This window comes from Armigeres subalbatus, chromosome 1, assembly GCF_024139115.2.
Source record: "Armigeres subalbatus isolate Guangzhou_Male chromosome 1, GZ_Asu_2, whole genome shotgun sequence".
NCBI lineage: Eukaryota > Metazoa > Arthropoda > Insecta > Diptera > Culicidae > Armigeres > Armigeres subalbatus.
In genome coordinates, this window is record NC_085139.1 from 255,946,189 (window position 1) to 256,522,904 (window position 576,716).

General features: G+C 42.4%; 19 protein-coding genes, 4 long non-coding RNA genes and 1 other non-coding gene across 35 annotated transcripts; 11 read left to right on the forward strand and 13 right to left on the reverse strand.

The window, feature by feature from the left end:
* The first annotated feature begins 9,371 nt into the window (after window positions 1–9,371).
* Window positions 9,372–25,243, forward strand: LOC134206855 (uncharacterized). 2 transcript variants are annotated; one of them, XM_062682591.1, is made up of 4 exons: window positions 9,372–10,195; window positions 22,449–22,531; window positions 22,625–24,265; window positions 24,332–25,243. In XM_062682591.1, exons 3-4 carry the CDS (start codon window positions 22,922–22,924, stop codon window positions 24,884–24,886), a joined length of 1,899 nt encoding a protein of 632 aa, XP_062538575.1. In that variant the 5' UTR covers window positions 9,372–10,195; window positions 22,449–22,531; window positions 22,625–22,921; the 3' UTR covers window positions 24,887–25,243. The 2 variants fall into 2 exon arrangements, with proteins under 2 accessions (XP_062538575.1, XP_062538574.1); XM_062682590.1 differs by lacking the exon at window positions 9,372–10,195 and adding an exon at window positions 10,511–10,759.
* A 9,864-nt stretch (window positions 25,244–35,107) lies between these two features.
* On the reverse strand, window positions 35,108–38,607 carry LOC134213054 (probable cytochrome P450 6d5). Of its 2 annotated transcripts, none has more exons than XM_062691582.1 (2): window positions 38,529–38,607; window positions 35,108–38,334 (listed from the first exon to the last, which is right to left on the reverse strand). In XM_062691582.1, the coding sequence occupies exon 2, from the start codon at window positions 36,726–36,728 to the stop codon at window positions 35,193–35,195; it is 1,536 nt and encodes a 511-aa protein (XP_062547566.1). In that variant the 5' UTR covers window positions 36,729–38,334; window positions 38,529–38,607; the 3' UTR covers window positions 35,108–35,192. The 2 variants fall into 2 exon arrangements, with proteins under 2 accessions (XP_062547566.1, XP_062547575.1); XM_062691591.1 differs by having other exon boundaries at window positions 35,108–37,336; window positions 38,529–38,560.
* A 14,957-nt stretch (window positions 38,608–53,564) lies between these two features.
* Window positions 53,565–56,191, reverse strand: LOC134213065 (uncharacterized). Its single transcript, XM_062691602.1, has 3 exons — window positions 56,067–56,191; window positions 54,438–55,098; window positions 53,565–54,377 (listed from the first exon to the last, which is right to left on the reverse strand). The coding sequence occupies exons 2-3, from the start codon at window positions 54,904–54,906 to the stop codon at window positions 53,626–53,628; spliced, it is 1,221 nt and encodes a 406-aa protein (XP_062547586.1). The 5' UTR covers window positions 54,907–55,098; window positions 56,067–56,191; the 3' UTR covers window positions 53,565–53,625.
* A 16,961-nt stretch (window positions 56,192–73,152) lies between these two features.
* On the reverse strand, window positions 73,153–73,892 carry LOC134213070 (uncharacterized). Its single transcript, XR_009979397.1, has 3 exons — window positions 73,785–73,892; window positions 73,537–73,715; window positions 73,153–73,311 (listed from the first exon to the last, which is right to left on the reverse strand). It is a non-coding gene; the product is annotated as an uncharacterized LOC134213070 (long non-coding RNA).
* Window positions 73,893–75,746: 1,854 nt separating this feature from the next.
* On the reverse strand, window positions 75,747–82,750 carry LOC134206862 (eukaryotic translation initiation factor 4B-like). 4 transcript variants are annotated; one of them, XM_062682600.1, is made up of 5 exons: window positions 82,597–82,750; window positions 78,592–79,974; window positions 78,282–78,357; window positions 77,700–77,916; window positions 75,747–77,637 (listed from the first exon to the last, which is right to left on the reverse strand). In XM_062682600.1, the coding sequence occupies exons 1-5, from the start codon at window positions 82,610–82,612 to the stop codon at window positions 77,581–77,583; spliced, it is 1,749 nt and encodes a 582-aa protein (XP_062538584.1). In that variant the 5' UTR covers window positions 82,613–82,750; the 3' UTR covers window positions 75,747–77,580. The 4 variants fall into 4 exon arrangements, with proteins under 4 accessions (XP_062538584.1, XP_062538583.1, XP_062538582.1 ...); XM_062682599.1 differs by having other exon boundaries at window positions 78,282–78,369; window positions 82,597–82,749; XM_062682598.1 differs by lacking the exon at window positions 82,597–82,750 and adding an exon at window positions 82,409–82,481.
* Window positions 82,751–100,618: 17,868 nt separating this feature from the next.
* LOC134213072 (uncharacterized) lies at window positions 100,619–104,696 on the forward strand. Its single transcript, XM_062691626.1, has 2 exons — window positions 100,619–101,057; window positions 101,241–104,696. The coding sequence occupies exon 2, from the start codon at window positions 101,915–101,917 to the stop codon at window positions 102,836–102,838; it is 924 nt and encodes a 307-aa protein (XP_062547610.1). The 5' UTR covers window positions 100,619–101,057; window positions 101,241–101,914; the 3' UTR covers window positions 102,839–104,696.
* A 454-nt stretch (window positions 104,697–105,150) lies between these two features.
* LOC134213076 (uncharacterized) lies at window positions 105,151–105,529 on the forward strand. The gene is made up of 3 exons (XR_009979398.1): window positions 105,151–105,227; window positions 105,296–105,357; window positions 105,413–105,529. It is a non-coding gene; the product is annotated as an uncharacterized LOC134213076 (long non-coding RNA).
* Window positions 105,530–108,345: 2,816 nt separating this feature from the next.
* LOC134206872 (brahma-associated protein of 60 kDa) lies at window positions 108,346–110,576 on the reverse strand. Of its 2 annotated transcripts, XM_062682612.1 has the most exons (4): window positions 110,442–110,576; window positions 110,171–110,373; window positions 109,909–110,105; window positions 108,346–109,847 (listed from the first exon to the last, which is right to left on the reverse strand). In XM_062682612.1, exons 1-4 carry the CDS (start codon window positions 110,569–110,571, stop codon window positions 108,650–108,652), a joined length of 1,728 nt encoding a protein of 575 aa, XP_062538596.1. In that variant the 5' UTR covers window positions 110,572–110,576; the 3' UTR covers window positions 108,346–108,649. The 2 variants fall into 2 exon arrangements, with proteins under 2 accessions (XP_062538596.1, XP_062538597.1); XM_062682613.1 differs by having other exon boundaries at window positions 110,171–110,480.
* A 13-nt stretch (window positions 110,577–110,589) lies between these two features.
* LOC134206873 (3'-5' exonuclease) lies at window positions 110,590–114,751 on the forward strand. Its single transcript, XM_062682614.1, has 3 exons — window positions 110,590–110,681; window positions 110,750–111,583; window positions 114,514–114,751. Exons 2-3 carry the CDS (start codon window positions 110,762–110,764, stop codon window positions 114,613–114,615), a joined length of 924 nt encoding a protein of 307 aa, XP_062538598.1. The 5' UTR covers window positions 110,590–110,681; window positions 110,750–110,761; the 3' UTR covers window positions 114,616–114,751.
* On the forward strand, window positions 114,701–115,603 carry LOC134206875 (putative lipoyltransferase 2, mitochondrial). Its single transcript, XM_062682618.1, has one exon. The coding sequence runs from the start codon at window positions 114,701–114,703 to the stop codon at window positions 115,385–115,387; it is 687 nt and encodes a 228-aa protein (XP_062538602.1). The 3' UTR covers window positions 115,388–115,603.
* Window positions 115,517–137,694, reverse strand: LOC134206870 (ectopic P granules protein 5 homolog). 2 transcript variants are annotated; one of them, XM_062682609.1, is made up of 11 exons: window positions 137,226–137,692; window positions 136,257–136,990; window positions 134,744–136,112; window positions 134,380–134,681; window positions 133,492–134,323; window positions 131,937–133,433; window positions 130,507–130,833; window positions 130,023–130,452; window positions 128,899–129,955; window positions 116,245–116,643; window positions 115,517–116,183 (listed from the first exon to the last, which is right to left on the reverse strand). In XM_062682609.1, the coding sequence occupies exons 1-11, from the start codon at window positions 137,253–137,255 to the stop codon at window positions 115,655–115,657; spliced, it is 7,506 nt and encodes a 2,501-aa protein (XP_062538593.1). In that variant the 5' UTR covers window positions 137,256–137,692; the 3' UTR covers window positions 115,517–115,654. The 2 variants fall into 2 exon arrangements, with proteins under 2 accessions (XP_062538593.1, XP_062538592.1); XM_062682608.1 differs by having other exon boundaries at window positions 130,023–130,833; window positions 137,226–137,694.
* Window positions 137,695–144,170: 6,476 nt separating this feature from the next.
* Window positions 144,171–418,729, reverse strand: LOC134206871 (uncharacterized). Its single transcript, XM_062682611.1, has 9 exons — window positions 417,647–418,729; window positions 338,014–338,063; window positions 301,815–301,852; window positions 260,294–260,836; window positions 212,197–212,245; window positions 148,018–148,959; window positions 146,138–147,955; window positions 145,350–146,078; window positions 144,171–144,981 (listed from the first exon to the last, which is right to left on the reverse strand). The coding sequence occupies exons 6-9, from the start codon at window positions 148,837–148,839 to the stop codon at window positions 144,565–144,567; spliced, it is 3,786 nt and encodes a 1,261-aa protein (XP_062538595.1). The 5' UTR covers window positions 148,840–148,959; window positions 212,197–212,245; window positions 260,294–260,836; window positions 301,815–301,852; window positions 338,014–338,063; window positions 417,647–418,729; the 3' UTR covers window positions 144,171–144,564.
* Window positions 199,905–202,584, forward strand: LOC134207226 (uncharacterized). Its single transcript, XM_062682948.1, has 4 exons — window positions 199,905–200,517; window positions 200,573–201,088; window positions 201,151–201,458; window positions 201,913–202,584. Exons 1-4 carry the CDS (start codon window positions 199,905–199,907, stop codon window positions 202,375–202,377), a joined length of 1,902 nt encoding a protein of 633 aa, XP_062538932.1. The 3' UTR covers window positions 202,378–202,584.
* LOC134207227 (uncharacterized) lies at window positions 203,718–207,404 on the reverse strand. Its single transcript, XM_062682949.1, has 2 exons — window positions 206,391–207,404; window positions 203,718–203,735 (listed from the first exon to the last, which is right to left on the reverse strand). The coding sequence occupies exons 1-2, from the start codon at window positions 207,402–207,404 to the stop codon at window positions 203,718–203,720; spliced, it is 1,032 nt and encodes a 343-aa protein (XP_062538933.1).
* LOC134207228 (uncharacterized) lies at window positions 268,908–278,914 on the reverse strand. The gene is made up of 2 exons (XM_062682950.1): window positions 278,810–278,914; window positions 268,908–269,549 (listed from the first exon to the last, which is right to left on the reverse strand). The coding sequence occupies exons 1-2, from the start codon at window positions 278,912–278,914 to the stop codon at window positions 268,908–268,910; spliced, it is 747 nt and encodes a 248-aa protein (XP_062538934.1).
* LOC134207229 (uncharacterized) lies at window positions 307,149–310,586 on the forward strand. The gene has a single exon (XM_062682951.1). The coding sequence runs from the start codon at window positions 307,149–307,151 to the stop codon at window positions 310,584–310,586; it is 3,438 nt and encodes a 1,145-aa protein (XP_062538935.1).
* An 8,457-nt stretch (window positions 418,730–427,186) lies between the features above and the next one.
* Window positions 427,187–451,527, forward strand: LOC134206874 (phosphatidylglycerophosphatase and protein-tyrosine phosphatase 1). Of its 3 annotated transcripts, none has more exons than XM_062682616.1 (5): window positions 427,187–427,332; window positions 427,409–427,673; window positions 427,914–427,970; window positions 428,368–428,835; window positions 451,165–451,527. In XM_062682616.1, the coding sequence occupies exons 2-5, from the start codon at window positions 427,668–427,670 to the stop codon at window positions 451,318–451,320; spliced, it is 687 nt and encodes a 228-aa protein (XP_062538600.1). In that variant the 5' UTR covers window positions 427,187–427,332; window positions 427,409–427,667; the 3' UTR covers window positions 451,321–451,527. The 3 variants fall into 3 exon arrangements, with proteins under 3 accessions (XP_062538600.1, XP_062538599.1, XP_062538601.1); XM_062682615.1 differs by having other exon boundaries at window positions 427,192–427,349; XM_062682617.1 differs by lacking the exon at window positions 427,914–427,970 and having other exon boundaries at window positions 427,192–427,349.
* Window positions 451,443–452,535, reverse strand: LOC134206877 (succinate dehydrogenase [ubiquinone] cytochrome b small subunit, mitochondrial). Of its 2 annotated transcripts, none has more exons than XM_062682620.1 (3): window positions 452,360–452,535; window positions 451,937–452,231; window positions 451,443–451,869 (listed from the first exon to the last, which is right to left on the reverse strand). In XM_062682620.1, exons 1-3 carry the CDS (start codon window positions 452,400–452,402, stop codon window positions 451,680–451,682), a joined length of 528 nt encoding a protein of 175 aa, XP_062538604.1. In that variant the 5' UTR covers window positions 452,403–452,535; the 3' UTR covers window positions 451,443–451,679. The 2 variants fall into 2 exon arrangements, with proteins under 2 accessions (XP_062538604.1, XP_062538603.1); XM_062682619.1 differs by having other exon boundaries at window positions 451,937–452,237; window positions 452,360–452,530.
* A 363-nt stretch (window positions 452,536–452,898) lies between these two features.
* Window positions 452,899–453,613, reverse strand: LOC134206878 (mediator of RNA polymerase II transcription subunit 10). Its single transcript, XM_062682621.1, has 2 exons — window positions 453,348–453,613; window positions 452,899–453,289 (listed from the first exon to the last, which is right to left on the reverse strand). Exons 1-2 carry the CDS (start codon window positions 453,467–453,469, stop codon window positions 453,019–453,021), a joined length of 393 nt encoding a protein of 130 aa, XP_062538605.1. The 5' UTR covers window positions 453,470–453,613; the 3' UTR covers window positions 452,899–453,018.
* A 5,550-nt stretch (window positions 453,614–459,163) lies between these two features.
* Window positions 459,164–465,811, forward strand: LOC134206880 (nuclear pore complex protein Nup205-like). Its single transcript, XM_062682623.1, has 5 exons — window positions 459,164–459,341; window positions 459,450–462,571; window positions 462,633–465,114; window positions 465,173–465,349; window positions 465,412–465,811. The coding sequence occupies exons 1-5, from the start codon at window positions 459,332–459,334 to the stop codon at window positions 465,627–465,629; spliced, it is 6,009 nt and encodes a 2,002-aa protein (XP_062538607.1). The 5' UTR covers window positions 459,164–459,331; the 3' UTR covers window positions 465,630–465,811.
* Window positions 465,812–474,957: 9,146 nt separating this feature from the next.
* LOC134206894 (uncharacterized) lies at window positions 474,958–479,420 on the reverse strand. The gene is made up of 3 exons (XR_009978325.1): window positions 478,787–479,420; window positions 475,392–475,748; window positions 474,958–475,312 (listed from the first exon to the last, which is right to left on the reverse strand). It is a non-coding gene; the product is annotated as an uncharacterized LOC134206894 (long non-coding RNA).
* A 5,593-nt stretch (window positions 479,421–485,013) lies between these two features.
* On the forward strand, window positions 485,014–522,974 carry LOC134213087 (cytosolic endo-beta-N-acetylglucosaminidase). 2 transcript variants are annotated; one of them, XM_062691683.1, is made up of 4 exons: window positions 485,014–485,155; window positions 507,941–508,449; window positions 508,515–509,575; window positions 522,313–522,974. In XM_062691683.1, exons 1-4 carry the CDS (start codon window positions 485,116–485,118, stop codon window positions 522,491–522,493), a joined length of 1,791 nt encoding a protein of 596 aa, XP_062547667.1. In that variant the 5' UTR covers window positions 485,014–485,115; the 3' UTR covers window positions 522,494–522,974. The 2 variants fall into 2 exon arrangements, with proteins under 2 accessions (XP_062547667.1, XP_062547657.1); XM_062691673.1 differs by lacking the exon at window positions 485,014–485,155 and having other exon boundaries at window positions 507,599–508,449.
* On the forward strand, window positions 486,440–488,045 carry LOC134213080 (uncharacterized). Its single transcript, XR_009979399.1, has 2 exons — window positions 486,440–486,954; window positions 487,686–488,045. It is a non-coding gene; the product is annotated as an uncharacterized LOC134213080 (long non-coding RNA).
* On the reverse strand, window positions 489,038–489,112 carry Trnaa-agc (transfer RNA alanine (anticodon AGC)). Its single transcript has one exon. It is a non-coding gene; the product is annotated as a tRNA-Ala (tRNA).
* Window positions 522,975–576,716: the final 53,742 nt, after the last annotated feature.

The following is a 576,716-nucleotide window of genomic DNA, read 5'->3' on the forward strand; positions in this document are numbered from 1 at the left end:
TAATGGTAAAATCCATGAAGTAGACAGTTTATCTTGTGGTCCGAGGGGAAGCAAGGTATCAAAACAAGTAAAGAAGGTTTTTTCCCTCAGTCGAGGGTTTTTCCTCCCACCACGTTGGAAGCAAATTTCTATAGAAGCAAGATTACCTAATTGTGGAAGGTAACTTAGCAGAGCCCAATCCCCCTAGCAGGCCGCAAGGGAAGATGGTGAATGTTTCCAAGCAGTTTTGCGAGGAAGTGCAGACGAAAGTGTCATAACTCAATAAAAAAACCCAAATTTATCCACCAGTGGTGATTATGCCTTTCTCGATTCAATGTGTTGAATTCGAATTAGTATGGTAAATGCAACGTAAATTGCCTACATTTTGGCGGTTGAAAGCTTTGATACGATTATATCACGCTACTTAAGAATTACTCAACTATGAGAGTAATGGATTGCGTCACGGCTAAATTGATTAATGACTTAAAGTGTGCTCGTGGTACTGAGCGTCTGTTCTCTCTCTGTGGCCTGTGCGGTATATAAGAGTATTCTCCATTCGGCTCAGTCCATGGCTACACGTCGCCAACTACGCAGTATACGGAGGGTCCACAAGCCATCTTCCACCTGATCGATCCACCTTGCCCGCTGCGCACCTCGCCTTCTTGTGCCCGTGTCGAGAAACATTTTCACCGGGTTACTGTCCGACTTTCTGGCTACTTGCCGGCCCACCACAGTCGTCCGATTTTCGCGGTGTGAACGATGGATGGTTCTCCCAGCAGCTCATGCAACTCGTGGTTCAGTCGCCTCCTCCACGTACCGTCCGCCATCTGCACCCCACCATAGATGGTACGCAGCACTTTCCTTTCGAAAACTCCGAGTGCGCGTTGGTCCTCCACGAGCATCGTCCATAGAGAACGTGTCCGTAGAGAACTATCGGTCTAATAAGCGTTTTGTAGATTGTCAGTTTGATACGGCGGCGAACTCTATTCGGTCGGAGCGTCTTGCGGAGTCCAAAGTACGTACGATTTACAGCCGCTATGCGTCTCCGAATTTCTCTGCTGGTATCATTTTCGGCCGTCACCAGTGAGCCCAAGTACACAAATTCTTCTACCACCTCGATTCCGTCACCACCGATGCAAACTCGTGGTGGGTGGCTCACATTGTCTTCTCTTGAACCTCATCCTATCATGTACTTCGTCTTCGACGTGTTGATGACTAGTCCGATCCGCTTTGCTTCCCTTTTCAGTCTGATGAAGGCTTCCTCCATCTTCTCAAAGTTACGTGCCATAATATCTATGTCGTCGACGAAGCCAAATAGTTGGACGGACTTATTGAAAATTGTACCACTCCTGTTAATCCCTGCTCTTCGTGTTACCCCTTCCAAAGCGATGTTGAATAGCAAACACGAAAGACCATCACCTTGCCGTAACCCTCTGCGGGTTTTCGAAGGGACTCGAGAATGCCCTGAAACTCGACCCGTCCGCTTCAGGAAAATGTTACTTGGGTAATGCACTGCAAACCAAGCGGAACCGGGAAAAGCTGAAAAGTGTGTTCCGGCTGATGGCCATTCGAGTCGCGAGCGCATATAGAACGATATCGTCAGAGGCTGTATGCGTTATTGCTGGGATGCAACCCATCTGCATCACCCTGGAGGAAGACATCGAGTGTTATCGGCGAAGAGACACTAGAAACGTAAGGAAGGAGGTGAGAATCCGATCGATGGCGAGATGGCAACAAGAGTGGGACAGTACGGAGAAAGGGAGGTGGACCCACCGGCTCATCCCAAACCTGTCGGTGTGGATGAACAGAAAGCATGGTGAAGTGAACTTTCACCTGACGCAGTTTCTGTCGGGTCACGGATGCTTCCGGAAGTACTTACATCGGTTTGGACATACTAATTCACCGTTATGTCCAGAGTGCGAGAATGTCGAAGAGACTCCAGAACACGTGGTATTCGATTGCCCAAGGTTTGCGGAAGTACGTAGAGGAATGCCTGCCCTAAGGGCGGACAACATCGCAGAGCGAATGTGTCACGAAGAAGGCACGTGGAATGTGTTCAGCAGAGTCGTGACGCAAATACTGTCAGAACTGCAGCGTAGATGGAGAAGTGACCAGCGAATAAGCGTAGTCTCGGGGGGAAATCCAGTGTGAGTCCAGTGAGCAGTGTTTGGCCTCGGGTCGTCGGGGCGTCAGCGAATCGGAAATCTTCTGTCAACCGGAATCGTTGGACCGACCTCGGCACTCGAATTTCCAACCTGCTGAAGAAAGAAGAAGAAAGTGCTTCGGGTATGTAGGGCACCGCCAGTGCGTACATCATCCACCACCGGAACTGTCGGAACACCTCTGCAACCCGAAGACGAAGTTGGCTCTATGCGCGATAGCGTCCTCTGCGCTAGCCGCCGGTAGTCGGGGCACCACCAGTGCGAAAGTTTCCTCCACCGGAACTGGTGGACCACCCTCGACGCCGGGGGAGTCAGGAGGATTCGAGTGAGGAAGTTTGTGGCACGACCGCCGAAGGGATCGAGACAATGTAGCAGTGGATCTCAGCAAGCCAGTCGGCGAACTAGCCTAAGCTTAGGGGCCGGAATTTTAGAAGAAGTGCATGAGCACAGCCCCCGAAGTAGTCGCAGCATCCAGTGGTCCCGGGGGATCGAGGCAAGGAGGATAAGGGACCCGGTTTATCCGGGAGGCACATTTTAGCAGGTCGGGAGGAGCCCATCCCTGTTCGCCTTCGAGCATAGTGTGGATGCTCGAGGTGTCTGTCGCGCAGATTTTTGATGGCATTAAAACATTGTAAAAAAAAAAAAAAGATAGATAGATAGATAGATAGATAGATAGATAGATAGATAGATAGATAGATAGATAGATAGATAGATAGATAGATAGATAGATAGATAGATAGATAGATAGATAGATAGATAGATAGATAGATAGATAGATAGATAGATAGATAGATAGATAGATAGATAGATAGATAGATAGATAGATAGATAGATAGATAGATAGATAGATGATAGATAGATAGATAGATAGATAGATAGATAGATAGATAGATAGATAGATAGATAGATAGATAGATAGATAGATAGATAGATAGATAGATAGATAGATAGATAGATAGATAGATAGATAGATAGATAGATAGATAGATAGATAGATAGATAGATAGATAGATAGATAGATAGATAGATAGATAGATAGATAGATAGATAGATAGATAGATAGATAGATAGCAGTGGAGAACAACGTCGGGTATGTGAGACGAAGTCGACGGAACGGTTGGTTATACGAAGACAGATTCTGGAGGAGAAGGACGCAGCGCTTCAAGGTAGAACTTTTGGTGGTCCGGAAGAACTGTGGTGCTACGTGACAACGGAAAAGGATGCAGTTTGGGCCGCTGGAGACGCCAAGGCCAGGGCGACCATCGGGTTGATCCGGTCCTCGAATACCGCGAAGGAAGCTTGGACGGCGCTTCAAAACCACCACCAGAAGGTCAGTCTCACGTCAAAGGTCTCGTTGCTGAAGCGAATATGCGACAAACGTTTCTCGGAAGGAGAAAACACGACGGAGCACATCTTTGGCATGGAGGAGCTCTTCAGTAGCCTCGCGAACGCCGGACAGAAACTGGAGGAAAATCTCATGGTCGCCTTGGACCGTGGACTCGGGTGCAACAAGCAAAACACCGTCGCGAGCCGAGATTTCTTCCGGGAGCTGCACGAGAGCGAAGTCAAGCACGTCACGTTGGCCGATGGAAGGAAAGCAATTGTGGGAGGAGAAGGTGCTGGCGTGATCCAGTGCTACGACGACTAGGGTAAGCAAACCAAGATGAGATTGTCCCAAATGCTGTACACCCACGTTGGCGATGAACCTTTTGTTCGTTTCGTCGTTTATGCGAAAAAACGCAACTACTATTTTCGACAACAACGGATTCCGGGTGATGCATGGAAACCAAACCGCCGCCATGGCCACGCTCGAACAAGGTCTGTATTACCTGAAACAACCAAGCGAAGTCATCCTCCTGGCTGACGAAAACCATCCGAAGGGCTGCAAGCATTCCTAACCATTATCGACGATTTTTCGAGGGCATCGAAAACATTGAGCCACCGATTGAACTACGAAGATCCACGAGGAGCACGAAGGGAATCCTACCTGACCGTTACCGAGAAGTCACCAGCGTGACGAGCAATTCCGTGGCTGAACCACGAAGTTATTCCGAAGCAATCCAATGTCCGGAGAAGGAAGCATGGCAGAAAGCGATGGAGGAAGAGATCCAGTCATTAAAGGAGCACCAGCTGGTACCACTGCCACCCGGAAGGAAGACCGTTTAATGCAAGTGGACATACAAGAAGAAGCAGGACGAAAGCGGAAACACGGTGCGGTACAAGGCCAGGTTGGTCGCACAAAGTTTCACTCAACAGTATGGCACGGACTACGACGAAGTGTTTGCACCTGTCGCACAGCAAACCACTCTTCGCACGCTGTTGACCATCGCCAGTCGAGACGACATGTTGGTCACGATCAGGCTTGTAAAATGTCATCTGCATGTCATTTGACTAATTTGTTCATAACTTTCTTCAGAAGCCAAATTTACTTCAGAATTTTAGATGTACTCATAACGCTTGAGTAGGGCTATATTTTTATCCAAGGGTACATTACTCTAAATATAACATCCGCGGCTGGAAAGTGAAAACTCTCCAAAATGTCACGTGTCATTTGACATAATGTCATTTGAATGACATTTTGCCTCCCACGCCTCAGATTACATATTTACAGCAATGACTTGTTAGACAAAGTTGTAGGCACATTTAAGCGCTATAAGTTAGCCATACCTCAGAAATTGATAGCTTATTTCTGAAAAAAGTTCTGGGAAAAATTTACAAACGAATGCAAATGACATTTTACAACACTGGTCACGATAACGCCAAACCGTCCAAAATTCCAATTGACCCAGCTTACGTAGGAGCAAAAGGAGGAGGAAGAGCTGCCAACTAATGAGTCGTACCGCAGCTTCGTGGGCAGTTTGCTGTACGCCGGTCAACACACGTCCGGACATCTACCTCAGCACATCAACCAACCGGGACTGGACCGAGGCAAAGCGGGTACTGAGGTACCTCAAATTGACAAAGTTCTTGTGCCTCCATCTGGGATTCGGAAACAACGATCTGGAGTATTTTGTCGACGCAGATTGGGCCGGAGATGAAGGGGACCGAAAATCCAACCTCGGTTTTCTGATCAAGTTCGGCGGTGGGTTGGTAAGTTGAGGCACTCGCAAGCAAACCTGCGTTGCGCTATCTTCCACAGAGGCCGAGTTTGTGGCCTGCCGTAGATGCGCAAGCTTCTGGGAGAACTCTGGGGCAACTCGGTTGGAAAAAATTAAAACGGTTTGATTTTGGTTTGAGTTGTCGGGGGCGGAGTCAAGGTTCGCCGAACATGTTTGAGCATTTGTAGTGAAGTTGCACAAACCCCCATAAATTTCGCGATGGTTGGTGCTCAAGTTGGCGCTTCGGTCGTTCGTGTGTGATATTGTTGGTCGAATAAATTGATTGTTCGTGCCGCTGTTGGTAAAACTTGATGGATGTTTGAATAAACGAGAGATGGAGTTAATGTTGGTCAAACTGCTTGACCGTGTGTACGTTCCATTAAGGAGGAGTGTTGTACGTTGATTCATGTCAGCAACCTATAATAATGTTCATCAAAGCAATCATGTTTAAAATGTTCAATAAAACAAAAATGTCATTAGTCCATAGTCATTGAAACAAACCAGACGGTTTTTTTATTTTTGCCTAGCAACTTGCAACATACCCGCCTTTTTCAGGAGAAGAAACGCCGCCCAGAAGAAGCGGACTTCGAGGAGATGGAACAGCTGTGCCGTTCTCAAGAAACACGCAAGTTCTATCAGAAGCTCAACGCATCTCGCAAAGGCTTCGGGCCGCGAGCCGAAAAGTGCAGGGATAATGATGGGAGCATCTTGACGGACGAATGTGAGGTGATTGAAAGGTGGAAGTTGCACTACGAGGAACATTTAAATGGCGCTGAGAGTACAGGCAGCGGAAGAAATGACTACGTCAGTTCAGCGAAAGATGGAAGCCAACCAACCCCCACCTTGAGGGAAGTTAAGGATGTCATCCAACAAATAAAGCAGCTGGTAAGGATGGTATTGGAGCTGAGCTCATCAAAATGGGTCTGGAAAAGCTGGCCACTTGCCTGCACAAACTGATACAGTCGCCTCTCCACATCTCGATATTGAAGGGACCATCGAGATAGGGAGAGATCGAGGAATGGAAGGAATATTTAAATGGGTACTAGATTCAAAAAAAGCTCGTTGCTATGAAAAACGACAACAAAACAAATGTCGTTTCCTGTTGTTGATGTGTTTGTTATTGTCTAAAGATGGTCCAGTAGCCCAAAAATCTAACCATGTCGACATAAGGAGAGTGAATCCTGAACAAAATATGATCAGAACCCATCGAGATAGAGAGATATCGAGATAGGGAGGTTATCGAGATGTAGAAAACCCAAATGTATGTAGATTGAAGGGACTGAGGAAACCATCGACATAGGGAGAGATATCGAGATATAGAACATCGAGATGTGGAGAGTCGACTGTAGTCAGAATCTGGGAAACCGAACGGTTACCGGAGGAGTGGAAGGAAGGGGTTATATGCTCCATTTACAAAAAAGGCGACAAGCTGGAGTGTGAGAACTTTCTAGCATCACCATCCTTAATGTCGCCTACAAAGTGATATCCCAGATCATCTTCCGACGTCTGTCACTAGTGAATGAGTTCGTGGGAAGTTATGAAGCCAGCTTCATTGACGGCCGCTCGACAACGGACCAGATTTTTACTGTACGGCAAACCAGGTGCAAACGCACCATCTGTTCATTGATTTCAATGCGGCATACGACAGTATAGACTGCGTAGAACTATGGAGAATTATGGACGAGCACAGCTCCCCTGGGAAGCTTACCAGGCTGGTCCTTTCCAGTTGCTAACCAGTCCTTTCTAGAGGCTCGGAAGCCTTCTTTTAAGAAGCTCGGAAGCCTCCTTCCAAGAGGCTCGAAAGCCTCCTTCCAAAAGGCTCAGAAGCCTCCTTTCGAGAGGCTCAGAGCCTCCTTCCAAGACGCTCGGAAGCCTCCTTCCAGCCTCTACGAAGGAGGCTTTCGAACATCTTGGAAGGAGGCTTCCGAGCCTCTTGGAAGGAGGCTTCCGAGCCTCTTGGAAGGAGGCTTCCGAGCCTCTTGGAAGGAGGCTTCCGAGCCTCTTGGAAGGAGGCTTCCGAGCCTCTTGAAAGAAGGCTTCCGAGCCTCTTGGAAGAAGGCTTCCGAGCCTCTTGGAAGGAGGCTTCCGAGCCTCTTGGAAGGAGGCTTCCGAGCCTCTTGGAAGGAGGCTTCCGAGCCTCTTGGAAGGAGGCTTCCGAGCCTCTTGGAAGGAGGCTTCCGAGCCTCTTGGAAGGAGGCTTCCAAGCCTCTTGGAAGGAGGCTTCCCAGCCCCCTGGAAGGGGGCCTCCGAGCCCCTTGGAAGGGGGCCTCCGGGCCCCTTTGAAGGAGGCTTCCGAGCCTCTTGAAAGGAGGCTTCCGAGCCTCTTGAAAGGAGGCTTCCGAGCCTCTTGAAAGGAGGCTTCCGAGCCTCTTGGAAGGAGGCTTCCTAGCCTCTTGGAAGGAGGCTTCCGAGCCTCTTGGAAGGAGGCTTCCGAGCCTCTTGGAAGGAGGCTTCCGAGCCTCTTGGAAGGAGGCTTCCGAGCCACCGGGAGGGAGGCTTCCGAGCCTCGTGGAAGGAGGCTTCCGAGCCTCTTGGAAGGAGGCTTCCTGGCCCCTTGGAAGGAGGCTTCTGACCCTCTTGGAAGGAGGCTTCCGAGCCTCTTGGAAGGAGGCTTCCGAGCCTCTTGGAAGGAGGCTTCCGAGCCTCTTGGAAGGAGGCTTCCGAGCCTCTTGGAAGGAGGCTTCCGAGCCTCTTGGAAGGAGGCTTCCGAGCCTCTTGGAAGGAGGCTTCCGACCCTCTTGGAAGGAGGCTTCCGACCCTCTTGGAAGGAGGCTTCCGAGCCTCTTGGAAGGAGGCTTCCGAGCCTCTTGGAAGGAGGCTTCCGAGCCTCTTGGAAGGAGGCTTCCGAGCCTCTTGGAAGGAGGCTTCCGAGCCTCTTGGAAGGAGGCTTCCGAGCCTCTTGGAAGGAGGCTTCCGAGCCTCTTGGAAGGGAGTTCCGAGCCTCTTTGGAGGAGGCTTCCGAGCCTCTTGGAAGGAGGCTTCCGAGCCTCTTGGAAGGAGGCTTCCGAGCCTCTTGGAAGGAGGCTTCCGAGCCTCTTGGAAGGAGGCTTCCGAGCCTCTTGGAAGGAGGCTTCCGAGCCTCTTGGAAGATAATGATTTCATCGCTAAGAGATTCGATTTCCGACGCAAAGAAAACTGATCGGCAATGCGTGTCAAAACTGATCGGCAGTTTCAAGTAACCAGTTCGGTCTGGAGGAATATACACTACACAAACAAACAGTTTACGACATCCGAGTTTAATAGCAACCCAGTCCTGCTCCCGCTGTTAAACGAAACATCTATGCTTGCTGGTGCTTTTTTTTAAAGACCGGCATGAGACAACGGACGGGACACACAACACCCAGTGGACCAGTAGAGAATTTTTCGATCACGAAAAGTTTCCTCCTTACCGGGGCGGGAATCGAACCCACACTTCCTAGCCCATGCATCTAGACGATGGACGTCGCTAGCCGCACGGCCACGAAGCCCACGAGCAGCGCTTGGAGCCTAGAACTTGCAACAATTAGCTGCCACCTTCTGTCGATTCCCTGTCGTTATTCGTGTTTCTATCCCACTGAATAACCGCGTACACATTTCTAAAAACGAAGCGCTTGAGATTGTTTCCACCAGCGTTCTGGTAGTACAAAATGACGTCCAGTTGTTCCATGGTACTTGTCCTGTTGTCGAAATCGTTATTCAAGGCGGTTTTTCATCCTGTGCAAGATCTTCGTAATACTCCCTACAAGATATGAAAAACTTGTTAATTGATGAAGTTCCGATGCTTCAATAGCCTGTGGAGAATATTTACCCACCAATGGATGAATAACAAACTAAACGAATTTGCAATCGAATATTCTAGTACCCCTCGGCTTCCTTCACTGCTCGAAACTTTGTCATTTCTTACATTCGCAATTTTCAACTACGTACACAAAGACAAATGGGGGATAATGTTACCATGCCCACCGATGCTTCTATCAATTAGAAAGAATGAGTGAGATACAACCATTGTTGGCAAACAATTTGACAATTTCAAAGCCTTTGGGTCCGGTCGCGTGAAGCGCACCACATAGCTCTCTGTATACCTGCCCTTCTACTCAACTCAAATCTCCACTCGGAACCAGATGATTTTTCGCTACGATAGAATTGCATCACTTTTATTCCAACTACGAACGAAAACGGTCACAAGTGTTATTAGCTGCGCTCAAAAGTTATCTCGAAGTTTCTTCTTATACGCATAATTCCACAAGGGAAATCTGTATTCCAAACGCATCAATCCAGCTTTTCGAATACATTCGATTCCAATCGCTAGAAGCAGATAAAAGTCGGCTCTGAATCCTAAAAAAAGGCGACAAAATTGTCCGGTCAGTTATCATCAAAGTAAGCATGGAAGAAAACACAGGATCTCAATACTATTGATAGAAATCCCGTTGGTCGAATTTCTTATTTGTACAAGGGTCAGATCAAAAGAAAGCAAAACCCAGCACAACCTATTTCTTGTATCGGTTCTGAGTGAGGTGAACCATTTCTGGTCACTTGAAAAAAAGAAGACTTTTCCGGAGGTACCATCCTCGGTGTAGAATCTCAAGACGTTGCAGTGTAGTGCAAATAGATTAGGTGTTACAAGTGCTCAGGACTATTATTGAAAGGACGTGGTGGGATCAAGAACTGTGATAAGTGTCGAATAAGCTTTGCCAATTCCAATCGGAAAATCTCAACAGCCTAATCACCTGCAGTGATTATCATGCAAGCGCCAGTGAACAAGCATCATAAAAGCAAAGTCATTGTCATCACCAAGAAGTCCAATAAGAACATTCGAAAGTTTAAGTGCAACACGTCGTTTGGTTTTAAATTTATGTGTGGTATCGGTAAACATAATTGTCATATTTGTATGGTGGGCACGAGAATTTGTACCAGAACGATGATGGGTTTGCAGCAGCAGCGTCGTGATACTACCGTCGTCGGCGTCGTCAATTCAATGTAAGTATTTTTTTCCAGCGAGTATCAATCGAAATCAAAATCAAACAGCCTTTCGCTGTGGGGTACTAGAATTTGCGCCGAGCTTGGGTGGGATTTCCACTGGAAAATCGATAGTATGGCGACCGCTTTCAAGCCGGGCTGCTGCCCATGCCAGCCAATCACAGCCATCTGTGACGTCTCGGGTCGACCGTCGGCAGCCAATCGACGCTCGCGTGAATTTCACAACAAAACGCAAGCACTCGCTCGGGTGGGAAGTACCAGTTCGGCGAGGGAACGATTCGGGTTCATTGATACCTCGGTCGGTTCGGCCCTTGCCATTTGCTGTTTGGATATTGTGACGGAAGGTCGCATTTTGTATCGTTCGTAACATTTCAAGGTTGATTATTTAGTGAAGGTGATTGAAGCGAGCTACCAACTGGTTCTGTGCTAAAAGCTATAAAGCTTAATAAATTTTGTGACTGTTTGTGAATTATTTGTGGCGAACTGGGCGAAACAAAGAACACCGAAGAGATAGGGTTCGGCCACATTTGGATATCGTTAGATCCCTGGGCGATAATTTTCCGAGTATGTATAATTAGAGCTAATTAGTGGTAAATTACTAGTTTCAATAAGTCAAGCGGGAAGCAACGTTAGTGATAAAATCGATAAATTCTACGCCCACGACTGGAAATAGAATCCGATTGCACTATGACGTAATATAATTACCTACTGTCGACAGAAAACAGGCTTCGCTGAAACGAATGTACATGTTGAGACACGTACGCTCGTGTTTGGTCCAGTCAGCGCCGTGTCTGGGAAATTCCCAGAATTTCAATCTCTAGCAAAGGTCATGTGGTGGCTGGCCAGACGAACAGTGCGCCTGCATAGCATACGAATACTTTTGGCTACGCGTCAAAAAGAGAAAATCGAAAAAAAAAAGCTTGCATGAAATTACGCAGCTTCGAGAAGTTTCCTCGGAACGGAGGCACACAAACCGAACGATCAAAGATTATTGGATTTAATTGATTTTTCTTGTGACTGCTACGCATTAGCCACGGTGACGTGAAAGGAAAACGAAAATAGAGATGTCAAAATGCGTTTGCTGAATTCAATTTCACAAAGATTCTTTTATTTGTACGAGCTGATATTGCGGACGGTTTTATTATAACACTAGCAGACCCGACGAACTTCGTTTCGCCTAAAATTGATTTATTCTCAGATTAACTCTCGAGTTATGAAGAAATTGATGTTTCATTTGCATGGGAGCCCCCCTTTCCAAAGGGGGAGGGGTCTCAAACCATCTTAAGAACCTTTCCCGGCCCCAAAAACCTCTGCATACAAATTTTCACGCCGATCGGTTCAGTAGTTTCCGAGTCCATAAGGGTCAGCACAACTCTGATGAAATTGCTTTTACTGTGTTATTACTCATCGTTTTTTTATATTGACGGAACAGACGTTAGTACGGTTTCTATTCAACTGATCGTAACACATGATGGTGTTTGTCGACATATTACATGCCATCTACGTAATTGTTTCTACGTTCAAGACTGAGGCTAAACAAAATGGAAGCACTTCGCTTATCTATATTTAAAGTCCGATCGCACGGACGCAGATAACAAAAACAAACCAACCAAGGGTACACACTCATCAACAACTAATCGATTGGTGAAGCTTATCTGGCTACTTTTTCTGTATTCCCCCTTGGCTTCAAGACCTACTGCGATGGGCTCTAATCTGGTAGCGCATCGCCTCCATCGCCGTCAGCGTCAGCCTATTCGTCATCGTCGCTGTTTGCAGCCTGGCTGATGTTTGACTTGGCAACAGCACAGTGTCCCCAATATGTGTGAATTTGTTGACGACGCAAATGTTGCGTTTTTTCCGCTTATCTTTCGCTGATAAATTCGATTAAGTCCGCAAAGTCTACGACAGCGGTTCAGACCGAGCTACCAAAATGGCATTTTTGTTTGTTTTATTTTTTCGTGCTGTCACATTTTCAACACAGGTCGGTGAAACGAACCGACCGACGTGGAAAACATGTTTTCCGACTACGTTTGCGTTTTTTACGGCCTTCGTGATCATAATTATGAAGCGTTGGATGTGGCAATGCGATGGTTTGTGGATTTCGAATGGGTAATAAATTTAAACCGGAACACGTAGCAAGTTCATTTAATATCATCATAAATTGACATTTTAAAACCATAACTTTATTGTATTTCTCGGAATCGATTGACGATTGTGGTATTGCTTATCAAATATGTGGCTTTCAGATTGTAATACGTGTTGTTCTCTTATCAATTCTTATCTGGAGGAATAAAACTAAAAAAAGCAGTCTGAGTTGACTTTATCGAGTTAACTTTACTTGACAATACTTATCGTACTGTGAATTATCAGCCTACTTCCACTACTAGTTGTTAAGTTTATCGTGGCGCCCAACAGCCATTAGGCGCCACATTCTATCATCGCTAGAAAAAAAAGGCTCCAGCCTCTACATCCGTACCGACCTGTCTCAGTGATGATCATGTCATGACAAGTTCATCTGATTCCCTCTGTATCAAAGAATCTTCCTGCTATGTTACCATGCCATGTGTACAAAAAAAAAACATCAGCTTCAAATAGGTCCCTTCAAAGCTTACTCTTCTTCCAACACTTTAGAAGTATTACAAAGTCTGGCCTTAATGTTGGCCAAACACATCTCAATCAGGTAATGTTTCGGCGAGCTCGATGGTTGGTTGACGCCATTTTGTACAAAAATGACATTGTTTTATCTGTGCCAGTTCAGTTGGATTTGGTTGCAGCAACTTAAATATGACTTGATTCGGTGGTACATCAGTCACAGAAACTAGTTCATAACAAGTGTATTATTGCTTGAGTATCCAGATGATTTAGCGCTTCGCCTCCTTGAGGTTTTCTTGTGGATGATATCCGGTGTGATATACGACTGGCTCATCTTGTCGCCACCTTAAATGGTCTGCCAAACCAAAAACTTCGTCAGCTGATTTGTTCTCCTTCTTATTCCTTACTTCTTCTGGAACAATCAACCATGATGTGGCATCGTGAAACTCTTCCTCTGTTAAACCCCGCAGTCAAACAGTGTAAGTACGCAGTTGCCTATTCGCATTATCAAGCGTCGGTGGGCGTGTGGTCTATAACAGGCCGTCCGATGCCGATGTCCGTAGTTCGAACCCAGTCTGCAGAACATTACTTTTTTTTAAATGAAAATCATCTTTCATAAGGCAAGATATTAAATTTCACACCATTTTTTTGTGGTGAACATTCATAAGGAGTTTGAATTAAATTCTTATGTCCGTTTTCCTCAGGGTTATAATTAGCCACAGACAACGGCTTATGTGGATCTGGCGAGGTTATGGCTCTCCAGCGAGACACGGTCCGGATTTCTGACATTGTTGGGATCGCGCTATTCGATGCTGAGACCGAAACAGACGCTGATGATGGTTGGAACACAACCTTCGAGGCTTGGACAATTTAAGTCAAATCTAACCCCTATCCAATCCAGATCCAATCATGGTCCAATCCAAATTTAATAAAATTTCGATACAATTCGATTCCTAACTAATTCCAATCCAATTGTAAACCAAATCCAACCCAAATCCAATTCGTATCCAAATCTAATTCAATTAAAATTTAACCCGAATCCAACTCAAATCCAATCCATATCTAATTTGAATCCAATCCAATTCAAATCCAACCCAAAACTGATTCAAATCCAACCCAAATCCAATCCAAACCCTATACAAATCCAATTCGAATACAAATCAAATCCTCCAATGAAAATTTAATCGAAATCAAATCCAAATCGAATTCAAATTCAATCAAATCCTGAACCAAATCAATTCCAAATCCAACCCAAATTCAATCCAAGTCCAATCCATTCGATATCGGATTCAAATCCAATCCAAATTCAATTCAAAACCAATTTCAATCCAAATCCAACCAAAATCCAATCCCAATCGAATTCAAATTCAATCCAAATTCAAACCGATCCAAATCAGATTCAATCTGAATCAAATTTAATTTCAATCCAAATTCAATCCAATTCTAATCCAATTCATTCCAAATCGAATTCAAATCCAATTCCAAATTCAATCAAATCCTAAACCAAATCTATTCCAAATTCAATTAAAATCCAACCCAAATTCAATCCAAGTCCAATCCATTCGATATCGGATTCAAATTCAATTCAAAACCAATTTCAATCTACATCCAATCGGAATCCAATCCCAATCGAATTCAAATCCAATCCAAATTCAATCCGAATCCAATTCAGATCAAATCCGAATCAAATTTAATTTAAATCCAAATTCGATGCAATCCATTCCAAATCGAGTTCAAATCCAATTCCAAATCCAGAACCAAATCTATTCCAAATCCATTTGAAATCCAACCAATTCAATCTAAGTCCAATCCATTTGATATCGGATTCAAATCCAATCCAAATTCAATGCAAAACCAATTTCAATCCAATCCCAATCGAATTTAAATCCAATCCAAATTCAATCCGAATCCAATTCAGATTCAATCCGAATCAAATTTAATTTCAATCCAAATTCAGTCAAATTCTAATCCAATCCATTCCAAATCGAATTCAAATCCAATTCCAAATTCAATCAAATCCTGAACCAAATCTATTCCAAATCCAATTCAAATCCAACCCAAATTCAATCCAGGTCCAATCCATTCGATATCGGATTCAAATCCAATCCAAATTCAATCCAATTCCAATACAATCCATTCAAAATCCAATCCAAATCCAATCCATTCGAAATTGGATTCAAATCCAATTCAAAACCAATTTAAATCCACATCCAACCCTAATTCAATCCCAATCGAATTCAAATCCAATCCGAATCCAATTCAGATTCAATCCGAATCAAATTAAATTTCAATCCAAATTCAATCCAATCCTAAGCCAAATCTATTCCAAATTCAATTAAAATCCAACCCAAATTCAATCCAAGTCCAATTCATTCGATATCGGATTCAAATCCAATCCAAATTCAATTCAAAACCAATTTCAATCCAAATCCAATCCCAATTGAATTCAAATCAATCCAAATTCAATCCGAAGCCAATTCATATTCAATCGAATCAAATTTTAATTTCAATCCAAATTCAATCTAATTCTAATCCAATCCATTCCAAATCGAATTTAAATCCAATTCCAAATGCAATCAAATCCTAAACCAAATCTATTCCAAATTCAATTAAAATCCAACCCAAATTCAATCCAAGTCCAATTCATTCGATATCGGATTCAAATCCAATCCAAATTCAATTCAAAACCAATTTCAATCCAATCCCAATCGAATTCAAATCCAATCCAAATTCAATCCGAATCCAATTCAGATTCAATCCGAATCAAATTTAATTTCAATCCAAATTCAGTCAAATTCTAATCCAATCCATTCCAAATCGAATTCAAATCCAATTCCAAATTCAATCAAATCCTAAACCAAATCTATTCCAAATTCAATTAAAATCCAACCCAAATTCAATCCAAGTCCAATCCATTCGATATCGGATTCAAATCCAATCCAAATTCAATTCAAAACCAATTTCAATTCAAATCCAACCCGAATCCAATCCCAATCGAATTTAAATCCAATCCAAATTTAATCCGAATCCCATTCAGATCCAATCCGAATCAAATTCAAATTCAATCCAAATCGAATTTGAATCCAAACCAATTCCAATCCAATCCAAACCCAACCCGAATCCAATCCAAAGCCAATCTGAATCCAGTCCAAACCCAATCCGAATCAAATTCAATCCAAATTCAAATCCAATTCAATTTCAATCCAGATTCAATTCGAATCAAATTTAATTTCAATCCAAATTCAATCTAATTCTAATCCAATCCATTCCAAATCGAATTCTAATCCATTTCCAAATTCAATTAAAATCCAACCCAAATTCAATCCAAGTCCAATTCATTCGATATCGGATTCAAATCCAATCCAAATTCAATTCAAAACCAATTTCAATCCAAATCCAACCCGAATCCAATCCCAATCGAATTCAAATCCAATCCAAATTTAATCCGAATCCCATTCAGATCCAATCCGAATCGAATTCAAATTCAACCCAAATCGAATTTAAATCCGAACCAATTCCAATCCAATCCAAACCCAACCCGAATCCTATCCAAAGCCAATCTGAATCCAGTCCAAACCCAATCCGAATCAAATTCAATTCAAATTCAATCCGAATCCAATTCAGATTCAATCCAAATCTAATTTAAATCCAACCCGAATCCAATCCGAATCAAAACCAAATCAAATTCAAATCAAATCCAAATCTAATCAAAATTGAAATCGAATCCAATCCAATTCCAAATCCGAATCAAATTTAAACCAAATTCAATCCAATTCCAAATCGAATTCAAATCCAATTCCACATCCAATCAAATCCTAATCCAAATCCATTCCAAACCCAATTCTAATCCAGTCCAAATTCAATCAAAATCCAACCCAAATCCAATCCAATTCAAACCCAATCGAATTCGAATCCGATCCAAATCCAATTCAAATCCCATATGAATTCAATTCAAAAACAAACCAAATCCTATCCAAATCTAATCAAATTAGAATCCGAATCCACTCCAACCCAATATGAAACAAATGCAAATTTAATCCAAATCTTGTTCAAATCGAATTTAAATGCATTTCAAATCCGTTTCAAATCCAATCAAAATCGAATTTAAATCCAATCCATGTAAAACACGAATCCAATCCAAATCTACTGCAAATCCTATTCGAATCCAATCTTAATTCAAATCCAATCCAATCCATTCCTAATTGAATTTAAAACCAGTCCCATTTCAATCCAAATCCAGCTTGAAACCTTTTCAAATCCAATCGGAATCTTTTCTAAATCGGAATCAAATCCAATCCAATCCAAATCTATTCTAAATCGAATTCAAATGCAATCCAAATCCATTCCATCTTATATCCCATTCAAATCAAATCTGAATCTTATCCAAATCCTATACAAATCCAACAGAAATGTAATTCAGGTCCGATCCAAAACCAATCCAATCTTAATCCAAAAATAACAAAAATTCTTTAAGGTTTTTAATGAAATGATTTAAAAACCCCCCTGGTGAATTTTGGGTTGATAAAACAGGGTATGTGACAAAATTGGAAAAAAATTATTTTCATTTTTTTTTAATTCATTCCACAAATATGAATCATTTTATGTCTTGGAAAGGCCAAATGCGTGAACGGTACCCGTTATTTCTTGTCGAAATTGCTTACAAAATATTTCCCAGGTACTCAGAAGTCGTTCATAATAAACTACAGGCGGTGAAAGTTATTTCATGAAAATCAATGTTATTTTTGGTATTATTTACGAAAATAAAAAGAATGACAAAAATTTTTGGGGTGACAAAATCGGGTCGAAAACGTGACAAAATCGGGACGTGATAAAATCGGGAGTAGACAAAATCGGGGGTAGACAAAATCGGGGAGTGACAAAATCGGGTCAACACTGTATTTTTAAATTCCTTCTACTTTAGAAGACTCAATCGGAATAATAAAGTGTGCTTTTCAGTCCATTTCGTTCCGAAAGCAACAAAAATGGTTCGGAATCCTCACTCCGACAGTTCCTAACAGAATGAAAAAGCTGCTCTAAGCAATTTTTTCTTCGAAAAAAAAAATACCTACTGCGTACCAAATAAAATGCCTCAAAGTACCTTTCGACCTTTCGTTTCCAAATGGTATCATTTTGAAATTCCGAGCGGAGCCTTCAGGCTTTTGAACTGCATCTTTTTTGAGTTCCAAACAGTATCCTTTTAGAATTTCAAACGGAAAGATTCTACGATTCCTTTTGGAAACCCAAAAAGATTGCATTCAGAAGTCCATAATTAAATTATTCAAAAGCAAAAAAGAACGTAATCCTTCTGAGTTCACTTACGGAATCTATTCGATTTTCTGAACGAAATTCATCTAGGTTTTGAAAGTAATCACTCTGCTTCCCAAAGAAATCCTTTTGTACTTCCATACGGAATTGATGGGATTCTGGACAAAATCATTCTAGAACTAAGAACGGAATACTTTTGGTCTTCCGAACGGAATCTTTTGGACTTTCGATTAGAGCGTTCTGGGCTTCTGAACGGAATCTTTTTCTGCTTCTGGGCAAGAAATTCTGATTAGAATACTTATAGATTTCCTACCGAAGCTCTAACAGGATTTGTTTAGGAAGCTCGAAAGGAATCGATTCGAAAACCTAGAAGAGATCTTTCCAAAAGCCGAAAAGAACTCCGTTCAGAAAACCAAAAAAATAACGGTTTTTAAACCGAAAACAAGGCCTTTCTCTGAGTTTCAGAGTGAAATTATTTAGGATTCTGGAAGAAATTCTTTTGGGCTTCCTAAACAGAATTCTTTTGCATTTCCGAACGAAACCTTATTGGGAAAAATTTTCGAAATTATTTTGGTTTTTACTTTCAAACGGACTCGGGCTTAAAATTTCGACAGGTATACTTTGGGAATTCCAAGTGGAGCCATTTGGGCTTCTGAGTCTTGTTCTGAATGCATCTTTTCTGTTTCTGTAAAAGGGATATCCTTTTGGGATTCCAAAGCCTTAAAAGATTACGTTCGGAAGCCGAAACGATTTTGTTCAAAAGCGCAAAAAGAGTTCTGTTCGGAAGCCCAAAAAAGTTCGAAAGACCAAAGGTTTACTCTGTTTGTAAACCCAAAAGATGTCCGTTTCGTTCTTTGGGTTTCTAAACGGATTTATTCCTTCTGTGCCTCTCCTCCGAACTGAACTCTTTTGAACTTCCCAACGGATTTTCAGTTAGAAAGTTGCGTATATATTATCAATTTATGCTAATGAACAACATACATATTGATAAGAACATTATTCAGAGCTTTGTAGTGGAATATCTTCACTTAGCATAAGACAAGAAAGTATTATCCCGTTTAATTCCACCACTTGATTGTAACTTTAGAGTACAGTAGACGTTCGATAACTGCAAGCCATTTAACTGCAATACTTTTTAACTGCAATTCGATAGTTGCAACAGTTTTGCAGTTATCGGACCTCTAAACGTCAAACTGATGTCAAACTCAATGACAGCTGCATTGCGCTGCGCATTTAGATGCACTTTTATTGCATCTGCCGTCGATTGACAACCGTTTGACGTCTAGAATGCGTTGCAGTTATCGAACGGCATTCGTTAACTGAAAAGCAAACATTTTGCAGTGATCGAACGGCTACTGTAGTTTCCAAAAATACGTATTTGGACCTCAACAGCAACCTTACTTGACTTTAGTATATCATACTTGACGCGACTAAGTCCTACACCGACATTTTGATTCTTGAAATTTCGATATTCTACGTAATCAAAAGTGCATGATTTTTAAATAATTTTCTAATTCCTGTACCTTATGAACTCCATACAGACAAATACAGACATTTTGCTGAGATTAATACAGACTTCTAAAAATTGTATCTGGCATCCTTGCTCAAGATTCTTCATGTTCCGCAACAAACAATAACTTCTCGGAGATCTTCTGCCTCAGAGTCTTGCTAGCTTCGTAAAATAATGAAAATAAATTGAAGTCCTTCAAATGTTTCAATCAATATAAAAAAATATTGCTCAAAAACTCATTCCGGTCCGGAAGAAAAAAACACTCCGACAGTTTAAGGCGAAATCGTTCACAAAAAATGCCTCGGAGTCCAACCGCTGTCAAAAAAAAAATCAAAATCCCTTGAAGTTCTTCTTTTTTCGAAAGTTTCAAACAAAATCGCTGAAACGAAAAGTCCTATACTTGCTCCAAAATAAATAAAAATGCCTCGGCAATTTAAAACAAAATTTAAAAGAAGCCGAATCGAAGTCCTTCTCGTTTTGGAATTACCTAAATGGATGGAAATCCCATTGCCCCGGAAGCAACAAAAATACCAAAAATGAGTCCTGTTCGGCTCAGGAAAGTTTTTTTAATACTATTTCTAAATTTCTAATATGACATCAGCATCCAGTCGAATAGGACTTTTATTGCGCAGTTCTGTTTTCTCTAAAGCTAAAAAAGCTGCTTCGAAGTCCTTTTCGCATCGGTTTGTATTTCGCTCCAGAAAAATCAAAGATGCATCGTGCTAATAATAATAATACGTGCTAATAAGCATAATAAGCTGTTTTACACATCACTCCCCACCCGCCTACTGTTGTCGATAAAAAAAAATATTCGTTCTATGAATAATGAAGTACTAGAATAGCGATATCAAGAGCAACACGGAAACGAACTAAATGGCGCATCGCAGATCTAACGCCACTTTGTATCAACCGATGTGACATCATCGTCAATTCAAGTCGTCGTTATCTACCGCAATTACGAAGTGCTGCCCATTTATCACATGACACAAAGGTAACCAAACAAACCAATTTCCGTTCTATAGCAGAACACCGTGCCTATCGCCGAATCGGACCAGACACTAATGTAAATACATATCCATCTCACACGATGTCTATATAGCGCAAAAAAAGGGGAAAACAAATTCGACACTTCATCATGACTAAGCGAAAATTCGCCAACATGTTCCATCACGTTGCGGAAACTAATTGCGACGCAGCCAATTTCACTCGCTTCGATGGGCAGAATAGGGAGCAGAACAACTATCGTCTCGACGATTTATGATACTTTTTTCGTTTCACATTCAATTATAGCAACGAAAGCAAATCCTTCGCTTGAGCCTTCTAAAATGAAGACAAGGTAATAAAAAAATTAAAGCAGATGTTTCTGGTTTGGTTGGAATTAGATATTGATTGGTTTTACGAGACTTTTGGATGGAGATGTGAGCAGACCATTGAAGTTTTTGGATGCCTACTGCGATTGCCATATTGTACCATTGAGCAGGCTGTTACCGATTCAGGAGCCATTGACTTTTTCTGTGAAGATATACAAATCACAGCCCGCATAATAAAAAACAACATGTTATATGGTCAGAATCATTATTACGATGTAAGATATAGCTTCACAGTTTACGTTGCGGTTATCGAATACTTTTCGATCGATTCAACCATAACTGCTCGACATCATCACTAAATGTCAACATATAACATGTTGTCTCAAAATGTTCTTTATTTCCTGCATTATATGTCAACATTTTATCATACTGTTGAGCGAAAATTTTGCACGCGAAAACAGACGATTTTTTATGGTGACATAACTTAACAACCCATTCAACATATTGTTATTTGTCAAATAACCGTACCACAAACTGTTAAAACTTTATATGAGATTGTTCATTTACAGTTGTCAACAGTAAAGGATACTGTTGTCGACCGCACGGGAAAATATCCATGTACAGTTTGTAATTATGCGGGAGATCCTACAACAAACAGAAGGTTCGTGATGTTTGACTCCGTGTGATCAATCACATGCTAAAACATTTACAACTGCGTAGAATCCACATGATACATGAAAGCTTTATTCGTATTTGCAAAATCGTGAAGCTACGACAAATTTGAAAAGCTAAACTAAAGAGAAAGTTACATGGCATTCAGGTTCATCTCAAATGCGGCTGTCTAGCTAAGGTAGAACACCATTTGATTGGTCATCATGACGCAGCAAAATACATATCGAGATTCCTCAATGTGAATGCAATTTCCTTTCCGTTGAGAGACTGCGAAGGCGAAGTAAATTCCACACAAAATCGCAAACGTTGACACGATCATTGCTGGATTCGAATATAGTAATTGCGTGATAATGAAACATTTTTTTCTGGAATGTTCATTCTAAATAAAGGACGTTGACATTCGTTTCGATCGTCGATTCGTTTGAAATAAGATGTGAGCAGTGGCACCTCCTAGGTGGCCATTAAAAATAAATATATTCCTCGAAGACATGCCTACATGCCGAATGCAATCAACGAAGGGTAAGCTCTGTAATGAGACCCGCAAACGGGCTAAGGCTCCTTCATTATGTGTGGCGAAGAAATAGAAAAGCACACTCGCAAACTCATCATGACGAAGCAAAAATTTTGCGACCACGATACGCGTCGACATGTTCCGTCATGTTGAGGAACTAATTACTAAACAAATTCAATTCGCTTCAGTGCGTATTATGAAACTTAGTTTAGCGAACTAATCAGTATATCCTTTTGATGCATAATTTTAATATATTCCGGCGCATTAGCAAATTTTATAAACACGTATTCTCATTGAAATACTTTAAATAAATTATGAACATTTTATATTATCCGCGTATTATTTTTATAATGACTAACCATCTCGTATTACTATTCTTTTTCTTTCTTCCAGGTTGGGGGGCCAAAACTCTCAACTCATTGATTGGTGAAGCTTAAGCTTTTAAAATTTCTATAAAACTCAACGGAGAACTTATTGTGAGTATTTGCTGCCGCCGGGCCGCGATGAACCGCGATTCCTAATCTGACTGTCTTTGTTTCTTCCCATCCAACCCCTACCTTCGTTCCTAGTCTCTATCGAAATGGCACAGACAAGTGGACTCGAAAGCGAATCCCGCTCCTGGCGAGAATCCCTGCCCAGCAACAACGTTGAACGACCAGTATCAGTACAACTACCACGATCCCCACCTCGATCTCGAGCAATCCCTGTGGCTGGAAGAACCGAACGACAGCTACTACAACTCCAGTTGGATCAGTCAGATCTTGAATCAGCAGCCATCGACGCCGCAACACAGTACATTGACGCCCCCGACGAACAGTGGTGCGTTAGGAAGGGTTGGATCCAAACAGGCGAAGACGGCCGAGAATATGTCACAGTCTCCTCCGCCCCTCCTGTGGTCATCCTGCAGTATGTTCATGGTCGCTCCGGACCATTGGACGGATGGTGGCAACAACAAAAGCGATATAATAGGTGAACAGCAGCTCAACACACCCGAGCCTTCAATCTGCGGATTCGATTTTGATGGAAGTTTGGCTGGACTGGATCAATCCGAAAATCCAAGAAGCGCTATTAGTAAGAATCACATCAACAACAGCAGCAGCATCACCATGATGAACGGTAAAGAAAGCAACACCAGTGTCAGCATGCACGGTAGCAAGGGAGAACAACCATTCGAAATTAGGCTAGATTCAACAACGTCGCCGACCTCCTTTTTGCCCACGGCAGACTTCAACACCTCCTGGCAGTTCGAACGCTGCCCCGAAGATATAGTCTTCAGCCCCGAGATGAGCTACCACATGTCACCACTCCAGACTACTTCTGGTGTGGCGTCCCCGGACAGCAGTTCGGGCGTCAGCCCAGAAGTAGACGATTTCGAAACTTGCGTCGATATCATCAAGATCCCATCGACAGCCGAAGTGTACAAAGTCAACGAAAACACTGATTACAGCACTTCGTTGACCGAGGAAACCGAACAACTTTCGGAGTCATACTACTGCAAAGCAGAGGACCTCATCTCGATACAGGATACCATCTCCGAGAGAATCGTTACAGTGCCACCCTTCTTTTTGAAGGTCCTTCGGGAAGAAGAGTCGAACACTTCCGACAGGATTCCACCTCAAGCCGTTTCGAATGGTACCGTGTATGACACACGCCCTTCTGTTGCTACCGAATTCCTGAGTGATGCTTATAAAGACGAAGAAGATTATGATGATGAACTAGGAAAGGCAGGTTACGACGTAGCAGGAGCTACTGCAAAGACACTGGAAGCAGTGCAGAGCGTCTCCAGCAATGATGATACACTAGATTTAAAAACGCAAACCCAACTAGAACACAACTATACGATTAAGCTACCCCTTCTAGAAGCCGACAAATCCGGCCCTATTCTAACAACAAGTAACGCCCTGGTGAAGGAACCTTCTTTGAAACCGAGAGACACCTCTCCAGTACTACCGCTACAGCAGCAACCGCCAAAGCGAGCTCAGCCGCCCAGCATGAAGCAGCAGCTTTTCGAACGTACGATCAAGAATGAAATTGCTAAGGGAACCAAGCTCAAACTGAAAATCCCTACCGCCGGCACTCCCATCGTTGCCCCGGTAGGCATTCTAAACACGCCAGACCTTACCAACCAAGTTCTGGAACTCGAGGCGGAAGCTGAAATCCTCAGCGCAGAAGATCAATTCGATCTTCTCCAGTACATCTCTTCCGGAACGGTAATTTCACACTACTCACATCTCCCACAAATCTTTCCCTTGAACTCCTCTTTGCTCTCTCAACAGGATTACGATGTCGTCCCGCTTTCCCCGGTCGAGGTGAAACCCGTCGTTCCCAAGGAGGAACCGGTCCAGCCGCCGTCAACCATCTGCACGGACACGCTCACTAAGTTGCTGTCCGGCCCGGCCAAACGAAAGGCTCCGCCTATGATCACACTGGACAACCTCGAAGAGCTGACATCTTCCTCCACCCCGAAGAAGTTCCGCAGTGCTACTTCGTCCAGCGCTTCTTCCGTCTATGAAGACTCCATCTCGGAGTCGGCGTCGGCGTCTGCCAGCAAAAAGCGCCGCGGTCGACCTCCAAAACAGTCCAGCTTGCAGTTCGATCGGGCCGAGTACCAGCACCTTAGTGAGCAGGACCAGCGGTACCGCGAGCAGCGGGACAAGAACAACGAAGCGTCCCGCAAGTCGCGCATCAACCGGCGGGACCGGGAGCTGAAGCTGGAGCACGAAGCGAACGCACTGAATCAGCACTACAGAGAGCTGGAGAACGAGGAGCAGAAGTTGATCCGGGACTGCGCCCGGTGGCGGCGTGCAGTTATGCGATTGGCGTTGTTGTAAGCTTAGGAAGTAGGGTGTCTCTCTTGAATTTATTGGGTTGTAGAATATATGTGTTATAATTTTACATCATCATAGCCTGAATAGCAGGAATTTTATGATTTAATAAACCAGCATAGTTTAAGTTAAAAAAAAAAACAAAATGAAAAAAAAGTTGAAAACATTAAAAAAATACAAAAAAAACACAAAAAAATCAAAACGAACAAAAACATGATACAACCTAATTGTAAGTGATTAAAAATATTTGAAAACTAAGATAAAGGCAACCAAGTAAAATGTATTGCTTGCAATAGGATTTAGTTGTTGTCCTTGTATCTCTTCATACTTTAAATTGCAATAAAACTAACTATGAAAAATGAACTCCGTTTTTGATTGACACACAGAATATACAGAGAAAGATATTTCCGATAACAATGACAATTCAATGCACTTCCAATCGTATAGGCTAGGTGTACCAGTTGTGGCTATAGCACCAATTGTCGCACTAGTGCTTTATATGCCAAATGACCAATCAAATCACCGCAAACCAAGTTCATATCGATAATGCATATTCATATGGCACGATAACACCTTTGATTTTCTCCACAACAAGCAAAGCATAATTGTAAAAATTGATTTTGCTTAATTTTTAACGTCCTTTGCACCAGTTGTGGCACTAGTGGTCCCTATTTGGCCAGTCCCATAAGAAAACAATGGGATTTGCCAAATAAGGAACCAAAATTAAGAATAGTGCCACAACTGGTGCATGCGCTCCTATTATGGATTAATCAATTTTGAGGATTATAACATATTTTATTGTGGTTTTCACAGCTGTTCTAAGGAGCAGGAAGTTAAACCTTCCGCTTGAAATATAAAGTCCACCCACATTCCATTTACTTATTTTTTTAAAAACAGTTGTTCTTATGTATGGCGACAACTGGTACACCGACCCTAATAGAATCTAAACAGCTCATGCAAGGGTTACGTGCCACTGCTTGACATGTGTAGAGACATGAACTGGAATATTAATCACTCAGGCAAATTGACTATCGAATATCATAATTCAGCCTTTTGGAAATTTGCCACAAGTTTTTAACTTGAAATTCAAAATAACTCCTTATGAATAAGATTTTTATGGCTAATACAAAACATAATATTTTCTTAAGGCGCCTTTATGAAATCCCAATGAAGCGTCATGAACGCTGTACGCTAGACATTAATCAATTCATATCCATACCTTATGAATTGCAAAAGTAGTGTTTAGAGGCCATAATCATGCCTTATGAATTTCGTAATTCCAATAAAACATCTTAACGAATTCATAATGCAGATTAATGAATTTATTATTCCGTTTTCCTATATATTATTCGATTCATAATGCCGCATTATGAGTTTCTAATTCGAGCATATTGAAAATTTTCTCGAATGTGCTTAATGGCAGAAAATAATTAAAATGTTTGATTCATTTATGATTACGCATACATGTGATTTCCAAATCGTTTTTCGGTTGTATCGAGGACATCGAGGGAGTAAGAAAAAATCAAGTGATGTCGAACGCATTCTATAATGTCTTCGAATCTAGAAAAAAAAGTTGCTCAACGAAATTAAAAATTTGCTGTTGCTGTTAAACACTTATTATTCACAGTTAACACTTGAGAAATCTTCCACTCAATATTCTCTTCAGACTCCCTCGATGAAAAATTCAACCGCACGACTTGAAGAACTTTACAGTTTGTGAGAACATAATTCTCTTGGCTGAAGCTCTTCCTTCCAATTAAGGTAACTTAAAATGAACATGATATGTTTCATAAAATGCCTTATGATTTCCTTCAAATCAACTTTGAACAAAACATGAAATGTGTCTTATGAAATTCGTTACACGCAACTAATGAACGACATACGTCCCAATAATGAAATATGAAGAGCTCAGGATGAAAAGCATAAGAGACTTATGTTTCAATGATTTTCAATAATCTTGTAGATTCATAATTTCTGCCTTATGTATTTCTTATGTTCATTTGCCTGAGTGTACATTCATGAGGACATTCCGACATTGTTGTTTCAAAAGGGCGAAAGTCGCAAACGTAAACATTGACTTCTTCTGCTGATTTCAGGAAGATTAGAGACTCCTGGCGGTATTTTCCACTTCCGCTCGATAGAAGGCGCGGAGCGCCACCAGTTCCAAGTGGTTGATAGCTGGGAGCGGTCCTAGTTGTTGAGGAATTTGCAGGAAAAGGCATTGTTTACGTTTGCGACATTGGCCCTTATGAAACAACCGTGTCGATTCTGCTATGAGACTGACGACTGACAGTCGAAAAATTAACAAAGGGTGTATGTAACACCAGCTGAGCGTCTGTTCTCCATGGCAGGATCGGCTCACAACAGCGTCTGTTCTCCATGTTAGGAGCGGCTGATCATCGTCCGAGTGCCAGCGAGGGACTCTAAGTGAAACTGTGCACCATGGTCCACCGGAAATAAGGAGGAATAGTCCTCCGGAAATTTAGGGGGTTTGGTGTCAGGCCCTGCAAGCCAGCCAAAAAAAAAACTCACGCGACGAACAATCAACAAGAGAGTACGGACCAGAACCATCGGCGAAGACCACTGCGATGAAAAGGGACTAGCGATTGGAAACTCGGTTCGTGGAACTGCAAATCTCTCAACTCCATCGGGAGCACACGCATACTCGCCGATGTGCTCAAGGACCGTGGATTCGGCATCGTAGCGCTGCAGGAGGTTTGTTGGAAGGGATCAATGGTGCGACTATTGGAAGTTTAGACCGACTATTGGAAAGTTCAGCGCTCACCGGCTGACGAACGAAAACGGCCTACGACTAATTGATTTCGCTGCCTCCAAGAATATGGCCATTCGCAGCACCTACTTCCAACACAGCCTCCCGTATCGGTACACCTGGAGATCACCACTGCAGACAGAATCACAAATCGACCACGTTCTGATTGATGGACGGCACTTCTCCGACATTATCGACGTCAGGACATATCGTGGCGCTAACATCGACTCTGACCACTCTCTGGTGATGGTGAAACTGCACCTAAAACTAACCGTCATCAACAATGTTCGGTACCGACGACCGCCGCGGTACGACCTAGAGCGACTGAAGCAACCTGATGTCGCCACTTCATACGCGCAGCATCTCGAGGCAGCGTTGCCGGAAGAGGGTGAGCTCGATGGGGCCCCTCTTGAGGACTGCTGGAATACAGTCAAAGCAGCCATTAACGACGCAGCGGAGAACAACGTCGGGTATATGGGTCGAAGTCGACGGAACGATTGGTTCGACGAAGAGTGTAGTCAGATTCTGGAGGAGAAGGCCGCAGCGCGGGAGGTAGCGCTGCAGCAAGGTACCCGGCAGAACGTGGAACGTTATAGACGGAAGCGGAGACAGCAGACCCGCCTTTTTCAGGAGAAGAAACGCCGCCTGGAAGAAGCGAATTGCGATGAGATGGAACAGCTGTGCCGTTCTCAAGATACACGCAAGTTCTATCAGAAGCTCAACGCATCCCGCAAAGGCTTCGTGCCGCGAGCCGAAATGTGCCGGGATAAGGATGGGAGCATCTTGACGGACGAACGTGTGGTGATCGAAAGGTGGAAGCAGCACTACGAGGAACATCTGAATGGCGCTGAGAGTACAGGCAGTGAAAGTCAAGGCAGCGGAGGAGATGACTACGTCAGTTCAGCGGACGATGGAAGCCAACCAGCCCCACCTTGAGGGAAGTTAAGGATGCCATTCAACAGCTAAAGACCAATAAAGCAGCTGGTAAGGATGGTATCAGAGCTGAGCTCATCAAGATGGCCCCGGAAAAGCTGGCCACTTGCTTGCACAAACTGATAGTCAGAATCTGGGAAACCGAACAGCTACCGGAGGAGTGGAAGGAAGGGGTTATATGCCCCATCTACAAGAAAGGCGACAAGCTGGAGTGTGAGAACTTTCGATCGATCACTATCCTTAATGCCGCATACAAAGTGATATCCCAGATCATCTTCCGTCATCTGTCACCATTAGTGAATGAGTTCGTGGGAAGTTATCAAGCCGGCTTCGTTGACGGCCGCTCGACAACGGACCAGATCTGTACTGTACGGCAAATCCTTCAAAAATGCCGTGAATACCAGGTCCCAACGCACCATCTGTTCGTTGATTTCAAGGCGGCATACGACAGTATAGACCGCGTAGAGCTATGGAAAATTATGGACGATAACAGCTTTCCTTGGAAGCTTACCAGACTGATCAAAGCAAAGGTGGATGGTGTGCAAAACTGAGTGAAGATTTCGGGCGAACACTCCAGTTCGTTCGAATCGCGCCGGGGACTAAGACAAGGTGATGGACTTTCGTGTCTGTTGTTCAACATTGCGCTAGAAGGTGTCATGCGGAGAGCCGGGTGTAACAGCCGGGGTACGATTTTCAACAGATCCAGTCAATTAATTTGCTTCGCGGATGACATGGACATTGTCGGCCGAACATTTGCAAAGGTGGCAGAACTGTACACCCGCCTGAAACGTGAAGCAACAAAAGTTGGACTGGTAGTGAATGCGTCAAAGACAAAGTACATGCTTGTGGGCGGAACCGAGCGCGACAGGGCCCGCCTGGGAAGCAGTGTTACGATAGACGGGGATACCTTCGAGGTGGTCGAGGAATTCGTCTACTTCGGATACTTGCTAACGGCTGACAACAACGTTAGTCGTGAAATACGAAGGCGCATCATCTGTGGAAGTCGGGCCTACTCCGGGCTCCAGAAGAAATCGCGGTCGAAAAAGATTCGCCACCGCACCAAATGTGTCATATGTACAAGACGCTTATAAGACCGGTTGGCCTCTACGGACATGAAACATGGACAATGCTCGAGGAGGACTTGCAAGCACTCGGAGTATTCTAGAGACGGAGTCTTAGGGCCATCTTTGGCGGTGTGCAAGAAGACGGTGTGTGGCGGCGAAGAATGAACCATGAGCTCGCCCAACTCTACGGCGAATCCAGTATCCAGAAGGTAGCTAAAGCCGGAAGGGTACGATGGGCAGGACATGTTGCAAGAATGCCGGACAGCAACCCTGCAAAGATGGTGTTCGCTTTCGATCCGGCAGGTGCAAAACGACTTGGCGAGCGTGGGGCGTATCCGAGGATGGAGAGATGCGGGCTCGAACCGTGCATTGTGGCGTCAAATTGTTGATTCAGTGTTATCTGTTTAGATGTTAGCTAAATAAATGAAATGAATGAAATATGCAAATCCAATTTAAATCCAATTCAAATCAAAACAAAATCCAATCCAATGCAAATCGAATCCAAATTCAAATCCAAACGAATCTAATCCAAATTAATTCCATACCAAATCCATTCCAAATACAATTCAAATCCGATACAAATCAAATCAAATCCAATCAAAAACCAATCCACATTAAATTCAAATTCAATCCAAATCCAATCCATTTCTAATACCAAGCATAAACAAATCCAAATCAAATCCAATCCAAATTCAATAAAAATCCAATTCAAATCCATACGAATCTAATCTTAATCCAATACTAATTCATTCCAAACCAAATCCAGTTCAAATCCAACCCAAATCCGATACAAATCAGACCCAATCACCATTCAAATCAAATTCAGTCTAAATCCAATACCATTCTAATCGCAATCATATCCAAATCCAATCCAAATGCAATTCAAATTCAAACCGAATCAAATCCAAATCCAATTCAAACCCAATACCAATCCAATTCAAACCCGAATCAGATCAAATCCAATCTAAATCCAATCCAAATTAAAACAAAATCCAATCCAATGCAAATCCAATCCAAATTCAAATCCATACGAATCTAATCCAAATTCATTCCACACCAAATCTAGTCCAAATACAATTCAAATCCGATACAAATCAAATCCAATCAAAAACCAATCCACATTAAATTCAAATTCGATCCAAATCCAATCCAATTCTAATCCCAAGCATAAACAAATCCAAATCAAATTCAATCCGAATTAAATTGAAATCCAATCAATACAATACAATACAATACAAATCCAATCCAAAATCTAATCCAAATCCAATCCAGATCCAATCAAAGTTCGATCGAAATCCAAATCCATACGAATCTAATCCAAATTCAATCAAAATCTAATTCAAATCCATACGAATCTAATCTTAATCCAATCCTAATTCATTCCAAACCAAATCCAGTCCAAATCCGACACAAATCAAATCCAATCCACATTCAATTCAAATTCAGTCCAAATCCAATACCATTCTAATCCCAACCATATCCAAATCTAATCCAATTTCAATTCAAACCGAATCTAATCTAAATCCAATTCAAACCCAATACCAATCCAATTCTAATCCGAATCAGATCAAATCCAATCGAAATCCGATCCAAATCCAATCTAATCAAGATCTAATGCAAATCCAAATTCCAGTCCAAATCCAATCAAAATCAAATCCAAATCCAATCTAAATCCAATCCAAATCCAATCCAAATCCAACGCAAATCCAATCAAATACAAATCTAATCCAAATCCAATCTAAATCCAATCGAAACCCAATCCAAATCCAATCCAAATACAATTCAAATTCAAATCCAAATCCAATCCAAATGCAATCTAAATCGAATCAAGTCTAAATCCAATACAAACTCAATCCAAATCGAATTCAAATCAAGTTCAAAATTCAAATGTAATCCAAATCTAGGAACTTTTTCCAAATAAGAGCTCTGCTCTGCAAACATAATATTTGAAACCAAATTCCAAAACCAATTCTTCCATGCAATCTTGAAATTTTATTTTAATGTTTTAGATTTGTATCAAACAAACAATCCAACTCGTCATCCTATTTTTATAAACATTTGTCTGTTATTTTTTTGCTTATTTGCCCTATTTTGCCTTTCTTTTACGCTTTGTTTTGTTCTGCCCTTCCGTCAGGGAGCCTACCGGAGACGCCATTGCATTTTTTTGTTTTGGATGCCATCTTTTTTGCACTTTTTTTGTCACCCGGCCTGCTCATCTGCCCTTTCGCCAGGGAGCCTACCGGAGACGCTTGCCTTTTCCGTTATTTTGTTCTTTTTTATTGTGCCGTCTTTTTGCACTTTTTTGTCAACCAGCTTACTCCTCTGCCCTTCCGTCAAGGAGCTTACCGGAGACGCTAACAATCTTTGATTTTTTTTTTCTTCTTATTGTGCCTACTTTTTTTGCACCTTTTTGTCTCCCGGCCTACTTCTCTGCCCTTCCGTCAGGGAGCCTACCGGAGATGCTAGCATATTTACTTTATGTTTTTCTCTATATTTACCTTGAATTTACTGTAATTATTTACTATTTCACTTTAAACATATATTCCGGGAGCATATACACAAACTACAGAAAACACGGTTTCAAGACTACCGGCTGCGTCATTATCGTGACCCCGATGAGATTTCTAGTCTCGACCGTTCGTCGCAACAATACTCAGCAAACTGATTCGCTCTTCGCTTTTGACACGATCATTCGACATGTTTCAAAATAAGGTAGCTTGCTACCCATTCGGAAGAAGTACTGAAGGGGTGTTGTATCCGTGCGGTCTTCGATAGTCTCAAACAGCACACCAACATCGAAGATTGAACTGGATTGAACTTCATGCTGATCTTATCTGCTGACGGAACCCCAATTTGCTGTCGTCACTAGACATCGAGAGACAGGAGCACTTTCACAAAGTCTTTCGTATTTTACTTAATTTAAAACACTTAACATGAACAAAACATTTACTTTCAACATATATATATATATATATTAACTACAAACTATGTTCTTATAATTACGTAGAAGCTATCCAAAGCTATCGCGCGCGCAGTTCCCATGCTCAACTGTCCTTGGCGGTAGACTCAATCGAACTAACTTGTTGATCATCAGAGTGGTGGTCAGTCGAATATACCATCGGGTTGTGCGATGTTCTCCACAGCGATCGCCTAGCAGAGCGTCGGAGAGGAGATCTCCCTCATATCTCCAGTGATGACCATCGATGACCGTTGACTACTACGATGATTGGCGATCTCTAGTTTCTTCCTTCATATTCGCTACGATGGTGCGAAGGTCGAGAGAATAGAACACTCTTCTGAACAGTGGAACAGAGAGCAACGAGAAGTCGTCCAGGTCGTCCAGGGATGTAGTCTGAGGGGTCAAGCTCATCACTGAACAAGTACATACCAAAAGAGCGTAATCAAATTTCAAAAATCATACGGGAGCTTGGCAGAAGGAAGGTCGTGTGATATGTGCCATCACAAATATTGCCCTCCGCTCGCTTTCAAATCGACTTCTATAAAAACATTCTTCATGCCTGCCGTATCCTAACGGAACTATCAATTCGGCACCAACATTTCAAAAGGGCGAAACTGCTTTTGTAAACAAGAGCTTCTCACGTCTCTCTTATTCTATACTTTCGCCTCTAATTCTATCATGAACATGTGCGTCTAAGTTTGGAAGATGATATTAGCATTTCCATATCATCTAGTTGGAGTTTTCCGCCAAAAAAATTGTTTGGGTCCAGCTCGGGTTTAAGACTGCAAAAATTGTCGGGTACGGGTCAGGTTCGGGTTTGATAAGATTTTTCATTCCGGGTTCGGGTCGGGTCTGGGTTTAAAAGGAATTTCTAAATCGGGTTCGGGTTTACAAAATGTGAAACCCGACCATCTCTATAGCCGGGCAACCAGTGGTGAATGTTGAAAGCTTCCAATATCTTGGTTGCCAAATGGCGACATAGGCGCACGGATCAAGAAAGCAAGGGCTGCCTTTGCGAATTTAAGAAATATCTGGAAAAACAGGCAGATAAGTGAACGCACAAAAATACGAATTTTCAACTCTAACGTGAAATCTGTACTGTTATACGCTAGCGAAACATGGTGTGTATCAGTGGAGAACACTCAACGGCTGCAGGTGTTCATAAACAGATGCCTGCGGTATATAATTCGGGCCTGGTGGTTTCACAACTGGATCTCAAACAACGAGCTTCATCGTCGTTGTCATCAGAGGCCGATAGCAACAGAGGCGGGGCTGGGTCGGCCACACTCTACTTAGGGGCGGAAACGAAATCTGTAAACGAACATTAGACTGGAACCCAGCGGGACATCGCAGCAGAGGCAGACCCAGAGGCTCTTGGCAGCGAATCCTCAATAAAGAAATAAAAGAAGTCGACCGAAATCTAACCTGGCAACAGGTTGAAGCGATAGCTGGGCAACGCTCAGGATGGAGATCTTTCAAGTCGGCCCTTTGCACCACCGGAGGTGTACAGGATCATAAGTAAGTAAATAAAGTTAGGCAAATGGCAGTGATTAAGGATGATCGGCTCAATTACAACAGCCATGTTGATTTGCATGTGGAAAGGGAGGCAGGAACATGCTAAACAACTCGACAATAAGCAATAGTTAAAAATTGGTGCTAGCAGGTGTAGCTACATTAGTTCTAAAGTACGGGGCCCTAAGGGAGGGAAGGAAGAGGGACGGAGTGTTATAAGAGACGGGGAGAAAGATATTTTTTTCGAAAAATGCAATCTTTTTTATTTGCTATCGGGAGATCAGATAGGATATAAATAACTGAGATCCTGGAATAATTTTGTTAATTTTGGGCTGGAATAATTTTGTTAGACAATAAGAAATATCTCTCAAACCCAATATCCGATTGTGAGAATAACAATTAAACCGTTGAATGGCGATATTATATCTTTAGTTTGAGGCCAAGAGAAGTCAAGTCGGTTTACAAACGGTTGATCTCTTCATGTAATATTATTTGTAACACATACATAGTAAAATAGTACATACATATTGCGCATAAGCCCCAAAATTTTATTCCTACCTTTGGGTTTCCGCGCCGAGCACTCAGCGCCAGACTCGGCGACAAGGAGATAGTCGTCAAGTTGGTACTCCTGATTTTTGTCACCTGATGTCGATTGGTTGTGTGAGTGCACCGGTGTCAAAAAAATAGAGCTTTTAGCTGAAAATTTAATTGTCAAATGCACATTTTGACAGTAATATAGATGTATGAGTGAATAAAATGTACAAATGCTCTATCGCGGAAGCAGTCGCTGAAGACAAGTGTCAATGATTTCAGTGACAAAACGAAAAGTTTCAATGCAAAAAGCAATACATAAATCTGCTCAGTTTGACGAGTCTACGTGTACATTGGACTTGTCACTCAGAAAAAAGTAGATTTTCAAGCGATCTTGGTACCCTTCTCAGGGTATAAGAATGGTAAAAATAACAGCAGGGTGGATGAAAAAAAAATAAACACTGCAACAAAACTTCAACTCATTTATTGAAATCGACATATCACATTGGGTCACTAAGTCTAGAAATCAACGATATCTCTATGTTACGCACCACTGACATTTCGATGCCGCACAACCAGCTGAATACCGCCCTCAGTCGTCAGAATAAACGACCTCGGCTTCATCCGCAGTTCCTCGTCGTATTCCTGCTGGTTGGCCAAACTGAAACTGAACGATCTGAGCAACGTCACGACCGCCACCTTCGATTGCAGCATTCCCAATCGCATCCCTATGCAAAGCCGTGGCCCCGCCCCGAAGCCGAAGTACGCCTTGTTCGGGTCTCCGCCCTCAAATCGCTCCGGTCGAAACTCGTTCGGTTGGGGGAAATATTGCGGATCGCGGTGCATTCCCATCAGAGGTATCACGATGGGGGTTCCCTTCTCAATGACCACCTCCGTATCGGGAATGCGATAGGTTTTGGTGCACTCCCGATTAAGAATTGCCACCGGTGGATACTTTCGGACGGTTTCCTCCAGGCACTGTTCCAGATATTTCATCGATGCAAGACTGGCGTAGGTAATGACATCGTCATGCTGAGAGAGCACGGAATCAATTTCCTGATGAACCTTTGCCTGGATGTCTTGATTTCGAGCGAGCTCGAAAAGGCAGAACGACACGGTCGATGACGAGGTTTCGTAGCCAGCTACAAAGAAAACCATCACCTGGGCAGTCACTTCGTCAATGGATAAGCTTTTAATTGTGTTCTTAGGGGTCGAATCCGTGGCCCACTGTTCGCCGTTTCGCTTCAAAGTTACGCCATTGCGCAACTGAAGCAACAGCTGCATCATGTCCTTCCGTTGAATACCCTCCTTTTCCCGATGTTCTATCGTCTTCCGCACCAATTCGGTCATGAATTCTTGAATAACCGGTGCTATTGATTTACTTCCGAGCATCACTTTCAGCTTTGGAAACCAGAAAGCCAAAGCCAAACGGAGCGAAGTAATCAGATCATGGGCCAGCACCCTCTCTCCCATCCGTCGGAAAAGATCGTCTTGATTGTTGATGGAGTCCATATCGATCCCGTACGCAACCGAAGCGATCACATCAGACGTATAGCAAGCGGCTAGTTCCTTTACCTCAACGATCTCCGACGAAGCCAGCTCCTTCAAGAATCGTTTTTGTAAAATTGTCGCCTTTTCTACCAACAGCGGGAACATTTCCTTCAAACTGCCGGAACTGAACGTGGGGGTCAATTTTGCGCGCAGGTTCTTCCACTTGACACCACCGAGAGCAAAGAGATGACCGCTCATGGGATCGGTCTCTTCATCCACGTGGATTCCTCGATCATGGAAGTATTCAAAATCCCGCGTCAGGATGTTCTTCACCAGATCCGGATCGTTGATGAGCAAAGCCGGACGCAACGATAGGTAAATTCCCACGTACGGCAGATGTTTGGTCCGGTGGTAAAGATTGGCGTACGTGGACGGGATACCGTTTTTCTGGCAGAAGAACTCACTGAAGTTTCCGAATGGAAACGACGGATCCAGCTGGGGTACGCCACAACGGGTCCAGTAACGGAACTGCAACCATATGAGCAGGACGACGAGGGGAGCACTGAACGCGAAGAATGCCAGCAACATGTTGAAAAAATGGTTCTACAATGATGATTCCACGCGATCGTTTTCTTCGTATAGTTCTGCAATACGTTTTGGTGTTTTCTTAATTGCACATTTTTCGTGAACGAATATCACCAGCACTTTTCGTTGCATAAGTCTACATTCAGAAGTACTTTAATCACAGATCTCATAGAAAGATCGATTGTTTCTAATGATCTTTAATTTCGTTTTTTATTCTCAACCCGATGATATTTTTATTGGAAACACATGTGAACTGATCGCGCGCGGAAAAACTAATGAACGTTTCATTTCCAACCTAGAACGGGTGTGCCTCGAATTTCCAGTCGCAGGTTCACAAGCCACCATTACTTCCACTCACTAACCGATACAAGCTGATTTATTAGCAGCATTCTTCACGATTAAAAGCATGGAGCATACCTATGATTCTGGATTTCGCAAACCGAGCTACACTCGTTTCCTTTGCCTTGTGGGGAAGCAAAGCGTGCACTGTGTGCAGGCGATGCAACGGTCTAATGCGTTTCGGAAGAAATGCGATCGACGATCGAATCAAAATGTGTGGCCTTGGCTACCATGTAATAAGGTACTGGGAAACAACGTGATGTTGACACCTCCTACTTAATGCGGTTTATTGGCAGAAATGAAACAAGCGTAGAACAGAAGTGGTCATTAATTATGTGCCTTATCGTACTTGTCTTGTTGTCTATATTAGGCTGCTCGCAGCATACTTCCTCAGTCCATATGACGTATTTATTGAGCAAGCATAACAGAAATGGCCATGAAAATGCTTTATAATGTACATGCCTTTAACATGAATTTAAGACCTCGATAAAGTGATTCCGGACCTCACCTTTTTTTGCTGATGTACCTAGCTGACAAAGATTTTTTTTAAAGCATTCTCCATCCAACATCTGTTTCGGTGTGGAACAAAAAATGTAATAACATAATGTAATCGTTGATACAATAATACACAATAAAATTTTAAACGCGCGATGTAAATCGAACATTCAAATATTCAAATTATAATCGTAACGGTGGTAACGTAACTCATGGGTCATGTTTAATGGTTGGATGTCGACTGGATTAGCAAAATGGGGATCTACATGGTTGTTTCGCAAACTGTGAACACACCTCTAACTCTAATTTCCGGATGTCAAACGGTAGCGTAGCGAGTGCCGGGAAGAATTCTCGAAGAAAAAGTTATGCACCTGGTAAAGAGGGGTACGTGTCGTCGAGTAGATACTAGCCGTATGATGCAGTGTGACGACTGTGACGCGTGGTTCCACTATGGATGTGTTAACGTCGATGATAGTATCCAGTACCATGACTGGAGCTGCAATGGGTGCATGAGAACCTCGTTGGAGCGGCAGAGACGTGTCTTGAGTGAACAGCTGGAGAGTCTTGAGCAGAGGCAGATGCAGTTGAACCAGCAGTCGGAGCCAGTCACAACGAGAACCGAAGTACCTTCAAAATCACTAGACTACCAGGGCAAAAGGAAAGAGCCTCTGTCAAGCTCAACAACCAACGATATGGAACCATCCGGCACATACGGCAAGGCATCATCGAAGGGTTCGAAGCATTGCAACTCAAAGCGCTAGAAGAGAGGCAAGCACTGGAAAAGAGGCAATCAGAAGAATGACTAGCTCTAGAGCGAGAGATGTTAGACACAAGTGAGTCGGAGGAAGAATCGGTGGTAAAGCTCGAAAAGATTGACGAGTGACTTGAAAAAAACTGAGAACATGGGAAACTCGCCGAACGAGACACCTTTACCAGTGTACAATGAGAACCTACGAATGCCAATCATACCATCAACTCAACCGTCTACTTCGAGAGTCGAGGCAACCTGAACCCCCTCACGAAGAACAAAAAAATACTTGAGTTCCCTCTCACTCCACGGCAGGCTACTAACTGATACTTCTGCCAGCAGCTGCAGTTCACTTTATTCAATAATAGGTATATACAATAATCCATAACAAACTTCCTTAATCTATACCAAAGAGCAACTACAACTAACCGTCGCCCGCTTCTTACCCATCATCGATCTACAGCGAAGCGTCGCACACTACCTGATATTCCAACACTCCTACTTAGTTTGCACGCGTCGCTACTGTCCTGGCTCCTACCGAACGTTCCAACCTCCTGATGAATTCCGTTCGGCGCTACCCAAGACTTACGTGGCTGATCCATGATCCCACTGCGCCACGCGACTTATGCAGCCGATCCATGATCCCACTGCGATAACGTCGACGGCCATAACATCCCACTAAGATGGAGAATCGTTCCTGGGCCCATAACCTGTTGGGCAGACAAGGGAACCCCTTCACGAAGAACAACAAAATACTAGAGTTCCCACTCACTCCACGGCAGGCTACTGACTGATACTTCTGCCAGCAGCTGCAGTTCTCTTTATTCAACAATAGGTATATACAATAATCCATAATAAACTTCCTTAATCTTTACCAAAGAGCAACTACAACTAACCGGCGCCCGCTTCTTATCCATCATCGATGTACAGCGAAGCGTCGCACACTACCTGATATTCTAACAGCAACATGTAGCGAATCGTGATCCATGTGTGATCGTCGGAAATAGTCCAATAACTGCTGTGAATCAATGGTGTGTATCAGTGGAGAACACTCAACGGCTGCAGGTGTTCATTAACAGATGCCTGCGGTATATAATTCAGGCCTGGTGGCCTCACAACTGGATCGCAAACAACGAGCTTCATCGTCGTTGTCACCAGAGGCCGATAGCAACATAAATTCGGGATCGGAAATGGGGCTGAGTCAGCCACACTCTACGTAGGGGCGGAAACATTAGCATTAGACTGGAATCCAGCGGAACATCGCAGCAGAGGCAGACCCAGAGGCTCCTGGCGGCGAAGCCTCAATAAAGAAATAAAAGAAGTCGACCGAAATCTAACCTGGAAACATGTTAAAGCGATAGCCGGTCATCGCTCAGGATGGAGATCTTTCAAGTCGGCTCTTTGCACCACCGGAGGTGTACAGGATCCATAAGTAAAAGTAAGAGTAAGCTGTGAATCATCGATCAATGGATATCTAGCAACGATGTCAGATCCCGTCCACTCTATAACATCTCAGAGACCGATTATGGCAACAGCTCAAGGAGCGAACAACCTTCACCAGATAGATCAAAACCTACCTCAGTTAAAATCATGTATAACTGACTAAAAAATCTGTTAGCAGCTAAGGGGAAGCATGGGAGTTTTTTCCTTGTTTATTTTTTTCTATACTTACAATTATCCATTTGTTACATCACGTCGCAATGATCGCAAATAGCTCGCCCCCAACAGCTGGACCATAGCTAGTGTGGTTCTACAGTGCCTCCTTCAGCCAACCGAACTCGCACAGGAACGACCCCAACTGGAGGTCATTGTCCATGCAGATAAACGCCATCCGTTCAACGTGTGACACCTCACAGTGAGAACCGAGAAAGTCCTCCAAGCGTGCCTCCTTCAGTGCCGGAACGTGCTCGTTCTTCTGATAGTACACGTTCGACAGAATTTGATACGCAGCTCTGTGACGACGGGCGCCCGGGCCGTCATTAGTGCTTGAACGAACTTGAACATGATCTGCTTGAGGGAGGCCTTTCGGATCACTATTTAGAAGGTGTTGATTTCGGGGGTATGTTTGAGTAAATCGTAAGTAACGATGGGTAAGTGGGCCCCTCCTTAGCCGTGTGGTAAGACGCGCGGCTACAAAGCAAGACCATGCTGAGGGTGGCTGGGTTCGATTCCCGGTGCCGGTCTAGGCAATTTTCGGATTGGAAATTATCTCGACTTCCCTGGGCATAAAAGTATCATCGTGTTAGCCTCATGATATACGAATGCAAAAATGGTAACCTGGCTTAGAAACCTCGCAGTTAATAACTGTGGAAGTGCTTAATGAACACTAAGCTGCGAGGCGGCTCTGTCCCAGTGTGCCAATAAGAAGAAGAAGAAGAAAGTTGTGCAGGATGGACGAACGGTTGTACAACGTTGTTTTACCGCAAGAACTCGTGGATGGCCTACCATCCACGCTGAAAATAAAATGGGATTTTATCGAAAAGAAAGTGGAGCCTCTACTCTGCTGAATTTCAACCATTGGCTAGGAGACATGGTGGAAGCCTTAAACAAGGTGATCAAACCGGCCACGTAGTGTAACGCACAAAGATACGAGCACATATAGGAGAAAAGGTCCAGGAAAGAAAAAGCATATATTCATCCACATACCAAGAATTTGCAAACGGAAAGTCAATCCTGTTTAGCATGCAGGGATGTGTGCAGCACCCTCGACACATGTAGTAGATTTCTAGATATGTCGCCTAGGGAGCAATGGCCGTTTATGGCCGTCCACTTCAACGCTGATGGAGCAATGGGAGGAGCTGAAGCTGAGCGGTGAGAAATCCCCATTGTGTACAAGCCCAAGTCCTGGTGTTAGGTGGGATGCTAAACAGCCCTGACACGATAGCCCTCCGACGAGACAGGAGGTTTGCGCAGGCCCAATAAGCCGCCTTTGAATACAACCATTACGAACGACATAGAAGATAATACGACTCGATGTCGTAGAACAGAGGTTCCCAAACTGTGGGTCGCGACCCCCAGGGGGGTCGTGGGCTGTTCAGTGGTGGGTCGCGAAAGACAAATCTTAATTCACAATTTTGTTACTATATTGCCCAACAAATCTATTCCATATTTTGAACTAGGATCTAAGTAATGATTTGACGATTAAAGAACAACAAACCTGACGAGGTCAACGGCCTTTTTTTGTTATACGATATTTGGGCAAGTAGAAAGAAGTCCTATACAATCTAATTCTAAACCCCGAACCCAATCCAAAACCAATCCTAATCCAATTCGAATCCAATCTAAATCAAATCCAAATCTTTTTAAAATCCAATCCAAATCCAATCCTAATCAAATCGAAATCCAATTCAAATCCAATCTGAATAAATTTCAAATCCAATTCAAATCCAACCCAAATTCAATTCAAATCCCATCCAAATCCAATCCACATCCAATAAAAAAAATGACGAAATTTGTGACAAATACAATGATGGGATATAAAGCAATTTATTATGATTTGTCCAATCTAACGCGAACTCATTTTTATCTAATTTCACAAAATCAATGAATTAGGTACCTGGTGGGTCGCAAGCAATATGAGATTCTGCTAGGTGGGTCGCATATCTAAAAGTTTGGGAACCTCTGTCGTAGAAGATAACGACCTAGGCGACGAACAAAGAATCACGATTAGAAGCTTGGAACATGGAATTGCAAGTCGCTAGGCTTCGCAGGTTGCGACAGGATAATCGACGATGAATTACATCCCCGCAGCTTCGACGTCGTAGCGCTGCAGGAAATCTGCTGGACAGGACAGGAAGTGTGGAAAAGCGGACATCGAGCGGCTACCTTCTACCAAAGCTGTGGCACCACCAACGAGCTGGTAACTGGCTTCATAGTGTTGGGCAAGATGCACCAACGCGTGTTTGAGTGGCAGCCAATCAATTCAAGGATGTGCAACCTGTGGATAAAAGACCGTTTCTTCAACTATAGCATCATCAACGTGCACTGCCCACATGAAGAGAGACCCGACGACGAGAAAGAAGCGTTCTACGCACAGCTGGAGCAGACATCACGGTGTCCATTCAAAATCGATTTTAAAATACTAAAAAATCATAATAGCGGATCTAAGCAAGAAATCAGCTAATTTTTAAGTTTGTTTTATTAGAGGGAGGACTAGAAAGCTCTTAGACCCATTCAATATGAATCAATCCCAGTTTTGTCACATGCGGAATCGAAGGAATTAGAACCCAAAATATTTACTTGGTGATTCTAATTCTAGAAAAGAGAATCTCCAAAGATGAGCCAGCCTAGGAGACTTACAAGCTACCTAAAAGAGGCTTCCAAACCTTTTTAAAGGAAGCCTTTGAACCACTCGGAAGGAGGTCTCTAAGGCCCTTGAAAGAAGGTTTGAGACCCCTTGAAAGGATGCTTCAGAGCCACTTAAAAGAATGCATTCAAACCTTTTAAGAAGAGACTTACTAGTCTTTTGAAATGAGGCTTCCGAGCTTCTTAAAAGGGGCTCCCGAGACACCTGAAAGAAGGCTTTCGAGCCTCTTGAAAGGAGGCCTCTGTACTATTTGGAAGGATGCCTCTAATGCTCTTGAAAGAGGGCTTCTGTCCCTCATTGAAGAGAAGCATCCGAGCATCTTGAAAGAAGACACTAGAGATTCTTGAAAGTAGGTTTCTTAGCCTCTTGAAAGGAGCTTTCAACCTTCTTGAAAAAAGGCTTTCGAGCTCCTTGAAAGGCGGCTTCTGAAACTTCTTAAAAGGTGGCTTTTGAGAGAAGGCTTTCGAGTCTCTTCATATGAAGCGTACTCAAAGGAAGCTTCCAAGTTTCTTGAAATGGGTCTTTCGAGCCTCTTGAAAGGAGACTGTGGAGGCTCTTGAAAGCAGGCTTTCGAGCCTCTTAAAGAAAGGCTCTCGAGGATCTTGAAAGGCCTTTTGAAATAAGGCTTTCGAGCTTGAAAAGAAGCTTACAAACCGCTTTAACCGGCTTCCAAGCCTCTTGCAACGAAGCTATTCGGCTTTTCGAAAAAAAAGCCTTGTACATTAGGGGGCTCCTAGATTTTAGAGTTTAGTTCGGAAGCATACACATTTTCTTTTCTCGATCAGATAAATTTAAATTTCACATTAAAGATTTTCAAATTTTGCACCTTCATCGTTTTGTTCTTCTAACCTTTTGTCCTAAGTTCCTTCATACACTGGGGTATGCAAGATTAGCTAAATTTTGATTTACTGCTCGCCCTGCATATTATGTTTTAGAATTAAAATGCAAATAATTATAAGAAGTTTATTAATGAGTTTAAATTGGAATTGTGATATATCCGCTATTACGCATTTTAGTACGAGGTATCCCCTGGGGCCAGCGAAGGTACCCCCAGGGGTACATGTACCCCAGGTTGAGAACCGCTGTTCTGGATTAAAAGAAATTCAAATAAAATAAAATTAAACAGAATTTTCTCAATTACCAAACACTCTTTCAGAACTCCAGATTAGTTTTTGAACAAAATTAATCAAAAATAGTTCGAAAGCTGTTCAAGTTCACCCACAGTCATGAATCCTTCTTATTCCTCTTAGATTAATCGGTTTCCATGGAAAAAGTATCTGAAATTATTTATCAAAATTTTAAACTTTTAATGATTGTCATCAATAAGTTCTTCGAGTTCCTCGATCAATTTCCTAATTAATTTCTAGTAGCAAATCATCGACATGATTTACAATAATAATACTTCGATCCGACCAAAACTAAAATTTCGGTAATTTAACAAAACAGTTTTTCTTTCTAATGAATCCATATATGTCCGTCCACGATACGTTTGACCTTACGGGTCAGGAGGACTATTCGTACTGTTGTTGAGGAGCTTACGTAAAGAAAAAGGCACAGCCTTATAATTCAGAAATTTTCAGAAATGCAATGCGGAAATCGATTAAAGAGAATAGATTTCAAAATGTTAATAACATAGTAATGAACCGAGACAGTAACAACTTCAGAAACCATGAAATACTCATGATGCCTAAAAAATACCATAGCTTTCCAAAGTTGAGAGATCACGACCGCCTTCCATAAGATTTACATAGGTCGCGACCTATCACTTTGGGAAACTATGTTCTATACATTTTGTGTCATTATTATTATTAAGTTGTATTTTTTTTTTTGAGTTACTCAAACTATTGCCAGACATAGGGTTTCTTACCCCATTCCCGGCCTAACATGCGTAGGACTGCATTATTCAATTGATATTTATAACAGGAAGAAACTTTTCCTTAATTTTGTGGGCTGTATAATACTGCATTGGGGTTCACTTCTGCTTAAAGCATAGCTATTCGTGCTAAATATCGTTCAAAATAGCTTTTATTTGATTTAAATTAACGAGGTGCAGTACTCATTTCAGTCATAGCGATTCCCATTCCGGTATATCATAAAACCAGTTCCCGGCCTAAGAAAAATTTCACTCAATCTCTCAACATTTTTCTCTCATTCTCTCTCGGGACGGTAGAAAATGCGACGTAAACAAAAATATGCACGTTCCACGACAACAAGATGCTAGATGGTATCATTCATAATCATTTTTATTTGGTTGAGAAGATATATTTTCTCATCCAAATATTTTCCAAATACTTAAAAACAATATTTTTTTCACCTTTTAAAATCGAGAAATTTATAAATAACATGATAGCGTCAACGTATTAGACAGTTTTCTTATGAACGATGAAGGATTATTGTCATACTCCTGGCCTTGTGGCAGCACGGTGCGGCTAGAAGTTGTTGGACCGAGGTGATTTTTTGTTCAATTTGAAAATACATTTTTAAATGCATTCTAATTATGTTTATATAAGTTCTAGTGATACGTTCTAGTGATTAGATTGAAGTGCGTGTGTTAAGGATTATGGTGTGGTGATTAAAAGCGAGCACTAGGACGATTTTCAGGTAGGTGTTTATTTGATGATACCGTTTTGTAAAAGTGGAAAGAATCACTCCGGCTCAGTGGTGTGGCATCGGAGAGCGAGATTCTGAAATCTACATTTTTATTTTCTACAATTGGATCAATTAGAGGTAAAACAAGTGATTGAAAAATATTGAGAAGAGTAGAGTGGGGCAAGAGTGCGCGTGGGGTAAGAGTACGTTTTCGATTTTTTGAAGTAATAAAAAAAGATAAACTAGCAGCACTGCATCAGTTTGACAGGTATTCTGGCCAACTATTATCATGTGTAATTGTAAACGATTTGAATAAACAACAAGGGAGATATGGAGTTAGATAACTTTTTGGTTATTTTGCTAAAAATAATTGGATTTCCGCAACTAGTATTTCATTACCATATATACGTTCAATCAGGTGAACATTATACCATTTCGATAACCTATTGTATAGAGTACTTTATGGTACAGAACACCAATCCGGTTGGTTTTCCAAGAAGTCAAAACCATTACTTGAATAAATTTTGGGACTGTGGGGTAAAAGTACGCAGGAACCGGTGGGGCAAGAGTACGCATATGAATCTTCAAGTAATGATGTCAAACCCGTATATCCGGCCGAAATAAGACTTCTTCCAAAGCGTAAAGATCCACAACTAAGAAAAAAGGGACAGAATTTGAAATTATCACAAGTTTTAAGGATAAGTTAAAGTAATTGGGTGTTAGAAAGGACATAGCAAACAAAGCACTGAAGCGAAATAATGAAATTGTATTAGGACTTGTTGTACACCTAAACATAGTACGAAAACACAATTTCATCTAAATCATAATATCATTTAATCAAAAGAAACATTCATAAATTACGCAACGTTTAGCTGGGAGGGGTTGCAAGATGTGTGACGATCCCTATAATTTTTAGAGGATTCATACAAATAGTGTAAGATAGGGGGGAGGGGTGATGAAATAGCCAAATTTTACGTTACGTGATTGGTGGACTTTCTTTAAGGAAAATGCCTTTGTATACGCCACGCGAAACCTGATATATATATTTTTACCTCTGTAGTTTTTTGTATATATAAAAAACAATGGTTTTTCGTATGAAAGTGCACATTTTTAGGACCCCCTCCCTCTTTAAGAGTTACGTAATCTTTGAACATTCCCTAATATATGTTCATTAAACATCAATTAAATGTTATTAACTCTTATTTGTGTAAATATATACTTAAAGCACATGATTGGATAAATGCAGAGGCGTCGCGTCCGCATGTGCAACCTGTGCACAGCACAGGTAGCAATTTTGTCCCACACATTTAAACTCTCCATAAATTTCTTGTCACTCTTATACAAATATATACTTGGATTATGTGCATTTGTCATATGTTTAGTACAGGTTTAACGATTAGGTATAAGTACATAATCCTAAAATATGCACGGATTTTTTACAGGCGACATGTGATAGATATGAGGCAACCGAAATGATGCGATGGGGGCGCGTTATATTTTACTCCAGGATACCGAAACGACGCACCGCCACATGTTGTCCAACACGTGCACTTTTAGCAGTGAACGGTTTGCCATGCATCATACATGCATTATTTTGTATGTGTAGGTCACCCGCTTTAACCGCAATCGGCGATGTATAGGTAGCCAAGGCGTCCATCGTTAGCAGTGCACGGTTTGGTGCCGATGGTGCCGATGCAGAAAAGCACATCGGTTTAGTGCCTGCCGAGTAGGTACCTATTCCGCTTCAAACAGCGCATGCGCGTCAGAGTCTATTATTTATATAGAGTTGCGCAAAGAGGATCTTCTTACACTTATTCTGAATGATCTTCTTGTTATTCTGTTTGCAACTTTCATTTTTGTTCAACCCTTAAAGTGACTTCACGGGAGTGTTCACTGCTAAAGCTTTTTAATTCGATAACCAAGTCACCCACAGAGTGCAAACACGTGAGTTTCTTGTTGCTACTTTATTGGGGAGTGTATTGAAGTTTTTTGAAGCAGTTTCTAGAACAAATCTAATACATTTCAATTCATGCGTTTTAATTCGCCATAATAATCATTAGGCGATAACAATACTTCCACCTTACCAACAAGCGTTTGTTTACTTTGCTCGATAGGTAGACGGTTTGACAGTTCAATAGACTAACGCAAAATGAACAAGAAATTATGACGTTTGAGCGGGTCGCATAATGAACGCAAAATGAACTTTTGTTCGAGAAGACGACCCGCTCAAATGTCAAAATCCATCGGGTGAGTGAATTCGATGAACCCCTGCATAAGTCTATAGGTAGATTTGGCTTCACTGTTTGGGTAACTCTAAATATCTGGGTGCTGCGGATAGAGCCGTTTTTCTGCGCTCAAGCGAGTGGAGGAATATTTTGAAATCACTACCATAAACAAAATTATATTGCAAGTTCTTGGCTGTCAAACATTTCCCGCTCTTCGAATTTCTCTTTCCATGCTGCATGAGGTCGCACAAATGCTCTAGACTCTACATGACTTTACCATTGTTTACATACATTCCTGCTCCAATCAGCTGCTGAATCTCGTGAAATTTCGTAAAGAGTGCTTTTTATCTGCATTCCTACTAATTTTCCACTCGAAATATAATGTGAAAATATTTGTTACTAAAAATACAAAACTCAAACAAAGTTTATTTTAACTTTTTCCCCAAATAATAACAATACTTCTCAATAAAAGATCAGAAACGAACATAACCACAATCTTCAATGTTTGGCTCCGGCACAATAGAAAAGTTTGGCTTCAGTTTGACAACCAAATCGATTCTATTCGCACCAAGGGCCTCATACGCCTGTCACTGGCGAACAAAGCTCGTGTACTCTGCATCGAAGCTTAGAACCGGTGTTAGGGCGCAATCGTTAATGTGAACATTTTTATGTTCGGTTAGTTACTGCAAATAAATTCTTTTTCGAGTCCCTATAATCAAGCAGGTATCTCAAGCACATCACATCGTTATATTGCTGCATGATTGAGTGTTTAATTTTAATAAAATATCGAAAACAAAAGTGTGCATAAAATTGCATCGCCATAACAAAAGATGGTAGAGAATGAACACTGTTGTTTACAGTTTAGAACCAAATCCAGATGTCGCACATGTTGGGGTAGGGATTCAGTGCTCCGCCTTCTCCCCCTGATTCGCACCACCCAGCTAAATATAATGGTTGAAGACCGCGTACAAGATTTTTTTATGTACAGGTTATCCGACCTCGTCAGTAGATGGGAATAACCTGAGATGAGATAAGACATCTAGTTGTCCTTTTTTGCAACCACTTTGCTGTCAGAAAAGACCACTTTTGATTCGCTGATTTGACAAACGCCGGCAAGCACAGCGTCGCGTTCTTTTCCAGACGGGTATTTTGTTTTTGGTTTCGCCGTGTTGCTAGTAGTCGGGCAATTTTCAACATCGGTATTGTCATAAACAAATAAACTCGGTCAAACTAATTATTTCGCTTTTGTGAACGTGAATTATAAATAAAAAAAATACCTGATAAAATTATATAAACAATTGCAATCATGGACTACCGTTTAAATGGTAAGTATTTGATAATTAATTGATGATGTTTATTCGTCTTGTGCCCTTTTATTTGTTCAAAAAGGGATGGTCACACTGCCTTACTCGTCACAAGAATCTTGGTGAAAATTGTGTGAGGGCATTCAGCCTCGAGTTGTCTTATCTCATCTCAGGGAATAACCAGCGCGGGGGGGAAACATACATTTTCAGTGCAAAACGTAAATAAACAAACGAGCATAAATTCCATAAAAAAATCTAAGATGGCTGAGTTGGGGATATTGACAAGTCGGATAACCTGTTCATAAAAAAATCTTGACCGCGCAATCGGAACAAAATAGAAAAAGAAAAGAGGCGGTGATTAAATAAATTTTCTGTTCTCACTGTCGTGTCCGATGCCGGATCCTTCATTTCCAAATTCCGCCATATTGCGTTTCTTTCGTTGCTCGACCGTAAAACAAAACTTCGACCGATAGCCTCGAAAATCGTCACAAGAATGATCAGTGTTCTTTCTTTGCACTGAAACCCTTTTTTTTATCCCTTTCCTTTTCCTTCCAGTAGACCTTTCTTATCCCGTTCTCATCTTCCAAAATGTTTAAACGGCAACGTCGAATCTCCCAAAAGCTTTTTCCATTTTAGTACAACATTTTTTCTTTATTTCTGAAATTTGTTCTTTTTCGAATTTCAAGCTTTAATATTAGCGGAGATACGGACCCTCACTCTGTTATGAAATATTTCACGCATGCATGGATTAGCTTTTTCAGTGGGGCGACAAACGTCATTTGCTTTCCCTTATTTACTTCAATTTGTTTTATATATTAATGCTGTCAATGAGCAGCTCGAAGTAGCTCGAAGTTGTTCCCGTCCTGCTCGTTCTTTTTTGTCAACAAACGAGCATGAGCGTGACAGGAACACCCTCGCGCTACTTCGAGCTGCTCATTGGACAGCACTATTATGTACTGTCAGAATAATAAGGCATTTGTTTTGATTTGCGTTCGCAAAATGCAAAGATTTTCAATGACGATCGTAGTGTTTTTTATCACGACTCAATTATTTGGTAAGTTTATCGTTTTTATTCTCTTTATTAGTTTATTCCATATAATCATTCCGTACTCTACATTACTTCCCTTCTGTACTCTTGCAGGTATTTAACTATAAATTTTGTAAACAAAATTTTCGTCGAAACGAGAAGGTCGTTGAATATCATTCCTTTGTCGCAAGGATCTCGCAGCTGTTCCAACGTTTGTTTTGGTATTAGATTCGTCCTGTTCAAAAGTGTCGAAATCAGAGTCATCCCCGATATAAGTTGGCGAGTCATTGGCTTTTTGTACGCTGTTTTCATCATTCGTCGTTGAATCATCATTCACCGTTATTGGAGTTGATAGCTGGACTTTTTTGACATCATTCACACTGCGCGAGTATTGCACACCCGTTTCAAATCACTCAGAGACTGAGTGAAATTGTATTGCCGTCTCTTTTTTTCCCACGGAAAAGTTACTCAATTTTCGTAAAAAGTGGAACAACTCAAAATTTGAGTAGTTCCACTTTTTACGAAAATTGAGTAAGATTTTCGTGAGAAAAAAGAGACGGCAATACAATTTCACTCAGTCTCTGAGTGATTTGAAACGGGCGTGTGGATTCCATTAGAGCTCATCACAACTACTTTTGCGCCGTTCTTTGCTACTACCTGGAAACGTTCCTTGGAGAAATTTGGATCGGTTTTGTTTCTTTTGTATTGCGCAAGCAATACCCAGTCACCAACTTTTATGTCAGATTCTTTCGCCCCCCGAGATTCATCTGCGTTCGTTTTGCTGAGAAGTTTGGTAAGATCATCACGCTCGCGAACATCAAAACGGTCTAGTTCGGTCTTAGAAGGATTCCAAAGACTAGTGAATGTCCCTCTATACCTCCAGCCAACCATTAGCTCGAAGGGGGTAATCCCCAACCTGGAGTGTGGAATTAAAGTGTTTCGGTGGTGAACATACTGCTCCAGTGCACGACGCCAATTGGAACCTTCGAGCCGTGAAGCTGCCAACGCTTTTATAATGCCTGTATTTTGCCTCTCCACAGCACCGTTAGTCTGAGGGCATAATGGTATAGACTTACAGACCTTGACGCCCTTGTCCTCCCAGTATTTTGTGAAATTCACACTTTGGAACGGTGGGCCGTTGTCACTTTGAATTCTCAAAGGGCAACCCCATTGCTGAAAAATCCCACAAAGCGCTATATTCGTTTTTAATGCATCCGTTTGTTTCATTTCAACCACGTTCAAATATCTGGAGTACGTGTCTACGACTACCAGAAATTCTCCCGTGCCAAAACCTGGTACTTTAAGGAAGTCAATTTGTAGTACCTCCCAAGGGCCTTCCGGAAGAACTCGACTGGACAACGGAACGGGTGGATTCTTCCTGGACAACTGCCTGCACACATCGCAATTTTTGACGTAGTTTTCGACCGACACTGACATTCCCGGCCACCAGAAAAATTGCCTCATGATTTTTTTCATGGCAACTATACCAGCATGTCCTCCATGCGCAGATTCCAGGGCTTTCTCACGAAGTGCTTCGGGTAATACGGCGCGATCATCCTTAAATATTAGAAACCCAAGAAAGTGAAGACTCTTTTTTTGAGCTTCGTATTTTTTCAAGTCCGGAGGCCAAAAGTTGCATTGTAGAGCTGTTCGTACCATGTTTAGCTCCTCGTCTTCTTCGGTTTTCCTTTCAATTTCTCCCCACGTAATGTCCATGTGGCCTACGTCTAGCGCGTACAAAAAGTGGTGTTCATCATTCTCTTCGACTGGTACTGGATCCTGTGTCTGACAAATAAGCCTTGACAGTGCATCAGCAACGTTTTCATTTCCTGACACTCTCTCAATCGTAAAGTCAAATGATTGCAAGCGAAGTGCCCATGCATCCGCCCTTGATAAAGCCCGTTTGCCCAAACGATGGGTGCCATTGAAAATAAACTCGTTCGCTTCAGCGTCTGTTCTGATAACGAACGATTTACTGAGGAGGTATGTGGCGAATCGCTCCACTCCCCAGACCACGGCGAGCGCTTCTCTGTGCGTTTGGGGGTATCTTCTTTCTGTGGTTGTTAGCGACTTCGATGCACACGCAATAATTCGTGGTGTATGTTCATTATTATGTTGGACCAAGACAGCTCCCAAACCTACAGGTGACGCATCGACATAAAGCTCAATCGGATCTGTGTGACAGTAATATCCGAGAGTTTTGATAGTTCTAAATGCTCCTGTTTTCAAGTGATTGAATTCTTGTTCTTCGTTTTCTGACCAGTAAAACTTATCGCTATTCGCCAGTGCTCTCAAATGTTGAGTTAAATCAGCTCTATTTGGAATAAAGCGATCCACGAACGTTACGAGGCCCAGAAAACTTTTGACCTCCGAGCATGTTTCGGGACGTCTGCAATTTTGAATCGCACTCATTTTCTCTTCATTTATTTTCCATCCGTCTTGAGTTAGCGTGAAGCCTATGAAGGTCACAGTTTGACTTGCAAAAACACATTTTTTCTCATTTAGCTTCACATTGTGGTTTCGAAACCGATCCAGGACTGCCGCCAAGTTTTCATCATGCTCTTCTCTGGTGTTTCCAAAAACGAGAACGTCGTCTAGATAGTTCTTTACGCCATTACAACCGCCGAGTATTTTCCGTTGGAGTGTTTCTTGGAAAATGTCCGGGGCGTTGCACAACCCGAACGGAAGCCGGACGAACCTGAACATGCCAAATTCAGTGCAAAAATTTGTGAGGTGTCTACATTCGTTGTCTAATTCGATGTGGAAAAACGCGTTGCTCAAATCTATCGTTGAGAACCATTTCGCACCATGCAAATCAGACAATATTCCCTCCAGCGTTGGCATTGCAAAAGGAGTCCTATAGACGTACCGGTTTGGTCCTCTGAGATCTATTACCAACCGAATATCATCTCTTCCTTTCGGAACCACCAGCATTGAGGAACAGAATGATGCATCCATCTCATCGGTGACACGCTCTATTATGTCTGTCATTTCCAACTTCCGCAGTCGTTCTTCGACCAGGGGTTTAACAGCCTGAGGTATGTTCATGAACACATTTCTACACGGGGGCAATGCCTTGTTGTACAGTATCCGAACAGGTGGAATGTTGAATTTTGGAAACCTTTCGGCCATATCGATGGTAGCAATCTCTCCTGGCAGTAAAGAAGCATCGTTAAACGAGACTTTCGTGATGGGTACCTTAGTGCCTAGCATCAAGACGCTGTACCTTGATGCAGTAAATCGTCCAAGCAGCGCTTGACGATCATGTACCACATAGATTTCTTCCAGAAAAATGGGTCTGTCTTCAGATATATACAAGTATGCCTCGAATGTAGCTGATACTCGGATCATACTATCAGAAGCATATCCTCTGAGATGACGATCCGACTCTTGTTTGATGTTGTATACTTCTTTACTGTGGATTTGATCCATCATCATAGCGCTGAACATGTCCTCCGTGAAAGTATTTACTTGCGCTCCCGAATCAATCAAGAAACGACATGACATTCCTGCTACCTTCGCCATTATGAATGCATTGTCGCTGGCCGATGTAATAGTAGCAACCATGGCAACGCTTTGGTTTAGTGGTGTAATCTGTCAGAATAATAAGATCATACATTTTGTTACTCTTCATTTATTTCCAGTCAATAACACATTGTTTAAAAATTCAGACTTTTTCAATTCATAGAAAATTTTACGTGTATGAAAATGTATGGCTTAGCTTTTAGGATTAGCTTAGAAAATCCAGACTGATATATATATTTTTATAGAGTTATAAAGATCAACATTGGTCTTAGCCTTTTAGGCCAAGAAGCGATACGTATAAAACATAACTTGAGAAAAGCTTATAAAAGTTACCTATTTCAGCTAATCGTTAGACGATTTCTTGAAATTATCACTTACTTCTTTCAATTCAGGTGTTTCTTCGGGATTTTCGACTAAAGCGACTGTCTTCCGAAAAGACTCTGCTGTTTCATGGACCGGCTTGCTTGGATGTATCCTTGGTTGCGACGGGCATGCCACCTGAATGTGACCATACCGTCCACAGTTTCTGCAATCCTTGTTGATCGCATGACATTTGTCAGGTGCGTGATAAACGCTGTTGCATCTCCAGCATCTGTTGCTTTGTGATAAGTTCCGTTGTGGGCCGACAGTAGTTCCCCAACTTGTACCTCGGGATGGTCCTTGATATTCTGGACGATTCATACCTCCCAGATTTCCACGGTGACCGCGATGGCTGGTGCCTCTTCCACGGTACCTGTTCCGACCACCTCTCATTGGAAAGTCTGCTCTAACCGGTGCTACTACTGCTTCATTCTTCGGTCCATGTTTTCGTGAAAAAAACTGTTCATTGAGGCGTATAGCTTCAATTTCCCTGATTTTGTCAACCAGGTCAGTGAAAGTCCCCTTTCTGCTTAAAAGCTTCATAGCCATTGTACGCACTTCCTTTCGATGAGCATGCTCCGCAATGGTTCCAACAATCTCCTCAAATTCTTTCTCCTTTCCGAAATCACAAAGTCGAGCTGCTGATCCCACGCGAGTTACAAACGCCAGATCTGACTCATCCGATTTCTGTTCCATCATGGCCAAACGGCGACGTTGGAGCATTATATCAGAACCTATTTAAAATCGCAACGTTACATTTTATTTATTTTTTTCACATGATAACTTTGATTTACCTGATCCATAATATGCTTTCAATCGATACATTGCGTGGCCAAATGGTGCCATGACAGCGTCTGGAGCACCTTCATCGGCCTTGGAATTCCGATATATGTCCAATAGACGAGGCCCTGCTTTGACTTTAAATATTGTGAATTTTGTAGCTTCGTCTGTAATTCCCGCCAATTGCATGGAGTCGACAAGCAGATCGTGCCACTGTACAAATGTATGACGGTCAATTTCGCCATTCTCCGTTGTCGACTTACATTCCGGAACAGCGATAGAGGATACGGACAGTTGGTTTATGGAACACATAAATTTTGACTCTTCAAAACCTGTGATGTCCCTTGGACGTTGGGTACTAGAAGGCCCGACTGCTTCAAACTCAATAGTGCTCTGTGCCAATATTTCTCCAGCGGAGTCTGACGAAGGTTCTTCACCGCCTGTTGCTATAGCCGGTTCCTTTGCTTCTCGCATCTTGTGCATTTCGTTTACCAATATAGCGTTTCGAGTTCTTTCTTCTTCAAGGTCTTTTTCCAACTTGGCAATCCGATTTCGTTTTAAGATACCAGCTCGCCTTTCGGCCTGCGCTCACGCACTACCTTTTTTCTTAGCTTTCCACCTTTAGGATTTGCGCCTTCGGCTGCCTTCTTCTTTCTCTTCAACATGGAAGTGCCTCTGCAAATATGGAATCGAATATACTTTAGTTTAACCATCATCTTATAATATTTATTTTAAAATTATTTCAGTTTATGTATTCGATTAATGAAGCACATGAAACTTGCTCAGTCCCGTTTACTCGTCCATGCTATACTAAGGCTGGTTTTCTAGCAACAGCAATAATAGCCAATCGTTCTTGATGTAAATTCCTATTCATTTGATGCTATAATCATCATTACTATTTGGGATGGTTCTGAAACCCAGTCTAAGTTTAGTTTAGCACCAATTTTCGAATTCTATTAGCCCAATCACTTTTGACGTTGGGTGAGGCTGTTAAATTCTTGCTCAGCCTACTCATACCACACATTGGTTGAGTCTACTGAAATACTTTAACAAAATTGTTCAGAATGTTTTATCAATTCAGCCTACTCGCTTGCATTTTATTAACGAGCCTACTGATATGTCGACTTTGTTTGTCTTTAAAATTACAGCCTACTCATTCATGTAAAGAATGAGCCTACTGCAGCAAAGTAGTAATTTTTGCTTATAATTTCAGCCAGTTCAGAATGTTTTATCAATTCAGCCTACTCGATTGCATTTTAGTAACGAGCCTACTGATATGTCGACTTTGTTAATCTTTAAACTTACAGCCTACTCACTCATGTAAAGAATGAGCCTACTGTAGCAAAGTAGCCATTTTGTTTATAATTTCAGTCATTCAGCCTACTCATTACCTCTGGTTGGTTGAGCCTACTGATCTTTTTTTTTTTTAACTTTTCAGCCTACCCGCTAACGAGCCTACTGATGGTTGTATAATTAATTCTACAGCCTACTCACTCGTGAGCCTACTGTCATGACGGCCATTTTGTTAATCATTTTCGTCCAGCCTACTCATTACCTTCAATGGTTGAGCCTACTGTTTCAAACTGCTTATCATAAAAGCCTATTAAATGATTTTCCAGTTCTGATTTTTCCAACATACTTACCCTGAGGGAGCATAATCCGCGCCAATGTCGTGTCCGATGCCGGATCCTTCATTTCCAAATTCCGCCATATTGCGTTTCTTTCGTTGCTCGACCGTAAAACAAAACTTCGACCGATAGCCTCGAAAATCGTCACAAGAATGATCAGTGTTCTTTCTTTGCACTGAAACCCTTCTTTTTCTTTTTTTTTTTATCCCTTTCCTTTTCCTTCCAGTAGACCTTTCTTATCCCGTTCTCATCTTCCAAAATGTCTAAACGGCAACGTCGAATCTCCCAAAAGCTTTTTCCATTTTAGTACAACATTTTTTCTTTATTTCTGAAATTTGTTCTTTTTCGAATTTCAAGCTTTAATATTAGCGGAGATACGGACCCTCACTCTGTTATGAAATATTTCACGCATGCATGGATTAGCTTTTTCAGTGGGGCGACAAACGTCATTTGCTTTCCCTTATTTACTTCAATTTGTTTTATATATTATGTACTGTCAGAATAATAAGGCATTTGTTTTGATTTGCGTTCGCAAAATGCAAAGATTTTCAATGACGATCGTAGTGTTTTTTATCACGACTCAATTATTCGGTAAGTTTATCGTTTTTATTCTCTTTATTAGTTTATTCCATATAATCATTCCGTACTCTACACTCACAAAGCGTTCCATGTTGAAAATCCTGTTTCGAATAAGCACATCGGATCATAAGCCTTTTAATATTTCATATTGACTGGGGTTTTGGCCTATGTTGAATTTTTTGTCTAATCCAATATCCAAAATATTTAGGAGCTATTGTGAACAACCTAGGGGGTAGAGGGGTAGGAAGAATGTCCATGGTTCACACAAATTAATGAAAAAATGCATGATCAGATGTGTACGCTGATGGAGGGAAGAACACATCTAAAACCACGTGGTATAAAAACAGCCCTTCGGAAAGAAGATTCATCAAAGGAATAAACTAAAATAGAATAATTAATAGATGAGGGACGTTTAGATTATAAACTTCATTGTACAGACCCCACTTTTCTGATATGTATGACATGCTAATTACAAATGTGTACTAGCCGTCTAATCATTCTTAATATAATTCAATTTTCTCCGTGTTGAACTTAACTTGAACTTGAAAACACATAAATAGAGCTGTAAAAAAATCAATCTGAATACATAACTATTAAGCCTTGTCTCATTCTACGAAATAAATTGAATTAAAATAAAAAGATACCGTTCCATTGAACAAATGTCTTATATGTCATATTTAACCTTCTTCGGATATTAGAAAAAACTTACGAATAAGATGTTGGGGTCATATTGACCCAGAAATGTAAATGCTTATAAAACAGTTAAATTATAACCGAATTACAAAGTTTATATACCGTTCGAAAGATAAACTCATCAATTTTGTGTCTAAGTAGTGATATGCCGGTTCTGGAGATCATGGCCACCGGGAAACGACTTCCAGGGGGACCTTGTCGGTCATGTAAGGGAAGCACAAAAATTGCTCCATATATGCCTTTCGATCGCTAATTCTTCATAAATTCTCTTAAAACGGAAATATATGGTCCATGAGAGGTCTTCCGACGAAATTGGCCACTCCAGGTACATGCAAGGTGCCCCCGGGGAACCCGTAGGAAGGGACATTTCCGTTTTAGCACCAAAATATGCCGTGCGGCGGCTCTTTCGTCATGATTTTTCACAAAATAGATGATTATGCGCTCGAAATCTATAATTGACCACATTGGCCACTCTTGGAGCCTATGAGGTGCCCTCGGGGAACCCGTAAAAGGGGACATTTTCGTTTTAACATCAAAATATGTCGTACAGCGGCTCTTTCGTCATGATTTTCCACAAAATAGATGATTATGCGATTGAAATCGATAAGTGTCCACATTGGCCACTCTCGGAACCTATGAGGTGCCCTTGGGAAACCCGTAGAAAGGAACATTTCCGTTTTAGCACCAAAATATGCCGTGCGGCGGCTCTTTCGTCATGATTTTCCACAAAATAGATGATTATGCGCTTGAAATCGATAAGTGACCACATTGGCCACTCTTGGAACCTATGAAGGGCCCCCAGAGAACCCGTAGAATGGGAGATTTTCGTTTTAGCACCAAAATATGCCGTGCGGCGGCTCTTTCGTCATGATTTTCTACAAAATAGATGATTATGCGCTTGAAATCGATAAGTGACCACATTGGCCACTCTTGGAACCTATGAGGTGCCCTTGGGGAACCCGTAGAAAAGGACATTTCCGTTTTAGCACCAAAATATGCCGTGCGGCGGCTTTTTCGTCATGATTTTCCACAGGTTCCCCTTGGGGAACCCGTAGAAAGGGACATTTCCGTTTTAGCACCAAAATAGGCCGTTCGGCGGCTTTTTCGTCATGATTTTCCACAAAATAGATGATTATGCGCTTGAAATCGATAAGTGACCACATTGGCCACTCTTGGAACCTATGAGGTGCCCTTGAGGAACCCGTAGAAAGGGACATTTCCGTTTTAGCACCAAAATAGGCCGTTCGGCGGCTTTTTCGTCATGATTTTCCACAAAATAGATGATTATGCGCTCGAAATCGATAAGGTCACTTTTGGAACAAATGAGTTGCCCTCGGGGAACCCATAGAAGGTGACATTTCCGTTTTTATATCGAAATGAATAAATGACCACGTTTTCCATTTTGGAACCTATGAAGTACCCCCGTGGAGCTCATAGGAGAGGACATTTCCGTGTCTACTCTCACTCACTTAAAATCGATTAGCGACCACATTGGTCACTTTTAAAACCTATGAGATGCCTCCGGAGAACCTGTACAAGGAGATATTTTTATTTTATACCAAGATATGCCGTGTAGCGGCACTATCATTTTCCATAAAATAGCTGGCTATGCTCTTGAATTCTAATATCAACCAGGGTAACCCCAGGCCCAGTTTCGGTAATTGTGGAGTGCCGCGAGAATCCATTGAAAGGGATGTTGTCGTTTTGCATCATTATCTGCTGTGCGGTAGTTCTTCCTTCATGATTTTCTATCAAGTAGATGAGTACGCGCATTGGCGTAACTACCTCCGATGCCTAGGGGAGCTATAGCCCCTCTCGAAATTTACCCTCTTTTTGAAAATTCTCGAACATTTTAACATCTCATCAAGTTATCAGCGGTAATGTGACAAATGCAGTCAAACCACCTAAGGCAATTGCGGATCCATCACACTCATTCATATTATTCTCTTTTCTCAAGCACGTGCACGTGTGCACGTGTGAACAACAACTCACAGTCTATGTTTAATTGCGCTCGACTAGCGTCAGGCAGTGGATATATTTGCATACTTCATAAATATTCTATCTATCTCAAATGAAAACAAATAGTGCAACTTTCCATGGATTCCGCCGAGAATCTTCCAAGAATTCTGATGAGAATTCTTTAGTGATCCTGACTGGAATGTTCCAGGGACTCCGACGGAAATCTCTAGATATTTCGACGAGAATACCGATGGGAGCCTCCAGGGATCATGAAGGGAATCCACCAGAGATTTCGGAGGGAATGTTTCAGGAATTCCAACGGAAAAATTTCAAGGATTCCGACGAGAATGTAGCAGGGATCCTTCACCCTCCAGGAATTTCGACGGGAATATTTCAGGAATTTGAAGGGAATATTCCAGGGATTTCGTCGAAAACCCTCCAGGAATTCCAATATGATGGTTCCAGGTATTTCAAAGGATTTCGAAGCAAATCATCGAATGGTTCCAAAAAAAATTCGTTTAGGAGCTCTGAACAAAATCTATGAAAAATTATGACCGTCGATGTATTCCGAAACGAAACGTCGAATGATTCTGAAGCAATTCTTCGTGGGATTCCGAAGCTAATCGTCAGCCGGATTTCTTATCGTCTAGAGATCCCAACGCAGATCATTTGCGAATCTGGAGATATTCCGGAGCAAATCAACGAGAGATTCTAAAGCAAATCCGATATTAAAGGGTATTTTTCACAGATTCTCAAGGGTATTGCTTAACAATACTGGAAAGAATCCAGTAGGAATTCTTCTGGATTACGATTGGAATACTTCGATGAATCTGAAAAAAATATTTAGAGATTGAAGTGAGAACACTTCTCGGGTTCTGATGAGAATCCTTCTCGGATGCTGATGGAATCTTTCTCAGAAGTCAGAAAGAAGCTAATTTTTTTCCACGCATTTCATTAAGTATGATAGAGTGAATATGAGAGATAACTCTTTAGTCTTCAAACTTTTTCGGTAACTCATTATGCTATATGTTGAAAACTGATATCACTACTAACTAACTTATCAAATCCTAGGGGGGCCAACTTTTTTCTAGGATGGGCTAAGCCCCCCTTATTTACGCCAATGAGTACGCGTTTGAAATTAATTACCATCTCAATTGGCCGCTCGTGGAATCTATAAGATTCTCCCTGGGAACAAATAGAAGGGGTCATTTACGTGTTCTTATCAAGTTAATAATCCTATGTAAGGCTATATCAAGACAAAATTTTCAAAACGACTTATCTGCTTTTGTAAACACCTTGTACCTCAAAGGATCTAAGGGTGGACAATATGTAAATAATCGGTTTCGAGGGCACTTATTTGGAGACGAAATAGCCGCCGCATGACATATGTTGGTGTAAAAATGGAAATATCCCCTTCTACGGGTTTTCCGGAGGCACCTCATAGGTTTCAAAAGTGGCCAATGTGGTAACCTATCGATTTCAAACGCATAATAATCTATTTTGTGAAAAATCATGACGAAAGAGCCGCCTCACGGCATATTCTGGTGCTAAAACGGAAATGTTCCCTCTTACGGGTTCCCCGGGAGCACCTTGCACGTACCAGGAGTGGCCAATGTGGTCACTTATCGATTTCAAGCGCATAACCATCTGTTTGCTGGAAAATCATGACGAAAGAGCCGCCGCACGGCATATTTTGGTGCTAAAACGGAAATGTCCCTTTCTACGGGTTCCCCAAGGGCACCTCATAGGTTCCAAGAGTGGCCAATGTGGTCACTTATCGATTTAAAGCGCATAATAATCTATTTTGTGGAAATCATGACGAAAGAGCCGCTGTACGACATATTTTGATGTTAAAACGAAAATGTCCCCTTTTACGGGTTCCCCGAGGGCACCTCATAGGCTCCAAGAGTGGCCAATGTGGTCAATTATAGATTTCGAGCGCATAATCATCTATTTTGTGAAAAATAATGACGAAAGAGCCGCCGCACGGCATATTTTGGTGCTAAAACGGAAATGTCCCTCCCTACGGGTTCCTCGGGGGCACCTTGCATGTTCCAGGAGTGGCCAATTTAATCACTTATCGATTTCAAGCGCATAACCATCTGTTTGGTGGAAAACCATGACGAAAGAGCCGCCGCACGGCATATTTTGGTGCTAAAACGGAAATGTCCCTTCCTACGGGTTCCCCGGGGGCACCTTGCATGTACCAGGAGTGGCCAATTTCGTCGGAAGACCTCTCATGGACCATATATTTCCGTTTTAAGAGAATTTATGAAGAATTAGCGATCGAAAGGCATATATGGAGCAATTTTTGTGCTTCCCTTATATGACCGACAAGGTCCCCCTGGAAGTCGTTTCCCGGTGGCCATGGTCTCCAGAACCGGCATATCACTACATAGACACAAAATTGATGAGTTTATCTTTCGAACGGTATATAAACTTTGTAATTCGGTTATAATTTGACTGTTTTATAAGCATTTACATTTCTGGGTCAATATGACCCTAACATCTTATTCGTAACTTTTTTTGTGGGGTCGTTCCTGTTGCACCTTAAAATACTTTTTTCATGTCAGATGCTTCATTTCCACAAAATATTAAAAGTCAAGAAATTTCAGAACGATCGGATTATCAGGTAAAAAGTTATTCTACTTTGAAGTTTCGTTTTGGGTCATATTGACCCCAACATCTTACTAAGGTTAAGGTGAAGGTGGGTTGAGTACCAAAACAAAGCTTTGAAAGTGTTGGTAGAATAAAAACTGTCATATACTGTAGTAGTATTGGTGCCGTAGTTATAAATAAACAAAGAATATTAGTAGGGTGGTTCAAAAAACGACCCAGCTCCACCACGCTCAATCGATTCCTTCCCATGCTCCGAGTGTCCTTCAAAAGCCGATTTGAACAAAAACTGATTGAGCACAAGTCGGTTAAAGTTTGTATGAAAGCTAGTATGGGAAACTAAACCTTTTATTACACTGGCTACAGTGCCTCTCCTCCAAACGTTAGTGAAAAGAGAACCCACATAGCTGAATGAAAACCGCACCTTGGGAAAGATCCATTGACTACGTAACGCGAAAATAGCATTTTATATCCCGCTCACTCCCATGTCACACTTTTTGTATGAAGTATCTGCTCGTGGTGCGATAGATATCACAGACAAATTCTGGCTATTTTGTTGAATTACACGTTTTACTGATGCTTTCTGAAAAGCCTAATTATCATGCTAAGGATTCACAACCTCGATTAGAATCGACTCCCAACTATCGGAACGACAATTCAATATGCATTGTCTATGGAGTCAAAGCTCTTGAGTATATCATCCAGTCATATGGTCTCCCCCCTCGCCAGGGCCCAATGACGAAGCGCCACAATCAGAATAATGTTAAATTCAACCTCGCCATATCAACTCTCATACAAACCTGAAAAGGCCTGTGCACGGTAAGCCCCTATTCAAACCAGCCCAAACCATCGGAAGACATCCAGAATATGAAACATATTCGCCTGAGCGTAGCGGAGCAAAATAATTTTTGAGCCACCCTAAATATTACTTTGCTGCTGCAGGTGCCGGTGTTTACATTCGCTCCACGATCCGTTTTTTGTAGTTTTTACGGTCAAAAATAGCAGTTTTTATTAAGTTTTCGATTCAAACAAGTGACTGATTTGAAAAAGTGATGTTTAATTTGCATTCTATCAACATTTCGGGCTGCTCATGGGCGGAGAAGTGAGTAAAAACTTAATTTTTTCAATGCCCTTTGTGAAGAAGTGAAGTGCAGTGATAAGCCCACCAAATCGCGAACGGCAATTAAATTGGCACGAAACTGCTGATTTCAGCTATAATTCGTGCCGAAATGCATAGGACTCTTTGAAGAAACATGTTCATTATCACGGGAAGTAAATAAATATGCTGTGAGCAGGTTAGTAATTTGAATATCAAACTTTTGTTCGGTGCTGTTCGATGCATTCTAATGTTGGTGGGAGAGGAGTGCGGGAGGTGCGGTATTGACCCGTGGAAGGTCCGGTGCCATATTGACTGCCATTGTGGTACTCTTCCAACTATGTCCTTAAATGCATTATGATTCCCCAGATTAGTTTGTTTTTCAATTTAACGCACTGTCACTTTAAGTTTAGTTTGAATTTAATTCAATAAATGGGATGTAGCTTAGAAGCAGATAGACGTCATTTCAGGTCCCTTTTTCAGGTCAGGTTTTTCTCAAAATATTTAGCTTTGATACGAGAAGCACGAACAATTATCAACTCGTCATAATTTTCATCATTGAATTCTTAACTTTTTTCTACAAAAAATATAATTTTGAAAAAGTCTCACCGGCGCGTGCTCACTCGTAATTTAAATGTTGATACATTGACAGCTACATCAAACAACTGAAAACCGAAATACTCCGCTCGGTGCACAGGTTGAAGAATTGACCACGCGACGCCTCTGGATAAATGCGTATAAACCCGATGCGCACTTTTACCCCACCGGTGGGGTAAGAGTGCGTTTTTCACTTGTCTTGCAATAAGGGTTCTACTAAAACGAATCTCAATAATTTCAATATTTTTTCCACTGGGTAACATAAAGGAAGAGTGTATGAATCATCGACACAGATTTGCTATGCAGAAGCTTGCTTCATAAAGGCCACATGATCGATTGAAAACTAAGTGCGTACTCTTGTCCCACTCTACTCTATTGTGAAAAATAAACGGGAGACTTTTTAAAAATTATCAATCATAAACCTACGGCTTCAAAGCAGTATAAATCATTAGTTTTCTGTGCAGTGAGCCGGGAACCGGCTCCATAGGCCCAAGTAGTGATTTACCCTATTATTTTAAAATGAAAGTTATTTAAGACATTGCAAGAAAAAATAGTTCATAACTTTGGCAATGAATGTTTATGATTTGATCGATAGTTCAATTTCCCGATTGGTTTCATGATTTCCCTCATTTTTCCCGGTCGGTTCCAATTCCCGGTTTTCCAGACTGAATGGACACCCTGAGACATACGATGGATGCCTACTGCGGGACGTCAAAATCGCCATGGGCGACATAAACGCACAGGTAGGGAGGAAATGTATAGACCGGTCATCGGACCGGATAGTCTGCACACCGCATCGAATGACAATAGCCAACGATGCATAAACTCCGCAGCCTCCCGCGGAATGGTAGTCCGAAGCACCTTTTTCCCCGCAAAAATATCCACAAAGCCACATGGAGATCGCCTAACCAAGAAACGGAAAACCAAATCGACCACGTTCTAATCTACAGTAAATTCTTGTCCGACATCACGAACGTCCGCACTTACCGCAGTGCGAATATTGAATCCGACCACTACCTCGTTGCAGTATGCCTGCGCTTAAAACTCTCGACGGTGTACGACGGACGGACGCCGCGGCTTAACATTGGGCGGCTACAAGATGGTCATAGGCGTAACTAGAGTCTCGGTCTAGGGGGGCCATGGCACCAGCTGGTGGGATGTAATTTTCAAAGGCGATTTAAAGCACTGTGCGCATGGATTGCAATAGAAATTGTTTGACTAAGTTTATCGCTCATTCGTCCTAGAACTAACATAAAAAAATCGCGAATAGAGTTCAGTGCGTGATCTCTCTTGTTTCGGACAGCAGAACGATCGCGCGATCGGCCAAATTATTGTGTTCTGCATTGCGCGGCCGGTAATAAAATTAATCAGTTCAGTGCGTGATCTCTCTAATTCCGGACAGCAGACGGATCGCGCGGTCGGCCGAATTATTGTGTTCTGCATTGCGCGGCCGGTAATAAAATTAATCAGTTCAGTGCGTGATCTCTCTTGTTTCGAAGCGGGCTTGGTAGTCATATGGTTACTGCTTCTGCCTCATACGCAGGAGGTCGTGGGTTCAATCCCAGGTCCGTTCCATTCTCCTACTTTGTATCTTTCTCTTTATTTCTCATGTTCTAGTAATCGCTAGAACTGGAAATGGACTTCCATACCGTTTCCATTATTAATCCTATACCATCAACTTGAGTATTCTATCAGTAATCTGATAGAATTGGAAATGAACTATAGAGCTCGTTTCCTACATCCAATTAGAAATTCCATCAGTTACCTTCTCCTATCTATCACATTGGCAGCTCGTTAACCAAGACGGACCTCTGCCTCTCCAACCTAACCCAGAAATTCCAACAAATTCCGCATGAACTCGTGGTAAGTGCAGAGGTATATTCGGCTTGCAGTGGGCGAGTGATTGCATCATCATTTCCTCCCCCTTCCCTATATTGACTTGCATTCTGACGTGGCAGGCGCCAGTATGACCTAACAAATGAGATCACCAGTACTTGTACATTGAAGATGTGTGCTAGTCCCAAGCAAACATCTGTTGGTTCCCTGTGCAAGAACAGCTGATCTGGTCATAATGGAGTAGCAACTACGAGCAGTCAATCAAGCTCAAGCTCATTCGTCCTAGAACTAACATAAAAAAATCGCGAATAATACAATTGATTTCCAATGATGCTGTAATTGCTTCAAAACGCTGTGTCTGTGTCAACTTGTCTTCTCCATGTTACTAAATGTGGATAAGTGTGTAATCTAAGATTCAAGAATCTTCTTCGAATTATCTATAAATGAAATTCGATATGAGTATATTTCTGAAAGTTTTCAAGCATTTCCATGATTACTTAATGCATAAAAATCTCGATTTTTTTTAAACTTGAAATTTTTGAAACTCTTTAGATGTGGAATAAATTCCACGAAATTTTGTCATAATCAATATAAGTATTCATGCAATTCCAAAATGTATGCTATGTGCTGAAATAGTTAAGTACCGATGAACACAAATTTGGAATCCTAAAGTGTTTTTTATGAGTCATAAAATTATGAGTCATAAATCAAATTCCAGAATAACATAGGGTTTTGTAGTTACTGACGATAGGAAGAGGCTTTATTATGGTTTTCTGAAAAGGTGAGAGATTTCTCTGCAAAAATCAAAGAGACTTGAGAAGCAACCAAATCGATCTGAATTGTGCTGCAAAAGAAATGTTTTCTAATACGAACTGGTTTCTAAATCTAATTTTTTTTATCCTAAAAAACAAATTCTAACTAAAGCAGGCACAAAAGAGTTTTCCGATGATCCTTATGAAATCGCCAAAAAATTAAATGGAACAAGATCTTTTGAGGATTATAAAAATATTTCTTTAATGCAATCTCTGTTGTGAGTGCGAAGGTTGCCTAAGTTTTGTCCTAATACTTTCAATGGAATGCGTAGTTGATTTTTCTGTCATTGTAACAAAGATTCTTAAGTTTTATAATTTTATATCTTTCTGTGCCAGAATTATATAGCGAGAGCAAAAAGCTCCATAGGAATTTGATCAACTGTTTTGCGGCATACCTTGCGATTAACTCGAAGATTTTCGAAAGAATGGTCGTTCAAAATTTCATTGATCGGATTTGTGTACATGTGCTCATTTTGATGTAGTTGCTTCAGTCTTTTTTGAAGCGAATGGTAGTTTAATAGAACAGAAATATTTATATCTTAATACAATTATGTTTTTATGTTTCTTCGACCAGGAAGCTAGTCAAACAAATTCAGAGCAAATTTATTATTTTAAGCTAGCAACTGAAATAGAAGCGGCATTGATTTTAGCTTAAAAATCGAGAAAATATTCCCGGGGGTCCAACATTAATATTTCGATGCTTTGCTGAACAAATGGTCAAAGATGTGATAACGCAACAAAAATTTTTGCTCCGATTTTTCGGAGCAAAAATTGCCAGCAGGAAGATCGAGACCGTGAACATACGAAGCAACTGTACCGCGCTAATAACGCACGAAAGTTCTATGAGAAGTTAAATCCGTTCACGTAAGGGCCACGTGCCATAACCCGATATGTGTAAGGACATAAACGAGAACCTTCTTACAAATGAGCATGAAGTGATCCAGAGGTGGCGGCAGCACTACGCAGAACACCTGAATGGCGATGTGGCAGACGAAGATGGCGGTATGGTGATGGACCTGGGAGAACGCGCGCAGGACATAATTTTACCGGCTCCGGATCTCCAGGAAATCCAGGAGGAGATTGGCCGGCTGAAGAACAACAAAGCCCCTGGGGTTGACCAACTACCAGGAGAGCTGTTAAAACACGGCACTGGCTAGAGCGATGCACTGGGTCATAACCATGATTTGGGAGGAGGAATTTTTGCCGCATTAGTGGATGGAAGGTGTCGTGTGTCCCATCTACAAAAAGGACAATAACCTGGATTGTAGCAACTACCGCGCAATCACATTGCTGAACGTCGCCTACAAGGTACTCCCCCAAATGTTATGCCGCTGACTAACACCAATTGCAAGAGAATTCGCGGGCAGTACCAGGCAGGATTTATTGGTGAACGCTCTACCACAGATCAGGTGTTCGCCGTACGTCAGGTATTCATCGACTTCAAAGCCGCATATGATACAATCGATCGGGACCAGCTATGGCAGCTAATGTACGAAACCGGATTTCCGGATACACTTATATGGTTGATCAAGGCGACGATGGATCGAGTGATGTGCGTAGTTCGAGTTTTAGGGGCATTCTCGAGTCCTTTCGAAACGCGCAGAGAGTTATGGCAAGGTGATGGTCTTACGTATCTGCTATTCAACATTGCTATGGAGGAAGTAATACTGTTGGTAAAACGAAGGGCAGGGATTGAGTCATCAACACGTCGTAGACGAAGAACATGATATGAAGAGTCTCAAGAGAGGTCAATGTAAGCCACCCACCAGTTTCTATCGGTGGTGACGAAATCGAGGTGGTAGAAGAATTCGTGTACTTGGGCTCACTGGTGACCGCCGATAAAGATACCAGCAGAGAAATTCGGAGACGCATCATGGCAGGAAATCGTACGTACTTTGGACTCCGCAAAACGCTTCGATCGAATAGAGTTCGCCGCCGTACCAAACTGACTATCTACAAAACGCTTATTAGACCGGAGGACCAACGCGCACTGGGAGTTTTCAAAAGAAAAGTGTTGCGTACCATCTATGGTGGGGTGCAGATGGCGGACGGTATGTGAAGGAGGCGAATGAACCACGAGTTACATGAGCTGTTGGGAGAACCATCCATAGTTCACACCGCGAAAATCGTAAGGCTGTGGGGGGCCGGGCACGTAGCCAGAATATCGGACAGTGATCCGGTTATAATGGTTCTCGACAACGAGCCGACGGGAACAAGAAGGAGAGGTGCACAGCGGGAAAGGTGGATCGATTAGGTGGAGGACGATCCGCGGACCCTCCGCAGACTGCGTGGTTGGCGAAATGCAGCCATGGACCGAGCCGAATGGAGCAGACTTTTATGTGCAGCACAGGCCACTCCGGCCTTAGTCTGGTAATAATAATAATAATATGGCAGTATAGACCGCGTACAGCTATGGAAAATTATGGACGAGAACAGCTTCCCTGGGAAGCTTACCAGACTGATCAAAGCAACGGTGGACGGTGTGCAAAACTGTGTGAAGATTTCGGGCGAACACTCCAGTTCGCTCGAATCGCGCCAGTGACTAAGTCAAGGTGATGGACTTTCGTGCCTGTTGTTAAATATTGGTAGAAGGTGTCATGGGGCCCTCCTAAGCCGTGCGGTAAGACGCGCGGCTACAAAGCAAGACCATGCTGAGGGTGGCTGGGTTCGATTCCCGGTGCCGGTTTAGGCAATTTTTGGATTGGAAATTGTCTTGACTTCCCGTATCATCGTGTTAGCTTCATGATATACGAATGCAAAAATGGTAACCTGGCTTAGAAACCTCGCAGTTAATAACTGTGGAAGTGCTTAATGAACACTAAGCTGCGAGGCGGCTCTGTCCCAGTGTGAGGGTATAATGCCAATAAGGAGAAGAAGAATAATAAGAAGAAGGTGTCATGCAGAGAGCCGGGTGTAACAGCCGGGGTACGATTTTCAACAGATCCAGTCAATTTATTTGTTTCGCAGTTGACATGGACATTGTCGGCCGAACATTTGCAAAGGTGGCAGAACTGTACTGCCGCTAACCGCAAGTCAGACATATATGTATATAGACGCCATATCCAGATAAGTCTGACTTGCGGCTAGAGGCAGTCTACACCGGCCTGAAACGTGAAATAACAAAAGTTGGACTGCTGGTGAATGTGTCAAAGACAAAGTACATGCAAGAAGAAGAAACTGCGGTCAAAAAAGATTCGCCACCGCACCAAATGCGTTAAGTACAAGACGCTAATAAGACCGGTAGCACTCGGAGTATTTAAGAGACGGGTGCTTAGGACCATCTTTGGCGGTGTGCAAGAAGACGACGTTTTTTTTTTTACCAGGGAGAATGCATTTACACACTAACCCAGTACACGTGCATTGTAGTTGCCAAACTACCACACGGAAGTGTACTGGAGTGTCGGACTCGACCATACCGGTAATACCGACTAAACTCCCTTCTGGGGGATGGCAGTACTAAACGTACTCGCTCATTCTCGCTCACACAGGCACCCGTCCCATGCGAGTCTGACTTGGGTGCTCGCTCTATCGCACCCTCAAACACACCCTACATACTCTGTTGCACCTCTGTCATGCCGTGTGGGTCTGACTTGGGTGCCCACCCTTCTCATGCCATGTGCGTCTGACTTGGGTGCCCACCCTTCTCATGCCATGTGGAACTGACTTGTATGCCCACCTTTATCATACCATGTGAGACTGCTCACCTCTTTCATTCAGTTCGCGCTGACACATACTTCTCTAGTCATTCGACCTAACACTCCCTCTGGCATCCCTTGTGGGACATTTCACTTAGGTTCCCACTTCTGACATACCATGTGAGTCTGACTCACCTCGCTCATTCCATATGAGACTAGCTCAACTCAACTCAACTCATTCCTTTCGTACCATGTGAGACTGACTTGGATGCTCACCCACACTCCTCTGCCACGCCGCGGGGTATCAGTAGTCGTAGGAACCAACATTCCTGCGCTACTCCCAGCGCGGCGTGTGCAGTCCATACATACACCTATTCAGGGAGCGGGCCATTTGGCATAAAGTCATTTGGCATAACGCCATTTGGCATAAGGTCATTTGGCATAAAGGCCATGCGGCATAACGGTCATTTGGCATAACGAACATTTGGCATAATTGTAATCAACGTCAAAAGTGAGGGTATTTTGGCATAACGGACATTTGGCATAATTTTTCTTTGCATTCGCTAAATGGTGACTAAGTGGTACGGGAAACACCCCGGAATAGTAAATGTAACACCCATTAATAACAATATTAAAAAGACATTGTCCTCTCGTGGAAAAAATGCCTTTGCAATGCAATGCAAAAGTAGGCGCATGCCCGGACTAGAGCAGTGGTGGATATAATCCCTTCTTTAAAAGTAGGCGTGTTGCCGGATTATGGCAATGAAGGATGAGATCCCTTCTTTAACCTTTTGTCTGTGCTCTGGGGTCAATATGACCCCAAGCCACTTTGAGTGGCTACCATTTTTTCAGTTTTCAACCGATTCTCCTAATTTTTGGTAGTTTGGTAAAACTCGCCGAGATCTGTCTCCTATGTGCAAATTCGCTTGAAAAATCTTGAAAATATGCGCTACAGTGTCCTTTTTTCAAAAAACTTACGTTGTCTGTGCTCTGGGGTCAAATTGACCCCAAATTGAAATTGCTATAACTATTTTAATGTTTGGCCAATTTTGGATTTTTGGGGCTGTTTCGAAAGATAATTTAATCATCTTTCAGATCGTTACCGAAGATTGACTATAGGTGGGCGGGTACATCGCGGGGAGGGGTTTTCGTAAAAAAGGGTACAAAAGCAGTGATTTTTCATGCTTATTTTATTATATCTGAAAATCCTACCCATTTTGAACTGCACCTTTTCAAAAAGGTTATGCAGGAATGCGTCTGCTTTGACATGAGGCATTGATTAGTTTAGCGCTTGGTCGCTAGGTGGCGTTATATTTGAATTCATTATTTTACACTACTCAAGTAACTCCGGTATATGAAATTTTCCTCATTGTAAATATTCTTATCGCACAATTTTGAAATTTGTAAAGATGGCGTCTGTAACAAAGTTCGTCTGGTGGCAATAGACTGTCATTTGACGGAATAAATAATAAGGAAATTTACAAATAGGCGGCGCTAGTGTACTTGCAATATTCTTGCATATATGAAATATTGCTTTAGCTTGAGATCCCTCATACCTACACCAAAGTTGTATTCGGCAACATTGTTCAGGATGTCTAGCACTACAAAACGGTGCTCAATATAATGACCACTTCTTCTCATTTTTTAATTTGTGCGATAAGAATATTTACACTGAGGAGAATTCTATATATCGGAATTTCTTGAGTAGTCTAAAATATTGAATTCAAATATACCACCACCTGGCGGCCGAGTTCTAAACTTATCAACGCCTCATGCCAAAGCACATGCCTTCCTGCATAGCCTTTTTAAAAAAGTTGCGGTTCAAAATGTGTAGGATTTTCGGATCTACTCACTCAGTTTTTATTTCTGCAGCTCGGCAAAATCCGCACAGCCGTGTGCCCAGTAAAATAAAAACTGATATCCCGTCAGGAATTAGGCTTGTTAGCTGGGTTTCGGCAAACTATTTGCTGATTTTCAGCAACTTTGACAGATATCTCGGCAAAAAACACGTTTACTGGGGCTCGGCTGTGCGAATCTCGGTAAAAGTTGAACAAATTGCTGAGATCCCGGTAAAAAAAATTAAGTGTGTAAGTAAAATAATCATGAAAAATCACTGTTTTTGTACCCTTGTTTACTAAAACCTCCCCCGCGATGTACCCGCCCATCTATAGTCAATCCTCTGTAACGACCTGACAGATGATTAAATTATCTTTCGAAAGAGCCCAAAAATCCAAAATTGGCCAAACAATAAAAAAGTTATAGCAATTTCAATTTGGGGTCAATTTGACCCCAGAGCACAGACAACGTAAGTTTTTTTGAGCACAGACAGAAGGTTAAAAGTAGGCGCTTGCCCGGATTAAGGTCATGGTGGATGCGATCCCTTCTTTAAAGGTAGGCGCTTGCATGGATTATGGCAATGGATGATGTGATCCCTTCTTTAAAATTAGGCGCTTGTCCGGATTATGACAATGGTGGATGTGATTCCTTCTTTAAAAGAAGGCGCTTGCCCGGATTGAGGCCATGGTGGATGCGATCCCTTCTTTAAAAGTAGGCACTTTCCCGGATTATGACAATGGTGGATGTGATTCCTTCTTTAAAAGAAGGCGCTTGCCCGGATTGAGGCAATGGTGGATGTGATCCCGTCTTTAAAAGTAGGCACTTGCCCGGATTATGACAATGGTTGATGTGATTCCTTCTTTAAAAGAAGGCGCTTGCCCGGATTATGACAATGGTGGATATGATTCCTTCTTTAAAAGAAGGCGCTTGCCCGGATTATGACAATAGTGGATGTGATTCCTTCTTTAAAAGAAGGCGCTTGCCCGGATTGAGGCAATGGTGGATGTGATCCCTTCTTTAAAAATAAGCGCTTGCACGGATTATGACAACGGAGGATTTGATTTGTTCTTTAAAAGGCGCTTGCCCAGATTGAAGCAATAGTGGATGTAATCCCTTCTTTAAAAGTACACACAAAAAAATATCATTGATACAATTAAAAAAACTATTGGTAAAAATAAAAAGTTTCGTTGGTTCTTTTTCGTAGAGTTGTAAAAAATCAAAACAAAAGTATAGCAACTTTCAGTTCAACAGTTAACTGAAATTTCCCCAAACCATGAATTTCAAAGTTCGAACTTTTAAAATAAACTGTAGAACTGTCAAATAGAAAAGGTTGCGCCATAAAAAAGAAACAAAAGTTTAATATACTTTTATTTCAAATTGTGATATAATTATTAGATATTGTGAGTAGCTTTCCTTATTAAATACAATAATAAAATCAAGAACACATTTTAGATAGATGTATTTTAATTGTCATTCGGATTTGAATTTATGCACTTATTATTTCATTGTATGTACTTGTATTCACCGAGTGCTTCTCCTTCCGGCAGCTCTCTTCTGGTAGATCCCCCGATCGGTCGATGATGGGTGCCACATCTTTTCCGCTGAAACAATAAATAAACATTAGTTTATTTGTATCTATTTATGTCGATTATTTGCTGATTAAATGTGAAATAAGATAGCCCCAAAGGCAATGCAGCGGAACGGCAACAGAAACAGATTTGACAGAAAATATATGGGCTGTGACATCCTGCCGTTTTCGTTGCCGATCCGCTGCATTGCGTAGAGGACTTATGTGGTTGATGTATAGACAACAAATATTTACTTACCATCCAATGACGACGACTTCCGAGGATAAAGGATATGGCCATCAGTGATGTAAGCTTTCGCGTAACAAAATTGTGTCACCGGTAAATCAAAGTATAGTTGTCTGCCAATCAATATTCGGCATTCGGCGTTATGTGGGGCGAATTATAAGATGGGCCGCCTCGTTATAGCTTTAGTAAATCTATAAAGAAAATGAAGGGAGAAACAACTCAATATGCATCAAGCTAAATTTTATTGATAGAAAACTTACCTTCCGTTTTCCGTTGCACGATAAGTCGGCCATCGATTAGCAATCTGAAAAAAAAATGCTGCAGTCGAGGCACCGCACCGGGTTCAAAATTTGTGTGAAGTTTTGTTGACAACTGAATAATTTGATTTTTTTTGCTTTTGCTTTCTGCGCTTTCTGACACTTCTATCATTTTTACACTGAAAGAAAACACTTTTAAATTTACACTACAAAAAGGAGAAAAACACTTTCAGATTGAAAATATTACTTTCACAGTAAAAGAAAAACTTTCATTTTCATGAAAACTAATCAACTTTTAAATATAAAGTTGAAAACATTTACAAAAACTATTTTTGTTCTCTGTGTGTAGGTATGTGGCCTCGTCTACAACAAGTGTGTTGCTTGAGTTTTTAAAGTTAGGGCGCTTACCCGGATTAAGGCAATGGTGGATTTGATCTGGTATTACGGCGCATGCTCGGATTGAAGCAATGGTGGGCGAATCCCTGCTTTAAAAGTAGGCATGTGGCCGGAATAAGTCATTGATGGATGTGATCCCTCTCTCGGAAGTAATTCTGCCGTTTTGTTATTTCGTTCTTCCGGAAAAGGTCTACCATCAATCTAAATTTATCAGAAAACAGCCTCGACCTACTTTATCTACGCTAAACATTACATGAAATAGCCCTTTCGCTTTTACAGCTCGAAATTATGCCAAATGTCCGTTAAGCCAAATGACCCACTCTTTTCTTACAGTTCAAAATTATGCCAAATGTCCGTTATGCCGAATGACTATTATGCCAAATTGAATTTATGCCAAATGACATTATACCAAATGGCGTTATGCCAAAATGACTTTATGCCAAATGACCCAGACCCAGGCAATCTGAGTGGTTGCAGTCGAGACTGCGTTCCACTTCTCCACCGCTTGACACATCCTCTGGATAAGATTATCCGGAGTTGTGTCCCGGCCGCAAACGTCTAGCATTGCTCTTCTAAAGAAGACGGTGTGTGGCGGCGAAGAATGGACCACGAGCTCGCCCAGCTCTACGGCGAACCCAGTATCCAGAAGGTAGCTAAAGCCGGAAGGGTACGATGGGCAGGACCTGTTGCAAGAATGTCGGACAGCAACACTGCAAAGATGGTGTTCGCTTCCGATCCGGCAGGTACGAGACGGCGTGGAGCGCAGCGAGCGAGATGGACAGACCAGGTGCAAAACGACTTGGCGAGCGTGGGGCGTATCCGAGGATGGAGAGATGCGGCCTCGAACCGTGTATTGTGGCGTCAAATTGTTGATTCAGTGTTATCTGTTTAGATGTACACTAGACTAAATAAATGAATGAAATAGTTGCTGGAAATCGTACGTACTTTGGACTCCGCAAGAGTGGATCGATCAGGTGGAAGATGACTTGCGGACCCTCCGTAGACTGTGTGGTTGGCGACGTGTAGCCATGGACCGAGCCGAATGGAGAAGACTCTTATACTGCCCCTATTCGCATAAGCGTCCCATGTCAGTTTTCTTCAACTTGAGAAATATGCCGTTGAACTTTTCAAACTCGATTTACATGGAGAAATTAAAAAAATCTAATAAATCGATAAAACCAGCAATCTTTCTGAAAATTTGGCATGATATTCTTTATCTGTATACATTGCTATGGAACTATTAAATGGACCATAATTACATTGATGTTTTGTGCGAGAGTGTATCAAAATCTAGAATGTGACTGTTATGCAAATAAATAGCAAGATGGGACAACACAAGTGGGTTTTGATTTTCAAATTTCTAGAACAAAGCCTATTATTTTATCAGTTTTAGATAAGTTCATTTTAAGCTTATTTCTGAAAGAAAATCAAATTCGTCAAAAATCGACATGGGACTCTTATGCGAATCGCGGCAGTATATACCGCACAGGCCACTTCGGCCTTATTCTGAATGAATAAATAATAATAACGTGATATTATTCTTTTCGGCACAATAAAACTGTACTTCCGTTTTCTTAGTTGTATATGCTGTATTCTGAAATTACCATTTTCCAGTTTTAATTCTTTCTTTCCATGTGTGGTAGTCTACATATATTGGATAATTAATAGTAGTATAAGAACTTAAATATTTCCATTCTACGCCTCCCGAAAAACGGATAAAATCAGCATCAATAGATAACTAATATACGAAAAAACAGCGGCGGACATTCCTACGGTTTTGACAGTTTCCATGCATTTATAAAACATGTAAATTAACTATTATTGTTTATTATATCTTTCCGTGATTATCTATGAGCACAAGCATCCTTGCGTTAATATAAAGAAACTTTGCCTGTTCATATGGTTTGGGTATGTTTGTGTATAAATTGTATATTTTATGCAAAAGAAGGCGACTGTAGACAAGTTTGCATAGATTTAGGCTACCTAATCTTAACAATCGATAGCGCATCATAATTTCAGCGATTTTGTATATGACAATTAAGCTATTTCCATCCCGCAACAATTGTGGGTCGTATAAGCATTTTTGCAGTTTTAAAAGAGTAAAACACAAATAAGTAAATGTTATACATTTCTATTTATATATGTAAAAAAAACAATTCAGGAAACAAACAAGGGGAAATCATTGCCGGAACAAAATAAACATTCAATCAGCACATTTTGGAATAATTTCTTCAGCATTTCGAATCAACACACTTTCTTCTATGAATTAATGGTCACACTCATCGTATTCTAACTTATTTCGACGAGACGCACACACCGACGACTATTAACGACGGAAACCAAAAACGGAAAACTTTTAAACACAAAACAGTCGAAGGTTTGAATGTGGGATTTCTAGGATCGAGATGTCCTCACCGGCAGACGTAGTACAGTAAGATTTACAGCAAATATATCAATCATTTTTGGATAATGAACGAGTATTTGAGTTTGCACGCTGCTGCAATGAATGGTTGTATGTCTGAGATTGTGATTGTAAAATTGTCTTATCAAAAAAAAAAAATGCGATTGCTGTCTCCCGTCTGTGACTGTTCTGCTCAAAATCTCTTATGCAATGGAAAATCCAATTCCAAGACAGCTACTTTTCCCTAAAAACAAAAGTCTATATGGTACACATCTATCACGCACATACAGACAAATCCATCAGCTCGTGTCATTCTGCCGCTTCTTTCATGATTATGGAAAATACCGTCTAGCTTTTTTTTTCATTATTGGTACACATACAATAAATTACACAATGAATAGAATATTTTACAAACCTTCGTCTTCTAACCCGACCCCCTTCCCACTGTTCTCCCTTCCCTCTAAACACGGTTGGCGGAAATTGGCCGGGCGATGAAAGTGCCGCCCCGAATCAACTCCCTGCACCCCGTAGAGCAGCACTTTCATCGCCCTGTCAGCTTCTGGCCAGTGGCAGCATCTGTATCTTAGTCGGTAAACTCTAGCACTCTAAGCACTACAGTAAAGTAACCAATCCTACCTTCAGTTCAGTCAATGCGGCCAACGGTTCGCTATAGTCTGTGAGTGTGTATGCGTCTCGCTCTCCGTCGATGTCGTCCCCGTGCTTTTTTTTTGTTGATATATATATTAATCACTGCTGGCGTCGTCTTTGTCCGGTCTGAATCAAACTGTTATTGGTTCCAATCGATAATGGTTTCTGCACAGCACCTTCTTTTCCGCTCGTATTAGAATACTACCAGTTTAGTTGTTTTCGTCCTGTGTTCTTTGTTTCTTCTTGTTAACACCGAACCCGTTCCACTCACCGGAACGGGACACTACCTTCCGTTTGCTTCTTTTGTTTTACTAGATTTGAGATTGGAACGCACGCACAAAATTTACAGCTGGTTTAATCGTCGACCTCATCCGCCGACAATCCCTCGAACGTATTCTTCATCGATAGATTCTGTGAGTTTGAAAGTTTTCAATTTAGCGATCATAATAGGTTGGTATTTGGCTTCTACTTACGGGTCCGGTAGTTTCCTGGAGTTTTGGCATACGCTCTTCGATCGGTTTCTGGTCCCGATCCCGCTGGTCGTACTGTCGCGTATTGTCCCGCCGTTCACGGTTGTCACGGTCATCTCGCATGTCCCGGCTGCCACCGCCGCCGACGCTACCGCCTCCGCGGTTCATGTCCCGGTCACGGTCTCCCCGGTAGCCACGCTCACGGTCACGATCGCCTGGTCTGTGGCGAATGGATGAGGAAACAGAATGGTGTATAAATATACTGAGTCTCTAACTCTGATAACATTGATCAAGAAAAAGATATTTTTTTGATAACATGTATCTGAATGAATCGTTTTCTTCACCTCTGCTCAGGTTTTAAACCAGGTTTAAGCGTTTGGGAGTCTCATCGAAACGAAAAGTAGGAACCGATGATAGAGGCATCATTTGATCTGGATCAATTTTAGGGACAGCGTTGATATGGTCAACATGCTGTTTGCTACATCACCTATCAGTAGCTAAATCTAATCAACAGAACTTATATTCAACAGCAGTTAATAAAAGCTGGGCTCGTGGGCTCTGCTTCTTAATAACAAAACAACTTACCTATTGTATTCACGTCTGTTGTCTCTCATGTTGCGATTATCCCGGTTCATTCCCCGATCCCGGTTGTCCCAATTGTCTGGATAGTCATCTGCAACGATAAGCAAACACAAATCTTTTTACTAACAGCGCACGCCATCATTGGGAAAGGGCCATTTTTTCTTCTCACGTCATGGCGATCCACCTCCCCCCCACACACACACATCCAAGCTCCGATGATCTTTCCGAAGGCCCTTTGCAAATGATGGCACTTTGAAATACACGGCGAAGCGAGAAATAGTAGCGTTCAGGTCTTCTAACCCCAACCACTTACCGGGTCTTTTGTTGTAATTTCTTGACGGGCTGAACCTCCGCTGGGGTGATTGCCGGCGCCTTTCGCCATCTTTGTTGTCATCGGAACGCACCCGCCAGTTTATGGGTTCCTCGGTTTTTCGCGGTTCCGCTTGCGAGTTTTCTTCGGAATGTTCTTCTGTTGATTCCTCTTTGCTGGGATCGGATTTTTCTTTGCCATCTTCGTCGGCGGACGATGCAGCGGCAGACGCGGCTTCGGCAGCAGCAGCCCTCTTCCGTTCTCGTTCTTCCCTCTCCAGGCGCTGCTTTTCGGCCAATCGTTCTTCGATCTCCTTCAGCCGAGCTGCAGTGTCCACCGGTTTGGCTGCACCAAATATGTTTGCGGCTGGAACTGGGGTAGGTTTGGGGCGGGTTGGTTTTTGATCTTCGTTCTCTTTGTTTTCGGAAGCTTCTGAATCGTACTTGCGATCCCTACTGGAATCCCTTTCTTCCGAGTCTGCTAGTTCAGGGTCTGGTTTGGGTTTTTCCGGTAGCGGCAAAGTGCGAGGCTGCAGGACGAGCTTTGGCCTTTCCATCGGGGGATCGGCATCTCGATCGCGGCGGCCGCCACGATCGCCTGAATAATCGTCACCACGTCGGTAGCCACGATCACCGCGATCTCCGCGGTCGTAGCCCCTCCGGCTAGAAGGCGGCGATTGTGGAGGGGGTTGTACGGGGCGGTCCCCAGATCGCCAGTTTCCACCTGAACCACCGTCCGTTGGGTAGCGTTCTCGGTCGTCACGATCGCGGTTGTAGTTATTGTTGTACTGCCTTCTCTGGCCTTGATCGCGGTCTGATCGGGGCCCGTCACGCCAGTTACCCATGGGACGATCTGAATCACCACCGTAATTATCGTAGCGGTTGCGCTGCTGCCTTCCGCGGTCACTATCGCTAGACAAGTCGATCCGAATGCGACGGTTGTGGATGATCGGTTCGGTGATGGACAGCGCATCGATCAGATCTTGTCGGTTGGAGAACTCGACGTAGCCGTACCCTCGGAGACGTCCCGGTTCGCCATCATCTCGCGTCGGTAAACGCAGCGAAGATATTTCCATACCGTCGAAGAAGTCGTACACATCGCCATCGGTCAAATCATACGGCAGGTTGGAAATGTACGCCTGGAACGGCGGGTTGTGCGGAACGGTGTCATCGTTCAGCAAGCGGGTGGCGCGCGGTGCCGTAGGCAGGGCAATCATCTGGGTGCGAGTTGGGCGATCATCGTCGTCGTCGTCGCACTCGTCGGCCCAGCTGGCCAGCTTGATCGGCACGGCAACCTGCACCTGCGACACAGCGATCGCATTGCCATCGGTGAGAAACTCTCCGAGCGAGAGCTTGTTCTTTTTGGAAGTCTTCTTCCCTTTTTTGCCTGTTGGTGGGAAAGGAAAGATAGTTGAAAAAATGCGGATAATGAAGCTGGCTGGCGTTCACGAAAATGCCGGTGGTAATAAAAGGTGCCGAGTCCGAAATTTATCACCTAATCAGTCCGATTAATCGTTTTTATTTTTCGACTACATTCAATCGATATTTTGATTGAAGTGCATTTTTAAACCAATTCAGAAACCTTGAACGTTCTAATGAAAAGTTCGATTGTGAATACATTGAAGAATATGATTCGTCTTCCTGCTAAAATAGGCAGTCTAGAATGCATTCTACTTGAAGAGGTCTACCTTCAGAGTATATTTGCATCTGAATTGATTTATTTACTGCTCTTTGCACCATATTTTATCAACTATTATTGTGCCGATTATAGTTTGGTTGATTCATAGAAATGACTGAGGAAACAAAATTGCCAAAGCCATTAACTTATTTTCTAAATCATGCTGGTTAATGCCGCGTAGTTATGCCAACTACAAGACCTGCACATCCATCGAATGATTAGATTGATGAATCATGCTTGCAGCGTTAACTGACTTCAGTCGACACAAACAAAATTAGCTCCATTATCGCCAGCCACACAAACCATTCAAGTTTAAATATCCTCCCGGCTGGTGACCCTATCCGCTCATCATGCGCCTATTATGCCGTCTCACTGAATGACGCATTGCCTCGCACAAGTGCGAACGGGAGAACAATCGAGAAAGCGATGCATGATGCATGCGCGCACTCGGCTCGGTAAAAAGAATAAGAACAGGCCCTCGGTAACTGCGCGCGTGCTCATTCATCAAGTTGGTCCAATCTTCACGAAGCATCAAATATTTACGCCTCCCTCACTAGGAATCAAAAACAATGCGATAATGTTGTATGCGGAAGTTGATAACCAGGACATAATCCATTCCCTTCTGTAATAACGAATTCGAAACGCAAAGCTCGTTAGCGCTCCCCAATCGGCGATTGGTGCGAGCGAAAGGGGATGCAGCGAAAGTTGCGGATGAATGGAAGACAACACACGGGCGTCGCGCAACTGTGAATCCGAGCTGTGATGCCATATTTACAGTTTATCAGTAATGCGTTTTTAACTACCTTTAATACATAATGCATCTGATCATTAATAAAAATAGAGACTATTCACAGTGTTTGCACTTGTATTGAGAGCGAGTTCGATCTTCCTTTTATGCTTTGACCATCATATTTAATTTATATTGGGCAAACGATTTAACTCAGATGACTTGTCAAGAATTATTGAATTTTATCGAAATTAATTTCATTGGCTTTTTTCGGTGATAATTATACTACGATGGAAGTAGATGAAAGTAATGAAGATACAGATTCGATTGACACTGCAAGTGGCAAGTGTGAAATGAATAGAAACTGAAGATTAGTATAGGGCCATATGAGAGAACAAGCATTGTTGAAATCGCTGTTATTCTGCCTAACGTCCACCCAGGAACGGCTTGGATTGTGACGTGGTGATTGCTGTACCAAGACAGGCAATAAATAAAAGCAGTTTCAACCCGCTAATATGTTGTTCGGGAAGCGTAAACAGTTTTATTGGTTAATAGCATATTTTCAGAGATTCATACAAGAGCGCGCCAAATCTCTGCACGCATATCTCTTGCAACCCCATCGTCTTCTTTTTCAATGGCTCTACATTCGAACTGGAACTTGGCCTGCTTTCTAACTTAGTATTCTATTCGCATTTCCACAGTAACTAATTGAAAGTCTCTCTATGCCCGCCATTGCATGAGTATGTATCTTGTGTGGCAAGTACAATGGATACATTATACCCAAGCCCATACTTTGCCCAAATTGAATCTTATTCGAACGGTATTCCTAATTAAAGAATAAACAAAATTGTTGGAAAAAACACAAGCCACGAAAACAAGTTTATCGTAACCTGATAAAAGTACGGAAGAAATAACCCAACTAACTATGGAGCAGGACCTATATGTTTGTAAATAATGCAGCCATTAAAGTTGACTTAAAGTTAAGACGCGCCAAGCTTATCTCTCTGTTCACCAATGTTTTAAAGGACGTCCTACTGAACGTCAATATTTTTATGTCCATTAAACTGTTCATAGCGACATAAACGAACTATCGTCGCATTTTGATGGCTTATACTCAAGCCTGAATTATTGCAGACACATTTCATCACTTTAAGTTTGAGGATTTAAATTTAATTTTTGAAAAATCTGGCAACTCTGCCCCCCAGTGGGAACGAGATAGAACGAATAATGCGCGGCTGAATCTGACCAAAATGAATGGAAGACGGGCGTCGCGCAGGTGCAAGAGCGAGAGAGGTCCCCAGGGGACGGACGAACGCGGGGGAAATACGACCAGCAGCAGCAGCAGCAGCAACTACGGGAAAGATTTCGCCACGCGGTTATTTTGTCACTGCTTTTCCTTCTCTGCGAAGTTACGACCGATGATGATGAGTAGTCGGGTGGTATGGGAGCCGCCATCGGGCATTTCAATAGCCATTTTCCCCACCGTCCACCAGCGGGGGAACACTTTTCCAGTCGTATCACTTGCCCACGGGACTACGGCACCTTTTCCACACACTTTCGATCACTTTCAACGCACTCAACAGGGTTTAAATCACGGATTTTACCTGACGACGTAGCCATAATGGTAAACTTCGTTCACTGAAACTGTAATGAAAGGGCGAGCTTTTTCTCTTTTCACTCGACTAGCCGACTGCGGGTGGACCTGCGCTGGTAGGTAGAGAGAGATGGCATGGTTTTTGTTACCTCCGATGACAGATGTCAAAACTGGAAATGACGGATGCCCGCAGGGGTGGAAAAAATATTACACGGAACCGCAAATCTACTCACTTTACACGGAACCTCAAATCAACTCACTTTTTTTTCTTTTTTTCTTTGAGAATCAACTCACTTTATAAGGCTATCTGACGTTTATCATCTTTCTCTTGCACGCACACAGACGGGATAGGGTTTGTTTTCATACGGAAACGCTTCCGAAGCGTTTCCGTATGAAAACAAATCCTATCCTTCCCGTACGCGGGCAAGAGAAAAATGATTAAACGTCAGATAGCCTTAAGCCCCAAACGCAATACAACGGAACGGCGACGGAAACGGCAAATTTGACAGAAAATATATGGCTAACTGTCAAATTTTCCGTTTCCGTCGCCGTTCCGTTGTATTGCGTTTGGGGCTTTATGGTTCCTTTCACTCAAATTTAATCCTCGCTCAAGTCCTCCTCTTACGGAACACTCGGTAATTTATTTTACTGGTTTTATCCTGTTAAAAATATTTATGCCGGAAGCTCGGTTATTAGTTGAAAATTTACTGACATCTGTAGTATGGTTCACCGATCTCTCTGTAAAATGAAACGTCAAAGTATATTACCTACCGAGCATCTCGGTTTTCATACATTGATCTTTATTTTTACCGTGCTCTGTAATTAAGCTTACCGACATCGTTAAATTTTAAACCGAGTTCTCAGTAAGCAGTTGTTATATACGTGATGGTTGAGAAAGCGCCATTTTTTAAAAGTTTGCGAGTTCAAAACGAATGGCTGGGCAGCAGAATTTTTTTAATCCAAATCAAGTGGAGTGAAATGGGTTTATCGAACCCAGAATTATCAACGCTATTTATGGTAAGTAATGAATTTAGACTTTAACTATGTTTTAAATACATGGTTTCAATTATATTTCCAGAAGTTTCCTCTCCGAAGAGGTTTCGATTTCAAAGTGATGTAGGGTGCTACGCTCCACCGCTACAAAGAATTTTCAGCCTTTCGCGTATAGCACGTGGCATCTACACTTGTTTCATTTCCGATGGGAACGCTGAGTCACACCGCACAATATGGCCCAACACAATCGGATTTCATGCTCAAGAAATGTTTACAAGACTCTGGGAGTTAAGTTCTCCCAATTTTTGAAAAAAAAAACATGCGCACGAACAAATATGCTTATATAAAAAATTAATTAATAAAAATGTTTAGTTCATCCAGTTTTTTAATTAAATTACGACTGAAATATAAATAAAAACAAATTACAAATCACTCGGTAATTTTTTTTACAGATGCACCGCAAAAAAGTACCGAATAAATGTTAAAAAAGTACTGAAAAATCAGTAAAACTGATTTTTTTCTACGTGCAAATTACCGGAATGTTCGGTTTTATTTTACCGAGTGCTCAGTTGATTTAACAGAAGATTTCGGTAAAATTTGACATTTCATCAGATAGAATGCAGTACCGAGGACTCGGTTGTCGATGTTGATTACCGAGCTGACTACCGAGAGCTCAGCTGTTGAGAAATCGGTAATCTGGTAACCGAGCCCGGTAATATAAATTAAGTGTGTACATTGATGAAAATGGACATATGATTTTCAATCAAACGCCTTATGGAAATTCGCCACAAGGAATCGGTATGAATTTCAATATGTTGCCTGATGAATGGTGATTTTCATAAAAAAAACGAACGGTGGGTAATATCTGTGACATAACCGCTAAGTAGGACTTGACTTGACCATGCCTTTAAGATACATAATATGTCCAAATTTCTCACATCCAGAGATGCCAGATTTGAAGACATGTCTTCAATTTGAAGACATTTATTTCGTGAAGACATTTTGAAGACTTTTCAAAATATTTGAAGACTTATCTACTTATTTGAAGACACTTGAAGACAATCAATAAGCCAGCGAATAGAAAATACAATTTCATTACTTACTTCTAAGCTTATAAATTTTGCGACCTCTATGTAAACTAGGTATATAAATATTACAAAAGTTATAATAGTCTTTGTCTCGAGCTTAGAATCTCAAACATAAAATACATTCACACTAGCCGGTTGATAACTGCAACGCATTTAAGACCTCATACACACTTAACTTTGAGCTGTGCGCTGGTGAAAAAACGAACAGTGGGTAATATCTGTGACATAACCGCTAAGTGGACGTAGGACTTGACTTGACCATGCCTTTAAGATACATAATATGTCCAAATTTCTCACATCAACTATTTTGGATAAATAATCGGCGTTGCATACCATTCCTGGGCCCTCCTTAGCCGTGCGTAAAGACGCGCGGTTACAAAGCAAGACCATGCTGAGGGTGGCTGGGTTCGATTCCCGGTGCCAGGTCTAGGCAATTTTCGGATTGGAAATTGTCTCGACTTCCCTGGGCATAAAAGTATCATCGTGCTAGCCTCATGATATACGAATGCAAAAATGGTAACCTGGCTTGAAAACCTCGCAGTTAATAAACTGTGGAAGTGCTCAATGAACACTAAGCTGCGAGGCGGCTCTGTCCCAGTGTGGGGATGTAATGCCAATAAGAAGAAGAAAGAAGAAGAAGAAGAACCATTCCTTGGCAAAATCTTCTCATCAAACCGACACAGAAATCAAATCTACCTCGAACAAGAATCATCAAAAAAAATTTAAGGAAGTATCTGTCCGGTCACGAAATATTAGCCTCGACAGTGGCAACCCTCCTACTGAAGGACTGCCTGAAATAAACCACAAGTTGGCTCAACAGGGGATGTAGACTGTATCTCAGCCCTTCCACTGAAGAGCCTTCTAATCCGTGCGATAGCTACTGAAGGGGAACATTATTTTTAACTCTTAGAGCCTTGAAAAAGGCTGTTTGCTTCGGCTAAGTGCAAAAAGTAAGAAAACGATCTTTTCAAATAACCGCGAATTTCTAGTGATGGTATAAAAAAGACTGAATGCTCTGCGAGCGAATGCACTTTTCTTTTATACCTTATTTTGAATCTTCTCTGCTTCCCAATTGGTGGGCCAATCAGCTAGTGTCTTGTATCCCGCTTCTTTGTCAGCCAAAGCGTCATCATCATTAACGCGTTCGAGAAGGGCTTCTTCCTTTTTACGCTTGTTGCTCGCTGATGGCGTCTATTTCCTAACGAGACTTTTCGCTAGATACAGGCCAATAAGCCGGGCAAGCGAGCTTAGAATTGCAGTTCAGGTGGGAAGTATGTACGTGTTCTTTTCTGAGACAACATTGTTAGTAGTAGAAGGAAGGAAACACCCGGACATGGGATTTCGGGTGACAAGATTTAGAATTGGTAACATGGGACGATCATTCAGTCACGTTCGCTTTGTGTGCGGTCAGTATCAAACAATGTTTATCTACATATTTTTTATCAATGCCAAAAAATCCAACATTTGATGAAAAATCGATTGATAGTTTATTAATGTTTGAGCTGTTATCGGTGTTTTTTATCCAAATAAGATTATGTGAGAGATTTGGACATCTTAAGAATCTTTAAAGGCATGGTCAAAGCGAAGTCCTTCGTCCACTTCGCGGTTAAATCAGAAAAATTATCCACTGTTAGTTTTGACGGTATTTATGAAAATCATGCATACAATTTTATCTCTAGAATATTGGATTTGGCACCCAACTACAATTTATATCCCGAAGGGTATTGAAAGCATTGATATTGATCTTTATTATTGGCTCTCTGAAGAACCGTTTGTTTTTTGGACATGCTGCATCATGTGGCTTTTCTTCAGCCTGTCTCGGCTCAGCACCGATGCCGGTCGGTCTCGGCTCGACTCTGCTGCTGCTGAAGGCCGGTCTCGGCTCGACTCTGCTGCTGGTATCTGCTCAGCATTGCTGCTTTGTCGGGTCTGTAGGGTGGGCTGCTGCTGTACTGGCTAGGTTTCGGCTGATGATGGTCGCTTCGATGGTGTCGAGCCGAAAAAGCGGTCGGGGCAGACTTCATTCCCTGCGAAAAGGTGTGAGTGCTGTTCAATCGATGATGTGGTTGCTTCGCTGGTCCCGGTCAGCATGAAAGGAAAAAATCGCGTTGCGCTATTTTATGACTTCTCGGCAGACCCAACGGCTGCTCATTCGCTGGTGTCTGCACCAATCAGAACGTGGTAATGGAATGAATACCGTGGTAATGGAATGAAAGTACCGCAAGAATTATGTGGTACCCATATTTATAGGTTCCCTTGATCTCAATGTTTTGCATTGAAAACAGTTTCATGCCTATTGAAACAAGTTTTTCGGGTCTTATCAAGCATGAACATGGAAGGCATACTTGAAATCTGTCGATTGAGGGGCTTACTGCAGAAATTCGTCCACTGAGACGAACGCTATTAACGTTTAAAATCTTTCATCACAGCGTAACGCGGTCGATTTGAATATTTTGAAATGACACCCGGTATAGTAAAGAGAGACGTAAGTCCTACGTCAAAAGAGTAAAATGCGGCAGACTGGATTCGAACAATGGATGTCGGGTTCGGGAGGCCGGTATGTAGACGACACGCCCGTCGACGGAAGGGAACTGCGTTGAAGAAGCAGTCGAAGATGCATAAGGCACCAGTTATGATTTTCGATAGTGCATTTTAAATGGTTTAAATGGTTGATTGCATGCCAACGGGCATCATTGACGATAAAGTCTTTATCATGAAGGATGTCCAACAGATCGGCGGTGCATAGTCAAGTGCGTATAGGTTAATACCGGGTAGCATTGTCTATCATCCACGACGGCGTACCAGCATGGGCCGTAGCACTAAATGCCAAGTACAACGTGAAGAAACTATCATCAGTGCCCGGCTGATGTGTCTACAAGTCGTAAGCGCATATCGTACCATATCATATGAGGCGCGTGCCTTATAGTTGAGATGATGCCGATTGACATAGACCAGAGCTTAAAATATTCATCTTCATGAAGCAACTTCGGTTCGAATATTGACATATTGTCATAGACGATTGCACGAGCCAAAAACTCCATGTAAAAAAATGTAAACATTGCCCTCATGACACTTCACTCTCCATTTGAATACGAGTAAGGGGCCATCCAGAAACCACGTGGTCATATTTTTGAAGATTTTCAACACCCCCTCCCCCCATGTGGCTTATTGTGGTCATTTGGCATTTTTTTTTTTGTAATGTAATTTTATTTTGATATCGACTCGTGGAAGTCAATGATGCCATACTAAAAATATTTTCTCGGTCACTCTGATGGTTCTTTGGAATAATTTTCCAAGGAACTTCTATTCCACATCTCGAATATGCTTCAGTCAATGGTCCTTTCATAAGCGACTCATAGAGGAATGAATGTATTATAGATCAATTATTATTTTGGAATTCGGATCATTCGATTTATCCAATAAACCAATGGAAATTAGGATCATATGCTTATTTCATCGGTTCGGGTATATACCGATGATGAGAACATTGCAAACGTCTTGATTGATCTGGTAGATTCGCGGGCTGAACTTGAGAGCATTTTGAAGTACCGTGGACCCCCGATAATTTGAACGGTACCTCATTCAAATTAACGGGGTTCATTTCTTATTTGAACTTCTGGTTACTCTATTTACAACAGAAAAACTGGTTTCTGGCTGCTCTCTTTGCTGGTTTGTTTTGATTCTGCATTCCGTTTCACGATGTTCCATTTTTCTTCTATCGATTCCACGTGCTAAATGACGTTTGAACCATTTTTAATTTGAACGATGTTCAAACGAACGGGGTTCAAATTAAAAAGTGTTCAGATTAAAAACGGTCATATTACCGGGGGTCCACGGTACCTTGAGCATCTCGTATTTCTGAATATTAATCACTGGCTTAACGTTCAGGATGAGCCATCTTATCTGACCACCCATCTGTGCAGAATGATTCAAACATTAAACTTTATTAAACTTTATTATATGCTCTTAGAATCGAAATCTTCCCAAGGTTTCGGATATCTGAGTTTTCATGGTCAGTCAAATTTGAGATCCCATATTTTTTCTGTAAAGCCAATATCTAGATGAACAATTTTACTGAAGAAAATGGTGGCCTAGCTCTCTTTTGTGATTTTATAGACAATCTAAAACGCTGGGCATATATGTCCCATCATTCCTGAAAGGGTTGAGATTTGTTTTGGAAATCAATTACAATCGTTATTATAACACTATTTTTTAACCTAGATTGTTTTTGGAATGTGAAGGTTTTTTTTCTGGAACACTGCCACATTTTTTTCATATCGCAGGAATCTCCTTAGTTCTAAGACCCTTTAATGAATTTAAAAAGCATTTTATTTAGAATTTCATGTTATTTTGACGTAGGACTTACGTCTTTCTTTACTATACTGGGTGTCATTTAGATTTTTGGAAATCGAGAGCGTTACGCTGGAAGGGAAGATTTCAAACGATACTAGCGCCTTTATCTTTCGATGGATTTTTAATATTTATATATCAATCGACTCGGACACTCTCCAGCAATTTGCCTATTTCATTGAAACTCAAGATTCTTAACGATAGACTATTGAAAATTTCAATTCTTGTCAAAGCCAGTAAAAATTTCATATGTAATCAATCCCGTGCATTCCTAACACGGACATCAGAATGCGGTATGTCACGGGCCTTCGGGTCTAGCGGAAGATTTTCTTCGTGTATAAAAGAAGCAGTGCCTGCCGTGTGCGAGTCATTACAATTTGTGACAGCAACGCGTACTGACGTGCTCTTTGCTCGCGCATTGTTCGTTTTGTTCGTTCGCTGTGTTTGTTTACGTACACAGCATGCAGTCACCAGCAGTAGAACTGCCGGTGGGTCTGCGAATATGCATGAAAGAAGTGGGCGCATTTTTTGTCATTCTGTGCTTGATGATGGTCGGATGCAGTGGTGTCGGTTGCGATGGATGCAATCGCCCATCGCATCGCTCGGAGTTCATGGCTAGTGGCCGATGATGGCTGAGGCAATGAGGGCAGCGGTGGTGGATGAAGAAGAATAAAATTAGAGGGATTTGGTCTGCTCATACACGAAAAGTGATTAGTTTCATAATCCACATGATCCCGGGATGGGTACGAGTCATGGCATATGACGGATCATATGATAAGTTGTGCTTGGTACTAAACGACACGTACATTAAAACATGGTTATACTATAACAGTTCTGATTTCCCAGCCAAAAAAATCAACTACAATGATAAGAATAAAAATTGGATTAAAATAATTACTTTCATTTATTCGCAGAAGGCATTAGCAATTAAAGATGCACAATCAGCAAAAGTGTTAATATCCATTTTAGGTTAGAAAATTTCGCTGTATTACATGTAAATGTTTTGAAAAAGTCCGCAAAAAATAATTTCCAGAAGAATATTTAAATAAAAATAATCTTATTCTTTGTTTTTCATTTTCTGAGAAATTATATTATTAAACTTGACGTAGACTTGAAGTTTGGAATCAAAACATTAAATATTTTTTCGTTGACGTATTAGCAGTACCTCCTCTATTTTAGTAGGGTTACTGCTCCTTGACTTGTTTCTTATTGTTGTGATTTTTTTCAGCAGTAAGCACAAAAAAAAAGCAACGAAATTTGTGCTGTATTTCTTTGTTGGGTAAACGGGTTCCCCTAAAATTGCACATTTTGCCTGAAAGTCTAAAAATTTTATTAATAGAATTTTAAAACTTCAAATACTATCAGCATTAAGGAATCTATAAATACCCTACATTTGCTTAAGTAAATAAGGGCTTAATAGTTAGAAACAAAGCAATTCTAATTATGTATTTATTTATTAGTTTTATTTCCAGAAGCTTTGAATAAACATATTGCTAATAATTCTAAACAGCATGGAAGTTGTCGTTTCCAATATCAATACCTATAATCAAACTCCATAGATCCAAAAGTTAGAAGTCAAATGTAAATACGTTGCGTTTATATAAGTCCTACGTCTACTCGCGGTTATGTTAAAAACATTACCCATTGCTAGTTTTTAAATGCAAGCTTCTCTATGTCATAACATTTTCATGCGCACTACTAGAATTTTGTGCATTTAGAACATTTTAGGTGCATTATTAATTTTTTCGATCAATTATCCTTATTATTCAATATCATAAAACTAGGATTTTTAAGCCTAAATTATTGCCTACATTTATTGCTTGGATCAATTTTAAATTCCAAGATCTTCTTCATTTTCAAGAATAATTATTCTGGAGTTGCAAGGGAAACCCTTCGGAATATTGATAAGAAATTCTTCGGAGTCTCCCCGGAAAATCTTTAGAATTTCAACGACATTTTTTTCCGAAATTCTGTAGAAGATTTCCGAAATATGTTTGGTAGAAATTTTGAAGAACTAGAAGAATCCGTAAAAGGATCCGAAATGCATATTTACGATGAAAATTCCAATAAACATCAAATTCCGAAGAATTTCCAGTATAAAATAGAAAAAAAATCCAGCTTACTTTTTTACAGAATCTCTAAAGATTTTTTTTAAAATCCTGGGCAACTTTAATGAATCTTCAAATGAAATTCTTCTAAATTTCCAATGGAGTTTTTTTTCGTTTTCCAAAAAAAACTCTTAGAAATTTTCAGCAGTTTTTTTTTAATTTCCAAAAGAAATTATTCGGAATATGCCAAAATATTTCCGATGGAAATTCCTAAGATTTTCCAGTAGAAAATCAAAAAAAGTTCATAATGAATTTCCCGAGGAAATTCCGATGTTTTGCCTTTCTCGTACAACAAAGTTGTACCGAAAGGCTATCATTTCACTCCGAAAACGAACTTTTGATAAGAGTTCCGGAGACCCATAGTATTATATACTAATCGATTCAGCTCGTCGAGCTGAAAAAATGTCTGTCTGTCCGTGTGTGTGTATGTGTGTGTATACACACTTTATTTTTTTCACCGAGGCCGGTAATATAAATTGCCGAGAATCCAACAGCTGATATCTCGGTAAGAATCTCGGTGAAAGTTCAAACTACCGATTGGTCGTAAAATGTTCGTTGCCACCCAGCTGTCAAAATTTACCGTGCCGTTCGGTAGTGCATTGCCGAGTGGGTCGGTAAAGTGCTTTGCCGAGATTCAGTAAATATTTATTTTTATTATTTTTTTCAGATGAATCAAAACAAATAATAAAAGCATCAATTAATATAAAAGTAAAATGTATTTCGTGTTGTATTTTTCGCATATTGCTAAACAAAAATTAGAAACGGTGTTGGTAATATGAAGTTGCCCACCAAAAAGAATAGGATTTCTATTCTCAATATTTTTTTGTACAATATTGGAAACTTTTACTATTATGTACTAACCAAATACTACAAACCGTGTCCTGATGTAGTAATTTGTAATCCTGTAACGTTGAGGTCGGAAACAGTGGGTGTTGCTCGAATGGTTCTTTTCCCTGAATTGTTTCCCGATTTTTCCAATGATAATTCAGCCCGATTCTCGCGGGCAAAGCGGTTACCACCAATCTTGTTTTTTTTTGGTTTTAAATACAGCTGAAGCTAAAATTAATACGAAAATATTATTACTATCAATGTTGAAGTAATCATGCCCGGAGAGGAAATGGATTAATAATGAGATCAAATGCTTACCAAAAAATTTAAAGATGAAATTCCCATTATTCTTTGCTTCTTCACGTTTTTCAACAGAGCCAGAAACGCGAGAGGTTTCACGTATGACAGATGGGTTTACCGAAACTCAGTTGAATTACGAACTACCGATGACTACTGCAAATTTGACTGCCGAGTTTCAGTAACTTGAATAAACGTCATACTTATTAACGAGATATCAGTGAAAATCAACTTTTACGGTTATGTTCGTTAATTTATTTTACCGAGAAAAAAATTGTCGATTAAGTGTGTATGTGTGTGCACAAAATGCTATAAAAACATTAGCCAATTATTCACATAGTAACTCTTAATCGATTTTCTTGCAAGTTGCATCCGACAGAGACTAAAACGCTGTTGATCACTATTGAATTTCATACACTGCTAAAAATATCTATATAAGATATATGTGTCGCCGTTATAAATTTTTGCAATAGCTCCACCCTAATATAATCGACACCACACGTAAATTAAATAATTGCTAATTCGAGACCACACATAAAATTTATTTGGATATATATCTTATTAGTAGCTCGCGTGGAGAATGGTTATTTGCGCGCTGATATACATCATAAGTTAAATCTATGGGTTTTTGCCAATAAATATGTGTGGATTTTTGGTAGTGTAATAATTGCGAATCGCATAAAAAAGATAATATTAAAATAGTGATGAGACATAGTCACATAGAACAATAATGTGTTATGAAAAATGCCTTGCATCTATGAATATTTTTGAAGTTTATCCGTGGCTTGCTCCCATTAAGAGTTTCATCGTTCTATAAAGATGCAAGTGTCAAGCCAAGCTCGAACAAAAATCACTTTGTGTAGTGCTTCGATACCGTCCAGATCGCAACCGCGATCGTGCACCTCTCACACCCGCAAAACCAGCGTGGTTAGGATAAACCATCGGAAGAAAGATCGAGTGCACTAGCACGTCGAGAACGGTAGAAGCCGCTACAAAAGTACCACCCAGCACTAGCGTCTGTGAAGCCACCATCTTGCCTAGCACGAGCACGCACTATTCCGTAGGATCGCATCACCAGATCGCAAAATCATCCAAAACGCACGATCATCAAAGAAGGCTCTCGATGAGAGCCTTTTATGACGTGCTTTCAACAGCGTACACGTTTTCGTCGTACGATCCCGCATCGATCCCCAGTATCACCAACCCGCCGGCCACAATCTGTGTGCTTTCGGCTGTGGTGACGTCACCGTTGTGTCAGTGCTAGTGCTAGAGCAAGTCAGATGCAACAGTGTTGATGTATGTGTAAGATTGCATGTGAACTCCGACCGATAGATAAATTCGAGCTGTTGTCGAACATCATTGTGAGTGTCGGCACTCACCGAAAGTAAAAGTGTAAACAAGAGCTCATTTGAGACGAAGCCTCCATACGCCTACGGTCGCGAGTGTTAGTATGTGTAGTCAAACAGCTCGTTGTCGCACGACGGCAATTGTAAGAAGAAGGAAGTGAGTCGTCCTCTGGCCCGTCAGCCGACGGTATAGACTGTGCGTATTGCAACAGACAGCGCAGCAGCTGAAAGTTTATCGGTTCTTGAAGTGCCACTGTTTGCTGCTGGTGCATTGCACACGCGTGTGAAGAAGAAAGAGGCATAGTTTCCACCGCCGGCAGCGGTCATATGAGAGTGTGTGTGTAGTGAGACGTGGACAGCCGTCAACCGTGCACACCGAGGGTCAATTGATGACGGTCGATGCAGTTTTATGCCGACAGTGAATTGTCTGAATCAGCGGTCTGCAGCAGTGTGGCAGTCACACTCGTAATGTTCTGTGCTCGAAAGCGAGCGGTCGAAAATCGTCGTATCGACGGCGAATGATAAGCAGCAAAGGGGCCCCTACCTCATCGCGTCGTAGTCCAGCAAGTGCGGCATCAAAAGGCAGCGGTAGTGAGCGTAGGGTAGAATGGTAAGGTAGGCCTAGATATTAAGAACACCCATGTAAATCGCAATGAATACAATATGCTAAGAGTAAACACATTCCCCATAAATTCTTATTGGCTGCCCGAGTATCTTACTGACATTGAGTGCGCTTTAGCCGGGCAAGAAAGAAAAGGGAATAGAGCTCGTTCACCCAATGAGTAGAGCATGGCATTTTTTCTACATAGTTGCATTTATATGATCTTTTGAGTAAATTTGTTGAAGTTTTATGTCATTTATACGGCACGACGTCTGGGTAAAGGGAAAATCGTAATACGGCGCCATCTGTCGTCTACTAGTGTACATTTTCTATCATAACATTAGACGGTGTAACTGTTTTGCCTTTCTTGTACATCATCGAGGTGTAAGCGTAAAGGCTACATTTATTACCTTTTGCGCGAGAAAGGCGCTAGGTGGATTAATCTGGTTTTTACAAGTGGAAATAACGAAAAAATTGTACTTTTTTAGTACTTGTAAAGATTGTACTTTTGAAGCATTTCCAGTAGGAGTTCCTTAAAAAATTAAATCAAAATTTTAAAGATTTTCTGATGTGAAAATTCCTTAAACTTTCTAAATCATTTCCTGTGCATCTTTGCATGGTAAAGATTTAAAGCAATGTTTAGCTGAACATACAAAGAAATCAAAGACATCCCGAAGAAGAATGAATTCCCGATGAAATTTCGAAATGACTTCTGGTTCAAATTCAAAAAACATGAACTTTGAGAATTCTGAAGATTTATTCTTTGAAAAAACAGGTTTTACCCCTTTTTTGAAATTCAAGATGGTTTACTGCCGTTTAAAATAATTTTAAAAATGTACATGTACCACTTTTACTGGCAACGCTTTTCGGTTTCTGTTGCATTTTGTTCTCATTAATAGTGGTGCATGTGCCTTTTGTTCTAACAAACTTGAAATTTGTCAAGAAACTTCGCATATTTCTCATTACTAACTTTAGGCACATCACTCATAGCACGTTGGTACAGTTGAGATGCAGAAAAATGCTAATTTGAATTTTATTTTCGAAGTTTTTGGAAATATGCGTCTCCTGTAAAATTCACTCAATGTAACATGTACCACTTTCGCTGGCACCGATTCAGTTATAAATTGAAAGCTTCTATATACCAGCCATTGCACGATTCAATATCTTGTGTAGCAAATACGATGGATACACTATACCTAGGGTGTCGAGAATGTTTCCCACCCGAAAACATGCTAGACAGGAACGAGAATCAAACTCTTCATCTCCGGATTGGCAATCCTACGCCTTTGCTCGCAAGGCTAACTGGAGACTGAACATTTTGAAGTGCACTCCTTAAAATGTTCGAAAAACTTCTTTTGGAAATGAAGAAGAATTTCTGGTGAAGATTCGGAAGAACTTGTCGAAGAAATTCATTAGAATGTTTTTCCACCGAAAATTATATGTATTTCCCCATTTTTTCGGAGTTTTAAGGAAATTTTTTAGGAAATTACACTGGACATGTATTGTTTTTTTTTTTTCATTATCAATTTGTAGCAAAATTTCCAAGCAAAATTTTTCAGAGAGAATTGTTAAAAAAAAAATTCTGAGTGCTAGCACTTTATCAGGCAGGATTGTATGAAGTAATGTCAAAGTTTTTATAGGGAATTTCTTTACTTGATTTTTACTGAATATCAACAAGAAATTCTTTTGAATTTTTCTTTTAAGGATTTTTCTTGGATTATTGTAAAAACATGAACATTTTTGAAAATTGTAGCTGCAGTCCGCTGATGCTGATGCATGCAAAAGTGTCGGCGGCGTGATGCCAAAAACCATCTGCGGCGGAATTTTTTAAATATATTTTTCCATTTTTCCTTTCCATATTTTGTTGTGGAAATTGAGACTGAGACCTGTTTTTTCGTTTATTTTTGTTATATCCATCTTAGGCTAAGATGGTCAAATAATGCAAATATGCATCGGCGTTGCGACCGACGCTGCGTTATCGATTTTTCACGATGCACACCTACGTCTTTTTAACGCTGAGTTGAAAAGATCGTGGGCATCGGCCCTTAGATGCGCTTTTCGTTTAATGATCAAATCATTAAATTTTAATGATTTGTATTTTTTACACCGCTATTGTTATTCACTAAAAGTTTTTCGTGTAAAAAAAAACACGTGGTTCGAGAGCAACCCCCCTCCCCCCATGTGGCTTATCGTGGTCATTTTTCAAACCCCCCTCCCCCTCCCCCCATATATGACCACGTGGTTTCTGGACGGCCCCTAAAACAATTGTCGGTTCATACTTCTAGAGGAAGATGTGGAGTGCTTTACGAAAGGGACTCGGTGCAAGTGCGACGTGTCAAGAGAGCACCTTCGTTGCTCAAATGGCAGAGAGCAGTGGATTAAAATGTACTGTCTTGAACTGTAAATCTGTTGATGGTCACGTGTTGCATGTATGACGGTCATGTAACACAAATTATTGTAGCATGACAGAAAAAAAAGTCATGAGCTACCGTGACATTTTCTATGCGACATAATATGTGTCACAAATGAAACGAATGGAATATATTTTGAAGGTGATGAATGCATCACCAATGGAGCTAAATATTTGAAAATAATACAGTTAATTATACGCTGAGCTCGCTTTTTGTGCTTTCTTTACGCGGATTTTGGGATTTATAAGTTTAATTTCCTATTTTCCGGGTATTGGCCACCCGAAATGAACAATAATTACAATATTATGAAAACTCGATTTGCATATACACAGCAAGTAAAAGATTTAAGAAAGATGAACGGTTTACGCTAATTTATACAAAGTGTTTTTTTCTTTCACGCGAGGAAAAAACCACTAGAAATCGATTTCGTTGAGCCGTTTCTTACGTTTATCTTAAAATTCACGTTCACGGATTATCGATATTGATTTAGTAGCTTTTTTCGACGTGCATCTTTTTCAAAGTAAATTAGGACCATTTGAAAAAAAATTCAAGAAATATGAGCATAACATGTTTCCTTGAAAGTGTTTATGCTGATATTTTTTCAAGAAGTATGCTGTTTGTGCTGACGACGTTCGTTCTCACATCAAAAAATCTAAGCTAACATCTAGCGTTGACTGTTTTAAAAATCCTTTTATGGAGTTTTTTGACTCTTCAATTTGGGGTAACTTTGATCATCAAACGATTCAATTATTTATCTATGTATAAAGCAAGCGTCGGTAAACGCCTTAAGGTAGGCAATTATAGTTGGAATACATCGATTGTTTGGACAAAGGCATCATCACCGCTAGTGGAATTAGGGGTAACTGGGGTAATATGCACCCCCGGGGCAAAACGACTTTTTGGCATATTCAGCGACGCAGGAATATTTTCATTAATGTTTACTACTGGATCGCTAGTTAGAGATCCGTACTACATGCGCTGTAGTAAATACTCTGGAAAAACTACTGAAAATGTATTCAAAAATGCAAATGGGTCGTTTTGCTCCGAGGGTGCTTATAAACCCAGTTTCCCCAACCTGGGTTTTAAACAAAAAATATCAAAATTTGAAATAAAAAATGTGGTTCAACCAAGAAAATAAGATTACTTATCACACAATTATAGGTACAAGCCTATTTTATTGTTATTATATTGGTTTTTAGTGCTTTTTTGAAATATATCTAGAAATATCATTTTTAGATTAGATCAAAAACAGGTTAAAAATAAATCTGGCTCAAAATAGTTGAAATATTAAATTATTTAAATGATTTTTAAGCCTGTAAAAACGTTCTTTTTTCAGATCAGCAATAGCTTATAAATATATAAGAAGTGTCTCATCGTTTGACGATTCATTGTTTTGAGAAATCTTACTCGGAATATAAAATGACGATACACTCAGTACGAAAGTGAATTCTCCGGGGTTTGAACCTCCTCCCCTATGAACAATTCGGGACTGATTTGCGATTTGGGCGTAACTTATTTCGTAAACAAACATTAGAATGCAAATTCCCGATAAAGCAAGCATTTCATGAGAAAACTATAGTAAGCATTCGACAGATTAAGCTTTCCTCTATCAGATAAGGGAATTAGTTTTGAATAAAAACGCTTGCATTCTACGGAATTCATGAAACAATGTTTGTTTACAAAATAAGTTACGCCCATATCGCAAATCGATCCCGAATTGTTTCGTTATAAATTGTGTTTTGCTCTTATCCCACTTGCCATAAGTTTTTACCTAATAAGTATGCGGCCCTAAAGCAGCCAAACGAAACAAATTGTTTATAAATTTACTTTTTCTATAAGTATCATACCTTTATGACTGCTCAGAACATTCATTTTGCACTACCATCATAATAGATAGCGATACATTCACAGGCGGCACGAATATTGTCACATGATACGAACGACTCGCGGGTAATACATTCATTGCCATGAATGGCATGTGTCTACAACACTATAATTGTCACAAGAGAATGTTGTGCAACATTCTGTCCGGTACAAACAATGTGACATGATAATAGCAGCAAAAATGTACTGTACGAATCACTGGCAGAGGGCATGGGACACCGCAGTCAAACGTCGTTGGACCCACAGGCTAATTCCGGATACGTCGAATTGGGTTAGTAGGAAGCATATGGTCAGGTCAACTTCCACCTATCACAGGTGTTGTCTGCCCGGAGTGTCCGGAATGTGTAGGTGAGGTAGAATTGGCAGAGCATCAAATTTGCAACCTCACGCGAAATGGTAGTCCGAAGCACTTTCTTCCCCCGCAAGAATGTCCACAATGCCTCGTTGTGGTATACATGCGATCAAAACTCTCTACGGTGTGCAAAACGTGGCGAAGCCGAACGCCGCGGCTTAACATTGTGCGGCTACAAGACGATATAGACTAGTCCAAGACTACGCGCAGCAGCTGAAAGTAGCAATCCCAAAGGAAGAGTAGCTAGGCGCAGCCTCTAGATGACTAGAGAGATATTCGATGCGTAATTGGTATCACCGAAGTCGCCCAGGCAATCGTAAGCATTTAAATAAGCCGTATGTGCGACTATGACGCTATCACAGAGCTAATATGCTTTATACTGGCTTTGTTGTAGTCTGTATATAGCTCAAAAGGCTAAATATAGTGCTAATGATTACCAGGGCGCTGCACTGTACGGTGCCACCGGATCAATGAGACGACTGGTATGACGGCGAATTTGAGCAGTGGAAGAGAAGAATGCAGCATGGGCTAGATTGCTGCAACCCCGCACGAGGTCGAACGAGGCACGATACAAAAGGGCGCGGATAAAACTCGATTTTTCGAAGCAAAAACCGCCAGCAGGAAGATCGAAGATCGGAACATCTGTACCGCGCTAATAATGCACGAAAGTTTCATGAGAAGCTGAACCGCTGCGAGGTTTCTAAGCCTGGTTACCATTTCTGCATTTGTATATGATGAGGCTAACATGATGATACTTATCTACATAAGGATAGAATATGTTCTTATAATGTTGGTCTTCAATAGTTGATTTTTTTTTTCTATAGAGAAGGAGGATATGCGGGACGACTCGACATATTACGCGCCACTCTATATTATACTGAATCTATGTCGACACATCCATATCGTAATCGAAGCGCGGTCAATCGAAATCAGGCACGGTCATAACGTGAGTTGGCATCCGAACAGGTAGGACGTGTTGCAGTAGAGACCCCCCAACAAGAAACTGACTCGAATTTGAAAGCTTTAGAAGTGCAGTCACTTGGAGGGTTGAACAAAAATGCAAGTTGTCAACATAATAGCATGAGCATCATTCAGAATCAGTGTAAGCAGATCCTCTTTGCGTAACTTTACTATCAGAAACTTTGGTCCAGAGATTTGAATATGTATATCGACATTCGCCTTCACGAAGCCGCGCTGCTGCCATCTGGTGGAGACGGACGTGTGCGTGAAATGACTGCATTTCGGCATAATGAAGATAGGAAGTATTTTTTTAAATGCTTCAAAAATGTGTTAAACAGTGATATAGGTACTGAAAACTTTTAAATACGTAGGGTTAGAATTTGGAAAACTACATGTTATACTAAGGACACACCTGTGGTACTTGTACCATGGTACAAGAGAACAAGATAATTATTCCAAGACTATCTTTAATAAAGACAATAATTGGTATGGTACTCATTTCAAGATTCTTGTACCATGGTACTTGTACCACCAGTGTGTCATTAGTATTAGGCTATTCATCAACCCACGTTTTTAAATCAAAATAGTTCAACTTTCGTGTTCTTCTTCTTCTTCTTATTGGCATTAGATCCCCACACTGGGACAGAGCCGCCTCGCAGCTTAGTGTTCATTAAGCACTTCCACAGTTATTAACTGCGAGGTTTCTAAGCCAAGTTACCATTTTGCATTCGTATATCATGAGGCTAATATGGGGGACACACTTGTGGTATTCATACTGATGTGTACCTTAAAATGATTTAAATGTACATTCCGTGTATTTTATGGTAACATAATTTATAGCGAACGGTAATGACCGATACCGTTCTAATAAATGGTCCGGCGACTGTCGGCCTCTTTCAACACGAACCACCAAGCGAGTAACATCTCCTTTTACAACAGCTCCGAAACCCTTCAAGTATTTATTATAATTTAATTAACCAATCGTTCCTCCGCGAGTATCTCCGTTCGGTTCCGTCTACCTCAGTCGCTCTTGCCGGTTATAATATTGGCGACGAGGAAAATCTACGAAAAGTGCGCGTGTGAGAAAAAAAAGTGCTGTTCCCCGGGCGATTGCCGGATAGGCAGTGTGCAGTTTTGCCTCCGGGGCGGAGAGCGATTTAAACAGCAGCGGTACAAAAAGTTTAGACTGGTTGCAGAGCAGGTGGTAGATATCGGAACATTTCCGACTGGGATTTTCCGGAGAAGCGGTATTGGTAAAGTATAAAGGGATTGAAAAAGCTAGTGAAAGCACGTTTTTGTGGTGTATGAGGTGTATGAGGTGTATGGTAGTGATTTCATTTTATTGAAACAAAACAAACGGGAACACGGAGAAGAAAGACTTTTGAAAAAGATTTGTTGTTTGGATAAAAGATTTATTTTTCTTTTTATTGTATTAGTCGGTAATAATTATGCTAAATTGAAAATACGCCTATTGTTTTATTATTTTAACAGAAGGTTGGAACAACAAAAGAAAAGTGAAAAGTTTTTTGAAACTATTTAGTTAGTGATTAATAAGTGTTTTTCTTCTTTATATTCCATACAGATAGCGGCGATTGCCGGCGGACAGGTTTTCCCCTTTGAAACTTAAGTCCGCGGAAGGGTATTTACCGGAGCACAATAAATTTTCGGGTTTGGTATTATTGGATTGTGGTAAGTTGTTTTGTGATATTGTTTCCGTGATATTGTTTCTTTTATTTGAAATTCATATTTAAATAGTGAGAAAAGTGATTTTTTTTATTTTGGTATACATTGTTCGTGAAAAAGTGCATTGTGTTGAGTAACAATTAGACAAAAGGCCGTTTATCGCATTAATGGCGGATACGCCTTAAATTGAGACGGTTTTGATGAATTTATTTGTTGATTTTTTTTCGATTTTTTTTTCTGATGATCAATGGAAGTATGTTGCTTTTGATAGATTGTGCGCAAATTATTTAAAACCAATTGAAATATTTAATTTAGGGTGCTTATATGGTACCATTTTAACAAATTATTTTGAAACATTTATCCGAATTATTTTGGGTTTATTATTTTATAAAATTTTAATTGTTGGTTGGTTTTAAAAGTTATAGAAATGATTTCGTACGTAGCACCAAATATCGATCCGTACCGTAAGGGACAATCTTTTGCATCATGGTTTAAGCGGTTAGGGTACCATTTTCGTATCAACAAAGTAGCAGATGCCGACAAGAAAGACCACTTGTTCCTTCTTGGAGCCTTAATCCAACGTTTCAAATTTGGTTCCCGAGTACAACAACCTGGTGAAACAGCCAGTGAATTTCTTTTTTCGCTTAAACTCCAAACTGAGTATTGTAATTTCAAGGGTGATAAACAGGATCGTATACTTGATCGAATTGTCATTGGCTTGTCGGATGACGCCTTGAGACAAAAGTTATTAGCGGAAGATGGGGACAAATTGAATCTCGCTCAAGTTGAGAAAATTATTTCTACATGGGAGTTAGCTGCTTCTAATGCAAAAATATTAACTCAAGACAATTCTTTTAAACAAATCGCTTCTATTGTTGGAAGACGTGGTAAACGCGTGGCAGATTCAAATCAAGGGTATTGTTCAGTGGGCCGAACAGGCTATAGACATTTTTCAGGTGATGACGAGCCCAACGCAAAACCCTACAATAGGTACAACGATCGAGTGAATCATCGTTCGCAGACAGGACGGGCCAGCCAAATGCGACTCCAGGAACAGCGAAAACAGTATGCAGTGGTTCACCCGGTGGAAAAGAAAAGCGATGAACAATTAGTAATCGACCGGCGAGTGTGTTACTATTGTGGAGTTCGAGGACATGTTCGCAGGAGGTGCCCGAAGCTGGAACAATTCAAGAGGATCAACAACATCAACATTGAAAAATCCTGCACGAATAATGACGATAATTTGTCGAGCATGATTAGTTGTTGGGAAGACAAGAGTGATGATTGGATCCAGGTGAATTACAGTGCATGCATGTTTCCTCCATCAACAAAAGTTGTCCATGTTTACTAGAACTGGATATTCAAGGTATCAATGTGCAGATGGAGATTGATAGTGGCTCAGACGTTTCCGTGGTTGGTAAGAAGCTATTTTTGGTTGAATTCAATGTTCCCCTGGAAAAAAGTTCCAATAGTTTGATAGTGGTAAACGGTTCTCGATTGAAAATTGCTGGAGAAGTTATAGTTTCGGTTATTTTTCGGAATATAAAGGCAAAATTAAAACTTCTGGTATTGGATAGTGATCATGATTTTGTTCCTTTATTTGGGAGAACCTGGTTGGATGTTTTCTTTCCCAACTGGCGTAATAGTTTTGATAAACAAGTAACTGGAAACAGAATAATTGAACATAAGAACAACGACTTAATGAATTATGTCAAGACTAAACTGTCTGATGTTTTCATTAAAGATTTTTTTACTCCTATTAAAGGTAATGAAGCCGAGTTGGTTTTAAAAATTGACACACCTATTTATAGGAAAGCTTTTGACGTTCCCGATGCATTAAGGGATAATAGTGCTGATATTTGTTTGCGATTCCCATTGGAGCAGTCAGTTGCTGATTTGAACAAAAAATTTAGTGCTTGTGATACTTCTGCTGTTATGGCAGAGCAACCAAAACAGTTGATTAATACGAAATGGATTCCTTCCACAAAACATTTTGGTAGAATACACCAAGGATTTTTCTACTACAAACATCACGTTCATTTATTGAACGTTGATGGCTTTTCAAATTGGATGGAAGTTGAATGGATGAAAAATAGAACGGAATGTAAAAAAATGATAAAACTACTGTTAGCATATTTGGCTAAATTTGGGTTTCCAGACAGAATGTCAAGTAGTGGTCCTCTATTAAGTCCTCATTTCTTTGAGAGGCAAGGAATATGGGGTTTAAACAATCCTCCGTATAATATTGCTATTAATGGCAAGGAGGAGAGAATAGTTGGAATGGTTAAATATGTAATGAGAATGATTTTGCTCGACCCAAAGTACTTATACGCAGAATTGGAGGATCTAATTGGACTATTTTTAATATATTTTAAAAATGGTATGACGATGGAAGGATTTATTTCTTCTCAGAAAGTTTTAGTATATACTTTTAAACTGTTAATCAATATGATTAATGTAAAGCAATACAACAATAACAGTAAAGTACCATTAATTAGCTGTGATTATCTCAATGATGAATTAATTACTAGATCTAATGATGATATTGGCAAAAAGCATAGAAAAGATCTTTTGGACAGCCTGATGGCTGATGATGCCTTATGGTACAGGAACAGTAACCCTCAGGATAAATGGTTGTATGCTAATTTTCGTAAACGTATTTGTAAAAATATTTTACAGACTACAGTTGGAGGCGGAATGACGGCCACGGTACTCCGAAGTCAAATGAAGGCCGTTGGCGATGCGCGCGTCCGGAGATGTCAATCGATGATGGTACATGTCGATCCCTATGTCGATGATCCCGATCCATTACCACAACGAAGAACGCGTGTCGATGATGAGTCAGCGAAAAGCCCTTCCGGGGATTCTCGGAGTGAGCATTGTGGAGGTTCCAGTCGCCGGTCAAGCCGCATCGAAAGAAGAATAAGTAAATCGAATTTGGCGCTCGATGGCCTGCCAAGGTATTCGAAAAGAAGAAATTATATCAGATGTGATCGAATAATTGTTTGGTAAATATTTGAAAGTTACGTTTCCTTCTCAAGTCTTCTAGACTATCGAAAGTCTTGAAAAAGGGAAGGATTGATGTGTACCTTAAAATGATTTAAATGTACATTCCGTGTATTTTATGGTAACATAATTTATAGCGAACGGTAATGACCGATACCGTTCTAATAAATGGTCCGGCGACTGTCGGCCTCTTTCAACACGAACCACCAAGCGAGTAACATCTCCTTTTACAACAGCTCCGAAACCCTTCAAGTATTTATTATAATTTAATTAACCAATCGTTCCTCCGCGAGTATCTCCGTTCGGTTCCGTCTACCTCAGTCGCTCTTGCCGGTTATAATAATACCATGGTACAAAAATCTTGAAATGAGTGCTATACCAATTATTGTCTTCATTAAAGATAGCCTTGAAATTATTTTCTTGTCGCCTTGTACTATGGTACGAATACCACTAGTGTGTGCCCCATATGACACGATGATACTTTTATGCCCAGGGAAGTCGAGACAATTTCCAATCCGAAAATTGCCTAGACCGGCACCGGGAATCGAACCCAGCCACCCTCAGCATGGTCTTGCTTTGTAGCCGCGCATCTTACCACACGGCTAAGGAGGGCCCCCGAAAGTGATGTAGTTATTATGAATTTGTCGTTCGTAGATTATTACGGTACGGTTCATCGTCTTGTTTGTCTCTCAATTGAGTCATCGTCTTTGAGAATTGTGCTACCGTTGTTTACCGTAAGTTTGATCCTCGATAGTTTCTTCGTATTTAGATTTGTTTGTAACTGAATTAATTGTTTGTTTAGAATCGTCCGCTAGTCTGAAGACAAAGAGCAGGAAAAGGTTTGTTAAGGAAGAAAACTAGATTGTATGTTTATTGTATTTTATTTTTTATGTTATTATTCAAGAAAATATATTTTTAGTTGAGTTCGTTCACCAACCCACTTGAGATCATTTTCTTGCACCCGGAGGGTGTAACATATGTAGATGACAGCCGTTTCAGGGGGCTGGAAAGAACCGAGAAAACCATTGACATAGGGAGAGATATCATCGAGATATAGAACATCGAGATGCAGAGATTACCCAAAGGTTTCCTCGTGCTCAGAACGTTCGTAAATTCTTGAAATGTTTTTGACGAGAGGTATCATTCTTGAAGATCTGAGGCTTAGCCCTACAAAAAAAAACATATGAATCCATCTAGCGGTGATGATGCCTTTCTCGATTCAATCATTTGGTTTCGCCACATACACACGGACTGACAGACATTTGTTCAGTTCGACGAGCTTTTGAACGTTTTTGAACGTTGGAGGTACATATTTTGGTAATATTTTGAAATTCAAATATGTTTTTTTTTAATTCCTTAGCTAAACATTTCAAATCAAGATTTCTCGAGATTCCTCCTGAAGTTTTTTTTTAATTGATACAGACGTACAGAATTACCTGAGCTGAGTTGAATCATCCATTGGAATCATCGTAGGTTTTCTTTTGAGGCGAATGAACCACGAATTGCATCAGCTGTTGGGAGAACCATCCATCGTTCACACCGCGAAAATCGGACGACTGCGATGGGCCGGGCACGTAGCCAGAATGTCGGACAGTAACCCGGTGAAAATGGTTCTCGACAACGATCCGACGGGCACAAGAAGGCGAGGTGCGCAGCGGGCAAGGTGGATCGATCAGGTGGAAGATGACTTGCGGACCCTCCGTAGACTGCGTGATTGGCGACGTGTAGCCATGGACCGAGCCGAATGGAGAAGACTCTTATATACCGCACAGGCCACTTCGGCCTTAGTCTGAATAAATAATAATAATAATAAAATAATAATAATAGGGTTTCTTTTATTCTCCTTTGTTAAAAATTGTTAATTGACGTTCGTCGCATAGAACAATGCTTGCTTGTGTAAACAATAAATTGCCAGTGATTTCAAGCATAATTATTCAAAACGACGTATGTAACAATTATGAGGATTCGAGAAATCCTTTGCAGAAAGTTGGCAAAACTTTTAAAAACTAAACCTTTTCTCCGCTGGCATGCATCAAAACATGACACTTAATAAGCGTGCTTCACGCCATAGCTCATTTAATTCAAATTTCCTGTGAAAAACGATAAAAATATACATACACCGGAATGCTGTACATACGTCGCTGTACATTGGTCGGTTTTCCATAGTGCACGATTGACGCAACTGCAGTTTTGTTTTGTTTTGCTTTTTTGGTTCATAAACATAGGTTGCTCTTAGTTCCCATATGTTAAAGCGACGTAAGGGGTCGTACACCAATTACGTAAGCACTTATGGGGGGAGGGGGTATCTTTCGTTTTCTTACGCTCCATATAAATAAAAAATGATTTATATGGGAAAAATCTTACATGGGGGAGGGGGGTTGAAAAACCCAGAAAAAATGCTTACGTAATTAGTGTACGGCCCCTAAGTAACAGTGAGACTTCAAAATAGAAAATTCTACATAGGGGGAAAGACGGCTTTGGCAGGTTTTGTTCTATTATTGGCAGGGGGGTTTTTGTCGACTAAATTTTATGAAATTTGGCCACAATATTCTTTGATATGCAAAGAATGTTCTGGCCAATTTAAGCCTAGTCAGTCATAAAAAACCCCCCTGCCAATAATAGAACAAAACCTGCCAAAGCCGTCATTCCCCCTACGTTGATTTGTAAAAAGATTAAATAAGGCATTTTATGAGACAGATCGAAACAGCTGATTTTCTCGCGTTTATCTACTTTGACAATTAGTGGGAGCCCGTTTGTTTGGTAATTTCGCGCTGAACATTCCAATGGGTCCTATCATCAATTCTGCCTGGTTTACTTTTTGTCTACCACTTTAGAACAAAGTTTTTCATATGATTCTTAAAACGTGTCGTTAGATTATTCATACCATTGCATTCTAAGCATGAAATGCTGAAGAAAACACAAATGAAAAGTAAAACGTTACAAACATTATTTTGTGTTCGGACCTAACGGAATGTTCACGCAGAATCATACCAAAACAAAACATTAGAAGTAAATATTGTCTATCCGGAATAAATTTATACCGCTTTTTATATCGATGTTGGATTTTTCTCCAGATACAGGCTACTTTCCCAACTTCGGAAGTAGTGCGCTGGATTCGCATAAAGATGCGCTAAACAACGCATCAATTAGTTTGACAAATAAAACTTCGGAAGAAAGTTCGGTTCGGAAGTCCCGACTTCCGAATTCTTACTTGGTGCTACGCCGACAATAATCGGGCCACCGCGAAACGTCTCATAAAATGCCTTATTAAAGAATTTTAAGATCTAAAATCAGTTAAATCGATTTTTTTTTCTTCTTTATTAAATAGGCTTTCAGCTCTTGGCTGGTTCACCTCTGCAAAGTTAAATCGATGCGTATTATATAAAGTCGCGTGTGATTGTCATGTTGTATTAAAACCTCGTTTTGTTTACTTTGGTTACATACGTCCTTATGAAAAATTAGGCTTGAATTGGTTTTAAACGTTTTCGGGAGCGAAACGATTTTTTGGCAAATGAGTGAAATGATGCGTATTGGCATGAAAAACTCACGCATGATGCAATTAACTCGCAAACGAGTTTGCTCGTGCGGGAGAGCTCGATGAGTGAGTTTTATGAATGATTTTACCAACACTGAACGGTTTATCGGAGCACCGTGGGCAGACATCTGCAAACCCTGGTTACAAAGAAAATATTTTGAATTGTTCCAAATACGACAGATTTTAGCAGGCCGATTATCGGGGAAACTGGAGAAGCATTGCTCAAGTACTTTATTTTAGTATGCTAATAAATCTATGGTTACGTGGCAAGCACTTTTTTTGTTGTGATAAATCACTATGCATTTATTAGAACAGTATTTTGTCTAGAGCATACTTTATTAATCATAATTGCTTTACTGTGTGTAGTATTCTAGAGCACAATATTATTATATATTATCGTTAAATCAATATTATGAATCCAGACCACATGAAAAGAGTATCATACTACGATGTCAAAAACAAAAAGTAGAAACCTCGCGAATTGTTCGAAAAGGCTAAACTCACCTGATTAAGGTCTCCTTTATCGCTCGGCTCCCGCCTACATCTACTTAAAAATATGCACGTCGATAAAATGATAAGCAAACGATAGATTTGTATGGGCCACCAGTCGCTCCTCCACACCTAAGAGTTCCGAATCCCCAGCGCCTGCTCCAGTTCGGCACGCTTCTGGTTGACCTTGGTGAAAAAGTAGCGGGAAACCGCTTCCTGCGTCCACGGTTGATAGTAAAACTCTGCCCGGCGTTCCTCCTCCGGATTGCCGACGATATCGGTCATCGTCTTGAGATCGCGCGTCTGGGAAACGATCCACTTGTGGATGAACGTCTGCGGATCCTTGGCGAAGCTCAGGAAGAATTCCCGGTTCGTCTTGAGTTGATTTATAGTTTCCACCGTGTCATGGATCTTGCTGTCCAACGTTTGAATCTCCTGCTGGGAGGCAGTGCTCAGCAGGAAATTGTTCATCTGATTTTTGAGGGTGTCGTCCACCTCGACATCAATGTCGTAACAAGCGGTTTGCTTGTTCTCCAGACCACCTTCCACGGTGATGACGTGATTGATAACAATCGGATCCGGAGGGTGCAACAGCGGGTTCAAGCGTTGCGGAATCTCCGCAAATTTCATGCGCTGACAACCGAAAATCTGTTCTAGATATTTATCGCACGTGATATATTCGCGCTCATGGGCGTCCTGTAGTTTGTGCGTCTTGATGTACTGCCACAAGGCGGAAATGATAACCGGGCGAGTTTGGGTGTGAACTCCCAGCAGTCGTGCCAGTCGCGGATCCAATTTGAACTGCAACGGCTGATAATCCAGCAGTAACAGAATCGTGCATCGGACATTGCGATCTCCAGGACGCTTGACCTGGAATCCGTCCGTCTCCTGAGTGGAATGTGTGCGGTGCCACTCGACCAGATGATTGTCCGGTCCATACAGTTCCTTATCCAGCTCAATGACCAACGATTTGAAGAAGCTGGAAAACTTACGCTTGATCTTGTTCGGGTCGGATTTGTTGTCCTCCAGCAGACGACCTTCCACACGAAGTTCCCACGACGCAACCGAACTTTCCGCGCCCTGATCACCACCCTCGGTTTCCTTACTCGGGTAGAACGTGTTCGAAATGAAGATTCGAAGCTTACGCTTCTGCTTCATAGGACGCTTCAAGGCTTCCTGAATATCCAGCCTTTTGCGCATAATGGTAGCGTCCAACTTACGTTCGAACGCCAACAGATCCATATAGGCTTGCGATTCCGGTACCAGGTCGCGTACCTTTTGAGGCAAAATTTTGTCTGCTAACTTCTTCTTCTTTTTCACTGGGAAGTCACTGAAAAAACAAATGAGTTGAGTAATCTTTTTAGGACGTCTACTTCCGTGAAAGTTCCTACCTCTTAGCCGGCGGTTGGCTCATCGTGCTGCGATTATCCGCCGGACGTTTACTCCCCCCGGAAGACCCACTCGGCATCGGTGACCCACGCATACTCCCCGATTGGAATCCCGGCTGCATCGGACGCTGATGCATTGCTGGCTGGCTTGGGGGCGGAGGCCCTCCAGGCATCTGGGGAGGCGGAGTATATCCACGGGGCTGAACAAAGTAAACCCAATGCTCGGTAACGTGAGAAAAAAAAATCTATTTGATTGGCAACTCACCGGAAAGTTGTTCCCTGGTCCGTACGGACGCATCCCGGGCGGTGGTTGATTTGGCTGTCCGGCCGGAGAAGGTGGATAGCGCTGTGGGCCGGGAGCTCCGGGTGGAGCACCACTGGGCCCCGCTGGAGGAAAGCGTTGCGACATTTTTTTTCGGCGCTTCCTGCTCCTGCTGGCAGTTAAATCACTCACTAGATCGATTAAATCTGAAAACACATAATATGGTAGATTGCGTTGACACACTTTATTGAAGGAAAACTGATCAGAAATTTACAAAATTTGCGAAAAACCAAGCAGCGACGACAAGTTTTTCTTCTCCGAGGATGCGATTTTGACAGCTCTGTTCGGCATTTTGTTTTCCACACGCACACATTGTAAGCACACACGTTACTTACGTTACCCATGATGTTGGTAACGTAGGAGGATTTTGGTATTCTCTCAGATCTCACGAGCTGATGGGATCTGACAAAAAAAAATAAAGCGCGCGTTAGTTAGTGGACTTGTTTATCTGGCGGTTAGTATTCTTCGGCTTCCAAAAATGCTTAAATTGATATGATTTTAAATATATTTTCATTATTTTAGTGGATTGTTAAAATGTCCAAAAGAAAATTACCCTTATGGATGCGAGACGCGGAACTTTCACCTGTTCCAGTAGCAGGGAAAAGGATTGCTTTATCGGAGAAGGAAACCAATGTCGATGCGGTAGATGAAAACGAAAGTTCAAAACCCACCACTAAAATAGAAAAAGAGCAGAATCAGGACCAGGAGGATACTCCTCGTCGAAGGCTACGAAGCAATTTCAAAATTCCGGATGAAATTCCCAAACGGGAACCGGTAATCCAATTGAACATTGAGGACGTCCCTTTCATCGAGTACAAAGGGGAAATTCGCTATTACACGGATATGCGGGACATGGCCTTTGCGTGCGACCAGCTGTTCCAGTGGGTTGAAAGCACATCGGCGAACGAACATCCGGTGGTGCCGATTGCGTTCGATCTCGAGTGGCCGTTCAGTTTCCAGACCGGACCAGGAAGAACCGCACTGATGCAGTTGTGCGTTCAAACGGACGTTTGTCATCTGTTTCAGTTGTCTTGTTTGAAGAAACTTCCGGCAGCGATGCTGCAGCTGTTGAATCACCCGCGGGTCCAACTGCACGGGGTCAATGTGAAGAACGATTTCCGAAAGTTGGCGCGAGACTTTCCGGAAGCGAATGCGGATCAAATGATAGAGAAGTGTGTGGATTTGGGTGCGTGGTACAATCGGATTCACGGTTCGACTGGGTTGTGGAGCATGGAGCGGCTGGTGCTGCAAGTTTGTCGCCTGCGAGTGGACAAGAACAAGAAGGTCCGGATGAGCAAGTGGCATGTGCTGCCGCTGAGCGATGACCAAAAGATGTATGCGGCGGTTGATGTTTATGTAAGTATGATTCTTCTGCTAGACTAAGTTTACACTCGCATACCCATTTTTGAGAACAATTTCCAACATTTTTGCAAACTTACCGCGTTTAGGATCAAAAATATCCAACTCCGTGGTACTTATGAGGGTGTCGCTGAGTCGGAGGCCTCTTTTTTTTTCTTCCTAAGCAATGGAGGGGGAATCTGCTCAACAGACATCCTGGGTTGTCCAGGAAGTGCGGGGTTAGGGATCACCTCCAACAGCAAACGAGGGAGGCAGGACTACATCCCCGACCCGCTAAACCGTTTCCATTGCCGCCAAGCCCATAGTCCCTTCGGTACAACCAGAAAGTAATGCTTCAAAGGGGGCCAGTGCGTGTCCTTGCAGCACCGAACATCGTAACTCGCTTTTTTAGAAGAACACCATGGTATCGTGCCAGCGCGTTACCGGCTTTCCAGGTGGCCTTACCACGCCCTATGTCCTCGGAAGGTGGGAAGGGTCGACTTCGCGCCTGCTTCCCTCTGCACGACTGGTATCAAGAATGATGATGCCGCGTGCACCCCAAATTGACCTCTCTGCGATAGGGCCTATTCGCCAGCACACAGAGGGACTTGCCGACGCGGTGCCTACGCCTGCCCCAGCCTTGACGAGGACCCCTTTCCGTCCTCGGGCTCGGAACCCGCCCGGTTGACCGACGCCGCGAAAGCGACGATACCATGTTCTTCGCGCGGCCACTTGTTCGATAAAAGGATCGAGTTCGACCACAGAGCATGACCACCGGTATGACCCATGAAGCCGACTCCGATTTCTTGGACCACCTCTTATTTGCGCCTGAACTAGCCATCCTTGAGTCCACGCGCCACCTTCTGTGTAGCTTCGAGACGATTTGGGCGATAGCCGATAAAACGGCGTTCCAGCCAACTTCATATTTACACATCCTCCGAACTAGGTTGTCCGGGGTAGTGTCCAGACCACATGTGGTCACGCATTGCGCGAAAACGTGAGCATACGGACAACACGTGTTCCGCCGTTTCCTCTAAACCTGCGCACACCAAACACTCGGGCGAGGCCGAGCAAGCCAGCTGCGTTACCTGCACTGTGAATTTGCAGCACGCTTAAACGCCGGGCACTTCGAACCCCCCATGGAACAAATGGAACAAATCAAACAATTGGGAGGGTTCGTGCAGCATTGTGCCTTATGTCCCTCCAATCCGCAGCGTCGGCAGAGATTGCTTCTGTCAGGGCCTTTGCAGTCCCATTGCTTGTGCCCCGGTTCCAGGCACTTGAAGCAAACTTCGGGTTGCTCGTATATGCCCACAGGGCATACCTTGACGCTCCCTAACTTGAATACCTTGGAAGCGTCCGCTGCAGATAGTCGAACCAATGCTACCTGCGTCCCTGCCGGACCTTTCCGTAGCCAAACGGCTGCGGTGGGCGTCTCCACTTCACACTGTCGCCGCAGTGCCGTGACAAGCTCTTCGACTTCGATGATCTCGTCCAGGTCTTTAACCCTTAGATTCACCTCCGTCGTGAGTGCCCTCACCTTGACCGTCTCGCCTAGGACTTCCTCCGCCAACTTCTTGTAGGCGGCGCCCTTTTACGAGACGCCCCGCTTCAGCTCGAGGATCATCTTGCCCATCCGGGTACGTCTTATTCGACGTACGTCGGCGCCGAGTTCACCGAGCTTGACGTCACTCCTCATCGCCTTCAAGACGTCCGAGTACTTAGCCTCATCCGCCGTAATGACTAGGGCATCGCCCCTGGAGCGATTGGCGCCTACCCTAGACTTCTTGCTACCCTCATTCGCCTGGGCCTTCTTTTCGGCCCTTGACGTCTTCGGTTTCCTCTTGTTCTTGGCCAGGGTCCAGGAGGCGTCATCCCCCTCTATTTCCATGGTCTGGGGCGGCTGAGAGCTTTCAGCCTGCTGTAACCCCTTACCATCGTCTTTCCTGGGTGGACGGACCTTTCCAGGTCCTTCCTCCCCCGGTTTTGGAGGTACCTGGCCGGGGTTCAGCTTCCCAGCCCCACTACCCTTGTTCGGGGTAGTAAACCACCGCGTTTTGGAGCGGCCCCCCTGGAGACTGTCTCCCCCGTTTTTGTGTCTGCTCCGTTGGAGCAGTCACCCCCGACGTACCCGCAAATACTTGAGCCTCAGTCTGGGTAGACTTTGGTACCACCGTCTTCGCTGGCACGCCTTCGGTCGATTCGACCTTGCACGAGTTCGCGAATCCTTGGGCCTCAGTCTGGGTAGACCTCGACTACCACTAATTGAAGAATTGACTTGGTTTTCCATTTTGGTCCCACGAGTTGCTCGGGAAAAGAGGTCCACCACACCAGAGCAGAGCCCAGCATGACGCGGTAAGGGACAATTACTGTGGAGGGTGCCCAGGTACCCCACAGGCTCCGTTAAAGGCCTAGCTTATTATTTCTCGCTTGACGCCTTTGGATTAGGGGTTAGGGACGATGGTCCCGGTCTAACTCGCAGTGGTCATGGGGAGGGATCGTCAAGCCCTTGGACAAAGTCCCTGCTGCCCCCGAGTTGGAGGACCCCGAGTCGGATGGACGTAGCAATCCTCATGCTTTTGGGATTTTTGTCCTAGATTGAAAATGCCGCCTCGCAGCTTAGTGTTCATTAAGCACTTCCACAGTAGCTGTTGTTAACTGCGAGGTTTCAAAGCCGAGTTACAATTTTTGCATGCGTATATCGTGAGGCTACCACGTTCGTTGAAAAAAGGACGTCTCTCTCGCTGGATTTCAAATGGGGTGGTGGATTTTGTTTGATTTTTCGTTACCGTGTCTATTGTCGCTCATTTCGGATGCTCGTAGTACTAAAATTTATATAAACAAAACACTCATTTCACTCAATACGAATCACTCACTCTGCGTTGTTATCAGCATCAGTATTTTTCGATTTCATAACAAGGTGCATGTTCCTTTGGTTTCGATTACAGATCGGTCAGGAAATGTACCTCAAGCTGAAGGAAAAAGAGCAAAAGTTGGAACAAGAACAACTGGAGCTGGATCTCGCACTGAATCCGTCAACAGCAGAATAAGCATTTGCGTCACATACCTTGACGATTTAGTTATTAAGTTTTTGTTTCATATCATAGATTTTAGGTGATCAAACAAAATCGAGCAATGTCTCGAGTGGTGCACATTCTACGAGCCGGTAAGCTAAGCTATCAAAAGTCGTTGAACCTGCAAAAGACGATCTCCTCACTTGTTTTCAACGGAGAGAAACCGAATGTACTGATCCTGACTGAGCACGATCCCGTCTATACCGTTGGAATCCGGACCAAATCCTACGGTCCAGAAGAGGAACAACGACTAAAGGCGCTGGGCGCAGATTTTTTCCGAACCAATCGAGGCGGTCTAATCACGTTCCACGGTCCGGGCCAACTGGTCGTCTATCCGGTGTTGAATCTGAAAAACTTCCAACCCAGCGTCCGGTGGTACGTTTGCCACATCGAAAAGACGGTGATCGAATTGTGTCGACGGTATGGGCTGCAGGCAGGAGCGACGGAGGACACCGGAGTTTGGATAGGAGATAACAAAATTTGCGCCATCGGAATTCATGCGAGTAGGTATGTCACGACCCATGGGTTGGCGTTGAATTGTAACAACGATTTGAGCTGGTTCAAGCATATAGTTCCTTGTGGGATTGAAGGAAAAGGGGTTACATCCTTGAGTGTGGAGCTTAGTCGGGAAATGAAAGTCAGAGCGGTTATGGAGAAGTTTTTGGAAAGTTTTCGAGATGTACTAGAGTGCGATCTGGTAGAGTTAGATTCTGATAGACAACGCGAGATTATGGAGCAGATAGAATAGAATTGTAAGGCTTCCCCAAACACTGCAGGACACTAACGTAGAATAAGTTGACGCGTACTCCTAATTTAAGAATGTTTTCAAGGGTATTTAAGGGAATGTCATTGTTTCGAAAAGAAAAATGCTCGACTCTTTTGATACGTCACAGCCGAAAAAGCCAATCGTTATATTGTATATTGCGAATAAAGCTTTAGATACGTTTCTAAGTTTAATTACCTACCCAAGTATATGTAGTAGAGAAATTTCTTCTTCTAAAATCAAGTCTTAAATTCAACAGCGCCACACTTCCTCAACTGAGTGGAAGAAGTGTTCGTCGCAAAACAGTCGAACAATTTTACAAACATTTTCTCCAATATTGGCGATCATTGCCGTGTTTTCAATCAGATTGATCGCCGCTCGCGTTTTGATATGCGTATCGCCGTAACGCTTATTGGCCAACGTTTGCTTAAGATCTCCCATGGCTTGGCCATACTCCTTGCACCGATTGGTGCTGTCGATTGAAGGCGGTCCGGATTCTGACGCTTCCAGCGCTTTGTCAGAATCATCCCCGAACAGAAGGAACACGATGCACGACAAACACTTGGCAATCACTTTTCGGCGAATGCTGATGCCGTCTTTACGGATACCAATGGCACCGAGGAGTCCCTCGCCCCAACCCTCGGCTTCCTTGGAACAAGTCTGCAGATAGCGAGCCAATGTTAGCAGAAGATTTTGGCCGTTGGATGACGTTTTCATAATCTCCACTCCGACCACCACCATCATGCTCCAGAGGAGAATCAGCTTTGATTCGTTTTGATCGCTTAAAAAGGAGATAAAATTATTATTTGCTAACACCAAGGGGATCATTTCGTTGTATTTACTTCACTTTCACGTCCTCCAGCATCCGAAACAATTTCTGCAGAGCAATAGTCTTCTCACCGCTGCTACCAGCTTCCTGCAGCCTCTGTACCATCAACAGATGCAGCACAAGCAGATGCCTATTTTTTGTCAACATCTTTTCGTCAAATCCCTTCACAGTTCGCAGTCCAACCTTGTGCAAGGCCTTCGTCCACGTGGCATCCATAACCGGTTCACCTCCGTTGGTGACTTGACCGAGCCATGATTTGCCAAAATAGTGCAACAGTATCTCCTCCAGCAACAGGTACATATTGCAGGAGAAACTTTTACACATTCCGGCGGCATCCAGCACCGAAGGAATGATGTAGCTATCGCTGGTTCGACAATTCTCCGTCCACAGCACAATGGCTTCGATGAACAGTCTGGAAGGGAACAAAGGGATTAGATACTTTCTACAAACAACAAGGAAAACTTGAAGCCGCAAGCCGTCATGATAAAGAACTTTTTCGGGAGGTTATGCCTTATCATACATTTCTTTTTGAAAGCCCAAAACGCGGGGCACTCGTTCTGAGGATGTATTTCAACCTGTTTTACATGGCTGTGTGAAGAAGACATTTTCTTGAGGACAGACGATGCCAACTAAAGTCAATATCCTTAACTAGTTCTCCGTTCTGGAAAGATTTCATCCATACTGTCAAAATCTCACTAACAGAAAAATTAACCTGGACTGCAATTTCCGAATTCGTGATTTCCCAAGTGAAAAGAGATTGTTGCTTCGATAATCCACTGTTCCACCAATAATTTTGATCAACATTCTTCTTCTTCTTTGTATTACACCCTCCACTGGCAGGGTTTGAATTCGAAGGAGAAAGAGAAAATCTCTCTTCTATCATGTCTGTATACACTCTCGATAGGTAGCATACCATGAGAGACGTATTTCGGTAGCTGTTACGATAATGAATTGATTTGGGGGGCTAGAAGCCATGATAAATTTCTTCTACTAAGACCCAATTGCGGGGGGCACCGGTTCTAAAGCCTCTCGTTTATCGTTGTTCGTTATCTATTGAGAGCGATTTCTGCAAACCCTGCCCACTGGGACATTGCCGCCTCGCTGCTTAGTGTTCATTCAGCACTTCCACAGTTGTTATTAACCGCAGGGTTTCTAAGCCAAGTTACCATTTCTGCATTCGGATATCATGAGGCTAACACGATAATACTTATGCCCAGGGAAGTCGAGAAAATTTCCAAACCGAAAATTGCCTTGACCAGCACCGGGAATCGAACCCAGCCACCCTCAACATGGTCTTGCTTTATAGCCGCGCATCTTACCACTAGGCTAAGGAGGGCCCCTTTACTACTGTACTACCCCACTGCATACGCGCAGCATCTCGAGACAACGTTGCCGGAAGAGGGTGAGCTCGATGGGGTGAAGACTAATGGAATACAGTTAAAGCAGCCATTAATGACGCAGCGGAGAATAATGTCGGCTATGTGGGACGAAGTCGACGGAACGATTGGTTTGACGAAGAGTGCAGACAGATTCTAGAGAAGAAGGACGCAGCGCGGGCGGTCGCCCTGCAGCAAGGTATCCCGCATAACGTGGAACGTTATAGACGGAAGCTTTTTCAGGAGAAGAAACGCCGCCTGGAAGAAGCGGAGTGCGAGGAGCTGGAACAGCTTTGCCGTTCTCAAGAACACGCAAGTTCTATCAGAAGCTGAACGCATCCCGCACAGGCTTCGTGCCGCGAGCCGAAATGTGCAGGGATAAGAATGGGAGCATCTTGACGGACGAACGTGTGGTGACCGAAAGGTGGAAGCAGCACTACGAGGAACATTTTAATGCCGCTGAGAGTACATGAAGTGAAAGTCAAGGCAGCGGAGGAAATGACTGCGTCAGTCTGCCAACCAGCCCCTACCTTGAGGGAATTTAAGGATGCGATCCAACAGTTAAATACCAATAAAGCAGCTGGTAAGGATGGTATCGGAGCTGAGCTCATCAAGATGGGCCCGGAAAAGCTGGCCACTTGCCTGCACAAACTGATAGTCAGAATCTGGGAAACCGAACAGCTACCGGAGGAGTGGAAGGAAGGGGTTATATGCCCCATCTACAAGAAAGGTGACAAGCTGGAGTGTGAGAACTTTCGAGCGATCACCATCCTTAATGCCGCCTACAAAGTGATATCCCAGATCATTTTCCGTCGTCTGTCACAATTAGTGAATGAGTTCGTGGGAAGTTCGCTGGGCTCGCTCAGCTCTACAGCAAACCCAGTATTCAGAAGGTAGCTAAAGCCGGAAGGGTACGATGGGCAGGGCATGTTGCAAGAATGCCGGAGAGCAACCCTTCAAAGATGATGTTCGCTTCCGATCCGGCAGGTACGAGACGGCGTGGAACGTAGCGAGCGAGGTGGGCAGACCAGTGGGGGGGGCGTATTCGAGTATGGAGAGATACGACCTCGAACCGTGTATTGTGGCGTCAAATGGTTGATTCAGTGTTATCTGTTTAGATGTAGACTAAATAAATTAAAAAATGAAACGAAAAATGAAAATTATTGGTTTTAAAGGCGGCTTATTGGGCCTGCGCAAACCTCCTCCTGTTTAAAGTTGTACCTAACACCAGGACCTAGGCTTGTATGCTTTGAGCGGCACATGGTCGCTCTGGCGGAGCCTGCTTGTGGATACATACAGCTTTTTATAGAAGTTCAACAGAGTCCACTGTGGAGCCCCACCACACCTTATGCCAAACGGCCTCTATACTACCGCCGTATAAGGGCCGTTTGGCAGATTAAGAGGAGGTAACCTGTAACATATCCTATGTTTCAACCCAAAACATTTCCCTTTTGGTGATAGCTTCCCTAGAAAATCAAGAACAAAAATACTGTACTTAAAATATATCTATTTTGCAAGAACTCTATTTGAATTATATAAATTTAACTTGTACCGTATCGCCTTAAACCGCCAATTGAAATATTTCAAGTTAATAGATAGAAAGATCAGGTACCGATAGGGCACATCAAAAACTATACGGCGATATACGACTACTGGCCCTGCTCGAGAATTCCCATGCCGACGAAACACACCAACTGAAGCATGTGAGTGTTTGTAGAAACCAAAATCTCCACACCATCATGTGTAGAATGATATGGGTGAAATGATAATCTGAGTATCGAATGACGATCACGCGATATTCTACCCAACAGCTATATAAGGACCGGCTTCCAACTTGTCGGTCTTTTTTGTTTAAGAAAATTCCTGGGAAGCGAGAAAACGGTGCGATAGTCAGAAGTGTAGTTCAGCAAGTTGAGGATCGAACGCTAATAAATCTGGAAGTAGTGATTCGTGACGGACAGTGAGTTTATCCTAAGTGATTTTATCACCCTTCCAATAAATTCCCAAACAGACAATTTAGTGGCCACTGGGTGGCAAACTGGACCTCCTTACTGCCAACGTTGAGGCCAGTTAGTGTTTAGAGGTCATCCTCCGGTGCAAAAGTTAAGACGATACGAAGAACTGTCCGTGTAGTTAAGCCACCGGTTAAGCCACCGGGAAGACAGATTGTGAGCTAGATAATTCCTTTAAATTAAAAACTGCAGCGATGTGATTCCGCTCCAAGATGCGCTGAACAGGTCGTCCGTCAACATACGACTGCGGCCAAACGTTATATACGGAATGCACCAAACGGAATTCGAGCCCGGATACGGGTGAAGCGCTCCAGCCAAGAAAGCTCCAGCATCATCTAGAAGCGAGGGAACCACGTGGCAACAGCAGCAGAGGCAGATTATTGAAGGTAACTCGAGCAGATACCCAATTAGGCTTTCCAAATTATAAGACAGTGAAAGGAAAATGAATACAGATTTAATTGATGTGGCGATTATAATTAGCTTTTCCTATTGATTTCTTGCATTCACTGAAAGAAACAGTTACAGGTTGAGACATTTTAAGTGAAAAGGTGAGTTTTTCCCAGCACGTTGTGCCGACCCTGAGACATTGAAGAGGTGAGCTGGCTCGGGACGTACGGACGTCCATGCCACAGACGCATGGGCGTCATTGGTAGTTACAAACCCTAGGCAAGGAAATATCCTTCGCAATACGACCTCCTTTGAATGCTTCATTCGTCCATCCAAGCAAAGAAATTTCAAACATCGCAGATCTCTAAATACTTTGTTGATTTGCTTGTAGATCAAAATCAGCAGTGATTCCAATTGTTCTGGCCTGTTAAATTTGAATATGAATCTGAAACATTGATTTCCCCAGCAGCTGTTCTAATTTCATTTTTTTATAACAGTTGAATTTCAAAAGCTTAGAGTTGTTGTGAGTAGCAGAGTAATGAAAAGACTACTGCTTCTGGTGACGGTATAATTCAAACTGGTTTTATTTATTCTAATCAAAGCTCATGGCTACTACGATCTAATTATTGACTACAGCTACTACGATTGGTTTGCTTGTTCTTGACACCCCTCCTCAAACTGATCGTGGGAAAACTCCAATGCTCGAACAGTGCTTTCGGAACGGCATCACGGGAAATCCTATCGTCAACAAATCTGCTTGCTGCTCACTCGTTGAAATGTAGCGAACTTAAAGCTTCTTCATGGCTACACACTCACGCACAAAATGCAGCTTGACGTCGGTGTGCTTCAGTCGCTTCGAAGATCCATCCGACTCCATAATCGCGATGGTTGATTGGTTGTCCTCGTACAATAGTTGCGATCGCCCTTCTTGCACTCCTAACTCACCTAAGACCTTTTGGATCCAAATGGCCTCAAACGCTGCATCTGCTAGAGCGGAACACTCCGCTTCGGTCGACGACAAGGATACGGTGCTTTGCTTCCTAGTGCTCCAAATAACTGTGGCTCCGTACAGCTTGAACAGGATCCCGGAAACCGAACGCCTGTCGTTGACGTCAGTCGCCCAGTCTGCATCCGCAAAACCAAACACCTGATGGTCCGATACTGCTAACCGTTCGTACACCAGTCCGTGATCGGTTGTCCCCTGCAGATATCGCAAAGTCCTTTTTGTGTGCACCCAGTGGTCCTCGTTTGGATTGCTCTGGAACTGGCTGAAGTAATTCACCGATGCGCTGAGATCCGGTCTGGACGTGACCATCAAATAGGTGAGACATCCTATCAGCTCTCGGTACGGCTTGTCCAGCTTCTCATTCGTCTCGCTCTTCCGTAGTTGTAGGCCCGCTTCCATGGGCGTTGACATGGGCTTGCACTGCTCCATACCGAAACGCCGCAGAATCGACCTAGTGTATTGTTTCTGGCTCCAACGTCATTCGTCCCAGCAGGACGTCTCGGTTGATTTTCAAGCCCAGGAACATCTTCGCTTCACCCATATCTTGCATCGAGAACTCCGTCTTCAGCAGCTTCTTGATTGCACCAATCACGCCAAAGCAGCGAGACCCTTGTCTTGTCTATATCGTCCACGTATAGCAGCAGAAACACCTTTTCGCCACCACGCTCACGGACGTACAGGCAACTGTCGCTCTCGCATCGTCGAAAACCAATTCTGGACACAAACTCGTGAAATTGGTCATTCCACGCCTTCGATGCTTGCTTCAAACCGTAGATGGATTTGTTCAGCTTGCTGACTCGATGGTCCAGCTTCACCACGTTCCGAAGGCAATCCGCTGTCTGCACCATATGCTCGGTTGCGCCCGAATCGAGAATCCATCGAAACAGGCTCAAACTTTTACCTTCACGCTTCACATCCCCATCCGACTCTGTCACGAATGCCACTTCGGAACCAGCAACGTTGGCCCTTTCCTTTTTCTTCGGTTTACCAGACGATTTTCGTTGGTCCGTGTCCTTTTTCATGGGGCAGTTTGACTTCTTGTGGCCCACTTTTCCGCAGGAAAAACACTTGATGTTGGACCGCTTGCCGAAGAACGCCGAATCACCACCCAACGTGCTCTCCATGTCGCAATTGCTCCGCCGCTTCACGTTCTCGCTCAGCAGCCTGGCCTTCACGAAGTCGAGTATGCACTGTTCTGCCGGTAGGGTTTCAAGAACCGTCACCAGCTGTTGAAACGATTTCGGCGTGGTTTGCAGCAAATTGAACACCACCAGCCGCTCGTGCATCACGATGTCCGCTGAGGCAAGCTCCCGGATGATCCGCTCAAACCGCAGCAGATGCTCTTTCATCGGTTCCGCTTCGCTGTACTTCATCACGGCCAGTTACTTCAGTAGGTAAAACTGACCGGAAATTCCCTTCATCGCGAACACATTCTGCAACGTTGCCCAGATCGCCTTCGGAGTGGACTTACCCTTGATGTACTCCAGCTGCGAATCAGCGATCTTCTCCACCAGCAACGACTTGCAACGTGCTTCCAGAAGTTTCGCTCCGCCAGTTTTGTCTCCTTCTGCGCCTTCTCTGCAACCGTATCCGTAGCAGCCACTTGGAACTCCGGAATTTCTTCCGCTTCCTTCCGGATGCAATCGATCAGCTGCCGCTCCTCCAACAACGTCTCCATCCGAAAACTCCAGTCGAAAAGATAAGGCTTCAGCTCCGCTTGCATTTTCCTCCGGTGTGAAATTTTTTTTAAACTAACAAACTCCGTTTCCAGAGTAATGAGTCCGAGCAGAGTAATGAAAAGACTACTGCTTCTGGTGACGGTATAATGCAAACTGGTTTTATTTATTCTAATCAAAGCTCATGGCTACTACGATCTAATTATTGACTACAGCTACTACGATTGGTTTGCTTGTTCTTGACAAGAGTAAAATCAGCAGTGATTCAAATCGTTCGGGACTGTCAGTTTGAATATGAATCTGGAACATTCATTTTCCCAGCAGCTGTTCTAGATTCATTTTTTATACCAGTCAAATGTCGAAAAAATAAAACTGGTATAACGCTCCGTTCTATTTTCTGCAGATTTGAACCACGATTGAATCACGAGATTCAAATATTTTTCAATTGTTTTGGTGTATGAATGCGTCATTTTATCTACGGATCAGGGGGGTTTTTGTCGACCAAATTTTATGAAATTTGGCCACAATATTCTTTGATATGCAAAGAATGTGTAGGCCAAATTTGGGCATAATCATTCATTAAAAACCCCCCTAGTTGCTAAAATAGCAAAAATAATAACACATAAACTAGCAAATAACTCATTTTGCTATTATAATAACAAACCAATAGCAAAGTTATTCGAAGAAAAGAAAATTTCAATTAGTCACTGCTTCGCCAACTACTTGCTGCATAAAACATTATGCGCTGGATGTTTGACGGCACAGTGCACGGTGGGCCACGCCGGGAAATTAGGAGGAAAAGTGTACGCCTCATGATTACTATAAATATTTTACAATGATATGGAAATGCTAATATCATCTTTCAAACTTAGACGTACGTGTTCATGATAGAATTAGAGGCGAAAGTATAGAATTGATAGTACCGTTAGGATACAGCAGGCATGAAAAATATTTTTATAGAAGTCGATTTGAAAGCGAGCGGAGGGTAATATTTGTGATGGCACATATCGTACGACCACAGACAAACAGACATAACACTCGTCAAATTTCCATCGTACACTGATTTACTGGTCAATTCAAATAATCATTAGTTGGTCAATCGATCACTCTTGGCGCGAGTATTGTTTTTGCTCGAGTTTGACGTTTGCTCACTACAGCCATCTGGTTCGTGATTTGCCCAACTGAAGTCAACAGATGTCGTTAGTGTTTGAACGACGATGAATTTCATGAGTAAATGTTCAATGTGTTATGTCTGAATTAATGATTTCGTGTGTGTTACTTCTACGGGTAGTTAAACGATTTACAATGATATGGAAATGCTAATATCATCTTCCAAACTTAGACGTACATGTTCATGATAGAATTAAAGGCGAAAGTATAGAATTGATAGTTCCGTCATAAGGCATAAAGGCAGGCATAAAGAATGTTTTTATAGAAGTCGATTTGAAAGCGAGCGGAGGGCATTGTTTGTGATGGCACATATCACACGACCTTCCTTCTGCCAAGCTCCCGTATGAAGGGGGAAGGAAGAATATCAGTGTGGAAGCTGATATATCTCCACTGGCAAAAGGAAGGTGGTTTGACTTGCTCATATGCCATCGCGTGCGGAAGGATTTGCTATCGACGAGTACTGTCTCCAAATTTCTAATATGACATCAGCATTTAGTCGAATAGGATTTTTATTGCACAGTTCTGTTTTCTCATTGCGTCCGTCTCGTCGCAACCAACTTGGCTGCCTCGGAGAGAACAAAGCAGAGAAAGGCACTGCTGCTGTACCGTCGACCAATAACAGCTGAATTGATGGATGCCCCCACCTAGGGTAGTACACTAAATTAATGATTTCGTGTGCGTTACTTCTACGTGAAATTAAACGATTTATAATGATATGGAAATGCTAGAGAGACCTTCCTTTTGCCAAACTCCCGTATGAAGGGGGAGGGAAGAATATCAGTGTGGAAGCTGATATATCTTTACTGGCAAAAGGAAGGTGGTTTGATTTGCTCATATGCCATCGCGTGCGGAAGGATTTTCTATCGACGAGTACTGTCTCTAAATTTCTAAATCAGCATCTAGTCGAATAAGATTTTTATTGCACAGATCTGTTTTCTCCATGCGTCCGTCTCGTCGCAACCAACATAACTGCCTCGGAGAGAACAAAGCAGAGAAAGGCACTGCTGCTGTACTGCCCATGATCGCATATTTGTAACATTTGCATTTTTGTCGATTTTGAGATAAGCTCATGAATCATCTCCAAATTGCTAGTTCTTCCAGCTAACCAGGTGAAATGAGAAAGTTTGTTCCAAAAAACTACCAAGTTGTTTTGTAACATTGCGCAAAGTGACCGCATAACCGTAACACTAGAAATCTTTATTGCGGGTACGCCATGCGCTGTGTACAAAAAATTTAGAAAATAGATGGCATTCAAATACCAAGTAATGGAAATGTTTCTACCGAAGATTCCAACTAGATAAAGTTTTTGTTCAATTTTTGGGAATTTTCAGAAAATCATTGAGATTTGCATACTTATGCATATTACAAACTTCATCGTTCCATTTCTCCCATGCCTACTTTTGTCGATTGTTACAAATATGCGATCATAGGCAGTGTACCGTCGACCAATAACAGCTGAATTGATAGATGCCGCCAACCTTCTAACATTCTTCATGCCTGCCGTATCCTAACGGAACTATCAATTCTATACTTTCGCCTCTAATTCTATCGTGAGCATGTAAGTCTAAGTTTGGAAGATGATATTAGCATTTCCATATCACTGTAAATCGTTTAACTTCACGTAGAAGTAATACACTCAAATCATTAATTAATAAATATTATGTTTTAACGAATTTGGCGGAATTTTCGGTTTAACAACACTTCTAGAACTGATCATTTCGATTTATTCGTACAAAAACCCATTTTACAAAATGACGAAGAAATCTCAAATTCCCTTTAAATCCCTAGTTCCAAAATATGCAGAGCAATCCTTAGCTCTTCTTCTATCTAACCCAGGAAGAAATGGATCCCCTTTTTCTCTCACTTAAAAATACAGGCATTTGAAAAAGAAGGATTTTTTCCACAAAAGCAGTGATATTTCTGCAATCCTTAAATGTATTCACTCGGTTATGTAGGTAACCAAAACGTGCTTTTTTGCTCTAAAACTTTGTAGAAGGTAACGTCTTCAATAAAAATTACAACTAAAAAATTACAATCAAAATATTGATTTTTTTAGGGTTACCCTAACATTGTTATTTGAAATTGTCATAATAAATGATACAAACGTCGTACAACAATGGTTTTACAGCAAAGTGCCTCAAAATTAATAAAGGAACAACTTTCTAGAACATCTTACAATGCTAAAATCACAAATAGAGAAGTAAAAAAATATTTCAAAATGTAGTGGGACCACCCTATTGCAACAAATTTTGAAATAAAGCTTAAATAACGAGCTTTGACTTTGCTTTGACTTATAAAGACACTTTGTTCCTAAAATATCATCTTCAAGTTGAAAATAATTTTTCCTCCTAATTTCCCGGCGTGGCCCATCGTGCAGTGGGAACTATGCTGTCCAAGTCAATTAATTTAACGACTATTTAGTAGTACTATTAGATAATTAAGGAATCTCAGCCTAATCATTAATCAACGTCGATCGTTTCATCTTCATGTATTGTGCGATTTACCTCTCTGAGACACAGGGTTGGGAAAAATCAAATTTTCAAAAATTCGAGGATGATTAAAACTCACTCGCGATTTTACTTTCAAATTATCAAGTGACAACAACTCACCAGCGATTAAGAATCGTTTGACAATCGTATCTTGATTTAAAGCATTTACCGTTACATTTTGAACTATTTTTCCTTACTACCATGAAACCATAACGTCATATAAAACATATTGCGGGACTGCTGACAATTAGCTGATATTTGTAAAGATTAATGTTTGAATGACAGCTCTGTGTTTATTATCGTTTGAGTACAAAATCTGAGAAGTTGTCGCCGGCGACAACTCGCCTACTGTTTTCACGTGAGAAGTTTTCACATGAAAATTGCAATCATTATCGTCTGACAATGATTCAGCACAACACTGCTGAGACATAAAACACGAGTTCATTTAAAGTTAATAGTCTATATTCCGGATATTGAACCACTCGGAGTGGTTATCAATTACTATGTCTGACAGAGCGTTAATGAATAAAGCTTCCAATGAATGATTAAATTTGTTATGATTAAATCATTCAACTCTATGATTAAAGATTATGATTAATGATTTAATCATTTTCACAATGATTAATGAATATGATTAACGATTAAATAATTTTTTGATAATGAATTATGATTACAATAAATGATTAAACGATTGGAGTATGATTAACGATTACAGATCGTGATTAAATATTGACACAATATGTGTATGATTAATGATTAAAGATGATTAATGTTTATGAATAATCAAATTGAATGGTTTGCATATTGATCAATTATCAAGTATTTTTACCAAATTGGGTTATTGAAAGGTACGAAAATTAAATGATTATGATTAAAGATTAATGAATAAAAGCGATGTATGCAATGATTAAATTTGATGATTAATGATTAAACTCAAAACAATTCTGAATATGATTAGTGATTAATGATTAAATGTAAAATTCTATGATTAACGATTAGTGATTAATGATTGAATCATATTTTTATATGGTTTTGATTAATGAATAATGATTAAATAGCCCATTATTCATTAATCATGATTAAATCTATGATTAATCACTAATGCTCTGGCTGAAACTCGATTTATGCATATGCAAACATGTGACCAGTGTTGTGCTGAATCATTGTCAGACGATAATGATTGCAATTTTCATGTGACAACTTTTCACGTGAAAACAGTAGGCGAGTTGTCGCTGGCGACAACTTCTCAAATTATGTACTCAAACGATAATAAATACAGAATTTTCATTCAAACATTAATCTTTACTATGATCAGCTAATTGACAACAGTCCCGTTATATATTCTACAGACAAACAGACATAACACTCGTCAAATTTCCATCGTTCACTGATTTACTGGTCAATTCAAACAATCATTAGTTGGCCAATCGATCACTCGTGGCGCTCGCATAGGATTCGCTCTAGTTTGAAGTTTGCTCACTACCGCCATCTGGTTCGTGATTTGCCCAACTAACTGAAATCAACAGATGTCGTTAGTGTTTGAACGACGATGAATTTGATGAGTGAATGGTCAATGTGTTATGTCTGTTTGTCTGTGGAAAAAGTGTTCAAAATGTAACGGTAAGCGCTTAAAATCAAGATACGATTTTCAAACGATTCTTAATCACTGGCGAGTTTTTATCACTTGATAATTTAAAAGTAAGATCGCGGGTGAGTTTGATCATCTTCGATTTTTTGAAAATTTGATTTTTCCCAACCCTGCATGTGACAGATTTTAGTTCGAAAATGTATTGGAGGGTAACCACTTCTTTCGGTGGAGTTTGATCCCACGACCCCAGTACGCTAGAAGGGTCCTGAGTAGCACAACTCACACTGATTTGGTTGCAGCAACTCAAATGTGACCAAATTTGATTACATATGAGTTACTGTAACTTCTCAACAACATCTGTACTACTTGGGGTGTTTTCCCTACTGAGCTACAAAGGAGCTGCTTCGTATTCCGCAGCTTGACGGGTACACCACTCCGTGTGGCTCAATACCCGGACTATAGACAATTAACTTTGAATAAACTGAACTCGAGTGGCGATCTCTCTTCGCTTATCTGGTCGGGTTAGGATCTGACGACCAACTGGCACGACCTTACACAACCCTGCTTCATCGAGTGCATTTGCTGATGAAGCAAGTCTGTAGGAGCCAGACAATACTAAATACTTATTCTACTTGGTTGGCATTGTACAAACAATACACGAGAGAGATATAGTTCTGAAAATAGATTGCGAGAGTTCGGCTATGTACCTGGTGCTTAGATTTTTTTTCATCAGTACCCGCTACGCTGTCGGGGACGACGAGAGGTCCTTCATATCTTAGTAGGAAAAGCACCTGTCTAGCATACTGGGGTTGTGCGATCAAATCCCACCGAAGGAAGTGTTTACCCTCCAATACATTTTTCGAACTAAATCTGTCACATGTTGTGTATATGCATAAATCGAGTTTCAGGCATAGTAATAAAACACTAACCAAGAGAATAAATTCAATCCATGTATGTACTTACTTTGATGTGTGCTCGCTCTGCGACTGCAACGAAACTACCACCTCTCCAACCAAATTTCTCGCCTCGAACTCCCTGTCCTTGACGGACTTCAGTTGCAGTAGAACCGTTTCCACCACGTTGAACAGCCCCAGAACCGCATTGTGAAATGCTTGCACTCCCTGTTTCGTTCCCAGCAGTTTCTGGTACTTGGCCCCGCAAGAGTTCAACAACCGCACCGTGGTCCGCACGTAGAGTATCCGCTTGGCTTGAACTTGCGACTGCAGGGACGTCGATTCGAGCGGATTCCCAGCGTTGAATTTCATCGAAGATGCCACTTGTAGTAGATCCAGAACGGCACTGTCCACAACCTCACCCTCGGACGGCATCTTGAGGACGACGGACGGTTCGGCTGACAGCACGAACCAATCCAACACAGCCTCAACGCCTTGGTACTCGAGCATGTGCCACGGGTAGTTGCACGCGTCTTGCAGTAGCGTGACGATTTTGAGTCCCTCGCGTGCGTTCGGTTCGTAGGATATCTTGATGAAGATCATCAGTAGCGAGGACAGCATTTGATAGCGCAGTTGATAGTCCCAGGATTGGATGTTCTGCTGTAGCCACGGAGTCCACGCAATGCGGATGAAAATATGTCCGACGAACATGTGCGCTTCCGGAATGAACTGCTGAAGGATTCTGCTGAAGCCGGTGATGTGGACAGGTGCCGGTCGGAAACGATCCCACGCCAGGTTCATCAGATTCGTGTGAATGGGAACAGCTACGAAGCGCGGCAATGCCGGATGAGCAAAATTCAACTCGTACCAGTAGAACAGATGCCCAAGGAGCGCACTACTAGACGGAAATGTATCCAACAGATACTGAAGACAGTGTTCGAACACTTTGACCATGCGGAATGCGGAATCGGCGTGCAGTTCGCTCCACGGCGGAAGAATCGTGCTGTCACTGGCGATCTGCTGGATCCAGTTGGCCACCTGCTTCTGGCCTTTCATGTTCTGCGGGAAGTACGGGGTTAGCCATGGGGAGAACATGTTGCACAACGATGGCCACAGCCAGTTGATTACTAAAATATGCAAAATTCAGAATACTAATATCTATTTTTTAAACAGGTAGATTTGTGGCACACTCACGTTCATCTGCAAGAACTCCGGGATAAGTGTGAACTGCTGCAACGACAGCTCCATGCCCCACCGATCCCAACAATAGCGACAGCACTTCGCAGTAGTCGCTATGCATCGGGTACAGCCCATGCAGACCGTGGTTCAGCCGTTCCTGCTGGAAGTGTTGGGTTAGCAGAACCGTGGTATCGATGAGATCTTTGTACGAAAGGATATTTTGTTTGGTGGCAAAACTCCGAAACTCTTCTTTGATCGCCACCAGTCCGAGACCGAACGTTAAGGGCTGACAACTGACGCGGCGTCGCATAGAGTTGAGCAGATCGAGCAGAACCTGAGGCATAATCTTTTTCCGCGAACAAGCGGTCAAACTCATTTGCAGAATATCTCCGTAGTGCTCCGGGAAGTCGTACTCGAACAAGTGTAGCAGGTGTCGCTGCAGAAGCTGTTGAAATCCGGTTAAAGTTGTTAGAACAAGATTTGAATGAATTCTACTCACGTCCTGGATCAACACGGCGTTTTTCTGATTCCATCCCTCCAGTCCTCCAAGAATCAGCTCCACCAGCCGCTTGACGTCCACCAGTTTGGGTCTGTAGCGATTCATCCAGCTGACGATGTCAAACTTGGACAGCATGACGAACAGCACCTGGGTGTCGTGCCGTTTGATGTGCGAGTCGATTACAAACTCATACATCCGCAAGAAATATTGGGGCGGACAGCTGGCCGGAACCAGTAGCTCCGACAGCAGATTGATCATATCCGGACGTTTCAGGGCAATGTTTAGCAGCTTGATGCCTTCGTCGTTTTGGTTCTCCTGCATGAAAAACTGCAAGTGCCAAACAAAATATCGAATTAGCAGTCGTAGGACTTTAATATTATTGACATAAGACTTGAATTATGAGACAGCAAAACGAATATGTAATATAACAATAAAAATAAATAAGAAATGGCCGTACCCAACCCGAACTCGAAACCCGACCATTTCTAAACGAAGAAAGAAGAAAGGAGGAACAAGAAAGAAAAATAGGTAGATGGAAGAACGAAGAAGAAAAAAAAAGGGAAAAAGGAAGAAAGAGAAAGGTGAAACAAAGAAGAAATGAAAAAAGTAAGGAGGAATATGAATCAAGATCGAAGAAGGAAGAATGGAGAAAAAAGGAAGATGGAAAAAGAAGAACGGAAGAAGCAAGAAAGAAAAAAAGGAAGAATGAAGAACAAAGAAGGGTGAAAGAAGATAAAAAAGGAAGAAGGAAGAAGGGTGAAGGAAGAAAAATAAGAAATATGTAAAAAAGAAGAAAAAAATGAAAAATAAAAAAGAAAAAAGCAAGAAAAGAAAGGAAAAATGACAAACGAAGAAGGAAGAAAGAAGTTGTTCTTCCTCCTTCCTTCTTCTTTTTTTCCATTTTCCTACTTTTTTTATTCAGTCTTCCACTGAAAAAAAAGTAGGAAAATGGAAAAAAGAAGAAGGAAGGAGGAAGAACAACGGAGAAGATAAAAGAAAGAAGGAAAAGGAAGATGAAAGAATGAAGAAGGAAAAAGGAAGAAGAAAGGAGAGAGATGAAAGAAAAATGAAGGACGTCAAAAATAAGGAAGAACGAAAAATAAAGAAAAAAGAAGGAAGAAAAAAAGGAATATGGAGGAGGAAAGAAGGAGGAAGAAAGAAAGGAAGAAGAACGAAGAAATTTTACAGAAATAGGAAAACTAAGATGAAATACAAACGACAAAAGAAGAAAAAAGGAAGAGGAGAGAGATGGAAGAATTGAAAAAGGAGGGAGAAATAAGGAAGAATGAAAATTAGGAAGAAAGAAATAAGAAGGAAGAAAAGACTTCTTACTTCTCATTCAGCCTAATGACCTTTTGTCCTAATGATCATTCTAATGGCCTAACACCATCTAATTTTATTACCAAACAATTATACGAATTCAAACTTACCCCAAGCTGACTGATCCCCAGCGAGCAGACCTCCTTGGTGAGCGGGCACAGTTGGTTGTAGTCGTTCATGCTGGCGACGAATTCGTAGAACAACGTTGATCCCACTTTGTTCAACTTGACGCAGACATTCGCCTCTCCACCCAGTTTGCACTCCCGGTACGCGTCCACTATTTGCCGAAGGAAGGCATCGATTCGTACGGATGCCATAATGACCCGATCCGAAAGTCTGCTCTCCCGTTGCAACAGAGAGTCGTGTGCCGAACGGTTCTCGGAGAGCACGCCACTTAGGTTTTTGTCTAGTTTGGAGACCTTGTACCGTACGAGGACCTTTCGGGGTTCGGTGCAACTGATGGAACAGCTGACGTCTTTGTAGAGGGATTTGTCCTCTGTGATGTAGAGTTTTGGCACTTGCTCAAGGTAGTAAGAGTCCAACAGTAGATGTTCGTTGTACATGACGTGGAATTCTTTGCGAGCATACGAATCCAGCAAGGAGAAGTCCGATTTGAGGGTGGAAATTAGGGAGTTTGACGACTGGGATACGAATTTGACTGGAGGAACGAGGGGTGTAGGCTTGAACAGGCGTGGAGCAGGTGCTGGTGCATCGTACGCCTCAAGTCGTTTGAAGATTGATTGCTTAACATCGTGCAAATCCGTTACGCTAACACTGGAAGCGAGTGATCTTGCCGGAGAGTTGGGTACGATGGTGACGACTTCTGGTTTGTATCGGTAGCAGAGTTTTTGCCAAGCATCTGCGAGATCACGATGGTCGGAACGGATGCCCCGGTGGTCTATAAAGTCCGTCCAATGGTCACGATTTCCACGAAAGATCGAAGCCAATCTATGGCAGTCGAACTGCGGCGGAAGCCCCATGACCTGTACTCGGATCTTGTTCAACTGGGTGTCTTCTAACCAGAGTTGGAAGGTTTTGAATAAACGGGTGCAGTGGTTATAGAAGGAACGCTGTCTTTCATCACTTTCGCCAACGGAAGCCGAATTGTAGTAGCATTCGGCATCGTAAAGCTGCTTTTTAATGCGCTTCATCAGGCCGACGTTGTACTCGTAGAAGCGATCTGCTACGCCGTAGCAGTTGACGAATCGTTCTTCATCCGGAGAGAGCGGAATCCGTGATAGATAGAGGGTGAAGAAGAGTTGACACACGATCGGGTACATGAAGTTATTGATGGTGCAGTTCGCCACGAGGTTTGCCAATTTGAAGATGGTAAGCGACGAGGGCGGAAAGGAAGGATACCCGAGAATAGAGGTTGCCTTTTTAACAGCTGTATCCAGGGAGAGTGTCGGTGAACTGGGAAGACCTATTCCTCGAATCACTTCGTGCCAGATACGGGACTGTATTTCCGTGAGCTCGTACTCCAATTCCAGAGTGAAAATCGACAGAAAAACAGTGGCCGGGGATGGAGTATTAAACAGGTCGTTTGGACTAGAGGCCAGCAAGTTGAGCAATCCTGTGGGTTTGGACGCTTTGATGTCCTCAAAACGCTAGAAGAAATGCGTGCATTGAAATCATGAACAATGATCGTTACATAACCAGACTTACCGAGTAATAAGGCCGAAAGAATTCCTTCATCGAATGCCAAGCATCCGGAAATTGGTAAGCGACCCCCAGCATGGCATCCAGCAATCCGAGAACCGCTGGATCCTTGGTCCAATTCGGCAACTCCGTAAGGCACTGCAGCCAAATGTTAATCAACAACGTAGGCGATCCCAGTCCGTAGCGAACGTAGTTGATGATTTGCGAGAGGATCATACATTTGAGCATCTCTGTAACTGGATTGCTGGTCTCCGGTCGAAATTGGTCTTTAGTGAAGCGCGCGTAATATTTGTCCGCTGCCATCAAACTAATGATAATGGATTTGAAGGATTCGCAACGACTCAAACTATCAGGACACTCGAGGAACAGAGGCGTGATGAGTTGCAGACATCGAACGACCACCATGTACCGGTGATCGTTCAACAATAAGCGGATTTGTTCTAACCCTTTGTGGCAGATTTGCGGCACTGAATGGCCCCATGTGCTGATGAGAATTGCCAAATAGATCGCAAGAGGACGATTCTCGGTCACCCCTTGGTAGATCTGTTGAGCGCGTTCCAGTTCAAGTACGTGGCGCAAAATCAGTGCCGGGTTCTTCATCATCCCGTTGATGATCTCGACACTCTGGTCCATGCAGTGGAGCCGCAGTAGACTGATCATGTTCCAACACCAGGCCAGGAATTGATCCTGCGCGGCTTTGTTCTTTATCAGGCTGCTTACCGAGGCGACCAGACCCTGTGGGTTTCCGAGAAGTTCTGGAACGTGTTTGCTGTAGACTTCCGTAATGAGGCATGCTATTCGAACGTGTATGTCGTGGGGTAGGAACAGCTCGTTGTTTCTGAAATTGTCGATAAGTTAAGGAGTAGAATGTGAATCTAATAGCAGGGTACTCACTGGTCGAAATTGTAGTTCAAATGGATCAGGATCACTCGTGCAGTTGAACTTTGAATGGCGTCGAAACCATAGTTTAGTAACCAGTTTGCAAGCAGCTCAAAGTCGTCCCACTGCGGCCGCCAGCGATTCAACGGCAGTGCTTTGAACACGTACATTGCCGATTGGTCTGCTTGTGTTACATCCTGTTTCAACGACTGCAGCAAACTGGACACCAACGCAGGATGCTTGGACACGATATTGTACAATAAATCCTTGACCGCTTTGTAGCAGAAGTCTTTGGTATATTCGTTTAGATAACCGATCTAATTTGATAAACAAGTTTTAGTTGAACAAAACGTCATGAAATTCACGTTGAGATACTCACATCAAACAGGTTCAACGCGATCGTCTGTATAAACTCGATGTCGCAAATCTCCCTAGCGAGCGCCATGTTGGAAAACACCTGCAGCAAATAGTACAGATCCTCCGAAGGCATCCCTACTAAACCATTTCGGAATTTCTCCTTCTGATGCTCACCAACGCAAAGTTCGCGAAAGTCCTTATCGACTGCCGTGATCAACTCCTCGTTGAACTCGTCCAAGTACAGGCAGTAATATAATTTCCACAGCGCATCCACACTTAGCTGATCGAAGGGAAACCCCGTCAGGTACTGCCATGTACCGATCTTCCGCGATCGAAAGATGTACTGCGCTGCACGTACCACAAACATATCCAACTCCAAACAAATTCGTGCGCTTTCGTAACTATCCACCACTACGTTGATATCCCTCGTCCGTTCCAGCAATATCCGATACAAATCACTCACGTAGAACACGGTGTGCTTTATCAGTCGCGCCAACCTCTTGGCAAACTGACGATATCGATCTGAATCGTATGTCACCAACCCATTCCCCAGCAACTCCACGAAGACGTTTCCGAACGCGATCGACTTCAACAGATGCGTACCTCGTATCAGCTCTTCGTCCAACCGCAGACTGCCATCCAACCTACAATCCACCGTCGCCAAGGCGCGAAAAACTTTCCCAAACGGCACTTGATCGATCAACGCCACCAGATCCGCCTCCTTGAGCTCGGATATGGAGTCCGAGCCGGAACAGTCTTCCCCGTCGCTATCCACGATCGCCCACATTTCCTCCTGAACGACGTCAATCGAACGGTTCATGTCCAGTTTCAGCTTTTCCAGAAACTCGTTTCGCTTCCTTATCGGCAGCAGCAACCGGGCCATTACCACCAGAATGTGTTGAAATTCCAAGCTGCCCCATTGTAGGTCTCCCTCGGTGGGCAGCTGTACCAGCGCGGTGGCCCAGTTTGCGATCCCGCTCGGACTTCGCAGAACGTGAAACAGTACAAACAGATGATCCTGCCCGGTTGCGATGCGTAGTTGGGTGGCAACCAACTTCACCGTCCAGCTACGAACGTCCGACAGGAAGCGCTTGTCGGTGATGCCTTTGCGGAGGAATGCGAACAGAATGGAGATGCATAGGCGGAGCTCTCCAATGGCGGCGGCCAGTTGGGTCGGATCAAACGTAGGCATCAAAATTACGGGCGCATCGGGCGGAAGATTGCTAAACATTGGGTGCAGGTTTAGGGTTTCGTAGATTTTCTGTTCGATTTTTATTCGAGTTGCATCCACATCGTACGTGGATTGGTTGCATTGGAAGCACGACTGCTTCATCAGATCCTTTAGATTGGAGCTGAACTCTTTCAGAGTGGATTGCTGGAGGACGGCAACACTATGGAATGGGTAAAATATTATTTTCAGCACACGAACAAGAAATCCTAACTTTCAAAACTAATTTGTTCTGAGTAAGATTAAATTACGAACCAAAAAGGTTTTATGAAGCATAATCGACTAAATAGTACAAACTGTGACTCACCTTCCCTGACAGCTCGCCCGCAGTAAATTCCCATCACCGCAGGTATTCGTCCCGGTGAAAGTTTGGTCCCGCGTTATCCACAGCTCGGTGGCCAGTACTTTGCACTTCCGACGCAAGGCGTCAAATTCCAACATGTTTAGGCTCAAATCGGCCCTAGCCTTGGCGTAACGCCTTAGCAGCTGGTACAGCGGGTGGTTCGTGCACTGGTCACTCTGGTCCAGCTCGCGTGCCAGAAACTCCGCTTCGAATGACTCCGCCAGCGCCATTTCACCGTCCACACGATAGAATTGTGCCAACTGCTCCCGACTCAGCGGTAGCATCGATTTCGCGGGACTGTGAACCACATCGAGGGTGGCCGTTTCTTTGATCCTCATTTCCTGAAGATTCGGATACAGCGCTGCGACCGCTACGGGCTGTTTAATATAATTGGTTTCTGGAGCGAGTTCAACGGCGGATGCCCCCGCTTCAAATAATGGAGCCGACGGAGCAATCGCTTCTACAGATGCAAGTCCATCTTCGCTACTCGTCAAATTGCGTTCTTCAGCTTCGGCTGCGTCGTCGTAAACTTCTTCCACATGCACAGCGACAGCCACTGGAGCTTCTTCCGAGGTGGACGTACTAGGAAAATCGATATCGACCGCGGGTTCACCGAGGTCTGCATCTTCCTCATCGTCGAGGGCATCGACTGGAACGTCTGGCAGAACTAATGGTTTTAGTTTGCTCTTAATTCGATGCTAGCGCGATAAGTCAAGAAAACAGGTAATATTTATTATTTTGAAAGAAGTAGGATATAATTAAATAACATATTTACAAAATGCAACGGAAAAACGATTGAATGGATTAATAATTCTGGGAAGCGTTGGAGAATCATCAAACGACATTCATGTCGAGATTGCAAGGAAGCCTTTGTAATGCGCACTAATTCTACGTAACATGTTGTGATTGTAAATACGCTAATGGCCACTTTACCTTTGTTTTGGACTTCTCTAGCGTTGCCATTTCGCTGTCGTCTAGGTTTCCTTGAAGGATTTTTAATTTTGTCGCTGGGTAAAATTCCGATATCACTTGACCGTCCCGTTAGAAGAGGCTTCGTTAATCTTCCATTTTTCTCAGCTCAGTATGCGTGCAGCAATATAAAACTGTGTCCGCTTATCTTTTATATTTATTTGTGATGATTCACCAATCTGCACTGGGCAAACACTGTGAACGCAAGAAGGATCAAATTACGCCATAACTGCTACAATGTTTCAATCCAAATAAAAAAAACGAAATAACCAAAATCACCACTTCGAATGCTGAATATGAATGAAAGGAAATCTTTTCTTGATCGTCAGTCACTTGAAAACTCAATTAAAACATACAATGTTCTCTGAATGAGCAGCAAAAACACATTGATGCCTGCGAATGAATCCGTTCGTTTGTAGACAAAACAATCAAGTTCTTTGTTTTGATTCTGCGCCGCCGTTTCAAGTTATGCTTTTCATTATGTCTTAACGATTGCACGGAATTAGCAAACACATAATTTGTAACCTACACTTAACAGTTATTAACACATATGACTACCTTTATATGATTACAGCTGTAGAATTGGTGGAATCTACAGGAAATCGCACGATATTGAATAATTCAAATCAGTATAGTAAAATAATGTTTTGTCGAACTAATAATTTTATGAATTAGACCATTTGAAATGTCCAGCCCGATTTGTAAAGTTTGCTTCTATCTGTCAAAAACAGCTGATTTTGAGTGACGCATGTACTAAAATTTGACAAAAAGGAGTTCCCATTTGATTTTGGTATCTCAGATTTGGGGTATCTGAGAGCTTGCATGTGAGTACCTATACACTGAACAAAATTAATGGATTCGGATAAGATGGGATGTTTTGGCTCGCATTTGGGTCCTAAAATGAAGAATCGATATTCGCTTTTCTTTCGGGTAACGATGAAATTCAAGATGAAATTAATCATCCTGAACGCGTCAGTTTTTCTTTCGACTCAAAAAACGAAAGGAACAGATGAAAAATGCACACACACACGCTGGGCTGCGAAATGGTGAGTTGACATCTGGGAAGGAGCGACCTACACAGCTCTGGTCCTCACAAGTTCCAATCTCACGCTTCCACGGGTCTTCCGATGACAATTGACCGCCAGTTAAGGGTTTTTGCGTACTTAGCTAGTAGTGCAGCCTGGGCACTGTTGTAGTTCTGACATCAGCTAGAGTGAGTGGGTGCGACCAACGGGACCAAGATGAATACACAGGTAGGTGTTTCAATCTGCCCAGTTTATGGACGAGAAGAAGGCGGGGGTGAAAAATTCATTTTCGGTGCAAAACATAAACAAACCGGCTGGCTCTTCCATACTAAAATCCAAGATGGCTGAATCGTGAATTTGGCAGATTGGAACACCTAGTGGTGTATTCATCTTGAACGGGACCATCGTCCCTAACCCCTAATCCCAAGGCGTCAAGCGACCCGTGCCGAGGGGATGCATGGCCAGGGGAGTGAAATAATAACCTTGGCCTTTAACGGAGCCTGTGGGGTACCTGGGCACCCTCCACAGTAATTGTCCCTTACCGCGTCATGCTGGGCTCTGGCGTTGTGTCCCTCTTTTCCCGAGCAACTCGTGGGACCAAAATGGAAAAACAAGTCAATTCTTCAATTAGTGGTAGTATAATATAGTGTAGGCGACAACCCCTTCGCAAGAGGTGGGTTGTTCACACCCAAATGGTATGCCCTGTGGGCATTGTGTAAGCCCTAAATGGCCGGAACGAAGTTATGACAGAGACTCTGCGTGGATGCGTGTGCAAAAAACTTTCCAAATCTTACCCAAATGCAATCCAAAACTAAGCGGTGTTGAACTTCATTACTAAGAAGATTTAGGAACAACATAATAAAGATGAGAAAATCCATGTTAATCCAAATTCAATCCAAATCAAATCCAACGCAAATTCAATCCAAATCTAATTCAAATCCAATCTAAATCCAATCCAATCTAATCCAATCCAAATCTAATCCAAACTCAATTCAAATCCAATCCAAATCCAATCCAAATCCAATCCAAATCCAATCCAAATCAAATCCAACGTAAATTCAATCCAAATTCAATTCAAATCCAATCTAAATCCAATCCAAACTAATCCAATCCAAATCTAATCCAAACTCAATTGAAATCCAATCCAAATCCAATTCAATCCAAATTTAATCCAAATCCAATCCAAATCCAATCCAAATCTAATCCAAATCCATTCCAAATCTAATGCAAATCCAATCCAAATCCAATCCAAATCCAATCCAAATCCAATACAAATCCAATCCAAATCCAATCCAAATCCAATCCAAATCCAATACAAATCCAATGCAATCCAAATCCAATTCAAATCCAATCCAAATCCAATCCAATCCAAATCCAATTCCAATTCAAATCCAAATCCAATCCATCCAATCCAAATCCAATCCATCCAATCCAAATCCAATTCTAATGCAAATTCAAACCAAAATCTGATCCAATACAAATCAAATTCAAAGCCAATTCAAAATGCAATTCAAATCCATTCCAAATCAATCCAAATCAATCCAAATCAATCCAAATCCAATCCAAATCAATCCAAATCAATCCAAACCAATCCAAATCAATCCAAATCAATCCAAATCAATCCAAATCAATCCAAATCAATCCAAATCAATCCAAATCAATCCAAATCAATCCAAATCCAATCCAAATCAATCCAAACCAATCCAAATCAATCCAAATCCAATCCAAATCAATCCAAATCAATCCAAATCAATCCAAATCCAATCCAAATCCAATCCAATCCAAATCCAATTCAAATCCAATCCAAATCCAATCCAATCCAAATCCAATTCCAATTCAAATCCAATCCATTCACCCAAAAAACAAAACTGACAAATAATTAATTATTGTATAAAATCTGGGCATATACAATTCTGTAAGCTTTTTATACAAATATTGTATTAAAGTAATACAAATCTGTATTATTTTAACACGCGCTGAAGGCACTTTACTCAAACCCCACAGGCATATATGAGCAACCCGAAGTTTGCTTCAAGTGCCTGGAACCGGGGCACAAGCAATGGGACTGCAAAGGCCCTTACAGAAGCAATCTCTGTCGACACTGCGGATTGGAGGGACATAAGGCACAATGCTGCACGAACCCTCCCAATTGTTTGATTTGTTCCAGCAAAGCTGTGAAAAGCAAGCACCCCATGGGGGGTTCGATGTGCCCGGCGTTTAAGCGTGCTGCAAAATCGCAGTACAGGTAACGCAGCTAAACCTGAACCACTGTGATGCAGCCCAGCAACTGCTGTGTCAGACAGTTGCTGAATGGGGGATGGATATCGCCATCATAGCAGATCCTTACCGGGTACCCGCCAGGAACGGTAATTGGGTCACCGATGGGTCTAAAATGGCGGCGATATGGACAACGGGGAAAAAAAACCCCAGTCCAAGAGCTGGTGTCTTCGACACACGAGGGCTTCGTCATTGCCAAAATCAACGGGGTCTTCTTCTGCAGCTGCTATGCGCCTCCTCGATGTTCGATCGAGCAGTTCGGTCAACTGCTAGATTGTTTGACGGCTAACTTGATGGGGCGTAGGCCGGTGGTGATAGCGTGGGACTTCAACGCTTGGGCCGTGGAATGGGGAAGCCGATCCACGAATCAACGGGGGCAGATCCTGCTGGAATCACTGGCCATGTTGGATGTGGACTTGGCTAATGTCGGTACCAAAGTACCTACAGCTGGAACGGGGCCGAGTCGATTATCGACGTTACGTTCTGGAGCCCTGGCCAAACGAGTAGTTCGAACTGGAGGGTAGATGATGGCTACACTCACAGCGACCACCTGGCGGTTCGCTACAGTATCGACTATACGACCAGCATTCAGCGGACGGAAGAAGGGCGAGGCCTAGCCCTCGTATGTGGAAGACATCGTACTTCGACGACGAGGTGTTTAAGGAAGCGCTCCGCCGCGAGCACAATACTCTCGGTCTGAGCGGCGAGCAGCTGGTAACAGTACTCTCGCGTGCATGCAATGCCACCATGCCTAGGAAAGTCCACCCTAGGAATGGGAGGCCACCGGCTTACTGGTGGACTCAAGCAATTGCGAACCTGCGCCGCGCCTGCCTACGGGCAAGGAGGCGGATGCAGCGAGCACGCACAGAAGAGAAGCGTGTTGAACGACGGGTGGCGTTCGTGGCTTCTAGAGCCGCTCTGAAGACTGAGATTAGATCAAGTAAAAAAGTCTGCGTTGAGGGCCTGTGCCAAAGTGCCAACGCGAATCCATGGCGTGACGCGTATAGGGTCGTAATGGCCAAGACACGTGGGGCGATGGCCCCTACAGAGCGATCTCCAGAGATGCTGGAGAGGATTATCGCGGAGCTCTTCCCACGTCATGGTCGAAGTCCCTGGCCTCACTTTGTGGAGCTGCCAGGGGCCAGGGTGGCCGATAAGGGAAGAGTTACCGTGGTGGAACTTGCGGGGATTGCACAGTCCCTTAGTGTAGGTAAAGCGCCATGACCGAATGATATTCCGAACCTGGCCATCAAAGCGGCCATTGCTGAGGCTCCCGAGATGTTCAGATTTGTCATGCAGAGATGCCTGGACGAGGGAGTCTTCCCTGAAGCATGGAAAAGGCAGAGCTTGGTCCTATTGCCAAAGGCGGGAAAACCACCGGGGATCCGTCGGCATATTGACCAATATGCCTCCTTGATACGGCGGGGAAGGTGCTCGAGAAGATCATCCTCAACAGGTTGTTGATACGCACGGAGGGTGCGGATGGTCTATCGAGTAACCAGTTTGGCTTCCGAAAGGGTAAGTCGACCGTAGACGCTATCTTATCGGTTACCAAATCCGCGGAGATAGCTATCCAGCATAACATAGAGGGGAGTTCGCTATTGTGCAGTAGTGACTCTCGACGTGAGGAAAGCATTCAATAGTGCCAGTTGGCAGCTATTGCAGATGCGCTCCTGCGTCTTGGAATTCCCGAGTACCTGTTCAAGATTCTCGGAAGCTACTTCCAGCATATAGAACTGGTATACGACACGAAGGCGGGGCGGAAGTGTGTTGACATAATCTCAGGGGTTCCGCAAGGTTCCATACTGAGTCGGTGTTATGGAAAGTCATGTACGACGGTGTCTTGAGGTTGAAGTTCCAGGTGGGCGTGGTAATCGTCGGCTTCGCTGACGATATTACGCTGAAGGTCTACGGCGAATCGATCGGTGGAGTTGACTGCAGCCCACTCGATCTTGCGAGCGCGTACCGTACCGTGTCGCACGATGCACTATGCGTCATCACCGGTATGATGCCTATTGACATCGTTATCGGCGAAGACATAGAGTGCTTCGAAATGCGCGACACGTGATTTGTTTTAGTCAGGCTGGCCTCAATGGTCAAATGGCAGCGTACGTGGCATAGTTCCACTAAGGATAGATGGACACATAGGTTGATACCGGAGATAGGTACGTGGGTCAAGAGGCGCCATGTGGAAATCACTTTCCACCTGACCCAGGTCCTTACAGGCCATGGTTGCTTTAGACAGTATCTACACGTGTTCGGCCTCGCCCGAGTGTCCGGTGTGCACAGGTTTAGAGAAAACGGAGGAACACGTGTTGTTCGTATGCCCACGTTTTCGCACAATGCGTGACCTGTGGTCTGGACACTACCCCGGACAACCTAGTCCGGAGGATGTGTAAAGTTGGCTGGAACGCCGTTTTATCGGCTATCATCCAAATTGTCTCGGAGGTACACAGAAGGTGGCGCATGGACTCGAGGAATGGCTAGTTCAGGCGCAAATAAGAGGTGGTCCAAGGGTTCGGAGTCGGCTTCATGGATCATACCGGTGCCCTGTGGTCGAACTCGATCCTTTCATCGAACAAGTGGCCGCGCGAAGAACAACATGGTATCGTCGCTTTCGCGGCGTCGGTCACCCGGTCGGGTTCCGAGCCCGAGGACGGAAAGGGGTTCTCGTCAAGGCTAGGGCAGGCATAGGCACCGCGTCGGCAAGTCCCTCTGTGTGTTGGCGAATAGGCCCCATCGCAGAGAGGTCAATTTGGGGTGCACGCGGCATCATCATTCTTGTTACCAGCCGTGCAGAGGGAAGCAGGTGCAAAGTCGACCCTTCCCACCTTCCAAGGACATAGGGCGTGGTAAGGCCACCTGGAAAGCCGGAAATGCGCTGGCACGATACCATGGTGTTCTTTTAAAAAAGCGAGTCACGAAGTTCGGTGTTGCAAGGACACGCAGCTAACATCGAGGGTGCGTTGTGCACTGTCCCCCCTTTGAAGCATTACTTTCTTGTTGTACCGAAGGGACTTGGCGGCAATGGAAACGGTTTAGCGGGTCGGGGATGTAGTCCTGCCTTCCTCGTTTGCTGTTGCAGGTGGTCCCTAACCCCGCACTTCCTGGACGTCCAACCCAGCAAGTCTGTTGAGCAGATTCCCCTCCATTGCTTAGAAAGAAAAAAACACACACACATACAGACATCACATCAATTCGTAGAGCTGAGTCGATTGGTATATAACACTATGGGTCTCCGAGCCTTCTATCAAAAGTACGGTTTTGGAGTGATAATATAGCCTTTCTTCTTCTTATTATTGGCATTACATTCCCACACTAAGACAGAGCTGCCTCGCAGCTTAGTGTTAAGCACTTCCACAGTTATTAACTGCAAAGGTTTCTAAGCCTAAGTTACCATTTTTTTTTGCATTCGTATATCATGAGGCTAACACGATGATACTTTTATACCCAGGGAAGTCGAGACAATTTCCAATCCAAAAATTGCCTAGACCGGCACCGGGAATCGAACCCAGCAACCCTCAGCATGGTCTTGCTTGCTATAGCCGTAAAAAAACGAGTAGTAGTTGTAAAAAGAGTTATCATCATGAAAAAAAAAACATTCAACTGAGTAAAAGAATCTGAAAACTTTATATTTAACATTTTTCATATCTTGTTAGTAAACCTTATAATACTAAATAACATGCAGATTGATGTTAATTGGAAAAGAATTTTGCTTGCTCTATATTGCTTTACTTTAAAAAAAGAACGGTGATCCAATCAAATATGTTTTCGATTATGGTGATTCGGAACACCGCTGTGCTTATCTACGTTTGTTCTTATGTAAATTTCTTTTTAATCAACTAATGCGTGAATGTCGATCTTCAATTTATGCAGAAAGCTTGAGTATGCCGAGTTTCGTTTGAGCATCGTTTCCATATACGGTTTTAAAATATCTCCAACCAATTCGTTGACTAGATGGCGGTTCGTTGCTAGCGCGTGATGGCCGACTTGATGATCCTTCACTTCTTCAAACCACCCGAGTAGCTTTTGCTGCTCTTGGCCTGAATGATTCGCGAGATGTACGGCGTCCGGGTGTCGATGTACCCCAAGCTACTATCCACGTCATCATCATCGTCGTCGTCATCAACGTGGTTGTTGTGACCATTGGTGTTGGTTCCGATGTTATCATCACTGTTGTTGAAATCGTCCTCAAGATCTCGATCGTAGTTTCCGTTTCCACTGCCCGACGAGTACTTTCGCTCCAGCGTGGCTGCCGTTCCGTGAAAGCGCGACGAGCTCAGGCGGCGCGTCTGGCCACCATTTTGAAGTAATGGACGTTCTAGTGTGGAATCCTTTTTGCGATACATTCCGTTTGGTTTAGATGGGTTCGGCAGGTTGTCAGCCTCTGGTTCGATGCGTTTGCCGCAGTCGATATTCTACAAAAAGAAAAATGATATTCAATGTTAGCACATAGGGGGAAAGACGGCTTTGGCAGGTTTTGTTCTATTATTGGCAGGGGAGTTTTTGTCGAAAAAATTTTATGAAATTTGGCCACAATATTCTTTGATATGCAAAGAACGTTTAGGCCAAATCTGAGCCTAGTCAATCATAAAAACCCCCTGCCAATAATAGAACAAAACCTGCCAAAGCCGTCATTTATTTGAATTCGTGACAACGAAGCTAAAACTTGAGGTCATAGTGTCAATCATCTTGTCTGCCTGATAACTTCATCGATTTTTTCATTTTTTTTCACGGTGGAACAAAAAATGTACTAAGGCTTTGAGTATCTTCTCTACTAACATACCTCGTCATCATCGTTCGCATCGTACACCTGTCCCGTCTCCTCCATCGTGAACAGTCTCAATTGGTGCCGTATGGAAGCCTTCTCACGTGCTCGCTTCTTTTGGAACTCCTCTTCCACCCTACGCATGGCTTCCAGTTCGCTCAGTCTCAGCGCTTCCTTGATCTCCGCCTCCCGTGACAACTTCTCGGCGACACGTCGTTTCTCAATCTGCCGTATCGTGCTCTGGAAGGTAAATCGATGATTCTTCCGGGTGGAAATCTTTACCGGGAAACTTTCACCCTCCGGTACAGGATCCTGCATGTTCTCCTTGGTCTCCCTTCGTTTTTCCGCGTAGGACATTGTCACTGCGGGCGTATTTGGCACGTTGTTATTTTGGTCGTTGTTTGCGGGGCTGGCGTTGGTATTAACGACCTTGGTAGCATCTTTCGGAAGATACATCATGTGCTTTCCACTGACCAGGTATCCAATGGCGCTATGTTTGGCAGGCGCGCCAAACTGTATTTCCTCTTTTTTGGCTCCACTGTTTGCCGGAACATCCGGTGGGCTCTGTTTCGGAGCGGTTGGACTGAGCTGCCGTTTCTCATAGGCATTCGTTATTGATGGTGACTCCAGCCGAGACAGGAACCAATTGTCTCCACTTTCCAAAGGGCTTACATCTGGATCGCTGGTGAATGCATCCGAAACCGACTTACGAAGTTTTTGCAAACTGTTGAACATCTGCTTTTCGACCTACAATAAAGAAAGCCTCATTGATCATATCTTCTCAACCACCCCACATTAGTACTTACCTTCTCACCATTGGCTGTCGCCGTGTAGACAGACAGATGACTTTCTCGCGGCAGCGATAAACTAAAGATGTGCCCTTTGCTGGAGAAATCGTTGGGCCCATTGCTGATTGGTGTCTCCTCAATAAGCTGTCGATTGTCACTACTTCCAGTCGTAGTTTCATCATCCTCCAGGTCCTGTTGGGGCGTCCAAGGCGTCAACCTCAACGCATTTGAAGACCATGCATTATTATCGCTGACTGGACCATCGTCAGCTGGAGAACTCTCTGGCGAGTCACGTTCCTTACTCGAAGTCATTAACTGTGCTTCCGCTATGTCCGGAAGCCCAGCGTCACCAGAAATTCCACTGTCGCCACTTTTGTTGTCTTGTAGTCCAGGTACAGGTTCCCGATAGATTCGTTCAATACGCTCCTCTGCTGCTTCAACAGCTTCTAAACTTCGTAGCATTGTTTTCTTCTCCACAAAGGGGAATATCTCAGTTGCGTCCCGACCGAAGTCGTCTTCGGTGGTCAACAGTCGCCAGGCTGCCGCTGGACTGAACCTCGGTATCTCAAAATGTTTACGCGGCAGCGTTGGCCGTAGTTTAAGCGAAATCTCCTGGGCCTCTGAATCCAGGTCTCCACCATTGGTTCGTGTGTCCACGTCCGAGGAAGCTGCCGAATCCGAACCGGAGGCGAACTTGGTTCCATTCATAAGGCTAGCCGCAAAGCGATCGATGGCGTCCAGCTGGGTTTTGTCCATTTCCTCGTCCGGTTCATGCTGAAAGCCATTACGAGATATGGGTTCCTCATCGGAGGATTCGGGGTCCGAATCAACACGTGTTTCCAACATCTTTGCTGTGACCAGAAGTCCTGGAGACATACGTGATTCTTCCTTGGAAGATTGCTTGGGAGTTTCAGCCATACCAAAATAGAAGCTTGTTTTGGGTAATGGAGGTGGAGGTGGGGCAGGACTAAGCGATGGTTTCTCCCGTTCCGGAGATTCTTGCTTGCTTGGTTCCACCGATATAACCAGACTATTTTTAGGTGCCTCCACCTTGATGGTCTGCTTGGCTTCGGACAATTTGCGGTGATTGGTCGTTGATGAAGTTGACTTTTGTGGAGCATGGTTAGGATTGTTCTGGGGGGCTACAGATTTTCGTCGAGTGGCGAGCTGCAGCTCCTTCTGGAAGTCCGTCATCGGAGTGATTGGGGTTGGTTGAGATTGTTTGCGTTTCTCGTCAGGGGCCTTGGGTTTGAACTTTGGTTCAACTGTTGAAACGCGACTTTGTTGCATCTGCTTTTGTTTGCGTTGTTGTTGCTGCTGCTGCTGTTCAGCTTGGTCCTTCTCCAGCAGAGACTTGACGATGGATTTTCGTCGTGAAATCGGTGGCGACATGGTCGGCTTGATTTCTGGCACATGGGCGGTGTCTTCACCGCTACGCAGCACCCGGTCGCGCTCGAGCACTCCGATATCGAAGGTCTTTTCCCGCCGGAAGAACGATGTCGGATTGAGGCGTGACTTTGGTTTGTCCAGGGTACCGCTGTCAAAGTCTGGGTCTTTGCGCCCCATAAGTTTGTAGGGACTGCTGTTGGACGGGGCCAGTGGCATCTTGTGACCGTTTTTGGCAGAGTACTTGGCGTCGGATGCTTCCGGGAGTTTGGTAATGTTCAGGTTCTTCTTGGTCTCGGCTCGCGTTTTGAACAGCCGAAGTTTGCGCGTCGGATTGTTGCTGTTACTGTCGCTAGAAGGCTGCGTTGAGGAGGCATCCGAATTAGTTTTGCGCAGAGGAGAGTATGCGATAATGCGTTGCTTCTCAATGACCTCCGCTTCACGTTCACGCTGAAAAACAGGACGTTAGTTAACGATCAATTATAAAAGCCTTACCGGATGTGGGAACTAACCTTCTCTAACGGAGGTGGAACGGGAGCCTTTTTCTTATTCTTACCCTTGATGATCTTGGACTGTGCTGGTTTGGTGTTGCGATGGTTACCTGCCTGTCCACCACTTCCTCCACTCGAGTCGTCCTGCCCCTCGTTGCCGCCCATAGCAATACGAAGATCAGGTTCAGAACCGAAGCGTTTCTTGTTTAGCGTTCCATGGTCGTAGCTCGGTTTCCGTTGGTTTGTGGTGTATCCTCGGGATCCTGGTGCTCTGGAAGGTGACTCATCGAAGTCTCGCCTTCCCGGTGTTACCATGTTCATCTGCGTACGGGACCGCTGCATAGCCAGCCGTGGTGGCAGCAAGGCCATGACTCCACTTTCTTCCGATTCGTCGAAGGCATCATGCTGTTGTTGGTGCTGTTGATACGTCGGAGACGAGATGCTTTTCGATCGCTGAAGGTTGTTGTTCTTGCTGATGGTTCCGCCGGAGTGCAAAATGTTTCCGTTATTGGTCGGACGTAGTTTAGCCACCCTTCCGGGAATATCCGGGAGAACCTTCATCGGAGGAGGAAGACTCGGTCCACTACTGGTGGATTCCCGGTGTCCCAATCCGTCGTGATTGTTGTGTCGGTGGTTATCGAAGGTTCGATGACCGCCTCCGACTAGGCCGGTACCTCCATTGCGCAGGTCCCGCTGATAGGACTCCAGCCAACCGGGGGCAGCGCCATGGTGACCGTTGGCACGCATCATTTCGTGATATCGCTGGTATTGATGTTGGTAGCTTGGGTGGTGGTATCCCTCGTCATAGCCGGGCAGGCCGTGCATGCTGCCCGAGTTCCCCATTTTGGGTATTGATTTCTGTAGAGTACCCTCTACGCGGATGAGTTTGAGATTATAAACGTTGAGTACGTCCAGTGATTTCGAGTAATCGACTTGTTTTTCTGGTCGGTCATCTCATTTTGTCTGTAAATATAGACCAGAAAAAATAGGAAAAGGTTGAATAGATTATCATTACGAACGTAGAATAATTGAAAACTGAAAATACAATTAAATTTCGACCAATCAATCAAGTCTTGTCTTGAAGCTCATTTACCAGGGAACACCATTCTCCATTATTACGCGTTAGTTTATACATCTACGACTCCCACTGAGTATCCAGTTGGTAATCATTATAAACCCCTTTGTGTACATCAATGAGTAGAAAGAAAGCTGCAATTACTGGGAATTGATAATTACAGACCCCTGCAGAGCTATTTATTGGTCTGGATCAAAATATTTAGGCTGCAAGCGAAAGTTAGTTGGTCTGTTACATGATCGGTCTGAATGCATTAAATGTCGATTGAATTGCTTTCTATTACGAATTCGATTAAAGTTATCCAGAGGTTAGCTGCCAAAATAATAAAGATACATAAATGTTGATATAGCAACTTCATGATTATGAGAACTAAATTGAAAGTTTGGAGATTATGCGAACTATCGATGATTAAATAAATTTATTTGATCGTTGCAGATGTTGAAAAATGTCTTCTAAACTTCTAAGATCAGTGATGCAGCCTTCAACCTCTGTAGCAGGCAATGAAGCTATACATTTCTGCCCAATCTAGTTAATTTGTCGCCTAGATATTTCCAAGTCCAGGTCCAGCGCATCCAGTTATCCACCGGAGTTGTGCAGTAAGGAATGTGCACGAATAAATTACGAGGAATGACGAATTTCCGGATTGCCCGGGATTCACTTTCCTCAAGCTGAGGTTTCTTCCTTTTTGTACGTGACCAGACAGTGAATTGGAAGTGTGGTGGGCGTTTGTAGTTTAAGCAATACAGGGGGTGACTATTGAGCATGTGGGAGCACACTGAACGCACATGACATGCACGTATGTACCTCACCTTTACTGGCTCCCCATGCACCACCTGTGCCTAACGACAGACTTATTGCATCGTGACGAGATGTGTTAAGTGAAGTGGCGTTTGAGCCACGTAATTAAGGACCCATTATCCGTGCTGGCTACAGACAGTAGACAGAAGGCGCAACATCCGAAGAGTAGTGAAGAGAGTGTTAGATCTTCCATTTCAGCTTAAACAATTATGTTTTGAGACTTTTGGGGCGTGAAGTTGAGCAATGTTGTGCACAAACGCATCAATTGCGTCCGGTATTGATCCTCCGCGATGGTTTCACTTGGTTTCAGCAGCTCACGTCTAGCTGGTCACACTAGATACAAGGCATAATCTTGAAAAATGTAGCTTAGGCTGGATCGCACGAGGGTGAACGTGGCACTACACAAACGGGTACGGAACAGGCAAAAATTGATTTTTCGGAGGACCATGTGTCTTCAGGAAGATCGAGACCATGAAAAGACGTAGCAACTGTATCGGACTAATAACGCATGAAAGGGTCACGTGCCACCAGCCTGCCGTGTGTAAGAATATAACGGGGAACCATCTTTTGAATGAGCGGAAGATGATTCAAAGGTGGCGGCAAATGTGGAGAGCACCTGCTTGGTATCTGCCTCATTCCTAATCGATCAACGCTCTGGAGCTTGGAGTCAGCTCTACAACCAGCATATGATTGATTGAGTTGCGTGGTAGATAATACTCCGTAACATACTACGAAGATGACGACATTGATATTATCTAATCTAATCTAGTCTAATCGAAAATAAACGCAACCAGTACTAAGAAAGCATCCTGGAAAATAATTGGGTTAGATCAGCGGTTCTTAATCTTTTTCTTGAAAGGTACCCCTTCGAACTTTTGCATCATTTGATTTTTTGCTGTAAATAAAAATAGGCGTAGCTCATAAGATATATGAAAAATGGACTTGAATACTAACGGGACATATGACTCTCCATAAAGGCTAAAATTTTCATTATTCCGTGCAACTTTCCAATTTATATTGAATTTTGAAGGGAGGCTTCCGAGCCTCTTGAAAAGCGGCTTTGAAAGCACGCATCTGAGCCTCTTGAAAGTAGACTTGCAAGCCTCTCGAAAGAATAATTCCGAGCCCTTTGAAAGAAGGCTTCTGAGCCTCTCGAAAGGGAGCCTCCGAACCTCTTAAAAAGATCTTTGGAAATAATTAAAAATAATCTTTTTGAAAGTAGGCTTCCACGATTTTTTAAAAGAGGCTTCTTAGCCTTCCGAGTCTCACGAATGGCGGCTTTCGAGTCACTTAAAAGTGGGCTTTCTTTGCATCTTGAAAGGAGGCTTCTGAGCGTCTTAAAAGTACGCTCCCGAGCCACTTGAAAGAAGCCCTAGCAGCACACATGTTCCACAAAGATTTTTGAAACTTATATGTGACCGGATTCAGTCACAACCAGGTTGCTGCAACCATTTTTGTCTGACTTGTGCTAGGATAGGATGTGACAACTCAATTGAGACTGCCTTGTTGTTTTTCAGTCGGTTGCTCTGACGAGATGGTCGCCAGTCCAGCCAAATTAATTTGGCACAAAATCTTCCAAATATCATATATCAAAGCTTGATGTTTTTCTTTCCGTTCTATCAATTATTTATGTAAAAGAAGCGAAAGACTATCAGAGAGAAGTTTTCGCTAATGAAAATATGACTTTGAGATCGAAAATAACAAAAAGGTGAAGGATAATGCTTAACATCAACAGTTTTATACCTTTACAACCTTTAAGAATAATTTATATGGCGTTTGCAGTTCAATATAAATTTATTTTTTTACCAAAAAACTGGAACTCAAACATTTACGTATTTTGCTTAATATTAACTTTACAAACCTGCAACACGGCCAAACTAACAACATGTTGCCCCAAGAAAAACGCGCCGCCACCAATCGAAGTAATCGATTGTTATTTTCAACCAATCAGCAACCGGTACGATTGTGGCAGCAAATCGGTACGATTTTTATTGACTACTTGACACATCCTATCCTATGACTTGTGCTGCTCGGGAAGCTACCGAACCAATTGAAAGGAGGCTTCCGAGCCTCTTAAAATGATCATCTTGGAGAAGGCTTCCAGGCCACTTGTTTTTTTTTATAAAGGATGCTTCCTTTGTATCTTGCAAGGGGGTCTGAATGTCTTGAAGGTACGCTTCTGAATCACTTGAAAAGAGGCTTCCGAGCCTCTTAAAAGGAAGCTTCCGTGCCTCTTGCAAAGAGGCTTCCGAGCGTTCAAAAACGAGGCTTCCAAGCTTCCTAAAACTAGGCTTCCGGGCTCCTTGAAAGGAGGACTGCGAACTTTTCGAAAGGATGCTTCCAGGCCTCTTGACAGGAGGTTTCCGAATCTCTTGAAAGCAGGCTTCCGGGTCTTTTGAAAGAAGGCTTCCGAATCACTGGTAAGAGGCTTCAAGGCCTCTTGAAAGGAGATTTGTGAAAGGATGCTTCCTTTACATCTTGGAAGGAGCCATCTGAGCATCTTTAAAGTATGCTTCTGAATCACTTGAAAGGAGGCTTCCGGGCCACTTGAAAAGAGGCTTCCGAGTCTGTTATATTTGATTCAGTGTATACATACAATACATATCTTGTTTCTTTCCACCCCTGGGGATGTACTTCGGGTTAGAGAAGGGGAGAAGTAAGAACCGGAAAATAAACTGGCTGTACCAGCTATCAGGCTCTGATTAAATTCGTATTTTATTCGTTAAGCTTTTCCATAGAAGCAAACACAACATTGGCGACGAGGAACGGGGATTGGGCGGAAGCATTACAGGTGTGTAATCGGTCGTATCGTAACTAAAAAGTCGGTATTTCGTCGAAAAGTATTTCGCGTCGCGCAGTGACAACTCGTAATACAAAATGGCTACCAACCCGTACAGTCAAGGCATGCCACCAATCGATACCAGTGACACGGCTACAGTATCAGCAAGATGGAAAAAGTGAAAAAGATCTTTTGAAATATTTCTCGATGTAAACAACGTCGCACTTGCATCTAGGAAGAAATCATACCTGCTTCACTTCGCTGGCAATCAGGTGCAGGATGTATATTTTGGTTTGCGGGGCGACGCAGATCCTGCAGTGCCAGTTGGGTCTGATATCTACAAGGAGACAATTAAAATCTTGGATAATTATGTCCTTCTCATGAAGTGTCTTCCTCTTGAACGGCATAAGTTTCGGAATCTAGCACAATCCGCCGAAGAATCAATCGAGAAATTTGTGTTAAGATTGCGCGAACAAGGAAATCTCTGCGAATACGATGACCATCTGGACGATGAGATCAAGGAACAAATCTTCGAAAAGGGGATTTCAGATGAACTAAGGGCCAAAATATTAACTAAACCCAATATGAGTCTAGCGGAGACAGTCGATCTTGGACGATCGCTTGAAACCATTGAAAAGCACAAAGCAAGCGCAGCAACAGGGGATAGCGAAGTGAACAAAATCACTAGTTTTACAGGAAGCAAACGAGAGTGTTATCGTTGCGGGAGATTCGGTCATTACGCGAATAACGAAGGATGTCCTGCTAAGAAGGGAAAATGTGACCTGTGCGGATTAACAGGACATTTTAAGAAACGTTGCAAGACCAAATCTAGAGATTCCAGAACTCAGCAGAAAGATCATCGACTCAGACAGGTTAACACAGAAGGAAGCGTAATGAACTCGGACTATTCAGAAAACAGTTTCGAAGAAGCAGACGGAGAAGATAATGTTCAATACCTGTTCGCTGCTGAACCAGATTGCGGTGAAAAGGTTACTTGCGCTGTGGGAGGAGTTAAAATTGAATGGATAGTGGACTCAGGAGCAGGAGTCAATGTAATCGACCGAAAGACCTGGGACCATCTGAAGAAAGCTTCCGTACGGGTGGACTATCAAACACGGGATACAAAAAAGACTCTGAAAGCCTACAGAAATCACCCCACAAAGGTTGCCGGTATGTTCACGTCAGATATCGCAACAAAAGACAAGTCAATTACTGCAGAGGTTTATGTCGTTGAGGGTGATGGACAATGCTTGTTAGGCAAACGGACAGCGAAGCAGCTAGGAATCCTGCACATAAATACATCAGTTTGGGCTTTGGAGCACAAAGCGGACAAAATTGGAAAGGTCATCGGAGTTGAAGCAAAAATCGAAATAAATACCACAATCAAACCAATGCCGACCGACCTTCGACAGTATCATCCCTCAGCTCAACAACTGTAAGTGGTTCTCAAAGATTGACTTGGTAAAAGCTTTCCACCAAATTCCACTCGCAGAAGGATCTCGTTATATCACAACGTTTGCTACACCCTCTGGCTACTACCGATACAAAAGGCTCATGTTTGGGCTAAATTGTGCATCTGAAATCTTTCAGAGCATTATCGAAAGAGTCCTTTGTGGTATCCCCGGCGTGAAGCCATTCATCGATGATATATTAGTGTTTGCCGGCAGCAAGGAGGAGCATGATGATAGGTTGAATGTTGTTTTGGAACGCCTACGGTCAAGCGGTTTCACGATCAACATGAAGAAGTGTGCCTTTGCCCAAAGTCAGGTTACATTCATGGGCCATGTACTGTCCGAAAAAGGAATCAGCCCTAGTGACGAGAAGGTAGCGTCTATCAAAAGTTTTCGTGATCCACGTACCTGTGAGGAAGTCCGAAGTTTCTTGGGTATGATTAATTATCTGGCCAAGTTTATACCCAATTTGGCCACATTGACAACACCCTTACGCAAGCTGCTGAAGAAAAACGCCAATTTCCAATGGCAGAAGGAACAAAAGGAGGCGTTTGCACAAATAAAGAAGATACTCACGGACCCAAAGAACCTGGGGTACTATTCGCCGATAGACAGAACATTTCTAATAGCGGATGCAAGCCCAACCGGGCTAGGAGCTGTTTTGATCCAGGAACGAAACGGACTTAAAAGGGTTATTTGTTATGTCAGCAAGGGGTTGTCTGAGGCGGAAATGGCATACGCGCACAACGAGAAGGAGGCTCTCGCACTCGTTTGGGCAACCGAGAGGCTGGAAATGTACTTAAGAGGACTTGAATTCTTTCTAGTGACCGACCATCAGCCATTAAAAGTAATCTTTGGACCGAATCATCGTTCATGCCCAAGAATCGAAAGATGGGCGCTACGCTTGCAGTCGCTTTCGATTCCAAATCGTACACATTGCGGGAAAACTTAACATTGCGGATCCAATTTCTCGTCTAGCAAAGTTTGACCGTTGTACCACCTACGATGTAAAAGGAGAAGACATGCTATTAACTATTGCTGAAACGTCCAAACCGACCGCTATCTTCCTGGAAGACATAGCCAAAGCTACTACTAACGACGAAGAACTTACTGCAGTTAAGAAAGCTTTATTGACAGGTAAATGGGATGAAACTACCATGAAATACTTACCGTTCAAATCTGAGATAATGGTTGTTGCCGAAACACTCTTGCGCGGAGAACGTCTCATTATACCCAACGGACTTCGTAAAAAGGTCTTACAACTCGCACACATTGGCCATCCGGGAATCGAGCGCACTAAACAACGGCTACGAGCTAAAGTGTGGTGGCCAACGATGGATCGAGAAGCAGAAAGTAGTGTACGATCTTGCCTAGATTGCCAAGCAACCAACGTACCCGGACCACCAGAACCTATGTCAATTCGTGAACTTCCTACCGCACCGTGGAGCGACATCAGCATGGATATGCTGGGACCACTTCCATCAGGTGATTCCCTGCTAGTCATCATTGATATGTACAGCCGATATAGAATCATCGAGACTATGAAGCAAACTACCACCGCTGACATATTAAATCGATTAAGACCTACTATACTACGATTGGGAATTCCAAACAGCATAACAACCGACAATGCACCGAATTTCTCTAGCGGCGAGATGAAGGAATTTTGTGATTACTACGGCATCCGAGTCAAGCACACCACTCCATACTGGCCTCAAGGAAACGGCGAAGTGGAGAGACAAAATAGGAGCATCCTCAAGCAACTCCGGATTTCGGCATTGAAACGATCAGATTGGAAACGTGATTTAGAAGAGTTCAATTACGTACTTGCTCACCCCTCATCCAGCCACGGGCCGTTCTCCTGCTGAACTAGCATTTGGAAGAAAATTTAAGGACTGGCTACCTGAGTTAAAACCCGAAGACACCAATGAGAACGAAGACATTCGGGATAGGGATATCTCATACAAAACGGCATCCAAAGCTCAATATGATCGTGTTCATCAAGCTCGAGAATCCGATATTAGGAAGGGTGATCAAGTGCTGGTGAAAAGTTTCGTGAGGCAGAACAAACTATCTCCTTTGTTCCACAGGGAACCCTATACAGTGATTGAAAGACAAGGTAATTCGGTCATCATCGAGGATTTAAATGGAGCAGTACGTAAAAGGAATTTAGCACATCTAAAGAAGCTTCCTATATCACCACATACTACCAGCCAGATCGAAGAACCAGTTGCTGATTTGGATCAGCAAATAGATCATCAAGCACCGGCAGTTACAACAGCAGTGAAACCTTCGACGTCATCAAGCTTGGAGAGTGCCCGACCACAACGTCTAACACGGGTACCATCACGTTATAAGGACTATCACATGACTTCTAATAAAAACGAAGACGATTAGATCTACTCGGGGAAAGAGGGGATTGTTATATTTAAATCAGTGTATACATACAATATATTATATACATATCTTGTTTCTTTCCACCCCTGGGGATGTACTTCGGGTTAGAGAGGAGGAGAAGTAAGAACCGGAAAATAAACTGGCTGTACCAGCTATCAGGCTCTGATTAAATTCGTATTTTATTCGTTAAGCTTTTCCATAGAAGCAAACACAACAGAGCCTCTTGAAAGGAGGTTTCCAAGCTTCTTGAGAAAAAAAGCTTACAAGCCTTTTAAAATTAGACTTCTTAAAAGGAAATTAGAGCTACTTAAAAGAAGCTTTCCGAGCCTTTTGAAAGGAGACTTCCAAGATTCTTGAAAGGAGCCTTCCGAGCTTTTCGAAAGAAGGCTTCCGGGCCTCGTGATGAAGACTTCCGAGCTTCTTGAAAGAAAGCTTCTGAACCACTTGAAAGGAGGTGTCCGAGCCTTTTGAAAGAAAGCTTCCGAACCAATTAAAATAAGCAACCAGGCCTCTTAAAAGGAGGCTTCCGGGTCTTCGGAAAGCTGGCTTCGCTTGAAGGGAGGCTTCTGAGCCACTTTATAGGCGGCTTTGAAAGGACGCCTCTGAGCCTCTTGAAAGTAGGCCTCCAGGCATCTTGAAAGAATAATGCCGAGCTCTTCGAAGGGAGGCTTCCGAGCCTTGTAAAAGGAGCTCCCGAATCTCTTGAAAGTAGGCTTCCGCGCCTTTTGTAGAGAGACTTCCTAGTCTCCAGAATGGCGGCTTTCGAGTCACTTAAAAGAAGGCTTCTGAGCGTCTTGGAAGTACGATTCCGAACCACATGAAAGGAGGCTTCCGATTCAACAAGATTCTAGATTTTAGTTCAGAAGCATAATTTTAGAATATTATTCAACATTTTGTTTCGACCAGGTAGATTGCATTGGAGATTTTTAAAATTTGCTTATTTGACGTTTTGTTCGTTTGATCTTTTGTTCCGCATCAGCCCTTCATACACTACGCTGGTTGAGGGAGGCAGGATTCAATTGGCTTTCATTTATTGATCGCCATGCATGCATATTATATACAAGGCGAAGTTTTGCAATAATAAAAAAAATATCAAAACTTTATCGATAAGTTTTGATTGGAATTATAATACTTCCGCCATTACGCATAATGTGGTATGCATACATTACTCACGGAATCCAAATTCAAGAGTACTCACGTTTTCATTTTTCTTATTTCAACTGTCAAACTTTCAACGCAGCATGCGTGAAATAATAATTGTGCGTTACTTCCGAGTTATGCGAGTACTTTTAAATTTGGATTCCATGAGGAATGTCATAGGTGTAACTAGAGTCCCGGTCAGGGGGAGGGGGGCATGGTACCAGCTGGTTAGAGATATATTTTTTAAGGCGATATAGAGCACTGCACGCATGGGCTTCCAAGGTTCTTTTTATGCTTTTGCTGCTAATTTGTCATGTTGTTAACATCACTCAATATGTGAACAATTCAACTGAATTTGAGTAATGGTGTGATTGAATCAATACGTGTCTAATTTTCATAACTATTGAGGGGGTCAAACGCAAAGGGGTGTAAGTGACAAAAACTTAGTTTTGAGAAAAATAGGTGCGAAGTTTTCTAATATTTTTTTCGTTTCATACAAATCGTATGGAAGTTGAAAAAATTACTCATTTTCTGTGAATTTTCTCATTTTTTTTCACAAATAACGTACAAACTACAAATATGAGTATAGTGCAAGTTGTAAAGCCCTGGTATCCGTGACGAGTCTCCATTTGCGACATTCCGGTATTTAGACCGACGCCTATCCGACGTTCTAAGCGGAAGTCCGAAAAGTGTCCCCCCTCCATATCATATCTCGCGTTAGTGTATATCAGACTTCGTATACCTCGACAAATAGCGGTGAGAGTCCAGACGCCGCGTCCTAACGCCCTTACACCGGCGACCCATATCGACGGCGTCGACCACGTCGCGAGAAGAGCGACGGTGCGGGCCATCCTAGCGACCAACCCTCGAAAAACAGAGTAGGCAGCCCCTGAGGGAAGAAAGGTAAGTTGCATGCTATCTCTATATGTTATATAATCGCGATGTCCTTTAATCGTATCTAGATTGAGTGTATGTATTTTTTTAAATGCTTTTTTTTATTCAGCTTTGGAGTTTGAGGATATTTTTATTTATATGTGTATGATATGCGGAAAGCTTAGATAAAGGGTCGTACTTTCTTCTCAATTTCATGTTAATTGCATGATTTTTGACTTTTAGAGCCCTTTGAAGATTGCGATGGCTGTGCACTAATTACGTACACCCAACCGGCGGTTGTTAGATTTCCAAACAATTCTGTATAAGAATCTACCAAAACCTGTATAAAAATTGGGCATATGCGAAATTGTTAGATTCTTATACAAATATTGTATAAGAATCTAACAATTTTGTAAGGTTTTCTTACATTTTTTGTATAAGAATCTAACAATTTCGCATATGCCCAATTCTTATAAAGGTTTTGGTAGATTCTTATACAGAATTGTTTGAAAAACTAACAACCGCCGGTTGGGTGTAAGGGCTATCGCGGAAATGAGGAGTTCTGTAGTTTTCTCACGCTCCATATGAATAAAAAAAACATAATTTAAAAAAAAAATCGTGGGCGGGGAGTCCAGAAAAATCTATCGCTCAGTTATTTTACCACCACCTAACGTGCATGTTGCGATGAGTTTGGATCGCAGCAAGCCATGCGCGCGGATGGTTGCTTTTAAATTTGCTGTCACGTTTTTGTTCGTTTCCGCAAGAAATAGATTCGGCTGATGTATATATTTTGCATATGTACTAGAGGAGAAAAGTTTAAGTTATCTGAAGTTTGAGATTTGGTGACAATTACTCAAGTGTATTCTTATTAGAGCGCGCGAAATCGTTTGTGTAGTTTGTATACGCGGATGTATTTGGTGAAAATATGTTTGAATGTGTGATAATACCAGGAAAATATGGATCAACAACGAATTGCTCGGAATAGCGCTGGAAGAGTAGTGATTTTTTAGTGGACACTAGTTGTGGTCTTTTCTTTCTCAGTTCATTTATCCGGAATTTGATCAATTTGGTGAGATTGTTTCAATATGTTTTTATATGATTCCAAAACTAAATACGCGCTGGATTTAAAAATCCGGAAGTTTGTTTATGGATCCATTATCCAATTGATAATGGTAGCATAAACAGGCGGGGTTTATTGCAAGTAAAAGTGACCTCGGACTAGACGTGAGTTACCAGGCAGTCTGAAATGGGTCACTGGAGCTGCAGTAGAGCTAACACCTTCTAACTCCCGGGCTAAAGCTGACTTTATTAAAGATAGCTTTCTTCCATAATACCACTGCCGGACAGTGGGGGTTAGATTGAAGATACACATACCTAACGTGCATATTGCGATGCGCGCGCCCCTGGATGTGAAACTCGCAAGCAGTTGAATTTAAAACAACCGTTGAGCTCATGGTCGATGGGAATTTCCTCAGTGTTACGTCTGTTTGTCTGTGTAGAAACGAAGATGATTTGTTGATATTATGGGGTCCATAATAAGGAAATTTAAATGCAATTTCTATTATTATAAGTTTATGATCATAATATTTTCATACTAAATAATTGGAGCTTCACAAAGTGTAATACACGACAGAGCCTACCAAATAAACAAACAACTTAGAGCATCCTAATATTTACATTAATGTTTTAGATTCTGCGAGAGAAAAGAGCATTTCTTGGATTGCCCGCTGAATGACGTGTTTTTCGTGACAGCAAGTTTTTCCATTGGCAAACCGGTAAATCGTGTAAAAGCCAAAATTTTGTTGACGCCGAGAACCGCTGCGTACCAAGATCAAGCCTCCCGGGCGCCCATTGAATAAATCTGGGACTTTGGGAGCCACGTTTTTCTAAATGACCGTTATCGTAGGAGGGGATGGATGAAGCATGAAGGATTGCGGACGTCGAACGTCCGAAGCAGAACCAAGTTGTTCAACCGAGAGGAGGGAACCGTTTGCAACGCTTGAAGTCCTGCAAAACACTACGTATCTGGTGAGATCCATCTAATTTACCTATTTACACCTTTTTGCCTTTCTCGTATACTAGTATATATTTCATAACTATCCCTTCTTAACTTACAATCTACTGATTTTCGGGGCTTCGATTCTTCGATGTCCAGATTTAGGAGCAGTTGTTTGAATTGGCATTTGTTAAAACGTAGTACGAATCTAGATTATAGTCGTTTTTGGTCTACCGTGTATTGTTTATTGGCAGACCGGACGAACTTCGTTTCGCCTAAAATTTTTATTCACTGATTAATTCTCGAGTTAAATTTCTGGTTCATTTGTATGGGAGTTCCCCTTTCCAGAAGGGGGAGGGTTTTTTAAACCACCACAGAGACATATATTCCCTTACAAAACTTCAACATGCCAGATTTGGTTCCATTTGCTTGATTTATTGACATGTTAGTTTGCGATTCACGAAAGAATTCTTACCTTTTATGTTGGAAATTGAGAGATTAAATTTAAGTTTGGCCGTGCATTAATTGAAACATTTTCCAAATTATTACTCAACAAATGTACATTGCCATAGGAGCTGTTCGCATGTTCGGCAATTAAGTCAATTATCCGGATGCAAAAAATACTGTATGATAATTTTATCATTTCTGTTCAGCTGATTCTTAAATATATAGAGAAATAAATTTCTATCGACACAATGCTATTGAAATGGGACAATTTAGCCGGTGTTGATGGGGCGGTGGTTTTTATCTTTAAGGAATTTCAATCTTAAAAGGTCATGCATCCCTAATGTTTAAGGAGCGATTGGTTTGTCCCATACATCTTTATATGAATAAAAAAAATAGTTCCCAAGGATGAACAGTTATCAAAAATTGGGGTTTGGATTGGTTTATCCTAAATATTAAAAAAATATGACTAGTTGTGAAGTGTTATCAATCAGTTTCGATGCTGCTTGAATGAATAAAAAGAATATTTACGTGATCAAGGTTTGTAACTTTTGTTTTATTATTTTGTTTCAATTTATTTCATTTTATGTTATTTTATCTCGTTTTTATCTCGTTACAGAGAGCGAGTAATGGCGCTTTGGCCTAGGCATAACAGCCAGGACATATGGAAGAAATACCTATGTCCTATCCCTGCAAGTTGGATCAGCAAGCATTCTTAGCAATGTCCTTCCCAACGTCACCTTCTAATATGCCCCTGAATATGGAACGATTGGTACGGCTGTCCCCGTTTCTTTTTACGTGAATTCAAAATTTGTTATCTATTGAGAGCGATTTCTGCAAACCCTGGATATGATGAAGAACTGCCTACCGTCTGGTTGGATGTCTTCATATTTTATTATTTATTCTAAGGCGGTGGTGGCCTCTACAAGCTTCAAATTTGAGCATGCAACAATAGCGTCCAGTATTAGGGTCTTCCCCTTCCCCTCATATATTTACAACATTCAATCTTAATTGGATCATATTTCTAACTTTGAGCTCGTATCCAAAATATTCTCTTTGTATCTTTTATGAGGTATTGTTTGAATAAGAAAATTCAGGTATTAGGTAGAAGTATTATACTGATCAATCGACAAAAGATTCTTTCAAAGGTTTTTATTCAATTCACGTTTCTTTAAGGACTTAATTTCCGTCTAGGATTATGTAACTACTAAACTATAGAATCCTGATTTGCTTTATGGAGGTTGGGGTGTACAATATAAAAATAAGAGTAAGATAACCGTAAAGCTTTATTATGATGAGTTTAGAAACAAAAGCTCAGTTATTTACTTACAGCCTAAAATTTGCAAATGCAACTTGAAATTTGATTTTTTTGGTTCTATCAGTGGAAGCAAAATGAAAACCTAATTTGATGATTTTTTTTAACCGTAGGAAAAACTAAACTATTATATCTGATATTTTATTGGGAATTAAGACGTCCTTGTGAAGTTTTGCTGTGCCTGTTATGAAGAACTAGTGTATCTCATTCCCTACACTTTCTGAAGAAATCTTTCTTCAGAAGTGAATCCTTTTTGTAGTGCTACTCCAAGTAACAAAAAGGGCATCATTACGGAGCATGAGATTTGATCAATAGTACCAACGCTCCCAGATGGGTGAGGGCTAGAGGATGAAGCACACACACACATGTTTGAGATTCTGCAAGATTTTTATCATTTTTTTCTTCAGTTCAATCAAAGATATTTGCCTATTTCCGGGGATTAAACCACCCGTCTTGGACATCAATTTACAATGTTATAAAAACTCATATGTGAATATGTACATTATGTGGAAGATAATGATTTGAAAAATGTATTGGAGGTAACCACTTTCCCTTCGATGGGACACGCACCCACGACCCTACAATTTTTTCTTTGTTTTATTCTGGAAATATTTTAAGCATTTTTGAAAAAAATAATGAGATCCTAGATCCGAACTCACTTCGGTTTTTAGTAGGAACTACAATATTGTGTAAGAAATTCTTGTAAGTTTTCGTTTTTCAACTAGCTTATGAAAGAACTATTCTTCCTTATTCCACAACTTTGTATCTGTTCAGATATATGTTCTCCGATCTCAACAGTAAGACTGGAACAGGCACATCTGTAAAGTTAAGAGGCCGAGTATTGTTGAACAACGAAAACATATCATATGGACTTGAGAATGTCCTTATCTTAAAAAAAAACTTTATAAGAATTTGATCAGCTGTTTTGTGGCATCTTCTTCTTCCTCTTCTTCTTCTTCTTCTTCTTCTTTTTCAAAGACTTTTGGTTTTTTGAACTTGGTACAATTAATAAACCAGAATGTTTTATCTAAAATATCTAAAAAAAAATGTATGAAAATATGTATGAAAAATCTGTGAAAAATGTATGACTTGCGCTTGGCATTTTGCAAAGACAAGTTCGATACTTTGCCGAAAAATTGATCATAGATAACATACGATGCAATGAGAAATGAGGAAATATGTTTGTAATACATGGAAAGAATTCACTTTTGAAATTTCCTGGGGGCACAAGTGGGTCTGTGGAGGGCCAGGCCTCCCTGGCCCCCGGTTAATCATGCTCATGCCCTGCAACTAATTGATTTCGTCGCCTCAAACAGGAATGCGAGGAGATGGAGCAGCTGTGATATTTTCAATAATCACGCAAGTTTTACCAGAAGCTTAACGCATCCCACAAAGACATCGTGCCGCGAATCGAGATGCGCAGGAATAAGGTTGGAAGCATCGTGACGGACAAAAGTATGGTGATCGAAAGTTTGAAGCCGAACTTCGAAAGGCACTTGAATGGCACTGAGAGTACTGTGCAGGCAGTGAGCAGAAGAGACGGCTTCGTAAGTTTAGCAGATGATAGTAACCAACCAGCCCCCGGCGCCTTTCATGGTCCAACCCAACAAACAGTTTAGGCTGAAGAAGCTAGTTTTTTAGCTGAAAAAGATTATTTTTGGTTGAATAAGCGCTCAATTAACGTCGAATGTTTGTTGGGTATGGTCCATCTACAACAAAGGCGAAAAGTTGGTTCAGTGTTTTTCATAAAAACTCTTCCAAGATTTCCTGTTGATTCATTCCACGTCGAGCACCCGTGCGAGACAGCTGCATAGTCCGCGTACGGTCGATTATTCTTCCGGGTTTTGACGTAGGACTTAAGTCTCTCTTTACTATATCGGGTGTCATTTCAAAATATTCAAATTGACCGCGTTACGCTGTGTTGAAAGATTTTAAACGTCAATAGTGTTCGTCTCAGTGGACGAATTTCTGCGGTAAGCCTCTCAATCGACAGATTTCAAGTATGCCTTTCATGTCCATGCTTGATAAGACCCGAAAAACTTGTTTCAATAGGCATGAAACTGTTTTCAATGAAAAACATTGAGATCAAGGGAACCTATAAATATGGGTACCGCATAATTCTTGCATCATTCCATTACCACGTTCTCATTGGTGCAGACACCAGCGAATGAGCAGCCGCTGGGTCTGCCGAGAAGCCATAAAATAGCGCAACGCGATTTTTTCCTTTCATTCTGACCGGGACAAGCGAAGCAACCGCATCATCAATTGAACAGCACTCACACCTTTTAGCAGGGAATGAAGTCTGCACCGACCGCTTTTTCGGGTCGACACCATCGAAGCGACCATCATCAGCCGAAATCTAGCCAGTACATCAGCAGTCCACCCTACAGACCCGACAAAGCAGCAATGCTGAGCAGATACCGGCAGCAGCAGCAGAGTCGAGCCGAGACCGGCCGGCATCGGTGCTGAGCCGAGACAGGCTGAAGAAAAGCCAAACGGTTCTTCAGAGAGCCAATAATAGAGATCAATATCAATAGACAGGGATAGAAATTATACTTGGGTGCCAAATACATATTCTAGAGATAAAATTTTATGCGTGATTTTCATAAATAGCGTCAAAACTAACAGTGGATAATTTTTCTGATTTAACCGCGAAGTGGACGAAGGACTTCGCTTGACCATGCCTTTAAAGATTCATAAGATGTCCAAATCTCTCACATAATCTTATTTGGATAAAAAAAACACCGATAACAGCTCAAACATTAATAAACTATCAATCGATTTTTCATCAAATGTTGGATTTTTGGCATTGATAAAAAATATGTAGATAAACATAGTTTGATACTGACCGCACACAAAGCGAACGTGACTGAATGATCGTCCCATGTTACCAATTCTAAATCTTATCACCGGAAATCCCATGTCCGGGTATTTCCTTCCTTCTACTACTAACAATGTTGTCTCAGAAGAGTACACGTACTTCCCACCTGAACTGCAATTCTAAGCTCGCTTGCCCGGCTTATTGGCCTGTATCTAGCGAAAAGTCCCGTTAGGAAATAGACGCCAGCAGCGAGCAACAAAAGAAGAAGCCCTTCTCGAGCGCGTTGATGATGATGACGCTTTGGCTGACAAAGAAGCGGGATACAAGACACTAGCTGATTGGCCCATCAATTGGGAAGCAGAGAAGATTCAAAATAAGGTATAAAAGAAAAGTGCATTCGCTTGCAGACTGAATGCTCTTTTTCATATCATCACTAGAAATTCGCGGTTATTTGAAAACATCGTTTTCTTACTTTTTGCACTTAGCTAAAGCAAACAGCCTTTTTCAAGGCCCTAAGAGTTAAAAATAATGTTCTCCTTTAGTCGCTATCCTTTTGGATTAGAAGGCTTTTCAGTGGAAGGGCTGAGATACAGTCTATATCTCCTGCTGAGCCAACTTGTAATTTATTTCAGGCAGACCTTCAGTGGAAAGGTTGCCACTGTCGAGGCTAATATTTCGTAGACAGATACTTCCTGAATTTTTTTTTATGATTCTTGTTCGAGGTAGATTTGATTTCTGTGTCGGTTTGATGAGAAGATTTTGCCAAGGAATGGTATGCAACGCCGATTATTTAGCCAAAATAGTTGATGTGAGAAATTTGGACATATTATGTATCTTAAAGGCATGGTCAAGTCAAGTCCTACGTCCACTTAGCGGTTATGTCACAGACATTACCCACTGTTCGTTTTTCCTCAAAGTTAGGTTTTCTTTTACCGAAACTGTTAATATCGAAGTGCTATAGTGCCTGACTTCGTAGTGATTGGCAAACTTCGTCTACCTGTTCGGCTGTATGTGCCGAAGGTGATGAATTGTGTTAATTGCAAGCAGCTGGGCCACACCGCTCAGTACTGCTGCAATAAACCTCGCTGTGTATCATGCGGAGAGAAGCATGTGGAGGGGGCATGCAAGACGGCACCGAAATGTGTCTATTGTAACGAAAGCCTTCCACATGCTCTTGAAGCTTGCCCAACGTACACACAGCAGCGAATCCACCAGAAGCGGTCTTTTGAGTAGCGTTCTCGACGTAGCTACGCCGAAATGCTGAGGAAGGCCGCTTCTCCAGTCGTTTCTGACACCATGTACTTGTCTCTTCTTTTGGACGATCAAGGTAGCTCTGACTCCGAAGTTGGAAATGGGGCCTTTGTTTTCAAAGGCTCAACGAGGAAACGAGTAAAACAAAGCCAGCGTCCCTCGAAAAAGCCTAGAAAACAACGTCAAAGTGAGCCCCATTCCAACATGGCGAAATCAAACGCAGGTGGAACTCAAAAACGTTCAACTTTTGTGGTTGGGGGGTCCCGTAGCGTAGTTGGCTACACGTTCGCCTTTCAAGCGAATGGTCATGGGTTAGATTCCCAGCCCCTCCACCAAAACCCTCGTCAGTCGCCGGATGCGCAGCCTATGCGGTGGCGTATTGGGGTGCACGCCTCACCGTCACGGCTGCCTGATGACGACTGACAACTTGTTCTTCTCGGAGGCATTCCTCCAACGTTACCCGGATAAATGGCAACCGGACAATGCAACGATCATTGGATACACACGACATGGACAAAACGAACACAATGGACTCACGACGAGATGGACCGGCAACGACAACAACAATGAATAATGGAAAAAGTCTAAAAATAGATTCTGTGTGGATTCTGGCTGCAGAATACCACAGTAGATCTCGGCACAGTAGCGGTCAAGTAACACAGAGTGCCTATCAAATAAATAAAGGAATAAAAAAAAAACTTTTGTGGTTTCACACCAGGATGAACGAGAGTTTCCACCGCTTCCGGGAACATCTAAAATCCCAGATGCCCCGATTTTTGCGATTTCTCAGCCAGAAAGAGAGCATAAAGAGCGAGCACAACAACCTCCGAGCGCTCCAATGTCCACACTTTCTGGCATCATGGAGCACATCCTCAACTTCTTGGATGCTTCCGACCTCGTGAAGAACATGGTCAAAACTGTTCTTCCTATTCTGACTCCTCTCCTGAAGCAGCTGGCTTCAAAAATGCCCCTCCTCGAGTCATTCGTATCCTTTGATGACTAATTTCGTCGATAACGCTCATATGATTTCGATTCTACAGTGGAACTGTCGAAGTATTCTTCCAAAATTAGATATTTTTAAATTTTTAGTTAACAATTTACAATGTGATGTTTTTGCCTTATGTGAAACATGGCTAACACCAGATGTAAACCTTCATTTTCCCGATTTTAACATCATTCGCCGCGATCGGGCAAACCCATATGGAGGGGTGCTTTTAGGGATCAAAAAACAGCACTCCTTCTATAGGGTCGATTTTGCTCCGATGTCAGGCACCGAAGCTGTCGCATGTCAGGTGAGTATTCGAGGAAAAGACCTCAGTATCGCCTCGATATATCTTCCTCCAAACACCGCGATATCTCGTAGAGATCTCTCGCACATCTGCTCGGTTATGCCCGAGCCACGGTTGCTCTTGGGTGATTTTAACTCCCACGGGGGGGAACTGTACGACGACAACCGTTCATCAATGATATACGACCTCTGCGACGACTTTAATGTGTCAATTTTAAATACAGGAGTGCCTTCTCCAGCAAGAGATAGCCGTCTAGATCTTTCCATTTGTTCGAGCTCATTATCGTTGGACTGTACTTGGAAGGTGGTCCAAGATCCCCATGGTAGTGATCATTTGCCGATCGAAGTCTCGATTTCCAATGGACGTAATCAATCTGTTTCTATCGACCTCTCATATGACCTCACGAAGCACATCGACTGGGGAAAATATGCGGAGGCCATCATTGATGGCGTACAGTCGATAGATGCACTTCCCCCGCGACAAGAGTACGTGTTTCTATCCCAGTTGATCCTTAACAGCGCTCTTCAGGCACAACGCCGGCCGGTGCCAGGAGCTTCGGTTCGTAGGAAACCACACAGTCCGTGGTGGGATGTCGAGTGTACACAACTTTATCGCGAAAAATCCGCCGCGTTTAAAGAATTTCGGAAGCACGGTTCGATCGTACTTCACAAACGGTACATCGCGCTCGAGATCCAGTTCAAGAAGCTGGTCAAAGTAAAGAAACGCGGATATTGGCGCACTTTTGTTGAAGGTTTATCGCGCGAGACCTCAATGAAAACTCTGTGGACCGTCGGGAGAAGAATGCGCAACGCGTCGTCCGCAAACGAAGATCGTGAAAGCTCGTCGCGGTGGATACTCGACTTCGCAAAGAAAGTGTGTCCAGATTCGGTACCGGTGAAGCAAGAGTCACGTGATACTTTTGCTGACAGGGATGAGATGGATCGCCCCTTTTCGATGATTGAATTCTCGCTTGCCCTCCTTTCATGTAACAATTCCGCTCCAGGGATGGATAGAATAAGATTCAATTTGCTCAAAAACCTCGCAGACGTGACGAAGAGGTGCCTATTGAGCTTGTTCAACCAGTTACTAGAGTGCAACATTGTTCCGGATGATTGGAGACAAGTGAGGGTGATAGCCATCCAAAAGCCTGGAAAACCCGCTTCGGATTGTAATTCGTATCGCCCCATCGCGATGTTGTCCTGTCTTCGGAAGCTGTTGGAGAAGATGATTCTCTTCCGGCTAGACGAATGGATTGAATCGAATAGTTTTTTGTCAGATACACAATTTGGTTTCCGCAGGGGTAAGGGAACGAACGACTGTCTTGCGTTGCTTTCTTCAGAAATTCAGCTTACCTTCGCTAAAAAAGAGCAAATGGGCTCAGTGTTTTTGGACATTAAGGGGGCTTTTGATTCTGTTTGCGTCGATGTCTTATCCACGAGTGTGGACTTTCACCAATTTTAAACAACTATTTTGTCAAAGAAGCGTATGAGTTTTTCTCATGGTGACTCGGCAACTTCACGAAATAGCTACATGGGTCTCCCTCAGGGCTCATGTTTAAGTCCCCTTCTTTACAATTTTTACGTCAGAGACATTGATGAATGTCTCATGCCAAATTGCTCGTTAAGACAGCTTGCAGATGATTGTGTTGTATCCGTTTCGGGGCCAACCGCAGTTGATCTGCAAGGACCGTTGCAAGATACTCTAGACAATTTGTCTACTTGGGCTTTAAAGCTGGGTATCGCATTCTCTCCGGAGAAAACTGAGATGGTTGTCTTTTCAAAAAAACATAAGCCGGCAAAGTTCCCGCTCCAACTGATGGGTAAGGCAATCACTCATAGTATGTCTTCTAAATATCTTGGGTTCTGGTTCGACTCGAAATGTAGCTTTGGGAGGTACATTGTGTATCTGACACAAAAATGCCAGAAAAGAATCAACTTCATGCGAACGATAACGGGAACTTGGTGGGGAGCGCATCCCGAAGATCTTATCACGTTGTATCGAACAACCATTCTGACGGTTCTCGAATACGGTAGTTTTTGCTTCCAGTCCGCGGCTAAAACACACATGCTGAAGCTTCAACGGATTCAATACCGCTGTATCCGTATCGCGTTGGGTTGTATGAATTCGACTCATATGATGAGTCTGTAAGTACTTGCGGGAGTACTGCCTCTGACAGATCGTTTCGCGGAATTATCGCTCCGGTTCCTCATCCGCTGTGAGGTTCTCAATCCATTGGTCATTGACAACTTCGAGAAGCTACTCGAATAAAACCCTCAATCTCGATTCATGAGTATTTACGACTGGTATATGACGCTGGAGGTAAGCCCATCTTCGGTTGACACCAATCGTGCTAATTTCTTAGACTCTTACAGTTCCTCTGTTACTTTTGATCTGTCCATGAAGCAGGAGGTTCATGGAATACCAGACTTTCTTCGTGCGGAGGTCATACCTCCATTATTTGCAAGCAAATACGGGCATGCCAGCGAGGAGTGAAGCTTTTTTTACAGACGGGTCAAAAATGGATGACTCCACTGGTTTCGGTGTTTTCAACGTTTTTCATAGCGCCTACTTTAAGCTGAAAGAGCCTAGTTCCGTGTATACCGCTGAGCTAGCAGCTGTACACTATTCACTTGAGCATATTGCATCCCTACCTCCTGACCACTTCTTCATCTTCACCGACAGTCTAAGTACCCTGGAGGCTGTTCGGTCAATGAAACCTGTAAAGCACTCAGCGTATCTTCTAACCGGGATACGGAAAGCTTTGAGTGCTTTATCAAAACGGTCATTCACAATCACCATGGCTTGGGTCCCTTCTCATTGCTCGATCCCGGGAAATGAGAAAGCGGACTCTTTGGCTAAGGTGGGCGCTGTGGAAGGTGATATTTACGATCGGCAAATCACCTTCGATGATTTTTTCTCATTAGTTCGTCAGGAAACCTTGATCAGCTGGCAGCAGAAATGGACAAATGGGGAGTTGGGTAGATGGCTGTATTCAATTCGCCCGCAGGTGTCGAAGCGTCCATGGTTAAAAAAAATGAATATTGGACGAGACTTCATTCGAACCATGTGTCGTCTAATGTCCAATCACTACACTTTAAACGCACATCTTTTCAGAGTGGGGCTCTCGGAAAGCAATCTCTGTGTTTGCGGCGAGGATTATCAGGACATTGATCATGTCGTGTGGGCGTGCGAGGAGAATCGTGGCCCCAGATCTGCATTAACTGAACATCTCCGGGTCCGAGGAAAACAACCAAAGCCTATTAGAGAAGTGTTGGCGGGCCTTGATCTCGAATACATGTCCCTCGTCCACCAATTTGTGAAAGTTGCTGATGTAAGACTGTGATCTTAGTCTGCCCATCCCCTTGTCTGTCGTACCCCATATCGAATGTCTTCCTCTTGTTGTCCATTTGAATGTCTGTCGTTAACCCCTTTCGTATGTCTTCCTCTCATTGTTGTCTCCCAAGAAAATGTTTGTTTGTCCCGTTACAGAAGTGAAACATCCCCAAGAATATCAACTATGTGAACATCAGCATCGTAATTACTTAAGCACCCTAAATTCCCTTCCTTTCCTACTGTATTATTGTACTCCCTAACCTCGACCAAACCGCGAGTCTTTCGGTTCCCCAAAACTAACACTATGTATAAGAATTGAGAAATGAATTGTTAAACTTGATTTCGGCTCTGCAACGCTTAACGGCAATTGAGCCTCCAAAATAAACGAAAGATAAAAAAAAAAAATTCCTGTTGATTGTGAAATTTTTCAGCAAAGGATTTTAGGTTTTGTTAATGGAATTCCATTACATCCATAAAAAATCTGGTTGAAGTTCACTCCAAAGCTGTGCTACAATTTTTATGCCTTTGGAAAAAAGTATATCTAAAGGAATTTATTCAAATGTGCTTGTACTAATTACTACAGATTTGGAAGAGTCCAAACATGTCAACTAACGGGTGGCCATTAAATAGAGGGAAAGGAAAAAATGGCTCAGAAAGAAAATTACAAAGAAGTACATTTTAATCCAATATATGTTATATAAAGAGTTGACCTTAGTCTTCAAACTTAGAATATTAGTTAAAGGTCTTCCAAACCGAATTTTCTTCCGAAGTTTTATCTGTCAAACTAAATGATGCGTTGTTTAGCGCATCGTTATGTGAATCCAGCGCATTACTTCCGAAGTTGGGTAATTTGCCTGTATTTCGAGAAAAAATCATTTTCGGTAGAAAATGCCGTCTAACTCTGTACCGGATACACAATACATGTTACGTGGTCCGCCGTGCGGCGTAGCTTATACTTGCTAGTATTACATGACGCCTGGAAGGCTATCACATCACTTTTCCGGATGGTGCTTCTGATCCTGTTGATGAGATGCTTCGTGTCTTTGGCCTACCAATCAACTTTGTGTACAGTGGAGTTCAGAAACATTTTCACGCTTAGTCATTCCCGTTATTTAGTGGCCACCCGTTAGGAGAGAACTCATTCTATCAAATGTTGGTACTAAAACAATGAATTAGGAATTTGGCCAACGCTTTCGTACCTTACATTATATGGAAAGCATGACTAACACGATTATACTGATGTACCCAGAGATGTCCAGAAAATTTCCAACCCGAGAATTTCCTGCATCAGACTAAAAATTGCTTCGTAGTTAGATGGCATGCTATAGGTTGATAATCTTATTACAAATATTTTCTAAATAGTTCGAAGCTCTAGAGGAAGGGTGCAATATGCCCTAGTTAAGCAAAGCATGTTTTGAGGCTCCCCCAGACTTAAGCGATTCCATCGCCATGATGGCGACAACATCGTTGGGTCGCTGTATGCAATACTCCATTTACGCTTCCTTACCAACGGCGACAGAATCACAGTCGCCAAGCGATAGAATCGCATCGTGATTGTCGCGTCGCGTGTGTCTGTGGGAACCTTTATTGTCTTAGCTGTAACGATTTTCACGAGTATTTTTGCCTCACACAACAGTTGAACAATATAGTTAGCTGATGCCATCTTCAAATTGTAGAGAATCTCAACCATATTGACAATATTAATATTTCCAAAAAGTGGTGATATTGTGTTGCCGGAAAACTCATGAGGCAAAACGCTTTTTCAGCTAGCGACTCTTAGAGAACAAAGCACTACGCGTCGGCGAATCAGAATTCTGGAATGGAAAGTGCGTGGAGACGCATAGTACATTATGGTTAGTCCCACTAGGGCGTTTTGCCTCATCAAACTGTAAGATGTTTTATCAAAATGTGGAAAAATTCGGAAGGTAGGCTTCCTTTCGATTATTTCGACACTTTTTTCGTCCAACCTACATAATTTTAGGACTAGTTTTGCTACAAACATCTCAAACACAGGAAATATGAGGAAATTCCCAAAAGGTGTTTTGAATCGGGGCCATACTCAAAATTTTCTAATGGCAGACACTTGGTTGAAACACAGTTGTCGTGGATGCGCGTTTCTTCGAGCTTTCCTGTAGGTAATTTACCGCAGTTGGATGACGGACAAAAAACAAAACGATAATCTGTTTATGCCTCTATCTCTCTATGTATGGCGGATGGTGTGATCCATTCGCTCCGTTTACCAGCAATAACAAGATACTTTGCCGGTAGTGTTTCACGCCATTGTCCGTTCGTTCACAATCTCACAGGTTGTCAGAATCGTTTACTGCCGGTGAGATGATCAAAAGTTGAGTAGGATTTGCATAAAATACAGAGACTTTTCCTCCGCCAACGACAATTATGGTTTCATTCGAACTAATTTCGTTGGGGGAAAATCTCAGAATGCGTATTGTTACGTCTGGGAATGATACTCAGTGACAAATAAGTAGGAACACTTTCAATTATTGTTCCGAAACAAAGGTGGTTTCAAAAGATTTCGACAGTTCTGAAAGTTAGCAACTCGCTGTTTGATTGCGTGGTACTCAGGTAAGTAACATCAACGTTCTACTGGCTTTAAATCAAACAACCTTTTCGAAAATATTTAACTACTTACTCAACAATGTAATATTATTTAATTGAAAAGTTGATATCTACATATATACAAGCTCTGTACTCTTCTCAAACCGCAAATCTTCCCAAAAGCAAGACTAGAACCACGATGGGATAACAAATAATACTAATTAATCTTATCGTTGCTTAGTATAAATATGTATGCCAACAATGAACCGAAAATGGCTGTAATCAAATTATGTGCTAAATTGTACTCCATTCCTTTTCAATTTCGCGCCACCAGCATACGTTGCGCCCTTCTTAACGCACATTCGCTCATTCGTAGAGAAAATCCCATTTTCACTGCTCATTCGCCAGGTCCACATATGGCTGGTACCTACAAACAGCGTAAAGTTGTTAATGAGTTTGTATTTAGATTATTTGGCAGCAAACGCTATTTACGGTCAGTGCTGCTTTCTGCTTGGGTTAAACTTGAAAATAGCACTACGGAAGCCAATGTGCGAACTTTACGGTTTTTTTGCTCGTTTGATCTTTTCCTGAAAGTTTGAAGCAAAAATATTAGCAGGCAACGTTGAACGGTAGCCCGGTGCGGACAGTGTGGTTCGTTTTATTACTTGGGAAATCCGTTCTTACGTAGTTAGATGAATCTCAATATTATGGAGGGTCTTGAAACCACGGTTAGGGTTCAGTCAAGTGCCTCTTGACGCCTTTTCCGTGCTACGGAAGATCTTATCTTCAAGATTTCCGTGTGAAAATAAAATGTCATGGGTTGGCCAGCATAATAGACCACGTGACTAATCTACCGGACACTCACAGTGTTATATGTACGTTAGAGTGATTCAAATTTTGACTTTTTTGCTCCCCTATGCTTAAACGATGGCATTTGCCATTTTAATAATAGTCCTAAATTTTTAGTTAATTTGGATGTAATTTGACTGAGCACAAGCATTTTGAAGCTTGTATGAAAATTACTATGAAAACAGTAACTTTTGTGAAAAACCGTTCCCCATCATTGCCCATTGAGCTCTAAAAATGTATGAATACGTTAGCAACATAGGAAATTTAACAAGGGTTAATACCGTCGTTGTTGCTAAACGATTTGATGCTGGCAACAAAAGTTATTATGGAAATACTGAATTGTGGGAAATTCAATTTAACACGTAAAAGAATAACATCAATATCAATAATGAGCTATTCTGTTTTCTTTATAATTTTGCACACAAAAGTCAGATTGCTTCGCAACAACAACTGACTTTCAGCTTAGGATCTATTTTATGATGACGATGCGTTAAATATATTCAAATATATTCTGAGCTGCTTCACGAAACTATCCTTTACATAAGTGGCAATTCTCATAGTAATTTTCATATAACCTTCAAACGGCACGTGCACAACCAAATTACATCCAAATCAGCTAAAAATTTGGGAGGACTATTGAAATAGCAAAAACAATCGTTTAAGCACAGGGGAGCGAAAAAGTCAAAATTTGAATCACTCTAATGTACGTACTAATCGACTCAGCTCGACCAACTGAGCAAATGTCTGTCCGTATGTGCGTTGGTATGTGAATATTTTTAATTGCAACACTTTTTATACATTCCTAGCTAAACACGTGGAAGATGCTTATATCAAGGTTCCTCCAAACACACGCGATGTGACAGTCACGACGCGATTCCCTTCAGGGACTCTGAAAGCAATCCACCAGAGAATGTTCCAGGGATTCCAAATCGTCCCAGGATGTCGACGGGAATCCTCCAGGGATTTCAGAAATCCTCCATCCTCCAGGAATTCCGACGGGAATATTCCAGGAATTTGAACGGGAATATTCCAGGGATTCCGATGGGAATGTTCCAGGAGTTCCAACGGGAATGTTCCCGAGATTATGTCGGAAAAACTCCAGGAATTCCAACGTGAATGCTCCAGGGATCTCGTAGGCAATGTTTCAGGGATGTAGAAGCAACTCGTCGAACGATTCCGAAGTAATCTGTTAAAAGATCCCGAAGAAAAAGGCTAGTCCGTATTAACTATTAATCCTCTAGAGAATCCGTAAATAACCCTCCAGTGAAGGGGATCCTCAAGGAATGTTGGAGCAAATCTTTGAGGGATTCCGAAGCAAATCATCGAAGGATTTCGAAGCGAATCGTCGAATGATTCCGAAGCAATTCGTCGAGGGAGTCCGAACTAAATCTTCGAGGAATTCCGAAGCAAACCGTCGATACTCGATGTATTCCGAAGCGAATCGTCAACTGATTCCGAAACAATTCGTCGAGGGATTCTGATCGTCGATTGATTCCAGAGCAAATCACTGAGGGATTCCGAGGTAAAACGTCGAGAGATTCCGAAGGAAATCGTCGAAGTATTCTGAAACAAATCGTCAAGGAATTCCGAAGCAAATCTCCCAACGATTCCGATACAAATCGTCGAACGACTCCGGAGGAATACCGAAGCAAATCAACGAAAGATTCTGAAGCAAATCCTCCATGGATTATAAAGGGTATCCCTCAACGTTGCCGAAAGGAATCCAGTGTGAATTCTTCTGGATTCCGGTTGGAATACTTCGATGATTCTGAAAGGAATTCTTAAGAGATTCTAATGAGTTTTTTTTCTCTGATTCTGATGGGAATTCCTCTCGGATTCTGATGAGAATCCTTTTCGGATGCTGATGGGAATTGTGGAGATTATCATGCTGCTAGGCAAGCGGAAGTTTGCTGGAAAACTGTCACTCCAGTCCGTGATGGTTGACCATATGTCTTTGACTGCTGGCGAAGTACCACGGCTGCTATGATTGATATTTTGGTGGCTCTCCGTTGTTGTTCACATCAAGCTTTCTTTGATGCTTTCAAATCTATTAAATATTGCCTTTTCATAATAATCAACACCAAGTACACCACACCATCATTTCATTATAATAGGGTTAGTATGGGAGATAACACTTTTGTCTTCAAACTTTTACAGTAATTTTTTATTCTCAGGGTTTGCAGAAATCGCTCTCTCTCGAGACGAGCCAGCCTTGGGCTGAAAGTCTCGATAATAAAGACATAAATAAAAATCGCTCTCAATAGATAACGAACAACGATAAAAGAAAGGCAAATACTGTTCCGAATCAACAAGCCATGATATAACAAATTTACAAACTTGTATACAAGTGCGAAAAAACAGAATCGGATAGGCAGCCCCACAGAGAAATAAGAGACCGCATAGCTGTATAAAACAAGTTGAAATGCATAATCAGAACCAGTGCTCCCCACGTTTGGTGTTGCCCCCCGAATCAGTCCTTTATCATGACAGCTTGCAAAAAAAGTCTCTCGTGGTGTGCTACATATCGCATATGTATAGTATACAGAGATGATGAGTGAGAGACTTCTCCATTCTCTTTTGGATTCAATCCCTAATTATTCTACATGTTGAAAATTGATATCACTGCTAACTTATTTTTGAAATAGATCGAAAAAATGTAGTGGGTGGCCTATTCATCGATCTTAAAAGGTATTTGACACAATAGATAATACGATTTTCTTAGACAAACTTGATAAGTACGGAATTAGAGGGGTTGGAAATGATTTAATTGGGAGCTATTTAACAGACCACAAGCAATCCGTAGCCATAAATGTTTCTAGGAGTGAGTAGCTTTCTACCCATGTATACAGGAGGAGATCCTCAAGACAGCAATATTGGACCTTTACTGTTTCTAATATTCGTCAATGATCTAGGGCAGCAGTTGTCAACCTTTTCCTTCACTGGTACCCCTTCAGAGGTTTGCATACCTTGAGGTACCCCTTGGAGTTTTTTTTCATTTTATCTAGAGACATGTAAAAGTAAATTTTTCGCATTCAATTTTCAAACCGATTGAAGTTTCAAAAAATAATTTAGGGCTTCCAAAATATTTACGCAATTCGACTTCGTTATTTTAAACTTTGATAACACTAATAATTGTCATATTAAATTGAGTTAACTTCAAACTGTTTAGGTTTAATTATAATACGAATTTTAGATTTTATTTTGAATTAATTTTTAATTTCAGACACTGCCAAAAAAGAGTTGAAAAATGGAGATGTTGGAAATAAAATAGTTCCCGAAACTTTTACTCTTCTGATACAATATCAGTTTAGGAGGCTGGGTTCGAATCCCGGAAAAATAAAGAAAAAGAAAAAAGAAATTCTTCTAGTTTTAATCTTCGATTAACGAATATTGGAGATGTTCCGGGTTTTTCGAGGGTATGTTTAAAATATTTCTTTTTTGTTTATCATTGTTTGTGACGTGAACCTTCATAGTAATTTATGATTTACCAAAAATGTATAACTAATTTTCCGACTAATGGTAGCTACAGGTCGTGAATCCGTTCTCGAAAATGTTTCTGTATTCAGCTTCTTGCAGAGCCACGAACTTTGATACCCATATTCGGACAAGAAGAATTTCTGCTTTCGAATAGTAGAACTTTATCAAAATCGGCTTATTGCTTATTGTTTTGCATTCACAAACCGATGTGGCTAGTAGAATTCGTAATAAGTGTGCATCCTCTGAGAAACTCTTGGCCACTATGGACTTTTTGAAAACCGTCATCCATGTGGCCAAATGTGACGATGTTTGAGTTTTGAAGAAAACTCACACTGCATTCCTCTCTGATAGTATGTTAAAATCAACGCCCGGATTGTCACAAGAAGTCCCGTAGCTAATTATTGTTGGCTATAAGGACGTGATGCATATTATAGAATCTATCTCTAACTCTACTGATAAGAACTAGTTTACGCTTATTATTTCAAGAAAAAATATTTTAAGCTCCTTTTAGTGGAATGTATTCAACCGTCTAAGACGAGTTTTAGTACTTTCCATTTAATTCCACTACGTTTTGTTATCTTTGCAGATACGTATTTCGAACTCAACTGTCGTCAGGCCGTCTTCAGTGTCTCGTACTTGACTCGACTTATTATGCTTATTATGTTTGAAAATAAATTTATAATACTTATATCAATTGATGGACCGTTTCCAAATGGGTGTAATAGATATTGACCATAGGCTTTTGAACAGCGATTCTAGAATCTCTCCGAAACTCAAGCTCCAGGAATGTGCTATTAATTCAGGATGGAACATTTCCTCAATAGAACAAAACGATTCCGTTCTATCTGGTAGTCAAATGAATAAAATAGACTGAATAAAGGAGTACTAGTCGTTTTAAATTTCGAGGTAAATCCTAATTTTTTTTTGCTATTATAATACAACATCCGCCATTACGCATCTTTGTTTCAGGTACCCCTAGAGACCAGCGAAGGTACCCCCAGGGGTGCATGTAGCCCAGGTTGAGAACCGCTGATCTAGGGAATTTGAAGCTTCGTGGAGTTCCAAGGCTCTTTGCTGACGATACAGCTTTGTTTTATCCAAACTCATGTGTACATTCCAATGCATTGTAAGAGATATTAAATCTTAATTGCCTTAACCGTACTTTTAGATTTTTTTAAATGGAAACATCCATGTATCAGTAGTCAAAACACTAGTCATGCAAATGACTTGCTGAGAAGCAGAGTATATACGAACTTCGGCCAAGCTCGATTATCTTTCAAAGGTCCAAATAGGTATAATATTATTCCTTGTAACATACTTAATTATGTAATTTCCTTATTAGCTTATACACCTCATTTTTTTTCATCTCACCTAATTTTATTAAATGTTCGACAGTTTTGAAAAAATAATTGAAACTTATATTCTAGTATGAATTTTGAATATTCATCACTTGTTTTTGAATAAATATTTGTAAATTGACAGTAGTATTTAAAAAACCTGCAGCATACTAACCTTAACGGCTTGAAAAGCCAAAATGGTTAAGTAAATGAAGTGTGCTGTGCAACATACTATTGCGGAAGAAAACCACCTCGAGCGTCATCGGTTGATAAATGAAGTAGGATTTTTTGCTCAGCTAAAATGGCCCCATCAAATGTGCTCTCGATAAGAGTGCGGCATAATGAGGATTTGTTTTCAATAACATTTAAAGCTGTTTCATGACTGGGTCAGATATGCTTCGTGTTTTGCTTTTCGTTGGGTTACGTTTCGTGGTTTCGTATTTACCTAGTCAGTGATTGTATTCGGTTTTTTTCTCTCCTCTAATTTCCATTATAAGCAGGATACAATTATACAATCATTCAGTTGAGATCTCCGTCACTAAGTTTTTTTTCTGACGGGTTTTGACAACAACCGAATCTACTTGTTTAGTACCATTGAAAATTTGAAGCCAGAACAAGCACACCATACCATTTTCAATGCCATGGGAACGGCTGTTGTTGATGCGCATAAACGGCATAAGAACCTGATTGCTATGTGATGATGTACAACGTCCACCTTGACTACCATGTTGCTGTTGTGAGTTGTCTGTCTGTCGCGCCTGTTAACGTAGTGTGCAATGTGAATGGTTGGCTTTTTATCGTCATATTTTGATCAGTGATTTCAACATAAAAGGGGTTGAATATTATAAACAAGTTTATATTTGGTGATAATTGGAACGAAAAACACGCAGGTTTTGATCACGAAGAAAAAAAATTGGCTGTGTTTCCTATAAATATACGAGCAATATTGAAAACTAATACTCGATGGTAATGGCTGGCAAAAGTAAAATAAGGACACTCCTCACGGAATGCATATTTCATTGTACTGGCACACTGCTGCACTTTTCAAGAGCACACCACTCGATACAGAAGTAACGCCCAATGAAAATAAATACTAAGGTATGGAAATCCATATATTGTGTGCGTGCCTTTCGCGTATGGCGAAAAAGCTTTCACTACCACATTCAAACGAGCTCCCATAGGAAGCCGTGCAAATATGTACGTCACCATTTGCTGTTTACATTTTTCATCATCCACTAATACGCTTGCATTTGGTCTTCTTCCTCACCTTCTATCTATTCTCATTGAGTAACGCCCAACTGTCATTGTTATTATTGCACGCATGCTGCGACGCAGCAAAGCTGAAATAATGACAATGACAGTTGTACGTTGCTTCCGTATTGAGTGGTGTGCCCTCGAAAACGCGAGTAAATATTTTTAAGTTTGCATTCCGTGAGGAGTGTCCTTTAGGATTTTTTTTAGGAAAATCCTATGCACTATCCGAGCCTTCCAAATGGAATGTACAACTAAGGCTTCGATAGTTATTATTCTCAAATGGCCCTCTCATACTTCAACACCTTTAGAATAGATTTCATACTGGTCGCAATCTAGAGACAAGTTTCAGATGGAGGGATGGAAAATGGAGGTAAGAAAAAGAAAGGGAGAAAGAAGAAGTAAGAGGGGAAAAAAGAAGAAGGAAGCAGGAAGACGAAAGAAGGAATTTCCTCAATTTTCACTTCTGACTGCTTACACCTCGCTCCAATTCACTTTCAACTCCACACTTCATTTCCTCCACATCATTTCTCACTTCCCACTTCGCACTTCTCGTTTTTCACTTCTTATTTCTCACTTTTCATTTCTCCCGCTTCACATTCCTTATTTCTCATTCCTCACTTCTCACTTTCTCGGATTTCACTTCTTTCATCTGACATGTCTATTTTATGTTTCATTTCTCATTTCTCACCCCTTAACTTTTCACTTCATACTTCTTATTTCTCACTTCTCGCTTAACACTTTTCACGCCTCGTTTTCCACTTTCCACTTCTGACCTTTTATTTCTGATGGGAGCGCACCGTATCTCGTGAGGCGGCACGTGTACTCACGGGCATGATGCCTATAAAATTGGTGGTGGAGGAAGACAAGGAGTGCTACGCCCTCAGGGGCACCGATAACGCTCGAAGGAATATCAAGGCAGCAACGGTAGCCAAATGGCAGAGGGAGTGGGACAACTCGGCTAAGGGAAGGTGGACCCATCGCCTAGTCCCAAGTGTGTTGGCATGGACCTCATGGAGAGCAAAACTTTGGCTTGACCCAGTTCTTAACAGGCCACGGATGCTTCAAGTGGTACCTACACAGGTTCGGACACGCGGCTTCTCCCGCCTGTCTGCAATGCCCATCCTGTTCACATGCCCCGGTTCGAAACGGAGAGGCGTGCGTTGTTGGAAGCATGTGGAACGGACACTACCACCGATAACATCCTCAGAAAAATGTTTCAGACCCCAGAACAGTGGAGAGCGGTCGCAAAGGCGACGTCCAGGATAGCCGACATCCTACAACGAAGTTGGCGAATAGAGCAGCAGCCTTTACGGATAGCGGACCATGAGTACTCCGCCGCGGAAGTCGTGAATATATATGTCGATAATGAATGGGAACGCCAGCGCCAGCCACCGCGCGTAGCCTCACAAAGTGACGAAACGGCTGGTTTCTGAGGAGCTCTCACTTTCGGGGAACTTCTCCTCGGAGTAGGTTAGATCCGCCGTCGGGGACTATCCGAGTTGTTCGCGATCGCGACCGAGGCGGGAGTTAAATGGCTCAACGATTAAGGTGAGTGCTGAATGGCTCAAGGAAATCGAAACTCGGTTATCGGAGTAGGCCCACCGCCGGGGACCAGCTGAGTAGATCGTGGCGTGCGAATGCACCGGCTCCGGGTCGTCGGGGCACCATTGAACCGGAAGTTATCTCCACTCGGAATCCTTGGCTTGACCTCGGCACTCGTCCGGTCACCCGTTGAGACGGGCCGTCTGTTATGGGGGAGCTTCCAACGTCGGGGAACTCCTCGTCTGAGTAGAATTGATCCACCACTGGGGACTATCCGAGTAGTTCGCGACCAAGGCGTGAGCTATATGGCTCAACGGTAAAGCAAGAAGCTAAAAGACGCAGTGTATGGGAAATCGGTTAATAGGAGTAGGCTAGGTCCACCACCGGGGACCAGTTGAGTAGATCGTGGCGCGCGAATGCACCGGCTTCGGGTCGTTGGGGCACCACTGAACCGGAAACTATCTCCACCCTGAATCTTTGGTCTGACCTCGGCACTCGTCCGGTCACCCATTGAAGTGAGAATGTGCGTAGGACTTGAGCGGATCTATGAACATGCTAACCAGGTGAAAGTGTAGTGTTGGTAATGTAATAGCCTTCCACGGATGCGGGTCGTCGGTATCGGGGGAACTTCCGCCGCCGAGGGACTCCCCGTCGAAATAGGATAGATCCGCCACCGGGGACTATCTGAGTAGCCTGCGAGTACGTTAAGAGCTAAATAGGTCTTAAAATAAAATGAAAATAGATGTGGTGCTGAACGGCACAAGGAAAAAATAAAGGGCTCAACGCTTTTGTGTGCTTGATGGCACCAACAAGGGAGCCAAAGGGCTCAGACGTAGAACGAAACATCGAAGAGAGGCACTGTGAAAGGTGTCGTTTTGGGAGGAGTACTTTCAGTACTGCTTTCCCCCACAGAAGTAATACTGTAAGGTAGTCCCGAGGGGACAGGGCATTAGAAGAGCGGGTAACTCAAGTAACCTTTTGTTACTTGGGTGGGTTTAGAGGGTCCGGCGGTCTGTCTTTCTGCTTCCCGCGCCTACCCGACTCCCTGAGTAAGAATTTCCGGTGTCTGTATGCAGATTTGCCTTCATAATTCTATAAAAAAAATCCATCCTTCCTTCCTGATATCTATATAAACGATTTTATTGACATTGAATATTTTTATACATAAAATTAATTTTTGTCGCTCAGATCCAGACTCGGAAACTACTTAGGCGATCGGTGTGAAAATTTGAATGCATGCAGAGGTTTCCGTAGGCCGGGTAAAGTTTTCAATAGTTCGAGACCCCTCCCCATCTTGAAAGAGGGGGGCTCTCATACGGTGTCAGGCCATTTGGCCGAATGCGGGTTGGCCGAACGCCGCTTGGTCGAACAAGTCGTTTGGTCGAATAGTAAAAAAAACCCTCAGATTTTGATTAGTGAAGAGTGAGAAATGAAAAGTGAGTAGTGAGAAGTGTGAAAAAGGAAATAAGAGGTGAGAGGTGAGAAATGAGAAATGGAAAGTGAAAAGAGAGAGAGAGAGAAGAAAGAAAGGAGAAGTGGGAAATGAAAAGTGAAAATAGAAAAGCAAAAAGTGAAAAGTGAAAAGCAAAAAGTGAAAAATGAGAAGTGAAAAATTAGAAGTAAATAGTGAAAAGTGAACATAGAACTTCGTTCTCCTTTCTTTTTCCTTCTTTTTTCCTTCTTCCTTTTCCCTAATTCTTTCTTTTTTTTCTTCACCCTTCTTCCTTCTTATTTTTTTATTCCTTCTTCCTGCTTCCTTGTTTCCCTTTTTATTTCTTGATTCTTCTTTCTTTTCCTTCTACCTTCTTCCTTATTCCTAATGCATTCCTCCTTCTTCTTCCTTTTTCTCCTCCTACATTATTTTTCTTTATATCTTCTTTCATTCTTCTTCCCTATATCTTCTTTTTCTAACTTATTTGTTCTTACTTCTTCCATTTTCATCTCCATTATACCTTTTATCACTACTCACTTCTACTTTTCGCTTCACCCTAATCACTGTTCACTTTGAACATCTCACTTCCATCACTTGATTAAGAAATATATTTCAATTATTCGGCCGAACGGCATTCGGCCAAATGACCCTTTTGGTCACATGGCATTCAGCTAAATGGCAGTCGGCCAAACGGCATTTGGCCAAATGACTCCAAATGATACACAAATTTATACATAAATCGAGAACTAATCAAGCAATTGGAACCAAATTTGATGTGTGGAGGTTGTGGAAGGCAATTAAGAAATGGTTTTTCGATGTTCCAAGACCCCTCCTCCTCTGGAAAGTAGGACTCCCATACAAATGAAACAAAAATTTCTGCATAACTCGAGAATTAATCAAGCAAACGAACCCAATTTTGGCATGTGAAGGTGGAGGGGAGACGAAGTTCGTCGGGTCTGCTAGTATGAGATAAATTGATAATTATGAGCAACTAGCCTCAACTTAGTGATGGCAAATCAACTCAAAATGGATAAGTTATCCACTGGTTTCGCTTATATAAATAGCTGACGCAACTCTAATCGCTTACATTATTTTCATGTGCAATGCAATTCCAGGAGAGCTATGAGTACAAAATTGTATAAATTATCTTTCCAAGGATTTATATTAGAACGCGTTTATCGTTTTTCAGGTAGTTTAATGACCTTATTAATTAGTGGTGGATTACGTACTGCTGGAAAACGTTTCAAATAATTACATAAAATTTTCTATCGTTTCGTAAACTAAATTATAAATTTTCTCCTTAATAAAACCCATAATCAAATCAGTGTCCAATCATGTCGAGTCGACGTGCACCGTGCACCATTTCATTAGCTAGGTGTTAATAAGAGCGGAAATCGGACAAATTTGCTACCCATCTAATTAAGCCTTCGCCAATATTACACACAGTGATTACCCGGATCGGTCAGCGCCGGTGATCAAACCACCGAGCTATGCCTATCATCGCTTTTAAACTGCGAATAATGTTTCTCAGCTTCAGACTCAGCACGCTGCTCCTCGGAGGGTCATATATAAATAAAGATAAACCGCCAATTTGGTCATGGCTCATCACGCTTTTATTTTTCGCCTGAGCTTGAAGATTGTAAACTATTTGGATATAGCTGCTTTACCACCGTACGTATATACTTTCGTACGATTTGGAACCTGTAAACATCAGACGGTCTTGTAGGGGAATTGTTATTTTTTGTTCCTCTGGCTGAATTATTATATTCGGATGTTGCATATGGCATGTGTACGTCGTCAATAAAGCAGCGAATACAAGTGAAAGTCAAAGTTACTGAACTGAACTGAGTCAGTACTGATCGATTGATTATCAAGTGGGTATACGAATGAAGCTCTGTGAGATATCGCACCTCAACGATAACACAAGGTTTCTAATGTTGTTTGGTATTTAACACGACTGGGTTCCGGTTTCTGTGCCAAGGGTGGAAGTCAAACAAGCAAATACGTATGTACTTTTATTCAGTTTATTAGTTACAAGTAAAGCGTTTTAGAGCATGCTCAGCACAGAAAGACTTCGCTACAACTAGGTGGATTAATATGGGTTTAACTATTACTTAATATTGTATGCTTTGAAATTGGCTAATCTTTATATCGACAATGAATCAGTAAAGAAACTGAACTATGATCTAATACGGGAACGCTCCTTTGCCTATCGGCTATACATTGCATCACACGTTGCAAAACCAAATTTGTATTCACACCGAACCAATGATGCGCAACCAAATGTCAACCCCTTAAAACATCGCCGGTCGACTACTCTCTCCTTAACTGTGTGAAGTGCATGCTTGTTAGTTGGCTCTCCATCACAGCATCCGGCGGCGATTCACCTCGAGAAAGACGCGCGAAGTGCGTGACAAATGCCGGTTTGTACATGTGACACAGGTTGTGGCCCATGGGCTCCACTCCCCGCCGAACCATTCAATAACCGAACGAAAAATGTGAAAGTTTTTATGTAATATGTTTAAATGTGTGTCCAACTGATGACGCTGATGATGTTTTGCATCTCGTTCGTTGTCGCACAAGTCGCCGACCGACCCATGATCGCGTGCCCATTTTTTTTGAACCCATCAGCATCCGACCGTCGCGTCGCAACAGCAAGGGAGGAGCAGCCCTCGGGGACTCGTTTTCAATTCCATCCAATTTCGTAAGTTGGCGGTTATGGTCCTGGCCGCGGGCTGCGCCCGCCCGCCCGGTGGAGAAGGAGCACCAACCAAACCAGCTCTTGTATCCATTTCGTGGCGAGCCGGTTTTTGCGCGTCCCGTCGTGAACTACTTTGCGGATCATAAATTTATGTAATATGATAAGCGGGTAGGGTCTGTGAGAAAGGTGAAAGATGTGAGGTTTTTTTTTTGTTTTCGACAGGACCACACCGCCGCACATAATCGAATGTCCGTTAACCTGCTGACCACTTCTGTACAGGTTCAGCACCGTCGTCGTCGTTTGTCATGGGATATGGGAGATATAGCAACCCAATAAAGTGTTGCTTCAGGGTATGTCCGAGGAGGTGTTGTTTGCTGTGCGTGAAAGTATGTTTATGCGATAACCTGTTGTTTATGATCGATGATTGTAGTGTTTTTTTGGTTGATTGATATGGATTCGGGTTTGGGGCATGATTTAATGACCACGAGATTTGGGACACCAGAAGGAGATTATATAATTGGCCTAATGAAATGGTTTAGGTACCAAATTTCACTTAACTCCTTCTAGATGTAATGGTTTCTTGGGACATCAACATTCAATCAAAGGAATGTAGTAGAGATAGTAATAAAGTGCTAATAAGTTTCACTTGAGTTCTATGAGTGCAAAGAGGTGCCTACGAGTGACTATGGAAACTCGTGTTTGGAAATGAGTACCTATGGGCGCCTCGATTGTTAATGAGTTTACGAGGACTGGGCACATGAGTACCGTAAGAACAATGAATGACCGTTAATAACAATGAATGGTAGCAAGTTGTTGTGGCCGAAAAGTGCTAGTGAGCACTAATGAGTGACAGTAAGTACGAATGAGTGCGAATGAGTTTCTGTAAGCACTAATGGTATCAGGTATCAGAACGTCGGCTCCAGGGGTACGTTCACCTTAATTTGGGAGATTTAACCCATCGCCTTCACAGCCTTTCTCATCACGCACCTGACGGAACAAGAAGTGAACAAAAAGGAAAGGAATATGGATGGGAGAAAAATGGAAGTTTGGGAAAGGGCATACAACGTATAAACGTACGAAAGCTCATAGCTCCTTACCACAACAGGTTTATGAACAACATAATACTTTGAAGGTTCAGGTTTCTGAAGTCAATTTCACTTAGTAAGTGTTTACCAAATATTTGGAATCGCAGTTCCGCATAAACTGGGCAGTTACATATCAGATGATAAGAAGTTCCATAATCGGATTGTAAGACTCTAATTTTGTGGCCCCGGAACCGCTCAGTTCCAGAAGGGAACTGGCCTAAACCCCTAGCTGCTGGTCTAGCCACGGCAGCCGTCTAGGGTGGACTCAAAAGGCCTCTTTTGTTCCGGGTCTCAGGGTCACTGGTGTGGGGAGGTTTTCGAGAGCGTAAAGGACCTACCCAGAAAACTGAAATATGGATTTGCAGGCTTTTATTACAAAACAAAAAAAACTTACAGGTGGGTTGCGAAAAGGTGACGACTAGGTTGGGTTGGTCGGGCGATTGTGCTGCCCACCATAGAGCACGCCCAACAAACATTCACTAGTTTAACAAACATCAGTGTGATGATTCAATTCAGCACTGTGTTAAATAATGTCTGTACTATTTCTTATCGCAACTTCTGTTCAGGCTTTGTTCACACAATTTTGGAGAAGTTATACAGCTACAACATCTTATTTTGAAAAACAACTTTATTATCTGATTTGTTAAACCTTTAATAAGCATTTTACTTAGCCTTAATTCAGCTACATGTAAATTTTTCGAAAATAATAACGCATTGAGTGTAACATCATCAAGATCTCCATTGAATGTATGTTGAAGAAATTGCTATTTTCATATAATCATTTTGAAATTTTCCTAAATCGGGTCTCGAACTGCTGACATTTGATCATCCGCCGGTAACGTTGTCATCCGCGCCATCCTTGATTTGTAAGTTATGGCCTACTCGACGCATAACATAAATAATCGTTTGGCTGAATATGAATCATTATTGGACTCTTATTCAACAAGTCAATCTGTCAAACTACAGTTTGTTAATAACTGTACAAGATTTTTATTTCAACCATTGTTCAGCCAGTCATAACCATCGAACACTGGGAAAAAATATATGAAAATAATGTCAAAACGATAAAATAAAATTCGTCCCCAATGATATTAATGGAGTTCATGAAAATTTAATGGATTTATTTTCGACCTTGCTCGAAATCTCTGAATAACCGGTATGATTGTGCCATCAATACCACACATGCAGCAAGTAAATAACTACACATATCGAAATTTATTTACATATAGAAAAACAACTAGTACATATGGAATCTGTAACAAACATGCAATATGGTCGATTTTATATGAATTTGTTTGTGTTCGTTTCCGCACAACTTTAAAACAACTGCATAAATTGAAATGAAGAATCATTGCTCCAGCAATTTTATTGGTTATAATCTCCAACACCTTAAGTGATGAACTTTGTAAAAAAACTTAAAAATCACTCTAATAAAGTATTAAAAAAAATCTCCAACACCTTCATAGATCAGGAATTAATTATGTATTACGAAATAATTATGAATTGCCCCACGAATATAAAAAAACCTTGACAATGAATCCAACAATGTCTTGAAAATAAATCATTATTTTCCTATCCAAATATCATCAATTCAAGCCATCGCGATTTTCTTTCAAACGGAAAAAACATAATCTATTACTTATAATGTTTTCTTCCACTGTGCGATAGATCCGACAAAGGTGAAATCCAATGGTTAAGAAGGACAAAGGTTAAGAAGAATGTCTAATGCTTGCTTATTAATCTACTATTCAAACTCAATTCGACCACCCTTTTAAAGCATCACATCATAGTCGAACAAAGAATTTTGATAATCATTAGTTCAGCACATTGATAAACTTCTCCAATGTGCTGAAATGTGATAAAACTAAAACGTTAGTTCGACTTCAAATAAAGGTGGAAAACAAATAAATAGGCCAAGTCGAATATTAGTTGAATCAAATGCTGAAATGAAATCTGTCTAGCGAATTATTCAGGATCCATTTTATTCAGCTTTGAAGATCACAAATAAACAATAATTCAACTTAGATGCTTAATTGTAGCTTGTCGTTGTTTGTTGGGCGCTGTGAGATAGTCGGCGGGCTGCCGAAAGAAAATGATGCCAGAATGAATGCAGTCGACGATGCAGTCGACCAAGATGAATACACAGCTAGGTGTTTCAATGTGGTGTATCCATCTTGCAGTAGACGGTAGGTCAGACGGTTATGACCCCTGCAGGCCGCGTAGGGAAGCGGACTTCGGTGTCGTTCAATGGTGGCAAGACAGTGTCATGGGCGTAGCCAGGATTTCGATTAGGGGGGGGCCAAATTTATTAGGTCTTCTGAATCGTAGTTTTATAGTAGTTGTATAAAAACACATGAATAATAGTGCTTGGTACTTTTTCCTTCTAAGCTTCAAACACTTTGAAACCAAATCCACAACCAACAGTAAAGGCTGAATCTCAACAGCGCATCAGCGTTTTGTACTAAAACGTAATGCCAATAAACGTGACGCATTCACGCCCGGATTCTTCAAGAATGCCTCCAGTAATTTCTTCGGGAGAATTGACCGAAAATTCCACCATTATTTACTTCAAGAAATCCTCCACGAATTCTTTTATAAGTTCTGCAGGGAATTCTTCAGATAATTCTTTCGTGCTGTTTCTCATAAAAAAAATCTGAAAAATTACACCGTGGAATTTCTAAGAATATTCCGTGAAAATTCCGCAGAATTGCCAATAAACATTCCTGAGAATTTCTCGAAAAATCTTCGAACTTCCTGTGTAAATTCCATATTTTTTTCCGTGAAAGTTTCGAATAATTTCTTGTGAAAATTTCAATGAATTTCTCCAGGAATTCCACCGAAAAATTATACAGAAATTATACCGAAAATAAAATCAACAATGGAATTTTTGGAGGAGTTCCTAGATTAATTCCCAAAGAAATCCAGAAAGAATTCCAGTTGAAACTTCAAGATTTCCACTGGACATCCTGCAGTAGTTTCTTCGAAAATTCCCCCGGGAGTTCCTCCGGGAATTCTTCCAGGAGTTCAACCGGCAGATCCTCGAAGAATTCCTCCAGGATTTCCTCCGAGAATTATTCCGGTAGTTCTATCGGCAGTTCCTACGGGGGCTCTCTGAAAGTTCTTCCGGGAATTACTCGAGAATTTCCTCCGGGAATTATTCAGAAATTCCTCCAGAAGCACATCCGAGAATTTCTCTGGGAGCTCTTCAAGGAATTCTCCGGGGGGTTCTCCTGCAACATACCCCTACAAAGGTTTCAGCTAGATGAGATTTGTCTAAAAGACGAATTCTCCAAGATTTTTTTCCGAGAAGTCTTCTGGTAGATTCACTGGCAGTTCCTCCGGAGGTTCATTTAAAAATTCTCCCGGGAGTTTCTTTAGAAATTAGCTGGAAATTCCTCCCGAAGTTCTTCCAATAGTTTTTCCCAATAGTATTCCTAATTGAATTGCTGTTCTTTGTTTGTTCTGAAGAAATTCCTGGAAAAACTCTTGGAAGATATCCTGGAGGAACTCTAACATTAATTTCCGAATGAAATTCTGGAGTAAATTCCGAGTGAAGTCCGGAAAGAATTTTAGGACAATTTTGCGGAAAAAATCCCGGAGAAATTCCTGAAGTAAGAGAAGAATTTCCCGGGAAATACTTGGACGAATTCTTGGAGAAATTCCTAAAGAAATTTCTAAAGCAATTCTTAAAGGATATTCTGAAAGAATTGCAGAAAGAAATCCAAAATGTAATTCTAGAGGAATTCGCTATTGAATTTATAGAGGTATTCCCGAAAAAAGTTGTGGAAGCTATCCCGGAGGAATTTAAGGAAGAGTTCCTGGAGGAATGCCCGGAGCAGTTTCTTATAGATTAGCAGATGAAATTATTGAGCGAAATCGGAGGATTTCCGTCATAAATTACTGAAGAAACTTCTAGTGGAGTTTTGGGAGGAAATTCCGTAGGTATTCTTGGAGGAACTCTAGAATGCACTCCTGAAGGAAATGTCGCAGATTTTCCTGGAAGAATAGCCGAAGAAATGTCTAGAAGTAAAACTTGAAGGGAAGAAAAGAAATTTTCAAGAAACTTTCACATGAATTTCCTAAAAAAAAAATAGTTGGGGGTTTCTAGATAAGGAGAAATTACATACAGGAGAAGGATTTTCAAACGATTTTCAGAGGAATTTGTGGATAACTTTCCGGAGGAATTTAGAAGTTCCCAGGGGAGCTTCTAGAAGGATTTCTAGAAGAATTCTTGAGCCCGAAATGTTTCGAGTTGTTTTGACATTTCATATAGTATGGATATTGGATACCCTTATAAGTTTTTTTGGGAATCTTTTGAATTTCAAAAACCTATTTCTGAATATGATTGGATCGTAAAGTGCACATGTTTAAGCGAATTCATTTCAGTACCCGTTCAATCTTTCCAACATATAGGGGGGGGCGACGGCCCCCCCCTGCCTCCCTCTGGCTACGCCCATGGACAGTGTTTCAGTCAAAGGCGGTCGGTTGGAAGCCGGACTATTAGGCGGGCGATGGCCAGGCAGCCGGATGGAGAAGCGGCTGACACGGACGATGATACGACCACTGGTGGTCGGCTGGAGGCCGAATAATGGTGCTACCGAACGGCCTGTCGAAAAAGCGGCTGACACGCGGCCAGACGATGATATGGCCAATAGGCGGCAATGCTGCCGAACGAAGATGCCGCCGACAGACCGCCTCGTTGCCGTTTCGGTCGGCAGTGGCTTGGATGGTGAGGTGTCTAACTGAAAGTCAGATGGTGATACGGGTAGCAAGCGGCCGGTCGTTGTAATTTACGGCGGAAAGCCGAAGATTTTCCGGATGAGGATTCAGCCTGCGAGTGGCGGACTATAGAGCCACCGGTGGGAGGCCGAGCACGGAGGCAGTCTACGAACTGCTGTAGAGCCGTAGATCGGGTGGCTATGCGACGGGATGGCCGAACAATGATGCGGGTCGATTGGTGCGCCTCGAAAATCTCCGGCGTCCTTATTGCGGGAAACCTTTGCACCAACTCACTCTGACACTTCTTCCAATTTTCCGAGAAGGAAAGAACTCTCCTCTTTGATTCCACAACGCTGACTACCGTCATTTGTTTTTACGCTGTCCCTCCAGCCTCTTGCTAGGGCACTCATCTCTCCACAGAAAACACGCGTTTTATGTATCCGCCTTTCCCTCTTTTATCTATAGCATCGCTCACTGGGCGATGTAGCTCATTCTGCGGCTTGCGTTTCAGCCACCCACCGCAAGATTTGAAATCACCGTTTGCAAATCTTTCCTACGCACAATGTAACTACATCTTTACGCTCGAATTAACAAAAGTAACAAATGTTACCTGCCGGTAACAGGATTCATAACCATCACAAACAAATGCTTCAACACGTTGAAGATTTGCCATGTGATAGTTGAGTCGGCAGTGATCAGTCAAGGCCTTGGCTTAATAGTTTGCTACTACCGGAGATGGCTCTCGGATATACAATTTTGGTTGTCGACATGAATTCAAACTACTCCAATACCGTTTGTGCTGAGTGAAAACCCAAGAGCTAATCAAACGCTTCACCCAACACTTCTTCTTCTTCTTCTTCTTCTTCATTGGCATTACATCCCCCACTGGGACATTGCCGCCTCGCAGCTTAGTGTTCACTAAGCACTCCCACAGCTATTAACTACGAGGTTTATAAGCCAAGTTACCATTTTTGCATTCGTATATCATGAGGCTAACACGATGATACTTTTATGCCCAGGGAAGTCGAGACAATTTCCAATCCGAAAATTACCTAGACCGGCACCGGGAATCGAACCCAGCCACCCTCAGCATGGTCTTGCTTTGTAGCCGCGCGTCTTACCGCACGGCTAAGGAGAGCCCCAACACTTAGATATTGGAATAGCTGGCTCAGAACCAAAAAAGTCTTGTGATGCTCCAGTGCGAGCTAACTCATCAGCCAATTCGTTTCCAGCTATGGAAGAATGGCCAGGTACCCATGTAACGCATTAACTGAATTCAGTTCCTCAATTTGAGCTCGACGTGTGATCACTAACTTCGACCTTTAGTTGGCCGAAGCAAGAGCTTTAATTGCTGTGTGGCTATCTGAACAGCAGTATATTACTTTGCCCATAATGCGTTGTTGCAGTGCGGATTGCAGTACGCACATAATTGCAAATATTTCCGCTTGAAAGACAATGCAGTGCCTACCCAGTGAGAGTGACTGTTCCAATATCAGCTCACGCGAGTAGACACTTGCGTCCGCTCTACCTCCGAGGAGGGAACCACCAGTGTAACAAACAGTGCTGTCCGACTGAATTGACCTAAATTCCCCCTTTTACCACAACACAAGACATCCATAAGCCAAAATGGGTCGTACAACTGTTGTGTAAATCCATTTGATATATTTGGGTTTAGGACCCCAAGTTTTACCAAAGGTTCGTCGGCATTGGCCGAAAGCCATACACGCCTTTTGTATTCTGAACTCAATGTTAGGAGTCCAGGAAAGCTTTGAATCAAGATCACATACTTTACCTGATTCCAGAACCAAAAAGATATAATGGACGAATACAAAGAAATAATGGAGAATCCAAAAACAGGTGTTTTATTCGGATTAACCGAAAGGTCATAATGGCGACACCAACTTTCAACTACCTGAGGAGCGTTTTGCATCAAGTCGAATAAGGCAGTAATGCACAAACCCACTATCAATGTTAGACAGTCGTCGGCAAATCCATAGGTAGAAAAACTGCCATTATTGAGTAGACTCAATAGCGTATATGCAACGAGGTTCCACAAAAGTTTACCTTCCTTATCGCTGCTTGACGTAATGTCGAGTAGAGATGTCGGTTTTTAAGCATCTGGTGAATCCATTTGGTTATTATATTAGGAAGCCCATGACACTGTGCTGCTTTCAATATTGCATCGAATACGAATCTAGAAAGTCCTCCGTTGATTAACATAAAGAGGCGTATTTGCCAAACAGCAAACAGTCATCACGAATGTGATGATAGATAACACGTTTTAAGCATTTCAGGAGAAATGAGGTCATACTGATGGGTCTAAAACTCTTTGCTTCTTCATACGAAGCACGTCCTTCTTTTGGTATAAGCATCCCGCCAGGATATGGAAATATATCCAGTAGCAAAACTGCATACTAAAAGCTTTTTCAAAACATGTTTAATATGACCAAAACCTCTTCGAAGTAGAACGGGATAAATCCCATCCTCCCCTTGAGATTTCCAGAGAGCAAAGCTGTTAAGTGCCCATTGAATCGATTCAGTAGTTATGATTCCATGAGCTTAAGCCCGTGACCCATAGCAACACGAAAAGACTTCAGCAACATGCTCTAACGATTCTTCAGCAGAAGAAGTGTAGTTGTCATTTGGCTTGAAAGCCTTCTTGTAAGCTATCCGAGCCAATTTGAATCCATTCCTGCTGAATGGCGCCCGTTCCAACTCCTTCTACACTGCTTCCTGAGCTTAGCCAAATCTGAGTTCCACCACGGGGTTTCTCTTGAGGTATTTAGGTAGAGGAGGTAGAAATCCATGAAATTTGGTAGAGGGCAACTTTGTATAAAGATCCCAGTTGATTGAACGAATTCTAGGAAAATTCTACCGCTGGGGAACTTTCTGTTTGTTTGCTCTCTGTTTGCTATGTTCCGACCAAATTTAAGCTGCCGCCATCGATGATAAACAGTTGAAATTAGTATTTTTAGAACAATATTAAGAAGCGTTGACTCTTCCTTGATAGAATGGTTTAAAAAAATCGAAAATCCATCGAGAAACGGCTTCAAAGTTTATCATATTTTCGAAACGGTCTCCGATATTTGCAAACGCAAAGTGTACCCCGGTGTAGAAAACACAGACGTGCATAGTCCCATGTCAAAAAACATACGGATCCGGCTTCTGAAATCCAGACCCTCCAGATTCCCCCAGCAACGATAAGAACTACAATCAAGCCTTCAGTCTCGAGCTCGAGTTCGATCTAAGCAAGTGTAAAGGAAAGCCCGTATGGCAGGATAACATCGGCAATCCGATGCTGAAGCGTCTGCCACACGACTAACGGATAGCGCTACTTGATTCTTCCCAAACAATGAAAAGTCAACTTGGCAGTCCCTAAACCGAAAAACGGTCGTTTGGCCGAAACCTGTTTTAGAATTAGCATTGTTACGGTGTAATTCGTAGATTGGACACTAGTGATACTCATGTTTTACTTTTGATATCCTTATCTAGAATGCTATCAGAGATCAAGAAGGAGAGTGGTCCTTGATTACAGTCTTAAACAAAAATAACAAAAGCATGAGGATTACTATTCCTGGCCACGCCCATCTTCACCATAACTAGGGAGAGGAAGGAAGTGTTGATGTGGTACTTACTTAACGAGAAGCCACCGATCTAGCGACACCCTCATAAATACCACGGAGTTGGATAATGAGGAAGGTAATCGTTGGGTCAGGATTTGCCTGTAGTTGGCAATGCAACCGTGGTAGATCTTACCCCGTAACACACCACGTAAAGGTGTCTACCCAGCGTTACGGGTGATTGTTTGGCCGAAACCTATGCGACCGAAAGCCATTTGGCCGAATGCCTCTAGGCCGAAACCCATCTGGCCGAAAGTCACTAGGCCGAAAGGTCATTTGGCCGAATTGGACATTTTGCCGAATAGGACATTTTGTCCAATAGGACATTTGGCCGAATAGGACAGTTTGTCGAATAGGTTATTTTGCCAAACAGATCATTTGGCTGAATAGGTCATTTGACCGAACATGTCGTTTGGCCGAGCAGGACATTTAGCTGGATAGGTAATTTGAAAAGTGAGAAATGAGAAGTGAGAAGTGAGACATCTCACTACTTATTTCCCACTTCTCACTGTGAAAAGTGAGTAGTGCGAAGTTAGAAATGAGGAGTGAGAAGTGAGACGTTTCAATTCTCACTCCTCATTTCGCACGTCTCACTGTAAAATGTGAGAAGCGAGTAGTGAGACGTCTCACTTCTCACTTCGCACTACTAACTTTCCACAGTGAGAAGTGGAACGTCTCACTTTTCACAGTGAGAAGTGAGACATCTCGCTCCTCACTCCTCATTCCTCACTTCTCTCTTCGCGCTCCTCACTTTTACAGTGAGGAGTGAGGAGTGTGAATTGGGACGTCTCACTTTTCAGTCCTCATCTCTCACTTTTCATTCATTCATTTCCATTTATTAAGTTAACATCTAAACAGATAACACTGAATCAACAATTTGACGCCACAATGCACGGTTCGAGGCCGCATCTCTCCATCCTCGAATACGCCCCACGCTCGCCAAGTCGTTTTGCACCTGGTCTGACCATTTCGCTCGCTGCGCTCCACGCCGTCTCGTACCTGCCGGATCGGAAGCGAATACCATCTTTGCAGGGTTGCTGTCCGGCATTCTTGCAACATGTCCTGCCCATCGTACCTTTCCGGCTTTAGCTACCTTCTGGATACTGGGTTCGCCGTAGTGTTGGGCGAGCTCATGGTTCATTCTTCGCCGCTACACACCGTCGTCTTGCACACCGCCAAAGATGGTCCTAAGCACCCGTCTCTCGAGTACTCCGAGTGCTTGCAAGTCCTTCTCGAGCATTGTGCATGTTTCATGTCCGTAGAGGACAACCGGTCCTATAAGTGTCTTGTACATGACACATTTGGTGCGGTGGCGAATCTTTTTCGACCGCAGTTTCTTCTGGAGCCCGTAGTAGGTCCGACTTCCACAGATGATGCGCCTTCGTATTTCACGACTAACGTTGTTGTCAGCCGTTAGCAAGGATCCGAGGTAGACGAATTCCTCGACCACCTCGAAGGTATCCCCGTCTATCGTAACACTGCTTCCCAGGCGGGCCCTGTCGCGCTCGGTTTCGCCCACAAGCATGTACTTTGTCTTTGACGCATTCACCACCAGTCCAACTTTTGTTGCTTCACGTTTCAGGCGGGTGTACAGTTCTGCCACCTTTGCAAATGTTCGGCCGACAATGTCCATGTCATCCGCGAAGCAAATAAATTGACTGGATCTGTTGAAAATCGTACCCCGGCTGTTACACCCGGCTCTCCGCATGACACCTTCTAGCACAATGTTGAACAACAGGCACGAAAGTCCATCACCTTGTCTTAGTCCCCGGTGCGATTCGAACGAACTGGAGTGTTCGCCCGAAATCTTCACACAGTTTTGCACACCATCCACCGTTGCTTTGATCAATCTGGTAAGCTTCCCAGGGAAGCTGTTCTCGTCGTATTAGTTATATGTTCATAAATTATTTTCGAAACATATTTTCGAAACGGATTATTCATGAAAACAATTATTGTTGCTTATTAAGGGTATGTGTGTGGTTTTGTAATCCATAAAGCCCAAATAAACTTTATGGTTGAGGCGTTTTGGCTATTTAATGTGTCGTTACAAATATAAAAAAATATTGGATTTTTTGCAGTGATTGAATTCCTTTACTACTGCATTCTGTGGTGATTTTCTCCTGACTCTGACGATCGTTGAGGACACGGTAGAGTTCATACAATGTGTTTTTTGCTCCTTGAAAATTTGTCCCGTTATCTGAGTGCAACTCGCTTGGCAGCCCTCGACGAGCAATAAAACGGCGTAGAGCAGCAATGAATGCATCAGTGGAAAGATCATTTACTAGCTCTAAATGGACAGCCTTGCTGGCAAAGCATATAAAAACAGCTATGAATGCCTTTTGGGGTGCTGCACGTCTATGTATTGGCTTCATGTACACCGGCCCGCAATAGTCAACACCAGATATGGTAAATGGTCGACTGGGCAATGTTCGAGTTTTCGGAAGTTGACCGATTGGTTGACTTATAGGGACAGGGCGGTGGCGAAAGCAAATGTGGCATTCACGGCAAATGAAATTGACTAGAGTTTTACCACGTAAAGGCCAAAATTCTTGACGTATGGAAGCTAAAGTCATACGTGGACCCGAATGATGTGCTTGAGCATGATAGTGCTTGGCGACCAGGCGAGTGAATGGGTGTTTGCAAGGTAGGATCATAGGGTGCTTGACGTTGACATTATAATCATCATCCGATAATCGAAGACGGCCAGCGACACGAAGGATACCATTAATGTCAATGGCGATGCAGAGATTTTTAAGTGAAGATTTCGAAGATACGGTGCACTTTTTCGCCAAGGCCTTGAGTTCCGCTGGGAATGATTTTTGTTGTACGGTTTTGACCAACGTTTGCTTGGTGAATTCGAGCTCTTGTACTGTCAGAAAAACTTCTAGGTTTGGAATACCTTGCCTTCGACAGCGGTTAAGGAATCTCAGAATGTAAGCGGTCACTCTAACTAGCTTCTGGAATGATGAAAAACGTTCAAAAAGTGAATCCTCCGTTGGAATAGTTTGGGTAATGACGACTGTTTTTCTTTTCTCTAGCACGTCGTCTGATGGAGTTTCGAAAATATATTTCTTGGGCCATTCATTTTTGGATTTCAGTAGCCATGGTGGGCCACTAAGCCAAGACAGATTCCTGACGAACTCTTCAGGAAGCATACCACGCGAGATACAATCTGTAGGGTTGTCTGATCTCTTAATATGATTCCAACTGTGTCCGTGGGTGAGGCGCTGGATTTCCGATGTGCGATTCCCGACAAATGTTTGCCAAGTATTTGGTGATGACCGTATCCAGTGCAACGTTACAGTTGAGTCCGACCAAAAACAACACATAACCCCTTCCATCCGCAGGGCTTTTGAAATTCGAGCATAAAGCTTGGAAGCTAATAAAGCAGCACATAATTCCAACCGAGGTAAACTAATCCGTTTCAGTGGGGCCACACGTGATTTTGATGAAACCAGTTCAATTTTAACTTGATTGTTTTTGTTAACAGATTGAGCGTAAACGCAAGCGCCATATCCAACCTCAGATGCATCACAGAAGATATGAAATTGAATATCGATTGGGTCATCGATGAAAAGATACCGATTCACCTTAAATTGTTTTAACAAGGATAACTGTTCATGGAATTTCCTCCGCTTTGTACATATTTCGTCCGGAAGATGTTCATCCCAGTCTACGGTGGTGAGCCATATATTCTGCATGTGTATTTTTGCCCAGGCAATCACAGGTGAAACAAGCCCCAGAGGATCATAGAGTTGAGCTATCGCCGAAAAGACCTTTCGTTTGGTCCATTGTTTACCGAAGATAATATCCTGCACTTCAATGCATAGCTGATCAAGTCCTATCTCCCAAGCTACACCAAGAGTTTTGACTGTCTGACCTGGCTCGAAATGCAATATAGCTGTATTGTCAACTGATTCAGCAGATCGATCGTGTTTGAATACCTATGGCCGATTGGAACACCATTTTCGCAATTGCAGACCACCTTCTGATAATAAACCCAGTGCTGCAATTTTTCGACAGGTGTGTTTGAATGTGAAATAGTTTTTTCTTCAGTGTAACACATTCAAAACTGATTCGCACAAGCTTAAATGTCAACAATTCTAGAAGCGCCATGAGTATAAGCGTTGTTTCGCTTGAACACTGAAAGCTTTCCTTAGCTCTGTCTGTCAGGCTGCATTAAGCTTTAAGACTGTGTTCATTCCATTCACTGTAGAAAATAGAAGCTTTTTCGATTCTAATCTTTCCGTCAAATACGAAAGTAGATCACTGACAAGATATTAGTTCACTCATTCAATTTCAAAAAAAGTTGGCTGATATTTTCAATTGCGGTGCTAGATTTGTCCCTGGACTTAAAGTTCAAATAAAAACAAAATGGACAAACCCGGTCCATCGTCTTCTTCGGCAACTGTGAAAGTGCCTAAAAAACGGCTTAGTGACCGATCGCTGACCGAAATTGCCGCACAACATGTTTTGAGGGATGGGCCGAAAGCCCGATGTGCAATTGATCCTAGTAGCCGCTGCGACTACGAACAGGTGTCATATGATACAGGAAACATTATCCGGCATTTCCGAACAAAGCATTCCGACCGGGCTGTCGAAGTTGGTTTACTGAACGAAGTGGTAGTTCCAGTAAAAAAACCTCGTGTTGTGAGGAAAATCCAGATTGCTATGGACAAGCAGCTGCTCATCGATTCGCTTATCAAGATGATCGCGATCAATAATATGTCGCTGGCTAGCCTAGAATGGGAAGGCTTCAAGCAAATACTGGATCCCATAGCTTCAGCGCTCAACATAACTCTAAATCGACAGAATATTAAAGTGTTCATACGATCTGCAGCGCAGAATATTCAAACTGCCTTGGCTGAGGAAATGAAGGGAAAACTCATTTGCCTTAAAATTGATTCCGCGTCGAAGCATCATCGTCACGTACTGGGAATAAACGCTCAGTATGTCTTACGTGACAAGCTCGTAATTCGCACATTGGGTAAGTTAATTACTTAAAATCTCATTTCTCATACTTAATGTGTAATATTTTAAAGGCATGGTAGAAGTCACTGAAAGGCAAACGGCGGAATTCCTGAAAGGCAAAATAATGGAGATCGTTCAGAGCTACGGTGTGACGATATCACAAATCTTCTCTGTAACGTGTGATAACGGCTCAAACATGATAGCAGCAGTGAAATCACTTAAGAAAGAGGCTGCGCTACAAAGCGACGAAGATGAAGACGAAGCTTATCTTGATTCTGATGACGCATTCTTAGATACGTTGAACAACGAACTCGAAAACGGCCTGAACTTGATTCGCTGTTCGGTGCACACTTTACAGCTTGCTATTCTCGATGTTGTTAACAAATCTGACGAAACTGTTAAAGCTGTAACTTCAATAGCCAAGAAATACCGGAATATAAAATATGAAGCCCATTTCAAACACCATGGCGTCAAAAAGCCTCCTGTTTGGTCTCAAACGCGATGGGGCGGCATATATAAAATGAAAGAGGCTTTCATTCGTCAACAAACATTTTATGATGACCTGGCTTTGCAATTCCCCGAACTTGGTATGTATAGCCCTTTATATGCTCAAGCATTTTAATTTGTATATATAAATATTTCGTACCAGATCTATCACGTCACTGGACTTTCATCAAAGATTACGAATACGCTTTCAGACCATTGTATCTGAGTACTTTAAAAATGGAAGCCAGCCACGTCTCCCTAGGAGACTTCTATATGCAATGGCTGATGGCGATAAGTGAAGTTCGTAGGATGAAGTCAAATCCGTTCGCCCCCCCGTTACTACTATCATTGGAAAATCGTTTGAACAACTTGCGGTCACCGATGGCGTTCAAAGCTGCGCTCTACATTGATCCGAGATTCAATTATCTTCATTCAACGCTCTTCACTCCAGACGAGAAAGATCAGATTCAGGTACTTCCGTTCTATGTCGTAAGCCCTGACAAATCACTTCGCAGAAGGACAATGGAAGCAAAGCACATGTGATCAGGGTTCACACCCAACAGCATTATAAAATTATCCAAGTTTTGATATACTGCCGTGAATCGCATATCTGTCCCATATGCATAGGAAACCCAGCCAGGATGGGACAGATATGCGATTCACGGCAGTATAGCAGTTCCAATTGATTTCAAATCCTATCAGACATGAACTGATATGAACATACTTCCATTCTCTCTAATGAGCAGTGTATTGTAAGTCAGTCAAAAAAGCCTTTGGTGCGGTTCGGTAAAGCCCCGACTGAATGTCCTTTTTTGAATTATATCGCCGTTCTGTAGTATTGCTTTTAGAAATTTATTCAAGCGAAGTTTCATTAAATACATTTAGCACTAATTGTCAATGAAATAACGCCTTACAATAATTTCAGCAATTTATCCTCGAAACATGGAAACGAATCAATGCGCTCAATCCGTCTGTTCCAACAAGCAACGGCAGTGATCAATCAACTCCAATCGATGAGTTTGAAGATTACATTACTGAGTTGTTCGGAGGATCTCTCGATACCGATACATCCACTAGATCATCGACTTTCCTCCACCAGTTGAAGACATTGGACATCGAACCACGTAGACCACATAACTTCAACGTGTGGGACTATTGGGTACAACGTAAATCGACACATCCCGAACTACACGCGGTCGCGATGGTATTACTGTCAGTTCCTGCGACTCAGGTCTCGGTTGAGAGGGCCTTCAGCTCACTGTCCTTGGTGTTATCCGACCATCGCATCACTCTGGGAGAGGATATATTGGCAGCAATCCTGATGATTAAATTGAACAGATCAATTTATGATGCAATTTTACCAAATTTAATGCAGAACGAGGAATCATGAGCATAACGTAACTGTGTTACTTGTATCTGTGGTAATTTTCCGGGGATTCCGGACCACAGTATCCTTGAATGAGTATATTATGTTTTACTTTATTGCTAAGCCCTTTCAAACACGTGATTAAACTCGATATTTTCGCATTCTGTTACTTTTTACTAAACATAAAAACAAGCAATTCATTACAGACATCGATAACAATGTAATGAATAAACTCAAAATTTGATGAAACCAACCAAATATGTTTTATTACTTATTACATTTTTAATTTGTTTTGCAATACGTTGCATACATACGTAATTAATTAAAAAAGTCTACTATTTGTACGTAACTGGCATTGTTCTTGCAGACAATCGGGTATAGGGATCATTACGTGTGTATTACGAAGAAACCTGTCTATAGCATATTGTTTTCGGAAGTTGTGAGCATCACCGAAAGATTTTATATTGAACAAGTCACCTGCCTTGAATGCGAATTGAGCATCCAAACGCCTTTATTCAACTCACACGAATGAACAAAAAGTTGAACAAGTTCAAATTTTGGCTGATCAATTCACTTACCCCATAAACACGTAGCATGTGACAGCATCGATTCGTGATCCATCAATATTTGCAAGCAATTCATTTTTATATACATACCAAAAACAGTAATTGTATACATTTTAATTCGGTGTAATACTCACATGTGAAAACTACGATCAATTAACAATTTTGTCCATATCAGGCATATCAAGATCATAGCATTCCATTTAAATAGATGTCCCAAATCTATCAGATGCGTAAGAATTTTGTTTTGCTGAAAGGTGTTTCCAGATAGGTATTTGTTGCATAATTAATAATGCAAATAGCTCAGTATACCTCACACAAATCATTGGAGTATGTGAACATAAGCCTGGAATATGTTGAAACAAAGTATCAGTTCTTATTTAAATAATATAAATACCTGAGAATTACTTCCCGTAATGAGATAAAATCGTAGCAGAGATGCATGTTTTTAATTACTTTTCTCCTCAAGTTATTATTTTCGACAGATTATTAGAAATCCAAAACACGAAATATGAACACTTTGTTTTGATTGTGATCCAATGTGTTACAGAACAGGTGTGGGTCAACGTATACTGAGCTTGTGTAGTCATGAAAATAATGTAAGCAATTTGAAAGTTAGTGGAGAATGAGTGTAAGGAAGGGGAAATTTAGAATAAACGGGACTGTATGATGCGACGCGATACATTGATAATAATTGTTATTTCTTTGCGTCAATCACGTCGCACATCGCGCTTACTCTGACAGGCACCTAACGACTTCGTCGAAACACTTGTGCTGAGTTTGCTAGTTGTGATGTTATACTCAGTCACCGCCGGCTTTCTACATGTATAGTATTAATATGCAAATACGAATGTAGTTGAATAAAACTATAGATAGTAGATCTTATAGATAGTGGAATATATAGATGAGCGAAGATAAATCCTCTGTCTCCAAACGAACTGTCAAACGTGTCTCCAAACGAGCATGACGTCACAATTTCAATGGAAACGTTAAGGGCTGTGACGTCATATGCGCGTGTGCACGGGCAAAAAAAACGACTCATCCATGTATTCGCTCATCTATAGATTCTACTATCTATAGTAGATCTATAGATGAGCGAAAGCATGGCTGAGTTGGTTGTTTTGACCGTGCACTCGCGCATATGACGTCAGAGCTCTTAACATTTCCATTGAAATCGTGACGTCATGCTCGTTTGGAAACACGTTTGACAGTTCGTTTGGAGACAGAGGATTTATCTTCGCTCATCTATAATATATAATATTGTCTATCCGGAAAAAAGTTAGACCGATTTTTATACCGAAGTTGGATTTTTCTCCAGATACAGGCAACTTTCCCAACTTCGGAAATAGTGCGCTAGATTCACCTTAAGATGCGCTAAACAACGCTTCAATTAGTTTGACAGATAAAACTTCGGAAGAAAGTTCGGTTCGGAAGTCCCGACTTCCGAATTTAAAGTTGGTGCTACGCCGACAATATATCATCTATATTATATTCCACTATCTATAAATAAAACCATCTGCTTGCCGATTTGTTCCACACCTGTTTTGAGGGTTCTGAGCCACATCAATTCAATATCAAATTTTCAAAACGACGTATCTATTTTTGTAAACAAATATTCAAACGTCGATTTGACGAATCTGAGAGCACGCCCACGCAAACCAACACCATTAGCACGTAGGTGGAGGCTGCTGTTACCCTCTGTTACCTGTTGATGGAGTAGGTTTGCGTGGGTGTGCTTTCAGATTCGTCAAATCGACGTTTGAATCTTTGTTTACAAAAGCAGATAAGTCGTTTTGAAAATTTAGTATTGAATTGAGCTTTCTCGACATTGTTGTTTCATGAGGACGAAAAGAGCGAATGTAAATATAATTAAAATCTCAAACACGAGATAAAAATGGTTCAGAACTACATTATGTACTATAACACATTACGTTACTACATTATAAAACATATTATATGTTAGATACATCTTTGGAACATGTACAACAAATGAAATAAACTTCCAAACATGTCCTTCAGAACTTTTTCAGCATGAAAAAGATTTTTATTACTTTAGGTCTACATTTTATTGTAAGCATTCAAAAATTATCCTCCAATACTGTGCTGTAGGATCTGTTAAAGTTAACACCGGCGTTTGTCTTCTTTTTATCTTTAAATACTTAGATTTATCTATTCTCGCCGATAGTTTGCTGGAAGCCAGTTAATATGGAATTTTTAAGAAACAACACTGTTTCTTCTGACAAGTTTCTTTCATATGAAAAAATTATGTTTTGTTCACCTGCACAAATATCATATGGGACTGTGGGGAGTTTATCCAAATAATCGAGTTTCTCCCATTTCTTGATGATTCAGTTTGGATAAGGAATTTGGCTATTTAATTAACGAAAAAACAAAACAAATTGCAAATAACGAAATGACTTCAAACAAAACTGTCTTTCAAAAAGTTCAAAGGTTGCCCATAAATGCATTTTCAGTCAATCAATGAACAAAATTGATAGTGACGATGAATGCCTTTCAGTCAAGAAAAGCCTCTGTGAAACTGAAAATGACAAGCAGACTTGGTTGCCGAGTACACGAACTGCATGAACTCCAGGAAGGTAACATTGGAACCTAATGAATGAACTAGCCGAGAAGCTTTCAGTGCGGATAGTTGTTTTCGATTTCACTAAAATAAAAAATGAATTGATGTGAATGGTACACTGCAGAAAATTTCAACCAAATTTTCCAAATGAAACTGATAAATTGCAGCACTGAATAAACCTTGGACATCGTCCCGTAGTTTTTTCGCGTTTTCAACAGAATCAGCCCCTGATAGAAAGTCGTCCATGTAGAAGTCTTCTAGCACTGCCGATGCAGCGTGTTCGTATTTACCTCCGACGTCTTCAGCTAGTATTTGTAACACGCGAGTTGCTAGGAACGATGCGGGGGAGAGTCCGTATGTAATAGTTTGAAGTTCATAAATTTGAACAGGATCAGAACAATTGAAACGCCATAAAATCCGCTGGAGAGGAGTATCTTCGGGATGCACCAGAATTTGGCGGTACATTTTTTCCACATCTGCAACTAACGCGACGGAATGTTTACGGAATCGAACTACTAGGTCGAGAAAGTCGTCTTGAATAACCGGTCCGGTTACACGCAAAAAAAGCGTTCATGAATTCGTGAACTAACGAGTTCACGGTGTATTTTTTCGTGAACAACAATCACGGATTCGGGAATACAGTCACGTTTTCTGGAACGTTCTGGAAAACGTGACTGGTGTTCCCGAATCCGTGATTGTTGTTCACGAAAAAATACACCGTGAACTCGTTAGTTCACGAATTCAAGAACGCTTTTTTTTGCGTGTAGTAAAGCTTCATTGAGCGAAAAATTCGTTGATGTTTTTGCCGATCCATCGAAGACTACGCGAAGTTTAGTTGTAGAGCTGGATTCCTTAAATACGGGGTGATGTGGAAGATAGCAGGACATTCCTACCGTCTTCTCCGTGTCATCGACTGTACCCACGAGCTTCATATGGCCCAGATCCAAGTATTCCTGCATAAACTGGTGATAATCCTTTCGAACATCAGGTTCTCGACCTAAACGTCTTTCCAGTTGTTTGAACCGTCTCATAGTTGTAGCCTTCGAATCACCAATCAGCTCGTGAAAACCTATTCGCTTCGGGTACCGAACTATGTATCGGCCATTTTTATCCCGACTAACGGTGTGTTGAAAATGAGTTTCGCAGTCATGTTCCTCTTGAGACCTCGGTGCCTTTTCCGATAACTCTTCGATTATCCAGAACCTTTCGATGCTGCTATCCAACGTTTCCGTTGATGCCAAGTGACAACTAACCTTAGCATTCTCATCCTTCCATTCAGACTCCCCAGCAGCTACCCATCCAAAGACCGTATTGACGAATACAGGAAGTTTTCCGTCGAATTTTCGTATTTGTAGCCGGCCACCGTCTAGGAGATGGAAGTCGTAAAAATACTGAGAGCCCAATACTATGTCAATCGGGCCAGTGAGGAAAAATTCCGGATCAGCGAGTCGCATACTAGATGGGGGCTTCCAATTTCCCATAGGAATAGACAAAGATGGTTGATCGTCTGTAACCTGACTCATAACCAAAAAATCCATCGGCATTGAGAATTCTTGTATACGAGAACCAACAACCGTCGAGACTTCGTGAGCGATTTGACGTCTTGATTGCCCAATGCCACTTATTTCCACTTTCTTGTCATTTCGTTTTAGCTTCAACAATTGACAAAGACGTTCCGTCATGAGATTTGCTTGTGAGCCGGAATCCAAGAGAGCTCTTGCGTAATGTGATTTTCCCCATTTGTCCAAAACCTTCAACTTCACCGTTAACAGAAATACGTGTGAGTTAACAACTCCTATAGCCACATTGGAAGAAACAGATGTAACAGGACTCGAATTGCCTTCGCCGGTATTTGTTACATCGCCAGGAGAAGAAGGAGTAACAACAGACAGCACAACTGGATCCATTATGGAACTGGAAGATACACCAGTTGCAGGAAAACCAGGTGAAGTAAGGAATGATGCCTTTTGAACAAGTTTTGCATCGGAATCTTGAAGGACAGTCACGCGCCAGGTGATATCTTCCTAAGCAGTTGCTGCAAAGCCGTTTGGAATTAGTGAATTGCAATCGCTTGTCCACCGAAAGATCTGCAAACGCCGGGCACCGTGAAATATAATGCTGTTCGCTACAAGCAATACAGTCAGGAGCAGAAGTTTCAGTCGCCGAGTTGACCGAGAATCTTGCAGAACGGAGTTTTGATCCACTTGACAGAGTAGTGTTCGATGATGAAAGCTGCTGATCCACTAAAACTGCATCAAGAACTCGGGTTTGCTTTTTGAGGAATTCAACTAGATCTGCAAATGTAGGCTCATCAAATTCGGAAGCGTGTTCCTCCCAGTGTTTTAGCGTAGCATCATCGAGTTTTGAGACCATAAGATGCGTTAGTATTGCACCCCATCCATTCGTTATTTCCCCTAGTTGGTCCAAAATTTTTGTGTTGCGTTCGAAACAGTCAATCAATTCATGAATACCCGCTGCTGACTCCTTTTTCACCTTGGGATATTCGAATAAAGCGTCCAAGTGTCGTTTCTTCAACAAATACTTGTTTGAAAATCGAGCGACCAAACTGTCTCAAGCTACCCTATAGTTTGCCTCGGAAAAGCATCTACCAGTTTTAATGCATCACCCTTCAGAGAAGCGCGAAGGTAATGAAACTTTTGAATGTGCCGGTAGGGCGACGGTGGATATTTATTTAAATAAGAGATGCGAGTCGGCAACTACATTCATGTTCAACTTTTCTGTTTTTATGTTTTATGTTTGAAGAAGAAAAATTGTACTTACTTGACCAATGCTTAGAGCCACCGAATCGTGAAGATTATAGATTTATTAAAGATCAATACGTAGAATAAAGAATAAAGTGTAGTAGTAGTTAATTAAGAATAAAGTGGTAGTTTATTTGTGATAAAAGGTGTACTTACTGGAATCATTGTGAAATTGGAATAAAAATACACACGATCATTGTTGATGCTACCGCCCTCGTCGTCGTTGTCGATCACTTGAAACCAGAAGAAAACTAACCAGGGATCAGCTGATAACCCAGCTGATAAGGATATTGGCACGGAAGGAATTTCTCGGACGGAACACGCTAGGTGAGGCCACAACAAGGCCGAAAGGTCATTTAGCCGAATATGACATTTGGCCGAATAGGACATTTAACCGAATATGACATTTCGCTGAATAGGACATTTTGCCGAATAGATGATTTTGCCAAACAGATCATTTGGCTGAATAGGTCATTTGACCGAACATGTCGTTTGGCCGAGCAGGACATTTAGCTGGATAGGTCATGGATAGTGAGAAATGAGAAGTGAGAAGTGAGACATCTCACTTCTTATTTCCCACTTCTCACTGTGAAAAGTTAGTAGTGCGAAGTTAGAAATGAGAAATGAGAAGTGAGACGTCTCAATTCTCACTCCTTATTTCGCACGTCTCACTGTAAAATGTGAGAAGTGAGTAGTGAGACGTTTCACTTCTCACTTCGCACTACTCACTTTTCACAGTGAAAAGTGAGACGTCTCGCTTCTCACTCCTCATTTCTCACTTCTCTCTTCGCGCTCCTCACTTTTACAGTGAGAAGGAAGAAATGAGGAGTGAGAATTGGGACGTCTCACTTTTCACTCCTCATCTCTCACTTATCACTATGGAAAATGAAAAGTGAGAAGTGAGTCGTGAGACGTCTCACTTTTCACAGAGAGAAGTGGAAAATAAGTAGAGAGAAGTGAAACGTCCCATTTTTCACGCTTCATTTCTCATATTTCAAATGACCTATTCGGCTATATGACCCTTTCGGCCAATTGACATTTGGCCTAGTGGCCTTCGGCCAAAAGACTTTCAGCTAAACGATATTCGGCCAAACGGCTCTTTCCCCGAAAAACCATGGATCCCACGGATGAAAACGTGGCAGCGAAAATCATGGAACGGATGGTGAATAGGCCGCTGATGGAGATTCTCGAGGGTACCGGTAGTGGAAGCATAAGTACTAGAATGGTAATGGCGCTGTTAGCATTAAACATGTTTTCCCGATACAGACTTCAATATACTAAATACGACCGTGTCATGTTGTATATAATATTTTGTAATGTTTTGTGAACTACATTAGTTTGACACTTTATGTACCGGTACTTTGGCTGCCAGGCCGTAGCAAACTAGATGTTGGTCACGCTATTTGAAGCAATCTCATACTTTTGAATCAATTGTGTCGGTAGACCTGGTAATAGGCAACATGTGTTCCGATTTGGTCAAAGAATTAGCACCTTGGTCAGATCCTCGACGAGGCGATGAATGCTGGTCATTAAGTGGAGTGGACCACCTAAGATATATCTAAGGGTTATAACCGAACGTGGACAACCAATGTTTTGAAAAGCAGAAGCGTTGGGAGATCTTCGATAATCATTTCAACCGGATGAGGAACGACTGTCATACGAGAACAAACATGCTGAAAAGCATCAGTCACCGGTGCGCATCGAGTGATCGAGGGTTATCGACGGAGTCATAAATTACCACCTGTTTTGCGGCATGGAGCTCATAAGAATGAACTTCGACAACTTCTTGACCAAATCTAGCCTCCGCATACAACTGGACTGGGAAAATTGTTTCCGATATTTTGCCATCAACGCCGGCGGACTCTGCCTACGCTTTCTGCAGTTGATGAAGAAAAGATGATGTGGAAGAATCCACATAGCATATCCAAGGATTATGGTGAATGCTGAAATAGTTGTCTTATGCTATTTTAGTAGGGGAGAACGGTCCAAAATGCACCCCTTAAGCTTTTTCGATGTTTTCGCCCATATAAACAAAAATAACGAAGCATTTCAACGTATAGGTGCAAAATTTACAAACCCAGCTACATTTCACAATGATCTCCTATTCAAAACAATAAGGTTTTCATGACTTTCTAACGGATTTAAAAAATGTTTTAAAATAGGCCTGGGGCAAAACGCCCGAATGGTGGTTTAAAATGACTCAATAGCATGTAAAATGATGGTGAACGCATGGTTGTTTGTATTTTCTTAATGGATTGAACTACAATCTTACGGATGTGGTTGAAGAATAGCAAATCGGTAAATTTGAGTGAATATGAAGGGATTTTGCTAGATTTTTCCAATGGAGATCAATGATGGATAATTAATTATGAATTGTAGTGGTAATATTCGTTTATAAATGTACTACAACAGATTATATGAGTGATTTTATGAGGGAGGCCATTTTGCCCCAGGGGTGCATTTTGGACCGTTCTCCCCTATATGCCGATGTTCTAGCAAAGGAGTTTTTTTTTGGCAAATAAAATTGATATGTCATATGTATCTTATTTGGACATTTAGTTCATTCGGGAAAATACTAAGACGAGCTCGGCGGTCTAGTGGCTACCACTTCTGCCTTATAAGCAAAAAACTCCCGTGGCACCTATGAGAGGTCGTAGAGTTCTGCACCTTTTATAAGTAGGTGTCCGACTAACCATCCTTTCCCTTCCTCAGCATTCGCAAAGACGTGGCAGGATAGATCTCGATTATTGGGGAGTGCATTGCTTCCATCTAATAGATGGTGATTAGTCAATATAAATCAATATCTGTGGTAACGGATGAAAGTGATGCTAGTCTCATACAATATAGTCTTGTCTTGTACCACCTACGAATTTGTGCGAATTGCCGATCCTAATAAAGCTAATTTAGTTCATTCGGGAAAATACTAATCTCAGCTAGAAAATGTATTAAATTCAATTGATTCAATTGAACCCCTTTCATTGTGCATTTACTTTATTTAATTCAAAAACGATCATTTTTTCAATAAATGGGCCGGGACTCTGAGGAAAAGCGTGACTACACATTTTTCGTCTTAATAATGGTCAATGACGCAGACCGGAAATAAACCCAGAGGGTTTAAAAAACCCCTCTGGGGTGAAAGGCGAACGACTGCTTGTCATCCTAAATGAATGAGCTTGGTAATATATTACAACATAAGCAAGTTGATTTTCCGCTTTGCGCGAAAGTGCCCAACCCAACCCAACTCGCCGATCAAGGGAGATTAATTATGACATCATTGGTGATGTGAGAGAAGGGAAGGTCGTTAATTTTTTCGCCAATGTGAAATTAACCTCTTGATCACCACAACAATCCGAGTATCTATGTACTTGGATTAAGCAACTGATGGGTTCAAAGGATCCGATGGCGGCACAGAGGGACGACGTGGAGGTTTCCCTGCCAGGTTACGCAATCGAAACTAAATAACTCCATATGCGGGACCAGCTGAAATAAATTTTCGCAAACGTCATGCAAGATCAAGCGCATTCGTGAGATAGAGTTATATTCGCGTTAATGGTTCCTACTTTTTGTCGGAGCGTTTTTCGCCCCAGGGGTGAAAGTACGTACTGAGTGTCAGCATTTGGTGCAGCAAATAGCACTCTTGATAAATTGGGATTTCTTTATCAAAGGACAGATTTTCACACGACCGAAGGGGTTCGTCGCTTCGTGGCCGTTATAGTCTTTTGTACTGTAGGGTCGAGTGGTTTAAAATAAATAGGTTATACATTTTTTTCATAAAATAATTTCATGATAATGACAGCAGAGTTGAAAATAGTCAGTCAGTTCCATAGTCAGTCTTCGTCTCTGATTGGCCTTAAATATATTTAACCTTGTCGGCAACAGTAACTAACAACATTTTTTAAATGATGATTGGGAGACAAATATAAATCGACTAACTTACCAGAAGTAAATTTGGATTATCCAATGAATGTTTCAATCCGTATAGGGCACTGAAAATAGAAGAAAAAAAAATCTGTTAGAGAATACTAATTAATCAGTGACACTGTTTTTTGTGTTTGCGAGCAAATCATGATTTGCAGAAATTGCGAAAAAGCATTGAAGAAACTAAACATAAGCAATTTTACTACATTTTCGTTATATAACCCTCATCAAATTGAGGAAAATTATAGTCAACACCCATCTACCATTCTTAAGAAAAGTCTAAGAATATCAACTTAACGATCAATCGGAAGGTTTCAAATTAACTCATGAGTAATATCCGGGGATCTATCTATTTTTAGATGTCATAAAAAATTTGACGATTCTGTAATCTGGCAAAAAAACATCCCTTGCGGGTATTCCGCTTCGTCTCCCATCCATGGGAAATAAAACCTCTAATTTTTCTTAAATTAACCTTCTTCTATAGTTCATTGTATACAGACTAGCCCCTGGCGTTCAACTTCGAAACCGTTGGTCAACGACCGGCATTCCGCGCGGTCAAATCACAAGATGCTGTAATTCGCCTCATTCAAACGAACTCGTTTCCGCAACCAACTCTCTGGACCACAACCACCGAACACCACAACATACTTTCTTCCGACGATGCGATCTTGATTCCACCGAGCAAAAGTGACTCATCGTGATAACATTAAGTACCCCTCGTGATGGCGTGGTGGTGGCGGTGCGCGGCAGTGCTACATGATTCAAATAAAACCTGAAATGGATCACATTTAACCTGTGCGCGCGGTGTGGTGGCGGCGATGCTGCGCTGCGTGTAGAGACCGCAATTGGAAGCTGTAACATCTCTCGGGTGTTGGTTTTTTGGTGGCGGTGGCCAAGGGGACGATTCAAATCCGGTTGAACCAGATGAGACGGGCGACCCCTATTAATGGACGCGAGATTGCACTTGTTTTGCCGAGGCTTGCTTTACTTTACGCATCGATTGAGTAATAGAGCGCGCGCTGCGCGGGGTGGTGCACCTTCCATCGGTGGATTATTCTCTTGTAATGAGTTTTTATGCTTCGCACTTTGTGATTGTAAAACGCAAATTGCTAAAACTGATGCAATCTATAGATGGTGAATCTAATTGCGCGGATGATTTGTGACCGTTTAGAGCGGCTTGCGGTTTCATTTTTTTATTGAGAAATCAAGTGCAGTAAACATATAATTGCAACAACTTGTTGATTTGCGTTAATTCATCCGTTGAATAATATCAAAAATGTGTGATATGTGTTACATTGAGAAACATTTTTATTATACTGAAAAATGTTCATAGAGGGCTCCAGAAACCCCTTTCGGGTAACTTTGTTGGTTGACTCTTGATACAATTTTATCCAGTTTTCCAGTTTTTTTTTAAGATGGTAATACTAAACGTTAAAGTATAAGCATGCGTCCTTCAAAACACAAAGGGCTTCCATCGCAGCCTCATAGTCTGCCAGCGCATCTCCAATATTGAGTGGAATTCCATACCGTTGGTTGGTTGGTTGTATCTGGAACAGCGACAGGTAAAATGCTTAACACTATTCTCTATTCCACAGTGATCACAGTAGGACCGGAAAAGGCCTCCGCCGAAGTTTTGGGAGACCCTTGTGTGACCGGTTCGGAGCCTCGACATAATTACCTGCTCATTTTGGGAGATAGGATCACTTCAAGGACCGGTGGAGCCCTTTACTTCCGTCAAGAAGGTTGATCTTCTGTTGTTCCAGTGCTGAGCCCAGTCCTGAACTACGACCCTTCTTGTTCATTTTTTCCACATTGTTCAGTGGGATGGAACAAGAATAGCGTTGACCTTGGTTCCGGAAGCGAATTGCGGTGAGTTCTCAGCTTGTCCATCTGCACCATCAGACCGGTGCCGGCCACTTTACGCTGGATTCGGTCTGGATTGCTCTTCTGACGTGACAGACGCAAAGGAGCCAACTTTGCTTAAAATGGCCGCAAGGACTCGAGGGTGGGGGTGGACGGGAGCAGATCAGACGTAATTATTAAAACATGTGTCCTGCTCAGGTCACCGTCCGGTAGTGCGACATTTATTTATTTATCATTAGACTAAGGCCGGAGTGGCCTGTGCTGCACATAAAAGACTTCTCCATTCAGCTCGGTTCATGGCTGCACTTCGTCAACCACGCAGTCTGCGGAGGGTCCGCAAGTCGTCCTCCACCTGATCGATCCACCTTGCCCGCTGTGCACCTCGCCTTCTTGTTCCCGTCGGATCGTTGTCGAGAACCATTTTCACCGGATTACTGTCCGACATTCTGGCTACGTGCCCGGCCCACCGCAGTCTTCCGATTTTCGCGGTGTGAACGATGGATGGTTCTCCCAGCAGCTGATGCAACTCGTGGTTTATTCGCCTCCTCCACGTACCGTCCGCCATCTGCACCCGACCATAGATGGTACGCAACACTTTCCTTTCGAAAACTCCCAGTGCGCGTTGGTCCTCCACGAGCATCGTCCAGGTCTCGTGTCCGTAGAGAACTACCGGTCTTATAAGCGTTTTGTAGATAGTCAGTTTGGTACGGCGGCGAACTCTATTCGATCGGAGCGTCTTGCGGAGTCCAAAGTACGTACGATTTCCAGCCACTATGCGTCTCCGAATTTCTCTGCTGGTATCGTTATCGGCGGTGAGCCCAAGTACACGAATTCTTCAACCACCTCGATTTCGTCACCACCGATACAAACTCGTGGTGGGTGGCTCACATTGACCTCTCTTGAGCCTCTTCCTATCATGTACTTCGTCTTCGACGTGTTGATGACTAGTCCAATCCGTTTAGCTTTGCTTTTCAGTCTGATGTAGGCTTCCTCCATCCTCTCAAAGTTACGTGCCATGATATCAATGTCGTCGGCGAAACCAAATAACTGGACGGACTTCGTGAAAATCGTACCACTCGTATCAGTCCCTGCCCTTCGTATGTTGAATAGCAGACACGAAAGACCATCACCTTGCCGTAACCCTCTACGGGTTTCGAAGGGATTCGAGAATGCCCCTGAAACTCGAACTACGCACATCACCCGATCCATCGTCGCCTTGATCAACCGTATCAGTTTATCCGGAAATCCGTTTTCGTGCATTAGCTGCCATAGCTGGTCCCGATCGATTGTATCATATGCGGCTTTGAAGTCGATAAATAGATGATGTGCGGGCACGTTGTATTCGCGGCATTTCTGCAATACCTGATGTATGGCGAACACCTGGTCTGTGGTAGAGCGTTCACCCATAAATCCCGCCTGGTACTGCCCCACGAACTCTCTTGCAATTGGTGTTAGTCGACGGCATAAAATTTGGGAGAGTACCTTGTAGGCGGCGTTCAGCAATGTGATTGCGCGGTAGTTGCTACAATCCAGCTTATCGCCCTTTTTGTAGATGGGACACACGACACCTTCCATCCACTCCTGCGGCAGAACCTCATCCTCCCAAACCTTGGTAATCACCCAGTGCAGCGCTCTAGCCAGTGCTTCACCACCGTGTTTAAACAGCTCTCCTGGTAGTTGGTCAAGGGGCTTTGTTGTTTTTCAGCCGGCCGATCTCCTCCTGGATTTCCTGGAGATTCGGAGCCGGAAGTCGCATGTCCTGCGCGCGTGCTCCTAGGTTCATTACCATACCGCCACCGTTGTCTGCCATATCGTCATTCAGGTGCTCTTCGTAGTGCTGCCGCCACCTTTGGATCACCTCACGCTCGTTCGTAAGAAGGTTCCCGTTTATGTCCTTACACATATCGGGCTGTGGCACGTGGCCCTTACGTGAACGGTTCAACTTCTCATAGAACTTTCGTGCGTTATTAGCGCGGTACAGTTCCTCCGTCTCTTCACGGTCTCGATCTTCCTGCTGGCGTTTTTCTCCGAAAGTTGAGTTTTGTCTGTTCCGCGCCCGTTTGTATCGTGCCTCGTTCGCCCTTGTGCGGTGTTGCAGCAATCTCGCCCATGCTGCATTCTTCTCCTCAACTAACTGCTCACATTCGCCGTCATACCAGTCGTTTCTCTGATCCGGAGCCACCGTGCCTAGTGCAGCGGTTGCGGTGCTTCCAATGGCGGATCGAATGTCTCTCCAGCCATCTTCAAGAGATGCTGCGCCTAGCTGCTCTTCCGATGGAAGTGCCACTTCCAGCTGCTGCGCGTAGTCTTGGGCTAGTCTACCGTCTTGTAGCCGCCCAATGTTAAGCCGCGGCGGACGACTCCGACGCGTGTTGATCACCGTCGAGAGTTTTGAGCGCAGACATACTGCGACGAGGTAGTGGTCGGATTCAATATTCGCACTGCGGTAAGTGCGTACGTTCGTGATGTCGGAGAAGAATTTACCGTCGATTAGAACGTGGTCGATTTGGTTTTCCGTTACTTGATTAGGTGATTTCCATGTGGCCTTGTGGATATTCTTCCGGGGGAAGAAAGTGCTTCGAACTACCATTCCGAGGGAGGCTGCAAAGTTTATGCATCGTTGGTCGTTGTCGTTCGATACGGTATGCAGATTATCCGGTCCGATGACCGGTCTATAAATTTCCTCCCTTCCTACCTGAGCGTTCATGTCACCGATGACGATTTTGACGTCCCGCAGTGGTCATCCATCGTATGTCTGCTTCAGCTGCGCTTAGAACGCTTCTTTCTCGTCGTCGGATCTCCCTTCGTGTGGGCAGTGCACGTTGATGATGCTATAGTTGAAGAAACGGCCTTTAATCCTCAGCTTGCACATCCTTGCGTTGATTGGCTGCCACCCAATCACGCGTTGGCGCATCTTTCCCAGCACTTTGAAGCCAGTTCTCAGCTCGTTGGTTGTGTCACAGCTTTGGTAGAAGGTAGCCGCTCGATGCCCGCTTTTCCACACTTTCTGTCCTGTCCATCAGATTTCCTGCAGCACTACGACATCGAAGTTGCGGGGATGTAATTCATCGTAGATTATCCTGTCGCAACCTGCGAAGCCTAGCGACTTGCAGTTCCATGTTCCAAGCTTCCAATCGTGATCCTTTATTCGTCGCCTAGGTCGTTGCCGATTGTATCGAGTCGTATTATCTTCTATGTCGTTCGTAATAGTTGTTTTTAAAGGCGGCTTATTGGGCCTGCGCAAACCTCCTGTCTCGTCGGAGGGCCGCCGTGTCAGGGCTGTTTAGCGTCCCACCTAACACCAGGACTTGGGCTTGTGCACTTTGAGCGGCACACGGTCGCTTTGAAGAGCCTACTTGCGGATACATGCAGCTTTTTATAGAGGTTTAACAGGGCCCACTGTCAAACCCCACCACATCCTAGGCAGGCGCCACAACTCGCAGATGGCCTGGGGAGGGATCGTCAAGCCCTTGGACATAGTCCCTGCTGCCCGGTAGTGCGACATGAAAGTAAGCTTTAGTCGATGTCGATTCCGAGGACCCGAACGATTTTCTGGTTGGGGATGGCATCGAGGCCTATTTTAATTGATGGTGGCTCCTACAGACTTGTCCCCGGGCACATTTAGCGGCGTTCATTGTGAAGCCTACCGATGGATGGTTCGTCTAGGTAGCTTACCGACAACGACAAGAAGATTATCGTCGGCGTAGACAAACAGGAATACACAGCTGAAGACCTTGTTCATGGCAATGAGATAAAGGGTCACTGCCAGAACCGACCCTTGTAGCACTCCCGTTTCTTCAGCGAATTCGTCGGATGCGGTGCCGCCAATCAGTAGCTGAAAGGTCCGTCCGGTAAGAAAGATTTTATTGAAGGCAAGCATATTGCCGTTATTGCCCCATTCCTGGAATTTACAAAGGACCAGTGGAGTCCAGGTCATTCCGAAGGCTTTGATAAGGTTGCCCAGGTTGGCAAAGTACGTGCTGGTGCCATATCCTGGGTGCAGAGCCGTAGCGTGGATTCCCGGCGCCCTTGCCGAAATAGGTTTTGGGCGCCCTTATTTCACTAAGAAAAACAAGTGCAATATTTAACATTCAAAAATTTTGAATCATACCCAAAAGGATGATTAAAAAGATTGAAGGTGCTGCCAATAGCATGCAGTACTCGGCGGTTTTCCCCACTAAAAAGGTTTTGAAATTTCATGACATTTTTTAGTGTTTGCGCAATAGAGGAAAATATGTAAGGAACCTTGAAGAGTCCGTGAGCATTTTTGGTTCTTCATAAGTAATCTGAAAAAAAAAATCAGAATAGGCTGGCTACGGCGGGGCTACGGCGCTGCCTGGGTGAAAAGCGTGCTGTTGTCTAAAGCGGGAGTTAACCATCCCCCCATCTCTTCGAGGCACAAGAAGTTAGAGAAATCAACTTGCACTTTGTAGAATGGAAATGTGGGTTTCACAGATGCTGTTGATTAAGGTGGTCCTTGGCGACCGGGATGAGCCTTTTAAAAATGGGATCCCCGACTCGTCTGGCTCTTTGCACCGCGGAAACATCGATGGCCCTGGACCCTCCCGACTTAAGCATATTTTCAGGATAGGTGGTGGGGTCAGGAGGTGTGTTGACGATGTCCCTCTTTCCGGCAATTCTTATTTGAAAAGAGATTCTAACCTTAGCGATAGTGGTAGGAAGTAGGAAGTGAATTGAGAAATGAGAAATGATAAGTGAAAAGTGCGAAGATGGAATTGAGAATTCAGAAAGGGGTCGTTCAAAAATGACGTCACAGGTTTTAGCGGTTTTAAATAAGTATCAGTTATCAATGTTTAGACATAAAAATAACCATCTGTTGACATGATTTGTGTTTTACTTCTGAAATATACAAGTTATTGCAGTTTAAAAAGCTCACAACAATTACCTCTCCATGTTTGTTGCAAATAAAATGAAACGCAACATTGTCTTTGTCCTCTTTTCTCTTTTGTTGCTTGTTTTTTTTTTGCATTTTCAGCAACAATTACATTCCTTGGAAGTGAGAATTGAAAAGTGAATAATGAAAAGTAAAAATTGTAAAATGAAAAATGAGAAATGAAAGGTGAAAAGTGAGAAGTTAGAAGTTCGAAGTATGTAATTTTAAAAGAGAAGTGAGAAGTAAAAGTGGGAGAATAAAAATAAGAAGTGAGAAGTGAATAGTGAGAAATCAGTGTGGAAAGTGCGAAGTGAAAAGTGAGACATGAAAGGTGAGAAGTGAAAAATGAAAAGCCAAACCTGAGAATTGAAAAGTGAGGAGAGAGAGTAAGAAGTAAGGCACAATAAGTGGGGGGTGAGAAATGAGAAGTGCGAAGCGAGAAGTTAGAAGTGGGAAGTGAGAACAAAGAAGTAAGAAATCAGAAATAATAAATGAGGACTGAGGAATGAAAAGTGAGGTGTGACGAGTGATAGGTGAGAAGTAAAAATTGAAAATTGTTAAATTATTCCTTTTTCCTTTCTTCCTTCTCCCTTTTTTCACCTTTTTCCTTCTTTTGTCTTTGCTACACGTAAAAAAATTTATTGTTGTTTATTATTAATATTTCTTATACTTTTTTGCCAAAGCAGGCGCTTAATGACATGTATAAAAAAAACTGATACATCGCATTAGTCACATACATTAGCAAACTTATACTTTTCATTAACTTATAAATGTTATTAGCTTTTTGATATGGGATCATTCATTAGGTGGCATAATGAAGAGTATAAGTATTTTCGAATGGTTTTTTGCCATAACATATAAAGTTATTTTTTTACGTGTAGATGTTGTCTAATGCAAGATGTTATGGAACGTACACACCAGTCAAGCAGTTTGACGAACATTGACTCCGCCCCAAGAAAACGCTTCGGTTGCTGCTTTGTTTGAACGTGTGTGAAGTTGTTCGAACAACCATTTGACAGTTGGCGGCTCGGTTGGAAAAAATTAAAACGGTTTGATTTTGGTTTGAGTTGTCGGGGGTGGAGTCAAGGTTCGCCGAACATGTTTGAGCATTTGTTGTGAAGTTGCACAAACCCCCATATATTGTTTGATGGTTGGTGCTCAAGTTGGCGCTTCGGTCGTTCGTGTGTGATATTGTTGGTCGAATAAATTGAATGTTCGTGCCGCTGTTGGTAAAACTTGATGGATGTTTGAATAAACGAGAGGTGGAGTCAATGTTGGTCAAACTGCTTGATCGTGTGTACGTTCCATTAAATCACGGAAGATGGAAGAGGAAAATGTCGCTGTCATTCCTGGCGCAGCATCTTTTGCTAGCGAGGATAAGCCGTGCGCTGGATACTTAACACAAAAAAAAGCAATACGATTTGACAGTTTTGTAAGCGCTAAACAGTAGTGCTGTCCAATGAGCAGCTCATGCTCAAAGTACATAGCTAGAAGTTGTTCCCGTCTTGCTCGTTCTTTTTTGTCAACAAACAGGACAGTGAGAAACTTCAAGCTACTTCAAGTTCTCATTGGACAGCACTAGTATGTTTGGGGCGAGAGCAAATAGAGCCATACAGGATTGCCCTTGTTCTACTGATATGCCTCCGGCTAGCGTTGAATGCCCGTCCGTTCGCATTTGGCAAAGGGATTTATTCCCAAAATTAAATGTGTGGAGGGGGGGTGGTTGTTTGACTGCGCAAGATGGAAATAGGGGTTGGTTGTATCTGGGATAGCGACAGATAAAACTGTTCCAGTGTCGAGTCCAGTCCTGATCGACGACTCTTCTTGTTCATTTTTCCACATGGCGTTGACCTTCGTGTCCAATGCTAGCTAGTGCGTCGGCTTCGATGATTCCAGGCCAACGAGGTATTTGGCGCTATGCCTGGAAGTATTCCCTTGGATCGGGGGTACTTCAGGACCTCACTCTGAAAAGCGTCGATGATGCTAGCGGAATCCGGTTATAGGCTTTCTTGCCGGGCAACGAACCCAGCAGCAGCTTCTGCATTGGCCGACTATGCTGCCCTTGTTTGGGCCGAAAACTCCAAAGCCGACATCTCGGCTGGACACGGACCCGTCAGTGTAACGGCTCCCATGTTTCCGGACGGGTTGCGGTGAGCTCCACCACGGAACTTATATGCTCGTCCTTGTTTTCGCTCCGCATCACTGGGGGAGACCGGTATCGGCCACGTTACACAGGATCCGATCAGCCTCTTCAAGGAGCGGTATGATGTGCAGCAAAGGAGCCAGCTTTGCAGCAAATAGCAGCAAAGACTCTATTCCGAAAGGGAATAATGCCGACATCCTCACAGGCTGATTCTGCGGGAGCGGACGGGAGCAGGCCGGAGTATAACCAGATGTAATTATTAAAAATGAGCGAGAGGACGTTGACAAGACTTCGGTAGGCGAGGTAGGTTAACTCGATGTCGTAGAGCAGGCGACAGTGGATTGAACTACCCTTTTTCCAAGGGAGAATGCATTAAAGCACGACCCAGCACACGTGCTTAGTAGTTGCCAAGCTACCACACGGAAGTGTACTGGAGTGTCGGACTCGACCAGTGAAGGTAACACCGACTAAACTCCTTTGGGCTCCGCCAATAATTTCCTCCAGGAATTGCCTCCCAGCATAACTTCTGTGGGATAGGCAGTTCTTACTGTACTCGCTTATTCACGCTCACACAGGCACTCATCCGGTAGGAGGCTTACTTGGGTCCTCTCTCTAACACACCCTTACACTCTCTCTGACGCATCATATGAGTCTTAGGGCCGATGTCCACGTAGCGGTTTTTTACGCTGCGTGCACGCCGCGTTTACGCAAGGTACCCAGCATCAAATGGAGTAATGCACACGTAAACGTGTGCACGACTACATTTGATGCTGGGTACCTTGCGTGAACGCGGCGTGCACGCAGCGTAAAAAACCGCTACGTGGGCATCGGCCCTTACTTGGATACTCACCACTAGCATACCATGTGAGTCTAACTAGGGTGTTCAGCCTTTACGCACCAAGGTTACGTCATCGGCGAAACCGACGATCTTAACACCAGGAGCGAGCTTTAGCTTCAGAACCCCGTCGTACATCTGGTTCAATAATACCGGGCCCAGTATTAAACCTTGCGGAACTCCTGCGGTAATAGGAACGCTTTTCCGACCGGCATCGATCTCGTATAATAGTACACGGTTCTGGAAATCGCTTTCCAAAATCCGGTGCAAATTTACCGGCAGGCTAAGCCGGTGTAACGAGAGCGCGATGGCATCCCAGCTTGCGCTGTTGAATGCGTTCTTCACATCAAGCATCACTAACGCACAGTATCGAATACCTCGCCTTTTCTATTGGATCGCTATCTCGGCGGTCTTTACCACCGAGTTAAGAGCGTCCAACGTGGACTTACTCTTGCGAAAACCGAACTGATTGCTCGACAGGGCGTTCGTACCCTCTGAGTACGGGGTCAGCCTGTTGAGGATAATCCTCTCTAGAGCAACTTGCCGATAGTATCTATAAGACAGATTGGTCTATGCACCGATGGGTCGCACAGCGACTTCCCGGCCTTCGGCAACAACACCAATTTCTGCCTTTTCCATCCTTCGGGGAATTTACACTCATCAAGGCATCGCTGCCTGAACATGTTCGGGTTCGCTATGATTGCTGCCTTGCGAGAACTGTTCGGAACTCCATCAGGTCCTAGATCTTTGTCCGTTACCATAGATTTGGCCACCGCGAGTAACTCTTCGTTTGTCACCGGAGCCACCATTTCGGCCGCACCCATATTGCCTTGCGGTGCAGGAGGCCAGGGACTTGTGGCTCGGGACGGGAAGAATACCTCGATGATCCTCGCTAACTTATCCGGGGACCGTTTGGGGGGTGAAGAGCTCCTTGGCTTCTTCGCAAAGGTTGTCGAAACACGCTCTTTTACTGCTCTTGATGGCCTTGTTAAAGGCCAGTTTCGTAGCTCAAAACACTTCACGGCGGTCCGCTCTTTCATCCTCGATGCGGGAATGTTGCATCCTTCGTCTAGCTTTGAGGCAGGTTGATCAAAGGGCCGCAATCTCAGAACTCCATATACCGGGCGCCTGCCATTTCTCGGCAGCACTTTGCTCGGAATAGTGGCGTCGCACGCACGTGATAGGACAGCTTGGATCCCCGAACCTTGGCTCTGTCCTTAGCTTTCTTATCGGGTCGAGATGTGTTCAACTTCCGCTTTGCCCTATTGACTAGCTGCCAGGGATTTTCTGTCCCTTGTACCGATGGCACCAGCCGGTTGGTGCCATCTAGCGACCCGGTGACTTGCGTCTGGTTGGTACCTTTCGTCTTTTTGGGACGAGAAGTCGTCTTCTCGGGACGACGCCCTTCGGGCTCCTCTGCACCCCGATCTGCTCCGTCCAGACGACGTTAAGCTTTTATGCACGCATGTCGTTTGGCCTTGCTCTGAGCGCCTTTGTCGGATTGCTGCCTTAGCCGTTTCGGGATAGGGGCCGTACACATATTACGTGAGCACTTATGGAAGGAGGGGGGGGGTCTATCGTTTTCCTACGCACTATATAAATAAAAAAAACATTTGTATGAAAAAAATCTTATATGGGGGGAGGGGAATCGAAACACCCAGAAAAATTGCTTAATTAATATGCGTACGACCCCCCGACCCCCCGTACGTTAGGGCGAAATCAATCGCCTCTTGGGCCATAGTCGCTCCTCCGAGGAAGGAGAAGGCATCGGTTTGGGCACTATTGTGCTCTTTGCAGCTCTTTGGGGCTGTCCATAAACCACGTAGACTCTTTAGGGGGAGGGAGGGGTTTCGAAAAAGTCTACGTTAGTCTACGAAGGGGGACGGGGGGGTATACCAAAAGTCTACGTAGACTTTTTAATTTATTTTTTACTTTTTTTGGGAAAACAACTTATACAGCAGCTATGTGCAAAGTTCACTATTGTTTTATTTTTTTAGGATTTTCTCAGATTTTTTTGCAAGACTTTATCGAAATAATCTCTTGAATTTCTGTCGAAAAAAAACTAATGAATTTCACTGATAGTCTGAACTATGGCTTAAAACTATATGGACTTCCCCAGAAAAATTTTCTCTTTTGAGCAGGAAAGTTCTCCGAAGTATTCTATAAAAACTTTCGTAAAAATTTCAAAATTTCCACTTGGATTTTATTGCGGATTCTACTAGAATATATTTTGATTTTCGTGGGGAACTTCATTAGAAAAATAATGTCGCACTTTAACGAGAAATTCACCGAAATTTCCGCGAGAAACCCTTCACTGGAGATTCTCTGGGAAATCACCAGATGTTTTTTTTAAATTTCGGAAATCCTTCGGAATTTTCGCGAGGAATTCCTTGGATAAATAAGCGAAATTCTTCGAAATGCCGATGGAAAATTCTTCGTATGTTTCACGGCAATTTCTTCGGAAGTACTAATGCGAATTCTTTGGAATAATCGATGGAAAATATTCGGAATTTCTAAAGAGACTATTGCAAATTTCCACGAGAAATTGTTTAATTTTCTCACCAAAAACTCTTTGAGTTTCGGCAAAAAAAATATATGCAATTTTTGTATTTTCAGGAAAACTGAACTGAACATAATTACAACTGAAAATTCTCTATAATTTCCACCGCAAATTATTCGGAAAAGTCTTTGGAATGTCTATTTTTTTCAATTTCCTACAGGAAAATGTTCCAAATTTGCAAAAACGTAGGAATCCATTCTAAAATTCCGCGAGAAATATTTCGGAATATCCATTTAAACTTAAAATAATAAATAATGTTAATAATTTTCACGGAAATGCATTTAAATTGTCACGGAAATTTACTCGGAATATTAACGGGAATAGTTTTGGAATTTAGAAGAAAATTCGGATGATTATACAATTTGATATTGCATGGAATTTTCACGGAGAGTTCTTTGAAATACAACCGGGAAGCTTTAAAGATTATCAATCGGAATCTTCTAGGAACATTTCCACGAAAAACTTTTTGGAATGAAGACTTGACATTCTTGGAATTTCTAAGAGGGGTCGAATTCAACAGAAATTAAATTATTTGACTTTGAGATTTGGTTTCAGGAGCTGAGGATTAAATTTGAATCCGATTTTGATTATCCAATCACATATGATATTTTGTAAAATTTCGAAAAGTCTACGTAGACTTCATGCGAGTGGGGGAGGGGTTTCGAAAAAGTCTACGAAAGTCTGTTAGGGGGAGGGAGTTTGAAAATGTGAAATTTCGGTCTACGTGGTTTGTGGACCCGCCTGATAAACGCATCCTGTTCTTGTCTTGTGACTCAAGCAGCCTGGCAGAGCATCCGAAAATTAGTTTCTTATTGATGTTCTGCCTTGCGCTCGTGAACTCGATGATAACATCGAGTTGCTCGGAGACTACCCGCAATCCGGGTAGTGGTCCGCCGAGCTTGCTGATAGGGCCGATATACTCCGCTATCCGTCTCCCTGGGAGGAGACCTCACCTAACCCCCCTTGGAAAAGAAGTTTACCACATCAATGCCTAACGCATCGTCAAAAGAATTATTTTTTGATTTAATCATTTTAATTGGATTCCTCTTGTGGATGCCGTCGAATCCTACTGGTGTAATCGCCATGGCGGGGAGGCCATGCAAGAGTTGACACTTACGTGTTCAAAGCCAGATCAGATCAGCGTCAGGAAAGGGCATCTGAGCCTTCTCCCACCCAGCAGGCAAAGCTTGGTGACAAGATTGAACAGCGTGCTACAAGGCCCCCCGAGCAGGAGAGATTGGCTCAATAATACCTAATTCTGTTATTGATACCATTCTCTGTTATGAACTAGCCCTGCATAAGAGGTAATTACCAAAATACCAAAGGAATAATACCAAAACTTAATATGCACGATACTTAAGCCATAACATACTCAGTTATTAAATTGAATTTTCAATACCAAATGCATAACCAATTATTATTCGTTTGGTATTGAAATACCTAAGGGATTACTCAGATATTCTGCATATAAGTTTTTGGTATTAATTTTTGGTATTTTACCTCTTATGCAAGGCTAGTTCATACCAATTTCTGTTATCGAGGTCATCCCTCCTGTTCGGGCCGCCACGGTTTTAGGGGGACGGAAACAGCCTAGCCATTAGCCCTCTCGCCGTTTCGATTCAGTGTCATCCGGCTCTACTAAGAGAGTATAAAGCCAGCCCTCGCTTTCACAATATTACGATATCCAAGACAAGGTCCGATAACACGCGCAAATTATTCATAATCAGGATCTCACTGGTATTGACCCTGATGTGCCAATTGGCAATCCCTGATGGGCTCACATGCGTGTCACACGGTCGCTTTGTAGGGACACATGAAGATTCGATGAACCGGGAGGTTTTTGCGTTTCATATCCAAGACTCACCGTTATTGAGCTTCTTCTTGTCGACACGGACTTCCGCAAAATACATCGCAAGATTTAGTGTACACTCTTCATTTTTGATGGCCTCTTACTCCAACAGAAAAGTTTTCAATTCAATTTAGAAGTTTTCGCAATCTTACAGGGAAATTCTTTGGAACTAAAAAAAAGTCCATTACCATGGAAGCTTCTTCTTTATTTTAACGGGTCAATAGTTCAGAAATTCCATGAGAAAATTCTCCGGCTATTCGCGATAAACTTTTCGGCATATCAACCGATGCGCTCGCAAATTTGACCTAGCGTGAGAAATTAAAAATCAACGACATGACAGTTTTTGAACAGTGACCTTTCGATGCAAAAATGATGGCGGTGAAACTGTCGACGAGGGATGGTGCACACTTCTAGTTCAGATTACTGCAGACTGAGAAAGCCAGAAGCCTATCTGTCTATGGTGATGGTTTGTATGGGAGGGCTATCAGATTGGACAAATTGACGTTTGAATCTTTGTTTACAAAATCACATACGTCCTTTTGAATAAGTACCCGAGATATAGTGGAGTTCTAGCAAATGGATGTTGCTTTCGTTGGGTTTAGCTCCTACGACAATGTAGGAAAAGTGACATTTCTCCCATACTGAATCAGTAGTTAAATTTACTTTGGAAATTTTATCAAATTTTCCGTAAACCTTTCCGGCAGCGTATCGGCAAAAACTGTCGACGAGAGATGGTGCACACTTCTAGTTCAGATTACTGCAGACTGAGAAAGCCAGAAAATACTTTACTTTCCCAAGCGAATTACAATAGAATAGCAATTTGAATGCGACTTTCGAATCTGCGACATACATACGCAAATGTTTCCATCTGTTTTCCATAAGCGGAAATGATTAGGAAATTATAAAACAGAATTCACCTTTAATAGTTACGTTAGCCGAAACTGATCTGCACATGTACATTGCAGGAACTGAACACTGGAAGAAGGCGAGGTGAGCGAGCGCACACGCGAGAATCGAGTACGGAACAAAACAAAAATAACATAACTTGCTCGTGGGAATGTCGAAACGAAATAACCGCCGCACGGGAAAGATCAAGTTTTTTACCGTACACTATTGTGGGCTCCCTCGCGCGGTAACCGCCGTCTAATCTCGTTAAATATGTGGCCGATTGCGCTGCTATCCATCGTGGTGCCCGGTGCGGTTGCAGCCCGATCCAAGTTCAGGCAAAGGCCACCATCACTGGATCGAGACTTATTCAAAATAGCAGGCCAATGATGCATGGTGGGGGCACACCTGCGCCCGTCCCGTCGCTGCTTGCTAATCTAACGGCAGTCCACGCAGCAAGGTATAGGTAATCTGTGCGGCCCAGCATAATGTTGGTTGAATTATCGAATTAATTTAATAACGAGCTGAGACATGACGAACCAATCTAAGCAAGCAATTGAATCGGGCATATCATGACATGAGAACTTTTGTCAAACGATGGGCAGTGTGGCCAACCATTCAGCGCATAAACTTCAATCGGTGGCAATCAAAGCAAGGTCGGTGCATCAAAGGGGATACCGATTGCCAACCGTGTCGAGGGAGAAATTTTCCCATACCACCACGCTTGGGATCTCTGCTACTAATCGATAATTATCGCACAATTACAAACGATGCGGTCGGCAGAACTTGTTGGTGATCAATCAATCGCACGACACACAGGGAAAGCGAATAACACAAAGTAGAGATCATTGCGCGAATTACAAACCTTGGGTTTTTTTTCCTTCAACGTCCATCGCACATAAATTCATTCATTTGATTCTTCGTTAAGGAAGAGCAGTTTTTTCTGAATGAGTGAAGCATATAAAAACTCATTTTCACCGTCAGGTCCAGGAATGCAGTTATGTATTCTTGAAAATTGCTGGAATTCTAGTATAGAGGGAACAATCTTCAACCTCCACGCGGTTACAGCACTGTTTAGTTCAATAAAAACACACTCGGGGACATCGGTGGTGGTTCGCTCTAGAGACAGATTAGCCGAAGGGCCGTAACTGCGTGCTGTCATCATCTGATGGATTTCTTTACGCGCTCAGATGGAACGAAAAAAATAACAACAAACACTTGTTTGCTGAACATCACCTCAGTAGGTAAGGCTGATGATCAGTGCATTTGTTTTGTTTCAGTTTTTTTTCCAAAACTAATTTTCAAAGAAGCTATGCGGCCTTCTTTTTCTTAAGAAAAAAAGTAGAAGCATGATTGAAGTATGATGAACGATGTGCACGATGACGAACATCTTGGAGAAGAAACACAAAAGGAAAGTTTGTTTAATCAAGTGCGAATGAGAAGGGTTTTGCTTTCCGTTTCGAGTGATCCATGGTCAGTCGGAGTTTTGCGAGGAACGTTTTGGTCGGTATCGCCTCAAGTGGATCTGAAACTGCTAAATCATTGTATTTCTATAACCAATTTGACCGTTTTGATCAAATTTTGTTTATTATTTGTTTCGATTGATCAATTTACCGTTGTGTGTTTGATTGAAGGCTAATTAGCTTTATAAACAAAATGGTATTTTATAGTAATTAAATTTTCAGCGCTGTGAAGCAAGTTACACAATTATTACCGAATTTCGCGAATATGGTAGTCTATGGGATCTAAGATAGGTACGGTTTATTATTTTTAAGTATGATGATTAGGTTATGGTTAATACAGGACATTCCCTCCTTTTCAATAAAAATCGGGTGCCTCCTTTTGGGCAATAAAGTCCTCGTTTTGTTTGATTATTGATAAATAAAACGTTTACTTGCATACAGTAAAGTCATCGTGGAAATTACATTCGGAAACTCATTGTACTTTTTTCAGTATGTGGAAGATTTGTTTCAAAAAATGTATTTGGGGAAATCACTTTCTTTCGACGGGACTCGAGCTTACGATCTCAGTTCGCAGATGCGTGCAATTTTTCTAGAATCCGTCATTTTGTACGTTTAAGGTCACTCCTCACGGAATCCAAGTTTCAAAGTGCTCGCGTTTTCGGGAGCACACCACTCGATACGGAAGCTACGCACAACTGTCATTTTTATTATTTCACGCATGCTAAATCAACAAAAATGACAGTTATGCGCCGCCTTCATATCGAGTGGTGTGCCCCCGAAAACGCGAGCACTTCGAAAGTTGGATTCCGTGAGGACCCTCATAACACTGATCGACAAAAAATCTGGTTGGGAAAATTATTTGATCACAAAGTCGGACGAGGTTCGTCGCTTTAACGGCTTTGAAGTTATTTTCATGTTTGCATGATTGCATATTCATAGAAGTGAAAACAACAAATTAAGATAAAGCGATAATCTAATTATTTTCACGAGATTTGTATGTCCACACGAATGTTTTTCAGGCCAGAATGAGCCTCTGAGAGTTAACGATAGGTAGAGATATTAAAAAATGTTCTGCAGCATATAAATATAACAGTAGGGACACGGCAGGTATTTTCGTCTGTTCGTCATAGTCTCGAATACCAATAAAAGAGACGCTTTTTTGTAAAACTCATACGTACCAAATCGTAAGCTCAGGAGAAACGTTCTGCTATAGTGGAGTTCTAGCAAATGTACGTTGCTTTCATTGGTTTTAGCTCTTACGACGATGGACGGAAATACCTGCCGTGTCCCTACTAGTCGACCCGGCAGACGTTGTCCTGCATAGTAGGCGGAAATGCGAGTGTTGTGAACTGCTCATGCGAATTTTCCATACGAATGTTATTTTAGTTTTTTATGATTTACTTTACCCTGCCCATGATTTTCACATGAGGAAATATCATATAAACCCGTCGGAAACTATAATGAACGTTTCCGCTGAAGAAATGAAGAAAATCCATCCAGCCGTTTTCAAGTTATGCGGATACAAACACAGACCATTTCATTTTTATTATATAGAAGAAGAAGAAGATATGGAGACGCATGGTAGATTTGTGCAATAAGTCATCTTGTGACTAAACTTTTTTATGCAAATTTTATAGCAAATAAATGTACAACACACAACCGGTGATTATTAGATTTTCTAACAATCCTGTATAAGAACCTACCACAACCTGTATAAAAACTGGGCATATGCGAAAATGCTAGATTCTTATACAAATCATGTATGAGACCTTACAATTTTGCATGCTTTTCTTACAATATTTGTTTGTGAGCTTATATTTTTTGTAAAGAATCTAACAATTTCGCATATACCCAGTTCTTATACAGGTTTTGGTAGGCTCTTATGTCTGTGAGAAAATCTAACAATCGCTGGTTAGGTACAAGCATTTGTATGGCAACTTGTATTAAGGGAAACCTGAACCTTATTACTTCAATACCAAATTTTCAAAACGACTTATCTGTTTTCGTAAACAATAATTCAAACGTCGATTCGGCGAATCTGAAAGCACTCCCACGCAAACCAACACCATCAACACGTAGGTGAAGGCTTCGGCTACCTGTTGATGGTGTTAGTTTGCGTGGGAGTGCTTTCAGATTCGTCAAATCGACGTTTGAATCTTTGTATACGAAAGCAGATAAGTCGTTATGAAATTTTGGTATTGACTTGTTGGGAATTACGTTTTTTCGTTAACATGTCGAATACTGTGATCAAGAGAAAATAAAATTTTGTATCGAGTCCGGTCATGTTTTCTTCAGTAAGCAAAACGATTGGCGGCTGAGTAAACAACCCAAGTAACCATGAAGCTTGTGCCGTGCAATGTGACTTGCTACAAAAAGACAACTTTCGTGATCATTCTCCAAGGCACTCATAGATGTGAAACATTTATCCGCAGTACAAATAGCACGTGGTATCAAATCATTCATCGTCACACCCCACTACTTGCCGGCCGAATCACCAAAAATATCAAAGTAGCTTTTTTTTTCTGGCGGTGTGTTTTTCTTAAGCGACTATCTGGCGCTCATTTTTTGGTGCAATCAAAAATAAGCGGAGGAGTAGTTTTTTTTATGAGCGGTACAATATATGTTTGCAAATTATATAGCCATTAAAGTTGACTTAACGTGGAAAAAGGCCTTTTTACGACCGAAATATTGCTTAATTACTTTGACATGTTTAAACAAAGCATAGGTAAAGCATCGCTGCATTCGTAATGCTGAAGTAGTGTATCGTTGCCTGACAGTTGAAGAATAAATGCATCTTTACATTGTTAAAATTGATCTAATGCCATTAACTTTAAGTACATATGCTGGTTTGAGATTAATTAGATGCAATAATTAATGCTTGGTTACTTGGATAATCAGAAAGTAAAAATTTATATCCAATGCGGTCGTGTTTTCTTCAGTAAGCAGAACGATCGTCCGGTCATCGAAAACTCGTCGGCTTCTATCAAAGCGAGTATCATGTCAACATTTTCCTTTTTTGTTCCTGATTTCCTTAATTGATCTGACCTGAGTATTCCTCAATTGACCGGTATTCGGGCACGGCCGGTGCTGGTATTGCTTATTTTTGGGTCACCAGCTCTTACACATTGAAGATGATGTTAGTCTCAAACTTCTGTTGGTTCTCTGTTTAATTACTCATGTTCATGCTCAAGCTCATGCTATTATATCGAATACTGTGATCAAGAAATCATGAGAAGCTTGATTTCAAACAGCAGATTCTCGGTTGTCTTCTAAGCGGTTCTCACAATTCTTTCTCCAGATTACTCTACGTGGAAACGCGATTAGATTTAAATTTGGATTCCGGGAGGCTTGTCCTTAAGCTACACACATTTTTGATCTTTTGAAAACCAGTCTAAACAATACTATATTCTCCCCACACTTGATCACCCCCTTGTTTTTTCTAGAACTAAATTAGTTTTGTTCTAGCGTATTTTTTAGTATAGATCCTCTACACAAATGACCTTTATGTGATGAGGTTTTCTTTTGGATTAACAACCTTATTTCTTCTGCGGGCCGGTTTGTATGTTTTGACCTTCCTAAAGAATTTTTTATTGGCCAAGCAAAATTTGAACGACTTTTCATAACAATGACCAAATGCTTTCGTTTTTTTAGCAGCACAAAGCCAATAATATGCTTAATGATATGTACTGATGAAAATGTCAACATTCCATCGAAGTTTTAGGATATTTGGATTTGAAGTTATTGCCTTAATATGGGTACACTTGATCCCCCATTAGTCACCCACACAAAAATTTGGCGAAAAAATTCAAAAAGATATAAATCTGTTCTCAGGCTTCTAATTTTTTGTAGATTTGACAGATTTGATGAAGGGTTGGCAGGAAGAAATATTTATATGCGTAGATATCATAGAAAGGAGATCAAGTCTCCCCAAATAATGAAATTGCATGTGCTGTCGAATTCAATAACAAAAATCGTTCATGTAAATGCACAGCAATTCGAAAATTGCGCGTGTTTTGAAGGAAAAATATTTGAAAAATCTGAGCGCATCTTTCTAATTTTATCAAAGCAAGTTCTCGTAAAGGGATCCATTTCCCACGAATATTTTAAAATTCGATCTTTGACAGCACTCCAAAAATTTGATTGTGTAACAATAACAACCATAATTTAAGGACTGTCATACATCAGTAAAGTTAAATACTATATTTCTTAGAAAGTCTGTGTGGAAATCGCGTATGTTTATTTATTTTTGGCTGTGATACATCGGAAATTAGAAAAGGGGATCAAGTCTACCCAGTCTCCCCTACTGTGAAACATCTGTGGATCAAGTAGCGACCATCGTCGATGGTTTCCCTAATCGTTCAAAGGTGTGCCTAGCAGCCAAAAGAGGATAATTGGAGATATCGCAGTAACATGTAAACACAGATATTTTTTCCCATCTTTTAGAATCTCGTGAGTTCGTGTTTTATATTTTTCATATTATACTAATTATTTTATCGACTTATAAGAACTGTTTGCAATCAAATTAAGTCTAAAAAGTTTTATGTTTCTTATATGGTTTCCCATATTCTACTTTTTCAACCAAATGTTCTCCTTTTTCCAACGATTTGGATAAATTGTTCTCCTATGGGCAAAAAAATCATATGGTCACAATTCTGTTGTGTACAAAACTGACATTGTTGTCACTTGATTTTCAGCAGCCATTGTGAAAACAGTCAAGCGGTCGCGCTCGATAGTTTATTCGTGCTGTCAAGTGCAGCAAAAACTGGAGAGGAAGATCGAGGGCAAGGTGGTTGGAAATCCGGTTATAAAACAAAGGTACCGAAGACCGTCAACCCTTTCAACGTCTCCCAACAGCGACAGATAGATCATTTTCGGGCGAACCTAAAACGCAGGATCTAATAAAATAATTTCTTCACCAAAATAGAGGAACAGCTTGCTGAGGCCATGGCCACGGTAGAACTGAAGAAAATTCTAACATCTATCTTTTCGGCCGATTACTCTATGGCTACCAGACGGGGCAGCAAAACATAGTTGTAGAATGCGTAATAAACGTTTTATTTATTTATTACCAGACTAAGGCCGGAGTGGCCTGTGCAATACATAAAAGTATTTTCCATTCAGCTCGGTCCATGGCTGAACTTTGCCAACCACGCAGTCTGCGGAGGGTCCCTTCGCCTTCTTGTGCCCGTCGGATCGTTGTCGAGAACCATTTTCACCGGGTTACTGTCCAACATTCTGGCTACGGCCCACCGCAGTCGTCCGATTTTCGCGGTGTGAACGATTGATGGTTCTCCCAGCAGCTCATACAACTCGTGGTTCATTCGCCTCCTCCACGTACCGTCCGCCATCTGTACCGCACCATAGATGGTACGCAGCAATTTTCTTTCGAAAACTCCAAGTGCGCGTTGGTCCTCCACGAGCATCGTCCAGGTCTCGTGTCCGTAGATGACTACCGGTCTAATGAGCGTTTTGTAGATTGTCAGTTTGGTACTGCGGCGAACTCAATTCGATCGGAGGGTCTTGCGGAGTCCAAAGTACGTACGATTTCCAGCCACTATGCATTTCCGAATTTCTCTGCTGGTATCATTTTCGGCAGTCACCAGTGAGCCCAAGTACACAAATTCTTCTGCCACCTCGATTTCGTCACCATCGATGCAAACTCGCGGTGGGTGGTTCACATTGTCTTCTCTTGAACCTCTTCCTATCATGTACTTCGTCTTCAACGTGTTGATGAGTAGTCCGATCCGCTTGGCTTGTTATTTAGCTGGAAATGTTCCTTTGGCTGAAAAAAAAACAGTTGGCTGAATAGCTCAATTGGCTGAAAAGCCCTTCAAACGGACTGGTCGTAAGGCAGAAATGGCCACTTGGTGGAAATGGACATTCGGCCGAAAAAAGGTGTTCGACTGAATTGGCCATTTTGCCAAAAAAAAGTCGTTTAACCAAATTGGTCATTTGGCAGAAAATGCGTTTACCGAAATGGTTGTTTTGCAGAAAGGACATTTTCGGGCCAAATGGCATTTTGCGAAACGACATTTTCGACACTTTGTTTCTACTATACGACATTTTTGGCCAAAGAATCCAGTTCGGTCGATCGACTGCTTCGACCAAACGACCATTTCAACCCAATAGCATTTTCAGCCAAATGATCTGATACAGCAAACAACTTTTTCGGCCAAATCACAAGTTCGGCCGAATGTCTTTTTCCGCTGATTGTTACTTTCGGCCAAATTACATTTTCAATCAAACCATTTTTGACCTAATCACCGTTTCGGACAAACGTTCAATTCGGCCAAATGGATTTTGGCTAGATTACTTTCGGCTTAACGTGTTATTCGCCCAAGTGGCATTCAAATGGCCTTTTGCGTTTCGGTTAAGGTCACTCCTGACTGAATCCAAATTTCAAAGTGCTCGCGTTTTCGGGGGCACACCACTCGATACGGAGGCGGCGGACAACTGTCATTTTTGATGATTCAGCTTTGCTGCGTCGCAGCATGCGTGAAAAAATAAAAACGACAGTTGTGCGTTGCTTCCGAATCGAGTGGTGTGCCCCCGAAAACGCGAGCACTTTGAAACTTAGATTCTGTCAGGAGTGACCTTAAATGACAGAAAAGGCCATTTAGCCGAATGCCACAATGGTAATGGCTTTTTTAACCAAAATTCCAGTAATTAATGATTTGAGTGTATTACTTCTACGTGAAGTTAAACGATTTACAATGATATGGAAATGCTAATATCATCTCCCAAACTCAGACGTACATGTTCATGATAGAATTAGAGGCGAAAGTATAGAATTGATAGTTCCCTTAGGATACGGCAGGCATGAAGAATGTGTTTATATAAGTCGATTTGAAAGCGAGTGGAGGGAAATATTTGTGATGGCACATATCACACGGCAGAAGGAAAAACCCAGCATGTGGCATATCAAACTTCATGATTTTGCAACACAAATACAATAGAAGGCATTTGCACAGCATCTGGGCACATTGGCCACTTTCGTAGGTTCCCTGGGACCCTGAAGCTCTCAGGGAAGTGGTCACTTTTTAGTTGTTCTTAAACCCAGCTTGCGACACACCAAACTTCATGATTTTCAACACAAATACAATAGAAGGCATTTGCATAGCATCTGTGCACATGAGCCACTTCCGGAGGTTCCATGGAAACCTGGTGTCCTTAGGGAAGTGGTCGCTTTTTAAGTGATTCTGAAACCCAGCCTGCGACAAATCAAACTTCATGATTTTGCAACGCAATTAGAGTAGAAGACATTTGCAGAACATCTGAGTGCATTGGCCACTTCCGGAGATTCTCTGGGAACCTGATGCCCCCAGGGAAGTGGTCAATTTTTGTGTGGTTCTGAAACCCAGCTTGTGACACATCGAACTTCATGACTTTGCAACACAAATACAATAGAAGGCATTTGCAGAACACCTGAGCACATTAGCCACTTCCGGAGGTTCCCTGGGAACCTGGTGCCCTCAGGAAAATGATCATTTTTGATTGATTCTGAAACCATCCCAGAGAACCTCCGGAAGTGGCTTATGTGCACAGATGCTCTGCAAATGTCTTCTGTTATATTTGTGTTGCAAAATCATGAAGTTTGATGTGTCGCAAGCTGGGTTTCAGAACTACTCAAATAGTGACCACTTCCCTGAGGGCACCAGGTTCCCAGGGAACCTCCGGAAGTGGTCAATGTGCCCAGATACTGTGAAAATGTCTTCTATTGTATTTGTGTTGAAAAGCATGAAATTTGATGTGTCGCAAGCTGGGTTTCAGAACAACTCAAATAGTGACCACTTCCCCGAGGGCACCAGGTTCCCAGGGAACCCCCGGAAGTGGCCAATGCGCTCATATGTTCTGCAAATGTCTTCTATTGTATTTGCGTTGTAAAATCATAAAGTTTGATGTGTCGCAAGCTGGGTTTTAGAATCAATCAAAAGGTGGCCACTTCCCTGGGGGAACCAGGTTCCCGGAACATCTGTAACCGGATTTTTGAGGTCCAAACGTGCCGTTTCCATTCCCACTATTGCAAAATGATGAATAAAAATGATTGCATCATTATTGAGGGCATTTACTACTAGTTATCTACGATTAAAAGGAAGTTGACCTATTTTTGACCCCATTTGACCCAAGAGACCCTCTCGGTAAAACCGACCCCAAGGACCCAATCTCCAAATCAATACATCTACACAAAAATATAGGGTTCAATGCATCTTTCCTCCAAATTTGATCGAATCGGTCGAAAAACAAGATAACGGTGGACTTTATAAATTGAAATCGTAGCCTTGGCCGAAACGGGTTAAGAAAGATGCACAGTTGGAATCGTTTTGGTAGAACGTTATAGAAACACAAAGTAGGAAAGGGAGCCTGGTATTGAACCCACGACCTCCTGCTTATAAGGCAGAAGTGGTAGCCACTAGACCACCGAGCTAGTCTTGTGATGGTGAATCTGCCTACATTGTGAAAAAATAAATGGACTGAAACTGAAAGATAAAACACGTGTTCAAGACTTTGCTGATATGTACCGTAATCCGGAGGAACATTGATCACCGGGGTAACATTGATCAGTTTCACCACTTTCAAGAAATGAATAGAATATTATATACTGTTATCACAATTACTTATTGTGAGTAAGGTAGCTTAATCTTGACTAAATTTGCTGCTGAATGATATAAACTTCTAATGAATTTGCATTTATTTTTCGCCAAAATTTCAAATCAACATTAATTTTTGAACGCACAGCAAGCTGCCAAAAAAGCACTCGAAACAAGTATAATAATAAAACATTTAAGCTCGTACCTATAATCATGTGATAAGTAATGTTATTTTGTTTTCGAAATTTTGTTATATATTGTTGAAAAACCAGATTCCACTAGCGGTGATGATGTTTTACTCGAAAAAATCGATGCACATCGCTTCAACGTAAGAGACTCCAACTATAATTGCCTACTAATACATTTTTTTGGCTTTCAGTCTTTACTGGCTATTAAAACGACATATTTCTTCTACGCCCGACGTTTCAATGGTTTATTCCATCTTTTTCAAGGGTTAGAAAATATCTAACCCTTGAAAAAGATGGAATAAACCATTGAAACGTCGGGCGTAGAAGAAATATGTCGTTTTAATAGCCAGTAAAGACTGAAAGCAAAAAAAAAATGTATTAGTAAAATTCAAACAGTCGAGAGCCTATTAAGTTATAATTGCCTACCTTAAGGCGTTAGCATACGCTTTCTCTATACACCAATAAAAAGCCACACATTTTTATTGGCAAAAATCTAAAGAAAATTACAAATAAATTTTATGTGTGCGTTAATAACCACCCGCTATAGGAGAATCCACATAAAGGTTATTAGTTAATAACGGTTATATGTGTTTCCACATGTATGCTATGCGAATTCACATATTAGCCGTCATGTGGGAAATGCTATAGTCAAAATTTATGTGTGCCACACATAATGGATATGATTGGATTTTTCAGTGTAGTGTAGATAAATGATTGATCAAAGTTACCCCAAATTGAAAAAAAAAATCGACAAAAAACATTTTTTAAATAAGTTTAAAATTATCAAATGATCAAAAACAACAACCTTATACGTTCTACATGTAGCAGTACTCGTTTTAAAAATATGAAAAAAGCAATAATTTCACTTACGGGGGAAATATTTACAAAACAATTAAAAAAGTGATCAATGTTCCCCCGGATTACGGTACTGAAGATGCTGTGTCTAAATTGCAGTTTTTCACTTTCCATCGAACATGTCCAGTCACGAAAAATTACTCTCTGGGAGAAACCTGTTCATTATCGTTCCTTTAAAATACTTATTATTTCGATTTTTGTGTCATATTTCAGCTCGATACAGCCCTAAAGTTACGACACAAAAGCACGATCGCATGATCATCACATGCCCGTTAACTCATAGGTGCCTCGATCGACTCCGCCTGCCACTGAGCAGTGCACTGTCAAGTGCATGCTGCAGCAATCACGCAAATTAACGAGTAGCCCAGACCTGATAATGAAAAAAAAACATCAACTTGAGACGAAAAATTGAAAAAAAAAGTATAAGTGAAGGCATAAGTAATGCCCAGTTTCTTTGTTGATATAGCAGACTTGGTGGATCTGGTCTGGTGGATGCGACGGTACTTGTTTCGATAATTTTATAGCATTAAAATCGTTACAACCTCGACCAAATATAGGGCTAAAAAGGCGTATGCATCATATGCATATTCACCTGTGCAAGAATACGATGATACGTATTGTTTGCACTTCATTTGCGACATCTTGGTTGTAACGATTTTTTATTTCCAGAACAGTGACGATAATGTTAAATTAGTAAAAAACGCATTCCACAAAACGTGCCAAATCGCCGCCGCGAGCAATAAAGAGACAAGTGTAAACAAAAACACCGAATTACGCAACAGCAACTTACACGTTGTCTTCTTTTAAGTACAAACCCGGTGCATATTATGCATGCGGCTCTGCTGGAAAAGGGCTCAGATGTAATCCAACCCTGATTCGTACATTAGGAAAATCAAACACTGCGCCGCTAGAAGAAAGTTGTATTGCCCATATCAGGTGAATGTGTGGGCACGCGGCGATGCACTTGACAGATGGACCATAACGACAACAAAACCTGAACCGGGTCCTAATCGAACAAGGTAGCCACCCTGTCGCGATGATGTTTTCGAAATACGAGTAAGCGGCGGGCGCGCGGTTTGCTACCGCGCACACCATAGCCGACGACGACGGTTGGTGATTGGTGATTGGAGAATGTAACATCGATAGTTTTGCCCTTATCGGCTCACCAGATTGTGACATGATCTGTCCGCTCTGTTTTTTTCCTGCCTCCAACACGATGCGATATGTTGGCTGATTGTCGGTTTGTGTAATATGATTTTTGCAACATTGACTGGAAAGGAGCGGCCAGCGCAAACCTGTCATTTATGATTGCACCAGGTTGTGATATGTACAACAAGCCCTTTCTTGTTCGAGTTGGAGCGTTTATGCTGTATGCATTCATGTGATGATGAGTGCGATAGTTCATTGATACCAATGAAGCTTGTTTATTAGTCACTGGATGATTTGAGTTCTACCAAGGTAACATTTCCAGCTTGAAACAAATCCCGACCCAATGAATACCATTTCAACCCGTAAGCAAATGAGGGCAGTAACTACATTAAAATTGTTGGTTTTTGCCTATGGTACTTCTCAGGGGTTCTTGTGCTTAGGAATGTGTGCCAAATTACAGCTCAAAAAACTGCAAATTTCATCTCATTTGACAATAATAACGCATAATCTGGCCAAACATCTAAATGTAAGCGCATTATGCTGAATTGCAAAGCAGAGTTAATGGTTTCACTTTTACGCAAAACCCCAGCCAAAAAGCTTCATAATTACAGTCTATTTTGCCCGCAAGATCATCGCTTTCGATTATCGTCTAGTATTCAATCGCCCACTGAATGGCTGTGTCTGACACAATCCCCAGCCCTATCATTATACAATTAACATACTTCACACAAGTTGAACTTTCCCAGTTTTGAATTGCTACAAAGCGAATGCCCTTTCCCTTTCAGCCCAAACCATGCCGTCGCGCGTAAGTCGTCGTCATCGTCTTTGGATGTACTGTTTTTCATTTCTTTGCTCCATACCAACATGACAATGGACCACAAAGGAAGGCACTGACTGACTGCGTGAGGTATCTGCGCTTCATCGCCTTCCTCCCGCGGGTGGTAACCCGTAACGTTTTTCGGATTCCAAGTACAAGAAGAATTGCAAATGCTGTGTAGGTGCTTCAGTATTGTGGACCTCGGCAGGTGGCGCTTTTTGCCCGCCAACCACCAGGGGTGAAAACAATGACGCGCTAAGCCGGTCTCCGCGTCTGCACCACCTGCTTGCCGCATTCAAATGATAATCAACGGAAGAAGAATAGTCTAAAAATGTACGATTTTTTGCATCGTCTCTTTTTAAAGTTTTTGCCGAGGAGTATCATGGAAGAGCAGATCTTTTCTTTGTCACTTTCTACAAAAATTAATATTCGAATTTTATATATAAATCTAAACGATATTAAATAGAGCGAAATATAGAACACAACAGTTTTTGGCAAGAACATCTAAAAAGAAAAAAAGGAAAAACATAAAAACTCCCCGCGTCTTGTAGTCGTCGCTGTATGAGTTGGAACCGTGACAATCGGTTTCGCTAGACGTCTCCAATATCTGAGTCGAGCAAAGCATGGAGTGATCCTCCAACCAGGAAGTGCGCCGGCTCTAGAGGCTCCAAGCCCAATGAATCATTGGAGATTGCTGTCTATGGCCTGGAGCTCAAACACCCTTCTACTTTTGTTAACAGCTTTACGAAGCCCTCATGAGACACTGCGGTTCCACCTTGGACCTTCAGTAGGTGAAATTTGGCTGAACCGCTGCTTCCCATAGTATCCGCCAAAATGTCCGGGTCTTCACTCAGCCAGCTGATGTCAGTTTTCTAACAATTCTGTATAAGAATCTGCCAAAGTCTGTATAAGAACCGGGCATATGCAAAATTGTTAAATTCTAAAACAAATATTGTATTTTTTTACAATATCTGTATAAGTAGCTTACAATTTTTGTATTAGAATCTAGCAATTTCACATAAGTCCAGTTCTTATACAGATTTTGGCAAGTTCTTATACAGAATTGTTATGAAATCTGACATCCGCGGGTTGTATGTTGGATTGTTGAAGTATCAGTAAATGCCTTCGTTCCCACATTACTTTGTTTCTGTCGAAAATACAAAAAGTTTCTATGACATTTATCTACCCACAACTGAAACTTTGCCAAGCAATGAGCTGTTTTCCAGCCTAAAAAGTACGAAAAACGTTATGAGAAATTGTCTTTCTAAAGCCAACTTGGGCACTAGATCCCTTGCTATACAACATATGCTCGACCAATTATGTCATAATTTCATGTAAAAATTGTTATGATATTCAACTAGATTTTATTTTAATTCCCTATTATTGTTTTGACGTAAACTACGTCTAAGGGGAATACAGGGTGCAAAATTGAAAATTTCAAAATTTGGAACCGTTACGAAATTATGTAACATTTCAAACGTTAATTATGCCTTTATCTTTCGATGGATTTTTAAGATTCATAAATAAATCAATTCGCAAACTCTCCACCAATTTGCGAATTCTATTAAAACAATTGATTATTAAAAACCATGGTGGGATCGAGTGTACACAACTTTATCGCGAAAAATCCGCCGCGTTTAAAGAATTTCGGAAACACGGCATTTCATAAAGCTTAATTAGTTTTCGCTTAAATGTCTCCCGGGTTTTAGTTTTTATTAGTTTGAGTCCACAACAGGGGGCTCTCAATGCGAGCTTTTTGGTGCCCCCAGTGGAGGGTCAGAAAAAAAAATAAAAAATATATAAAAACAAAAGCATCATGTGACTCGAGTCACTTGATGCTCTTGCTGACAGGGATGATATGGATCAGCCTTTTTAGATGATTTAATTCTCGCTTGCTCTCCTTTAATGTAACAATTCCGATCCAGGGATGGATAGAATAAGGTTCAGTTTGCTTAAAATCCTCCCAGACGTCGCGAAGAGGTGCCTATTGAGCTTGTTCAACCAGTTACTGGAGTGCAACATTGCTACGGATGATTGGAGGCGAGTGAGGGTGATTGCCATCCAAAAGCCTGGAAAACCCGCGTCGGATTGTAATTCGTATCGCCCCCTCGCGATTCTGTCCTGTCTTCGGAAGCTATTGGAGAAGATGATTCGTTTCCGACTAGACGAATGGATTGAATCGAATGGTTTATTGACAGATACACAATTTGGTTTCCGCAGGGGTAAGCGAACGAACGACTGTCTTGCGTTGCTTTCTTCAGAAATTCAGCTTATCTTCGCTAAAAAAGAGCAAATGGGCTCAGTGTTCTTGGACATCAAGGGGACTTTTGATTCAGTTTGCGTCGATGTCTTATCCGACCAACTCCACATAATACATAAGCCGGCAAAGTTCCCGCTCCAACTGATGGGTAAGATAATCACTCATAGCATGTCTTCTAAATACCTCGGGGTCTGGTTCGACTCGAAATTCACCTTCGGGAAGCACATTGTGTATCTGACACAAAAATGCCAGAAACGAATCAATTTCATGCGAGCAATCACGGGAACATGGTGGGGTGCGCACCCCGAAGATCTTATCACGTTGTACCGAACAACCATTCTGTCGGTCCGCGGCTAAAACAGATATGTTGAAGCTTCAACGGATTCAGTACCGCTGTCTCCGTATCGCGTTAGGTTGTATGAATTCAACTCATACGATGAACCTGGAAGTACTTGCCTCTGGCAGATCGTTTCGCGGAATTATCGCTCCGGTTCTTCATCCGTTGTGAGGTTCTCAATCCATTGATCATTGACAACTTCGAGAAGCTGCTCGAACAAAACCCTCAATCTCGATTCATGAGTATTTACCACTAGTATATGACGCTGGAGGTAAGCCCATCTTCGGTTAGCACTAATCGTCGACCAATTTCTTAGACAGTTCCTCTGTGACTTTTGATCTGTCCATGAAGCAGGAGGCTCATGGAATACCAGACTTCCTTCGTGCGGAGGTCATACCTCCATTATTTGCAAGCAAATACGGGCATGCCAGCGAGGGGAGAAACTTTTTTACAGACGGGTCAAAAATTGATCACTTCACTGACTGGTTTCGGTGTTTTTAACGTTTTTCATAGCGCTACTTTAAGCTGAAAGAGCCTAGTTCCGTGTATACCGCTGAGTTAGCTGCTGTACACTATTCAGTTAAGCATATTGCATCCCTACCTCCTGACCACTTCTTTATCTTCACCGACTTCACGAGTCTAAGTACCCTAGAGGCTGTTCGGTCAATGAAACCTGTAAAGCACTCAGCGTATCTTCTAACCGGGATACGGAAAGCTTTGAGTGCTTTATCAAAACGGTCATTCACAATCACCATGGCTTGGGTCCCTTCTCATTGCTCGGGAAATGAGAAAGCGGACTCTTTGGCTAAGGTGGGCGCTATGGAAGGTGATATTTACGATCGGCAAATCACCTTCGATAAATTTTTCTCATTAGTTCGTCAGGAAACCTTGATCAGCTGGCAGCAGAAATGGACAAATGGGGAGCTGGGTAGATGGCTGTATTCAATTCGCCCGCAGGTGTCGAAGCGTCCATGATTCAAAAAATTGAATATAGGACGAGACTTCATTCGAACCATGTGTCGTCTAATGTCCAATCACTACACTTTAAACGCACATCTTTTCAGAGTGGGGCTCTCGGAAAGCAATCCCTGTGTTTGCGGCGAGGATTATCAGGACATTGATCATGTCGTGTGGGCGTGCGAGGAGAATCTCGGCCCCAGATCTGCATTAACTGAACATCTCCGGGTCCGAAAACAACCGAAAACTTTTAGAGATGTGTTGGCGGGCTTTGATATCCCTCGTCCACCAATTTGTGAAAGTGGCTGATGTAAGACTGTGATCTTAGTCTGTCCCCTTGTCTGTCGTACACCATATCGAATGTCTTCCTCTTGTTGTCAATTTCTGTGTCGTGTCTGTCTGTTAACCCCTTTCATATGCCTTCCGCTCATTGTTGTGTCCCCAGAAAATGTCTCGTCACAGATTTGAAACATCGCCAAGAATGTTAACCATGTGAACATCAGCATCGTAATTACTTAAGCACCCTAAAATCCCTTCCTTTCCTACTGTATTATTGTATTCCCTAACCTCGACTAAACCACGAGTCTTTTGTTTCTCCAAAACTAACACTATGTATAAGAATTAAGAAATGAACTGTTAAACTTGATTTCGGCTCCATAACGCTCATGGCAATTGAGCCTCCAAAATAAACGAAAGATTAAAAATAAATATTATTAACGTTAAACTATTGAAAATTTCAATTCTTTTACGCCAGGTGAAAATTTTAGAACTAATCAATCCCGTTCATGCATTCCCAACACGGACATCAGATAGATGTGAGGTGGGGCAAAATGGCCTCACTCATAAAATCACTCATATAATCTGTTGTAGTACATTTATGAACGAATATTACCATTACAATTCATAATTAGTTATCCATCATTGAGCTCCATTGGAAAAATTTAGCAAAATCCCTTCATATTCACTCAAATTTAACGATTTGCTATTCTTCCACCACATCCGTAATATTGTAGTTCAATCCATTAAGAAATTACAAACAACCATGCGTTCCCCATAATTTTACATGCAATTGAGTCATTTTAGACCACCATTCGGGCGTTTTGCCCCAGGCCCATTTTAAAAAAACTTTTTTTAAATGCGTTAGAAAGTCATGAAAATCTTATTGTTTTGAATAGAAGATCATTGTGAAATGTAGCTGGGTTTGTAAATTTTATTTTTGTTTATATGGACGAAAACATCGAAAAAGCTCAAGGGGTGTATCTTGGACCGTTCTCCCCTACGCACCTTTTGGCCTACCACTTCATTTTCTCTGTGCATAAAAAGAACCGTGTCTTGCGCGCGCGTCATTTTCGTTCAAGATTTCACGGCGATCGGATCCGCTGGAACGTGAACCGTCTGGAAGTGATGCAAGTAACAAGGGCTTGGTGGTGTTGGCGGAAGAAAAATTTTAAGGATCGTTACTTTATAAAAAAAAAAGCGTTTGATGCGTTTGTCGTATTTGAATTAAAAGCATGAATTTACGAAAAAAAGAGTATTTCACTTTCCATATCAGATTCTCTGTAGTGCACTCTTATATACAAACTCAAGTTTAATTGAGAGAAATTTCCACTACATTACTAAGCACAATCTCATGGTGATCAAGTCGGTGTCCTTCAGAAATTCGATCAATTTGCCTTCGTTGGGTGGCGATAGAATCTCTTCAGGTGTGCTCCTCAAGTTTAAAGTCAAACGTTGCGTTGCATAAGCTCAATATTCCGATAGGATATGGGAGACTGTTAGGTGAGCATTGCAAGTGGTACAGATAGGGGGTTCATTTTTATCCAGTGTGTAATAAGGCGGGTATGGCCAATTCGTAGACGGGAGAGAGCGCGACGATATTTCGGATTGTTATTGTCTGGCCAGAGTAACGCCAGCAAGTCTAGTCAAGTACGAGATACTGAAGACGACCTTACAGTTGAGGTCGAAATACGTATATGTAAAAGTATTACGAGGTGGTGGAATTAAATGGAATTGTACTAAACTCGTCTTATGACAGTGCAGAGTAATGTGTTGAATTTGGATTCCCAATGATCTCAAATCGATCCCTTGAGCCATATTACGACGTCCAGGGAAGGAACAGAGACAGCCTCATGACAGCCCGGCCATACCGTCGGTCTCCTCGTTGCTATGGATACCCAAACAGCAGACAAAAATGGTTGCAGCTTGCTTGTGATGAAATCTGGTCATATATGATTTGCAGTAACCCATGCGGAAAATGTGTGCTGTTTGGCAGAACGCGACGTTATTGGCCACAGCCAGTCTTTCAGCCTCCTGAAGCCAGGAATGCTTTGAAGAGGAGAAAAAGTTCATCTTTTGGAGACAGCTGGCAGACTCGATATATGTTGGCAGACTATATATATATGTTGGAAGGAGGGTCGGTAGCGTTGGTGTTTAGGTTGCACGCTTCAGCACTAAATATGGAACAGCTTTTCCATATATTATGATTATCATCTAATATCTTCATTTCGCGGTTCAAAAGTTCCCGTTTTTTTATTTGCTCTTTTCCGCTCAATCATAATAGCAATTAAGTCTCCATGGGAAACCACGATTGGTGGCACAGGCCCTAGAGTCTGTTCTTTCCCAAGCAGCACAATTCGGACCGACTTGGCTGACGCTACTCAAATGTTACCAAATTCAGTTGCCTATATGTTACATAACCCAAGTAACACCGAAAACATCATTATGAACTAAGATCTAATAATGATGTTGAATAAAGGTCGGGAAAATGAAATACAAAACATGTTACGTTCAAGGAAAGCTATGATAAGGTTTTTACCAAAACATACAGCAATTTGATCAGAGAAGAAGTTTCATACTACATTCTCACAACTTGCTGATAACATGTCAATTTTGACATTTATTTGGTTTTTGAGATGTTTCGTTTTACATTCTCACAACATAAAACAAGTCTACAGGAAGATTTTACGAACAATGTAATAACATGTTCATTTTTTGACATTTATTTTGTCAGAATATATACGCAATGATAGAAGTTTAACGTAATTTCAACATCTTTTATGATCAATGTTATGAACGTTCTTCATCGACCCTGTTGTTTATCGACAACTCGCCATATTGATTTTCTTTTGCAGATTCGAGAATTTGTTTACATATCAATTTCAAAATTATGCTTTGGCATAGTTATATTTTTCTTCAATCAATGGCGCATGAATTTAGAAGAAGTAAAATGAAAAGTTAGCCAATGAAACATGAGCCGCATATAATGTTTCGACCGACACTTCGAAACAAATTTGAGTTATTTATACAGTTCGTATATGTTTATTAATATTATTAAAATGGTGTTCATCATTTCATGCATGCTTGTTTTCATTAGTTTTTTGTATAAAATTTATTTCTTTGAACGTGTTGGTCAGCATTTTTGTTTTGGTATTCAATTTGACAGAGCCATGTTGAAAGTCGGTTACTGAAAACATCCTTAGTACTTAAGTTTAGTCTTGTGAATGTGCAATCAAAAACAAAATGGCAACTGAAAGATGTTGAAAATATCGATAATTTTTGCGCTGTTTGGGTCGTGTGAAAGTAATCAGTTCAGTTCAGTAATCAGCAGTTTTTCATACCAAAACGTAACATACTATATGTTCGAAAGATGTATTTTTTACACTCATACAACAAACCGTGTTACTTGGGAAACGTATACATCATATGTGTGTTGCTGGATGGATCTTAAGGCCTTTTTCCAGGATTTTTTTTTTATAGCTAAGAACTTATGCTTAGAACACTTCCTATTGCTCGTGGCTTATAGGGTTTGTATCTCATTAAAAACCGGACTGTGTACATATCCTGTTCTCTGTACCACAAAGAGCATGCACCATATTTGAAACAGGTTGAAAGGCTTTTGGTTACGCGTGTAGAACTAAATGCTTTACTCCAAGAATTTCTTGGATGACTAAGAAGTTATGCTGTGTTTTGCTGTGTTTTGGATGACTAAGACGTTTTGCTGTGTTCACATTCTATTCTCTGTACCTCAAGGAGCATGCACCATATTTGAAACAGGTTGATAGATTGCGTGAAAATGAGCATGAGCATGAGCATTATGACCGCACAATTCGTAGTTGCTACTCCGTGATTGACTGAACTTGCGAAATTGTACAGAGAACACAATGAATGAAGCTTGGGATTAGCTACCCATTCTCAATGTACACGTTTCGGGAGCTCAAATAATTAAAGTCAATAACGGCGCCGACAACGTCCTTACGGTCATATAGGAAGGGATAATAGTATTGATAGTCGGACTCTCGTTGCTACTAGAGACCGAGTATACCTCTACATCTCCACGATTGTTTTGAGATAGGATATCGTTTTAGTAACAAAGGATAATTTATCTGGATTGGGAAATTATGGGAAATAACACTAATACGCTGTCTCGCGACGAGTAAAAATTTAAAACATGCACGACCCGTGGCATACGAAAACTGAGGAGAATCGCGTTTTGGACGAACAAACGGATGCGCAGTACTCTGTACGCACTTGCTCGATGGCTACTGCAAACTATTGAAAATCGCGCTTGTTTCGACCGAAGCAAAGCGCAATACATACAAAACGAGCCACCGAACAAAAGATAGATATTTTATTTTAAAACACGCACTGCACTTACTTGCTCGATGGCTACTGCAAAACTCACAGGTTGATAGATTGCGTGAAAGTTGCGAAAAACCAATTTTCGATTAAAAGTAATTTAACGCGTTTTTTTTTTTGAATTTACGCGGTTTTCGGGATTTACACGGTTTTTTCTACACGGATTTTTTCAAAAGTTTTTTTTACCCAGTTTTACAAAATGGTCGGAAAACACGCGAAAAATCGATTTTCAGTGAAGTCGTTTTTTATGCGGTTTTTGGGATTTACGCGGAACGTATCCCCCTTGTAAAAACCGACTCAAGTGTATTTTCAAAAGGCGAGTAGAAATCGTTCAGAATGGCGTGAGATAAGAATGTTTCCTTCGTTCAATAGCAGTGTTTCAGATGCGAGTGAGCTTTGCGTCAATACAAAACTAAATTAACGAGAAAAAGAGAGACTGATTATACCTCTCTCACAAACTTTCGTTATAACAGAATTGCGCAACTTATTATGACTGAGACAAGTGACTCCGCATCAGCCTGTATTTGAATCTGCTCTCGTACTATTTCGTACAACAGTGTCAAATGGAGTGCAAAAGTATTCTTCACTAGGTACATTGAATCTGTTTTCTCAGGAAGCTACCTACTTGTGAAGAAACTTGGAGCTGAAGCACCTGTTTTCATCTTCATTGCTTCGTTCATCAAAGTCCTGACTTACACAGAAAATGAAGTAGCACCTTGAATCCAGAAGCGCGTTTGCTGGATATCGATAACCCACGTCGTCTTTCATTTACGACAGACAACTTGGAATGAAACGTAATGTGTCTCATTTTTGCCTTTCGCGTATACTAAGTATACGCAAAGGCTATAGGATCACTCCAAAACCGAACTTTTGTTTTAATGTCTGTATGTGTGTATGTATGTATGTATGTATGTAGGTGTGTGTGTACAAAAAAATGTGAGACACACTTTTGACAGAGGTAACTTCCTAAAGATCTGAAAATACTGTCTAATGTAACTTAAAGATATTTTGAATCCATTTGACGTCAAGGTCTTCAGAAAATCTGCGTTTCTGGATGCGGTTTTCTTGGTTGCTGTCGCACCACGGAAACTCGAACAAAGTCGTCAGTCAGATGGGTTACTCCTCACATAGAATCGTAGAACTGTAGAACCAAAATCGGTAGCAAAAGGAGATGTAGTACTCAATATTGTTCGCTTTGGCATAACTCATAACATATACTGATAGCTGTTATACGCTGTCATAGGCTCACCTATGAGAAGAAATAGCGACACAACCGAAGCCAAACACAGCAAAATTCTCCGATTGAAAACACTTCCTCTATTCCGGCGAATGCCTCGGATTTCGATGAAATCTAGCAAAAGCAAGGGAGTTGAAATCCAAATGTAGTACATATTTAGAAAGATAAACTTCGGTTAGACATATACTGATCGTAGGTATTAGTAGTCGAGTTCGCAAAATTTCCATTATTGGTGGCATTATGGGAAATGCGTAAACCAATCTCTTCATCTGCAACAGCAACAATGCGAGAGTTGAACTTCTGACTCACTTGATCGCCGCCGCGCAAAAAGCTGTCAACCATCGTATCGGAGGCCTTTTCATTTTTACCGCCACAACAGTCGTCGTCATCGTCGTCAGAGCGAAAACAATTTGCACCCGGGTGCGATGTTTTGTGTGACCTCACACCTTCTGTGTGAGAGCGAGCGGTGCACTATTGAAAGACGTGACTTGAAGGCACATACAGCCTCCCATTCATCTTTCCGCATGCGTCGTAAATATCTAAGATGCGCATCTTGAATCTTGATGCGCACGTTGAATAATCACGAGCCAAATCAAAATGTGTACGTCGCGTAAGAAATAAGATAGTTTCATTAAAAATGTGTCAGTAGATAAAATGTGATGTTTCAATTCTCTTTTCAAAATATGTTCAATTGTCATGACATGTGAACTATTTTTAGAAATAACAGAACATTAATGTAGTAGGTACGATACATTAACTACGAACAGATTTTTCCGGTGTTTCCAAACGAGAGAGGACAGTCTCGCCCCAGTTTTTCATACAAATGTTGATAAGAAAATTATTTTGAGCTTTTTAGTGGAATGTCTTCACTTGTCATAAGACGAGTTAATACAATCCCATTGAATTCCACCACTCAATTGTATCTTGACAGATACGTATTTCGACCTCAACAGTAAGGCCGTCTTCAGTGTCTCGTACTTGACTCGACTTCAAGACTTCAAGTCGAGTCAAGTACGAGACACTGAAGACGGCCTTACTGTTGAGGTCGAAATACGTATCTGTCAAGATACAATTAAGTGGTGGAATTCAATGGGATTGTATTAACTCGTCTTATGACAAGTGATACAAATGTTATTTTGTAAAAAATGTAGAATCCCCTTCTACCACAACTCGTTACTTAATTAGTCACTCCCTCCTAAGTAATATTTCTACCTTTTCACGGAATGTTCATACTGCTACCACTTCAAGCGACGCAGTCGAGTGTTAGTTCCGTTTCGGAACCTCCCAGACAACCACACATCGCATAAGAGTGCACGATTAAAATCGCTTACCGATCCAAATTTCATCAAAATCGCATTGTGGTGCGAAGCTCATCAGTTTACTTATAAATTTTCTCGCACAGTAGGCTATTTTACGAGTTTATTCCTGCTTCATTTGTTGACATCGCATATTCCTGCAAACTAACACAAATGAAATCGGTTTATCTGTCAAACAGATTTTGTTATCACAAACTACATCGCAATGTATAACGAACAAACTCGCTTAAAAATCGTAAATATCGCATACACTACCGTGCAACGTCGGATAAGAAGTACACATATATCGCCTCCACTTTTGTCCGTAAAAAGCGTTTTCGCGACTGGTATGCGATGAAATTTGTGCGCATAGACATCGCATAACAGAAAAACAAATCTATTATGCATGCATTCTGGTTGTCTGGGCTGCCTTATACGAGGTTAACCTAGGTGCAGCATCCAGCTCATCAGTGGCTGCTTATCTGGTTGTAAAGTATGAAAGAAAAAAAAAACTCTTTACAAATAGCGAACTTTCATGGCGTGCGTGACAAATGAAAGGTTATTTGAGCTGCTTTGTTTACATAAATGAAAGTAGCGTGGCTCATTCATCTCGTTGAGATTTAGTTACCCACCGCATGGTGGTCCGGTGCTAATCGAAGTAGGCATTGCTTATCTCGGTACTTGAAAGCGGATCTGTGCGCGCTTTTGGGACCAATTAATCTCCGATTTTGCGCGGCTTTCCATTTGCTCCTAGCAATGGTGAGTCTGAACCAACATTAGAAAAGTTTACAAATACAAGAAAAGAATTAAAACAAAATAATCAAACATATAAATAACCTAGATTATATTATTTGTGCTAAAATCAAAAGTTTAAACTAAAGAATAAACAATAGGTTTTCTTCCCAAGATAAAATATTTAAATTGGCAACAATTAGATGGCAAATTCTGCATCCTGAGCCCAAAGACCATGTTGAAGCTGGCTGGATTCGATTCCCAGTCTGGTCTAGTTTATTTGTCAATTACCCTGAGCATAAGAGTATCATCGGGTTATTCTTATGATATAGGAATGATTGGGTTGTGGGTTCGAAGCGGTTAATTTGGAAGATGTAATGCTAACAACAAAAATAGAGATATTAAAAGGAAGCAGTTCTCTATATGTGGATTTTTTTGACGTAGAATTACGTCTTTCGGTAAGATAGAGGGGTCATTCCAAAGTTTCAAATTTGTCACGAAAAGTGGTCAGGAAGTAAAAGCCAATAACTCAGCCGTTTTTCAACGGATTCTGGAGATTTTGGTATGAATCGATCGGTAAGCTCTCTAAGATTTCATACAACTATTGTAAACAATTGATTAAAAGCATTTCACTATTGAAAAATTTAATTTCGTCAAGCAGTGTTGAAATTTTACTTTTTCTGTAAATTGTCTACATTTCGGCTATAACTTATCAGGCATGAATATGCACAAAATGTTTATGATCTAATTTCGAATCCACTATTGCATTATTCTTAATTCTGCGTTCAATTTACGGTGGTGTCTTTGATACAACCTTCTACTTTTTTAAATGAAGATGACTTTGAGATCGGTTAAAATCATGAAGATGACAATTAACATGTTTCCTCTAAATTTATCGTCATGGGCATTTTTCGATACTACTAAAAATCGGCGTCAACGAAAGTCAACAACAATAAGCGTACGGCTATCAAACACGTGTCCAGAACGATGTTGAGTAATGCAAAATATTACACAAAAATCCGTTTGTTTTAACACACTGGTGACAAACCTGGTAGCGCATTCTCACGTTTTGCCGCGCAAACTAACAACTGATTACGTAAAGTGTGGCACTTTTGTGTGGCTTCACCACCGACTCTGCATCGACAACACGTTCAGATCGGAACCGGACCGTTCATCAGCAATCGATGAGGGTCGTAAAATAAAACGGTTTTACAGCATCTCTCCATCTCGGAAGGTTTTATTGGTTCTGAGGTATAGGATCGTGAGCGTAGCACGTGTTGCTAATTAAAACGGCTGGGCTGTAAAATCAAAAGAAATTACATAAGGAAGTTGAACGATGTTTTGTAAAATAATTGATTCTATGGAAGTCAGACGCAGTATAATCAACTCTGCTGGGCGTTCTATGCGACCTCCATTTTGTTCCCGTATTAGATTTAGATTGAGATGTTTAGATTGATAAACACATCTGAATTCAATTGAATGGCAAAAAGTTGAAAATGTCTACAAAGAGGGGAAATCGAAAATTTCTTTTTAATATCCTTCAGAATTGTTTTCCACTCCATTGATTTCTTTTGAGTTTCCTCCAGGGACTTCTTTGGAAAATCCTATGGGAAGGTCTTCGTTAATTCATCCAGAAATTCCTTCGGAACTTCCTTTTGTTTAGTAAAACCATACAAAATTCATGCAGGGATTATTCCAGAAATTGTATTCCCTGGAAAAATCAAAGATTGGAATTATAAGAGAATTGAAGTCATTCCGAAATTCCTATACGAATTCTTTTCGGAATATGTTTTAAGAATTTTGCCAGTACTTTCTCAAAAAATCCCTTCGGAAACTCGAGGGAGAGTTTCTTGGAGTTGCTTCGAAATTTCCCTCAGGATTTTTTTCACATTTCCAGGAATTCTTTCGAAAATTCTTATGGGAATTCCTACATTCATCCATCCGGATTTTTCTAGCAACTCTTCCAGGAACAACATTACACATTCGGAGATTACTTTTGAAATTTCTTTGGAATTCCCTGTGAACATTCTTTCGAGAATCCATTCAGAAAATTCTTTAAAAATTCTTTCACGAATCCTTCGGAAATTTCACTCAGAAATCTTTTTCAGAATTTATTCAAGAAATCTTTAGAAATTTGTTACGAAATTCCTTCAGGAAATCCGGAAATTCCTTTAGGATTTTCCGTTTCATTCAACAAAATTTCCGAAATAATTCTTACTAGAATTTTGAAAAGAATATTACATTGTTTTACTAAAGGAATTTCTGAAGAAATTTACAAAGGCCTTTTAGGAGGTTTTACGAAAGAATCGCTGGAGGATTAATTAAATTAGCTCCTGGAGATATTTTATAAATTATTCCTGTAGGAGTTCTCGAAAGAATATCAGGACGATTTTCTGAAGAAATTTTCTCAAAGGAATTTTCATAGAATCTGAATAGGTGTTTGAAAAGAAATTCTTCACGAATTTCTGAATGAATTGTTGAATAAATTTCCTGGATAACTATTATACGAATCCACGAACAAATTTCAAATGAGTTTTCAAGCAAATACCTATTGAAATTTTCATATAAATTTTTAGATTTCTACAGGATTTCATTCGGAAATTACTTCAGAAACTCCTGCAGCATTTCCTTCAGGTGTATCTGAACTGCCGTTCTACGCATAATTGTCCCATGTTACCTTTGATGAAAAAAAAAACAAACTCAAGTCAAATTGTCCCACTGATTGCAGAATCGATTGGATCCTAAAATTTAACAAATATTTTTGGAATATTATAAGCATAGGCAACACTTTTCCAGGACATGTACCGAATCACTATTTATTTAACCGGTTTTTAGTCTTTATTATCATCAAACAACAACTTAATTTTTTCAGTGGGACAAATTGACTCGAGTTTGAGATTTTTCATCAAAGGTAACATGGGACAATTATGCGTAGAACGGCAGTGAAGGAATCCTTTCGGTAATTCTACTAGGAATTTATTCGGGAAATCCATTGAAAATCCGGACAGTAGTAAGATGAAACACTGTTTTGAAACTGAAAATCCAAACATATTGTGATTGCAGTCGATCCATCATCATACTTCTTCGGATATTTTCAAGAATTCCTTAGAAGTTCACTTCAGGAGTTGCTTCGGAAATTTCTCCAGTATTCATCCAGGTGATATTTCATGAATTTATCCAAAAGTTCGTTCGGAAAGTCCTTCACACATTTTTTAGTAAAAAATACCCCCCGGAATTATTTCGGTTAGTCTTCCAGAAGTATTTTTAGGTATGCCTTCAAAAGATCCTCCAGGAATTCCATCTTTAATTTATCCAAGTAATGCATCGGAGATTCCTCCAGTGATTCATTACTAAATCCACAAATAAATCTAGAAATATCTTCAGAAATTCCATTAGGAATTCTTTCGAAAATTTCTTTAATAAATTATCTAAAAATTCTTTTGCAAACTCCTCCGGAATTTTTCTCCAGAAATTCCGTTCCGTCAAATTTTCTGAAATTGAGAAATTCTTTCAGGTGTTCCATTCCTTAGGATCCCTAACTCCGCTGGAATTCCTTTCAGGAATTTCCGAAAGAATTTCTTAAGGAATTTCCGAAGGAACTCCTGAAGGAATTTCGGAAATTTTTGAATTTCTCTGTACATTCCTCCAAGAGGTTTGGCAAAGAATCAGGACATTACTAAGGACAGCGGTTTTCAGTCTCAAAACTAACAACCTCATACATCAAGCTTCGCACAAGATTTTGAGGACTTGTGGAGGCTTCCAAGTCCCTTGAAAGGAAACTTCGTAGCCTCTTGAAAAGAGGATTCCGAGCCTTTTGATAGGGAACTTCCGAGTCTCTTGAATGAACGCTTCCGACTATATTAGCAGGAGGGTTCTAAGCATCTTGAGAAGACGCTTCTTAGGATCTTGAAAGAAGCTCTCTTGAAAGAATTCCGAATATATTGAACGGAGGCTTCCTAGTGTCTTGAAATGAAGCTTCTTAGCCTCTTCAAAGGAGGCTTCCGAGCCTCATGAAAGGAGGCTTCCAAACCTCTTGAAAGGAGGTTTCAAAGCTTCTTGAAAGGGGGGTTCTCAGCCTTTTAAAGGAGGTTTCCGAGCTTTTTGAATGGAAGTTTCCGATACTCTTGAAAGGAAGCTTCCTGGCTTTTTGAAAGAAGGCTTCAGAGCCTCTTGAAAAAAACATCCGAGCCTTTTGAACGGAGGCTTCCGAGCCTCTTGAAAGGAGGCTTCCGAGCCTCCTAAAAGAAGGCTTCCGAGCCTCTTGAAAGGAGGCTTTCGAGCCTCTTGAAAGGTGGCTTCCGAGCCACTTGAATGGAGGCTTCCGAGCCTGTTGAAAGGAGGCTTCCGAGCCTCTTGAAAGGAGGCTTCCGAGCCTCTTGGAAGGAGGCTTCTGGGCCTCTTGAAAGAAGGCTTTCGAGCTTCTTGAAAGGAGGCTTCCTGAGCCTCCTAAAGAAGGCTTCTGAGCCTCTTGAAAGGAGGCTGAGCCTCTTGAAAGGTGGCTTCTGAGCCACTTGAATGGAGGCTTCTGAGCCTGTTGAAAGGAGGCTTCCTGAGCCTCTTGAAAGGAGGCTTCCAGGCCTCTTGAAAGGAGGCTTCTGAGCCACTCGAAAGGAAGTTTCCGAGCCTCTTGAAAGGAGGCTTCTGAGCCTCTTGAAAGGAGGCTTCTGAGCCTCTTGAAAGGAGGCTTCTGAGCCTCTTGAAAGGAGGCTTCTGAGCCTCTTGAAAGGAGGCTTCCGAGCCTCTTGAAAGGAGGCTTCCGAGCCTCTTGAAAGGAGGCTTCCTGAGCCTCTTGAAAGGAGGCTTCCTGAGCCTCTTGAAAGGAGGCTTCCTGAGCCTCTTGAAAGGGAGGCACTGAGCCTCTTGAAAGGAGGCCTGAGCCTCTTGAAAGGAGGCTTCCTGAGACTCTTGAAAGGAGGCTTCCTGAGCCTCTTGAAAGGAGGCTTCTGAGCCTCTTGAAAGGAGGCTTCCTGAGCCTCTTGAAAGGAGGCTTCTGAGCCTCTTGAAAGGAGGCTTCTGAGCCTTTGAAAGGAGGCTTCCAAGTCTATTGGAAGGAGGCTCAAGCCTCTTGGAAGGAGGCTTCTGAGCCTCTTGAAAGGAGGCTTCGAGGCCTCTTGAAAGGAGGCTTCCAGGCCTCTTGAAAGGAGGCTTCCGAGCCTCTTGAAAGGAGGCTTCTGAGCCTCTTGAAAGGAGGCTTCTGAGCCTCTTGAAAGGAGGCTTCTGAGCCTCTTGAAAGGAGGCTTCCAGGCCTCTTGAAAGGAGGCTTCTGAGCCTCTTGAAAGGAGGCTTCGAGCCTCTTGAAAGGAGGCTTCTGAGCCTCTTGAAAGGAGGCTTCCTGAGCCTCTTGAAAGGAGGCTCCTGAGCCTCTTGAAAGGAGGCTCTGAGACTCTTGAAAGGAGGCTTCCGAGCCGCTTGTAAGGAGGCTTCTGAGCCTCTGGAAAGGAGGCTTCCGAGCCTCTTGAAAGGAGGCTTCCGAGCCTCTTGAATGCAGGCTCCCGACCCTCTTGAAAGGAGGCTTCCGAGCCTCTCGAAAGGAGGCTTTCGAGCCTCTTGAAAGGATTCTTCCTGGCATTTTGAAAGGAGGCTTCCGAGAGTCACGAAAGAAGCCTTCCGAGCCTCTCAAAAAAAGCTTGCGAGCCTTTTAAAAGACTTCCGAGCCTTTTGCTATGTGGCTTCTGAGCCTCTTGAAAGGAGGCTTTCTAGCCTCTTGAATGGAGGTTTCCGAGCCTCTTTATAGGAGGCCTCCGAGCCTCATAGAAGGAGGCTTCCACGCCTCTTGCAAGGAGGCTTTCGATCCTCTTGGAAGGAGGCTTCCGAGCCTCTTGGAAGGAGAATTCCAGACCTCTTGGGAGGAGGCTTCCAGATCTCTTGAAAGGACGCTTCCGAGCCTCTCAAAAGAGGCTTCCGAGCCTCTTGAAAGGAGGCTTCTGAGCCTCTTAGAAGGAGCCTCCTGAGCCTCTTGAAAGGAGGCTTCCGAGGCCTCTTAGAAGGAGGCTTCCGAGGCCTCTTAGAAGGAGGCTTCCGTGCCTTTTGAATGGAAGCTTCCGATCCTCTTGGAAGGAGACTTCCAGAGCCTCTTGGAAGGAGGCTTTCCTGAGCCTCTTAGAAGGAGGCTTCTGAGCCTCTTAGAAGGATGCTTCTGAGCCTCTTAAAAGGAGGCTTCCGATCTTCTTGAAAGGAGGCTTGAGCCTCTTGAAAGGAGATTTTGAGCCTCTTGAAAGGAGATTTCCGAGTCTCTTGAAAGGAGGCTTCCGAGCCTCTTGAAAGGAGGCTTCCGAGCCTCTTGAAAGGAGGCTTCCGAGCCTCTTGAAAGGAAGTTTCTCAAGCTTCATGAAGGCCGGCTTCTCAGCTTCTTGAAAGGAGGCTTCCGAGCCTCTTGAAAGGAGGCTTTCGAGCCTCTTGAAAGGATTCTTCCTGGCATTTTGAAAGGAGGCTTCCGAGAGTCACGAAAGAAGGCTTCCGAGCCTCTCAAGAAAGGCTTGCGAACATTTAAAAGGAGGCTTCCGAGCCTTTTGCTATGAGGCTTCTGAGCCTCTTGAAAGGAGGCTTCCGAGCCTCTTGAAAGGAGGTTTCCAAACTTCATGAAAGAAGGCTTCCGAGCCTCTTGAAAGGAGGCTTCCAAGCCTTAAGAAATCTCTCCGGAGTTTCGTTACAACATTATCCTGGAATTCTTTTGATTTTTTAGGTAGTCCTTCGGACAGTCCTCCGGAAAATTATTTAGTCTCAAACCTTGGATATTCCTTTGAAAAAAATTCGGAAATCACTTCAGAAATTCATTCCGAAATTATTTCAAGAATAATTCGGAAATCACTATAATGTTCTTTCGGAAATTTCATCAGGAAAATTCTTTGAAATTTCCGTTAGAAACTCTTCCGAAAATTCCTTTAGTATCTCATATTCCATTCTTTAAGAAATATCCTGAAAAATTCTTCCAACAAAATTTTCTGAATAATTACTGCAGGAATTTCGGAAGAAATTCCGTGTGGCTTCACTAAAAGGATTTCTGAAGGATTTCCTGGAGGAAGTTTCTAAGGAATTTCCGGAGAAATTTACAAAAGCCTTTCCAGAGAATTTTCAGGAATTCTTGGACGAATGTCAAAACTCAAAAATAATTCCTGGCGTCATTTTCTATATTATTCCTGGAATTAATTCGGGGAGGAGATCTCAAAAAAAAATCGAAAAAAAATTCTTTCCTAAAACATATCCCTAAAGGAATTAAAAAAATGGAATTTCTTTCATAGATGAAATTCCGAAAGAGTTCTTGGAGGAATGTACAAATATATTCTTGAAGAAATTTAAGAATGTTAGAAATGCCTTCAAAAGTTCCTTTGGGAATTCCGTTAGGAATTCTTGCTGAAAATTCCGGAGGAATTATTAGAGAAATTTTCGAAGGAATTCCTGAAATAATTTTCAAAAGAGGCTGCAATTCTTGATTTTTTTCGGAAAAATCCTGGAGGTATATCCTAACGAATTATTTAAGATATTTACAAAAAAACTCGTTTTCGGAGTGAAATGATAGCCTTTCGGTACAACTTTGCTGTACGAGAAAGGCAAAAAATATGTCAGAAGTTAATTCCTAAGCAAGTCTTAAGAACATCCGAAGAATTCTTGTCAGTAGTAAAACCCGGCTTTGACTCTGGAATTGCTTGCTAGAAAATCCCCCAAAATATCGCAATTATAGTCCACCCATCACACAGGAATTGAAATTTGTATGAAAAATTTTGATTTACGCCTCCAATTATAGTTCTTATAACTGACGCCAAATTTTAAATAAATCAATTACGCCAGTGTTCTCCAAAACATCCTATAGGTCAGAATGTCTGATTTACCGGATCATGCAAATCGTGAATGGTGTATTCGTGCATCGCCATCGCCGAGTTGACGTTCTGTGGATCGATAGCGAATCATTAAAGCAAATTATACCGTTCTAAAAATTACTCTGATGGTCTTTCCGAATAATTTTCCAAGAAACTTCTATTTCTCATCTTGATACGTTCTTCAGAAAATGGTTCTTCCCTTATCGATTCATGGAGGGTTGACTGTGTTACAGACCCTTTTTGATTCTACGAAATGTCCTGGAATTCGTAATGTTTCAACTACCCGATCATCTAAGGGAGCATCCATAAATTACGTAACGCTTGGAGGGGGTGGGGGGTTACCTAAAGTGTGACAATTCATACAAAAAAATAGTTCATACAAAAAGTGTGCCATAGGGGGAGGGGGGGTGTTGAAAAAGGCCATTTTTTGCGTTACGTAATTAATGGATCTTCCCTAAGTCTGTAACTACAAAAAGCGTTTTGCCTCTGTGAGGTGTTATGGTGCTCCCTCCCCCAATTATGCAACCGTCGAACAAATTTGGTAAAATAATTTCATCATTCTTGTTTTGAAGAGATTGAGAAAGAAAATGTGCACTATTGCTGACAGAACGAAGCATTCAAAAAATAAACAGTAGACAGAATGTATAAAATCGATTTATCGGATGGATTTAATTTTGATTTTCGGAGTTATGATTACAATAAAAAATATATATGAATGGATTATGGCAAAGCCCTAAACCGCCCTCAACAGGAAACTTACCGTTAGCAGTGAACAGAATCCAATATCCATCCGGCACACATCCAATCGTCATCGCTTCTATCGCCACTGAAAATGCTCCAGTCTCATATGCAAAGATCCCACACCCACCCGAAACAAAACAAAAACCAATCTAAAATAATCCATCCGAATGTTCTGACCTCATATCCATATCGCTTTCTTCGTTCTCGTCCGAGACCCACGGTGGCATTGGTTCGACCACCCGGACCGAAAACTCCCGCTATTTTTCAATTCCCGATATCCGATATCAAATTTGAAAAGCAACTGTTGTTTAACAACCTTCCTCTTCTGTTGCACGCACATACACACTCCCGCCCGGTTTGTTCAATCGCCACGGGGGAAATTCCGACCCGAACTTCGATAGATCACAACAACACTACGGCGAACGATGCGACGCGGCGCGATGGCCGGACAGGGGTCAGAATCTCACGCGCGAAAAGACACGTCTTGAACTCCGGCAAATCGGCGGCGTCCACGTGTGGCACGAACAGCTCCCATCGAATCGCGTTCGATTCGGGCCAGTTCCTGAAAAAAAAGGAAATATAGAGAGAAAAAGATATAAATTATTTTATTTGTTTAGCGGTGACGTTGGATGATGAAAGTAAGGCAAGCAAGCGGGATTATATCTGCGCTTTTATTAGACCAACCGGGCCGTTTGGACAGCTGTTGCTGAACCCAATAAAAACTTTATACGGTTTTATGGCCAAAATTTGCCAGATTAGGAGCGTACCTGTTCGCGGTGGTTTGGGGACTGAACCGAAGCTCTTTTCCGCGTTGCCGATCAATCTAAGCTGGACACATGTCTTTCGAATAATGTGCATTTGCGAGCGAGCCAACAGCCATCACGCGCCGGTGGGAAAATCATGCACAGCAATGCAATGTGTGCGCGGAGTGGTGAGGTGCGTTGTAGAGAAAGATTTTTTCCCCTAATGAGCTTGCACGTTTGTACAGTTTAGAATTGGAAAGTAAAACTTCTAGGCTAGTGGGAGTGATGGGTGGTAGGATTTTTTTTGCGGTGTTTGCCTTTTACGCGAGTTCTGCTCTGTTTGTTTGGTTAAGTTGCGCAGAACGTGGCTGTTTAATTTGAAAGGTAAATGGGGAAAGGCGGTTAATTTAGCTATAATTGCTGTTCTTTATTTCAGCGTACCGTTGTTGGATAGGGAAAAAACGAGCAACATTGTTGTTTTCTAAATGAATCATTGAAGTAAATGAGATTTTTTTTTTCTACATTATAGCTTCTTTTGTTTTGCCTTTGTATATTTCAACTATTTTATCTAAGTGTCTATGCTCATAGTTTGTGATTCAACTCGACAGTTTGAGGTTATAGTGTGTCACACTGTAATATCTACCATGGTCATCTTGTCCGCTACAGGCTAATCCTGACCCAACGAATACATTCCCCGATATCCACGTCCGTGGTACTTATGAGGGTGTCGCTCAGTCGGAGGCCTCACATTAAGTAAGTTCTACATCAACATTCCCTTCCCCTCCCAAGTTACGGCAAAGATGTGCGTGGCCAGGAGTAGTAATCCTCATACTTTTTTGATATTTGTCCTAGATTGCAATCAAGGACCACATCCACCTTAATTTATGATAATAATCTGCATAAAGATTTAAAAAAAAACTATGGTTAATCTACCTAGCGGTGATGGTGCCTTTCTCGTGCATTTAAAATATAGGATACTGACTATAGCTTTGGGTTCACTGCACTTGCACTTCACTGCACATTTTTGTTACCAAGCCACGGGCCGATACTCTTTGCGGGGTAACAACTATCTCACTCCCGACGATACTAGGACACGGTCGTCTAGCCGGACGAGTACCTTGGACGGAAATACGACACTGATACGGCACTCTCCGGGCAAAAATCAGCGGTTGCAATATGCTTTTCGCGGTTCGTTGTTGTCTACCTTTTTCGTCCAAAACAAGGCAACGCCGTAGCTCTTGCCACCGCTATGATTTTTCGCCTACGCCTCTGGCGCCAACTTTAGCTTAGCTTTAGCTTAGCTTTAGCTTAGCTTTAGCTTAGCTTTAGCTTAGCTTTAGCTTAGCTTTAGGCAAGCTTTAGCTTAACAGCAGCACAACAAGCTTTAAACAGCTTTAAGCAGCAAGCAACTTTAACAGCTTTAAGCAAGCTGGTGAGCAGGCACAGCAGGCTTTAAGCAGCTGAGCAGGCTGAGCAGGCTGAGCAGCAGGCTTTGAGCTTAGCCAGGCTTTGCAGGCAGCTTTAAGCAGGCTGAGCAGGCACAGGCAGGCAGGCTGAGCAGGCAGGCTGGAGCCAGGCTGAGCAGGCTGAGCAGGCTGGAGGCAGGCAGGCAGGCTGAGCAGGCTGAGCTGGGGCTGAGCAGGCTGAGCTGAGCAGGCTGAGCAGGCAGGCTGGGCAGGCTGGGCAGGCTGGGCAGAGCTGGGCTGGGCCAGGCTGGGCCCGGGCTGAGGCCTGGGGCAGGCAGGCAGGCTGAGGGCAGGCTGAGCAGGCTGAGAGGCTGGGCAGGGCTGGGCAGGCAGGCGGGCTGGGCGGGCTGGGGCTGGGGCCAGGCTGAGCCCAGGCTGGGGCGGGCTGGGGCAGGCTGGGCAGGCTGAGCGGGCTGGGGCGGGGCTGGGGCAGGCGGGCTGGGGGCGGGCAGGCGGGCTGGGGCCAGGCTGGGGCCGGGCTGGGGCCAGGCTGGGGCTGGGCAGGCTGGGGCTGGGCGGGCTGGGCGGGGCTGGGGCTGGGGCTGGGGCAGGCTGGGCGGGCAGGCAGGCTGGGGCTGGGGCTGGCTGGGGCTGGGGCGGGCTGGCAGCTTAACTAGCTTTAGCTGGGGCCTTTAGCTTAACTAGCTTAGCTTTAGCTTAGCTTTAGCTTAGCTTTAGCTTTGCTTTAGCTTAGCTTTAGCTTAGCTTTAGCTTAGCTTTAGCTTAGCTTTAGCTTAGCTTTAGCTTAGCTTTAGCTTAGCTTTAGCTTAGCTTTAGCTTAGCTTTAGCTTAGCTTTAGCTTAGCTTTAGCTTAACTTTAGCTCAAAACACATCGCCCGGGACATGCTCTCGAAATTTTAAGGTAGTTCGTGGGCTACAAAATGGTGGGTTGACATGAAGGAAGGAGCGCCCAACAGAGCTCTAGTCCCCACAAGTTCCTATCTCACGCTTCCACCGGTCGTCCGATGACAAAAGACCGCCAGCTAAGGGTTGTGTACTGGGCACTGTTGTCCTTCTGACATCAGCTAGAGTGAGAAGGTACGCCACGACCCCGGTAAGGTAGCTTACTGAAGCCTCTCAAATACTACGAAAAATTGAGATAGAAGAAAAAAAGAACGTTATTTCTGGCAACCGACCCGGCAACGAAATAAGGACTATGATGCGAAACTCGGTACCTGGAATGTCAGGACCCTAAATGAACCTGGAGAGTGAGTGGACTGCAGAAGGTTGAGGTGAACGTGGCCGCTATTCAAGAAGTCCGATGGCCTAGATCCGGAGAACATGAATTCCGAGCCGTGGACCCCACTACCAACACTGCATTCAAGTATAACATCTATCACAGCGGCGGCGGAAAAGCAGAGCATGGAGTTGGTTTCGTAGTGATGGGCAAGCAGATGAAGCCAGTAATGCGGTGGAAGCCCATTAGCGAACGAATCTGTGTATTGAGGATACAGGGCAAATTCTTCAATTACAGCCTAATCAACATTTACGCACCGACAAACGATAAATCCGACGACGTGAAGGACACGTTTTATGAATATCTTTATAAGGCCTATGGAGAGTGCCCAAAGTATGACGTGAGAGTCGGTAGAGAGGACTTTTTCCGTCTCATAATCGGTAGGGAGATCCTTCATTCCGCTACCAATGACAACGGTCTACGGCTAGTAAATTTCGCTGCTGCCGGAGGGATGGCCATCAGTAGCACCTACTTTACAAAAAAAATATCCGAAAGCACACCTGGAGATACCAAAATGGTGATACTTGCAACCAGATAGACTATGTTCTGGTGGATGGGCGCCATTTCTCGGATGTTATCGATGTGCGGACATTCAGAGGTCCGAACATTGACTCTGATCACTACCTCGTTGTCAGTAAAATTCGATCACGGTTGTCAACTGTATCGAACGAAAGATCACAACGAACGATGCGTTACAATATCCAGCGATTGTCTGCGGAAGGAGTATCGGCTGAAGTACCGCCAGAAGCTCGATGAACGGATAAGTGCAATCAACGTTAGTGACAACATAAACGATCTATGGAGTCGATCCATGGAGCAGTGAGCACAACAACACGAGAAATGGTAGGCATTGCACAAAGGCGACCCAGGACGGGTTGGTTCGATATGGAATGTCAGAGTGTGACAGACGAGAAGAACGTTGCCAGAAGCCGGATGTTGGTGTCGGGAACCCGATCGAATAGAGATCGGGACAAGGAAACAAGAGCAGCCGAAAAACGAATCCACCGCAGAAATAAGAAAGAATATAAAGAACAAGTAATCAAGCGGTGGTAATCCTGCAGGGACACCGTTCTGGGAAAAAACCTCTTAGAAAGTCACGTCTCCACGCTCAGCAATGAGTGTTAACAAAAACAAGAGGTAGGGGGAGTCTCTGAATTCTCCACTTCCTTCAAAGAAACAAGGTTTCAAGACCGTCCTGCCAAAGCGCGGAAAAAATAGAAGGAAGCTGGAGAATTCAGATATTCCTTCTAACTCTAATATCGGAAATAATTCTTCTCCAATCGAACTGAGCAATCAGTTCGATTTGATTAATGATGAAATTGAGCAAATCAGATCTACCTCTAGCCCAGGTGATTCGATTCATGCGAAAAAGCAAAGAGATTCCGCCAATTGTGGTATCTGTTGCCGAGTTTTCTGGCTTCCGGAATGAGATTTTGAGTAACCTTCAGGGGATCAAGGTTTCATTTCAGATTGCTAGGAAGGGTGACTGCCGCGTTTTGCCGGGATCCTTTGACGATCGCAAACGTCTTCTTCAGTATTTAACTGAGAAGCGCCATAAATTCTTCAAATACGACGACAAAACTGAGCGATTGTTCAAAGTCGTCTTGAAAGGTCTCCCCAGCGATGACAAATCACTGGTACTTCCCAGAGGGGCATTTCTCAAGAATTTTATTTAGTTCATTTTAACAAAAGTGAACTAAATAATATGAAAAAGTTGGAAAAGGCCTGTATTATGTCTCATGTCCGTGTTACATGGGAACATTTCCGCAGGCCTGGGGAAATTTCAAAACCCACCCAGTGCCGTAAGTGCCAAAAGTGGGGTCATGGAACCAAACATTGTCACATGGATGCTAAATGCATGATTTGTGGTGGAACCTCTCACGCCAAGGACGCATGTCCTGTGAAAGAAGATTCAATAAATTTAAGTGTGCAAATTGTGGGGAATCATAAATCCAATTTCTGGGAATGCCCTTCACGCAAACAAGTTTTGAATTCCCGTGCAAAATTGATGACAGGAAATTCAATCGGATCCCAGATTCGACGGGTAGAAATTTTTCAAACGCTCAAATTTCGAAACCAGTTACCGGTCGAGCAATTCATACCCACCACAATTCACAAACAAATTTTGCCGCTCGTCAACAGGTAGGGTTGTAGGACAAAAGGTCGAAGGTCAAAAGGTCGAAGGACAAAAGGTCGAAGGTCAAAAGGTCGAAGGACGAAAGGTCGAAGGTCGAAAGGACAAAAGGTCGAAGGGTCAGAAGGTCGAAGGGACAAAAGGTCGAAAGAAAAATCTGAGTCATTAAGTCGAAGGGTCAAAAGGCCGAAAGGACAAAAGGTCGAAGGATCAAAAGGTCGAAGGGACAAAAGGTCGAAAAAAAATCTGAGTCAAAAAGTCGAAGGGTCAAAAGGTCGAGAGAACAAAAGTTAGAAAGGACAAAAGGTCAGCGAAGGGACAAAAGGTTGACGGTTGAGAAAAATTTGAGCCAAAAAGTCGAAGGGTCAAAAGGTCGAAAGGACAAAAGGTCGAAACGACAAAAGCTTTGGTTTCGAACGAAGAAAATAATTTATGTTTGATACGTCTATTGATGACATTGGCGACCCCACCACAGGCGCTGTCAAGACGATCGTTTCTGTGGATCTGTGTCAAAAGGTCGAAGGTCAAAAGGTCGAAGGACAAAAGGTCGAAGGACAAAAAGTCGAAAGGACAAGTCGAAATCCTTCTACAAATGATTTAGTTTTAACGGATTCAAGTCAGCTGTGTGTCATTTGGCAACTCATGCTGACTTTGACTCTGATCGCCTTCCTGTGACATTTGAAAACTCACAAAAAGCCATTTATAATCCAATAAGCTCTACTTTTAATTATCATAGAGCTGATTGGGATTTATATAAAACGTATATCGATAGGAATTTTGATGTTGATATTCCTCTCGATACCAAAAGTGATATTGGTAATGCTCTCGTATCTTTGACAAATTTAATTGTCGAAGCCAGAGGCATTGCAATTCCTAAATGTGAAATTAAATTCAACTTCATTATTATTGACGACGATCTTCAGCTACTGATCCGTCTTAAAATGTGAGGCGGAGGCAATACCAAAGAACTCGCGATCCGCGTTGAAAGTTATTTGGCGAGATTTGCAAAATGAAATTAAAAACGTTTCGCTATTCTGAAATACCAACTTTGAGTATAATGTCTCGAAGTTGGATCCCAGTTCAAGCCCTTTTGGAAATTAACAAAATTCTTAAAAAACCTCAAAAGCCAATTCCAGCGCTTAAAGAGGAAATAAAATTTTATTAACAAATGGCGAAAAGGCTCAAAAACTTGCTCAGCAGTTCGAGAGTGCCCATAATTTTAGTCTAGGTCTCACTAGTCAATTGAGGATCAGGTTACACGGGTTTCGAAGACATTCTCAATCAAGATAATGTTTTGACCCATCGTTGGGAACTAATTTGGATGAAGTGAGATCTATTACTAGAAAATTTAAAAATATAAAGAGCTCCTGAGAGCTCTTTATCCTTTAGTTAATATATTTAACAAATGTTTTCAATTGGCATACTTCTATTTTTGCTGATGAGCAATTTGGTTTTCGTCATGGGCATTCAACCACCCATCAGTTATTAAGAGTAACGAATTTAATTCGGCTCAACAAATCTGAAGGATATTCGACTGGAGTTGCTCTTCTTGATATAGAAAGCATTTGACAGTGTTTGGCATGAAAGGTTTGATTGTAAAATTGATGAATTTTAATTTTCCTCTGTACATCATTAAACTGATCTAAAATTATTTATCAGATCGCTCACTGCAGGTCTATCTAAATCTGATAGATTACCTGTAAGGCTGGTGTCTCCCCAAAGGCAGCATACTGGGGCCCATTTTGTATAACATTTTTACTTCTGACTTACCTGATTTACCACCAGGGTGCCAAAAATCTTTGTTTGCAGATGACACAGGCCTTACAGCCAAAGGGCGAAGCCTTCGTGTCATTGTAGTAGATTGCAAAAAGTTTGGATATTTTCTCCACTTACTTGCAAAAAAGGAAAATATCCCCGAATGTTTTCAAAACTCAGCTTATCATTTTTCCACATAAGCCGAGACTTTCTTATTCGAAAACTTTTAGCATATTGTCACTATGAATGAGGTTCAAATTAATTGGTCTAACGAAGCTAAATATTTAGGACTTCTGCTAGATCAAAAATTAACTTTTAAAAGTCACATTGAAGGCATTCAAGCCAAATGTAACAAATATATTAAGTGTCTATATCCACTTATAAACAGAAAATCAAAACTTTGTCTTAAGAACAAACTTTTGATTTACAAACAATTTTTTAGACCAGTCATGTTGTATGCTGTGCCAATATGGACTAGTTGCTGCAATACCAGAAAGAAGGCACTTCAGAGGATTTAAAATAAAATTTTGAAAATGATTCTCCTCCGTGGTATAGTACCAATGAACTTATTAAATTTCTAATATTGAGACATTGCAACAAATGTCCAACAAAATAATTTCAATTTTAGACAAAAAACGTTGCAATCTTCTATTGCAACGATTAACTCCTTGTACCCTTAGTATAAAATAGGTTAAGTTTAGTTTAAGTTGAAAACATTGTAATTCCTACATGGTTCAATTCAACCAGAGGAAAAAATTCTAACTGCCAGAGGCAATTGAAATGTATTGATAATATATATAAATGTATTAACTAAAAATATGACATAGCAAATAAGGATGATAGTGTTAAGAAAACACGGAACACCTAGTCTAAGAGATGAATGCATGTATTAGATAATAAGCAAATAAAATTAGTTAAAAAAAAGCGGTTGCAAGATGCTTTTCGCGGTTCGTGGTTGTCTACCTTTTTCGTCCAAAACAAGGCAACGCCGTAGCTCTTGCCACCGCTCTGATTTTTCACCTACGCCTCTGGCGCCAACTTTATTCAAAAACCTATTTAAACGATCACAATAATCTACATTTATATAAAAAGAACTCTAACAAACGCAATCAAAATGAAATCTAATTAAAACAAAAAAAAACAAACAAATTAAAATATTTACATCCACAGTGGCAAGCTTTGACATAGTATTAGCTTAGCTTAGCTTTAGCTTAGCTTTAGCTTAGCTTTAGCTTAGCTTTAGCTTAGCTTTAGCTTAGCTTTAGCAACTTTGAAAGCAAAGGCTTTAGCAACAAGCTTTAGCTTAGCTTTAAGAACGGCAGGCTGAGGCAAGGCTTTAAGCAGGCTTTAAGGCAGCACAGGCAGGCTGAGCAGGCTTTAAAGCCAGGCTGAGGCGGGCTGAGGCTGAGCAGGCAGGCTGAGCCAGGCTGGGCAGGCAGCCAGGCAGGCTGGCAGGCTGGGAGCCTGAGGCTGAGGGCAGGGCTGGGGCCCAGGCTGGGCGGAGCTGAGCCAGGCTGGGGGCGGAGCTGAGGCGGGCTGAGCAGGCTGAGACAGGCAGGCAGGCGGGCAGGCTGAGAGGCAGGCTGAGCCAGGCTGGGGCGGGGGTGGGGCAGGCGCAGGCGGGCGGGCCCTGGGGCCAGGGCAGAACTGGGGCCAGGGCTGGGCCAGGGCAGGGCCAGGGCTGGGGCGGGCTGGTGGGGCTGGTGGGCACAGGGGCTGGGAGGGGCTGGGGCTGGGCGGGGGCTGGGCGGGGCTGGTGGGCTGAGGCCGGGCTGGAGCCGGGCTGGGGCCCAGGGCTGGGCCGGGGCTGGGGCAGGCTGGGCTGGCTGGGGCTGGGGCTGGGCTGGGGCTGGGGCTGGGGCTGGGGCTGGGGGGCAGGGCTGGGGCTGGGCACAGCTGGGGCTGGGGGCTGGGGCTTTAAGCTTAAGCTTTAAGCTTAACTAGCTTTAGCAAACTTTAACAACTTTAGCTTAACTTTAACAACTTTAATTTAGCTTTAGCTGCTTTAGCTTAAGCTTTAGCTTAACTTTAGCTTAGCTTTGGCTTAACACAACTTTAACTTTAACTTTAGCTTAACTTTAGCTTAACTTTAGCTTAGCTTTAACTTAGCTTTAACTTTAGCTTAGCTTTAGCTTAGCTTTAAGCAACTTTAGCTTAGCTTTAGCTTAAGCTAGCTTTAACAACTTTAGCTTTAGCTTAAGCTTTAGCTTAGCTTTAGCTTAAGCTTTAGCTTAGCTTTAGCTTAAGCTTTAGCTTAGCTTTAGCTTAGCTTTAGCTTAGCTTTAGCTTAGCTTTAGCTTAGCTTTAGCTTAGCTTTAGCTTAGCTTTAGCTTAGCTTTAGCTTTAGCTTAGCTTTAGCTTAACTTTAGTTCAAAACACATCGCCCGGGACATGCTATCGAAATTTCAAGGTAGTGAGTGGGCTGCAAAATGGTTGACATCAAGGAAGTAACGCCTAACAGAGCTCTGGTCCCCACAAGTTCCTATCTCACGCTTCCACGGGTCGTCCGATGACAAAAGACCGCCAGCTAAGGATTGTGTACTTAGCTGGTAGTGCAGCCTGGGCACTGTTGTCCTTCTGGCATCAGCTAGAGTGAGAAGGTACGCCTCGAGCGTCTGTTCACCAGGAGATGCGGCTAAAATAGTGTCTGCCTGGTACCCAGCGGCTGATTAACGAAATGCTGTATCGAGTCAGCTATACCTAAGGTGGCAGCCCCATCATCGCGATGTAGGTAACGCGACCCCGGTAAGGTAGCTTACTGAAGCCTCTCAATTACCACGAAAAATTGAGATAGAAGAGAAAAAGAACGTTAATTCTGGCAACCGACCCCCCAACGAAATAAGGACTATGATGTGAAACTCGGTACCTGGAATGTCAGGACCCCAAATGAACCCGGAGAGGGAGTGGACTGCAGAAGGGGGAGGGGAACGTGGCCGCCCTTCCAGAAGTCCGATGGCCTAGATCCGGAGGACATGAATTCCGAGCCGTGGACCCCACGACCAACACTGCATTCAAGTATAACATCTATCACAGCGGCGGCGGAAAAGCAGAGCATGGAGTTGGTTTCGTAGTGATGGGCAAGCAGATGAAGCCAGTAATGCGGTGGAAGCCCATTAGCGAACGAATCTGTGTATTGAGGATACGGGGCAAATTCTTCAATTACAGCCTAATCAACATTTACGCACCGATAAACGATAAATCCGACAACGTGAAGGACACGTTTTATGAATATCTTGATAATCATAAAAGAGAGTGCCCAAAGCATGACGTGAGAGTCGGTAGAGAGGACTTTTTCCGTCTCATAATCGGTAGGAAGATCCTTCATTCCGCTACTAATGACAACGGTCTACGGCTAGTAAATTTCGCTGCTGCCGGAGGGATGGCCATCAGTAGCACCTACTTTGCACGAAAAAATATCCGAAACCACACCTGGAGATACCAAAATGGTGATACTTGCAACCAGACACACCATGTTCTGGTGGATGGGCGCCATTTCTCGGATGTTATCGATGTGCGGACATTCAGAGGTCCGAACATTGACTCTGATCACTACCTTGTTGTCAGTAAAACTAGATTACGGTTGTCAACTGTATCGAACGAAAGATCACAGCGAACGATGCGTTACAATATCCAGCGATTGTCGGCGGAAGGAGTATCAGCTGAGGACCGCCACTCGACGAACGGATAAGTGCAATCAACGTTAGCGACAACATCAACCATATATGAGCACAACAGCACGAGAAGTGGTAGACACTGCACAGAGGTGACCCAGGGCGGGTTGGTTCGATGTGGAGTGTCAGAGAGTGACAGACGAGAAGAACGTTGCCAGAAGCCGGATGTTGGTGTCGGGTACCCGATCGAAAAGAGATCGGTACAAGGAAGCAAGAGCAGCCGAAAAACGAACCCACCGCAGGAAGAAGAAAGAGTACGAAGAACAAGTTATTAGTGAGGCGCAGGAAAAAATGGAGCAGAACGATATGCGGAGGTTTTATGAGTCTGTCAACAGCGCCATCTCCCGTCATGTGCAACGACCAACAAGGGAATTTACTGACAGATAAAACCGAAGTGGCTGCAAAGTGGAAGCAACACTTCGAGACTTTGTTGAATAGTGGAAGTGACAGTGCATCGGTGAACAGAATAAATATTAGCGACGATGGACAAGCTGTGGAGTCAACTACTCTAGATGAGGTTAAAAAGCTGTTAAAGAGCTGAAAAACAATAAGGCTGCGGGGAAGGACCAACTCCCGGCTGAACTTCTCATACATGCCAGTGAGCAGCTTTATGAAGTTCTGCACCATACTATGTCGAAAATATGGGAAGACGAGGAAATGCCTGCTAGCTGGTCGGACGGCCTCATTTGCCCTCTCTTTAAAAAAAAGGGCACAGACTGAAGTGCGCCACTTACCGAAGAATAACCCTCCTTAATTCGGCGTACAAAATTATGTCCCGTATTCAGTTCAACAGATTGAGACCGCTCGAAGAAACCTTCGTCGGCGAATACCAATCAGGTTTTCGTGAGGGCCGATCAACGACGGATCAAGTGTTTACCCTGAGACAAATCCTTGATAAATTCCGGGAGTACAACTTGCAGACACATCATCTGTTTATTGATTTCAAGGCGGCGTACGATTCAGTCAAACGGAATGAATTATGGCAAATTATGCTTTAACATGGTTTTCCGGCGTATCTTATACGGCTGATTCGTATAGCGTTGGACGCATCGAAATCAAGTGTAAGGGTTGCGGATGAAATATCGACGTCATTTGTTACCTTAGATGGATTAAAGCAGGGTGATGCACTCTCGAATCTACTGTTCAATATAGCGCTCACATATTATCACAAGATCGCATATGTTCCTGGGATTGGCGGACGATATCAATATTATCGGGATTGATCGCCGTGCCGTGGAAGAGGCTTTTGTGCCTTTTAAGAGGGAGACAGCGAGGATTGGACTCAACATCAATTCCAGCAAAACGAAGTACATGGTCGCTGGCAATCAACGTGGGTTCATTAGTGGTGGTGGTAGCGAAATGGTGCTGGATGGTGAAAAATTTGAAGTGGTAGAAGAATTTGTGTATCTTGGAACATTAGTGACGTGCGATAATGATGTTACCCGCGAGGTGAAAAGGCGTATTGCAGCTGCAAATAGGGCTTATTACGGACTTCGTAACCAGCTTAAGTCCCGTAGTCTGCAAACGAAAACAAAACTCGCGCTGTATACTACTCTGATTCTTCCGGTGGCTTTATACGGCCATGAGACATGGACGTTAAAGGAGGCTGATCGGAGAGCTCTCGGAGTGTTTGAGCGTAAGGTGCTGCGGACAATACTCGACGGTAAACAGGAGAACGGCAGCGCCGCATGAATCACGAATTGTACCAGTTGTATAAAGGGCTGGATATTATTAAGCTTATACAACACAGAAGACTACGGTGGACTGGTCACGTTGTTCGTTTGCCGGAAGAACGTCAAGTGAAAATAATATTTAGTAGAGAACCCGGAAGAGGCCGCGTACACGATGGCTTTTTGCAGTTGAAGAGGACCTGCGATTGGCCTAGGTTCGGCGTAGGTTCATCGAAGAGCTGCAGCCCATCAAGTAAGTAAGAGTGTTCTGAACGCAACTTTGAATGAAATTTTTATAAACTTGTTCCGTGGCCAATATGATCTACAGAACATCAATACATACTGAATACAAAAATCACTTACTCAATGGTGTTAAGCAGTTTTGCTTCCGCAACTACCTCTCAAATGCGGTATAATGAAGTGTACAAAACTCAAACAATCTTCAATTGCATAATGTCTCTGGTTCCCACCCTGCCCAAACAAAAAACACCGCATCCATTGTAAACATCTGATGAGCTAACAATGCGACAGTAGATGTGACAGCACAGCATAGTTGGCGCCATAATCGAGAAACATAAATCGCTACACTGCTGTCCAGTTCACAACTTCGAAGCTGCGTAGGAACCTACACAGTCAGTTCCATACTTCGTATTCTAAAATCGTCATTCGCTTCGCGGTTATGGCGATTACAGCGGTCACTTCTTGCGTCAAGAGTGGAGGAAAAATGATAAACACAAATAAACAGCTGTACCGTTAATTAGTGTTGTAAGGGGCTGCGAATCGCTGGTTCATTTGGAAGACATTTGATGGACGAACCGCAAGACAAATGAGATCGCTTAAAAAAGCTGTTAAGATGCATTAGTGTTTGCAAATTGTTGGAAACTAGTCCGCAAACCAAAAGACCCAAAAAGATAAATTAAGCACGTCTATTGAGAACGTCGTGAGTCTAGAAGAAAACCACCTGTTCGTTTTCGTTATTAATAAATAAAAGTGTCTGTACCTTTAAGATTTGAGATCTTTAAAATAAATCATGTTAGAATTGTAAATTTGATATCAAAACTGCAGCCTTGTCATTTGCGATTGTTTGCTGGATTTGTCTAAATAATTCAATATGAATATGATTAATTTTTGCATCAATGAAACTTAGAGTTGCCACAGCATTTTAAAACCTATTTGGACTCCACCCCGTTCAGCATTCTCCACACTTGTGTAAATAGGTAAAATCATCACCTACTTAATAATTGAGGATGACGTCAAATACCAAACTATCCCTTACAAACACTTAACAATCCGTTCCGGTATTTTTCTTACATTGCATCCAGCATTATTTGGAGCAAAGGTATCCAGTTTCATCGCGCAACAACGACCAGAGCCCGCTGTTGTGCAACTGTTACGATGGCTGCTCCAGATCAGCAAACATCATCTCCCGCCCCGTTCTTCTCCTACACACCGTCCCGGCAGGGCAACTTACTGTAGGTTCAGGTGTAAACTACTTTCGAGCCGTTTTCCTTCGAAACGCGGCTCCGGAGGCAGCGGATACCACCGATCAGAGCATGTGACAAGGTGCGAACTAATCGAGCCAGCCTCGGGCTGCTCTGGTGAATGAATCGTAAAACGTAGCGGTGTTGCGTCGAGAAAACTCACTCCGAATTCCACGGGAACGGGTGAAAGGGACGATTAGATTTGGTCGATTGGGAGAATAATGCAGTGGACACCTCACGACACGATGTTAGTTTATATAATCCTAATTAGCACGTTTGATGTTGTAGTTTAATGGCGACCACTAACGAAGCCTCAGCTGAGTAAGCTTTAGGGCGCTCTGAAGTCTATTTTTAATAAGTTGAGGTTTTCCAGACATCACGAATTGAAGCTCGAACTCGTGAATTTGCAATAAAATACAATACTTTAAATCATATTTTCAGAAATACGAACCACTTTCTAGGTTACGATTATGAAAACATGACTAACGTGTTCCAAATCATGATTAAGATCACGGTAAGTAGTTCAATAAATCCGAAATCAAACCATCTCAAGCATGCAATTTTCTTCCAAATAAGCCGGCATTCCATACCGCATCATATGGCTCACAGAATTCGCCTAAGCATAGATGGTATAGATCAACCGCCATCTACGCCGCCGAAGGCATGATGTGTGGCTTAGTGCATGGAATTCTATTGTTTTTCGAAAAAGAGATCTTGTGCTGCTGCAGCAAACATCACATAAATTCACATTCGCCGGATTTTACGCAACCTTTTCCTCGTGCCTAAAACTCGGAGGGTTCCACTCGACAAAGGAAGGCGGATGATTGTTTGAACTCTATCAGAGCAGTTGTTGTTAGTTGGCTGTGCAGCGCTGGTGGCGGTATTTTATGTGGCGTGCAGCCGGCAGCATAGCAGAAGAAACGAGAGCAGCAAGAAACCGGGCGGCCCGGCGAACCTTGTTATGACTGAGAATTACAACAGTCCGGTGCTGCTGCACTACCCATACAAAAACTTGGTGTAGGGTGCTGGCTTTATATTTTGCTTACTGTTGTTTTCCTAAACTACTATAATCGGATCGCAAAATAGTTCATGATTTGAAAACAAAACAAAAACTTTTTTTTAAATTTTATGTTTTCCCGTTGGCGTGAATAAGAAGGAGCAAGTGGCTCTAAGGGCATTCTCCCATTAGATAATGTATTACACCACTCCCCCACATCCCTAGCATTTGAATTTTAGTTTATATATCAGTTTTGAGTCTGTTTGATTTCACCAACACTGATGCTTCAGAGTCTCTCATCAATGCTTTTCAACGAATCCTGTTTATCTGCAAATTATACAGTGATTTATTGTCGATAGTATTAGAAGAACTTTGCATAATAAAATCCTCAATAGACCTTATCCGATTTTGGCAACACGTTCGAAACGTTTATGTTACTTAAATCGACTGATTTTGAACTGAACCGCCTTTTTCTTGGTTTTTCATCACACGGATCTTTTAACCTTGTGGTCCCCAACCTTTTCGGGGTCACCAACCCTTTTATGATTAGACAAGTGGCCCACGGCCCTCTGAATACGTCATGCTGAAATCAATAACAAACATATAGTTTCAAGTAATGTTATTTCAATATCGTTTATTATTCTAATACAGCAAAATCCCGATTTTATCAACACCCTGGTGAATTTTAGGGTGATAAAATAAGCAAAATCGGCAAAATCGGAAAAAAATCTATTCTCAATATTTTAATTCATTTTACAAATAAGGACCACTTTATGTCTTGAAAAGGCAAAATTTGTGAACGGTTACCATTATTTCTTGTCGGAAAGGCTCACAAAATCCTAAACAAAGGCGGTGAAAGTTGTTGCATAAAACTCGCTGTTGTTTGCGGTATTATTTACAATAATAAGGAGGCGAGCCAGCCTGGGGCTGCAAGTCTCCTTAATGAAGCTAATAAATAATACAATAATAAAAAGAACGAATAGAATTTTCAATTTTTTTTTGTGGTTGACAAAATGGGGTCGAAAACGTGATAAAATCTGGACGTGATAAATACGGGCTGAAAACGTGATAAAAAGCGGAGGTAGACAAAACCGGGATAACACTATATGACATTCTTCAGCAGTAATCAAGGAATTTAATTGTCTTTGAAAATGCAAAAAAAAAACTAGCAACAAAAGAGAATAGTGATAACTTTTTTTCCTCAACTGCAGCGGATAAAGACAATGTTGCGTTCCATTTTATCTGCAACAAATATGGAGAGTTTATTGTTGAAAAAAAAAATCAAATTGCGATAACTTCTATATTTCAAAAGTAAAACAAAAATCTTTTTAACAGATGGTTTATTCCGACGCCGAATACAGCGAGCCGAGCAGCGATTCCGGTTTACAGTCAAGGGACCCAGTTAGCCCTCACGAAGCAAGCTTCTGCATATCAAATCAATGTCGACGATTCGTATACTCCTCCTATATGTTACCCAGTGGAAAAAATATTGAAATTATTCTAATTCGTTAATTGCAAGACACACCCACCAATGGGGTAAGAGTGCGCATCGGGTGGGGTAAGAGTGTGCAATTCTCCAATCCTGTGTTTTAAGTATATATTAACAGAAATAAGAATTCTTAAACATTGTAAACTAACCTCGAGTCACCACGAGTACGCTGGCTTCTACCCCTCTCTTACTAACTGAAAAATTAAATAATATTGATTGTATGTATCACAAAGAACCATGGCTCCGTAAAGTGTTATACACGCCTGAGCCTACCTAATAAACGAACTTGAAAAAAAAAAACAAATAAGAATTAATAAAATTTAATTGATGTTTATTGAAAGTATATTATGGAATGTTCAAAGATTACGTAACTCTGAAAAGGGGGGGAATCCTAAGAATGTGAACAATTAAACTAAAAAAACATTGTTTTTATATACAAAAACAACAGAGGTAAAAAATATACCAGGTTTCGCGTAGCGTAAACAAAGGAATTTTCCTTAAAGAAAGTCTACTAATCACTTAACACAAATTTTGACCATTTCATCATCCCTCCCCCCTATTTTACACTTTTTGTATGAATCCTCTAAAAAATGTATGGATCTCGGATCTCGTCATGCATCTCACAAACCCCTTCCAGCTAAGCGTTGCGTAATTTCTGCATGATCTTTTTATCAAATGAAATAAGGCCGTTACAATTATTTAATTTAAATTATGTCCTACAGGTCTCCGAAAGGTCAATGGGGGGGGGGGGGTAAATAAATATTAAAATGGAAAAAAATCAATAAAACTCCTCGGATTTGTTAAAGAATGTTTTGAAAATTTTCAAAATCATCCAAATTGTTTGTAGTTGCCCCCTCGAAATATAATTTTTGGGCAAAAAAATCCGAGGGTGGTGGTGTTTAGGTGTAAAATAATACCGAATACAATTTCATTATTTCGCTTCAGCGATAAGTTCCCTAAACGCCCTTTCTAACACCAAAGGACTTTAGCTTATCCTTAAAAGGTGAACTTGTGATAATTTTCAATTTCTGTCCCTTTTTTCTTTGTTGTGAATCTTTACGCTTTGGAAGTAGTTTTATTTCAACCGGAGATAAGGGTTTGACATCTTCACTTGAAGGTTCACATGCGTACTCTTGCCTCACCCGTCCTTGCGTACTTTTACCCCACAGATGCAAATTTTATTCAGTTAAAGTTTTTGACCTCTTGAAAAACCAACCGGATTGGTGTTCTGCATCATACACAATAGGTTATTTATATAGTATAATGTTCAGTTGATTGAACGTATGTAGGTAATGGAATACTAGTTGCGGAAACACAATTATTATAAACAAAATTACTAGAAAATAATCCAGCTTCATATCTCCCTTGTTGATTATTCAAACCGTTTACAATTACACATGACAATACTTCCCTTTTTGTTGCACAGAAATGTTGGTCCATGTATGTATGTGACAATATTTGATCATAATACTTGTCAAACTGATGTAGTGTTGCTAGTTTTTCTGTGTTTTACAACTTTGAAAAATCGAAAACGTTCTCTTATTCCACTCTACTCTATTAGAATTTCCAAAGCTTGAAACGCTGATTTGTAATACGCTTCGTACATTGGGCTCGCAAGTTTTTTTTTCACATAGTAATTCCGCATGTCCAAATATCCATTCTGAATTTCATCGGGAAAGCTAGCCACGTCTCCAATGTACCTAAACACAAATCGGACTGCGAAGTAATGAAGCATCTTCTTGAGCCCGCACAGGAAAATAATAATTAAACTGTTGCTTCAGTTAGTCAAGATGAGCCATATTTTCCCATTTGAGATCTGCATCTTATTTAGTTGCTCCTTCCTCAGTCAAAATGCACAGTTTATCAACCATTGCAATATGGCCGACACTTACTTTGCGTTGCCAGTTTTCACCCTTTGCCACAAATGCCAGAGTAGCGGAAGTGGTTCGGTCGTGGGCACCCTCACGTATCTTTTGACAGAAAGCAAATGCTGGCATTCTGACAACTGTCATTTGTTTGCTACAATAACACCATATGCTGTGCTGTAAAACAAAACGTGAAAAAACCGTTTTCGAAGTGTCATAAAGTGGAGTGATTTCTTTGAAAAAAATATTGAGCTTCAATAACGATTATCATTAAAATATTAACATCAACATGTTTTTCATCACATTACAAAAAGGCTGCAAAATTCGGTTGTGGGCACCCTTATTGGTTCGGTTATGGGCAGGGCACACCCTTGTTTTGTTGACAAATTGTAAATGACGTTTTTCTGCAATTTTTTAGAATTATTCTATACATAAAACAAAGTTGGCATTTGTACGACCGCGCATCACTTAAAAATAGACAGCCCAATTTTGCTAATTTAAAGATATTCATGTTCTTCATATATTTACAATGAATTTGGCAAAGGCAGAAAAATTAAATATCCAAGAAAAATTAGAAATTTTCCATTAAAAATTAGGAATTTGTGAATTAGGGTATGAGCAACAAATAAATATTAAATTTCCACAAATAATGCAAAAGTTCCATTAACAATTAAGTATTTTGCACGAAACAAAACAAAAGTAGCACAAATGGCAAAATTGCAATTATAGAAGAAGAATTTACCATTGAAAAAAAAAACAAAATATTCGGAAAAAATACAAAATTTCCATAAAAAAATTAATTTTGCAATATACAATTAGAAAAATTTTCACAAATTTTATTTTTTCATCAGAAGCTAAACATTTTTCACAAAATAATCAATAAAGGGCAATAAAAAGAACAGAAAATTTCCATTAAAAAATATAAAAAACAACAAATTTGATAGAATTGACTATGCAGTTTAAATGCTTTTCAAGAAGGGGTCTTCACTGGCAATTTCCTATTTTTATGGAAAAGTCTTTGGAAAAAGTTGAAAATCAAAAACCAATCTTTTCGATGCAATGTTTTTTTGTTCAATTGTATGAGTATTTCAAATCTTGATCGTATGTATGAAATAACACAATGCTGGCATAATCATTCGATAATGGAAAGATCGATTTATGCTTATTTTTGCTTGTTTACATATTTGATAGGGGATATAATATGATAAAACTGTAAAAATAATCATTCGGAAGAACCGATTTGTTTTCAATATAAATTAAAATTGTGAACGCAAAATATTGTATCGGAAAATTGATCAACTTTTGGCGAGGGCAAGCTCGCCGAGTCAGCTAGTTTAGAAATAATTGATTAAAATAACTAAGTTTTTTTAAATTTTATTTTTATTTTAGCCATTGTATACATACTATTTGGAACTAAGCATCGGTCGGTTTGCTCACAACAAGACATATTAGACAAATAAAGACATAGACGCGTAGTAGCGCGTGCTACTTTGCTAGAATCAAGAGGTTTGGAACAAAGCACCAAAAAGTTGCATGAAGATGTAAAAAATGTTCGAATTTCGACCAATGTTTCATTCATACTACAATGCAACACGTGTTTGGCATTTTGAAAGAAAAAAGAATACAAGAGCAGCCAACAGCATATTTTGTCGTAACAATTACAATTACACAAAGTAACCAAATATATAAATTGAAATAAAACATTGGAAAGGAACAAGACAAATAAGACAAAAAAACAAATAAGACAAATATGACAAATAAGTCAAATAAGACATATTAGACAAAAAAAAAACAAATAAACCAAATAATTATTTCTTGATATTACTGCAGCTGTAGGACCAGGGATATCGCTGGATGTTCCTCCAGGAATTCCTTCGAGTATTCCTCCAGATAATCTTTCGAATATACCTCCAGGAATTCTTTCAGATATTCCTTCAAGAATTCCTATGAATATTCCTCCAAATATTCCTTCGTATATTCTTTCAGGAATTCGTCCGGATATTCGTCCAAAATTTCCTTCGGATATTCCTGCAGAAGTTCCTCCGGATATTTCTCCAGGAATTTCTCCGGAACTCTTCCGGATAGTCCGCCAGAAATTCTTCCGGGTATTCCTGCAAGAATTCCACTGGATATTCCTTCGAATATTCCTCCAGAAATTCGTCCGGATATTCGTTCAAGAGCTCCTCCAGATATTCCAGAAAAAATCAGATATCTCCAGGAATTAGTTTGAATATTCCTCCAGATATTTTTTTCGGAAATGCCTCCAGGAATTCTTTCAGATATTCCTTCAAGAATTCCTCCGAATATTCCTTTAAATATTCCTTGGGATGTTTGTGATTCAAACGCAACCGACTGTTGTTCAATTCTGATACACATAGTTGGGTAGAGAGAACAGGGTGTGAAATGTTGCCAAAGCAGATTCGATAGAGATGGGGAATTGACTGATATCCCATCGTTATTAGCTGGTTAAGGAACAACTTCTCGATAGGGCAGCTGTTGTATAATTGGTAATACGTCCGTGTACTAAATGGAATAGTGTGGGTTCAAGTCCCACCGGCAGCCGAATCGTTTTTCGCAATATCTCATAAAAACACCCTAAAATGGAAAACTTAACTATGTGTATCAAAATTAATCAAATTTGTTCAGGAATTCCTCCTAATATTCCTCCAGACATTACTTCGGATATTCCTCCAGATGTTCCTCCGGATATTCCTCTAGAAATTTTTCTAGATATTTCTCCAAGAATTCTATTGGGTATTCCTCTAGAAATTACACTGGATATTCCTTCAAATATTCAGCCAGGGATGTTCACCCTACATCTATCGTCATCACACGGGTCCAGACATTGCCAATTGGCCACCTATAAACAGTAAGTTAAGTACCCAAGTAACATTCTATGTTTTATAACGCTCTTGAAGGCCATAATTTACTCTTCAATAGTGTTATATAACCAGAATAAAATCAAAATGTTACTAGGGTAAGCCATCTCCAGCGCGATATTGTTCACAACCGCCATCTGTTCTTGGACAACGAGGGAGCCTACACCAGTTTCGTCTGCAAAGTAAGATTAGCCTAGAATAATACATTGTTTTTATTAGAACCTGTTTATAGCCTCGTTAAGTACATTCACTGGGCTGCAAAATGGAGGGTTGACATCAGGTAAGGAGCGCCCAGCATAGCTCTGGTCCTCACGCTTCCACGGCTCGACCGATGCGATGACTAGACCGCCAGCTAAGGGTTGCGTAAAGCGTCTGCTTAGTAGCCAGCGGCTGATTAACGAAACGCTGCATCACGTCAGCTATACCTAAGGTGGCAGCCCCACCTTCGTGATGTAGGTAACGCGACCCCGGTAATGTAGCTTACTGAAGCCTCTCAAATAACACGAAACATTGAGATAGAAGAAAAAGAGAACGTTATTTCTGGAAACCGACCCGGCAACGAAATAAGTACTATGATGTGAAACTCGGTACCTGGAATGTCAGGACCCTAAATGAACCTGGACGAGTGAGTGGACTGCAGAAGGTTGAGGTGAACGTGGCCGCTATTCAAGAAGTCCGATGGCCTAGATCCGGAGAACGTGAATTCCGAGCCGTGGACCCCACGACCAACACTGCAACATCTAGACCAAGTACAACATCTATCACAGCGGCGGCGGAAAAGCAGAGCATGGAGTTGGTTTCGTAGTGATGTGCAAGCAGATAAAACCAGTGATGCGTTGGAAGCCCATTAGCGAACGAATATGTGTGTTGAGGAAACGGGGCAAATTCTTCAATTACAGCCTAATCAACATTTACGCACCGACGAACGATAAATCCGACGACGTCAAGGACACGTTTTATGAATGTCTTGATAAAGCCTATGGAGAGTGTCAAAAGCATGACATGAAAATTGTTATCGAAGACGCTAACGCTCTGGTCGGTAGAGAGGACTTTTTCCGTCCCATAATCGGTAGGGAGATCCTTCACTCCGCTACCAATGACAACGGCCTACGACTAGTAAATTTCGCTGCTGCCAGAGGGATGGCCATCAGTAGCACCTACTTTGCACGAAAGAACATCCGAAAGCACACTTGGCAACACCCAAATGGTGAAACTTGCAACCAGATAAACCATGTTCTGGTGAATGAGCGGCATTTCTCGGATGTTATCGATGTGCGGATATTCATAGGTCCGAACATTGACTCTGATCACTACCCGAGCAGCACACTTGTTACAGAGGAGCTTCTGTGCCTCATATGCGACCAAATTGAGTCATATGAGAGTTGCTTCAACCAAATCTGCCAGAACTGTGCTACTAGGGTACCTCGTTGTCAGTAAAATTCGATCACGGTTGACAACTATATCGAACGAAAGATCACAGCGAACGATGCGTTACAATATCCAGCGATTGTTAGCGGAAGGAATATTGGATTAGTACCGCCAGAAGCTCGACGAACGGATAGGTACAATTAGCGTTAGCGACAACATCAACGATCTATGGGAGTCCTTGGAGCGGTGAGCACAACAACACGAGAAGTGGTAGGCACTGCACAGAGGCGACCCAGGACGGTTGGTTCGATGTGGAGTATCAGAGAGTGACAGGCGTGAAAGAGCGTTGCCAGAATGCGGAGGTTGGTGTCGGGTACTCGATCGAATAGAGATCGGTACAAGGAAGCAAGAGCAATCGAAAAACGAACCTACCGCAGGAAGAAAAAAGAGTATGAAAAACAAGTTATTAGTGAGGCGCAAGAAAGAATGGAGCAGAATGAAATGCGAAGGTTTTATTAGACTGTCAATGGCGTGCGGAGAAAGACAGCGCCATCTCCCGTCATGTGCAACGACCAAGAAGGGAATTTGCTGACAGATAAAACAGAAGTGGCTGCCAGGTGGAGTCAGCACTTCGAGACTTTGTTGAATAGTGGAAGTGATCGGCGAACAGAATAAATATTAACGATGAGGTTGGAAAGGTCATTGAAGAGCTGAAAAACAATAAGGCTGCGGGGAAAGACCAGCTCCCGGTTGAACTTCTCAAACATGGCAGTGAGCAGCTTTATGAAGTACTGCACCATATTATGTCAAAAATATGGGAAGACGAGGAATTGCTTACTAGCTGGTTACACGGCCTCATTTATCCTCTCTTTAAGAAAGGGCACAGACTGGAGTGCGCCAATTACCGAGGAATAACTCCTTATTTCGGCGCACAAAATTATGTCCCGTATTCTGTTCAAATCGTGAGGGCCAATCAACAACGAATCAGATGTTTACCCTGAGACAAATCCTTGATAAATTCCGGGAGTACAACTTGCAGACACATCATCTGTTTATTGATTTTAAGGCGGCGTACGATTCAGTGAAACGGAAAGCATTATGGCAAATTATGTTAGAACATGGTTTTCCGGCGAAACTGGTACGACTGATTCGTGTAACGTTGGGCGGATACAAATCAAGTGTAAGTGTTGTTGTTGGAAGAGACTTTTGTGCCTTTGAAGAGTGAGACAGCGAAGATTGGACTCGCGATCAATAGCGGCATAAGATACATGGTCGCTGGATATCAACGTGGGTTCTTTAGTGGTGGTGGTAGTGAAATGGTGCTGGATGGTGGAAAATTGGAAGTGGTGCCTTGGAACATTAGTGACGTGCGATAATGATGTTTGAACAGACCTATTGCAGCTGCGAATAGGGCTCATTACGGACTTAAGACCAGCTTAAGTCCCGTAATCTGCCAACGGAGACAACATTTGTGCAGTATACTACTCTGATTCTTCCGGTGCCTTTATACGGCCAAGAAACATGGACGTTGAAGGGGGCTGATCGGAGAGCGTAAGGTGTTGCGGACAATCCTCGACGGTAAACAGGAGAATGCCATCTGGTGGCGTCGCATGAATCAAAAGTTATAGCAGGTGTATAAAGGGCTGGATATTGTCAAGGCATCATACGGAGGGCTGGACACGTTGTGCGTATTCTAGAAGCGAAGATAATATTCAGTAGAGAACCCGGAAGAGGCCGCAGGCTTCATGGAAGGGCACGTACACGATAGCTTTTTGCAGTTGAAGAGGATCTGAGGGCGCTTAACGTTCAGGGCGACTGGAAGCGATTGGGCCAGGATCGAGCTCAGTGCAGATGGATACTCTATTTGTCGTAGGTTCATCGACGAAGAGCTGTAGCCCATCAAGTAAGTATTCTTTTAGCATTTCCTCAGTTATTAATTGAAAGCTGTTGTATACCCACCAATCGAGAATGTTACCCATTATTAACAGGTTACATACAGAACAGTCTGCACAATTTTGAGGTAACCAATTTTTTTCTCCAATTCCCTTTTCGGTACACGATGATCAACCGCCCCTAACATGAAAAACAGAGAGGAGCAAACTCCCTTTCCCCTGACAACAGTTCCCACCAGAGTCGGTTTTCAGATCTTCCATAAGGTCATTTTCCAGCTGGCATCACGGGGATTTAGTGATAGGAGGCTATGGTGTCAGATGGTGTCAGTGCTCGTCCTCCATATACGCGAAGTATCAATAGTACGCATTAACCCCCATTTAGAAGCATTTTTCTCACATACACTGGGGTTTCTTTTTAAGTGTTTTTTTTACGCGGGTCGCTTTTTACGCGACTTTTTTCACGGTTTTTCGCGGTTTTAATTTTTAACGCGATTTTTCGAAAATGTCTTGAAATCACGTGAAAATTGTAAAAGTTGATTTTTTATCGATTTTTTCAAAAGTGGTTTTTTACGCGGATTTCGGATTCTACGCGGTTTTCAAAAAAATATTCTAAGTCCTTTTCAAGGGAAAACACTTAAAATATTTAATGGATGTACAATGCTGGGTCATTAGAGCGAAGGCCGTCATTCCCGAAGGTCATTTGGCCACAGCCGTTAGGCCAAATGAGAAGTGAGATGTGAAAAATGAGAAATAAGGTGTAATATGTGAGATGTGAGTGAGTAACAAGAAGGTAGAAGTCAAAAGGGAGAAGAAAGAAGTAATAAGCAAGAAGTGAGGAAGTGAGAAGTAATAAGTGAAAAGCGAGAAGTGAATAGTGTGAAGTGAGATGAGAGAGGTGACAAGTGAGAATTGAGAAGTGATATGTGAGAAATGAGAAGTGAGAAATAATTTGTGAGAAGTGAGAAGCAAGAAGGGAGAAGTGAGGAGAGTGAAGTGAGAGAGCGAGAAGTGAGAAATAAGAAGGAAGAAATGAGAAGTGACAAGTGAGAGCCAAGAAGTGAATAGTGAATAGTGAGAGCCGAGAAGTAAATAGTGAGAAGTGAGTACCGTCGTGCGGGGCTTCTTTTGAAAAATCAGGGGCTACTTTGGACATTTTTAAACAAGAATTATAACGAAAATTACTATAAAATTGTCATTATCACCAATCGGGTGTCTTGTTGATGTTTGGGGGGCAACTGTCTGTTTCAAATTTGGTTTTTTCTACGTTTATTTTTCCCAAAAAATCAAAAACCCAAAATATAGCCCCCGGAATCAAAAGAGGCTCAGCACGACGGTAATGAGAAAAACATGTGAGAAGGGAGAAGGGAAAAGTGAGAAGCGAGAAGCGGTAAGTAAAAAGAGGAAAGTGAGAAGTGATAAGTGAGAAGTGACAAATGAGAGATTAGATACGATACGTGAGATTCAAGATAGAAAAAGTGAGAAGCGAGCTTTTGGTGAAACGGTGAACGGTGTAGTTTGTTTCTGCAGTGGAGTGATAAATAAAAATCAATTAACGTGTGAAATTGATCAAGTGCCGCGGGGAATACATTTCCTTTGCGTGCCCAAGTGTTTTCTGCATCGAAATAACTAGCCGACAGGTTGTCGCTGCTGGTTATTTTCGTTTAATTGTGGATTTTCTGCCCCAGCAGCAGCTGGCGGCCGGTAACATTTTTGCGCCTTTATTGTTTCTTTGGTTTCTTTGTGTTTTGTGTCGTCTGCATTGGTACCGTTTGAGCTGTGTGAAGGTATTAGCGATATGGTTGAGTGCAGTGAGTGCGGTATGGGGGTTCTGCCCAGCGATTTGCCTATGAGTTGTTCGGGTTGTGGTTGCGCTAAAGTGTACCACTACAAGTGCACTTCCATGACCAAACCATTGGCAAAGCTGGTCACGGAGAATGTAAATGTTGTGTTCAAGTGTGATCAATGTTTATCAAGCCAGTGTTGTGGCGAGCAGAATATTCTGTTCTCGAACACACAAAGTTGGAAGAAGAGATGAAGAAGATTTCTTCACTCTCTGATTCGATCGGTGGTATTCGAGACAATATTGCTGCTCAGATAAACATCGCGTTGAAAGACAGGATGGAGCAATTGGGGAAAAAGGTACAAAATGCCTTAGACAATGCAATCTCCCGTCTTCGGCAATTAATTGGAAATGAGATGGAAAATATGAAACGTTCACTTATACAATTTGATGCGCGCAGTAAAGTAGATGCAATGAATGTAATGCAAGGTTCATCTCGTTCGACTTCGGAGTCGGCACTTAATCCCAGAGGTAAAAAGCGAAAGGTTCAGGAAGCAGACGACGCGTCTGATGATGTTTTTAATGAAAAGGTTAGTTTCGCGGATATTGTTAAGAAGAAGTGCACTGGGATGAAAAGTAATAGTAGTAATAAAGCTAAGACAAAAAGTACGACCGCTAATGATGTGAAGGTTGTTCGTAAGGCTCGTCCGGTTATAGTGATAAAACCGAAAGAGTCCAACCAGAGTAGCGATGATACTCGGAAATTTTGACCACCAAATTAGATCCAAAAACACACAAAATCAGTAACTTTAGAAACGGGAAAAACGGCTCTATTATTGCTGAGTGTGCAACAGGATATAGTATTAATGTTGTGAAAGAAGGCATTCAAAGCGAGTTGGGTGAAAATTACAATGCTGTTGTTCCCTCATCGGTGCCAAGGTTAAAAGTGATGGGCATGAGCGAGAAACTTTCCTCCGATGACTTCATTCAGATTTTAAAAGATCAGAATGAAGACATCGCTATCAATGATGTAAAAGTGATACGGGTGTTTGAAAATCCTCGTTTCAAATACAACAAGTACAACGTTGTGATTGAAGTCGATAAAGACAGTCATAGCTGTTTGTTGACCGCGAAGAAAGTAAATATAAGGTTTGATCGGTGCCTTGTTGTTCCTGAGAATAGTATTCTTAGGTGTTTCCAATGTGGAGAATTTGGGCACATGAGCACAGATTGCAAAAACGCTATCGCGTGCTCTAAGTGCAGTGGACCTCACAAGACATCTGAATGCACGTCATCTGTATTGAAATGTGTTAATTGTAATAAAATGAATCAAGAACGTAAAACGAATTTGGACGTTAAACACGGAGCATTCAGTACTGAATGCAAAGTGTATAAAAGATTAGTTGATCGCAAAAGAGCAGCTTGCATTTCAATGAATAGCAACCAAGTTCTAGTATGAATGTAAATAAATTCGATATTTTGTATTTGAACATTGCAGGTCTCTCTACAAACTACGTTGCATTACGTCAGCTTGTAGAAGATAAACGTCCATTTTTAGTCTTTTTATCTGAAACGCATATCGTTGACAGTGATTCTTTCGAACAGTACAGTATCCCGGGTTACAGTGTAGCTGCTTGTTTATCACATTCAAGACACACTGGCGGTGTTGCTATTTATGTCAAAGAATCGGTTCAATTCAAGCTTCAATTGAACGAAGTTTGTGATGGTAACTGGTTCTTAGGCATTGCAGTTGAACGTGGCATGAAGATGGGTAACTATGGAGTTTTATATCACTCTCCCAGTTCAAATGACCAGCGATTTGTTGAAATTTTGGAGAACTGGTTGGAGATGTTCATAGATCCTAGTAAATTAAATATACTCGCTGGCGATTTTAATATCAATTGGTGTGACATCCATAATTCGAATCATTTGAAACGGTTAGCAGACTTTGGTGATTGGAAACAAAAGGTCTTCGATTACACACGTATTTCTCAGCACAGTAGAACTTTAATTGATCATGTATATTCTAATTTCGATTCCGTTAGTACGGTAACGATTTGTGATTTGAAAATAACCGATCATGAAACTCTAGTAATTAACGTAGATGATAATAGTGATAATAATAGTGATCTTATCAAATTAAAGTGCTGGAGAAAATATTCAAAACAAGCTATCTCGGGTCTTGTCGCAAGAAACGTGGATTTTCAATCAAACGTTGGTTCGTTAGATCAAAATGTTCTGATGTTCTCACTGACGTTTTGAAAACCTGTACCAATAATCTAATAGAACATAAATATGTATCTCTGAAAAACTCAAACAGCTGGTACAATCTGGATCTTTTACGATTCAAACGTAAAAGGGACAAATTGTACAGAAAATTTTGTAGAAGTAATAATGCTATTCATTGGAAAAGGTATCAGGTCGCGCGTAATAAATATTCGCATATGTTGAAAAAACAAGATGCGAATATATTTAGAGGAAAATTGATCAGCATCAAAACAACAGCAGAGAGTTATGGAAAATTTTGAAATCCTTGTTAAAACCTAATAGTAGCAAACCGCGATCCATAACCTTCGATGGCACAATAGAACAATCAGAACAAGTTATTGCAGATAAATTCAATCAATATTTCGTCAACAGTGTCTCACTGATTAACCAGTCAATTGAGTTAGTTGATGAGCCTGACGAAATAAAACAGCCGATTAATTTTAATTGTAGATTTGATGGATTTCACCCAATAACATTAGAAGAACTTGAAAATATTTGCTTTTCAATTGGAAAAACGGCTGGAGTCGATAATGTTAATGCCAAGGTAATACAAGACTGCTTTGATGTCATCGGACACAACTTGCTGGACCTTATAAATGAATCTTTACGAACTAGGCACGTGCCACAAGTTTGGAAGGAATCTCTAGTGATTCCGATTCAAAAAGTTGCTGGGACGATTAAAGCCGAAGAGTTTCGTCCTATCAATATGTTGCACACATTAGAGAAAATTTTGGAACTTGTAGTAAAAGGCCAGCTGCTTGAGTATTTGAATAGAAATAACTTGCTGATACCGGAACAATCGGGATATCGAGAAGGTCATTCTTGTGAAACCGCATTGAACTTGGTATTAGCTAAATGGAAGGAAAATGTAGAGCGTAAAGATACGATTGTTGCTGTGTTCTTAGATCTAAAACGCGCTTTTGAGACAATTTCTCGGCCCTTATTGTTGAGCACAATCAAGCGCTTTGGAATTTCGGGATCTGCATACAATTGGTTTGAAAGCTATTTGTCTGACAGATCTCAAAGGACTGCTTTTAATGATTCTGTTTCTAGTCCCGTGGAGAACACGCTAGGAGTGCCACAGGGAAGTGTATTAGGGCCTATTTTATTCATTATGTATATAAATGACATGCGACGAGTCTTACGATTTTGTGATATTAATCTTTTGCTGATGACACCGTGATATTCATTGCAGCTAAAATTTAGCAGATGCCGTTTCACGCTTGAACGAGGATTTACACTCTCTAAGTAGATGGTTGAAATACAAGCAATTGATATTGAATATTAATAAAACAAAATACATGGTAATTTCGCGAACCCGAGTAAATGAGGATGTCTCTGTTAAAATTGATGATGAGACAATTGATCGCGTCCGCGATATTAAATATCTTGGCGTGATTATTGATGACAAGCTAAAATTTGACATACATATTGACAATGTTATCAAGAAAATAGCCAAGAAGTATGGAATGCTCTGTCGATTAAAACACGATTTGACTATTGGTAGCAAAATACTCTTGTATAAATCAATCATCTCTCCTCATCTGGATTTTTGCCCTTCCATCCTTTTCTTGGCTAACGAAACACAAATATCGAGATTGCAGCGCTTACAAAATAAAATAATGCGTTTGATTTTAAAATGTGATAGATTCACTTCCTCAACTTTCCTGTTGGACGCCTTACAATGGCTGTCAGTGAAGCAAAGAATAGTGTACTTGACTATGGTGTTCATTTTTAAAGTAATAAACGGTTTACTGCCTCGATATTTGTGTGATCGAATTGAAAGAGGAAGTGATATTCATAGTTATAATACTAGACACGCGGATAATGTGAGAACACCCTATTTTCTGTATGGCGCTTCACAAAACTCTTTGTTTTTTAAAGGTATAAATGTTTTCAATTCGATGCCTTCACACATCAAACGTGCAGTCACGCTAACACAGTTTAAGAGACAATGTATTTCACACGTCAAAGCTGCCTTTTGAACAGCTACCCGGCAATTTTTACCCGTTAACACATGTATCTTGACGAAGTTTTTAACAACGGATGATTTTTATGGACCATTTTTTATTTTTATTATTTATTGAGGCATTAATAAGCTATAACGTTCGCCTCGATGATGATGATGGATTTTAATTTATTGACGTAGTTTATTTTTGAACCTTTCTTTGTGTAGTCTACAAAAGTTTGAGCATCGCGCGCGGATTACAGATATGAATGATTTTGAATTTACTTAAAAACTTGCATATTTCGAACTGTTGAATCATGCTCTTGAATTAGTAGTAAGCCTTCTGGTAGATTATTTTGTACTCGCGGTTGTTCCGAAACTTTTGTTATCGACGGAGCGGTTACACAAGTTTTGATGTTTGGTTGTCGAACCTAATGATCCATGTTCAGATACATGTGAGTTTTAGATTGCGATATTGGTTTGTGAAAAGAACGCGATGTTTGGCGGAGCTTTTGAAATCTGTGCGAGAGGTTTCACAAGTTTAGCTTTAGTTTAGCTCCATGTATCACTACTGTTGATTACAAAAATTCTAGGTGTAGTTCTCTAGTTAATTTTACCAATTATTTTTTTGCTGTACAGTATGGAATTGTATTTTTTATTTTATATCTGTATATACAATCGGATCGTTTGTTTGCATAACCGATTACATTGATCTTATTTAATTATCTTAAAGATAAATCGTCCAGCTCAAACCTTTGTAGGGGTATGTGGCGGGACCATCATCATCATCATCATCATCAAAAAGAAGAGAGAAGTAGGAAGTAAGTAGTTAAAAATGAAAAGTTAAGTGTGAAGTAAGTAGCGTAAAGGGAGAAGTGAGGTTTAAGAAGTGAATAGTGAGAAGTAAGAAACGAGTGGTGTGATCCGAGAAGCAAGAAGGAAGAAGTAAAAAGTGAATAAGAAGTGAGATGTGCGAAGTGAGAAGTGAGAAATAGGAAGGGAGAAATGATAAGTAAGAAAACGGCAGCGAGAAGTGAAATGTGAGATTTGGGAAGTGTGAAGTAAGGAATGATATGCGAGTAGTGAGAAGTAAAAGGCGAGCAGTGGAAAGTGATTTTTGAAAAGTGAAAAGTGAGAAGTAAATAGTGAAAAGTGAGATGTGGAAAATCAGAAGTGAGAAAGGAGAAGTAATATGTAAGATGTAAGATGTAAGAAGTGAGAAACAAGAAGGGAGAAGTGGGAAGGCAGAAATGAGAACTTAGAAGTGAGAAGTAAGAAGCGAGAAGTGAAAAGTGAGACGCGGGAAGTCAGAAGTGAGAGGCGAGATGTGGATAGTGTGAAGTGAGAAATGAGATAAATATGTGAGATTTGAAAAATGTGAGAAACGAGAAGTGATAAATGAGAGCCGAAAAATGAGAAGTGAGATTTAGAAAAAAGAAATTTGATACGAGAAGTGAGGTGTAAGATGTGAAAAGCGAGAAGTGAGAAACTAGAAGTAATAAGTGAGAGCCGAGAAATGGGTTGGAAGCGACAAATGAGAAGTGAAATTGAAAAGTGAGAAATTCAATACGAGAAGTGCGATGTAAGATGTGAGAAGTGAGAAACGAAAAGTGAAAGCCGAGAAATAGGTTGCAGGCGACAAATGAGAAGTGCGAAATTCAATAAGAGAAGTAAGATATGAGAAGTGACAAGCGAGAAGTAAGAAGCCAGAATTGAATGGAGAGAACTGGGTTGTGAATAGTGAGATGGGAGTAGTGAGAAGCGAGAAATGAAAAGTAGTAAGATGTGAGAAGGGAAGGCAAGAAGGGTGAAGTTAGAAGATTGAAGTGGGGAGTGGGAAGTAAGAAGTGAGAATTGAGGAGAGAGTGCAAAGTGAGAGGTGAGAAGTGAATAGTGAGAAGTGAAAAATGAGATAAAGATGTGAAATGTGAAAAGTGAGAAGTTATAAGTGAGAGCCGAGAAATGAGAAGAAGTGAGATTTAGAAGTGAGAAGTGAGACATTTGATACGAGAAGTGAGATGTAAGATTTGAGAAGTGAGAAACGAGAAGTGATAAAGGGAAGCCGAGAAGCGAATGGAGAGAAGTGAGTTGTGAAGAGTGAGAAATAAAAAGCATTTTGTTATATGTGAGAAGTGAGAAGGGACAAGAGAGAAGTTAGAAGGGAGAAGTGAGGTGTGTGATGTGTGATGTGAGAAGTGAGAAGCAAAAAGTTGAGAACTGAGAAGTGAAAATCGAGAAGTGAGAAGAGAGAGACGAGAAATGAAAAGTGAGAAGTGAGATGTAAAATGTGAATAAATGAGATAAATATGGGAGATGTGAGAAGTGAGAAGGGAGAAGTTTACCACGCGAATTTGACGCCACACGTTTCATTGCTTGGATTGCAATCGTGGCGTCATGCTCGTTTAGCTACACTAGTTGAGAGTTCGTTTGGCTACCCTCATCTTTGCCTCAGCTCGTCTATAGAACCTACAGTGTCTTTCCGATTTGGATACAATATTTATACCATTACCCAGGATGTGGGTGGTCGTCGAGTTGAGTTCGCAAGCGAAAGGCAGAACATCATTAATGAACTGAAACAGAACCTGCTGGTGTTCGAGTCGTAAGACAAGAACAGGACGCTTTTATCAGCCACCCGGGAGAAGCGAGAAGGCCGACAAGGGTGCCATAACTGAGGCCTTCTCCTTCCTTGGAACATCGACTATGGCAGAAGAGGCGATTGATTTCGCCCTGACGGTCAACGAGGAAAATATTGCGCCTAACCAAAAACGGCTCAGGCAGCAAACCGGCGAAGGTGCTCAGAGCAAAGCCAAGCAGTAGGCGACAGTGAAGGCCAAACGTCGTCTTGACGGAGCATATCGGAATGTAGTGATGCCCGAAGGGCGTTGGCCCGAGAAGGCGACTTCTCGGCCAAAAGAAGCTAAAGGGACCAACCAAACGCAAGAGGGTTCCTGCCGGTCAGTGCCATCGGCACTAGGGGCTGAAAATCCCTGGCAGCTGGTCAGTAGCTCAAAGCGGAAGTCGAGCGCATCTCGACCCGCAAAGAAAGTTAAGGACAGAGTAGAGGCCTTGCTGCTCAAAACCGATAAGCATAAGTACGCCGACGTCGATGCAGGCGACCGAAAAGCTTTCGGCGCTGGAACAGGACGCACGAAGCGTCAGACGCACCAAGACTGGTGAAATGATCTTGGTGCTGAAACGTGGAGCTAGCGGGACGACTGGCCCAACCCTAGCAGCACACATGCTTCACATAGGTTGCTGCAACTCATATGTGACCAGATTTAGTCACAATCAAGTTGCTGCAACCATTTTTGTCTGACTTGTGCTGCTCGGGAAGAGATCTTGGGTGACGGCGCCGAGGTGAGGTCGTTGGGGACGGAAGTGACCTTCCAGTGCAAGCAACTGGACGAGGTCACGAACGCGGACGACGTCGTCTCTGCCGTCAGAGAGCAGTGCGGTACAAAGGTCGTCTATTTGGCACGCAGCTAGCCTACCCTAGGTCATGGAGCGAGGGATGTTGAAATCGGCTGGTCAGTAAGCCCAATAAGCAAACTGAACTGGTACTATTGGTGCTTAGAGTCGGGACATAGGTCCTACGACTTTAAGGGCCCATACCGTAGCAACATGTGTCGTCATTGTGGTTGGGAAGGGCACAAGGCGCAGGAATACGATAAGTTACCAAAGTGTCCATCTGCGCCAGCAAAAAGCAAGCATGTAATCACGTTATGGGTGGACCTCCGTGTCCCATCGGAGAGGAAAACAAGAATAAGCCACGCAAGCAACACAGTTGAATCTTAACCACTGTGCATCTGTCCAGTAGCTGCTGTGGCAGTCGGTCTCGGAGTCGAGGACCGATGTCGCTCTCCTGTCCGACCCGTACAACGTCTCTGACTTGGGTCGTTATTTACGTGACTATTTACACTCGGAATTTATTCCATGTACCACAAGGAGCAAGCAATTTGTTTGAAACAGGTCGACAGACCTTTATTTACGCGTGTAGATCGAAAGGCCTTGTTGCAGGAAATTCTTGGAGAGACAAGAAACTATGCTGTGTACACATTATATTCTATCTACAATAAGGAACATGTACCATATATGAAACAGGTCGACAGACCTTTGGTTACGCGTGTAGATCAAAAGGCCTTACTGCAGGGATTTCTTGGACGGCCAAGAAGTTATTCTTCATACACATTCTATACTATGTACCACAAAGAGCATGCACCATATTTGAAACAGGTCGACAGACCTTTTTACGCGTGTAGATCCAAAAGGCCTTATTCCAGGAATTTCTCGGATGGCCAAGAAGTTATTCTTCATTCACATTTTATTCTATGTACCACAAAGAGCATGCACCATATTTGAAACAGGTCGATAGACCTTTGGTTACGTGTGAAAATAGCGAAAAACCGATTTTTTATTAAAAGTCGTTTTTTACGCGGTTTTCGGGATTTACGCGGTTTACTTTTACGCGATTTTCGGGATTTACGAGGTTGTTTTTTACGTGGATTTTTTTGAAAGTATTTTTAAAGCGGTTTTTAAAAAAGGTTCGGAAACACGTGAAAACCACAAAAAAACGATTTTTAGTGAAGTCGTTTTTACGCGGTCTTTGGGATTTACGCGGTTTTATCCCATCCCGGAACGTATCCCATTCGTAAAAACCGACTCCAGTGTATTCACCATTGGTATAAGGCTATTTGCAACTAAGCGCTGCCCTTCATGAAAGAGGAGATCAAGGAAAGATTTTACGAGCTTTTAGAGACGAATATGAATTGCTTCCTTTGATTTTCAAAACAAATTTCCTATTGCTCTGTTATTTTCCCCAGCCGAGAATGATAGGACAGAAGGCATTGTGCCTTATTCTTTGCTCAAACGCTATGTTGAAACACAATTGAAATTCGTCATAAGTAATTGCTGTGTGTTTTAAATATTTTGCCTTATGAAAGATGATTTTGAATATTACTCTGTTTAATAATCATGACTGGAAATGCCCATTTTTTTCTCACTTCAAATTGGTGTTTTCTATAAATTGCACAATTTAAACCGATTTCACATAATTTTTCCAACTTGTTTTGTTGCATAGAGTGTGAATTTGCATGGTACATGTTCTATTCAAGAATAATTTATTTACCCCTAGAATCAATTTGCAGTTAATCAAATCTTCTATCCTCTATGGAAAATAAATAGAAATCTCGTGTTAAATCAGTTTTCCCATTGCCTGTTATTTAAACTTATGATTTCTAAGAACCATTAAGAACCCGATCAATGGTTGAATTAGCGCCAAGTGCCCTATCGAAATAAACCTGTGCGCTCGGCGATCTAATGCTGTTTTAGCAAAAATGTTAAACCGAGCGACCTCCTTCGGATGATATATTGGCGGCTGGAGGTCGCGGCTTCACTCCAACGAAGGGAAAAAAAGCACTTTTCGATCGGCTTCATTACAGCAACAATCAATTGGACAAACACTAGAGCCCGCGAGCCGCATATATACGTATACGTTCGTAGGCCTACCCACCATTATTAGTGAATAGATGGTTATTCAGTTGCTCTGAACAAGAGTCCGGTGCGAGCCAAACCGAACCAAACGAGACTTGATTTAGCCCGCTTTTCTGCGCGGTGGCCGCAACTGGGCTGATGAAGGCGCGCTCGACCTTCTTTCCGCTTGTTGGGCGCACTTTTACAATCGTTCATTGTAAGAAGCACATTGGAGTGGATGATGATGATGATGATGGCGGTGGTGGTGTTGGATGCACTTGTGCGCCGAGCTTCGTAGAGCTTTTCGTACTGGATCGCGACTCCCCCAATAAATGACGATTTGACGGCGAAAAGCAACGAATGGTGTAGGTTATTTTTGGTTCAGATGGACTTGATTTTGTTTTATTTTGGCGTTTCAATGAGTTATGAGTGGTGCCATATGTGCAAGCAAACGAAACACCGCCAACTGAATCGCAGTAAATTTTCTTTATGAAAGCAAGCGATTTTTTGTAGGTCAATCCGAATGAATTATGAACTTGGCACATTAGCTTGGCTATGAATGGTGGCTGGTGTCGATATGATCGACATTGATAGATAACATAATCTTATTGGTTGGCATGAAGGTCATTTTGCGAAATAAATTTACTATTTAGATTTGAGATATGTAGTTTTATTTTATTATAATCTGAGATGTTCAAAACAGTTAAATCTGAACTGCCCTGGAGTTTGGAACATACATATAATCGTTACTTCAGTAAATTGACATCATGGAAGGATTACAATCTTTAATCAAGGGGTTGCAGTACAGTAAGTTGATGGCACAAGAAAGGACAGAGTATAGAATACAATTCCATAATTAGACTGGTTTTCCCCTTTTATTATTCCTGTTTTCTTACGACTTTTGTTTCACTGCCAAGGTTGTTGGTGGCAAAACCGGAAAGAAATTGAACAAAACATTACGCATGCAATCCTAACCGCACTCAAGTTCAATAAACTCCACATGTTGGACGAACAACATGTTACCAACTTATAACATGGTGGAAAAAGAAAATATAAATTTCTTATTTGTAACTGACTTGTAAAACCACAAAACCACATCGTGGATCTTAACGAAAGGCGCATAGAGCAATAGTGGTGTTGGATGTTTTCTACCACAACATGGTGAAGAACATTTCAAGCGACATTGCTTATTTTTTATCTGTGGTTTAAAATGAATACTTATGTAAAATACATGTGAAGCGCAATAAAAAATAATAGATAGACATTTCTTTTATTAGAAAGTATAATAACTACAACATTAATTTTTCTAAGGGCGCTAATATATTATTCCTGTGCTGCGAATGAAATGTCGAGGAATTTATTCAAATGTAGGCTATACGTACTTAATTCTAGTACAAGGAACTAGTGTCATTAACTAGATTTAAATCACAACCATTTCCCCAGTTCATGATGTTGAAAATGAATCGACCAATTTATGAAGTGGTGTCATTTCCCACCTTTCCCACAACAGCATACAAAACCATCAAGCAATACAACTGACGTCTGGAATGAGGAAAGTATAGCAACCATAACAAAACGAACAAAAAAATGCACATTTTAAATATTTCGCGCACTGATTTCGTTGCTCTGCTGCGCCGGCTGCACAGCCACCCGGTTTCCAGAAATTGATGTTGATGTTGAACTCACAACAACTGACTACAAACAACAACAACACCACCACCATTTCGACTATGTTTTCCCTTCTGTTTTCCTGCTTTTCTTTCCATCCGATTCGAGGAAAGTGTTTCACTCACCACGAAGCCACCACCGCCCGCCGGCGCCTCCACCCACCGGCTTCTGCCGGAAAGGAAAAGGGAGAATGGCATAAATTGAAATTATAATAAAATCATAACTGTCAGAGCTCTTCTATCACAGAGCCGAGGCGTATCATAAGCGTGCGTGCTTATTTTTACGATCCCATCATCAGGTGTAGTGTGGCTTACCTACTTGCTGCACTGGGGCTTGGTGGGTTATGAATATATCGTAGGCAGCAGGCGGGCTCTGCTGAAACCTTGCACTTGAGTGCCAGCTGTGATAACCGTGGAAATTTTTGCTCTCTTTACATTCAACTTTCCATATCTAATAGGGTACATTTTGAAGTCGAGAGGAAAGCTTCAAAGATGCCGAGGCGATTGTGAGCAATATGGAGACGATGAAAATTGGTAACTGTTTCGAATAGGTTCTTTTGTAATTCCATGGCGGAATTCTTAGCTGAGTAATTTTACACGAGGTTCTTAAAAATGCCTAATTTTATATTCTTTCGAAAGCTTTCGGCGAGTATATTAAGGATCCGAGTTAAATTCTTCAGAAAGATGAACCCTTCGTTAGTTATACACGACATCATTTTAATGGACCCCTCGATTTTTGTCAATTCTTGACTCACCAAAACTATCATAACTATAGCATTTCTTGACCGATCGTAGAGATATGGAAACGATATGGAAAGAGGAAGAGTGTATCCTCAATTTGCAATAGAAAAAATGGAAGCAGCCATATTGAATTTAACCGCCATCTTGGATATTTTTTTAAAAACTATTTTTCTGCAAGGTTCGCAACCACCAATTTTGAATATTGATACATCGATGAAAAGCTTAGCTTATATTGTGCATTGTGTCCAAAAATCTCAGGTGTATGTTTTTTCGATCAGAAGCTTCTAGAAGCTCCTCCGGAAAGTTATCCACAAATTCCTCTGAAATTCATTCGAAAATCCTTCTCATGTAATTGTAATTCCTCCTTATCTCCCCCCCACCTAATTTTTTAAAGGAAATTCACGAGGAAATTCCTTGAACATTTCTTTTCTTCTCTCCAAGATTTACTTCTAGATATTTCTTCGGCTATTCTCTCTTCAGGAAGAATCCGGTATTTCCTTCAGGAATGCATTCGAAAGTTCCGTCAAGAATACATACGGAATCTCTTCCAAAAATTCTACCAGAAGTTTCTTCAAAAATTAATGACGGAAATCCTCCGATTTAGCTCCATAATTTCACTTGTAAAGCTATAAGAAATTCCTTCGGAAATTCTTCTAGGAAATTCTCCGGGCATTTGTTCTTGGAACTCTTCCTTTAATTCCTCCGGGAAATTTTCCGGGAATACCTCCAAACATTCAATAGCGAAATCATCTAGCATTCCAATCTGGAATTCTTTTTGCAATTACTTCAGAATATCCTTCAAGAAATCCTCTAGAAATATCTTCATGAATTTCTCCTGGAATTCGTCCAAGTATTTCCCCAGAAATTCTTACAGGTATTTTTTCGGGAGTTTCTTCAGGTACTTCTCCAGGAATCCCTTCAGGAATTTCTCCGGGAGATTTTCCGCGGAAGTGTACTAGAATTCCTTCCGGACTTCACTCGGAATTTACTCGGATATCTGCCAAGAGTTCTTCCAGAAATTTCTTCGGAACAATCCGCAGGAATTTTCTTCAGCAATTCATCTGGGAATATTTTCAGGATTTCATCTGGGAATTTCTGCATTAATTCCTCCTGGTATTTTTCTGGGAATTCCTTCAGATATTTTTTCGGAAATTCCTTTAGGAACTTCTCTAAGAATTATTTCAGGACTTCCATGTGGGAATTCCTCCGGGAGTTCTTCCAGGAGTTTTTCCAAGAAATTCTCCAGTAATACCTCCAGGAACTTCACAGGGAATTCCTGGACGATATTTGGCAGGAATTTCACGGGAAATGGGATTTCGGAAGTTCCTTCAGAAATATTTTTTCTCTTCCTCTAGGGTATTCCACCGGATGTTTCTCTGAAGTTCCACCAGTAGTTCCTTCGGGAATTCAATCAGGCTTTCTTCCAGGAATTCATTTAGCATTTCTTTAGGCATTTATCTATAAATTCCTCCAGAAGTTCCTCGGAGAATTTCTTTGGGAGTTCTTACGGGAATTCTTCCCGAAGATTTTTAAAGAATTCTTCCAGGAGTTCCTCCTGGAATTCTTACGGAAGTTCCTTTGGGAGTTCATCCTAGAATTCTTACGAGAGCTCCTCCAGGATTTCCTCTGGAAATTCTTCCTGTAGTTCTTCAATAAATTCCTCCAGAAGTTCCACCGGCAGTTCCTCCGAGAATTCCTCTGATAATTTCTCCGGAGATTCCTATAGAAAATCCCCCGGGAGTTCCTCCGAAAATTACTCTGGGAGAACTTCGGGAGGAATTTCCAGCTTAATTTCTGAGGAAGCCTAAATGATTTCCTGAGAAAAGCCTGAATAATTTCCTGGAATAGCTTCTGGTGGAACTCCCGGAGGAATTTTCGGAGAAACTCCCGGATGAATTGCTGGTGGAATTCCCGGAGGAACCCCGGGGAAAATACCAGAAGCATTCTCGGAAACAAGAGAATTCATCTTACAGACAAATCTCGTATAGCTGAAACCTTTGTTGGGGTTTGTAACTGGACCATCATCATCATCAGAGGACCTCCCGGAGAATTCCCTGAGGAGCTCGCAGAGAAATCCTCGGAGGAGCCCTTGGTGGAAAATCTATATTAATTCCTGAAGAAGGCAAAATAAATTCAAATTTTGCCGAAATTCCTGGAAGCATTTTCAGAGGAACTGCCGATAGAACTATCGAAGGAAATCCTAGAGAAATTTTTGGTGGAAATGCCGGTGGAACTCCTGGAAGAATTCCAGGAGGAATTTTCGGAGAAACTCCTGAAGGATCTCACAGTGGAAATTTTGAAGTTTCCACCGGAATTCTTTCAGGATTTCATTGCGAAATAATCTAGGAATTCCTCCGAAAATTCCATTGTTGATTTCATTTTCGGTATATTTTCTGTATAAATTTCCGGTGGAATTCCTGGAGAAATTCTTTGAAATTTTCACAAGAAATTTTTCGAAACATTTCACGGAAAATTTTATGGAATTTACTCAAGAAATTCGAAGATTTTTCGTGAAAATCTAAGGAATGTTTACTGGCAATTCTGGGGCAACTCTACTGGCAATTCTGGCATTAAGTCCAGTATGTTGATCATCTGCATTACAACTGCACTTAATAGCTCATATTTCGAATCATACCAGTTACGTTGCATGGAAGCACCTTCGGTAAGGCCAACACTTTTGCCTTTCTTGATGAGAAATCTTCTCTAACAATGAAAGATTAGCTTGCTGACAAACTTGGGTTCAACGGATACAATTAGTCGCATTATTAGTGCCTAAAGTGGATCACGTTGCGCGAATAATAATAGTCAAAACAGGAATAAAGAAAGGTAAATGGGTAAACGAAGTTGGGACACCTAAGACACTGAACCTTCTGCTGTCCATCCAGAAAATGATGCAACTTTACCAACACCTGCAAGATATCCCTATCGAGGATCATCAGAACGCTGTACCCCGATTACTGATCGGGATTTACAATCCTACTTTAGTTCTACCCCTAATGATTTAAGCAATTCGAACCTACCTGACAGTTATCCAATGACCATCAGAAGACTGCAATGCCTGCAATGTAGAAGTAGAAGTGCGTGAAAAACTTGAGCAAGAAGGGTCTAAAATATGTAATTGGTACTTCAATAGTTCCGCTGCTCTAAAACACTTAGGTGACGATATAGCAACAAAGCTTTATAAAAAAAAATTGTACACATGAAAGCAACGCAAAATTCGTTTTAATTATAAAAGACGCAGTTTCGCAAAATCTTTCAGCAGTTTTTACTTCAGCATTTAAAGTTAAAGTTCTTCATATTGAACGGATGTGTGTGAGAAAAACATATTTTTTTACAATTTAAGGACACAATTACATTCAATATGGATACACACATGAATCCAGTAACTATATATTATCGTGGGCAGCAGGGACTATGTCCAAGGGCTTGACGATCCCTCCCCAGGCCATCTGCGAGTTGTGGGGCTTGCCTTGGAAGCTTGGAACATGGAACTGCAAGTCGCTAGGTTTCGCAGGTTGCGACAGGATGATCTACTATGAATTACATCCCCGCAACGTCGACGTCGTGGCGCTGCAGGAGATTTGCTGGACAGGACAGACAGTGTGGAAAAGCGGGCATCGAGCGGCTACCTTCTACCAAAGCTGTGGCACCATCATCGAGTAGGGAGCCGGCTTCATAGTGCTGGGTAAGATGCGCCATCATGTGATTGGGTGGCAGCCAATCAACGCAAAGATGTGCAAGCTGAGGATTAAAGGCCGTTTCTTCAACTGTAGCATCATCAACGTGCACTGCCCACACGAAAGGAGACCCGACGACGAGAAAGAAGCGTTTTACGCACAGCTGGAGCAGACATACCCACTGCGGGACGTCAAAATCGTCATCGGTGACATGAACGCACAGTTAGGAAGGGAGGAAATGTATAGACCGGATAGTCTGCACACCGTATCGAATGACAACGGCCAATGATGCATACACTTCGCAGCCTCCCACGGAAGGGTAGTCCGAAGCACCTTCTTTTCCCGCAAAAATATCCACAAGGCCACATGGAGATCACCCAACCAAGAAACGGAAAACCAAATTGACCACGTTCTAATCGACGGTAAATTCTTCTCCGACATCACGAACGTCCGCACTTACCGCAGTGCGAATATTGAATCCGATCACTACCTCGTTGCAGTATGCCTGCGCTCAAAACTCTCGACGGTGTACAAAACGCGTCTAAGTCGCCGCGGCTTAACATTGGGCGGCTACAAGACGGTAGACTAGCCCAAGGATACGCACAGTAGCTGGAAGTAGCACTCCCAACGAAAGAGCAGCTGGGCGCAGCGTCTTTATAAGGTGGCTGGAGATATACTCGATCCGCTTTTAGAAGCACCGCAACCGCTGCACTAGGCACGGTGCTCCCGAATCAGATAAATGATTTGTATGACGGCGAATGTGAGCAGTTAGCAGAAGAGAAGAATGCAGCATAGGCTAGATTGCTACCACACCGCACGAGGACGAACGAGGCACGATATAAACGGGTGCGGAACCGACAAAACTCGATTTTTCGGAGGAAAAGCGCCAGTAGGAAGATCGAGACCGTGTAGAGACGGAGCAACTGTACCGCGCTAATAACACACCAAAGTTCTATGAGAAGTTGAACCGTTCACGTAAGGGCCTCGTGCCTGGTATGTGTAAGGACATAAATGGGAACCTTCTTACGAACGAGCGTGAGGTGATCCAAAGGTGGCGGAAGAACACGTGAATGGCGATGTGGCAGACGAAGATGGCGATATGGTGATGGACCTGAGAAAACGCGAGCAGGAAATAATTTTACCGGCTCCGGATCTCCAGGAAATCCAGGAGGAGATGCCGGCTGAAGAACAACAAAGCCCCTGGAGTTGACCAACTACCGGGAGAGCTATTTAAACACGATGATGAGGCACTGGCTAGAGCGCTGCACTGGCTCATTACCAAGATTTGGGAGGAGGAAGTTTTGCCGCAGGAGTGGATGGAAGGTGTCGTGTGTTCCATCTACAAAAAGGGCGATAAGCTGGATTGTAGCAACTTCCGCGCAATCACATTGCTGAACTTACTTACTTACTTATGGATCCTGTACACCTCTGGTGGTGCAAAGGGCCGACTTGAAAGATCTCCATCCTGAGCGTTGTCCGGCTATCGCTTTAACCTGTTGCCAGGTTAAATTTCGGTCGACTTCTTTTATTTATTTATTGAGGCTTCGCCGCCATGAGCCTGGTGACAACGACGATGGAGCTCATTGTTTGAGATCCAGTTGTGAGGCCACCTGGCCCGAATTATATACCGCAGGCATCTGTTGATGAACACCTGCAGCCGTTGAGTGTTCTCCACTGATACACACCATGTTTCGCTAGCGTATAACAGCACAGGTTTCACGTTAGAGTTGAAAATTCGTATTTTGGTGCGTTCACTTATCTGCCTGTTTTTCCAGATATTTCTTAAACTCGCAAAGGCAGCCCTTGCTTTCTTGATCCGATCGCCTATGTCGATATTTGTACCTCCGTCTGACGCCATTTGGCTGCCAAGGTACTGGAAGCTTTCAACATTCTCCACTGGTTGCCCGGCTACTGTGAAACTGTAAGAAGTCACCGTGTTTACATCCAACGATTTGGTTTTGTTGACGTTGATGACTAAGGAGGCCGAGGAGGAGCGTTCGGCAAGGTCGTTGAGCTTACTCTGCATATCAGAGCGCCGTTGCGCGAGGAGTGCAACGTCATCAGCCAATTCGAGGTCGTTTAGGTGCTCCATGTTTATAGGCTGCCATAATAGCCCGCGGTTTGGTTCACGGTCAATCGCATCTACCAGAATCTCATCGATTACGATGAGGAACAGTAACGGTGATAGAATACATCCTTGCCTCACACCAGCTACGACCCGGATAGGGTCGGACAGGACCCCATTATGCAGCACTCTACACGAAAAGGCCTCGTACTATGCTTCGATGAGGCCGACGATTTTCTCAGGAACCCCCTTGCATCTCTGGGCGCCCCACATATTCTCGTGATTGAGACGGTCGAAAGCTTTTTCGTAGTCAATTAATACCAAGTAAAGGGACTCTTGGAATTCGTTGATCTGCTCCAGAATGATGCGGAGCGTGACAATATGGTCCACACAGAATTCCGTGCCGGAAATCCGGCTTGCTGCTCCGGAGAGTCGCATCGATCTACTCTCAAATCCGGGCTAGGATAATTTTGCACAGAACTTTGAGAACGGTACACAGCAACACAATGCCTCGCCAGTTATCGCATACAGTCAGGTCACCCTTTTTGGGCACCTTCACTAAGTCGATCACCTTGCATCCAGTCGATCGGGAATGTTGCGGTGTCCCAGATATTACGAAATAAACGATGCAGTAGTTGAGCGGATGTCATGGGGTCAGCTTTGAGCATCTCGGCTGATATGCGGTCGACCCCTGGGCTTTATTCGATTTCATGCTTTGGATGGCTGTTTGAGTCTCTAGCAGTGATGGAGCTTCGGTATTGACGCGTGTTATACGTCGGATCCTAGGCAGATCATGCCGAGGTGGTAATGGCCTGGCTGGCACTTGAAAAAGTTGTTCGAAGTACATTGCTGAACGCTTCCCAAATTTTATGTCGCCGACTAACACCAATTGCAAGAGAGTTCGTGGGGAAGTACCAGGCGGGTTTTATGGGCGAACGCTCCACCATCGACCAGGTGTTCGCCATTCGCCAAGTACTGCAGAAATGTCGCGAATACACCGTGCCCTCGCATCATCTATTCATCGTCTACAAAGCCGCATATGATACAATTGATTGGGACCAGCTATGGCAGCTAATGCACCAACACGGATTTCCGGATAAACTGATCCGGTTGACGACCGTTTCTTTATTCAATACAGAACAAGAACTTTCCCAGAAATCAGATTTTCTACAGGGAGTTCATTTGGCTCTCATCTTACTTTCACCACGGTAGGCTCATTAAGCGTTTTTCGAATAAATCGCATTAAAAAAAGTGGAAATGCGCCACATTCAGCGATATTCTGTGAGTAATGCTAATCATTACTTTACACCTAACCAGCGAAGCAAACGCAGCTGGATTGATCGGTGGAGTGACTGGCTTGGAGACGGTTGAAAAAGTGAAAAAACAAGCAAAAAGTATTTGGACAAATGGACAATCAAGTTAGTGATTAAGTGCTAAAAGACATTGAACTAAAGTGAATTAAGTGAAGTGGAAAATCATGCCGACGAAGAGAACGCCTATGAAGGCTCAGGCAAGTGATGCAACCGGTGCTTCCGCCGGTGGTGGCAACAACGAAGATGGAGTGGAAGAATGGGACACGCTCGTTCACATGCGTGGCTTAGCTAAAGGAAAGCTCACGCGTGTGAAAAATATCATGGACCAACTCGCGCAAGAGGAAATCACGCAGCCGCTGATTAAGGTGCATCAGAAGAAGGTGGAAGCAGCCTACAAGGAGTTTGCCGATTATCATGAACGCATCATGGCGATCACCCCACCAAGTAAGAGGAAGGAACAAGACTGTAAGTACCTCGAATTTGAAACCTTGCACGACAATATTTGCCTCACTCTCGAAACATGGATCGAGAGTCTCAACGAAATGCCCGTGAATGCTCAACCACTCCGGAATCAGCAACCGCTGGTTGTGCAACAGTCGCTTCCTCGTGCCATTCCGCATTTTGATGGCAAATACGAGCAGTGGGAAAAGTTTAAAGTCATATTCAGGGACGTGGTGGACAGATCGATCGACGCACCACGGATTAAGCTCTACCATTTGGAAAAGGACGCTGATTGAGGACGCTTCCGGCATAATTGACGCAAAAACTATTGCTGAGGGAAATTATGATCATGCAAGTGAAATTTTAGCAGAAAGGTTTGAAAATAAGAGGCGATTGGTTGATCATCACATCTCTGGGCTGCTAAATATGAGAAAATTGTCACAAGAAAGCCACTCTGATTTGAGAGAGTTGGTTGATTCATGCGTAGGCCATGTCGAAAATTTGAAATTTTTGGGTCAGGAATTTACTGGGGTATCAGAATCATTCGTCACACATCTCCTTGCAAATGCGCTAGATGACGAAACTAATAAGCTATGGGAAACGTCTGTCATACATGGGGAATTACCAGATTATGAGGATTCTGTCAAATTTCTGAAAGGTTGCATCTCCGTTCTCGAACGATGTCAGAAGTCCATAAATGATAGCAAGGTCAAGCAATCCACGCGTGTTCAAACCAAAGCAATTCAAGGGTCCGGCAAGCCGTCGTCGAATGTGAAAGTAAATACCGTGTCGTCGTCTAACAGTTGCGAGTTTTGTGCTGGTGAACATTTGGCGTTCAAGTGCTCGGTGTTCAATGGAATGTCGGTGGATGAACGATTGAGGCTAGTGCGTGAAAAACAAGTGTGCTTCAACTGTTTGAGACGTGGTCATCGTAGTACGGATTGCAGGTCCAACAAGTCGTGCTCAAAGTGCAAAAGGAAACACCATACGCTACTACATGCTGAAGGTGGTTCAATTCAGAGTTCCGGTTCGAGTAATTCCAGATCATCAAAGCAGCAACAAGTATCAAAGGCAGCAGTTCAACCAGCTATTGGAAACTCAACTGATGGCATGATCCCTACTACCGTAACATCTAACGCGGTCGAGAAGCCAATTGCACAAGTGCTGTTACTAACTGCAATAGTCAGCATCTTGGATAAGAATGGAAACCCGCAGGTATGTCGAGCCCTCTTGGATAGTGGATCTCAGGTCAACTTCATTTCGGAAGCGATGCTGGAGAAGTTACAAGTGGATAGAGAAGAAATCAACATCCCCATTACTGGAGTTAACAGTGTGCGATCAAGTGTCCGTCAGAAAGCGAAGGTTGACGTCCTTTCGAAGCATAACAATTTCAAAATCGAGTTTGATTGTTTGGTCTCACCGAAGATAACAGGAAACTTGCCTACTTTCGAGGAGGATATGACTTCGTGGAATATTCCAAGCGGAATTCAGCTAGCGGATCCGGTGTTCTTTCGTCCGGGACAAGTGGACTTGTTGATCGGAATGGAATGGTACGACGACGTAATCAAGCCTGGTCGACTGAAGCTGTCCGAAGAACTTCCTACGCTCCAGGACTCGCAATTTGGATGGTTGGTAGGTGGAAGATATTCTAGTGCTTTTAGTGGAATAAGTGTGAACTCTTGTGTAGCGACACCATTTGGTGATCCGCTAAGTGAACTAATGCAGAAGTTTTGGGACATTGAAAGTGTATCCAGTGAAAATTGTCCGTTGTCGGAAGCCGAACAGTGTGAGAAACATTTCCAGTCTACGTTTCGTCGACGTGATGATGGCCGATACGTAGTGCAGCTTCCACTAAGGGATTCAGTAAGTCAGCTTGGAGATTCTAGATCGATGGCACTCCGGAGATTCTACGCTTTGGAAGCAAAATTGCAGAAGAACCCGGAGATAAAGAAGCAATACGATGATTTCCTGGAGGAGTATGAGCAGCTTGGACATTGTGTGGAAGTCCGTGAAGTGGATGATCCCGTCGGTTTGCAGAAATGGTATCTGCCGCACCATGCAGTGCTAAAGCCATCGAATTCAACTACCAAGTGTCGCGTAGTATTCGATGGATCAGCGAAGATAGGTGGAATGTCCTTGAATGATGCGATGATGATCGGTCCTACAATCCAACCCGATTTGCTGACGATTATTTTGAAGTTTCGCGTATTTCGGTACGTGTTAAGCGCTGATATAGCTAAAATGTATCGGCAAGTGCAGAAAGCAAAATGCCACACTCCGTTACAACGCATCTTCTACCGGAAGAATCCTAGTGATCCAGTTAGAGTGTTGGAGTTACAAACTGTGACCTACGGCACAGCTTCCGCCTCATTTCTGGCTATTCGAGCATTGTACCAACTAGCAATAGATGAGGAGGAGTCACATCCTGGGGCGGCAATGTTAGTGAAGAAGATGTTCTACGTCGATAATGTATTATTCGGCGGCGACGACTTGGAAGAAGTTCGAAGACTTCAAGGAGAATTGGTTTCCTTGTTGCAGCGTGGAGGTTTCCATCTACACAAATGGGCAGCGAATGATGATAGACTCCTGGAAAGTGTATCTGATGTTGATCGAGATAAGTTGGTTAAGATTGAAGACTATAGCGCAAATGAAGTTATCAAAACCCTTGGATTAATGTGGGACCCGATCGGAGATGATTTTCTATTTCGTGCACAAGCTGACTGTAAAATTCCAACCCCAACAAAGCGGCAAGTATTGTCAGTAATTGCCAGGCTTTTTGATCCTCTGGGACTGTTGTCACCGGTCATCGTTTTGGCGAAGACACTAATGCAAAAACTCTGGAAAAGCAAAATGGATTGGGACGATCAACTGGATGGAGAATTACTGAAGGATTGGACAAATTTCTTGGATGCACTACCACTTGCAGAAGACTTCCGGGTTAAACGACGAGTTGTTACGAATGAAGCAGTCAGGATCGAAATCCATGGATTCTCAGACGCTTCAAACATGGCCTACGGTGCGTGCGTATACCTTCGATCAGTATTCGATGATGGCACCGCTAGTGCGAAGTTGATTACTAGCAAATCAAAAGTCTGTCCAATCACTCCATTGTCTATTCCAAGGAAGGAGCTAATGGCAGCTCTGCTTCTGAATCGCCTGGTGAAGAAAGTGATCAACGCAATAGATTTGGAAAACGTCCCAGTTATTCTCTGGTCGGACAGCCAAGTAGTTTTAACATGGCTGAACAAAGTTGCAGACCGTCTTCAGATATTCGTGAGAAATCGTGTCGCAGAGATAAACCAGGAAACCAAGAATGTGTGGAAATACGTCAGGTCCGCAGACAATCCGGCTGATATTGTGTCTCGCGGAATGTCAGCTAAAATGCTTTCGAAAAATGATTTATGGTGGAATGGACCGTATTTTCTACGCAGCGCAACCTATGAAGAAGTGACCCCTGCAGTACTGAAAGATGAAGAAATTCCAGAATTGAAGTCAGCAATATCTACCAATATCGCAACAGTGTATGAAGAGCTTCCAATATTAACGAAATTTGAGTCTTTTCGAAAAACGCAACGTATTATCGCCTTTGTTCTCCGGTTCATATCCAACTGTCGTTTGAAGAAAGGTACACGAAGTGCTACATCAACACCAACGATTCCGGAGCTACAAAACGCAACTAAGTGCATCATCCGTGCGATCCAACGAAGTGAACTACAAGATGAAATCGACCGCCTACAATCTGGAGAGCCATGTAAGCGAATTGGCAACCTAAATCCCTTCTTGGATGACGGATTACTAAGAGTTGGAGGTAGAATTCGTCACTGCAACCTACCTTACGATGTGAAGCACCAATGGATTGTTCCTGCTAAACACCCTGTGACAAGAAATCTCATCGTCGCTATTCATAGGGAAAATCTACATGCTGGTCCGAATAGCATACTCGCAGCTCTAAGAGAACGGTATTGGATCCTGAATGGTAGATCGACGGTAAGGAAAGTTACGAGAAGTTGTATCACCTGCTTCAAATCAAACCCGAAGTTGGCTGAGCAATTTATGGGAGACTTGCCCTCGTATCGAGTCACCGAAGCACCTACATTTCTGAGAGTTGGTGTGGATTTTGCCGGACCCATCTACATCAAACAAACCTCTAGGAAAGCCGCACCAACCAAAGGATACATTTGTGTATTTGTCTGTATGGTATCTAAGGCAATGCACCTGAGAAGTAGTCGAAAACCTCTCGACAGAAGCATTTTTGGTGGCACTACAAAGATTTGTTTCCAGAAGAGGAGTTCCTGAAGAGGTATACAGTGACAATGGAACCAATTTCATGGGAGCCAAATCGGAACTGCGTGAGCTGTACGAGCTCTTCAAGGCTGACCTCACCAGTGAAAGGCTATCGCAGTTTTGTCAAGTCAAGGAGATCAAGTGGACAACAATTCCCTAGCGCACCTCATTTCGGAGGGTTATGGGAGGCGGGAGTTAAAAGTGTCAAATCTGTTATGAAGAAAGTATATCAATCCGCCTCTCTGACAATTATGGAATTTGCGACCTTGCTTTGCCAAATTGAGGCCATACTAAACTCGAGACCTCTTTTTGCTCATTCCTCTGACCCCAATGACCCTAATGTTTTGACCCCTGGCCATTTGATGATCAATCGACCTTTAACTGCTATCCCTGAACCCTGTCTCGATGACATTCCCATCAATCGATTATCAAAATGGGAACATATTCAATTACTTCGACAGCATTTTTGGAACCGCTGGTCGAAAGAATATTTGGTAGAGCTTCAAACTCGTTCGAAATGGTCGAGAAAACATGAAAATGTCGTTCCCAACACCGTCGTGCTTTTGAAGGAAGATAACATGCCACCACAGCAATGGAGACTAGGTAGAATCATCAAAAGCTACCCTGGTCCCGATAATCTGACTCGCGTTGTAGATGTCCGTGTGGGGAACAGCATCTTCAAGCGGCCGATCCATAAATTGGCCCCACTACCCATTCTAGAAGAAAGTGGTGCACCTACAACATCACTTCTTTCTCGGTGGGAGCATGTTCAGTCCGTAACCCAGCGAACTGAAGAAACAAGCCACGCCTCCTTGCGCAACCATCGCCATCGTCTGCGCTCAACGCAGAACAGTTTTTGAATAAAACCATGGTGCCACCTAGCACCATTGATCAGTTTTTTCGCAACGACCAACAGCAGCAGAAGGAGAAGAAGAACGAGAAGCAGCCTAGCCGAGTCAGCCGCAGCAGAGTCGAACCGACACCGGCAACAGCATCAGAGCCTAGCCGAAGCCGGCCGGCATCAGCGTGGAGCCGCAGCAGGCTGAAGAAATGTGTATTTTTTAAATAAGAAGAAGAAGAGTAAAATAATGTTCTAGAAAAGTTCTCGTGTGTGTGTTTTGGATTCTTGCCAGGAGCTCCCTCGGTCCACCAGCTGCCGCAAAGAGTTAATTTTCGGTCCTTCTCAGGGCCAAGAAGAGTTAATGGTAATTTTCGAGGCAATTGTTTGGCATTCGTCGCTGGTCCGCCGGTCGCTGCATTAAGGCAGTTCCCATCCCGCTGGTTCCAATGGGGAACCAGCACTCGTCGGCGGATACGCTGCATGAAGGCAGCTATGGATTCGCGCTCCACCCCGGAGCACCCAACAGCAGTTACAGTCCACTGCAACATAACGCTACATTCACAAAATTGTAAAATGTCATAAAATAATGTTTGTATAAGAATCTAGCATTTTCGCATATGTCCAGTTCTTATACAGGTTTTGATAGGTTCTTAGAAAATTTAACAATCACCGGTTGGGTGTAGGAAAGCTTTTCTGCAAATTGCCAATGTCACTTTCCTCGCAATTTTCGAACATGCGGTCCTATGTTCAATGCTTATTGGTCATCCCAATGTACCTATCACATGCATGGTTGCAATTACGCTACTTGACCCTCACCACCCCTTTTCCTAATTAACCTCCGGTTAACACTGACAATGAAGCGAATTACACGTATGTACAATCTATCGGGAAAAATCTGAAAGCCATTATACCAGATGGTCAACCAACATATTGTTAACTTGCCTTGTTACAATCGTTTTTCCGACGACGACGACGGTCAATGATTACCACATTCAACCCTCTAACAAATGGGACCTGATAGAGCGAGTAAAAGGAGTTGAAAACTTTGATGAATTGGCCATTGCGTGGTCGTCACCAGCCAGTGGAGACAATCGGGCAGCGACCGCGAGAGACCAGCAGGCGAGAGTGAAAGTGCCGATCGCAGTCAATCGTGCAAATGCAACATAAATGATCGTCGATAAATCTTGATTGTTTTATATCACACAACCTCATCGTCGATTGAAAAGTTAGGTGTTTAGGAATCCGCCAACGGAACGTACCGTCTAGTCAATTATATATGCAACCTGCAGTACGCTGAAAGGTGCCAGCGGTAACAACCTTTTAGGAAAACATTTCGCATTCAACTGACCGTGAATGATCCGGTTGTGTTGTTTGTCCGCCGAGCCGCGTTCGCCGCCTTGCATGAAGAAGATGGTGCCATTGAAGGGGGATCCGTCCGAAGTCCGACGCCGCGGCAGATGACAATGGAATTCATCGATAGGATTTACATAAACGGAGATGATACGAGTTTCGATCATATTGAGGAAAGTGCGCACGCGGATGATCACTTTGCGGGTTGAATATTGCATCGTTTTCAATTTGTAGGGAAATGTGCCTTGGTTCGTCAACGAAATCAATCAATGAGAGTTATTTAACTTTTACCATGTGATGAAGTACAATCGGTGAATAGAAATATTCCTTTCCAATCGAAAGCATTTTCTGCAAATTTATCAGCCAGAGGCGCGTGCAATGTACTCCTTGGGTCTAATTCAACTGTCAAACTTAGTACAATGACAGTCTACCTTTAATTTATCGATAGATACCGTCCTCCTCGAAACAGGCGTAAGTAAATCGGTTACCATAGTACATATTTTAGGGTTGCGAAATAAAATTGAAATCTAACAAAACAAATAGGTATATTCCGGTTCCGTGTGCGAGCCTACCTAATAATAAACGCATTAAGAAAAGCGAACCATGTAATTTGAAGATTAAGATTGATCCGGTTAACTTTAGGCGAACAGCTCCCAAATGTCAATGCCATTTAGAGCCAAACCGCAGCCTAATCTTGTTTCCCACGCAAATTCCGCGTCTATCGGCGTTGAAATCCCGCACCCTTTTCTGCTTTCCGACCACTGAAACAATCCTGAAATGGAATGTGCACCATGCGATGTGCCTCTGCTGTTGCTGTCTGTGGTCGGTCGGCGCCCTCTATGACCACTCAGACAAAACATGTGACCGACTATTGCCGTTCACTGGAACCACAGCGGGGAAATATAGCCCCTAGAGGTGACCACGATGAGTAGTGCCGCTCGATGCATAGTTGTCTTATGTTAGTACGAGTAACTACTTCATTCAGCGGATCATGGGTCATATATGCGTCGAACGGTATTGTCGTAGTCCTACAAATGTCATACCAACTAAATTGCCCTTGCGCTAATGACCGAAGTGGTGAAGGTGGTGACGGGTGCACCATCAGTCAACGAACCAAACCGAAAACAACGTGACAGATCGCAATCCGACAGCGCTAAACTGCAGCATACCTACTGCTGAACATGTGTATACGGGAAATCGGTGCAAATTCTCGCCGGGTAAAACAATACAACAGCCACGAACCTAAATAATATCTGTTCGGTGAATGGGTGCAGTGCCGTTGATGCAGTCTGAAGTTTTCCACGCTTCGTTTCCATCAGAATGGAAACAGGTAACTGTGAAAATTGAAAGGCAGACAACACACTGACTGTCGCCGATTGAAATAGATTCGAAAACAATGAAAAACAATTACACCCGATGCACAAAATTATGACGAACACAAAAGAATTGTTCCCAATTGAAACTGATGTGCTTGGAAGGTAAGGTGGTTGCGAAAGGGAAAACTATAACGAAGTTCACTTGGATTGGACTAATTTGACGATAGATTGAACTTAATAAAATTGAAATATTTTTTTTTTCATTTCAGTTAACTCAGATTTGCAGCGGATCAATATCCTGAATAATATGCATCGTGGAAAGGATACGATTGGTGCATAAAACTCAAGGATAGTGATATTTACAACTCCATAAAATCAATAGCTCAGAATGGACATAAAAAAATCTTCACATTACTACGTGTTTTTGGTTCAATCGAAGTTTATTTCGAGTTACAGTTCCACTTGTTTTATGAAAAATAAAACATTCTTCCAAACTGATTCTTAAATAAATCTCTATTACTTTGTAAAAATAGCTAATCAAAGTTACACAATACATAGGCTATACGGGATTGGAGTTACACTGGGATTGGTTTCCTTCTCACCACCCAATTTTCACACACTCACTCTTGTGTTCCGAGCACATTTAGGGGTACATAGGCTAACGTAAAAGATCTCCCTCCTTGACTTGGCCCACGTCTGATTTCTATCGATTTCGTTTATATATCTGTTAGGGTTTGGTCGTAGGAGATCTTAGATCTGCCGGTGCTGCGATGTCCTGCCGAATTCCTATCCAGCACTCTTAGGGCCGATGCCCACGTAGCGTTTTTTCAACGCTGCGTGCACGTGGTGTTGAAAAAACGCAGGTGTGCATCGGTGCGGCGACGCTGCGTTACTGCTTTTTCCCGGGCCTTACGCGACGTGTGGCCAGCCTACCTCCATTCCCACAGAGGAGTTGCTGTTGATATTGGATTTCGACGGCATCGTCGATGGGGCTTAGCGTTCGGAATCCAGTTGTAAGGCCACCAGACCCGAGCTGTAAAACGTAGACATCGCGATACATCGATGATTACTTGCAAATCTATGTGATCTCTGATAATACGCACCAAGAATCACTGTGGTATAACATCAAAGATTTCACGTTCTTCTTCTTCTTGTTGGCATTACATCCCCACACTAGGACAGAGCCGCCTCGCAGCTTAGTGTTCATTCCACAGATATTAACAGCGAGGTTTCTAAGCCAGGTTACCATTTTTGCATTCGTATATCATGAGGCTAACACGATGATACTTTTATGCCCAGGGAAGTCGAGACAATTTCCAATCCGAAAATTGCCTTGACCAGCACCAGGAATCGAACCCAGCCACCCTCAGCATGGTCTTGCTTTGTAGCCACGCGTCTTACCGCACGGTTAAGTGCGGCCCTCAGTTTTCACGTTAGAGTTGAATATTCGGGGTTTGGTGCATTGCCTGGGCCGATTGGATCTCCATGTTGATCTTGGTCCAAGGCCCGACGTTGCACACTGGGGATTTTCAAAAGCAAACGGCTCGAAATTCAATTACTCCAGCTGACGTCGCAAAATCTCCAGTGCCCATTTTGCCCAAATCCACCAAAAATTGCAATTATTCTACAATTCCTTAAAAATGCATTTTTTTATATATGCTTGAAAGATCCTCTGGTAACTTTTCTATGTGTCCAAAAAACAAAAGAGAGAAATCGATAGTTCGTGGCTTAGTGCTGGTCAGACTAAAAAGGCTCATTCGGTCCCAAGTTATTAATGATTCACGTATGCTGAGAATTGTAATCCCAGTTTCCGGCTCCGAATTGCTTTAGTTCCTCCTTTAGTAGAATGTCTTCAGCTGTCATAGGACGAGGACGAGTAAAGGAATCTCATACGCTCATACATAATGACATTACTTCTCTTTGTCGAGCTTATTCTATAGGCATATAATCAAGCATATAATACTATGGAACTCTGAGTCTGCTTTCGAGTCATGTGTTCTCTTCTCAGATAAGACAGATAAATGCTTAAAAGTAAGGAATGACAGAGAGGGAAAAAGCTATTCATCACCGGTTACTTGAGTCTGCTGAAAATCTCAACATCTTGCTCGAGGAACAGTTTGGTTTGCGACGCGGTCGATCAACTGTACACCAACTGACTCGAGCTACCAACGTCCTCAGACGGAACAAGTTTGTCTCAAAAACATCCGTCATGGCCTTACTCGATGTCGAGAAGGCATTTGACAATGTATGGCATGATGGCCTAGTGTACAAACTACAACGCTACAATCTTCCCAGCTACATGGTGAAAATAATCCGCAACTATCTGTCGGATAGGACATTCCGAGTCTCAATCAGCGGAGCGAGTTCCAATGTGCACAACATTATTGCAGGCATCCCGCAAGGTAGAATCCTCGGACCCCTGCTTTTCAATCTGTTCACCTCCGACTTGCCAGAACCTCCAGAAGACGGCATTCTGTCTCTGTTCGCAGATGACACCTCCATCGTCTACAATGGTAGAGTTATCAGAGCGCTAGTGGCAAAATTCCAACGAGGCCTGGATGCCCTGACAGAGTACCTCACCAGCTGAAAGATCTGTATCAACGTGGCGAAGACCCAGGTCATCATTTTCCCCCACTCCAAATCCCCTAAACATGTTCCGCCTGGGGACTGTAAAATCATCCTCAATGGCACGACTGTTGAATGGACCAATGAAGCCGACTACCTTGGCTTGACCCTCGACAGCAAGCTTAATTTCAGGCAACAGGTTGACAAAACGGTGACAAAATGTAACAAAGTGTGTACACTTTGATCAACCGCCGGTCGTCATTGTCCCTGAAAAATAAGCTTGCTGTCTATAAGCAAATCATCCTCCCTGTGATCGAATACGGCATGCCGGTCTGGGAGAGCTGCGCTAAAACCCACCACCTCAAACTTCAACGGGTCCAAAACAAATTCCTGAGGATGATCCTCAACACCCCTCCCAGGACAAGAACATCCGAGGTCCACCGTCTGGCCGGGATAAAAACCTTACATGAACGCTTTGGTGAGTGTAAAGAAAAGTTTAGGGTCCGTTGCTTGCACTCGGATCAGGATGCTATTAGGGCGCTAGTTCCAATTTAGGTTATCAAATTCTTTTGTATATATTAGTGGATATAGTAGTTAGGCTATCAAATTTTCAAGTTAACTAATGCCTCCAAAAGACAAACATGAAAAATTAGACAAACTATAAAAAAAATTCCTTTACAAATAATTAAAACAAAATCATTCATAAAGCTGAAGGGCCAAAAGGCCAAACACTTAAACTGTAAGAAAATTGTTACACACTAAATAAATGAAAATAAATTGAATTTAAGTAAATAAGTAGAGGGAAATGCATGGTCTTTTTCCTACCTCACCGTCAGCCGGGCAAATGCATTCTTCGGAAGAAGAGATCATATCTCCCCTTGCCCTAAACCGAGAAAATGCCTGAATTGAAAAATAGGAATCATATCCTCTCTTGCCTTCCGCCAGGTAAAAACATCTTTCAAAGAAGGGATAATATCTCTCCTTGCCCTCAACCTAGCAAATGCCTAATTTGAAAGAAGACGTCATATCTTCTGTTGCCTCTTCTGCCGAGCAAATACATCCATCGAAAGAAAGAATCATATATACTTTTGCCTTGAATCGAGCAAATGCCCGAATTGATTGAAGGAACCATATCGTAGTTTGCTTTCTGCTCGGAAAATACTTTCCTGGAAACATAGAATCATATCTTCCCTCGCCTTGAACCGAGCAACTACACGAATTGAAAGAAGGAATCATATCCTCTCTTGTCTTCTGCCGGGCAAATGCATTCTTCGAAAGAAGGAATCATATCTTCCCTTGCCATAAACCAAGAAAATGCATCAATTGATAAAAGGAATCATAGTAATGAACTTTTATTCTAGTTAAAAAATCCCTCAAAAAGATGGCAAGGTACACCTAGGGCAAGTTGAAATGCGGGGTAAGTTGAAACGGAAACTGTACTTTAGATCGGAAATGATCGAACGGCCGGATTATTTTTTCAACAAACCACTCCCCTAAACGCACCGTCTGACTGTCTTTCCCGGAAGATTGCAGCTGACGGATTCCGCGCAGAATGACACACCGACCAAACTTGATGATAGTTGATTCGATTGAAACTTGTCACATATTTTCGGTATTGAAGATAGACTATTTTGAACTAATTAAAAAAATCGACCCCAAGTGATTTATGAAAAGGTCGAATGTGTTTTCGAGCAAATTAATTTAAAAAAAATTTACACTGAAAAATTGATATTCCAATAAAAATAAAATATCTTAAAAACCCATATTTATATTTCTTAATATTGAACTTAATCAAATATTAAAAATCACCCTAATAAAGAAATAAAAAATATATATATATTTATATTTTCTCTAAATTTTTACTACAAAAACTTGACTTGAGGGCTTGCAAATACTTGCAAATAGGGCAAGATGGGTCAGCACATACTAAAGGACATAGTTCGTATTCAAAACAGATTATCATTGCCGATTTAAACATTTCAAGGTTACCTTTGAGCATAATGATGTTAATTTGTTAACCCTTTATAAGGCAGTGGAAACTATATTACCACCAACCAATTATATGTTTTTTATTTATTAACAAGAGCCCTATCGAAAATAATAAGTTAGTGGCTTTATTTGCTTCCTAGTAACACTCCAGTTGAATTTGAGCCATACAAAAATTGGAATGTCAATTTGATTTGTTGCGTTGGTTTGATTGCTCTATGGAATCCAACGAGAACAACTTGAGTGATCTGCAAACTCTGCGGTAAGACTGGATTACAGATGTAACACGACGGAAGATTGAGGAGGAGCGTAAAGAGCCCCGCACATAGCAAACGTTTGCGTTGCGTTTGACGGTTTTCCCATGGGAAATGTGTCAAACGCAACGCAAACGTATCCTATGTGCGGGGCTCTTAAAGAATCAAAGACTGCACTCCAAATAATCTAAACGTTGTTTCCACCTGAATTTTAAGGTACATTTTACGTGCACACGTAATTGCAAATGCTCCGGAAAATTCAGGTGAAACTTACGTGTCCGGTGAATTCTATCCAAAACTCTTACTGGTAGAACTTACCTGATTTTCACGTAGAATGAAAATTGTATCGAAAAATCGGGTAAAAGTTACGTGAATTTCAGGTGGATAAAGTCTATGTACTTTTTCAGGTGGAAACAACGTGCAGATTTTTTTGGGTGTGAGGAACGGAAAGAATTAGAGGGGTAAAGTGCGAGTCCCGTCAACGTTATGTATCTCTGTAAGTGAGAGTCAGGCGTTGTTTCAGACAGGACAGGCGGACATGGGGACTTCCGATGAAGAAAGGATGATTGCAGCAACCGGAGGTTATTGCCTCAATTACCCACTGACTTGGACAGCTGAAATGTTGGTTCGAGCATTTCGAACGGCGTCTTCAATCTCTGCCAGTGTTAAAGCCTCGGTTAAAGCATGAACTCTAAAGGGGTCCTCGAGGTCTATCGGCTGTCGACGAAGGTGTTCAGGACTGACCATTTGCTGTATCAGGGCCGGATTTAGACGGAAGGGGGCCCCGGGGCCGACAGCTTGTGGGGGCCCCAAAATGTACAAAAAAGGTTGGTTTTGGTACATAATATTTGTGGGGGCCCGGGGCCACGGCCCCCCCGGCCCCCCGCTAAATCCGGCCCTGGGCTTTATGTACAACTATTTATGCAATAGTTTGCCCCGCTCCGCATCATTCTAGTGCAGGTCAACAAGTTGGAAGTGTCCCTTTATTTGCTATTCATTGACTACGGCATAGATTTCTGTTGTATGAATCACGAAAATCTGGGTGGCGCCCCGGGTTCAAAGGATTTTCAGATAGGGTCGGAGCTTTGTCTGACCCTATTTGGGCAGTCGCTGATGTGAGACAAGAATGAATTTTATCTTCACTGTAATTTTTCAGCGAAATCGATCTAGGATTTTGGTGGGTGCGATTGACCGTGTACGGTACCTTTAGCTGCTTTGGCAGTTTATTGTTGTGGAATAGCTAGACGAACCTGATTTGGATAATGATCGCGAAACGCTTTATGCGACGCTCTTTTATGCGGAGTGGGCTCAACAAGCTGACCGTATGCTGCCTTGCGGCGGGGAGTCTCAGCATCACATCAGCAGGGCCAATTGGTTGAGTGTCAACGTGAACAGCCCCTTAAACTTTGCAGTAGCCGGACAATCGGAAGACTTCGAATCTGTGTCAAAAGGTCGAAGGTCAGAAGGTTGAAGGACAAAAGGTCGAAGGACAAAATGTCGAAAGGACAAAAGGTCGAAGGACAAAAGGTCGAAAGGACAAAAGGTCAAAGGCACAAGAGGTCAAAAGTACAATATGCCGAAAGGACTGAAGGTAGAAAGGACGAAAGATCGAAGGTCAAAAGGTCGAAGGACAAAAGGTCGAAAGGAGAAAAGGTCGAAAGAACAAAAGGTGGAAAGGACAAAAGGTCGAAAGAACAAAAGGTCGAAGGAAAAGAAGAACGAAAAAATGACAAAAGCTGAAGGAAAAGAAGGTTGAAAAAGTAACTGGATCAAAAGGTCGAAAGGACGAAAGATAGAAGATACGAAAGGTCGACAAAAAAAAAGTCAAATAGACAGATATTGGAAGTTTCGTTCCATTAATCATAGTCTGTTCTTACGAAATAACTCAAACACCCAAATTTTTGTTTTCGCTTAAAATCACTATTTTGCTTTCTGTTGGTACTCGGACAAAAAAGGCCGCACTGATGTTCAATTAATTTATTTTTGCAATTGATTTATGTTAACATACGATGTAGACTTTGAGCTCTACTCCTTACGTTTGTGTTGAAGTCTTAAACACTTGACTTCACAATACCAGCAATGAAAAATTGAAGGGCGTTAGCTAACCTGTTAACAAAGTATAACGTAAAATATATCATTTGTGTAACTATGAATAAATTTCTTTATTTCTTCATTTTGTAATTATATTCATCTGATTGTTGTTTACATGAATTAAAATTTTTAATCTATATGCATGTGGATCTTTTCAATCTGGACATGAAACAATCAGAAGACACATCAAAATCGTGGAGTTCCTCGACAGCCGTGAATGTACGAATCGGCTCATGGTATCCAAAACCAGTTCAGTGAAACCTCGGTTGCAGTAGACAACCACTTCGTAGCATTCTTGGTGCAACTCGGATGTGCAATAATGATAACAGCCTAAAACAATCAGTTTCTCCATTCAAGAGCTTTTAAATGAAGACTGCTTGCTGCACGCAAGGGCGAATTTCGCAATGTTATCCTGATGAACTTACTTTGCACACTCTCCATTCCCAAACTCCATGTTACCTGATAAGGCATCCAAACTAATACTGCATTTTCCAAAATTCCGTACGAGAGAGCAGTACAGAGCTTTCAAGCAATGAGGGTCGATGAAGTCTTATGAGATTTTATAGATGAACCCCAATTGACGATTGGTCTTAGAGATCATATTAGACCGATGCAAGTTAAATGTAAGCTTATGATCGAGTAACACTCCCAAATCGCTGAATCTATCGGTTCTTTTCAAGGGAAAATCATTAATCGCATAATCATACAATATTGGCCTAGTGATTCGGAAGTAAAACATCACTATACAAATTGGAACGCTCACTGTCAGCTTATTTCTGCAACACCAATCGACGAATATGTCCAGTAAAGTTTGCAGACGAATACAGTCCTCGATGGTTTGAACAACGATGTACAATTTCAAATCATCAGCATAGGCAAGCTTACAGGCTGGACCAAGCAGTAATAACACATCGTTGAAAAACAGGAGAAAAGGAAGTAGTCCTAGGTTACTTCCTTGGGGTACACCTGAAGAGTTGGTGAAGCATAATGATGTGCAGGCATCAATTTTAACTCACAGCTTTCTCCCTGACAGATATGAGTATAATCAATTTAACAACCTATTAGAGGTTCCAAGCTCTCAAGATTTGAAATCAAAATATCATGATTGATTGAATCAAATGCAGCTGCGAGATCCGTGTAAATAACGTCCACTTGGTATTCGCCTTCTAGCTGTTCAAAACAGGTCGTAGTAAAGTCTAGCAGATTTGTAGTACAGAACGGGCAGGCATGAAATCACGTTGATCAGCATCGATGTAACACTTGACATGTTCAAGAATAAAAGCACTCGTGATCATCTCAAACAACTATGATGCAGTAGGAAGACTAGTTATACCTCGATAGTTTTTTACGTTTTGCTAATCACCTTTTGCATGTACCGAAACCATGAACGATTGTTTCCAAATTGCAGAAAAATTTGAGTCATTAAACGATTGGTTGAAAATTTTGGAAAGGGGCTCCGATCGTGCACCGATACAGCGGCAATAACGGCGTGGCACATCAAAAATGGTAAAGTCCAGCTAACACGAAGTAACGAGTTCCGATGTAAACACCGATGAGAAATTAGCTGCAAACAGTTCACACTTCTCCTGCTAAGCAATCTGTTTAAACAGTCTAATGAATTCAACGAAGGCATAAACCTTTCAATTATTAAATACTTGAATTTATGATAGCACGGCAAATGCTGGGTAAAGCGTACCATTGGTACTTCGCGTACCTGAAGGAATAAAATAGACCCCATCTCGCGGTCCTTAGCCTCTTACCCAGCAACTCCTATCCCGCGGTGCTGGCCGGGATACGAGCAACCTTAGGGAAGAACGGGTAACCAACCCCGGTGGGAACTATGGTCGTATGCTGACAGGGAAGGGGGGTGGGGGTTTTGCTCCTCTCCGGAGGTGCAAATCTTACTGAGCGTCTGTTCTCCATGTCAGGATCGGCTCACAACAGCGTCTGTTCTCCATGTTAGGGGCGGCTGATCATCGTACGAGTGCCAGCGAGGGACTCTAAGTGAAACTGTGCACCATGGTACACCGGAAATAAGGAGGAATGGTCCTCCGGAAATTTAGGGGGTTTGGTGTCAGGCCCTGCAAGCCAGCCTTTAAAAAATCATAAGCAACGAACAATCAACAAGAGAGTACGGACTGGAACCATCGGCGAAGACCACTGCGACGAAAAGGGACTAGCGATTGGAAACTCGGTTCGTGGAACTGCAAATCTCTCAACTTCATCGGGAGCACACGCATACTCGCCGATGTGCTCAAGGACCGTGGATTCGGCATCGTAGCGCTGCAGGAGGTTTGTTGGAAGGGATCAATGGTGCGAACGTTTAGGGGTAATCATACCATCTACCAGAGCTGCGGCAACACACACGAGCTGGGAACAGCTTTCATAGTGATGGGCGATATGCAAAGGCGCGTGATCGGGTGGTGGCCGATCAATGAAAGAATGTGCAGGTTGAGGATCAAAGGTCGGTTTTTCAGCTTCAGCATAATCAACGCCCACAATCCGGAAGCACTGATGATGATAAGGACGCATTCTACGCAAAGTTGGAACGTGAGTACGACAACTGCCCAAGTCTTGATGTCAAAATCATCATAGGAGATTTGAACGCTCAGGTTGGCCAAGAGGAGGAGTTTAGACCGACTATTGGAAAGTTCAGCGCTCACCGGCTGACGAACGAAAACGGCCTACGACTAATTGATTTCGCCGCCTCCAAGAATATGGCCATTCGCAGCATCTACTTCCAACACAGCCTCCCGTATCGGTACACCTGGAGATCACCACTGCAGACAGAATCACAAATCGACCACGTTCTGATTGATGGACGGCACTTCTCCGACATTATCGACGTCAGGACATATCGTGGCGCTAACATCGACTCTGACCACTATCTGGTGATGGTTAAACTGCGCCCAAAACTATCCGTCATCAACAATGTTCGGTACCGACGACCGCCGCGGTACGACCTAGAGCGACTGAAGCAACCTGATGTCGCCACTGCATACGCGCAGCATCTCGAGGCAGCGTTGCCGGAAGAAGGTGAGCTCGATGGGGCCCCTCTTGAGGACTGCTGGAGTACAGTCAAAGCAGCCATTAACGACGCAGCGGAGAACAACGTCGGGTATATGGGTCGAAGTCGACGGAACGATTGGTTCGACGAAGAGTGCAGACAGATTCTGGAGGAGAAGGACGCAGCGCGGGCGGTCGCGCTGCAGCAAGATACCCGGCAGAACGCGGAACGTTATAGACGGAAGCGGAGACAGCTGGAAGAAGCGGAGTGCGAGGAGATGGAACAGCTGTGCCGTTCTCAAGATACACGCAAGTTCTATCAGAAGCTCAACGCATCCCGCAAAGGCTTCGTGCCGCGAGCCGAAATGTGCCGGGATAAGGATGGGAGCATCTTGACGGACGAACGTGTGGTGATCGAAAGGTGGAAGCAGCACTACGAGGAACATCTGAATGGCGCTGAGAGTACAGGCAGTGAAAGTCAAGGCAGCGGAGGAGATGACTACGTCAGTTCAGCGGACGATGGAAGCCAACCAGCCCCCACCTTGAGGGAAGTTAAGGATGCCATTCAACAGCTAAAGACCAATAAAGCAGCTGGTAAGGATGGTATCGGAGCTGAGCTCATCAAGATGGGCCCGGAAAAGCTGGCCACTTGCCTGCACAAACTGATAGTCAGGATCTGGGAAACCGAACAGCTACCAGAGCAGTGGAAGGAAAGGGTTATATGCCCCATCTACAAGAAAGGCGACAAACTGGAGTGTGAGAACTTTCGAGCGATCACCATCCTTAATGCCGCCTACAAAGTGATATCCCAGATCATCTTCCGTCGTCTGTCACCATTAGTGAACGAGTTCGTGGGAAGTTATCAAGCCGGCTCCGTTGACGGCCGCTCGACAACGGACCAGATCTTTACTGTACGGCAAATCCTTCAAAAATGCCGTGAATACCAGGTCCCAACGCACCATCTGTTCGTTGATTTCAAGGCGGCATACGACAGTATAGACCGCGTAGAGCTATGGAAAATTATGGACGAGAACAGCTTCCCTGGGAAGCTTACCAGACTGATCAAAGCAACGGTGGATGGTGTGCAAAACTGTGTGAAGATTTCGGGCGAACACTCCAGTTCGTTCGAATCGCGCCGGGGACTAAGACAAGGTAATGGACTTTCGTGCCTGTTGTTCAACATTGCGCTAGAAGGTGTCATGCGGAGAGCCGGGTGTAACAGCCGGGTACGATTTTCAACAGATACAGTCAATTTATTTGTTTCGCGGATGACATGGATATTGTCGGCCGAACATTTGCAAAGGTAGCAGAACTGTACACCCGTCTGAAACGTAAAGTAACAAAAGTTGGACTGGTGGTGAAAGCGTCAAAGATAAAGTACATGCTTGTGGGCGGAACCGAGTGTTACGATAGACGGGGATACCTTCGAGGTGGTCGAGGAATTCGTCTACCTCGGATCCTTGCTAACGGCTGATAACAACGTTAGTCGTGAAATACGAAGGCGTATCATCTGTGGAAGTCGGGCCTACTACGGGCTCCACAAGAAACTGCGGTCGAAAAAGATTCGCCACCGCACCAAATGTGTCATGTACAAGACGCTTATAAGACCGGTTGTCCTCTACGGACATGAAACATGGACAATGCTCGAGGACGACTTGCAAGCACTCGGAGTATTCGAGAGACGGGTGCTTAGGACCATCTTTGGCGGTGTGCAAGAAGACGGTGTGTGGCGGCGAAGAATGAACCATGAGCTCGCCCAACTCTACGGCGAACCCAGTATCCAGAAGGTAGCTAAAGCCGGAAGGGTACGATGGGCAGGACATGTTGCAAGAATGCCGGACAGCAACCCTGCAAAGATGGTGTTCGCTTCCGATCCGGCAGGTACGAGACGGCGTGGAGCGCAGCGAGCGAGATGGGCAGACCAGGTGCAGAACGACTTGGCGAGCGTGGGGCGTATCCGAGGATGGAGAGATGCGGCCTCGAACCGTGCATTGTGGCGTCAAATTGTTGATTCAGTGTTATCTGTTTAGATGTTAACTAAATAAATGAAAAATGAATGATAAAATTCTCACTTTCTATCGAAATATCTTCAAAAATGCAAGATCATTGCTTTGACAAATTATAAGCATAGTCTGAAGAGTAGACTGGATGTCTCGTTCGCTACTTAGAGTTGTCAAGTTGCTCACGGTTGCCAGTTATATTAGCAGACTGATCCCAAGCAGCACAAATTGTTTCATTATTGAACATTTCACTGTGTTGCAACTATTCGGAAAGAAACAATCTTTGCGTATGTGCCATCAAATATAACTATTTTGTAATCTAAAAAGCGCAAGAGGTGGAGCCTACGTGTTGCAAAATACTGCAGCAAAAAAAAAATAAAATAAAAATACAAAACTGGATTCGATTTATGGATCTTGTTATGTGTTATCTTTGATTGAAAGTCCTTCACTCTACCACAGCACCACTCAACACTTCGAAGGGACTGCATGTTGACTCTCCATAAAAACCATACGATTATGAAGTTTTGTACTTGGGCTTCCTATTACTTGATTGCACCATCACAGGAAAAAATGTGAGTTGTCAAAATGTTGAACGATGCTAAATTAAACATGAAGACACACTCAACTTATTTGCAACAATTAAACAAACAATTCAATTTCTAAAGACGCAATGAAGTTACATAGTCAAAAATGTGCAACATAATGATTTTGTTTCGTGTTTGCAACATGAAGTGCAGTATTCTTTGTTTGTTTGTTTCCAAATTTCAAACACGCACTGCAATGCAATTTTAATGAAACATTGGTCACAATTCGAACGTTTTTGACATCTCGATGCAACTTTTTCGTGCTTTGATATTTTTCCAACGCCTTTCATGAAACTGAATAGAAACAAGGTAGATGTTGTGTGTGCTTCTTTGGATAGAAAGATAGATCGATACATATATGCAACTCGGTGTGTAAACTGTGATCAGATTTTCAATAGAACGACTGTACCGGTTTGTCTTTGTGTCTTATTTGGTGTTAGGCTATTTGGCCGAATGCCGTTTGGCTAAATACTATTGTGCATTTAGACCAAAATTTAGACCAACGCTGATGAACTGGCAGCGAAGCCCACCTCCGACGAGATTCACACGGAAAAATAAAATAAATATACCGCACTACATGGTATTATCTGTCACAGAATCGAGCTTGTTTTGTCGCTGACAACGTCGCTGGCATCAAATCGAAGTTCGGAAGTTGATTTCCACACTTCCAAACGCTTCTCCGACAATGTGTTGGTATCAAACTCTATTTTTGTTTTGACGTTCATGATGCCGGAAGTAAGTTCGGAAGTAAATTGTCGTAAGTCGGAATTCAATTTAGTGCTGACGACAAATACAAAACGTTGAAAAACGCAACTCTCTGGTTTAATATTACATAGGCTTCTTTTCATCCATCTGTCCTTTCTTCTTTATTTCTATCCACTACCTCCCTTCTAACCTCTTATTTCCTTCTTTCTTCTACCATCTCCATTCTTCTCTATGCATTTACTTCTTTCCTTTTAATTATTCCTTCTCCTTTCTCCTTCATTGTTCTTGTTTTTTCTTGCTCTTTTCTAATTCCTTCTGCTATCTTCTTTTTTTCCTCCTTTCCTCTTCTTCATTCACCCACTTTCTTTTTCTTCCTCTTTTACCAGAATGAAGAATATGTGCACCAAATTTGGTTGAAATCGGGTCACGGGTTCAAAAGTTACATTAAATTTTTCATTTTTTAAACAATACCCCTATCTCCACGCCACATTATTTCCAAAATTACCCATCCATATAATCGTCTCCTCATAGTTGGAACTGTCGGGATTTCCTTTTTTTTTACAAACACAAATATTTTTATTATTGCGTCCATTTCTTCTTCTCAATTTTTTCTTATTTTTTCTTCTCACTCACCAAATCGTCCGTCCTCAACACTATTCGTCACAAAACTAACTATCTCAACCGATGTTCGTATTTATGTCTTCTGCGAGCGGTATTCTCCGATTTACGCTCAATAACATGACACTCTCTCACGTATGACGTCACAATTCAATGTATCTCGCTGACACTCTGATAATTAGTCTTATAAATTCGACATAAAACGTGATGCATGTTTTAAATAAACGATTTTGTTAATAATCTATTTTTATTAATGTGACTCTACTTTTTTGTATGAATTGCTTTTCTAATAGTTTAAGTATTATTCTATTACTTCCTACAGATACATATATAAAATTTGGTTGAAATTAGTTCTGGGGGGTTGAAATTATTCGTTTTCTGAACCAGTTCGTTCACACTTAGTTTTTATTTCTGCAGCTCGGCAAAAATCCGCACAGCCGTGCGCCAGCAAAATGAAAAACTGATATTTTAGCAAAAATGTCGTTTGTTAGCTGATTTTCGGCAAATTATTTGCTTATTTTCAGCAATTTTGACAGAAATCTCAGCAAAAAATATGTTTGCTGGGGCACGGCTGTGCGAATCTCGGTAAAAGATCCACATTTTGCTGAGATCCCGGTAAAAAAAATTAAGTGTGTTCATCACGTCCATGTTACCAAAAATTTATAATTGAAGTCCCACACTTCACGCCCAGCTAGGGTACACAGATGTGGAAGAGACATTCGTACTATGTAAGCTTTATGTGCACTTGCGGTTTCATCGTGTTAGAGATCAGAAATCGATCCAGCCGCGAGGCCGTGTTCGCTAATACGAACAAAACCTTTTCAGGACATCGAATAGAACGGAAAAAGCGGGCGGCTTATGAAAAATATGAAAAGGTGTTTTTTGAGCCACCTACATAATTCATCATTTCTTATTTAAATTAGCTGTAGAGAACAAGAGTTGAAGATGAATGACCAAAAACAAGGTTAGTATTTTTTTTATAAACAGTGACCCCAAACAGTATGTGGTGCGTGCATGAAATTTCATCCCAAACAAACAGTAGGACCACTCGCCGCTCGAACTATCTTCGTAATCATCCCCGCAGGCAGACCGTCTGGGTTTGCTTTCTCATCTCATCTTCACAGCAGGATCCGCCAAATCTTAATTGAAAATAATAAAAATAGCTCTAGCAGCCACAAACCCGAACCGATACGACGACGACGACGGTACCATTTTCGTGGCAATCTTAATTACCAGTTAGGACCACTCCCAGGAAATCTTCCTACCGGGGTGCGCCCTCCCCGGTCGGACAATGGCCTTCGGCTATGGACTAATTGGGTACTACTTCGCACTACACCTATTATAGCCTGCGGTGCGGTGTGGTTGCTCCGCTACCATGCCAAGGTGAGAGATTATTGTGCGATCGTTTGGGTTTTTAGCATTGGGAGGGCTCGGTGATTGTTTTTCTTGTGAACCTTGCCGGAAGGTGCCAGATCGGAGCCTAAAAAGTGACTGTGGCGAAAGTGTCGGTTGATTAAGTCTCCAAAAACCTGGTGGACGACGCTCAAGTAATAATGCCTCGCAAGTTGTACCCACCACCGGCAAGCTGTTGGTTGCGATGTGAGAAGAGGTTTTTATTTTAACACGTAAACCCTATAGAGCGTAGGCCGGATGGAGGAAAGTTGACAACGTCAGCGTGGATGACGAGGGATTGTGAGCAGATTTTGATTAATTTGTTGCGCCGATGATGACGAGATGCATATAATCAAGTGAACGTATCTCCGGTTATGTCACTGGGGCCCTTCTTCTGCAGGACTTGTAATCAATCATTATCGACTGTTATGACATATTTACGTTCCTTTCACGGATTTTCGAATGGGGTGCTCCGATTAGATGCGAAGTTTAGAAATATTTAACTCTGAATGACTTTAAAAATTGAATATGCAGCTATAAATCAGTTGCAGGCAGACATGCAAGTTTAAATCGAAACAATTGCAATTGTATTATTGCGGATATAAATTTAAGTTCATATGTGAATGACTATCAACGGCATGCGATCGCCCTTTATTGAAAGTGAAAGAAAACTGCGTTCAGCAGTAAGACGTATTCGAACGTTTTGAGCAGTTGTAACACAACAATAATCAAATCCACGTGTGTAATTATTACGGTTTTGTAATAGGATTCTGACTTTTTTAAGGATTTTCTGCGATATCCCCAGAGAAATGCATCTTCTTCAATACTAAGATTTTATCGCTTAGAATGACATTCCTAAAAAAATTATTCTGTCTCGGCGGCATTTTATAACAAGCTGCAATCCAACGAACGAGTTTTCGTTTTAAAAAAATTCAAGGATATGACGAAGAACAAACCTTTGCCAAATGCCCTATCCTATCACAAATCTTCAACAAATATCTATTATACTGGCATTTCTTGAAATTCGTGAACAAATTTTCGCCAACAAAGCACTTGGTAACATATTTCTTCTTCTGGTCGGCATGGATCCGATAAACTTCCGGCAACCCATGTTAAAATAGGTTTGAATACTGTATCAACGCAAGCTTTACCAAAACCTCCTTTCAAGAGGCTCGGAAGCCTCCTTTCAAGAGGCTCGGAAGCCTCCTTTCAAGAGGCTCGGAAGCCTCCTTTCAAGAGGCTCGGAAGCCTCCTTTCAAGAGGCTCGGAAGCCTCCTTTTAAAAGGCCCGGAATCTCCTGTCAAGAGGCTCGAAAGCCTCCTTTCAAGAGGCCCGAAAGCCTCCTTTCAAGAGGCCCGGAAGCCTCCTTTCAAGAGGCCCGGAAGCCTCCTTTCAAGAGGCCCGGAAGCCTCCTTTCAAGAGGCCCGGAAGCCTCCTTTCAAGAGGCCCGGAAGCCTCCTTTCAAGAGGCCCGGAAGCCTCCTTTCAAGAGGCCCTGAAGCCTCCTTTCAAGAGGCCCAGGCCTCCTTTCAAGAGGCCCTGAAGCCTCCTTTCAAGAGGCCCAAGCCTCCTTTCAAGAGGCCCGGAAGCCTCCTTTCAAGAGGCCCGGAAGCCTCCTTTCAAGAGGCCCGGAAGCCTCCTTTCAAGAGGCCTGGAAGCCTGCTTTCAAAAAGCTCAGAAGCCTGCTTTCAAGAGGCCTGGAAGCCTCCTTTTAAGAGGCCCGGAAGTCTCCTGTCAAGAGGCCTGAAAGCCTCCTTTCAAGAGGCCCGAAAGCCTCCTTTCAAGAGGCCCGGAAGCCTCCTTTCAAGATGCCCGGAAGCCTCCTTTCAAGAGGCCGGAAGCCTCCTTTCAAGAGGCCCGGAAGCCTCCTTTCAAGAGGCCCGGAAGCCTCCTTTCAATAGGCCCGGAAGCCTCCTTTCAAGAAGCCCGGAAGCCTCCTTTCAAGAGGCCTGGAAGCCTCCTTTCAAGAGCCCCGAAAGCCTCCTTTCAAGAGGTCGTGAAGCCTCCTTTTAAGAGGCCCGGAAGCCTCCTTTCAAGAGGCCGGGAAGCCTCCTTTCAAGAGGCCGGGAAGCCTCCTTTTAAGAGGCCCGGAAGCCTTCTTTCAAGAGGCACGGAAGCCGCCTTTCAAGAGGCCCGGAAGCCTCCTTTCAAGAGGCCCGGAAGCCTCCTTTCAAGAGGCCCGGAAGCCTCCTTTCAAGAGGCCCGGAAGCCTCCTTTCAAGAGGCCCAAGCCTCCTTTCAAGAGGCCCGAAGCCTCCTTTCAAGAGGCCCGAAGCCTCCTTTCAAGAGGCCCGAAGCCTCCTTTCAAGAGGCCCGAAGCCTCCTTTCAAGAGGCCCAGGCCTCCTTTCAAGAGGCCCAGAAGCCTCCTTTCAAGAGGCCCGGAAGCCTCCTTTCAAGAGGCCCGAAGCCTCCTTTCAAGAGGCCCGAAGCCTCATTTCAAAGGCCCGAAGCCTCCTTTCAAGAGGCCTGAAGCCTCCTTTCAAGAGGCCCGGAAGCCTCCTTTCAAGAGGCCAGGCAGCCCCCTTTCAAGAGGCCCGGAAGCCTCCTTTCAAGAGGCCCGGAAGCCTCCTTTCAAGAGGCCCGGAAGGCTCCTTTCAAGAGGCCCAGGCCTCCTTTCAAGAGGCCCGGAAGCCTCCTTTCAAGAGGCCCAAGCCTCCTTTCAAGAGGCCCAGGCCTCCTGTCCAGAGGCCCGGAAGCCTCCTTTCAAGAGGCCCGGAAGCCTCCTTTCAAGAGGCCCTGAAGCCTCCTTTCAAGAGGCCCTGAAGCCTCCTTTCAAGAGGCCCGAAGCCTCCTTTCAAGAGGCCCGGAAGCCTCCTTTCAAGAGGCCCGGAAGCCTCCTTTCAAGAGGCCCCAGCCTCCTTTCAAGAGGCCCAGAAGCCTCCTTTCAAGAGGCCCGGAAGCCTCCTTTCAAGAAGCCAGGAAGCCTCCTTTCAAGAGGCCCGGAAGCCTCCTTTCAAGAGGCCCAAGCCTCCTTTCAAGAGGCCCAGAAGCCTCCTTTCAAGAGGCCTGAAGCCTCCTTTCAAGAGGCCCGGAAGCCTCCTTTCAAGAGGCCCGGAAGCCTCCTTTCAAGAGGCCCGAAGCCTTCTTTCAAGAGGCCCAGGCCTCCTTTCAAGAGGCCCGAAGCCTCCTTTCAAGAGGCCCGGAAGCCTCCTTTCAAGAGGCCCGGAAGCCTCCTTTCAAGAGGCCGGAAGCCTCCTTTCAAGAGGCCCGGAAGCCTCCTTTCAAGAGGCCCGGAAGCCTCCTTTCAAGAGGCCCGGAAGCCTCCTTTCAAGAGGCCCGGAAGCCTCCTTTCAAGAGGCTCGGAAGCTTCCTTTCAAGAGGCTCGGAAGCCTCCTTTCAAGAAGCTCGGAAGCCTCCTTTCAAGAGGCTCGGAAGCCTCCTTTCAAGAGGTTCGGAAGCCTCCCAAGCAGCACGCGCAACATCTTTGAAATAGCTGTTTGTTGCTAATTAATTGCATTGAAGATATTGGCAATACATCGAGTCACTTTCCAGTTGCAGAAACATATAATGTTTCATTTCCGTTTAAGTCGCGTTGCAATATGCCACGCATCTGACTTCTTGGGTGATTTGGAATTCAATGTGTTTCATATCAGTTACAAAACAGATAAGTTGCAGAATTAATATCACTTCGGTTCATTTTTGTCACACCAATGTTCCTTATATGTTGCAATACACTTTGAGCTCAGCTGAGCAATATTTTATTTTTGACAGTCCTTTGTTTCCTATAAGGTACAATGAAGTTACAAATGACTTTGTGGTTTATATAGTGCACTTGTAACAGAGTTTTTAAATAGAATTGATGGTGTGATGGTTATAGTAAAAGATAACAAATCTCAAGGTCCATGGTTCGAATCCCGGTTGGTTTTTGTGTTTTTATTTTCATTGTAGCCGCAAGATGTTGCAAATAGACTCCACCACTTGCGCTTTTTGTGTCACAAAGGAGTTCCAAATACGTCGCGTTGTACATTATTCAGATTTTTAGTAAGTCACACCACAGTTATTGGTACTCACTGAGAAACAAGTGGTGTTGCTTGGGCTCTTTTCAAGAGGCTCGGAAGCCTCCTTTCAAGAGGCTCGGAAGCCTCCTTTCAAGAGGCTCGGAAGCCTCCTTTCAAGAGGCTCGGAAGCCTCCTTTCAAGAGGCTCGGAAGCCTCCTTTCAAGAGGCTCGGAAGCCTCCTTTCAAGAGGCTCGGAAGCCTCCTTTCAAGAGGCCTCCTTTCAAGAGGATCAGAAGCCTCCTTTCAAGAGGCTCAGAAGCCTCCTTTCAAGAGGCTCGGAAGCCTCCTTTCAAAAGACTCAGAAGCCTCCTTTCAATAGACTCAGAAGCCTCCTTTCAAGAGGCTCAGAAGCCTCCTTTCAAGAGGCCTGGAAGCCTCCTTTCAAGAGGCCTCAGAGCCTCCTTTCAAGAGGCTCAGAAGCCTCCTTTCAATAGGCCTCAAGCCTCCTTTCAAGAGGCTCAGGCCTCCTTTCAAGAGGCTCAAGCCTCCTTTCAAGAGGCTCAAGCCTCCTTTCAAGAGGCTCAGAAGCCTCCTTTCAAGAGGCTCAGGAAGCCTCCTTTCAAGAGGCTCAGAAGCCTCCTTTCAATAGGCTCGAAGCCTCCTTTCAAGAGGCTCGGAAGCCTCCTTTCAAGAGGCTCGGAAGCCTTCTTTCAAGAGGCTCGGAAGCCTCCTTTCAAGAGGCTCGGAATCCTTCTTACAAGAGGCTCGGAAGCCTCATTTCAAAAGGCTCGGAAGCCTCCTTTCAAGAGGCTCGAAAGCTTCTTTTCAAGAGGCTCGGAAGCCTGCTTTCAAAAAGCTCGGAAGCCTCCTTTCAAGAGGCTCGGAAGCCTCTTTTCAAGAGGCTCGGAAGCCTGCTTTCAAAAAGCTCGGAAGCCTCCTTTCAAGAGGCTCGGAAACCTCTTTTCAAGAGGCTCGGAAGCCTCCTTTCAAGAGGGTTGGAAGCCTTCTTTCAAGAGGGTTGGAAGCCTCCTTTCAAGAGGCTCGGAAGCCTCCTTTCAAGATGCTCGGAAGCCTCCTTTCAAGATGCTCGGAAGCCTCCTTTCAAGAGGCTCGGAAGCCTTCTTTCAAGAGGCTCGGAAGCCTTCTTTCAAGAGGCTCGGAAGCCTCCTTTCAAGAGGGTCGGAAGCCTCCTTTAAAGAGGCTCGGAAGCCTCCTCTCACGAGGCTCGGAAGCCTCCTTTCAAGTGGCTCGGAAGCCTCCTTTCAAGAGGCCCGGAAGCCTCCTTTCAAGAGACCCGGAGCCTCCTTCCGAGCCTCTTGAACGGAGGCTTCCGAGCCTTTTGAAAGGAGGCTTTCGAGCCTCTTCAAAGGAGGCTTTCGAGCTTCTTGAAAGGAGGCTTCCGAGCCTCTTGAAAAGAGGCTTCTGAAGAGGAGGACTGCAACCCTTTTTGAAAGGAGGCTTACGAGCCTTTGAAAGGAGGCTTACTATCTGCTTGGAAAGAGGCTTCTGAGACACTTAGATGGAGGCATCCAAGCATCTTGCAAAGAAGCAAAACAAGGAACAGAAGAATAATTTTTACATGGTCCGTCTCAGGGAGCGATGATGATGAAGTTCAACAAAGAGAGTTTGTTGGTGTAATAGTGGATGGATCACAATTCTGCGAAGTGGGATGCCCGCATTCAAGCGTTTCTTTCTTTTCTTTTCCCTAGCAGCACACATGTTCCACATAGCTTACTGCCACTCATATGTGACCGGATTGGGTCACAATCAAGTTGCTGCAACCATTTTTGTCTGACTTGTGCTGCTTGGGGTGTGGGACACCCTCAAGAAGAAAGATGTTCTTCAGATGGAATGGATCAAAATTCTGCGTGGTGGGACACTCGCATTCAAAAATTCCTACTCTGCGTTGCTGATACGCTAGCAAGAAGTATTGTGTTTGTAGATCACATGGATCAGAATTCTGAGTGTTGGTACACTTCCATTCAAAGGAATATTCCTCTGCGTTGGTGAGACGCCCGCGAGAAGAATGGTGTTTTTGTAGATCGAATGGATTACATCTTCGCATACTGCGAACGTCGCACTCAAACGTTTCTTCCTCTGTGTTTTTAGGACACCCGCAAGAAGAATGGTGTAATTGTGGATCGGATGGATTAGAAATCAGCGTGGTGAGACACCGCATCCAAGAGATTCTTTTTCTGCGTTGATGCGGTGCCCGCAAGAAGAATGATGTTTTTGTAGATCGAATGGATCAGAATTTTGGTGGGACATTTGCATTCAAAAGATTATCCCTCTGCGTTGGTAAGACGCCCGCAAGAAGAATGTTTTTTTGTAGATGCTCAAGAAAAAATGTGTTCTTATTGATCGAATTGATAACAATTCTGCATACTGGGACGTTCGCATTCAAGAGTTTCTTTCTCTGCGCAGATGGGACGCCCGCAAGAAGAAAGGTGTTATTGTGGATTGGATGGATCAGAAATCAGCAAGGTAGGACACCACTGAGTTTCATTCTATGCGTTGGTGAGATGCCCGTAAGAAGAATGGTTTTTTTTTAAGATCAGGTGGATCAGAATTCTATGTGGTGGGACACTCCCATTGAACACATTCTTCGTCTGCGTTGCTCTAGCAACACGCTTGTCATATTCGAATTATTGTGATTTATATACAACCAAATTCAGTCCTATTTGAGTTCCTGTAACAAATTCTAATTGTGTGTTTGTGTATCGCATCGATTAGAATTATATGTGGTAGGACATTCACATTGAAAAAAAAAATCTTCCTCTGCGTTGGTGAGACACCCATGACAATAATGGTGTTTTTCTGGGTCCAATTGATCATAATTCTGCATACTGGAACGCTCGTATTCAAGAGTCTTTTTTTTCTCTGCGTTGGTGAGATGTCCCCAAGAAGAATTGAGTTTTTGTAGATCGAATGGATCAGAATTTTACGTCGAAAGGCATTCGTATTCAAAAGATTCTTCCTATGCGTTGGTGAGACGACCGCAAAAATAATTGTTTTTTTTTTGTAGATCGAGTGGATCAGAGTTTTATGTGATAGGAACTTCACATTGAACTGATCCTTCCTCTGCGTTTGTGAGATGCCCACAAGAAAAATGGTGTTTTTGTGGATCTCATGGATCAGAATTCTGCGTGGTGGGACACTGCATTTAAGAGATTCTCTCTAGGAAAGGAAGATTTTTTTTCTGTGAATCAAATGGATCATAGTTCTGCATGGTGGGTCGCTCGCATTCAAGATTTTTTCCTCTGCGTCAGTGGGACGCCCGCAAGAAGAATTGTGTTATTGTGGATCGGATGGATCAGAAATCTGCGTGGTAGGACAGCGCTTTTAAGAGTTTCTTCCTCTGCGTTGACGCTCGCAAGACGAATGTTTTTTTATAGAACAGATGGATCAGAAGTCTGCATAGTGGGCCGCTCGCATTTGAAAGATTCTTTCTCTGTGTCAGTGGGATGCCAGTAAGAAGAATGATGTTATTGTGAATCGTATGAATCGCAATTTTGTGTGGGGTGACGCCCATGATCAAGACTTTCTTCCTCTGCATCATGATGCTGGCAAGAAGAATGATGTTATTGTGGATCGGATGAATCACAATTTTGTTTGGGGTGACACTAGCATTCAAGAGTTTTTTTCCTCAGCGTTGGTGAAACGCCCGTGAGAAGAATGGTGATTATGTAGATCGGATGCATCACAACTGCATTCGAGAGATTCTTCCTCTGAGTCAGTAGTATGCCCGCAAGAAGAATGATGTTACTGTGAAGCGTATGGATCAGAATTCTACGTGCTGGGACACCCGCATTCGAGACTTTTCATCTGCGTTAGTGAGGTTGTATTATTATGGATCGTATGGATCATATTTCTGCGTGGTATGATGCCCGTATTCGGGTTCATTCCTGTACGTTGGTGGGACGCCCACAGAAAGAATGCTGTTATTATGAATAGGATGGATCACATGTCTGCGAGGTGGGACACCCGCATCCAAGAGTTGATTACTCTGCGTTGGTAAAATTCCCGCAAAAATTGGGCTATTGTGCACCGGATGGAATACAATTCTGCTTCGTGAACTTTTACGGGAATATTCGATATTTAAAGGTAAATTTATTCAAAATTTCCACCGGAAAATGATTTGGGCGGCAATTGGCGTAAAACGGTATCATATTTCATACAATATTCTTTCGATTAAAACCAATTACTTTTCAGTAGACGGTTCTCTATTAGTTCTCGTCCGGAAAGTGACATTGTGCTTCATACTGATGTACTGCCAAAATTCCAAGCAAGTCTTGTATATATATACTCTTTTTAATCGGTATGATGAAACTGTCCAGATAAGGGTCAACTGTTATTTTTGCTAGACCGCGGGGTAAATTTCGTAGGGTCCGGTCCGGTTACCGTATAGCTGCGGTACTGTTGATGCATTGAACGCGGGCTGATAGTGAATTACCGAATAAATGGGGTCTTCAGTTAGCCCAGTGGGCAAAAGCGTTGGATTGTTATTGCAGAGTCGAATAATTCTCTTCTCGTACTGCATTAGACAATTGAGTTGAAAAGCAGATGAAATTTCTTGAAGAATTTGGCTCCACGGAACGGGAAGAGGGAGAAAAGTGAACTATGGATGACTGTTGCACAACAATTTAAAATTACACAAAAAACTGTTAAAAAATCACGCAATGTAATTTTGCGATCATCCGGATCGTCTATTTCCCTTCCTCGATTTACATATGTACAATATTGCAACCGTTTAAGAACTATTACTGCAACGCAGTAGCCTGTTCACCGACTTACCGTCAAATTGGTGGATCCCTCACGTCAATGGTTGTCCGGTCACAACAAACCTGCAAAGAATGCGAAACAACGATAGCAATTAGCGCCAGAGGCAGACCACATGGTTTGGCAAACTGTTAGGAAAATAGTGTTTTTTGTTGCTTCTCTTCGACACGTACGAATTAACCGATTAACGAGGTGGTGCATAATTTCAGCTTTAATTTGCCTCATTTGCAACAGCGACGCAATTTACGCTCTATATAACGTATTAGACCTTCCCTAAATTATGCTGATCGAAATTATACGCCATTGTCGATTGCCGGCTAATCGACAGCATTATCCAAACTGTTGGGCACCTTTCGCTAAGACAAACTTGTAGGCGGCAGCATTGCATCGATTACACCTAAAAAAAACTTTGTTTCTCAACTACATAACTAATGCAATACCATTTCACAAAAAATATGACTTTTCTAGTCTTTTTCGACGCAATCGCGCATATTTTGAGCCAACAATTCAGTTCAACTCGATCGACCAGCATTCATCGTAGGCCGTAATCACGGAAATTGGAATTCATGTTTCAAGCACAGCACTCTTCAATGAATGAATAAATGGATGCAATCTGCCAGGCCGCCGAAGCTCCGAAGCTTCGGTTGGAGTCTGGACGGATCACGGCATCAGCGCAAAGAGCTATACACTCCGAGCGGCATCATTGCCGACGACCCGTAGATTGTGTGTTTCGTAACAAATTATCATTTTTCTATCGGCTCCTCTCGATGGCTGTGATCTGTTTCCCAGATGCCGCCGCCATCCAGCCCGACCGATGTTTTTAGTGCGTTGATTGGTTCGAACCGCGATCGATAAAGAACCGACCTGAAATCTGGTTCGGTCACTTATCAACTAGCTGCTACCGCGCTGTCAAACGAAAAACGGAGGAGGCCATGTTGATAATTTTCTTCACATCGATCACATCGTGACATGGCGGGTTGTAACCACGGTGACAGGTAATTTGGACTGGACAGGTGAAAAGTTGGTCCGGAAAACACCACATCGTGGCCAGTTCAAAATTAATGTCAACCATTTGTTTTCATTTCCCCGCGGTACGGTTACGTCGCAATGGTATCACGATGTTTTATGTGGGCTATTCGTAAAAAAAAATGAGGAAGCTGAATTTTCCACGAAACATGATCATATATGATGCAGTCGCACGTTTGTGATATTTTTATTACACGTAACATATAATTGATTTTAGAGCTTTACGGCAATATGTTGATATAGATTGTACGTTGTTTATAATAGATGTAAAAAACCACAGAAAAAAAATATTTTTTTGAATTTCTTTTTTTCCACCTCACTGAACATATCTAGACCAACATTTGAAAAGGGCGTAACAGCCAAAATTTATTCCTTCTGATTCTTCGTGTACATATATAGCTATATGTGTAGACGAGGAATTAGAAGGAATAATTTTTGGCTGTTACGCCCTTTTCAAATGTTGGTCTAGATATATTCATCTCATCGCAAAACAGAGTTATACAGCACTAATCTTGTCGCTTCTTTTTGCTAACATGCGTGCTCTTTCCTAAAAAAATCACAAAAATAAAAAAAACAAATCAAATTCTTTTTCATTGCTTTGTTTTTGATGAGATGGAAATGGGAGCTATGAGATGAAGTGCCGAACCGTTCCCCTATACAAATTGCATGAAACAAAAAAATTGACAAATTTTTCGCACAGTTTTCTCAAATCTTAGTTTTTGTAACTTACACCCCCTTACGTTTAATCCCCGTATCAAAAAATTAAATCTTCTTAAAATTCGAATCAAACATGATTTGTAAACCAAACATTGCTACCTTCCATTTTGAATGTTGTCCAAAGTTGTTGTCATTACCAACTGGAAAACGTAAACCTTTTGCATTCGAATCATGCAAAATTTCATGCTGACTGAGTTCGCCGAAAAACTCATAAATATGCATCCCTGCTAACCCAACGATCTATGATGGATGATGGTCGCTGCAGCAGCATGGCCACTTCATCGCGAATCGAATTTCCCGCTCTCAGCGAGGTTATTGAATCTGCCCAAACTGTACAATCGTTGGAGCTATTACGGCATTCAAACCAACGACCGACCGACCGGTACGGTCTCTGTCTCTAACGCCTGACTATTTACTGTAAGTGGACAAATCGATCCCCGTCTGGCTGAGATGGGAGGTGATGTGGGAAGCCCCGCCACGCTCGCCAGCTAACCTCGGACATGCGAGATGATCGAACGAAAGTGAAATTTTCCTTTCGACGACTCAGCGCTGCCATCCGTCGTCGTCCATCCACAAGTCCAGCAGTAGTCCGTCGTTCCAGCATACTGATATCGACTTGGTACTGGTACTGGAAGGTATCGAGCCGGTCGGTGGTAATGTTTGGCGGGAAGCTCCAGCTGCTGCAGCAGTACTCTTGAAGTTCGTGCCTAGGTTTGGCAATGGGGATGGAAGACGAGAGCGACAAGAGGTCTTTCACTTTTGTTTTCTGTCATTGTGTTGTGCATTAGAAGTGGCCTAATGGTGCCTTGGTAGAGTCATTGTTTTGATTAGGAGAGACTTTGGAGGCAGGGGGTCTCTCGGTAGCTTGGAATTTGAGGTATCGCGCAGCGATTCGACGATCGCCGAAGAAAAGCACTTACCTATAAAGAGATTAAGGCTGTTGACCAATTACTTGAACATTCTGAGAGGTTTTGGATGCATCATAGATTTACGTACAACAATATTATTCAATGGCCTATCACACGGCCAATTGATTCATTTTGTAGTTTTGTATTTGTATTTAAGTAATATTCTAAGAATACAACATTTCGAACAATAGAATGGGAATTTAAAATTTTGAAAAGAAAATCTAAAACTTTTCAATGAAGAAGTTACATTTGTTGTCCGAATTAAATTAGCTGAAACGGAAGACTATTTTTCCATTTATGATGCACGCTAGAGTGATTCAAATTTTGAATTTTTCGTTTCCCAATGCTTTAACGATGATATTTACTGTTTTAATAATCCTCTTAAATTTTCAGTTGATTCAGAAGTAATTGGACTGAGCACGTGCAGTTTGAAGTTTGTATAAAAATTCCTATGAGAACAGTAATTTTTGTGGAAAACTGTTCCGCAACTTTGCTAAAAAAATCTCTAAAAATATATGAGTACATTGGCAACATAGGAAATTCTGCAAGGAAACAGATCGTCTTTGTTACTAAACGAACTGATGCTTGCAAGAAAGGTTATAAAGAAAATGCTGAATCGTGAGAAATTCAATTTAACATGTAAAAGAATAACATCAATGTCAGTAATGAGGATTTCTGTTTTTTTTTCCATAATTTTGCTTTCAAAGCTCAGATTGCTTCACAACAACAATTAAGGAAGTATTATTTTAATTTTATTAAAATAGTGAATGCAACACCTCACTGAAGCAAACGGGTTTTACATAAGTGGCGATTTCCATAGTAATTTCTATAAAAACTTTAAACTGCGCGTGCTCAGTCAAATAACAAGCAAATAAGATAAAAATTTAGAAGGGATATTAAAAGTGCAAATAATATCATTTAAGCATTGGGTAGCGAAAAAGTCGAAATTTGAGTTACTATACGTGACTCTATTCTGCGCTTGAATGGGCGAAGCAGTTGAAAACAGAAAAAAAAAAACACATTAATCCACCTAACGATGATGATGCCTTTCTCGTTCATTTTAAAATGTCGTATGGATAAGGAGGAGGCCCTCCTTTACCGTGCGGTAAGACGCGCGGCTACAAAGCAAGACCATGCTGAAGGTGGCTGGGTTCGATTCCCAGTGCCGGTCTAGACCATTTTCGGATTGGAAATTGTCTCGACTTCCCTGGGCATAAAAGTATCATCGTGTTGGCCTCATTATATACGAATGCAAAAATGGTAACTTGGCTTAGAAACCTCGTAGTTAATAACTGTGGAAGTGCCTAATGAACACTAAGCTGCGAGGCGGCTCTGTCCCAGTGTGGGGATGTAATGCCAATAAGAAGAAGAATAATAATGGATAAGGAGGTGCTCCAAAGGAGGCGGCAGCACTACGAAGAACACCTGATTGGCGATGTGGTAGACGGAGATGGCGGTATGGTGATGGACCTGGGAGAACGCGCGGATGACATAATTTTACCGGCTCCGGATATCCAGGAAAATCAGTGGTGCGAATTATCAATCTCAGTGACTGAAATTTGTTGGATATTGATACCATTGCCTGTTCACACTCACTTCATAGCAGTGAAAACTGAAAATGGTTAGCAGCAACAATCAAAGATAAAGTAAACAAAAGACCTGTCTTCTCATTGCACACGCAGCCCGCACTGACAGTCTATTCAGTTCACTCGCAGCTGTGTGAATGCGACGGCCCTATATAAATGCATGGGTGAATACTATCACTTGAAAGACAATGGCAATGACAATGACAATTTGTGCCGAATGATCATCAGCGTTAGCCCGCTGTTGGCAAACCGAGTTTGCTAAGCTACTCCTGCTTTGTCGTTCTGACTGAAAGGCACCGTCATAGGCAAAGAGGAGCAGAGAAAAATACAAAACAAAAGAATCACACTCAGCAGGCATTGTTGATAAATTGCACCACTGGTCCAGGAGGAGATTGGCCGGCTGAAGAACAACAAAGCCCCTGGGGTTGACCAACTACCCGGAGAGCTATTTAAACACGGTGGTGAGGCACTGGCTAGAGCGCTGCACTGGGTCATTACCAAGATTTGGGAGGAGGAAGTTTTGCCGCAGCAGTGGATGGAAGGTGTCGTGTGTCCCATCTACAAAAAGGGCGATAAGCTGGATTGTAGCAACTACCGCGCAATCACATTTATGAATGCCGCCTACAAAATACTCTCCCAAATTTTATGTCGTCGACTAGCACCAATTGCAAGGGAGTTCGTGGGGCAGTACCAGGCGGGTTTTATGGGCGAACGCTCCACCACGGACCAGGTGTTCGCCATTCGCCAAGTACTGCAGAAGTGCCGCGAATACAACGTGCCCACACATAATCTATTCATCGACTTCAAAGCCGCATATGATACAATCGATCGGGACCAGCTATGGCAGCTAATGCACGAACACGGTTTTCCGGATAAACTGATACGGTTGATCAAGGCGACGATGGATCGAGTGATGTGCGTAGTTCGAGTTTCAGGGGCATTCTCGAGTCCCTTCGAAACGCGCAGAGGGTTACGGTAAGGTGATGGACTTTCGTGTCTGATATTCAACATCGCTTTGAAGGGAGTAATACGAAGGGCAGGGACTGACACGAGTGGTACGATTTTCACGAAGTCCGTCCAGTTATTTGGTTTCGCCGACGACTGATAGCAGAGAAAAAAACTCGACTGGTTAGGAAAAGAGCTTACAGTAGACTGGTTTATTATCTTTTTAAAAACGCAACGCTTACTTTGCTAACATCCCCCCTTAAGCGTAAAGTTATATAACACCTAGCTTCTTCCTGTCTTCGGTATGCTTCGGACCAGATAACGATTTTGTTAGAATGTCCGCCGCTTGAAGTTCAGATGCTACGAAGACCAACTTGATGGTTTTGTCTTCGACTTGCTCCCGTACGTAGTGATGTCTTATGTCGATATGCTTGCTACGTGCCGAGTAGCCAACTTCACGTTCTGCCAGGTTGATGGCACTCTTGTTATCGCAATGGATCACCAAAGCACCGTTCGTCCCGTGAAGCTCACGCAGGAAGCTTCTCCACCACATGGCCTCTTGAGTCGCCGTTGACAGAGCCATGTACTCCGCTTCGGTTGTCGAAAGTGCAACGGTAGATTGCCTCTTCGAATTCCAGCTGACAACGCCACTACTCTCCAGGAACGCATACCCGCTTACGGATCGTCGTATATCGGGATCGTTGCCCCAATCTGCATCGCTGTAGCCATGGAAACTCGTCTCTTTGCCGCTGTCCAATGCGCCGGTCCAGGGTTGCTGCAAAAGCTGCTGACCAGACTTACCGCATGGCTGACGTCCGGCCTGGTACACTGCGCAACGAACTGCAATCCTCCTACAAGTTCTCTGTACGGAATGTTCTTCATATTATCCTTCTCTTCTTCAGTTACAGGGCACATTTCCTTGAAGAGCCGCTAATTCACGTCGAGGGGAGTTTGTGCATCATTGCAGTCGACCATATTAAACTTCGCCAACAACTTGTCAATGTACTGTTCCTGGTCGATTGCCACAACGCCTTCCGATCTGGTCACACGCAATACCAGCACCTGCTTGACCGGTCCCAGATCCTTCATCTTGAATTCCGCACATAGTTGCTGCTTGATCTGGTCTACCAACCTGGTCTGGATCGTCTTGACTCTGTGGACAATTCGACTCCGAAGGTTTGCTGTTTCTAATGGAAGCTGTGATATACTTGCCTCCGACTGAGCGCTCCCAGTCACTGTGCTCAGAAATCTGTTGCAGACGAACATCTTCTTCTTTGGAATGTGACGGGAGCGCGATGCTGTTTCCAGGTGAGTTGCGTCGTCCCGCTTGGCTGCCACAATCCTGTGAAGAAACAAGCATCTGAGGAAGGACACTGTATGTGATGATGATGATGATGATGATACTACCATCTATTGTAGCAAGGCACCTGCCGATAGCACTGGCCATATCTGACAAACGATTTGATCATGATTATATTATTGTTTGTATTTCATCAAACTTGTGTATGAAGGGCCAAAATGGGTGGGGTGGTTCCATAAGCAGAGACACTTATGCGAATCCACGGGATGAATAGAGAATCTCCTTCCAGAAGAAAGTTCGTACATACAATAATATAATCTAGCCCTCGATTCCCAGATTGACCCAATAGATGGGGAGAAGAGCCCGCCTTTTATCCACGAGATGTTAACAATAGGAAGTTGGCGATTCCACTCTTCCTATCCAAATCGCTTCAATCGGGTGCCCTGATGGTTATTTTATGTTATATATGTAATCATGTAGTTAGAATATCATTCGGTAAATATATATAATATAATGGAATTCTCTCACCAAGTTTCAATTTGACCTTTCTTCAATACCAGCTAGTTTTAGTCTTCAGAGATGCAGAACCAACAGTTCGTCAAGCAATGTCCTGGTTTAAATCGGGGAATATGCTTCGTTCTGGTTCAACGATCGCGAAAATAGGCTTCTTGATTTCTGGAAAGATGAAATAAAAAGACGGATGGCAGTATCATACATAATGACATGAGCGTTTTTATTGAAAACAAATAATACATATGAAGTAATGTAACAATGTGAATTCTACAAACATAATGAAAATATAAAACATTCAAACTTCCATGAGCCATAATTGACAGGGTTATCTATTCATGAGAATATCACGATCAGAATTAGAAATTGCTGTTTAACATTGAAATCGTTGTGCTCAAAAATAGGGAGTTTATGCAATGCTTCTGAAGTATATGAAGTATATATATGGTGAAAGCTATCTAGCAATAATGAAATCATTGACAAATCAATCTTCTGTGTCTTTTTCTATTTGTATAGAAGTCAAGTTTTAGAATATTTAAAGTTGAAATTATCGAATTTATAACAGTGCAATTTTGCCGAGGCTGTCTTTCTCATCATAATAATAAACAGTTTGGTTATATCGCTGAATATAGTGGCATAATAAAATATAATATTTTATAACTGACACTCTCGTTGCAATGTAGTATGACTTTTAGAAAAAGTAACATAATGCGATTAGATAGGTTATATCTATAAAGTTAAACCACCGACTAACCGACGTGTCACCCCATGGAAAATATTATCAATTCAGTAGAAAACCGAATTAGCCGCCAACGAAGTTGGATCCCTCTCACAATCTATACGTCAAATATAATCTCGGAAGTGGTGCGCTGTATAGCGCATCACCAAATGAAAACAGCGCGCCACTTCCGAAGTTACCTCGTTAATCGCCCACTTCGGTTCTCTACCCAATTGATAATAATTGAAATTTGCTGCCCACGACGCCATAATGAAAAATCATCTAACACTACTACCACCCCCATAATGGCTCGCGAAGTTTTCGTAGCTCAGCCACAAACCTACGTGTATTAACAATGCAGCGTAGTTGTGTCTTAGCTTATTTGACAGTAGCGATCGCCCGCAAAAGCGAATGACCATTAAAAAGTGTGGGACAATCAGAGAGCGCCAGTGACACGTCGGTTCGTCGGTGGTTAAACTATGGATACTTGTTCAATGAAACAGAATAATAAAATGGTAATATAATATATTCAATAGAAATAATGAAGACGCGGAATTACTCATGCAGACCTACAGACAAATTGGGGCTCAATGCTTTTACTTATTTCGTCAAATCGCCCATTCCGCGTTCCATACATACCAGATCCAGCAAAATTATATATTTCGTTTTCCTGAGGAAGGACACTGTATGTGACCCTAAAATCAGAATACTTGCCTGGTAGTTGGCGCTCCCTCTCGCTGCGCCTAGGATGATCACTGTCTCGAATAAGTTGCGGAGGGAGCGCGGACGGTTGAACTGCCTGTAGCCCTTGCTGGTCGGCCTCTTGTTCTTCCTCTGCTTCCGGTTCCAACTCCGCGTTCGGAATATCGTCATTCTTCAGATCAACTGCAACTGGCTCGTCCTCTTTGTTGCTGATAACATCCACACCGATGTCTTGGCTGTGCTCTTCTTTAACCTCTTGGTTGTGGTAGAATTCCGACAGTACGATGATGTCCCGACTAACGAAAACCGTTCCTGTTGATGGGTTGAAAACTCTGTACCCCTTGGTACAATCCGGATAGCCAACCAAAATGCATGGAATGGACTTCACGTCCCACTTCTTCCTTTTGTCCTTCGGTACATACGCCATCACATTGGAACCAAACACTCGGAGATGAGAGAGGTCTGGCTTCTTACCGGAAAACATTTCCAGCGGTGTTGCTGGACTGCCCTTCGTCGGAGATCGGTTCGCTAGGTACACTGCCGTGGATGCAGCCTCTGCCCAGAAATGTTTATCGAGTCCCGAATCCGCCAACAAACAACGTGCTTTCTCCTCAATCGTCCGGTTCATCCTCTCCGAAGATCCGTTCTGTTGCGGGTTGTTCGGTACCGTCCTCTCGTGCCGTATTCCGCTCTTCTTCAGGAATGTTTGAAACTGCTTACCCAGATACTCCTGTCCATTGTCGGTTCGCAAACATTTGATCTTCTTCCCCGTCTGGTTTTCAACGTAGGCATTGAACTCTTCGAACGCACTGAACGCATCCGCCTTGGATTTGAGGAAATAAGCGTACGTCATCCTGGTAGCATCGTCAATGAACGTGACCCCCAATACTTGCTACCGCCATGTGACGCCTTCTCCATTGGTCCACACAGGTCCGAGTGGATTAGCTCTAGCACTTCCTTCGCTCGAACTCCACTTGACTTGAATGGAAACTTTCGGTGTTTGCCTTCCGCACACGGTACACAACCCTGCATAGTGGTACCACTGATGTCCATACCAGTCACCATCGATGTCAACCGCTTGACGCTGTCGATGTGGAGATGCGCTAGCCGTCGATGCCACAACTCCAAATTGCCACAGGGTTTTGCGACAAACGAATTGTTCTGTGCAGCGAGATTTAACTTGTACAGGCCATCTTTCTCTCGTGCCGTCGCGATAACGTTCCCCTTGGACGCGTGCACCACCTCACAGGCCTTGTCAGTGAACGTAACGCGGTATCCTTTCTTGCAGATTTCGCTCACGGACAGAAGATTGATTGCAAGGTCTGGAACACATAGCACGTTAGATATATCGAGATCGGTGTACGTACCTTCCACTTCGGCTTCAAGCTTCACGCTTCCAACAGCCGCCACAGGAATCTCTGCTGCATTGGCCACGTAGATTGATTCGGATGGCTTCTTGGGAGCCACGAGAGCCGCTTGGGATCTGCACATGTGACGCCCGCTCCAGAGTCCAGGATCCAGTCTTCCGTCTGATGCACCGGCTTGTGCAATGCTAGCAACGCCGCCTGCTTATTACGACCAGAACCTCCGACTGCTTTGGATTTTTGCTGACACTCGGATGCGAAATGCCCTAGCTTCTCGCACTTGAAACAAGGTATGCTGGATTTGTCCTTCTTGCTTACGTTCTTCTTCTTGTTACGTACCAGCAACGCTCCGCTCGAATCACCGGAACCGACATCTTGATCACGGGTCACATCTTGTAGTGTTTTTGATTTGACCACGTCCGCCGTCAGATTGCGTCCTGACGCATCCAGTCCCATAATCATGGGCTCATATCTCCTTGGCAACCCCATCAACAGGATCAGCGAAAGCCACTCGTCGTCCAACTTGAATCCGATTTCTTCGAGCTTGTGGCTAGTGGACATTATCTCGTCCACGTACTCCTCCACAGACGAACAATCTTCAAGCTCCAACCAAGTCAGCTTGCGAAGCAAATTGATCTTCCGAGTTCTTCCGCACTCCTGAAAAGCTGTTTTCAGACTTGACCATGCTTCCTTCGCTGTCTTCGCCTTTTGAACCAAGCTGTAGTTGTAGGGTTCAATGCTGAGGCAAATCGTCGAAAGAGCGCGCTCCGAGAGATCGAAATCCACCTGGGTGCCCTCTGAAGGATCCACGGCCCACCACGTTCCTTCGCGGATCATTGCCATACGCATGGTGAACGCCCACGAAACATAATTGTCCCTTCCTTTCAATTTCGGCACCGAGTGGAGCGACATACCACCGCCCGGAAACCTCGAAACGCCATCTGCTTGTCCGCCTCCTGGTTGAATGTCTTCAGTTCCGCCGATTTGTTTCCCGGAACCACTTCCACCTGCTGCAGCGCCACTACTTCCGTTTCCGGCTGGATTTCCTTTTTCACCGTTTGAACGTCTCACGCCGCCAGCCATCTTCTCTTGATTTTAGAATCTTGAAGTCTTGAGGTGAAAAAATACTTTCGGCTTGTTGATCGGCCGTTACTATGGTTACTTCTGCTAGCGGCCCATAACCTGATAGCAGAGAAAAAACTCGACTGGTTAGGGAAAGAGCTTACAGTAGACTGGTTTATTATCTTTTTAAAAACGCAACGCTTACTTTGCTAACAACGACATTGATATCATGGCACGTAACTTTGAGAGGATGGAGGAAGTCTACAACAGACTGAAAAGCGAAGCTAAACACGTCGAAGACGAAGTACATGATAGGAAGAGGCTCAAGAGAGGTCAATGTAAGCCGCCCACCACGAGTTTCTATCGGTGGTGACGAAATCGAGGTGGTTGAAGAATTCGTGTACTTGGGCTCACTGGTGACCGCCGATAACGATACCAGCAGAGAAATTCGGAGACGCATAGTGGCTGGAAATCGTACGTACTTTGGACTCCGCAAGACGCTCCGATCGAATAGAGTTCGCCGCCGTATCAAACTGACTATCTACAAAACGCTTTTTAAACCGGTAGTTCTCTACGGACACAAGACCTGGACGAGGCTCGTGGAGGACCAACGCGCACTGGGAGTTTTCGAAAGGAAAGTGTTGCGAACCATCTATTGTGGGGTGTGTGGAATTCGCCGATGCCAGCAGGATCCGAAATCTTCTGGAGCCGTCGCTGTGTACGTCCGTCGCGTGCCACCGTCAGTTTTAGGAAGAGGAAGAGTCATGGCTTGCTATGCGCTGATCGACAACCGTCGATGAATCGTGCATAATGCAATCATTGAACGGATGAATGAATCCATGTTAATTCATCTGCTTACATACTAAGGGGTATACCTTCAAATACACGCCGAATGTAATTTACTCGTACCCCACATTCCCCTTCTTCTCCAGAGAAAAAAAAATCAGAACAAAAAGATTGACTATTGAATTACGTAGTAAGATATACCAAATTAAGTTCAGTAATCGCCTCCTCAATATTCAGCAGATTTATTGTCATGTTAAACACCTCATGTTGGCTGAAGTATTTTAAAATGTAAATTGTGTTCAAATAATTCCATAACTATCGATTTTGTGATCTTCACGCCACATTCATCATCCCTTATTTTCAAAATTATGAGACCGACACATACCTAAAAAAAATAGGAATCTGAAAAACTTTCCTGAGTAGGTCCTAAAACAGCTTCACTCACCAACAGCAGACAGCCTTATATCCTGATCGATACCAATTAATCATGGGCATTTTATTTCAAATACAAACGCATAGCTCAATCCCAGACATGACACATAACATTTACTTATCAAATTCATCGTCGTACAAACACTAACGATACCCGTTGTTTTCACTAGCTTGGACAAATCATGAGCCAGATATTGGCAGTGACAAACGCCAAAATCGAGCAATGCAGATACGCGTGCCACAAGTTATAGCTTGAGCAACTAATGATTACTTGAATTGTGTTAATTGTTTATTTTCTATGTTTGTAAAATTTTATTGTAATACGATGAAAATTCCACAAGGGTTACATTTGTTGGTCTGCGGTTTAATCTTATCAACCATCAGCGGTAGCATGTTCACGCACTTGTAACCTTTCATCTGTTCTATTAAATAATCCAGAATGAGCCATACTTCATACAGGATTCAAAACTTGGTATCATGGTGAAGATTCAATCTATTACACCTCTCTCTGAATATCTCGTCTTATCGCAAAAAGTACCTTACTTAGACGAGCTCGGTGGTCTAGTTGCTACCGCTTCTGCCTTATAAGCAGGAGGTCGTGGGTTCAATTCCAGGCTCGTCCCTTTCCTACTTTGTATTTATATCTTAGTTCTTTCTGTGTTTCACGTTATACCAAAACGATTCCTACTGTTATAACCTTCCACACAATCCCAAAACCTCCCGTGGCACCTATAAGAGGTCGTAGAGTTCTCTGCATCTTTTTTAAGTAGGTGTCCAACTAACCATCCTTCCCCTTCCTCAGCATTCGCAAGGACGTGGCCAGGACAGATCTCGACTATTGGAGGGTGCATTGCTTCCATCTAAGAGATAGTGATTAGTCCCAAATCAATATCTGTGGTAACGGATGAAAGTGATGCTACTCTCATACAATAGTCTTGGCTTGTACCACCTACGAATTTGTGCGAATTGCTCAATGCTAATGCAATGCTAATGCTAATGCTTATCGCAAAAAGTACCTTACCTGTATATACAGTTTTGGTATACGTCCATTCTTATTTGTCTTATTTGTATTTGTCTCAAGTGTTTGAGGAACGTACAGTCACACTTAATATTTCTACTGAACGTCACGTCAGATCTCTCCTTCTCAAACCACTTAATTAGGATCCCTTTTTATTCCAGAAATTCTTCCCAGACGTCCTACAGTGTGGTATACAAGTTCCTACTGGATGTCGAATTTGGTTTTTCTTTTTCTCTCTCACAAACTTTCCAATTGTTACCGAATGGTAACATTTACTCAATGCACGACTAGTGTGTGAATGTAGGGAAACTATTGTAAATTAAGCAACCGTCGTTTCAAATCGGAGAGCGATACATCAACGGTGTATCTCTGCACTGTGGGTAGCAGCTGGATTTGGCTACCAAAAGTAAGCTACCACGGCGATGCGGAAATGTTCGCCGTTAACCCACACTGGATAACCCTGGCTACAGGATATTGTGACAAAGTTAAAAGAAGGGAAAACGGCGATATTTCGGTAGAAGACACAGACACAATCAATTTGGAAGTGATTAACCCGAAAATTTTGCAGCAAAAAAGTTTGCAAGTTTCCTAATCTTGCTGGGATAAAATCGGTTGGTACCAACCACAGACATTATTTGGTACGAACGTCGCGCTAAGAAACCAAGAATTGGAAGTCATCGCGAGTGAGTGGAATTTTCCAACCACAATAACGTACCTTATCTCCAACTTGGAAAGCTCCGTCATCTACGCGCCTTTCACAGACGAACGAACGTTCGTCGTCCTTGTGCTAGCCTGCGGGCTGCTGCTGGCTCGGTTTCTAGTCGGTGAAAGTAAGTGCAAATATCTACGCGCCCAACCTCCCTTGGGTTTTTACCCGAAACCCGACTCTTCGTCGTGCGCCACCGTTGTGGGGGTTCTGTTATCAGGTCCAAGCTCCCGCAGGTGAAATTTTGTACAAGCATCTCCGTGTCCAACCTACTACCTAGAGTGCACCGGAATCTACTCGCTCCTGCCCGACACTCTATCGAGCGACGTCGTTACCGGTTCCCGTTTTCCCGCCTTATCAATCTTCCAATTGGTGATTCCTGCCAACTGAGGTGTCCCGACCGCCATCGTATCATCGTCATCATGCTACCTAGTGTGAGCTACTAGCTCCATTACCCAAACCGTGGACCGTTCCGAACCTACGATCTTGCCATACACGACAAGAAAAACCAAGAACGTCTTCGAACTGGCAGTGTCCGTAACCATTAAGTCCATCTTCCTGTCGATTGCCAGCGCAGCCGATGCTTTCGGTCTGTTAAACGATGTCTCCACCGACCAATAGTGAACACGCTCGTTCCCCTTGATAGCGCAATAAATTTATAAGGTAAAGTACCGTGTTTTAGCTAGGATCCCCACCATTCGAAAATTCCTCACGCTCACACGCCCTGGAATCCTGGAGAAAAGAGGCCTTCTGCGTCCACCCCGGAAGCTTCCGTTGATCAGACCAGCAGCTTGGGGTCTAGGCTAGTCCCCTTCCGGGACAACAAGAACTACCGGAGCCATAACGTTTCACAATGAACCAATCTCATTGCAAGAATACTCACAGGCTGTGTTGTGAATGTTTCTACCAAACATCCCGTTTGGTTTCTTTTTTCTCTTCACAATGAGCGTCCCGCTTCAATTCAGATATATTCACAGGCATCCCGCACTGTGTTCCTACCAAACATCCCGTTTGTCAATCTTCTCTTCACAATGAGCGTCCCGTCTCAAAGCAGTCATACTCACAGGCGTCACGCGCTGTGTCCCTACCAAACATCCCGTTTGATTTCATTCTTCTCTTTACAATGAGCATCCCGCCTCAATTCAGACAGGCGTCCCGCACTGTGTCACTCCAGAAAAAAAAAACTCACATTTCGAAAAATACGAAAATACTTTTCCTTTCGAGTGCTGCACCCATCAATTTTTAACTTACCAGTCTGCAGCCAATATTATTTTTCATTGGCATTTTCCTTTTTTAACGAATTGCCAATGAATCCTGGCCAGGATCGCCAAATGTGGAATTCGCCGATGCCAGCAGGATCCGAAATCTTCTGGAGCCGTCGCTGTGTACGTCCGTCGCGTGCCACCGTCAGTTTTAGGAAGAGGAAGAGTCATGGCTTGCTATGCGCTGATCGACAACCGTCGATGAATCGTGCATAATGCAATCATTGAACGGATGAATGAATCCATGTTAATTCATCTGCTTACATACTAAGGGGTATACCTTCAAATACACGCCGAATGTAATTTACTCGTACCCACAGGGTGCAGATGGCGGACGGTACGTGGAGGAGGCGAATGAACCACGAGTTGCATGAGCTATTGGGAAAACCATCCATCATTCACACCGCGAAAATCGGAAAACTATGGTGGGCCGGCCAGCCAGCCGGGCCAGCCAGAATGTCGAATAGTAATCCGGTGAAAATGGTTCTTGCCAATCCGTGTGGCCGATCCATGATCTCACTGCGCCACGTGAAGTATGCACCCGATCCATAACCCCACTGCTGTCACGTCGACGGTCGATCCATCCCACTGAGATGTAGATCTGGAGCCGTTCCTGGACCCATAACCCGTTGGGCAGAACCAGGGAACCCCCTTACAAAGAAAATGATTTCCCTCTTACTCCACGACAGGCTACTGACTGATACTTCTGCCAGCAGCTACAGTTCTCTGCTTCGTCTGCTTCCAAACCATCTACGATCTACTGCGAATCGTCGCACATTACCTGATATTCGAATGATAGTCAAACGCAGCAAGGTAGACGTCAAGATCCATGGAATTGGCCAAGCAGTTACCAAGGTTAGGCAGCAGTATGTGGCCACCGTTTGATCGAGATTGACAGGATTTTATCAGCGCATGAGTTTTCTCGTTCAACCGATTAAAACCGAGGAGTGGAACGTAAATAAATAAATGATAAAAAATCCATGAGCACAGATATGGTTCTGGGGATTGACTCGTTTCCAGTTTCTTAAAAAGCGGGCAGACCAACCATTAATGAGTCCGTATTCAGTTGGGTCGTTTGAGGAGGAGCATCGGTCCCCCGTCGATCGCTTAACATCAACTGCAACGTGTCGGATGTAGAAGGCCTAGAGAAGGCAATACCTCGGTTTTGGTCCTGCTAAGAGGTCGGAGTTGCCGAAAGCATTCCCCGCAAGAAGCACGTTGTTCGAAAGGCCTGACGTGAGGAGGACAGCTGTTAGGCAGTTTCGCTACCGAAAGATGAACGTTTTGGATCGAATTGGCGAGTCAAAGAGCATCCTATGGTTCGTCGTCTTCAAAGCTAGGTTAGCATAGGATGCAGAGCTCCGTGGTCAATACTATTACTTAACGGAGCAGCTCAGCCAAAATCAGCGCGTTTTAGCTGAATTCCATCACGTACGGCACGAAACCTTCACCCTCTTTGGATACAAGGGTTATGAAGCAGCTCTCAGGCGGCGATGATGGGAGGTTTCCGCTCGCTGCTAAGGCAGTTCGGGAGGACACCTTTATGGGCGATGTGACAATTGGCATAAGCGAAGTGGACGAAGCGGTGTATTTGAGGAAACGGTTGCAAGGACTAATGGCGACTGGAGAATACATCTACAAGTGCTGCATGAAGTTTCAGATGCGGATTTAGTAATACCGTCCACGGAGATTTGACTTGATCCGTCGGTAAATATACTCAGCCTAACTTGGAAGACAGGAACTGATACTCTCCTAGTATTCAATGGATGGACCCGCTTCCCTTACTAATTCTCGACAACTATTCACTCCTCGGTCGCAATTATTCAAAATGTTTGATTGCCTACCATGCACTTCCGAGCTGTCAAAACAACTAATCTTGCACTCAATCAACAGGAAGAGCTCATCATGAATCATATCGGGAACCTGTTCCTGCAACTTTCCCCCAGCTTCAATGGTCGCATATATCGCATGGCTGCGCCGGTCATGTTTCTTATAGTATCCGAAGGAACGATCAGCTACAATAAGAAAACAAAAAATGCATTCATCATTGCGCGGGAATTCGGTTTCCGATTCCGACGCTCGTTTTTTTAATCTTCAAGCGCCGTCCATCACTCAATAATCCCGTACGACTCTGACATTGCACATTTTTATTACCTTGCCTGACATCGAGCGGATTGTACCCGTACAATCCACAATGCAACCGTAAATTAGTCCTCCAGTGTGACCCGTTTCTGTACCGCCCGATCGGTTCGGTTGTTGTTGTTCCGGCACGGTTGTACATTTCTCGGGAATTTATTCCATTACCAACATATCAACACGACGACGGGGAAAAGGCAGCGAAAATTGCACCGAGAATCGCGTTATTTTTTCTGCATGATTAACGGAGAAATTCGTCATTGTCCGTCTGAGGGCTTGATGGCGGCCAATTGTCATCGGAAAATGACACTTCATCGCACCGCCGTCCGCGGTCACTGCAATTCAACATCTTTTCACGGTACTCTAACATAAAGTGCAATTGATCTTTGACATTATGCACTGCGCGGTCGGCGTGGTCTGGTGCTATTCACAAAGGAAGTTAAATTTTCCTTTTGAGAAGCCTTCGTCGCTTCAATTTGAAGCCAACTGTCAGTCAGCTGTCATAGGTATACGCATGTTACAGAAAGTTCAAGTGCGACGTGATTCATTTTTGAGGCGGCGTCGTCGGAGCTAAGCAGGGGTGATGACGTCCGATGCTTTTTCCGCAGGTGTAATCTACATACTTAGTAGGCTGTTCGAAGTGATTCAAGATCGGTGTTGTTGAAAGTGAAAGCAATTTGACATTCATCATAGAGACGTTGAGTTGGGCGCCAATTATATTACACAGATTGATTTTGTGCACCTTGAATTGCATTCAATCAACTACGAAGCAGTTGGTGCAGGGCATGAGAAGTGCTTCCAAAAAATAAAATGACTGAACCATGATGTGCCCTTCAGCGCGGTAACCCTAATTGGGACTCTAGCAAGAAATTGCATGACGGATCATTTATGCATTAATGGCGTAAGAAATTTGTAGTGTAGATGAAGGTTAAACTGCGATTAAATTGTACCTATTACATATATCTATGTAACTACAATATCCACTCGCTCATCTGGCCTTCGCTAATCTGGCAACTCATTAGTCCACATCTCGCTAGTTCTGAATTTTCCGGATTAAAGAGTATCAACACCCATTTAAAACATTATGCTGTCAGTTTTCAAATTTGTACTGTGAGTTTATTTTGGTTCCTTGTTCCATAGTGAGATCCTTCCAACACGATTTAAAGTGAAGCAGCTTTTTATTTAATTCGAGGATTACCTACAACTATCGGATGTCACGTGCATGTTTCAATAAAGCTTCCAACAAGGACCTCACAAAGGCTAGTGAAATTCGCATTTTCTCACAAGCTCCGGCCACATCTAAGCAAATTTCCCCCTGCCTGCAATGTAAACAGCTTTTACAACGTAATCATGTTATCAAATGTGCCGGAACATGTTGCAGCGAAATCGCGCCATGGTTATTTTCACCCGTCGTGATAAACAAACCACACCAAGCTGGACGATTAAGGCATACTTATGCATCTGCTATTAAAACATGAAGAAAGTCTCCGGTTGGAGTTGGAACCGAAGGATCGCAGTATTGAAGATTCTCTTTTCCGATTCGATGACCAGCTTGACCAGTTGGTTGGTTGGATTTGTTTAGCGGTGCTCAGTGCTCCAAGCGGACAGAGGTAGGCAGTGATGCGCGAACAATCGTTTAGTGAAATTTCCTCATCCGAACGGAACCGCTTGCTTCTTCAATCATTGCCAAAAAAATGATTCAACATGAAGTAACCACAACATGGCACGACGACGTGCTTTGGTTGGTGGAAATTGCACCCCCGTGCGCAGGGTGATGATGTGAGGTTGCGCTGAATGGAGGAATAAATCAATTTCGCTAACGTAGAAACACGAAGAAAGTCCACTGACTGCGCGTGGATTATCTGTTTAGTGGCTTCATTGATTCATGGCTACGCAATCACACGTGAGAGCCATCAATCAAATGCGATTGTACTCTATGGATTTCGAACAGTACGGCTTCGCTAATCAGACTTAATTTTATTTTGAGCATTTTTCATGTATGAAACTTCAACTTGCTCTACTTCATTGTCGAATTATTGTATTACCAAAGGAAGGATGACTTTCAGCAGTTTGGAAAACAGTGATTTTCAATCAACTTTTCTTCAGAATCGACACAAAACTGATCGCACTTGAAAAACCATTCCCAATCAATGATGTGACGACATAAAGTTTCCATTGATCGCCTTCCAATTGGCGATATTTCTGAATTGCACTCCACTTATGGTTATTTTCGCTCAATACCTGCGAGCACCGCTCGGAATTTCATTAATACCAATTAGGTTGGTGTCTGTGCTGCCGAGCGATGGTGGTTGATGGCTTTTTACAATTGTGTGGCTGTGCCGTTTCGACAAGACAAGAGACCCGGTACTAATTGGAAATTCGAATCCGCAACACTTCACGCGCAGATAGATGGTGCGCGGAATTGAAATACATTTTCGCACATGTTACACATTCTTGCCGATGACGCCCCGGCAGCGGCGGCTTCTCGAATTATTGGAAGATTTACTACTGCGGCGTTCCCCCTAATTGATTTCAATTCGAAAATGGGCTCTAAATTGAAATTGCGAGCGTGGGTGCTGTGAGGTATTTTTATTTAAATCTAGAGTTATTGCCAAGAGAATTACTCATGATTCATGGTTCATGAAAGCAAGGTAATTTCGCAAATTTAATAAGCATTCATGTGAAATACCTATGTGAATTGAAATTGCGCCTAATTCAATTCAATTTATATGAACTAAATATTGTTGCAATGGCATCATTGGCATCATTCAATTTGATGTGTTCACAATAACATTTCTCGATGGAAAAGCATCAGGGCCACATCCAGTATAGTAAATAATTTAGCTACTCAGCTTTCTATTAATCAATTTAATTTGCATAGAAGATTGATATTCAAAATTGAGCTTGATTCTATTACGTCTAAACAACTGAACCGAGTCAATGTTCAACAACAAATTATCCTGTTACTTGATACATGATTTTTGGTCTTGTGATACATTAAAAAGGCAACTATGAATAATTATTTTTAGCAAGGTTACACAAAAATACACAACTAGACACTTGAGAAGGCACTAAAACCAAAACCTTTTACACTAGTCAGTTGAGCTTATAGCGCGTGTAAGTGGACATGCACTGGCCGGCATAATAAAGTGCCCACTTGTCGGTTTTCATACAAAATGGTCAACTTTGGAGCTTTATATCTCGGTTGCCCGTGAACCGATTTTGCTTCATAGATGCGTCGAACGATCTGGCACAGACAAACAGACGTAACACTAGAGAAATTACCATCGACCATGACTTCAACGATCAATTTGAATTTGATTGATTGCACGTCTCACAACTAGAGGTGCTAGCAAAGTAATCCTTCGAGTTTGTTGCATGTAGATAGTTTGTTCTGCTTTGTGTGACCGAATCATTGCTAGTCAAAATAATTGTGTAAAAAGAATGCCACGGTTGTATCGCTTATCAGAATGAATCCAGATCCAACGATGCCTACCAACTAACTGATAATCATCCCTGTGGTTTTTGTGGAGACGCAGAGGTAAACACATACTTCAAATAGCAAAAACCACCTACTAATATCCCTTCCCTCGTCCCAACTGACTACAAGGACGTGGCTTCGTTATTGAATAATGAATAACATTAGGCCATTCAGCTTCGTTGATTCTACCATGATACATTGGACACATGATTGTACGACGCGGCAAAAGAACAATAAATAAGGTTCCTGTAAAACAGAAATATTTCAAATGTTTACACACCTACTACCAAGATAAATCTTCTTTGTATTAATTTGACATTGGTGGCTAGTTTTATATTCCGTGTATGGAAATCCTGCCAATTGACCTTTCCCGTCAAACAAATTTATTCGCTCAATCGATTCTTTATTTTATTTAAGATCAACTTTCACAAAGAACTCATAATTTTCGACGCCTCTAAGCATTTTTAAAATTTTAAAGAAAAAATCGCTGTGCTGTTTTTCAAGATTGGCCTGACATTTGCCCAACTTTGGACGAACATCGGGTGAATTTTTCAGGCCCGTTCACACGTGCAGCACTTTTTCGGGTTTTGTTTTTAATTCTCAAAATAGTTAGAGGCTTAAAAATATGGGTTCTTCGGGAAAGTTGACCTTAAATAAGCCAAAGAATCGACTGAGATAATGAAACGAGATACAATTTTTGACAAGAAAGGTCAATTCTGTTGTGAATAGCAAAGTAATGAAAAGACGACTGCTTCTGGTGACGGTTTAATTCAAACTGATTTTATTTATTCTAGTCAAAGCTCATGGCTACTACGATTTAATTATTGACAACAGCTACTACGATTGGTTTGCTCGTTCTTGACACCCCTCCTCAAACTGATCGTGGGAAAACTCCAATGCTCGAACAGTTCTTCCGGAACGGCATCACGGGCAATCCTTTCGTCAACAAATCTGCTTGCTGCTCACTCGTTGAAATGTAGCGAACTTTCTTCTTCAAAGCTTCTTCATGGCTACACACTCACGCACAAAATGCAACTGGACGTCGGTGTGCTTCAGTCGCTTCGAAGGTCCAGCCGACTCCATAATCGCGATGGTTGATTGGTTGTCCTCGTGCAATAGTGGCGATCGCCCTTCTTGCACTCCTAACTAACCGTTTGGATCCAAATGGCCTCATACGCTGCATCTGCTCCACTCGAACACTCCGCTTCGGTCGACGACAAGGATACGGTGCTCTGCTTCCTAGTGCTCCAACTAACTGTGGCTCCGTACAGCTTGAACAGGATCCCGGAAACCGAACGCCTGTCGTTGACGTCAGTCGCCCAGTTTGCATCCGCAAAACCAATCACCTGATGGTCCGATACTGTTAACCGTTCGTACACCAGTCCGTGATCGGCTGTCCCCTGCAGATACCGCAAAATCCTTTTTGCGTGCACCCAGTGGTCCTCGTTTGGATTGCTCTAGAGCTGGCTGAAGTAATTCACCGATGCGCTGAGATCCGGTCTGGCCGTGATCATCAAACAGTTGAGACATCCTATCAGCTCTCGGCACGGCTTGTCCAGCGTCTCGTTCGTCTTGCTCTTCCGTAGTTGCAGGCCCGCTTCCATGGGAGTTGACACGGGCTTGCACTGCTCCATCCCGAAACGCCGCAGAATCGACCTAGTGTATTGTTCCTGGCTCAACGTCATTCGTCCCAGCAGCACGTCACGGTTGATTTTCAAGCCCAGGAACATCTTCGCTTCACCCATATCTTGCATCGAGAACTCCGTCTTCAGCAGCTTCTCGATTGCACCAATCACGTCAAGGCAGCGAGGTACGACAAGGATATCGTCCACGTGTAGCAGCAGAAACACCTTTTCGCCACCACGCTCACGGACGTGCAGGCAACTGTCGCTCTCGCATCGTCGAAAGCCAATTCTGGACACAAACTCGTGAAATCGGTCATTCCATGCCTTCGATGCTTGCTTCAAACCGTAGATGGATTTGTTCAGCTTGCAGACTCGATTCCCCTCCTCACCACCGCCACCGAGGCCAGCCTCTCTTGACTTCATTTCTTCAACGGTATATATCCGGTAGGTTCTGCACATAATTTTCGGCATTCAACGCGTATGCCACGCAAGCGAAGTCGCTCAATTTGGTGGGCGGTCTCCGTACACGTGCGCTTCTTCTTGTACTAACCTCTTCTTCTTCATCATCTTCATCTTCCAGCGATACGAATCCATCATTTTCGTCGTCGTCCTGGTTGTCGATCTGTAGATCAACCGCCTCATTATCGTCCGGTTCGATTTTAGCTACTGGCTCATCCGGGACCACCGCCCGTGGTTCCGGTCGAATCCAAATCGGTTGCGCTTCGACATCATCGTTCTTCACTGGCCCAGCGTGGGCCGATGCATATCTTGATTCGTGTACCACAACGTCACGTGCAAGGTACACCTTCTGCTTCCGGCTATCCCACAGCCGATATTTGTTTACCCTGTAGCCCACGAAGTAACATACCTGGCTACGAGCATCCAGCTTGATCGCTTCTCCTTGGGAACGAAACTGTAGGCCTTGCTTCCCCAGATGCTTCCCCAGATGAGTTTGGACACGTCTGGCTTGTGCCCGTACCACATCTCGTATGGCGTATTCTTGTTCAACGCTACCGTCGGACTTCGATTGACGATGTACACCGCCGCTTGAACCGCCTCGCACAAAAGTTTCTTTGGAAGGCCGGAATCTTCCACCATCGCTCTCGCTTTGTCCAGGGTTGTCCTATTTAGGCGCTCACTCACGCCGTTCTGCTAGGGCGTGTATGGAACGGTGTAGTCCACCAGCATTCCACGGTCTCTGCAGTACTGCTGGAACTCCTTGCTGACATATTCTCCGCCGTTGTTTTTCGGTCAAAAATGTCCCTCGGCCATGTTCGCGTACTGCTTGAAAGCATCCAGGACCTCATCTTTCGCCGCAAGATGTATACGGCGCTAAAATGAGTAAAGTCGTCAGTGAACGTGACAAAATACCTTTTTTCCATCCCAGGCTGTCGGTGTTAGGTAACCGCACACGTCGCTGTGCACAAGCTCCAACGGTTTGTTAGATCTCGGAACCGGAACATCTCCAAAGCGCTGTCTCGCATGCTTACCGAGCACGCAAGGTTCACACACTTCGTTCTCCCGGAACGCTTCCTTCTTCAGTGCCATGCCGTTGACCATTTCGTCGCGCACCAAAGTCTTCAGACCACTCTTACCTATGTGGCCGAATCTTCGATGCCACAGCTCGTACCCGTTTTCCGCAAGGGTGACCAGCGCTTCGTCGACCGGTCCAAGCTCCACGATTGCGTTTAGCACGTACAACTTGCCGAACAACTTACCAGTGGCAACCACCTCGCTGCCACGCTTTATTTCCACTGCATCGTTTCCAAACGTCACACGCATCCCAAGCTTGCGGATGCGCCGAACGGAAAACAGATTGTACTGCAGTTCCGGCACGTATAGTACGTCGTTCACCACGCTATTGATTTGCCGTCCTCCAACCATCGATACCATCTTGACGGTTATAGAGTGACGACCATAAACAACCTTTCTGGATGCGACCACGATTGGGACCGGTTGGTCCAGCTTCACCACGTTCCGAAGGCAATCCGCTGTCTGCACCATATGCTCGGTTGTGCCCGAATCGAGAATCCATCGGTACTGGCTCAAACTCTTACCTTCACGCTTCACATCACCATCCGACTCCGTCACGAATGCCACTTCGGAACCAGCAACGTTGGCCCTTTCCTTTTTTTCGGCTTACCGGACGATTTTCGTTGGTCCGTGTCCTTCTTCATGGGGCAGTTTGACTTCTTGTGGCCCACTTTCCCGCAGGAAAAACACTTGATGTTGGACCGCTCGCCGAAGAACGCCGAATCACCACCCAACGTGCTCTCCATGTCGCAATTGTTCCGCCGCTTCACGTTCTCGCTCAGCAGCCTGGCCTTCACGAAGTCGAGTGTGCACTGTTCTGCCGGTAGGGTTTCAAGAACCGTCACCAGCTGTTGAAACGATTTCGGCATGGTTTGCAGCAAATTGAACACCTTCAGCCGCTCGTGCATCATGATGTCCGCTGAGGCAAGCTCCCGGATGATCCGCTCAAACCGCAGCAGATGCAGATGCTAAGTTAACATGCAGTCCCTTCGAAGTGTTGAATGGTGCTGTGGTAGAGTGAAGGACTGTCAATCACAAGATCCATAAATTGAATCCAGTTTTGTATTTGAGTTTTATTTTTATTTTCCAGAGTAATCTGGAACAATATTGCAATTTAATTGCATTCGACGAAACTTCCATAGGCTCTACCCCTTGCGCTTTTTAGATTGCAAGAGAGTTATGTTTCATGGCACATAAGCATCGATTACTTTTTCTGGAAAGTTGCAGCAGAGTGAATTGTTCAGTAGTGAAACAAGTTGTGCTGCTTGGGATATCTTCCCTTTCCTTACACTCTTGCCTGCAACCGGTCAAATACATCCCTCAAGAAGAGATCACATCTCCGGGGAAAACCGGGGAAATGCCTGTATTGAAAGAATGAGTCATATCATCGCTAGCCTTTTGCCGGGAAAATGCATCCTGCAAAAAAGGATCTCATCGAGTAAATGCCAGAATTGAAAGAAAGAATCATATCATCTCTTGCCTTCTACCGGGAAAATGAACCCATTAAAAGAAGGGATCATGCCTTCAGTTGCCTAAATCCGATCAAATGCCTGAATTGAATGAAGCAACTACATTTTCTTTTGCTTTCAGCCAGACAAATGCACCCATTGAAAGAAGGAATCATACCTTTCGTGCCTTAATGCGAACAAATACCCGACTCTACGACGCTAACCATAATTCCAATACCCATAATGCTATTACCCCAGGGGGGGTCCCGTAGCGTAGTTGGCTACACGTTCGCCTTACAAGCGAATGGTCATGGGTTCGATTCCCAGCCCCTCCACCAAACCCTCGTCAGTCGCCGGATCCGCAGCCCATACGGTGGCGTTTGGGGTACGCGCCTTACCGCCACGGCTGCCTGATGACGACTGACACTTTGTTCTTCTCGGAGGCATTCCTCCAACGTTACCCGAATAAATGGCGACCGAACAATACAACGATCAATGGATACATGACATGGACAAACGGACACAATGGACTCAGGACGAGATGGACTGGCACCGACAACAATAATGGTAATGGAAATCTAAAAATAGATTCTGTGTTGATTCTGTACAGCAGAATACCACAGTAGATCTCGGCACAGTAGCGGTTAAGTAGGGTCTAACAAATAAATAAAGGAATAAAAAAAAAAGCTATTACCCCGGAAGCCACTACCCCGAATGCCATTACCTCTAATGGGACACTACCCCGAATGAGCCAGTAATGAGTAAGAATGAGCGAGTAAGAAGAAGTGAGTAAGAGTTAATAAGTTAGTGAGAGTGAGTAAAAGTAAGTGGAGAAAGAGAATGAATAAGTTTGTAAAAGTGAGTGAGTGAGTGTAAATGGTGGAAAGATTGAACGAGTACTGAAATGAATTCCCTTAAACATGTGCACTTTACGATTCAATCATATTCAGAAATAGGTGGTTGAAATTTAAAAGATTCTCAAAAAACTTATAAGGGAATCCAGGATCCATAACAACGTAGTTCAAAACAACTCGAAACATTTCGGGCTTAAGAGTTCTCCTTGAAATCTTTCAGGAGTAAATTCTGAGTGAAGTCCGGAAAGAATTCTAGGACAATCCCAAGGAAAAAATCCCGGATAAATTCCTGAAGGAATTCCTAGACAATACCTGGAAAAATTTCCGGGAAAATACTTGTATGAATTCCTGGAGAAATTCCTAAAAAAAATCTAGAGGAATTCTTAAAGGATATTCTGAAATTATTGCGAAAATAATTTCAGAATGAAATTCTAGAGGATTTCGCTATTGAATTTATGGACGTATTCCCGGAAAAATTCCTGGAAGTTATCCCGGAGGTATTGAAGGTAGAGTTACTGGAAACTTCCAAAGTTTTACTTCTACGCATTCAAGAAAAATCTCTGGCATTTCCTTCAGGAATGCATTCTAGAGTTCCTTCAAGAATTCATACGGAATTTCCTCCCAAAATTCCACTAGAAGTTTTTTTTTTCAGAAATTTATGACGGAAGTCCTCCGATTTCGCTCCATAATTTTACTTGTAAATCTATGAGAAATTCATTCGGAAATTCTTCTAGAAACTTCTCCGGGCATTGCTCCAGAATCCTTTAATTCCTTAGGGATAACTTCCATGATTTTTTCCTGGAATACCTTCATAAATTCAATAGCGATTATATTCTGGAAATCTTATCCGCAATTACTTCAGAATATTCTTCAAGAATTCTTCTAGAAATTTCTTTGAGAATTTCCCAGGAATTCGTCCAAGTATTTCCCCGGAAATTCTTCCAGGTATTTCCTCGGGAATTCCTTCAGGTACTTGTCCTGGAATTTCTCCGACATTTTTTCCGTGGAATTGTTCTAAAATGTTTTCTGGACTTCACTCGGAATTTACTCCAGAATTTCATTCGGAAATTAATTTGAGAGTTCCTCCAGGATATCTTCCAAGAGTTCTTCCAGGAATTTCTTCAGAACAAACAAAGAACAGCAATTCATCTGGGAATACTTTCAGGATTTCATCTGGGAATTTCTGCATTAATTCCTCCTGGTATTTTTCCGGGAATTCCTTCAGATATTTTTTCAGAAATTCCTTCATGAACTTCTCCAAAATTATACCTTGTGAGAATTTCTCCGGAAGTGCTTGTGGGAGTTCCTCCGGGAGCTCCTCCAGGAGTTTTTCCAAGAGTTCCTCTGGTAATCCCTCCAGGAACTTCACAGGGAATTCCTGGAGGATATTTGGCAGGAATTTCACGGGAAATGGGATTTCGGAAGTTCCTCTAGAAATTCAACTCCAGGTATTCCACCGGCTCTGAAAATTCCTCCGGGAGTTTCACCAGTAGTTCCTCCTGGAATTAATTCAGGTTTTCTTTCAGGATTCCATTTAGACTTTATTTACAAACTCCTCCAGAAGTTCCTCGGAGAATTTCTCTGGGAGTTCGTCCGGGAGGTCCTTTAAGAATTCTTCCAGGAGTTCCTCCTGGAATTCTTACGGAAGTTCATTTGGGAGTTCATCCAGGAGTTCTTGCGAGAGTTCTTCCAGGATTTCCTCCGGAAATTCTCCCTGTAGTTCTTCAAGAAATTCATCCAGAAGTTCCACCAGCAGTTCCTCCGAAAATTCGTCTGATAATTTCTCCGGTAATTCCAGAAATTCCTCGGGGAGTTCCTCCGGAAATTACTCCGAGAGTTCCTTCTCAGAGGAACACACGGAGGAACTGCCGGTGAAGCTCCCGAAGAAATGCTCACAGAAACTGCCGGTGGATCTCCAGGAATTCCCGTAGGAACTGCCGGAGAAATTTCAGGAGAAACTCAGAGAAGATTTCCTAGAGGACCTCCCGGAGGAACTCCCAGAGAAACTATTGGAAGAACTTCGGGAGGAATTTCCAGCTAAATTTCTGAAGAAATCCTAAATGATTTCTTGAAAAAAGCCTGAATGATTTCCTGGAAGAGCTACTGATGGAACTTCCGGATGAATAGCCGGTCGCATTCCCGGATGCACTTCCGGAGGAATTTCTGAAGAAACTCCCGGGAGAATTTTTAAAGAAACTCTCAGAGGAACTGCCAGTGAAACTACTAGAAGAATTCTCAGAAAAAATCTTGGAGAATTCATCTTATAGACAAATCTCGTTCAGCTGAAACCTTTGTAGGAGTATGTAGCTGGACCATCATCATCATCTGAGGACCTCTCGGAGAATTCCTTGAGGAGCTCCCAGATAAATTCTCGGAGGAGCTTCTGGAGGAATTTCTATATAAATTTCTGAAGAAGCCTAAATTAATTTTCAGAGGAACCCCCGTAGGAAATGCTAATAGAACTATCGGAATAATTTTTGGAGCATCTCCTGGAGGAATGGAGGAATTATTGGAGAAACTGCCAGTGGAACACCTGGAAGAATTTCCGGAGAAACTCCTGAAGGATCTCCCAGTGGAAATCTTGATGTTCTTTCAGGATTTCTGTGGGAATTAATCTAGGAATTCCATTGTAGATTTCATTTTCGGTATAATTTCTGTATAAATTTTCGGTGAATTCCTGGAGAAATTCTTTGAAATTTTCACAAAAAATTATTCGAAACTTTCACGGAAAATTTTATGGAATTTACACAAGAAATTCGAAGACTTTTCGCGAAATTCTCAGGAATGTTTACTGGCAATTCTGCGGAATTTCCACGGAATATTCTTTGGAATTCCACGGTGCTACTTTTCAGAAATGTTTATGAGAACTTATAAAGGAGTTCGTGCTGGATTTCTTGGAGTAAATAATGGTGGAATTTTCGGGTCAATTCCCGGCGAAATTGATAGTGGAATTCCTAAAGACATTGCCGATGAAGTTGCTAGAGGCATTCCTAAAGAATCCGGGCGTGAATTTGTCACGTTTAAGGTAGCCTCACACCTCGGGAATTCGGTCCGTGGATTTTTCCCATGTATTTTTACATATCCGGTGTTTTCGGGATTCGGGCACGGACAATCAAAATCCCGGCCCCATTTAGAATGCACGGGGACCAAAATCCTAAAGAGCCTTTTTACCTTTGTGATTTTTTCAATACATTTTTCATTTAATGCACGAGAAAATCAACATCACTGGTGGATTAATCTGTTTTTTTTCAAAAATCGTAAGAAAGGTCTCAGAATTCTATGAAATTTCTACGACAATTTCTGCGGAATTTTCACGGAATTCGGAATTTAATTGGAAAATTCTAATGCGGCATTGAAATAATGCGCTATTGAATAGTGTAGATTCCAACAAATTTGAACAGAACAGTGAGAAGTTTTAGATCAGCAGCGCGCTGATGCAAAAATGTCGGCGGCGGTGGCGGCGCACACCTCTAACTCCATGTATTCCACCTTGTTCTACTAGCGTCAGAAAACCTTTTCTTCCAAAATTGGAACGAAACAACAACAATGTTTTCGGAATTGGGGCACGGAAAATCAAAATCCCGGCCTCATTTAAAATGCACGGGGACCAAATTCCGTCGGAAAATTTTCCCGAGGTGTAAAGGCTGCCTTACACCTCGGGAAAATTTTCCGCCGGAATTTGGTCCCCGTGTATTTTAAAGGGGGCCGGGATTTTGATTTTCCGTGTCCGAATCCCGAAAACATCGCATATGCAAAAATGCATGGGGAAAAAATCCGCGGACCAAATTCCCGAGGTGTGAGGCTACCTTAAAGGCTACCTTACACCTCGGGAAAATTTTCCGCCGGATTTTGATCCCCGTGCATTTTAAATGGGGCCGGGATTTTGATTTTCCTTGCCCAAATCCCGAAAACATCGCATATGCAAAAATACATGGGGAAAAAATCCGCCAACCAAATTCCCGAGGTGTGAGGCTACCTTAAGGCCACCTTACACCTCGGGAAAATTTTCCGCCGGAATTTGGTCCCCGTGCATTTTAAATGGGGCCGGGATTTTGATTTTCCGTGCCCGAATTCCGAAAACATTGCATATGCAAAAATACATGGGGAAAAATTCCGCGGACCAAATTCCCGAGGTATGAGGCTACCTTACACCTCGGGAATATTTTCCGCCCGATTTTGGGCCCTGTGTATTTTAAATGGGGCCGGGATTTTGATTTTCCGTGCCCAAATCCCGAAAACATCGCATATGCAAAAATACATGGGGAAAAAATCCGCGGACCAAATTACCGAGGTGTGAGGCTACCTTAATGGAACGTACACACGGTCAAGCAGTTTGACCAATATTGACTCCACCTCTCGTTTATTCAAACATCCATCAAGTTTCACCAACAACGACACGAACAATCAATTTATTCGACCAACAATATCACACACGAACGACCGAAGCGCCAACTTGAGCACCAACAATCAAGAATATATGGGGTTTGTGCAACTTCACTACAAATGCTCAAACATGTTCGGCGAACCTTAACTCCACCCCCGACAACTCAAACCAAAATCAAACCGTTTTAATTTTTTCCAACCAAGCCGACAACTGTCAAATGGTTGTTCGAACAACTTCACACACGTTCAAACCTGTTCAAACAAAGAAGCAACTGAAGCGTTTTCTTGGGGCGGAGGCAATGTTCGTCAAACTGCTTGACTGGTGTGTACGTTGCATAAGGGTCTGTCTCAGCAATTCCAATAATACATCGATGCAAAATGATTCGATATCTGTCAAAGTAATCTTGCTCTGCGAGCAGGGCTATTGGGTAATTATTGAAATGTCACTTTTAAGTTTAATTTCAGTTGAATTATCCTTATGAGACATACGCTAAGGTAAGTTGCTTATGATTGCAAAAACAAGATTAAGATTTATCTGCCAATACTGGCTATTTGACTAACTGGTGAAAATTTGCTAAATATTTTAATTACTGCAAAAATTCGTCACGCACCCTGAGGTGTGAGCTATTCCCAATAAACGTCCCCATATGGTCAGCAAAATCCCAAAACCCAAGTATTTCTCCCGTTTGAGCAGCCGAACGGCTACATAATATTCTCCTGATAACCAAACAGAAGTCAAAACGGTTACTCAACCAATTGAGCCAACTTTTCCACCGATTCTTATACTCTTCTCAATACGCAAGAAATATAAAATGACACTCAAGCCAGTTTTTAGTCCGCGAATATGGAAAGTGAAGGCTATATTGATTAGCTAGTAGATGGATGGTCGGTGTGTGATGCAAGGTGGGAGATGCAAAAACAACTCATCCACTAAAACAATGGCGGATGATGTGCGCGCGGTGGAATGAGGAAACACAAGACGGTGTGGAACCTATCGTCTAACAAATCGACCACCACCACCGGGAAAAGATTTTACTCGCACATTCTTCTCCGGCGCGGCGCTCGGCATCGTGGCTGGCGGTTGGTAAAAGCGTCCAATATGCATCGCAGGCTTGCCTATCAGACAGAAGTGGAAAGTTCCGAGACCGAAAGTACCTACCGATGTACGGACATGCGTTAGGGAGAGGTGCTGGTGCCGCGACCAGATCTCTGATGGCGGCTGCCGCTTGTTTCGCACCCGTTTTCAAATTGCGGCAAATGAATTTTAATTGAATTGAACATTCAAATGAGCGAACGAACACCCGCATCGGATTCGGATAGTGATCATACCGGAAAGTCGATATCGCATCGCGCTTCACAGATTTTGCGAGAGTCGTGTGATGGAAAAGGACTCCCCATGTTTGTTCGATAGAGGGTTCGATAGAAGTTTCGCCGTGTCCACTCCGTCGCTGGCCAGTGATATCGGACCAGGTGGCTGGACAGAGACGGAGTTGTTAGTGCGATCACCGAAGCAGGAAGTGTAAGTACGGTACAGATACTTGTTGAAGTGCCGCTGGAGATATGGCGAGATAGGGTGTACACTTTCGTACATGCGGATGTCTTATGACGTCACCACCCGCCACTGGACGTGAATATCGATTGTTTCGCAAGAGATACTTTATGGCAGAGTGGCTATGGCATAAGCAGTGCATGCATGGCTGATGGTGAAAATGGATACGAGCACGAACATACTGGTCAGATCATTTTCTATCTAGGAATGTAAGATCAATAACGAATCGAACGAACGCATCATCAAACAATTATTTAATTTCTTAACGGTATTTTAAACGTTTATTTCTTCCACCAACATCGGCTCTGCAGATCTTAGAAAATGAATTATAAACGGGCTTTTGCGTTTTGGCCATGATCATGATCAGCTGATCTTCCGTCGACATAAATTTCAATAAGTTCATTCGGATCAGCCATCTCTCACTGTCCGATTTCCCAGACATCTTTGTCAAATCAAGACGCACGCTTAGCGTGAACAAAAGACATCATCACAACGCCATAGGCTCAGTGGTCGTCTCTTCGCGTCCGCTGAAGCCCATTTCGTGGTCGCGCACCCCAATGTGGCGTAACGGAGCCATATAATAGCCAGCCCGAGAGGGAGGGAGAAGTGCTTTTCTTCAGTCTCCAAATGGGCAGAAGAAAATGGCAAACAGCAACGAAACGCGAAAAAAAAATCATCCACCAGGCCAAGACCGAAACTGGTCGTTGACTAAAGAGCCAGCAAGTGTCAATCATCACGTCCACAAAACAACGCACACCGCCCCGACCGACTTGGCTGGTATGATGGTAATCGGATCCATTACCCACTCTATTGTTTTCAAAACACGCGGTCCGAGAATGAAATCCATTGGCTGGCATTTCTCTTTTTTTATTTGGCGTTTTTTTTTGCACAAGTTTTATGAAATCTTTTTTTTCGGTGCCTGATTGCACACAGTCAGTGCTTGTTTAAAGAATGCGCTTAGCCTGGTACATGCTGCTGGTGAGTGTGTTGCATTGCATTGCACCGGCGCGCCACTACTGGTTGGTCAACCGAAACGCGAAATGGCACGTTTCAAATTTGCGTAAACACTAGTCGTTTGGTTGATTGGATCATTTGTCTGAACAATCATCAATCAACAACAAAAATCGAAGATGAGAAAAAAATGATGGATTATGGCTCACAAAATGATGAATTCATGACTTTCAACCGTCACTTCTTATCATATTGGCGTACATGGCCCCTTGGCTGGCTGTAGCCCTTTCATATATATTACATGTCGTTACCTTTTGATTCGTTTTACATGTTGTCTGATGGAACCTACCGAAAAATCCTTTCGAGCTTCTTGTAAGGAGGCTTTCGAGCCTCTTGAAAGGAGGCTTCCGAGCCTCTTTAAAGGAGGCTTCCGAGCCTCTGGAAAGGAGGCTTCCAAGCCTCTGGAGAGGAGGCTGCCGAGCCTCTGGAAAGGAGGCTTCCGAGCCTCTGGAGAGGAGGCTTCCGAGCCTCTTGAAAGGAGGCTTCCGAGCCTCTTGAAAGGAGGCTTCCGAGCCTCTTGAAAGGAGGCTTCCGAGCCTCTTGAAAGGAGGCTTCCGAGCCTCTTGAAAGGAGGCTTCCGAGCCTCTTGAAAGGAGGCTTCTGAGCCTCTTGAAAGGAGGCTTCTGAGCCTCTTGAAAGGAGGCTTCTGAGCCTCTTGAAAGGAGGCTTCTGAGCCTCTTGAAAGGAGGCTTCTGAGCCTCTTGAAAGGAGGCTTCTGAGCCTCTTGAAAGGAGGCTTCTGAGCCTCTTGAAAGGAGGCTTCTGAGCCTCTTGAAAGGAGGCTTCTGAGCCTCTTGAAAGGAGGCTTCTGAGCCTCTTGAAAGGAGGCTTCCGAGCCTCTTGAAAGGAGGCTTCTGAGCCTCTTGAAAGGAGGCTTCCGAGCCTCTTGAAAGGATGCTTCTGAGCCTCTTGAAAGGAGGCTTCTGAGCCTCTTGAAAGGAGGCTACTGAGCCTCTTGAAATGAGGCTTCTGAGTCTCTTGAAAGGAGGCTTCTGAGCCTCTTGAAAGGAGGCTTCTGAGCCTCTTAAAAGGAGGCTTCTGAGCCTCTTGAAAGGAGGCTTCCGAGCCTCTTGAAAGGAGGCTTCTGATCCTCTTGAAAGGAGGCTTCTGAGCCTCTTGAAAGGAGGCTTTTGAGCCTCTTGGAAGGAGGCTTCTGAACCTCTTGACAGGAGGCTTCCTGAGCCTCTTGACAGGAGGCTTCTGAGCCTCTTGAAAGGAGGCTACTGAGCCTCTTGAAAGGAGGCTACTGAGCCTCTTGAAAGGAGGCTACTGAGCCTCTTGAAAGGAGGCTTCTGAGGCCTCTTGAAAGGAGGCTTCTGAGCCTCTTGAAAGGAGGCTCTGAGCCTCTTGAAAGGAGGCTTCTGAGCCTCTTGAAAGGAGGCTTCTGAGCCTTCTTGAAAGGAGGCTTCTGAGCCTCTTGAAAGGAGGCTTCTGAGCCTCTTGAAAGGAGGCTTCCTGAGCCTCTTGAAAGGAGGCTTCTGAGCCTCTTGAAAGGAGGCTTGGAGCCTCTTGAAAGGAGGCTTCCGGAAAGGAGGCTTCCAAGCCTCTTGAAAGGAAGCTTCCAGGCCTCTTGGAAGGAGGCTTCTGAGCCTCTTGGAAGGAGGCTTCTGAGCCTCTTGAAAGGAGGCTTCTGAGCCTCTTGAAAGGAGGCTTCCTGAGCCTCTTGAAAGGAGGCTTCTGAGCCTCTTGAAAGGAGGCTTGAGCCTCTTGAAAGGAGGCTCTGAGCCTCTTGAAAGGAGGCTTCTGAGCCTCTTGAAAGGAGGCCTGAGCCTCTTGAAAGGAGGCTTCTGAGCCTCTTGAAAGGAGGCTTCTGAGCCTCTTGAAAGGAGGCTTCCTGAGCCTCTTGAAAGGAGGCTTCTGAGCCTCTTGAAAGGAGGCTTCTGAGCCTCTTGAAAGGAGGCTTGAGCCTCTTGAAAGGAGGCTTCTGAGCCTCTTGAAAGGAGGCTTCCGCGCCTTTTGAGAGGAGGCTTCTAGGCCTCTTGAAAGGAGGCTTCCGAGCCTCTAGAAAGGAGGCTTCTGAGCCTCTTGAAAGGAGGCTTCTGAGCCTCTTGAAAGGAGGCTTCTGAGCCTCTTGAAAGGAGGCTTCTGAGCCTCTTGAAAGGAAGCTTCCTGAGCCTCTTGAAAGGAGGCTTCTGAGCCTCTTGAAAGGAGGCTTCTAAGCCTCTTGAAAGGAGGCTTCCGAGCCTCTTGAAAGGAGGCTTCCGAGCCTCTTGAAAGGAGGCTTCCGAGCCTCTTGAAAAAAGGCTTCTGCGCCTCTTGAGAGAAGGCCTTCGAGCCTCTTGCAAGGAGGTTTCTGAGCCTCTTGAAAGGAGGCTTCCGAGCCTCTTGGAAGGAGGCTTCCGAGCCTCTCGGAAGGAGGCTTCCGAGCCTCTTGGAAGGAGGCTTCCGAACCTCTTGAAAGGAGAGTTAACACAAATCCTGCACCAGACACTTAGCATCATAAATATTAGCACTTTTGTTCTGGACCACCCAGAATTAACACGACAGAACCACTTAGCATCCAGACTAAACATCGTTATCGCAATCAAGGAATAAACATCCCAACGGACAGCATCATGCGACACCGTCATCCCAAAGATAAACAATCACATCATCCAGCATAATCAAAGATCGATCCCACGCTCGCGAGTGCATACGAAATTATAAATACTTGCATCCCAAAATTGTACTAGTTAGTTATTCCTTAAGATTCAATAAAGACGGAGCTCAAGCTCTAGAAATATATATTTTTTTTCAGGTCCTTTGACTTGAGAAGATTTACTGGCGCCCGAATAGGGACCGAAGTTTAGTGCAAGTACAGTGAAGTGATTAAGTGTCCTCGAGATAAGACTTAGCCGATTCACCGCGTTAGAGCCAAGTGAACGCTTGTCAAATAACACCTACACCAGGAAGTGTGAACCGATAGAAGTATCACATTCCTGCACTTCAACTGGAACATCCACCTGATCGCAAGAAGCAGCCGCACGGAAGAGCCCCACGAGTAACGAGAGCAGCTAACCACTCGATCCCAGTGAAAAGGAAGAAGGCAGCCGTGCTGAGAAGGGATAATACACACATCTTCTGGTCCCGACCCAACGATCGCGACTGCACCCGGCAGTGTTGGAAAAAAGGATTCGATAACCGCCTGGACACGTGCCTCCACGGATCCCACAGTTTTCTGGCGTACCCAGAAAATGTCCAGAATTATTTTGTAAGTAATAAATAACAAATCATTTAATTTTCCAGGAAGAAAGAAATCAAGTGAAAAAAAAGTGAAATTGAAACCGAAAAAGTGAAGTGATTAGTGATTATCGAAACAAAAATAGAAATAGTAAAATACTCAAATAAAGTTTATTATCAGTCAAATCCACTATTAGACCATCACAATTAACCTATTTTTTGCAAGTATAAGTGTAGAATCTAGTAAAATAAAATAAAAATGGAACAAGTAATCGATCAAATCAGGCAACTCACCGGTAGGATTGCTTCTTTGGAAGCAACCGCCAACCCAACTCAGGAGGATTATTCAGATCCTCCACTCTATTTGATAAGGGCAGACGGGACCCCTATAAGTCCCGATTCTATTGAAGATATACCCGATATCGTTAAAGGTTTACCGAATTTTAACGGTGACCCTAACGAACTTAGTTTTTTCCTGCAAGATGCAGAAGCATTGGTTAGTTTATACACCCCAAATATACATAGTACAGTAGACGACAAGAATAAATATCATGTCGTCTGCAAATCTATTCGTCGTAAAATCAAAGGTGAAGCCAACGATGCACTCGTTGCCTCAAACGTCAACATCAACTGGAAAATGATTAGAAAACGTTGACTACCTACTATGGTGAGAAACGCGATTTAGAAACACTGGATTATCAATTAATGTGTTGCAAACAAGACGGGGAAACTTTGGAAAAATATTACGACAAGGTAAACCGTATCCTTTCATTGATAGCTAACTCCATAAGAACTGATGAACGATTCTCTCATCCAGAAGCCACTAAGGCTATGATATACACATACAACCGCAAAGCTATCGACGCATTTATTCGTGGTCTAGATGGCGATGTTGGAAGATTTTTGAAGAATTACGAACCAGAATCTCTGGCTCACGCCTACTCTTATTGCATCTCCTTTCAAAATATTGAGTTTAGAAAAATATTACTAGTTACAAGATTCCTGAGGTCCATACCAAGCCAAGAAATCTAATTCCTGCCATACCGCCTAAACCAGCCCATTTATCTAGGATGCACATGAAACCATTGATGAACCTTCCACAATTACGGTATAACCCTCCAATGCATTTTTACCCTCCAAAACCATTCTATAACACTCAGCAACAACGAAACTATCCTCATTTTCACCCAGCACCTCCTAGACAACCATTTGTACCACAGCCACCACCCAATCCACAAAGAAATCCATTCAGAGCTCCCTGCACCAATAGATACAGACGTATCTATGCGCACTGCTAATATTAACTACTCTAACAGACCCCAGCATTCCAACCAACAACATCCCCACTAAAACGTCCTAGATTGTTTCACACTCACACAGAATCATATCAAAACCCTGAAATAGAAGACACGGTGAACGAAAGATCAGACTTCATCCCATCCGATGATGAAGAATACTATCCGGAACCAAGCCACACTTTCGACAGGTATCTAAGAGCGATTGAAGCACAACAGGATCAACCAAACGAGTTCCAGGAACCAGAAGAAGCTGAACTGAATTTTTTAGAATGAACTCTGCCTTACCATATTTTTTATACTATGGTAGAGCTGGAAACCCTTTAAAAATACTTATCGACACGGGTTCGAATAAAAATTTTATTCACCCAAAATTTGCAAAAATATCTCACGACGTGAAAAACCATTTTCTGTTTCTTCCGTTGGAGGAGATTTAAAAGTAACTAAATTTTCAATGGGAAAATTATTTCAACCTTATTCAGATTTGAATATAAAGTTTTTTCATATGGATAAACTTAAGTCATTTGATGCAATCATAGGTCATGACACTTTGAAAGAACTCAAAGCGGTCATTGATACTTCTAACGAAAAATTGATTTTAGAAGGTAACTTCATTATTCCTTTGCTTCAATATAAACTACAAGAAGTAAACAAAATTAATATACGCAACGAACATTTGGAAGAGTATCAAAAGAGCGAACTTGATAAAATTTTGAAGGAGTTTCAAGATTTATTTCAACCTCCTGACGAAAAATTGCCATTTACTACGAAGGTTAAAGCTGACATTAGAACTACGGATGACAATGCAATCTATAGTAAATCATATCCCTATCCACAGGCATTGAAAGCAGAAGTTAACAGGCAAACAGAAAAATGTTGAATGATGGGATTATTAGACCATCTCGGTCTCCTTACAATTCACCAGTTTGGATTGTGCCGAAAAATGGATGCTTCCAATGAGAAAAGTATAGGATGGTTATAGACTATAGAAAATTAAATTCTAAAACAATTAGTGACAGGTATCCCATTCCCGATACCTCCACAGTTCTGGCCAATTTAGGTAAAAACAAATATTTTACGACTTTGGATTTGGCTTCAGGATTCCACCAAATCCCAATGTCAGAAAAGGACATTGAAAAACAGCCTTTTCAATCAATAATGGTAAATATGAATTTGTTCGTCTACCATTTGGACTGAAAAATGCTCCAGCTATTTTCCAAAGAGTCATGGACGACATTCTTAGAGATCACTTAGGTAAAATATGCCATGTCTATATTGATGACATAATTATCTTCGGAAGGACATTCGAAGAGCACTTGAAGAATTTACGAACCATTCTCTTAACTCTCAGAAATGCCAACTTCAAAATTCAGCCAGATAAATCCGAATTTTGAGAACCGAAGTTGAATTCCTCGGTTTTATTGTTTCTGAAAGTGGGTTGAAACCAAATATGAAAAAGTCGAGTGCATTCGAAAATACCCAGAACCAAAGAACTTAAAAGATTTAAGAGCCTTTTAGGACTTTTAGGCTATTATAGAAGATTTGTCAAGGATTATGCAAAAACTGCAAAACCCTTAACAAAGCTTTTAAGAGGGAAGATGGCCATCGCCAAATTTCTAAGAACAATTCCAAAAATTTTCGATTTCTCTAGACGAAGAAGCAAAACAAGCCTTCCAAGTTCTTAAAGAAATATTATCCTCCAATGATATTCTGGCATTCCCAGATTTCGATAAACCATTCATTTTCACCACGGCCGCTTCTGATAAAGCATTAGGAGCTGTCCTTTCCCAAACATTCCATGATGGCGAGAGACCAATAACATTTATCTCTCGAACCTTATCAAAACGGAGGAAAACTATGCGACTAACGAGAAAGAAATGCTCGCTGTCGTATGGGCCTTACACACGCTTCGAAATTTTATTTACGGAGCAAAACTCAAAATCTATACCGATCATCTCCCACTAACATTTGCCCTTTCACCCAAGAACAATAACGCGAAACTAAAACGATGGAAATCATTTTTGGAAGAGCATGATTACGAAATGCAATACAAACCTGGAAAATCCAACGTTGTAGCAGACGCGCTATCCCGCATCCAAATTAACTCCCTAACCCCAACGCAGCATTCAGCAAATGATGATGACAGTTCCTTTATCCCTTCTACAGAAGCACCTATAAATGTCTTCGTAATCAACTTATTTTCAAAACCGATCAAAATTCTAGTTATGAACAAAACAGGCCATTTGAAAAATATACTAGGCACATATTTTCGGAACCACAGTTCAGCAACGATTTTCTCAAAAACAAATTAAAAGAATTCTTAATACCAGGGATACTTAACGGAATTATGACAGATGAACCCACTATGGGTAAGATACAAGAAATCTACAAAGAACTTTTTAATTCTAAACTTGTCAGAGCTAGATATTCCCAAAAATAGTACAAGATATAGAAGACGAGGAACAGCAACTCGAAGAAATAAAAACAATCCATAACTTCGCCCATCGAAATGCAAAGGAAAACTCCCTTCAATTAATAAAAAAATCTTACTTCCCAGGTTCATACAAAGCTATACAAAATTATGTGAATAATTGCGAGATTTGTAAAATGGAAAAATATGATCGTAAACCACAAAAATATATTCCAGTAAAGACACCAATGCCTAAGTATCCTGGAGAAATAATTCACATAGATATCTTTCTATACAATGCTAGTTTTCTGTATATATCGTCCCTTGATAAGTTTTCGAAATTTCTTAAAATAAGACCAATCAAATCGAAATCTATTTCTGATGTTAGAGACGTTCTTATCCAACTATTGTATGATTTGGATTTACCTGCACAAATAGTTATCGACAACGAAAGCTCATCTGTCTCCAATGTAATCGAGCAACAAATAAAAAATATTGGAATCGATATTTTCCAAACTCCAGTACCTCGGTCAGAAACAAATGGACAAGTAGAGAGATGTCACTCTACCATTAGGGAAATTGCAAGATGTATCAAGGCCCTGAATCCTGACATTACAGTAAACAATTTAATTCAAGAAGCAGCTCATAAATACAATAATACCATTCACTCCTTTACGAAACAAACACCTAAATGTATTTACACTGGAGACAATCCGAATAATTTACCTTTCAATGAATTTTCCGAACAAAGAGATAAGAACAATGATAAAATATTACAACTTTTCAAAGAAAAGGAAGAAAATATGCCTGTAGAAAAATATCAGTCTTATACACCAAACACATACGCATATGAAAGAGCCTGTACTAATAATAAACGAAAAAGCAGATTCAACATGATAAAGATAAAAGAAGATCATGACACCTTTGTAATAGATTCAAATAATAGAAAATCCACAAAACTCATTTGCGAAAATTCCACAAGAAAATCTAACTAATGATTATCCTTTTATCCCTTTCAGACTCGCCATCTGCGTGTCGTCAACACTATCCAGTATTCAAGTCCATGACCTTTCCAACAATCAATTGCTGTCATTCCACTAGGTAGCGCCAAAGTTAGAATAGGATACATTAGAATAATACACCCAATCGATCTAATACAAATAGGGAACACAATAGCAAATGTCAATGAAGAAATCCAATCACACCCTTCAACAAGTCCTTTATACGAACTTATGCAAATAAAGAATAATAAATTATATGAAACATTTATGAAAATAAGACCATTTGTAACTAGACACAAGAGATGGGACACGATCGGAACCATTTGGAAATGGGTCGCAGGAAATCCAGACGCAGAGGATCTTCGCATCATCAACGCAACCATGAATTCCCTCATAGAACAAAACAACAAACAAATCATGATCAACCAGGCAATAAGCAAAAGGATTCAAGAGGTAACTGACATCACTAACCAGATTATAACAATGGAAAGGGAAATGGCGAAAAATCATTCAATTGAGATAAACCACCTTATGGTTTTATCCAACCTAGACTCCCTTCAAGATCAAATAGAAACGCTTGAAGAAGCTATTCTAATGGCAAAACACGGTATTCCGAGTAGTAAACTATTATCTATGCAAGACTTCAATACAATATCTAACTTCCTTGGTCGACACGACGTCTTTGTCACATCCTTCGAAGAATTACTCTCATCATCAATAGCACAAGTAACATTAAATCATACACACATTGCATACATTCTTAAGGTACCGCAGTTTTCTAAGAATGAATATGAATATGATTTCATGGACTCAGTTATTAAATACAATAAACGAATCGCATTAAAGCAAAATCACCTAATGAGAAATGCGACACACATTTACGAACTAATCCAGCCATGTACTGATCAAGGAGAATACTTTTTGTGCGAACATTCAAATCTAATCCCTACAACCGAATGCATAGATCGTATACTTAGGGTCAACACTCTAATTGTACTTTCGAAAAACCTATTCGAGAGGACTAGTAAAGAGAATAAACGAAGGTACGATTTTTATCAACGATGCAGTAATCACAGTTTCATCAAATTGCACCAACTCCAACCAATTTCTAAACGGATCATTTTAATCCATTTCGAAGATTGCAGTTTACAAGTTAACGGAGAGTATTTCTCTAACTTCGAAACAGTTATACCTGGAAGACCTTATCACCCCACCACAGGTTTGATAGTAGCAGAAATCGACACTATCGATTCACCACCAGTAGATTACCTACAGAATTTAACATTGGAACATCGAGATCAACTAGAGGTATTGCAGCTGGAAAACAACTCTCTACAATGGAAAATTAACCTATTCGGCTCACTAGGAGGATTTACCGTATTATCTATTGTAGCCATACTTGGAATTTACATTTATATTTCTAGAAAACCGTTGTCAACGCCCAAATCACCATCCCTTCCATTGAAAAGGAAGACATCGCCCTTAAGGAGATTGGACCATTCCTGTCATCAGAACTATCCGACGAACGGAAAAGGAAATCGAATCATTCATCAATATGCCTTCGCCTTTTCGTAAACTTTGAGGACAAAGACTCTTAAGAGGGGAAGAGTTAACACAAATCCTGCACCAGACACTTAGCATCATAAATATTAGCACTTTTGTTCTGGACCACCCAGAATTAACACGACAGAACCACTTAGCATCCAGACTAAACATCGTTATCGCAATCAAGGAATAAACATCCCAACGGACAGCATCATGCGACACCGTCATCCCAAAGATAAACAATCACATCATCCAGCATAATCAAAGATCGATCCCACGCTCGCGAGTGCATACGAAATTATAAATACTTGCATCCCAAAATTGTACTAGTTAGTTATTCCTTAAGATTCAATAAAGACGGAGCTCAAGCTCTAGAAATATATATTTTTTTTCAGGTCCTTTGACTTGAGAAGATTTACTGGAGGCTTCCGAACCTCTTGAAAGGAGGCTTCCGAGCCTCTTGAAAGGAGGCTTCCGAGCCTCTTGAAAGGAGGCTTCCGAGCCTCTTGAAAGGAGGCTTCCGAGCCTCTTGAAAGGAGGCTTCCGAGCCTCATGAAAGGAGGCTTCCGAGCCTCTTGAAAGGAGAGTTAACACAGATTCTGCAGCAGACACTAAGCATCATACATATTAGCACTTTTGTTCTGGACCACCCAGAATTAATACGACAGAACCACTTAGCAGCCAGACTAAACATCGTTATCGCAATCAAGGAATAAACAACCCAACGGACAGCATCATGCGACACCGTCATCCCAAAGATAAACAATCACATCATCCAGCATAATCAAAGATCGATCCCACGCTCGCGAGTGCATACGAAATTATAAATACTTGCATCCCAAAATTGTACTAGTTAGTTATTCCTTAAGATTCAATAAAGACGGAGCTCAAGCTCTAGAAATATATTTTTTTTCAGGTTCTTTGACTTGAGAAGATTTACTGGAGGCTTCCGAGCCTCTTGAAAGGAGGCTTCCGAGCCTCTTGAAAGGAGGCTTTTGAGCCTCTTGAATGGAGGCTTCTGAGCCTCTTGAATGGAGGCTTCTGAGCCTCTTGAAAGGAAGCTTCTGAGCCTCTTGAAAGGAGGCTTTTGTGAGCCTCTTGAAAGGAGGCTTCTGAGTCTCTTGAAAGGAGACTTCTGAGCCTCTTGAAAGGAGGCTTCTGAGCCTCTTGAAATGAGGCTTCTGAGCCTCTTGAAAGGAGGCTTCCGAGCCTCTTGAAAGGAGGCTTCCGAGCCTCTTGAAAGGAGGCTTCCGAGCCTCTTGAAAGGAGGCTTCCGAGCCTCTTGAAAGGAGGCTTCCGAGCCTCTTGAAAGGAGGCTTCCGGAAAGGAGGCTTCCAAGCCTCTTGAAAGGAAGCTTCCGAGCCTCTTGGAAGGAGGCTTCCGAGCCTCTTGGAAGGAGGCTTCCGAGCCTCTTGGAAGGAGGCTTCCGAGCCTCTTGGAAGGAGGCTTCCGAGCCTTTTGAAAGGAGGCTTCCGAGCCTCTTGAAAGGAGGCTTCCGAGCCTCTTGAAAGGAGGCTTCCGAGCCTCTTGAAAGGAGGCTTCCGAGCCTCTTGAAAGGAGGCTTCCGAGCCTCTTGAAAGGAGGCTTCCGAGCCTCTTGAAAGGAGGCTTCTGAGCCTCTTGAAAGGAGGCTTCTGAGCCTCTTGAAAGGAGGCTTCTGAGCCTCTTGAAAGGAGGCTTCTGAGCCTCTTGAAAGGAGGCTTCTGAGCCTCTTGAAAGGAGGCTTCCTGAGCCTCTTGAAAGGAGGCTTCCGAGCCTCTTGAAAGGAGGCTTGAGCCTCTTGAAAGGAGGCTCTGAGCCTCTTGAAAGGAGGCTTCCGAGCCTCTTGAAAGGAGACTTCTGGAAAGGAGGCTTCCAAGCCTCTTGAAAGGAAGCTTCCGAGCCTCTTGGAAGGAGGCTTCCGAGCCTCTTGGAAGGAGGCTTCCGAGCCTCTTGGAAGGAGGCTTCTGAGCCTTTGAAAGGAGGCTCTGAGCCTCTTGAAAGGAGGCTTCCTGAACCTCTTGAAAGGAGGCTTCTGAACCTCTTGAAAGGAGGCTTCTGAGCCTCTTGAAAGGAGGCTTCCAGGCCTCTTGAAAGGAGGCTTCTGAGCCTCTTGAAAGGAGGCTTCTGGAGCCTCTTGAAAGGAGGCTCTGAGCCTCTTGAAAGGAGGCTTCTTGAAAGGAGGCTTGAGCCTCTTGAAAGGAGGCTTCTGAGCCTCTTGAAAGGAGGCTCTGAGCCTCTTGAAAGGAGGCTTCTGAGCTCTTGAAAGGAGGCTTCTGAGCCTCTTGAAAGGAGGCTTCTGAGCCTCTTGAAAGGAGGCTTCTGAGCCTCTTGAAAGGAGGCTTCTGAGCCTCTTGAAAGGAGGCTTGAGCCTCTTGAAAGGAGGCTTGAGCCTCTTGAAAGGAGGCTTGAGCCTCTTGAAAGGAGGCTTGAGCCTCTTGAAAGGAGGCTTGAGCCTCTTGAAAGGAGGCTTGAGCCTCTTGAAAGGAGGCTTCTGAGCCTCTTGAAAGGAGGCTTCTGAGCCTCTTGAAAGGAGGCTTCTGAGCCTCTTGAAAGGAGGCTTCCTGAGCCTCTTGAAAGGAGGCTTCTGAGCCTCTTGAAAGGAGGCTTCTGAGCCTCTTGAAAGGAGGCTTCTGAGCCTCTTGAAAGGAGGCTTCCTGAGCCTCTTGAAAGGAAGCTTCCTGAACCTCTTGAAAGGAGGCTCTGAGCCTCTTGAAAGGAGGCTTCTGAGCCTCCTGAAAGGAGGCTTGAGCCTCTTGAAAGGAGGCTTCCGAGCCTCTTGAAAGGAGGCTTCTGAGCCTCTTGAAAGGAGGCTTCTGAGCCTCTTGAAAGGAGGCTTCTGAGCCTCTTGAAAGGAGGCTTCTGAGCGTCTTGAAATGAGGCTTCTGAGCCTCGTTAAATGGGGCTTCCTGAGCCTCTTGAAAGGAGGCTTCCTGAGCCTCTTGAAAGGAGGCTTCTGAGCCTCTTGAAAGGAGGCTTCTGAGCCTCTTGAAAGGAGGCTCTGAGCCTCTTGAAAGGAGGCTTCCTGAGCCTCTTGAAAGGAGGCTTTTGAGCTTCTTGACAGGCGGCTTCTGAGCCTATTGTAAGGAGGCTTCTGAGCCTCTTGAAAGGAGGCTTCCGAGCCTCTTGAAAGGAGGCTTCCGAGCCTCTTGAAAGGAGGCTTCCGAGCCTCTTGAAAGGAGGCTTCCGAGCCTCTTGAAAGGAGGCTTCCGAGCCTCTTGAAAGGAGGCTTCCGAGCCTCTTGAAAGGAGGCTTCCGAGCCTCTTGAAAGGCGGCTTCCTGTTCGGGTGTGCCACTGCGATCTGTTATTAGATCTATTGTAGCGTTACCCGTATCCTTAGTGTTTAAGTGCATGTTTAATTACTTCATTACTGTTGATAAGCAATGCAGTATCGGTTTCGATACAGTTGTTGTTTTGTTTTCTCAAGAGCACCATGACAAGGTCCCGCTATTTAGACCCTTCACAGAGAACAATCCCATTGAAGGCGCGCCCCTTATCAATAGGAAATCAATCCTTTCTTGAGAAAACAGAACAGTGATACTGTTTTTGGCCATGCATCGGAGCCCTAGCCACATCCTTGTCTTGCTTCTAGAATATCATCAGTAAAACAATGAAAACCCGGGATTTAGTCTACAAGACCATTTCAAGCAAGAGAATTTGTACAGTAATAAGAACTTCCCTGTGTTCCTCTCACTACCATTGTTCACCAGTTCAAGAAGAGCTAGTACGTATTTAAACCCCTAACTCAATTTTCCCAGCAGTCAATTCAGCCTAGGACCGGGTACCGAGGTTTTTTTTAACTAATTGCTTGAAAAGTTCTTTCCGCTGCATACAGTCTAGCCTCAAACAAGAGGAATTCGAGTCTTTCAACTGTCTGCAAGGTAACATTGATTATGTTTTATTTCTGAGATTGCTGTTGGTAGCGGGGACTAAATACGATGGATCCCTAATTACCACAACTTATTGCCCTAGCTAGAAAAATGGATTAAGCTAGGGCTCTGTTTGGTAGATCTTACACCGCAACACACTACGTCAAAGTGATCTACCGTGTTACGGAAAATTTAAAAAATCGAAATCGATCAACTTCTTCCAGACTGACCATTCCCAGATATCCATATAAACATTGGTTTTTGATCAAAAATCAGCGTTTGAACAGAGCTTTGCAATCGAATTTTTGTTTGGAGACGATTAGTCCAGAAGGAATTGGTCAGCTTTGAAAAATAGCTTTTTTTTCATGTCAATGCTTCAAGATGCAACAAAAAATTAACTAATTTGTGGTACTTTTGCGCGCTTTCTTGGGATTAAAAATGTATTTTGGCCATAACTTCTTAAATCCTTCATCAACACAACATTTTCGATTTGGTTGCAACTTAACGAAGACTAAAATTAAGATTTGATAGCTCGGAATTGAATGAACGTACTATATTCCAGAAGCAACGTAGTGTCGAGAGACAGAAGAACTGATTAAATATGATGTTTACATTTCTCTTCCTGCCGTGTAACCAAGATCTTCAAATGTCCCAGCAATCTGCCAACAACGGTATAGAAATACCGTTGTCTAATCTCTCGTACCTCGATCTCTTTCGCAAGCATAGTTTGTATGTTTGAGTAGGCGCGCGATCCTCGATGACACTGGCTAATTGTGCACGTCATTTCAGCTCAGCCCGTCAGAACACTGCGCACTGCCCGCTCAACGCACCACCTACCTGTAATTGGATATGATAGTCGTCACTAATGTGATTCTTGTCCATCCGCGTTCCGTGGTGCTCTTCGAAGTCATTCAGGCTGATAATTACCGCGAATGGCTAATTACTTCACTGCACTCTCTGTCAAACTGCGCGTGATGATGGTACAAAACAAACAGCGAACCAGTCACGTATTCCATCATCCGCGATCTATCTGTGGGACAATTGGTGTTTCTTGTAAAAAATATTTAAGTTTTTCTGTTATTGTCAGGGGGTTTTTGTTGACCAAATTTTATGAAATTTGGCCACAATATTCTTTGATATGCAAAAAAAATTAGACCAAATTTGAGCATAATTTATTATAGAAAACCAGGAGGAGAACAAAGAAACAAAACCTGCCGAAGCCGTAATTTCATTGTTCATATCGATTTTTTTTAACAAACATCTTAGATAAGTGATCTCATATTTTATGTCGCTGCAAAATATTTTTTAAATATGAAAGCTACTGACGTATCCTGTGTTTTTTTTTTTATCTTTTACGATTGTTTTTATTTGTAAGTGTTTCTTACTGAAATATCATAACTATGATATACTGGAGGGAAATAGAAGACGGACTTACAAATTGATAAAAAAAAGTTTTTAAGTTCGAAAATTGGAAACAAAATTAGTAGTAAATTCCATAACCATCCTTGAAAAAAATATCATTCAAGAGAAAATTTTAAAATTAACGACAAAGACCTATTAATGTCATACACACACAACCTAAGGTGACCCACGATTGCTGAGTAGGTACCGATACTTTCCAGGAATCGTCTCCCACATCATAAGCCCATCAGCGTCGTCACAACAGCCCTATCTCTCCAGTAGGTACGCCATAGATGAAGTAATAACAATCCGCACAAGCAATTCCTGAATGCCAGAGTGCGCCTTCCGATGTCTCACTGAGAGAACCAAGGGCAGGAGACGGATGTCGACGGTATGGTCATAAAACCAACTAATAGGGTGGTCCACTGCGTAATAGCTGCTAGTTCGCATTCCTTCTTAACCGTCTTCGCTGGCGATCAAGGGCCTGTGAGATCGTGAGCTAGAAATAGAAGAAGAGCCAATCTTCCACAAGCTGTAGGGGAGTATTGATTGCCATGATGATGATGCTGATGCTAGTAACATGGGTGGTTGCGAGAAAGCTACCGCAGCAATCGCAGCGAAGGAAACAATTCGCAACCCCCACTATAATTATGGGACCGGGAGGTTACGTTCGCAGAGACAGATAATGATACGGATCATGTGCGGCAGAAGGTGGATCTCATTCTCCGCTTAGGCTTACGGTTGGCCAACCAACTTGTGTCGGGCCGCAGGCAGTCGATCGATAGGTCACTGGGGAAACCGACTGTTGATTGATATTGTAACCACTTAGCAAGGGTTCACATGGTTTGTTTTATGCTAGATGACGGTAAGATCTTTGCTTGTGAGTTCGATGTGTTATTGATGTCAATACCGTTTCAACCTGATTGGTTTCGATTTGTCAGTATTGTGTAGAACAAATAAATTTGTACTTAAGAATACAGTAGTTGATGCGTTCAAAATATGTATTACGAAAAAAACGAAAAAACAGTTTTTCGTTTTTAATTCGTGTTGGCCTTCAAGTGTCAGAACTAGTAAAAGATCGCCGGAACTTCGAGTTGAAACCGGATCGTATCTGGAACAGAACAATTCAAGTCATTATATTCCATTAATTTTTCAGCGGTCGACATGTCAATTGCATGCATTGGATTAGATCTATACCTTTGTCTCCTGAGTTTTTTTTTCTTTATTGGCGAGACTTTCAGCCCTGGGCTGGCTCGTCTCCTGAGTTATTTATCCCACCAAAAAAAGTATAAAGCACCTTACCACCCATTGGCGAAAAACGCTTTCTTGGTAACATATTTATGAAGAAGAAGACATACGTACACAGAATACAAGCATTCGTCAACAAGAAAGGTAGGACCCTATCTATTCGCAATATAACGTATTGGTATCGCCCATTCCTAGCCGAAACGATTTTTTTTAATTTGAAAAACATGTTGATTTTTTATTCATTCGATAGAACACCCTTTTCCTGAGCTACAACATATTTTTTTCACACTCATAGACCCTAAATTTAATGTTAAAAAATCATTTCAAAAGTTTTCGAAAATTTGATTGCTTGTAGGGTAAATCACTACTTGGGCCTATGGACCCGGTTCCCGGCTCACTGCACAGAAAACTAATGATTTAAACTGTTTGGGAGTCGTAGGTTTATGGTTGATAATTTTTAAAAAGTCTCCCATTTATTTTTCACAATACTCAATATTTTTCTATCACTTGTTTTACTCCTAATTGATTCAATTGTCGAAAATAAAAATGTAGAATTCAAAATTTCACTCTCCGATGCCACACCACTGAGCCGGAGTGATTCTTTCCACTTTTACAAAACGGTATTATCGAATAAACACCTACCTGAAAATCGTCACAGTGCTCGATACAACCATTGCATGAAGCTGTTACCACACCATAATTCTAAACACCCGCACTTCAATTATTCTTATTTGTTCGTTTCACTAGAACTTATTTAAACTTTACTTAAACACTTAATTTAAACACTTTATTTAAACATTTTAAAATGTATTCACAAACCGAACAAAAATTCACCTCGGCCCAAGAACTTCTAGCCGCACCGTGCTGCCAAAAGGCCAGGATTATAAAAATGATCCTTCATCGTTAATAGGAAAATTGTCTAATATGTTGACGTTATCATGTTATTTATAGTTCTCTCGATTTTAAAAGGTGAAATAAATATTGTTTTAAAGTATTTGGAAGAAATTTGGATGAGTTTATATATCTTCTCAACCAAATAAAAATGATTATGAATAATACCATCTGGCATCTTGTTGTCGTGGAACGTGCATATTTTTGTTTACATCGCATTTTCTACCGTCCCGAGAGAGAATGAGAGAAAAATGTTGAGAGATTGAGTGAAATTTTGCTTAGGCCGGGAACTGGTTTTTGTATGCCGGATTGGGAATCGCTATGACTGAAATGAGTGCTGCACCTCGTTAATTTAAATCAAATAAAAGCTTCTTTGAACGATATTTAGCACGAATAGCTATTTTTTAAGCAGAAGTGAACCCCAATGCAGTATTATACAGCTTACAAATTTCAGAAAAAGTTGCTTCCTGTCATAAATATCAATTAAATAATGCAGTCGTACGCATGTTATAGCCTATTCAGATTACGCCATTAATGACATAATAATTGGCGTTTCAGGATAAATACGCTTTATGATGTCATTATTTACGTAATATTCCATACATTTTGCGCTGTCAAAAGATACCCACTAAAAAGAATTTATTACGAACAATTATTACGAGAGAGCTTTCGTTCTAACTGGAATGCAGGGAGAAATTCAACAAAACAAAACTGACAAGCGTCACGCTCTCTTTTCCAGAGAGAAAATTCTCTCTGTTTTCATTTCGTTTCGTAGTTGACAGTCATGCTCTTTCTGTCGCAGCAGGGTCGAATGCATGTTAGATGGAAATCTTCTGAGCGCTGAAGAATAACTCGGATTGTGATGGTTTTGTGGAAAGCATTTTATATGATGAAAAATAATGATGATAATTATTTATTCTCCACTTATTCAACATGAATTGTTTAAAAACAGATGCTCTCTAGAATTAACATGAAGTATTTAACTTAAACCTAGATTTAATAGAACAAATCGAATAAATTTTCAAAGTTCAAGGGCCAATGCGGAAGACAATTTAAAACGTAGGAATGGTTGTAAAACGAATATATTTGATGAATAAACATGATTTCATAAATTGTTTCAATTCTGCTCCTTGAATGGCTTAATATACTTTGGATTTCAACATTTTCACGTGGAACAACTGTACGATTTGAATGGGATGTCTATATAAAGTAGAATAACATTACATAAAACCTGGTTTGGTAATGCATTCATTCATTCGAAATCCAGTTTCAATTATATCACAATCTCGAGATTCGATTTTGTTGGCAGCTGTATCATTGGTTGTCGAGTAGAACGCAATGGTTCAGTTTCCATTTTGAAAAAAAATTAAATTGCTGAGTTGCCCTTCATACATGGAGATACTGGTGGAAATACATTTTAGTTCGATAATATTTCTTGAAAATTGGTCCAATCGTCCTTTTTTTATTTATTTGTGAGAATTCCCAAAAGTATCCAAATTTTTCTATCAAATCTCCGTTCGATCATAGTACAGAATCAAAATACTTTTTAAACTTAAAAATAAATTGAGGAATAGTCTGATTCCCCGAAGAACGGCGCACCCAACTAATGAATGTAGCTTCGCTCATTATCCTTAATGAGAGCTTCAAATATTCTTCGAAAATATTTGTTTTCGTAGAAACTTTGTTCAGAAAAAAATGTTCGATTGTCGCCACACAAATGCTTGATTTCGCAAATTAAATTTTAAAACTCTCCTTGAGTTCAACCCTGTATTAGCGTGCAAATGAGGAAACATGGAAACGTCAAGATATATTATCTTGCTGCAGTCTGAACACCTCGTAATAATTGGATACCCTCTCACTTAACAAAGTCATAAATTGCCCAATCTGAATAGGCTATTAGGCCGGGAATGGGGTAAGAAACCCTATAGCTCGTATAGCTAGCTCACAAGTTGACAGCTCGGCCCGTAGACGAATCCAAGTGAAAATAAGAAAAAGACACACGACGGTGTTAACTTTGACAGATCCTACAGCGCAGCATAGGAGGATCATTTTAAAATGTTTATCATTCTAGACAAATTGTATTTAAAATCTGATTGATTTACGATACGGAAAAAGATCTGAAGTATTTATTTGGAAGCTTATCTCATTTTTTGAATATTTTCTAAAAATGTATCTATCATAAACATAATTTATCTAGAGGATCTATAAAAAATAATTACGCTAGAAAAAAAACTACAGTCAACTCTTGATATTGAAGAGACAATCGAGTTACGGAAAGGTCGAGGAATGCAAGAAAAAGTGAAATGGGCTTTAATTCGAAGTTGATATGAAAAACTTGCTTGTTGATATGAAAAACGACATCAAAACAAATGTCATTTCTTGTTTTTGATGTGTTTGTTATTGCCCCAAGATGGTCTAGCGATTTATATCAACATAGGGAGAGTGAATCCTGACCAAAATATGACTAGAACACAACAAGATAGAGTGATATTGAGATAGGTAGGTCGAGATTTAAAAAGCTAAAATGTATCTCTTTCAAACCGAGAAAACCAGGGAGAGATATCGAGATATGGACTCTACCTGCTCCCCCAACGCGAAGCGAAACACGAAGGAAAAAAGCTCCGCGGAGTCGACGGATCTAACTTCATATATCCGATCCAATCACCGCTCAGTCATCCTCAACCCGTGAGCAACTTGACGTCTCCAGTACATTGTCAGTGTACCCCGAAAAATTGGTTCCGGTGGTTCTGTCAAACTTACTTATATCGCGAGCATTTCTCGATTATGGCGTAAAAGGTTAAAGAAAAACCTAATTTTGTTTGTAGTATTGAGTATAAGATTTATTATAACACAATTGCATTACGCAGTAGTGAGTTTGGTATTGGCTCGTATATATTCAAGCATTACGGGGCTGGGTGCTTAAAATATAGATAAAACTACAACGTGGATTGTTGCTGGATTATACGAAACAAGTATTTATAGGGGTACCAACCAGAGAACAACATGGCATCTGAAGTACGATACCAACTGTACCCCGAGATTTTGGTTTAATAAGTTTAATTGGTTCTGTCAAACTAGTGATTATCTGAATCATTTTATGAAAAAAGCGAAAAGGAAGGTAATGTCCAGTACTAAATACCGTGCCAAAAATCAATCCGAACTAAAAATAATATTAAGAAAGTGGCGGTAGTTGATGACTCTAAGATGACCGACTGAAGGTTGAAGGAGCGATTGCCAAAACAAATCAAATGGCGGTTTCATCGGTAGCGCTTAAATGTCGTATAACTTGGAAATTTATAAGGATTTCGCAGATAGAATATGTTATGTGAAGTAATAATGGGTAAACTGGGCTGGAAATACAGAGGAGGAAAGCAACGTTATTGGATAAATGGGCACGGGAGATGTTGCTTTTCAAAATCTATCTATATACAAATGAAATGGTCTGTGTTCTTATCCGCATAACTCGAAAACGGCTGGACGGATTTTCTTCATTCCTTTGTTATCTTTTCCGACGGGTTTATATGATACTTTCTTATGCGAAAATCACGGTTAGGTTGAGCAAATCGTGAAAAACTAAATTTGAGATTCGTATGGGCATTTTGCATGGGTAGTCCAGAACGCGCATTTTCGCCTACTATGCAGGACAACGTCTGCCGGGTCGACTAGTAGCTTATAAAAATCTAACGCAAAATGGGTCATTCATCCTTATTATTTTTAATTTATAGTAAACCCCCGTGAAATATTTCTCTAGTTAATCCGATTGTCAAATCCATACAAATGAACCATAATAAACCCACAGCCATTTGAAAACAGACAAGATAATATATTTAAATGAGTGTTTGTACTTTTTATTCTGGAAAAATCTGAATTAGTCGGACTAACGAGAGGCTTTCTTTGAGGTTAAAGTAACCTTACACCTTGGGAAAACTTTCCGCCAGATTTTGGTCCCCTTGTCCCGTGTATTTTGAATGGAGCCGGGATTGTGATTATCCGCGCTCAATTTCGAATAATTCGTGCCCAACATCGTATAATATGTAAAACACGCGAAAAAAAATCGCGAACCAAATTCCCGAGGTGTGAGGCTATCGTAATATGAAATTTTGGGTTGGAAAGTTTCTCGACTTCCCTCACGCAAAAAGATGGTGCAGTTGAAATTATCGTACCGAGGGTTAATTTAAGAATATGAACCGACGATTTTCTGCAGTCAACAAACCCGTTAAAACCGTAAATCATTACGCGCAGTGAAAATAAACTGTGGGGGTTATTTATTTAATTAAAACGGCACATCGATTCAAATATGTACTCTACAAAACTATCCTTCGTTACGAAAATAACCACGTTTTGTTCTGATCCAAATGTGAATTATTACGTGTGTTTTAAAAAGAAACTACCTAGTCATGATAGTAGTATTAAATCAACCGCAAGTTCCTTTATTCTCGCATCTTATAATTTTATGATAATCAAGTTATGAAGCTGTATGATAAAGAATACATAATCATTTATACAGCTAATAAATTTAACTTCTTAGATTCAACTATTAAAACTGCATAGATCAGTGGGAACTTGTAGTCTAAAATTAAATGTGCGATATATAAAACAAATTTCTTTTTCCAAAGCAACAAATTTCAACATTTTAAGCATTGGAAGTTTTTGTTCAGAAATTTTTAATTAATTGCAAATACCAATTCACCCCATCCATATGACGCTCCTGTCCGTTGTTTGTTGACAACAAATGACGAAACAAAAAAACATGGTTTCTACGGGGAAAAGTGTGGCGGCAGTGTAGGATGACCCATTGTTTAGGTTTCGAAGCGCCATCTGCGATTTGCAAGTGGGTACGCGAAACTAACGCCAAATGTCAAGTTGGGGGGGGGTTGGTCATCCTAAACACCTTGCTGATTCAAGTAAAAAAGCTTCTCCTCCAGAGAAGTTGAACCCATCTATGACGCAACAAACAACTGAGCACCCACTCCCATGTAACCAACCGGTATATCAAACTTTGAAGAAGAAAGTGCCCGGGTAGCCAAGGCGCCGGTCGATCACAAGGCACCCAAGCAACCAAAAGTTCAGATTAAACTTGAGGATTGAACTACATTGAATCACATTTAGTTCGAATATACCTCCATTGTTCATAAACCGAACTTAACTCTCAATAATTAATACTATTAATGAACATGAAAGTTAAAAAAAAAGTTGCTTATTCCTCTTCATCTGAGCTTTAAAGTTCACGTCATGCGACTTAAATTATTGCTCCGAACTTCTAACAAGATCTTCGGTCCAAGTACTAACCGAACCTCTGATCAGCTTTAAAAATCAATATTATTCCGAACTATAAAGTTCACACCACGCTACTTTGGATCTTGTTCCGAACTTCTAATATCAATTTTTTTGTTAAATATCTTGGCTGTGCATATGCACAGCATATGTTTCGAAATGGACAAATTGATATGAAATTTGCGAAAAAGAATCCACGTGTCTTGGAGGGACTCGAACCCTCAACCTCCTACTCTCTAGATAGGCGTGATAACCCCTACACAACAAGACCACTTAAAGGTCACGTTTGCGGAAAAGCCATCAGAATCCGAGTACCAACCTCCACCGCGGTTAGCTCTTTTTTTGCAAATTGAATATCTTTCGGATGCTTGATTTGTCCAATCTCCACATTTGCTTTACTGTTGTATATCCACAGCCAAGCGAGTGCACATTGTTTATTAAACGAGAGGATCGCACTCCATGCCCCCCAGCAACGGACTGGGCGGGACGGTATAGAATGCGAATTCAATCGCACTCTGCTGTGCCAAAGGCTTGCTTGGCTAAAGCATTTGATGAGTTTGATTGCCTTTACGTAAACGGTCGCGTGTACTCAGACGACTAATGACGGTGAAAGACCGACACTTGATTACAATTAATTGCTGGGGGGCATGGAGTGCGATCCTCTCGTTTAATAAACAATGTGCACTCGCTTGGCTGTGGATATACAACAGTAAAGCAAATGTGGAGATTGGACAAATCAAGCATCCGAAAGATATTCAATTTGCAAAAAAGAGAGCTAACCGCGGTGGAGGTTGGTACTCGGATTCTGATGGCTTTTCCGCAAACGTGACCTTTAAGTGGTCTTGTTGTGTAGGGGTTATCACGCCTATCTAGAGAGTAGGAGGTTGAGGGTTCGAGTCCCTCCAAGACACGTGGATTCTTTTTCGCAAATTTCATATCAATTTGTCCATTTCGAAACATATGCTGTGCATATGCACAGCCAAGATATTTAACAAAAAAATGGTTTTCGTACGGCCGAGTTGCCGAATAATATGCAATTAATTCTAATATCAAGTTCCGCGATAGCACAAACCTCTATACGAACTTTTTGTGAACTTTCAAATTCAGAATCAGTTCGGTATGAACTTTTTGTGACATAATTTTATGCCACCTTGACATTATACGAACTCTCGCATCTCGGATTATAAGAGGGGGACTGGAGTTCACTACTTGTGGTAGGCCTTTTGTGTCCTAAATAAGAACAGCGTCTACGTTCTACCGAACAATCATTGAAAAAGAATTGAAAAGTACATCGCCTTGTGGTTTTTATTTTATTTTGTGAAGTACAGTTTAAGTTCATTGTCTAACTGAATAGCTATGTTATACAGGACTCTCACCAAACTTTTTGTGAACTTGGTTGTCCACTTTAGAAACTTGAGAATAACTTAATGTGAACTTGATAGTTTGGTTAACTGAAAGCATACCTCAAAAAACTTTTACCAGAGGTCTCACGCGAAAAAAAATGAGAAGAAAACCATTCTATCGCTGTTTTCAAGGAAATGACGTACAGCGCCATCTGCAGGCCCTTCTTAGCCTAGCGGTAAGATGCGCGTCTATAAAGCAAGACCATGATGAGAGTGGCTGTAGAGGTGTGCGCCGCCACGCCGCCGCCACCGCCGACATTTTTGAATCGGCGCGCCGCCGTTTAAAATTTGTCACACCGCTGATCTAAAATGTTCCACGCCGATTCAAATTCGAAGAAATCCACAGAATTTTCTGTGGAAATTCCGAAGATTGAGTGGAATTTCCGTAGAGTTTCCTGATGGATCCCTTCAATGTCAGATGCCAATGATTTTCTTGAAAACTCCACACAATTTCTTAATGAAATTTCGAAAAACTCTCCGTAAAGACTATGAAAAAACTCGTGTGGAAATTGCAAAGGATTTCCCGTTGAAATTCAAAAAAATTCTCGTTGAAATTGAATTTTTGAACGAAAAAGGGTCGTTTGGCAGAAAGCCATTTGGCCGAAGACCACAAAGCTGAAAGTTGTTTGGCCGAATATATCGTTTGATCATTTGGTAGAAGACTAAGTAGCCTAAAGTTATTTGGTCGAAAATGTCATTTGGTCGAACAATTTATTTACCTGAAAATAACGGTTGGCCGACTAGCTCAATTGGCCGAATATGCCCTTTGGCCGAAATGGTCGTTTGACAGAAAGCGCTATTTGGCCGAAATGGACTTTCGGCCGATAGTGTCGTTCGGCTGAATTGTTAATTTTTTATATTTTTAAGACATTAACTGGAGAATATGTTGTATTTCGCCGGAAAAATCTGATCAACTTCCTCAGAAACTCCTTAAAGTTTTTTTTCCAAAATATTTATTTGGAAATTATTCACAGATTTCCCAGCTACTTTGAAGACTTGATTTTTTTTAATGACCAAGTGGAACTCTTTGGATTTCCCAAGCGAAATTGTTTGGAATTTCAGCGAAAAATTCTTCGGATTTTACATGAGAATCTCATCAGAATATTCACGGGAAGTTGTTCCAAATTTCTACAGGAAAATATTCGGAATATCTGCGGAAAGTTCCTGTTGAGTACTCTTCAAAATTTACACAGAAAATCCTTCATAATTGTAGGAGATTGTGACTGGAAGAAGGTATGCTTGAAAAGTTGACATTCTCAATCAAGATTTATTAAGACGACTAGTTTGGCATAGCCAAGGTTAAAACAGAATATTCTTCGGAATATCGGCGGGAGACTCCCTGGAATTTCCACGGGGATTTTTCAGGAATTTCCGCGGAAAATTCTTCAAACTTTCGCGGAAGATTGTTCAAAATGTAGTTTTCAAAAAAAATCAAAAAAATTCCGTAACTTTTCTACTTATTAAGCCGATACTGGGCTTTAAGCCAAAAGTCATGTAGCCAAATTCTATTTTAACGAGCCGAACTGAACGTTTATCTGAAACTGTTATCAGTTTGAAAATGGTTTAACCGAAAATGTAGTTTGGCCGAGAAAGTCGTTTGACCGAATAGTTCATTTGATAGAAAATGCCATTTGGTAGGAATGGTCATTTGGCAGAAAGAGTCAGTCTACTGCACAAAGAATATCTCTTAAAAATCTAAAGAAATTTCTTTAAAATTCCGAGAAAATTTCCTTTCAAATCCAAAGATTTTATTATTGTAATCTACAATTTAAACAACTTTCCGGAGAAGTTCTAAAGAGTTTTTCGTTGAATTCCGGAGAATTTCTTGTGAACATTTCAGAGAATTTCTTTTGAAAACTCCATATAGTCTCCCGCGGATATTCTGAAGAATATTCTGTTTTAACGATGACCATGCCAAACTTGCCGTCTTAATTATTCTAGCAAGACTGAGCAAGCCAACGATAGACGACACCCAATCTTCTAGTCACACTCTTATACAATTATGAAGAATTTTCTGCGTAAATTTCGAAAAATATTCAACTGAAACTTAACAGGAACTTTCCGTGAATATTACAAACATCTTCCTGTAGAAGTTTGGAACAATTTCTCATGTACATTCCGAAGAATCTCTTGCAGAAATTCCAAATAATTTTCTTCGTGATGTCCAAAGAGCTTATATTGGTAATTCAAAAAAAAATCTCGAAACTTTTAAATAGTTCCCGGAAAACCCAAAAATAATTTCCATGTGAATATTTTGGAAAATCCTAAAGAATTTTTTGAAGAAGTTCTTCAGATTTTTCAGGCGAAATTTGAAAGATTCTTTCGTTAATGTCTTGAAAATATCCCTAAAAAAGCAAAAAAAAAATCTTAAGGAAATGTAATAAAAAAATTGCCACGCCGACTCACGCCGCCGGCGGCTAAAATGGCGTGACGCAGGAAACGCCGCGGACGCCGCCCAAATTCTGACCAACGCCGCCGCCGAAGAATATCGGACCGGCGCACACCTCTAGGTGGCTGGGTCCGATTCCCGGTGCCGGTCTAGAAATTTTTCGGTTTGGAAATTGTCTCGACTTCCCTGGGCATAAAAGTATCATCGTGTTAGCCTCATGATATACGAATGCATAATTGCGGTTAATAACTGTGGAAGTGCTGATTGAACACTAAGCATCGAGGCGGCATTGTCCCAGTGGGGGATGTAATGTCAATAAAAAGAAGAAGACGTTGGACAACTTTGTGGAATAAAGATTTGTTCTATGTCGTTTCTATCAGAAGATAACACTTATCCAGGTAAGTTTTAACTTATCTTTGCTTAGCTTAGCTTAGACTGACTGTACATATCATCTAGGTAAGTTTTAACTTAACTAGATAAAAATAAATGTCATCAAAATTAAGCTTAGAATCACCCGCGATAGTGTGCTGAAGACACAAAAGCTCTAGTACTATAGCAATCTGCCCCAGTGTGCGTCGTTACCTGTCACAAGAGAAACTCTGCCTTTTTCCGACTCCGCCATAAATTTCCCTGCCCAAAACATGGAAGGGAATACCCAAACATTCCCAGGTACGGGTCTGAGGAGGAATCCATACCGAAAGTGTGGCAAACAACCAGTTACGGTTCCGTCAGCGTTCGTCTTTGCCTCTCTTTCATCGGAAGAGGCTACCAATGCGGACATTTATGATATGCTACATAAAGCTAGCTATGGACAAACCGCAACGATCGAGCCAAGCGTCTCGAAATCCTGTACCAGAGATCCCGTTACCGCATCATCCCTGCCAACTCATTTACCACAGACAGTTGAAGGCACACACTTGGAACGACGGATCCTCCCAAACAGGTTCCAAGGAGATACTCATCTCATTCTTGTGCGCCACTTTCGTATAAAGATGCAATAGTCGCAAACTCCCTTGAATGTATAGCACTTGATTCTGAACCTGCACCTACGCTTGATGATGATCTGCTGGAGACTTCAATGAAGCCAACTGGCCAGAGTTCCAAGCTTTACTTGAAAAGAAACTTCATCGCCAGCCACCCGTCTTGATCGAAGTTCTCGCTACTAAAATCAGGGTTTGCAGAAATCGCTCTCAATAGCAGTGGTGGAAATACTCGCTTCACGAGTAAGAAAAGAGTGTAATTGGGCCTACAAATAATGCCACACTCGCGCGAACCTACTGCCTGCATTTTTCTGGTCCTTGCTTTATTTGCGAGTACGGGCAGAGCAAAGGAAAAAAGCAGGGCAGTATTTTGTTCGGGAGTAAAAATCACGGTCGCGAGTATTTGTGGTTATTTCGAATACAATGGATAAATTTCACTTGTGATAAACACAATAACTATAAACAAAGGTGTTCTTGCTCGAACACCTCGAACATCCGTGATAAACATGTTCCGAAGTTGTTTTATGACATTTTGCAAATTAACCCGAATGACTCGCGAAGCTTCACGAACATTTTTCGGGGTTCGTTTTTCTGTTTTCTCTGCGAGTAGTAGGTAGGCAAGAAAAAGGTAAAACAAGTGTTCGCGAGTATTTTGCATTGCCTACTTCTCGTTTTGTGAGCAAGGTTCACAGATTTCCACCACTGCTCAATAGATAACGAACAACGATAAAAGAGAGGCTAAAACTGTTTCGAATCATAACAAGCCATGATAAAAAAAATTATCAAACTTGTATACAAGTGCGAAAAAACGGAAAAAACAGAATCGGATAGGCAGCTCCCACAGAAAAAATATGATTTTCGTTTTGTTTTCGCTCATTTCGTGTTGGTTACTGCACAGCTGTGTAGAACAAGTAGAAATGCGTCATCAGAGAAGACCTGCCCCAAACCGGGTCGTCGAGCGCTATAGTGAAGAAACTAGAAATGCGGTGAAAAAGCCCGCAGGAAAGCACCGTCGTCGCCAACGCGCTAGATGATCATTTTCAAGGACTGTCATCATTCGGGCTTCTCCCCTCACTTCTTGAGCCGGCACGCTGCTCCTGAACATGCAATTGAGAGCTGTTTAGTGCCCCCTGGCTTTTCGAAAGTGTTCAGAAGACCCTTTTCTATGGAAGAGCGGGAATTCGCCTTACAAACGTACGTAGTCCCCATCCCTATAGGTACCGATGCTGCTAACGAAGTCGGCAACTACCGCCCAATCGCCTTGACTAGCTGTGTGGCAAAGGTGATGGAGAGAATGACCAATCGCAGACTTATTGATTACCTGATAGAGAATATCCGATTGGATCCCAGACAGCACGCTTTCCGTCCAGGCTTTGGCACTGGGACATACCTAGCTTCCCTTGGCCAGATTGTGAATGATGCCTTGCAAAACGGTGAACATACAGAGCTAGCATCCCTTGACTTGGCGAAAGCCTACAATCAGGCATGGACTCCGGAGGTTTCGGAAAAGCTTAATATATCACTGGAAACATGCTAGCATTTCTGCGGAACTTTTTGGATTGACGAACGAGTCAGGTACTGGTGGAAAACTATAAGTCCAAAGTAGTGCAGGAGGAAACTGGCGTACCGCAGGGATCAGTGATCGCTGTCACTCTATTCCTTGTGGTAATGAGCGCTGTGTTCCTGATACTTCCTGATTGTTACCGGAAAGCACCCCAGGAGCATAAGTAGAAAGGTACAGGCAGCAGTGACAGCTAATTGGGCCCGGGATCTAGTTTTTTTTGTTGTCTTTATTAGCGAGACTTTCAGCCCAAGGCTGGCTCGTCTCGTAGACTCGTATCTAGGCTTTGTGATTGCAGCAGGTAAATGTGCTAGGTTTCACATCTGTGGCTCGAAGCATGTACCACCGCGTGAACCCATCAAAGCCGGAGGTCAACCGATTCCTACAAAAAAGACACTAAAGGTCCTCGGAGTTACGATCGACAGGCACCTGATAAGTGTTAAATTTCATATTTATAAAAAATCACTATAATAAAGTCTTTAAAAAGAGATATGCACCTAACATTTCGATCTCATTTCGAGAGGCTTGTAAGACTCGCGTTAACTTGCTACGAGTGATAACCTACAAAAGGACGAGGCGTAACCAAGACATAAGAAGACAAGTGGCAGACACCATTATTGACAGCCGCCTACTGTATGGATCGGAGATAACGTGCAGGGTCTTCGATGAAATGAAAAAAAAACCTACAACACGGCATTCCGGACCATCTCTGAGCTCCTCCCAACAACTCCTGTCTCAGCTACATGTGCTGAAGGCGGTGTTTTACCATTCCGATTCAAACTAGCGGCGACAATTGGATGCAGAGCAGTGGGGTTCAGGGAGCGTACCTATGGAGAAGGGCAAGCTTGCTTTCTGCAGGCTCAAGCAAACTTTGCCCTCAACGCGGTGGCCAATTCTAAGCTTCCCCCGGTGGCTGAACTCCACCGAGTAGTACCGCGAAGCTGGAGGGCCAGGGCTCTAACAATTGACTGGTTAATCAAGGCACAATTGCGGAAAGGTGCCAACCCAACTCGAGCCCAGGCAGTCTTTAGCTTTCGACATAAATACTAAAACACGGTACTCTGGTGGCTCGGTTGGGGTCGGTGCCTTCGGGAAACATCCGATACAAGTACGGCACCCATCCTGATCGGAGCCCTCCTTAGCCGTGCGGTAAGACGCGCGGCTACAAAGCAAGACTATGCTGAGGGTGCTGGGTTCGATTCCCGGTGTCGGTCTAGGCAATTTTCGGGTTGGAAATTGTCTCGTCTTCCCTGGGCATAAAAGTATCATCGTGTTAGCCTCATGATATACGAATGCAGAAATGGTAACTTGGCTTAGAAACCTCGCAGTTAATAACTGTGGAAGTGCTTAATGAACACTAAGCTGCGATGCGGCTCTGTCCCAGTGTGGGGATGTAATGCCAATAAGAAGAAGAAGAACCCATACTGATCGTGTCGGACTCGGCGAACGTCCTCTTGGCTCTGGAATCCCCCAGAGTAAAGCATCCGTGGATCCAGGCCGTACAGGACCTCGTAGTTGACAACAACTTTAGCTTTTTGCGGGTACCCGGCCACGCCGGAATACTTGGAAATGAGGAAGCAAATAAACTAGCAAGCCTGGGAAGGAACAGTACTTACATCATCCGAAACATTCCCGGAACCGACGCCAGGCGCGAAATAAAGAGGACCGTAAAAAAAGCATGGAGTGGTGGAGAAAAAGCTCATATTTTCTGCGGCAAATAAAAGGCGAGACCAGAGCATGAGAGGACCAAATGTACTGGCGGGATTTGTCCTGGATTGTCACCGGATGTGCGACACCTGTCATGTACGCAACAGTAGTGAAAATTGATAAAGCGAGTGCCCCCTCTACAAGGCTTTTAGAGCACTGTACCATATGGATAGCATCAGGGATGCATTATCAAATGATCCGGCATGTGAAGCAGCGACCATTTGGTGGGGCAATGAGAGCGCAAGTCAATAATAGAGAGGGTAATGGAAGAAGAGTCCTTGCAGACCGCTTGAACGCCATGGGGTAGGATAAGGATGGGTTGAAGTGAGGTTCGGATTTGGAATCGACTCGACACTAATGCAAAATGTAAGTGAATGCAAACTAGTCAATGATCAATGGTTAACAAAATTCTAGTACAACGTTATTCTAGTTTATAAAAGCAATGTTGACAATGCAATGTCTTTTTCTTTGGAAGAAACTTGTAAGGAACTATTTTGATGTGATTTGAAAAGTCATATAGTCTTATTATTAAGCTATTTGGTTTGTCAGTATTATAAGATCAAAAACTTATTGTGTATAAGTAATCTATTTTATAACTTTCATTTATGCAGAATACAAATTAATTAATTATTTTTTTAATTAGTTAGTGTATGTTTTGGATGTAGTTCGTCAAATCACTTTGTTTGCCTAATTCATTGTTTCGTCGATGATCTTAAGCTGTGTCAACACTATCAAACTCATTGTAAATACAACAAATAAAGTGGAAACTGTTGAAGTATTTAGTTCGTTCTATTATCAACTCTTTGTCAAGCTTGCCTATAACTTTGAACTGTTCTAACAAGTAGCTTTATCGTTTTTTTAACTACGGTGATTATCTATATATAGGGGCCCTCCTTAGCCGTGCGGTAAGACGCGCGGCTACAAAGCAAGACCATGATGAGGGTGGCTGGGTTCGATTCCCGGTGCCGGTCTAGACAATTTTCGGATTGGAAATTATCTCGACTTCCCTGGGCATAAAAGGTATCATCGTGTTAGCCTCATGATATACGAATGCAAAAATGGTAACCTGGCTTAGAAACCTCGCAGTTAATAACTGTGGAAGTGCTTAATGAACACTAAGCTGCGAGGCGGCTCTGTCCCAGTGTGGGGATGTAATGCCAAAAAGAAGAAAGAAGAAGAAGAAGATTATCTATTAAGTTCTAATTAGGTATAAGTCAGCTATAGGATTCACTTTTCGGTGGCAAATTAAAGCTTCATCACGCCTTTTTCCTATCTAGTAGTAAATATTATCGAGAATGAAGCCGTCATAAGATTGTCCATATACCATCATTATAATGTGTGGTATTTTTGAAGTGAGACAAAACAAGACTTATCACTGATGAAAAACGCCTCTGCCTGACTGTCGTTAAATTAGTGCGTCAATGCCAGATATATGACGCGGCACCAAACAAAAATAGTCAACATGTGATACCACCACGACAGGATATGTCTTTGGTTGCTATCTCAGTGCTAATGGCGTAAGCTCACCCATCGCATCAAGATCATATATCCGAGGAGAGGGATGATCCAGCAAGTTCAACCTTGCCGTTTAATATTTATCATATTGAAGTACAATTGAAGCTTTATCGACACCACTATGGATTTGCACTTCTAATACCGGTACTTTGTCTGGTATATTTGGGACGAAGCAAACATTTTTAGCACTATTTTCGATTTGCAGAACTGTTCTGTCAGATGTTCACTATGATTGTTAAAAATCTTCTCTGCCAACGTAATACATTTGATTTGGCAATATTGAAATGACATATTTAAGTCATATGCGAAAAAGGCGTTGAAAGAATGTGCGGAAACTTGACCTTAAATGAGTGAAGGAATTTATTGGACCAATAAAAAAAACTTGACGGGAAAGGTCAATTGCAGGATTCTAAGTGCACATTATTCACCCGGATATCACCTGGCGAACCGTGACCAGCCCGTCGGAGAATCTACCGGTGATGGTTGCCTCGTCGATGCGTTTTTTTTTCGTTTCATCGTTTCCATCCATCGGATTTGGACCACCATAAAACTGCGGTTGGCGTTTTTCTAGCGAATTGCTCGATTTGTTGCTTCCGTGAATTGAAAACCGATTCATTGCTGCAGTTGTACTTCGATGTGATTGGCGTTCGTTCGGTTTTTTTTCGTATTGTTGTTTTTGCCCGCTTTTTAACTGCACGGCGCAAAAGTGACTCTTGGCCTCGATTTCAGATTGTTTTTCTCTGGGTGGCCAAAGAAGTTTCTGCCCCTCATATTGGCAGAAGAAGAAGAAAACGAACGATTTTAAATTAGCTTTTTTCGCTATCAAATTGTTGGCTTTTGTAGGAAGGGTTTACAGTCTACATATTTTTGATTTTGGTGTAGCTAGCAAGTCGTACAAAATATCACAATCGCGTCTAACTTGGTAAAACCCAAAATTCTACTTATCAACTGTTTCCGTTCATAATCTACCACCTCGCCTTTTCCCTAGTTGACCCACAAACATAGACTACAACGTGCTCGCCTTTGAATTCTCAGCTTTGAATGCAATGTTGCAATCAGAAACGGCATGAAAAGAAACAGTGAACACAAACCGATTCGAATCGCCTTATCGAAGTGCATTCCCACCAGCTGGATAGACCAACACAGGAAGACAAGAACTGGCACTCGTTAGCGGTTCTCTTCCGGCTTCTCACGTTTGTGGTTGTATGCATTTAATGTATCACACAGATTGATGACAAAGCAGAAAAGTTCACAAACGAGTTTTCCAATGATCAATTTCTTGAAATTTTTAAAGAATACTTTGATTGCATGAGTACTTCGAAGTTTTATGGGGAATTCAGTGACTTTCTCAATAAGAATGATGGTCTACAATAAGAGGCAGGAATAGCTAACAGCAGCATCTTCCGCTCATTCTTACCTGTACCTATATTTAGAAAAGGACTTATCAAAAAAATATTAATTTTATAAATGGTCGGGGTTCTGCCAAAACAAAAGATATTTTAGTTACTAGATAAAGATTGTCGCTGTCGTCGCTGTCCGGAACATCTTTTGCTGGCGAGGATAGGGGAGCTAAATGTCAAAGAAGGAAAATCCATACGATTTGACAGCTTGGTACCCATATTCCGGACAGCAGAACAAAGGGAACCGCAACGACAATCTTTATCTAGTAACTAAAATATCTTTTGCCAAAACACACCAAGCACCAGCAAAAAATTACCTATTTTTCTGCCCAAGCTTTCGTTTAGTGGATTTAATTGATCGCAAATCGTATCGAATATCCCCCAATCCCATAACTAAGGATATTATATATCAAACATACGTATGAATAGGGTGACCATATGGTATCCTAAAGGAGGACATGTCCTCCTTTTTCATTAAAAACCGAATGTCCTCCTTTTGCGCTAAAATGTCCTCCTTTTTGGAAATTTTGAAAAAATAGTTGCATGTATAACTACCCGCATAATTAAAAACCATCTGCAGTATTCTTGTTACTATTCACCTGCACTAAGGAATACTGTTACTAATTGTGTAATAATCGATTTACAATGTAACTATATTTATTCATATAACCAATACTATACAGCATGTTTCATCGACAATACTGTATGCAATAATGCCATAGTTTGTTGTTTATTTTATATACGTTATCTTCCGTTATTTCGAGAGAAAACGATAATATACTATAAATGACTCATAAATGATATATCAACCATATGAAATATGTCTATGAAATAATTATGTATCTTCTAAATCTAGTCTAGTTTGCTTACCGTGTGGAATCGCAATTAAGAATTATATCTTCCAATGATAAAAACGTAATAAACGTAAAAGTTCTGCAATGATTTTCAACAGACCGCAGAATTATTTTCCCGTGTAGCTGCCATTGGTTTTGTTTTTAAAAATAAACAATTGGTTCGGTGAAACCAGAATGTTTAAGTTATGTGCTTTTAACAATTATTTCTTGTGCTGAAAATCAAGGGTAAGTAATGAAATGCGAAATTCATTCAAATATTTTCAAATAATCGAAAATTCTCACAGCTCTCAAGTTTCTTGGCGGAAAAATGTGGAAGCAAAGTCCACTTAACTGCAAAATAATTTCATTGAGGCGTGATATTGGTAAGTATTTCATCAATTTGATAGGATATACTCTGCATGTTCACGGGGAAAATCCCAAAAAAGGCGAAAAAGACGGTAAATTCCGCACAAAGTGTGCCTTTCTGTTTTGCGGGATAGACGCAGTCTTTTCCGAAATTTTTCGTCTAGGAAAAACGTGCTGTGTGCATATTTATAATTTCGCGTTTTCCTTCCTGCGTATTTTTAGGTCAGAATAATATTCTTTTGGATGCAGCTTCCCGGACGCCCAAACAAAGACAAACTAACTATTTTGCCCATAAAATTTATATAACGAAACATACAAATAAATAATCAAAATGTAACAAACACTTGTTTTTATTTTTCGTGGGAGAAATTTTCATCTGCTTTCCTTCTAGTGAAAGATAAGGGATACGGTGTGCCAATTTTTCTCTCATATCATTCTACTGTTTATATACTACATCCCATATTGTTCTTATCCAAAACACGGATTATAACTGGACCATACCACATGCCATGTTAGAAAAATAATGTACTGAAAAATGTCCCTTTTTATATTGTAATTATACTTAACCGCCCATTACCCGTATGGTCGATTTGCCAATCACAACATATCATACAGTGATTACGATTTATGGTAAGGTTAGTGTATCTTTGATATGAACAACAATCAGATCAGTAGTGGTAATGTTGTTTATAGTCATAAACGTTCTGAGAAATAATCCACTTATGGTTCATAATTATGCGGGTATTGCTGAAAAAATCTAGTTTTACAAACAATAATACAACAGAAGTCCATTGTGTAACAAAAAATTCTACACGTTTGCGTTTCTGTTTTTAATTCTGAAATATTTTCCTTAAAGTTTTGGAATAAAATAATGCAATAATGATGTAGAGGGTTCGACTGATGTTGGTGTATCGTCGGGAAAAATCTAAATCATTCGTTTTGATTATCCAAGACTGCAACGCCGTGAGTTACAGTAATACAGGGGTAAAAATATCAGAAGCATCGGAATTGTGAGAATAGATTAGGAAAAAAATGCGAATGCTTCTCAAAGTTTTCTACGAGTAAACACTCATCACATTTCCTTTAAAACGCATTGCACGGTATGCTTCTTGAATATATGAGGCAGAGAGCAGCCACCTTGCCCTGCCTAGAATGGAATAGAAATACCTAGAACTAATCTGAAAAGTTAAGAATTTGTTCAATCGAGAATTTTATGTTCATACAGTTAACGGTATTATTCTAATTCACATGCCTTAAATTGTGATTCTCAATGGCATTCAAGAATAAAAACAAGCTGGACAATCAAGTATCTTGTACTTGATCCTTATAGAACCTAATGTTCGGTCTGTTGTCTATTTTAGCAATAAACATTCAGAATTATAAACAATGATAATTGTTAGAATTCTATGGAATATCGCTGAAAATGCCAGCATAATAATATTCAACATTTGTTCACAACTGATTTTAAAATTAGTTGAAGCTTAAATCTTTCTATTAAAAAGGGGTTGTTGGTAGTTTATACTTAGAAAGTGCTTTATGTTGACTATAATGATAGTCGAAAACGTTCCATCGGTCTTAATAAAGTAATCTGTTATGTTATTAAAATAGAAGTGTTGTGTTTGTGTTGTACTTGCCTCGATTTATAAAAACTTCTTCCAATAGACTTTAGAGTGCAAAAATCTAACAAATATAATATTCTTAATCATATAAAAAACTTAAAATCGATGGATATTTTTTAATGTCCTCCTTTTTCAACCAAATGTCCTCCTTTTTCGCTCAATTCTGGTGAATTGTCCTCCTTTGGAAAAAAAATCATATGGTCACCCTACGTATTAACTGATGTGAAATGTGCGAACAAAATATTACAAGTCAGTCTAAAAGCTGTTTGGTGCGGTTTGGCTGAACCCCGACCAAATATTAGTTTCATTTACATTGACAGTCTTCTTGCCCTCAGATACATTCAATCCATTGTACAATGTTATGCGCCAATCAATGCTGCCAACCTTCGAGACAAAGATAAGAGATGCGGAGTTTCTACGCTTTTCAGAGACTGTCAATTTCTACGTTGGTCACCTCTAGGAGGCTTTTCCCCACCACCCAGGGATATAGCGCAGCTGTTAACCCCATACAGATGCACCATAGTAAACATGAATTTGACATTTTGGAAATTTTGACAGTTTTGGGCATTCTGACATTCTCGGTTTGTGCACGCTTAATTCATTTGACCTTTTTCCATGAGTTTCAACGGGGTTAACTCCTGTAAACGACTCGTTTTTTGGCGTGCACGTAAGTGCACTACACGACTCAGAGGAATAAATCATTTTTAAGTCGTAAATCTGTGTAAGTCAACGAATAAAAGAGTAAACATATTTAGGGGTGTATTTAATGTTTGCTTCGGTGATTTTGACTTTTGCTATACCCCTGCCACCACCTTCATTTAAACTTCGGTCAGATTAAGTATAAAGAGAATAAATAAATGTTTTTCTAAAGCTGTTTCGGAGTATTACCAAATTCGAGTAATTTCCTCCAGGAAGTTATTGGATTATTCCCCTCAATGATGTGATGGGTTTCAATGCAAGTGATAGTAAACAAAAGCAGTTAAAGTCATTTTTCTTGAATCTTTAACCGTAGACTTGTGGTTCTGATTTTTTACACGTTTGGCGGTCGTGTCTCGTAGAGTGAGGTGATCTAATGTAATATTCAGAGTACTGTATTACAACATAATTATCTGATCTACTACGCGGAATACTCGCCGGAATACTAAAATATAATATTACATATTATTATTCGGTATTCGGAATTTTGGGATGCAGATATAATTTGTTTCAGGATTTCGAATAAAATACTTCTGACATTCCAAACCAATTTTTTTTTGGAATCCAGAAGCAAAGCCTTTTGGGATTCCGAACCGAATTCTTATCGGACTCCGAACCGAATACTTTTGAGATCCAAATCAAATCCGTTTGGAATCCCGCACTGAATCCTTTTGGGACTAAATTTGGAATTGCTGAACCGACTCCTTTTGGGATTCCGAACCGAACCATTTTGAGAATGCAAACCTGAAGCCTTTTAGAATTCTGAAGGGAATCCTTATTGGATTCCGAACCAAGTTCTTTTAGGAATTGGGAATTCATAACTATTGTTATTGGAGAGAGAGAGAGAGAGAGAGAGAGAGAGAGAGAGAGAGAGAGAGAGAGAGAGAGAGAGAGAGAGAGAGAGAGAGGGGGGGAGGGGGGGGGGGGAATCCGAACCAAATCCTTTGGAGAATCAGAATTTAATCTTTTTAGAAACCAAAGCCGAATCCTCCTGGTACTCAAAACCGAATCATTTTGAAAGATTCCCGAAACGAATGCTTTTGGGATTCCAAATCGAATTCTTTTGGGATCTCGAATCAAATCTTTTTGGGATTCAGAACCGAATACTTTTGGAATGCGGAACCGAATTGTCTTGGGTTTTCGAATTGAATCATTGTGGGATTCCGGAGTGAATCCTTTTGGAATACCGAACCGAATACTTTAGAACTCTTTGAGAATTCGGGACCCAAATCAGATACTTTTGGAATTCAAAATCAAATCTTATTGGGACTCAGGACCGAATACTTTTGAAATGCTGAACCAACCCTTTTGGGATTCCAAATTGAGCAATTTGGGTTTCCGAAGGGAATCCTTTTTCGATTCCGAGCCGAATCCTATAGGGATTTTCAACTGATTTTTTTTTGGATTCTGAACCGAACAATTTGGGATTGTAAATCAAAACATTTTAGGGTTCCGAGCCGAATCATTTTTCTTCATGAATTCCGAACCGAATACTTTACGGATTCCGTGTTGAACTCTACAGGGAATTCAAAACCAATCCTTTCGAAAATCGGAACCGAACCTTTTCGAGACCCAAACAATTTATGTGTTCCGAAGCGCATGCTTTTAGAATTCAGAACCGAATCCTTTTGGGACTCATAATCGAATTTGCTTGGCATCCCGAACTGAATGCTTTCGGGAATCCGAACAGAATACGTTGGGGACTCAGATTCGAATCCTTTTGGAGATCCAAACCGAATTCTGTTGGGACTCAGAACCGAATTTTTTTCCGAATTCCAAATCATTTTTTTTACGATGGACTACGTCTGTTTTTCTCTATATTGAGGTACACTTTACGATTGCGAAAATCGGAAACCGTCACGAAAATATGATAGACTTTAAACTTTAATATCTCAGCCGTTTCTCGAAGGATTTTCATTTTTTTGGATTAATAGATCAAGGATGAGTCAACACTTCTTTGTATTTATATGAAAATACTGATTTATCTGGTTGCTGTGGATAGAACCGCTTTTCTGCTCTCAAGCGAATAGAGGGATATTTTGAAATCACTCTCATAAGCAAAATTATTTTGCAGTTACTTGGGTGTCAAACATTTCCCGCTCTTAGAATTTATCTTTTCATGCTGCACGAAGAAGCACAAATGCCCGAGACTCTACATGACTTTACTATGGTTTGCTTGTACTCCCCCTTTAACCAGCTGTTGGATTTCGTACATTTTCGTAACAAGTGCGTTTTAATTGCTTCTCTACTAATTTGCCGCTCGAAACATAAGGGTAAAATAGTTGATACCAAACATATACAGCTTAAACATAATTTATTATTATTATTCCATTTCCAAATAACAACAATACTTCTCAATATAAGATTTGTAACGAACATAACCACAATCTTCAATTTTTGGCTCCGGCACAATATGCAGTTTTGGCTTCAGTTTGACAAGCAAATCGATTGTATCCGCACCACCCAATGCTTGATTTGTTATCGATAATTGATAAATAGTTTAGAAATAGGTCAACCAACCAATCACGTACATGCATCACTAGCACAGACATCAAAATCAAGCAACTTGCGGGTTGTGATCAAATCCTCAGTTTGAACAAGATTTTACGCAGAGTGGACGCATCAAAGCGAACGCAGCGTAGCGGACACAGCATCACTGAGGCGCTGATAACATTTTCAACGAAAATCCATCGCATTGGTGGAGGTCCTCGGTGTGTTGCTGCAGATCATTCAACGAACCAGCATTTTATATGAAGAATGGGTTGACTACAAAAATAGCACTGTTGCGAGCACACATTGTGGTGTCAGTTAGTTGTTGGAAAGGCGCATTGGGAAAAGAAAATTGGTTCTTCTCAGGACCAGCATTTTAATCAAAGAAAGAGTTAATAGCGAAAATATACTGTTTCGGTGACATCGGGTTTGGCGTGGTAGCTTAGTTGCTGTTAGTGATTCCACCCATTGAAATTTATTGAATCATCTCCCTCCGACGCGCTATCAAATTCGCTAGTTACGATTGAGTTTTGCGCTTTGAATAAAATCGATGAAGACGCTACCTCAGTGGAAACTATCTACAGCAACCACCTATCGGCGAACGTCGCTCGGACAGACAGATACCAAGAGATAATATTATGTAATATGAATAAACTTCGTCTTGAGTCAAATTTATGTTGTTATTCTTCACAGCAATACGCATCTTAGATAACCAACAGCTTATAACAAAATTCAGAGTCTTGCTAGAAAATTTCATAAGATTCTTAGAATTTGTCATTCTCCGAACGGTCCGTTGTCTGCGCAATCCCGATAAAAATGGCTCGCACGCGCCGGTAAATAGCTTTCTTATATCTAATGAAGTAATTTCATTAGCCCCGCCCCTTCATTAACCGTTGTGTGGCCGGCAAAAAAACAACCTTAACAGGCCGGCAGGGTACCCGGGTACCCACGAAACTAAAATACTTATATCTCTGGAAATTTACAACCGATTTCAACAATTTTGGGCTTATTCGATTCAGAATTTTCTCTTCTATAAAGACGATATCAGGATGAACCGATTCGGTTTACTAGATTCCTGGAAAATCCGGATTACCAGGAACATGTCCTGCATAAATGATACTGATCGTTGATTTCGGTAGCTAATCAGCTATATGGATATCAAACTTCTTGAAATATTATCACTCGATTGATTTTTATCGATTTGAGTCCATCAGACGTGCAGACTTTCGATTGGCCATTCCAGAACAGGTTCCTCGAGGGGTCATATGTGGCCATGAACATTGTTCAATGGAACATCAACAATATGGGTATCAAACTTCATGAAATTAACTCTTGCGTATGTCCTTCATGATCCTAGTCTCACCAGATAAGTTGACGCCGGAGTGGCCATTCTGGAACAGGTTCCCCGGAAGCCGGGGTTGACCAAAAACATTCCACATTGGAACTCTAACAAAATGGGTGTCAAACTTCTTGAAATTGTCTCAAGCGTTCACCCTCAAGTTCACCCCGGATTCCCAATTCCGGAATAGGTTCCCTGAGGAGTCAGGAATGTTCATAAACATTTTCAGAGTCGCATTTTGTTTTAAATCAATTTTTCTAGCAATGTGAGTGCAAAATCAATGCAAGGACCACTCATTGACGCCGGGTGACCAGCAGGAGACCCACCATAAGATTCCGGACACTCGGAGATATGATCGATTCCAGAAATTCTTCTAGACAGATGTGACTTTTCATAAACCCACTTAAATTAATTCACAGATTTCGGTGAATTTTGCTTCAATTCACCGAAATCTCAACAGCAGAATTGTTCGGTAATTATTTCACCGAATTTTCTGCGATTTTTCCTTTGTTAAACTGTCAAAACCATCGAAAATCTGTAAGATTATTTACCGAACAGTTCTGCTGTTGAGATTTCGGTGAAATTTCACAGAAATCTGCGATTTATTTGAGTGTGAAACGTTTGTTTTAACATTGTCACATCAAAACCAATACATGCACTACTCTTCGATTCTAGGTGGCCTCTATCTGATAGTACGAAAGTTTGTTCCTTGAAAAGCACCGAATCATCCGGAGCAGTGGTTAATTCTTGAAATTCGTCATTTGTTGTGAGAGCAGAATTAATGCAAGGGTTACCTGGTGATCCCCAAATGGTGCTCCAGAAGTGCGTGGACATCCAGAACAGTGGTCAATTATTGCAGTTCGTTCTAGAAACTTTAGAAAATCGTTTGTAATAGCAGTATAGAAGTCTTTGCTCGCGCTTAGAATAGGGGCGTAACTGTATTGATCGATTTCTCTTCATCGATTTTATATTTACTTCAGGTAGAAGATGCAATCATCCTTCATTACAACCATGAACTCGTCGAAGATAAATCGATCAAAACAGTTACGCCCTTATGATTATAAGCGCGAGATTTCGAATATCATTCGTTGATCCCGAGTGGCCACCAAGAAGTCTTCCTGAAATACCGGAATTCCCGAAGCAATCGTCATTTCTTACATTTTGTTTTCAACAGTTGCGTAATCGTGAACAATTTGTTTGTAACAAAGTAAAAAGAGAAGGAGAAGAGAGCGGGCTTGGTAGTCATAAGGCTACAGCTTCTGCCTCATACGCGGGAGGTCGTGGGTTCAATCCAAGGTCCGTTCCATTCTCCTACTTTATATCTTTCTTTATATTTATCTCTAGCAATCGCTAGAACTGGAAATGGACTATACCTTCAACTTGACTATTCTAGCAGTGTCTGCTTTCTATCTATAATATTAGCAGTTCGTTAACCTCTGCCTCTTTAACCTTGACCCAAAAATTCCGAACTCGTGGCAAGTGCAGAGGTATATTCGGCTTGCAGTGGGCAAGTGATTGCATCATCATTTCATCCCTCTTCTCTACATTGACTTGCATTCTGAATCCATTGATAAATTGTGTGAAAAATAAAATCTGTAACTAGATGCGGGGGCAGCAGGGACTATGTCCAAGGGCTTGACGATTCCTCCCCAGGCCATCTGCGAGTTGTGGCGCCTGCCTAGGATGTGGTGAGGTTTGACAGTGGGCCCTGTTAAACCTCTATAAAAAGCTGCATGAATCCGCAAGTAGGCTCCGCCAAAGCGACCGTGTGCCGCTCAAAGCGCACAAGCCCAAGTCCTGGTGTTAGGTGGGACGCTAAACAGCCCTGACACGACGGCCCTCCGACGAGACAGGAGGTTTGCGCAGGCCCAATAAGCCGCCTTTAAAAACAACTATTACGAACGACATAGAAGATAATACGACTCGATACAATCGGCAACGACCTAGGCGACGAATAAAGGATCACGATTGGAAGCTTGGAACATGGAACTGCAAGTCGCTAGGCTTTGCAGGTTGCGACAGGATAATCTACGATGAATTACATCCTCGCAACTTCGACGTCGTAGCGCTGCAGGAAATCTGCTGGACAGGACAGAAAGTGTGGAAAAGCGGGCATCGAGCCTTCTACCAAAGCTGCGGCACCATCAACGAGCTGGAAACCGGCTTCATAGCGATAGGCAAGATGAGCCAACGCGTGATTGGGTGGCAGCCAATCAACGCAAGGATATGCAAGCTGAGGATAAAAGGCCGTTTCTTCAACTATGGCATCTTTAACGTGCACTGCCCACACGAAGGGAGATCCGACGACGAGAAAGAAGCTGAAGCAGACATACGATGGATGCCCACTGCGGGACGTCAAAATCGTCATCGGTGACATGAACGCTCAGGTAGGAAGGGAGGAAATGTATAGACCGGTCATCGGACCGGATAGACTGCATACCGTATCGAACGACAACAACCAACGATGCATAAACTTTGCATCCTCCCGCGGAATGGTAGTCCGAAGCACTTTCTTCCCCCGCAAGAATATCCACAAGGCCACATGGAAATCACCTAATTAAGTAACGGAAAACCAAATCGACCACGTTCTAATCGACGGTAAATTCTTCTCCGACATCACGAACGTACGCACTTACCGCAGTGCGAATATTGAATCCGACCACTACCTCGTTGCAGTATGTCTGCGCTCAAAACTCTCGACGGTGATCAACACGCGTCGGAGTCGTCCGCCGCGGCTTAACATTGGGCGGCTACAAGACGGTAGACTAGCCCAAGACTACGCGCAGCAGCTGGAAGTGGCACTCCCAACGGAAGAGCAGCTAGGCGCAGCATCTCTTGAAGATGGCTGGAGAGATATTCGATCCGCCATTGGAAGCACCGCAACCGCTGCACTAGGCACGGTGGCTTCGGATCAGAGAAACGACTGGTATGACGGCGAATGTGAGCAGTTAGTTGAGGAGAAGAATGCAGCATGGGCGAGATTGCTGCAACACCGCACGAGGGCGAACGAGGCACGATACAAACGGGCGCGGAACAGACAAAACTCGATTTTCCGAAGGAAAAAGCGCCAGCAGGAAGATCGAGACCGTGAAGAGACGGAGGAACTGTACCGCGCTAATAACGCACGAAAGTTCTATGAGAAGTTGAACCGTTCACGTAAGGGCCACGTGCCGCTGCCCGATATGTGTAAGGACATAAACGGGAACCTTCTTACAAACGAGCGTGAGGTGATCCAAAGGTGGCGGCAGCACTACGAAGAGCACCTGAATGGCGATATGGCATACAACGGTGGCGGTATGGTAATGAACCTAGGAGCACGCGCGCAGGACATGCGACTTCCGGCTCCGAATCTCCAGGAAATCCAGGTGGAGATCGGCCGGCTGAAAAACAACAAAGCCCCTGGAGTTGACCAAATACCAGGAGAGCTGTTTAAACACGGTGGTGAGGCACTGGCTAGAGCGCTGCACTGGGTGATTACCAAGGTTTGGAAGGATGAGGTTCTGCCGCAGGAGTGGATGGAAGGTGTCGTGTGTCCCATCTACAAAAAGGGCGATAAGCTGGATTGTAGCAATTACCGCGCAATCACATTGCTGAACGCCGCCTACAAGGTACTCTCCCAAATTTTATACCGCCGACTAACACCAATTGCAAGAGAGTTCGTGGGGCAGTACCAGGCGGGATTTATGGGTGAACGCTCTACCACAGACCAGGTGTTCGCCATACGTCAATGATTTCAGAAATGCCGCGAATACAATGTGCCCACACATCATCTATTTATCGACTTCAAAGCCGCATATGATACAATCGATCGGGACCAGCTATGGCAGCTAATGCACGAAAACGGATTTCTGGATAAACTGATACGGTTGATCAAGGCGACGATGGATCGGGTGATGTGTGTAGTTCGAGTTTCTTCTCGAGTCCCTTCGAAACGCGTAGAGGGTTACGGCAAGGTGATGGCCTCTCGTGTCTGCTATTCAACATCGCTTTGGAGGGAGTAATACGAAGGGCAAGGATTGACACGAGTGGTACGATTTTCACGAAGTCCGTCCAGTTATTTGGTTTCGCCGACGACATTGATATCATGGCACGTAGCTTTGAGAGGATGGAGGAAGCCTGAAAAGCGAAGCTAAACGGATTGGACTAGTCATCAACACGTCGAAGACGAAGTACATGATAGGAAGAGGCTCAAGAGAGGTCAATGTAAGCCACCCACCACGAGTTTCTATCGGTGGTAACGAAATCGAGGTGGTTGAAGAATTCGTGTACTTGGGCTCACTGGTGACCGCCGATAACGATACCAGCAGAGAAATTCGGAGGCGCATAGTGGCTGGAAATCGTACGTACTTTGGACTCCGCAAGACGCTCCGATCGAATAGAGTTCGCCGCCGTACCAAACTGACAATCTACAAAACGCTCATCAGACCGGTAGTCCTCTACGGACACGAGACCTGGACGATGCTCGTGGAGGACCAACGCGCACTGGGAGTTTTTGAAAGGAAAGTGTTGCGTACCATCTATGGTGGGGTGCAGATGGCGGACGGTACGTGGAGGAGGCGAATGAACCACGAGTTGCATCAGCTGTTGGGAGAACCATCCATCGTTCACACCGCGAAAATCGGAAGACTGCGGTGGGCCGGGCACGTAGCCAGAATGTCGGACAGTAATCCGGTGAAAATGGCTCTCGACAACGATCCGACGGGAACAAGAAGGCGAGGTGCACAGCGGGCAAGGTGGATCGATCAGGTGGAGGACGATTTACGGACCCTCCGCAGACTGCGTGGTTGGCGAAGTGCAGCCATGGACCGAGCTGAATGGAGAAGACTTTTATGTGCAGCACAGGCCACTCCGGCCTTAGTCTGATAATAAATAAATAAATAAAACTAGATGCGCTCCCGCAGTAGATGAAGGAACTGGCTAGTCTTATCAGTTTCTTCGTTCCAGTTTCAAAATTGCATCAGAGTGATGCGCTTTCAAATTTATTGTAAACTAGCAGACCGACGAACTGCGAGGCGGCTCTGTCCCAGTGTGGGATGTAATTCCAATAAGAAGAAGAAGAAGAATAAGAAGAAGAACGGTATCAAGCTAAAAGTAATATGAAGTGTGGCTTTGATTTCCACATCAGTTGATATATTATTCGTTATAATGGTAGGGCCTACTTGCGGATACATGCAGCTTTTTATAGAAGTACAACAGAGCCCACTGTGAACCCCATCACATCCTAGACAGACCTCCCAGGACGCACCCTCTTAATTGTTGTCAGAAGGACAACACTGCCCAGGCTTCACTACCAGCCAAGTACCCAATCCTTAACTGCCGGTCAATTGTCTTAAGAAGACCCGTGAAAGCGTGAGTATTGCAACTTGTGAGGACCAGAACTACGTTAGGTGCTCCTCCCCGAATGTCAACTCACTATTTTGTAGCTCTGTCACAACTGGATTCCAAATAACGAGCTCCATCGACGTTGTCACCAGAGGCGAATAACAATAGAAATTCTGAATCGGAAGTGGGGCTGAGTCGGTCACACCTTATGTAGGGGCGGAAACGAAATCTGTAAACAAGCATTAGGCTGGAAAAATAAAGAAAGAGAAATAAAAGAAGTCGACCGAAATCTAACCTGACAACAGGATCAGGATGGAGATCTCTCAAATCGGCCATTTACACCACCGGGAGTGTACATGACCCATAAGTAACTAAGTAAAGTTGCTAAACATTAATTTGACTCTAATTCTAGTACCGATATAGAATGTGATAAATAGACAAAAATATCAGAAATAAATATTCGAATCTTTGTCAAGTTTCAGATGCTGTACTACAAGTAAAAATTATTTAGGTATGAATTCCATTTGACGTAAAGCAATCAATTATTTAGATTAAAAAAAACAAAGGATTATAAATAGATCTCGGTGAAATAGAAGCCGTTTTAAAAGCTTCATTGGATCTCGATAGCACAATATCGACCTTTCTTATTACCATGCGATTAATCAGATAAAACAGTAACTCCATCCCATTCTCAACGAGCACCACAAAAACCAAGTGGAACATCCGTCCGATCTGGTAAGATCACTTCACCTGCCCATATGTGCCCATGATTAGGTGTGCATTCCAACAACAAATCGCAGCGAACGGGAAGCAAAGGCAGCCCAAGCACCTCCCCAGTGCTCCAGCTCTAGCCCATTAAGATAAACTATTAAAGCAATCTCTCAATAAAACTTACCGCTTGCTCTCGGAAGGAAAAACATAAAGCGCAGCAGAAGCTCGGGTTTACTCCTAATCGCGCAGAGGAAGCTTGTGTTTTTTCTGCGTTTCTCTGCTAGCGCTGCATCCTCTCTTTCCCAGGGTGCCAAACTAGCATCTGCACTTGATCCACAAGACGGATTCGAAGAAACTGTTACTTCTTGTAGCGTCGGTTCCGCCTGCTTTCCGATAGAGCTTAATTGCCGTCGCAGCAGTAGGGCAAATTCTTCAGAATCCTGAACAACTGTGATTGTTTGAAGAAAATAAGATCACTCACTTGGCTAACAATCGCTATCACTTAATCACTTGTTCAACTCAAGTCGCCACCGTGTTCACCTTCACCATTCATAAAGTATGCTAAAAAGGTTTCTCGTCATTAACCTCACGAGGTCACACACCAGATGCAATCCAATCAGCGTCAACACATTAAACTTCAACGATTCAACGAACGACGAACGTTTTTCAGCTGAAATTGCTCCAATTTTTATTCACCATGCAGTCGTCGTCGTCACCTTTTTTTATGTCGCAACGTGCGAGCAAAAATTTCACCCAAAATCGCACACTTGCTTTGTTTTTGTTTTCGCCCAATCATTCAACCGATCACGACACACGAAGCCAATTTCTTGCCTCCGAGCAAGAGGTCACCACACGCGCTCGCTTTCTTCCCGCGGGACACAGCGCGCAGTGTCAGTCCAGTGGGAAAGTCAGCGGGAGGCATTCAACAAATCCATCCCGCGCCCTTGATCACCACCCCATTCACAACCGATGACACCAACACTCACACACACACAGAACCGCATACGATCAGCACTGTTCCACTGACGATTATAACGGTGAACGCGCAAGCTTCTGCTCACTGCCACGGCATGGTAGCGGGCCACCCGACAGAACAGCTGATGACGGGATAATGGGAAGCTGTGAAAGCTACCGCAGCCGCCACCTTTCGAGTGCGGAGCTTTGCCGGAACGCAACCACGTTAGGGAGAGAAAGCGCAAACACAGACACACCGAAAGCGCAGGGGAGCTCAGCAAACAGGTGCACCTCTTCGTTGCACTGTTCGAACTCGACTGAACCGAGCGTGAGCTGATCCGAGCGGAGGAAGGTGGCCCGACGCGAAACTCTCCGTCCGCGGTCATTTTCGCCCTCTTCGCGGGGAGCCACAATGGGGTCTTGGTGGAGTTCGTGTGAGCTGGAGTGGAGCACTGCGGAATCTTGTTTGTTGTTCTCTCTGGCGATCGCCACTCGTTCTCGTGGATTGATGTACGGCGTACACCGAATTGGTATGCTCTGCACGCATATAGATTGTGAAAAATGATGGACCTCGTGAAAAATGAACGTGGCATTGATGTATTATGTTTAGATACTTAATTGTCTATCAGAAAGAGTCCTTGAAGTCCGAAAATCCCGAACTAAGGAATGTATGAGCATATTGCGATACAAATTATCACAGTTTCTTGTAAATTGTTATCGAAGTGAGTGGGAGGTTTCATGGGTGGATTTCTTTCAACGAACTCTCCAGACAGTGGTGGAAAAGCATGAGAACGATGGAATAGATTTTCTCGAAAGCTCGCTCTTGGGGAAGCATTCTCTCGGTTGGTGATCTAAAGTGATGTAAGGTTTCAAAAACCTTATAAGGGAGAGAAGGGCTACAGTAATCGTGCGGTCAAGACTCGTTCTTCGGGATTTTAATACATTGTGTAACCAAGTAACCAAAAGCTCCTCTAAGAGTACGTTTTTCGCTTAATCTGTTTCACAGGGCTGCTTAAGTGAAACACGTGCTCTTAAATAAACTTTTGGTTACTTGGGATGCTATTGAGGGTGATAGTTTGGGAGACAAACTGGCTTTCAGGACATCCGGGCGAAGGGAAATTTTCGGACTACGGGAACCTAACTTACACGAATTCTTCTTCTTCTTCTTCTTGGCAATACATCCCCACACTGGGACAGAGCCGCCTTGCAGCTTAGTGTTCATTAAGCACTTCCACAGTTTTTAACTGCGAGGTTTATTAGCCAGGTTACCATTTTTGCATTCGTATATCATGAGGCTAACACGATGATACTTTTATGCCCAGGGAAGTCGAGACAATTTCCAATCCGAAAATTGCCTAGACCGGCACCGGGAATCGAACCCAGCCACCCTCAGCATGGTCTTGCTTTGTAGCCGCACGTCTTACCGCACGGCTAAGGAGGGCCCGGGAGGGACTTACACGAATTACTCATGGTCAAACTGAACTTTATTGTGCTTCTCAAGACGGCTCGGATAGGATCGCGTCTCGACCCCCGACGATCGTTGAAAGCCGTGAGTGAAAGCCACGAAAGCAGGCGGTGGCCTTGAAAATTGTGCTCAAAATTTGGGCATGACTTCGCAGGGAGAACATTCCTCGTAGCCTGGTGAGTGAAGGTCCGATTTGTGTACCGCCGGAGCCGTTAGAAGGCGATAACTAGGAATAATAAAAATCGAGAAGGTGTCTCTTTTTTATAAACATGGCGGGCTCGTTGGTAGGCAGTCTCGAGGGATGCGTGCTTCGGTCGGAGGTTTCCGATTGCAAACAGGGTGATGAGAGTTAGATGGATGTTGATAGCATGCTCGTTAACGACTGCTTCGTGTGCAAATGACGATGTTTCGTGGTTTGAGTCCACACTCCTCGAGCTCGGCGATGAGCTCTTCCTTCTTCATCGAGTTCTTCATAAAGCGGGGTTTTCGCAGCAAAGCCTTGAGCGGCTTTGTGCCGGGGAGTTCATGAGTGTAGTATTCATACTTGTGAATCTCGAGGAATCCCACGATTGATTTATGATGGTCCTTGTTGGCCGGCATCATTCCGACGCTCTTATCGCTGCAGAGCCGAAAAGTGCATTTTAGGCCTTTCGCCAGGGGCTTTTGTATGCTTGGGCGTAAATCCTGCGCCCTTCACAAACACTGGAAATCGAACTGTGAACGGCTAGTGTTCCATTAGGGTGAATCCAGAGTAGATGCGCCAACAAGGCCACAAGGCCAACCACCTAAGCAAGGAACGGAAAACCAGATCGACCACGTTCTTATCGACAGTAAAATACTTCTCCGATATCACAAACGTCCGCGCTAAAGTGCGGCAGTGCGTGTGGGATTAACCGGCGGACACCCAGTAGGTAGCGAAGTGGACAGGTCAACACCGAAAGCGGACGGAATAAACCCGGGGAACTCGCGATAACGTGGAAGTAAAACGCAACTCGTACCGACTACTTTATTTATTTATTTATTTATCATCAGACTAAGGCCGGAGTGGCCTGTGCTGCACATAAAAGACTTGTCGAGAACCATTTTCACCGGATTAATGTCCGACATTCTGGCTACGTGCCCGGCCCACCGCAGTCTTCCGATTTTCGCGGTGTGAACGATGGATGGTTCTCCCAACAGCTGATGCAACTCGTGGTTCATTCGCCTCCTCCACGTACCGTCCGCCATCTGCAACCCACCATAGATGGTACGCAACACTTTCCTTTCGAAAACTCCCAGTGCGCGTTGGTCCTCCACGAGCATCGTCCAGGTCTCGTGTCCGTAGAGAACTACCGGTCTTATAAGCCTTTTGTAGATAGTCAGTTTGGTACGGCGGCGAACTCTATTCGATCGGAGCGTCTTGCGGAGTCCAAAGTACGTACGATTTCCAGCCACTACGCGTCTCCGAATTTCTCTGCTAGTATCGTTATCGGCGGTCACCAGTGAGCCCAAGTACACGAATTCTTCAACCACCTCGATTTCGTCACCACCGATACAAACTCGTGGTGGGTGGCTTACATGGATCGCTTTTGAGTCTCTTCCTATCATGTACTTCGTCTTCAACGTGTTGATGACTAGTCCAATCCGTTTAGATTCGCCATTTCAGTCTGATGTAGGCTTCCTCCATCCTCTCAAAGTTACGTGCCATGATATCAATGTCGTCGGTGAAACCAAATAACTGGACGGACTTCGTGAAAATCGTACCACTCGTGTCAATCCCTGACCTTCGTATTACTCCTTCCAAAGCGATGTTGAATAGCAGGCGTGAAAGACCATCACCTTGCCGCAACCCTCTACGGGTTTCGAAGGACTCGAGAATGCCCCTGAAACTCGAACTACGCACATCACCCGATCCATCCGCGCCTTGATCAACCGTATCAGTTTATCCGGAAATCCGCAGACTATCCGGTCCGATGACAGGTCTATACTTTTCCTCCCTTCCTACCTGAGCGTTCATGTCGCCAATGACGATTTTGCCGTCCCACAGTGGGCATCCATCGTATGTCTGCTCCAGCTGTGCATAGAACGCTTCTTTCTCGTCGTCTGGTCTCCCTTCATCTGGGCAGTACACGTGAATGACGCTATAGTTGAAGAAACGGCACTTTATCCTCAGCTTGCACATCCTTGCGTCACGCGTTGGCGCATCTTGCCCAGCACTATGAAGCCGGTTCCCAGCTCGTTGGTGGTGCCACAGCTTTGGTAGAAGGTAGCCGCTCGATGCCCGCTTTTCCACACTTTCTGTCCTGTCCAGCAGATTTCCTGCAGCGCTACGACATCGAAGTTGCGGGGATGTAATTCATCGTAGATTATCCTGTCGCAACCTGCGAAGCCTAGCGACTTGCAGTTCCATGTTCCAATCGTGATCCTTTATTCGTCGCCTAGGTCGTTGCCGATTGTATCGAGTCGTATTATCTTCTATGTCGTTCGTAATAGTTGTTTTTAAAGGCGGCTTATTGGGCCTGCGCAAACCTCCTGTCTCGTCGGAGGGCCGTCGTGTCAGGGCTGTTTAGCGTCCCACCTAACACCAGGACTTGGGCTTGTGCGCTTTGAGCGGCACACGGTCGCTTTGGCGGAGCCTACTTGCGGATACATGCAGCTTTTTATAGAGGTTTAACAGGGCCCACTGTCAAACCCCACCATATCCTAGGCACAACTCGCAGATGGCCTGGGGAGGTATCGTCAAGCCCTTGGACATAGTCCCTGCTGCCCCCAAACCGACTACTTTATAGCGTGTTTATTACTCGGACTGTTACACGGGAATGAAAAATGTTTACTCTTTTCTCTACTGCAGAACAGCGTAGTGACGCCGGGTAAAAATATTGCCCCCTCTTATACACTGCTAACACTCCTACTCAATATTTTGCTCTGTTTCCGGCCCAACTTCTACTTCCGTCAACCCCATAGCTTCCGCAAACTTCCTCTGCTTCACAGGTCCCAACGGCTTCGTAAGAATGTCGGCCATCATGTTCTCTGAAGGGCAGAACTGTAACTCCACCACATCTTTCTCGCACATATCCTTCGTGTAGAACATACGAGTGTCGATATGCTTCGACCTGCGCGAAATGCGCTCAATCTCAACAAACTCTATACAACTTCTATTATCTTCAAACAATACGGTGGAACCGCACTGCTCTGCTCCTATCTCGTCCAAAACACATTAGACTGCTTACGACTTGACCAACTGATGGACGCTTCACCAAGTAAGAACAGGTATCCAGTATTAGACTTGCGATCCGCCGTGTCTCCGCTCCAGTCAGCATCACAGTATCCGCTCAAGCACACAGCCGCAGCTTGCTACTGCTGGTCTTCACGAGATACTCCACCACACGTTTCAATTTGCTCCAATCTACCTCTGTTGGCTGGCTGATCCTCCTGCACAATAACGACACACTTGCTGCTACGTCAGGGCGGGTATTGACCGCAACGTAGAGAAGTGCACCGGCAAGACTCCGATATCGCTCATTGTCTGGCAACTCCTTACTTCCCTCACGGTTTCTGTAATAACCAACGTCGATTAGCACGCTCGAACCTTTGGCGTGTTCGAGGCCAAATCGTGACGCTACTTTCTTGATGTAATTTTGTTGATTCAGACAGTAGAAACCGGAATCGAAATCCGGATGCCCAGAAAATGGCCAATCTCTCCTAACGAGGACAGGGTTATTTTCTTCCGCAGCTCGTATTCAACAGCATCAATTTCCTTTTCAGTCATGCCGGCAACAATCATATCATCGGCATGCAACATCAAGTAGACGAAACCTCCTCCTGGGGAGCGTTTGACGAATAAACAAGGATCCGATCGGACTGGACTGATCGAAGCCTAATCCTTTCAGCAACTCACTAATTGTAGCGTTCCAGATTCTTGCAACCTGCTTTAAGCCGTATAGGCTCCGCTTTAAACGGCACACGAGCTTCTCTTTTCCTGGCATCGCGAACCCCTTCGGCTGCTGCATATTGTAGTATTCAGAGTAAGCGGCTAATGATTTTATTTTGTATAAGTGATTCTAGACTATGAATTGATTCTGCTATTGCGGATACATAAACATAAGCAATCAAATATACCAATCGTGAAATCACATATTTCGCGTGCCCCAATTTACCGTACAATGTTACAAGTTTTACATTAGACTTGATTCGAACTCTCAATTTTGCATCTGCACTAATCACGATAGAGAAAGAATCTGTGCATGATTGAGTGCATGATTGTGCAGTGTGAGATGGTGTTGGTAGCGCCATCGGGTTGAGTAGCAACGGCGAAGATTGCACCATCAGTTTGTTGTCGAATTTTAAAACGAACAGTCGCACCGCTCTTCAACGGCGGATTCCATTCAGCCGTTTTCGGCTGGAATACGACACATATAAATTTCGTCTTGTAGCTTTCCGTGAAGATCACGCTGGTCCAACGAACCATTTCCCAGATCGATGAATCTGGCATCCCGGCTGATCGTGATTTCATCATTGGCCGGGTTCAGGAAACGAAACGCCTTCCTGTCATCGCAATAGCCAACAAACAACAACTTTCAAGCTTTACAGTCAAGCTTGCTTCGCTTTACGTCGGGTACATGGACGTGCGCCGGACTCCCGAATACTCGCAGTTTCTTTAACGAAGGCTTTCGGCCGAACCACTTCTCAAACGGCGTCGACTCGACCGATCGCGACGGTAACCTGTTCTGGAGGTACCCCGCGGTCATAATCGTCTCACCCCAGTACTTCTTGGGAAGCCCTGCGTCCAACAACATGCACGTTGCCATCTCCTGAAGGGATCGGTTCTTACGTTCCGCCACGCCATTTTGTTGTGGGGAATACGCGGTCGTAAATTGAGCCTGAATGCCCTCTTCAGCTCATTTTTAGCGTATTCGCCCCCACCATCTGAACGTATATTGCACCGGGCGCACGACCAAATCGCATTTTTACGTGCGCTCCATAACGCTTGATACAACCCGCTGTGTCCGATTTTTGTCTGAGCAGGCAGACCACAGTGAGTGGTACGATTTTCACGAAGTCCGGTCAGTTGGTTTCGCCGACGATATCGATATTATGGCACGTAACTTTGAGAAGATGGAGCAAGCCTACATCAAACTGAAAAGGGAAGCTAAACGGATGAGACTGGTCATCAACACGTCGAAGACGAAGTACATGATAGGAAGAGGCTCAAGAGAGGACCATAGAGGTTGCTAAGCCCGGTGTGAAAATAACGGAAAAACAGCTAACCGTTTTATTATCATTGGGTTTCCTCCGCAGAACTCGATGAAAACAACAACAAACAAACTTCAAATCAGTCATCCCACCTGGTGAAATTCATGAAAACTGAAACCCTGTGACTGAAAATGCAAGTTAGAAAACAATTTCACCCTTTGGGTTAACCGTTTTGAAGGCTGTTTGTTATTATTTTCATCGAGTTCGGCATCAGCTGGGCCAGCTGCGTGAGCTGTCAGCAATCTCATATAGAGGTTGCTAAGCCCGGTGTGAAAATAACGGAAAAACAGCTAACCGTTTTATTATCATTGGGTTTCCTCCGCAGAACTCGATTCGCGAAGTCGAAGCAAAATTCTTCACACAAACAATGACAGTTCTTTATGGGTTTTTACCGTTTTTACAGTAGAGCAACAGAGAGGAGGAGATGGCGGCCATGTTTCACTCAAACTCTGACAGATAGCAATGGGGTTTCTCATAGGAGGGAAGAGCAGAATTTGCTTCGACTTCGCGAATGAAAACAACAACAAACAAACTTCAACTCAGTCATCCCACCTGGTAAAATTTATCAAATTTGAAGCCCTGTGACTGGAAAGGCAGGTTCGTGAACAATTGCACCATCTGGGTTAGCCGTTTGACGGCTATTTGTTATTATTTTCATCGAGTTTGGAATCAGCTGGGCTGTGGGCTGTCAGCAATCTCAATGTTAGCCACCCACCACGAGTTTGTATCGGTGGTGACGAAATCGAGGTGGCTGAAGAATTCGTGTACTTGGTCTCATTGGTGACCTCCGATAACGATACCAGTAGAGAAATTCGGAGCCGCATCATGGCAGGACTCCGCAAAACGCTCCGATCGAATAGAATTCACCGCCGTACCAAACTGACTATCCACAAAACGCTTATTAGACCGTCAGTCCTCAAAGGACACGAGACCTGGACGATGCTCGTGGAGTACCACTTGGAGTTTTCGAAAGGAAAGTGCTGCGTATCACCTATTGTGGGGGTGCAGATGGCGGACGGTACGTGGAGGAGGCGAATGAACCACGAGTTGCATCAGCTGTTTGGAGAACCACCCATCGTTCACACCGCAAAAATCGAAAGACTGCGGTAGACTGCGTAGACAGAATGTGGGACAGTAGGGTAAAGTGACCAATAGTGGACCCTCCAGCCATTTTTGCATTATTACTGCACAATGTCAACATTTTGCTATGAAATTTTCTCGGGAAAACCTACCTTACAGTCCTATGATTTGATTACATGCATTGGAAATACTATGGAAAGTCAAATTAGATGATTTTTTACAATTCTATAAAAAATAAACACGAGAGTGTCCATTATAGGAATGAAAATCAAATGAAGTGTCGACTATAGGGAAGCATTTTCCTATTATGGACCCCCAGGGGGTCTACTATAGGGCGAATTCAGTTAAACTTTAAAATGTTATTTCAACGAATAACGTCGTGTATTTGGGTGTTTTATGTATGTATCGTGAAGAGGGGATGCAGAGCTTGTTGTTAGATATCAAGCAGAGTTGATATGATGAACATTTCTAAGCCTTATGACAGGAAGAGCAAAATTCCGCTACTAGGGGTCCACTATTGGGCATTTTACCCTAATTTTGTGCAAATAGTTCTCGGCAACAATCCGACGGGAACAAGAAGGCGACGTGCACAAGGATAGAAAGGTAGCGAACTTCCTTTGCAAAATCCATACGGTTTTACAGTTTTATTCAAAATGTTTGGGGGGATGAAAAGAACTTTTTTGAGATTGTCATAAAAATAAACTTAACAAAAAAACAAAATCATTGATAAAATAGTGCTGTCCAATGAGAGCTTGAAGTAGCTCGAAGTTTCTCCGTGTCCTGCTCATGCCCATTTGTTGACAAAAAATAACGAGCAGGACGGGAACAACTTCGAGCTGCTCATTGGACAGCACTAATAAAATGCGCCGAGCATTAACATTGAAAAAAGTAATACCCACTAACGATTATAGCGATTTTACCGTGTATAAAGTTTTTTTTTGTATAAATTAGTCTTCTCGCATCTTCAAAAGTTCATTATATGAGTGCTTCGCTCACTTCTCACTATACGTTTGTGGTGTTACGTCAACTTTTCTCACTGCGCATGGAATCAACGAAAAGAAAAACAAAATTAGTTAGCATTTTTATGTGGTAATATTCAGTTATTAAGTGTGCCTTTTGTGTCTAATTAAGTTATTAAGGTAACTTTCATTGTGAGGTAACTAGTGTTAAGTGATAAATCATAAAATTAAGCCTAATAAATTGTATTTCTTCTAGCAAAATCACATCGAAATTTGAAACCCGCCGGACCTTTTATTTACCACAGATCAAATATACGAACAGACAAGTAACTGGTCGTGTTGATCGCTACCCGCGTGTCTGGCTGCTAACTTGTGCGTGTGCGTAAGCTACCGGTGAGAGAGAGAGGGTGATCGCGATCAAGCGTGCGGGAACCTCGCTCAAACAAGAGATTTCACCTTCGCGGACGGAGCTTTCAAGATCATCGACCAAGTTACTGCTCCCCAGTTCGCTCAGGATGACGGTAGAGTAGACTTTCACTGTTCAGTTTTTGCTTGCGATGTGCTGTTGCTCTGCATGACCAAGTTCCTGTTTTATATGTTAGACTGATTGGCTTAAATCGATCGCTAGTGGCGCTTTTACTGTTTAGATTAGTTATTGTAATATAGAATAGGAACAACTGTTTACTAACCGTGGAACCGTGTTTCATATTGTATGTGTTCAAATTTCGTCGCAATCTACTTTCGGGGGAATTTCCTAATAGGATCAAGCACAGCAGCAGCTTCAAGTCCAGCGTTCCAATCGGCACCAACTCAAACAGGTACGTCATTGTGTAATCGTCACCGCCACTTCCACTGGTGTAATTAGCATTTCGCGTGTTACGTCTATGAAAATATCAACCAAAGGTTTAGCAATATAACCGTGATTATAAAAAAAAACTCATTTTCGCTACAACCGTTCAATTGTGTTCTTGATTTTCTACATAAACTACCCAAAACATGTTTGAAACTATTCATCTTCATAGACAAGAACCCTACAGAAGAAATCCGAGTTGCACCAATGCTCACGCCTATGCTTAGAAATATTATCGGCTGTATAGATATTGGTCTTTAACTGTATGCAGAAACTGGTTTTTCAAATTTTGTTTGATAATAGATTCATTCATTTACATAATGGATTCATATTTTTCATACCTCTTCTTGGCTGTTTCGTTCTAGGCAATGTTCGCGCGGGTCACCTTCTATCCCACGTTGTTCTACAACGTGTTCATGGAGAAAGTGACCAAACGAAACTGGTACGATCGGATAGACGAGAACATGATTCTGGGCGCGCTTCCGTTTCGCTCGATCGCACCGGAGATGGTCCAGCAGGAAAACATCAAGGCCGTCGTCTCGATGAACGAGGACTACGAGCTGTGGGTGTTTTCAAACAACAAGCAAAAGTGGTCCAAATTGGGGGTGGAGTTCCTCCAGTTGGCCACGACGGACATTTTCGAGGCCCCCTGCCAGGATAAGCTGTGGAGCGGGGTAAAGTTCATCAATCGGTTTCTGCCCAAGGGCCAACAGATGCAGTCGCTGGTGGATGCGAACGAGGAATTCAAGGAGGATCGAGTGGGAACGGTGTACGTCCACTGCAAGGCCGGACGGACGCGAAGTGCCACACTGGTGGGGTGCTATCTGATGATGGTAAGTGATTTTGGCTACTAGGATAGGATTTACATGAGCATGGGGACTTTTGCACTAATTTGTGGATTTTTTTTAATGCAAATCGAATGAAACACATAATAAGTGTTTCATAATAAATTTCTAAGGGCCAAGCCAGAGTAAACGCGCCGTGCGATGCGACAGTGCAATTTGACAACCTATTGATAATGATTGTTATTCTTTTACGGAACACAGTAATAAAGCGTTAAAAAAAAATCTTTTACGGGAGTCGCATCGCTCGTCGCGTTTACTCTGGCTTGCCCCTAAAACGAGCACGAAAAACTTCTTGCTTCATTCTCGTGTCTGAATCAAAACATCAACAAATTCAAAGAAATTTATTCTGAAAATTTAAAATATCAAATTCCGCGAAAATTCAGAAGAATTTTCTGTGAAAGTTCGGAACAAATAGGGTCTATCTCATTTGGAGAATTGACCTTTCCCGTCAGAAATTTTTATTCGCTCAATCGATTCTTTGGCTTATTTATGTCGGCGAGAGTACACTACGACACAGTGGAATACCGGTAAGGATTTTCGGAGGAGTTGAGGAAACACGTACGCGAGAACTTTAGCGATAATATTACTTTATTCGCGGAGTTAAATTAAACACGTTTTCACACGGTAGCTGTACTTTTACTTGTAACGTATACAAACATAACAAAGTGTATAAGCACGGAAGGTGCTCTCAATAGGGTTGTGCATGAAGGCTCAATGTGAGTGCATATAAGGGAGGTGAACATTGCACCCTCTCAACACTCCCCCTCAATGTGAATTCTCCTTACACGATTGATCTTCGCAAAGTCCCAGCAACTCGCAGAACTGATGATGTTTCACGGGACCCAACGGTTTGGTCAGGATGTCGGCTTGCATTTGGTCTGTGGGACAGTATTGCAGGCGAACTTCCCCACGACTACATAGTTCTTCTACGAAGCGTTCCTTGGTATCGATGTGCTTAGATCTTCTACTTACGCGCTCCGAGTGAACGAATGCCAAGCATCCTTGGTTGTCTTCCATGACGGTGGTTGGTTGATTCTGTAGTTCGCCCAGATCTCGAAGAAGCTGTCTGAGCCATAGCGCTTCCTGGCAAGCTGCGCTAAGCGCCACGTATTCAGCCTCCATTGATGACAACGTTACGCACGGTTGGCGACGACTCGCCCACATAATACAACCTCCATCGAACTTGAACAATATTCCGGACGTAGATCGCCGACTCTCAATATCGCCGGCCCAGTCGGCGTCCGAGAAACCGATTAGACCTTGCTGTTGTTCTCCGCATAACTGTAACTGATAGCATCTTGTACCTTGCAGATAGCGGAGCACACGCTTCGCCGCAATCCAGTCACAGTCTCGAGGAGCGGTAAATCTTCTTCCCAGGATCGCTGCACTTGCTGCTATATCCGGCCGAGCGACAATGGCCAAATATAGAAGTCCGCCAACCAAACTTCGGTAGTTAGTTGGATCTTTGAACGGTTCACCACTTTCCACAATCTTCAGGTAACCAGCGTCCATCGGTGACTTGGCCGTTTTACACTGTTCCATACCGAACACTTTAAGCAACTTGTCTATGTAGTTACGTAGGCTTAACTTGAACACTTTGTCTTCTCGCTTGACTTCTACCCCTAGGAAGTGACGCACTTCTCCCAGAGGTGTTAGTTTTCGGTTTTCAGTTTTGCAGTGACCATCTCAATTTGCGATCCACTGACACACGCGATCAACATATCATCAACGTACACTATCAACATCACTTTCACGCTTCCGATATCACCAACGTACAAGCACGGGTCCGCCACGGCCGCTTTGAACCCAATTCGCACCAAAACTTTATCAAGTCGCCGGTTCCGGACTGACGCAGTCCGTAGATGCTTCGCTGTAGATGACATACCATGTGTTCCTTGCCGGCAACGATGAATCCAGGCGGCTGTCGCATGTACACCTCTTCCTGCAGCGAACCGTAGAGATAGGCCGTTTTTACGTCCAGGTGACGAACCAACATATTGTTCTTTACTGCCACCGATAGGAATGTTCTGAACGTTGCTTGGCACGTGACTGGTGCGTACACATCCTCCACGTCGACTCCGGAGCGCTGTGCAAAGCCTTGGGCTACAAGCCTGGCTTTGTGTTTCACGACTTGGTTTTCTTCATTGCGCTTCTCTTTGTAGACCCATTTCGAACCAATGGGCTTCTTCCCTTCTGGTAATGGGACCAGGCGCCAAGTTTGATTCCGCCGAGACTCCATCTCTTCTTGCATAGCGTCATGCCATACGCGATGTTTCAGGGTCTCTTTGAAGTCGATTGGGCTTTCTACAGCACACGCGGCGAAACCTACTGCAAACCCAAGGTTTGGCCTGGATGAACGACGTAGGTTCGGACTTGAATTTGCTTGAGGGGCTTCAGGTTCTTCGGCTTCGTAGTAGTCGTCGGATACATCTTCGGCCGACTCTTCACGCACTTCTTCCTTCTCTTCTTTGAAGAGGATCAGTTCAATTTCTTCTTCCTTTTCCTTCACAGTTTCACTTTTCTTATTTTCTGCAGGTGACACTTCCATCGTTGTCGATCCGTTGTCCAACTCGATGAAGCGAGCGTCGCGGCTCACCGTGATTACATTCGTTTCAGGATCCACAAAGCGATAGGCCTTCTGCTGTATCGCATAGCCGACGAACGTCAGCTTTCTGGCTTTGCTGTCTAGCTTCTTGCGTTTGTTGTCCGGTACGTGTACATAGGCTTGGCTGCCGAAGATCCGAAAATGGCTGAGATCGGGTTTTCTTCCCCACCAGAGTTCGTGAGGCGTTTTCTTGATGGTCCTCGTCGGCAATCTGTTCTGTATGTATGTGGCAGTTAACATTGCCTCACCCCAGAACCGCTTTTCCATCCCCGCATCCACCAACATACAGGTTGCCATTTCGGTGAGTGTTCTATTTTTGCGTTCCGCAACGCCGTTCTGTTGCGGCGAATACGGAGCGGTGTATTGCGATTGGATTCCTTGCTGCGTATAACGGCCGGCTTGCGACCGAAGTGATTGTTGACCCAGCTAACATACTCTTTAATAATTCCAGCAGCTTCGGACTTATGCTTCAGAAGGTATGTGACCGTAAACCGACTGAAGTCATCGATTATGGTCATCGCATATCGGTTTCCACTCGGCGTTTCGTTGTCCATCGGTCCACATAGGTCCGTGTGGACGATATCCAGTATTCGGGACGATTTCCGTTCGACAACTGGAGTGAAGGGCATTCTTGCCGATTTCCCCTCCATACAACACTCGCATACCAATCGCAACCCGCAATCACTCACCTTAAATCCGGTAGCCAAATCTTCCTTCGCGATCCGTTCCGCAGCTGCCCAGTCGCGGTGGCCGAGCCGCCGGTGCCACTGGTGCTGGCAGTCCACTCTGTGTCGGCCTTCTGCTGCCGCCAGCGACGCATCTGCTACACGCAGGTAATACAAACCATTCTGCCGGAATCCCGTGGCAACAACGACACCGTTAGCATCAACGATTTCACAACCATCACCGTCAAACATCACACGGAAATTTTTCTTCGCCAATTTTCCGACCGAAATCAAATTTGTGGACAACCCGGGCACGAACTTCACTTCGTTTATATCAATTTTGATCGTTTCGTCGGACCCGTCGACACCGTACACAATGCCACTTCCTTCACCCAAGATTTGGGTCTTCTTCCCGTCTGCCATCGTTATGTATCCGCCCGAAAACTCTTTCAACGACTCGAAAAACGACCGATCGTTGGTCATGTGCGCACTGGCGCCACTGTCTATCACCCAACCGCACGATTTCCGTTCTCCGACGGTGAACGCAACACCACGCGAGTCACTTTGTGCGGCCTTAGCTTTCACGGATACATTACCGCTACCGACGTTGGCTGTGTCACTGTTTTTCTTCTGGCCAGCTTGGAACTTCCTGCAGTTCCGTTTGATATGACCGGCTTTCTTACAGAAATGGCAAATGCGAGAATCACTAGCCCACTTGTTTTCCGCGGATCGCATTGCCTTTTCACTTTTCACTGAACCACATCCTTTTCGCTCTAGCTGACGATTGTACTCATCGACAAGCTTGGACTTCACTATGTCGAGCGAGATGTCGTCGTCGGATCGACTATCCAGAGCCGTAACCAAACCGTCGTACGAAGCTGGCAGGCTGCGTAGCAGCATACAAATTTTAGTGTCTTTATCCAAACTTGTACCCGCCGCGTCAAGCCTATCGAAAAGATCGTCGAATTCGCGCACATGATTTTCAATATTCCTGTTTTCCACTAGATTCGAAGTACATAACTTTTTCAAAAGTGAAACGCGAACCGACCGCGTCGTCTTTTGATGGTAACGCTTGAGAGCATCGAACGTATCGCGCGCGAAGGCACAATTTCTCACAAGCGACAACTGGCTGTCTTCAAGCAGCAGGATTATTGTCGCTTTTGCTTTCCGATCGTCCTTCTGCCATTCGTCGGTACGATCGTCTTCGTCGGGAATGTCTTCTTCGATCACGTACCAGAGATCGTCGCGAGCAAGGAACATCTCGACCCGCACTTTCCATGTTTGCCAGTTGCTGCCGTTCAATTTGGCAATCGAAAATTTCGAATCACCCATCTTCACCGGTGCACTTTTTCACGGGGTAAACAAATACAACTCTTCCCGTCTTCTCACTGGCAAACTGGCAAACTTCTCACTTCTCACGATTTCGCTAGCCTTGCTCTCACAAACACCAATACACTTTCTCGTCGTATGCAAGACGACGCTTGCCCTGCCGATGCAGCGGCGAAAAACAAAATGGCACTACCCGGCTCTTCCCGGCCGGATCTTTCAACTTCCCGAATTTCTTCCTTTGGCCCACTCGCTGGGACCATAACCTGTCGGCGAGAGTACACTACGACACAGTGGAATACCGGTAAGGATTTTCGGAGGAGTTGAGGAAACACGTACGCGAGAACTTTAGCGATAATATTACTTTATTCGCGGAGTTAAATTAAACACGTTTTCACACGGTAGCTGTACTTTTACTTGTGACGTATACAAACATAACAAAGTGTATAAGCACGGAAGGTGCTCTCAATAGGGTTGTGCATGAAGGCTCAATGTGAGTGCATATAAGGGAGGTGAACATTGCACCCTCTCAACAATTTAAAGTCAACTTTTGCAAAGAACCCATTTTTTTCGCCTTTTTAAAATAAAAATCGAAAAAGTGCTGTTTTTTAAAGATTGGCCCAATTTTGAACGAACATCGGGTCAATTTTTCAGGCCGGTTCAAACGTGCAGCACTTTTTCGGTTTTTGTGTACGATTTCAAAAATTTCAAAAAAAAATATGGGTTCTTTGGGAAAGTTGACTTTAAAAAGCCAAAAAACGACTCAGACAATAAAACCAGAATAAAACATCTCAGGGTTAGACTCGATCGGAGTGTATAAAAGACATTGGATTAAAATTTAAAAAAACTAAAATTTCATAACCTACTCTATATACATTAAGGTCACTCCTGACGGAATCCAAGTTCCAAAGTGCCCGCGTTTTCGGGGGCACATCACTCGACTCAGAGGCAGCGCACAACTGTTATTTTTGTTGATTTAGCTTTGCTGCGTCGCAGCATGCGTGAAATAATAAAAATGACAGTTGTGCGTTGCTTCCGTATCGAGTGGTGTGCCCCCGAAAACGCGAGCACTTTTAAACTTGGATTCCGTCAGGAGTGACCTTAAATTAAATTTGATAACCTAAAGCCTGTCCACGTTAAATTTCGGACACCCATCATCCAATGCGATTTTTCAAAATTTTTACAGGGAGACCGCATCGTGCTTTCGTGCTGTGCGGTTCTTTCTCTCTTTGCGGAAGGAAGTTTTAATACTACCCGAAGCTATTTTAATTTCAACGGTGCTTCTTAGCGCTATTTGTACCCACTGATCCCGTTACGATCTTTGCAAGGACCCGCCTTCGTTTTACGTTGGACCCGTTTGCGGAAGTAAAATTCCGACAAGCGGTGGTAATCCTGCAGGGACACCGTTCTGGGAAAAAAACCTCTTAGAAGGTCACGTCTCCACGCTCAGCAATGAGTATTAATAAAAACAAGAGGAAGACTCCCCGTCTTTGAATTCTCCACTTCCTTCTAAGAAACAAGGTTTCAAGACCGTCCTGCCAAAGCGCGGAAAAATAGAAGGAAGCTGGAGAATTCAGATATTCCTTCAAACTCTAATGTCGGAAATAATTTTTCTCCTATCGAACTGAGCAATCAGTTCGATTTGATTAATGATGATATTGAGCAAATCGAATCTAGCCCAGGTGATTCGATTCATGCGAAGCAAAGGATTTCGCCAAGTGTGGTATCTGTTGCCGAGTTTTCTGGCTTTAGGAATGAGATTTTGAGTAACCTTCGGGGGATCAAGGTTTCATTTCAGATTGCTAGGAAGGGTGACTGCCGCGTTTTGCCGGGATCCATTGACGATCGCAAACGTCTTCTTCAGTATTTAACTGAGAAGCGCCATAAATTCTTCACATACGACGACAAAACTGAGCGATTGTTCAAAGTCGTCTTGAAAGGTCTCCCCAGTGATGACAAATCACTGGATGAGATTAAAATTGAAATTTCTCAATTACTTGGATTTTCACCAGTCCAAGTAATTAAGATGAAAAAGAAATCCCATTCTGGTACTTCCCAGAGGGCATTTCTCAAGAATTTTATTTAGTTCATTTTAACAAAAGTGAACTAAATAATATGAAAAGTTTGGAAAAGGCCTGTATTATGTCTCATGTCCGTGTTACATGGGAACATTTCCGCAGGCCTGGGGGAAATTTCCAAAACCCTACCCAGTGCCGTAAGTGCCAAAAGTGGGGTCATGGAACCAAACATTGTCACATGGATGCTAAATGCATGATTTGTGGTGGAACCTCTCACGCCAAGGACGCATGTCCTGTGAGAGAAGATTCCAATAAATTTAAGTGCGCAAACTGTGGGGGCAATCATAAATCCAATTTCTGGGAATGCCCTTCACGCAAAAGAGTTTTGAATTCCCGTGCAAAATTGATGACGGGAAATTCCAATCGGATCCCAGATTCGACGGGTAGAAATTTTCAAACGCTCAAATCTCGAAACCGTTTACGGGTCGAGAAATTCATCCCCGCCACAATTCACAAACAAATTTTGCCGCTCGTCAACGGGTAGCAAGCACTTCAGTAAATACCTACGTATGCAAACATCGCTGCTGGTAGACAAAATTTCTCTTCTCAAAATGAGGTTTATACCCATGTCCCAACGGAAAATAACGGTCATGTTGCCGATTCAGGTAGCATGACTGCTTCCGACTTTGATTTTTTAACTGAACAATTGCATCACATGGTTGATGCAATGTTCAAAGCAAATACCATTCCTGAAGCTGTTCAGGTTGGTATAAAGTACACACAAAAAATTGTTATCGGACTCCGTTTCAATGGATCCAAATAATTGTGTGAAAGTTCTAAATTGGAATGCCCGCTCTCTAAAGGGTAAGGAAGATGAATTATTCAACTTCCTTTCAGTTCATAATGTGCATATTGCCATTATAACTGAAACGTATTTAAAACCAGGACTCTCCATTAAAAGAGATCCAAACTATTTTATCTACAGAAATGATCGTCTTGACAGCGCCTGTGGTGGGTCGCCATTGTCATTAATAGACGTATCAAACATAAATTATTTTCTTCGTTTGAAACCAAAGTTTTGAAACCGTGGGAGTTTCTGTTGAAACAAATTTTGGTCAATTTTCTTTCATTGCAGCCTATTTGCCTTTTCAATGCAATGGGCAGCAAAAGAATTTGTTGAAAGCTGATCTTCAAATTCTGACTCGCAACAAATCAAAATTCTTCGTAATTGGTGACTTCAATGCCAAACACCGTTCATGGAATAATGCTCAAAGCAATTCCAATGGTAAAATTTTATTTGAAGATTGTTCTGCGGGATATTATACTATTCAATATCCCAATGGACCAACTTTTTCTTCCAATCGAAATCCTTCTACAATTGATTTAGTTTTAACGGATTCAAGTCAGCTGTGTGGCCAATTGGTAACTCATGCTGACTTTGACTCTGATCACCTTCCTGTGACATTTGAAATCTCACAAGAAGCCATTTATAATCCAATCAGCTCTACTTTTAATTATCATAGAGCTGATTGGGATTTATATAAAACGTATATCGATAGGAATTTTGATGTTGATATTCCTCTCGATACCAAAAGTGATATTGATAATGCTCTCGTATCTTTGACAAATTTAATTGTCGAAGCCAGAGGCATTGCAATTCCGAAATGTGAAGTTAAATTCAACTCCATTATTATTGACGACGATCTTCAGCTACTGATCCGTCTTAAAAATGTGAGAAGAAGGCAATACCAAAGAACTCGCGATCCCGCGTTGAAAGTTATTTGGCGAGAGTTGCAAAATGAAATTAAAAAACGTTTCGCTATTCTGAGAAATACCAACTTTGAGAATAATGTCTCGAAGTTGGATCCCAGTTCGAAACCCTTTTGGAAATTAACAAAAATTCTTAAAAAAAAACCTCAAAAGCCAATTCCAGCGCTTAAAGAGGGAAATAAAATTTTATTAACAAATGGCGAAAAGGCTCAAAAACTTGCTCAGCAGTTCGAGAGTGCCCATAATTTTAGTCTAGGTCTCACTAGTCCAATTGAGGATCAGGTTACACGAAGCTTCGAAGACATTCTCAATCAAGATAATGTTTTTGACCCTTCGTTGGGAACTAATTTGGATGAAGTGAGATCTATTACTAGAAAATTTTAAACTATGAAAGCTCCGGTGATAATGGTATTTTCTACATACTTCCTTCCTGAGAGCTCTTTATCCTTTTTGGTTAATTTATTTAACAAATGTTTTCAATTGGCATACTTTCCAGATAAATGGAAAAACGCCAAAGTTGTTCCAATTTTGAAGCCGGACAAAAATCCAGCTGAGGCTTCTAGTTATCGCCCTATCAGTTTGCTTTCTTCAATAAGCAAACTGTTTGAAAAGATTATTTTAAATAGAATGATGGTTCATATTAATGACAATTCTATTTTTGCTGATGAGCAATTTGGTTTTCGCCATGGGCATTCAACCACTCATCAGTTATTAAGAGTTACGAACTTAATTCGGCTCAACAAATCTGAAGGATATTCGACTGGAGTTGCTCTTCTTGATATAGAGAAAGCATTTGACAGTGTTTGGCATGAAGGTTTGATTGTAAAATTGATGAATTTTAATTTTCCTCTGTACATCATTAAACTGATCCAAAATTATCTATCAGATCGCTCGCTGCAGGTAAACTATCAGAATACTAAATCTGATAGATTACCTGTAAGGGCTGGTGTCCCCCAAGGCAGCATACTGGGGCCCATATTGTATAACATTTTTACTTCTGACTTACCTGAATTACCACCAGGGTGTCAAAAATCTTTGTTTGCAGATGACACGGGCCTTTCAGCCAAAGGGCGAAGCCTTCGTGTCATTTGTAGTAGATTGCAAAAAAGTTTGGATATTTTCTCCACTTACTTGCAAAAATGGAAAATTTCCCCGAATGCTTCCCAAAACTCAGCTTATAATTTTCCCACATAAGCCGAGAGCTTCTTATTTGAAACCTTCTAGCAGACATATTGTCACTATGAATGGGGTTCCAATTAATTGGTCTAGCGAAGCTAAATATTTAGGACTTCTGCTAGATCAAAATTAACTTTTAAAAATCACATTGAAGGCCTTCAAGCCAAATGTAACAAATATATTAAGTGCCTATATCCACTTATAAACAGAAAATCAAAACTTTGTCTTAAGAACAAACTTTTGATTTACAAACAAATTTTTAGACCTGCCATGTTGTATGCTGTGCCAATATGGGCTAGTTGCTGCAATACCAGAAAGAAGGCACTCCAGAGGATTCAAAATAAAATTTTGAAAATGATTCTGAAGTTGCCTCCGTGGTATAGTACCAATGAACTTCATAGAATTTCTAATATTGAGACATTGCAACAAATGTCCAACAAAATAATTTTAGACAAAAATCGTTGCAATCTTCTATTGCAACGATTAACTCCTTGTACCCTTAGTATAAAATAGGTTAAGTTTAGTTTAAGTTGAAAACATTGTAATTCCTACATGGTTCAATTCAACCAGAGGAAAAATTCTAACTGCCAGTGGCAATTGAAATGTATTAATAATAACTAAAAGCGTAACATAGCAAATAAGGATGATAGTGTTAAGAAAACACGGAACACCTAGTCTAAGAGATGAATGCATGTATTAGATAATTAGCAAATAAAATTAGTAAAAAAAAAAAAAAAAAAAAAAATTTTTACAAACCACTGAGAAGATCAATTTTCATGACAGCTAAATCTCTCCGCTTTATGTAATAGGACAGGGCCAAAGGTGCTGGTTGAAAGAGAAGGCGCCACAACATTTGTAGTAAAATGAATTTTCTTGTATGGACAAATCACCCGTTCTTACTAACTACGCATCACAGCGATATGTGACCTAGGTAGAAAAGCTAAAATTTGTTTTTCTGATTTTTTATGCCCTTATTGCATTTTGCAACTTTAAATAATAAATAAGATCTGATTACAGCTCCATACTAAACTCAAGCGGTTTACTACAAATTTCTTTATGACTGCTCTCCACCTAGAGTGTACAAAAGTAACATTCAAAACTTACGCCATTCAACAACAGTTGTCACTGCTGTATATGCGAATTTACATTGATATAAATACGCAGCATCGCCACCTCTCGTTTGGTAGTGTTACATTTAAATATCAATGTCCCATAATTGAATAAAAAAACACCTTCTTGTTAAATTTGTTTGGTAGGAGCTAGGAAATGTTATTTTTGTTAAAAGTTGTTATTTCGATGCACCGCTAAACACCATCCGACTCCCGAGCCCACTCCGACAATACGAAAGACTAAAAAGGAACACCGAGAATGATCGGGAGGTGGTTTCCGCCCCGATCGTGGGGGGCTCGATCGTCAGAAGGGGGTTTTGGATAGCCGAGTGGAGACAGTTCGGTCTCTTGTGTTGTAACCGTCAGCTAGACCAGTCGTGCGATTCGTGTGAAGTGCGAGAAATCCCGGTCGAATAAGTGGACACCAAGCTGCGATAACGGATCCGGAGATTCAGATATCCTATTCCTTTCCCGGAGTTATCACCGATTACGGGAATCCAACCGTGGAGTGCATAGTGACGCCGCGAAATACCCCATGTAGTGCTGATAGTGTCCGTCGGGTAGGCGTTCGAATGGGCTAGCGACAGCCTACCGCGTGGTGTAATCGGGTTCAATTGTCTCCCGGAGATCGGCCCATTGTGTAAGACCTGGTGGTACCGGCCAAGAGTTAAACCGTCCAGTAGAGACTTCCCGCTTAAACAATCGTTCGCTCAAGGCCCGAGGGTTCCATAAGTTACAGTGAATTAGACCGACCCTGTGCGGAGAAAAGTGTCTCGCCGGAGGTGCAAAATAATTGTGTGGCTGGTAATATTGTGAACTCGCTGAATACCCCCCTTCAAACTGCCCCGCCCAAATGGAAATTATGGTCCGGTGCACAGAAGAAAATTAGTGAGCGTGAGTGTCACGGTGAAACAGAAGAGGTAGCGCAGACGGTGCGGAGAGGCCCCTCTCCCAACATAAAAAAAATCATCTCTCGGATAGGGAAGCTAGGCGCCCCTGAGATGAGTCGCAAGGTAAGTCGCATGCTCTATTCCATAGTAAGCTGAATCGTAACTTACAGTAGTGTCAATATCGCAATTTATACCAGCAGGTGTACAAGTGTTGTTGAAATGATTTGAAAGGGCCTCAAGCGGAATTTCAGCTAGAATGCCACTGGTCTCGTCCTATTCTTTCAGCGTGTTTTCATCATTGTGTAAAGTGATAAAATGGCTACAAATCAATTGGAAATTGTCTCAGTGTCCGAAATTTAACGTGGACAGACTTTAGATTGGAACTAGCGCCCTAATTGGAGCCTGATCCGAATGCAAGCAACGGACCCTAAACTTTTCTTTACATTCACCAAATAGCGTTCATGTAAGGTTTTGATCCCGACCAGACCACAGATGTTCTTGTCCTGAGAGGGGTGTTAAGGATCATCCTCAGAAATTTGTTTTGGACCCGTTGAAGTTTGAGGTGGTGGGTTTTAGCGCAGCTCTCCCAGACCGACATGTCGTATTCGATCACAGGGAGGATGATTTGCTTGCAAGCTTATTTTTCAGGGACAATGACGAGCGACGGTTGGTCAAAGGGTACAGTAGTTCAACAAAACGTTACACTTCGTCACTGTCTTGTCAACCTGTTGCATGAAAATAAGCTTGCTGTCGAGGGTCAAGCCAAGGTAGTCGGCCTCATTGGCCCATTCCGCAGTCGTGCCATTGAGGATGATTTTACAGTCCCCAGGCGGAACATGTTTAGGGGATTTTGAGTGGGGGAAAATGATGACCCGGGTCTTCGCCGCGTTGATACAGATCTTCCAGCTGGTGAGGTACTCTGTCAGGGCATCCAGGCCTCGTTGGAGTTTTGCCACTAGCGCTCTGATCACTCTACCGTTGTAGACGAGGTGTCATCTGCGAACAGAGACAGAATGCCGCCTTCTGGAGGTTCTGGCATGTCGAAGGTGAACAGACTGAAAAGCAGTGACCCGAGGATACTGCCCTGGGGGACGCCTGCGACGATGTTATGCGCATTGGAACTCGCTCCGCTGATAGAGACCCGAAATGTCCTTGCCGACAGATAATTTTTGATGATTTTCACCAAGTAGCTGGGAAGATTGTAGCGTTGTAGTTTTTACACCAGGCCATCATGCCATACATTGTCGAAGGCCTCCTCGACATCTAGTAAGGCCATGGCGGATGTTTAGAGACAAACTTGTTCCGTCTGAGGACGTTGGTAACTCGGGTCAGTTGGTGTACGGTTATTCGACCACGTCGGAAACCAAACTGTTCCTCGAGCAAGATGTTGAGATTTTCGGTAGACTCCGGTGATGAATAGCTTTTTCGAATAGCTTGGATAATCCTGAGAGAAGGCTGATAGGATGATAACTTTTGGGGGAGGAAGGATCCTTCCCAGGCTTCCGGATGGGGATGACTTTCGCTTACTTCCAGGACGATGGGAAGTAGCTGAGCCGGAGACACTGATTAAAGATCAGCGAGAGGTGCTCAAAGAACGGAGCACTCATGTGTTTCAGCTCGAGATTCAGGATGCTGTCGAAGCTGGAGCCTTCATGTTCTTCGACTATTTGATATGGGCCGTCAATTCGCCAGCTGAGATCTCCAACTCCTCCGAGAAGTCGTTGGGAATCAAATGGATGTTGTTAGCATGCTCGTTGGCGGCTGCTTCGTATGGACTGACGATGTTTTGCCCAAGATTGTGTGAGCTGACGAAGTGACGACCTATTTCAGCGACCTTCTCTGCGGGAGTTATCAAGCGATCCTTAGAGCCATTATTGTCTAGTGGGATCAAAGGTGGAATGGGCCGAAGCTTGGATTTTAGTATTTTCGTCATTTTCCAGAACGGCTTAGCATAATCTGGGAGAGTGCGGATCTTATTCGAGAAATCGTTATTTTTGAGGTAAACCATTCTGGCCTTGATAATTTTTGTGATTCGATTGCAACGTGCCTTAAGCTCAGCAGTACGCTGCAGTCCAGTACGCTGAAACTGCCTGCGAGTGACATTCCGCAATCGAATCAAATCTTTGGTGAGTGTATCGATGTTTAAGGAGTTGCTTACCTGTGCCGAGCCGTCGGTACATGTTGCTCTCCGCAACCGAGATCGCCTCCTCGATGGAACGTAGCTTTTTTTTTACTTTATTGAAGTGATCTTTTTATTTTAAAATTAAGTTCATCACTCAGATGGAACGCAGCTGCCGATCGATTGCTTCAGGCGTTACCGGCCGCGCCTCGTAGTCGACGATGTTGTCCCAGTCGACTCGGTGGTAGATTCGCCGGAACGGCTGATGCCGATTGACCGAGAGAGCCCACTTCCGCCACCACCGGATAGTGATCCGAACTGAGCTCCTGGTAGACGACCGGTTGCGAGACGTGGTCGTTCATGTTGGTTATGTATAGGTCGAGGGTTGCGTGGACACCGGACCGACTCAGATGAGTAGGGGAAACCGGGCTCAAGATCGATTAGTGGCCTTCCTCCATATCGTTGCTCCAGACTGGTTTTCGGCCGATCAGCTTCTCCGTGAGTGAGTCAGATCGAGTGAGCCTTGGCTGGAAACAGGAGTGTTTTTTTTTTCATCCGTCATATTTTTTTCCTATTTTTTTCAATCTGATTCTCAAAACCCTGGATTTGAAAGTTTGAATTTTGGAAGACGGAATAGGATCTGGAAATACTTGACCATTTGGTGATCAAGACGATTTCAACACCAACCGGAATAAATCCAGTATGTACTCGAGTGGGAGTCCGACTGACAGTGAAGCAGTTCTCGCTTTTTTACTGATGAAAAATCGTACCCATCTTTTATGAGAGCCGAAGTCTCTTTGGAAATCAGTCGGATACAGTGTACCAGTATACTTCCGGCAGTTTTCGATGTTGATTAATATTTTATCCGCAATCGTGATGTTCCCTCTGAAGAATTTCGAATGTGGATGATTATATGGATCCAAGCTATATTGCGGTTTTCTGCAAGTATTCTCCAATGGTCGGAATGTTTTTTCGTTTTGCTGTTTTGGTGAGATCAAACTATATTCACTATATTAATATTTGATTTTATCTGTGTTTGCGTATTTCATCTGTTTTGAAAATTTCATTGATTTTAAAAGACAAATGGTTTATTGGGTTTATTTATACACTTCCCAGGAGTTCTATTAAAGGCTTACGACACTTATGTAGGTCCTCCTTAAGGGTCGTACCCTACGTACGGTTGGTACGCAAGCATTTTTCTGAGATTTTCGACCCCCCCCCCACGATTTTTAATATATATGATGCGTAAGAAAACGTCAGACGCTCTCCCCTTTAAGCGCTTATGTAATGCCGTTATGTAATGTGTACAGTTCATTATATGATTTAATAATTTACAAACCGTCGTAGAACTTTCATATCTTAGAGAAAGGATTATTCATATGCGGACAATATTTTTAGTTCAATCGTTTCTCATGTCTAAATTTGCTTAGATTAGTAAATAACTGTAGCTGTAAATCTGATCAGTGAATATAATAAAAAAAACACAAGCACTTAGCAGGAGTTGAAAAGTTCCACACTGAATGGTTATTTAAGGAAATTATTATTTTTAAAGTATGCATGCTTCCTTGTTAGAGTATGCATATACGTCCTGCATTACATTAACTAGGGGAACAGACGGCTTTGGCAGGTTTTGTTCTATTATTGGCAGGGGGGTTTTTGTCGACCGAATTTTATGAAATTCGGCCACAATATTCTTTGATATGCAAAGAATGTTTAGTCCAAATTTGAGCAAAATCAGTCATAAAAAAAACCCCTGCCAATAATAGAACAAAACCTGCCAAAGCCGTCATTCCCCCTATGGAAGTATATATATTTTTTATATCTTTATTCGATATCGTAAAGCAAATTGTTGACAAAAACTAAAAATTGTTGAACTGGTATCCAACATAATTGATCTATCCATTACGCCTTCATGCAACTGTCGGATCACCACCAAGATGAATTTCAACATAGTTATTGTCGATTTCTGGTTATATAACTGGTACATGACAGTACTAAATATAGTTGATTTGTTTTTACCATGTTTTCATATCTTCTAATGTTCGCCAATCTACAATATTTTTTCAAGTGGTGATGAGAAGAATTAGAAAACATAGGTATTTTAAACGAAAAGACTCATGTTATTATGTGTGCTACTGCTTCGCATCTACTTATCTTATCTTTTAGGATTCAAGTATTCTGTCTTTTATTATTTTCAATCAAAACATTCTTCGACGGACGACTAGTTTTTTCATCTCTGAAGGCAGCAATTCATTTCTAATCATACCGGCCTGGAAAATATCTTGCCTGTGCAGGACTTTCAAAAAGAAATTTGGTGAGAGAACTCCATTCTATATATTATTAATTTACATTAAAACTATATGAAACTATATAATTATATTTAAAAAAATAAACCATCAGGGCGCCCGATTGAAGCGATTTGGACAGGAAGAGTGGAATCGCCAACTTCCTGTTGTTAACATCTCGTGGATAAAAGGCGGGCTCTTCTCCCCATCTATTGGGTCAATCTGGGAAACGAGGGCTAGATTTTATTATTGTTTGTACGATCTTTCTTCTGGAAGGAGATTCTCTATTCATCCCGTGAATTCGCATAAGTGTTTCTGCTTATGGAATCACCCCACCCATTTTTGGCCCTTCATACAGGAGTTTGATGAAATACAAACAATAGTATATGTAGTGTTGGCAAGTAAGTCTTTGAAAAAAATAAATAATTAAAGTTAAACAGAATATTCCGAGGTGTGGTGATATGTATTAGAGAAATAATAAACATATAATTATTATTTTCATCTTCAAATTATAAATGGAAAATCGACTAATTATTTCATAGCGCCCATTGCTATTTGGTAAACATAATTGAATGACGAGACGTCATACGAACGAAAGGAATGATGCAAATCCGAATGATTGATTCGTCAGCCACGCATCACTAGTGCTACATGTTCGTGATAGGCATAGTTGTGGGTGCATACACTGTAAAGGCTTCAGTTATACAACGGATGTGTAGAAACGCATCGACCTGGGCATCATCTTATTCCGCAGCCAGGGCCTACAGGAGTAGGCCCGAGAGGAGTTCCCAGTGACAGTAGTAGACAGTGAGTAAGCGGGTGGCACCGCCCTCTGCTGGTTGAAATGTCACTGGAGGAAGCAGATTACCAACGTCAATTCAAGTAGAGAGCAGTGCTCTTACTTGAATTATCGTTCGGTGGAGAAAGCATCAGCTCCGATGGCGAGTAACGGGTACACCGCTCTCTGCTAATCGGAGCGAGGATGCTTCGATCGCGACAGTATAATCATGATAAAATCGTTTGTCAGATATGGCCAGTGCTATCGGCAGGTGCCTTGCTACAATAGATGGTAGTATCATCATCATCATCATCATCATCATCCTCCATGTCGTTGCTCCAGATGGTGCCGTTTCGATTGCCGCGACTGTTGCCCCAGGCTTGATGTTTGGCATTCAGGTCGCCGGCAATGATATACTGGCCTTGCCTCCGCGTAAGCTTGACGATGTCCCTCCGAAGGGCAGCCGATGATCCATCGCCGGCTTTGGCTTGCGTTGGACAGTACGTCGCGATGAGCGTGATTGTGCCGACGGGAGTGGTCACTTCGACATCGATGGCCTTGATCATCTGTTCATCAGCTGTTTATCGCCACACTGAACCAGCTCTACTGGGTCATTGGGTGCCAATCTGTCGTGCGCTCAGTTTTTAGGGTCTGTCTCATTTGGAGAATTGAACTTAAAAGTGACAGTTCGAAAATTAGAAAATCACCCACCCAGCCAACAACTCATATAACTCATTTGCAATCCAGTTAAGTGGATACTTATTCGGTAAAAAAGATCATATAAAATGCACAGATTCCACTTATACGTACAAATTTGGAGGCCAGGATGATGTCTACGACTTTCAGCCCTGGAAAAGAGCAACAATTTCAAGGAAATCAACACGTAAAACGTTTTCAAGAACAGGAACCAGTCCTGTCATAAATACAACGTGTGTCATTATACGAGCTGAGTTTTTTTCAAATAAAGAAGAAAAGAGCAGACATTTTTGTGCGTCGCGTCTTTATTTTCGTATTTTTGTGAGAAATTCGGGTCAAAAAACCTACGGTTTCGGTAAAATTTCGCGACTGTTTTCGTTAGTCATGCCTTGTCTACTTCCGCTATATTTCGGTCCCATAACAGATAGGTTATTTAAGAGATTGTTGCCCAAAATCAACTAATGATAGAGCACCTCGGAAGTGTTGAATAGCAACCGAGCGCTATGAGCTAGCAACATTAAATAACAATTACTGTAGTAGGCTAGAACTTGAAAGAATAAAATTATGTCACTTCCATTGTTACCGTTACACAAACCAGACCTGTTTTACTACCAACTCTGCCTATCTCAATAGGTTATGGGCCCAGGTCAATTTGAAAAGGAACTTGTAATCGGAACATTATTAGCAAGTGTCTAAACTTATCAAGATGACGGAAGATAAGCTTTGGTTGTTCGATGGAACAAACTTCGGAAATTGGAAGTTCCGGATCGAAGTTCTTATGGGAGACAAGAACATGCTAGGTTGCTTAACGAAGGCCATCGGCGATGAAGAGTTTGCGAAGGATCTTGCGACGGACACTCCCGAAATCAGGAGCTAATATTGCGAAGGAATTTGAAATGGCATTTGTTGCGAACGATGAATGTTTGTCAACGATTACTACGACAAACTTGAAAATTAACTGGTTTCTTGACTCTGCTGCAACTGACCACATGGTCAAAAGCAAGATGTTTTTCGAAGAGTTGCATTCATTGGAGGAAAAGGTTCATATAGCTGTGGCAAAATCTGGACAAGCACTTATTGCGGAATATGCGGGAACCATAAGAGTAAACAAGATGATTGGAGACCGTAAACTACCGGCGGTGATGAAGGATGTACTGTATGTGCCAGAATTACAGTGCAACTTATTTTCCTTGCGACGAGCTGAAGACAACGGTATGGCGGTAAAGTTTTCGAGTGGACGTGTGACGATTACGAAAGATCGTGTAGTTGCTACCGGAGAGAGAGCTGGACAACTGTACAGAATGAACGTTGAACTACGTAGAAACGAAGGTGAATTATCCGAACAAAGTTCATTGATCGCAAACCAAGATTATTTTGAACTGTGGCACCGGCGCTTAGGTCATCTCGGGGAAGCAAATATGAAGATCTTATGGAAGCATGGAATGATTGAAACAACGACAAAAATTCTTGACTGGCCTGAAAAATCCCTCTGCGAAGTATGCTTGAAGGCGAAACAAACTAGGCAACCATTCGGTGATGTTGGAGAAAGGCGTGCATCGCGGGTCTTAGAAGTTATCCATTCAGACGTGTGTGGGCCGTTTACCCCAACGACTTGGGACAACAAGCGGTTCTTTGTTACTTTTATCGATGGATACAGTCATTTTACGGTTGTCTATCTTCTGCGGAGCAAGGATGAAGTGCAGGAAAAATTTGAAGAATATTATGCTCGTGTTACTGCTTTCTTCGATACCCGGATAGCTCGATTGAGATGCGATAACGGCGGAGAATATGTGGGCAAATCATTTCGTCAGTTTTGTCGTTCGAAAGGAATCAGCATTGAAGCAACCGTCCCATACAGTCCGCAACAGAATGGCGTGGCAGAACGAATGAACCGCACGTTGCTGGAGAAATCGCGGTCAATGATTTTTGATGCCAGTTTGCTTAAATCCATGTGGGGCGAGGCAGTATTAACTGCAGCTTACGTGAGTAATCGAAGTCCGACATCAGCTCTAGAAAACAAAATAACACCATTTGAAGCATGGTACGGCAAGAAGCCCAATATTGATAAAATGCGAATTTTCGGGTCGGTGGCGTTCACCTTAGTACCAAAAGAGAAGCGTGGTAAGTTGGATTCGAGATCGGAGAAAAACATCATGGTCGGCTACACCACGAATGGATATAGAATTTGGGATTCACGCAAGAAGAAGATTTTCATATCAAGAGACGTGATATTCGATGAGAGCCAATGTGGTACTCAACATGAACACCAGATGTTATATAAAAGATATACGGAATCAGAAATGTCAGAAGAAGTTGAAGAATTGCAACCAAATCCTGATAACCAAGATATTGTGGAACTGACAAATAATCAAACTGATGAAGAGCATGAACAAGTAGAAGATTACCTAACTTCTGATGACGAGGACAGTATCAATGACTCAACAAACGACGCGCTCCCTTCGCAATCAGAACGTGATGATTGCTCTGCAAACACACTCACGAGGCGAAGCGGACGGGAGCGCAGACTTCCCGGTAAGTTACTAGATTTTATTACCGGTTCGAGAGCATCTACTGCTGCAGAATGTTTCTCAGGTAAATCCAATAACGACTATACTGATTCGACGATGGCTTTTGCGCTGAATGCTGAAACGTTCGTGGATGACTTGCCAAGTACGATCATTGGGCTGCAGAAACGGAACGACTGGAACCATTGGAAGGATGCCATCAAAAGTGAGCTGGAGTCGTTGCATAAAATAAAACGTGGGAGCTAGTTCCGAAACCCCAAGGAAAGAATATTGTCGATTGTCGATGGGTATTCAAAATCAAAAAAGACGAAGCTGGAAATATCGACCGTTATAAAGCTCGTTTGGTTGCCAAGGGTTATTCTCAGAAGAAAGGCTTCGATTATGACGAGACGTATGCACCAGTAGCCAAGGGAACAACAGTACGTGTGCTATTAGCAGTGGCAAATCAAATGAAGTACCATATCCACCAAATGGATGTAAAAACCGCGTTCCTCAACGGAACATTGAAAGAGGAAATATTTATGCATCAACCAGAGGGGTTTGAGAAAACAGATCCAAGTCTTGTGTGCCGACTGAAGAAATCACTCTATGGACTGAAGCAAGCTCCTCGAAGCTGGAATTCGGAGTTTCACAACTTTGTGTTGCAGCTTGGATTCAAAAGATCAAATTTGGATAGCTGCCTCTACTCGTGGAGAAAACAAAGGGACGTGATATATATTCTTCTCTATGTCGATGACATCATCCTTGTGTCTAACCGTTTGAACTTGATAAAAGATATGAAGAATAAATTCGCATCAAAATTCGAAATGACTGACGTTGGAGAATTGAAGTTTTTCCTAGGTTTAAAGATTGATCGAGATCAAGATGAAAGAACTTTGAAGATAAGTCAACCAAAGTATGTCAAGGACCTGTTGCGACGTTTTGGTATGAGTGAATGCAAACCAATATCTACGCCGTTGGATGCAAACTATAAATTAGCAAGACGTCAAGATGAACCTGTCACTTCTGAACCATACCGTGAGTTGATAGGATGTTTGACATATCTAGCACTTTCATCAAGACCGGACATCAGTGCAGCCGTCAACTATTTCAGCAAGTTTCAATCTGCACCTACGAATGTACACTGGATTCATCTCAAACGTATTCTTCGTTACTTGAAAGGGACTGTGGATCATGGCTTAGTATTTCAGGCGAACGATAATTCGGAACCACTCAAGGGATACGCTGACGCTGACTGGGGTAATGATCCAGATGACCGTAAAGCAATTTCTGGAAACGTTTTCCAAAGTTTCGATGCGACAGTTTCATGGATGACCCGGAAGCAGAATACAGTAGCCCTTTCTTCGACGGAGGCTGAGTACGTTGCACTTAGCAATGCCATATGTGAAGCAATTTGGTTACGAAATCTTATTCTGGAATTTGGAATCAAATTACAACATGCTGTACCGCTATTTGAAGACAATCAGTCATGTATTTCTATCGCCGAAGAACCACGGGACCACAAAAGAATGAAGCATGTGAACATTCGCTTCAACTTTATTCGGGATGAACTACAAGAGGGACTTTTCAAGATACACTATATACCTACAAATGAGCAGTTAGCAGACCTGTTCACTAAAGGATTGGCGCGTGGACCGTTTGAGAAATTGAGAACTAAGTTAAGGCTGTTCGGTTGAGAAGGGGTGTTGAATAACAACCGAGCGCTATGAGCTAGCAACATTAAATAACAATTACTGTAGTAGGCTAGAACATGAAAGAATAAAATTATGTCACTTCCCACGGTATACAGACAACAAGGTAGGCTCGTAAGAAAAATGACACTTCAGGAATGACGCATATTTTATCGCAACATGTTGGAGTACAAAAGTAAGCATGCTGAGACCGTAGAGCATCGTCTCGGTTCAGCTTGTGCGAAGATAGTACTTACGTCACATGTTTACATTCAAACTGAATGTTTACCTGCGTGATGAGCCTGCCTTGTTTTTTGTATGCCGTGGTCACTTCCATTGTTACCGTTACACAAACCAGACCTGTTTTACTACCAACTCTGCCTATCTCAATAGGAAGCGGTTCAAAATTTTAAGAAAAAAGTTTGAGAAACAGTTCCTAACTGGAAATAGTTTTCCATTCTGCTCATTACGGTCCACCGAGGCAAGTAATGTGGCTTCACGCGTAACTGTCTCATGTTACATTTGATAAGAAAAAAATCAAACTATATAGCGTTAATTTGTTATTTCAGATTCGATTGGATCTAAGAACGCTAAGAGGATAAAATAAGTTGGATTGCATTTTTCATACGTCTCCACAATTCGACAATTTGTTGAATTCCAAATTAATCTATATTTGCATTTTCAGCGCAACGGATGGAGCCCGGAGCGAGCAGTGCAGCATATGCGCGAGTGTCGACCACATGTGCTTCTTGGCACCAAACAATGGGAAGCTCTCCGAATATTTCACAATACCCGACTAGGCTCGGCAGGTCAAAAGCCACCGGAAGCGACATCGACGTAGACAAAAAAAAGCAGCAATTCTACTCGATTTGAACATCTACGACCCATATATAGGAGCAAAGCTAATTAAATTCTATTCAAATTGTAAATAGGACCACGCTAGTAATGAAACGCCTTTGAAGCTCAGTTTTCCCGTAAGCACTTTATAAGATCTTCCGAGATGAAATTATAAATAACTTTGTTATGCAAATGTGTTTCTAGATCTGGATCTCGTTTCTTTCTCCATACATTGCTGTTGTATCAAATTATCCGAAATGTCCCTGAAAAGTAAATCGTTGCGTCCGGCACAATGGGCGCTATCTGTCTCTTCTTCTTCTGGATCAACTTCTTTCAACTCCGTGCATACTATCAGATGACGATTTAGGCTTTCGGCTTCGTGGACCAAATCTTGCGGATTGTGTTGGCAATGCCGATGTCATTGTGGATGAAGTAGAACAGTCCTCCTAGGGTGGCAGCGGAAACGAGCAGCAGCAATCCGTGACAAACCTTCGGAACGGTCGCACCAAACAGAATTGGCCGTACGTAGTCGGTTACGATGGCTTCAAGGCCCCTAAAGTTTTGAAAATTCAATTTATTAGAAAAGGCTTCATGCCGAAAACAACCCAAACAGTACTCACCAATACTGATGCATAACAATGCTGACGGCCATCAGTGCGTCACCGGCTTGCGAAGGAAACAGCAAACCCACCGGCAAGATGCCGAGCAGTGCCACGGATAGCGCCCGCTCAGCATTCCACAGAGTGACGTGATTTCCGGTGGCGGCAGCCCGGCGAACGGGACTGGCGCTGAACTGTCTCAGACTGGCGAGGGCAAGCGATGGGGCAGGCTTGGGCAGTAGGAGCGATTTGGAGGCAGACGTCAGCGAACGGCTCACGGCGGGCACCTTGCCTGCATTGAGCAACGAGACGAAGACTGGAGCTGGGAAATGATTAACTGTTTTTAAACCAGTTTTTCTAGTGGGTTTGCGTTATTATGTAATGCCAGTTTTCCAAAAGGGGAAATTTAATGTCCAATAATTCTACAGTTTTCTCGCCACTTACCAGAGTTTCTGCACGAGGATCGCAGTACAAAGTGGAGAGCCATTTTTGGTGACAAATTGCTTTAGGTTCGGAGCAAGAATTCGGAAAAATAATTCACACAATCACTCTACAACATTCGTTCTCGTGCGTGATGCAAAGAATGCAAAACACTGCGAGCGGCGACGACCTGGTTGGGCTGAAAACGTCAAATGAGGAAACATCGTGAAAGCTTTGCTCACCAGTGCTCACCGAGTGAGTGAAATTGCGGTGCATTGCAACTCCGAACTCCGTATAAGTGCTGTCAGTTTAGCATGTCATAACGAACCATGGTTATTGACCACCCCTAATAGCGTCTTAAAATTAAGTTACGATATTCAAAATAAAAATTATTCACAAATTTATGATACCTATAGATACTAAAACCGATTATGAGACAAAATTGTTAGCTCTTTATGATCTAATACAAATTATTTATTCTTTTGTTATATGTATGATTATGATGGAAGTATGAACAATATTCTACAATATTAAGGAGTTCTTTACCATTGACTAAACATTGATTGGCTTCCCGCAAATTAGCTCACCTTTATTCCGCTTATATAATAGAGAATTTAATAAAATATCTTAGTATCTAAAAAATCGTCTTCCCCCTATAGAACATCCGACGCCAAGTGCTTCCCTTATTCGTCACCACGGATGGCCTTGTACTTGGCGAGCTCGGTCGGAAAGGTGTCGTCCAGCTCCTTCAGCAGATTGCTCTTGAACTTCCGATAGGAATCTATCTTCCCTTTGACTTCTTCGTTCTTGGTCAGCGCCTTGTCGATGCAGTCCTTGGTATAGAGCTGCGGGTTGCGGCCCTGATCGATGTAGTCGAACACCTCCAGCGGAACATTGACGTCCACTTGGTTCTTGAGCTTGTCGATCTCCTGTAGGCCCGTTACCAACAATTGTCTGCAGAATTGAACGTTAAAAGTTCGACAATCTAGAATAGATGCATTGAAATACTTACATTTTCTGATTCAGAACGTTCTGACCCTGCGGTTGAAAGTCGCTGACAATGATGCGAATTTGGCGAACATTTTCAATGAACCTTTCCAGCTGGCTTTCCAAATTTTCCAACGGGGATGTCATTGTTTCGGGATAGCCGACAATTTTGAACACGCAGCAAATAAATAACTTTATTTAGGCGAAGAAAAACAACTTTTTGTATCCTGATTCCGACTACGACTGCTTGCTTTATTCGCGGAGATTGAGACTGTTTTGATTTGAGGTAAATTTTTGCTGTGAGTTTTGGCATTTGCAGAACACTGAAATAAAAACTTTTTATTATGTTTGTTCAAATGGATGTGAGGCGATATACCCCATAAAAAAATGACAGCTCCGAAGTTTTATACACACGGAAGAAAAAAAGTACCCAAAATTGAGTATTTTTAAACTTACTTTTGAGTTATTTTTTCTCTTCTCTTTCATCCACACTTTCTTTTGTTGTCAAAAACAAAAGAGCCAAACAATCCAACGACGCCAGTTCAATACGGGAAGCCAGTGTTGAGTTTTATTACCTGAGGTCGAAATTGAGTAAATTAAACTTAAATTTGGGTCAATAAATTTTCCGTTGGGTACTTTTTTAACATGGGAGTAAAGGCAAACTACTTCGACACTACTTACTCAATTTTGGCTTCCCGTACGGATGTTCGAGGTTGGGTGAATTAAACTCACTATTGGGTAGTTTATTTCTTCCGTGCACGGAAGAAATAAACTACCCAACCTCGAACATCCGTACACTCTGGTAAAAATCTATGCTGAATAGATTTAAAGTCATGCTAACTGGCTATTCGCCTGGTTGACCCAGTGTTAGTTTAAGTGCAGTTTATTCTCGATTAGTATAACTTTGATGAATACGGTATATAGTATAGATTGACCTTATTGCCAATAGTATTTCCTGGGAAAAATGTATTTTAGATTGGATTGTTTTGAATGTTTATATTTACAAATTATAAATTAAAACAAGAAATAGACAATTGATATTTTATTTTAAAAAAGATGTAAGTAATTTAACAAATCATTTGTAGTTTCCATGCTCTACATTCCGCATTTTTGAAACATTGCCTTTTGGGTTTCCATGATAAATTGCCTGCAATCTTGAAGTTTACCACTATGGCATGCCAACAGTCGTCCGTCCCCCAACTTAACCGCAGCTATCCGTATTCGTGATCTCGGAATATACGCCTGACCTTGACTGCTACCCAGCTTTCGATTGGTGTTATCCCGGCTGCAATTGATGGATCCATATGTCACTTTCGGATCGGAAACTTGATTTGGTACTCGTTTCTGGTACTGACTATAGGCGGCCGAGGAAGATGCTTTGTTTGGTACTGTTTTGGGATACTGTTTGGGACAATCGTGGAACCGAGCAAAGTGGTTATTTCGTTCCAGTAGAAATCGGCATCCTGGCTGATGCCACACAGCAGAGTCGAGTACGTGCTCGTGGATGAGATGCAGCCGTAAAACATTCTCTAGAGGCGAGCTTTGGCATTTATTTGATATTCTTAAACCCGGTCTAGAACAAAAAGACAATGAATATCTACATATTTCCTCAGTGTCTTACCTTTTTGTTATCCGCAGATGCTGTTGGGTTAAATAACTAAATAATTTACGATCGTACTAATGAGGTTTACCATGCGTTAGAAGGAAAAATGAAATTCTGCAAAAGACAGTATGCAAAGAAACGTATATTTCTACGTTAATCCCGCTTAGTTTAAATTATAATGATTGATAGTATACATTGTTAACCTAAGCTAGTTTAATTCATAGAAATCTCGCTTAACTTTTCAAAAGGACCTAAGTAACATTTTTTTCATGAATTAATTTGAGTACTGCAATCGAAAGCTTTCATGTTTTTCTGTTGATTGCGCTATTCAAATTAATTCATGAAAAAAATGTTACTTAGGTCCTTTTGAAAAGTTAAGCGAGAAATGACAAATAAGATTAATTTAAAATCTTTTTCGGATTAATTATATTTCTGAGTGTACGGGAAGCCAAAATTGAGTACAGTATACCCCCGCTGATCCGGCAAATGTATGGCCGGACTATCGGGGTTTCTCTCGTTAATCCGACTGTCAAATCCATACAAATGAACCAAAACAAAATCACAGCACAAATTTGAAGACTGACAGCATAATGTGTTTAAATGGGTGATGATACTTTTTAATCCGGAAAATTCCGAATTGGCGAGATGCGGACTAACGAGTCGTCGGACTAGCGAGGTCCGGATAAGCGGGGGGATACTGTATTGTCTATCTGGAATAAATTTATACCGCTTTTTATACCGAAGTTGGATTTTTCTCCAGATACAGGCAACTTTCCCAACTTCGGAAGTATCTGCTTGTTGATACATAAAAGTGAATAGTGGAAGTAAATGGAAGAATAATAGTCTTTTAACCTTGTAGCATTTCCCCTACACGTAAAAAAAATTAATTATTTTGTTTATTCAATTCCATTTACGTTATCCATAAGAGACCAGACATAATTTCTTATTTTCCATTATATACTTCTCATAAGAAATGTGAATAACACTTATTTCAAGTGTGTATATCGAATATTATCGTATCGCATGAAAAGTATAAGTTTTGCCCAATGGCAAAAATGTATTGAGCAAAACTTATACTTTCGACTAGGTTGGGATATGAAAAAACGGCATCAGTGATGTTTGTTCTGGTGCCAGAGGAAAACAGCTGCAGAAGAAAAAAAAGTAAAACTGGTAATTGATTGCGATTGTATTTTACCTGTGATTATAAATATTATTATTAATACGAAGGAAATTTATATGTTTCAGTTACCCATCAGAGGCGATCTCTTGAGAGTTTGCCAGAGCTGTGGTCACTGTGGTTGCGCTGAAACACCGATACGGTAGTCATAGTAAAACGGTTCATATGCAATGAAGACTCACGGTGGCGGATTCCACCAATTCCACCGACAGTATGTGTTGGAACATAAGAATAGCAAACCGGAGTAATAAGCAAGCTCAAGTTTTGGAAAGAAGTGTAGAATTGTGTGACCTCTTTTTTGGTGAAGAAGCATAGTTGGACATGTCTATCCGGCGGTACGACATCAGAGTCCGGGAGTTACTCGATGACACTATTTGTATAAATTAGTGAGAGGCGGTGCTTGCCGGGGTGCTTGCTAACGGCATATCTTAACAATGGTCGATCAACAACAACACCGAAGAGCAGCTTTCAGAGTGCAGGATCATCACACGGATGACCGGATTATTCCAATAACGTCATGGCGCGGCGCTGCTTGTAAACGTACATGATCAAAGCATGTACATAAAAGGTTGTGAAGATATGCCTAAATTATGAAAAAAAAATAATAATAACTAATAAACAATTTATATACAAACTTTGATTTTCAAATAATTTCAAGATTTAAAATGAAAGGAAACAGCATTTGAAACAAGAATGAATTTATTATTATATCCCTAATGAAAGTCATACGTTATCCATATACAAACTATTCAAAATTTCTTATCGGGCATATAAATATGGGACATGAAAAGTATAAGTTTCATGTTATGGTTGTCTTATGCAGTGCCGTATAGCTTGCATTGCTGATAAATATACATTACATTGCGAAACTACAATGGCAAAAATGTATGTGTTTGGATAAATATATTCATTATGAACATTTTTTTTCGTGTAAGACGCTCTAAAAATAATTAATCATTTACAATCTACTAAAACAAACGCTAAAATTTACCTGAAATTCACGTAACATCTACGAGAAAAATATTTTGTCACCACCTGCACATACCGTGAAAGCTACGTGAAAATCACGTACATTTTACCTGAATCACTTGACCTGAATTTGGTTTTCAGATTCACTTAAATTTTACCTGAAAAGACTAGTGGAAAATATCTACGTGTCTTTTCAGGTGAATGCTATACACGGTAACCGCAAATTACACCTTTTATGAGTACAGTTCACACATTTTTCAGTTTATATTGTATGTATACGTCACAAAATGAATTATTTTTACTACTCAATAAGGGTCTGTCTCAATTGGATAATTAAACTGAAATTAAACTTAAAAGTGACATTTCAATAATTATCGAATAACCCGGCTCGCAGAGCAAGATTACTTTGACAGATATCGAATCATTTTCCATCGATGTCCTATTGGAATTGCTGGGTAGCACCAGCCATTCTTTTAACGGGGTAATTTTTAATTTTCGAACTGTCACTTAAGTTTAATTCTCCAAATGAGACAGACCCTAAGGAGTAGAAAATATGCATTTTCGTAGATTTACCATCATCCTAAAAATGCGTAAAAAATAGTACCAAACCATTTTCCATTTGTGTGCTCGCCATTTTTTATTTGTTTGTTCCGTGAATGCACATAGTTTCGTGCTATCTTTTGTAAAAGGTAGTAAAAGTGAAGGATTTGCCAATTTTTTTTAGCTAAAGATAATTTTGAGAAGCTTTCGGGTAAGAATTATGATTTTGTAAATGAAATTCCTGCTGTTTTTGATCAATTATTATGACTTTGAAAAGGTATCCAATATCAATCACCTCACATACCAGGTTACTTGGAAGAATTGAAGCACAAATTTCGGAAGCACATACTGAAATGTCACCCGCCGAAATTGCAGCCACAATCGGGCGTTGATGTTCCTTCACATCCGGATTAATCCAATGGCATTCGAAGGCAAACTAAGCACACCGAATGATGTCGAATGAACTCGATGATGAATCCTAACTATTCCAGTTTTTTTTTCTAATAAAGAATATAATGTAAACTTGTTTTGTTCCCTTTTTACGTCTAAAACAGTTGGCCTGAAAGAAATTTAACATTTAATCATATTTGCGATGAACCAAGAAACTCACCCATATATTTGTTTACTAAAAATGCGTAAATTTCACTCATGAGCGAATTTCGTGGAGGGATAAAAAGTACGCAATTTTTGACATAGAGCCGGAATACGCACACGTAAAAAAATAACCTTATATGTTATGGCAAAAAACCATTCGAAAATACTTATACTCTTCATTATGCCACCTAATGAATGATCCCATATTAAAATCCTAATGACATTCATAAGTTAATGAAAAGTATAAGTTTCGGAATGTATGTGACTAATGCGATGTATAAGTTTTTTCTTATACATATCATTAAGCGCCTACTTTGGCAAAAATGTATTAGAAATATTAATAATAAATAACATTAAATTTTTTTACGTGCATTAATGAGTAAAATAGTTTTACGCATTTATTGGGTAGTCCCGGTAGTCCCAGTTGGTCACTGAAATGCGTATTTTGTACTAATTATTGAGTATTTTGGGGTTACCGTGTACGTGAAAATTATTTGCAGTGGCACACGGAAGAAAAAAGTACCCAAAATTGAGTATTTTTAAACTTACTTTTGAGTTATTTTTCTCTTCTCTTTCATCCACACTTTCTTTTGTTGTCAAAAACAAAAGAGCCAAACAATCCAACGACGCCAGTTCAATACGGGAAGCCAGTGTTGAGTTTTATTACCTGAGGTCGAAATTGAGTAAATTAAACTTAAATTTGGGTCAATAAATTTTCCGTTGGGTACTTTTTTAACATGGGAGTAAAGGCAAACTACTTCGACACTACTTACTCAATTTTGGCTTCCCGTACGGATGTTCGAGGTTGGGTGAATTAAACTCACTATTGGGTAGTTTATTTCTTCCGTGCAGAGATGAAATTTTGGTGTTGTGATAAACCCAAAAGATGCAAGTCGTATGTACTCACTCAAATGAACACAAACATGAGTTGGATTCCAGAGAGCAGGAACGCATTCATTTAACTGACTGTCATTTTCGAGAAAAACGAAAAGCTGCTGGTGCGTCGTTCGCGGAAAAATTGAACCGCCTTCCAGTTTCCTCGGTTTTGCAAAATTAAAGGAACAATCCTCATTTACACTGTCCGGGTATATCAAACGACTGTTCACGGAACCGTAATTTATTCAAAATGAGTGAAGGTTAGTAGATTGTTTCGGTATTTTGTCTGAATTTCCGCGCCGAAATTTCGAACCCATTATGTAGGGTTATGTTTATAACAGTTCGGGGTTGTTTGCATTCCATTTCAGCCACTCCGGACGATATGTGGACCCCGTTCAAGCACCTCTTCAACAGTATCGAGTCGTTCCTGTCGGCGTCCGGCAGTAGCGCTGGGCAACAGCAGGAACAAAATGTGGCCAGTCTGGATGCGCTGCTGCGAAAGCACAAGCAGAATTTTACCACCCTGCTGCGAAATCCACCGAAGAATGCCAAAAGCCGGGAGGCAATCCGGGTCGGGATTACGGACGGAATAACGCTGCCTGAGTTTGGGCACACGATTCTGTCGAAGGATCTGGTGGACGAGAGTGTGATTATTTCCGATATGTACGATTTGAACGAGTACATTGCGCTGGAATTGCTTTGCACAGCGCAGCAGCAGATGCCGAATCATCCGGGGCTGCCACGGGGCTTGGTGGCAGTATTGCTGTACTACGATGGGAGAAAGTCGTTGATTGCGAGCTTGAAGGAGCTGTTTCAGGCCCGGGCTGGTGTGAGTTGGTGCACGGATGCGCCGCACGAGATTACGCAGCTGATAACGGCGTACACGGATGGGCTTGTGGCTGACGGTGTGCTGAATAAAATCGTGGATTTGCTGGGGGAGTTGGATGTAACGAAAGAACTGGACGTTCTGACGACGAATCGGGCGCTGGGTCCGCCGAAGCATCATCGCCAGGTGCTGGATTTGTTCGAGGAGATTCGGGTGCTGTTGGCAACGTGTTTGTTCAACTGGGCGGCACAGTGCGGGCTTCCACAGGGCACGACAGTGAAGCTGATCCGATACTTGGCCAAGTACAAGTCGACGGTGTCGAGCGGCGGAGTGGACAATGTGACGCTGGCGCTGCAGATGGCGTTGATGTACGGGTTGGATATGAGCGTGATTCAGAGGCGGGAGGATGGGGAGGAGGTCGTGAAACGGCTGCCAATGGTGAGGGATCCGGAATTCATCGAGAAGGTGATGGATGCAGTGTGTTCCAGTTGGGAGTGCGAAGGTTTGCGATCGGTTTCGTTGTTTACGTTTGGATTGGCCATCGCGACGCTACGGCTGGCTCCTCAGAATCTGTATTCCAACACGGCGAAGATTATCGATCAGGATGAGTTGCTGGTGGATGCGGCGATCCAAGGGAGAGTGTTTGATTTTATTCATTACACCCTATTGGAGAATGATTTGATCTTCCGGACGGAGTTTTATTATCGGAGGATGCATGTTTTGTTCACGGACTTTATTGAGCTGATGCACTCGAAAGTAACTGAATTGAGAGCGCGGGCGGACGAAACGGCACGAACTGCTCAGGCTTTCCAACAGCAGGGCTTGGATCCACCTGCCAATCTGTGTCGAAACTTTGAGGCACTGCTGCTGTCAGTAGGAAAGCTGTATCAGAATGACCAAATGCGACTGAATTTGTCGTTGGAGTATTGGGGACCGATGGAAGTGGCAGCCAATTATCAACGAGCATCTTCCCGATCGGTTTGTCTGTTCAAATTCATCCGTCTGGCAGGGGAATTGTTACCGCCAACACTGTTTATTCCTTATTTGAAAATGCTTGCCGGATTATCGAGTTGCCCACAATCCGCCAGGAACGCATTCAACCTGCTGAAGCAAGGCGGCGGTGCTTCCGGGTCAATGGCCACAATTTCCTGGGACCATTTCTTTAATTCCTTGTTTCGTTATTATCAAAATCTCCGTCAGGAGCAGAATCCGGGAAGCGAAACAGTTTACCGAAATCGTGCTCTTAGTAGAAACATCAATCCGCAGGAAATCGCTGGATTGCAGGCAGTTCTCCAGGTAATTCGTGCCGTCGCCACACATGACGAAGTCGCTCGAGTCGCCCTTTGCGAACATCCGAACTGGGCTCCTCTACATGTCTTACTAGGACTTATTAGCTGCTCCGTTACCATTTCGTTGAAAGCCGAGCTTGTTCAGACGCTCGCCGCGCTTGGTAAAAGTAAGGAAACCGCTCTACAATTGTGGAACAACCTCGAAGCATCCCAGGTCATAACAACAATACCCACTACGAGCACCTTTGCCAATCGTGGTATAGAATCCGAGCTAGAGGAAATTGAATCGCGCAACGAAACCTACCCTCTGACGCTAGGAATGCTGGACCTTCTCTACACGCTTTGTGAAACCGCAATTCCACGAGGCCTTGGTGCCGGTCCTCGCAAACCAGGACTTGATCCGTACGTCACTTTCATCATCGATGCGGTGTTTTTACGTTTCTACAACCGCAACTACAAGAATCCAACTGAAAAGTGGCAAATCGCTGAAAAGTGTCTTCGACTGCTGAACTCCTTCGTTCAGAACTACGCCCCTACCCCGGCAGATTTCCCCTCGCCCACCCAAATGCGCGAGGAAAACTCTCCCCCAGGCTTCCACATCCTGCTCCAGGTCAACACCAAATCAGACTTCCTCCGTCTACTCCTGCACATCATTGACGAATCGTGCACTCTTTTCGATTCGTTCGCTCCCTTTCCTGGACGCAAACATCTAGAAGCAACTTGCCACTTCGCCCTGCAAATCATCGAACGGGCTCTCGAAACTCAGGAAGATTTCTTCAACGCCCACTTCTCTGCCAACTGTTCGATCCTCCTTGCCGGAGCCAACAAACTCCTGCTGGGAATGAACCCCCGCAGCGGAAAAGCGGACCACATGCTCAACATCGTCCGTTTCGTCACTTACAGTTCCTGGCTTCCCGAGAACGCCCTCGTTTCTATTCGCATTCTCACGGCCATCATGCGCCAACCGAACGTCAATCAGCAAATTCTCGGACTGCTGACGCAAAACGAGCGAATCAAAAACGAAATACGCCAAGGCTTCGTCGAGTGCCTGGAGAGCGAATCGGTGACGTTTGCCGCCTCGGCAGCGGCATCGGTCGATCCATCCGGTGGGGACGAAGGCGACCAGGATATGGAGGACTACTCGGCTGCGGATGCCGGTTCGGCTGTCAGCGTGGAGCTGCAGATTAAGGAGGCCATCATTGGTCTGCTGCAGGAGTGTTTACCCCAGCAGAGCACTCCCAATTTGGCGCACTACCTGCTCGGGTTCGAGCTGAACAAGGAACTTCGGCTGACCAATCTGCAGCAGCCGGGGGTGATGAATTTTCCGAGCAACTGTGCCAAGTCGCTGATTACGCTGCTGGATAATGCGCTGGAGGTGAGTGGAGTTTTGGATTAATATTTTTTTAAATTTTATTCTTTTTGTCAAATTTTCACAGACTTCAAAATCCGGCAAGCAATCGACCACCGCCCAGGACCGCCTCATCGAGCATGCCTACGGTCTGCTCCACTCGCTGTGCTACAACAGTCGCACCTCGGAGGTGATTCTGCGCTTCCTCCGGTCGTGCAACGACTTCCTGTGCCGGCACGTTAACGGTCTCCCGTTCGCCAACGTGAAGAGTCCGCACGTCCTGAACCAGATGACCGGTTTGCTCAAATGCGTTGCCATCGAGCTGAAGCTGACCTCCGACAAAAGTCAGGTGTCCCAGTTCGGGAATGTGTGCAAAATTCTGCTCGGTGTGGTGCAGAATCAACCGAGCGAGACGCTCCCGTTGGAGTTGTCGCACCACTACAGCACGGTCAATTCCAGCATGTTGATGAGTTCGGTCACGGGGATGGAACCGGGAGCGACTGTTTCCCGGAAGGCACCAGAATCGGCGAAGCTGTTGCTGTGTCAGTTGTTGGATTGCTTGAACTTCGAGATCAAGTCGCTGGATAAGCCCAAGTGGGACTATTTTGATAACTCGTTGCTTCAAGGGCTACTGCAGGAGTGTGAGATTTCGGTTCCCGGGTCGGCGCTGAAGTTGATCGATATCAAGAAGCTGCATGACGTGCTAAAGGACGAGTTGAATTCGGTGCAGACGACGATCGCAGCCGGACAGCGGGCGCACATATCGGCGGAAATCGAAACGATTTTGATGTACGCCTTGCAGTTGAACAGCCAGCGGAATCTGTGTGCGTCGACTGTGAAGTTCTTGGAAGCGTGGGGACAGGCCACGGAAGTGCTATTCAGCGTGACGCCGACGATGTTTGTTTCGCTGGATGTGAAGCAGGGATTGCTGGTGGAGATAGTGCAGGCGATGCTGAGCAAGGTGGTGCCGAATCAAGTCATGCCGGAGTTGGCAAACCTGGCGTCGTCGACGATATTGCTGTTGATGGTGAACCTGCGGCACTGCTATTCACTGAAGAATGGGGGAGAAGGTGCTGCATCCGGGATGAATGACAGTACGCTGATGACGTCGTTTGGAGGAAGCTTCGCGCAAAATGGTGTGGGACAAGGAGTCGGACGATTCTCACCCAAGGCCAATACGCTGAGCTTGAGGTACATTTTGCAGAACATTTTGGAGTGGATTTTGATCAGTGGCGTGGGATCGCAGAAACTGAGAATTAATTTGTATGCGGCGCTGCTCAACTACATGCACATTGTGAAGGCGAATCGGGATAAAAGCGAACAAAATTCGGAAACGTCCAAGGACGAATTTTACGTATCGCGACTGGATAAGAGTCTGGCTTCCGGAAGAACTCACGATGCAGGAGGAGATGAATCGCACGCTCAAATTGAGATGGTGGTGGAGATTGTACAATCGTTTGGAGACAAGTTGATCGACATCCTGTGCCACGATTGCACCGGAGGCTTGGATATCTGTAAAATGTTGGCCTTGTCCTGTGTTGACATGCTGCTGGATATGGACTCGATGGCCAATGTAATCCAGTTTATTTCGAAACGAGGATATTTGTCCCATTTGATTGATAGTTTACTGAAGAATGATGCAAAGCTGTGTAGAATTCTGGACAATCAGCCGGAGAATATGAAGGCTTTGTATGTCTACGAATCAAAAATGGCCATGTTGAGTCGCATTGGTAGTTCGCACATCGGAGCAGAACTGCTGTTGGAAGAAAGAGCGCTCAGTGTCCTTGCTGGGATGAAGGTGTTCGATCTACACCCAGATTTTCAGGTTCAGAACTACTCCCCACTTTATCCAACATCATCAAGCTTCATCCCCCCGATTGAAGCTCGCTATCAACAGATCCTGTTCCCAGCATTAAACCTTTGCGACGTCATTCTGTCGACTCTGGGTCAAGAAAACCACTCGGCTGTTACTCAGGTCATCAACTTCCTACTGTCGCACGGAGACATGATCGAGATTGTGCTGCGTGCGGGAACTCCGTTCCTAAATATCGGCCTTCTTCGAGAACTCGCCGGAATCACTGGTCTGATCGCTCGTGCTGCCAACCAAGAAATATCCAGCTTGATCACCCCAAATGCCAATCAGGACCTCGGTGCCCATTTGTATCGTTTGCAGAAACTCATGCTGACGCTGTTCCCGCGATTCACCCTCTCGGACCAAACGCTGAAAGAACTGAACCAGAACGTCCTGACCAATTGCAGCGAGCGCGAAAAGGCCGCCCATTTAAAATATTTCCTACAGATCGGCGCCAACTTGGCGCTCTATGCCAGGAACAGCATTTCCAACCATTCGGTTGACCATCGAACGATCAACGTACTCTTTGCGCCACAGATTAGCGAAAGCGTTCACCACCGCCAGGTCACCGGAGCTGCCTTGGAGACGAGCCACAGCCTGAATATCGTCGTCATCCAACTCAAGAATTCGGTCGAGTACTTCCACCGGGAGAAGCTGTCATTCGAGAGTTTGGTTCGCCAGAGAAATTCGCTTCCAAGTCTCAGTTTGGATACCAATGGTAATATTCGATGCTTTCGTATTTGATTCTATTAATAATATTTTGATACGATTTTTAGTTCAAATTCAACACAACATCCTCACCGAGAGGATAACTGACAAGCAGGAGGAGCTGAAGCGTTGCGTCTTCATAACCGAGCACTGTCTGTATCTTCTTTGGGCGCATCTGGACTTCTTCATGCTGCGTGCGATTCCTGTCAACACATTGCACTTTAACCTTTCCTGCGGATCTGACAGTAAGTTTCAATTTCGTTCATATTTTGAATAACTATTATTCAAAAGCATTCTTCCATTTCAGATTACCTCTCGTCCCAGACGGAAGTCGGTTGGAAGATTACCGCCGACGACGTGGCGGCACTTAAGAAAACACTCATTGCCATCTTCAACGAAACGTTCTGCAAGCAGCTGCTGGCCACCGGGCAGCAGGGATCGGACGCCCGCGCATCGGATAAGGGCTTCATCGAGGCGCTACTTAGGCGAATCAAGCGGCTGATTCAGTTTGTGCCGGTCAAGTGAAGTTGTCCCGGATCAGTTGGTTGTAGATTAAGGTCTTATTAATAAGGGTTTTTCCTATTCAATGTCTAACTCGTTCGTTTGAAAACTGCCGTAGCACTGCGTTGTTTACTGCAAATATTAATACTACACACTAATGATGTAATTATTTTTGACCGATTATAGTGTTTCGTAACCGATGGTAAGCTGTCTGTGTGAATGTTATGTGTTGCTGAAGTGGATATCACACTCTCAATGTTTTATTAAGGATTGTCCTTCGATAGCTTCTGATGCTGGTATCGATTTATCAGTTCTACACATTCCGGATCGCGTTTTCATTTTGACGTTGGACAACGTCTTATGCAAAGGTACTGGAGGTCAAATCAGAATCTGAAATTGGGTACCCGCACGAAATCATGTAAGATTTTGAACGTATAGCGTCTTTATCTTTCGATGGATTTAGGAGACTTTTATATCAAACGACTCGGAAAGTTAAAAGAGTAGTAAGCTGCGACTATAGTAGTAGGCTATGTACATAATTGTAATATTGAATAAACTTTTCACTTTTTCTTCAAACGTCAATCGAACAAGTCGTTCTTCTTGCGCACTCAAAATAGGTTATGGACCTATGTGCGAACGTTCTATAGAAGATTATAGAATTTCTCGAAGATTTTTCAAGCTTTTCTATCAAGTATTAGAAATGGTATTAAGTGATAGTCACTTCTAGCCAATTTGGGAAGATCCATTAATTACTCACTTTACTTATGGATCCTGCACACCTCCGGTGGTGCAAAGGGCCGACTTGAAAGATCCCCATCCTGAGCATTGCCCAGCTATCGCTTTAACTTATTGCCAGGTTAGATTTCGATCGACTTCTTTTATTTCTCTATTCATGCTTCGCCGCCATGAGCCTCTGGGTCTGCCTCTGCTGCGATGTCCCACCGGGTTCCAGTCTAATGCTTGTTTACAGATTTCTTTTTCGCCCCTACGTAGAGTGTGGCCGACCCAGCCTTACTTCCGATCCTGAATTTCTGTTGCTATTGGCCTCTGACGACAACGACGATGGAGCTCGTCGTTTGAGATCCAGTTGTGAGGCCACCAGGCCCGAATTATATACCGCAGGCATCTGTTAATGAACACCTGCAGCCGTTGAGTGTTCTCCACTGATACACACCATGTTTCGCTATGTTTCGCTAGCGTATAACAGCACAGATTTGACGTTAGAGTTGAAAATTCGTATTTTGGTGCGTTCACTTATCTGCCTGTTTTTCCAGATATTTCTTAAACTCGCAAAGGAACATTCCTCCGGATGTTCCTCCAAAAATTTCTCCGGGAGTTCCTTTAGGAATTTCTCCTTAAGTTACTCCATTAATTTCTCCGAGAATTCGAACAATTGTTTCCGGATAGATCACAAATAATATTACATAAGTGCAAATAAAACTGTAATAACAAAATAACAACTGTAATATGCTGTAATCCGTTAATTTTTACATATACTCAATTGGGAATGGGAAAAATTCACTGGGACAAATAAAAAGGGCAAACTTTTTCGCTTTAATATATTCCGATTTACATATTCTCACACTGAATACTTATATACCTAACTGTCGAGTAAAAGAAAAACTTGGGAGTTTCTAAACCACTGTACGACCTACTAATAATACCACGCAATTGTCCTCGCGAAATTCTCCAGAGCAATCCAATGAGAGAACCATATTTGAGTAATCCTATTGAAATGTTGATGAAGCCCCTCCTGGGAATTCTTAGTAAAATTTACAATGGTTTTCAGGCCCCTCCTCCAGAAGATTTTCAGGAATTTGGTACTTTTTAGGAAAATACTGGATTTATATCTTAAATGGTGATTTTTGTTTAGTATTGTATTTGTATTTTGTTTATTATTGTATTTTAGTTTAGTATTTTGTTCAGTATGAACCTCTCAATATTTTTCGTAGGATTAAAATAACATCCGTGATATTCTGCATGACTTCAATGAAAGTTCAAGAAAGTTCGTGGACGAGCCAAAGAAATAATTCCTGGAGAAACTCCTGGGTGAATTCCAGGAGGGATTCATAGAGGAACTTGATAAATTTCTAGAAAGTACTGAATGAATTTCTGGTTGAATTACCGGTAGAAAACCTGGAGAAACACCAGGTGGGAATCTTCTAAGAAATATAGGAAGAACATCACGAAGATTTTTTGGAGGAACTACATATGGTGGTAGAATTCCAGGAGGAATTTGTCCTGAAATTCCTCCATGAGTTATCCCAGCAATTCATCGTAGAGTTTCCTCAGGAATTTATCCAGGATTTACCACAGGAATTCTTAATGGAGTTCCTCCAGGGATTCTTCCGTAAGTTCTTACTGGAATTTTCCAGGAATACCCCTCGGAAGTTCCACCAGGAATACTTCCGGAAGTTCCTCCAGCCAATCCTCCGAGTTTCTCCAAAAATTCCTCCAATAGTTCATCCGGGAATTCCTCCGGCAGTTCCTCCAAGACTTTCTTAGGAATTTCCTCCAGGAATTCCTCCTTGAATACTTCCAAAGGTTCCTCCAGGCATTCCTCCAGCAGTTCCTCCAGGAATTTCTTTTGAAGTTCCCCAGGAGAAGTACCTGAAACAATTCCTGGGAAAATACCTGGAAGAATTTCCGAGGAAATATATGGACGAATGCCTGGATAAATTTCTAAAGAAATTTTTAGATGAATTCTTAAAGGATATTTTGAAGTAATAGCGGAAAGAACTCCAGAATGAAATCCTAGAAGATTTCGCTATTAAATTAATGGAGGTATTACCGGAAAAACTCCTGAAAGTTATCCTGGAGGAATTAAAGGAAGAGTTCCTGGAGGAATGCCCGGAGAAGTTCCTAGAAGAATTTCCGAAGGAATTTGTGAAATTGTGAAGCGAAATCGGAGGATTTCCGTCATAAAATTCTGAAGAAACTTATAGCGGAATTTTGGAAGGAAATTCCGTTTGTATTCTTGAAGGAACTCTCGAATGTATTCCTGAAGGAAATGCCGAAGGTTTTTTTTTGGAAGAATAGCCAAAGAAATGTCTAGAAGGAAAAATTGGAGAAGAAAAAAAATCTTCAAGGAATTTCCTCATGAATTTCCTAAAAAACAAATTTAGTGAGGGGTTTCTAGATAAGGAGAAATTACAATTACATGAGAAGGATTTTCGAACGATTTTCAAAGGAATTTGTAGATTACTTTCCGGAGGAAAATAGAAGTTCCCAGGGGAGCTTCTAGAAGGATTCCAAGGAGAATTCTTGAGCCCGAAACTTTTCGAGTTGTTTTGCCCCAACCTGCCCACTCTGGCTACGCCCTTGTATCATTCCCATCATTGCTTTGTAAAATCATGAAGTTTGAGGTGTCGCACGACCTATTTTGAATCAATTTAGAAAATGGCCATTCCGTTGGTCCCCGGATTGTGGCCGGAATGGATTCGAGTGGGCCAGGAACCCTAAAAATATCATTCCCATCATTGCTTTGTAAAATCATAAAGTTTGAGGTGTCGCACGACCTATTTTGAATCAAGTTAGACAATGGCCATTCCGTCTAGGGCTTCGGATTGTGACCGATGTGGCCAAATTGAGTCCGAGTGGGCCAGGAACCCTAAAAATATGATTCCCATTATTGCTTTGTGAAATCATGAAGTTTGAGGTGTCGCACGACCTGTTTTGACTTAAAATTGTAAATGGCCACTTATTCCGGGGACAACTGACCCCAACGGAATCTGGAATAATTCTGGAACCGTACTGTGGATAGTATAAATCAAAAATTGGGATCCATCCGGATGGAATGCAACTTGTTGCGAAAGAATCGGTCAAGAAATGCGATTTTACAGCAGTTTAGATTTTTGAAAGCCCTTAAAAACAGACGTTGGGGACGGAAAGGTTTATAGAATGTTATACTGAAAACCGCGCCCAACAAAAGATTTGAAAAGGTGTTTTTTGAGCCACTTAGGGCCAATTTCTTCACCTCCGCTTAACTCTTAAGCGGTGCTTACCCATACGCTTAAACATGGTTTAGCGACTAAGCGGGGGTGAAGAAATCGGCCCTTAGTGCATATGCACAGCGCATGTTTTCGAAATAGAGAATTTGATATTAATTTTGCATAAACGGATCCACCTGTCTTGGAGGGACTCGAACCTTCAGCCTCCTACTCTCTAGAATGACTTGATACCCCCTAAACAACAAGACCACTTAATGTTCCAACGCGAAAAAAGCCATCAGAATCCAAACCAACCTCTTATGTTTGTTTTTCCTAATCGTCACATATGCTTTACTGCTGTATATCCACAAATATTGTGGGTATATCAATCGGAAGACAATTAACTCTACAGAAACTCCATTGAATCTTGAGAACTTCCACGGAAAATTATGTGGACTTCTATTAATTTGAACCGGCGTGAAAAATTATAGATCAGCGCACTATGGGGAATTCTCATACAAATGGGTGGCCAAAAATATTTTTTCAATGAAAACTGTTTCTATGCAACATATTTTATGTGCAGGAATATTTAAAAACCTTTTTTCAACCCTTTAAGGGTTGAAATGCCACCCGCGAAAGAAAAAAAAAAAATTTTTTAAATTTTTTTCTATATTTTTTTTGTTTTTTTCCAATACAGCATGCATAAAATAGCAAACAACTATATTTCTAGTAATAATGTTGTTCATTTTCTAATCATAACGAGGTATAGAGAATAAAAACCACAATTTTCAAGAAAACTTTGATTGCAGCGTTCTCGTAAACGCGCAAATATGCGCAAGCAAATCACTCACTAGAAGGTGGTACTAGGGTTATATTTCAATCCCCCATTTACTAGGCGCACCAGATCATTTCGGTGAAAAAAACGGGACAAACGCGCTTACAAAATGGGACACGTAAAAAAAACCTTGTTATTCAAGAGATGTGGAATTTTAAAATGTATGGGCTTTTTTTGTATCTTTATTAAGGTGAAGGTGGGTTGAGTACCAAAACAAAGCTTTGAAAGTATTGGTACAATAAAAACTGTCATATACTGTAGTATAGTATTGGTATCGTATTTATAAAAAAACAAAGAATATTAGCAGGGTGGTTCAAAAAACGACCCAGTACTACCACGTTCACTCGATTCCGTCCCATGCTCCGAGTGTCCTCCAAAAACCGATTTGAACAAAAACTGGTTGAGCGCAAGCGCCAGTTCAAGTTTGTATGAAAACTAGTATGGGGAACTAAACCTTTCATTACACTGGCTACAATGCCTCCTCTCCAAACGCTGGCGAAAATAGAACCCACATAGCTGAAAGCAACATTCCTGAGACTTCACTGAACGAAAACCGCACCGCAGGAAAGATCCATTGATTACATAACGCAAAAATAGCATTTTATATCCCACTCACCCCCACGTCACACTTTTTGTATGAAGCATTTGCCCCTTGCGCGATTGTGTAGACTAGACTAGACTAGAAGTATCTGCCCCTGGTGCGATAGATATCACAGACAAATTCTGGGTATTTTGTTGAATTGCACGTTTCACTGATGCCTTCTGAGAAGCGTAATGATCATGCTAAGGATTCGCAACCTCGCTTAAAATCGACTCCCAACTATTGGAACGACCATTCTATATGGATTGTCTATGGAGTTGAAGCTCTTGAATATTTCATCCAGTCATATGGTGTAACCGCTCGCGTGACGAAACTCAAGAGTGTTTCGAAGCTGCAACTTTAAACGCTTCATAATTTGGGCAGGCCTAGAAGGCGTTACATTTTTGTAATGTTTTTTTAGTCCGACTGCGATCTAGCCCGGACAAAAACCAACACCACGCGAAGCGTTAGCAATAATTTTATTTCTATGCTCAACCCTCTCCAGATTTCTCCCAAATTGATTAATTGTATCAATAAATCACAAAAGCGCGATTACATCCTTTTGTGATAATAGATACTGGGCAGATGATAGCAAAATCTCTGCCATTTCAAAAGCGACCAGCAAGTGAGCCAGATAGGAAAGTTAGAGTTGAAGATTATTTTGTGAGTTAGCCAGTTTTTTTTGATTACTGAAGGTAATTTATATTGGTAATGGTCATAGTGACAAGTGCTAATTAAAGGTGTTTTGGTCAAAAGACCAAAACCTTCGCAAGAAGGTTTTTATTTCGGACAGGTGTTCCGTGGCCGATTTTCGACATTGTCGCCTCGCCAAGCTTACGGCTGGCCATTGCCAAGTCCGTTGGCGATCGCACGTGTGCTGTGCAAACTGCAGCAGCGAGGAGCGTCGTGTTATTCCGTACGGGCCCCAGTAATTGCCCGGGACCAGTGAAGCCAGCCTTAATCCGGCGATTAGCAGCTCCCACGTGCCCACCCGGCGCGTTCCTTCACCGGCGTTGTCGCGCTAGCCCCGCTACAAACCCATCGTGTAGTGCGAAGAGTGGAGTGCCACGAGTTAATCTCTGTGCCGTCGTGCGTTCTCGTGGGCCGTAGGTCTCCGTTTATCATTCCGTCGATTCCATCAGCGGTTCTCAGACCGACCGGCCAATCACTAAGCCACCGAACAGCGAGCCCACCGCATGTAACCAGGGCAGTGGTTCCCAAACCGACGGGCCATTCTACATTTCCCGCTAAGGCGACCTCGTCGCAACAAATCTCGACGGTGGTTCCCAAACCCACCGCCACGGCGCCTCGCAGCGACCCCATCGCATCCAACGGGCCATTACACGCCACCTTCGTCCACCGGCCGGCGTAGCGCAATCCGGCATCAGCAGCAGCAGCAGTAAGCAACCTAGGTTGCTAAGTAAGGTCAGACCAATTAGTATATAAGGATCTAAACATTGTACCCACACACACAACTAACCCATTCGCACAATATACCGTACCGTATCCTTCCGTTACATCAGATAATTAGTTGTATACCAATTGTGAACAACCGGTGACATCAATTGATTTAGTTTGGGAGCCTTTTGGGATTGGTTCCGCGATCGTTAGACCCGCCCTGGGTGAGTTAGTCCGGGTAAATCTTGAACGTGCGTGTCCGCATCACGCTGAAAGGCGTGTTGGCGCTTAAGCGGATTACGTTATTACCGACTTATTTTAGGGTTTTGGTCAGCTTTGTCCGCACTAGCAGAGCAGTATTGGTAGGCTCAAGTTCCGTTTAAGTTGGTAGTCGAGATTCACTATTCTGCTAGTCCCGAATCCGTCGTACAGGGTACCCACGGACCAGACGTATCGAAAGCTTTGGTTAGTATCGTTTTGTTTCGTTTCGGGGAGCTGAGTTCGGTGGTAAGTATCCTGTTACAAACTGGCGCCCAACTCAAAAGCTCATTAACGATCTTTTGCTTAAATTTTTGGTATGATTTAATTCAATTAGTTTTAATTAATCTGATCTTGACCTTATTTTCAAAGAAAAAGACATAATTTACTAAATCATTCAATAACTTAGCTGAATACTGTAATCGAATTACAACTGGTTTGGTAAAATCTAGATAATCTAATTTGGCATTATGGAATTGTATAACTACCACGCCGACGATCTAGAGGAAGACGAAGTAGATTACGAACTCGGTATCCGCGGTATAGCGTCAAACGAAAATTTAGAAAACAAGCGCCGCGAGCTTAGACTTCTAATTAACGAAGATAGAAAAAACCCGAAACTCTACACTACAACGGTTACACTTGAGCAGGAAGCAGAATGGATTGCCGATAGAATCCGATCAATTCGAAAAGAATTAGAACGTAAACTTTCGCTAAGAGCACAGTCAAGACTAATCAGTTTAAGAAACAGAGTACTCAGAGCACCATCGGCCGATGCATTCACTAAAAACACATTCATAGGCTTAATTGATGCCACTTGGAAAACATATTTCGGTCCAAATCCTAATCAAAATGCCGAACCGAATTCGGAAGACTTGGCCTTGCGCATTTCGGATTATACTCGAGCACAACCTCTTTCAACATCTCTGAATCCACAGGCCCCAGCTTATCGGCCTAATTCAATCAATCAGCCGGTACAACAAAGGCCGACTACGAGCCCGAACAATTCGTTCTCAATACCGGTTATGACATCGTCCCCTGGACACAGGTTGAGGCCACTAGGTAATGTGAATCTACCGGTAAACCAGCCGATAATCACTTCCCCAGTAAATCGACCAGCTGCGAATTTGAATCTACCCACAGAACCCTTCGTTGACTTACCACGAGCTAATCAAGCCAATGTCAATTTAAATTTTCCCAGCGATTCACAATCGCCGAAATCACATGGGAGACAAACGTGTGCCAATTTGAATACACATGTTGATCCTCCACTAGCTCCACAACCGTCAACGTCAGCAAATCCAATTCCATTGAGTAGCCAAAATTTAAACTTATTCACAACCGACCTGAAAGACTTCATCAGGCAAGCTGTGAAAGACGCAGTCAAAGACTACGTGGATGAATACGTTAATTTCCCCACTCCGAATTTTTCCAGCGTATTTCGCAACGCCCCTGAAAACCCTATTCGAAATGATGTGGGCATCAACACATCAGAACAACAACATGAAAGATGTCAAAATTTACCTCAACTGAACGAGCAACAAACCAGTACCTCGGCTCGGTCTGGCAACCAGCAGGCCTATCCACCAAATTACTATAACCATTTAAGAACTAAAATCGAAAAATGGCAAATTTTCTTTAACGGAGAAATCGGACCAAGGTCCTCTTCGGTAACTGAGTTCATTAGACAAGTTACCATTCTAGCTAAAGCCAATCACGTAAGTGACGCTGAGCTACTCCAACAAGCTTATATCTTTTTCACAGGCGAAGCGAGAAGGTGGTATTTCACTTATTGGGAAAAATTTACTACATGGCAACACCTAGTATATTATCTCACGATGACCTTCGAAAATCCTAACAAGGACAAGGCAATCGAAGATGAGATGCGGGAACGAAAGCAACGTCCCAACGAACGATTCAGTGCTTATCTGGCGGATATGGAGCGCCTTTCTCAAAGCCTCACACGAAAAATGGACCCAAGTCTGAAATTCAAATTAATATTCGATAACACAAAATTGTCATACCGGAGGCGGTTAGCACTTATTCGCGTTATGTCTATAAATGAATTAGCAGAGTATTGCTATCAATTCGATGCTTTAGAACCAAGTTTATATGCAACCAGCGGTAATAGAGCAAACACTCAGACAGTCCACCAAGTGGACCTAGACGAGTTTGAGGAACTAAGTTTGGAAAACTCAGATCCCGAAGAAGTTAATGCTATTAATAATGGAAACAAATACGCGAACAAGAATCGCTTCACGAAAAAGGAACACAAGTTTGGTTCTACATCTAATGCAACTCCAAAACCGGAGCCGAAAACCGAAGACGAAGAAAACATGGTTCATTGCTGGAATTGTAGAAGTGCAGGGCATTTTGCTAAATATTGCCAGCAACCACGACGGATGTACTGCTTCGCATGCGGTGAACCGAACGTCAGTAAGGCCACGTGCCCTAGAGATCACTACCAGAAATTCGATTCAAAAAACGAGAATTAGGAGAAGGAATCGGGGACTCTCTTTCTCCTAATTGTAATTCTGAACAACTCCCCAACTATGACTATTTCAATCAAATTTTTACCATGAACTTAAATCCAGTTACCTGCCCACATATTACGGTCCATATTCTCGGCACTCCGGTACAAGGTTTACTAGATTCAGGGGCTAGTATTTCCGTTATTAGCTCACTGGATATGGTCAAACGATGGAACCTAAAAATTGAAAAAATCAAGTTGAAAATACAAGCAGCTAACGGTGAGAAGTTAGACTGCGTTGGAGTCGTATACGTACCATTCACTTTCAATCAAGTGACGAAAGTGATTCCAACAGTCATTATTCCGGACGTGTCGAAGGATTTAATTTGTGGATACGACTTCTGGCGGGCATTTGACATACGACTCACAATAGGCGATAACGTGGATGGCAATTTGGCTAACCCGCAGGCACTTTTGGCGACAGATAGGTCAATCCAAACATTAGACATCGAGTTCTTCAGTCCATACATTTTTAACATTGTTCTGGATAGTGCCGTCCAGGAATCCTCACGGGAACCAGTAGAAGATGGAAGTTTAGAAATCCCTTCGCTGGAAGATCCGGACGAGCGTGATGTCACAACAGAATCTGTCGTGACCGAGCACACTCTGCTACCTAAAGAAAAACAGAAATTAGTTGAAATCATCAACAAGTTTCCAAAAGCATATGATGGGAAAATTGGACGGACAACATTAATATCACACAAAATCGACCTATTACCAGACACCAAACCTCGTAAAATACCAGCTTACAAATATTCCCCTAAAGTGGAAGAAGAAGTTGACAAGGAGGTAAAGAGATTACTAGAAATGGACGCAATTGAAGAGTGCAATAGCGATTTTGTCAACCCACTTCTTCCTGTTAAAAAACCTAACGGGAAATGGAGGTTATGCCTCGATGCGCGGAGGTTGAACCAAATGACTAAAAGGGATGAATATCCTTTCCCCAACATGGTGAACATCTTAGAGCGCTTGGAGGAATCAAAATATTTTTCTATTATTGATTTGAAAGACGCCTACCATCAGGTTATTTTGGAATCAGATTGTAGAGATTACACTGCTTTTAGGACCAGGAAAGGGCTGTTCAGATACAAAACAATGCCTTTTGGTTTACTGAACAGCGGAGCAACCTTGTGTCGCCTTATGAATAAAGTTCTGAAATTCGACCTCCAACCGCGGGTGTTTGTGTATTTGGATGATATTATCATCACATCGAATACACTTAAAGAACATTTCGTATTATTAGAAATAGTGGCCCAAAGACTTCGACAAGCGAACTTAACAATTAGTATCGACAAATCAAAATTTTGCCAAAAATCGGTGAGATATCTTGGCTATGTTTTAAGTGAGTACGGCATCGCCACTGATTAGGCGAAAATCACTCCAATTTTGAATTATCCGGCTCCGAAAAGCGTTAAAGACGTGAGGAGGCTGTTAGGATTGGCTGGTTTCTACCAACGATTCATTGCTAATTACAGCCACATAGTGACTCCGATATCTGACCTCCTAAAGAAAAGTAAGCAAAAATTTTTGTGGAATGAAAAAGCTGATAAAGCTCTATTAGAACTGAAATCCGCATTGACATCACCACCAATTTTAGCAAATCCGAACTTTGCTCTTCCATTTGCAATAGAAACGGACAGTTCAGATTTAGCAGTCGGAGCCGTGCTCACCCAGATTGTAGATAACGAAAGAAAATGCATAGCTTATTTCTCGAGAAAGCTTTCTACAACTCAAAGAAAATATAGCGCTACTGAACGCGAATGCCTAGCAATGCTAATGGCAATTGAAAATTTTAGACATTTCGTCGAGGCAACGAAGTTTACGATTGTTACAGACGCAATGAGTTTGACTTTCTTGAAGTCGATGTCGATTCACAGTAAAAGTCCTAGAATCGCAAGATGGGCAATGAAAATCCAAGGCTTTGACATCACGTTTGAATACCGCAAGGGAAAAGACAATGTCAGCGCAGACGCTCTTTCAAGATCCATATCCACAATCTCCACGAGCGTGCCTAATAAACCTCACGAAGATTTGAAAGATTTGATAGCTAAATTCCCAGATAAATATAAGGACTACAAAATAGTTGACAATGAAATTTATAAATTTGTTACAAATGCACACAAACCGGATGATCATACGTTCAGATGGAAGTACGTGCCACCAAGCACAGATAGACCTAAGATTATTGAAAGCCTACATAATCCAGCTCATTTTGGCTTCGAAAAAACGATCCAAGCGGTGGCGCAAAAATATTTCTGGCCAAAAATGAGTACAGATGTACTTCGTTTTGTAAAATTGCTTAACGTGCAAAGAGCCAAGACAGACAACGTTAATGCTAACCCACCTTGCGGAAAACCCAAAATGAGCAACCGTCCCTGGGAAATGATTTCCGTAGATTTTTTGGGACCGTACACTAGGTCACGCTCAGGAAACACATGGGTTTTGGTAGTCACCGATCATTTCTCTAAATTCACAATGGTGCAAGCTATGCGACAAGCGAAATCGTCTGCAGTTATCACTTTCCTCGAAATCAACGTATTTCTTCTCTTCGAGTGCCATCTGTATTAATTTCGGATAACGGCGCACAATTTCGATCAAATGAATTCGAGAAATTTTTGAAAAGTTATAATGTGCAACATTGGGCTCTTGCAGCCTACCATCCGGGACCAAACCCCACCGAAAGGGCGAATCGGGTTATCACAACAGCTATCAGAGCTTCACTAGTAAACAAATCCCAAAAAGACTGGGATAAGGGAATACAACACATAGCGTGTGCTATCCGTAACAATGTTCACTGCTCCACTGGTTACTCGCCGTACTTTATAAACTTTGGTAAACAAATGATAAGTTCGGGCGACGAGTATACACGGTTGAGAAACACAAATGAAAATGTTGATCACTTCAACCCACCAAAGTTGTCCGAAGACCTGAAGCACTTGTACGAAGCAGTGCGGATTAATCTCAAACGAGCGTACGATCGTTACTCAACGTACTACAATCTACGATCGAAGAGGGACGTACAATTCGAAGAGGGCGAAACTATTCTCAAAAAGAATTTTTTCCTCTCCGACAAATCCAAGGATTTCACTGCAAAACTCGCACCACGGTATAGCGAAGCAATCGTCAATAAAAGGATTGGCACTAGCTGCTACGAGCTTAAGGATCCGATAACAAACAAAATACTCGGGGTTTTTCACTCGTCAAAACTCAAGAAAAAGTAACGTGAGAAGGAATGATGGAGCAAAACAAACCGTATGAATCAAACCTCTTCCTTCCCACACCAACACTTATTCACTGTACACAATTTACAAAGCTATGATGACCGAAGAACTAAGCAGTAGGTTTACAAATTTCAAAACAAAACACCTCCTCGTTATTATCCAGTATATTGAGTCGCAGGGCATCCAATTTCACGAAAACCACTTCAGCTATGTCGAATGCAGCTTTGCGTCTGCAAATGTAAAAACATAAACACACACAAGAAAGGCAAACGCTTGAATATTTTTCACACACGCAAAACGATTAGGTAGCCAAAACATGCTTTTGGTATCGAACTACACAAATTTTCAAGGCCACCGTGCGTCGACTCTTCTGTCGAATTGAATTAAAAAAATGGCTGCTCTGGTACGTTTTCACCGGTATAACACTTACGTTGCCGATTAAAAACCGCGACCGATCCGTGATTATTCAGGTCAGCTTCAATCAGGGATACACTAGTCGATCGAATTAACGCTTAGGATTAGTTTAGAAATTAGGATAAAATACTTTTTCACGTTACCGTAACTCGAATTGAAAACTACGCGTCGACGCGATCGCGAAAATTTCCGGTCTGACGTCTCGTTGTCAAAAAGTGACATGACAGCAGGAGCATTTTCGTTAAGTTTACCCCACAGTAAAAAAGATGACGGTCAACAAGACAACCCGACTATAAGTTTCCTCGCCAAATAGAGCGAGTCAAGTTGCGCGAAATGTTTGTTTGCGATAAAAGAAATCATTGAGTAAGGTTTAGGAATGAAGTTATCAAATCGTGAACGATATAATAGGGACTAGCATACCAGTATACCAGTAGAATGATCCGGAAAAATTGATTAACTCGTATGATATAAAAATATCATATACAGTTTTGCATCCAAGGCAACACTGTTTTCGTTAATCTTCGTTACTTTATGTTTGTAGGTGTAAAATCACATACGAACGCGTAGATTGGAATTAAAACATCAGTCTCGCCGCAGGTAGTTCGTGATTGTCTATCGTTGAGTGAACACCGCAAGTCCCGTAATCCGGTTTCGTGATGTCGTGTCGTGAAAGAAAAGTTTACAATCATTGATTATCCCGTGTTTCAAGTATCGCCGCAAAGTTCTCAATATGTTTGAGGTAAATAAAGTTCCGTTTCGTTATCGTATCGTAAGTACCGTATTGATTAAAGTGATCACAATTTTGCCACGAAGATTCGTGGACGCTAAACCTGGATACCGTTCGTTATTCCGTTTGCATTACAAAATGGCGGCATACTTGAGCCAGTGAGGATTGTATGTTTTTCGTGATATTTTGTTTAATGAAATCTCAAAGTTATGCTGGAAGAAAAACAAATGAAAAAGTTGAATGATGAAATAAATTATGTTCCGTTCTATCCATACCAAAATAATTTAATGGAAAATTTTTATTGTTGTGAAAATATTAAAAACAAAAACAAATGTGTCGAGAAATTAGAGAGAGAGTTAGTGATGCGAAATTCAAATGAGTAGTGACCAAAGTTCTTTCTGAAAAATTTAATAAAATTTGTGAATGTAAATTTTATTAAATTTTTCATCGTCTTAACAGGGGATATATGTAACCGCTCGCGTGACGAAACTCAAGAGTGTTTCGAAGCTGCAACTTTAAACGCTTCATAATTTGGGCAGGCCTAGAAGGCGTTACATTTTTGTAATGTTTTTTTTAGTCCGACTGCGATCTAGCCGGACAAAACCAACACCACGCGAAGCGTTAGCAATAATTTTATTTCTATGCTCAACCCTCTCCAGATTTCTCCCAAATTGATTAATTGTATCAATAAATCACGAAAGCGCGATTACATTCTTTTGTGATAAAAGATACTGGGCAGATGGTAGCGAAAACTCTGCCTTTTCAAAAGCGACCAGCAAGTGAGCCAGATAGGAAAGTTAGAGTTGAAGATTATTTTGTGAGTTAGCCAGTTTTTCTTGATTACTGAAGGTAATTTATATTGGTAATGGTCATAGTGACAAGTGCTAATTAAAGGTGTTTTGGTCAAAAGACCAAAACCTTCGCAAGAAGGTTTTTATTTCGGACAGGTGTTCCGTGGCCGATTTTCGACATTGTCGCCTCGCCAAGCTTACGGCTGGCCATTGCCAAGTCCGTTGGCGATCGCACGTGTGCTGTGCAAACTGCAGCAGCGAGGAGCGTCGTGTTATTCCGTACGGGCCCCAGTAATTGCCCGGGACCAGTGAAGCCAGCCTTAATCCGGCGATTAGCAGCTCCCACGTGCCGACTCGCCGCGTTCCTTCACCGGCGTTGTCGCGCTGGCCCCGCTACAAACCCATCGTGTAGTGCGAAGAGTGGAGTGCCACGAGTTAATCTCTGTGCCGTCGTGCGTTCTCGTGGGCCGTAGGTCTCCGTTTATCATTCCGTCGATTCCATCAGCGGTTCTCAGACCGACCGGCCAATCACTAAGCCACCGAACAGCGAGCCCACCGCATGTAACCAGGGCAGTGGTTCCCAAACCGACGGGCCATTCTACATTTCCCGCTAAGGCGACCTCGTCGCAACAAATCTCGACGGTGGTTCCCAAACCCACCGCCACGGCGCCTCGCAGCGACCCCATCGCATCCAACGGGCCATTACACGCCACCTTCGTCCACCGGCCGGCGTAGCGCAATCCGGCATCAGCAGCAGCAGCAGTAAGCAACCTAGGTTGCTAAGTAAGGTCAGACCAATTAGTATATAAGGATCTAAACATTGTACCCACACACACAACTAACCCATTCGCACAATATACCGTACCGTATCCTTCCGTTACATCAGATAATTAGTTGTATACCAATTGTGAACAACCGGTGACATCAATTGATTTGGTTTGGGAGTTTTTGGGATTGGTTCCGCGATCGTTAGACCCGCCCTGGGTGAGTTAGTCCGGGTAAATCTTGAACGTGCGTGTCCGCATCACGCTGAAAGGCGTGTTGGCGCTTAAGCGGATTACGTTATTACCGACTTATTTTAGGGTTTTGGTCAGCTTTGTCCGCACTAGCAGAGCAGTATTGGTAGGCTCAAGTTCCGTTTAAGTTGGTAGTCGAGATTCACTATTCTGCTAGTCCCGAATCCGTCGTACAGGGTACCCACGGACCAGACGTATCGAAAGCTTTGGTTAGTATCGTTTCGTTTCGTTTCGGGGAGCTGAGTTCGGTGGTAAGTATCCTGTTACAATGGTCTCCCCCCTCGCCATCGCTCAATGACGGAGTGCCAGAATCCAGAATAATGTTAAATTCAACCTCGCCATATCAACTGTCATACAAATCTGAAACGACCTGTACACGGTAAGCCTCTAATCAAACCAGCCCAAACCATCGGATAACACCCAAATTATAAATCATAATCGACTGAGTGTGGCGGAGCAAAATTATTTTTTGAACCACCCTGTTTATTAGTTTGCTGCTGCCGGTGCCGTTGTTTACATTCGCTCCGCGATCAGTTTTTAATCGTTTTTTTCGGGCAAAAATAGCAGTTTATATTAAGTTTTCGGTTTAAACAAGTGACTGATTTCGAAAATTGATGTTTAATTTGCATTCCATCAACATTTCGGAGTGTTCATGTGCGGAAAAGTGAGTAAAAACATGATATTTTCAGTGCCCTTTGAGAAGAAGTGAAGTGCAGTGATAAACCCACCAAATCGTGAACGGCTAATAAATTGGCACGAAACTGCTTGATTTATGATATTCATGTTTATGTTCAATTATCACGGGAAGTGATTAAATATGCTGTGAACAGGTTAGTAATGAATTATTGGCAGTGGCTGATTTTCTACCCGCCGCTGTCACATCCAGGCGCTATAGTATATGCGCAAAATAGCCAACAAGAGTTAACCGCCAGAAATTTGTATGGCGAAAGTAATCTAACGCGGGTTTTTTCAAAATAAGAAACTTTTCATGAAAAACTATTTGGTACCGATTATGTAGGAAGGTGTCCGCAACCATGCCTACCAAATATTTTTTTGATGAAAGTGCTTAATTTTGAGAAATCGAACCTAAGATGCCTTTCGCCATACTGATTTAAGAAAGTTAACTCCTAGTGTGCCGCTGTAAGCGCGCTCAAAGCAGTCGATTCATTTGAATATTAAACTTTTGTTCGATGCTGTTCGAAGCATTCGAATCCTGGTGGGAGAGGGGTGCGGGAGGTATGGGGTTGACCCGGGGAAGGTTCGGTGCCATCTTGACTGCCATCATGGTACTCTTCCAACTATGTCCTTAAAGAGGTTTTCAGCAATGGACCTAATTTTCATTTTCCGTTTTTTTCTCGGTTTGAAACTGCCTTAAACTCGATTTTGTTCAGTTATTTTATAAATTATTTTTAATGCAGTCATTTTACAGTGGATGATTTCGAAATATTCAGAATTATACATAAAGACTTTGAATGATTCTTAAGGCTTCGAAAAGTAGCAAATGATTGAAAAAAATGTGGTAGATCAGATTTGAATACAAAATTGAATTAACTACACAGAAAGAACAAATATTATTTTATCAAATATATTGTACTTTGCTTCTAAGAAGTGATATTTTTTCTTTAAAATAAAAGTGAAAACTTTAGAATCGAAAGTTATGTATTTAATTCAATCATATTTTTCGTCGGGTCTGAATATCAATTTTGAAATTCATCTTATGAGCACAAAAGTGTTTGAACTTTTATTTTCAAAATACTCAATGTGAAAAATAATCACCGTGACAGATGACTCTGAAAGAAAAAATAGAAAAATAAGTGCCTTCTGCAGTGTTCGCACGCTTGAGAAATATAGTTTTTTTTGAAAATGTGTAATTTTCTTTTAATAAAATGTAGATTAGAAACCGTAAACTCCCTAAAAACAAACGATTCTTTGGAGTTCCAGTAGCTTAGATGCGTACATAACTGGTATATGATGATGAGGTGAGTAATATTTGTAAATATCAAAGTCAATTGTTATTTCTTCGCCAAATTTATTATGCATTATTCTTTATTACAACTTTTTTATTTCTGTTACCCAGATGTCGAGCCGGAACATAATCAAACATGGACCTATTAAAACCCCACGTTTCTGATGTCGACAATGTCATAACATAAAGAAAGAATAAAGAAACTACAGCAAGGATGACGACTCCGAAGGAATGTTATCCGGCAGACTCGCTCATGTCGTTAGCCGCACAAATCTTCGAATCAACATAAAATTTATCAGGCAGTTTATGTGGCCGACGCAAGTCATAGATGTCACTGGGGATAAATTCCCTGATAAATGAAATATATAAAAAATAAAGTGTAGTGAAACAATTATTACCTAAATTTGATTGCCAAAATATTGAGGCATAATTTTTGTAAAGATCGTAAGACATACAAAAAGGTGGAGAATTCATCCATACATCATCATACAAAGGTGGAATAATTCATGAAAATATGTTATTTAGGTCCTTTTGAAAAGTTGAGCGAGAAATTACCGGTTTGAACTTACGATTTTTCCAAAATTTATGCTAGGTTGAGTTATTTTTTGCGAAAACTTTCTTCAATAACATCAATAATAGCACCATTCAATATGAAATGCGATAAAATCATTTACTTTCATTTCCCACAGTACAATCTGATTGATCTGACAATGGTACAATCTATAATTAAGAGTTCAAACTTTCGATTCTAGAGCAGCAAATAACATTTAAACTCTTGATTAAATAAAAAGTTTACAAACTTTTATTCCGAAAATGCTCGACTCTCTACGAAAAAGAACCAATGAAACTTTTTATTTTAACCAACGGTTTTTTCATTATTATTAATGGTTTTTCTTTCTGTGTACATACTTTCATATGATATAAAAATTAGACAACTGTATTGTGGCGTCAAATCGTTGATTCAGTCACTCAAAATAATTGTCACTTTAATTCCACTATAAAAAGTCATGTAGACTTTAAAAATCGAAACTTTCATCGGCCTTACTGGAATCAAATAAAACTTACTCAAATCACAAGTGCATGTTAATAAGAAATGTAGTGGAATTCATTAGAAAACATAGAAAGTAACATCTATATACTCTTCTAGTGAATTCTACTCAAAATGAATGTATGAAAAATATATGAGTGGGGTTCTCATAGCGAAATGTATGTTTATTAACAATCGCTAATGAAACATTCTGCAGAAGCATTATGAGAACGATTTGCAAAAAATATGTTTGAGTGTGAACTAATATTCTACTCCTTTTTTGCCCTCGTCCGCTTCTAGTGGACGGGATATCAACTACAAGGATACTATAAATGAAAAATTATCGAAGTTTCACTTAAAATTTAAGTACATGGCCAAACGAAAATTCACTTAAATTTTATTTTATTTTCTAGTGAATTAAGAATAATGAGTACCATCACTAATGAATCATTTAACTTTTACTCCCGAAACTACATGGAAAATATCTGCATATGTTTTCAAGTAGCTTCTAAGTGAAAATTATTTTGAGTGGTGTACCTAATGTCATTATCGAAAAAAAGAGGAAGCAAAGCGAGATTCTTTTTTGCACATACGACCTAGTTTCAAAGCATATCATCGAATTCCAAGTGGTGAAAAACCCACAATAAACAAACCACATTGGTCAGTTTAGCAACACTCTTGCCTTCGATACTGATGTGTCGCCTCTGTGCGTCTTGGTGTGTTCTTTCTTGTGTATCTAATCATCAGCTGATAAAGTGTAATGCAATTTATTTGTCTAATAAGATTAGATTGTTCAGTAAATTTAAATCGTTCGTATAATGACGAGTGCTATTGAAACCAGTATTGAAAATTGTGATGGTACGTCAGTGGAAAAATTCAGAAGAATTGTATAAAATAAAAGGGAAGAATCATGAAGCGGTGTAAGCTTGATGTTTATGTTTATGTAGCTCTCATGAGAGAGCATGTACAGAGATAGAGTGATTTTTTTTTATTTCGTTTTCGTGAGCTACCATATCAAAACAAAGTAAACGGTCAATGCAATATAATATTTTTTCGACTCGTATACAATCAAGTACAAGATACTAAAGACAGTCTTATTGTTGGGCCAGAGATGGATATGAAGAATTGATGAGACTTTCTCCATAACATTGTGATGCATTAAGTCGGAAGTCCAACTGTTTGTGACGATTCTGTGAAAGTTCTCTACAGATGACTCAAAAATTGGAACAACAACAACGGAAGCAGTAATCTTCGGTTATGGATTACCGATCTCTGCAGAGATTTTTGCTATAATGAAATGTGCTAATGTATGTCTAGCGAGGAAATGTGAATAAGAAAATACACTTCAAAACTTATCTGGCATTGAATTATTTCACTTCAAAGATGTGCCATGCTTGGCAGAGATGCATCTGAACACGAGAACGCGTGTTTGTGTTCAAAACGTTCTGAACACAGCAAACTGTTCAAGAGTACTGACCTAACCCAAGTAACCATATGCATTATAAAGTTGCTTTAATACAGCATTATATCAATTTATATTGCAAGCTTTTAAAGCTAACTAGCTCTTCTTGCTAATATAATGCTTATTTAATGCCGCAAAAGGCGAAATAGCATGCTAATATAATGCTGTGATAGAAAACTCTTATATAGCATCACTAATGCTATTGTAATGCAGCGATATACCTGTCAAATTTGGCAGCCCATTTATAGCACTGCTAATACTATAGAAAGCATAGGTGCATTTAAATTTTCTTCAATCACTATTTTTAGCATGGAAGGTTTTGATCAATGAAATTGATATTCAAACTGAAAACCAAAATAATAGTAAAATATGTGAAATATGTTTTTACTATTTCACTATGCTGCATACCTCTAGTATATGATTTAGATTTAATCTATCTTAATGAAAATTAACTTCTCTGGTGAGTCTCGAACTGAGGTGTTGCGTCGTTCATCGCTGGGGTGCTCCTCTGCTCTCAGGGCCATATGGGATGTGTTTGAATCCGCTGATAAGTGTCCAATTTAACTTAGTCAATTCGAATACTTCCTTAGATCGACAGTGTTGCCAGTGTGCAATTTCAAGTCTTTTACATTCAATTAAGTTGAAAACAGGAATCATTGTTTAATGAAGTTGCACTTTTTAATGATGTGTATTACTTTTGAAGTTATGGCTAGAGACTTCATTATTGGTTATTTTACCCTACAAATTCCTTCAACCGATTTATTCATGAATTTTAAACAAATTTGTATTCTTTTTAATTTGAATAATAATATTAATACTTATTGATTATGCTGTACAGCTGGCAACCTTGCAAGAAAAACCGATAGTCGAAACGTCAAAAACAAAAAACAAAACAAGTGAGTTACAAATTCGATAGCTTTGCAACCTCGCTTCCATATCTTCATTATAATTTTATTGAATAATTGTGTTATTTTAACCATTTCGACGATATCGGTAAGTTTGCAGCCCGATCTACTGCTGTCTGTGCCTCGGTCTGTTCTTCTTCGCTGTGAAGAGGCTACGATTTATGCTACTGGCCGAAGCGATGTTTTTGTTTACCGGCTCTTTGAGAAGGCGAAAAAAGACCCAACACCATTGAACAGTAAAGTGCTAAGCGCCTACCGTTGTAAAACAAAGCGGAGCTAGTTTCAATGAGGTAAGCTTAGACTAAACGTTATCATAGGTATAAAATATTAAATAAGCATATATTTCTCGAGCAACATATGATTAGGGCCGAAAAACCAACAATGCTGAACCGAGAAAAATGAGGTTCAAGTTTTCTATGAATAATTTAATTCATTTATTGAAGTAGAAGCTCATTTCATTGCAAAAACCATGTCAATGCCATACGTAAATGGTTCTATTATAACAGCAGATAAAGATTAATTGAAAAACTATTCGAAATCTTCCAAATTTCAGCTAAAACAAATGTCGCGCCGTCTACTCGAATTAACGGCAACATGTCGTTTTTAAGTCGTTTGCTCAAAGCTAGTAACACCATCGGATTTGTTTAAATTTGTTAGCCAGAGTAGTTCTGCTATGCGATAAATCAAAAACCTAGTAAGAATATACATTTTAAAATAACTTTAAGCTAGTTTTTCTAAATAAACAATATAAAGTGAACGGCCTAAAAACCAAAGCAAACATTCAGCATGGTAGTTAAGGGCGCCAATAAAGGACTTAAAAACCACTATGGTGCATATTGTTCATGAGACGTTCACTCAAAATAGCAATAAATGTGTTTCTTAAGAGATATTAAGTACGGAGTTTTACCTACGATAAAGAATCATTTACAAAGCAATCGTTTATGCTAGAAAATGAAAAATCATGGTTTTGGTTTATAAGCCGTAATCATATGTTTCGCGAGATTTTGTTTATTTTCTACAGGCAATTAGAGAGTGCAAACGGATGGAAATCTATTCCGACACGGATGAACTACGGAAGAAGAAGCAAATCGCAACTACACTAGTCCTTTTCTCAGCACGATGAAAATGGGAAAGAAGAAGCTTCTGGTTTGGACGAGTCGTATTCAAACATTTTTCCGAAACGCTTTATGCTGAGCCATTGCGAAAAATTTCAACGCCGGTATCATCACAGAAGAGATGAGCAACTTTTCGAGGCAGCGATTCGGCAATGGAGGAATAAAATTTACGTCACTTTATGTTATCGTTGCACAATGTTTATGCGGATCTATGTAGACCATGTAGACTCGTTAAATGCAGCGAAATACAATTTATCGAAATTCAATGCAATACAGCAAAGAAAATTCTCTGGAAAGAAAAGTTATATTGTTTTCCATTGTGATTAACCTAATCCCCGATGCCACTCCAGCTACTCCACTCATCTTCCGATTCTTCGTCGGAATCCTCATATGGACTATAGATGCTTTCACTACCAACTGTTGTTTCGTCATAAGATTCCCATGGTGAAGGAACACTTCGGTACTATTCATTTCCGAATCAGTGATTCGCCGATACAAATTCACAAGTTTTTTTTTTTCACCTTGTAAATATTATCCATTCTGTTTCAGCTATAGATGATTGTAAACAACGTCTTCAATTTCTATAAATAGATTTAATGTTTGCATTCCTAATGCCGGTTTAGAGCTAATACGCTTTTGATATTCCTGGTGCTTAGATACATTTAATGAGCATTATAAACAAATATAATGCTTGCAATAATGCTACATTTGTCTGGGCTTAAACGCATTAGCGATGCTCATATAAAACATGGATGCTTCAAGAATGCTATTATTAAGCTTTTATGCAGCTTAAGTGCCAATATAAGGTCATTATAATGCAGTTACCTAATGCTTACGGTTACTTGGGTAGTTACCATGATCATTTTGCTAGCGTTCCAACCCAGTACACACTGAACTGTGTTCAGAGTTCAAAACTAAGAACACCAAGGCACGCTCATGGCTCATGTTCTGTTCAGGATGCATCTTTGATACTTGGTACAATCATGCTGGGTTCCGTCCGGGACACTGTGGCATCGAAGGTAATTAAAAGACAGACAAGCTTGCCAAACAAGGTTTGAAACGGAAACGGAATTGAAATACTTGGTAGCACACAGGATGATGACTGAATGGTTGGTCATCAAAATCAAAAAGTGTGTTCAATTAATGAAATTTTAACTAGCTTGTTTTTTTTTTTTTACAATGTCCTGAAAAACTCCAATGTGAGTCTGTACATTATGTGGAAGATTTTGATTTGAAAAATGTATTGGAGCTAACTACTTTCCTTCAATGGGACTCGAACCCATGACCCTCAGTACGCTAGACTGGTGCTTTTAACCAACTAAGCTACGAAGGACCTCCGTCGGTCTTCGCAACTAAGTGGCCCGTGTTTTAATAACCAAAAAATAATCCAACTTAATTTACCGAGTAGTGATACTGCGTGGTAATCCGCGTGAAATAAAAATTGCGTGTAAAACGACTTCATCAAAAATCATTTTTTTACGGTTTTGACGGGCGTTTTGATCTTTAAAAAAAAAATCGCATTAATAAAACTTATACAGAAATCCGCAAAAAAAAGCGTAAGTCGCATTAAAAGTGAGCTCAGTGTAAACAAAATCATTTCGTTGGAGCAAGTTGACACCACGGAGAACATCAAAACTCTGCTTAGAAGAAATAATTGATGTGTTTCTTCTCGGTTAGCTGCGGGCAGCAGGGACTATGTCCAAGGGCTTGACGATCCCTCCCCAGGCCATCTGCGAGATGTGGGGCTTGCCTAGGATGTGGTGGGGTTTGACAGTGGGCCCTGTTAAACCTCTATAAAAAGCTGCATGTATCTGCAAGTAGGCCCTGCCAAAGCGACCGTGTGACGCTCAAAGCGCACAAGCCCAAGTCCTGGTGTTAGGTGGGCCGCTAAACAGCCCTGGCACGACGGCCCTCCGACGAGACAGGAAGTTTGCGCAGGCCCAAATAAGCCGCCTGGAAAGCCAATAATTACGAACAATATAAAAGATAATGCGACTCGATACAATCGGCAAAGACCTAGGCGACGAATAAAGGATCACGATTGGAAGCTTGGATCATGGAACTGCAAGTCGCTAGGTTTCGCATGATCTACGATGAATTACATCCCCGCAACTTCGACGTCGTAGCGCTGCAGGAAATCTGCTGGACAGGACAGAAACTGTGGAAAAGCGAGCATCGAGCGGCTACCTTCTACCAAAGCTGTGGCAACACCATCGAGTTGGGAACCGGCTTCACAGTGTTGGACAAGATGCGCCAATGCGTGTTTGGATGGCAGCCAATCAACGCAAGGATGTGCAAGCTGAGGATAAAAGGCCGTTTCTTCAACTATAACATTATCAACGTGCACTGTCCACACGAAGGGAGACCCGACGACGAGAAAAAAGCGTTCTATGCGCACAATAGTCCGAAGCACTTTCTTCCCCCGCTAGAATATCCACAAGGCCACATGGAAATCACCTAATCAGGTAACGGAAAACTAAATCGACCACGTTCTAATCGACGGTAAATTCTTCTCCAACATCACGAACGTACGCACTTACCGCAGTGCGAATATTGAATCCGATCACTACCTCGTTGCAGTATGCCTGCGCTAAAAACTCTCGACGGTGATCAACACGCGTCGGAATCGTCCGCTCCGGCTAAACATTGGGCGGCTGCAAGACGGTAGACTAGTCCAAGACTACGCGCATCAGCTGGAAGTGGCACTCCCAACGAAAGAGCAGCTAGGCCCAGCATCTCTTGAAGATGGCTGGAGAGATATTCGATCCGCCATTGGAAGCACCGCAACCGCTGCACTAGGCACGGTGGCTCCGGATCAGAGGAACGACTGGTATGACGGCGAATGTGAGCAGTTAGTTGAGGAGAAGAATGCGGCATGGGCGGGAGTGCTGCAACACCGCACGAGGGCGAACGAGGCACGATACAAACGGGCGCGGAACAGACAAAACTCGATTTTCCGGAGGAAAAAGCGCCAGCAGGACATCGAGACCGTGAAGAGACAGAGGAACTGTACCGCGCTAATAACGCACGAAAGTTCTATGAGAAGTTGAACCGTTCACGTAAGGGCCACGTGCCACAGTTCGATATGTGTAAGGACTTGAACGAGGACCTTCTTACGAACGAGCGTGAGGTGATCCAAAGGTGGCGGCAGCACTACGAAGAGCACCTGAATGGCGATGTGGCAGACGGAATGGCGGTATGGTAATGGAGCTGGGAGAACGCGCGCAGGACATAATTTTACCGGCTCCGGATCTCCAGGAAATCCAGGAGGAGTTTGGCCGGCTGAATAACAACAAAACCCCTGGGGTTGGTCAACTACCAGGAGAGCTATTTAAACACGGTGGTAAGGCACTGGCTAGAGCGCTGCACTGGGTCATTACCAAGATTTGGGAGGAGGAAGTTTTGCCGCAGGAGTGGATGGAAGGTGTCGTGTGTCCCATCTACAAAAAGGGCGATAAGCTGGATTATACTCTCCCAATTTTTATGTCGTCGACTAGCACCAATTGCAATAGATTTCGTGGGGCAGTACCAGGCGGGTTTTATGGGCGAACACTCCACCACGGACCGCGTGTTCGCCATTCGCCAAGTACTGCAGAGATGCCGCGAATACAACATGCCCACAAATAATCTGTTCATCGACGTCAAAGCCGCATATGATACAATCGATCGGGACCAGCTATGGCAGCTTATGCACGAAAACGGATTTCCGGATAAACTGACACGGTTGATCAAAGCGATGATGGATCGGATGATGTACGAGTCCCTTCGAAACGAGCAGAGGGTTACGGAAAGGTATTGGTCTTTCGTGTCTGCTATTCAACATCGCTTTGGAAGGGGTAATACGAAGAGCAGACGAGTGGTACAATTTTCAATAAGTTAGTCCAGCTATTTGGCTTCGCCGACGACATAGATATTATGGCACGTAAATTTGAGAAGATGGAGGAAGCCTACATCAGACTGAAAAGGGAAGACAAGCGGATCGGACTAGCAATCAACACGTCGAAGACGAAGTACATGATAGGAAGAGGTTCAAGAGAAGACAATGTGAGCCACCCACCGCGAGTTTGCATCGGTGGCGACGAAATCAAGGTGGTAGAAGAATTTGTGTACTTGGGCTCACATAAGAGAAATTCGGAGACGCATAGTGGCTGGAAATCGTACGTACTTTGGACTCCGATCGAATAGAGTTTGCTGCCGTACCAAACTGACAATCTAAAACACTCTCATTAGACCGGTAGTCCTCTACGGACACGAGATCTGGACGATGCTCGTGGAGGACCAATGCGCACCGGGAGTTTTCGAAAGGAAAGTGTTGCTTTCCATCTATGATGGTGTGCAGATGGCGGATGGTACGTGGAGGAGGCGAATGAATCACAAGTTGCATCAGCTGTTAGGAGAACCATCCATCGATCACATCGCGAAAATCGTAAGACTGTGGTGGGCCGGGCACGTAGCCAGAATGTCGGACAGTATCCCGGTGAAAATGGTTCTCGACAACGATCCGACGCGCACAAGAAGGCGAGGTGCGCAGCGGGCAAAGTGGATCGATCAAGTGGAAGATGACTTACAGACCCTCCGTAGACTGCGTGGTTGGCGACCTGTAGCCATGGACCGAGCCGAATGGAGAAGACTCTTATATACCGCACAGGCCACTTCGGCCTTAGTCTGAAAAAAAAAAATAACTGGAGACCTCAAACCAGTATAGACGTCAAATTAATTAAACTTAGAGGGCTTTTAACAGGTGCAGTTTGTTTCTGCTAATTTACACGCGTGTTATCTCTCAAGAGCTTGGAGGCATTTTACGACAGCCTCTCGCTTGCGTCTATTGATGCCAGTAGAGGGGCTCAGAATCTTCTTTGCTGCTGCAGTGGATACGTTCTGCGAAAATTTCTTCGGCTCGTTTTTTGCTGATTCCTAGGTGTCTGTCGCAGTAAACGCAAAGTCGAAGGCAACTCACGAGAAGGAATAATAATTATTATCAACTAGTAGAACCCGCCCGATCGTGCTCGCATTTGAATAAGACAATTTCACCGTCTTCAACCAGTGGTGGGTCAGACTGAACACTTACATAAGACAACAGAAAACTAACAAAACCCATTAGACCAATGATGAATGTTTCTTAAACATTAATTTAAACCAGTGAAGAGATTCCGCAACATATCACAGCGGTTCTCATCCTGGGGTACATGGAAATAGCTCAATAATATCAAATCTTGATATAATGACAAAATGAGATATGGATATGATTGATATAAGAGAGAAAAAATCAGACGACAATATCAATATTTTGCACTGCATTATAATGCGGAGATGAAGTTTAGTTATTTGTAAGAAGTGATCAATATTTTGTGTTATAGGCTTGTTCTTATCCATAGCACATTTGGATATTTAAAGAATATATCGGCAAATGTTTAATATTGTTGCCTCTTCTTATATCTCTAATATCAATCATGTCTAGATCAAGTTTTGTAATTCTGTTCATGGCTTCTGCCCGGGTGGGGTTACCTTTGCCTCCCCTCCGGGGCGGTTATTTTGGCTCAAAATGCGTAATGGCGGATGTATTACAATTCCAACAAAAATTGTTTTTTTTTTAATCTTTATTTAAGTGATTTTACAAAAACTTATTGATACGGTTCCAATAGATATGTAATTTCAGATTCCAAAACATTGTGTTGTACACAATATGCATGATCGCCATCAAAACCTATTTAATCCTGCCCACTATAGCATAGTGTATGACCACTACAGCCTAGTATATGAAGGGCTGTGGACTAAAATCTAGAATCTAAAGGTTTTCAAGCCTTCATTTGAGAGTCATGAAGATTTTTTTTTTTCGAAATAACGCAATGGCTTCGTTGAAAAGTTTTGGAAGCTTCCTTCCAACAAACTTTCAAGATGATCCGAAACCTCAGGTTGGGATGCTCCTCTCAAAAGGCTGGGAAGCCTGTTTTCAACAAGCTGTTTTCAAGAGGCTGCTAAGCCTTCTTCCAATTCTGGGACGCCTCCTTTCGAGAGGCTGGAAAGCTACCTTTCAAGAGGTTGGAGAGCCTCCTTTCAAGAGGCTGGAAACCCTCCTTTCAAGATGTTGGGAAACCTCCCCTCAAGAAGCTGGGAAGTCTTCTTTCAAGAGTCTGAGAAACCTTTCAAGCGACTGGGAAGCCTCCTTTCGAAGTGCTGGCAAGCCTAATCTCAAGAGGCTGAGAAGCCTTCTCCCAAGAGGCTGGAAAGCATTTTTTCAATATGCTCGCAAATCCTCCTTCAAGAGGCTCAGAAGCTTCCTTTCAAGAGTCTGAGATGCCTCCTTTCACGCGGCTAAGTAAAGATCCATTATTTTTTTGTATGGATTGTCACACTTCGGGCAACCCCCCACTACAGTCTCCCCCTCAAAGCGTTACGTAATTTATGGATGCTCCCAAGCCTGCTCTCAAGAGGCTGCTAAGCCTTCTTTCAAGAGGCTCGGATGCATTCTTTCAAGCGGCTGGGAAGCCTCCACTCAAAGGGCTAGGAAGCTTACTTTTAAGAGGCTTGGAAGCCTTCTTTCAAGAGACTTGAAAGCCTCCTCTCAAGAAGCTGGGAAGCCTTCTTTCAAGAGTCTGAGAAACCTCCTTTCAAGCGACTGGGAAGCCTCCTTTCAAGAGGCTCGGAAGCCTCCTTTCAAGAGGCTCGGAAGCCTCCTTTTAAAAAGATCGAAAACTGCATTTGAGAAGCTCAGAAGCCTTTTTCCAATAGTCTGATAAAATTCCTTTCAAGCGGCTGGGAAACCTTTTTTCAAAAGCCAGGAAGCCTCCTTTCAAGAGGCTACGAAGGCTTCTTTCAAATGGCTCGCAAGCCTTTTTTTAAGAGGCTCGGAAGCCTCCTTTCAGGAGTCTGAGAAGCACCATTTCAAGCGTCTGCTAAGCCTCCTCTCAAATGACTCGGAAGCATCCTTTCAAGGGGCTCGGAAGGCTCTTGTCAAAAGGCTCGGAGACTTCCTTTTAAGAGGCTTAGAATCCATCTTTAAAGAGGCTGGAAAACCTCCTTTCAAGATGTTGGGAAATCTCCTCTCAAGAAGCTGGGAAGCCTTCTTTCAAGAGTCTGTGAAAACTTCTTGCGACAGGCTCGAAAGCTTCTTTTCAAAAGGCTCGACAGCCTCCTTTCAAGAGGCTCGGTAGCCTCCATTCGAGAGGATAGGAATTTTTCTTTAAAGAGGCTTTGTTAAAAGGAAGATTAAATCTTCGTTGTTCAGATGGCCCTTCAAAATAATTTGGTAAATCGTACATAACTTTTGATAGGAAAAATATACACCTGAGATTTTTCGACACAATGCACAATATAAGCTAAGCTTTCCATCGACTAATTAATATTCAAAATCGGTGGTTGCGAACCTGGCGGAAAAATAGTTTTAAAAAAGAAATCCAAGATGGCGGCTGAATTCAATATGGCTGATTATATTTTTACTATTGCAAGTTAAGGCAACACTCTTCCTCTTTTCAACGATATGCTGATCTCTATGATCGGATGAGAAATGTTTAAGTTAAGACAGTTTTGGTCAGTCAAGAATTGACAAAAATCAAGGGGTCCATTCAAATGATTTCGTGTAAAACTAACGAGGGGTTCATCTTTCTGAAGAATTTAACTCGGATCCTTAATATACTCGCCGAAAGCTTTCGAAAGAATATAAATTTAGGCATTTTCAAGAACCTCGTGCAAATAGTGGCCCGGTTTCAGCGAGAACTACTCATATGTTATGTGAAGTATTAATGGGTGAACTGGGCTGGAAATATGGAGGAGGAAATTAACGTTATTGGACAAATGGGCACGGGAGATGTCGCTTTTTAAAATCTATATTAATAAAAATCAAATGGTCTGTGTTCGTATCCGCATAACTGAAAAACGGCTGGATGAATTTTCTTCATTATTTATTTATTTGTATTTTATATGTTCATATGATATTTCCTCATGCGAAAATTACAAATAAGGTTGAGTAAATCGTGAAATACTAAAATTAAGATTCGCATGGAAATTTTGAATGGGCTACGCCTTCTATGCAGAACAACGTCTGCCGGGTCGACTAGTAGCTTATAAAAATCTAATTCAAAATGGGTGATTCATCCTTTTCATTTTTAATTTGGAGGAAACCCCCGCGAAATATTTCTCCAGTTAATCCTTGACAATCGGACCATACAAATGAACCAAAATAAACCCACAGCCATTTGAAAACAGACAGGATAATATATTTAAATTAGTGTTTGTAATTTATATTCTGGAAAAATCTGAACTAGCCGGACTAACGAAAGGCTTTCTTTGAGGTTAAAGTCACCTTACATCTCGAGAAAAATTTCCGCCGGATGTTGGTCCCCGCGTCACCGTGTATTTTAAATGGTACCGGGATTATGATTTTCCATGCCCAATTTCGAATAATTCGTGCCCAACATCGCATAATATGTAAAAATAAGCGGGAAAAAAATTCGCGGACCAAATTCCCGAGGTGTGGGGCTACCTTAACATGAAATTTTGGGTTGGAAATTTTCTCGACTTCCCTCACACAAAAAGATGTTGCAGTTGAAATTATGGTATCGAGGGTTAATTTAAGAATATGCACCGACGATTTTCTGCAGGTAACAAAGCCGTTTGATTTTATCATTACGAGCAGTGAAAATGAACTGTGGCGGTTGTTTGTTTAATTATTAAAATGACACATCAATTTAAATACTCTACAAAACTATCCTTCGTTAAGAAAATACCACGAAGAAATATGTATAATTTTATGAGAATCAAGTTACGAAGCTGTACGACAACGAATAATCATTCATACAGCTATTAAATTTAACTTCTTAGATTCAACTATTGAAACTTCATAGATCAGTGGAAACTCGTTGTCTAAAATTTTTATTAAATGGGTGATATATAAAACAAATTTCGTTTTCCAAAGCGACAAATTTCAACATATAAAGCATTGGAAGTTTTGTTCAGAATCTTTTCATTAATTGCAATAACCAATTCACCCTATCCATATGACGCTCCTGTCCGTTCTTTGGTGACAACAAATGACGAAACAAAAAACATGGTTTCAATGGAGTGATGCCAGATACAATTTTTAAATGTCTGTGTTAATCTCAGTAAAATGTCTGTATTTGTCTGTATGGGGCTTCAGAGGTATACTGGAAATAGAAAATTACTCAAAACCATACATTTTTGATATCATCGAATATCAAGGCTTCAATAATCTGAAATTCGAAATAAGTTTTCGTTCCATGAAATAATAAATAGTGTATAATAAAAATAATTGTAATTAATTTAGTTTCCGTTAGCGATTATCCAGAGTTTCAGCGGCCACTCTCCATCTTTCGAGTCCCCCGGATTCACAAAACGCTAATTTCAATGAATTATTTGCAGTGGCTGATTTTCTACCCGCCGCCACCACATCCAGGCGCTATCGTATATGCGCAAATAGCCAGCAAGAGTTAACCGCCAGAAATTTCTATGGCTAAATACATCTAACACGGGTTTTCGCAAAATCAGAAACTTTTCATAAGAAACTATTTGGTACCGGTTATGAAGGATGGTGTCCGTTACTACGCCTACCAACTATTTTTTCGTTTAAGGTGCTTAATTTTGAGAAATCGAGCCTTAGATGCCTTTCGCCAAACTGATTTCAGAAAGTTAACTCCTAGTGTGCCGCTGTAAGTACGCTCGAAGTAGGCGATTCATTCTGCGTTTTCCGCCTCAGAGCTGACTTCGCCCTCTCAATGAATAATGGAAAATTATCAGGTCTAGATATGGTTGGTTATTTCATCATCAAAAACTTTCCCTCCGCCAAAATCTGGTTCTGGGGTTGATCAACCAAGCATGGTATGATCGAATCTTTCCGGATGAATGGCGGAAAAGCCTCGTTGTACTTATCCACAAAAACAACATACTTCGCATATCTAGAATATGTACTACACAACGCCTACAACGACGGCCAGCACGCGGATCTAGAACATTTCCAAGGCCTTCATTAGAACTTCTAACAGTGCCCAGAATGGGGATTTTCCGGCCGCCTTCTTGCTTTTGTCCGGAACTTGGTAGACTCTGACAACCAGCAAATGCGTTCCAGGACATGTCCTTATTCCGCTGGTTGGGTGACTAACCCATCTCCAACAAAAAGATTGTGGAAGTTCTCGGAGTCTCCATTGGTCGGAGACTCTCGTTCCTTTCGCACTTCCGCGAACTCTAAGTAAATTGCCGGACCAGAGACAACGTGGTTCGGACCTTGTCTCATCCTCATCGAACCAACAACAGGAGGTCCTTCAATTCCTATGTTCGAGCCGCCTCAGAATTGTTACTCGCAGCACCAGCCGATCCTGCCTGTGCTAGGCTGGCATTCTGCCTTTTTGCAACCGTGCGCTGGCGGCCATCTGCCGCTAGCCGGCTCGTTCGCCACAGCCACTGAGGCTGGAGAATACAAGATCCCTCTCCTAGCTGAAGTGGGCCAGAATCGACACACTTACAGCCTGCGGCGAATATAAATAGTTTGCAATTTCCGGTCGGTGGTTGAGCCACAGATATTTCCACAACTATGAACACAGGTTTCCGGATGGGTGGAGTCGGAATTGGGGTCACTGGGACTGGTTTCACTATCTCGGACCGCCTCCCAGATATGTGCTGCATTTTTTCGGCTGAGGCAGCCACGGCGCCGTCATCTACCCGTCCAGGAAACCCATTTTCGTACTTTTAGATTCTGCCAGCGCCATCTCCACATTCCAGAGTGATAAGCCTAAGCACAACCGGACCCAAAGCATCTTAGCGAGCATGCTTTCGAACACGACCTTCCCTTGGACCCTGGGGCACTGCGGAGTGCCTGACAAGGCGGATCTCCTTGCCGAAGTAGGACATCAGGGCCAGTGGCGTAGCCAGGGGGGTGGTTTTGGACATAAAACCCCTCCCCAGAGACAAAATTTTTAGAAGAATTTTTTTTTCGAAAAGTTCAGGAAAACCCCCTCCAGACTAATTTTCTGACTACGCCACTGATCAGGGCCAATATTTCACGACATCCGTCCCGTTTGGTGATGTCAAAACCTGCATGAAGAAAATAATTTGAGAGAACTGGACAACTACATCCGTTTACCTCCGGAAAATTAAAGAGACCACATCGGCGTGGACATAGGTTCCCTATTCTAAAGAACAGCAGATCATCTCCCGGCTCCGAATCGGACACAGGCCTTGCATAATTTCGGAAGAAGCCCTTTCTGTACTATCTGCAATGTCTGTGACGTTAGCAACTCTGTGGAGCATTTTGTTTGTCAGCGGATGCTTGTAAAATCAAGTTCTTCCATTCAAGTGTCCAAGTTCACCTTTGAATTAATTATAAAATCTTTATGAAGTTTGTACAATTATTCCAAACAATATACATTTTAACATATTCCAGGCTTACTTCAAGAATTCCGAACGAAGTATTCCGGGGTCCACAGAAAAAAAATATTCGATTCTCTTTGGTGTTGTTCTCTCAGGATTCCTTAAGTAATGTTTTCAGAAGCAACATTAGGTTTTAATTTATATTGGAATCATCATCGGAGATTGTCAGGTTTTCATGATTTTTTCTGCTTCGGTTTTCCTCCAAAGATAACAAATGTCTGTAAAAGTCTGTCATCATCATCAATCCAAAGTATGTATAATGTTTGTAATCTGCATGATGTCTGTATGCAATACCAAAAGTCTGTATACATACAGACATGTCTGTATATCTGGCATCCCTGTTTCAATGGAGAAAAAGTGTGGCGGCGGTGTAGGATGACCCATTGTTTATGTTTTGCAACACCATCTTCGATTTGCAAGTACGCGAAACTAAGGCCAAACGTCAAGTTGTGGGAGGGTAGAATGAGCCACCGGGAGCTTATAAGCTAGATTGACTTAGTGGCGAGTGCTTAGTCTCTGTTCCGGTTTGCGTCGGTGATGGTTGCAGCGGTACACTATCAGCCAGGGTTGTGCTGAATCATTCTCATGTACGATAATTATTGAAATTATCATTTGATAACTTTTCAGGTGTGAAAAGTAGACGAGTTGTCATCGGCGATAACTTTTCAAATTTTGGAATCGATTGATAATAAACACAAAATTATCATTTAAATGTAAACCTAACTAATACCAATTTAATGTCAACTATGGTGTCATGTAGGAAAATAAATTCAAAAGTAGCATTTACCAATACTTCGAATCGAAATACAATTATCGAACGATTCTTATTCTCTAGCGAGTTTTTATCAATTGATAATTTGGATATGTGATCGCTTGAGAGTGTTGTTCATCATCGATTATTTGAAAATTTTATTTTTATCATCCTTTTCAAATAATGGTCCAAAAATTATATACATGACCAGGGTCCGTAATGCTCACTCGATCTCAGAAGCACATGATGTACAACGAAAACAGATTCTCCCTGGGCTTGAAAAATGCTTGCTTTGGTCTCATCAAACAGAAAAAGATGAAAACCTGTATATTACATACAGCTACGTAGTTCAACGTCACTTTTGCGTACAACCCAATTGGGCTGCACCTTTGAGTTTTTATTTTAGCTTGTTTTCTTTTGGTGGAAATAGTTTTGTTCACACCGCTGTTTTAATTTGCAAAGTTCTACACGCGTCTAAATAAAAATGAATAAAAAAACCACGTGGTTCGATCGCCAACCTTCCTCCCGCCATGTGGTTTATCGTGATCATTTTCCAAAACCCCTCTCCTCCCCCTGCACTTGTAAAGGGCACATGGTTTCTGAATGGGCCCGTTGGAAGAACTGGTCCGTCGCTCACACCGTAAAAATCGGACGACTGTGATGGGTCGGACACGTAACCATAATGTCGAACATTAACCCGGTAGAAATCGATAGTGATCCGACTGGCACAAGAAGATGAGGTGCGCATCGTGGATCGATCAGGTAGAAGACAATTTGCAGATCCTCCGCAGACTGCGTGGTTGACAATACGTGCAGCCATGGACCGAGCAGAATGGAGGCGAATTTTATGTACTACAAGGGCCATTTAGACCTTAGTCTTGATAATCAAACAAAAAATATAAAGGGTTAATTGCAAATATGAAATATATTGTCCCTAAAATGTAGATCAATCAATTAGTCAATGCTCAATTAATGCAAGCCATTGTCGCTATCCAACCATCAATAAATAAAAGATAATTACATCAACTAAATTTATAATTACCGACGGAAACTTACAGCTCACGTTACGACGTAGATACCTACATTCCATTCTCCATCATAAGGGACATAATAAAACATAAAAGTAAATGCGCGTCATATGATACGATGAACATGAAGCTTCTGTCTCGGCAAGCCAATGCAAATGCATTGATAAGAGCCATCGCTTGTTTTGTTTTTATCCATTCGCAATGCAGCTACTGGCGAGAGCATAATGCATCGGAAATGTGTCACACATTTCTTCGGAACCGCTTTTTCTATATGTGGGGGTACACCAAAATGGAATAGAAATACGGATGCACTGCGCTCTGCGCAAGGCTATAGGAAGGAATGTGTCCGGTTCACATGAGGCGTGAAAGTACTTTTCCTTTTCCATACGCCTCCAATAATGTGTAGTAAATACGAAGAAGGCGATACCGTCTAGTTCCTGAGACTGGTCTACTATCGCCGTTCAGCAAGGTCTAAGCTCTCTCGTTGAGTCCGTTCTGACGCGTGTGACGTAACAAAACCCTGGAATAATATCCAGGCTGAGTTAAATAAAACTTTACTTTGTAATAATTTCGCTCCAATTTTACTCTTTGTATTTATGTAGTAAAGATCCTCCGATAAAAATGAATGTAATGGGGCCGTCCAGAAACCACGTGGTCAAATATGGGGGGAGGGGGGGTTTGGAAAATGACCACGATAAGCCACATGGGGGAAGGGGGGTGTTGCTCTCGAACCACGTGGTTTTTTTTTACACGAAAAACTTTTGGTGAATAACAATAGCGGTGTAAAAATACAAATCATCAAAATTTAATGATTTAATCATTAAACGCAAAGCGCATCTTAGAGCCGATGCCCACGTAGCGTCTTTTCAACTCAGTGTTAAAATTAATTTAGCATTAAGCATCGAGAAAACCCGGTAACGCAGCGTCGGTCGCAACGCCGATGCATATCTGAGTTATTTGGCCAACTAAGCTTTAGATCCTATTTCCATAAAAAAAATAAACGAAAAAACAGGTTGCGTTTCAGTCTCAATTTCCACAAAAAAAAATTGGGAAATAAAAATGAAAAAATATTTAAAAAAAATTCCGCCACAGATGGTTTTTGGCATCACGCCGCCGACACTTTTGCATCAGCGGACTACAGCTACAATTTTGAAAACTGTTCATGTTTTTACAATAATTCAAGAAAAATCTTCAAAAGAATATCTTGTGGATATTCAGGAAAAATCCAGTAAAAAAATTTCCTGTAAAAACTTTGACCTTACTTCATACAATCCTGATAAAGTGCTAGCATTCAGAATGTTTTTTGAACAATTCTCTGGAAAATTTTGCTTGTAAATTTTGCTACAAATTGGTCATGAAAAAAAAACAAAACATCGCCAGTGTAAATGCCGAAAAAAATTCCATGTGAATTCTGTCTGAAAATTCAAAACAGTTTCGTGGGAAATACATATAATTTTCGGTGGAAAAAAATGTTCATATTTTCATATTTTTCTACATTCTAATGAATTTCTTCGACAAGTTCTTCCGAATCTTCACCAGAAATTCTTTTTCATTTCCGAAATAAGTTTTTCGAACATTTTAGGGAGTGCACTTCAAAATGTTCAGTCTCCAGTTAGCCTTACGAGCAAAGGCGTAGGATTGCCAACCCGGAGATGACGAGTTCGATTCTCGTTCCTGTCTAGGATGTTTTCGGGTGTCAAACATTGTCGACACCCTAGGTATAATGTTTCCATCGTACTTGCTACACAAGATATATAATCGTACAATGGCTGGCATTTAAAACTTTAAATTTATAACTGAGGAAATGCTAATAGAATAAACTAAGTTGAAAGGCAGACCAACTTCCAGTTGGAATATGGAGCCATAGAAGAAGAAGAAGACTGTTTTTGGATTTTTGTTTTCAAATTTGGAATTTTGAAATGAAATTTTTTACGCTCTTTGTGAATTCTATCACGTTTTTTAAATTTCCCAAGTATTTTTTTAATCGAGGCATTATTTAGAATTTCTACGGAAGAGTCTATGGATTATCTTCAAAAAATACTTTGGATTTTCAAAGAATAAATCTTTAGAATTCTCAAGGTTCATGTTTTTTTGAATTTGCACCATAAATTCTTCCAAAATTTCATGGGAAATTCATTCTTCTTCGGAAAGTCATTTTGATTTCTTTGTAGGTTCAGCTAAACATTGCTTTAAATCTTCACCATGCAAAGAAGCACAAGAAATGATTTAAAAATTTTAAGGAATTTTCACATCAGTATATCTTTAAAATTTTGATTTAATTTTCTAAGGAATTCCTATTGGAATTGCTTCTAAAGTACAACCTTCACAAGTACTACAAAAGTGCAATTTTTTCGTTATTTCCACTTGTAAAAACCCAACTTAATTCACCGAGTGGTGACACTGCCTTTCTCGAATTTAGCCAAGACACCAACCTTATATGGCGCTTACATAGTTCGATACCATTTTCTTAATAACTTTTAAACGCAATGGTCGATCGTTATCAAATTCAATAGTGATCAACTAGAGTTTGTCCCCCGTCGAATGCAACTTGTTGCGAGAAAATCAGTTAAGAATTACTACATGAAAAAGTGCCTAATGTTTTTCGGTTTTCGTGTGCACACACACACACACATACACACGGACAGACAGACATTTATTCAGCTCGACGAGTTGAGTCAATTGGTATATAACGTCATGGGTCTCCGAGACTTCTATAAAAGTTCGATTTTGGAGTGAAATGATAGCCTTTCGGTACAACTTTGTTGTACAAGAAAGGCAAAACATAGGAATATCTTCGGGAAATTCATTATTGGTGTTTTAGATGAACTTTTTTCGATTTTCTACTGGAAAATCTTAGGAATTTCCATCGGAAATATTTTGGCATATTTCAAATAATTTCTTTTGGAAATTAAAAAAACTGCTGAAAATTACTAAGATTTTTGCCTTTCTCGTACAACAAAGTTGTACCAGAAGGCTATAATTTCACTCCAAAAGCCAAATTTTGATAGAAGGCTCGGAGACCCATAGTGTTATATACCAATCGACTCAGCTCGAAAAAACTGAGCACATGTCTGACTGTGTGTGTGTGTGTGTGTGTAGCCCCGGGAATTTTTATTGTTAAACACGTTTCATATAGAAGCACTTGACCGATTCGAGTGCAACTAGTTTCATTCGACGGAGAAACTTTCCTAGTCGGACACTATTGTTTTGTTTGCCAATATCTCATGCGGTTTGAATAATATTTCTATTTTTCTTTTATCAAATACGCTGTGTACATGCACATTTTAAATCATTAATCAATTTAGCCGTGACGCAATCCATTACTCTCATAGTTGAGTTATTTTTAAGCAGCGTGATAAAATCGCATCAAAGCTATTAACCGCCTAAATGTAGGCAATTTACGTTGCATTTACCATACTAATTCGAATTCAACACATTGAATCGAGAAAGGCATAATCACCACAGGGGGATAAATTTGGGTTTTTTTGAAAACGAAAAAAATTTCCATTGGAAATTTAGAAGAATTTCCTTTGAAGATTCATTAAAATTGCCCAGGATTTTGAAAAAAAATCTTTAGAGTAAGCTGGATTTTTTTCTCTAATTTATACTGGAAATTCTTCGGAATTTGATGTTTATTTGAATTTTCATCGTAAATATGCATTTCGGATCCTTCTACGGATTCTTCTAGCTCTTCAAAATTTCTACCGAACCTTTTTTAGGAACTCTTCCACAGAATTTCGAAAAAAAAGTCGTAGAAATACTGAAGATTTTTCCGTGGAGACTCCGAAGAATTTCTTCTAAATATTCTGAAGGGTTTCCCTTGCAACTCCAGAATAATTATTCTTGAAAATTAGGAAGATCTTGGAATTTAAAATTAATCCAAGCAATAAATGTAGGCAATTATTTAGGATTAACAGGACCGGAACCTTTTGCACCTTACCAACTTCGTCTCTTCGTATGGAGCTGAAGGCATGGAATTCTATGAAAATAGAAACAAATTTTAGAAACGCAATAAATGCCAGACAATCGAAACATTTTTTCACTCCAAATGTTGCCACGACAGCAACATTTTAGAATTATCTATAAGAGACCTAAGCCCTTATACGGGTCTCATTACAGGTCATTGTCCGAGTCGATATCACTTGAAGCCCATAGCGAAACTTCAGAACGATCTATGTCGCTTCTGCGCCACAGAAAAAGAAGATTCGGAGCATCTGTTATGCCGTTGTCCGGCAATTTTCGAACAAGACAAAAGTTCTTCACCAAGGGGCTTATAGAACCACTTGAGCTTGGTAGAACAAATCCCAATTCGGTGGTGCATTTCATTCGAAAAGCTGAGCCGTGTTGGGGAGAAGCTGTTAGTCAAACAATGACGATCACTTCCAATAGCGATACGCCATAATGACATAGCAAGAAAAAAAAGGGGAATATATTACAATAGATCAAAAAAATGGTCGCAGTAATAAAATATACCCGACAAGGAAAAAAAAAAAAAAAAAAAAATTTAGGATTAAGAAGCCTAGTTCTTATGATATTGAATAATTATTGATCGAAAAATTTTATAATGCACCTAATTAGAACATTTTGGTGCATTATTAAATTTTTCGATCAATAATGCACAAAATTCTAGTAGTGCGTATGAAAAAGGTTATGACATAGAGAAGTTTGCATTTAAAAAATCAACATGAAATTCTAAATAAAATGCTTTTTAAATTCATAAAAGTGTCTTAGAACTAAGAAGAGTCCTGCGATATGAAAAAAGTGGCAGTGTTCCAGCAAAAACACTCCAATTCCTAAAACAATCTATGGTAATAAATAGTGTTATAATAACGATTGAAATTGAATTCCAAAACAAATCTCAACCCTTTCAGGACGGATGGGTCATACATGCCCAGCGTTTTAGATTGTACATCACAAAAGAGAGCTAGACCACCATTTTCTTCAGTAAAATTGTTCATCTAGATATTGGTTTTACAGAAAAAAAATATGGGAGCTCAAATTTGACTGACCCTGAAAACTCAGTTATCCGAAACCTTGGGAAGATTTCGATTCTAAGAGCATGAAGTTGAATGTTTGAATCATTCTGAACACTCAGATAAGATGGGTCATCCTGAACGTTAAGCCAGTGATTAATATTCAGGAATACGAGATGCTCAAGGTACTCCAAAATGCTCTCAAGTTCAGCCCACGACTTCTCGGGTGATCAATCATGACATTTGTAATGTCCTCATCATCGGTATGTACCCAATCCGATGAAATAAGCATATGATCCTAATTTCCATTAACATGAGATCCAAGAGACAAGGTACCCAAAATTATCTTGAGTCAACATCAAGCTGCACAATGACTATGACTTTTTTGTAGGGCCTTAGAAGCACTGGGTTCACGGACTTGAATGATTAAGTAGTTCAAACATTACGACTTCCAGGACGTTTTTTAAAACCTAAAAGATTTGTATAACCTAAGTCGAGTCAAGTACGAAACACTGAAGACGACCTTACTATTGAGGTCGAAATACGTATCTGTCAAGGTACAATCAAGTGGTGGAATTAAATGGGAAGGTACAAACTCGTCTTATGACAAGTAAAGACATTCCATTAAAAAGCTCAACATAATTTTTTTAACTAAAAAGTCTGTAGTAGCTTGTACAAATAACAATTGTTTTATCAACCCAATGGACCTAATGGGATATTATATCATACATCATTCATAATTTGGTTAATTGGATAAATCAAATGATCCGAACTCCAAAATGATAATTGATTTATAATACATTCATTCCTCTATGAGTCGCTTATGAAAGGACCATTGACTGAAGCATATTCGAGATATGGAATAGAAGTTCCTTGGGAAATTATTCGAAAGACATCAGAGTGACCGAGAAAATATGTTTAGTATGGCATCATTGGATTCCACGAGTCAATATCAAAATAAAATTTCAATGAAGAATTAGAAATTTTGAGAGATGAGCCAGCTCTAGATTATTTATTAGAGAAAAATAGAAATTTTCCATAATAGAATTGGAAATTGCCAATAAAGAAATCAGGGTATGAGTATTAAATAAATATAGAATTACTGCAAATAATGCAAAATTTCCATAAACAGTTGAAAATTTTCCACAAAACAATAATAAATTAGCACTTGTAAAAGCAAAAATTGCAATTATGTATTTAAAAAAATCACCAATAAAGAAATTAAAAAATATAGGGATATTTTGGAAAATTTCTAAACAATTACAAATTTTTCTCGAAATTTTTATAACATATTCGCGAGTCCGCATTTTTTTGTATCCTCCTGATGCATCGAAGGTATGCGAGTTCTAGATAACCTAATACCTGATACACATTACAACATGATAACATCATAAAAATCTTCGAAATAATGAAAATTTATAATTTCCATGCTGGGTTTTAGTTTGATTTTGAATCAGATGAAATTGTCCATCTTCAAAATTGATCTGATTAACCATATGTTTTAGTTACATAGGTTTTTTTTAAATTTTTGTACTTGAAAAAAAACCACGTGGTCAAAGGGGGGGGGGAGGGGGGGGCTGCCAAATGACCACGATAGACCACATGGGGGGGGGGGGGGTTGAAAATCTTCAAAAATATGACCACGTGGTTTCTGGATGGCCCCTAAGATATTCTAACTACCGGATGACTTTACTAGTTTGAGTAAAATAGCCAATTCTTGACGGCATTCATCTCAATGAAACCGTTATAGGGTTAAGCCTTCGGCGAATGGTGATGCATCTTGCATTTCCCAGATATCAGTCGAAGCCGACGCCTCCCATGAAATGCGATAGCGCGTGCTCTCTGCCTATGCCATTCAGCATCCAGTTGACCCAGTCCCGTTTGATTGTTCGGATCGTGCATTCGTACTAGCTTCTTACGTTTTTCCGATTTTGCTTTCGTTCCATATTTTCGGGGGCGGTACCATCGAAAATCTCTCTCGATGTCCCATCCGTACGTTCGCAATCGTGCTAACCCGGCACACCGCTTTCAAGAGGGTCACGAGTGTCAGCCCATTCACACGATCAAGGACCTGTTGGAGTTCGAACGCAATCCAGTCAGCTGGCGGCATCTGGTGCAGCCGATCACTCCCCGGTCCCGATCGAGATATCTTGGCGACCGCTACAAGGAGATCGACTTCGATGCTGGAGTGACGGACTTCGTGGACGATCGCAGCCGACCGCAGGTGTTGCTATGTCACGACTTCAAGGGAAACTACCTGGTGGATCGGTTCATCAACGGGACGACGGGACAGGAATGGGTGGACTATCGGTTCTACAACTGGGCCGCGGTGGATATCTTCTGTTACTTTAGTCACAATTTTGTGACGATTCCGACGTTGCAGTGGTTGAATTGCGCTCACAAAAATGGAGTCAAAGTTATCGGCACCTTCATCGTTGAGGGCGGCAATGTTGAAAAGCTGAAGGATATTTTGCAGTCGGATGAGTTTATGAAGCAGGTCGCCGACGCGTTAATTACCGTTGCGAAAATTTGTCAGTTCCAGGTGAGATTTTTGACGAAGTTTTGCTTTTACCTTACATGTAAGTAATAATCTTCTTCATTCTATAGGGCTGGCTGTTGAACATCGAGTGTGCCCTGGAGGAGGAACAGATGACACGCCTCAAAGACTTCGTGTCCTATTTGACTAGGAAGTCGCACGATCGCATCCCCGACAGCCTGATCATCTGGTACGATTCAATCACCGAGAAGGGTATCCTCAGTTGGCAAAATGAGCTGAACAATCTCAATCAGGGATTTTTCGCGGCTTGTGATGGTATCTTCCTGAACTACACCTGGACCAGAAAGCATCTGGAGCGAACGGAGAATTTCATCACCAACTATTTTCCGCGACGAAAGCTGGACGTGTTTGTGGGAATCGATGTGTTCGGGCGTGGTCAAACCGCCAAACTTGATACCCATTCCACCTTGGCTGCCGTCATGGAGTTCAAGTTCTCCACGGCGATCTTCGCCCCCGGATGGACGTACGAATCACTCGAAGAATCCATGCGACGAGATAAACTTGACCAGATGCAGTGCAATGATCGATTTCTGAAGCTGAACGATCGCTTCTGGAATCTCCTTTGGAAATATTTGTACGTTCGAGGTCCAACGGAGCTTCCTTTCTATACATCGTTCTGCTTGGGGTCTGGAAAAATGCGCAACAGGTTGGGAAAAAAGCAGGACGATTCATGGTTCAATCTGTCGCGGCAAGGCTTCCAACCGAGTATTCCGTACGCGTCCCCGCGTGATGGCCAAATTGATCCGATCTACTGGACGCAAAGTTTTGAAACGGCTTTAGATGGAGGGTCGTGTTTGCGAGTGGAGGATATCTATCGAAACAGTCGACTGTTTGTGTGTGATTTTGCATGTCGGGAGGATTTAGTTGTGGGATATGCGTTTCAAAGGAGCAGTGATGTTAGTGCGGATGTGAGGTTGATCCTGAAGGCGTACGATAAGCGGTATTCCGATTCGGTGAAGATCGTTTGCGGTGGGGAAGATTGCCATCTTAGTGAGAGGCGAAATGAAATGAAGGCGCTGCTGTTGGATAGTAAAGATTGGCCTACGCTGTTGGAGTTGAAGGCACAGCTGAAGCTGCCTCTGGTGGATGCGATTAATGGATGGGAGATCAGGTGAGTTGGTCTTCGGTTATATACAGCACAGAAATGTACATCAAAATTATCAGCGCTTGCTCCCGCGTTAATTTTACGTTTTTGCCTTTCTCGTACAACAAATTTGTACCGAAAGGCTATAGGATTACTATGAACTATTGATAGATTTTGTTTACAAAATGGTGGCAATGCATAGTAATTAATGCAAAAATATGCAAATGATAAAAAAGCGGTCTACTCTCCTAAAGTGCTTTAATGACCTTCCTTATGTGATTTTTTCAATACATTTTACGATCCAAGAGAAAGGCATCATCACCGCGAGGTGGATTAATCTGGGTTTTTCAATAAGGGATCTCGACTGCTCGACTCGGGTGTAGTGGATAAGATTGGCATTAGATGTTATGATAAAATTATAATAGCAAAATGCCATTACCATCAATCCCTTGAAATCTGCATTTGACATATGTTCTAATGATATGCACTCATTTATTGAGTAACTCGAATCAACGTGTATTGAGCTAATTTGAGCTCCATGGTAACGCACAAATGTTTTTGGTTTTCTCGAGTTCGTGTCAGAACGAATCGACGACGGAAATCAGTTTGCTGAGTATTGTTGCGGCGAACGGTCGAGCTTAGAAACCTCGTCCGGTCACGACACTTCCCTCCAGGGAGAACTATCCGAGGAAATTTATATGGAACAACCGCCTCACTTTGAAGACTATCGTAACAAATCCAAAGTCTGTCGGCTCAATAAGGCTCTGTATACGGTTTGAAACAGTCGAGCCGTGTGTGGAACAAAAAAAGAAGGCAATACAATTCTATTTGCCGCAATCTACGTCGATGATGTACTTATCTTCCCCAATTATCGACGATGGCGAAAGCAGCTGAAGGATAACTTAACTAAGGAGTTTCTTATGACAGATATTGGTCCAGCAAAGCACGTTTTGGGAATGCGTATCACTAGAAACCAAAGAAACATCTCTCTTGATTAAAAAAAACACATAAAGTAAAAACAATCTCTCTTGATCAAGAAGCGTATGTGGAAACTATTCTGGGGCGATTTCAAATGTCCAATTGCAATCCTGTAGCAACACCACTGAATTCGAACGACAAGCTGACGAAATAAATGGGACCCATTGACGACGAAGAAGCTGAACGGATGAAGTGTGTTCCGTACACGTCCTAACATTTGCTATGCAGTTAACGTCCTCAGTCGGTTCAATTTATTTCGTCAGCTTGTCGGCTTTTCGCTTTCTTAGCCATTGTGCTAAGGATTGAATGATCATTTTTCGTGCGAAATGACTTTTGTGAGAATCTTCGATTCCTACCTACAAACAGCTGAAAATTATGAGTTGGCTTTCCCTTTTAAGCTGAGCATTGCACCATTCGAACACATTTTTCGACCCAAAATGTTCTGCGTCAAATTAGGCTCACAATGCATTGTGATGTTCTTATCAGACAAATAGACAAGGCAGCGCTTATAAATCTCAATAATTCATTTAGTTTCAACTAACTCTCTACTACTTAGAGTATTAGTCAGCATTGGATTATTCCACTAAATGTCCAGCCCATGATAGTATGCCTTATGCCGTATTTGATGCCTTTTTTTACGCGTTTACACCCAGGTTTTTTTTACGCGGTTGGAATTCATTAATTTCACGGTTAACCTGAACTTTCACAGCTATTCAAATACCCCCTGAATTTTCTTTAATTTTTGTGATTTTTTTCGTGGGGTTACCTTATTGTTTGATTATTTGGTAACTATGCAGTTTTTCTATGCTGGTTTTGAAATTCTTGCGAGAAAATAATATTATATATAAAATAAATTAGTATAATATAATTCAATTTACTTTCTTTGTACGAAATTATAACAAGCCAAATAAATTAATACATTTTCAATTTGTTACTATTGTCGGGCAACCCTCAATATGAAATCAGACAAAAATATGGCTGGCTTTCTTATATAAACTTCAGTTTGTGTTAATAACCCATTGAAAAAAAATGTATATAGATGGGCCGCTCATATTTTTGAAATATATCTACCGGTCACGTAACATTTGCACATCGGTAGTTTCAATGTGGTTCTGAAAGGGTCCATATAAAGGTTGCGTTTTCTGTATGCTTAGAAGCCTCGTCCGGTCACGACAATGACGCAGCCGGTAGTGTTGGAATGTTGTTGTTTGTTGTTTTATCTGGAATTTCGGAATATCGGTGTTATCGAGGTCAGGTAAGGAAGGAAGGCATTGTTAGAAATAGAAGATAAGATGAAAAATGACATAAAAATGCTAGCGTCCCCGGTAGGCTCCCTGAAGGAAGGGCAGAGGAGTAGGCCGGGTGACAAGAAAGTTGCAAAAAAAGATGGCACATTGAGGAAAGCAAAAATTAAAGGCAAAAAAGTTGGCAAAATAAAAAAACAAAAAAAAACAATGAGGAATGCTAGCGTCTCCGGTAGGCTCCCTGACGGAAGGGCAGAGGAGTAGGCCGGGTGACAAGAAAGGTGCAAAAAAAAAGTTGGCACATTGAGGAAAACAAAAATTAAAGGCAAAAAAGTTGGCAAAATAAAAAAACAATGAGGAATGCTAGCGGTCTCCGGTAGGCTCCCTGACGGAAGGGCAGAGGAGTAGGCCGGGTGACAAGAAAGGTGCAAAAAAAATGGCACATTGAGGAAAACAAAAATTAAAGGCAAAAAAAGTTAGCAAAATAAAAAACAAATAAAAACAATGAGGAATGCTAGCGTCTCCGGTAGGCTCCCTGACGGAAGGGCAGAGGAGTAGGCCGGGTGACAAGAAAGGGGCAAAAAAATGGCACATTGAGGAAAACTAAAATTAAAGGCAAAAAAAGTTGGCAAAATGAAAAACAAAAAAAAAACAATGAGGAATGCTAGCGTCTCCGGTATGCTCCCAAACGGAAGGGCAGAGGAGTAGGCCGGGTGACAAGATAGGTGCAAAAAAGATGGCACATTGAGGAAAGCAAAAATTAAAGGCAAAATGAAAAACAAATAAAATCAATGAGGAATGCTAGCGTCCCCGGTAGGAATGCTAGCGTCCCCTAACGGAAGGGCAGAGGTTGAAAAAAAATATGCCACAATGAGAAAAATAAAAATTGGACTGAAGTTGGAATGGATTCTTGATTTGATTTGAATCGAATTTTGGTTTGGTTTTGGATTAGTTTTGTATTGGATTAGATTTGGATTAGATTTTATTCTTTATTTGGAATGGATTTCGGTTGGTTTTGAATTGAATTTTTGGATTTGTGATTGTATTGGATTTGGATTGAATTTGGATTAGGATTGGATTTTGATTGGATTTGAATTGGGTTTGGAATGGATTTGGATTGGATTTGGAATGGATTTGGATTGGATTTGGATAGGATTTGGATTGATTTTTGATTGGATTTGGATTGGAATTGTATTGAATCTGGATTTTGATTGGATTTGAATTGAATTTTGATAGGATTTGAATTTGATTTGGATTGAATTTGGATTGGATGTGATTTGTATTTGGATTGGAGTTGGATTGGGTTTGGAATGGGTTTGGATTGGATTTGGATTGGTTTTGGATTGGAATTGTATTGAATCTGGATTTTGATTGGATTTGGATTGGATTTGAATTGAATTTGGATTGGATTTGGATAGGATTTGGATTTGATTTGGATTGGATTTGGATTGGATTTGGTTTAGATTTTATTTAGATTGGATTTGATTTGCATTTGGATTGGATGTGGATTGGATTTGGATTGATTTTGGATTGGATTGAATTTGGATTGGATTATATTTGGATTGGGTTTCGATTAGATTTGGATTGGATTGGATTTGGATTTGGATTGGACTGCATTCGGATTGATTTTGGATTGGATTTGGATTTCATTCGGACTGGATTCGGATTGGATTTAGATGGGATTTTGATTGGATTTGAATTAAATTTGAATTGGATTTGGATAGGATTTGGATTTGATTTGGATTGAATTTGGATTAGATTTTTTTTATTGGTTTTGGATTGAATTTGGATTGGATTTGGATTGGATTTGGATTGGATTTGGATTGGATTTGGATTGGATTTGGATTGGATTTGGATTTAATTCGGACTGGATTCGGATTGGATTTGGATGTGATTTTTTTTGGATTTGGATTGGATTTGAATTAAATTTAAATTGGATTTGGATAGGATTTGGATTTGATTTGGATTGAATTTGGATTAGATTTTATTTAAATTGGTTTTGGATTGGATTTGGGTTTGGATTGGATTTGGATTGAATTTGAATTGGATTAGATTTTATTTGGATTTAATTTTGAGTTAGATTTAAATTTGGATAAGATTTGGATTGGATTTGGATTGAATTAAGATTGGATTATATTTGGATTGGATTTCGATTAGATTTGGATTGGATTGGAATTGGATTGAATCTGGATTTGGATTGGATTTGGATTGGAGTTGGATTTGATTATATTTGGATTGGCTTTCGAATAGATTTGGATTGGATTTGGAATGAATTTGGATTGGATTTGGATTAGACTTTATTTGGATTGGATTTGGATTTAATTTTGAGTTGGATTTGGATTGAATTAAGATTGGATTATATTTGGATTGGATTTCGATTAGATTTGGATTGGATTGAATCTGGATTTGGATTGAATTTGGATTTGATTATATTTGGACTGGCTTTCGATTTGATTGGGATTGGTTTTGGATTGGAATTGGATTGAATCTGGATTTGGATTGGACTGCATTCGGATTAATTTTGGATTGGATTTAGATTTAATTTGGACTGGATGCGGATTGGATTTGGATGGGATTTGTATTGGATTGTCATATTTTCAATCGAAGATTGATTCATAAGGATTGGTTAATAATGTTTGTCTTGGATCAAAGATATTTGCAATGAGGATACCTCAATGAAATTTGTAATAAAACACCTCAAGAGTAGAGGAGGGGGAGAATGTAGTGGATAAGATTGGCATTAGATGTTATGATAAAATTATAATAGCAAAATGCCATTACCATCAATCCCTTGAAATCTGCATTTGACATATGTTCTAATGATATGCACTCATTTATTGAGTAACTCGAATCAACGTGTATTGAGCTAATTTGAGCTCCATGGTAACGCACAAATGTTTTTGGTTTTCTCGAGTTCGTGTCAGAACGAATCGACGACGGAAATCAGTTTGCTGAGTATTGTTGCGGCGAACGGTCGAGCTTAGAAACCTCGTCCGGTCACGACATCGGGATCCCCTCGAATACTGCTAGAAGTTTCTCATTTTCGCCTTCCGGTACAACAAGCATTCATGCGGCTTGTGCCCTTCCTCACCACAACGTCGCACAGTGATTCCGCGATGACAATATCTTTTTTCTCGATTTTTAACATCAAGTTATTTTCCTAATTTCTATAGCCTTTTAAATATTATTAGAAAAAATATTGGATGAAAACTTTGGGCTCCACACTCTTTCGAAGTAGAGCCGTTTTGGGATATTTTTTTCTCTTCCCGTGTAAATTTTTTAAATATACTTTTTAATTATGAAGAAAAGGGTTATAAAAATAATTCTTTAGTTCATCATGTAGCATTTTTTGCATACTTTCAGAAAATCGTTATGTTTAACTGCGCAAATCTGCGCAAAACATGTGATTTTGAATTGTCTGATATGGTTACCGTGCCCTATATAAGACAAATAAGTAGCGTGTAGTAGGACATTTTACCTATAAATTGACAATCGTTTTTGTCAACATTAAGAGAAAATTAACGACTACTGTGGTAGATATTCCCATGAAGTATACTGCCCACAATCGCATATTTGTCCCATATGTCCCATATGTCCCAGCAAAGATGGGACTTATATGCGATGATAGGCAGTATACATTTATTTATGTGTTCCTTTACGTGTTTATAGCTTATCGAGCGCATTTCTGTACACTCAAGAGACAGCTTAGCTTGTCTGAAGTTTGTATCAATATATCTTATCAGGCGAACATTTTCAAATTTATTCGCCGCGTGAAAGAAGTCGTTTCGCCAAACTTCTGAAATTTCCTTAAGGGAAAGTGGGGTCCATTTTGGTGCTTCCATTTCGTAGACCATTTCGGTCCTTGAAACGTAATGATAATAATCGTTAAATTAAAAATAATGCATATCATTGAATTTTTTTAACTCGATTTAAAACTATAAATCTTCAATAAAAAGGAAATAAAGCATCAGTTCCGCTTGACATGCGTGCTCAGTGTTCAGTGTGCAAAGAAGATCAAAATTTAGAAGCAAATCAAACTGATTTTTAATAATGAATCGCCTGCTTTGAGCGTGCTTACAGCGGCACACTAGGAGTTAACTTTCTGAAATCAGTATGGCGAAAGGCATCTAAGGTTCGATTTCTCAAAATTAAGCACCTTAATCGAAAAAATATTTGGTAGGCGTAGTAGCGGGCATCATCCTTCACAACCGGTACCAAATAATTTTTCATGAAAAGTTCCTAATTTTGAGAAAACTTGCGTTAGATGTCTTACGCCATACAAATTTATGCTTTAACGAATGCTATTTGCGCATATACGATAGCACCTGGATGTGGTGGCGGCGGATAGAAAATCAGCCACTGCCAATAATTCATTGTAATTATATATAATATTTTGAAATAAATCTAAACAATGCTAGTTAACACTGACGAAGCCAAAGTGTTGGTGTAAAAGGTTAATTAATGATTTCCTTCGGATATTTTTTGGGAATTTCTCTGGAAATGGAAAATTCTACAGAAATTCTTTTGGGAACTCATTCAGGAATTAATTCCAGGAATAATTCAGAAAATTTTCAGGAATTCCTTTTGACATACATCCAGGCTTGTCATAAGATGACTTTGTACAATCCCATTTAATTCCACCACTTAATTGTACCTTGACAGATACGTATTTCGACCTCAACAGTAAGGTCGTCTTCAGTGTCTCGTACTTGACTCGACGAAGTACGAGACACTGAAGACGACCTTACTGTTGAGGTCGGAATACGTATCTGTCAAGGTACAATTAAGTGGTGGAATTAAATGGTACTGTACAAACTCGTCTTATGACAAGTGAAGAGATTCCACTAAAAGCTCAAAATAATTTTCTTAACAATTCGTCCAGGGATTACTTCCGAATATTCTCTGAAAAAGCCTTTGTAAATTTCTTCGAAAACTCCTTAGAAACTTTCTCCAGGATTCTTTGGATTTTTTTTCAGAAGAACCAGACAAAATTGATTCCTAAATTTCTGCAGGAATTATTCTAGAAATTTATTTAGGAATAAAATAGGAAAAACTAAAGGAATTTTCAGACGAGTTTCTTACGTCTAGAAACGAAATTTCCGAAAGAACTCCTAAAGAAATTTCAGAATGATTACTGAAAGATTTACGATGACATGACAGACATACGATGGATGCCCATTGCAGGTCGTCAAAATCGTCATCGGCGACATGAACGCACATGTAGGAAGGAGGAAATGTATATACCGGTCATCGGACCGGATAGTCTGTACACCGTATCGAATGATAACGGGCAACGTGCATAAACTTCGCAGCTTCCAACGGAATTGTGGTCCGAAGCACCTTCTTTCCCGCAAAAATATCCACAAGGCTACATGAAGATCACTTAACCAAACGGAAAAATCGACTACGTTCTAATCGACGGTAAATTCTTCTCCGACGAACGTCCGCACTTACCGCAGTGCGAATATTGAATCCGACCTACCTACATATGACCTGAAAACTACCTCGTTGCAGTATGCCTGCGCTCACAACAACACGCGTCGAAGTCGGACGCCGCGGCTTAACATTGGGCGGCTACAAGATGGTAGACTAGCCCAAAAATACGCGCAGCAAATGGCACTCCCAACGGAAGAGCAGCTAGGCGCAGCGTCTCTTGAAGATGGCTGAAGAGATATTCAATCCGCCATTGGTAGCACCGCAACCGCTGCACCTGGTACGACTGGTATGACGGCGAATGTGAGCAGCTAGTGGAAGAGAAGAATGCAGCATGGGCGAGATTGCTACAACACCGCACGAGGGCGAACGAGTCACGATATAAACGGGTGCGGAACAGACAAAACTCGATTTTCCGTAGCGCCAGCAGGAAGATCGAGACCGTGAAGAGACGGAGCAACTGTACCGCGCTAATAACGCACGAAAATTCTATGAGAAGTTGAACCGTTCACGTAAGGGCCACGTGCCTCAGCCTGATATGTGTAAGGACATGAACGGGAATCTTCTTACGAACGAGCGTGAGGTGATCCAAAGGTGGCGGCAGCACTACGAAGAACACCTGAATGGCGATGTGGCAGACGACGATGGCGGTACGGTGATGGACCTGGGAGAACGCGCGCAGGACATAATTTTACCGGCTCCGGATCTCCAGGAAATCCAGGAGGAGATTGGCCGGCTGAAGAACAACAAAGCCCCTGGGGTTGACCAACTACCAGGAGAGCTATTTAAACACGGTGGTGAGGCACTGGCTAGAGCGCTGCACTGGGTCATTACCAAGATTTGGGAGGAGGAAGTTTTGCCGCAGGAGTGGATGGAAGGTGTCGTGTGTCCCATCTACAAAAAGGGCGATAAGCTGGATTGTAGCAACTACCGCGCAATCACATTGCTGAACGCCGCCTACAAGGTACTCTCCCAAATTTTATGCCGTCGACTAGCACCAACTGCAAGGGAGTTCGTGGGGCAGTACCAGGCAGGGTTTATGGGCGAACGCTCCTTACGGACCAGGTGTTCGCCATTCGCCAAGTACTGCAGAAATGCCGCGAATTCAACGTGCCCACACATCATCTATTCATCGACTTCAAAGCCGCATATGATACAATCGATCGGGACCAGCTATGGCAGCTAATGCACGAACACGGTTTTCCGGATAAACTGACACGGTTGATTAAAGCGACGATGGATCGGGTGATGTGCGTAGTTCGAGTTTCAGGGGCATTCTCGAATCCCTCCGAAACCCGCAGAGGGTTACGGCAAGGTGATGGTCTTTCGTGTTTGCTATTCAACATCGCTTTGGAAGGGGTAATACGAAGAGCAGGGATTAACACGAGTGGTACAATTTTCAATAAGTCCGTCCAGCTATTTGGTCTCGCCGACGACATAGATATTATGGCACGTAACTTTGAGAAGATGGAGGAAGCCTACATCAGACTGAAGAGGGAAGCTAAGCGGATCGGACTAGTCATCAACACGTCGAAGACGAAGTACATGATAGGAAGAGGTTCAAGAGAAGAAAATGAGCCACCCACCGCGAGTTTGCATCGGTGGTGACGAAATCGAGGTGGTAGAAGAATTTGTGTACTTGGGCTCACTGGTGACTGCCGAAAATGACACCAGCAGAGAAATTCGGAGACGCATAGTGGCTGGCAATCGTACGTACTTTGGACTCCGCAAGACGCTCCGATCGAATAGAGTTCGCCGCCGTACCAAACTGACTATCTACAAAACGCTAATTAGACCGGTAGTCCTCTACGGACACGAGACCTGGACGATGCTCGTGGAGGACCAACGCGCACTTGGAGTTTTCGAAAGGAAAGTGCTGCGTACCATCTATGGTGGGGTGCAGATGGCGGACGGTACGTGGAGGAGGCGAATGAACCACGAATTGCATCAGCTGTTGGGAGAACCATCCATCGTTCACACCGCGAAAATCGGACGACTGCGATGGGCCGGGCACGTAGCCAGAATGTCGGACAGTAACCCGGTGAAAATGGTTCTCGACAACGATCCGACGGGCACAAGAAGGCGAGGTGCGCAGCGGGCAAGGTGGATCGATCAGGTGGAAGATTACTTGCGGACCCTCCGTAGACTGCGTGGTTGGCGACGTGTAGCCATGGACCGAGCCGAATGGAGAAGACTCTTATATACCGCACAGGCCACTTCGGCCTTAGTCTGAATAAATAAAATAAATAAACTACGTTATTGGTTGAATTCCAACAATGAACCATTAGGCAGAGTTGTAGAAAATTCAGCTTCTGGAATAAGTTATTGAAAAACTACTAAATGATCGAAAGCGAATTCCTAATTGATCGATAACATCCTTGCTCTTGGCCAGTTTTTTTTTAAAGTCCGTCCCGCTAGCTTGCGCTCCGCGTTTCAGAACCAAGATCATTTTACCGGTCTCAGTGCGTCTGACGCTTTACACGTCCTGACCCAGCGCCGAAAGCTTTTTAGCCGCCAGCATCGATTTAAGGACTTCGATGTACTTATACTTGTCAGTTTTCACCAACAAAGCCTCGCCTTTGTTCTTAGCTTTTTTTCGGGTAGAGAAACGCTCGACTTCCGCTTTGCCCTACTGACCAGCTGCCATGAATTTTCGGTGCCGATGGCACCGCCAGCTGGTACCCTCTTGCGGCCCGTCGACTTGCGTCTGGTTGGTTCCTTTCGTCTTTTTAAGTCGAGAAGTCGCCTTCCCAGGGCGACACCCTTCGGGCTCCTCTGCACCGCGATCTGCTCCGTCCAGACGATGTTTGGCCTTTACGGCCGCTCGTCTTTTGGCTTTGCTCTGAGCGCCTTCGTTGGATTGCTGCCTGAGCCGTTTTGGGTTGGGTACACTTTCATACGTAATCATTATATTTTTATCACTGCACAGAGGTAAACAAACTATCATGTCCACCATCACCACAAGAATGAATGAATATTCTCCGGATTTTCCTTCAGGAATTTCTTTTGATGTTCCTCAGGAATACCTCGGGATATTTCTTTAGGAATTTATCGGGATATTTCCTCAGGAGTTCATGTGGATAGTTCTTCAGTAATTTCTTGGGATATTTCTCCAAAATTCTTCCGCATATTTCCAAGAATTCCTTTGGATGTTCTTCCAGGAATTTCTCGAGATATTCCTCCAAGAGTTTTTTCCGGATATTCCTACAGAAATTCCTTTAGATCTTAAATTTTGGATTGGCTTTCAGTCACGGGTAATAGCGTTGACAATTTTACTTCATCGCCAATACATCGGCAATAAAGTAAAACTGTCAACGCTATTACCCGTGACTGAAAGTCAATCCGAAAATAAGGTTACAGTTTCACAGTCAAAATCCACTAGCAATTCTTTTGAATATTTCTTCAGGTTTGCGGTAGAAAGGAGGAATATCCATGGAAATTAATGGAGGAATATCCGGAGGAATTTTTGGCGAAATACCCGGAGGAATTCCTCGGCGGATATCCGAAGGAATTCTTGGATGAAATATCCTGAGCAATTCCTAGAGGTGGAATAACCAGAAGAATTTCTGAAGGAATAATTGGAGAAATTCCTGGAGAAGTATCAAGAGGAATTCGTTGAGGAATATCCGAAGGAATACCTGAAGGAATTGGGTCTCTACTCTCTAGTAGCCTTGCGAGCGAAGGAATAGGATTGCCTATCGGGTGATGGCTAGTTAGATTTTCGGCAAACCATTATCCGACGGTCGTCGAGATGCGTCTTGTGATTTTGCAAACCAGAAACCATTTTCCGACGGTCTTCGAGACGTGTCTTGTGATTTTGCAAACTAAAATATATCACTCGTCACAATTTAACCACTTGAGTTCAACTCACCTAATGAAATCAGCGACAGGATCCAAAAAATAGACTGGCAGGATCGCTAAAATGTGTGGCCCTAAATGGCCGGAACGAAGTTATGACAGCGACTCTCCGTGGATGAGTGTGCGCGCCGCGGAGGTCTGACTTGAAGAGCCAAAGTCATGGTTTGCTGCTCGCCGATTGACACGCTGATGTGTGAATAATTTATTAACACACGCTGAAGGAATTTTACTCAAACCCCACACTTGCGTCTAGAAATTTTCCAATAAGTATGCCGATCTCGAGTTGAGGTACATTGTATTCAGGAAGTTTCAGGAAGACTCTACACACTTAAAATAAATCGCCGAATTCGGTAAAATTTTACCGAAATCTCAACAGCAGAACTGTTCGGTAAATGGTTTTACTGATTTTCGGTTATTTTGACAGTTGAACAATGGAAAAAAAATACAAAAATCTGTAAAATAACTACCGAACAGATCTGCTGTTCAGATTTCGGTAAAATTTACCGAATACGGTAAAATGAGTTAAGTGTGTAACTATGTTTAAAATCGAAAATAAAATCTGAAAAGTGCTGCACGTATGAACAAGCGTATAAACCGGTCTGAAGAATTGGCCTGATGTTGATCCAAATTCGAACGAATGTTAGGCCAATCTTGAAAAACAGCCCTTTTTGATGTTTAGTTTTATGTTTTAAAAATATAGATGTCAAAAATATGAGTCTTCTCTTTCATATTGGAGTCCTATCAACTCTTATTCAGTTTTGAAATATCTCAATGTGTTTTTTTCTCTGTGCTGTTTTGTGAATTTCTATTTCCATGATTTTTTTATTATTAAAAAAAGTTGAATTCATTTATGGTTGATTTCTTTTTGGGCCATTATTTATAGTTTCTTTTGCAAAATATTCCTTCAATTTGCTCTTTACTAATTTTGCGATGATCTTATGAAATAAAAGTATATCCAATAAGGTAAGGTGTTGCATAATGTAATCAGTATAATGCTCATCCTTTTGACCTTTTTGAATAATTTAGTTTTCCGACCTACAGACTGTTTATGAGAGCGATACCCCAGGCCCATTGTCACCCCAGTTGATGGTCCCATAAATCGCATTTCATCCCCGACTATTCACTCTTTCTTTATCAATACATATTCATCCGTTACGTCGTAGTACCCGGAACGACTCTTACGTCTTATGCTAATTTAAAAATTATTAAATCATTTCTTCGATTTTGCGTCGCTGTTTTTTCCCCCAACAGATACTACTACCTCTCGTTCGAGTCCATCGCCCAGCCGGTGTCGATCGTGGACATCGGAATCGAACTCGTGAAAGATGACCCCAAGGAGCACGTCCTGCTGGGGGCCATTTCGCTGCAGGCCGGTTTCCCCGCCGGCCGCGATCGCATCAGGAAGCGATCGATCGTTACGTTCGGCGCTTGACGACACTGTTATTAATATTTCTCCTCAGTAACCGCATAGAAACATTTATCTACTTATAGTTGCATATGTAAATAGCTTAAGGTGCAGCATGCACCATGAAGCTGCAACAGCAGCAGAGCACCACCAGCGCAGAGCCGGCGACATGGACCGGTTCTTCGTTGCGATCGTGGGCATTATTGACGAACTACTGCCGTAGGAGGACGCCGAGATGCTTCTCGGGAAGGTTAACCGCATTGCTAGAGCGCTACTCTTCGATGGCTTATTAATGAAGGTTAGTGTTCTTATGTTTACTTACATGTGAGTATCTCGTTTGGCATGAAAGTAAAATCGATGATCAACGACCAATCGATCCCATCGTGGTGATTAATTTACTCTTATAATTTAATGTGCAGTTTTTACCAAACTATAATTTGTGTTACCGCAATAACTGCCTTACTTAACTGCTATGATTAGCATCAGTCTTATCAATATATTTGTATTCGAACAAGGAAGTGTTTTTCGCTGGTCGTAGATGACGTCCCTCATTGGCATGTGGCGACGATAATTCCTAATTAAGAGTTCAAACAAACATCTGTTTCTTGCTACGGTTGCGATTCAAATCCGATTATGTAACTCACCGATCGAAACCGGCTCCACTTTGCATACGTTGGCCTGCCGAGCACAAATCCAAGCAAGCTGTGGAACGCCACACGTTGACGCGCTGTCGTCTTCAACTGCGCAGCAGGCGATAATGTCGTAATCAAAGTGTGCGCATCAGTCGGTGGTGCACTTCGTGATGCTGTTATCTATCATATCTTGTGTGCAAAGTCATCGAACTGTCAGTCGGAGCGCCAGAGAGGTTAACCCATCGCTTGGGACCTCCAGCAAGCCGACATATTTTCCACACTGCCAGGCAATAACAAACAAACGCAAGCATTTCCCATCCAATTTTGTACATACTTGATCCGAGGGGCTGCACGTGAGCACAGCGACATGGCAACCTACGGCGGTTGGCATCCGTTGAATGAAGGAAAACGATGATTGGGATCCGCATGGAACTACGAAGAACCGTAAACAACGGCTTTAAAACAGAGGTTAAGAAAGTTGTTGAATTTTCCGAAAATCATCGTTGTCGTTCATAGCGCATTTGGCTTGCACACAAAAAAATTCCAACATACCTTTCTTTCGGTATACCTAAATAGCCGTTGTTTGCGGAGTTTACGACTCCCGGTAGTCGACCACGAGCACGTGATAATGATCATCATCCGCCTTCTTGCGATGGTGAGTTGAAGGTGGATGAAAGGAACGGCGCCGTGTGCAGTGAATAGGAAAGTGCTCCCCGTGCGTCGTAACTCGTAAGTGCTGCGTGAGTGCCGCAGCTCGCGGAACTCACTAAAGTGGCGCCAAATCAATTTCCCATCGCGCCATTGTTTCGAAACTTCTGCCTCGGTGGGTCTTTTGGTTAATTGAATAGTTTTAGCGTGCAGAACTCTGTGAGAGAAGCACAATCACTCGAGAGAGTGAGTGGCTGATGAAAAACGAGCGAAGAGCCCAGTTGAAAAGTGAAAGTAACTTGTTTCGAGTGATCGTAGCTCTAGTCGACGACGTCGCACCATCAACTGATCAACGTGATCAGCAGGGTAGGGGAGGTTCAGTCGGTGGTAAGATACCGTGATGATCATAATTCGATGATGAATGGGAAGGAGGAATAGATTATGTGCAACCGTGTGGGGTTATGTCTCATCAGCTATTCAAATTGGTTTATTATCTTAGCTGATTATGATTGTGTGGCTGGTTAATTGTACTTTAACGAGGTATTTGTTCATTTGGTTGCAAATAGGTCTCTGATATTCCATTATCATTACGAAAATAGATAATTTAAGAAACTTCATTACCAGGAGGTCATTTGTGTCTCATGGACGCATCCTTCAGCGGTTGGAATCTTTCTTAGCCAAGATCTTGCAAGCAGAGCGTGATATAATCGAAATTATTTGGTGACGACCCGGACCAAAGTATGTTTATGATGTTGAATATTTTAGGCTCTCCTTGAGAAAGACAAAGAGATACACTTAAGAGCTGAGCAAAATAGATACGTTTGCGTACGTTTTATCAGTTTTCCCATATGAAAACTGTCAAAACGTGCGCAAACGTATATATTCTGCTCAGCTCTTTACATAAACACAACATACTTTTCTGTACAATGAATATTTTGAGAAAATGCGCTTTGTATTTCATTTAAAAATGACTCCTAAACAATCGTCCCAAAGCGCAAAAATGTTGTCAAAAATTTTCTCAAAATCCTTACCTTAAACCTAACTTCGGAAGTGGTGCGCTGTATAGCGCTTCACCAACTTAGAACAGCGCACCACTTCCGAAGTTTGGTTTAACCTACGGATTACGGAGAAAAATCCAACTTCGTAAGTCCCCCTTTCGGTTTTCAACTGGATTTAGTACAGTATGTTTTGAATAGGAATCGAAGGTGGCGCAAAAATTGCAAGTTTCCCTGAATTTATAGATCGAGAATTTTTACTTGCATTACTTATCAATCAAAAATATTGAGTTTTCAAATCATCGGATGGAGCACATTTTACTCGTTTTCGACATACTTTCAATTTATTTGAGAACCTATTAATTATTTTTCCTTGCAGATTAGGAATACGTAAACCATTGATACCCTTAAATAGGATTCCAGAAAATGAATATCCAGACGGGCCCTTATGTTTTGAAACCATTGGAGGAAGATTTTCCCATAATTCCTGAAGTCAATAATCAGAACTCCTTGAAGGGGCCTTTCTCGTACAACAGAGTTGTACCGATAGGCTATATGATCACTCCAAAAACGAATTTTTGATAGGAGTCCCGGATATCCATAGTGTTATATACCAATCGACTTAGCTTGACGAACTGAGGTGCTGTTTGTATGTGTATGTATGTATGTGAATGTGTATGATGTGTACAATTTTGGAGACATACTTTTGGGAACTTAGCATTGTCCGAATTGCAACAGGTTCGACGGGGAATCCTGTCCCATTGTTTGCTATTGAAAATTGGCCAGATCAGACTATGAGATCAGATGTTATAGCCAAAACACTATTTTGGATGCGCCAAACACGCTAAAAAAACACTCATTCATATTTTTCTCAATTTTTTTTTTGCACGAAAAAGCAAGGTGGATTAATGAGGGTTTTTCGTATAGTAAGGCAAATATTGTAAAGATTCATCACAAACGCGGTTTGCGTGGTCACTAAGTCTTAGGATTGCACAAAAACTAAGAGAAGAGATGCCAAACTGATACGGTAATTAGCATAATCTGATGGCACAATATATCTCACATTTAATTTTTTTAACCATTTCATTCATTTGGTAGGCTCAGTCGTGTGTGACACTTTGCGGAGCCGCTATTCTTAAGTATGATATTTTTACAGTGTATATCATCTTATCATTAACAGTTAGTAGGGAAGAAACATAGACCCTAATACTCGTGGTGACTCAAGGTTATAAATTACTTAATTACGACTGACGGGGTAGGGATTTGGGTTTTAAATTATTCCAGCTGCTCATCCGGACATTTGACGTTGAAAGCGATTTGGCGTGGCGTATTGCTCGATTTTGGTTCACGGGCATTAGACTTTGATATCAACCGAGCCCTCTTGCTTCTTCTTCTTTTTTCATTTACCCTTCTTTCTTGTTACTTAAAAAAAATCCATGAAGAAATCAAAATGTTCCACGGAAAAAAATACTAAAAATAAAAGAAATATGAAAAAGCAATAAAACTGAGCATTTTCTCATAGATGACCCCTTTTTTAAAAGCGTTTAAAGTTCATGGAAATTTTCATCAGATTTATTGCTTTTTGTATGTTTTTATGGAAATAATAATATTTTCATTGCTCTTTGTTCATTGTCTGGAATTTTGTTTAATTTTTTATGTAATTTTAATTGTAATTGTTTATTGCTAATACAGGCATACCTCGATAGTACGTACACCTGCGTAATTTTAGTGTACGTACTATCGAAGCGTACGTACTATCGAAGCGTACGTACTATCGAAGCAAAAAAAAATCCTAACAAAAAAATTTTGTTTTGCCTTTTTGTTTATTTAGTAATAGCAGAATATTCATAAAACCACCCGGAAGTCAAAATTTCGATAGAAGGCTCTGTACTCTAAGCATATTTGTATTTGATATAGTACACAAGGAACAAAAGTATCCAGATTTTTCTTGAAATGGTGCCTACATGTAGCATTGAGCTAAATCATCGTATTTGTACATTTGAGGCTTTTTTTTACAAAATATGTACTGTTTTTTAATGCTTTAGAACATCCATAAATTACGTGACATTCGCAGGAGTAATGTTTTAAATATATGTTACACATCGTATATGATTATGCACGTTACTACAAAATACGACGATTGGGGGTGGTTGATAGATTGCTTAATTTTTACGTGACGCATTTTATGGATTTCCCCAATAGATTTTACGGGAATGAAAAGCTTTAAGGTTGCCTATCATCGTCGTTGCGACTCTATTGGCTCCAATGACGCTGCCCTACTAAAGCGACAAACTGCCAGCCATAGCAACAGTCACATCGCGTTGGTTTGGAGGAACCTTCATTATGATTTGTAATTATATGAGTATTTAATACTGAAATGATTATAAGGGGCCGTTTACATATTACGTAAGCACTTATGGGGGAGGGGGGTCCATCATTTTTTTACGCACCATATAAATAAGAAATCATTTGTATGAAAAAAATCTTACATGGGGTAAGGGGGGGGGGGGGTAAAAAAAACAGAAAAAATGCTTACGTAATATGTGTACGACCCCATAAAAAAACAAGAAAAATTTCGAAAATGTAGAAACGGGATAACATTCAATGTTATTTTAATATTCTTGTCTTTAGAATCGTGTTTACGCTTCTCGTACACTAAAGTCTAACGAAAGGGCTAGATGTTCTCTCAAAAACGAAGTTTTGCTGACAGGCCCGGAGGGCCGACTTCCATATACCGATCAACACAGCTCGACGAATTGAGGTGATGTCTGTCGATAAAGTTTTTTAATCTAAATTATTGGATGGTGACCTACTAAACACTCTACTAAAAGTCTGAAATTATTTCATAACTTTATTTGAAATTTGTTTAGAGATTTAGAAATATTTTCCTCTGAAAATTCCTTATGAACTTCATTTCAATAAAACTTCTTATTTTATAATTTCTCCTAGATTTGTTTCCGATACTTTACTAGGAATCCCTCTGAAAATTTCTCCAGAAAATCCAAAAAATCCATCTGGGATCCTCTCCACCAGAACTTACAATAGGAAATCCAGCAGGAAATCCTAAAAAGAAACTTCCCGGAGTAGCTCTTGAAGGAATTCCATGCAGAATAGCTTGAGAAATTTCCTTGGGGATTCCGAAACGAAATCCGAATTCCGAAACGAATTCATGAAGAAATTTTCTGGGAAAAAGGGATTTCTGGGGAAATTTTTGAAGTAATTTCCAGGAAAATTCTTGATGAAATTGTTGGGAGAATTCATGGAGGAGTTTCTGAAAAAAATGGGAGAATTTCTAGAAGAATTTCCTGAAGAATATTGCTGCTTACTCCTGGAAAAAATTCTCGGAAAATCATGAAGGATTTATTAGATGATTTTTGTAGACATTTTAGAGGAGGTACCCGCAGAATTTTTGAGAATTCCGGGTGTTTTTTTCCGGGAAAATAATTTCAATAATTTCCAGAGAAATTTCAAGGGGAATTTTGGGAGGTAGCTCCAAAAGAGTTTTAACGAAATTTTCGAAATAATTGCCAGATAAATTTCCAGACGGATTTCTCAAGTAATTTCCGACAGAACACCCGAAAAAAAATTATGAACAATTTTTCGGGACAGTTCTTGTAGCAATTTTTGGATGAATTCCCAGGACGTGAGTGGGAGATGCCTATCAAGCGCTTCTACGTGAGTTTATTAAGAAATTCATAAGGAATTTCTGGAAGACCTCGAAGTAATTGATAAGACATCATAAGACATGGAATTTCTGGAGTAACTTCAGAACGAATGCCACGAGGAGTTTACATGGGAATTTCTGAATGATTTCCTGGTGAAAGTTCTGAGAAAGGAAACGTGGAAATTTCTAAGGCAACAATTTAAGTTGGCATTTTGAAAGATTTTTGAAAGGATTTACGGAGAAATTTCTGAAGTAATTCCTATGCGTCCTAGTTGAATTCTTGGAGAAACTTCCGGAGAAATTTCTGGAGGACCTTCCGGAAGAAATCTTGGAGGAGCTTCTGGAAAAACTTCCGGAGGAACTTCTAAAAGAACTTCCGGGGAACTTCCAAAGGAATTCCTGTAGGAATTTACGGAGAAATTTCTGAAGGATCTTTCGGAGAGATTCCTGGATGAACTTTTGGAGGAATACTCATAGGAACTTGCGGAGGAAGGCCTGAAGGAAATTGCGGTGGAAGACCTGAATGAACTTGCAGAGGAATTCCTTGGGGAACTTGCGAGGAGATTCCTGAAGGAACTTGCGGATAAATTCCTGATGGAGCTTCTGGAAAGATTTCTGTGGGAAGAGAAAGGAGGAGAAATTCTTGGAGAAACTTCCGAAGGAAATCCCGGAGAAACATAAATGCACGGAATTGATTCACGTCGCCGCAAATCACTAGCGGCATTATGTCGCCGCTCCACCGCCGCTGGCTCTGGCTGAAAATAATCTGGCACGCCAATATAATTTCAATCGGCGCACAGGTCTTGATTAAATATCAAGTGAAATCCTGCGGTTCCAGGATAAACTTCTTCTGGGATACCAGTGAGACATCTTAGAGGAAACTTAGAAGGAACTCCTGATTGAATTTCTAGTGGCTTCCAGGGATGATTTTTTTAAGGAACTCCTGGGAAATAACTGACCAATCTAACCAACAAGTGGATAGATTGGAACTAAACTTACTGTGAAGTGAATTAAACAATTAAACATCTTGCCATAAATTCATTTTTGAGAAACATTATATATTCCCATGATGAATTTAATTTACTCCTCGGGGAAATGTTCTCTGGTCTATAAGGTGCATTAATACATGGGGACGGGTTCTAGAACTGGAACTAACTTCCTTGAAAGTAAAATAATTCATAAACATAATAATCGTTCAATTAAGTGGATAGCTATTCTGCTTTCTAAGAATATCATCTATACATCCATACCCATACAATTATGATAATATTTCTAAAGAATGTAATCAGCTGTTTCAGATGTTCCTTGAATTGTTTATAATAATAGAATGATATGTGGTACGTGAGGCTCACAGATAAAAATATGTTGTGATTTTAAATGTATTTTCATGCACATATTTGGAGCATGCAAATAAACGTAACATCTTACTATTCTTTTAAATCGAAATAAATTTAAACAATGCTTGCCTTTAATATTCAATCAAATTTAATTGAATTTCGAATGTTAATCCGTTTGATAGGATAAGCTGCAATTTTACAATTTTCAAAATTATTTGCTGTGCTGTCAAACATTTATGAAACTGTTTCTTTAAAGTACTGCGACAAAAGTTCTAAAGTTCACGATGGTGTTTAAATCAGATGTAAAATGATTACGTAGCATATACAGGACCCCACGCATGTGCCAAGATTAAAACATATTAAAATTTTAACTAAAGTCGTACAGAGAATAGAGCGAAAAAAAAAATTTTTTGTGTACGTACTATCGAGGTAAAATGTACGTACAATCGAGGGTACGTACTATCGAGGGTACGCACTATCGAGGGTACGTACTATCGAGGTATGCCTGTATTGAGTTATTTATTGGAATTGATTATGGATTTTTTTGTGGACCATTTTGATTTTTTTTATGGAAAATTCTTCTTTTATTATTGCAATTTTTGTTTTAATAAGTGCTAATTTATTTTTGTTTTGTGGAAAATACTTAATTGTGTATGGATCTTTTGCATTATTTGTGGAAATTTTCATTTATTTATTTATTCAGACTTAGGCCGAAGTGGCCTGTGAGGTTTATAAGAGTCTTCTCCATTCGGCTCGCTTCATGGCTACACGTCGCCAACCACGCAGTCTACGGAGGGTCCGCAGGTCATCTCTTGCAATTGGTGCTAGTCGACGGAATAAAATTTGGGAGAGTACCTTGTAGGCGGCGTTCAGCAATGTTGCGCGGTAGTTGCTACAATCCAGCTTATAGCCTTTTTGTAGATGGGACACACGATACCTTCCATCCACTCCTGGGGCAAAACTTCCTCCTCCCAAATCTGGGTAATGACCCAGTGCAGCGCTCTAGCCAGTACCTCACCACCGTGTTTAAATAGCTCTCCTGGTAGTTGGTCAACCCCAGGGGCTTTGTTGTTCTTCAGCCGGCCAATCTCCTCCTGGATTTCCTGGTGATCCGGAGCCGGTAAAATCATGTCCGGCGAGCGTTCTCCCAGGTCCATCACCATACCGCCATCTTCGTCTGCCACATCGTCATTCAGGTGTTCTTTGTAGTGTTGTCGCCACCTTTGGACCACCTCACGCTTGTTCGTAAGAAGGTTCTCGTTTATGTCCTTACACATATCAGGCTGTGGCACGTGGCCCTTACGTGAACGGTTTAACTTCTCATAGAACTTTCGTGTGTATTTACGCGGTACAGTTGCTCCGTCTCTTGACGTCTCTTCTTCCTGCTTGCGCTTTTTCCTCCGGAAAATCGAGCTAGGTCTGTTCAACCATTGTTAATTGCCTATTTCCGGGGATTAAACCACCCGACTTGGACGTTAATTTACAATGTTATGAAGACTCATATGTGAATATGTACGTTATGTGGAAGATATTGATTTGGAAAATTAATTTGGGAATCTCGAGCTCGTTCAGTAGCCGCTAGGTTGCGAAGTCCGACGGAGGTCCTTCGTAGCTTAGTTGGTTGAAGCACCAGTCTAACGTACTGTAGGGTCATGGGTTCGAGTCCCATCGAAGGGAAAGTGGTTACCTCCAATACATTTCCCAAATCAATATCTTCTTCTTCAGTGCTTCGGACTACCATTCCGCGGGAGGCTGCAAAGTTAATGCATCGTTGGCCGTTGTCATTCGATACGGTATGCAGACTATCCGGTCCGATGACTGGTCTATACATTTCCTCTCTTCTTACCTGAGCGTTCATGTCACCGATGACGATTTTGACGTCCCGCAGTGGCCATCCATCGTATGTCTGCTCCAGCTGTGCATAGAACGCTGCTTTCTCGTCGTCGGGTCTCTCTTCATGTGGGCAGTGCACGTTCATGATGCTATAGTTGAAGAGACGGCCTTTAATCCTCAGCTTGCACATCCTTGCGTTGATTGGCTGTCACCTAATCACGCGTTGGCGCATCTCCTCCAGCACAATGAAGCCGGTTCCCAGCTTGTTGGTGGTGCCACAGCTTTGGTAGAAGGTAGCCGCTCGATGCCCGCTTTTCCACACTTTCTGTCCTGTCCAGCAGATTTCCTGCAGCGCTACGACATCGAAGTTGCGGGGATGTAATTCATCGTAGATTATCCTGCGAAGCCTAGCGACTTGCAGTTCCATGTTCCAAGCTTCCAATCGTGATCCTTTATTCGTCGCCTAGGTCGTTGCCGATTGTATCGAGTCGTATTATCTTCTATGTCGTTCGTAATAGTTGTTTTTAAAGGCGGCTTATTGGGCCTGTGCAAACCTCCTGTCTCGTCAGAGGGCCATCGTGTCATGGCTGTTTAGCGTCCCACCTAACACCAGGACTTGGGCTTGTGCGCTTTGAGCTGCACACGGTCGCTTTGGCGGAGCCTACTTGCGGATACATGCAGCTTTTTATAGAGGTTTAACAGGGCCCACTGTCAAACCCCACCACATCCTAGGCAGGCGCCACAACTCGCAGATGGCCTGGGGAGGGATCGTAAAACCCTTGGACATAGTCCCTGCTGCCTATGCTGCCTGCTGCTAATGAAGGACTCAATTTTTTCACATATTAATTCTTAAATAATTGTACAAATGAAGTAGGCTGGCCGAGCTTTGTCAAACATTGTTAATTGAACCCCTGAATCCACATAAAAAGTTTCGTGAAGATCGGTGCAACAGAAAAAAAAGTTATCCTAAAAAAAATGGGGTGTGACTATTAATGTAGGACGGAGTATACCTGTCGTTTTCAAACTATTATCTACTAAAAGATCATCGATGAAAACAAAATTCAGGCTTATTTTATTTTATGACGGCTTAACTCGCACCTTTTTTTAAGTAAATCCATTTTCTATTTTTAATTTTCATGTGTATGTTATTGTGCACTTTTTTACTTCAGTTTATTTCAACTTAATTCTCAATCTCAATAATTCTTGTCTATAGAGCCATTTGTGCGAGAATTTTAAATGATAGACCAATGGCATTATTTTTATTTGAGTAACTATTTTTCCTTGTCAAAAGTACAATGAAAAGAGCAATTGGAACCAGAATTATTTAATTTCAAGTCTAGATGTCTTCTGGGTAGTGATGATGGGAAGCAACATGTTACCTACTCTTCGGAAGGTTTCTGAGACCATGGGAATCTCCGAGAAATAGCAGCTAATAGCATTTTGTTGCAGTTTGTGGATTCCTAAAGAAGATGCTTTCGAAAACGACTCAAGTATTGTCTGGAGACTTTTGTCGACCGGAGTTGAGTGTGGGCAATTATGTTCAATTCCAGGCAGACAACTGGTTATTTGTTGCTAATTTCTTGTTTCTATCACATGGTACTGGTGTTATCATGCTGTTTTAGAATAATTAACAGCGTTTAGTCCAAAAAAGCATAAAGTAAGGAAAGATTGACATAAATAACAAATGAAGTACGATGCCATAAAAAGATCAAGATGCGAAACAATAGGAAAAATAAGCAAATATTTTAATATAATTCACTACACCTACCCGAAACACCTGGTCACGGTCAGTGGCGTAGCCACGGGGGTGGTTTTGGGCATAAAACCCCCCCCAGAGACCAAATTTTTAGAAGAAATTTTTTTTTCTGGCTACGCCACTGGTCACGGTACAATAAGTCTCAAGAACTGAAAATAAATTGAGACGAAAAACTATAAGTCAAGAAAGAAGCAATTAATGACATGAAGTTGTTGGAGAAGATAGAAGATACAATATTGACACATATACAATGTAATGTAGTGTATGTGTGTGTGTCATCCTCTATCCCTCACCCAGCTGGTGGTGTTGGTCAAGTAGTACTACGAATAATATGATCATATCTCATGCTCTGTAATGGTGCCCTTTTCGTTATGAAGACTAGTGCTGTAAAAAGGAATCACTGCTGAAGCAAAAAGGGTATCTTCAGGAAGTGTAGGGGATGGGGATGCACTAGCTAATCATAACAGGTACAGCAAAACATCACAAGGACGCCCTTATTCGTACTGACTACTCAGGGAGTAGAACGTCGAGAAGAGCCACCGCTGCCAACTAAAGCGTGAACCGGATACCTGGATACCTCCCACAATATCCGCGGCAATAGTAGCAAACGATGCCCTGTACGTATTTAGTTTGCAATATATTATGTAACAAAAATATAATATAAATGAGGTATCAAAAATATAATACAATTAAGGAGTTCGTTTCAAGGGTTTGTCCTTTTTGTCATTTTTTGGTCACTACGGTGTGGAATCAATATGTCAGATTAAAAACTGTTTCTCCTTCCGGACGCTAAAAACTATTCTTATTTTATCACATGTACAACGTAATGTAGTGCTGATAAAAAAATAAACCATTTCTGTCAAAATTTTTATTCGATCAATCGATTTTTTAATTTATTCAAGATTAACTTCCGATTTTAAGAAAAGTAACCCAAAAGTTACTTGAAAGGCCAGACATACCCCCTCCTCCCTTAGAATCAGGTCCTCTTAAAAACTATTGCGCGAATTCTATTGAAGACACAATGATCTCATCGGTCAAGGCTCATTGTATACTGTTTACCACATCCATTGATCGCTTTAGTATACGAGCCAACATGGCTATCGACAATGTCGATTATGAACGAATCAATTCGCCGTGATTGATAAAGGTGAAGTGACATTACAAAAGATTTCAATGCCTCCGTCCAATCAATAGGAGAGAAACCCCTTTGGAGTGCGTTCGATCGACCAGCAGCGGCACTTGGTGGTGGCGGGGTAACGATGATGACTCGCAGGTTGTGCTGCCCTATTGCGACGAGGTGAAGGGCCTATTATGTTGGTACCTTGCTGTATCGTTGCCGACAGGGCTGTGCTGCACTCTGCAGCAGCACACCTGACGGAGCCAAAGTTCATATTTGCGCAAGCGTCTCCTAAGCACTATAAGCCCATGCACACTAGTTGCGTTGCGTTGGTTGACAGCGCTGTCGCATAAAATGTAGGTGAAAATGGGGGCGACCCGTGTGTGCAGAAACGTGATTGAATTAGAAAACCGAAAAATAGACAACCCGCGGCTTAAGCGTGATTTAATTTGCGTTCATTTGTTACTTCGCTACCACGGGAACCGCAGTCCGCTCGGCCGTGTGGCCGCCAGTTCGCATTCTTCTGGGTCGCCATCAGTCAATCACTGAGAATGTGGGTACCACACCTTGCAAACGTCAGAAGGCGCGTAGATCTGCGTTTCCATTGTTTCAACATTTGAATCAACTTCATGCTTGTACTGCCTGCTACCTGTTGGCCTGCGAACCAAATCTGTGATCAAGATTCGAGATTACGGAAATTGAAACTAAAACAACGTTAATGGATATCTGTAGCGAATTCACTTCTGTGCGGTCATAATTTTTTCCATGCGAGTGGATTAAATACTTATGTATGCCTTCCAACTCACGTAAGTCTGATTTGCAGAAGTGCTATGGTTCGGATAAATTAATCGAACCATTTAATTGGGCAATTCAGTCACATCAAATTAGCATTCCAAAATAAAGAATTTTTTCCCAGTTGTAGCCCATCGTGCGAGATCAGACATTAGCCACTAATGTACTGAGTAAGAAAATGCAGCAATCTAAATCAAAACTGTAAACCTAAACACGGCGTGCACTGACATGGCAGGCAGGCTCACTAGTGGAGTGGGCGCAGTAATTAGAAGTAGAATGTGTGAGAGTATGTTAATTAGCTCCGACGAAGCATATATGCAGCCATTTCTGCAAACCTGCCCGGTGGAGAAGTTTGGAGAAGGCTTGGTCGGTAGCAAATCTGTGTCGAAACAGATTGCTTCCGAGATAGGAGCAACATGTGCGCCTTTGAAGCTTTTGCTCCAGATGTTCGGTGAACATACGTTGCGTATCGGCGCAGTCTGGTTCATGGGATAAAGTGATTTCGCAGAACTGTTAAAGCACCACCTCCGTCCATTCTCCCTCGGCCGCATGTATTGACAGTTATACCGCGGCGGCAGCTGCGCATAAGTGTTTGAAAGCGAAAAACAAAGTGTAACACAGAACTGTTAATTGCGGGAAAAGACGCCGAAATCCGGAAAATAGGATTTTGGCTATTGCAAACAGACCTCACAACACTCAGCATGATCTCCACCACCCGGATCGAACGCGCATATGAGGAAGCATGCGTGCATTAATCAAATCGTCAGCGGATTGATTGGCTGCGCGATTTTCAATCCCACACCGTTCGCAGTTTGGGTTTCAAACAAATGAAGAAGAGAAATTTCGTGGGCCGCTTTTAGAGGGAGGTGCAGATTAATCAGAAACAAACTGTACGCTATTAGTATCGAATAATGGGTTTGGTTCGATTTAAATTATACGTTGGCGAATGAGATTGCGCGAAACAATAACTACTGTGAGTGGAATGGTTAACGTTTGTTTGAGGATAACTGTTTGGTGCCAGATTAGCTAATATGAAGATTGAAGATGTATCAAGAGACACCAGGATCAGAGCCCAAACAAAGTCTGCTGCCCGGTTTGTTTAAATTTCGTGTTTAGTTCAATTAACTTTATTTATTCAATTTGTAAAAGTTTACCAATTCAAGCATTTCCATTTAGGCCATTAACTCAAATTCACCCAGTTTCACCAATTTTCCATATTTATTGGATTCGCGTAATGTGACCACTTGGTCCGATGTATTTAATTACTTACTTATGGAGTGAAGAACTGATCCCTGTTTCAAAATTCACAAAAATGAAGTTAAAAAAACTTACTTATGGGTCCTGTACACCATTTCGGTCAACTGGGTTTATTTATTTATTGAGGCTTCGTCGCCATCAGCCTCTTGGTCTGCCTCTGCGGTGTCTCGCTGGGTTCCAGTCTAATGCTTGTTTACAAATTCGTTTCCGTCCTATGTAAGATTTGAACGACCGAACCACACTTCCGATTCCGAATTTCTGTTGCTATCGGCCTCTGGTGACAACAAGGTTTCTTCGAAGTGACCCTATGGGAACCGGTCCCAAACTGGCCAATTCAATATTTTCGCTCCATATTAGCAATATGGGTATCATACTTAAGCATTTGCAAGACTACGTCAGCCTGATATGATTATGGGGACATTAACCAATCTGTGGTCAGTTCCGAGGCCATTGAGGAAGCCTAGAGAAGCATCACAATCGGTCATTTTCGAAATGTCACAAACTAACGCAGTATGGGTACCAAACTTCAGCATTTTGCAAGACGCAAGGCTATCACGCTGAGGTCAGTTTGATAACCATTTCGAACTGTCTTAGTGTTGCCAATATCCCCAGAAATATTACTAGTTGTCAAAATTTTACGTGTCTTGCAAAATGTTGAAGATTGGTAACCATATAGCCATAGTTTGTGACATTTCGAGAATTATTGATTTTGAAACTTCTGGAGACTTCCTCAAGGGTCTCGGAACTGACCCCAGGTGGTCAATATCACTAAAGTATCTTGAAAGGAGGCTTCCGAGCTTCTTGAAAGGAGGCTTCCGAGCCTCTTGGAAGGAGGCTTCCGAGCCTCTTGGAAGGAGGCTTCCGAGCCTCTTGGAAGAAGGCTTCCGAGCCTCTTGAAAGGAGGCTTCCGAACCTCTTGAAAGGAAGCTTCCGAGCATCTTGAAAGGAGGCTGCCGAGCCTCTTCAAAGGAGGCTGCCGAGCCTCTTGAAAGGAGGCTGCCGAGCCTCTTGAAAGGAGGCAGCCGAGCCTCTCGAAATGAGGCTGCCGAGCCTCTTGAAAGGAGGCTGCCCACGCTCTTGAAAGAAGGCTGCCGAATCACAGAAAAGGGAGCTTCCGAATCACAGAAAAGGGAGCTTCCGAATCACTAGGAAACGAGCCTCCGAGCTTCTTGAAAGGAGACTTCCGAGCCTCTTGAAAGGAGGCTTCCGATTTTCTTGAAATGAGGCTTCCGAGCCTCTTGAAAGGAGGCTTCCGAGCCTCTTGAAAGGAGGCTGCCGAGCCTCTTGACAGGAGGCTTCCGAGCCTCTTGGAAGGAGGCTTCCGAGCCTCTTGGAAGGAGGCTTCCGAGCCTTTTGGAAGGAGGCTTCCGAGCTTCTTGAATGGAGGCTTCCGAGCCTCTTGAAAGGAGGCTTCCGAGCCTCTTGAAAGGAGGCTGCCGATCCTCTTGAAAGGAGGCTGCCAACCCTCTGGAAGGAGGCTGCCGACCCTCTTGAAAGGAGGTTACCGAGCCTCTTGAAAGGAAGCTACCGAGCTTCTTGAAAGGAGGCTACCGAGCCTCTTGAAAGGAGACTTCCGAGCCTCTTGAAAGGAGACTTCCGAGGCTCTTGAAAGAAGGCTTCCGAGCCTCTTGAAAGGAGGCTTCCGAGCCTCTTGAAAGGAGGCTTCTGAGCCTCTTGAAAGGAAGCTTCTGAGCCTCTTGAAAGGAGGCTTCCGAGCCTCTTGAAAGGAGGCTTCCGAGCCTCTTGAAAGGAGGCTACCGAATCTCTTGAAAGATGGTTTCCGAATCACAGAAAAGGGAGCTTCCGAATCATTAGAAAGGGAGCCTTCGAGCCTCTTGAAAGAAGGCTTCCGAGCCTCTTGAAAGAAGGCTTCCGAACCTCTTGAAAGAAGGCTTCCGAATCACAGAAAGAGGAGCTTCCGAATCATTGGAAAGGGAGCTTCCGAGCCTTATGAAAAAAGGCTTCCGAACCTCTTGAAAGAAGGCTTCCGAGCCTCTTGAAAGAAGGCTTCCGAGCCTCTTGAAAGGAGGCTTCCGAGCCTTTTGAAAGGAGGTTACCGAGCCTCTTGAAAGGAAGCTACCGAGCCTCTTGAAAGGAGACTTCCGAGCCTCTTGAAAGGAGACTTCCGAGGCTCTTGAAAGAAGGCTTCCGAGCCTCTTGAAAGGAGGCTTCCGAGCCTCTTGAAAGGAGGCTTCCGAGCCTCTTGAAAGGAGGCTTCCGAGCCTCTTGAAAGGAGGCTTCCGAGCCTCTTGAAAGGAGGCTTCCTGAGGCCTCTTGAAAGGAGGCTTCCTGAGCCTCTTGAAAGGAGGCTTCCTGAGCCTCTTGAAAGGAGGCTTGAGCCTCTTGAAAGGAGGCTTCTGAGGCCTCTTGAAAGGAGGCTTCTGAGCCTCTTGAAGGAGGCTTCCTGAGCCTCTTGAAAGGAGGCTCTGAGCCTCTTGAAAGGAGGCTTCCTGAGCCTCTTGAAAGGAGGCTTCTGGAGCCTCTTGAAAGGAGGCTTCTGAGCTCTTGAAAGGAGGCTTCCTGAGCCTCTTGAAAGGAGGCTTGAGCCTCTTGAAAGGAGGCTTCTGAGCCTCTTGAAAGGAGGCTTTGAGCCTCTTGAAAGGAGGCTTCCGAGCCTCTTGAAAGGAGGCTTCCTGAGCCTCTTGAAAGGAGGCTTCTGAGCCTCTTGAAAGGAGGCTTCTGAGCCTCTTGAAAGGAGGCTTCCAGCTCTTGAAAGGAGGCTTCCTGAGCCTCTTGAAAGGAGGCTGCCAGGCCTCTTGAAAGGAGGCTACTGAGCCTCTTGAAAGGAGGCTTCCGAGCCTCTTGAAAGGAGGCTTCCTGAGCCTCTTGAAAGGAGGCTTCTGAGCCTCTTGAAAGGAGGCTTCTGAGCCTCTTGAAAGGAGGCTTGAGCCTCTTGAAAGGAGGATTCCGAGCCTCTTGAAAGGAGGCTTCCGAGCCTCTTGAAAGGAGGCTTCCGAGCCTCTTGAAAGGAGGCTTCCGAGCCTCTTGAAAGAAGGCTTCCGAGCCTCTTGAAAGAAGGTTTTCGAATCACACCAAGGGAACTTCCGAATCATTAGAAAGGGAGCCTCCGAGCCTCTTGAAAGAAGGCTTCCGAGCCTCTTGAAAGAAGGCTTCCGAGCCTCTTGAAAGGAGGCTTCCGAATCACAGAAAGAGGAGCTTCCGAATCATTGGAAAGGGAGCTTCCGAGCCTTATGAAAAAAGGCTTCCGAACCTCTTGAAAGAAGGCTTCCGAGCCACTTGAAAGAAGGCTTCCGAACCTCTTGAAAGGACGCTTCCGAGCCTTTTGAAAGGAGACTTCCGAGCCTCTTGAAAGGAGACTCTGAGGCTCTTGAAAGGAGACTCTGAGGCCTCTTGAAAGAAGGCTTCCAGGCCTCTTGAAAGGAGGCTTCCAGAGCCTCTTGAAAGGAGGCTTGAGCCTCTTGAAAGGAGGCTTGAGCCTCTTGAAAGGAGGCTTCCAGGCCTCTTGAAAGGAGGCTTCTGAGCCTCTTGAAAGGAGGCTTCTGAGCCTCTTGAAAGGAGGCTTCCAGCCTCTTGAAAGGAGGCTTCTGAGCTCTTGAAAGGAGGCTTCTGAGCCTCTTGAAAGGAGGCTTCTGAGCCTCTTGAAAGGAGGCTTCGAGCCTCTTGAAAGGAGGCTTCTGAGCCTCTTGAAAGGAGGCTTCTGAGCTCTTGAAAGGAGGCTTGAGGCCTCTTGAAAGGAGGCTTGAGGCCTCTTGAAAGGAGGCTTCCAGGCCTCTTGAAAGGAGGCTTGAGGCCTCTTGAAAGGAGGCTTCTGAGCCTCTTGAAAGGAGGCTTCCGAGCCTCTTGAAAGGAGGCTTCCGAGCCTCTTGAAAGGAGGCTTCCGAGCCTCTTGAAAGGAGGCTTCCGAGCCTCTTGAAAGGAGGCTGCCGAGCCTCTTGAAAGGAGGCTGCCGAGCCTCTTGACAGGAGGCTTCCGAGCCTCTTGACAGGAGGCTTCCGAGCCTCTTGGAAGGAGGCTTCCGAGCCTCTTGAAAGGAGGCTTCCGAGCCTCTTGGAAGGAGGCTTCCGAGCCTCTTGAATGGAGGCTTCCAAGCCTCTTGAAAGGAGACTTCCGAGCCTCTTGAAAGGAGGCTGCCGACCCTCTTGAAAGAAGGCTTCCGAGCCTTTTGGAAGGAGGCTCCCGTACCTCTTGGAAGGAGGCTTCCGAGCCTCTTGGAAGGAGGCTTCCGAGCCTCTTGAAAGGAGGCTGCCGAGCCTCTTGAAAGGAGGCTGCCGAGCCTCTTGACAGGAGGCTTCCGAGCCTCTTGACAGGAGGCTTCCGAGCCTCTTGGAAGGAGGCTTCCGAGCCTCTTGGAAGGAGGCTTCCGAGCCTTTTGGAAGGAGGCTTCCGAGCCTCTTGAATGAAGGCTTCCGAGCCTCTTGAAAGGAGGCTTCCGAGCCTCTTGAAAGGAGGCTGCCGACCCTCTTGAAAGGAGGCTGCCAACCCTCTGGAAGGAGGCTGCCGACCCTCTTGAAAGGAGGCTGCCGACCCTCTTGAAAGGAGGCTGCCGACCCTCTTAAAAGGAGGCTTCCGATCCTTTTAAAAAGAGGCTTCCGAATCACAGAAAAGGGAGCTTCCGAGTCATTAGAAAGGGAGCCTCTGAGCCTCTTGAAAAAAGGTTTCCGAGCCTCTTGAAAGAAGGCTTCCGAGCCTCTTGAAAGAAGGCTTCCGAGCCTTTTGGAAGGAGGCTCCCGTACCTCTTGGAAGGAGGCTTCCGAGCCTCTTGGAAGGAGGCTTCCGAGCCTCTTGGAAGGAGGCTTCCGAGCCTCTTGGAAGGAGGCTTCCGAGCCTCTTGGAAGGAGGCTTCCGAGCCTCTTGGAAGGAGGCTTCCGAGCCTCTTGGAAGGAGGCTTCCGAGCCTCTTGGAAGGAGGCTTCCTGAGCCTCTTGGAAGGAGGCTTCCGAGCCTCTTGGAAGGAGGCTTCCGAGAGCCTCTCGGAAGGAGGCTTCCGAGAGCCTCTTGGAAGGAGGCTTCCTGAGCCTCTTGAAAGGAGGCTACTGAATCTCTTGAAAGAAGGTTTTCGAATCACACCAAGGGAACTTCCGAATCATTAGAAAGGGAGCCTCCGAGCCTCTTGAAAGAAGGCTTCCGAGCCTCTTGAAAGAAGGCTTCCGAACCTCTTGAAAGAAGGCTTCCGAATCACAGAAAGAGGAGCTTCCGAATCATTGGAAAGGGACCTTCCGAGCCTTTTGAAAAAAGGCTTCCGAGCCTCTTGAAAGAAGGCTTCCGAGCCTCTTGAAAGAAGGCTTCCGAGCCTCTTGAAAGGAGGCTTCCGAGCCTTTTGAAAGGAGGTTACCGAGCCTCTTGAAAGGAAGCTACCGAGCCTCTTGAAAGGAGGCTACCGAGCCTCTTGAAAGGAGACTTCCGAGCCTCTTGAAAGAAGGCTTCCGAGCCTCTTGAAAGGAGGCTTCCGAGCCTCTTGAAAGGAGGCTTCCGAGCCTCTTGAAAGGAGGATTCCGAGCTTCTTGAAAGGAGGCTTCCGAGCCTCTTGAAAGGAGGCTTCCGAGCCTCTTGAAAGGAGGCTTCCGAGCCTCTTGAAAGGAGGCTTCCGAGCCTCTTGAAAGGAGGCTTCCGAGCCTCTTTAAAGGAGGCTTCCGAGCCTCTTGAAAGGAGGCTTCCGAGCCTCTTGAAAGGAGGCTTCCGAGCCTCTTGAAAGGAGGCTACCGAATCTCTTGAAAGAAGGTTTCCGAATCACAGAAAAGGGAGCTTCCGAATCATTAGAAAGGGAGCCTCCGAGCCTCTTGAAAGAAGGCTTCCGAGCCTCTTGAAAGAAGGCTTCCGAACCTCTTGAAAGAAGGCTTCCGAATCACAGAAAGAGGAGCTTCCGAATCATTGGAAAGGGAGCTTCCGAGCCTTTTGAAAAAAGGCTTCCGAGCCTCTTGAAAAAAGGCTTCCGAGCCTCTTGAAAGAAGGCTTCCGAGCCTCTTGAAAGGAGACTTCCGAGCCTCTTGAAAGGAGGCTTCCGAGCCTCTTGAAAGGAAGCTACCGAGCCTCTTGAAAGGAGGCTACCGAGCCTCTTGAAAGGAGGCTCTGAGCCTCTTGAAAGGAGGCTTCCTGAGCCTCTTGAAAGGAGGCTTCCAGGCCTCTTGAAAGGAGGCTACTGAATCTCTTGAAAGGAGGCTTCCAGGCCTCTTGAAAGGAGGCTTCCAGGCCTCTTGAAAGGAGGCTTCTGAGCCTCTTGAAAGGAGGCTCTGAGCCTCTTGAAAGGAGGCTTCCTGGCCTCTTGAAAGGAGGCTTCCTGAGCCTCTTGAAAGGAGGCTTCTGAGCCTCTTGGAAAGGAGGCTTGAGCCTCTTGAAAGGAGGCTTCCTGAGCTTCTTGAAAGGAGGCTGCCAGGCCTCTTGAAAGGAGGCTTCTGAGCCTCTTGAAAGGAGGCTTGAGAGCCTCTTGAAAGGAGGCTTCTGAGCCTCTTGAAAGGAGGCTTGAGGCCTCTTGAAAGGAGGCTTCCAGGCCTCTTGAAAGGAGGCTTCTGAGCCTCTTGAAAGGAGGCTGAGCCTCTTGAAAGGAGGCTTCTGAGCCTCTTGAAAGGAGGCTTGAGGCCTCTTGAAAGGAGGCTTCCAGGCCTCTTGAAAGGAGGCTTCTGAGCTCTTGAAGGAGGCTTCCGAGCCTCTTGAAAGGAGGCTTCCTGAGCCTCTTGAAAGGAGGCTTCCTGAGCCTCTTGAAAGGAGGCTTCTGAGGCCTCTTGAAAGGAGGCTTCTGAGCCTCTTGAAAGGAGGCTTCCAGGCCTCTTGAAAGGAGGCTTCGAGGCCTCTTGAAAGGAGGCTTCTGAGCCTCTTGAAAGGAGGCTTCCTGAGCCTCTTGAAAGGAGGCTTCTGAGCCTCTTGAAAGGAGGCTTCTGAGCCTCTTGAAAGGAGGCTTCCTGAGCCTCTTGAAAGGAGGCTTCTGAGCCTCTTGAAAGGAGGCTTGAGCCTCTTGAAAGGAGGCTTGAGCCTCTTGAAAGGAGGCTTCTGGAGCTCTTGAAAGGAGGCTTCTGAGCCTCTTGAAAGGAGGCTTCCGAGCCTCTTGAAAGGAGGCTTCCGAGCCTCTTGAAAGGAGGCTTCCGAGCCTCTTGAAAGGAGGCTTCCGAGCCTCTTGAAAGGAGGCTTCCGAGCCTCTTGGAAGGAGGCTTCCGAGCCTCTGGAAAGGAGGCTTCCGAGCCTCTTGAAAGGAGGCTTCCGAGCCTCTTGAAAGGAGGCTGCCGAGCCTCTTGAAAGGAGGCTTCCGAGCCTCTTGAAAGGAGGCTTCCGAGCCTCTTGAAAGGAGGCTTCCGAGCCTCTTGAAAGGAAGCTTCCGAGCCTCTTGAATGAAGGCTTCCGAGCCTCTTGAAAGGAGGCTTCCGAGCCTCTTGAAAGGAGGCTTCCGAGCCTCTTGAAAGAAGGCTTCCGAGCCTCTTGAAAGGAGGCTTCCGATCATTTTAAAAAGAGGCTTCCGAATCTCTTGAAAGGAGGCTGCCGACCCTCTTGAAAGGAGGCTTCCGATCCTTTTAAAAAGAGGCTTCCGAATCTCTTGAAAGAAGGTTTCCTAATCACAGAAAAGGGAGCTTTCGAATCATTAGAAAGGGAGCCTCCGAGCCTCTTGAAAGAAGGGTTTCGAGCTTCTTGAAAGAAGGCTTCCGAGCCTCTTGAAAAGAGGCTTCCGAGCCTCTTGAAAGGAGGCTTCAGAGGCTTTTGAATGGAGAATTTCGGGCCTCTCAAAAGGAGGCTTCCGAGCTTTCTTGACAGGAGGCTTCCGAGCCTCTTGAAAGGAGGCGTTCAAGCCTCTTGAAAGGAGACTTCAAGGCCTCTTGAAATGAGGCTTCCGAGCCTCTTGAAATGAGGCTTCCGTGCCTCTTGAAAGGAGGCTTCCGAGCCTCTTGAAAGGAGCCTTCCGAGCCTCTTGAAAGGAGGCTTCCGAGCCTCTTGAAAGCAGGCTGCCGACCCTTTTGAAAGGTGGCTGCCCACCCTCTTGAAAGGAGGCTTCCGATCCGCTGGAAAGGAGGCTGTCCACCCTCTTGAAAGGAGGTTTCCGATCCTCTTGAAAAGAAGCTTTCGAATCTCTTGAAAGAAGGCTTCCGAACCACAGAAAAGGGAGCTTCCGAAGCACTAGAAAGGGAGCCTCCGAGCCTCTTGAGAAATGAAGCTTCCGTGCCTCTTGAAAGGAGGCTTCTGAGCCTCTTAAAAGGAGCCTTCCGAGCCTCTTGAAAGGAGGCTTCCGAGCCTCTTAAAAGCAGGCTGCCGACCCTTTTGAAAGGTGGCTGCCCACCCTCTTGAAAGGAGGCTTCCGATCCGCTTGAAAGGAGGCTGTCCACCCTCTTGAAAGGAGGTTTCCGATCCTCTTGAAAAGAAGCTTTCGAATCTCTTGAAAGAAGGCTTCCGAATCACAGAAAAGGGAGCTTCCGAAGCACTAGAAAGGGAGCCTCCGAGCCTCTTGAAATGAAGCTTTCGAGCCTCTTGATAGGAGGCTTCCGAGCCTCTTGAAAGGAGACTACCAAGCCTCTTGAAAGGAGGCTCCCGAGCATCTTGTAAGTAGGCTTCCGAGCCTCTTGAAAGGCCCGAGCAACACACATGTTGTAAATCAGTCTATTATACTCATATACGACTAAATTTGGTCATATATGAGTTATTTCAACCAAATCAACGTGAATTGTGCTGCTAGGGGGAGGCTTCTGAGCCTCTTGAAAGGGAGCCTCCGAGTTTTTTGAAATGAGGCTTTCGAGCTTCTTGAAAGGAGGCTTCCGAGCCTCTTGAAAGGAGTCTTCCGAGCCTCTTGAAAGAAAGTTTCCGAGCCTCTTGAAAGGAAGCTTCCGAGCCTCTTGAAAGGAGACTTCCAAGCCTTTTGAAAGGAGGCTTCCGAGCCTTTTGAAAGGAGGCTTCCGAGCCTCTTGAAAGGAGGCTTCCGAGCCTCTTGAAAGGAGGCTTCCGAGCCTCTTGAAAGGAGGCTTCCGAGCCTCTTGAAAGGAGGCTTCCGAGCCTCTTGAAAGGAGGCTTCCGAGCCTCTTGAAAAGAAGCTTTCGAACCTCTTGAAAGGAGGCTGCCGAGCCTCTTGAAAGGAGACTGCCGAGCCTGACATTTTCGGCCAAATGGCTCTTTTTGCCACACGGCTTCTTCAGTCAATTACCTCTTCGGCGATTTGTTTTGGCCTAATGACCAGCTTGGCCAAATATCATTTTTGGTTTTTTGTCGTTTCGTTTTTTTGTAATCTTTATTAAAGTGATTTTTTAATTATTATTAAGTTCATCACTGCGAAACCTTTCAAAAAAAACACGTCTAAATGAAGAACTAGTTTATAATCTAGAATCACCTCGATAAAGATTTTTAGTAATAATAAAAATAATATTATTACACGTCTTACTTCATAAGGTAAGCAGAAAAAATGTTTTCAAGGAACGTTGAAGAAAAATCAGCTTCACTTCCAAAACAACCTTGTGGGATGCCCATAAAGTAAATTCTATTTCCCATTAAACTCTTCAAGACGAGTCTCAAAGCCACCGAACATGGCCTAAAGTGCAGACAATACAACTACAAAGTTAGATTTCAAAATGGCTCATAAATCAATCATAAATTGTCCGCATTGAGACTGCTGTTCAACCATAAAAATGCCGAAGGCTAATGTTTTTGCAACACAAGAGATTATCTTGCTTATTATTTGCTTCTTTCGTACTAAGTAATGCACATTCGATGTTATTCCGTGTTTTTCCTCTATTTTCACGTTCAAATTAGATAACATTGTAGCCAACCGTAGATAAATGTCTGCTCATAAAAGTCATCACTTATTGTGCTGTCTATAGTGACAGAAATTCCATTCAGTCTTCGTCTGCAGACCATCACAATCCGGATCTATGCCGCCCCCTGACCCCACTACCCCTCCCTACTTGGGGTGGTACAGCACTCTTGAAACATGGATAGAAATTTACCAATTCCGGTCACGTCGCCGTCTCCATCGGCGGAAAATCGAGATAAAACCGGCACAACTTGCGACATCCACTCTCTCGCTTAGCTTCCGCACGTACCCATACTTAGTGCGCGATCAGGTAGTGAGCGATTCGAGACAGGATCGAATTACGGTAGCCCAGTCAGTTTAGAAGCCATGCCCGGAGACTTGGCGATTGTGCAGCGAGCGTGCGCGTATGGCATTCCTTAATGAGAGGTAGCTTGTGATAATGCATATGGTAGCTACTGCTATCACAGACCAGCAAATGATTGGAGGCTCACGCTCACGAGGATCGTCGGCTGATCAATGTGGGTATGGATCGAATCGAAGCAAGCGAGGATGGGAGGGTTCAGCAGCCTCCTCTCGTTGCGCAGTGGAGAGTTTTGATCAAACGTCGAAAAAATCCTTAAATGTTGCTTTGCACAGAAAAATATGATCTGATGATATTTCCTCTCAAAATTTTGGTTCAATAGACATTATTGAAAATTTAAATTAAATATTCAGATTCAATTTAACAAACTCGCAACTGTGCGTGTTTCACTTTCTCTTTCGGATGATGCGCGCAAAACTGGAAGTGAAGTGCAAACGGCTTGAAGGAGATGGAACCGTCAACAAACCTCTCCGATCCGAAAAGCGTAGAGTGGGCTCGCGACTCGCATGAGCATAAACGGCGACGTAATGGAGAAGGTGTTCGAATTCGCCAACTACGATGAGGGGAGCGCTGATGACTGACTACGGACGGTGTAGATTGTGATTATTACCGTGCGATCGTGATGGTAGTGAAATAAAAACCTTTGATGAAAGGCGATTTCAGAGAATGTGTGAAGTAATCGAGAAGGCCTGGCTAATCGCAGTAGCCCGGCTTCAGGCAGCTGAACGATGTGGATTAACACAGCAGGCCATCGGACGCCAAGATATGCGGATACGAACCCTCATGCAGAGTAAATTTGACATAATAACATTGGGTAGGTCAGGCTTTCTGGATGTAAACAGCGATTTTATCGTATTCAGTGGTTCGTGTTTCGATGACATCACCCTTCAGATGTGACCTAAATTATGTTGAAAAAAAAAAAGTTTTCGATAATGTGCAGAGATTGAGGGAACTTGGCTTTAACGTATCGAATTTAATTATTCACGCATGACCTACGAAGGAAAATCCACTAAGAAAAAATAAAGAGAATGCAATATCTCATCAATCAACCAAAACTAGCGGAAGTTTCTTTATGTTGTTGCTACACGTGCGATGGCAATCATCTCCAATATCGACAGTTCCATCAAGCCATCACAACCTGTTTGTACGCAATGGCGCGCCCTAGTGAAGGTCACGATTGAAGCCATTGGCCATTGGGCACAGTGTAAGGTGACGCCATCGCCAACAGTCCCCAGCTAATGAAAAAGCTTTAATGCATTTTCAAACCAATCTTAGCAACCGCGTTCGCATTCTCATCATCGCCTCATCCAAGCGAGAAACAAGTCACTTTTGTTTTCGTTCAAATGTCATCACGAGTCAAGGCCACCTACCAGGGTACCTTCCTGTACTGACCAGTGGCTTTAGCATTGTGGTTTTCCATTTATTTATTTTTTTCAGCTGACGAGAATCGACCGCTTCGAAATGCAGTCGTTTGCTTGTGCTGACAGATGGATGGATGGCATAAAAGCAAATGTTTCTTCACCAACAGATTCAATCCCCTGCCCTGACCGCCATCCAAGGAATGGATCGATCTTGTGGTGAAGGTAGTTGGCGAACTTGGGGATCATGTTCTTTGTCGATCTCGCAACAGCAGCATGAGGATCAGGGTAGAAATGCTTAGCAAGCAGTCAACATTCGCTATGGTGTTTATGTTCTTTTTATTTTAAATATGCCCCCGGAGAGGATTGATTTGTTGCACGTGGTAGGAATATATGGCAAATGGTCGTGACCGGTAGAATAGCAAATGGACGAAAAGTATAAACGCAAACAGAATCAATTCCCAGATAGTCGCGCCGACGGCAGCATGGGAATTTAATTAGCACGCTATTACGTACCAAATCTGCGACTGCGAAGCTTGAAATTAAGACGAAAACAGGGGGAAGATTTTGGAGGTCGACAATACACTGTCGCAGTAGGCTTGGGTTCCGATTGTAGTTGCTCCAAGTTGCTCAGTCACGGTGGGAATTGTTTTTCAGATGATTTGCACTTGTAGAACCAATACCTTGTTGACGAACACCTTGTTGCGAACAGACGATTTATTACCTTCGATAAGAAGTTTTTCAGGGTTTCAATTTAATTTTATGATTTAGCAATAGGCTTCGAAATGGTGATTTGAAATCTGGGAAAGAGCGTTTAACATAATTCTGGTACACACAAATTCAAATATGTACTCACAAACATGATTCCTCGGTCCCGAAACTTCAATATTGATCGAAAAAAAAACTCTAATGTGCAGCCCAATTTAATTGTATGCAAAGCTGATGTAGGACTATGCAGCTGTATGTAATTGTTTTGTTACTATAAGATCGGATCCTACGTTGCGAAGATTCTGCGCTTAAGTTTTTAAATTCCTTTATTTGGCTTACATCTAAACAGATAACATTGAATCAACAATTTGACACCACAATACACGCTTCTAGGCCGCATCTATCCATCCTCGAATGCGCCTCACGCTCACCAAGTCGTTTTGTACCTGGTCAGCCCACCTCGCTAGCTGCTCTCCACGCCGTCTTGTACCTGCCGGATCAGAAGCGAGCATCATCTTTGCAGGGTTGCTGTCCAGCATTCTTGCAACATGTCCTGCGCATCATACCCTTCTGGCTTTAGCTACCTTCCGGATACTGGTTTCGGCGTAGAGCTGGGCGAGCTCGTGGTTCATTCTTCGCCACCACACACCGTCTTTTTGCACACCTTGTCAAAGATGGTCCTAAGCACCCGTCTCTCGAATACTCTGAGTGCTTGCAAGTTCTCCTCGAGCATTGTCCTTGTTTCATGTCTGTAGAGGACTATCGGTCTTATCCGGGTATTGTACATGACACATTTGGTTCGGAGATGAATTTTTTTGACCAGAGTTTCTTCTGGAGCCCGTAGTAGGCCCGACATCCACAGATGATGCGCCTTCGTATTTCATGACTGACATTATTATCTCTTTTCAGCCTTGACAAAATCAAAACACTGTTATTTAATCTTGGACAGCAGGCAGCAGGGACTATGTCCAAGGGCTTGACGATCCCTCCCCAGGCCATCTGCGAGTTGTGGGGCTTGCCTAGGATGTGGTGGAGTTTGACAGTGGGCCCTGTAAAATTCCTATAAAAAGCTGCATGTAACCGCAAGTAGGCCCCACCAAAGCGACCGTGTGCCGCTCAAAGTGCACAAGCCCAAGTCTTGGTGTTAGGTGGGACGCTAAACAGCCCTTACACGACGACCCTCCGACGAGACAGGAGGTTTGCGCAGACTCAATAAGCAGCCTGGAAAACCAATAATTACGAGATAATGCGACTCGATATAATCGGCAAAGACCTAGGCGACGAAAAAAGGATTACGATTGGAAGCTTGGAACATGGAACTGCAAGTCGCTAGGTTTCGCAGGAGATTTACTGGACAGGACAGAAAGTGTGGAAAAGAGGCCCTAGTAGCACGTATGTTTCACACAGGCCACTGCAACACATTTGTGACCAGATTTAGTCACAATTAAGTTGCTGCAATCATTTTCGTTTAACTTGTGCTGCTCAGGGGGCATTGTGTGGCCCTAAATGGCCATAACGAAGCTATGACAGCGACTTTCCGTGGATGCGTGTGCACGCCGCGGAGGTCTGACTGGAAGAGGAAAAGTCATGGCTTGCTGCTCGCCGATTGACGCACTGATGTGTGAATCTATTAACACACACTGAAGGCACTTTACTCAAACCCCACATTTCCCTTCTTCTCTCATTAAAAACGAAAAAAAAATCTTCCAGCATAGGATGCAATGCTTGTTTTTCTCCTAGGTTATTTAAATGAAACGAAGGTGAACATTGGTTGCAATTGAGCAACCGGTTAACTAAATTGAAAAGTCCACACCAAAATAAACTTTACTAAACATCATGGTTTTAATACCAGAACAATGATTCAGAGTGTGGGCTCCCAAACCGTGAGTCGCGAAAGATAAAAATTGATTCATACTTTCGTTGGATGATTAGAGTACAACAAATTTACGAAGCAAACGGCCTTTTTTGTTTGTTAAATACAATGACAATTTCTTCCAAAAAACTTTCCAAATCTTCCCAAATGCAATCCAAAACTAAACGGTGTTGAACTTCATTACTTAGAAGATTTAAGAACAACACAATAAAGATGAGAAAATCCATGTTAATCCAAATTCAATCCAAATCAAATCCAACGCAAATTCAATCCAAATCTAATTCAAATCCAATCTTAATCCAATCCAATCTAATCCAATCCAAATCTAATCCAAACTCAATTCAAATCCAAACCAAAGCCAATTCAATCCGAATTTAATCCAAATCCAATCCAAATCCAAATCCAAATCTAATCCAAATCTAATCCAAATCCAATCCAAATCCAATCCAAATACAATCCAAATCTAACCCAAATCCAAATACAATCCAAATCCAATCCAAATTCAACCCAAATCAAATCCAACGCAAATTCAATCCAAATCTAATTCAAATCCAATCTAAATCCAATCCAATCTAATCCAATCCAAATCTAATCCAAACTCAATTCAAATCCAAACCAAAGCCAATTCAATCAAAACCAATCCAAACCAAACCAAATCTAATCGAAACCAATCAAACCAATCCAAACACAATCCAAATCCAACCCAAATCTAATACAACCAATCCAAACCAATCCAAACCAATCCAAACCAATCCAAACCAATCCAAACCAATCCAAACCAATCCAAACCAATCCAAACCAATCCAAACCAATCCAAACCAATCCAAACCAATCCAAACCAATCCAAACCAATCCAAACCAATCCAAACCAATCCAAACCAATCCAAACCAATCCAAACCAATTCAAACCAATTCAAACCAATCCAAACCAATCCAACCAATCCAAATCGAATCCAAACCGATCAAAATTCATCCAAACCAACAAAAATTCAATCAAAACCAATCCAAACCAATCCAAACCAATCCAAATCTAATCCAAACCAATCCAAACCAATCCAAACCAATCCAAACCAATCCAAACCAATCCAAACCAATCCAAACCAATCCAAACCAATCCAAACCAATCCAAACCAATCCAAACCAATCCAAACCAATCCAAACCAATCCAAACCAATCCAAATCCAATCCAAATCGAATCCAAACCGATCAAAATCCATCCAAACCAACAAAAACCAATCAAAACCAATCCAAACCAATCCAAACCAATCCAAACCAATCCAAATCTAATCCAAACCAATCCAAACCAATCCAAACCAATCCAAACCAATCCAAACCAATCCAAACCAATCCAAACCAATCCAAACCAACCAATCCAAACCAACCAAACCAATCCAAACCAACCAAACCAATCCAAACCAATCCAAACCAATCCAAACCAATCCAAACCAATCCAAACCAATCCAAACCAATCCAACCAATCCAATCCAATCCAAATCCAATCCAAATCCAATCCAAATCCAATCCAAATCCAATCCAAATCCAATCCAAATCCAATCCAAATCCAATCCAAGCCAAATCCAATCGAAATCCTATCAAAATGCAATCCAAATCCAATCCAAATTCAATCAAAATCCAATTCAAATCCAAACCAATCCAAATCCGTACATTTAATCCAATTTTTAGTTTCGCAGTATACTGTTAACTATTTTGCATCAAGTAGTATTGCTGGCCAATAACTCCAAACTAATCTTACGCATAATAAATTCGAACTTCCGAATAGCTTTGTAAAAACCGGCAACCATATTAATTTTTCAATTTTCAAGATATCTGCCCCTTAAGGTAGTCCCGCTATGACTACTAAGTCAGTACATTCCAAGATAAATTTCTAGATAGTATATCTGGCTTTCCGAACAGCTTCGAACAGTACAGCATTGAATATTTCTCCTTTTCTCTCAGATTTCGTACATCGCCGAGTGGCTTCATGAAATCTTAATGTGTTTTAATCAAAATCAATGCTCGCTGGACTTTTAAATTTTCTAGATCGTAAACCATTTTCCGTTAGTCTTCCATACGCACCTTGTAGTTTCACAAACTACAAAACATTATTTTCGGTCACCTTTCAGACACGCCTTATAGTTTTCCAAACCACAAACCATTTCCACCGATCTTCCAGACGCGCATTGTAATTTTGCAAACCACAAACCAATTTCTTACGGTCTTCCACGGCGAGGCTTTGATGTTCTTCAAACCACAAACCATTTTTCCAGCGGTCTTTCAGATGCGCCACCACAAACCATTTTCCGACGGTCTTCGAGACGCGTCTTGTGATTTAGCAAACCACAAACCATTTTCCGACGGTCTTCGAGACGCGTCTTGTGATTTAGCAAACCACAAACCATTTCCCGACGGTCTTCGAGACGCGTCTTGTGATTTAGCAAACCACAAACCATTTTCCGACGGTCTTCGAGACGCGTCTTGTGATTTAGCAAACCACAAACTATTTTCCGACGGTCTTCGAGACGCGTCTTGTGGTTTAGCAAACCACAAACCATTTTCCGACGGTCTTTGAGACGCGTCTTGTGATTTAGCAAACTGCAAACCATTTTCCGACGGTCTTCGAGACGCGTCTTGTGATTTAGCAAACCACAAACCATTTTCCGACGGTCTTCGAGACGCGTCTTGTGATTTAGCAAACCACAAACCATTTTCCGACGGTCTTCGAGACGCGTCTTGTGATTTAGCAAACCACAAACCATTTTCCGACGGTCTTCGAGACGCGTCTTGTGATTTAGCAAACCACAAACCATTTTCCGACGGTCTTCGAGACGCGTCTTGTGATTTAGCAAACCACAAACTATTTTCCGACGGTCTTCGAGACGCGTCTTGTGGTTTAGCAAACCACAAACCATTTTCCGACGGTCTTTGAGACGCGTCTTGTGATTTAGTAAACCGCAAACCATTTTCCGACGGTCTTCGAGACGCGTCTTGTGATTTAGCAAACCACAAACCATTTTCCGACGGTCTTCGAGACGCGTCTTGTGATTTAGCAAACCACAAACCATTTTCCGACGGTCTTCGAGACGCGTCTTGTGATTTAGCAAACCACAAACCATTTTCCGACGGTCTTCGAGACGCGTCTTGTGATTTAGCAAACCACAAACCATTTTCCGACGGTCTTCGAGACGCGCCTTGTGATTTTGCAAACTGAAATATATCACTCGTCACAATTTAACCACTTGAATTTAACTCACCTCATGAAATCAGCGACAGGATCCAAAAAATAGATTGGCAGGATCGCCAAAATGTGTGGCCCTAAATGGCCATAACGAAGCTATGACAGCGACTTTCCGTGGATGCGTGTGCACGCCGCGGAGGTCTGACTGGAAGAGGAAAAGTCATGGCTTGCTGCTCGCCGATTGACGCACTGATGTGTGAATCTATTAACACACACTGAAGGCACTTTACTCAAACCCCACAGGCATCGAGCGGCTACCTTCTACCAAAGCTGTGACACCACCAACGAGCTGGGAACCGGCTTCATAGTGCTGGGAAAGATGCGCCAACGCGTGATTGGGTGGCAGCCAATCAACGCAAGGATATGCAAGCTGAGGACTAAAGGCCGTTTCTTCAACTATAGCATCATCAACGTGCACTGCCCACACGAAGGGAGACTCTACGACGAGAAAGAAGCGTTCTGCGCACAGCTGGAGCAGACATACGATGGATGCCCACTGCGGGACGTCAAAATCATCATCGGTGACATGAACGCACATGTAGGAAGGGAGGAAATGTATCCAGCTTTTTACGCCATAATGTTTTGAATCACCCCTTTTGACACTTGCTGTGTCCACTATAATATTACTATAAATGGATCTTAGCAATCTGTGATGCATCGTTTGAGTTTGTTGAAAACTTAAAACTGTCATGATTTTTCCATCGACTCGAAAATTGGCCATCATTGCTTAACAATCCTATACGTTATTAAATAATGTCATTTAATGATACACTTCTATATTCTACTTTTCAGGGATCCCTGCAAACATATAGTGGTATACGCTTCTATGGCACTAAAAAAAAACTTATCGCAGTGATGCTGGCGTGCCGTGAAAATTCAGCAGGCACAATTGCTTCAATGTTATTTGAAAATATCTAACTACCTACTTGAAGTGATCAAAAATTTTGTTTAGAGAATACTGAAACTAGTATTCCATTATCCGGAAGACGGGAACTTTTTCAGCTCCCTGAGTAAGGACATTTCAAGACAGAACAGAGAGATTCTTTTATTTAATCCAGTTAGGAAGTAAATTCGATGCTATATATGATTCTTTGGTGCTAGAACGTCCTTCCGAGAGATTCAGAGTTTTAGAAATGGTAAATTTTTAAAATTAATCAAACAACCATGTGATTTATTCATCAATTTTGTAAAAGAAACAGATTGTAAAATTTTATTTACTGAGCGGCTCAAATACGAACATTTTACAAAAAATCTTACGGAACCGGAGATTACCACATTGCTCAAAGTAATAAAATAGAGGAAGCACATGGATTGGCCATATTTACGAACAATTATAGTTTTTGGGTATTCAAAAGTAATTCCATTTTTGACTACATTTAAACATTAGTTCTGAACTGGGATTCTACTAATGGACCAAATTAGTAAAAGAATTATTACAAATGTTTTGGACCTTCAGGAAGGCTTTCAAATGGTCAAATAGGGTGTACGTAATAAAAGTGAAATCATTCAACCTTGTTAGAAAATATTCAGAAAAGGCTTTTCAGATTATATTGCGTTTCAACAACGCAATTATGATTAATTAAATTTTATTTGCTAAAAGTTGCTAAAGAGTCTTCAGCAATAATGTTATGCTGGGTGAAATGATTTATGGCTGGCGTAAAAAGCTGGATAGACCGGTCATCGGACCGGATAGTCTGCACACCGTATCGAATGACAACGGCCAACGATGCATAAACTTCGCAGCCTCCCGCGGGATGGTAGTCCGAAGCACCTTCTTTCCCCGCAAAAATATCCACAAGGCCACATGGAGATCACCTAACCAAGAAACGGAAAACCAAATCGACCACGTTCTAATCGACGGTCAATTATTCTCCGACATCACGAACGTCCGCACTTACCGAGGTGCGAATATTGAATCCGACCACTACCTCGTTGCAGTATGCCTGCGCTCAAAACTCTCGACGGTGTACAACACGCGTCGAAGTCGGACGCCGCGGCTTAACATTGGGCGGCTTCAAGACGGTAGACTAGCCCAAGACTACGCGTAGCAGCTGGAAGTGGCTTTATCAACGGAAGAGCAGCTAGGCGCAGCGTCTCTTGAAGATGGCTGGAGAGATATTCGATCCGCCATTGGTAGCACCGCAACCGCTGCACTTGGCACGATGCCCCCGAATCAGAGAAACGCAAACGACTGGTATGACGGCGAATGTGAGCAGTTAGCAGAAGAGAAGAATGCAGCATGGGCGAGATTGCTGCAACACCGTACGAGGGCGAACGAGGCATTATATAAACAGGCGCTGTGGTGAGGCACTGGCTAGAGCGCTGTACTGGGTCATTATCAAGATTAGAGAGGAGGAAGTTTTTCCGCAGGAATGGATGGAAGGTGTCGTGTGTCCCATTGCTGAACGCCGTCTACAAGGTACCTTCCCAAATTTTATGCCGTCGACTAGCAATTTGCAAGCATTGGCATTTTTCGACTAGCATTTGAAAATTGCAAGGGAGTTCGTGGGACAGTACCAGGCGGGTTTTATGGGAGAACGCTCCACCACCACCAGGTGTTCGCCATTCGCCAAGTACTGCAGAAATGGCGCGAATACACTTTCCCACACATCATCTGTTCATCGACTTCACAGCCGCATATGATACAACCGATCGGGACCAGCTATGGCAGCCAATGCACGAACACGATTTTCCGGATAAGCTGACACGGTTGATCAGAGCGACGATGGATCGGGTGATGTGCGTAGTTCGAGTTTCAGGGGCATTCTCGAGTCCCTTCGAAACGCGCAGAGGGTTATGGCAAGGTGATGGTCTTTCGTGTCTGCTATTAAACATCGCTTTGGAGGGGGTAATACGAAGAGCAGGGATTAACACGAGTGGTACAATTTTCAATAAGTCCGTCCAGCTATTTGGCTACGCCGACGACATAGATATTATGGCACGTAACTTTGAAAAGATGGAGGAAGCCTGCATCAGAATGAAGTGGGAAGCTAAGCGGATCGGACTAGTCATCAACACGTCGAAGACGAAGTACATGATAGGAAGGGGTTCGAGAGAAGACAATGTGAGCCACCCACCTCGAGTTTGCATCGGTGGTGACGAAATCGAGGTGGTAGAACAATTTGTGTTCTTGGGCTCACTGGTGACTGCCGAAAATAATACCAGCTGAGAAATTCGGAGACACATAGTGGCTGGCAATCGTACGTACTTTGGACTCCGCAAGACGCTCCGATCGAATAGAGTTCGCCGCCGTAGCAAACTGACAATCTACAAAACGATTATCATACCGGTAGTTCTCTACGGACACGAGACCTGGACGATGCTCTTAGAGGACTTACACGCACTTGAGTTTTCGAAAGGAAAGTGGTGCGTACCATCTCTATGGTGGGGTGCAGATGGCGGACGGTACGTGGAGGTGGCGAATGAATCACGAATTGCATCAGCTGTTGGGAGAACTTGCCATCGTTCACACCGAAAATCGGAAGGTTCTCGACAACGATCTGACGGGAACAAGAAGGCGAGGTGCACAGCGGGTAAGGTGGATCGATCAGGTGGAGGACGATTTGCGGGCCCTCCAGCAAACTGCGTGGTTGGCGACGTGCAGCCATGGACTGAGCTGAATGGAGAAGACTCTTATGTGCAGCACAGGCCATTCCGGCTTTAGTCTGGTAATAAATAAATAAAACGGTACATCATTGCCGAGGACCTGAATGCCAAGCATCAAGTCTGGGAAAATATCCGCTGTAATCGAGATAGAATAATCTGGAGCAGCGACATGGAGGAACGCCATTAAACGATCATGAGCCCGGATCCCCTCACTCTGCTGAGTCTGTCCGGCATCCATTCGACAATCGACTTGTACATCCCGGGTAGACGACAAGAGCTCATTAACAGTAAAACGTGATTTTCATTACAAAACATGATATGAACTTGTTTGAAATAAGACTAAAAATAACAAGCGAAAATACCAAAAAATTACACCGAAATATCATAAAAATATAGGGCCCTCCTTAGCCGTGCGGTAAGATGCGCGGCTACAAAGCAAGACCATGCTGAGGGTGGCTGGGTTCGATTCCCGGTGCCAGTCTAGATAATTTTCGGCTTGGAAATTGTCTCGACTTCCCTGGGCATAAAAAGTATCATCGTGCTAGCCTCATGATATACGAATGCAGAAATGGTAACTTGGCTTAGAAACCTCGCGGTTAATAACTGTGGAAGTGCTTAATGAACACTAAGCTGCGAGGCGGCAATGTCCCAGTGGGGGATGTAATGCCAACGAAGAAGAGAAGAAGATCATAAAAATATCAGGTTTTGCCATTGTCAAGAAATTATCAATATCTTGAGCTATTAGTTTGTTCTTGTTAATAGCAAAACCTCATATTTTTATGATACATTTTGACGCAAATTTTTGTTATTTTCGTTTGTTATTTTTACTCTTATTTTAAACAAGTTAATATCACGTTTTGTTATCAATATCACGGCTTCTATCCGGGATCACCAGAAGGCCGGTTCCAAAGGTGCATAGACGACAACATGGACTACCAGCGATATTCAGTCACACCTGAGAAAATCGACGAGCAGCTCTACACCATCCAAGACGCGCTGTCCCAAGCCCGTGAACAACATGTGCCGGGAGCGGGCCATTTGGCATAAAGTCATTTGGCATAAGGTCATTCGGTATAAAGGCCATTTGGCATAACGGTCATTAGGCATAACGGACATTTGGCATAATTGTAACCAACGTCAAAAGTGAGGGTCTTTTGGCATAACGGACATTTGGTATAAATTTTCTTTGCGTTCGCTAAATGGTGACTAAGAGGTGCGGGAAACACCCCGCAATAGTTAATATAACACCCGTCGATAACAATATTAAAAAGACATTATCCTCTTGTGGAAAGAATGCATTTGCAATGCAAAAGTAGGCGCATGCCCGGATTATAGCAGTGGTGGATGTAATCCCCTCTTTAAAAGTAGGCGTGTGGACGGATTATGGCAATTAAGGATATGATACCTTCTTAAAAAGTAGGCGTGTGGCCGTATTAGGGCAATGAAGGATGTGATCCCTTCTTTAAAAGTAGGTGCTTGCCCGGATTATTATAATGGTGGATGTGATTCCCTCTTTAAAGTAGGTGCTTGCCCGGATTATAGCAATGGAGGATATGATCTCTTCTTTAAAAGTAGGCGCTTGCCCGGATTAAGGTCATGGTGGATGCGATCCCTTCTTTGTGATGTGATTACTTCTTTAAAAGAAGGCGCTTGCCCGGATTGAGGCATTGGTGGATGTGATTCCTTCTTTAAAAGTAGGCGCTTGCCCAGATTATGACAATGGTGGATGTGATTCCTTCTGCCCGGATTGAGGCAATGGTGGATGTGATCCCTTCTTTAAAAGTAGGCGCTTTTCCGGATTATGGTAATGCTGGATGTGATTCCTTCTTTAAATGAAGGCGCTTGCCCGGATTGAGGCAATGGTGGAAGTGATCTCTCATTTAAAAGTAGGCGCATGCCCGGATTAAGGCCATGGTGGATGCGATCCCTTCTTTAAAAGTAGGCGCTTGTCCGGATTATGATTACTCAGATTGATTTGGTTATATGTGGCTTGATTGGTTTTAGTAACTCGTCTACGACAAGTGTGTTGCTTGAGTTTTTAAAGTTAGGCGCCTGCCCGGGTTGAGGCAATGGTGGATTTGATCCGGTCTTAAGGCGCATGCCCGGATTGAAGCAATGGTGGATGTAATCCCTACTTTAAAAGTAGGCATGTGGCCGGAATAATTCAATAATGAATGTGATCCCTCTCTTGGAAGTAATTCTGCCGTTTTGTTATTTCGTTCTTGCGGAAAATGTCTACCATCAGTCTAAATTTTTCAGAAAACAGCCTCGACCTACTATATCTACGCTAAACATTACATGAAATATCCCTTTCGCTTTCACAGTTCGAAATTATGCCAAATGTCCGTTATGCCAAATGACCCACTCTTTTCTTGAAGTTCAAAATTTTGCCAAATGTCCGTTATGCCAAATGACCTTATGCCAAATGGCGTTATGCCAAATGACTTTATGCCAAATGACTTTATGCCAAATGACCCAGACCCACATGTGCCAACGGCTCGACAGTTAAGCAACACCCCTACCATTGATATACTCATCAAAGATTTTATCCGTCTACGAAATGTCACTCGAAAGAAGTACTAGATTGTTGGGCTGCCTCCCCTTAAAACACCTGGACCTAATAAGCAAAGCAGTGATTTCTCGAACAATCCGCGCTCTCTCAGATTGTGCTAAGCCATTTAGGAAGCTAACCCACATTCTAAAATCCAAGCCCATCGTCCCATTCCAACTTTGATCGCATTAGAGAACAATGGCGCTGAGGATCACTTGACAGAGGGGGAAGGGTCGTTTGGACGAAACCCATCTGGCCGAAAGTCATTAGGCCAAAAGGGTCATTTGGCCGAAAGGGTCATTTAGCCAAATGGGTCATTTGGCCGAAAAGGGTCATTTGGCCGAATAGGACATTTGGCCGAATAAGTCATTTGGATGGATAGGTGATTTGGCCGAATAGGTAATATGAAAAGTAAGAAATTAGGAGTAAGAAGAGAGACGTCTCACTTCTCACTTCTCATTTCTCACATCTCGCTGTAAAAAATGAGTAGTGCAAAGCGAGTAGTGACTACCCAAGCAACCAGAAGTTCAGATTTTACTTAAATTTACTCTTAACCGAACTAATTGGTTCACTATGGTTCACATCAAGTTCCAAGCATCCTTAACGGAACTTTAAAGTTCACTTAAAGTTCCGTTACATACAAAAAATTACTTAAAATGAGAGCTGATTAAGCCAAAATAGCCCTTCTTATCCGAACTTCTGGTTGCTTGGGTACCCCAGTGAGACGTCTCACTACTCACTTCGGGCCTCTCTTTTTTTACAGTGAGAAGTGAGAAGTGAGACGTCTCTCTTCTTACTCCTAATTTCTCACTTTTTAAATGACCTATTCGGCCAAATCACTTATCCGGCCAAATGTCTCATTCGGCCAAATGTCCTATTCGGTCAAATGACCCTTTCGTTCAAATGACCATTTCGACTAAACGACTCTTTCAACCAAACGACCCTTTCAGCCAAATGACCCTTTCTGCCAAATAGGGCAAAAATCGGCCAAATTTCTAAACTAATTAAAAACTAATTCGAAAATAAACTAAATCGAAAAAATCACAAAAATATAGATGTTTCACTTTTTGAGTCAAAAATTTAAAACGTCGTTTCTGATAATAAGCGGATTTTGAGGTGTGCCTGTATTGCACAAAACCGTCAATACCGTTACTTCATAGCACCAGTATTCATTCACAAGTCGAGAGGACACGGAATTTTGACAGTTGATCCGTATACTAATGGAATAATCGGAATGCCGATGTCCCAAATTTTCAAATAACAACATCCTATTGACTGCTAAGATTATGCAACAAACTTTGAACTTATAACACCAGGTCCATAATCATGAATAAATATAATATTACATAAATATTGGAACTGGTTGTATCGGATCCCTTTTTTGCTACCACCGAATTTAGGTCCCCAAATACGCAATCTCCGAAGCAATTTCGGCTAAGCGGGCACCCATTCAGATAAAACCGGTTGGCTCCCAGTCAGTGTTTCACTTTCATCAGCGCAACTTGCTACTTCCATCTACCCAGACTCTGTCAGTTCCCATTCCGTTGCCGAAATTCCGCCGCCATCGGTTTTGTATTATTTATTTACTCACCTACCATACCCTGGTGTAGTTGTGTAGTATAGTCATCATCGCTATTTAGTTCAACATATGCGCGCCATCGAACACAAGTCGTAATATGTTTATGCTGTTTTTATTGCCCATCGAAGATGGTGATGACGGTGCGGCGACGATGCTTCTAAATAACAAAATCTCGGATTGATTCACCTGGTAGTGACAGCACCTTTCTCGAATGTAGCTTTGTTAGTCATATGTTCCATTCTTGCTCCAATAATTTGTAATTCGTTTTCTAACGGCTAATCAACTAGAGTCTTCTGTATAATATTAGGTGATAAGTGGTCTGTCTTATAACCACTTTAATTCAAATTACGAATCTGTCATTTAAACTCCTTCAAAAAATTTAATTTGTTTCTTCATTGCAGTTATTTTAAGCCTTGTTCATATGCAACGATACATGGCACAGGCAAAACACACGACCGGAGAGTTCAACTCATTCCAATCCATTACGCAACAATCGGAACTTTCGAAAAAAAAACTTGCGAGCTCCAAAACCTGATTGCAATCACTCTTACCACCGGGCACGCATTGGTGGCACGGTCTGAGTTAGTCAGCGAAATGGAAATAAGGAGTCCACAACCTCGTTATCACCACCATCGCATCGCACACAAGCCACATCCCTTGGTCAACATTCAATGTTATTAATGGTGGTGAGCCGAAAAAGTTGGAACCACTCAATTGTAATCGCGCGACACAGTTCAGGAGATGCGAAAGGGTGCACGACAACATTTTGTTATACCGCCCCCCGCAGCAATATGACGATGACCATTCCGTTCAATGCAATGACTTGGAGTTGCAGGCGGGAGGTTGCGTCAGCCGCACATGTCATGTCGAGCGTGAAAGACCGTGTGACCCGCGGGAATGTTGATCATCGCTGCCGGTCGCGCAAAGTGTTGTGCCTGCTGGTGCTTTGTCCGCATCTGCGTGGCGGGATCAACAAAGCAGCCGATGACGTGGTTCGAATCGAACCAAATAAACCGGCGGTTACTATGATTGATCGGCGGTGAAGTCGAATGTGTGGCGTCGTCAATCAAATATCATAAAAAAAGCTTGTGCGTAACAACAACGCGGCCAAGCTTGGATTATATCTCTGGCACTGCTAACCCAGTTATTATCAAAACAATCAAACCGAAGACCCATGCGTATGGTCTCTACTCGTTTCTGAGTAGGTGCAAATTAATTCACGTGCGTCCCATCGCGGGCACGGGGTTGCCACCAGGTGATGTTACTAATTGCAGATAAATACATGTTTTATGGATTGCGAATGCATTTCTAGCAATGGGGCTCGTTTTTCACCTTTCTTGAATAATATGTGGAGTGTGACTGTGGAGGGTGACCGAAGATTGATGTCATAGGTACGGGGTTGTGACCGTAGATGAGAAAGATAATTATAATTTACGTAATAACTATTGAAAAATATTTCGGATAAAATTACCTGGACGACAAAATCAGAAATTGCTTCAGTGATGCTCATAATATATGGCACTTGTAGTTCATGATCTCAGAAGACAGACACGAATCGACTGGTGACTGGCGATAGCAATGATTGGGAAAGCATATGGAGACGCATGGTAAATTTGTGCAGTCAACTTCCTCTGACTAAAAACTTGCTAGGCGAGTTCCAACACATCTGTAATCAAATAATTGCACAAGAATGCTAGCATATAGACGCATCAAATAATTTCGAAAAATGACGATGTGTAAATTGCAGCTAATTACAGCAAATGGACTTTCGATATTCAACTAAATTTGACTGAATTTTGCAAGAACAATTTAAATTTGTTTCGATTTAGCAATACAGGAAGATCAATTGAATTTTACGAATTTTGCATGTTCCAAATATGTGCATGAAAATACAATTAAAATCACAACACATTTTAATCTGTGTATGGCAACTTATGTTAAGAAAAATATCATGAGCTCACGAAGTTTAATCAGCTGGTTTCTGATGTCTTCTGAACGATTTTAACAACTATTTTTTCAGTTGTTCACCCACCTCAGCTACTTTCTTTAACTGGCTAGTTGGTCATGTTTCCAGGGAGGATCATTGCTAAAAATCAGAAGGGTTATGTACAACACACGACCCCCGACGTAAAACAGTTTGGTGGATTGAGGGATGTGGTGCCTGTTGTGAAATGAAACATTCCTCACTTCTCATAATAAATAAGACGGGGATTAGGGTTTGCAGAAACCGCACTCAATAGATAACGAACAACGATAAAAGAGAGGCAAAAACTGTTCCGAATCATAACAAGCCATGATAACAAATTTATCAAACTTGTATACAAGTGCGAAAAAACAGAATCGGATAGGCAGCCCCCACAAAAAATAATGATTCTCGCTTTGTTTTCGCTCCTTTCGTGTTGGTTACTGCACAGCTGTGTAGAACAAGTTGAAATGCATCATCAGGGCCAGTGCTCCCCGCATTTGGAGCTTTCTAAAAGAAATTTATCATGGGGTATAGTCTCCCGAATCAGTTCTCTATCATGACAGCTTGCGAAAAAAGTCTCTCGCGGTATGCTACATATCGTATATGTATACAGAGATGATAAGTGAGAGACTTGCTTTTTCTCTTTAGAATTCAATCCTTGACTGGGATGAAGGAGAAGTAAAAAGCGAAATATGAGAAGTGAGAAATCAAGAAGTAAAGAGAGAAGTGAGAAATTAAAAGAGAGAATTGAGAATTGAGAAGTGAAAAATGAGAAGTGAGGAGTAGGTAGTGAAACTTGTGAAGTGAGTAGTAAGAAATTAGGAATGAGAAGTGAAAAGTGAGGTGTAGGAATGGAGAAGTGAGAAATGAGAACTGGTAAGTAAGAAATTAGAAGTGAGAAGTGAGAAGTTAGAAATGGGAAGTGAAAAGTGAGAATTGAAAAGCAAGAAATGAAAAGTGAAAAGTAAAAAATGAAAAGTGAGAAGTCAGAAGCGAGAAGTGCGAAATGAGAAGTGTGAAGATCCTTCTGCTTTCTACTTTCTTTCTTCTTTTTTTGCCTTTCTCCTATACAAAGTATACGTAAAGGCTATATGTTCGCTCCAAAAACAAACTTTTTATAGAAGGCCGGACACACATAGTGTTATATACTGATCTATGCAGTTCGACGAATTGAGGTGATGTCTGTGTGTGTCTGTGCGCACCCACGCACCAAAATGTAGCAAAAGTATCACTCATTTAACCGATTTGCTCGCAACAAGTTGCATTCGCAGAAAAACCATGTCCCATTTTTCCTATTGAAAATTGGCCAGGTCGGACTATGGAATCGAAAGTTATGGCCAAAAAACAATTTTATGCGTAAAAATCGCGTGAAAAAGTGACACTCAATTTTCAGCACTTACCCTTTACCGATTTGCTAGCAATTAATTGCATTCTTATTTCGTTGTTTCCATTGAAAATTGGGCAGATCGGACTATGGGATCGGAAGTTGTAGCCAAAATACCATTCACAAAAATCACAAAAATGTCACTCATTTTTCGAGCACCTAACCTTGACCGATGCTTGCGACAAGTTGCATTATATATTTTAATTCAATAACATCCCCAAAATACCTTCAAAGCCGTCCAAAAAGTGGTCCAAGTTGTTTTCAACCAGTTTGCATTTGTTGCCTTTATTACAATTATAATTTTTTTTTAACTGATTAAGTTCACCAAACTGACTTAGGTATGTTTTTTGTATGGCTTGAAGCCGTCTATTTGTCTTCAAGAATGCTTCCTCTCGTTCAGAACCATTCATGAATTCACGTGCAGGCTGCAGATTCTTTGTTGAATGCCATTCAGATTAAAGTTTGTATTTTTTTTATTGTATTCACAAATGTATTCGAGCATCAAAAGTAAAGATTGGAGTACGGAAAAAATGATGAAAAAACCAACAGCTTAAAGATTTGTTTAAAGTAGTGTAGTTGCTTAGCATTATATAACAGGTTAGTTCTTCGTCAGATGCTGTAACAATTGAATTGACGGAGCTTTATCATACTCTGAGATTCCCCCGCAAAAGGATCATCGGACTGGTAATGACTCCAAAGATGGCAGTAAGGAAAAGTTACGATTTTCAAGAGTGAGCTCGGCATATAGAATGAGATCTCGAGAACCAAGGAAAACACCAGGAAAAATACACAAGAGAAAGAAAAAAAATTACAAGCTTTGTGCATATTCTTTTGGGTTTTCGGTTACGACGAAGATAAAATATTCAATTTTAACCTGGCTTAGGAACCTCGCAGTTAACAACTGTGGAAGTGCTTAATGAACACTAAGCTGCGAGGCGGCTCTGTCCCAGTGTGGGGATGTAATGCCAATGAGAAGAGAAGAAGAAGATCGAGTATAACAGCTTCTAACTACTAATAATAGTAGTTAGAAGCTGTTATACTCGATCACAGCACGTATTAAACGATCTTTGCGATCTACACGAACTCTGGTCTTACTTCTCTCCATTATGAACATGAACACTAAATTAAAATTAATTTTTACTCAATACTTATACTAAACTCGAGCAAGTTAGCCATACAAAAACATACTTAAGTCAGTTTGGTAAATATTTATAGTTCTAATAACGGCAACGCGTGCTTAGGGCCATCTTTGGCGTTGTGCAAGAGAATGGTGTGCGCCCAGCTCTACGGCAAACCCAGTACCCAGAAGGTATCTAAATCTGGAAGGGTACGATGGGCAGGGCGTATTTCAAGAATGCCGGACAGCAACCCTGCAAAGCTGGTGGTTACTTCCGAATGGCAGGTACAAGAAGAATTGAAGGACATCTATCTAGGTGGATTAATCAGGGTTTTTGGTTATATTTTTGGATTCTTTTGTGGATTCTTTTGAAATTTCTTAACTTTAAACTTCAAATCAAAATTTCTCGAGATTCCTCCTAGGATTTTTTTTAAATATTGTTCCATAGGTGCAGAATTACCACAGAGATCGAGCCCTGTACTTGGTTTTGATGGATATTTTATTTTATAATAACGGTCTACCAGGGCACCGTGTTTTCGTTTAAACATTCGGGGCTATTCAAATATGACGTCCACTACTTTTCGAGAATTCTGAAAGTCTCGTTAATGGAGACAAAAAAAATTATAAACCCCTCCTTCCACGCTTTTTTGTATACCGTCAACGAGGGTGACAATGGGTCAAATGGGGGTGAGAATGGGTCACTGTTTCAACTACTTAAAACAGTGTTTCAAGAGCATCCTTTTACTCTCAGATTGGAACAAGCATGCTTTGAAAAAATCCTTATTTTCAAGATTGTTTCAAATCCTTTTTTTTTTCTTCGGGCATGATTTATGCCCGGATTCAATCCTAGATTTAAATCTTATGAAAAAAATTTCGCTCAATTAAATATCCAAATAAACTGAAAATGCACATAAATTATAAGTATGGTTAATATAAGTAGTGAAGTCCGAATTTGAAAGATATTTTTGATGCTTTTATTACAATACTGCAGAAGACGAAACATCTGAATCCTTCGAATTTTCGCCATGGATAGCATGTAGAGCTGAACAACCTGTTAATACTTTGCCAAACCTAGCTATCAGTGAAAAGAAATTCCGTTCAGGTATGCCCGATTGGATGTGTTAAAACCAATCGTCCACTGTACTGGCACTAACTGGAGCTCAGCTCCTGTGGAAAGGCTTCCGTTTCTCTTCCCTTTAGCCAGAAACGAAATTTTGACAACCGCCAGGATTGTAAAAACATACAGCCAATGATTGATTTCACCACACTCGCAATAACACGTGCTGATCATCATTATCAAAAAATCAATATTGGTGCCGAATAGTTATCTCTTTTTAGTAGATTTTAATATTTCGAAACTAAGCTCTATGGGAAAAAAAAACTGCTAAGCAATTGGCTATTTTTAAAGTCCAAAAAATTATAGATGCTCACATGGACTGATTCAGGGGCCGTTAAATAATAACGTCCTTAGTTTGTTGGGGGAATGGGTGCAAGATATTGTGACAGTACGTAAGGGGGGAGGGGGTTTAAATATCTCAAAAAGTGATGGATTTCCGTCCGTCCGAAGGCCCGTTATGAAATCAAATAAGAACAGTGATTCTTTGGTTCGTCAACTATGTTTTTCGATACTTCTCGTTATGGGTTATCCAGGATAGCATTGTGGTAAATGAAGCTAAAGAATTATATCAATAAAACAAAATTATTTATCATATTTATTCTATGAAAAAACAAAAAGTTTGGTATTATTAATATTTTGACATTATCACCACAAGACCGCCAATTTAAGAGTGATTTTGGCCATTATTATCGTCGATTGGATTGTGGATTATCGATCGTTTCAGCTCCTCAAAATGCCCATGGTAAGGAGAACCTTTAACAATACATCACTGGGCAGGATTTCAGGTAAACTTTCTTATATGTCTTGCGGCCTATAGGTATCTGCAATGAATAATGACTAATTGTGAAATGCAACAACACAATTTGCACATACAAAATTAACCTGGGTGAAAAAAAAACCATGATTGACACTTCAGTGAAATTGAAATACTGAATTATATCAAATAGATTACTAGATTGAGATTGTAGAAAAGGCATAAATGTTTTGGGATTAAATCCCAGGATTCAATCCTCCCATACAAAGTAAAAAAAGACAATGCATGCCTGGATTGGGATCGTTTGCATGATTGGGATTGATCTTTATACCATTTTTTGAATCTCAGCAGCTCCCAGAGTGTGATTTTTTGAAGACTGTCTTAAAATGCTTGTAGAATAGATTGAATGTACATTAGGGCAAGAAGACTAGAATATAAGAGACCTTTTTGAACGATTTTGCTATTCGACCTCCAGGCTGCCGGTGAGAGCGATGAAACATTCTCACCCCCAGACCCATTGTCACCCCTGATGGCGGTACCTAATATATATACTTATGGGGCCCTCCTTAGCCGTGCGCGGCTACAAGGCAATACCATGCTGAGGGTGGCAGGGTTCGATTCCCAGTGCCAGTCTAGACAATTTTCGGATTGGAAATTGTCTCGACTTCCTGGGCATGAAAGTATCATCATGTTAGCCTCATGATATACGGATGCAAAATGGTAACTTAGCTTTGCTTAGAAACCTTGCAGTTAATAACTGTGGAAGTGCTTAATGAACACTAAGCTGCGAGGCGGCTCTGTCCCAGTGTGGGGATGTAATGCTAATAAGAAGAAGAAGAAGTAGAATATATGTACTATAACAAAATCTTTCACCCCATCCTTCCTAAAACTTGTTACGTCATTATTGAACGACCCCATACTTGGTGTTTTAAAAGGTGGGAATGGTAATAATTATGCTAATATTCTGTTCATATTTCAACCTTTATAACTAGATACTAGCTTTATGTACCCGGCCTTGCTCGGAATTGCCAGTTTGGTTTTCAGTTTTTTACAATCTGAAAAAGATAAAACCAATTGGTCAACAGAGTAATTGTGTTAACTTATAGATACTTCGTCATTTGACTAATAGAAGGCTTTTGGAAGCATTGACTGATCTAGAAAAAGGGATCGTTGGTTTGAATAGGCTTATTCCTGGCAAACGTCAATTGCTAAAGAAGGAAAAACATCCACCGATGCTTTATTCCGGGCAAACGCCCATTTTTAAAGAAGGGATTACACTCACCATTGCCTTGTTCCGGGCAAATGCCTACTTTTAAAGAAGAAATCACATCCATCATCCAGGAGGAAACATATTTATTATTGCTTTTCACTGGGCAAACCATGATGGGTAACAATAATCATTGCTCTATACCCAGTAAATGCATGCTTTCTATGAAAGATTTTTCTGATACTATTCATAACTATCCCAAATGCCCTTCATGTCAAATGACATTATGCCAAATATTGTTATGTTAATGGCCTGCTTCATTCAGAGATATGTCATTTTCAGGGAAGTGTCATATTCTGGGATATGTGTATCGGTAAGAATCATTTTTGGGAAATATCATTTTCGTTGAAGTCATTTTTGGGGAAATGTTATTAACGGGAAAATGTTATTGCCAAGGATTTGCTATTTTTAAGGAATTCGGGAAATTTGTTTTCGGAGTATTGTACAATGTGAAAGAACCTCGAATGAACTAAATAAGAGGGATTTTAAATTAAGACGTTTTCTGAACAATACCTAACCCCAACAACCTCCCGCATTCCAAAAGTTTCTCCCAGCCTCTATATAATAGTTTTGGGCAGAGAATATGTGTTTACAAAATTGGTTTGAATTGACCCATGCGGTAAAAAGGTATACTAAACTGTTCGTTTAATAAATATACCATCTCTCTCATTCAGCTATGACACTCCTATCCAGTCTGATATAGTCTTCTTTGAACAGAGAATATAGGTTCCAAATTTAGTGGACATCGGTAAACGGGTTCAAAAGTTATGCTGAATTGATCGATAACTAAACAATACCCCTCTCACACCATCCCCTTTTAAAATTACCTACCCACATCCACTAAAGTTGTTTCCTTAGGACTTACAATATTTGATACAACTTTAGTTCAAATCGGTCATTGGGTTCAAGACTTACATTTAGTTGATCGATTGCTGAACAATACCCCACCCCACCCCTCTTTTTCAAAGAGCATCCCTAATCACGCTATCGTCGTCTCCTTAATATGCAGAATGAGTGTTTCAAATTTGGTTAAAAACGGCCAATGGGTTCAGAAGTTACACTGAGTTGATTAATAACTTATCACACCCTCCTCTCCCCTTTTTCCAAAAAAACATTCATAATCCCCCTATCATCGTCTCCTCAAGATAAAGAATGTGTGTTCCAAAATTTGGTTGAAATCGGCCAAGGGGTTCAAAAGGTACACTGAGTTAATCAGTAACTTAGCAATACCCCTCCCCCACACCCTCCCTCTTTTCCAAAGAGCATCCCTAACCCCCTCTATCATCGTTTCCTTAAGATAAAGAATGTGTGTTCCAAATTTAGTTGAAATCGGCCAAGGGGTTCAGAGGCTACACTGAGGTAATTAATAAATAAGCAATACCCCTCCCCGCGCATCCTCCCCCTTTTCCGAAGAGCATGCTTAGCCCACCTCCATTGTCGTCTCCTTAATATAAAGAATGTGTGTTCCAAATTTGGTTGAAATCGGCCAAGGGGTTCATAAGGTACACTGAGTTGATCAATAACTGAGCAATACCCCTCCCCCACACCCTCCCCCTTTTCCAAAGAGCATCCATAACCGCCTATCGTCGTCTCCTTAAGATAAAAAATGTGTGTTCCAAATTTGGTTGAAATCGGCCAAGGGGTTCAGAGGCTACACTGAGTTGATTAATAACTAAGCAATACCCCTCCCCGCACATCCTCCCCCTTATCCAAAGAGCATGCTTAGCCCCCCTCCATTGTCTTCTCCTTAAGATAAAGAATGTGTGTTCCAAATTTGGATGAAATCGACCAAGGGGTTCAGAAGTTACACTGAGTGGATCGATAACTAAGCAATACCCCTCCCCCCACACCCTCCCCCTTTTCCAAAGAGCATCCCTAACCCCCCTATCGTTGTCTCCTTAAGATAAAGTATGTGTGTTCCAAATTTGGTTGAAATCGGTCAATGGGTTCAGAAGTTATGCTGGAACATACATACAAACATTGAGTTTTATATATAGAGATAGATAGATAGATAGATAGATAGATAATATGGGAACTTTGACATCAAGATACTGTTTATCAATTGATAAGGCACTATTTCTGGCTTTAAGAAAAACAGAGCGCATTTAGACTTCTGATTCATTATTTGTTCAAATAAAAGTGTTTTAAATTCGATTAAGTCAGAGAAAGTCATCATCACCGCTAGGTGGATTAATCTGGGTTTTCCTTCTATTTTCTTCCTTGGTCCATCTTCTACTTTCTTCATATTTTTTCTTACTCCCTTCTTCATTTTCCTTTCCCTTATTTTTACTTCTTTCTTCCTTTTTTTTCTTTCTTTTTTCTTCTTTCTTCCTTCTTCCATGTTCTTTTTTTTCTTCGTCCTTTCTTCTTCCTTTTTTCTCCTTCCTTCTTAACTATTTCTTTTTCTTCTTCCTTCTTTCTTGTCCTTTCTTCCTCCTTTCTTCTTCCTTCTCCTTGCTTCCTTTTTTGCTTCTTCTTGTGTTATCTGTCTTCTTTCTTCCCTATTCCTTATTTTCTATTATTTCTTTACTCTTTATCTTATTTTTTTTTCTCCTCAATCATTCATTTCTCAACCCCTCGCAATTGAAAAGTGATCCAATTCTTATCACTTTTCACCCGATACTTCTGTTTTTCTCACTATTAACTTCCTGCTTATCACTTCTCAGCTATTATTATTATAGAGTTTTGGCACTTCCTCAGCAAGCGTGCTGGGAATTTTCACCTACCCCGGGCAATCTGAATTCCAAAGGGGATTAGGCTCTGTGGATCTCATTCGCAGGTTGACTTAAAATCCTATTTGCACTGGATGTATTAGTTATGGTGGTTCAGGAACCTTCTTACGATGCTGTAAGTCCCAAGAATCACTGTCTTTTGGATGCTATGCAGGCTATGAGATAGTTCCAGCTCTCCTAAGGATCTCAGAAGAGATTTCGGGACGATTCCGGTTGCTGGGATTACAACCGGAATTATACGCAATACGTCCTCCCGGTGCCACATCTGCGTCAACTCCTCCGCCAAGTCGTTGTACTTCGTTATCTTGTTAGAGAATGTTGTTTGGACATTATGGTCTAGCGGTACAGCAATGTCGATGAGGGTTACCCGCTTCATCCTTTTGTCGTAGACCACAATATCCGGCCGATTGGCACGTATGAGGACATCCGTTATGATCTCGCGATCCCAGTACAGCTGTACGAAACTATTTTCCAGAACCGGGACAGGCACACATTTGTAGTAGGCGACAAACTGGTTAACCAAATTGTGCTTTAAAGCTGTTGGTGCACAATCTTGGCTACTTCGTTATGACGACCGAGTTAGGCTGAATCAGCTAAGGCTGAACACCCGGACACGATATGTTCGATCGTCTCTCCTACTGAATTGCACTTCCTGCAGCGGTCCTCCACGTTTTCGTGCAATATATAGTTCCGATAGTTCTTCGTCGCAATTACCCGGTCCTGGATGGCTACCATGAATCCTTCTGTTTCTGAGAAGAGTTCACCCCGCACCAGCCACGTATTCGACGCCGCTTTGTCGATATATTCCAGCTCCAGTTGATGGGGGTGCGTCCCATGTAACTCCTTCTGCTTCCACGATGCGATCATCTCGTCGACAGATTTGATGTCGCAATTCAGCTGATAGTCCTCCTGCGCCAGATGCAGGGCACTGAATCCGTGGTCAGCTTCACACACAGCGCGATAGATTTCGTGGCGGTTCTGGCTTTCCACGAAGTATCTTCGCAACTGCTGGATCTGGGAAACACATAGTGTTTGTATATCGGTGACGCCTCTTCCTCCTACTGTACGTGGCAGGGTGACTCTCTCAATGGACGATTTTGGATGGCGCATGCGATGCTTAGTGAACGCCACTCGTACTGCTCGTTCTAACGCCTCCAAGTCAGTCTTGGTCCACTTCACCACCCCGAAACTGTATGTCAACAAGGGCACAGCAAACGTGTTTATCGCCTTCACCTTGTTGCCGGCCGACAAGAGGCTCTTCAAAATACCGTTGACACGATGCAAGAACTTTTCCTGCAGCTCTTTCTTGATCGTCGTATGGCGAATTCCTTTCAGTTGCAGGAAACCTAGGAACTTGTACGTTTCGCCTTCAACCATGTCTCGAATCTCCTCCTGTTCGTTGACGCGGAAACTGTCGGCATCCACCAGGTGACCCCGGTGTAGATGTATGGATCGACATTTATCGATACCAACCTCCATCCGGATGTCGTTGCTGAATACCGTTACAAGCCGCAGAAATTGGTGCAGCTTCTCCACAGATTCCGCAAACAGCTTCAAGTCGTCCATAAAGAAGGTGTGGGTAATGTTTGTACTCCTTTCCCCACTCTTCAAATGATAGCCATAGTTGTGTTGGTTGAGTGCTCTGCTAAGAGGGTTCATGGCAAGGCAAAACCATAGAGGACTAAAGGTATCGTCTTGGAATATGCCCTCCTGATGCTGAGAGTCCTGGACCGTAACACCTTTTCTCCGTCGGTAATGTGTAGGGAAGTGTTCCACAGCCCCATAGCGTGCTGCATTAGCCTGATGACGTTACCGTCTATCTTATACAACTGCAGTACCTTAAGAAAGTAAGAGTGAGGTACTGAGTCGTATGCCTTTTTATAGTCGATATACGCCATGCTCAGGTTTCTTTGCTTGTGGGTGGCCTGCCCAACAACGACTGTATCAATGATGACCTGATCCTTGCAGCCTCGTATGTTGCGTCGAAAACCTTTTTGTTACTCGGTCATCAGGTTGTTGACGTCGCAATGGTTCTGCACCCTCCTCGCTATTACCGATGACAGCACTTTGTACAGACTCGAAAGGCACGTTATTGGTCTGTACTTGGCTGGGTTCAAAGTGTTCCGATCCTTCGGCAGAAGATAAGTGACACCCCTAGTGATGAATTCCGGTAGCTGCTCGGGGTTATCTAGTACCGTGTTGAAGCATTCCGCCATCCGCCCGTGGACCGTTGTGAGTTTTTTATACCAGAAATTATGCACAAATTATTATTATTATCTTTATTATTATCAGACTAAGGCCGGAGTGGCCTGTGCTGCACATAAAAGACTTCTCCATTCAGTTCGGTCCATGGATGCACGTCGCCAACCACGCATTCTGCGGAGGGTCCACAAATCGTCCTCCACCTGATCGATCCACCTGCCCGCTTTTCACCGGATTACTGTCCGACATTCTGGCTACGTGCCCGGCCCACCGCAGTCTTCCGATTTTCGCGGTGTGAACGATGGATGGTTCTCCCAACAGCTGATGCAACTCGTGGTTCATTCGCCTCCTCTACGTACCGTCCGCCATCTGCACCCCACCATAGATGGTACGCAACACTTTCCCTTCAAAAACTCCCCGTGCTCGTTGGTCCTCCACGAGCATCGTCCAGGTCTCGTGTCCGTAGATAACTACCGGTTTTATAAGCGTTTTGTAGATAGTCAGTTTGGTACGGCGGCGAACTCTATTCGATCGGAGCGTCTTGCGGAGTCCAAAGTACGTACGATTTCCAGCCACTATGCGCCTCTGAATTTCTCTGCTGGTATCGTTATCGGCGGTCACCAGTGAGCCCAAGTACACGAATTCTTCAACCACCTCGATTTCGTCACCACCGATAGAAACTCGTGGTAGGTGGCTTATATTGACCTCTCTTGAGCCTCTTCCTATCATGTACTTCGTCTTCGACGTGTTGATGATTAGTCCAATCCGTTTAGCTTCGCTTTTCAGTTTGATGTAGGCTTCTTCCATCCTCTCAAAGCTACGTGCCATAATATCAATGTCGTCGGCGAAACCAAATAACTGGACGTACTCGTAAAAATCGTACCACTCGTGTCAATCCATGCCCTTCGTATTACTCCCTCCAAAGCGATGTTGAATAGAGACACGAAAGACAATCACCTTGCCGTAACCCTCTGCGCGTTTCGAAGGGACGCAAGAATGCCCCTTAAACTCGAACTACGCACATCACCCGATCCATCGTCGCCTTGATCAACTCCCGTGACTACCGCGCAATCACATTGCTGAACGCCGCCTACAAGGTACTCTTCCAAATGTTATACCGTCGACTAGCACCAACTGCAAGGGAGTTCGTGGGGTAGTACCAGGCGGGTTTTATGGGCGAACGCTCCACCACAGACCAGGTGTTCGCCATTCGCCAAGTACTGCAGAAATGCCGCGAATACAACGTGCCCACACATCATCTATTCATCGACTTCAAAGCCGCATATGATACAATCGATCGGGACCAGCTATGGCAGCTAATGCACGAGAACGGATTTCCGGATAAACTGATACGGTTGATCAAGGCGACGATGGATCGGGTGATGTGCTTAGTTCGAGTTTCAGGGGCATTCTCGAGTCCCTTCGAAACGCGTAGAGGGTTACGGCAAGGTGATGGTCTTTCGTGTCTGATATTCAACAACGCTTTGGAAGGAGTAATACGAAGGGCAGGGATTGACACGAGTGGTACGATTTTCACGAAATCCGTCCAGTTATTTGGTTTCACGCCTGTTTAGATCGTGCCTCGTTCGCCCTCGTGCGGTGTTGCAGCCATCTCGCCCATGCTGCATTCTTCTCTTCCACTAACTGCTCACATTCGCCATCATAACAGTCGTTTCTCTGATCCGGAGGTACCGTGCCAAGTGCAGCGGTTGCGGTGCTAACAATGGCGGATCGAATATCTCTCCAGCCATCTTCAAGAGACGCTGCGCCTTGCTGCTCTTGCGTTGGGAGGGCCACTTCCAGCTGCTGCTCGAAGAATTGGGCTAGTCTACCGTCTTGTAGCCGCCCCATGTTAAGCCGTGGCGTTTGGTTTCTACGCGTCGGCATCGAGAGTTTTGAGCGCAGGCATACTGCAACGAGGTAGTGGTCGGATTCAATATTTGCACTGTGGTAGTGCGATCATTTACCGTTGGTTAGAACGTGGTCGATTTGGTTTTCCGTTTCTTAGTTACGTGATCTTCATGTGGGCTTGTGGATATTTTTGCGGGGAAAGAAGGTGCTTCGGACTACCATTCCGTGGGAGGCTGCGAAGTTTATGCATCGTTGGCCGTTATCATTCGACATATATCCGACAGATATTCAGTCCGATGACCGGTCTATACATTTCCTCCCTTACTACCTGTGCGTTCATGACGCCGATGACGATTTTGACGTCCCGCAGTGGGCATCCATTATATGTCTGCTCCAGCTGTGTGTAGAACGCTTCTTTCTCGTCGTCGGGTCTCCCTTTGTGTGGACAGTGCACGTTGATGATGCTATAGTTGAAGAAACGGCTTTTAATCCTCAGCTTGCACATCCTTGCGTTGATTGGCTGCCACCCAATCACACAATGGCGCATCTTACCCAGCACTATGAAGCCGGTACCCAGCTCGTTGGTGGTGCCACAGCTTTGGTAGAAGGTAGCCGCTCAATGCCCGCTTTTCTGCACTTTCTGTCCTGTCCAGCAAATCTCCTGCAGCGCCACGACGTCGAAGTTGCGGGATGTAATTCATCGTAGATCATCCTGTCGCAACATGCGAAACCTAGCGACTTGCAGCTCCATGTTCCAAGCTTCCAATCGTGATCCTGTATTCGTCGCCTAGGTCTTTGCCGATTATAGCGAGTCGCATTATCTCTTATATTGTTCGTAATTATTGGTTTTCCAGGCGACTTATAGGGCTTATGCAAACCTCCTGTC

Excerpts from the sequence above, each read along its gene's own strand:
- LOC134206870 (XM_062682608.1), bottom strand. The coding sequence starts at position 137,255 with ATGGCAACGCTAGAGAAGTCCAAAACAAAG. Across the intron at positions 136,991-137,225 it reads TAGAGAAGTCCAAAACAAAG|CATCGAATTAAGAGCAAACT; the intron begins GTAAAGTGGCCA and ends TTATCGCGCTAG. Across the intron at positions 130,834-131,936 it reads TGGGGATCAGTCAGCTTGGG|TTTTTCATGCAGGAGAACCA; the intron begins GTAAGTTTGAAT and ends TGGCACTTGCAG.
- LOC134206855 (XM_062682591.1), top strand. The coding sequence starts at position 22,922 with ATGTCACAGTCTCCTCCGCCCCTCCTGTGGTCATCCTGCAGTATGTTC. Across the intron at positions 24,266-24,331 it reads AGTACATCTCTTCCGGAACG|GATTACGATGTCGTCCCGCT; the intron begins GTAATTTCACAC and ends CTCTCTCAACAG.
- LOC134213054 (XM_062691582.1), bottom strand. The coding sequence starts at position 36,728 with ATGTTGCTGGCATTCTTCGCGTTCAGTGCTCCCCTCGTCGTCCTGCTC.
- LOC134213065 (XM_062691602.1), bottom strand. The coding sequence starts at position 54,906 with ATGCACAAGATGCGAGAAGCAAAGGAACCGGCTATAGCAACAGGCGGT. Across the intron at positions 54,378-54,437 it reads GAAAGCATATTATGGATCAG|GTTCTGATATAATGCTCCAA; the intron begins GTAAATCAAAGT and ends GATTTTAAATAG.
- LOC134213087 (XM_062691673.1), top strand. The coding sequence starts at position 507,889 with ATGTCCCATCCGTACGTTCGCAATCGTGCTAACCCGGCACACCGCTTT. Across the intron at positions 508,450-508,514 it reads CGAAAATTTGTCAGTTCCAG|GGCTGGCTGTTGAACATCGA; the intron begins GTGAGATTTTTG and ends TTCATTCTATAG. Across the intron at positions 509,576-522,312 it reads ATTAATGGATGGGAGATCAG|ATACTACTACCTCTCGTTCG; the intron begins GTGAGTTGGTCT and ends TTCCCCCAACAG.
- LOC134206862 (XM_062682597.1), bottom strand. The coding sequence starts at position 82,466 with ATGGCTATTGAAATGCCCGATGGCGGCTCCCATACCACCCGACTACTC. Across the intron at positions 78,370-78,591 it reads AAATTACAACAAAAGACCCG|ATGACTATCCAGACAATTGG; the intron begins GTAAGTGGTTGG and ends TTATCGTTGCAG. Across the intron at positions 77,917-78,281 it reads AACAGACGTGAATACAATAG|ACCAGGCGATCGTGACCGTG; the intron begins GTAAGTTGTTTT and ends CATTCGCCACAG.
- LOC134206877 (XM_062682619.1), bottom strand. The coding sequence starts at position 452,402 with ATGGCTCTCCACTTTGTACTGCGATCCTCGTGCAGAAACTCTG. Across the intron at positions 452,238-452,359 it reads ATCCTCGTGCAGAAACTCTG|CTCCAGTCTTCGTCTCGTTG; the intron begins GTAAGTGGCGAG and ends ATCATTTCCCAG. Across the intron at positions 451,870-451,936 it reads ATTGTTATGCATCAGTATTG|GGGCCTTGAAGCCATCGTAA; the intron begins GTGAGTACTGTT and ends TCAAAACTTTAG.
- LOC134207228 (XM_062682950.1), bottom strand. The coding sequence starts at position 278,914 with ATGCCAGCATTTGCTTTCTGTCAAAAGATACGTGAGGGTGCCCACGAC. Across the intron at positions 269,550-278,809 it reads GTGAAAACTGGCAACGCAAA|TTAAGCTTAAAGCTTAAGCT; the intron begins GTAAGTGTCGGC and ends TGCTAAAGCTAG.
- LOC134206874 (XM_062682616.1), top strand. Across the intron at positions 427,971-428,367 it reads ATCGGCACCAACTCAAACAG|GCAATGTTCGCGCGGGTCAC; the intron begins GTACGTCATTGT and ends GTTTCGTTCTAG. Across the intron at positions 428,836-451,164 it reads TGGGGTGCTATCTGATGATG|CGCAACGGATGGAGCCCGGA; the intron begins GTAAGTGATTTT and ends TTGCATTTTCAG.
- LOC134206880 (XM_062682623.1), top strand. Across the intron at positions 462,572-462,632 it reads TGCTGGATAATGCGCTGGAG|ACTTCAAAATCCGGCAAGCA; the intron begins GTGAGTGGAGTT and ends AAATTTTCACAG. Across the intron at positions 465,115-465,172 it reads TCTCAGTTTGGATACCAATG|TTCAAATTCAACACAACATC; the intron begins GTAATATTCGAT and ends TACGATTTTTAG.
- LOC134206871 (XM_062682611.1), bottom strand. The coding sequence starts at position 148,839 with ATGGGGAACTCGGGCAGCATGCACGGCCTGCCCGGCTATGACGAGGGA. Across the intron at positions 147,956-148,017 it reads TTCCACCTCCGTTAGAGAAG|CGTGAACGTGAAGCGGAGGT; the intron begins GTTAGTTCCCAC and ends CCTGTTTTTCAG. Across the intron at positions 146,079-146,137 it reads CGACAGCCAATGGTGAGAAG|GTCGAAAAGCAGATGTTCAA; the intron begins GTAAGTACTAAT and ends TCTTTATTGTAG.
- LOC134206873 (XM_062682614.1), top strand. The coding sequence starts at position 110,762 with ATGTCCAAAAGAAAATTACCCTTATGGATGCGAGACGCGGAACTTTCA. Across the intron at positions 111,584-114,513 it reads ATGCGGCGGTTGATGTTTAT|ATCGGTCAGGAAATGTACCT; the intron begins GTAAGTATGATT and ends TTTCGATTACAG.
- LOC134206878 (XM_062682621.1), bottom strand. The coding sequence starts at position 453,469 with ATGACATCCCCGTTGGAAAATTTGGAAAGCCAGCTGGAAAGGTTCATT. Across the intron at positions 453,290-453,347 it reads AACGTTCTGAATCAGAAAAT|ACAATTGTTGGTAACGGGCC; the intron begins GTAAGTATTTCA and ends TCAATTCTGCAG.
- LOC134206875 (XM_062682618.1), top strand. The coding sequence starts at position 114,701 with ATGTCTCGAGTGGTGCACATTCTACGAGCCGGTAAGCTAAGCTATCAA.
- LOC134207227 (XM_062682949.1), bottom strand. The coding sequence starts at position 207,404 with ATGGATCCAGTTGTGCTGTCTGTTGTTACTCCTTCTTCTCCTGGCGAT.
- LOC134213072 (XM_062691626.1), top strand. The coding sequence starts at position 101,915 with ATGATTTCGTACGTAGCACCAAATATCGATCCGTACCGTAAGGGACAA.
- LOC134207226 (XM_062682948.1), top strand. The coding sequence starts at position 199,905 with ATGGACAAACCCGGTCCATCGTCTTCTTCGGCAACTGTGAAAGTGCCT. Across the intron at positions 201,089-201,150 it reads TTTGCAATTCCCCGAACTTG|ATCTATCACGTCACTGGACT; the intron begins GTATGTATAGCC and ends ATTTCGTACCAG. Across the intron at positions 201,459-201,912 it reads ACGAGAAAGATCAGATTCAG|CAATTTATCCTCGAAACATG; the intron begins GTACTTCCGTTC and ends CAATAATTTCAG.
- LOC134206872 (XM_062682612.1), bottom strand. The coding sequence starts at position 110,571 with ATGGGTAACGTAAGTAACGTGTGTGCTTACAATGTGTGCGTGTGGAAA. Across the intron at positions 110,374-110,441 it reads CTTGGTTTTTCGCAAATTTT|ATTTAATCGATCTAGTGAGT; the intron begins GTAAATTTCTGA and ends ATGTGTTTTCAG. Across the intron at positions 110,106-110,170 it reads GACCAGGGAACAACTTTCCG|CCCCGTGGATATACTCCGCC; the intron begins GTGAGTTGCCAA and ends TACTTTGTTCAG.
- LOC134207229 (XM_062682951.1), top strand. The coding sequence starts at position 307,149 with ATGTCGGTGGATGAACGATTGAGGCTAGTGCGTGAAAAACAAGTGTGC.